Here is a 463,759-nt window from a genome sequence, read left to right as displayed (position 1 = left end):
TTATTTTGTCTTTTCATTCTTAATTTTTAAAACATGATTAATTATGATTTATATTATTATTTGCAGGTAACGAAAATTATATTAAATTAATTTAGTAATGAATGAATTTACACGATTCTCTTTAAATTTAAATTAATTTTAGTAATAATAATAATAATAATTTGCGTGAAACAAACGTCCAGAGTAATTGTAATTGTTTAAAGACGAAGAAAATAATTCAATTTGACAATTTGTTGAAATTTTCGTGAAAATTCAACGATGTGAGATATTTTTTACAAATGAGAATGAATGTAGAAAATTAAAATAAATACAAACAACCCGCAACACGTTAAATCGTTGTTTATTTCAACATGTGCAACTCACAAGCGAATCCCTCCATTCCACTTTATATTCGATTTTCCCATTGTATTAACAAAACTATATCTATATTTTTCACCACATATATTCAAAAAAATAATTCCCTTTCAATACATCCGGATATTCAAACATTTTACTTCATTTTCAACATTTTCTTCATATCTTATTACCGCACAAAACGTTTAATTTTTGCCACAATTATTTTGTCAATTTTAGATTTAATACTACACTTTTTAATAAAAGTAATACAAGATTAATTTATTTTTACGCTCTGATAAATTTACGATTTAATAAAAGTAACACTCCTCTTTTTATAATGTACAGTCGTTAGTAAATCTGAAATGGAGATTGAAAAGATGTATGAGGAATATAAATTTCATATCTAATAGAATTATTAAAAAAAAAGAGAAAAAGAAAGAAGAAGAAGAAAATTCTAAACTCTTAAGAAACTTTTATAGAATATTTCAAGAATTATTCCTTTAAAAAATTTTTGTGCTAGTAAAAATTGTGATGGAAATAAAATTTTTTTAAGAGAGAAAATTTTATTACAGTTTTTTTAAACATAAACTTTAGTTACACTCAACCCTCACTGAGCGTTTTTATTTCTTTTGACTTATCTGATGCTCTTCTATTTTTCTGCTTCAAGGAGCAAACGAATACAAAATAAAATCTCAAAGTGAAGGGTAAGCAAAGCTAATTTTATATTTACAATAGTTTTTTTTTATTTTTATTAAAATTTCATACACTTTAAGTTTCATATATAAATTTGGCAAATGTACAAAAAATATTTGATAATTTTGTTTATTATAAAGATGACATATTATTTTTCAATAAGAATTAAAATTCTTCAAAAGATTCAAATTCAAACTTTTTTTTTAAATTAAACAACTCATAAAAGTATTGTTGTAAAACATGAAGAAATCGATCACTTCGAGTCGAAGACTCGGAGTGATCAATTTCTTCATGTTTTATAAAAATTAAAAGATGACTGAGAATTCATTCGACGAATTTCAATAAATTATTTTAAAAATAATTATATTTTTTGAGGAATTGGATTAATTTGTATTGAAAATAATTGAAATTCTACAATTTGTTTTATTATTTTTGAAAATAATTGAAATTTTGCAATTTGTTTTATTATTTCTGAAAATAATTAAATTCCTAAAATCAATTTTGTTATTTATGAAAATAATTGAATATTTCCGTAGAATTTTGTCAAAAAAATTTTGTTTAATAATTGAATTCTTTTGGAAAATTTTATTAAAATAATAGATATTGAAAATCATGAATTGAGAAAAATTTTTGAAAATAATTGAAATTTTGCCAAGAATTTTATTAAAATCTTTCAAAATAATTGAATTTGGGAGAAGAATTTTATTATTTATAAAAATAATTGATATTTTAAAGAAAATTTAAAAAACATTTTTTAACATAATTGAATTTTTACAAAGAATTTTATTACTTTTGAAAATAATTGAATTACTGCGCAATACTTTGCCGTTTCTCCAAAATTCATTTATTTTTTTTTTTTTGAGTTTTTAACTAAAATTTTAATGAAATTTTTAAGATTAATTACATTTTTCGAAGAATTTGATTAAAATTTTATTTTAAATAATTGAAATTCTGCTATAAGTTTTATTATTTATGAAAATAGTTGAATATTTAAGTAGAAATTTACCAAAATTTTTCTTAATAATTGAATTCTTTTGGAAAATGTTATTAAAATAATAGATATTGAAAATTAATTAATTCAGGAAAATTTTTTAAAATAATTGAAATTTTGACGAGAATTTAAAAAAATTTTGAAAATAATTGAATTTTTGCAAAGAATTTTATTACTTTTAAAAATAATTGAATTATTACTTTGGAAATAATTAAATTACTGCAATCTTTTGTACATAATTTCTTAAAAATTCAATGATTTTGTTTTCGAGTTATTAACTAAAATTTTTCTATTCGACGAATTTTATTAAAATTTTTAAGATTAATTACATTTTTCGAAGAATTTGATTAAAATTTTGTTTAAAATAATTGAAATTCTGCTATAAGTTTTATTATTTATGAAAATAATTGAATTATTGCAAAGAAATTTATTTAAAAAATTTGTAAATAATTGAATTCCTAGAAAAATTTTGGAAATTTGTATTAAAATAGTAGATATTGAAAATGATTGAATTCAGGAAAATTTTTGAAAATCATTAAGATTTTGTGAAGAATTTTTTTTAAGTTTTTGAAAATAATTGAATTTTAGGGAAAGAATTTTATTATTTATAAAGATAATTGAAATTTTGACGAGAATTTTTAAAAACTTTCGAACATACATTGAATTTCTATAAATCAGTCAAAAATAACAAACAAGTTAAATTATTATTTTTAAGTTATGTTTGAATTAATAATTGCTATATTAATTGATTTTATTTTTACTATTCTTTCAATTCTTTTTAAATTTAAATCAGTGAAATTTGACTGATTTTCAGTTGCTCTATTCTTACGATTATAATCAAATAATTTTTATTTAAATTTTATATCAATTACTTGGCATGTGTTTCAAATATATACAGAATTTACTGGTTAAAATACAATTTATTTGATTTAAATAAAAATTATTTGATTCAAGGAAATATTTATTTGCGATAATAGACAAGAATCAAATCAATTTTTTTTCAGTGAAAAGATGAGAATAACAGTAATTTTTAACTGATTGATCAATTAAAAAGATAATTGAAATTATCAATCATTTCTTAATTGGACAATTAGTGGAAAATAACTGATGTTTAAATTAATTTTCAACTGATTTTCAGTGATTGAAATTACGAGAATAGTCACTAAAAATCAGTCAAATTTGACTGATCGTCAGTGGATTTACATTGATTAAAATTTAGAGAGAATCTTTTTTTATTAATTAGTCAAATTTAATTAATCATTTACTCATTTTTCATTGTAAACAAGTTTTTTCTACTAATTAGAAATATGCAATGGTTTAACTAATGATGAAAAGTTTTCTACTAATTAAAATGTAGAAAGTACGATGTATTATCAAAATTTCAATAATTATTCACTGATTCAGTGATGTACTTGTTGAGTGAAGCTGAGAATTATAAGGAGATAATTCAGAATGAGAATGTAGATTAATCAGAAATTCGGCTAAATGAGAAAAATCTGTCATCTGTCAAATTAAAATTAGCTCAATTCATAAATTAAAAGTTGAAATAACGCAATTTTTGCATAATGATAAAAAGAATAAATAAAGAATCGCCTCTTATTCTTGTTCCCCCATTGCTCTCGCCGTAACTAAATCAAATGAATCTGAGCTTTTGAGGGCGACGCCGACGAAAGTCAATTAACTCTTCTCAGGTAACGACATTCTCATCCCCCAGCGAAAGTAAGAGTTGAATTTGGCTCAGAGGCGCATTCTATCTAAATATACATATATTTGATATTAGTATAAACTATAAATGAAAAGCGAACCTCTCCCAATTTTTTTCCGATCCCTGGAAGAAAATAAGGAAAGTCATGACTCGCATGCGTGTCAATCGATTCAATTCAATTCAATTCACGATGCCGGGCGGTGGGACGTAAACTTTTTTAAAAGCGAGAGCTAGTACGGTACATACCGTACGTCACCTCGCGCCAGGGAGACTATGTAAGTTTCTTCCCTGTGTGTGTATTAAATCAATGATGCCGCGTTTGCGTCCTCTTCCTGTACCATGAAGCCTCACCCCACGCCGAACACCCACACCCCCAGAAAAGCTCGATTTCCTAAAACGCCCGTTCGCTTGTAGACGTAGTAAGAGTAATGCGCGCGCGCGCCGAGGGTCGCGATCGAGATGGTTATATTTTCTCCTCGCGATTTCCTAAGGAAAACACCACGTCCAAAATAAGGAAGAGTTTTTCGGTTCCGAGGCAGGCTCTCTATCCTTTCCGCCCCGAGTCCACACCTCCAGGACATTTCGAGTTTTGAGTTTTCAGGAAAATCAAGTGGTGCCGACACTGCCGAGTGCCGCGAACCATTCAGCGAAACCTTCAGTCGTTGGAAATAATCGCTGAAAATAGTTTTCGGTGTGAATACTCAATTTCGGGCCTAAATCCTAATGAGAGAGAGGGTGGGACTGTGGGACTGTGTAATTCGGTAATTTTGTCAAGAAGAGAGGGGGGAGTGAGAGTCACTACTACACTCGGTGTGGGGTGAGTGCGACCTTGGGTGTAGGTGATGATATAATTAATGGTCAAGGAATAGGAACCTTTACCTGTATACTAGTACCTGCTTCAGCGCGTTCCAAGCGGCACTAATATTAAACATCGACGGATCACCGCGCAGGACCTCAGCATCGATACACTATTTTTTTTTCCCTAAAAAAACGCTAAGAAATCGGCGCGAGGTGTGCTTTTGCATGCGCCGTAAATTCACCCTTCAACGAGGCGATAAAACGTTTCGATATATACGCGGGTGTACTCTCCCTTGAAACGGATATGCCGGGTTGCCACCAATCTCTTCTCCCTTTTTCTCCCATCAATCTCCCATCTCGAAATGGCAATCACGTAACTCTTCATCAAACATAAGAAATTTTCAATAATAATAATTAATTTCAAAAGACTTTTGTCTTCGAGTGAAGAAACAAAATTGTGAGAAGGTTCGTGAGGTGATATCGATGAGGGAGAGATAACGTGTCGAGGATTGATGCGACCGGAAGACCTTACCCAAGAGGAGGGGGGCTAAGTTTCTTACGAGCCCCGAGTGCGGTGAGAAAATTGAATAACAAAGATGGGAAGACCAATGAAGAAGGGATTGTTCTTGAATTTTGCATTTCTACTGCTGATTGGGGTGCAAGTGAGCAAGCAGCAGGAGGAGGACATCCCTCATAATGAGTGAGTAGCAAAGGCGTTCGAGAGAAAGAGCATGACTCCCATTCCTGGGAATATATAACCATTTGTACATTTTCTAAGCGATCGATTATTTTTATAGTTGAGTCGTTCTACTTTACTTTTATGGTCGATTGCATCTCCGATTATCAATTTCTTGCGCCTCATTCGCTCTTACATTTACAACCGGCAATAAATCCGACAAGCAGTTAAGGGTTGGCGAAGTTACTGATAATTAGTCGAGTGCCCGCGACGTCGAGTGTCTGCTCGTGATTGCGTGATTATGCTAATTACGCATTATGCCGTTATCGTCAGATAACGTTTATCACCTTAGAAACTGGGGCGTCAAATGTTTCATATTTCTTCAGTCAAAATCTCCAAATTTCAATTTCTGTTCCCTAGATTCGAAAAAATCATCCTTTCAACAAAAATTTATCCTATGTTTAAAAATTAAAGTTCTCTTAATTAAAGATTTTCTGAGGATATCAAATTGAGCCAAAAAACGAATCAAACGATTCATTTTTTGTCTCAATTTGATATCCACAGAAAAACAGTGGATCAGAATAAACAACTGCCATTCAAAAATTTTCCTCTTTTTAATTTTCAAAGAGATTTGTAAAGATTGTCACAGATTGTTAAAGTTTGTTAAAGATTGTTAAAGATTTTTAAACATTTTCAAAACAAGTCTTTTTTTAAAAATTTAAATAATTATTTTCAGAAAATTATTCATTGCGCGAAAATAAATTATCAGTATAATGTAAACATTAAATTCAACACTAACAAAAGCAAGTCCATGAAATATTAATAAATCTAATTAATAATGAAAGAACAATATTATTGAAATATAATTAACAAATATATTAAATTTTCCATATCATAATACAAAAGAGTGAGATTTAATTAAAATTTTTTTTGAATGCTACTTATTAATAAAATTTACGTCTCTAATTAATGTAAATGAAGTAATTAAATATTTAATTTAAAACAATCTCACTTTACAGAGCAATTAAATTGTTATTCACTGATTTTATTTCATTTAAATTAATGCTGTGTATATATACATATATGAGTCAATTAATTGTTTCGTTCGAGTTTAATTCATTTTCAACTTTAACTCTATGTTTCAAGTAGAAAGTGATTTCAATAGTCAGACAACCGACGACACGCTGATAAAAGTGAAATCTTAAATTCTATGTTTGCATTTTAATTAATTAATTTTGAAAAAAAGCGATAATCGATTCTAATGAAATATTAAGCTTCGTGGTTCATAATTTGAGTGGTTTGCTTAAGAGTTAATTTTCCTCTGCAACATCCGCTGCGAATCAAAGTGCTTTTTAGTTTTATAAAGCTCAAGTCTGCAACGTTTTTAGAAACGAATTTTTTTCTATAGTTAAATTCATCTCTAATTTTTATGTTCGCAAATTTTTAAGAAATTAATCGTGTCACTTAAACTTTAGAGGGCAGGGATGGCCACCATTTATTTTGACTTCTTATTTAATTTTTTTATTTAAAAAACTACTAAAATTTGTGCAAATTTACCGGCCCTCTAAAAGGTTAAAAGAATTTCTGGAGAAAACCACATTAAAGTCAAAATAAAACAATCGTCGTATTATTTTATTTTTTAATAGTAATTTTTACTAATAAATTAGTACAGAAATTTAGTAATTCCAGAAGCAAAAAGTGAGTCACTAATTCAAATTAACAAACATTTTTATATACTCATTGAAATTTGAAAAGTATAGGATGATACATAATATTTTTAAATACAATTTAGTTAATTTTCAAGTTATATTGGATAATAAATCATCTTTTCGCTAAATTTAGATTCAATTTCTATATTGCAGCAATTTTAAAGCGAGTAAAAAATTCTATGAGCACTTTGAGGACATTCACGAACTATTCTCGCTATTTTGCATCCATTTCAGACTTCCTTCCCCTAATCTCATGTTCTGTTACATACAAATAGGTTTTTTACCACAGTTCATCACAGATGGCCTCCCTCCATAGGATGAATGGCCCCTTTATATTTCTTTAAATCTCTTGTCCAAGAATGAGTTGGAAATGAGCTTACATCAAAGGGCTCTTGACTTTATACACCATATAAACATGTGTTAACTTAAAAAAAAATATTTTCAAGCCATCTTTCATACTTAAAAGTAGGTTTTACTTATACTTGTAACTTATTCAGATATTAAATGTCCAATAAAAATAGAACTCTCCTTAAAAATATAAAAACGATAGGTAATAATTAAAATAAACAACAATTTGAAAAATATAAGTAATTTTAAAACTCAATTTAATGGACTTACTTTTTATCATTAAATATGTATAACGAATTTATTCATATTTCTTGGATTTTTAGGATCCACAAGTAATTTATGATACAAATATTTTTAATACTGAAATTTTAATTTGAAGAAGAAATAAATAATTTTTGTTCATCTCGAAAGTTCGGAACTATTTAGGACCGTGGCTGTCTGTGAATTGATTTTCGATTGTAGAAAAATATTGTCAAAGGGAAGAATATATTTAAGAATGATTTATGGCATTATAGGAGTGTATAATATAATATAGTTACCCTAAAGGGCAATTTTTTCAATTTCCGGCAAGGATTTTTTTTTCAAAATGATAAAAATAAACCTGATTAAATCAATAAATATCGTTGGCAATGTAATATTTCATTGATTCAACGCAAACTTTTTGGCCTAAGGCCAATAATGAAACAACGTAGGAGGGTTGAATAGTCGCAATAAAAACTGAGACTCTCTCAGTGCGCGATTATTCTTGGCAATGGGTATGTTTTAGTACATAGAGACACTACATGTAAATACCGAAAAAAAATGTGCTCAAAATGAAGTAAAACATTAGAAGTTAAAACCAAAAGGGGGAAAACCGTCTTCATTTAACTTCATTTTCTTGTATTTTATAATTAAAATAAGACACGATGTGTACCCCAGTTGTACCTATTGTTTAGGGTTAAAATAGTTTAATAGTTTAAATAAAAATTAAAAGCAAACCTAAAGAGATATTAAGATATTAATTATTTATTTACTCAAATAAGTTTTTTTGTACTTGTTATTGTTATAAACTAAAAGTTGACGGAAACTGGGTCTCAAGTGGATGGCAACTGGGACATCGACGATAACCTTGATTTAGAAAAGACAAATAAAGAACCATTTTTAACAGCTATTACAAGAAATAAATAATTTCTATATCGTATAAAATTATTAAAACTTTGATATCATATTCAGTGTTTTATAACTTTACATTCAGTCATCAGACCATTGTTTGGAACAACAATTATTTTTGTTTTTAACTTTGATTCCGTCCTTCCAGCTAACCTACATATTTTCGCATATAATAAAATGAAACGTTTTTTATTCCATGAAATTGAATCTTATCGCGACATCTCTTTTTCTAAAATTTTAATTTATCCAATATTCTACATGCTTTCATCGAATAGAATATAAATATTTCAATGTCAAATTAAAATTTCTAATGCTAAAGAAAAAAGTCGCCCTTGTTTTCGCGAAAATATCATCTTCATGTTTGAGGAACACTTAAACCACAATTTCTAAGAGGCTTATTAGCTTGGGACAAGGAGAACTTAAAGTTTCTTCAATCCTAACCAAGTTGAAGGTTATATAATTGTATTGCGAAAATTTTAATTAACTGCAATTAAAACTTGAGAAACAACTACTGTGAAGGAGAAAATCAATGCTTGAAATACACGGTATGCCAGACGAATAAATGTTGTACATATATAGATTATTGTAGAAAATTAATAATTTCTTCATAAGAAATAATTGTTTACAAAAAATTAGTTTATAAACATTTTAGTTTAGAAATATTTTTGTCAAAAATACGAGAATTAAAAATCTTTTCAGAGTTAAAAATTGGGCCATGAGGTTCGGTATAGACCTTTGGGAGTTTGGAAAACAAGTCACCAAGATCACCGAAATAAAGCGGGTAAGAAAACATATATACTTCCTCAAAAAACATATTTTTACGAGTTATTGGAAAAAATCCGAGAGACACACATTTATTATTATATTCTAAATCCGAAGTAAAGTGAAATTTTCTACAAAATTTTTTATTTTTCAAATTAATTCATTATTATTATTATTTCCAAAAAAAGGACTTTCAATAAATATTGTAAAATTTATCATCATCAACTATAAATATAAATATAAATTTACCCATACTAAATAATGCAAATCAATAATGAGATTAACTATATGAATGTTTTATTGGAAAGTTCGCGGATTTTTCCACTCTCAGTAGGAATGAAACGAAAGTTTAGTTTGAATCTCTGATTTAAAACAAAGCTTGAAAGTTTTTACAAAAAAAAAAAAAAAAGTCCTCGATTTCGAATGTGAACTTTTTTCTATTTACTGTTATGTAACGACATTGATCCAACGCTATAAACACGACCAGAGGATAACGGTTGATTTTTGTGGATCAACATCTGTTATAGCTCTTAAAGTAGATAGACACATTAACTAAAATGTTATCCACTGAAAAAGCGAAAAAAAAACTAAAAATTAAACTTCTTTTTGCAACTAGGCTTATGCTAGACACGGCACAGACACGGCAAGTATAATTAAGAAAGATGGCCTTATGCTTGTACGAGAAATGGCTGGTGAAGTGAAAAACCTTATGGATTTCAAGATGAATGCTGTCATGGTAAATACTATTTTCAAAGAAGAATTTTCAATTATTTAATATCTATTTTTGTACTCTTATATTTTTGTATATTTCTGTATATTTTCATAAGACATTTATTATTTATTCATAACTTGACTGAAAAGCAAAAGACAATGACAGAAACACGCAAACAAATTGGATTTACAGATATTCATCTCATCTCTCAATATTTTAATAATTCAACATTTCATTAAAACTTAAAACTTATAAATATTATAATAACACTGCGATATTATAATAATACTATACGCTTATAAATATTAATTAGAAATTTAAAAAAGTTTTAATGAAACACATGATGTGTGTTTGATATGAAATGATTTTCTCGCACTACTTAAACGATTGAAATTTATGCACACGAATTTATGAGATACAAGGATAAAGTGTTGGATAAAATCGACTGATTATATTAAATTCATTATTATCGATAGAGAAATATTCTTCTCATATATTGGCGTTGTCGATACTATTAAGCACTGATCACTTTCAATTCATTTCCATTCATTCATGTTCATTGTACGTTTCTCATCTTCCGGACTATATCAGCCTTCGCCGACTATTTCATACATATATCGACATTTGTGAAAAATCACAGGGGGTATGAACTGACAAAGATCTTCGAACCGCACATTTTTATTCGCTAAAAATGACTTCATTTCATAAAATATATTGAAAGCTATTTTCATTTTACTTCTACATTTTTTTTGTTTTTTTTTTGGGTTTTTTTTTTTATTATTTGTTACAGAGGTAAAATTGTTCGTGTTTTTATTAATTGCACTTTCAATTTCATTTATATTGCCATTTTTTAACTATTCTTCGTAAAATATTTGAGGAAACATCTATTTGATGACGATACATTTTTTCTATAAAGATATCAAAATTAAGACAAAAAAACCAATCGTTTTTTTTTTATTTTGATTCGTTTTTTGTCTGAATTTGATATACTTAGAATGTATTCATATGTTTATTAGTGTTAAAAAATTAATTTTATAGAAAGATTTAAATTGAAAATTTTGTTTAAAAATTGAAGATTAAAAAATTTTTATTTAAAATTTTAAAGAATTAGGTTTATGAATTATTTCAATTTTAACTTTTTAAGATTATAGAATTTTTATAATCAAGAAATTGTAAACTTTTAAATTAATTAAAATTTTCTCAAATTTTATTCAAAATAATTGAATTTTTAAAGAAATTTATTGAAATTTTTGAAAATCTAATTTAAGACTAAGTATCTAAGTAATAAGATTGGAATTTTATAAATAAGTAATTCAAAATTTTTCAAATAATTGAAATTTTCTCAAATTTTATTCAAAATAATTGAACTTTTAAAGGATTTTATTGACATTTTTAAAAATATTTGAAGTATTAACGTTTAATTCAAATTTTTTGGAAAAAATTGAATTTTTTAAGAATTTAAATGAAATATTTGTAAAAAAACTTGAAATTTTATAAACAAGCAATTTGAAATTTTTCAAATAATTGAAATTATTGGAAATTTTATTTAAACTAATTGAATTTTTAAAGAATTTTATTGTTGAAATTTTTAAAAATAATTGAATTTTTTAAGACTTGAATTGAAATTTTTGAAAATAATCCAATTTTTTTAAAAATTTAATTGAAATTTTAAGAGTTTAATTTGAATTTTTGAAAAAAATGAATTTTTAAGAATTTAATTGAATTAATTTGTAAAAAAATTGAAATTTTATAAAAAAGTAATTGAAAATTTTTTGAATAATCCAAATTTTCTGGAAAATAATTGAATTATTTTATTGATATTTTTGAGAATAACTTAAATTTTAAGAGTTTAATTCAAATTTTTGAAAAAAATTTAATTTTTATTTGAATTTATTTATTTTAAAAAATTTTATGTAAAGTTTTTAAAAGAACCGAATTTTTTAAGAATTTCATTTAAATTTCTGAAAACAATCAATTTTTTAAAAATTTGAATATATTTTTTTAGAATTTTATGTGGATTTATGAAAACAATAACATTTTTTAGAATTTATTAAAGTTTTTAAAAAGAATCGTAATATTTTAAGAATTTCATGTAAGTTTTTAACAATAATTTATTTCATTTTTAAAATATATAAATACCCTTAAAGTTTAAAATTGTATATTTGCTGTCAAAAATTCTCTTTTTTTATACTTGAAACTCTTCTTGAATATTTTTTATAAAGTGAAGAAAAGTGTTGAAATTCTGCTTAAAAGTCAAAAAAAAAAAAAAAAAATTTAATTCTTATGACAATCCTACTAAGTGTACTAATTATGTAACTCGATGACAGGCAATTTTTGCTTAAAGAAATATATTTGAAAAACCTTATCCAAAGTAGAAGAATAAGAAATCTTACGAAAACAATAAGATAAAATAAGTTTAATTGATTTAGAAGTTATGCCATCCCAAACTTTGAAGAGGTGGCGCATGAGCGGCAAAATATCGAGTCCCTGTATCTCAAGAATTCGTTCGCTAAATGGTCAAATCATTCATTGCCTAAATATAAAAGAATTTAAATTTTAAAAACACAGTTAATTTTTACATGAGACATTTAAAACAACAATATATATACATGGGAAAATTTGCTACAGCAATTTTGAAGGTTAAGAGTATGTGAAAATGATATTTCTCGCTTGAAATTTACATCAGCTGCCGAGATATTATGCAATCTCTTTTTAATAACATTACAGAAGTTAATGGAGAGTGCCGAGCAGGCTGCACTTTCAGCTCCAAGGGAAGGAAACGCCTCTCCCAAGTATTATGCATCTCATCGACTAAATCTATTCACCGAAGATGGAAAGGTGGCGTCCGGTGCTAGAGAAATGTCCCTTACTCCTAATCGTCACTTTGATCACTTGGCAGTCAATGCTAGTCTATCAGCCGTCCTTTTACCCCCAGCCATCAAAGACACAGGTGATTTCATTTTAGATCATTTTCTCCAAAAATATTTTACACTTCTTTCTATTTTTTTTTATTACTTAAAAAAATGTTCGTCGAGAAAGAAACATTTAAACAAAATTGTTTTTTTAATTCCTAAAAATCTTCAATTCTAAAAATAAGTACATAAATGCGAAAGAAATTGAAAAATTTCTTATAAATTTTATTTATAAAAATCTCAGGGGAAAAGTATATTTTGTCTCGGTTTAGTAAAAGCAATGTGGCAACTATTGACTTTAGTGAAATTCTTCCTTAACAGAGAATTCGGTGAAACTTTAAAGCTTTTCTTGAAATTAAAAAAGTTGGAGGGTTTTATTGGATTTTGATCAGTCCTTTGACACTGCACAAACTATTTCAAGAGTCATTATAGAAGTTTCAGAAATTTTCTACGAGTTACTTGCAAACCTTTGGTGAATTAGTAAAGATCTTTAAAGAATTTTCGGAAATTTTAACAAGCATTGAATCCACGATTTTCTATGCTTCACATTTTTTTAATATAACATTTTTTAATGAATTTCATGCATTTCATGTTTACTGTCATTTATTAATATTCAAATATTCTTAAAGATCCCGAAGTAGCAGCAGCGATTCAATGGAGCGAACATTTGAATCCTATTTTCGTTAATAATTATGAAAGTGACCCCACTCTTTCTTGGCAATATTATGGAGCCACCGCGGGATTCTTGAGGAGATTTCCCGGTATGTACAAAAAAATTTCTATTTTATTATTCTCTTTTTTCCAAATGTTTTATTATTCTTGTTATTTTTCACTGAATCAGCAATATCTTGGCCGCCAATAGACACTATATCAATGCCAAGAAATTCAGAAACTGTTCGTGATGTTTACGATTTTCGCATTTCTGATTGGTTTATTGGAGGAGCAACGAGCCCCAAGGATCTAGTGATTTTAGTTGATGGCTCCAGTCTATCGTCGAGTAAAATTCGCGATTTAACCATTAGTACAACAAAAACGATTTTAGAATCTCTCGGCCCGGCGGATTATGTCAATATTTACAAATATGGAGAAAACGCGGAGGAAATTATCCGTTGCTTCAAAGACAGTCTTGTTCCAGCAAATCCAGAGAATATCAAAGAACTAAAAGTGACGATGAATTCACTGCAAGCAGATTCAACGGTAAATGTAACAGCCGCTTTTAGCGCAGCTTTCGAATTGCTTAATAGGTACAATAAATCTGGTCAAGGATCACAGTGTAATCAGGCAATAATGTTGGTCACTTCTAATACTGAAGCACCATCAGCAGAGTTGATAAAAAAGTTTAACGAACCCCACAAGCCTGTGAGAATTTTTTCCTTTTTAATCGGAGGAGACAAGAGTCCTGATCTCTACAACTTGGCCTGCGTCAATAAAGGTAAGCTTTCTGTAATTTTTTCTCCGAATATTGTAATCAAATCTTCCTCGAGGAAAAAAAATACAATTTATCGATCGAAGTGTGTAATTCATAAAATTAATTTTTGACAAATGGAAGACAAATTGTTCTTTTAATTTTTAGGATTCTACGCAAGAATAACTAACAGAGAGGAAATTAATTCAAAAGTTTTTGAATATGTAAAAGTCCTATCTCGACCAATGGTATTATATCAGCATGATCATCCTATCCACTGGACACCAGTCTACGTCGGAGGAAAAGTATGTTATTCAAATACTTTGTCTCTCTTCTATTTGAAATTTGAAATTCGCTAGAAACTTTTTCGGAAACTTAAGTTTTAAAATTGAAAAACTTCCACTGCCTCCATTCATCTGTTTTATTGTCATCTTATTGTTGGGATTAAAAAAATAAACAATCTATTCAATTATATCAGAGTTCAATTTTAACGAAACATTTTCATCATCGTTTTTCTGTAGATATCAAATTGAGAGAAAAAACGAATCAAAAGTGTTGCGATCGCAACACTTTTGATTCGTTTTTTATCTCAATTTGACATTTTTAGAAAAACGGTGTAAAACAGTAGTTTTTTATTGTTTTGAAGGTTATTTTAAAAAAATTTTTCACAGTCACAACAATAATAAAATTTTCAACAATAAGTCTACTATCAATAGAATAGAATATTTCCGCGAATGGTCCTTGAAGCATTTCCCGACATAAATGTCATAACGTTCTTTTAGGACTGATAAAATGTGGAAAATATAACAATAACGTTGTTAATTAAATTCCGGTCAAATAAAATGTTTTAAATAGACAGCAAAAAGTAGCAGTAAAGTACAGAAAATTATAAAATTTGTTCCGTTTCGAAAAAAGACACCTAAGAAGCAAATCATTTTAAGGCTATGTTTACGTTATTTTTACCTTAATTTTCCTATTTCTGTTTAATTGCGTAAAACAAAAGTCAGTATTTATTGAGTATTTTGGATCTGGCATCGACTTAAACCAGTGATTTAGATTGAGATTTGATCTGCTTTGTGTATTTTGATTCCAAAAATGACAAACATAACCTACAATTTTTTGCCTCTTGGGTACCTTTCTTCGGAGCGCGTCACATGTCGTAAATTTACAGAAATTTTTTGAAAATAAATTTTCAGAAATCACTAACCGTTATGACTTGCTGATAAATGTTGTCATCTCTTCGAAGACAGAAAATAAATTCACTCGCGTTTTCAGAAATTCCGAGCACTCCCGAACCACGTGGAAAAAGGGGAAACTTTTCTAATTGTACGATTCGCGGTTTTAAATGTTACGAACACTCCCGATATTAAAAGAATTGATTTAATTTACAGAAAAATATTTAAACACACCACGTGGTCGAAACAGACGCGCGAAGATAATTTTGAAATTTTGCTTCCATATATCCATCTCACTCACTCTGGTTACGGAAGTAACACAACCACTAGCCATTGACTGACGTCACGTTCTCACGTTAGAGTGGGGATGCAAAATTGGGAGAATGAAATGAGCTTCCCCTTCTCTCCCACTCCTCCTTCTATTCTCAAAATTTGAGGCAATTTTTATGATTGTTTTATATTAACAAACATTTTTTTTTGTTAATGTGCAGAATCATTTAAACTATAAAAGCTCGCGGTTTTTCATAATGCTTATCAATTTTTGATATAAAGTATTTTAGATTTTTAGATATTTAATATTTCGATTTTTAAATAAATAATTTAATTTCTAAAATTTTTTAGACAAACGCTTTTTTACTCACTGGATGTTTTCAACGTACGTCCCGGGCGTACTCGGGGTTAATCAAGATTGGCTATGATTCAACAGAATGTTATTGATGATTGGACCATCGTCCATCGTTAACATCGGGTCAATGCCGAAAACAGCCTGTTTACTCTCGAGAGTTGAAAAATTGAAATCGAAATTAAAAAATTGAAATAAATAAAAAATAAAGCTATTATATTTTTACAAAAAAATTTTTTGTTAATTCACTATCGGCTGTTCACTTTCTAAAAAAAATTTGCCTCTTTTTGCAAAGCACGCACAGGGAGAGAAAAAACGGAAAAAAAACTATACCGTGTGCGTAATGGTAATTTTTAAAATTGAATTCTAAAATTTAAATGGCTGAAAATGGGATATTTATGGGATATCTCGTATGGTGTGAGGGAGACGCTCTTCATTTAATATGAAAAAGCATTTATTACGAGAGAAATCGGAAAATTCACTGTAACATTTAAACTGTCTTCGTACAATTAGACACTATTTTAATTTATTTAATTTTATTTATTTTCTAAAATAAATGTAAAATAAAATCTAAAATGAAGAACTAAAATCATACTATTCAGTACCACATATAGTACTGAAATAGTTTTTTTTTACTTAAATAACATTATTGATACTGATGTGGTTAGTATTATTTTATTAAAGTAGTAAAAATTTAGGACAACTTTGTCTGGCGCAAACAAACACTAACAGCAACTGCCCCCACAGCACCGAAACTTTCATAAAAATTTATTAAATATTTACTTGCAATATTCGGAATATTTAATTGCAATATTTATTGAAAGTTGTGTACAGATTTAAATGTCCCGATTAAATAAATGTTTAGCGCGAAGCTTTCCTGAACATTTCAATAAAATCTTCGCATAATTATAATTATAATTATGCGAAGATGTAATTTCATGTTCAGGAAAGCTTCGCGCTAAACATTTATTTAATCGGGACATTTAAATCTTTACACAATTTTCACTAAACTTTTCAGTTAAATATGACGAATATTGCAAGTAAATATTTAATAAATTTTTAGGAAAGTTTCGGTGCTGTGGGGGTGCTACCACTATAATCTGTACGGAACTTATAAAATAATAAAATGTTAAAACTTTAAAGATTTAAAAAAGATATACAAAGATTTTTATATTTAATATTGAAATAATTATTCACAGAGTAGCAGATTTGGTGCTGAATATCAAGGTCAATTAATGGTATCAGTTACAGCTCCTATTCTCGATCGACGAAATCATTCGGTAATTATCAATCGATTTTAATTTCATTATTTCATTAATTTTATTAATATTAATAATTAATAATTAATTTTATAAATATTAATGATTAATAACGAAAATATTAGGTAATAAGTCCTTTTTACGTAAATATTGTAATTCTTACAGTTTTAAATTAATCTGATTACAGGAAAAAACTGCTAACTTGTTAGGTATTGTTGGAACTGATGTGCCTATTGAGGAAATACAGAAACTTATTCCACCATATAAGGTTATTTTTCACCTGAACTTAACAATTTTCTATAATCTGAAAACAAAAAGAATTTTCATTTTAATTCTTAATTTAATTTTATTAATTCCAGTTGGGAGTAAATGGCTATTCCTTCATAGTTGATAACAATGGTCGTGTTCTTTATCATCCTGATTTACGACCAATGGTAAACCAATCAATTCATTTGTTTACCTTTCTTTAAATATTCTTATATTAAGAAATATCTTAAATGTTTAAAAATATCTAATTTTTTTGTATTTTTTAATAATTGCAGCCTGGAAATGTCGACGTGAGTATTCTGTATGATTTATTGTACTAAAAAAATAGTTTGTCCATTTAAATTTATTTCTTTGTCATTTTGCTAAAGTTTTGAACGTTCATATGAACGACGATATTTTTATCACTTCTTTTAATTTCTATTTCATTATAAAAAATATTTTGTATATTAAAAAATTAATTTTTACAACTAAATAAAAAAATTTAATTTTTATTTATTTAAATAACTAAATTTACACTTTTTTCATTTTAGTTAAGTAATTTTTGAAAATATATATAAATAGAAAATAAAAAATAGAAAAAAAGGTTGGAAACTTTAGGGACATTGTTCGTCTTGAAAAAATTTAAACCTTTAAAATAATTTGTTTCAGTATGAGGAGACATTGAAACCTAAATATATTGGTGTCGATTTATCGGAAGTCGAATTGACTGAATACGATGGACCCTCTCATCATTTGAATGATTCTCTCCTTCTAGATGTAAGTAATAATTAATATTTGAGAAACATTCAAACGTTTCTGAATGAATTAAAACTGAATAAATTAAAATATTATTTACCAGATGGAAATATTTAATTATATGATTAAAAAATGCCTTCTTTTTATAGCTGAGACACGAAATGGTGGACCAGAAAGAAGGAGAGACTGCTTTCTCTGTGAAAGTTCATTATGATGATATGGTAAGCATTGATGATTATGAAAAATTGGGAAATTCTGTCGATAATAATTAAAAATTGATCAAAACGATTAAAAATTTTGACACACTTTAAAATTGTCTTTTTTAACTTTTCAGAAAAGGGTCACGATTAGGCACAATAAATATTTTTACAAGCAAATTGAAGGTACACCATTTTCTTTGGGGTTGGCATTGCCGGAGGGCTACGGCCTGTACGCTTTACATGCTGAGCATGAAATAAAACACACTAATATAAATTGTAAGTTAAAACTACATCGATCTTTACTTTTAAATATACGCCACTCTTTTTGTGAATGAACTAATTTTATCATGAATTATTAAACAAAAAAATGCGGACGCCAAAATAGATTAAAATACACAACGCTTTAATCCATTAAAGATTAATTCATCAAAAGCTTGATTAATTTTTCTAATTCGTTACAGATGATTTGATTTTGATTTAGAGACACATTTTTCATGGAAATAATGAATTCAAAAATGGATTATTTTAATCTTTTTTGGAGAAAATTTAAGCATTTTAATTCCTCTTAATTTACTGCATGAAAATAAAATATTATTTTCAAAATTAAAATACTAACGACTAGAATTTCTGTTCATTTCAGTAACGGAACTGTTCAAAGGACACTGGAAAGTTCATCCAGATTGGATATATTGCGAATATAATTCTGCCTCAGATAAAAAATTTGCCACCCCAGAGGAGCGTGTCCTTCATTTTCTATCCCGGTCACAGAAACCGGGCTGGAAATGGATGTCTATGCGACCAAAGAGTCAAAGCTCGCATCCAAAACCATCGAACAAGCCAGATAAAGAATCATACTACTGTAAGCACTCACAAAAAGTTTCATTATATTTTTAAAAATTTATACATTTTTCACAAACATTTAAATAATACAATCCTTCCTCTATAAGGAAGTAATAAAATAATAAATATAATAATTTATTTTTATAAATTGAAAATGAAATGAATGTGAAAAACATGTCTTTTCCAGGTGACAAATTACTTATACAGTCCTTGGTGTTGGATGCTAAAGTAACTCAAGATTTCGAAAAGAAAAGTGAAAAGTCATTGCATAAAGAAGAGAATTTAAAGTAAGTGTTGCAAAAAAATTTTGTTGGCACGCCCGTAAGACAAAACGAAAACAAACCTGAGCACCAGTAATGCACAAAGCACTTTCCTAGTTTACTTTTATAGTCACTTAGCACCTATTCAATTGCCCATACAGTGAAAATGGGAGAAGAATGCAATGCACCACCAGCTATTGCTTTCTTGTCACTCAATACTTTTCATATTATATATTTAGTCCAAGATTTATTGAAAAAGAAATTTAATCTTACACCAATAGTACAATTTTTACATTTTTTACATTTTATACAATTTATAAATGTGTAAGTGACAAGCTACCGAAAAATACCAAAATTTTTTATACTCCTTTTTTAATAGAGATAGAATTTGTTACAATTATAAAGAAAGACAAATTTTTTAAAAAGTTTACGAATAATTTGACTTTTTAGTACAAGTCCAAATTTTTATTTTGTAGTTAATGTGGTAATTTTTTTCTTACTGCTATACAGAAATTAAAATCTAATAAATTGTTCTATAATAAATTATTCTTTCGAGGAACATTGTTTCTGAAAAAATTAAAACAGTTTTCTGAAGATTATATAAATCGTACTAAAAAGACAAATTTTCGAATAATTAAAAAGAAAAAATTGATGATTATTAAAGAGTGTACGAATTGTAACTTCATTTATTGGAAAGACCCAAAGTTTTAAGTTTATTTATAGAATAACTGAAATAATACAATTTCAACCTTTAGTAATAGTTTCCAATTTAAAAGACTGAATTGTTTCAATTTATTATTATTTTGAGAAAATAGATAAAAATTCATATTATACTAGAATATTAGTGTATTAGCTTCATTAGCAATTTGTTTATTAACAGGCCTCGGATCAATGTAAAGACTAAAAAAAAAAATTGAAAAAAGTTAGAACAGAAAAATAAAAAAGTTGAAAAAGTTCTCGAAAAAATTTATTTTAATGAATGATAATTTCACTTTTTATGACAAAAGTCTCTTTTATGCGCTAAAAGACTTGCAAAAAATGTAAGACACTTTAAAGGAAAAAATTTGACTATAGTTATTTTTTACACTTTGAAAATAAAAGTAAGTGCAGCATTTTATACCAGAAAAGTGGAATGTTTTGTTATTTTGTAGAAGTAAAGTGGAAATAGTCACATTTTATTGAAATAAGTCGAAAAAAGTCGAAAAGCCATATCCGAGGCCTTGTATTAATCAAAATTATTAATTTTTTTAAAATTATTTATTTTATTTACATAAAAAATTAGAAAATCTTTCAAAATAATGATAAATTTCGAAAAATTTAAAGAGTTTTTGAAAAAGAATATTTTTGAAAAGAAGAAAAATCTTGTAAACCTAATCTTCTTATGAAAATTTCACTGCTTTTTGACACACACTGCACTATATAATGCACAACGTCCCTTTTATTTACACTGTTATATTTTGGTGTATATTTTATTATATGATTATTGTGTGTCTTCACCGCCAGCCCAATTGCCATACTGATGGCTGTTCTGCAAAGGTAATAATTATGCACAGCTATTTTGTTTAAAACTCACTCGCAAGTATTGCACGGTAATGTGTCTTTTAACGATGTCATTCAATCCTCTTAACGATCAAATATTCATTAATCATCCAATTTCACTTTTTCTATATGAAATATATCAGAATAATCAAATTCTATATATACTCATGTTTCTGTTTAAAAAGAAAAAGATGCGAATTTCAAGTGTTCATTTTAAATATATTTGATTGAAAATTAAATAGTAAATCTGATGTGTTTCATTATGTACACACATACAGGTGATTTGAAAGTATTCCACGAACAACAAAGTATTAGGACTTTTTCAAATGTCTACTGCTAATCTCTTTTGTAGATAAATTAATTTTTTTTGTTTTTGAAAGAAAGAAAAAAATTATTTATAGTAAATGCGGGATTTCTATCTTCTACTAATTTTCTCTTTAGTTTTCGAAAGGAGGGTGAGTATTATCATTAGGTGAAATAAAATAATAACTAGAATCCATTTACTATAAATAATAATAAGTATAAACTGTTGTTTCTGGAAATAGATATTTACAAAAAAATCTTTTATAGAAAATGTACTCAAGAATAATAAATTTTTCATTAAAGTATTAAGTATAATTAAAGTATAAATTTTCATAAAAGTAATTTTCCAACCGAAATGTCTTTTTTCCTTTCGTTTTTATAAAAGTTGAAAAAGAGTTGGTCAATTTGTCGATTATCAAATTAAGTTTCCATTTCGAATCTTAACATGAAATACATTTCAAGTGAAAATAGTGAATTATTAGAGTAAAATTTATTCAAATATTCGAGGGAATCCAAAGTTAACTTGGTATTTGTTTTCAGCCAGGGGAAGGGAAGATTTGGAGTGGCTCGAAGTTTTATTTCCACTAGAAGTGGACTGTTTCGATGGCACGAGCATCAACAAAATGGAGAACCCATTGAAGAACCGTAACTACTTTAAATTTTTAAATTTACTAATAATAATTAGACATGTTGTTTAAAGAATTACTGACATACAATTCTGTTAATTAGGCATTTTGCCGAGACAAATAGAAGAGCAATGGATTCCAGTTGGTACAAAAGAGCAGTAGATCAACATTCCGTAGAGGATGAAAGTTTCGTCTTCAGTGTTCCATTTGATGCTGGTGCGTAAGGATATTGCAAAAAATCATTTTTTGTATTATGTAAACTTTTTTTTTACCTAAAGAACTTGGACAAATAAAGACTTGGAAGAAATAAATTTTTGCACTTCCATAATCTGATTGTTCACATTTTCCTTATAGCGGAAAATCCGAAACCTCTCGTCACTGCGACGCACTCTATATTTGTTGAAAATAAAGGACGACAAAATAAAGCGCCGGCAGCAGTAGTTGGATTGCAGTTTCATCATTCATCTTTGGCGTCGCATTTCGTTAATATTACGTCAACGGTAAGCACTAATACTACAAAAAACACCAAATAAAATGAAGAAACGAAAATTAAAAATAGGATTAACAGAATATCTACAAACTGACAAATTATTGTTGTTCCTTGACAAATTTGAATTTTAGAATTACTACTTCCTCATGAAGGAAGTATTTCTCATTTTAATTAAATAAACAAAACGATTTTTTGTTCACAGTGCACTGGCTGTAAGAAAACATGTGCCTCTGAAGAATTGGACTGCTACATTTTGGACAATAATGGTTTCATCATAATTAGTGAAAAGCACGAGCACACTGGAAAATTCTTTGGCGAAATTGATGGCACCATTATGGACTCTTTGGTGCAGGACAAAATATTCAGGTACAAATTATTCACCTCGACCTCCTAAATATTCAGTGGTAAAAATAAAGTACAGTTCAAGTCAAAATGTACAATTCAATTCAATTCAATTTAATTACCATTGAAAGTAATAATTATTTCCGAATTTCAGGAAATTGACGATAGTGGATTACCAAGGAGCCTGTTCACCGCAGACATCTCAGGTATCTGCAGCACCCAAAGGAATTTCTCAATCCATTTTCAAAATGCTAGCCTCATTCGGCAGTGCACTTTGGACTTTGACTTGGAACCTAAATTTGCAGGACCTATGGCAACCAGTTTTGGCATACGCTGATTTTGAAGCTGGTAAGTACGGAAAAATGAAAAAATCCAAAAACCGTTATTATTGTTATCCAAAATTTTATCAATTATGCTTACGCGAATGAATTTGTTTAACTTTTTCAGATAACGAAGCCTATCCTCCGGATTTAACGGAGGAACCATTCGGTGAGAATGAACAGTATCCTGCAGTTGCACCGGCTGTCGTAACCCCTGCATTGGCCCACAGCACTTCAGCCCAATATCACAAATTCCGAGCTTGTGAGAAAAGAACAGATCTCTATATTCTACAACCCGAAAGACTCAACACGAGTGGACAGAGCAATCCATTGAAGGGGAAATTAACCAATTGTCATCAGTCAGGATGTGAAAGGTAATTTAATTTTCCTTTTTTCCTGACATGTGACTTAATTTCTATTTCTAAATTCGAAACATGTTTTCACAGGCCTTTCAGCGTTCAAAAAATACAACACACAAATTTAATTCTGCTGGTGGTCGACACCCTCTGTCCCTGTCTAAGCAAGAAGCTCAGCATCAGGCCTATCGAAGTTCTAATAGAATCTGGAGCATGTAGTGCTCGCAGAGAACGACTATATCGTCGCAGACCAGGGAAATGTATAAATTATCATCCCGAAGAAATGGAAATTAAATTCTGCGGTGGAACGAATAAATTGAGACTCTCCATGGGCCTAATCTTCGCAACGATAATAATCCATTTTACGTGACTCTTTACACATCGAAAATAAGCAATTTTAAATGTTTTTTTGTGATGCGAGCTCCATAAAAAACTCGCCTATATTTTAATACAAGTAACATTCAATTTTTGCAAATACTTATAGTGTTTTGCTAAGATCTACATGTTATTTATAATTCCGTTTAAAAGTAAATTTCCAAAAAGCGGAATTCAAGAGAAGAAAAAAAAGAAAGGTGAGAAATACCCACGCACAAATTAATGAGCATCTCGCTACAATTCGATGCGTAGTTCCTTTTTAATAAAAAAAAATTGCGATGGAGACTCCGATTATATTTCCTTATTTCATCCAGGAAATCTAATCATTTTTATATATATTATAAAAAAAGAAAGGAATAATTCTCGAGAGTTAAAACGAAAGTTGCATCTAACGAATCATTAATAGCTCGAATTCTTTATTATACAAAAATATATATAAGAATCTTAACTGAAGATCAAAGAATCAAAATTTTTTTCATTTTCATTATTAAAAGTAGGGCATTTGTCATCTATTCTCTTTGAGAAAAAAAAAATTAGCTCCAGTTATATTTATATAAAATGTTACTAACAATTAAAAGATTCTTCTCATGTCGAGTTCTTCCAATAATAACGGGATTTTTCTCAACTCCTGCCAAGTGACTTGACAAAAGAAGGAAAGACTCGTTCTCCATTTGAAGAAGAAGAATAGAAAACAAAAGTTACTTACCAAAATGATGTCTTTAAATTAATCCTGGCGCTGGCAGCCAATAGATTCTTAAATTTAAATGTTTTTAAATATCTTGTTTCATCGTTGTCACCTGTCCTGCTGAAAGTTCATAGCAGATTCAGATCTGAAAAAAGAATAACAAATATTATTAATTAGATCATGTTTCTTTTTCAAAGAGTGCTGCTTGCACATTGAGTCGGCAAAAAAAATTTACTATATTGTTTCGATGTAGTCGCGTACTAATCGCCTAGAATTTTAAGTACATCACGAATTTTGTGATTAGATCACAATATTCAGTTTACAATCCTAGTGTCTCAGTTTTATCACTCTAAACAACAGAAATATTAAAAAGAGAAAAAAGAAAACATAACGAAAGCACAAACTGATAATATCGTAGCCTTTGTAAATTTCAAGAGTATTTCTTTTCGTACAGATATAAAAAGATACTCGTTAACAATTTGACGTATTTTTATGCGATGGAAAATTAAAAATCTTCCGTCTTTTGGTGCATCAGCGAATCAACCATACGTTTGTGAACTGACAGTTATATTGCATTGAATAACACAGGTGCCTTCGAATATGATTTTGCCTATCGATTGGCGTAAGACTAAAAATCCTAAAGAAAAATAATAAGTAATTATTAACATATTAAAGAAAAAGAGTCCCTCGTGTGCGCTTAATCGAGAATACTTGAAAAGTACCTCCTTTAACGGCAATGAGCAAACATCTCAAGTGAACAAATTCTTTTGTTCCACAACAAGTTCTCCCAACAGCTGTTCCGATTTTTGAGAAGAAAAAACAATAACACAAAAAATCTGTCAATTCAGAATTGGCTAAACCAAAATCTGCTCTCGGCAAATAAGAAGGAGAGAAAGAAACTTTATTTTCCGTTTGAAAAAAATAATAGTCGATAAATATAGACAATAGTATATTATATAAATAGTCTTCTATGACAATAATTTATCAGTATATTTGAATTTATAGAAAAATTAAAATTATAAATATTGTTAATTATAGAAATTATGTAAATTTCATTTTTCTTAAACTTTCTTTTCCTCCTTCTAAATGAAAAAAAATTTAAGGCCACTCAAGTGCTTCGAGCAAGTCACTGGAGAAAAAGGAAACCTTGTAAAATATTAAATGTAAATTTTCGGTTGTCTAGTAAACAAACTTGAATTTTTAAATTTTAAAAAAAAGAGTCCAAGGAGTAGTTGCTCACTCACAAGGTTTCAGGAAAGCCTAAAAACACACAGTATTAAAGGAATAAGTTGAAAGCTTAGGGAAAATGAAACTTATAGTAAAAAGAAAAAAAAAGGAAGAAGAAGAAGAAGAAGAAGAAGAAGAAGAAAGCTTAGGGAAAAATCTTCAAGAGATGAGTTTCGAGCTTCTAAAAAAAATTTCTTCCCATCGTTAGGTACCGCACAAATAAACTATTAGCATTTGAAAAAAATTAAGATCGATCCTTTCCTCATTTTTTAGAGCAATCGATCGATGAGGGTGTAAAAGTATTGAAAATAAATATCAGGCCCTTGAATATGAAAGACGGTGCGATGCTAAAATGCAAAAAGAAAATCTTTAGGTATTATCTATTATCTTATGATAAAAAAAAACATAAGAAATTCTATTATTGTATAAAATATACCATTAGATGCATATTATTGTTGAAAAATGAGAAAAATTACGAACCTTACAGACAATACAAATATTAAAAAATTTGTACAGACTCCAAAGTCTCAGTACTTAGAATATTATAGTATTTAAACGTTACTGTTGTTATCATTATCACATTTATTATCGAGTTTCATAATTACAATTTATATATCTTTTACTATCTCCCATTAAACAGCATCAAAGTGGTTAATCATCGCCGTCAACATTCTCATCGTCCTTGATAAAATAAAATGTCGAGTCCTTGACACCAATATTTATTATCCATGGTTAGTATAATTACCATTTATGGTTTTTAACAGAAAAATAAATAAAAGAAAACATTAAGTACCATATCAGAAATCTATATAATTATAATTATATTGAGATTTCAAAAACAAAAACATAAATGTAAAGGTGGCTTCCAGTGCTTCAAAAATGTCGAAGTTTTTCAAATTGTCTCGATCGTTATAATAATAAAATTATTATCAAATATATCGTTGACAAATCTTCGGGGGAAAAAATAAATTCACCTTCCTACCAAGTGATAAAGATGATGAGAATCAAAGTATACTGGGTGGAAAACAAATTACATGACTCTTTAATTAATCGACTGCAAATGTATTCCTCGTGCGATTATTAAACAGTCATGAAATTCGCCGCCTTATTATAATAGGGGACCGAATGAAACGGTTGATAATAAATCGGAAAATTTAAGAAAAAGAATTAAAAAATAAAAAAAAATAAAAAAAAAACTATGAGCTGAATGTCGAATAAAATCCTTTTAAAGTGTCCCTGGATACTACTAAGTCTTCCATTATTCGTACGTTAATGTTTAAACTGATGAGTATATTGAAGTGAATTAAAATGTAACATAAATTTATCGCATTAATTATTAATTATTAATAACTATTGAAAGAAAACAACCAAGCGATGTAACAAGAGGTATAGCGAGATATAATGAAAATTAAGAGCTAAATGATGTTTTGTATCTTTTGCACTTATGTATTTATGCAATCATTCATATCTGATTGTGACAATTGACAAAAGGTCTCGATGCCTAAGTAGTTTAACTCACTCTTTTCAATATTTATCATTAAATAATAAAAAAAATAATATTAATAATAATAACAATACTAATCACTTTGCAACATTTTGTAATTAATGATTAATTAAAATCTTATTTAAAAGCAGTTTTCCAAATATCTAAGGTTAAAATAAAACCTATTTTTATATCGAAACACCCCGAAAACTGTCTTTTTCTGGCTTTCATTCTTGGTATTTCTGACATATAAGAGTTGATACTACTTTGGCAAACGATCCTTCATTTCACATGTCCGCAAAAAATAATTCCGCAATTTCCATCTACTTTGGCGGACATTTATTCACACGAACTTCAGAATCATTTTCCGGCCAAGCGTATATTCTCTGCATATCGAAGGGTTTTCTTTTGAGGAAAAAAAAAGAATTTTGTGTATGTAAAAATAATATTTTCAGTCAGCAATTGGTACTTTTTCGAAATAAACATATCATTTACAAATAGTACCTAATTTTCATTTTTCGTAAATTTTTGCTGAGGATATAAAATGTTTTTACAATTTTTACCGTTTGCCCCTTTTTGCGTATATGGAAAAAAAATATTCTTTAATTCACGAATTCAATGTGACGCAAAAGACTGCAACATATAATAAAATATTAGAACTAGGTTTCTGATTTTGTAAATATGACTATTATAATTACAAAGAAAAAAAAAAGATTTTAAGAAGAGAGAAAGAGAGAGAGAAAGTAAGAGAGAAAACGAGAGAAAAAGAGAGAAGTTTATGGCGTGAGAATCCTCGCTACTATAATCAAATTAAGCGAACAATTATGTTTCACATTGAATTAAATTAAATTATATTGTAATTTACTCAATCATAATGCTTTAATAGCTTTAACAACTCTCAAGCAGGATCGTGAATTCCTAAAAATATACACTTAACAAATGTAAAAATATTGAGATCTATTGTATAGCAATAAAATAATAACATATTCGACAAGTGTGACTTGAATTATACATGTGTAAAATTCTGTGCGTGACAAGTTGAAATTACTATATGGTATATCGCAACTATTATCTCAAACTCTTATTAAGCTTGCTATGCTCCATTTACTTCTTACTGACTACACCAAAAAAAAAAAAAAAAAAATGTTTAGTTAAATCAAATAAAAATTATTTAAATACGACATCCAATTCTCTTTCTTCACAAAAAGTAATTTTTCATTACATTTATTTCATTCAAATTGACAACTTTTACATATATTATAATACAAATTCATTTCAATTATCTTTTACAACCTACTTTCTATTTTCTATCTTCTAATTTTATAAATTGATAAAATTTATATTTTTAACTGTTTAACTATTTAACTGTTTAAATGTTTACAATTTTAAATTTTCAAATGTTTAAATATTTTTAATTATAAAAAAAATTTCCTATTACATAGAATTCATTTTGAGAAAAAAATTGTTTGTATATTTTCAGTATAAATCGTATTTACACACACCTCATATGATAAAACACGTTCAAACTTGTTTTAAAATTATTGGCAATCCTCGAACTATTGTAGCTGCTGCGGTCATGAATTGCAAGCATGTATTTTTTGACTTTGCAATTGCTCTTAGCATTTCAAATTCATTTGGTTCAGGTTTTTTAAGTTTTGTACTAAAAACTGGAAAGGAAACAATTGTAAAGATTTTAATAATAAGTAAATAAATAATAATAAAAAATAAATATAGAAAAAGATTTTTTGTAAAAAAAAAAACGTGTACAAACCTAAATTACCACTTTCCCATTTCGTTAAATCTACAGAAGACCATGGTTCTTTTCTCTCACTTGGAATCCATTCGCTCATAAATCTTGCTGTCAATTTATCACAATCTCCATCAGTGACTTCCCAGAGCATTCCCAAATTACAAGGACTGAAAATATCAGTTTCTTTCAAGTTTTTAAAATAATCGTGTTTGTTAATAATTGAAATTAAACATTAAATTATTGAATTTTATTAAAATTTTGGAAAATAATTGCATTCTTTTAAAAAATTTTATAACTAATTAAGAGAAAAAATTTAATTTTGTCGTGAAATTTTTTTGGAAATAATTGAATTTTTACAAAGAATTTACTATTTATAAATGTAATTGAATTATTTCGAATATAATTGAATTCTTTTATTAAATTTTATTAAAATTCTTTAAAACTAATTTAATTTTTGCATGAAATTTTATGAAATTTTAATCAAATAATTGAAATTTTGCAAAGAATTTTACTATTTATAAATAAAATTGAATTGTTTCGAAAGATTTATTAAAATTTTGGAAAATAATTGATTTTTTTCGAAAAATATTATTAAAAATGAAAAAAAATTGAATTTTTTCATGAAATTTTGTTTAAAAATAATTGAAATTTTGCAAAGAATTTTTTCCATTTATGAAATAATTGATTAATTAGTAAATTAGTTAATAATTAGATTTTTTTAAAGTTTGAATATGAAATTATTCAAAAATTCATATTTAAAAATAAAAAATTTTGAAATTTTTGTATAATAATAATAAATGGAATATCACGTTCCGCGCGTAACATTTTCTAGTTAAGTAATAAATAATAAGTAATCGTTAATAGGGTTGAATAAAAAAATTTTGAAATTCCATAATTTATAAAAATGGCTACTGTAAATTTTCTAAAATTATTTTCTAGACTTTTTGAATCAATTATTTTTAATAATTTTTAAGAAAGTTTTTTGATAATTCAATCATTTAAAATAAAAAAAGAAATTTCATAATTTTACAATTATTAATTATTATCCATTTAATAGTTTGTATTTATTATTCGCATGATTATACCTGTTCCCTATTTTTTTTAGTTAGAGAAATTGTTACCTGCAAGCTGCTAAATATTGATTAGAAACGCCGAAAGGTGGCTGCCGACCTCCAACGGGCGTGAGTTTCAAACTGCTACATCCAAAAAGTAGTACAATTGCTTTTACTCGAAGTCTTTCAATTTCTTCCACATACAAGTACTGAATACCACTTCCATGACCAGCATACCTACAAAATAAAGTACAATACAATAAAATATGAAATTCAACAGATTTACGTCAATATTTCAAATATCGATTTAAAGCTTTCAGTTTGAAATATTAAATAATAATAATAAATTTAATAATAGTAATAAATAATATTAATTTATACATTAAAATGTCATGATTGACTAGAGCGTCTTCAAAATGTTTATTATCTGGTTCCTTTCCATATAATCCCTTCCAATTAGGAAGCCAGTAATCAATAAAAGTTTTTAATCTAGTTTCCATTTTAAGAAGATCACAAGAAGGATTCACGATGAAGGAGCCAATGTCTTTAGATATTTTCACAACTTTACAGCCATTGACAATTGAATCTCGATTTTCCATAAACAAGGCGTAAGTAAAGTGAATTGATGGGAATCGAGTAACAGGTTGATTTTTCAGTATCTCCATCGCTTCGAAGGGTATATAATCTAAATTCTAGAAAAAATTAATTTTCAATTAAAAAATAAATAATAAAAATAAATAATAAAAGAATTTATAATTTACATTAGGTAATAATTGATACGTACTTCATCTATAATTAAAATGAGATTTTTCCTTCTTAAAAGTTGTATACTTTCTATTTCTCTCGATAATCCCTGAATGGATAACATAATGTGTTTTGCAAGTTTTCGTTGATTAGGCAATAAATACTTTATTGCCCTTGCACATTCCTCCTTTGATAAATAACTTGCACAAGTTGATATTTTTTTTAGTAACCATCGAGTACTAGTTGAAATTTCTTTGCTGAATTAAATAACAGTCAATAAGCATACATTAATTCTATTAATTGATCAAATAAATTATGTTTTATTTAGTTATTAAATATTAACTCACGAATTACTAGAGTCGTCAATAAGTTTATCTATTATATTATGTGCCCTTTCGACAATCATTGAATTTTCTAATGGATCCGCAAGGAAGAGAATTCTCCATTCTCTTAACCATGTTTTTTCCAATGCAGTTACAGCAGTCTAAAATGAATTTTTCGAAATTAAAAGAAAAATGTTAAAATTTTAAATAAGTAAGTAAGTAAGTCTCTTTTTACCTTCATTTGAGTATCTTGTCTTTTGCGCATCTCCCAGTAAAGCTTTCGATTAGAATAACTATTCGACAAGTCAGATTTGTTTTTATTCAAAATTGATTCTATTTCACTACGTAAATCATAATTGTCATTCGTCGAGGGCTTTGGTAACGTCAAACAGAAAGGTTCGATTGCATTTGGTCCAGTGGGAAAAATACTGATGTGTATTGGATGTGTTTTACGTAAAGTGTAAAGAAAATTTCCCGTATTTTCATTGTACTTGTAATGATCTAAATTCTCATGTTGAATTGTAACTTGAAGCACGTACCATTCTACGAAAAAATGTATTCTTTGTCAAAAGTTGTATTTTTACTTGAATTAAATGGATTTTTATTTATTTAAAATTTAAATTACATTCAAAATGATAATATTAAATAAATAACTTGTATATATTTACCAGGTGGTAGAATTGCCAGTTTCTCTTGTAGAGATTTGTAGTCTAAACAATTTCCCATGTTATATTTCAAATGATCTGTACTTAATCCGTAAGTAGGCGGTTTAATTTGATATTTGGTGCGTGTTTTCGTTTTAATGTATCTAACAATAACACTCTGTCGAAGACTAGTAGCGTGTGTTTCTGCTAAGAAACATGTAGCTTCATTAGCATTTCCTCTCTAAAAATAATTTAAAAAATAAAAATACGAATTAGAATTTAAAATCAAAAACAAAAATAGGTTATGTTTCAGAGAAATCAACCAAACGTAGTAAACATGACAGAAAGGACCGTATTTTTCGAAAACAAATTGAAGAACTCGTTCTAGAAAATAGGATTTACTCTTCTGACTTGTATATTTATGTAAATTTTATACAAATTTAAGTAAATAATTACCAGTAAGGAGCACATAGCCAGCATTTTGTTAATGCTCGCATATCCAACAACACTAGAGTGAACTTTTTGTGAATTCATAAAATTTTTCATATCGGTTTCCAATTTTTCTAAAGAATCATTAGTATAAATTTCCGAAAAACCAGGATTTTTGCAATCCTGATTAATTGAAGGTTGCTCATCTCGACAGCTTTTAAGTAACTGAGAAATGGTTTTATTCATTGTTTACAGTTGAAATAAAATATATACAATTATTTAAAGTATCTCTCTAATTGTTAATTATCTAGAGAGTTTTAACTTTAAAGATTCCATACTATTATCTTTTTAAATATCAGAATATAAACATCACTTCACTATTTACAAAAATCCCAAAAATCTATAAACAGTTTTCTGACAGTTTTCTAACCGTTCAAAACAAATTTAAAAATCGTCTGCTGCGTCGTCGCGACAGTCAACCATGAACGTTGCAACAGATGGAGATTTGCTCTCGGAAATTTTGATTGCTTCCATCTACAGGGGATGAAAGGAACTAAATTTTAAAAAATTAAATCTCGAACAAGAAATTGCAATAATAATAAAATTTATTTTTATATTTATAATGTAATTTGCTTTCGGTTTCTTTATTAAAAAAAAGACTATAGATAAGTTTATTCGTCAGTAATATTATAGTAATGAGTAAATAACTATAGAAAATAATTAAAGAGCGTAATTTCTCAATTTATATGCAAATAATTTTCTCCTAAACTACAAAGTCCTTCAATATTCCCAGACAGTTAAGAAGTGATCCCAAAAGTACTCAGATATGCCCAATCAAATTTACATTTCAACATCGTCACGTTTACTAAAATCAAGACTAAAATTCTCGCAGGATAAAATCAATACTACACAACAAAGTCTTTTTTCAGCACTTGTATTCAAAATGAAAAGGAGTTTACATAACTTATCGAGTATAATTTAATTAACAATGAAAATAATTATTATCAAATATAACACGAAACAAGACGAATATTATAATATTAATAATAATATTTAATAATATTTCACATTTCACAATATAAAATTATTTAATTATTTAACTTTTAAGTAAAATAACTTTCAAATACATAAGTACATTTTTCAAGACTAATTAGTCTTGAGAAAATTTTATAATAAAAGTTATAATTGAATAGGTTAATGTAGTAATTAAAAATATAACTGAACAGTTAATTAATAATTAAATTATTATTGAACGGTTAATATAATAATTTTAATACAATACTTTTTTGTAGTATTATATCGAGATTGTCGAATGTATCAGTAAATAATGTAATTTCGCATAAAGATGACTAATTCTGACAAACGAAAAATTTTTTTTACAAAATAATGTTTTTTATTATTTTTATATCGTTTTGTACCACATGATTTTTAATTAGGCTTTTGGGAATTATTAGAGAAAATTTATAAATAAAAGCTTTCGAAAACTTTCAATAGTTTTAATACAAAATACTTTCAAGTATTTTAAAAAATGTAAAGAGTAAAAAAAATGTAAAGAATGTAAAGAATGTAAACGTAAAGAATGTAAATAATATAAAGAATGTAAAGAAAGTAAATAATATAAAGAATGTAAAGAAAGTAGAGAATGAAAAGAAAGTAAAGAATGAAAAGAAAGTAAAGAATAAAAAAAGTAAAATAAAAAAAGTAATGAATAAAAAAAGTAGATAATGGAAAAAATGTCAAAATATAATTTTAAATATGTTGAAAAATTAATTAGAAATGAGCATTAATTGAAAAGGAAAAATTAAAAATATGTATTATTTTATACTTGTACTCGCATATTTGCTAACGAATTATAATTACAACTTTAAACTTTAATCATCCAAAAGCTTTTTATAATTGATTTAACAATTAATAGCTTTTTTGGAGTGAAGAGCAAAATTGCAACACTGCTGTAGTTGCTCTTTTTTTTAAATAAAAATTCTTAAATTTCAAATATTCGCGGTAGTATTTCATATAAATTATCTTACAACCACTCATTTTTTTCTTTTTCTGCGATTTTATCTAATATGAAATACTAATTCTTTCCTCGTCCATTAGAACAAATTAACAATTCATTTCCATTTTCCCTGAAGTAAAGCGACTGGAAGTAGAATAATTTTACATAAGTACATTAAGAGAGACAAATTAATTAAATTTCTCGCCGTTTCAAAAGCATTAAATTAATTTAGAAATTTTTACAAATATTTTCTTCTAATTCCGCTATAGGGTCAATTGGGTGAAGCACATAATTATTTTTTTCGCACTTGTGAAAGAATAAAAATAAATTTAATTTAATTTAATTTAATTAAATTTGTATTAAAAGAAAACAGTTATTTTTTCGCCTCTTGAAAGTTTTTTTTTTATTTTCCCAAGGCAAAGGGTATTTAATTAATACGAAATCGCAGACAAGTTGTTCGTTTATAGTGAGAAAAATAATCATTTCTCCGAGTGTTTTCGTAAGATATTTTTATAGTCTTCTACCACTCTAAATTTAAATCAGAAAAAATCAGTTAAAATTTCGATTAAAAAAATGATATCTTTTTTTTTAAACTTTTCACTAATTTAAATATAGAGAGGATAAAAAGTGTATTATATACACAGTAACACTCATTCGTGTGTATATAATGCACGCAATAAGACACACATATAAATATATATTTGTATATTGTGTATAGGATGCACAAATTTTTTAAACTATAATCGATAATCGCTTATTAATCACATTTCATCGTATTTTTTTTTTTGTATGATATGTACATAATTATCACACTTAGAATTTGCAAAAATTTTCTTCTGCTTTTGTGCGCAAAACGGAAAAAAGTGATTGTATACCTTTTCTATTAAAACTTTATTAAATGCAATTATTACTCTAATAACAAGCTTCATCTTGTTAGCTCTAATTATAATATATCAATTTCGAACATTCAGAATATATAAATTTAAAGAAGTAATTCAATTAATTTATTATTCGGAGAATATTCACTTTTTATAAATACGTATCTGGATAAATATAATTTTTCGGCAAAAAATCAAATTTCTATTTTTGCATTAAAGAAGCGATATTGCATCAACATGGAAAAGTAGTAACGGAAATAAAAAATATTGTAAAAGAAAATAAAATAAAAATAATAAAATGACATTTCTTCAAGTTAAAATCAAACCATTTTCCAATTTTTGCATCAGTATTCGGTGTTCTGTAAATGTGGTAAAATTCGGCGAAGCAAGTCATTTTTTAAATATATATAAGCTTAAAGTGTTAAATATATAATCAACTATTACGTGTATATTCCATATAAATGTAAAATTTTTGTGTAATCTATAACGTACTATCGTAGTAACAGCAATTCCTTTAGCTTCAGTTCAAAAATAAATGGAGAAAAAAACTAATAAGGAAAAATGAATTATAAAGAATTTGAATTGAAAGTTTCATAACATTTTTAACTATATCTTCAAGAAAAACTAAGAAATTAATGAATTAAATCAAAATCCTTTAAATTAATTAATTAAATCAAAGTTCTTTAAATTAATTAATTAAATATAAATATATTTAATGTTTTAATTTATTTTAATTTTTTTTAATTAAAAAATTTTTATTTTAATTTAAATTTAAAAAAAGTTTTAATTTAAAAAAATAATAAAAATATATTTAAAGATTTAAATAATATACTGTTTACTTCGTCTTTGTGACTTACTTGGAAGCGATCTATAAAATTGAGAAAATAGATTCCTTACTTTCTCGAAATTTAATTACTTATCATTTACTCTTACAATTAATCATTTTAATCAATTTTTTTTTATTTTTTGAACATTTTTTTTAAATGAAAAATCTTATACCCTATTTTTGAATCTATATTCACACTTTCATATTCTTCATAAGCCAAGGCCCTATTTTGGACTATGAGTGCTTCCACGTATCCCTCGAAGACAAAAATAAAAAAATGATAAACATCGAAAAATAAAACAAAATTTAATAACAATAGGTAATATCTAATAATAAGAAAAACATTTGACCGAAAAAAAAATGATTTTTGTTTTAAGAGGAAAATTTCTCTTCTAAAACATAAAAGTATTCAATTAACGAAATGAAAACAATATAATAAAAACGAATGTTTAAATAAAGATCATTTAACGAATAAAATTGTATATTTAACAAACGATAAAAATCCTTACGGTTTATTCGTTCGTTAAATATACAAAAATTATATAGAAATAAAATTATTGATACTCATATTTGTCTTCCAAAAAAAAAGTTGACTCTCTCGTCTATGATTCATTATTATGGTTTGTAAATTGTTACACAAAATACCATATTTTCGCAGAATTTCTAATTTCTAATTTTCTCATTCCAGACAATAAATTTTAATAATAATAATAGTAGTAGTAATAATCATCTCTCTTCTGATTACACAATTAAGTGGCTTAAGAGAGCCTTTTGTTTTATATTATAGCAAAATAACATTTATCATTATTTGACAAATGTATTTCTTTGAGGTCTCAAACAGAGAACCTTGATTAACTACGATATATTCCTTTTCTTTTTCCTCCGAAAAAAATACTCAAAAATTCACTCGCTCATTTGAAAAAGCCTTGAGGAAATTCGCACTTGAATTCATATGACCTCTCAACATTTAATGAGAGACTGCAATTCTTTTTCACATATCCAAAAGCGGAAATCTCACTTCAAGAGAATTTTTCATTTCTTGGCGTTAATGCCTTTTTTTAAATCCTAAAAAGGTCTTTTAAAAATTAATTACCAAACAAGTGTTTTGTTTAATTTTCTGAGAATTAAGAGACCTTTTTAAGATTATGGAATTCCAGAGGGTTGGTCTGGAAAATTTACCCTGAAGAGGAGCGAGTGATTTAATGAGTATCATGATATGTTTTCATTATTTGAATCGAGGCTGCGATACAATCGCGTAGCAGGCCTTTTATAATAGAACTATGATATGTCTTCATGGGTGGATTGGTTATTTTAAATAAGATTGCTATCTGCAATCCTTGGCCTTTTGACCCTAGATCGTTGATTTTTGTTATTCCTGTCAACGATCTTTCTGAATCGACGATTTTATCTCGCGACGATGTGTCCATGAGTCGACATCGAAAGAAGAGTCAAAAACTCAATTCAAGGTATAGCAATTTACAATGATTGTCAAAGTTAAAGCTTAACGCTTTCTTTTCATCAGAAACATCTGTTCCTTATCAAAAAAGATCCAGTGTTATCAACAGTAGTTATTAACTAAGACAATTCTATTTTTTCTAAAAAAAAAACAACAGCACTCATTAAAATCACTGTCTAAGAAAACAAAATCACTAGGATTTCACTATAAAAATGTCACTCCAAACTCACTCCAAAGTCATTAGTTCAAATTGGAGTGACAGTGAAAAAAAGGAAACAAAGTCAAGAAAAAATTTTATCAGGAAAAGCTCGTTAAAATTGACTCTTGGAAGCAACCTTCGCATTTGCGAGAACGAGGCACGACTCTTTTGAAGATGATAAAAATCTCTTTTTTTGGAGACAAATAATTTTTTACCGTCTGGTAAAAAGCTCCTGTCGTTTATTTCCAGTAAAAAACATTCGAGAGATATTTCCCGCTTATCAGAATATTAAGAAAAGTCCATTGATTTATTCTGAATCATTGAGGAAAGTCTCTCTTGTTTTCCGTGCGGAAGATTGTCACACAAACCTCTCTCACACACACTATTGCAGGAGAGATTATCGATTGTAGGTGAACTGTGTCACTTAAGAACAATAAATCTGTTCAATGTCCCACTGTGAGATAGAATCTCGTTGGGTATTAAGTTGCAATAAGTTTCTTTCTTTTTTTCATCTTTTTTCACTATCGTCTTAGGCATCGCATTGTTTAATAAATATAATTATATTACCCCAAATCTCTCTTCATTGTAAAATTACTTTTTTTTGTTTTCATGCAAAAATGCGGAAAGTTAACTACACGAGATATACGAATGTTGTAAGTGATTAAAAATTTGCATCCATTAGAGTTAATCCTTGAGCTTAGCAATCTTTTGTCTTCATTTAGGAGAATCCTTTGATTTTGAATTATGGAAAATTTTGAAAGCGGACCCGACAACACTGTAAATAAAATCACTTTTTTAATTTTTAAAATTGTAAATTTTCACTGAGGTAGATTTCTTGATTTGCCGATTATCAGAAATATGAGAAGAATAAAAATTCCAAATAAGCCGAATTGTTGATGTTGAGTCCGAAGTCGGGTTGACATTCAGTCGAGAAAGCCGGTGTTGACGAGCTTTTCCAGGAAGAATTTCACGTCACCTAATTCGGAGTCCTTGATCCCGAGGGACTTTAGCATGCCAAGGTCGCCGTTTTCCACCGCCATAAACACCGACCGCAAGTACTCCAAATCCGATCGCATCAGGTGTAAAGCTGCTCCGAAATCCTCAATCGTCTGAGATTCTAGACACAATTTTTGTTCTTACTAAAATGTGCTATCAAAAATCAGGTCTAAATAAACGATTAAGAAAAGGTTGATATTTTTCCCCACTCGCACTTGAAAACAGTGAGAGCGAAAAATAATTAAAAGTTTTTCTACAATCGTTTATTGCAACAATATACGTTCCACTTGTATCCGAGAAAAGAGAAAACTTGTTCTTGTAATATAAGAAAATACTTGAAAATACTTGAAAGTGCTTGAAAATGCTTAAAAATGCTTTGAAATACTTAAAAATACTGCGGAGGAAAATGAAACAATAGCATAATACAAAATTATTGTTTTAAAAACTTTTCAATACAGAGTGTTATTTTCATAAATCAACAATATTTTTATGTACCTTATTTACTGAGAAGCTCTCGCTGGAGAAAAGAAGATTTCACAATTTTAAATTCAAACTTTCTTTCTCTCGTTTCTCATAAATCCCAGTGGGAAAATAAAAATGAAGAGCAGAATATAAGGAAAATAAAATGAAGTCTAATGCAAACATTTACAATTATAAAATTTTAAACACAGTCCTGGGTATTAAGAAGACAAATATCAAGTTTGAATTTTATGCATCGATTTTCAGCAACTATGAAATCTTCTATTTTTACATATTCCACCGTGCAGGGAGATTTATTTCCGATCAAATTTCATTCTCTCTTTTCTTGGACATTTTATGTGATATACTTATTTGATAGATGTAGATACTTATATTGCAAAGATGAAAATTCACCATTATTTTATTATTTTTCTAAATGGGAATTTTTCATAAAAATCTTTGGCGAAACAAATCATAAAATTGTCTTATAATTCTAAATAAACAAAATAGATTGATAAAAATAAAAATTTAATGCTATAAATAAAAATAAAATGTACTTACCAAACAAAAGAAACAAAAGAAAAAAAAAAGAAAATAAGCACTTAAACACAAAATATTTAAAAATCCACTAAAATGGAAAATTTTGAAAAAATTGTTGCCATAGGTCAGAGAAGTCAGGGAATTCAGGGAAAAGTCAAAGAAAGTAGAATTGATCAGTGGAAAATCAGAGAAGAAGAAAATTAAATTTTTTTGCCAACTCTGATGAGTAAACGAAAGAGAGAATAAAATTTTCAATGTTTTAAAAATATTGATGAATTCGGTAAATTTGGAATTGGGACCTTGGTCAATATGGGTTTTTCCCATTCGCAATTAGAAAATTATAAAGGAAATCAATAGAAATGGAATAAAAATTGAAAGACTCACCAGAAAGTGCGATGGCCACCTTGTTAACACCACCTAGAGGTTGAAGTGAATCTCTTGCCTTGCTGCCAAATAATTTTTCAAGGTAATTAGGTCCGTGGCTTGATATAAGAGATTGTAAGAAGCTAGCTGTTTCCTCCACAGGTGGTCTTTTAGCTGAAAAGTAAAGTTTAATTAAACCGACCCTTATCACCAAATTTACACTCATATTGGTATCAGAATGAACAACCTCATTAAAACTTGTATTGAAAAAAAGTACCACTTCTAACATAACGCTTCTAATTTTCCCACTATCTCATTTTTTTTCATCCTACAAAAGAAGTTTCAGTTATATTCTTATATTTTATCAAAATCGAGCGATCAACATTAAATTCTCAATTTAATTAAGTGTCCGTAAAGTAATTAAACTAATAATTTGACCACCTTGCCACGAAAGATAACAATTTAATTTCATTATTTATAGTAAATTAATTATAACTTACAAATTAATAATTTATGAAATTATAGATACAATGAAATAATGTAATTAAATTATGTACTCTCTTAATTAATTTTAAAAGTTTAATACAGAACAAAAGAAACAAATTTCCCCCAAAAAAAACCCGAAGTAATAATTTCATTAAAAAAATTTACAAGTACATGGCACACAATATTTTATGATTATAAAGATTTCAGAGCTTTTAGCGAAACGGTCCAAGTGCAATTTATTTAACAATATGAGAACTCTCGTAAAATTTCAAAAAATATATTAATTCTCATTTATTTTTCGTTCTTTTTAGATTAAAAGCATTTATAAAAGCTGTTTTTCACCTTTCAAAATCATGTTTAAAGGTTAAAGCAATTAGTGTTTTTTTAAATTATAAATTCATTGAGTGAAAAAGTAGTGCTTTGAAAATTAATTATACATTGAAATGAAGTTTATTTATGATGTAAATAAAATATTACTTGACTGTTATTGAAATAATTGTTTATTTGCATCAAGTAATTTTTATTGAAGTCTATTAATTATTAAAGATTTGCTTTAAATAGTGAAATACAATGAAATTGAAATTATTTGTTCAAGTTTCAAATTCAATTTATTTGATTAAAATTAAAAGTTATTTGATTCGGGTAAATATTATTTGAATCATGTACCTAAATAATTTTATTTGAGGCGGACAAAATTTTGGTGAATTTTAGAACAAGGAACTGGATAATAATTTTGGGATAATATGGTTTTTGACGTGCTCTGAATTTGACCTGAAAATTACCTCGGAACGTCAGGTTTTTGAGATATTCTAAATTTAAAGTGTGAAAAATACGTTTTTTGGATATATTTTACACTGGAAAAGAATTTGATTTAAAAAACAGATTATACTTGTTTATCATCAAATAATAATATTTACTTTATTTAATATTTATTTACCCTTCGGTATTTTTTTCAAGGACCTTAATAGTTATTTACCTAAAACAAATAATTTTTATTCAAATCAAATAAATTGTATTTAAAGCAGTAATTTCAGTAATTGAAGAAAATTTCATTTAATTGATTACAAAAATTATTTGATTCAAAGTAAATATTTATTTTTTAAACAAGTAAAGTTTTTTCAGTGTAAGATGTAACATGAAGAGAAAAATTTTATTCTAAAGTTCGAAACGTTATCTAAAAGTACTATTTTTCTCTCTTTAAAAAACATTTTTGAATTTCAAAATACCTTTATTTAGCTCTGAGATATCGTCTTTTAAATTTTTTAAACTTGAAAATTTGTTAACAGAATTTGTAAACTGAGTATTTCCAGATAAAGTTTCACAAATAAAAAATAAAATAACAAAAAACTCGTAATATTTGAGCGGTATTTTAGATTTTTCTTGTCAACGATTACGTATTTTTTAAAGAGAAAGAATCTTATGAAATTTTGGAAAAAACTTTTCTCTAAATGTTACATGATCACAGAAAATTCTGGGGTATTATTTTAATACCAAAATGGATTAAAGTAATAATCTGCAGCTCTTAAATCCATCGAAGGATTATTTCTTTAAAGTGTTATAAAAATATTTGGTTTTAATTTAAATATATTTTTTCATGGAAAATATTAATCCAAAAATTGATTAATTTTTGTGTGTGTAAATTTAAGTTGCAACGCTTTTTAAGACCTTTTAGTTTATTGCGACTTCAAAAATGATCAAAAAACGAATTTTTTTACACTCTTAGCTAAGAATACAATATACTGTAAACAATATTAACTTCAAAAGTTTCAAATTGCAACGAATTGATACCACAAATGAGGATCAAATAAAAAATTGACTATTGAGCCAAATTTTTGGCATCAATTTAATCTACTTTAGTATCAATTTGATACTTTCAAGAAAACTATATGAAAAAGATTTTCTGTTGATTTAGTTTATTATCGAATTTTCTAAAAATTTGTAAGATATTACGTTTTTGAAATCATCGAATTGTTGTCCTGAGTAATAATAACACAGTTTCTCTGCGATATCAAATTGAGACAAAAAAAAACACTTTTGATTCGTTTTTTGTCTCAATTTGATATCCGCAGAAAAACTGTGAAATAATCGGTCACTTGAATCAAATAATTTTGTTTTTAATTTAATTAATCTAATTAGATTATTATTTAATTTAATTTAACCAATAATCTTATTTAGTATCATAACATTTACTATACATACACACAAGGTGTCAAGAAGGAGAAGTTTATAATAAAATTTGCCATTAACTATTCGTGGCACGCGAAATTAAGTTAACTTTGGTTGTTCTACAAAAATAATCTGATGAGTAATGTAACAAGTTTTCAAGAGTGCGTGATTTGAATTTGCAGGATTTTATACACACAAGCGCAACAGTTCAGAGATCACCCTAAAAATGTCTATACATATTTCAACACTGTGTCTGAAATAAAGGTATACGTATGACACACATGAAATTCTGTAAAATATATTTCGAATTATTCATGACATAAGATATTGAGGATTTGAAATAGAGCGGGATTATGTAAAGTGCGGTAGGATATATATATGACGATTTCACACTCACCGGCTGTACATAAACGTGAGTCTTCATCGTAACCGTCTTGACAATCGGGAGCACCATCGCATAAATATTGTATCGAAATACAAACTCCATCCCCTGGGCACCTGAATGGCTCGTACGGGTGGCATGGCTCACCTGAATTAATCACAAACAAATTATAATTAATTTCCCAAAAGAGATATTTTTAATTATTTTTAATTATTTATAAAAATTTAAATTAAATTTAATTAATTAAATTACTTTTTGATTAAATTGAAATCAAAATTATCAGTAAATTTCCGAATTAATTATAATTATATCTTTTGATAATATTATACACGTCGCTTCTTAATATTAATTAAATGGCACACTCAAAAAAAAAACTAGTAGATTTGACTACTTTTTAACTACCCTGAGTGATTCAATAGGTCCTCAACTGAATTTAAAAATTTATATTTACTACCGAAAGTAGTAAAAAGAACTAAGAATTTAGTTGATGTAATTAGATTTTGTAGTTGTTTTTGCAATTTAACTACTTTTTTTAGTTATATAAACTATTATTCTTCAACTATATTCAAAGTAGTAAAATCAACTACACAAAAATTGTTAGTAAAACTAAAAAAGTAATTAATTTGACAACTTTCAACTCAACTAGGTAATAGTAGTTAAAGATTTCGACCGAATTTTTTTCAGTGCATTTTTCATATTCGGAAATCATGACAGCTTTTGCATTCGAGGGGCGTTAAATTCAATTATATCCCGCACCGAAAGCAAACAAATTTGTTAATGGTTTAACCTTTAGACATTTACACGCAATAATTTCGCAGAAAAATTTTAGGCAGAGGATGATATTTCATTGTGGGCTCGCGTGACACGATCCATTACACAAATTGAAATCAACGATTGGGGTATAAATTTTTTATGAACATTATGCATTTTTATTTTCACCATTTATTAACCATCTAATCGAATTTATCTAGTTTATCAAATTAATTAATTTCAGAAAAATATTTATCATGTTCTGAAATTAATTTACGAAGAATAGAATTACAAATGAAGCCTTGCACTGGATAAATTATTATATAATGTACCTTGTAAAATTGCATGGTTATCTTAGTAAATTTTGTCGTAAATCAACTATTAGTTTCTCAATTCTATATAAATAAAACTATTTTGTGATTTTTGTCACAAAATACAAAATAAAGACAAAAAACTATTTGTTATTAGAAAACTATAAATAAACTAGTTTTTAACGTATAAAGAGAAAACTGTTAAATATCACGTTATTTCGCATTCAAATTTTAATATTCCAAAGAAATGGCTCTTTCGATATTTAAAAAAAAACCTATTTTTATATTTTTATATTTTCATATTCTCATATTTTCATATTTTTGAGAATTTTAGAATTCTGTTTTACATTCATTCGCGAAAATCGTATATATATGTAAAATTGAAAGGAAAAAAAGAGGCGCAGACTCTCATTGCTTTATGCCAGAAATATATTTCCAACGGGCGAATAAGTGGAACAAGAAAGGCTTTAGTCAGACAATAAGCTCGAGGTTTTTTTTCACTTAAAGGAAGCAATGGAATAAAATTTTCATTCAGGAGATCTCCAATAATGTTAAACAATGATATATATGTATATACGAAATGTTGCGGTAAGGAATATAAATTGTTGAGAATATAATATTAAATATAGAAACGAGAAGTTTTTATTTATACACTGCCGCATACAAATTCGCATATATAACAATTGACTTATTTGAGCTAAAAATTTTTTGCGTTCAAAGGCAAAATTATTTTAACCTTAATTAAAAGCAAACATTATGAATAATTTGAGTGTATAATTTTAAACTAAAAACACAAATGCACATTTTCACATTAGTACCCACTCAATCTAGAAATTAATTGCTGTGACGATCATAATCATAATAATAATAATTATTGAAATATCCACTTTATATATGTATGAGATCTAAAATAATATTATTATTTTATGGTTGTCAATGCTAAAATATTAATTAATTATCACATTGTATCACTGAAAGGGTATATTTATGTCCTGAACTGCATTAAATATTTAATGCTTCTGCATAATAGAAAATTTTTATTTTCCAAACTAAAATATTTATTTTGAAATGCACAACAGTTTAATATTAAAATTTACGAATAATTTGAATATTAATCGGTGATTTATTTAACATATGTGTGATTTTTAATCAATGTGTCATACTTATATTTTTTAGAAATATCTAAATAATAAATAAAGTGATTAATATTTCTTTGCCACTGTATGAAAATACATTATTCTTTTGTAAATACTAACAATAGGTAGAAAATGAAAAAAAATGTTAGAAAAAAAAGCGAAATAATGACACAATTGACCATTAATGATGGATTAATTATTATCCACTTTTTATTGATAAACAAAAAAGAAAAAAAAAACGATTATAATCCCCTGATAATAACAAAAGAATGAAAAAAACAATTTTCACTTGAAATACTTTCTCGCAATAATAAAAGATTCTTGCATGTAGGAGAGCTTGTACTCATTATTTCTTCTACATGCTATACAATGCCTCTTGATAATACCATAATATATCTTTTCCAGAGATCGTTTCAACATACACATTTATAGATATATATAGGTATATATCTTTGGGATTCTTTATAATTGTACCCGAGAGGGATATGAAATGATTCCTTCAAAAAGAATTAAAAAAAGCCATCAAAAAACAATGTTTTATTTTTTTCTTAATACCACTGAGACAAACAGATGACATGAAAAATTAATGGTGACAAATTAATCGTACCTACTTATAAAATTTATCAACTTTTAGAAATGCTTATTTTTTCTGATGGATTTTTTTATGCAATTTATTGATTTTTATAATATTGTGGGTGTAATAGTGTCTAATAATGTGTAATAACGTATAATAATATATAATAATGTATAATAATATATAATAATGTATAATAATGTATAATAATGTGAAATAATTTATAATAATTTTAAAAAAATGTATAATAATGTAAAATAATGTGTAATAATGTAAAATAATGTGTAATAATGTTTAAAAACTGTATTTTTGTTCTCACTGAAACATTGGTGTAGAATTTTTAATTAATTTATTTAATTAAGGAGAAGCCATTTAACCCTCACGGGCTCGAGCCGGGTCCCTCGGACCCGGAGGAAAGTTTTTTTGATCTACTTCAGGTTAAGAAAATATTATTGGAAAATCAACTTCACATTAGGCTTGGGGATGTAAAAACACACATTTTTCACCAGTATAAATAATTTTTTATTTATAAAATACTCTTGTAAATTACCTTTTAAGTCGAACATACGTAAGGGCTCAAGCCGGGTCCAAGGGACCCGGCTTATGAAAAAAAATTTTAAATTTTAAATTTTTATGCAATATTGGATTTATTTACGGTATTTTTATCAATAACTGCCATAATAAGTGATAACATATGCTTAATACATCGTTAAATTTAATAGAACAAAAAATACAAATTAGAAAAATCTTGCTTAATAAGTATGTAGTTCGATTTATTCAAAATGACTCATTGAATTTATTAAACAAGAAACATAATAATTAAATCAACTAATAAAACAGCTCTTTAAATATGAATTAGTTAAAAATAACTGTAATTGTTAGTAAAATGATTGTTGACTTTTTTCTTCGGCAATTAGTTATTTTTAACTAATAATTAATTACTTTTTACTAATTGCCGAAGAAAAAAGTTAACCAACATTTTACTAACAATTAGTTACTTTTTTACTAATAATACTTTATTAGTTACAATAATTATACTAATATTTAGTTATTTTCTACTAACTATCAATAGAAAATAACTATAAATATTAGAAAATAAATAGCTGCGAAAATCGTCAAACTTATCTATAATTAGATTCGTTACTAAAATTTTAATTATTTTAACAAAACTCACAAGTTAATTTTAACACTTGACAAAAATTGATTTCATTCAAAAAACCGATTACTATTGTTTATTATCAAATAAATATTTACTTGAATCAAATAATTTTTTATCTAAATCAATTAAATGACATTTTATTTGAACAAATAATTTCAGTATTTGAAGCAAATATGAATTGAACCATGTAATTGACCTTTTATTAACTACTTTATTAGTAAAATGTTATACTAGGAATTGAATCAGTGACTTTTTACTATCAGCAATTACATTTTTTTTAATTTGTGGAGTGCTAGTTGAAGTAATAGGAATTAATAAAATAAAAAAAGTAAATTATTCATGCACGCTATTACAGATAATCCAAACCAATTTTTCTGCTCAATGCTACTATTATAAAAATAATGATTTGACTTTTTTTTCCATTCTCCATATTTCCATATAATAGGTAAATGCTTTCGAGTAGATGTTTTATGTATCAGATATTCATCTATACAAGAAAGTGACATAAATGTAATCGAAAGATAAAATGTTTGTTAAACAGAAACTGTTGCATATCATTCTGTTGTATCAGGTAGATCGTAACTTGATGTCCTGCATTATATAAAATATGGTTAATAAAATGGATATTTGAACTCTGTGACACAATGACTTTCGAATATTCTTCATTTAACCAACTAAATTCAAATATCAAATTATCAATAATTATTCGTTTTCGAGGAACGAAAATAGTAATTATTAGGTAACTAAATTACGATGAGAATTATAATGGTAAAATTGTTGTTATCTAAATTTATTGGTTTTTAAGAGCAAAAGAGGATTCTTTGCATTAATTCGCTACGAATTTTGGTGAATTATGTTGCTGTGAAATTGTTATCTGCGGAATTATTGATTTTTAACGAACAAAAATAGTGATTTCAGCAATTAGGTGTAAATTGTTGATGAATTATAAATTTATAATAGTGAAATCGTTACGTGAAAATAATATTGTCAATAGGTGGATATTTGTGATGTCAATATTTAATATTATGTATATAAACATAAAGGACATAAATATTAAAATAAATGAATGTAAAACATTAACTATATTCCTTTAATTATAATTATAAATATTAAATATTTATGACGATAATAATATAATATTAATAAAAATACAATTCACTTCATTATCAATTTACACTTTTTGATAATATTAAAATAACCGATAGACGAATTCTATATAAATTTATTATTTACTCCTCTAGATTATTATTATTATGAAAATTTACTTTACCGGAATTTTATTCGAGATAAAAAATTTTTTTATTATGAATAATTCCTCATAACGTTTTAACAAAGAAAGTTTCTGGGTTAATAATTATTGCATTCTGTTGATATTGTTTTGTGAAAACCATATGTCAAGGTCCATTAATTTAATAATAGTCTTTAAAGTTTTGAACCTTCAAATATGAACCAAAATTGTTTCCCTTTCGATATTTTCCAAATATTATTACACATTTTAAAGAGAAATAAAAAATAAATTTAACATTTATTAAGTAAATAATTCACTTTTTAATGTTAAATTTAATATTTCGTATTGCAGTAAACTGTAATTTATTATAAAAAGCCTTGCAGTTTAAATCTACATAAAAAATTATTAAAATAATGCATAGGATCAATTTTTTCCATATGACGAAAATGTGTGTCTTAAAATCAAAACCAATTTGTGACAATTTAAAAAAGATAATTCTTTGAGGGATTATTTTAATCCCCTTTTTGGTGCTAAAATTTATTATACGTTACATTTTTTTGTGATAATAAAATTCAAACTTCACGGAAAAAATAAAATTTCAAAGAGTGAGAAGAAAATTCCGTTCAACTTTTATATTTTATTTTCAATATACGAATATTCATCTACAAAAAAAGTCATTTTTTTCTTTATTTGAAAATATTTTAAGTAAAAAATTACTTTTAATCTTTCATCTTTATATAATTAAAATGAAGTATTCTTCTAAGTAAAATGTAAACAAATTTATACTAGAAAAATGACTTTTCATGTTGTTTTTTGTTTTTCTGAACACAGCTTCAAACTATTTAAAAGCGAAATTTAATAACAAATATATTTTTGTTAATTTAAAGACAAGGGGAAAATTCTCTCAATTAGAAAAGAAAACTTTGGTGCACATACCGAAGAGGAAATAATTCTGCAAAAGAAGAGGAATCCTCTAAAATTGAAATCATTTTTTTTCGATGTTCAAAAAAAGTAAGAAAAAAATTTTGTTATTTAAACGTTCAAAACTTTAAGAAGATAATTCAATTGAAAAGTACACTCAACAAGTATTTTATTGAAATAAATGATTACTTGCTTATTATAAAATAAATATTTACTTGAATCAAATAATTTTTATTTCATTTTCATTGAAATTTAATTACTTGCATTTGAACCAATAATTTCGGTATTCGATGCAAATACAATTTAATTGATTTATTCGCTTAAATTGAATTATTGAAATTTTCCCAGAATACCAATTACATAGCGTGATTCACTTCTGGCTTTGCCGAAATCAGTGAAAATGACTACAAATCAGTGAAATTTGACAGATTCAGATAGTCAGAAGTGATTCATTGCGATTAATATTAAGTGAAACTTTGACTAATTCAAATTAAGAGGGGAAATAAAATTATTTGTTATAAATAAATATTGATAATAGAAACCTTTTTGATTCGACACTGAGAAAAAAATTTTTTTAATCTAAAAATAAGAATAGCCAACCAAAAAAAATATGATTGAATTAAGCACAATTTATAATTTAATCAAACTTATTATGAATCAAAATTATGTTTAATTTAAAACTAATTTTTGGTTAACTGTGAAACAAAAATAATTATCTTTGTTATACAGTCAGCCAAAAATTAATTTTGAATTAAACATAATTTTGATTATATTTTTGATTTATGTTTTTGATATTGAATCAAAATTAGTTTTGAATTAAACATAATTTTGATTCAATACAATGTTTGATTCAAATTAATTGTTTTCTCAGTGTAATTATTTAATTCAAATCAAGAACTAATCTTTCATTTTAACAAAATAAATTTTTTTCTGTGGATTCTGTATAGCTTTTAAACTATTTTGAGGTAAGTTTCATTTACCTTGAATAATTTTGTTATCGAAATAAATATGTAGAAATTTTCCAGATTTTTGAGGATTTAAATAATAACTTTTTGAGATGCAATGGAATAAAAGTGAAACAGAAATTAATATTAAGGAAAAAGATTTTGGAAAAAATTTTTAAGTTAATGTCTATTTGCTACTTGACTATTATCGTGAACTGTCAAGAAATGATATAATGAGAAGTGTAATTTATTAAAAAGATTAAAAGTTTTATCAGTTTATAAAAATTGCAAATACTCGCTCTGAATTTTGCAACGAGAGAGAGAGAGAGAGAGTAAATTGGTTTGATACATTATTATACTATAGATACAACTCAGGTCACGCTTACTTCTCCAAAGTATATATCATGAGGGTTAGAAAATATCGTCGGTACTCGACTTTGATAAGAGGTACACAATATAAATGAGTGAGTAATCATGCGGCACGCAGCTGATCGACACGTTTTCTCCTACGTTGGAAAACTACGTCGAAAAATACGTTGGAAAAAGTACGCGCAACTTACCGGTTCTTTTAGTCTTGTAGTGGCCGTAAAAGCGACTCAAGTCGATGGCCAAAACAGTTCTCGGAAGCTCAACGTAAACGGTAAGGGCGAGGCCGATCGCCAGGGTGGTGTACAAGGCACGAACCATTCTCTCGATGGTCCGATTTAGGAAGGATCGATCTTCTTAATTTTGTCCCTCCCTCCCCGCCCTCGCGCTGGCCAACACGGACTTACGCACTCCGTCTTTGTAATTGTCGTTTTTGCCTGCGGTCCAAACTTGGGGACACTTCGGACGCGAACAGCACCCGATGACGACTCCCTCGATGGCAAGGAGAGAGTCGATGTGAACGACGTTGCGGCGCAGGGGTGACGCCGACGGCCGAACCGAATTGCTCTCCTTTGCGCCACTTTTGCGCCCGCCAGCCGCCTTGCAAAGCGCGTGACAGAGAAAATAACGGCTGGAAAATCGCGGTGTGCTCCTCGCACAGGTAACGAAACGCAAGTGCTGAGAGTGGGAGTATAACGAGAAAACTCATCCACAAACTGTTAGAGAAATCCACTTCCAACAGGACGTCAGGATCAAGCCAATGGCTATATTCAAATACAAATGCTGAATCCTATTTCGAAATCCTTACAAAATCATAAACATTATTCATTAAGCATCTTCTCTTCTTGGAATGGTTTTCAGATTTTTTGGTCCATTAACTATAATAATCTGCGATAATTCTCTCTTTCATTCATTCTGTCCCATTCGTTCCTCAGTTTCAAGTTAGTTTCTGCTTTCTGCTGCTTTTGTTTTTTAAAAAATATTGTTGCTCTCCGAATTTGAATCAATTAAAAATAACTGATTTAGAAGCAAAAATCAATCACTAATTCAAATAGTAATCTTTCTCCTGATAATTAGTTAAAAATAACTCATTCAGGGTGGCCACTTTTTTATAAAAAAAATTCCCGGTTAGAAATAGAAAGAATTTATAAAATTCGATTTAATATTTTATTTTTCTAAGGTTTTTTAGGTTGGACAACGAAATTCATAATTTTTTTTATAAATTCTAGAAATTGAATATGTTTCCAGTACTTTTGATTAAATTGCCTGACAATAGGTCTTAAAATAAATATTTCTATTTTTTTCACCATGTGATTGTCAGTTTAAAATAACTGATGTTTTAGTAAATTTTTTTTTTGACTGATTCAATTTGTCAAGTTTAACTAATTTTTCAGTTATTTTTTTTACTGAAAATCAGTTATTTTCAACTGATTCAGAAGAAAAAAGTCAGTCACTGATTGTCAGTTAAAAGACCATGATTTTTAACTGATTCAAACAAATCGAAAAGTATGCTGGTATTTTTTCACGATTTGTAATAAAATAATATTTGAAATTAAAAAATTAGAAAAAAATTATGATTAACAAATAAAAAAAATACCCATTTTGTTTATTATACGATTTTTTCTATATAACAAATTTCGTTTGATTGATCTAAATTAAGCAAATTTTTCTCCTTTTTATTTAGATAAAATAGAAAATTGTTAATTGTTAAAAAATATAATGATCAAGAAATAGAAAATATTTATATTCATTTTTATGCACAATTTTTATTTCTCAATAACAATAATATTGTTCACAAACTCATTCTTTTCTCTAGGGTAAACAAACATTACATATTCTTCTTAATATTTTTTTAAAAAATTCTCAATTTTCATATTTAAGCAAATATCATTTCTATTTCTTAACTACAATTTATTGTTTTAATAAAATTCAAAGTTTTTTAAAACTAAGAAAAAAAATGTTTTTAAATTCTGTTTGTCAATTATAAATTTTCATAATTAATTGAAAATAAAATTTTAAATTCCTGAATTTTTAGAAAATAAAGGAAAAATGTTTGTTTAAAAAAAAATGTTCAGTTACATTTATTTACGAATTTCTTTAAATGTAAAATTTTTCGAAAACATCAATAACTTTTTTTTTTAAATAAATATTTAATCATTATTATTTTTCCGTAGAAATTAAAATTCTTCAAAACATTCAAATTCAAACCTTTTTTTAATTAAACAACTTATATAAAAATATTTTTATAATATATATAATTAAAGATGCCCGAGTGATAAAATCATTGTTTTATATTATTAGAATGTTGTTACTGTAACAAAAAAATTATTTTTATCATTTTAATTCAATGAAGATATTAAATTCAATTCAATGGAAAACATTAATTTTCAAGAATTTTTAACTAAAATTCTTTTTTAAATCAATTATTTTTAATAATTTTTGACAAAGTTTATTATATCTTTATTAAAAATGTTTATTTGCATTCTTTTAATTCTAATATGCATAATGTGCTTTTTCATTTGAAGTAAAGATAAAAGTAAATAACATCAAGTGCAACTTTGAAAAAAAAATGAAAAAAACTTTGACAGGTATATAAATTTTTAAAGACATTGAGAGGTTTCGAAATAATTTTTCTCTTTTTATTCAGCTTTATGATAATTATGTTAAAAGAGAGCTTTTTCAAGTAAAAAAAATTTTTCTCTTTTCATAAAAAAGTGTTCTTTTAAATAGAAAAAAATGCTTTACAAAATAGATTTTCAGATGTTAATGATTTTTAGTAAAAATTCATTTTCTAAGAAATTTACAGATAGATTTTTGAAATATTTCAGTTTAATTAAAAAAAATAATAGTTTGAAAAATAGATAAACAATTTTTTTTACTCTCTACATTTGAATTAGTAAAAATGTTTACTAATTTGAATTAGTAACTGACTTTTAGTGAATATGAATTTTACTAATAAGTTAGTGAAAATTACTATTTATTAAACTTCTGTTCTATTACTTCTTGTTTTTGTATTAGTAAATTTTACTAATAAATAATAATTTCTACTAATTTATTAATAAAATTTACTATAATTCAAAAGCAAAAAGTCAGTCACTAATTTAAATTAGTAAACATTTTTAATAAAATTCAAATTTATAGAGATTTTCAATTCAAAATAATTTGGAATGTAAAAATCTCAACCATCATTTTATATAAGTTTAAGGGAAAGAATTGTGCGGATTTGAAATGGAAATGAAAATTTAGAGAAACCTTCTGCAAAATGTTGTGAAACGCAAATTCTCATTTATAGTTCATCAATAATTTTTTTATTGCAAAGAATAAATTTAAATTTAAAGGAATAAAAATAGGAAAATTACTCAGAAAATAAAAAAAAGAATAAATAAATTTTAGAGAAATTCACACAACACGTTTACGATCAATAATTGAAAGAAATGAAAATTTTTCAAGCGGAAATAAATAATAAATAATTCTTTTCGACAAAAATTTTTTCGAAAATGTACTAAATTAATTAAAAATTAAAAGGGTCTATTAAAAATTGTAGAACAATTTCTTAATTTCTTAATACGTAACATAATATTATTAATAAGACAACTTTGAATTTAAAAAATAAATAATAATTTTGTTCGTTTTGAACGTTTATAATTTGAAAGACATTAATTAAAATGTTTTGAAAAGAAGGTAAAAAAAAACCCTTTTGTCTGTAGATTAATATATTGATAATAATACGTAAAAGTTGAACGGAATTTTTTTCTCTTTGAGAAGAAGTTTAAAAGTTTAAAACTTTAGAGACGTTACTTATTAATTTTATTATTTTTAAATAAAAGATAAAAAAATCCTCTTTTCTGCAGACGAATATTCGTATATATTAAAAATAAAATATAAATGTAATTATTGAATAGAATTTTCTTCTCTTTGCCAACTTTGACATTTTAATTTTTTCCAGTGTAAAAATATAAAAAAAAATTTACTGCTCAGACAAATCAATTTTTACACAGAATATATATGTTTTGAATTAAACATTCAAAGTAAATCATGACAAGAGAATAGTTCGTGTGTGTTTGAATTAAAATTTTTATTTACGATTCTCTCAGTTTTAGTAGTCCCTTTCTATGCTTTCTATGTACTACTTGCGTTGAATTAAATTTAAATTTGAACGTATATATGTATCGGCTTTTATGATGCATATTTTATTAGTAGAAATTATACAATAGCGTTCCATCTCTCACACACTGCTTTAAATAAAATACAATATATATCCTTTACAATTTTTCTTCAAAAAAATTTCTATTTCATGTATGCTAATTTTAACAGATTTATAAATAAAATGTAAATTCAAATATTAAATGTGGTAAAGTATAGAAAATTTAAAATTACATTTATATTACAAATTTTTCTACTAAAATATTTAAGCTTCCCTTTAGCTTTAGAATTTAATTCATTATGGGCTGGCATTTTAAATGAATCAAAATTTACATTTCAAATTTATAAATTATAAATTGCACATCTTTCTATAGAAATATTCGTGTACCTTTAGTTTCACATTCAATATTTCTATACTGCTCTAAGTTAATCTTTTGTTCGTTATGAAAAAATTTGCAAACAATTAAAAAATCTATAAGGTATTAAATAAAATTTTTAGTTACTATTTTAATTAGTCAAATTTGACTGTTTCGTAGTTTTTTTTTTACTAATAATTAGTTATTTTGTATTAATAGTTTTTTATTTTTTATACTAAAAATTAGTTATTTTCAACTAATAATTAGTTTTTATCTACTAATAATTACTTATTTTTTACCAATTACTAAAACCAAAAATCACCAAAAATTTTACTAACAATTAATTATTTTTGACTTACTTTTGATTTAGAGATAGAGAAAGTGAAAAATAAAAGATATTTTTTTATTATACATCACAAATATAATAAACAAAATCAACTTTTTAAAAATTTTAATGAAAAAAAATTTGTTCATTAAAAAGTTGTTGTTTTTTTGAAAAATCAATTAACACCTATTGGGTTAATTGGCAATTAAAACCGTTCGCGAATTTCGCTTCGGGACACCCACACAATGACCATCTCATTGATTGGTTCAGAACACGTTGCACGCAGATTTCTGTGCTAACAACCAATTTCCATTAATTATATTATTAATAATTTCTCACTGTAAATAAATAAATGTTATGATTCACTAATATCAAGTTCCAAAAATATTGCCTGACTTTTCATAATTATGTTAATTTCATTCATAATAATCAAATATTAATTTTAAAAGAAACCGAAACATAAATGTTAATTTACTGTTAAAATTCTTTTCAAATTTAATTTTCTACATTCTTAAAGGTAAAATTTTTCTTTTAACTTACTTTTTCGAAGTAAGCCATCTTTAAACTTGAATTTATATTTGAAATGTAATAAATTAAAAATATTTTTTTAATGTTTATAGACAGAAGTAAATACCTATTTTGTATTTAAATTTTTTCGCGGCAAAATGCAATCGGTAGTACGAGTACTCGCCACATTAGCGCTGAGTGTCTTTTCCAAAAGTTTTCGATTAAAGTGACAGACAGTGACGTGTAAATATAACCTCACATTTATTGCAGGTATAATTTTGAACAATTTATTTGTTTATTTACAATATATTAGTAAATAGAAGTTGTAAAGACTTTTCATAAAATTTTATAAACATTCTTTACAGAAAATAATTTATTCACAGTTTAGGAACGTTAATTTTCATAAAATAAAAATTGTTTTTCGTATCCGTGACTTCTTCATGACTTTTGGATATTTTCATGATTTTCATTCCAGGAAAAAATAATTATACCGGTTCAGTTTGTAATTATAATCAATTTACGTTTCAATATGTACGAAAATATAATGTCTTAGAAAACTAATCTGTAGGAAATGAAATTGTAATAATCACAACCATCGTCACTACAGTTCCTAAACTTCTGATGTTAACAATTTTCTTATTTTGATAAAAAAATTTACCATGTCGGACGAAATTTTCACTCCTCCAACTGCTCCAAAAGATTCTTGTTTTAGTGAAGAGAATTTTATACAGGCAAGTTTGGATATTAAAGTAATAAATTCCAAAGAATTTACAATCTACATTCTATTGTACTTTAACTTTTTTAACATAATTTATATATTTTTGCAGAAAGTATTCGATGTAGATACTTTCCTTCAAGAACACAAGAAAAATGTAAGCCTCGAGAAAATGAGAGATGACCTTGGAATTTATTTGAAAATTTTACGATCAGCAATGATCGAATTAATAAACAAGGATTACGCCGACTTCGTTAATCTTTCTAGTAATTTAATTGGACTGGATAAAGCCATCGAAAATCTCGAGACGCCTCTTGGTCAACTTCGTGAAGAAGTGATGGTAATTTTAATTTTAAAAAAATTGTTTTTTTAATTTTGAAATTTTAATATTGTACTTATTAATAATTAAAAATATTTACAGCAAGTTCGACAGTATTTAGAAGATGCGATATCAGAAGTGACGGCCAATTTAGATGAACATCGAAACATTCGAGGTCGCAAACAAAGTTTACACAGTCTGATACGAATCCACAAATCTATTTCGAAATTAAGTTCTATTCTCTCTGCTGGAAACACTGCAGAACAACCTATTAAACCTGATATTCTAGAAAGAGCTGCTACAGAATTTAATCAATTAAAATTCCACACGTCTCGTTGCAGTGCTGATTTCACTACAGCTCAAAATGAAGTAAATTTTTTTTTGAAAATGATAAAAATACTTCAAAGTTTTGAACGTTCGAATGAAGGAAAATTTTAATTCTTGCCAAAATAAACATTTTGAAAAATTTCGGACTGCATAACACAAAATTTAATAGTAAAAACTTATTTTATTTCTTTATTATTTGACTCAGAGTTTGAAAAATTTCTGACTGAATAAAAAACAAAATTTAATAGTAGAAACTTATTTTATTTCTTTATTATTTGACTCAGAGTTATAGCAACAAAATTTGAATTTAAAATTTATTTACTTCTAAAAATAAATTTCCTTTATTCGAACGTTCATAACTTTAGATTGAATGAATGAATTAAATTTTTGTTTTTTCAGAAAAGTGCAGAACTGGATAAACTACTTACGGAACATTTGAATAATATATTTTTAAACTATGTCAAAGAGAAAGATTCTACTTTTCTGACTCGTTGTCTAAGGATTTATGTAACTTTAGATAAAATATTCGAGGCAGAAGATGTCATTAGGAAGCAATTAGTTAAACCAAAAATTGAGAAAATTATAAACGAAGCAAATTTACAAAGTGAACCTCTTGGTATTCAAGGAATTTATCTTAAATTAGAAGCGATTTTAGATGAAGATTTTAAACAGTTGTTGGACATTACTTTGTATCCCGAGAGGTTTCTATCAATTATACAATTTATATAATTACAACATTAAAATTTTATATTTCACATTAACATTTTATATTTATAACTTTTATTTTCAGAACATCTGTCAAAGGTTTTAACTTTTTAGTCAACAGTTTTTGGACTGAAGTTGAAGATAGAACTGAAGAATATTTATCCTGTATTTTTGCTCCAGGAAACCCGCAACTTTTCCACCAAGTAAAATTAAATAAATTCTATTTATTTTACATTTTTTATTAAATTAAATTAAATACGTTAATTTAAGCTGCAATATTTAAAATTTAATATTTTGACTTTTAGCGTTACACTGAGACGTTAGGTTTTCTTTCTAGAATAGAAAAACGATGCGACTCGTTAGAAGTTGTGAAAACGTTAAAAAATCACGTTCAGTATAAACGATTTCTAAAAAAATGGAATTTGGCTGTTTACTATCAAATACGATTTCAAGAAATCGCAGGCTCTGCGGAAAGTGTACTTTGTGCAAATATATCTCCCGCTTGCATTAAAAAAAGGAAAAATGAGATTGATCGCGATAGTTTTTCTCTTTATTCGACGAGCACAGTTTGGGACTGCATTTTAAGAACTTGGTCCGATCACGTATTTCTTTCTCAACTGCTGCACAGGTAATTTTTTTAATTTCGTTTTCATAATTAAATAATGTTACCAAAATTCTGAATGTTCAACTGAACGAAATATTTTCTAAATATAGATATTTCTAATACTTTATTTTATTTATTTAGTGACTTAAAACTCCAAAACGTGAAGTAAACTTTTCGAAACTATAAATTATTTTCTAACGCGAGACCCAATAAAATTAGAATTTTAAAAAGAAATAAATTTCGTTCAGATAAATATCAACAATTACTTATTATTATTTTGCAATTTTACTTTAGATTTTGGAAATTAAATCTGCAAATTTGTTCGCGATACAACGAATGGTGTAAAGGATCTTTGAATCAAGTAAATGTGTTTCCTCTCTTACTTCTCTCTTTCAGAAATTAACAAGAATTTCAAAACATGCAAATTGGTTCTAATATTAAATTTTCAGAAATGGCAAGTAATAACAGTAAACGAAATTAGCACTGTGACCGAAACTGAAAATCCTACAAGACTAGAATTTCTCGTTTGCTTGTACACTGATGTGGACATTTTTATAAGACTCTTACAAAGTATTTTTCAATTGGCAAACCAAAAAGTGAAAAATCTGAATGAAAAATCTTGTAAACTACTAGAAGGTAAATTTTTTACATTAAAAATGTAAATATATTTTATATTAAAAATATAAATATTTTTTACTTTAAAAATATTAATATTTTTTACTTTAAAAATATTAATATTTTTTACATTAAAAATATAAAAAAATTTCATATTAAAAATTAAAAATTTTTTACTTTAAATATAAAAATATTTTTTACCATTAAAATTTCTATTTTAACATGTCAGATAAGTGTTTGATTTTCATTTGCAGACTGCCTTGGAGAGACGAGAAAAAATTTGTCCGAAACCCTGCCACTTATAACTCAGGAAATTGTAAAGGAACTTTTATCTCAAAGCGCTTTTCATTTGAAGCAAATTAGTGATATTCCTAGATTATTCAGACGTACTAATCGAGAAATTCCAACAAAACCGTGTGCCTACGTGAAAAATGCTCTCAGTTTTCTTTCCGCATTTTATGATGATTATTTTCCAATAATTCCGCAGGAAACTAATCTCTGGTTGCTTCAAACACTTTCATCTTTGACAGAACAGTATGGAAAATTAATTAATTATTAACCGTATATTACTATTCATTGTTATATAATAATAATAATAATAGTTATTATTATTATAATTATTATTATTAATTATTATTATTTTAATTTTATTAATGAACTATATTAATCTTCATATGTTTTCCAATAATTATTCAAATTAGTATTGAAAAAATATTAAAAATACTTTTTAAAATTGCAGTGAATGAGAATTGAAATGTTATAATGTTTATATTTTCAAAAATTTTAATATAATTCTTTGTAAGAATTCAATTATTTTCATAAATAATAACATTTTTTGGAAGAATTCAATTATTTTTGTAAATAGTAAAATATTTTGCAAAAATCCAACCATCAATAAAATTTCACGAAAGAATTCAATTTTTTTCATAAATAATTAAATTCTTTACAGAATTTCAATTATTTGAAAAGAAGTCAAGAAATCCTTTCGAAATAAAATTCATCGCAAAAATTAAATTATTTTTTATAAATGATAAAATTCTCCTGAGAAATTCAATTAGTTTTAATAAAATTTTAATAAATTTCAAAAATCAAATATTTTATTATAATTATTAACAGACACGATTATTTTAAAAAATTAAAAAATTTTTTTGGGTAATTCAATTATTTTCAAAATTTTAAATTAAAATTATTAAAAGAACTAAACTATTTTAAAAAATAGACAAAGAAAAGTCTTTAGAAGAATTTAATTATTTACAAAAACTCGAATAAAATTCCTAGAATGAATTAAATTATTTTAGAAAATTCTAATAAAATTCTGAGAAAAATTTAATTTAATTAAATTAAAAATTAAAAATTTAATTTAATCTCTTGAAAGAGATTTTGCATAAAATTAAATTACTTTCAAAATTTTCAATTAAAATTATTAAAGAAACTCCATTATTGATGAATGAATGATAATTAAAAGTTGATAATAAAGTATTCGAAATAAAAATTTCTTAATATTTTAAGTTTTATGAATTAACAAAATTTAAATTAATTTTTATTATTTACACTTTTTGGGAAAATATAAAAGTTTTAAGAACATTTTAAAAATTATTTTTTCTTATAATAATTTTTCATGGTGGTGAAATTGTTAAATTTGAAACAAATGTTGGTTTAAAAATTTCTTCAAACAATTTTGGTATTTGCCCCTATTTATTTTGTTAAATAATTAATTAATAAAAAAAGTGAATTATTCAGTGCGTATATTTTGTTAATAGAAATATTAAAATTGAAAAAATATATTTAACTAACATTTTTACAAATTTGTTGTTTAATTAAAGAGACATTTATATTTGTATAATTTCTATTTATAAATTGCTTTTTTCCAGATACATTTCCTCAGTAACGGATGTATTAACATCAGTACAGAAAACAGAGGAAAGTTTGAGAAAATTGAAGAAAATTCGAGACAAATCATCGGGAGTATCCTCGTCCGAGACTCAAGGTGTGAGTGACGATGAAAAAATTCGTATTCAACTTTCTATAGATGTATCTAATTTCGTGAGTTTGGTAAGCACTTGTTTGTTATTATTGAACCAATTAGTATAATTTCATTTTGGAATTGATTTTTTAAGCTAAATTAATTTACTAATTGGATATTTATTTCAGATTAAGTCACTCAAAGTATCTGAAGCGGAAGTACCACGTTTGCACGATTTGACGCAAATTGTCGAAGCGGCAGTTAAGAATCGAAATGAAGCAAAATAATATTGCCTTTCTATTTCCTAATGAAATATTTTATCCTCCTTTATTAATTGTAAAAATGTACAAAAGTTCTAAAGACTATTTAACTAATGATAAAAGGTTTATTAGTATTTTTAATCGTTTTATAAAAACGAAGAAAAACGTTTGTAATTTTTCTTTTAGTACTTATAAAATTTATTATTTATATAATATAGAATCTATGCAAATGTATAACTTGTTTTCAGTTTAAAGTATTTATGACATTTACGTATTTAAGGAAAGTTTCATGCAAGTCTTCAGTTTCAAGGTCAAATGTTCGTACTCTACCACCGATTTTATTTTTTACAGGAGAAAGGATTCTATTTCCAAATGTGAAATTAGGGGAAATAATATTGCGAAGCCTTCGGATTGAAATGACGTCCGAATTCGACGTAGATATTGGTGGAAACCTAAATAAAGCCTGCTGGAAATTCAGGTGAATTTCGCGTGTAAAGGAAATAGATCTTCTTATATTCTTCTGAATGGATTAGGAAGCCTTAGGAGAGTTTTGGCGTCACTCTCACCTTGCGAATATAAAGCGAATCGACCTACTTCATTCGACAGTCGAGTGGTCAAACTTGGTTCTAACGAGAGCTGGAAAAATGGTTGTTAATTTCAAAGTGTACAAAAAATCTTCCCCCAATGGAAAAATTGCGCTGTATCTGGGCAAACGGGACTTCATCGACTACCTCTCGGGAGTGGAGCCCGTGGATGGAGTGATTCTTCTCGATCAGGAGTATATGGACAGTGAGCGTCGAATATGGGGGCAGTTAATTTGCAGTTTTCGCTATGGACGAGAGGAGGACGAGGTGATGGGTCTCAATTTCCAGAAGGATCTCTACCTCGTCTCCGAGCCCCTCTATCCCGAGAAGAAGAAACACGACACGAATCTGACTAAACTACAGGATCGCCTGATGAAGAAACTTGGACCAAATGCTATTCCGTTCACCTTCTGCTTCCCCCAGACGGCGCCCTCGAGCGTCACCCTCCAGCCAGACCCGGAGGAAACCGGAGAACCCTGCGGGGTGAGTTACTACGTGAAAATCTTCACCGGCGAAAGTGACTCCGACATCAGCCACAAACGGAGCACCGTCTCCCTCGGAATTCGCAAAATTCAGTTCGCTCCCACCAAGCAGGGGAGCCAGCCCTGCACCGTCGTTCGCAAGGACTTTCTCCTCAGTCCCGGGGAGTTGGAACTCGAAGTCACCCTGGACAAGCAACTCTATCACTACGGAGAGCGAATTGCCGTCAACATCAGCGTCAAGAACAACAGCAACAAGGTGGTCAAGAAGATAAAGGCTCTGGTCCAGCAGGGCATTGACGTCGTCATCTTCCAGAACGGCCAGTTCCGAACGGTGATTCACGCCGTTGAGACGCAAGACGGATGCCCCATTAATCCGGGCTCGAATTTGCAGAAGGTCCTCTACCTGAAACCCGATCTCGATGGAAACAAGCACCGAAGGGGAATTGCCCTGGACGGACAGCTGAAGAACGAGGGAAGCAGCCAACTGGCCTCGAGCACTCTGCTCACTTCGCCGGATGTTCGCGATTCTTTCGGAATCGTCGTCTCCTATGCCGTCAAGGTCAAGCTCTATCTCGGTGCACTCGGAGGCGAGGTATCCGCTGAATTGCCATTCATTCTGATGAGACCAAAGCCCGTTGACAGGGTAAAGTTAATCAATGCCGACGGGATTGTAATTGAGGAAGCATCCCAGGAGAAGATCTGCACTTAAATGAATATTCTGCAAATAAAATTGATTTTATCTAAAGCTGATCTATTGTCAATATGCGGGTACAGGTACCTTTGGCTGTGACGAAAAGAAGTTGCTTCAATACCTCATTAAGTTTCAGAAAATATTTCAAGTCACATATTTGTGACTTCAGTGAAGGAGAATTCTTTGATGGTAGATTAAGAATACATTTTTTTTCCTCTTCCTTTTTGCATCCGCAACACCATTATTCATCTTGAAAGATTAATTTACTTACTTCAAATTTACTTCAAAATCAATTGAAACGTATTTGCAATTTTTGATTTACGATTAGTACAAAAAAATTCAGGAAACAAATTATTTCTTTTCCTTTTCTTGTTTGTTGCAAAAAGTACTTTTTTGCTATTTTTCTAGATCATTTTTTAGAATATTCTTTTTTATTAGTAAAATTAAAATATTGAATCCAAAAAAGCAATAAATATGCTAAGAACGAAAGAGAAGATATTTTTTAAAAAATTGTACAAAAATATTTTATTATCTTGTTATATTTCTTCTCAATATATCTTTCTATTTATAAATTCTGCAAATTTTACAATGTTAAAAATTATTCTTGTAATTTGCTTCAATTAAGAATGGCGTAATTATTTTCTAAATTACGCAAACATACCTTTTTGAATTTAATATTTTTTTCACTTATTAAATCATATGAGCTTTGTTAAAGTATTTAAAAATGTATTATTTAAAATTTTAATCAAATAAAAGCTTTTTAAATCTCAGCTATTGTTTCATAAAGTTGCATTTAAAAATTAAAGGTAAGTATACAATATTTTTAAATTAGGTTGAATTTTTTTTGTATATTTTCTGTTAGCGAAAATTCAGATTTAGTTTCAATCAGTATAAAACACTCTCAAAATTCGAGTTAGTAAAAAATGTTTGGTAATTTGAATTAGTGACTGACTTTTTGCTTTTGAATATTAGTCAATTTTATTAAGAAATTAGTAGAAATTAGTATTTATTAGTAAAATTTGCTAATTCAAAAGCAAAAATGTAGTCACTACATTTTTTTTAACTAAATATTTTTAAAAATAATTTTGATAAAGTTTTTACTAATAAATCAGTAGAAATTAGTATTTATTAGTAAAATTTGCAAATTCAAAAGCAAAAATTCAGTCACTAATTTTTAATTAATTCTTTCAGTCACTAAATTGTTTTTTTAAATAAATATTTTTAAAGATAATTTTAATAAAGTTTTTATTAATAAATTAGAAGAAATTAGTATTTATTAGTAAAATTTTCAAATTCAAAAGCAAAAATTCAGTAACTAATTTTTAATTAATTCTTTTAGTCACTAAATTGTTTTTTTTTTTAAATATTTTTAAAAATAATTTTAATAAAGTTTTTACTAATAAATTAGTAGAAATTACAATTTATTAGTAAAATTTACTAATTTAGTTAAGCAAAAAGTCAGTCACTAATTCAATTTAGTAAACATTTTTATGAATTATTAAATTTAGAGAGCAGTTGACTAAAATTTTGAACGTTCAAATGAATAGAATTTTTTTTCTGTCCAAATGTTTTTAAAAATTACTATAAAAAATGGAAAAATAATATAAATTCAAAATTTATTTAGCTGAAAACCATTTTTTTTTTGGGATACCTACAAAATAATATTTTTAATAAAAATACAAATTAAAAGTTGAAACAAAAATATCGGCGTTCTTTTAAACGTTCGAAAATTTAGAGAGACATAAAACTTAATAAAGAGAGAAAGAGAGACAAAAAAGTTTAATAAAATTTAATAAAGACATCAAATTTCGAGTAAATTTAATGATATACGAGTTTTTTCTCTTGAAATTTTCAAATAAAAAAAATTCTACCGTAACGTCACGCAGTAGATAAACTCATTTTTAGACAGACAGCTTATGGTCCGTCTCTATAGTCTTCTTGTCCTAAAGACTAATCTCCTTAAAACAAATAAGTTTTTAAAATGAAACGAAAAATAATATTGAAATGATAATAAAAAAATAATAAATTAATTAATAAACAATAAATAAATAAAATAATAAATACCTAAAAAAAATAAAAAGAAATAATAATCAAATTGAGACGAAAAAAGAATCAAAAATGTTGCGAAGCAACCTTTTGATTCTTTTTTTGTCTCAATTTGCCATCTGGAGAAAAACTGTGTACATACACAATTGCCTAAAAAAAATTATATACATCATATTTTAAATTCTAATATTTCTATTTGTTTTCGACCAAAAAAAAAACGAAAATAATAAATCTAATAAGCAAACACTTTTCGATGATTAAATTACGTTGAGACTGTTCTTTTTATTTACTCGCAACTCTCAAGTCTAAAAGGAAATGGAATTCTTCATTCAACATCCATCAAACTAATTTGCTTCTTCAAACTCTAGATATATACATTAATTTTGATCGATTTGCCAACTGCAAACAAATTGAGTGTAAAATTTCTTTTAAAAACCAACAAGCACGCGTTTTTAATTAAATCAATGATTAATTATTTACATTAAGTGTTTATGTGGAAAAAAAACATTTTACATTAATTTTATAAATGTGCATCATGAATATTTCCGTTATCTAACAAAATAAATGGACGACTTGAAGGAGTAAGTATATGATTCATGTGAAGAAAGTTTGATCACATATTTGAGTCATCAGAGCGTTTGATGCTTATTCATATTGAGAGATTCTTAAAAATAGGATATTATATATACATCACACTTTCAAGAGATCTCTTACTTTATTAAACAAAAGATTTTTTTTAAACAAAAAACATTTTTATCTTAAGAAAAAATTATACTTTTGGAGTATGTATTTAAATTATAATTATTTTTCAGTTCTTAAGGTTTTGAACTATCAAATAAACGATATTTTTTATTGTTTTTGTAATTTTTATTTACTTTTTTCCAAAAAAATTATTTTAAAAGTTGAAAAAATTAATTCTTAACTATAAAAGAATATTTGATTTTAATTATTTGATTTTTATATGATCATTTTTAAAAATATTTTAGCAGAAGATGTGTCTAAATTTTTGAACGTTCAAATAAACGAAATTAATTTATTTCTTCTTGAAATTCAACTATTATTATTATTATTATTATTATTATTATTATTATTATTATTATTATTATTATTATTATGAACTATTAACTAACTTTTAATTATTAATTTTACAAAACTAATTTTATAAAATTACATTATTAACTATTAATATTATTATGAATAATAAAGGAAGTTTATTTACTTAATTTTTCTAATGAAATCTGTTTTCTAAAAAAAGTTTTTCTAACAAGTTTCAATTTCTAAAAAGTTGTGATTTCTAATATTTATTTTCCTTAAATTTGTAAAATTCCATAATTTTCATAAAAGTTAGAAAATTGTTAAAAAATTAAAGTTGAGAAATAGAAACTATTTTGCGTATTTTCTGTTTCTCAATCACTACAATTTTGTTTACAAAATTATAAGTTTCTTTTTGAAAAAGAAGAAAAATTTTTATAAAATTACTATTTCTTATCATAATTTTTTAACAAAATTCGGTTCTTATTTGAAAAAAAATAATAATTTGCATCATTTTTAGGATACAAAAATTTACAAAATTAATTTATTTATAAAACACTTTTTTTAGAAAATTTTAAATATCTATTAGGGAAAAAATTCCTATAATTTCTATTTGTTAATTACGATTTTTAACTAGATTATTTTAAAATTTTGTTAAAAAATTTGCATAATTTTGATTTTTTATTATAATTTTTTAAAGAAATCTCAAGTGCTTTTTTTGAAGAATTAAAAAATTGTCGTTAATTTTATTTTTTAATCATTCGTTATTTCAAAAATTTGCATAATTTCTATTTTTTAAATTTTTTAAAGAAATCTCAAGTACTTTTTTAAAAGAATTAAAAATTTTTTGTAAATTTTATTTTTCAATCATTTGTTATTTCAAAAATTGAATATTGTTGGAAACATTTTTTTTTGGAAAATTATCTTTATTAGAAAAATAAATTTTTAGAAAATTACCTTTATGAGAAGAAAGAAAATTAGAAAATCATCTTCATTAGAAAAAAGTTTTATAAAAATTCGCCTTTATTAGAAAACAAATTTTTATAGAAAATAAAAAATTAGGAAATACGTTTTAAGAAAATTGTACTCCAACTTCACATTTAAGTGTGGAAAAAATCATTTTACTCACTGCGGGGATAAAAAGGGGAACTTTCTCCCCTAGGGGTTAAAAAGGTTCATTACAGTTCTGGTTCAATAAATCAAAGAAAGATTAACATTTTATAGCAAATATTACCTAATAATTTAATATAAATATTTGTAGGAAATAATTTTCATTCAAAGCACATAAATCACTACGTATATTGAGAAATGTTCCTTGAAATACAGAAACTATTGGCTAAGTCGATTTGAAAAATAAACTCCAAGTAATAAATTTTTGCTGAACTCGGCAAATTCCTCATTTGTATCTAAAAATGAATTTGAATTTCTCATTCCTGACATAAACCATATAATGAGTATAATCTCCCCTTGATCAGAGATCCAAGAGAGAGAGAAAGAGAAAAGGGAGAAATAACACCACACCGGGTGGTTAAGGTGCAAGAAATCGTCCTTGATAATTCACATGAATAAAAGAGGGGGTTGGAGGGGGTGTAAGGGGGGGTTAATTTCGTATATCCGGCGAGAGGAAATGGCTCTCTCTTCTTCATGACACCCGATATGTGATATGTATTGTGATCATGAGTTGGGCCCGGGTAGCAGGACTGGCAAGTCTGGCCAAACCTATACACGCACTCGGCGTGCCTCAGTCAAGCTCGAGACATCGTCGTGAAAGGAACGTTCGAATTTCAAATCAACCGGTCTCTCTTTCAAACGAAACCCACCATTTTACCAACACCGGCACCACCCTCGCCCGCATTATACAGTGTCTCGTGCATAGTGTGTTCTGTTCAACCTCATAAAAAGACGTAAAAAAAGAAAAGAAAAACACGCAGTCTCCAAGCCCAAGTTAAGGAACCACCGGCGGAGTAGTCCAGAGAAAGGCGAATCTAAATTTTGCCCATTTTATACACACACATACATATAATGTGAGTAGTGGAAAAAAAATAATCGATCCCACCTCAGCCCTTCTTTATCAAAAAAATTCTACGACTTTTGTTTTCTTCCAAGAAAGCGAAAAGGGGCATAGCATGAAATTTATGAATCAATATTGAAAATTCGCTAATCATGAATATTTATGAATATTTATCAATATTTATCGGACTAAGAAGCTCTTTGGGATTTTAATTTTCTATGGCAAAAATCTGGGGGCTTTTTCATTATTAAGCCGGTAAAAGGTATGAAATAACAAAAAAAGTAAAATACTCTTTTGGTACTTTTCCGAGAGAAAATTTGCAATAATTCCTGTTATTGATTCTCTCGTCTTTAAACTCCGGAATTAAAATAATTACTGCATGAATTCGGATGAAGCATTTCTCTAAACGCTGATTACTGATTACAATTCTCAGCGAAAGCGAATTTATTTCTCCAGCTTCATTGTTGTTTGTCAAATGCTACTATTGTTATTTTAAACATTTCTATTTAAACTCTATTCAAAATTAATTTAATCCAATTTACTTTACGACAAACTTTCGATTTTTAAACCAAAATATTTTCTTATTGTTAAAACAATTTTCCATGATCCTAAGGAACGAAAGTTATTTACAACTCCTTCAAATTAAATTTTTTATTACAATGCTTTTGCTCCACAATCACAGTTTTTCTGCAGATATCAAATTGAGACAAAAAAGGAATCAAAAGTGTTGCCACTTTTGATTTCTTTTTTGTCTCAATTTGATATCTGCAGAAAACTGTAATCAAAAAAATTATTAGTCTCTAAAAGAATTTGAAATCTTGTATTTTGTCGCCATCGGTAATTATATTATTTTTTTAATTTGAACAATCAAGATCATTTTTTATAAGAACATAAATAATGTCTATTTAATAATTTATTTTCTTTTTTTTTTTGACAATAAATCGAGTTTGTAAAATAGTCTAATAAAATGTAATTTAATTAAGAGTTAATTCGAGAGTTAATGTAAAAATAAGAAGTAAATTGTGAAATTTTTCTTGGAAAAAATTTATTCGCACAGAGCAAAATCATTAAAATAATTTTCTGGTGTGACTTCTATAATTATAGTGTTCTACTTCCTTTAGAAAAATAAAAAGGGCTTTCTTTCATTTCATCGTTTTTTCTCTCTCTCTCTCTCTCTTTCTTTCCTTCAAAGCACAACTTCAATCAAGCAAAATGATATTGAGAAGTTAGCAGCCAACACAATTAACTCTCATATAAAATGATAATGAAATACATCACTTAACTACAAGTATTTTCTCTCAGAAAATGAAGAGCATTTAAATTATTTTTACCTCTCATTGTTTCCACATACACATAGACCATAAATATTTATATTACAATATTTTAAAAATATTCTCCATCATTATTGATTAGGCAATTATTTATAATTGGGTAAAATTAGAAATCGCTTCGATTTTATTATAATTTTTCGCTTCGATTTTATTTGTTTTATTAACTTTTTATTATTCTATTTATATTATCGGTTCATATTCTTTCCAACATTTTTTCTTTCGAAGGATATTTTTATTACTTCTTTCAATTTGTATTTTAGAAAAATTATTCTTGTAAAGATTTACTTGAAATTTTTTAGAATAATTTTTTTCTAATTCAAATTTAGGGAATAAAAATTAAAAATTTACTTTTCCATTTTCTTTTTGGGTTTTAAAAGATAGAAAATAAATTTCGTTCATGAGAAAATGAGAACTAGAGAAAAATTGATAGCACACAAACGCAGTGCATTGATTTCTCGGCATCTCGTTTTCTTTTTTCTTAAAAAGTGTGTATTCGAAGATAACTCGCACACTGCGTCTACACTTTACAGTTTATAATGTATAGTCAACAATCCAGCCCGGTCGTTATCACACCGCGCGCGACATGCACCGGTAACAACAACAAGCCGAGTGTCTCACACTTCTATTTGAGAATTCTTCGACAATTTTCATTTCATCAGAATTTTTATTTTTTTGAAAAAAATGAATTTTCGAGAAAATAAAATCATTATTATGACTCGAAAATGCAAAAAATGAAAATTGTAAACTGGCAAATTTATAATTTGTAATTTAGTTTTGAGTAAAGTGACAACAAATTCGGGCACAAATATCAATAAACTTTTGCTACAAGTACAAGGTCAAATTAATTCGTTTCCTGTTTATCCTATATTGTCTCACAACTAACAGGGTTTTTATATTATTGATTTATTAACACTTGGCCATGAGTATGGCTTCATATTTTATTCCTAAAAATGACCGAAAGCAATTGACAATCGTTGTGTATATTCACTAAGTGAAGCCTTTGAATTCTTACTTAATTGAGTTATGAATCACAAGTCACAATACACACGACTAAATGCTGTGTAAGATTCTTCTTAAAATAATCGCGAGTGTTTCAACGCAATCTCATGTTCGAGATATTATTATTCTTATCCCAGGAAATTATATTCAAAATTTCTTATGTCATTTCAACTTATTTTTCCGGAAATAAAGAGAGAAAAAGAGAGAGAGAGAGAGAGAGAGAGAGAGAGAGAGAGAGAGAGAGAGAGAGAGAGAGTCTTATCTTATCTATAAGGGTATTATTGTTATTACAATTTTATGAAAATATTTCACGTTCAAATGGCTGTGATTCACCACGTGAAGTCACATAGCATACCTTTTCTAAAAACAAGTTTTTAAATTAAAAAAAAAAATTTTAATGTACACTTCACTATTAAGATAGCCATGTGGAGGATGAAATCTAAATTAGAAAAAAGAACGGTATTGTAAATCTGTTGAGATAAAATTTATAGATGAAGCACTAACACTACACCCAACTGACATAATAGCAAAGTGAAATTTCTTTTCCCAAGTTTTGCAGTCTCATTGCAATAATCAATTTAAGGAATTAAATATATTAATTGGAAGTGAATGAACTAATAATAATTTCAATAAATGAATAAACAGACTAATGATGATAATTTAAATTTTATTGCTGCATTGAAGAAAAAAACAGCTGCTGAGTGGTAATAGCTTAACTTTCATTTTTGGTGCTACATTTTTGCGTGATTTCATAAATGAAGAATGTTTCCACGTTGCTGAAGTTCACAACAAATTAACGACTTATAAAAAAATGTTTTTTTACTAAAGTTTTTGATCCCTTAATTTTTTGTAATATTTTAAGATCAACAATTTAAAAATAAAAAATTTTGATTTAATTTTTAACTGAACGCACGTGCGCTTCCTCATGGGAACCATCACGTGGCTATTAAGAACTCTATTAAATTTAAGAATAAAAGGAACATTTAAAAAATTTAACTCCAAAAAAGTAACAACAAGTTAAGTTATTTATAAAAAAGTTTAAATTTTTGAAATTGTCAATTCTGGTTAGAAGTTTTGTAGAATGTTCGTAAATATTAAAAAAAAAAAATTTAAGACACTTTAGGAAAGTTTACAACGATTTCAGAAGAAAAAATATTTTTTTTACGCAAATTTTCATAAACTTTTGTTTTAAAGAAATTTTAACAAAGTTTCTTGATCAATTTGTTAACTATATTTCTATAAAAAAAGTTTTTTAAACCAAAAGTTTATTACTTTTCTTGGGAAAAATTTTAATTTTCAGTTAATCGTTGATCATAACGCTGTTAAATTCACCCACGTGTTGGAACTATTTCTATATGATCCTAAAGTTTCAAAAGTTCAAATGAACAATATTTTTGTTACTTTAACGTTTAATTCAAATTTTATTGCAAAATATTGTTTTTATAATTAAAAAATTAATATTTAACTGTTCAGTTACAATATTTTTAATTTCAGTTTAGTAATTTTTTCCCTTTTTTATACTCAAATCCATAAAAAACACAAAAATTATTTGTTGGCAATAGTTTCCTAAAATTTTGATCTCTTAAATTTTTTATAATATTTCCTGATCAACAATTTAAAAATGACAAATATTTAACTTTTAACTAAAGTAGTTCGTTAATATGCCAAAAAATGGATTTTAAATTAAAACACTTTAGTGAAGTTTGCAACGTTTGGAAATAGTTTACTTGATTCAAATAAAAATGTTATCAAATTTAAACACAGTAACTAGTAAAAAAGGTGTAATTGCTGAAATTTACACAAAAAAAATTAAAATAATACATTTTTGAATCAATTTCATTCATGAAAAAAGTAAAACTCTCTAAGTAAAAACCAAATCACTTTTAACGATTTTGAAAAATTAATCCTTCGATAGATTTTACTTTAATCTTTACTTTAATCCTTCACTGGATTAGAGTGTTTCACATTATTTTAATCCCTTTTGGCGCTAAAATAATGCCTCAAAAATTTTCTTTGAATTTATTAAATGATCATGATTTTATCTCTTGTTTTTGACGAATCTTTTTGACAAATGTCCATTCGACATACATAATTCATTTTAACATGTTTATTTACACTTTTTAAAGAAAACGACGATGTTTTTGAAACATTAACAACAAGTTTGTTATTAATTACCACCTATTAATCATTACCTGATTAGGAAAAATTAGTTTTTTCATCTTCTAAAAATTATTAGTGAAGACTCATATTTGGCACCATATGCAAGAGAAAAATATGTATTCAATTTATAGGAATCTGCTAAAATGAAGACTAAGTTTTTTATGGTACAAATCTGAACAAAAGTGAAAATTCACCGTCAAAAATCGTTCACGTAAAAAAATAAGTGATTATATTCACTTATTCATAAGTGAATGTACCCTTATTGAGTGAAAATCACTTATTCAAATTTAGAGAGTACTAATTGGTATGCAATGCAAATTTTACTGATTCATATTAAGTGACTAATAGGTACAGAATTTCTATAGTGGATACACACAGGAAATTGTGGGGATATTATTTTAATATCAAAATGGATTAAAATAACCTACAGATCAGGGATTAAAATAGTCCACCGAAAAATTATTTTTTCCAAATGGTTACAAATAACTTGCGCTTTCAATCTAGAGAAATTTCATCATTGAAAAAATCAGTTTAAAAATGGATTCTTTTAAATTTTAATTTGGTGTAAATTATAAGCTTCACAGTACAGCACAGTAATGTCAAAAATTCCAAGTTTGAACACATTACAATCTCTGCTTCTTTTTGGGCTTAGTTAATTAGATTGTGCGGTTATATAGAGGTGCAACTTGACTGTTCACAACATGTGAGCTTCGTACAATATAGGTATAATGAAGCACGATCGCATTTTTTCTCGCTTATTACCTACCCAGATGTAATTATATACTCTTTCATATATGTCGACGCCACAAATTGTCTTTGAACACCTACAAAAGAACTGTGCTCGTAGAAATTTATCGAAGAATAGCATTGTTTCTATATTCTGTATGTATAAATTCAGGTGGACAATTAGTTTTTTTATACAAGGATGGAGAATTCAATATTGAAAACATTTGATATGTTTATGTATATTGCATCACTTTTGTTTCCGCTTATATTATCAAAACTACTCTGTTGGAAATCCGTTCTATTTCACGTATTTACGGATTCCTTTCAAGTGAAACATCAAACACGATGATATGGGGTCAACTTGTTCTAAATTGGTAGACAATAAGAAAACTTTCTTTTAAACATTCACGGAAAAGAGTCTTCATCTGGAACAATTGCAAATTTCATCGCATTAGCGAAAATTTTACTTGTCTTAATTAATCCTTTCGCTATTCTAGAGAAACTTTTATATCACTTGACGCATTCACCTTGAAGGTGAAAATTTTTTTTTCTGTATTCTTCAGGAGTTCTTTTTGATAAAGAAAGAAAAACCTTTTCTCTGAACTCTAAAGAATATTCTAATTCACTCTCAAAAATATTATATACTCAAATAAATGTTGTATTGCATTTACATTTTTCAGAATTTTCGAAAAAAAACTTTGCAAAAATTTCATTTTTATTAAAAGATTTTAAGTATTTTTTTAAAAATTAACTTAAAATTTTAATTATTAATCTTCGCACTAAGAAACATGAATACATTCAGAAATGTTTTACCTTAAGTAAAATAATTTTATTTGGCAAGTATTAAACCCAAAGGCACCCAAAGGAATTCATTCGATAACTTGGAGTACATAATACGTGAACTTATAATAAGTGGTGCTGTCATTCTGGCATGGTTATTTTAGACGTAAAATTGAGGTTAGTATTTCTGATCGTACCAAAAATATAGTATTGGTATTTTAGCCATAGTAAGTTGACATTCCAGAGGGCTAAAAGCAGGCTAAAAGTGTTTCAGTTATAGGTGAAGTTTATAGCATCTATATATCGACGACGAATGTCGATACTATTTTTATTTTTTCTGAAAATGCTTTTAAAATTCTCCAAAGAAATATTTGGAGATTATTTGAATTCTTTTTAAGGTCGAAGAGCAGTCGAAGAGCTTTATGCTTTGAACTTTGGCTTTTGTTGGTTTGACGTCATTGCGAATTGTTGCGACTTGCGAATTCGCATTTCGCACAACGAACGCACAAGGAGATGGTGCGAATCCCCAAATCCTTTTCCTGTCCGCAGCACCCAGCCCAGCACCGCAGCAAAGATATCGCATACTACACTTGCTGAAAACGTTGCTCTGTCTGGACTGAAACTCCCTCACTTGTGCTCACTTGTATATGTAGGGTTAGGGTGTAACCAAGATGCGACTCAATGCGATCTCTCTTATTGCGCCTGTATCAAACTCTTCTTCCAGAAACGCTGTAAAAAATACCACCCTACTACGTAGTGCTTCACTTTCACCCTTATCTCATTTTACTTGCCTCGAATCCTTTCATGGAACGTACGTGACTACCTACACTTCTTTAATACAATATTCTAATTGCTATCCCCACTGCGAATCTAAACTTGATAAGTCTATCTATTTGTTCTCCTACAAAATCCACCCTACTCTTAACTATCCATCTTTGAGGGAAAATAGAAAGACAGTCTGCTTTTAAGGGAAAAATCAATCACTTCCTCACTCGTACTCAATAATTACTGAACAAAGAAAAGTCAAGATATTTATACTTTTTCAAATATTAGGAAATGTTTAAAGAGAAGAAAAGAAGGTATTTTTAACTGTTCTAGATAAGTCGCTGTTAGTGTTTCTTAAACTTCTTTTCTTTTTGAGAAAATGTCAATATCTTGAAGTGTTCCTCTCCACCAACAAAAAAAGTTTTGTTGACAAAGAAATGATTTGCTTTAACTTGTTTCCTTGATTGAAAATTAATTTTTCTTTGATTGGCGACTTCGCACTCGATAATTAATTTTAAACGTATCAAAAAGTATCTTTCAAACTAAAAAAAGTAGTAAAAAAGTAGCTATCAAAAAATTAAACTTCACGTCCAAAAAAACTCGTTTCAAACACTTCAAAGAACTGACAAAAATTCATTATTTCTGTATATTACTTTCCTGACTTTTTCCTAACTTTCATCAAAAATATATATACTTCCTCCTTATCCTGCTAATAAATTGAATTCCTGCAACGAATTTTATATTATTCATAAAAGAATTTAAATATTTATAAAAATAATAATTTAATTCTTGCGAAGAATTCTACAAAAATTTGTAAGTAATTAGATTTCTTTCGATTAATTTTATTCAAATTATATAATTTAAAATAATAGAATTACTGAGAAATTTTTATTATTCATGAAAAGAATTGAATTCTTACGAAGATTTTTACAAAAAAAATTTTAAATAATTCAATTCTGTTTGGAAATTTTATGAAAATATATTGAAAATCATTGATTTGCGAAAAGTTTTTAAAAATAGTTAAATTTTACAAAGGATTCAACTAAAATTTTTTGATAATAACTGAAATCCTAAAAAACATTTTACTATTTATGAAAATAATTGAATTCTTGCGAACGATTTAATTAGAATTGTCTAAAATAATTGAATTTCCAAGAAAAGGTTTATTACTTTTAAAAATAATTTAATTCTTGCGATGAATATTGTTAATTTATGGAAACAATTGAATTTTGCAAAAAATTTTATTAAAATGTCTCAAAATAATTGAATTTTTGGGAATAATTTTGTTGTTCATCTTTAATAATTGAATTCTTTCGAAGAATTCTTTATGTAAATAATTGGATTCTTGTGAAAAATTTTATTAAAATATAAAAGAATAATTGAATTATTTCAAAAAAATTTAATTAAAATTGTATTTAAAATAATTGATTTCTTTCGAACAATTTTATTAAAATTTAAAATATTTAAAAATAATTTCATTCCTGTGAAAATTTCTATTATTTTTGTCTATAATTGAATTCTTAGAAAGAGTTTTAAAAAACATTTTTTTAAATAATTGATTTTTCTCAGGAGTTGAAATCAAATTTTTAAGAAAAATTACATTTTTTGATCAATTTTTGTAAAATTGTATTAAAAATAATTGAAATCCTGCAATGAATTTTATTATTTATGAAAATAATTGAATTATACATATTACAAAATATTTTATTGAAATGTTTAAAAAGAATTAAATTTCTGTTAAAAAATTTGTTATTTTTGAAAATAATTTAATTCTTCATAATAAGAATTTTATAAAAATTGTTTTAAATAATAAATTTTTTCGAAATATAATAAATATTATGAAAATTTTATTTTAAATAATTGAATTCTTGTCGAAAACTTTATTTGTGAAAATAATTGAATTTTATGATTAATTAATTTAAAATAGTATTAAAAATAATTGGAATTCTTCGATGACTTTTATTATTTATGAAAATAATTGAATTCTTGATTAGTAATTTATTAAAAATTTTTTTTAAATTGAATTTCCATGAAAAATGTTATTATTAGTGAAAGTAATTGAATTTATGAAAATAATTGAATGTTGGATGAATTTTATCAATTTTTTTTTTATAATTGAATTGTTTTGCGAAATTTTATGAAAATACTAGATATTGAAAATAATTGAATGTCGAGTATTTTTTGACAAAAATTGAATCGTTTTAAAAAATTTGATTATAATTTTTGAGAATAGTTTTTTGATTTCTATAGTATATTAGTTGTTTATCCATAATTTATATTTGCGTTAAATATATATTATTTCTAAAATAATATAACGTTTAGATAAAAAAATGTATTGAAATTAAACTTAAATGTTTGATTAAAATTAATGGTTTTCTCAGTGAACTGTCTAGAAAGATAAAAGAGAAAAAATTAGTAGTTGTAGACTGTCATAGCTAGACACACACACTCTATTAGTACAGAGTTAAACAGAAAAGAATTCCGCACAGCTTTATAAACATGTTTTCCAAAAATATAAATATAGATATAAGTACATTTTTCTCCCACACTTTCACTACTCGAAAACAAATTGCTCTTCTCTCTCATTGAGATATCAATAGAATCCAGAAGAAATTGCGCAGTGCATTTTAAATACCCAATGGGAAATTTACAACTGGCGTAGTACTGCGCCAGCACTGGCAGCACTGGCGGCAAGGCTGAGAGCCAGCACTGGCTTGACACTGGGATGATAACGCCGTCTGGTGCTGCCGAAGTACTGTCTGTCAGTGCTGCCAGACAGCGCTGGCGCAGCACTGGACCAGTGCTGGCTAAGAATATTGCCGCAATAAATGCCGTATTGTTATTAATTAGTCGTAAATTCATAATTATAAATAATTTAACAACAAAATGGTAAATAATATTAATAAATAGTTATTATTCATAAAATATTTCGCTTCTTAAAGAAATTGTATTAAAGATGAAGACTAACAATGGATATAGTAACTAAAGTAGAAAAAAATTGTTTATAACATTTAAAAATTAAATAATAAACAATTACAGTAAGTGTGCATTAGATTTTCATATTTTAGTACCTAACGATTGGAATCTTGAAATATCGAAAACCTATGAAAATAAACAAAATTGCTGACGAGGGGAATCGAACCTACGACCTACGGACTAACAGACTAACTCTCTAACCACTATGCTAACGACACATGTGTACAGTAAAGTATTAACATCTCAGTATCATTCAGACATACAATTATTCAGTCAAAGATGAGAAAAAAATAGGGATACGTTAGAAATAAGAAATTGAAATAAAATAAATTAAACTACATTTTTAATAATTAATTTAAATTACTTTACTTATTGCATTTAACATTTTACGTAATTCTTAAATTACGTGGTAATTTTTTAATAATTTTTTATTCATAGTAAGAAGTATAATAGTATTTTAATAGGAACCAAATTATTATTGAGATTAAAGTTTAAATTTTGTTTATAATTTTAATTTGTTTAAATATTTTATTATTTACAAAATTAGACAATTATGTTAAATTGTTATTATTAAATTTAATAAAAATAAAAAGAACAACTGAAAAGTAAAATATTAATTTTTTTCAATAAATTTATATTTATAAACATTCCTAAACTTTTTTATAATTTTTTTCAAGTTTATGTCAAAAAAGCAATGTTGGCAAAGAGCGTTGTGAACAATTTTTCTATACTCAGCCAGCACTTGCCGCCGTGGCTTGTCCAAGCTTTGGCAAAACAAAAATTCTGTACTGCGCCAGCACTAATTGTCGAGGCTCGGCTAGACTACGCCGAACAATCGTCTGAGTACTAAGCCAGTGGTGAACATCGGCACTACACTGGCATTTCCCATTGGGTACAGGCAAAATGTAAAGTTGGCAATGCACAATTCTAAAAGCCTTTCTTTAATCATTTATAAAATACAATTTAAGAACCGTGTGTGTGTGTGTGGAAAATATGTATTAGCCAAGCAAGTCAGTATCCGCGTGGGTGTGGCCGAATGTTTATTGTTTGAATTGGAAGTTGATGTTCTCCTCAGGTATCTTTAGATTAGTTTGTACATATCGACTAGAAAATCAGACCCACAAAACGAGGATACAATTCATTTCCGGCCTTGAGTGGTGCGCTTCCAGAAATTGATAAGATAACAACTACTTCCTCCTTTTTTTGAATATTTGATTAAGTACTACAATAAATTATATTAATATACTCTGCACGCGATATAGGCGCACCGACATAATTTTTATTTTTTATAACTAAATTATAAATCTTGATTGCGTATAGCGTAATACCAACTTCCTTTTATTGAGTAATAATTTCATTCATAAAAAGTATCGTTTGATTCATTGCTTGAAGTGATTTTAAAAAATTCTCTTGTCAAAAGAACGTGGAAGTGAAAAGCGATGAAAAGTTACATGGAAGAAGAATCAAAAGTGCTTTAATAGCAATTATGAAACGCGAAGAGTAGAATTTAGCGACACTTTGGTCGGTGTTATTTCACTGAGCTGGATTTTACACAGAAATACGTACTATGAATAGAGAAAGTGACTTGGTGACACAGTATTCTTCCCGAGCTTCTATTTTTGCTTTGAGATCCACGCCAGAGCTTCAAAGAAGTGCTTATTTTTAAATTATTTAGAAGAAACGCCTTTTCGTAATTCCAATTTCCACCCACATCAAGATTATCGCACTCACATTCCATGCGCCTATAAAAATGGTTTTAAATACTGTGAACCTTAAAGATTAAGCTTGTCCCAAAAGTGTAATTTAACACGGAGAAAGAAAACATTTGCTTTCGAATACCAATTAATTTGCCATGACAATTCTGGAGAATGTTGCTGTCTGTTAATTTATCAGCTCGAACAACTATTTTTACCAGTTTTTATGTTTTCTTTTCTGTAGCATTTTATTATACCGTCTTAAGAGCATGTGCGACTTTTGGGTCACGTGCAATCAATGTCGAATGAATTTTTCAAATTAAATCACAAAATGAATTTTACAACTTAAAATCAGTTTTAAAAATTTAAGTTCTAAAATTAGATCTGTTCAATTTTAGGCCCAAAATGGCTTTAATTTTAGAAAGTAAAATAAGTGATTTCAGACTTTGTTTACCTTCTGTAAAGTACTTTTTAAAAAACTTGCTTTTGCGAATGAACTTTTAAAGTTGACTATTTTCGAAAATGTCTCAATATTGCTCAATATGGGTAGATAATTGAGTGAATCAGAATGAATTAATAAAGTGTGAAGAAGAAGAGAAATGGGTCGAAAATTTTTTGCTCCGTGAGGAGTGTCTAATAAGGTGAGCAGACATCTTTGTATAAGAAGGCTTTGCATTAGGTCGAACGCCAATCAAGTTTGCGCTCTGACCATCATATAGCTATAAAACAAAGAGACCTTCGTCTTTCATAGGCTTCATCACGTGTGAAGTTCAAAAAAAGATGACTCACAACACAAGTCAGAAAACATCGGCTCAAAAATTCAGATTTAACTCTGCATCTGCAACTTGAATTTTTTCCTTAAATAATCTCTTGATACAGAATTACATAAAATTATTTTAAAAATTATTTTATTATTTTTAAACTACAGTTATTTCAAGTTAGAAAAAAGGAAAAGAACAAAATAAAACATATTTTCACAGACAGGAACACAAAATTGTCAATTTATGGAATAAATTTGTGATGCGAATATGATACGGCATAATATGACATATTCTCAAAGCAATTAATAGAGCGATGAACTGTTTTTTTTGCACGTAATTCTAGAACTGTTGAATTAATGCGACTTCCACAATGAAAAAGAAACGTTGAGTCGAATGGAAAAATAAATGAATAGGTATATAGTGGAGAGAAGAAGATATTTCCAGCGGGAATATTAAGTTTCTCCGATTCATTACGCAGTCATTAAAAATATGTTAATTATAATTGAATTGCATTGCACTATTATGCAAAATTTGTAATATATATACTTTGCTGAATTATAATAATTATCGTAGAAATTAAGTATTTTTAATTTAATAGAATTTCAATTTTTACATGAATAAATTTAGTATAACAATAGAAAAAACCGTAGAAGGAAACCCAAAAAGAATCTCGAGTTCCTTAGAACGAAAAATTAATTACAATTGGAATTTTTCACTGAAAAAAAGTTATGAGGAATCAATGTATAAAAATAGTATAGAAAACTCACCAAATCATGCGAGGCATTTGACTGTCAGAATAAATTCTCACCTGAAAAATAAAAATTAATTCGATATTCTTCGTGTGTTGTATTAAAATGTTATGAATAAAAAAGTTGAATTTGATAATATTCGATACAGTTTCAGTATGACAAAAGATGTTGGGCCATAAAAGAAGAACGGTATGGAGAAAATAAAGAATGAAATGACCGGTTTTTGTGCCTCAGGTGATAGATGAAAAAAAAACTCTGTATATAGATAATTATTTCATGACCTTTTTGAATTGTTACAGGCTTCACGCTTTATTACCAGATTTTGTTTGTAGTCACATTGTGTCTTCCTTTGGCCCAATATTTGATTTAAATACATAAATAACAATAATAATAACAATACATGAATAAGTCGTATGCCTGACTTCATTTAAGAGACTTTAACAGTATTTCAGATTTTCTATGGTTTCCGTGTTGCCTATAATTTCTGTCAGTGGTTTTAAAAAGATCAAACGAATTGGCGTTTGAAGCTATTTAAATTTTCATCACACATTTATTTTTAGTCGCTAAAATCTTTTTTGTAATTAACGTTGCAAAAGAATTATTGTATTTTTAATAAATTTCACCTTTTCTAGAATGTGTATAAACCACAATTATTTCTATAATTAATTTCATATTAGGAAACTGAAAAATCCGAAACAAAAGTCATTCTCAAGTATGTTCAACTTGAAACACGAGTCATAAAACAAAGTCTGAATCCACTATCATAAATAACAAAGTGTAGCGATTCGTCACAGATAATGAATTATTCTTTCATATCAAAAAAGGAAATAGGCCAGCAACCGGGAATGATTAACTCAATTATCGTTGATCAATAAATTTTCTAAAACTGTAAATCTCTTCGGTAGCTGTACACTAAATTTTACATCAAGTTGAAATTTAGGTATAAAAGCAAACAAATTTAGTCGTGATCCTGGAAAAGGAAGGAGAAGCTGCCATAAAACTGCTAGCACTGTTTATTAGTGTAGTACCTCGTACAAATTTAGACTCCGCGTATTCATGCACTTTTGTAAGTATTTTAGTATGAAAGTAAGAATGTGTATAGGCGCTATTCGTATATATCATGCCCAAGTACGTATGCATGCGTACACTTCAAGTATCTAACAATCTCATATGGTTCGATAGAATCGAAAAACGCTTCTTCTTCTTCTTCTTCTTCCTCTTCATCCTACATTATAAAGTATCAATTTCTGGGGGGAAATTACAATTTTCGATAAGGATTGGAAAACAAAGACGATTATCAGAGAAATTCCTCGAAAAGTACATCACACACGCGAGTTTAAATTTTCGAGAAAGTTATATGTATACGCATTTGCCTCAACTGCCAGGAGGTTTTGTAAATAATATTTATTACTTTCTTGGAATGTTAACTTGGAAACATTGAACCATTATTTATTCTTCAAATCATTGCAAAAAATGAACGAGATTTATACAGTAAAATTTCACAATGTTTCTTGAAACTATTGAAAAAAGAATATTTTCAATATTTACATGTTATCAGAATTTTATGAAACTCGAAAATATTTAAATAATATTTTTTATCACACTCTTGATCCAATCAACGTAATTCCAAATGCGAATGACTTGATCAGGATCCCCTGAACCACAAGTTACACGATTTGTAGCTATCGCCACTTGGTATTTATCATGAATAACCACAGGACTACCGACATCTTTCTGTAAAAGAAATTCGAAATTTAAATTTTATTTCAAATTTGAAAAAAAGTTGTCGACTTACAAAACAAATGCCATAATTCCTTCTGCTGATAAGACACATTTCTGTTTCTTTTAACCAAGTGTATTTTTGAAGACATCTGTCCTGAGCTACAATTCGCGATGTAAAGTAATGAAGGTCACGAATGGAAGTCTCGACTGTGTTCTTTAAATCAAAAAGTTATGGTTTCAAATTGAATTATCTTCCTAAAATAAGTGTCTCAAGCTAAATAGTTTGAGACACTTATTTTAGAAAGATAATTCAATTATTGTTAATGCTTATGGTACATAAGGTTGCCACAAAAATTTGATTTTCTTCTTCCCTGATCCTTATTACAAAAAAAATTAAGGGGAGTTCAATTGTGATAATAGTTCTTAGAAGCAAAAATTTCCCTGACCTGTGGCAACCCTGATATCGCAATACTCACTGAACTAGCCGCTCCCCAAGCAGTTATTTTGACAGGTAAATATTGTGAAGTCAGGTCTCGATAAGGAAGATCTACACTTTTAATAGTATCTGTAAATTTAATTTCCTGCTTTACTTTAATCAGAGCTAAATCGATTGCTCGATTATTTGCGTTTTCTGGGTGAACGACAACCTCAGAAACGTTAAAAATTGTGCCACTCTTATCTAAATTTGTCCAGTCTGTTGTACCAGCCATAATGTAATAAAGAGTTGTGTTTGGCCTAAAACACAAGAGGAACAGAGGAACTGCATTTAAAATCCATTACCGTATTGCTTGTTTTTTATTTGTACTCATTAATAAATAAGTAAAAATAAAAACTAAATTGACAATCAGTAATAATAAATACTCACGAAATAATACAGGTTGCAGCCGTTAAAATCCATTTTGAATTCAAGATAGAACCACCACAATAATTACCAAACTCATCAGCTGTTTGAATAGATACATGATATGGAAATTGACCCCTACTAGCCTTAACGCCCCCAGAAAGTCCTAAAATTACCAGAGGAATTTAAGTTTCAAATTTAAACAAATTCAAACAAAATTTTGAACAGAATATAAAATTTAGGTAATTACCTAAAGAACTGCCAAATAATGCTAAAAGCACAAAAGTTGATACAAGTAACCGACTCATATTGCAAATCTCTTTGATACGACTTTTAATGAGTCTTCATTATTTATACTGATTTTTATCTAATTTATCAGACTTTTAAAAAGAAAATGTATTATGGCTACAAGGAAAAAAAATTAAATTTTAATATTACATGAGAAGGAAAGAATTAACACTAAAAGATAAAATTCCATTCATATTCATGAAATTCTTTATTAAATTCTCTAAAAGAAGCAGGTCAATTATCTACAATATTTATAAATATACATAGTTTAAAAATAACTTTAAGGAGAAAAATAAATATGGTGTTTATTGCTGAAATTAGTTAATATTTCGTTTGAGAAGAGTTTTAGTAAGTCAATGATCCGCAGCACTTACTTGAACAATCATATAGCTTTTGAATCGCAATTGAGGAAATGGTAGTTTTATAGCACTATCGGCACAATAAACTGGGATAACAATGAATCGTTACAATGAGAAAGGGCATATCGTGAGTCATCAATAACAGCAAGATTATTGCCTCTTTATTACGAAATCAATCAACTTTCAATATATGTGTATTTTTAATTATTGCGATCTCTAATGAGAAAATAAATCAACTTTCAATAAAACGATTCTTCAAGTTCTCAAGATTAAAACTATAAGACTATCTTTAACTATCTTTTAAATTTTAACTGTATTTCTTTTAAGCAAAATGTCTCTGAACTTTCGAAAGACAGTTACTGATTCAGATTTAAAGAGTTTTTAAAAATATTTGAGCACAGGAAAATATTTCGTACGAGAAAAATTAAACAAATAAGTTCACAGGGTTACCACGCAACCTAGAAAAACCTGGAAAACCTGGAAAGGTCAAGAAATTTAACAAAACCTTGAAAAAACTTGGAAAAGTCAGGGAAGTTTTATCGGAATCCTGGAAAATTATTGTTTTCTAAAGTTTCTAATTTTACTTAAATATTTCAAAATTAATTCACTTTTAAAAGAGTTGCGCTTACAATTTTCATAAATAGATAAAATTCAAAAGGTTTTAATTTGCAATTTTGTAAAATTTCAACTTTGAAAGAATTAATTAAATAATAAAAATTTCACAAGAATTTTATTATTTTACAAATTCTTTATAAATTTCTTCGCAATAATACAATTATTTTCATAACTAATCAAAATTTTTACAGAGATTCAATTATTTTCATGAATAATATAAAACTTTACAAGTTTTTAATTATTTTAATAAATAATAAAACTAATCGCAGAATTTCAATAATTATTTTTAATACAAATTTTAATGGAATTTCTCAAAAAAAGTAATTATTCTTAAAAATTTTATTAAAATTCATCAAAGAAATTCAGTTATTTTAAAAATTCTTCCTGTAATTTATTTATTAGAATTTAAGAATTATTGTCAATACATTTTTAATTAAATTTCTTGAAAGAATTAAATTATTTTCAAAAATTTTAATGAAATTCTTTTTAACAATTCAATTTTTTTTCAAAATAATTTTAATAAAATACTTCGTACAGAAATTTAATTAATTTCAATAATTTATCAAAATTCAATTATTTTCAATATCTACTATTTCAATAAAATTTCACAATAAGACTTCAATTATTTAAAAAGAAATATTATTAAAATTTGTCTCAATAATTAAATTATTTCCAAAAGTAATAAAATTCCTAGAAATTCAATTATGGTCAAAAGTTTTAAAAAATTCTTGACAAAATTTCAATTATCTTTATAAATAATAAAATTTTTCTCCAAAATTCAATTATTTAAAAAAATTTTAGTAAAATTCTTGGAAAAAATTGCAATTATTTTCAGAAATTTTAATAAGATTCTTAGCAAAATTTCAATTATTTTCAAAAATTTAAATAAAATTCTTGACAAAATTTCAATTATCTTTATAAATGATAAAATTGTTCAACAAAATTCAATTATTTAAAAAAAATTTAGTAAAATTCTTGTAAAAAATTTCAATTATTTTCAGAAATTTTAATAAAATTCTTGGCAAAATTTCAATTACTTTTAAAAATTTTAATAAAATTCTTGACAAAATTTCAATTATTTTTAAAAACTTTTCTCAATTCAATCAAATTTTTTACAGAGATTCAATTATTTTTAATAAAATTTTAATCTAATTTCTCGAAAAATGAAATTATTCTTAAAAATTTTATTGAAATTCGTCAAAAGAATTTTAATTACTTATTTAAAAATTTGTTGATAAAATTCTTTAAATGAGAGTTCAATTTTAAAAAACAGTCAATTCTTCAATAAATTATTTATTTGCATTTCATTTATATTTAAATAATTGAATTCTCGTAGAATTTTTTAATAAAAATTGATTTAAATATGAATTTCAGTTAAAATTTTAGATAATAATTGAATATTAAATTCTCTAAATTTGAATTAGTAAAAATGTTTTCTAATTTGATTTAGTGACTGAATTTCTGCTTTTGAATTAGCAAATTTTTCTAATAAATAGTCGTTTCTACTAATTTAATAGTAAAATTTACTAATTCAAAAGCAAAAAGTCAGTCACTAATTCCAATTAGTAAACATTTTTACAAATTCAAATTTAGAGAAAAAGTATTATAGCTTGAATTATTAGAAATAATTAAACTTCGAAAAGGTTTCAAATTATAATCTTTAAATGTTTCAATGTTTCATACTTTTAACTGAAAATTGGGTAGTGTTAATTTTTTTGAAAAAGTTTAATTGAATTTTTTATTGTCTAATATATATTTGTATGAAGAATTTCCGAATAATCGTTGAAATTTCGTAAAATTGAATTGTAAACAAAAGGATTTGAAAATTTTCAAAGAAATTTTTCAAAATTTATTAAAAATAATTAATTTAAAGAAGAATTTTAGTTCAAAATTCTAGAAAACAATAATTGAATTGAAGTGATGAAAGTAATTTTGCATTTTTAATTATTATAAAACATAAAAAAGGTTTGAATTTGAAAGGACACCGCACTAAATACACTAAAAATGGCTTTCTGTTAAAATTCTTAATATTTTCAAAATTTTTAGTTTAAGGTTTTCTGTTTAAAAAAATAATTAAGCGAAGGTCAAGAAATAAATAACCGAAAGCCATTTTCAGTGTGTTTAGTGCGGGGTCCTTTAAAAATTTTTAAATTTGAAAGTTTTAATTTTTATGGAAAAATTATAATGACTAAATATTTATTTAAAAAAGATAAATATAACAACGCGGAATACAGTATTGCATGAAAGTTCCATGTATTTGTAAAAATTTATTGGAATTATCTATTTTTGTAAAATATAAATTTAATTTTAAAAACCTAGAAAAATTCCGTTTTTTAATCTGGAAAACTCTCAGGGAATTTGAAATGAGCAAGAGCGTGGCAATTCTGGTTTAAAAGTCACATGGAACTTGACAAGAGAATTTTTTCGAATTGAAAATAAAATCAAACAAGATTCTTCTCTTAAATAACGGAGTATTCTTAATTCAAGAGGAAGTTTGAAATCCTTTAATGTTGCAGTTATGTGCACTTTAGAAAACAACAATCTTATCTCCAGCATCGCGTAATCTCTTACAAGATATTGTGCTTTTTCCTTCTTAATAACTTGTCGTAATTTATGACACCAATACAAGAAACACAAAATAACAACAAACACTCCTAGAAACAAATGATTCTTTCGGATTAAGTCATTTCCTTCGGACTTGAAGAATGCAAGATATTTATTTACATAAATCGACAAAAAATTTGCAAAAATTTTTCCCAACAATTTTAATACGTTTTTTTCTGAGTGGATATAATAATTTAAAAATAATAAGAACTGACAGAATATTTTTAAACAGTCACCCATTAAGTTCACATGATTTGAAAAGGAGTTAAATTTCTTTTTTTTTTGTATCAAAAAATTATTTTTGAGTCTCGTCAATTTTGTTTTTGTATATAACATCTGAAGAGAATCCGCATTCGTATCTTGAGGCTTGCATGAGTGTAAAAATGCATGCTGTGTTCTGTATTCGAAGGTTTTAGTTTCTTTCTTTTTTTTCTTCTTCTTTTAATCTCAACAGATTTATCTTTACAGACATAAGCCAACACATATTCAGTGACGAGTCACATAGCTCTAGGTCGATTTCTTTCTTTTCGTCAGCCATTGCTCTTTCAGTGCGTGGAGATGAAGCAGCAATTTTGCACATTATGAGTTCACTGTTACCGTCAATATCAACCACAATATTTCGCTTTTTCTGACACGCGGAGGCATTTTTGGGCGAACTTGCAGTTGTGCATTCTTAATGAAAGGAAACTCGGTTCACTCACCTCAAAAAATTCACTCATTTTCAATGCTTCTTGAAAACTTACCAGAAAATATTCCTTTTTTATTTTCAAAACTTTCTATATTTTTAGTAAATTAAGTTTATGTAATTTATTTTTGTTTACGAAATTTTGTATAATGTAATCGATCTAATGGAAATTCGAATATTCATCCGTGTGTTTTATTATCAATTTTCTATTACTGTTTTAAGGGTTCTGCTACAACTGACGAACTGCTACTATCAGGAAATTGGAATTTGTGAAGTATGACAGGTTCTCTGATTTAAATTGAACATCAAATTCTAATGTTCAGTTACTGCATTTTATCCTATCTTTAATATCAGAATATCAATCACGAATTCGAAAGTCATCTTATTGAAAATAAATGTTTATTATGAAATTCAATTTTCAAACTTTAGAATTTTAAGCTTTTAATAAAAGAATTTTTAAGGGTTTTATATTCTCTAAATTAGAATTGATTATCTCTTATAAATCATCAATTAGTTAAATACTTAAATTAATATGGTACATGAATCAGCCATTAAAAAAATATAATATAATCTTTCGATTAATTGACGAATGTCACCAGATTAATTATTTGCTCTCATTATAAGGGTCTTTGCGATCCATAAAAGCATCGAAATTAACTTCAAGCCCCTTTTGAGCTTAATTTCTGTTATTGATATCTTTAACAACTTTAAATACAAATATAAAAAAATTGTAAATATTAAAAATGATTAAAATTAAAAAATTCTATAAATTACATGGTTGATTATTTGGGTACAAATTTGTTACATTTGTGAAACAAGAACTAGAACAAGAAAAAATGAATGCAGTCAGAGTAAAATTTGTGAATTTATCAAGTGCAAGATTAATTTTGTGCTAGACCAATTGAAGGCTAAATGTACACACTACATATGTTGAGAATTAATTTGATTCCTCTATGCCGAGTGTGTCTCGCGTGATTATTGCTGTGCGGACCATTCAAAATAGCTGAGGCGACCATGCCAACATACCAATACGTCTGCGACAGTCATTCCAGTTTGTTACAAGTCCAAAGCACCCACTTCTGTCGCTAATACAAGCATGGCGCCAATAACCATATCGCGAGCGATTATCCAATCAACCGCTAATAATTAGACTGCACTTAAAAGGATCGGCTTGAATCATAGATTGCAAAAATGATACACATACATACACATGCACTCTCCTCTTACTCCTCTCACATTCTTCTCCCATTCACATTATTCACACTCTGCTATTGTCTGAATAAAGATTGGTCAATTCTATCTCAATGTAGTTTCTGCGTCTAATGTAAATCGAGAAATAGAAACTTTTCTCTTTCTACAAATGACATTTAGAGTTTCAGTCCGGACAAAGAGAAAAGTTTAATACTCCTTTATAACTCCTGCGATCATCTTTTTCCGTTAGAGTCTCATTTGAATAGTTTGGACCGTTATTACATTAATTATATAAATTGAGAAATTTACTATCTGCTTTAACGTCCAGCGGATGTCCAGCGCGAAACGTCGCGTGGATATTTATGGAATGGCCGCTAAGCGACGTGGAAGCTTCACTTCCGCGATAAAGCTGCGAGAAAATAGTTTTGAGTAGCTGCTAAAAATGAAAACTCTCCTCTTAAGAGGTGCGCGCATCGTAATTCAGAATCGTTACGAGCTGACAAGGGAGCCTTTTTCTATCCTGAATGAATAAAAGCAGAATGAATGAAAAGTGGTTTTAATGAATTTTAGATCCAGAATCCAATTATCAATTCTCGAAGAAGAAACTTATTTATGTTTGAAAAGACTGGCGAAGGATTGGAGACGCAAGTGCTTTTTACGATTGCTAAATAATCGTCATTAAAGTAATTTAGTTCTCTGTTGAAGCAAAATGTGTAACAGAACTTTTCTCTTTGCTCCACTTGTTGTAACTCAGACAACTACATAGTTGTGTGGGGTGGGATCGAAGCATCTGTCAATTGCAGCCGGTCACTTATTTGCTGTATTACGCTTTCAATTCCGCACTAATCGAATTTTTACGGGGCCCGATTGATATCAATTTTGCCCTTTGCCTTGAGATTTCCGGTTTTGACATGGTTCATTCACTCTGGAAAGTTTCATCTTCGGGAGATGTCTCTAATTACTTCCTTATAATGACTGTTCCTCTTCCAGTCAATTTTGACTTTAGATAAATTATTTCATCTCAAACAAAATTATCAAATTTATTATTCTGCCTAAAATAATTTGAAAATGAAAGTGACTAATATGTCAATGCAGTTTCCTGTCAGTATGTGAGAAAAATGAAACTAGAATTCGGTAATCAGACACCAAGATACCGGGTCGATTGCTTATACCAGTGATAAAGGAAAGCTTGGTCATCAGCATGATGATGATCATCATCATTCTATGGAATGCCGCGAATACCGCTTCTCGCGCGGTCGTTCACTCGGCTAGGCTCGTCCATGTTCGGCCTCCACTTGTGGAAAAGTAAGAATCAGTCTGTAAAACACCTTGAAAAACATATTCACTTATACGAGCTCTCGCGTGTTAACTAGCTTCATGTCTACACAATCATCGAGTGACATTAGCTGTAATTCAATGAGAGATATTTCGGATTTCACTATTTGAACAAGATTTCTAAACTTTCTGATTTTTGAAGCTTATGATAATCATTGTTTCGTTAATACATGCATTATATAAAAATACTTTAAATTAAAATAAAATTTTGTTTTTACAGAAGAGAAATTAAAAAAATTTTAAAACATGCGGCGCGGTAAAATTTGATTCAACTAAAAGTAAAAAATTTATCCTACAAAGAAGTATGTAGTAGACTAAAAACTAGAAAACAAAGACACTTTAAAAAATAGAAGCACATGAGAAATAGTAACAGAAGGAATATGGCCAAGAATAACAATAAACACAGGAAGAGCAGAAATAATAAAATAAAATTAGAATTTTAAGCTCAATTTTTGAAAATTGTGTAAAGAAATAAAAAAAATATATACATATGATTCGGTGATTACAATTTTATTTGAATTACTGGAATTCGATTTCAATTAAACAGGATTTCTTGAGAAATTTCATTACTCTTTGGAACGCTTGGTTACAGTATACACTACACTCTACACGATAATTATGCCGCACAAAGTAGAAAAGTCTATAACTGTCATTTGTCTTCTGAGTGATACAGCTCTTGAATGGACTTTAAGGCGAAAAAATGTCGTTTTAGTCCAAAAAAGTCAGAAAATAGCAAAATACTGAAAAAAAAGTAAAAAGAAGTCATACTCTCCAAGGCCTATAGTGATATAATTTTCATCAACAAAAGATGTTATAAGAATTATTTCTGCAACATACCGAGTGATGACTCGAATCAATGATCTGCTTAGTTGACTGCATATTACTCCTTCATTCTTATAATAATATCTTCATCTATAGAGAAGATCACTTTATATCATTATTATGACATCATTATACCATAGCTGCCTCGTAACAACGATTATTTCAAGTAGAAATTTTTCTGTAAATTATAAATAGTACCGTTTTCTCATGAAATGTAAACAATCTATTCTCACGCAAATTACTAATTAGTATTCAAAGATTAAGATTCCTCGTATCAAACTGTACGAGAATGATTCATGAATGCTGAAAAAAAGCATGAACATATTGTTCAGGTATAAGTGGCTCCTTTTCTTTGAACCCAGCCGGAAGGATGTGCGGAATCCTGGGTGTCCGAATAGTTGTTTAAACGTGTCCGAGAAATAATTATTATCGTCGTTCGGGGGAACTTTCGCGAACAGAATAGACAAACTGATCACGAGCGTCTGTCTCTTCAAATATATATTCCTATTCCATTATATTTTTTGAATGCTCAAGAAATTCATTGAGATTGAATAAAATAATAGTATTGTTTTCAAATGCAAATGTTTAATCTTCCTTTACAAATCAATAGAAAGGAATTAACGGGTGTTTTTATCTTAATCAAGTATGGCTCTATTATATCGCATATACTTAATTTTATATAAAAAGTAAGGACATGAAATATAATGTAATTAATGATCCATTAAAAAAAAATGAATAGTATAAAATTTTACTCTAGTCCCAAAGATAAGATAAACTTCGAAGATTAAATAATTATTTAACAAGTTTGCGCTAAAGTAAATGTAATTATGCGGAGGAATGATGATTAAAATACTACTTAAAGAGTAAATATGTACTGTATTGAGGTATAGAACTGTTCATCTATTTATTATACTTCCGTTGCGTTAACTAAGCACTCAGCAAGCAGCAAGAAACTTTTATCCGTCCTATAGGTCCGTTAAAATTATTCTCCTTTTCCTGTACGGTTTTAGCGGTTATATATATAAAGTGAGAAAAACACTAGACAGGCAGAAATGCAGTTTCGTCCGCATGTGTAGTAAGAGCTGACGCAAAACTTTTTGCATTAGTCGCAAGCATGTCATCAAGAAACGCACATGCGTTATTTTATGATTTCAGGAGTTACATATATATTACTCGAAGAAAGTTACAACTTGCCAACAAAGGACGCGCTTTATTACTTCCTTGAAAAAAAATACTCAACAATTTTTCAATATTTTTATCAGACTCTAAAGAATTTTTTTTTATTATACGGAAAAGTTTGGCTTATACTATTAAAGAAGAATAAAGTACTATATGCTGAGACGGAATTAGAAGGTCAAATTTGTAATTATGTTCTATCGAACCAAAAAAGGTAACGCTTTTTTTATCCATTTTATCCATAGAGGAAATAAGGATTAGAGGCGATTGAGTTAATTAAAAGTCTCGCATAGCGAATGTTTAATTTACACTGACTGATGAATATCGCTCAACTGATGTATTACATTCGATTAGTACGCTTATATACAGATCATTCTTGATCTATCGCCCACCCACATCATCAATAATTGTACATAAACACATATGTATATGCGGCGATGGAACACTTGTTCATAAGAATTTCTTCATACATAGTGTACATAGTTACAGACACATTTGTAACAATGCCTAACGACCATTTAATACCATTTGCCTTCTTCTTCTTCTTCTTCTTCTTCTTCTTCTTCTTATTCGTATATTCTCCTCCTCTTGCCAATTAGGTATTGAGGCTTCTCAATAACATTATTTTGATAGAATTGCTTTGAACACTTTGTTAGTGTACTCACCCACTCGCCATTGCTCGTTATTTTAAATCATGATTTATTCGACACGCGCTGAAAAAGATTTTATCGCTTCTTATATGCTTACTCAAGGAAATCATTTGGTAAATGTGACGTCAACCCACTGTGACGTTTCATCCATAAAAGGGTAAGGAATTGCACTATTTCTATAAGAGCTATGCAACAAAAATTGACAATTCTCTTTGTTCAATGCACAATTTGAAACTATTTTGGATTGTATATCAATTTCCAAGAAAAAGATATAGATTGCTAGTGAAAGGGGGAGTGAGATACAACTAGGTCAACATGTGTTTAAGAAAAACATCAGAAAGGGCCAATTTGGAGCAAGGGAGAAGAGGCGAAACTTTAACGCTCGCTTTAACGAAAGAAGAGATGTTAAATGGGTCAAGGGAAGTGTACAATCAGGTCTGGTAAAATAAGCATAGTTAATTTTACAAACAAAAAAGCAAAGCTTATTATCATTCCAATTTGTTTGCGAGTCCAAACGAAAAAGGAGTCGAAAGGAAAAGTTGTAGTTTCCGCATAGCTCTTCTTGGAAGGCACTAAAAGCCCAACTACATACAATATGGCAAACGATGAATTACAGGAATTAGATGGCCATTTGGCTTACGGAGTGCAGAAGTAAAAGTCATTGGACTCGACAGTGGCGGTTGGACTTTTGGTTCCGGAAGAGGAGGATTTATTAAGGAACAAGATTATGCATTATTCTCGAAATTAAGGATTGTCGTCCTCAAGTCTCAAGTGCATCCATTTTTGGGCTGTTGCTCGCGCATCGCTGAATCGAGGTAGTGTGTCATTCTAAAAATAGGAGTTGAAACCGAGCGCAAGGAGTGCCTCCATAGTCTCGGTCGTGAACCCGTGGAACGGCCTCGGAGAAACGTCGGGGGGAGATTAAATTAAACAAGCTGCCGCAAAAGACTTGACTTCATACCACGGACACGGACCATCAACGTGCTATCTGAAGGGATAACAACTATTTTAAATATCGCATTTAGAAAAAGCGCGTTCGCGTTCACGTTCGCGTACGCACGTGCGCGCTACCAACAACTTCACTACCGAAAGTGAACAGCATTCGGCATGCGCACTACGCCTCCACTCCAAAAGATTTAACAAATATTATCTCATTTCTGGAATTCCGAGCTTGATTCGATCCTTCCCATTCGCAAATGAATCATTAGAAGTATGCTGTCATCTGAGAATCAAAGTTTCCTATCTCTTACCATCCCAAAATATTTTTTAATTCTTTCTCTGATTATGTTACCGTTCTCTTTACAAAAAAACATAGGTACACAGCTTTTCTAAGGATATCAAATTCAGACAAAAAACGAATTAATAGTGTTGCGAAGCAACATTTTGATTTGTTTTTTGTCTCAATTTGATATCCTTAGAAAAACTGTCTAGTAATTTTAAAAGAGTAAAAACGACCTTGCCACAAAAACTACTCCTTAAATACTTAGGCGTTTAGTCAAAAGAAAGTATAATTTAAAAAAAAGTCTAAAACTTATCGTACAAATCATCTAAAATGTTACTTTTTGCAATAAAAATACATGTACAATAAACACTAATTTATAATATCAACGTCAAAACAATTTTGTTCATTAATCCCTTAATGCACACTCGAACCACGCTCTTTCATCCTCAAGGTCGATACACAGCCCACCTGGCTGTTATCCTGGTTTAACTAACCAAAAGCAAAGAATTTTATTATCTTTGCAATCTACATTTTTCCCGTACCGAACCGTTAATGAAAATAACGACTAATCTAAAAATATCGTAAATATATTCATTTTCTCCTCATACAAATATAAATATATAGCACATGCACGAACATTTATGAACATATTTTCAATTTATGAACTTCTTTTCTTTCTCAATAGTTGGAAATTTTACTATACTTTCAACTCTAAAGTTGAACAACAACATTCCATTCTTTAAAAAGCAATTATGAATTTGAATAAATTTCTTTTTTTATTAACCAAGTTTCAAATTTCGTTTTGAAAATACTTGCGGCTTAATGCACAAATACCATCGGGCGGAACAGCTAATAATAGGAGTTTGGCTTCCACGCCAAACGTCTGCTTGCAGCTTCAGCCAAAGATATTAGAAATTCAGAAATATGTATAATCTAATTTTATGACGTACCTAAGTGCGAGTCAAGCATGTGACAGAACAATCCTTTGGAATAATAACTTATTTTCTGAACATTCAAGTCTTTGCTAATTTGAACATTCAAATTTACGTTCTCCAGTAATTTGCGTATTTCTATTCCAAGACGAATTTTCGCTGATTTTCCCAAAACTAGGACTTTTATATTAATCTGCCGAAAAATGGACTAATTTTCTTTATCATGTAGTTCTATTTTTCCCTCACATTTTTTTTGTTTTCAATTCGAACGACATTAGTTCAACATAATTCAAACTATTTATAAACAAATCGTTTCGTAAACATACTGTTTTATTATTCCAAAGAGGAGGAATTCCATGAAAGTTTCAGCTGTTCAAATAAAAAACCACTTCTCGTTTAAAGAGATGTTAATATTGTCAATATTGAAAATTTACGAATAAATTTAACAAAAATTTCTAGAGTTTGTGCTTCACAACAAATAATTAAGAGAATAATGCGTTTTTTGATAAAAAAAACCTATAAGATCCTATAAAAGAATACTAATTTTTAGAAGTAATTACACAGAATTGATAATATTATGGTTTACGTATTAAGAATTAAGTCCTTATAAAATGCACCTTGAATAATTGAATTTCTATACGTGAAAATCCTTGGCCTGTTTTGGTTAAAATATGAATTACAAGAAATGCCGATATTTGCCGAACGAATAAATTTGCCTGAAGTGCAGGCACTCAATGCGAGTATATTGACGTGTCGATATGTGTGTACTTGAAATATATAATTAGACACTTTTGCCCATCAAAGTGTATTAGGACTCAGACAAAACACTCGAAGAGATCTTGATAGACGTATGCATCTTTATAGCAACACATTTCTGCACTGCGATTTCTATGTAAATAGTAATCGTATGTACAGATATTTTAGAGTTAGTAGAAAGTCCCTATAAATAAACAGACTTTCATGGAAAACCTTTAATATTACTCTTCAATAAATATTCGAAATCACCAATAACTCCATTTTGTGATTTTCGAAAAATTTTATGAAAATTGTGTTTTAAATTCAATGAAAATTATAACTGATGTCTATTAGTGAGACTCAGATTTAGAGAAAATATAGCAATCATTAAATAAATGTTAATGAATGAAAAGACAAGTTTATTAGCATTAGATACATGTGCTTGAGTTAAATGTTTAAATAACTTCACGTTATAAATATTAAAACTTTTTGTCAATGAAAGGTAAATGACCATCGCCTAAGCATCAGGATTTGGCAACGTTATCTTTTTTAAATTTAGAGACAGGTTCAATAATCGAAAGTACATTGTTCGATGTCGCAAGAAAAACAATTATATTCCTAAAATAATATCAAACTATAAACAAAACCAAAGCAATGCATCTTCATTACCTGAACTTGAAATTTTCTGTTTCAGATTCCAGACACCTTAGAATGGCCGAATTAGGGACAAAGAAATCCATGAATGTCGTAAGTAAACAGAATAACGAAGTGTGCAGTGTTCTTTCTAACAACAGTTTGATTGATTTGGATAACATAAGCACGAGTAATAATCAATTAATTTCCCTTTGCGATGACGATGAAGATGAGGATGAATTGATTTTATCCAATAATACAAAAAACGAGCTCAACACTGACGACAAAAGTCTTCAGGAATTGATAGAAAATGAATTAGCCCTCAGGATTTGTTCTGGAAATAATGAAGAGGAAGAAATTGAAGAAGAAGATGATGAGGAGGACTCCATTAAAGTTCAGCCGGAAATTAAAAAAATTGTTCTCGCACCCAGACCAGATCCACTTGATGTTAATGAAGAATTTCTCGTAGCCGAAATAGATCATTATTCATTAATTGAAGAACCGTATGGTTACCAAAATGGCCACACAGAATCGAATCCAAAGAATCAATTCAGTACAGATGAGATGCTTGAAGATAAGGTCGATGAAGTGAACTTTCAAAATGATGAAATGCTCTTGGAATCAGAAGTTCGACTCGGGCAAAAAGAAGAGATTTCATCAGAACAATTTGATGAATCGAAAAATTCCCAGTCTCCAGAGGATCAAGTGCCAGTTATCAATGGAACAACCGATGTAGTTGAGGCAATCGCCAATCATACCAACGAAAACGAGGAAGAGATAGTCCAAAATGAGTCAAACATGGAAAATGTTGAGATTGTCCAAGAAGACAATTTCTCAGATCTTCCAGAAGCTGATAGAAAAATAGTCCCCAATCCCTGGTCAAATGTAAATACAGAAAATTCGATAGAGACTTGTCAGAAAAGTGGAGATTTCTCAGATGATTTTCATCACGTTCTCAGTGAAAATTCAACAAATGATAGTCCCTCCCACAAACCAGAAGAAGACACATATCTTCCTAGTCTTGATTTGGGAGAGGAAATATCGTCCAAGGAGGCATCAGGAATTGACGAGAAAGACTGCTCTCCAAATAAAGATACTTGTGAACTATTTCCAGAAAACAAGTTCGAAATGGAGCACAAAGTTGAAAAAATTATCGATAACAATGAGTGCCTTCCTGATACTTTTAAGACTGATGTCAACGTTTCGTACCATGATGAAGAAATAAAAAAAGCCGAACCCGAAGACTGTGCTTCCAAAAATTTCACCTGCAATACAGTGCAGAATGGAATGATTAATGGTACGAATTTCAAATCTCCGGATTTTGATTCATGGACTACGGTCGAAGCTGCCACGAGGGAAGAAAATGGGCTAGAAACTAACACTTGTCAAAACAATGAAATTGAGAATTTTAAGGAGGAAAAAACAGATGATCAAAATTGTAACGAAAAAACAGATGAAAAAGTAGCTCCAGTTGTTATAATTGATGGCGGAAAGAGTGATGAATCTAGTTCCGATGACGTAAGTTATGCTTTTGCTTTTAATGTTGCTTTAAAAAGTGTGACGCCCTCCGAAGAGAGATAACTAAGAAGTAGTAAATCATTCTGTTATTTTTACCAAAAATTAAACACAGCCTACAATTTTTTGCTCCTCTCTTTTTTGGAGAGCGTTACATATTTTCAAAAATCATGTTATTTCTATTATTATTTTTTACAAAGAAAAAGAAATAAAAATTCATATCCTCATTTTTGTTTTTACGTTTCAAAAAGAATGACAGAAAATATTGTCTGTACTAAAATAAAATGCATAACATGATTTTTCTCTCGTACTCGCATTAAGATAGTATATCTGCAGACTTGTTCAGATCAGGCAGAAAATTCGGATGTCGAATATCTTACGATAAGAGGTAAGATTGATAGTCCTGTGTTGTACCGTTTGTCGATATTAATCAGCACGATTGTATATGTATTGTGTTGAACGTATAACATATACTGATACACGAATAATGTCCTTCAGTCTTTGAAGCACAAAAATTTTCTTTTGTGACTTCTTTATACCTTCAATAATTATAAATAAGTTGTTGTTGTTGTTGTTCCTAAAATTGATTTTAAATTCAGGTTAATGAATAAGAAACATAAAAATTAACTCTGATATTCATAAAAATTAAGACCATCAAATGGCATTGACATAAATGACAATTCCTTTTAATTTCCCCTGGTGTAGCGTACCGAGAAAAGTAATTGCGTGACTTCTTCTGAGACTCACATAGAAATCGGTGACTTTCTTTTAGGGAAATCATAAAAACTTCTAAATATATTTTAATTTTGATCTGATTTCTAGTTAATGGATACACTATTATTTAACTTTAGAGAGAAATTGGGTTCTAATCAGATTGTGTAGGAACGTATTGTTAAATTACAGAGGAAATAGTATTATTACATATCTGTACTATCGAGATTATGTTGCGGAAAGTTGTGTTCTTAATAACGGTTATAGGCGAATTATTTATTATTATATTGAAGTGCTTGATAAATTAAATATGGCAAATGTAATCGAATCGTTAATTCAGATAATTGATTGCTGACAGCTATCGGGTTATTCAAGGTCATAAATTTTGCTATGGTCCAACCATTTGTTTTATGATTTTTTTAATAAATTGTGTACCGTCATTTATGCTTTCAATTCTTATTGAAAAATAGTGTTTGCAGAAGCTGACACTGGAGATGTTGTTTCTTGTCTCTTAATCATGCTTTATTACATTTTAAAATTATTTTTTTCAGTATTTGAATTTTCTTTTTTTTCAAAATTTAATATCGATTCTGTTTATGAAGACCTAGGAATTTTTCTAATCTTTGGAGAAATGGTTAACCATTTCAAAGCTTTGAAACCTAGAATTTGAGTTGTAGGAATATTCTCGAATGCATGAGGTGTGTATTAGAAAAAATGCTAGCGGGAGTAATAAACTGTTATCTTTTTTATTCCCGGTTAATATTTAGTTATCGTTGAGAGGCATATGAGAAAAGCGGGGACCATAGAGTACAGACATAGGCCCATCTCATATGGAGCGATATTCCGATCTATTGAGGTCACGAGTCTGAAATCGGCCAATCCTCGCCGCTGCCATGCCAATGTATCGTGCTCGGTTCAGGCCCTCGAGTCTTCCCTCTCCTTGGCAGTGGCTCTCTCCAGCGGACCCCGCAGCCTAACCAATCTGCTGCTCGAGTCCTAGAGAAAGGCCCTATCCTCTCTCGGATTTTCACTTGGATCCATAGCACGCTTTGTAGAGCTCACGAACGGGTTTCCTGGTGCTTCCCGTTCGTTTCGTATACGTTACCAGCCCATTTAATCGCCTCAAGGCCGATTTAGTTGCGGCGTCGCCTTCGTCCAGGCACCCGGTTCTATCAGGTTGTTCGCCCTAACCTCCTCGCAGTCTACGACCGGAATCGAATGACGTTTAAAATTGCATTCCCTGTGGTGGTCGACGATTTCTTTATTTTAGTTTAACAAGTTTGTCTTTTTCTTTATTCGTTCGCCGAGAGAAGTTTTCAAGAAAATGCTTTCAACGACCTCGTTGTCCGAATGGAAGTGAGTGCGTCGAGTCGTTGACTCGTCGTTAGTGCTCCACGTTCATCGTGCACACTTATCGTTTGGTCACACAGCAGCCACGAGTCTTGAGACGCAGGTCAGTGCGAAGCAATAAATAGACGATGAATATTTAGCATCTTCGCATTGCAGTTGCATGGAGGGCTTTAATGATATCATTTGGCACAAGCTCGTTATGGTAACTAGCGGGCACTAGCGAAAGCCGTGGGCATTCCAAGGGATGGATGTTCGGTTAATTGCAGGAATTCGTGTGGCATTAACAGATTAACTATTATCAAAAGTAACTAGATAATGCCACATTCTGAGAAAATGTGACATCAACACTGGTTAATGTCGATATTAGACTCATTAGGATCTGTACCATTAATTAACATCCCTGGGACTTTAGAAGTGTTTCTATCAATCCATATAATAATTTTAATAATAAATATTACAAACACGTGTTGAATTTCAAGTCATTGTTCAAGTAATTATAGAAGAAGTTGTGGGAATGTGGGAAGAAGTTGCTTTTTAATAGAGGAATGAAAACTGTACGATTACCACCTACCGTAAATGCAGTTTGAAAAGTTTTTTAATTAGTCAGGGCATACAACTTGAAGAGGGGACTAAAATGATATTCCACACTTTTCTCTGTTTACTTTTTATAAGAATCAACAATATCTATTTCGATTATAGTAAAAGAAAGAAGTAGTTTTCTTTCTAATTGTGTATCTGTTAATTATAAATTAAAAAATGTAATTAATGGTGAAAATAAATTATCATCTTTTCTCATGCAGAGTGAAAACCGTGAAGAGGTGTTAACTACCAGCACGGTAGTTACCTCGACTTCAACTACAAAAACCGCGACGAAGACGAAGAAGAAGAAAATCGAAGGTATTGCTGGTAGCGATGCATCGCCAAATCACACCCCTCGAACCAAGAAAACTAAGAAAAGCAAAAAAAGTGAACTTGAAAAGGAAAACATCTCCGTGGTGAGTGAAAAATTCTTTAATTTTCATTTAACGATTACTATTAAACATTACACCGATTAGATCAACTAAAATACCAGAAAACTAAATCACCAGAAGTAAGAAAATCATCAAATTTTAAAAGGTATGATTTCCTTTACTTTCCTCCGATTTTGATTTTAATGAACTTTGTTAAATAAAAGTTGTTAACATTAACAGAAACTATTAATTTTTCTAAGAATATAAAAAAATGAATCAGTGTTTTTTTTCTTAGAAAAACTAATTTTTTATAAAGAATATTCTTTAGTAAATTATTTTGAAACTTGTCGAACCGATCTCCCTTTTTTTGAAGTGTTATTTGCGCTTGAAGAATAAATGTGTTGTTAGAAGAAATTATTTTGCAAAGTGTAGCATGCCAGTGAATGCTTTGTTTTACTTCTTTTTATTAGAACGGTAACGTAGAAGATCCAAGCATGCATACGAGTTCCCGTCAAGTTTCCGCGGAGACAAATGAAATCTCCGACGAGAACGATCTTTCCAACGTCAACGTTAAATCGCTGGTAAGCCGGAATGCCAGAAGTTAGAGGAAATTAGCAAAGTTTATTTTGCATGAGCCTGGCAATAAATTTACGTTTGCGAGATGAAATGTGTCTTTTTAACGTCTCATTGACGACCATGGGATTATCAGAAAGTTTCGTTTAAACTGCGACTGTGCATCAATTAAACTCTTATAACTTTTGTCAAAAACTTAACATTTTTATTCCGGATGGTAGATTTAATTAACCATAAACTAAAGTAGCAATAACAATATCCGCACCTTAAACAAAACTTTCTGTTCTACTTTTCTTTTCTTCACTTTTGTTCACTTTCGTTACATTAAAATTTCTTTCACAATTGTTTTTATTTCTTGTAAAACTGTAGTTTTTCTTTTATTTTTAAAATCATGTAAATGGATTCCTGAATAATTGCAGACCTTTTTTTTTTTGCTAAATTATCGTTAATTTACTTTCTGTTATTTCTTAAACTAACTTTTCTATACGCATTTAAATAATCATTTATCTCAGCACATAACAAAACTAAATTTACAGAGCATGATTTATAAAACTCCGCATGAAGTAATGTTCTGATTTTTTGTCATGTTTGTGCGCATGCAGACACAAAATTACGTGTCAGAAGCGAATCGTAGCGAACTGGAGAAATCCCACAAAGAAGTAATTGCTACTGGAATCTCTATTAAGCAATTGGTGAGTAATTAAAAAAATAATTTTTTAAATAATTTTACTCGACATAAATTATTTATTGCTTTAATGCACGTAAAAATAAAAGAAAAACATAATACCTATCTCGTTTGCTAAATTAAAAAAAATCTTTTTTGACTGCAAAATATTTTAGACAATTGAAAGTCATTATTCATATTAAAATAAGAAGTGCGATTAATCTTAGACATCTGATAAGGATATAATTTGTATCTCATATGTGTTGTTATAACCGATAGTATCGCAAAAACTTTCTATCGTGTTTTATATCATTTTATATCGTGCTTTAAATCTACTTTTCGTTATGCTTTAACTTCACTCCGTGCTACTATCTATTTATCAACTTGAATTTTTCGATTATTATTATATTGTTTCTATTAATGCTTTATAAAAAATTTGTCATAAAAAAAGAAGTTTCAATGACAAAGCAACAAGTGCAATTTATGCTTAAGTGCTGAAATCTATAAGCTTTATTTAATTAATTTAATTTAATTTCATATAATTTGCTTCACTGTTCGTGTTTACCCAAAATGTGTTTTATGACTAACAGTGTCGCAGCTTTGGCGACATCTCAAACATGAGCGATGGAGACCAAGTGCCACTCGGCAATTCTGAACACGCCAAGACTCAAGAGGTTGGTATTTTATGGTTTCTTCATCAAACAAGTTTGAAATGATATGTTTTTCCAAAACTCGAAATTTTTTTTTCTTACAGAGATTTTAAAGATCTTTTTTTTCAATATAGGTGTATTATGAAAAAAATTAATTACCAAAAGTAATCAAAATATTTAGCTCCGCCTTTCTGATAAAATATTTGTGTATCTGCAATTTTTGATGAAAAATAAGACTGAACTAGATATACACCTTATTTTAAAAATGGGTGAGAAATATCAATGAAAATATTTTGTAAACAAAATTGTACTAATATTCAAAATTTTCCAAGAAATTGAATATTTTTTTAATAAAAATTTCATGCAATTCAATGAATTCAATCAAATTTTGACAGGTCAAAGATTTGAAAACAAAAGATAAAAGTTTTATTTGTTTTAAACACTTATTGTCTACACTACAAATACACCAAAAAATTTTCCAAAATTAGCAAAATAAATAAAATTGAATAGTCTTTATATTATTATTTCGTAACTTCTTGTAAAATTAAGAAAAAATTTTTATATTGAACTAGAGTTTTTTTTAACGCATGTCTTATGGGTAATTTTTCTTAAATTGCAAATATTTATTTACTTTATCAAGAAGAAACGATATGCTGCTTAGAGAAAAAATATAATTCTTGAGGTCATTTGATTTAGACCTTTCATGCTCGAAAATTGATATATCTGTAGTTTGTTTGCTTTTTCAACTAATAAATTTGACCAATATTATTGCTTAATTTTAATAAATATTAATATACTACTTGGGTTTCTTCATTTGAAGGTTACTAAAAAGAATGTTTTGGAAATTCCGAATTTCTACATTAAATATACAATACATTGAACACTGTGAATTTGTCATAAAAAATTTAATTTTAAAAAATTCTACAAGCATTGTTAATTTAGTTTTTTAATTATTTTATGAAATATAAAGTCTCTTAATTTTAATTAGTTAAAAAAAACAAATTTGACTTGATAGTAAAAATTTGTCACTGATTCAAATAGATTGATAAAAAAAATCCACTCATTCAAAAAAAAAAATGTTATTACTAATGAAAAATAGTTAATAATAACTAATAATTATTAGTCAGGGTTGACACAAAAATTTCCCTTTTTTCCCTGAATTTTCCTCGATTTGTAATTAAAATTTCAACTTTTTCCCTTTCCCTAAAGAATATTCTGATTAACTCTAGAAATGATTAAATACACAAAAAATAAAAGTCCCTGAAGTTATAGTGTCGAAAACTATTAATTATAGTTTGTTTAGAAACTAAAATGTCACTAATTTAATTCACATGTTTTATACTTTTTGTAATTCAATTACTTACAAAAATTGTTAACACAACTCTTTTTAAATTAAATTATTTTTGAAATTTTAAAGTAAAATTATTTGCTTGATAGTTTATAAGTAAATAATTTATTATATTTTTTCAATAATTAAATTATTTGAAATAAATTCAATTCTATATTCGGTATGTAAAATTCAATTTATTATTGTCAGAAATAGAAAAAATTTCAAGTTTTATTTGAAAATTCGTAGATTTCAAAGATTTATGAGGCACTCTCTAAATTTGAAATAGTATAAATGCTTACTAATTTGAATTGGTGACTGACTATTTACTAATTCAAAAGCGAAAAGTCTGCCACTAACTCCAAATAGTAAACATTTTTACTAATTCAAATTTAGAGATGAAAACAAAAAAATCAGGAAGAATTAGTCATTTATTAGTTTAGTTATTTTTTACCAATTGATAGAGCAAAAAAAATCAGCCAAAAATTTACTAATATTTAGATATTTTTAACTAATTCAGATTTAGAGAGAAATAATTAAAATGTTAAATAACAAAATAGTGTCATATTTAGATTTTTATCAAAGAACAACAGATTTTTTACACCTCGATGCTCTTAACAGTGTTTAGTGTAATTGTTACAACTTATTCCTACAAAATTAACATATTTTGGCTGCTAACTTTAATTTACATAGTTTGATTAATGACATTAGAGTGAATCTTAACCCGTGTGGAAAATGAAAATTGGTCCTAGCCAGGTCCTACCTATTTTGCCCTGTTAATAGCTTGGTCCTAGGTTGGCAGTGTAGGTTGGACCAACAATGGGTGGTGATGCGATTCTAGCCTGGTCCTAACTTGGGAGCCTAGTTAGGACCAGTTTATGGGTCCATTTTAGGACCTAGAAAGGACCATCTCAGGCAGTATTTTCTATTTCATTATAATTTTAATTAGTTAATAATATTTGTTAAAGAAATAACCTAAATTATTAATAATAAGTATTAGTTTTAATTAATTATTATTTTTTTCAATTAAGTGATGACCAAAAGCGAATTCATAAATAATGTTAGTATATGTAGAGATTAATATATATTCCTCTAATATATACATTAAAAATTATAAAAAAAATTAGAAATTTGTTAATTAAATTATTTTACAGTATATATAATCATTAAATTGCATACTTATACGAATACAATGCAGAAAAATCGGAATAAACGCAAACCTAAGAAGTAAATAAAATCTAACGCACGCGGGAATCGAACCTACGACCTACGGACTACGAGACTAACGCCCTAACCACTATGCTAATGAAACTAGTTGAGATCAAAATTTTTATTGTCAGTGACTTGTGGACTTGCTTTTGATGATTCAATATAGTAATTATTGACACTAATACACAATAATAAATAAAAAAAATAGTTTAACAACAACAATAATAATAAAATAATATCCAAATATAAAAATTCAAAAATTAATATTTTTATATTATATCAAGAAAAAAAATATCTATACATTTTCGTTAAAAACAGGTTTTTCATTGTTCTCAATCATTTTTAACATTAATTTCTTGGTCTAAAAAAATATTCGTCTTTTGGACTTGGAAATTTTTCCTAATTAATTAAGCGGGTGATCCACTTTTTAAAAAAATGTCAAAAAAATTTATGTTAAAAACACGTTTTTCATTATTCTAAATCATTTTAAGCATTAATTTTTTGTTGCAAAAATTTTTTTAGACTTGGACTTAGAAATTTTTGCTAATGAAACTAGGAAGCCCAGGTAGGTCCTGGGTTGGACCTGGGTGGGTCAGCCCACATTTGAATTGCAATATCTCTTAGTGTTTAGCACCAACTTAAACGAAACTTAAAATCAGCGAACGAAATTAGAAATATATTTTACTAATGATAATTATATTGCAGTCTGTATCTGTTTAAATAAATAAATAAATTTTGCTGTTATATTAACTTTTGTAACAAATTACTTAAAAATTTGCAGTTTTTATCTAACTTCGCGATTATTACACTTGAGTAGTGAAATATGAAGATAATTTATAATTTTAACAATTCAGCATTTGTTTAAACAAAAAATTGTTGTTATTTATTAATTCTTAAGACAATAAAGCGTCTAGACACTTGTAGTCTTTTAAAATTTTGCAATTAACTAATCTGAGTATTTACTTATTGCAAAATTAGAAAAAACTGCTAGTTTCTAGGTTGATTGTGTAAAAAGTTAGTAAATAACAATTATTTGTTTAAACAATTGCTGAATTAATAAATTAATAAATTAACTTTATTTTATAGTATTTGTATAATTTTCTGATTTATGTCAAACAATAAATTGTTTAAACAAATATGATTATCAATTAATTTTATAAATATTAATTGAGAATATTTATCAATTTTTACATGTTTTTCATGTATCAATTTTGACACTTTATTTTCCTAAAAATTTTTCTAAGTCATAACTGGATCTCCTAGCTAGTACCAAGTTAGGACCAGCCTAGGATATATAAAAAGGGGTTGCCAAGTTAGGTCCAAGCTAGGGCCAATAATCATTTTAGGCATAGCATGGTGATTTCTACACGGGAACTGTAATCGTTTTTCCATAACATATTTTGCTTTTTCTACTAATTTACAATTTGTCGATATGTTTGAATGTCTGTATCGAACTTCATAGAAAGCTAAATCTATGAGCGACTTGAGACTGTGGGAGCAGGAGCGTTCGCAGCTCGTCAATCGCAAACCCATATACACTGGTGTGTCTGTCAAAGCGCTCGTAAGTACCTTCAGGCTTCAAGTGGCAAATCTTTCAGAATACTTTGCTTTTTATCTTTTATTTTTTTCTTCAACTATTGGCGGCGAGACAGTAATTATTCCTCGAGAATATCTCACTTCTCATTGGATTTTTTATTTATCGCCTTTTAGTTGTAAATAAAAAATCCAATGAGAAAAAAATATTCTTTAAATTCTTATTTTTAATTATTTTCCATCATCTCGCAGAAATTGAAAATTTTGTTTTAATTAAGGATGTGACCTTTACGATAATTATTTATTTTAGAAATATACTAAATTCACTTGGAATCAGTAAATAGTATATAAGTTAATTTGTAATGTGGCACTTATACTTGTAATTAAATATGCATAATTTCTCATTATACGCTTTCGCCAGAAGTTAACGAACCGTCCTTTTTTCTTTTAAATTGCACCTTAAAGTCTGAATGGTGAACATTTTACTTCCATTTGCGTCGAAGGATTGGCTTTTTATATGTCTTTGTGCACACTCCATTCGTTTGTTGCTACTATTGTTTTGGCAGTAACGCTGAGACTGCGGATACATTTTAGGAAATCTGCTTTATGGGCCCTATCACACTGCCTTTACATTTCGTGCTTTTACATTCTTTGTACTCTTGTTTCCCAAGCACCTCACCTTTCCCTAGACAATAAATTCCTACCTTCCATAAATGTGAAAATTTCGTGAAATTGCATTAAAAGCAATTATCTGATTTCATATAATAAAAAGTCGATATTACATTTACAATAGTGCACAAAGTAAATTTATTTATATCACAGTAGTTGAAATTGCAAACTAGATTTTTTGTTAATCTTCAGTTCAAATATAGTTTGTATCTAGACAAATTTTGAAAATTTAAATATTTTCCATTTTGTATCAATAAAAAGCTGTAGGTTACAAATGATGCAGCTGAAATTGTAAATGTATATTTTAAGACTTTCACTTTACATGAAATGGGAAGAGACTTCGAACAACTTTTCAAGTCAACTGACCGCTACATCCTTATACTCAAATTACTGGTGATACTTGCCTATTACACACTAACAAGTCACTGCTTTTTCTCTTTTTTGCTCCACATACGTGCATGAAATTGGTTTATATGGTCTACAAACAGAGAGCTTCCTACTGTAGTTTGGCTAATCTAACGGAATGTGGTAAGGAGAAGGTCCAATCAAACGAAAATTTTTACTATAAGGTAAAATTTTATACTAAATATAGTCAATCTTTCACCCAATAAATCAAAATTTTATAAAAATAAGTTAGACAATGAAAATTATAACAATGCACTTAGAAAAGAATTTATTTGAATGAACCACACATAGTTCACACACTGTTAATCATCTGATATCAAATTTAAACCAATTCAATTCCTTTTCAGGGAATAAAAATACAATTTTGAATTTATGTTAATTTAATCATTCATCCGTTTCAGAAATCAAGTTTCAACAAATTCGATGCTCTTAGCAAAAAGTCTGTTCTTCACGTTCGATCAGTGGACGCAGGAAAAGTTCAGCAACAGCTAAATGCCGTGAGTTTAATTCAGATAATTATATGGGTGTAGAAACTAAATTGGCAATCATTTTAACTCAAGTATTATGGTTAGGCAATCAGATTTGAGTTCGTCTGCATCGAATCGAATCTATTGTTCACACAGGAAACGGTGTAAGGTGCATCGCTTATGCTGTGGTAATCAGATGCACGAGATTTGATTGCGAATTATTTAACTCCTTATAACCTTTCGTACATTTTTTCCCCGAGGTATAAACCTCACAAAGAACTAACTTTTTCGTTTTCTCATTTTCATTATTCTATTTTGAAAATCCAAATTTCAAAAAAAAATTAAGGTATATTTTCATTCTGTCAATGTTCAAGAACATGCACTATTAGTGAAAGTTTCAAAATCTCAAGATTTATAATTCTTTCTGTACATGAATATTTAAAATTGTCTTAAAAGTAAAAAAAAGAAACACTACATTTATAAGTACATGTATTTTTCCAAGCAAATGAAAGGTATAATAATATATCAATATAAAGACCATTATATGAACTTTCTAAAAAACACGAGTTTTTCCCCATTAAATTAAAGAAACCCGACAGTTATAATTGACAATGAAAAGAAAGATAAGCTCCTTTGAATGCGTGTAAATCTGATGTTGTTTTATACTGGAAAATATTCATCGGGAGGACTGACACTCTCGCGACAAGCTCGTCGTCGATTTATAAGTCTGCTTGAATGCACCGTTTCTCGTGTGTTATTTTCAAGTGGAAAACAAATGGATTTGTTTACGCATGTGTATACATATATGAGATGAAACGCCAGTAGTTGTCCCGTTGAAAACTGGTTTTTGCTTTATGGGAATATGGTGAAACTAGGAAAGAAGGAAAGAAGCAATCGTTAATATATTGCGCGGTTATGACGGTAAATTATTGTCTTTTCAAAAATTACAGGTAGGCCAAAACGGTGATGCGAATCCAAACTGCCGCAGTTGCGGGAAGGTTGTATTTCAAATGGAACAAACCAAGGCTGAGGGTCTAATTTGGCACAAGAACTGTTTCCGATGTGTTCAATGCAGTAAACAACTTAGCGTTGACAATTATCAAAGCCACGAAAGTACACTTTACTGCAAGGCCCACTTTAAGGAACTCTTTCTACCTAAACCAGTCGAGGAGTCAGATCAACCTGGTAAGTTCCTTCTCAATACGAAATTAAATTAATCTGTTAGATTTGATAAAAAATAAATTATAATTAAATTTAGTGCTTTAATTTTTAAAGAAAAGACGGCAAGGTTACAAATGGTACAGTACTGCTACCCTACATACTAGATGAAAGAATACTAAAAAGAAAGTTTATAGACAACAAAACCGATTATTAGTCTCTGATGATCGATTTCTTAAGATAAGGAATAAGGTCGAAAAAGACATAATCTGCTATACCATAAAAGAAGATTATCGGTCTGCGCAATATTATCACAGTCGTAAATCTGTTATGCACACAAGTTATATTTTTCCAAATTTTCCTTTATTTTCAAAATAAATTTTTTCCCGTTTAATGATAATCATTAAAGTAATATACTAAAAACATAAATGACTATGATCTGACGAAATCCTAAAAAATAAATTTTCATGTTTAATTAAAGATAAGCACAATTTTTTTTCGAAAAGAGTTAATTTCATTTTTTAACAATATTGCATCATTTTCTTATTAAAAGATGATTTAACCTTTGATTTTTATAATTTCATTATACAAAATCCATGGAATGTTTTGAACACAACTTTCTAAATATATTTTCGTTAGTTTCTACATAAATTTACCTTTATAATCAGACGCAATATGAGAAATGTCTACTGTAATTTTGAAATGATTCATAATTCAAATAAATGTGGAAATTTGCATTTACTTAAATGCAAGTTGCTTTTTCAAAAATAGAGGAAATTGAACTTTATCTTAATCTTATAGCTTTTCAAATTTGGACGAGTTTCAAAATTATTGTAAAAATACAAGAAAAAATTTTCATTTAAAATTTGAGATTAAGATATACCTGTGCAATAATTGCTTTTAATAAGCTTTAAATTATCTCGGAATTACAAAAAATAAACTATAAAGTTTTACAACTTTAATTCTCACAGAAAAACCTTGACAATGACATCAGTTTTTTATTTAAACCCGAATTGAAAGTCACATCGCATGTTCCACGGTTGTCGCCAAAACATATAGTAGAATAAGATGTTTAACAAATATTAAATGTGATATGAGAAAATAAACTTTAATTAGATAAATATATAAACACTTTAAAATTCATAGTGCGACCTCGAAAGCCGGAAATGATCATTCGCGAGAACGAGCCGAAAGAGCTGCCACCCGATGTGGTCAGAGGTAAATTGATCGAGTGCCCTGCAGACGTTTTTCTTTTTCGTTTTTCTCGTTCTAACAATCGTTTGCAAAATAAATCTTTTGATTTGCAATTTAATCGATAGAATAAATGTAACAATGTTTAAAAATGTTTTCTAATAACGCTATTCAATTAGATAATTTATTACCTAATTAATAACACACACAATAAACAGAAGACCTGTTAGTATTTTTAAAAGCATGTTTTTATCTGATTTACAGCATAGCATTATCGTTAATGTTTTATATTCAGTAAATCTAAACGTTTTTGACATCAAATCAAATATTTTTCTTACACTAATCCTGAATAAGATACTGTGAATTTATAAAAGATTTGCTAAGATTGTCTAACAAATTGGCTATTTTAGTAATAACTATTATACTATTACTCAACGCAGTGTAATTATTTGAATAACTATTTGTCAATTATTTACAAAAAGTTGAATAAAATTATTATTATATTATTATTATAATTATTATTGATAATTTGTGTCTCTAGAAAGTAACTTTTTTTAATGGTGACATGTTTATGTGACTATTAAGAAATTTGTAACCAATTTCAAAGATCTAACATTGCTATAACAAATTATGTAGCTTCTAAGGTTTGCGTTCGATGAAATTTGACCAAAAATGGATGAAAACTAATTCGTTTCGTTTTCTCAATTTTCTCAGCATCTGACAAACCAGATCTCGGACTGGAGGAGCTTTCCACATTGAACGTGAAATCGCGGTTTCAAGTGTTTGAAAAAGCGTCAACCGAAACCACAAATGACATCGAAAGGTCACCCTCTCAAGTGGCAGTAAAAAGATCGCCCAGCATTCTCAGTAAATTGGCCAAGTAAGTACAACGGTAAAAGTTCAAGGCACAATACAATTCTTCGAACAATTTAAAGATTGTGGTTATTTCTATGCAATTTTAACACTCGAATTTTGCTTCCTATTTTTTAAATTCTATGAAAGTGATTAATAAACAAAAAATTGGGAGTAAAAATGGCTATTTAAAAAATTACACCCTCTTCATTAAAAAAGACATTTAGCATCATTTTTTATAATGTCTTTGTTTGATAAATTATAAAAATTGTCACACAACGAAATTGTTAGTTTTAGATTTTTGAATTACAAATTTATAGCTTTATTTAATTTTCTTGATTATTAATAGCAAATTTATAATTGCTCACCTCTAATAAAGAAAGCCAGAAGAAATGTGATTTTCTCTTTCTCATTAACAAAATTCAAAGCTAATAAAAATGACTTTTTCTCAGTTAAACTATTTACTCTAATTTCTCTGTCCTAGTAAAGAGCATCCAAACAATTTACACTTCAAAGGAATTAATTTCACTCTTTTTATAATCACGAACAATAGTACCTTTACTTTGGTTAATTAGTACAATGAGAAGTAATTTTAACATATCACTTACGGCAAGCAATGCATAGTATGTCAACTACCGTATACTTCTGCGTTCTCACAAACAATTTATACCGAATGTCAAGAAAAAGTTGTCACTTTCATCATTACATGTGATTTCAAAAATATTTACGATTTCTTTTTCTTTTTCTTTAAATGCCAATTTGAATTATTTCATTATTTATTATCTATTTAATATTGACTGGAAATTATTTTTTTAGATTCCAAGCGAAAGGTATGGATATTGGAGTGGCTGATGAATCCCTCAATGGAATACCTTATGAAGAAAGTAGCCAGAGTGAAGAGGAAATTGAAGAAGAAGAAACAGAAGGTGAATAGTTGTTAAATATTTTCAGAAAGTATAAATTAAAGAAAGTTTAAATTATAGAAAAATTTTTTTTGTTTAAAAAAGTAATACTACACCAACAAAAATTAAAATCTGAAAGTTAAAAGAAAATTCCACTCAACAATTGCTTTAACTTCAAATTGACTTTTTTCTTTACTTGAGAATATTTTTATTAAAAGTTGTCTTTTAATCAAATATTTTTTCTTCTTGTAATTCAATTATTCCTCTAGAAACGAAAGAAATTCAAGTACCTATAGCAAGTTTTAAAAACTCTGATAAATCCATAAATTTTCTTCTTACGAGCAATTTAATCTTACTTCTCTCACACAACCACTATTTAAAAGTACAAAAGTTTGTAATAATTTATTTCTATAACAATATTTTTCCATTCAAGATGTTTTGTTTTTATAGTTAAGCTTTATCATAATAAAATGATTTAAAAGTTTTGATAGTTTTTTTCTAATTTAAAACAAAAATTATAAGTCAGCTTGGTTATGTCAGAAATTTTTTAAATTCTAAATTCTTTGTTAATAAATTTGTTTTCCTAAATTGAAGTGACAAGTCGATTTGTAAGAATCTTTAAAATATTAAATTTTGTTTGGTATACAAATTCCTTTAAATAAATTTATCGTTTTTTTTTGTGAAACAACGTGAAAATCGTGTAATTGTTCTGTCATTAGGTTATTTAAGATTTTTTAACACAATATTAAATTTTCCTAATAAGTAAAAATATAAATAATTGTCAAATTTTTGATATTTTTTGAACCAACATTTGAATGTTTTAGAAGTGGACACAGAAATCGTGAGGGGAAAACGAGGAGCTCGAGAGCGACCCATCAGCTTTACAAAAATGGATGATATGAAAAATCGTTGGGAAACAACGAGTCAACAAGGAAAACGCGAGTCACAAAGAGAAGCAAGGAAGGAAGAGATTGCGGGCATCCGATCAAGACTTTTTATGGTGCATATCATTAATTAATAATTATAATATAGTTATTTATTAAATATAGTTACTATCATAGTTTTCTGTATAAAAATAATTGTACTGTAAAAAGAAAATGAATTTTATATTCTATTTAGATTATTATTAAGTTTATTATTATTTAGCATTTTTGTCTACAATTTCTGTTTTAACTTTTAGGGCAAGCAAGGGAAAATGAAAGAATTGTATCAGCAAGCAGTAGCAGATAGTGAACGCATAACAAAAGTAAATGCAGTTGAAGAAATACAACACGCAACAAACGCACGTTCAATCAAAGAGAAATTCGAAAGAGGCGAATCAATTCCGGCTTCGGACGATGTAAACGAAAACAAAGAGAAACCTGATGAGGAAGTTATAGCAGCAGGTACATATTCCTTACGATAAACTCAAAATTGTGAATGAATAATTGTAAAAACTGTTCAGACTTTCTCAAAAACAGTGTGAATTTTTTTAATTTATTAAGGCTAATGGTTTTTTTATCGCACTGTTAACTTAAAAGTATTAAATTGCAACAAGTTGATACCAAAAATTGATCTAACTTTTTGGTACCAAATTGATCCACTTCAGAATAAATTTGATATTTTCAAGACAATTGTGCGGTCAAGACTATTTTAATTGGTTTCTAATCACAGTTTATCTAAAGATATCAATTTCAGTAAAAAAAAAACGTATGAAAAACGTTGCAACGCAACAATTTGATAAGTTTTTTTGTCTCGATTTGATATCCTTAAAAAAACTGTGATAACAATAATTCATGTATATATTAAGGACAGATGCTCCTATTAATATTCTGTAAAAGATCGATTTTCTTTTAAGAATCAGTCATATTTCATTAATTGACAGTGAAATTTCACTAAATCAAATTTAGAGTTAAAAAATTAGGTTAAATTGAAAATTAATTTTAATGATATTAAAAATTTGATTTAAATTTTTTACTTTAATCATAATTCTATCACAACTTTTAACATTTTAAAGATTCTGAAATAAAAAAGAAAATAATATAGAATATTATTCTTAATGAAAAATTTTCTGAAAATTTGAAGAAACTTTAAAGAGAAATCGATTTTTTGAGAACGGTATATTAGATAGCTGTATTATCAATTAGTTTAAAAAAAAAAAATTTCAAATTTTGATAATTTCAAATAGGTATTAGTCGTAAGTCACGATCACTATTTTTGGAACTGGATGCTTCAGCAGCAAAAACTGGAAGACCGGTTACACCTGTGAATCCTAAAACTACGACAGAAACGCCACGAAGAGCCAGAGATGTAAGTTTTTTTTCAATTTTTTTTTATCCAGCAGAAGACGAAACATTTTCTAATACGAAAATTTTACACGAAGAAACAAGATCTAAGCAGATAGTTAATATAGAACAAATTTGTTCTTCTTTTAACAGATTTATTTTTATAACAATTAGAAAGAGTATTTCTCAATTTATGGACAAAAAGCGAAATTTTAATGAATTAAAGAACTTGTATGGAATTGTAAAGTGTTATTGAAATCTAGAAAAAATGTTTCGAATTATCAGAAAATTACTGAAACTTTACTGGAACTTGTGTCAAGTTTAATAAGATTTAAAATTTTTTAACAAAAATTTAGCTTTTTATCACACTGTCCCTATTTTAAATTTGAATTACTAAAAATGTTTACTAATTTGAATTAGTGAGTGACTTTTCGCTTTTGAATTAGTAAATTTCAGTAATAAATTAGTAGAAGTTACTATTTATTAATAAAATTTACTAATTTAAAATACTGAAAAGTATTTAGTCGAAAAATTCAACTAGGTACTAATGTGTAGTTGAGTAGAAAGTAGTTAAATTTATTACTTTATTACTTATACCAACAATGTTTGTATAGTTGATTTTACTTTTTTTTATGTAGTTAAAAATTGTTCAGTTGACTAAAAAAAGTAGTTAAATTAAAAAAACAACTAAATAGTCTGATTGCACAAACTGGATTCTTACTTCTTCTAACTACTTTTTGGTAGTCAACACAATTTTTTAAATACAGTTGAGGACTTATTGAATTATTGAGAGTAGTTGAAAAGTAGTCAAATCTAGAAATTTTTTGAGTGAAGCAAAAAGTCAGTCACTAATTCAAATTATAGTAAACATTTTTAATAATTCAAATATAGAGAGCAAATTGTAAAATACTGTTTTTTAATTTTACATCTATTTTCTTTTGCCATGAGAAGAATTTTTGCAACAAGATTTGTTGGTTCTACATTAACAATCCGATTGTCAATATAACAATCTCTTTTCTCCGTGTATTACTCTCTACATCTGAATTTGTCACTTTTGATTAACGAAATAGGACAAATTCGTTTATTAAATGAATTAGTAAGAAGTTAGATGATTAAATGAATTAGTTTTGACTAATTTTTGTAGTCAAAAACTGTAGTAGAAAACTACTTATGTTAAGGATACAATTTCAATTAGTAACGTTCACTAAACGATTTAGTAACTTGAATAAATGAACTAGTAGTTCTTGACTAACAATTAGTCAAAACGCTTAAATTCATTTAGTGATCGAATCAACCCTATTTTATTAGTAAAAAGTGACTAATTCAGAACTAGAGAGTAAAAAATGTTACGATTAATAAACTTTAAGACCAATAGAAGATTTAACAATTCATCAAAGACTTTAAAAAGCAAAAAATTTATTATATATAAAACAAAAAAGTACCTCATTTAAACGTAAATGATAAATATTACAATATTTGAGAGGGCAGTGCCATATAAGCACACAATTAATTTTAATGCGATTTGGATTTTTATTTTACGATTTGCTAAATTTGCCCTCGCTAATTTTTGATCATTTAATGAGGTAACTTGATGAGTAGATACTTTAAAAAAAGTATCTAATCAAATACTGCGTAGCAATATCATAAAAGTGTACGTGTGTAAGAAGGCGTTCATGGGCCGTCAAGTTTCGGACGATGTTGTACGCAGTTCGGACACAACTGCGGAGGTGCAGGTCGAGACCTCCGACATCTCAAACAAATTTAAGTTCTTCGAGACCTACAAAGAGCCTGAGAAGCAAAGAAGGCAATTTCGCATTACTCCCCCTCGCGATGGTCAAACCAAGGTTCGCTCGTTGACATTTTTTCAGACAGTGTTTTCCACTAACAATGTTTTTTCGTATTTTTTAACGTTTGCTAATTACCTTCTGCAAGGGAATTCATTTAAAAATAAAACCCTTTTTTATATTTTTATTTTGCTTTATTACTTCTATAACAATGAATTTTCTCTTTAAGTTTTCTAAAAATTAAAACACAAAAGATTGTTAGAAGTTTCTTTTTTTTGACCCGCATGCTGACTGTCTTAACCCAAGATAATAATTAATAACGAATGAATTAATTTGTTCTCGTATTATCATTATCAAAGTTATTTATTTTGCAAAGAACAACAACTTAAATACCTATACTTTTTTATACTTGTATTCATCCTGTGATCTACAAGTTTTGAAAGTTCAATAGAACAAAATATTTTTTCTTGAAAATACTTTTATGAATTACTCGTCGTAATGAAAATTAAGGTCTTAAATTTTACATTTAGAAACTTTATCAGAGTTGCCACAAAACTTTTAATTTGTTTTACCCTAACTTTTTTTTACTTTTAGACAAAAATGTTGACTTCTTCTCTGATCTTTATAGAAAAAATTTAAGTATAAAAGAAGATAAAACATTTCGAAAGTAATATTTAATTTAAAATGTCAATTTATATTTATTTACAACATTTAGTTTAAAAATAAAATTAATTATTGTGCGAAACTTCTCTCGATTTTAAAAAATTTTAATAAAATTCGTAATTTAAAATTATAAAATAAAAAATAAAATTCTTTTTAATAAAATTTTGGGAAATTTCAATTATTTCTAAAAATTTAAATTATTTGTTTATAAACATTCAATCATATTTAAAAACAGGATTGAAACATTTTAAAAATCTAATTTTTCAGAATATAAAATAAAGCTTTTCAAAACGTCAATATTTAAAAAGAAAATTTTAATTTAAATCGTTTTAAAATTAACTATTAGTTAATTTAATTTTTTTTAATTATAACTCTTTAAAAATTATTAAATTATTTTATATGCAATTTGAACCTGTTCATGATGTTTTTCACACTAAAAAACATTATGAACTCATTTGTTTGTTAACCTTTGTAAAATTTAATTATTTATAATTTGTTAAATTAAAACTCTTTGAAAATTCGATTTTTTAACTCTAATAAAATTAATTTAAAAAGTTAATTATTTTCATATTCGATTTCATAAAATTTCAATTAATTTCATAATTTATTTATAAATTTTTGTTAAAAATTCAATTATATCTTTAAAAAGTTAAATTAAAATGTATCAAAACTAAAATTAAAATAATTTTTTATATAAATATTTAATTATTATTAATTTTTTTACCTCCATTGAAATTTGATAATTTATTAAAAAAAATTTTTTTTAAATTCAATTATTTTTAAAAAATTTAATTTAATTTCTCAAAACTTAATTTTTTAAAAAGTTTTAAATAAAAGTATTGAAAATTTAAGTAATTTGTAAAATAAATATTTAATTATAATTAATGTTTTTACTATAATTGAAATTTTCAAAAATTTTGTTATAGAACATTTTAAAATTGTATTATTTCTGATAATTACAACTTGTTTTTAAACGAAATAATTTCCAAGTTTAATTATAATAATACCTAAACGTACCAATTGTCGAGGATGGCTTCTGTTGTCGAGTAAACAAACTTTGAATTTTATTTAAACATTGTAGCACATTGTAAATGAAAAAAAATGATAAATATTAATTTTCTTATGCGTTATAAATGTGAAAAAATATATTAATATTATATTCACAAACAAATGAGACATTTTAGACAATATTTTCTGGTTATTACCATGGTAACATCGACAAATGGGACACCCTCGGCAATTGGTACACTTACCCTATTAAGAAAATTATTCTGAAATTTAATTATTTTCAAAAATAGAATTCAAGTCAATTTTACTGATTCAAATTTCAACTAGATGATTATGAGTGTATCTGTATGTAAATTAATTTTGCAGATTTCTGTTTTATCTCTTTCTCTTGTGGATGAATTTAAATTCTGCATTGAATTTAAAATTCTTGTTTCAATTTAGGAGATTCACAGATAATTTTACGTTGATTTTTATCACTATTAGAAACACGGAGACGGGGTTAATTTTTAAATTATTTTTAGTAGAATTCTGTCTGTATGAAAATATTGTCAAAAACAAGTATAACAAGTTTTAAAAAGTAGATAAATTTAAAAACTTACATATTTCGATGAGTATAGTACTCTCCGGTCGCCATCTAAAAATATAATAAAGATCTTTGTTAATAAGGTAAAATAAATTCGAAATAGTAAAATAATTACAAAATTATTAAAATTAAAATCTAATTTTAAAATACACGAAATAAGAAATATATTTTAAATTGCAAAATTTTCAAAACGCACTCATGATACATTCTCCGAGTTGATTTCTCATTGTGATTGAATTTTTTAATAAATTTGCGACACCAACCCGAATTGCCGCATAAATCCAGATGTAAATTTAATTTTGGGCGTACCTTTAAATAAAATTATTTTTTCATTTTACATATACCTAGGCTTGTCATCATCGCCCATACCATATTGAAAAAAATGAAAATAAATTTTGTGACCCAGTTCATTTGCTCTTAACACACAATAAAAAAAATAATAATAATAATATTATCTGAAAGGGGGCTAAGGCAAAATGAGTAAAAGGATACGCACAAAGTGCTTTTTATTTGATTTGTAATTCCCTCAACTTATACACAGAGCAACCTTACAATTAGGGATATTCGATGTGTGGATGCGGTACGAAGTATAGTATGTATGAATATTTTAAATATGTATCTGTACATTACTCGCACACAATAAGAAGGGGTATGAACGAACATCGTATGGGACTGTGGGACATGGTAGTGCAGACACTTGATTCCTTAACTGTCCTTGAACCTTGAGAAGCAAGCCAGACTTACCGTTAGTATACCCAGATCCTTCTATTCGTAAAGAGTTAGCCGGGCGACACAACATTTTTTTTAAATAGAAAATAATTATTCAGATACTAAAAGAATATTTTAAATACTTATTTAAGTGAATTGCAATTCCAATTTTTATTACTCCGCAAAGTGATTTTTTAGTGCTTTCAACAAAGTTTCAGAAATATATTTTTATACTTCGAGAGACCGGTTGCTGAAAAGAAAGGTAAATTTTTGGGAGCGAAGAAACATTATCCTTTAAGAAGGGCCAAATAATTCCAGATGTTTCACCTCTTTTACATCTTTTCAATCATTTTTATTTATTAACTGTATTTTTATTTTATATTTCATTTTATTAATTTTATTAGTATTCAAAAAGAATGGAATTTTTCTATAATTAGATTACAATTTGTACATTTACAGTTTCAATGGTTAATATCACTTAAGTGGGACATAAATTTTAAGTGCATTTAATTATATTTTAAATTTATACATACATACAGTGTTTATGTGTGTAGGTATAATTTACAAAAGTATTAAAGAATTTTTATTTTGTTGAAATTAAAATAATTTTTAAAACTACATTCTGAACTCTGTGCTCCGAAATTCATTTATATGACTTTAAATTTCGTAAGCTGTATAAATGGAGATTAAAATGGCGTGAAAAGAAGGTAGTCGTGAAGATCTATAGTTTATGGAATGCAGGGCAGGTATAATTTACAAATGGTAAAGATGAATCATCTTTCGAAGCAGGGGATAGAAATTTAAGACATCCTCTCCATTGATAAAAAGTCTACAAACTCTTTGTTTACTTTAATTCATTATTTCCATTTAATTTCATTATTTCAATACTAACGATACTTTTTATTTCCCTAATAAAACTATTTACAACCATAACTAACACCCAGAAAAAAATTTGTTTGGAAAAAATTTTTTTTGAAATCAAATGCAATGCATTTGATTAATTTAACAAAAATTTAACACAATTTTCTCCTGAGTGAAATTACAATTTGCCTTTTGTTAAAACCGTTTTTTTAATTATTTAGGCACATTTACGCCTTTTTATTATGTTTTTCAGTAAAAAATAATATCTAAATTATATTCTTATTAATTCTCAAGAATTTAGAATTTACTTATCAAAATGTATAAAAAGTTTACTGAAAAAAGCAATTAAATTTGATAAGGTTGAAGGATAAACAAATTGCATAAATTTATTGTCAACCAACGGCAAAACTAACTTTTTAATTGTCTTGGAGTTTCAGTAGTAAAATATAATTTTATTATTGGACTTGCCTTGCTTTTATGTTGGTCATTCAGTTTTAAAAATCAAATACTAATATTTTCTTCGACATATTTTTTATTCTTCTGACTTGAAGAGTTTATGTGCTGTGTTAAATTAATCTAAAAAAATTATTTCCCTAAAACTTGAAATAGAGTGTGCCATTCGAAATTGGAATTTATTTACAATTCGCAGTAAACTATAAGGTATCAGAAAGCATTTCAGCTTGAATTTACATCAAAACAGGTTGAGATTAATTTTTTGAAATAATTTTTTGAATTAATTTTTTAAATTAATTATTTCTAATAAAAGTTTTTCCGAATCGAAAGTAATTTTGAAAAAATAATCCTTTCTTGATGGTTATTTTAAGACATTTTGATGTTAAAATAATACCCGATAATTTACTGTGCAACCATTTACTAATGTTTAACAGCATTTTTCGAAAAACAGCATTATTATTCTGATGAGGGAACAAAAGTTTGTAATATTGAAAATATATTTTGTCTGTAGATGAATTCTCCCGACCGAGAAGTTTACCGCGACCCGGATGTTGTCAGAGCTGAAGACAGGGTTGACGAAGTGGTTCACACCGATACAGCCAGAAAAATGCTGTCAATTTTCCGACAAATGGAGGAAAATGCCAGCAAGGAAGATATTCCAGATGGACCCAAACCTCTTAAGCGATTCACTCCACCACCCGAAGACAAATTCTCAAAACCTACCGCCTCAGAATCTGAAGATGAGGAGGAGGAAGAAGCTGAGGACTCGGAAGACGATGACCCCAACTACGTCAGAGCTTCCGATAAGGTTTTTATTCTTTTTATCAAGACTTTTAAGTAGGGATCACAGAAAAAAGGGTTTTTTTAATTTCTGAAAAGGGGATTTTTCAAACTGAGTTAAAAAATTATTACATTACAACAAATTTATTTTGAAAGATTTTTCACTTTTTCTGTTAATTGCAGCTTTTTGAATCAGACTTTTTTACTTTTCGTTATAAGCCTAGTTTTCCTCTAAAATTTCATAAATTATACAATATCCAAAATAAATTAAGGACATAAAGAGAATGTGTGTGTGTGTGAAGATAAGAAATCGTTCTCGATAAAATACTAAGATTAATATTATATAAATACAGTCTTTATTTTAATTCATTTTTCTAACATGGTAACAGTCCGTGATCGTGTCCGGTTTACTAAGAAAATTTCTGTTTAAGTAAAAAAAAATACGTGTGCTAATACAAAATGTCGAAGAACGGCGATGTGAATATTCCTCTGTTCAATGGAGAGAACTATAGATCGTGGAAAAAGCGAATATCATTATTCTTAAAATTGATAAAATGTGAAGATGTCATAGAAAGATCCAAACAAGAAGAAGACAATGACGAATGGGACAAAAAAGATTTGAAAGCCATGAATTATATATATAGCGCTATCGCAGATAGACAAATAGAATTTGTATATGAGAAGACTACAGCGTATGATATAATTGAGACGTTCGACAGTCTATACTTAGAAGAGTCCAATGCCAAACAAATTGTGTGTAGAGATAAACTAGAAAGATTAAGACTTAAAGATTACAATGATATGGCAACATTTTTTACTGATTTTGAGGAATCTGTAAATGAATTAAAAAACGCAGGTGCAAAAGTTTCTGAAAAGGAGAAGTTAAATTATATGCTGAACACTTTACCTGATCAAATGGCTGAGTTTATTTATGAGAAATGTAAAATTCAAATGACTGAATTTGAAAACTTGAACATGTTTGCTGCTTTTGAGAAATCTGTGAACGAATTAGTAGACGCGGGTGAAAAAGTATCTGAAAATGATAACACTTCACTTGATCAAATGGCTAATTATGAAAAATGTGAAAATCAGATAGCTGAAATAAAGAATCAAGAAGACGAAAGTCCTGAAAGAAAGTCAAATGAATTTACGCCACGAGGTCGAAAAGGAGGTGGAAGCTTCCGTGGACATCGAGGAAGACAACAACAGAAAAACAGCGCCTGGGTTACAACGGTTAAACAACATGCGGTATACGATTCAGAGATAGATAATAGAATCATTGTCGCTAGACATATTGATAAATTGTAGAGGAGAATATAAAATGCACTGCTTTAAACGAAAATTAATACTGATAATGACTAATATTATAAAAAAAGGGATTTAAAAGGGGACTGTGATCCTTTAATTTTAAAACACATTTTTTCTAAGGATATCAAATTGAGACAAAAAGCGTACAAATTTCATACGCTTTTTGTCTCAATTTAATATCCTTAGAAAAACTAAACATAAATCTATTTAACAGTTATTAATTTTTTCCAACAGGTGGAAGATGAATTTCTGAAACAAGCACAGAATGCCGCGAGAGCTAAGACTTTGCGCGCAAAATTCGAACATTGGGAAACGACCGATGGCAAATCGACAAGCCACAATGTTGCGGAAATGGAAATTGCTCAAGGCACAGGTGATCAAAATAGTATCGAATCAGCCAGCAGCTTGAGGGCTCGTTTCGAGTCCCTAGGATCACAGACTACTGATAGTCCTCGCACGCAGAAGGTTAAGGTCAATAGATTTGTGGTGAGTACTCATTCTTAATTACTCTTTGCAATAATAAAAATTTTAATCTCAAGATTTATCAGTATGTAAATATTAATAGTGCAACTCAAGTGTTGTATTTAAATTGATAAAAGACGGAATCTGATAAATCTTTGAGAATTTTCAATAGGATAACTCAAGTTTTTTTTACCTTACACCTTCTGGCATGTAACTCGAATTTGAAAAATCTAAACAATTAGTTTTTATAGCACAATAACTATCAATTTAGGTTTTTAGAGCGATCATTTTACGAAGAGAAAAAAGTTAATGGACCTAATATGGAAGTAATTTCCTTGAATAAAAAGGCAATTTCCTCTAATTGGTCAAATATTAACGGTTCAGCAATTTTTATAATTTGATATACCACAGTAATGCCGCAGGATATGATGCTAATTTATAAAAAAACAAAGATTACAAATTTCTAATAGGAAATACAAATTTTTTCAAAACTCCAATATTTTATTAGGTTAAAATTATTGTCAACTTCGAGTTACTGCCACCAAAACTGCACGGTGTGTTTTTTAAAGCGCACGGCTTTAAACTAAACACTAGAATTTCTAAACACTTTAGAAATATAACACAAATAAATTAGTGTTGTTAGAAAACTGTGTGTGTATTTTATTGTATTTTTTTAATCGTTGATTTTTAGTTTGAAACTAAAATATCTACTATGACGATCTGTAAATGTGTACGTCAAATTTTTTTTGAAATCGAATAACGCATGAAACTATATTATTCTTCATAATTATAATTTGTTTGACGTTCACATCATTACATATATGCAAATTTTGTTAATTTTACTTTTATAAAGTTCGCTAATTTTATATGCGTGCATGAATAATTTTATAGCTAATTGAATAATAAAAAATTTTTATTTTAATTTTCGAAAAGCTTCGCACGTTTTTTAATATTGTGAATATTTCCAAGTTTTTATTCCGCTTTTCGGATTTTTGTTGCCGTTTGATGTTTATTATTATTTGTATAAAAAAAAAGAGAAAACAAAAATTATCAAATGACGAATTATAATTAGATAATAAAACATGATTTTGGAATGTAAATATTTGTCCTGTAATTTGCCTGCTGTGGTTTTAATATTGTGTTTGTGCTTAAATTGTTTGTGTGTTATAAAAATTGTTGCTGCCGTGAGAAATGTCTCGACCATGGAAAATCTCTCTCGAGATCAGAGAATTTGCATGGTTCTGTTACACCTTTCGCGGCATCGCAAAAGTTAATCGAAAGACAAAATGGAATTACGTGATCTCTTCATTTTCGAGCAGTAAGACCCAAAGAAGACTGCTAGAAAGGGCTTTCGGCGGAAAAAATGATTAATCAACGAAATCAACGAAGACAAAGAAGTTACTGTTAAAAGACGAAAGCCTTCAAAGGATTAAGGAAAAAGGTCCTCTTCACATCGAAATGGAAATAAATGGAAAAGGCCATAAATTGAATTAGTGATGACGATTATTCTAATTACAATATTATATAACTCTTTACGTTATTAGAGATCATTTAAATGTCGGCGTTATATTAGTTGTTTAAGAATTATAAATTTTAGAGTAAAATGTATCATAATGTGTCGCCTGCAATGTTAAGTTGCAGAACCAATAACGCATTGTAAGATCTGTTGTACTCTGTCATGTTAAAAAGTTAAGTTACAAATTATATTACATTGTAGTTGAAAACCGGAAAGAAAACCGAAATTGTTAACTTTTATTAAAAAACATTGAGACTCTAATTTCAGATAGATAGAAATATTTCCTTTATTTGAGAATTTTAAACACCAAGAAATGTTATTTTTGACAAATCAGAGTTAAAACACATATCGAGCTTTCGCGTCATCTTTGACAGTTTAAAAAAGAAACTGAAAAGGATATGGTTATTAAAATGTTATATTTATTTTAACTTTTTATTAAGTAATGAATTAATTTAAAAAAAGTAATTGATTTCTATCGAGAAATATTCATTATTTCTTTTCTACGTGCTAAGCAGGAAAAGGTGTGATTCATAAATTGATTTCTATTAAGAATAAACAAATTGTATTTCTATTAAAATTCTTAGAAAATGTATTGAATTTAAAGAAAAATATGCCTTCATCGAGAATATTTCGTTAAAACACACTTTATGAAAATAAATTATATAAATTTAAAAGACACAGGAAAATTTATCAAATTTTTGTAAGAAAAAAAGAAAAACAAGCGCACAATTCTCAGGGAAATAATCGAACAAGCTTTTATATGTGAGCAAAAGTTTCTTCTGAAAGAATTATGCTTGTATAACTTATCTTGAAAAGATTCTTTTTTGATATTAAAAACCGACGAAATAATATATAATTTAATAATTTATCACTTACAATTTATTTTGTAAGGCTAAGTTTTATTTAATGTCAAAGTAAATCTTATATAATTAAAGGCAACGTTTCATTTAAGAATTCAAAAAATTGTAATTAAAATGATAAATTGGAACATTTTCTAAATTGAAGAATAATTGATATTTGAATATTATAGCAATAACCACCAAAGAGTACTATTATAACAAAAAAATAATGACAAAGAAGTGTAGATTACGATTAATCAAGTTTTACATTACTATTGTCTAGTCTTCCGTGCTCTTTCACAATATTTTGCAAGACAAAAACTTCCAAATATTTTGCAACAAAATTACGATATATAAATTAAATATATATATAATGTAATCTTCGAGCTGGACGTGATGAATAATTGTATCATTATTTATATGTAGTAGGTAAAAATTGCAATTCTGCATTACAACAGCGTGTATACAAAATGGCGTTTCAAAAATATAGATTAGAAAACTTTTTATTTATAAATGCTTGAAACGTATTTACGCGTGTACAATGTATTATATACAATTCATTCGCATTTAATCGAATTTGAGAAAAAAAAATTATTCTATCTTCTTAAAATATGAGAAAAAGAAAAATTCACGAAAGAATAATCTTTCGGAGAAGAATATTAATGAAAACATCCACGAAAAAAGTTATTTTTTTAAAAAACCAGTTTTCTATACTAAATTTATGTCTGAATTTTATATTATTTATATATGAAGGATAATTAATTTAAGACGGATTTAAATTATTTCTATATCAATATCTGGAAAAATATCAACGCAACATACACGAATCATTGTGTGATATTATAAGATTATTAAAATTTTATAACGAATTGTAATTAACCCCTTTGTTGCATAAAAATATTTTATAAAAGACTTTGTCAATGTTCAATTTTTTTCAAAGCGACTATACAGAGAACAACGAATAGAATTGGCTACTAAATATACTTTATATAATATTTCTTGAAATAATGAGTTTGAAAACGAAGGGGTTAATGGTATGATGATGTTAAATTTCAAACCTCGTAACTCGTATTTTCAGTGTGTTTCTGTTAAATGTTTTTCTTTTAAGGAAAGTGGAATTTAAAAAAATATTTAATCCTATGGAAAATCTCTTCGAAATTTATAAATTAAACATGGAAATAATCCAACAATTACGAACAATTCGTTTGTTTACGTTTTATTGTAACCAGAATATATTGAGTGATTTTTTAAATTTACCTCTTTATTGTAACATCTCATAGAATATTTGAAATTGATAAATAAACAATGTTTTTTTATTATCGGTGCGTCAAACATAGTGATTGTAAGTCATGCTCCTAAAGTTCCGAACGTTCAAATCAACGAAATTTATTTATCTTTGTTAAATTTAGTATCTATTATATTTTGTTTTATTTTTTGTTAAATTTATACTCACACAGATTTCTTAACATTTTGTTTACTCCATTTTTTTCAATATTTTACACTACAGTTTATAATTTTATTTTATTGTAATTTTATTTTGAAAAAATTAACAGGAAATCCAGTCAAATTGCACAGAAGTTTGTGAAAGTTGTCAGAAAAAGGTTTATCCTTTGGAAAAAGTCGAAACAAACAACAAAATATTCCATAAACATTGTTTTCGTTGTCTGCAGTGTAATTGCATTTTAAGGTAAGAATCTTTAATTTTCAATCAACTTTTCATTTCTTCTTCAATTACTTTCTCAATCTAATGCTTTTCGATATTAATGAAAATGAATTAACTTTACAGAATGGACACGTTTACTTTGAACAATGGAAAGCTTTATTGTATACCACATTTCAAGCAATTATTTATCACGCGAGGGAATTATGATGAAGGATTTGGAGTTGATCCTCATAAAAATAAATGGGCTTCAAATGCTACAAATTCACAACCAGCACCAACGCCGATTACTGTCTCAAATGGCGATCTGTGATGCATTTTTTTTCAATAAGCTTGGATTCCAAACTTCTATTAGTATTTTATTGGTAAAAATTCGATGCTTCCAATTCAAATTCTGCTCAAATATTAGTCGACAGAAATTAATTTTTTTTTTTTAAACAAATGTATTGATATTAATTGTAACTTACGGGTGCTTTAAATCAAAAAGCCAAGAAAGAATGTTTGTAAAAAAATATTTCTGTTGAATTTGCGAGCACGTCGACTCTTCTAACTCGCGATAACAACGAAATTTTATTTTTAAATAGTGTATTTAAGAAATCGACTCATAAATAATTTTCTATTTTTAATAATACGACGAAGATGGTATCTTTTTTAAAATCGGCTCCCGCGATATATATAATTATTTAAAAACTATAATATGCGTGCAATAAAATGTAAAGTAAAGAAAAACTTATCACAAAAAACAAAAGATTTTCAAAATTACGCGACACTATATATTCTACAATGATGTGTGAACAAAATTTCTAATCAGAAAAAATCTAATGCGTTTTGATATTAAAAGGAAATTTTATTATTAAAGGAAATACGAATGGTTTACACAACCAATTTTTTCACAAAATCTTTTGTTTAAGTGTAAATAATATTAATTGCACTCTTTACAGTGCAATTGAAATTAGGCCAGGACACGCTCGCATTGAATTTGTATATTAATGTGTATATTTAAGATTTTTTAATCCAAGCCCGAAACTCAACACGTTTTAAGAATTCCCGTCGCAGTCTTTCTTGCCAATTTATTTAAAAAAATCGAGTGTTTCGTTTTTAATTTACAATTTATGAAATTACGGATCAACTTTTTACTATTTTTTTTTATTTAATAATGACGGATCAAGTATGAGAGAACATGTTATTTTCCATATAAGTACTTGTGGAAAAAATTTTATTATTCAACGCATTAAATTCTTTCTGTTAAAATTTACTCAGGAAAGTGTAATGAGAAATTAACTTCATAGTCACAAAGAGAAAAGTGACTCTATTTTGTGCGTTCTTTTAAATTACTATAAGTATTAATCAAATATCGATGTTATTTACATGCTAAAACTGTTTTATTTATTACCATTTCCCTTTTCCATTCCAATATTGATATTAATTTATTTAATTCTTTTTTATTTTATATTTCCTGCTTTCTGCAAAAATTTACAACATATTATATATTAATAAAAGATGTTTTAGTTCTTCTGTTTAGCCTAATGGCCAAACAGAAGAACTAAAACATCTTTTATTAATATATAATTTGATGGCTTCCAAAAAATATTGAATTAATATTATATATTTGAAAATTTTTTCTTTAATTATAATTATAAACTTTTTCTTAGTTAAGAAATCATTTTTTTAATATAAAAATATTTTTTGATAAAAAGTATAAATAAAAAAAAGAAAAAAAAACTTTGAACGAACGAAACTTTAGGATTAATGTTTAAATTAAATTTAATAAATCAAGAAATCTTTTTTTTTTCAAGAGACACTTATAATAAAAAGATTTTCTACCCTTTCCGAAAATGGTTATAAAATCTAATTGAAACGAAATTTGACTCGTAACATAATAGATGTCGTTGATATCAACCTCTTTGTTGTACGACTAAGTTTTTCACGTGTTTAGTGGTCTTTATTTGTTGACATATCTAATTGTAAGTTAATTTCATTGTTTTATTGTTACTTTATTATAAAACTTATGTTACTTTCATTATCTTTGTCTTTTCTACTGTCTCAACTAAGTTTTTTAATATCTTGAATATTATTAATATAAATTATTCTTATTATAAATATAACAAACATATAATTATTTTAAAGTGATATAAATAAATAGAAAAATAGTGAAGTTAGAAAATACTTTTTAGATGGAAATTTGCATTGACAGCATCGAATCAGCAAAAAATGCCATTTCTGGCGGAGCTTCACGACTTGAAGTTTGCAGCGCATTGTCAGAAGGTGGACTAACTCCTTCCTCCGGACTAGTATTTCAAATTCAAAAATTATCCACCATACCCATTTACATAATGATTAGAATAAGAGCCGGAGATTTTGTTTACTCTCGAGAAGAAATGAATGCCATGATTTTTGACGTTGAAACATTGAAGAAATTAAACCCAAATGGATTTGTTTTTGGAGCGCTGACAGATGATGGAGAAATTAATAATGAATTCTGTGAGGAAGTATTGAAAGCTGCCCAACCACTTCCCGTGACATTTCATCGAGCTTTTGATGTGGTTAAAAATCCTCTTGAATCTTTAGAAATTTTATGTAAACTCGGTTTCGAAAGAATATTGACATCTGGTCAAAAGAAATCGGCACTTGCAGGCATTTCATTAATTCAACAGTTGGTTGAAAAATCTCGAGGAAGAATTATTATTATGCCGGGGGCCGGAATAACTAGAGATAATTTAAAAGAAATTAAGAATATATCTACAGCTGATGAATTTCATGCATCGGCAAAAAAGTTTAAAACATTTTCTAAACAATCGGATGGTGTAAAAATTGGTGATGGTGTCAATTTTTCTATAATGGTTACTGATGAAACATTGGTAAGAGAAATGGTGAATATTCTTGAGGAAAATCGATGACCATATTCTCAACTATACTCACAAGAAATATATTTTCAATTTTTTATTTATATTGCATTACGATAACTAATTTTAAAAATCTGCTACCAAACTTATCTCTGTTTTTTAATCATAGTCTATAATTTATTTTATCTGATAAATCAATATTTTATTTTTATACAATTAACTTCTGCTCCCAGTAAATTTTTTTGTAACTTTTGGATTTTTTCGTTTATATCATTCTAAACAAGAACTTCAAAATTTCAAAGTTACAAAAAAAAAAATCAACTGGGAGGTAAAACTAATGCAAATCCTACGTGGTTCTTTATTGAGAAAATAGTAAAATTTGACAAAAATGCACAGAAATTCCAAGTAATTTAAATATTTCTATAAAAGTAGTAAAAGTTATTTATTCGTCTTTTCCGTATTTCTTTTATAAGTCTGAATATTATTTTAATAAATAAACCTATTGTTTATAAACTAATAAATAAATCTACTTTTTATAAATATGTAATATGAATAGAAATAAAAATTATTATATTTCCTTAGCCGATGATTTATTTGACATAAAAACCTTCTTAAAACAAATTATTCTATGAGTAACTCATAGAAAAAATGTCCTCAATGAATATATCAATTTTTTTTACAAGCACACTTTTAATTTCAATTAATTTGCAATATTCAATCATTTCTTTTCTATTCAAAAGTTTATAAGATTAATGTTTGTAACCTGTTTCTATTATCAAGTATTATTTCTCAGAAATTCCATCATCTGTTAATAAAGAAGAAGATCCGAATTTCTTTTTTAAATAATTGGAAATATTTTGAAGATTCTCTAATTCCAATACTATCAAATCCAAATTTCTCTCATAATTTGTTTTGGATCCTTCAAACTGCATGAATTCAAAAGAGAATAAAAAATCCAACTTTAAAATTAAATTTTGAAAGGAAATTTTAATTGAAATAATGTTTTTTAATAATGCAAACAAAAATTACGTACATTTTTAATTTCAATTCATTACAAAATTGTCAATTATTTTTACCACGGACAACTGGTTTGTCGCGCTAAGAATTTACTCAAGGCAAGTTGGTTCTACTCTTACTGGTAAATTGAGATCAGTTTATAAACAAATTAGAAGTTATTTTACCACTTTTATGAATCAAATTTAGTAGGAGAAACATTTTTTGAAAATTTATAAAGAAACATATGTACTTCTTTAGAAAGAAAATGTGTGGCAATATAATATATGTTTATGGAAAATGGATGAATGGCTGGTTCGAAAACAGAAAGAAAACGAATATTGCTTGTCATGGTTGAGCAATAATTGCATTAGGACGACCTTCCTTTATCAAAAGCACAAGTTTAGATACTGATTATTTTACCATTAATTATGCTCTAAAGAATTTATATTCAAACAACTCGGATTTTTATAATACTCTTATTTTTAAGGTCCATGAACTTGGCGTCGGAATTCAGTATGGGAACGTTCATAAACTACGTAGACCAATTTTTTGGAAATTTTAACACCCCCCTCCCCCACGTGAACGCAATTACATGTATTAGCGCCATTTTTGCCTCTTATGGTAGACAATTGCTTGACCCCCCCTCCCCCTAGACGTGCTACGTAGTTTATGAATGTTCCCTATCAAAAACTATTTTTCGGGATTTTTAGTGATGGCACTAAAATTTTAGTTTCCATTCACCTGGAATTCCGAAGCTTTCCATCTAAAAGATCAAACATTAAAAATTAAAGTAAAAAACATTAAAAGTTTGTACTCAAAACCTTTGAAAAAATTGTTTAATTTTTCTTGGTTTCACAGAAAAAGAACTATTTAACTATTCATAAATTTCTAATAAAAAATTTTTATATAAAAGAATTAAAATTCTACTTTTTAACAATTAATTAGAAAATTGTCTTCCCTAACTAAATTTTCTCAAATGATCTCTGCTCCTAAAATGATAAGGATCTTGAAATAGTAACTAATTCAAAGACTGGGGTCCATAACCGTTAGATGAAACAGAATTGCATCAGTTTTAAATTTAAATATTTATTAAAGAGAATTCAATTAGTTTAGGAATAGGGCTCGGATGAAATTACAAGCTGCATATCTCGAAAAATATTAAAACATATTTTTTTAGTCTTATAATGATGAATAGCTCTTGCATAGGAAGCTCCGAAATTTAAATTGCTAGGTCATGTTGTCTAATCTCTGGAGTAAATATACATTGACCATTGCCATCTATTGTCTTCTTTTTACTTCCCCCAGCCTCTCATCCTGCTTTGGCCATTCTCGATGTCAACATAGTCTAAAGTTGAAGGCTCCAGTGTATATTTAAATTTTATATTAGAAAGTTTATGAATTCTCAGCATTATTTGCAGGGATGAAGCCCTAAAGAATTTTCTGATTCTTAGATTCATTTTGTTTCATTCAAAATAAATTTTTCTTTAAAAAAAAACGGGTTTTTGATGCAAAGAATATTTCATTATAAAGTTTAATTACTGTCAGGATAATAAATATAAATTTTCAAATTAAAATTCTTGAAAATTTCAGAATTTAGGTCTTTTTTATGATTTTCTTAACCAATTTTACTTTCCCTGATTTTCTTCCGAATTCCCTAAATTCCCTGACCTCTGTCAACCCTAATTTGGAAATAACTACAAATATTTTTAATTTTTCTTAAAAAGGGTAGTTGTATCAATCTTGACTTCTGGAACTTTCTAGAAACTTCATGCAACTGTCTGGAAAGTTTATATCTCTCAACAGTTCTATAAATTAAAAAATATAAGAAATTTGAAGCCAAAGAAAAAAATAATTCTTTTCAGTAGAATAATTTCATTTCTTCATTCCTACCAGTAGAAGTATAAACAAAGGATAAAATTTAGAAAACTGAATTCAAGTGAAGAAAAGAACAAGAGAAGAAGCAATGAAAATTGTCAAAATATTCTAAATCAATGCAAACCCACTTCCACATCACTTTAAAAGAAACTTTCCAATTTTGAACATATTTTTGTAAATTCCCTTTCCTCGAACATATAATCACTTTCCTCTTTCATTTACTATCTCTTTTTAGCATCTTCTAACAAAATTATTTTTTTATTTAAATAAAAAAACCTTTTTCACAAATATATTTATCGAATTATTGTATTGCATAATTTATTCGTAATACTATTATTCAATAATTATTTCCTGAATGCTATTATTCAACCACTGTCATTATTAAAAAATCTTAGATTTTTTCAATTACGGGAAAAGCAACAAGCGTCACGTGGTCATTCCGTAAAGACAGTTACTGCGACTGCAACTTTTACCATACAACCAATGGACACTCTTATGAACAATCAACTAGAAGATATGTGACGTGTGTGCGTGTTTGAGTATGTGGAACCTGCATACCATGGATTATTGCCCAACAAAACTCGTCTGTCAGTGCGGGATTCCCTTTCAGACCGTTCGGACGAACACCTTTGATTATATTCCGAGGTCTCTTTCGTTTTTGTTTTGTTTAAAACACTTATTGGTATCGTCAACCGCGTGTACAGAGATAAACGTCAACAAACGAGATCCTAAAGAAAAGTACGCGACCTAGTGAACTCTTTCTTGGTAGAATCTATACATACTTCGCATTCTCGGAGTCATATTTACATTTCATTTCTAAAATACACCTTGCTGAATTTTGTTAAATTTATTGTATAAGCAGTTTCTTTGTTACTACATAAAGTGTGTAATTTTTTATTTCTGTTTTTTTAAATCGAAATTGTAAAAAAGTGTATCGATCACACTTTTAATGATTGCTTGGACTTTTAAAAAATAATCTTTTAATATTTTTATTAAATGTTTTGCTTTCTGGAAATTTTTATTCCTTTTGGTTTTAATAATTTTGATGATGCACATTGTACATCTAAACAAACACATTTTATATAATTTTATATACTAATTGACAGTTTTTTAATTATCATTTATAAAAAATTTCTTTGATTAAAATAACCGATTACTTGTCTATTATGGAATAAATATTTACTGGCATCAAATAATTTTTATTTGAATCAAATATTAACTATAATCCTATAAGTTCTAAATGTTCAAATGAATTAAATTTGTTTATTTCTTCTTAACCTTAAAATTTTATTGCATTAATATAGCATCACGTATTAAAAGATAAACTATCAAAGATTCTAAATGTTTACTTTGTTTTTGCAATTTATAAGAGTCAGTAATTTTTATAAATATTTATATAAGAATAAAATTATTGTTTCAAATGCAATTTATTTGATTTAAAGAAATATTGTTTGATTCAAGTATAAACATTTATTTGCTATTAGACGAAAAATCGGTTATTTGAATCAAATAAATATTTTTCAATGAAAAAATGATTATAAATAGCATAAATTTATTGAGGTACACTAACATTTATTTGATTAGAATTATCATGTACTTGTTAATTGTTATTAAAGCTTAACGATTGTAATATTTACAAACAAATGTTTTAAATCTTTAAAATTAATGTTAATTATTCCTTAAATATATGTCAAGTATTTAGTAAATTATATAGTTGGTTATTTCCTAAAGCATTAGAATTAGTTTTGGTAAAAGTTTTTTATTTTGTCAGAAATTTAATGTCAAGAACAAATAGACAATATTCGCAATAAAATTTATCTGCATGACAAAGAATTTCATGACAAATTGGAATGATTTTAAAAATTGAGTCAATTAGTCCTTTCTCATCTTGTATGTAAGTAGAAGGAAATTTCTCACGATTTCAATTTCATAAGTAGGTTTCGAGTTCGCTTTTGAATGATGAACTGACAACGAACATTTTAAAAATACGTAATTTCTTTTTCATTCAATTTCAAGAATGCAATCAAAGTTCATTCAAATATTTCATTGTGTATTGAAAAAGTTGTTGTATTTTTCAGAATAGAACAAATTTTCAAAACTTTTCTAGCTAATTTTTATGACTCATTTATTTGTTCATTCAATTTGTTTTTAATTTATTTTCATTTATAGATATGCAAATCTTAACAATTTGTTAATATCGTACTAAATTTTGAAAATCAAAATAAAAAATGAATTTACTTTTTTCTAGGTTTTAAAAAGCAAAAATACAATTAACAACATATTACACTGAGATAAAATAAAACGAATATGTAGACATTCGCACATGAAAGCAAGATATTATTATTAGAATACTATATGGATAAAATTTGTGCGTAGAAAAAATTATATTCCAAGGTAATCATCTCTAGAAATCTTTGCTCCTCGGTTTAATTTAACAATTGCTATTTAAAAATAGGAATTGTTCTTTGTTTTAAAGCGTATTTTACTTTCAGTTTTTAATTCGTGTTGTGAATCAAAAACATTATATATACAATAAACAAATTGACGTAAAGTGATGATCAGGACTAATTAAAATAATAATTAAAAACGAACATTAAGTTGATTTTCGAAAAAAAAGTTAAGTTAAATCTTAAAAATGCCTACAAAGGAAGAAGAAATTCAAAGAGAAAAAATAAGGAAGATGTTTAGTTGGAGTATCAGTTGGTATGTTTGATTTCTTTGTTACTTTCCTTAAGAACATTTTTTTTTCTTGAATAAACCAAATTGCGTCACCATCTATTTTAAATTCAAAAGAATCCCTTTTTTCAGTTCATTTAGATGTACATTATAGTACATACTAGGATAATGAATTTTATTGACAAAATACTAAAGGATGATTTCACAAGAATATCTGACCATTATACTGCTTTCTACTTTCCTCAATCGACGACAAAAATATCTTGAATATGAGCGAAAGAGAGAGGAATCGGTTTCCTGTCGAGTTGTTAAAAAATCGAATTCTTAATTGTGCGTTATGATAATTAACCTCAGGTTTTAAAATATCTTAATATCTTATTTTTTTATAAAAAATTTTACAGTGAAATTTTTTTCATTTCACATGATAGACAAAACTGTATACAGTTTTGTCTATCATGTGAAATGAAAAAATATAATATATAATATAAATTATAATTTTAAATATTCGAAATGAAAAGTTTTCTTTGAAAAAGTTAATCAAAAGAAGTAAAAATAACGAAAAGAGGTGCAGTATTTGATGAAGCCGAAAAACTAAGTGTAAAAACAAGCCACACTTTTTGTACATTTTTTATTTTTGAGAAGTTGTTTGGGTTATGAGCTTCATATATAGGTAACTTTAGCTTGTACAAAGTCTCGAGCTGAGTAAAGGTGTCCAGTAAAAAATTCATTATATATTTTTTAAAAGAAAAAAAAATTACAAACGGTATTTTTATTTTGTTTTGTTCGATTCATTTTTTTGCATTAACGTTTTTCGGATTTAGGACAAAATTTATTTTTACACATCTTTTTTAATTACTGCGATTAAAATACAAAAGAGTTTCTTGTTTTTTTCTCTTTAAATTATTATATAAAACTCAGTTCCTTTAAATTTTGTTTTCTTCTTAACAATTTCCCAATTTCTGTATTATTTTTCCTCTTTTACGTATTTTTTCAATTATTTCCACTACTCATCATTTCAAAACAAAAACCTTCATATATATAAACACTTATGAAACGAACCGTACAAATTACCTCATTTCCACAAATTCTTTTACGAGAATTATTATTTTCAAGTATGACAAGAAATTTTCATGCTTAAAATGTCCAACTTTCTTAAAATTAACTCCAAATTTTCATAATTTTTGTTAATTATTTTTAAAGCAGCTGGTTTGGAAAATTTAATTTTGCAACATACATGGAACCTATGACATCAAAATGAAGTCGAGTTCATAAACGCGCGTGAAAGTGATTGGTAATCGTCGTGCGTATATAGTGAAAGGCAATGTTCATCACACACAACTTTTCTGCTCCAGAGATCAAACAGATTCAGAAAGCCAAGTTGTGTGAAGAATGAACTTTGGCTTGGGAATTTACGCTTTTCCATCCCTTTCTCCCCACCTAAATTATTTCTCTCTCTCTCTCTCTCTCTTTCTCGCAACTTAATTTTCGATTTCATCACGCTTCAATGCATTCAGGAATCGACCACCAAAGCATTTAAAACTGAAACCTGTTTGGTATCGTTAACCATAAAACCGGTTTTGAACCACATTACCTTCCATCGGTAAATCCCCCATGAATTCCCATTTTATATTTTGAAAAACTCCAATATCATATTAATTGAGTCCACGTTAAAAAACATTTACGAAAAAAACCCGAAAATTCGAAAGATAATTCTAAAATTTATACTCAAAATTCTTTCTTTGTTATTACTGCAATAATGTTTAATTTTTTGATTTAATTAAATTTATACACCTTTCAGACCAAAAAGCTATAAATATTCTCTAACCTAATTGGATTCACTCTTTTGTTTCTAATTGTCAAGAAGTTATTTCTACTTTTCTTTTCCTCAATTATTCGCAAAAAAACAAAAAAATAATTTCAGTAAACTGAAACCTTGTGAAAAACAAAATAAATCTGTTCCCGGCGATTCGGAAGGGTGACTACACATGAACCGCGCCTCTAGTCTTGTAAAATAAAACGAATAATATCGTCTCACCTTCAACGAACACTCAAAAGCAATGTGGTTAAAATACAGAATTCTTTTCAAAATGTACACAATTAAGTTATGAAGAATTTCAAACTATTTCAGAACTTTACTTTTCTAACAATTATTAATTATCAAAATTTCTATACTTTTTGATACATGTTCACAGAAAAGTGGTTTAATTTAAAACAAAACGATATCTTCAATCTTGAGTTCAATGTCATTTTTATATTCGTGATCCTTGAAAGTAATGTGAATAATCTGATTTCACAATTATTTTTTTACTCTCATTACACTCAATTGTAAATAATTTCTCTAGAAATAATTAAAAATAGAGAATTAGAAGGACAATGAACATTGAAAAAAATAGTACAGAATTTCTAATTTTAAAAATATATAAATTATTTTCTAAAGCTTTATAACAATATTTTTTAAAAATTTCAATTTTTTTAATTATGCTTTTTTTAAAACGTTATTAATTAATGTTTAGCTACACTTATCATTAAAATAAAAAACGAACCATGACAAAAAATTGTTAAATTGAAAATATTTCCAAGTAAATATATATAAACAAAATTTCCCGTAAATTTTACAAGTTTACGCTAAATAGAAAAAATCATGATTCATTAACAAAGTGCAAAAATATTTTATTTACATATTTGAAAAATTAAACACTTTTTTCTAAACCTTTGTTGACAAGAGGATATCCACTACTTCTACAAGATGGCAGCACATCTATTAAAATCAAATAGGCAACGTACTCTTGAATAAATTTTCCATTTTCAATCATTTTTTTGTTATTTATTGTTTTCTGAATCTTTATTCAGTTGCATATTATGTCAAATAAAATTTTTGTTTAAAATAAATAACTAATTTAGTAAATAAGTAGGATTACGTCCTTCCATGATAGATAAATATACTTTTAATTGACTCAAATAAACTATAATTGGTTTAAATAAAATTTTTTTTTTTTTGATGTAGCTATATGTACACTGAAGTTTACATCAATTTAATTATTTATATTTGATTGAAGTGTGTATAATAATAGTTTTGCAAAATTAATTTTCAAAGTAGCTGCTTTAAAGTAAACAAATTATTATTTTTTTCTTGTTCCGTTTTTAACAAATAGGTAAATAAATAACCTTAAGATTTGATAGTTTATATATTTGCAGTTGCTTTTGAATTCATCTGAGTCAAAAATTTTTTTTTACCTAAATAGAATATACCTATAAATAAATCCTAAATGTTCTATAGACAAAATTTATGCTAAGTTTAGTAATTAATCAGTTTTTTATGCACTTCTACAATATTTGCTAAAGTAAATCTCATGATTAATTCATGAGATCATTAACTTTGAATATATTGCGGAATTTAGAGTTTATACAAATATACATTTTAATTCTATTAAAACTTCTTTAATGTACTGACATATAAATGACTTCTAGTTTTATAGAAATTTTAATCCAGAATTCTTTTTCAATTAAACTTTACAAATTTTGAATGTCCGACTAACTTTTTTTCGTGAGAAAAAGAAATTAAGAAAATGAAGAATAATTATATAAATACTAAAAAACATGCTAAACTTACAGAAATAAATTTCAGCCTGTGCCCGACCTCTATCCTAGAGCTGCTTCTTTATAGTGTCTTTTCAAGTTACCAAAGAACAACTTATATTCGCGATTGTAGAAATTTCAAGCACTCCCGAACCACGTGTCATCAAACTGGAAAAGGGTGAAATTTTTACAATTACATACGATCGCGGTTTTAAATATTACGAACACTCCCGGTACCTTAAGATAACTGAAAAAAATTATAACACCCTACTTGTCACTTGATCGCGAGTATAAAAAATTCGAGCACTCCCGAAAACAACACTTACTTATAGAAATTAAAAATTTGAATCGAGGGTGATTCTAGAAACACGTGGTCGAACGAAACGCATGCGCTACCGACGTTAACACTCACTTTGGTGAAATTAAAATTTCGAATTAAAGGTGCTTTTAGAAGCACGTGGTTCAACCAGACATGCGAATGTATAATTTCAAATTTTGCACCAATTCTTCAGATCCACGCTGTTTTTGAAACTAATCCTGTCCATACAGTGGCGCCACGTCGTCTCTCCAAATCTGAAAATTCGAAATAATTTTTATTAAATACAAATAAATATATTGTATAGATAAAAATATTTTGTGCTGAAAATTACTAACACTAAAAGTTAGCAAACATTTTCTACCTTTTAAAATAAGTAATGTAATGTTTTAATTAAAATAAGGAATGAGTCGGTGAGTTGAGTCCAACACTCAATTTTTGAAACACGTGGTTATACAAGAATTAAACGTTCAAAAATTATTTTTATAAATTTTGCACCAATCATTTTCTATACCTTTTGTAAGATGTGTCTCACGTAAACATAAATTTCCAAATACGGCATAAAAACTAATTTATATTTTCAATTAAAACATTTGATGATAATGTTCATACAAATATTGTGATATAACAAGTGAAATCATACAAACATTTAAATTCGCATAAAGATTGCATATCAGAGTGAGAGAAAAAAGAGAGAAGCGTCTGATTTTCATGAGACAACCACAATTTTAAAAACTCGACAATTTAAATTTTAATCTTCTTTTCAGTATTAATTTAAATATTATTCCTATGAATTGATAAAAATTTAATTCCTTTTTTATGAAATTGGAAAATTTTTACTTTATAATCCAAAACCCAAAGATATTTTCTTAAAATATAATTAACAGTATTTGCATATATACCTATCTACGCAGAGCTAGATTGCAGCATAGAAACAGAACAATGCTTGACATATTAGACATGTAATAATAATTACAAACTTAAAAACTGAAATATAACAAATTTAACAAACAGGATGGAATTATGGAAGAAACAACAAGTTAGATCGCTTTCGTATACAATATATACAGACTCATTTGTACATGCTTGCACGCACCAATAACCAATGACATTTTGAGATTCTCACAATGATTCATATAATAATTTCCACGAATTTAAAATACCATCTAATCTTCTTGTCATGTGTGCATTTATTTTAGAACATAATATCTGCAGGCACAGCAAACATGAAGGTGTCTTAATTTCATATTTCACAAGAAATATTTATTTAAATAATAATATTAATTAGCAAAAGTAAATTGCAGGTACATATATTAATTAATAACCGACATTTGTATAGTCAAATTATTATTAGGTGATTAAGTCAGTGAAATTATACAAATAACATTCTCGCGTGATTGGTTATGAGATGACAATGCAAAAATAAGTACAAACAGTCGTGTTGATAAAACATACTAATATACAATGTTTTATGGACAATTATGGCACAGAAATGAACATTTAAAAATTTTATTTTACATAATAAAAAAACAATCAATATTTAAACAAGAAAACATTTTTCAAGTTCAATAGCCTCAACTATATAAATAAGTATATAATATAATAAATAAAATATAAAAATAATAAAGAAATAAACAAAATTTGCAATATCAATAAAGGCATCCTGCAAAATTTAAACTGCTCAACTTAGTGACATAACATACTTTTCTATTAATCCTAATACTTTGTAAAATATCTAACTTAATACGTAATTCTATTTCTTTCTCATTATGTAAATAAGAACATTTTTGGTCAGAATAAATTGATAAAAACAAGTCTCTTATATAAGATATTTCTACTACTTTAAATCAGCAAAGGATTCTAAACCTACAAATTTTGATGAAAATCCAATCTCTATATGTAAACAAAAAAAAAGTAAAAGATGACAATATTCTTATTTACATCAAATTTTTTTTTTTATAAAAATATATAATAAAAAATACATATTTTTTTTCTCACCATTAATTATATAGAGAATTTCAAATAATTACGTCAATTTATTATTACTTTTTTTATACAATGATACTTTAATTTTAAATCTCGTTTTTATAAATGATGTTTTTGTGATAAAGAAGTAGAAGAGGAATTTATATGCTAACCACTCAGCTTCTCAGACAAATCAAAATGACATCGCAGATTTTTTAAATCGATAAAAAGAAGTTTATATTTAAAAAAACAAAAATATCAAAACTTTACTTCTTTTAAAAATAGAAATATTTACGTTTTTCATTAATAACAACGAAAATGAGGAAAATGTTTATTTTCCTTTTTTAATACGTATTATTATATAAATGATTTTACGTTTGAATATAAGGACTATACGAATAATCGTTCAAAATATTTGATTCAGTTTTTTAAGAGAAAATTTCTGCAATATCAAGTACTCATAACATCTTTAAAAGAAAAAGTGACTCTTTAGAATTAAAAATCCGATCTTATTTAATCGATTACGTATATTGTGAATTGAGAAAGTGCAGACTGATCCGCCTTGAGACCTAACGTTGAGTTTATCACCAATTTATGTACCTATATATAATATATTTATACGAAGTCTTGAAATTAAATAAATAATCAAAAAAATGTGCGAAAATATTTTTGTATTAGAATGATAATTGTTTAAACAAATAATACAACAAAAAATACTTTAATTTTAGATCAGTCTTAAATTCAACATACTGTCTGCTTACATGTAAAATATACCGAAACACATTACTTAAATTCACACGAAAAGAAATTATCAAGAATATTGATCAAATCAAAATATCAAATTATTTCTTTTAAGAAATTTTTTAAGAGTTGTAAGGGGAAAAAAATGTCATGTCCTTTAAATTCTGAATATTCAAATGAACGAAATTATTCATTTCTTCTTTAAATTAAAATTTTATTGCAATAAAGTTGCGTCAAACGTTAAAAAAATTAATTACAAAGATTTTAAATGTTTAATTTTATTCTTGCTTTTCATAACGGTTAATAATTTTTATAAATATTTATAGTGGCAAAAAATTTCGTTCATTTGAACCTTCATAACTTGTATGGATCATAAAATTTCTGATAATGTCATACTCTCTAAATTTGAATTAGTAAAAACTAAAAATGTTTACTAATTTGAATTAGTTACTGACTTTTTGCTTTTGAATTAGTCAATTTTACTAATAAATTAGTAGAAATTACTATTGCTAAACTATTTTTGCTTTTAATTATAGTAAATTTTACTAATACCTTAGTAGAAATGACTATTAGTAAAATATATTAATTCAAAAGCAAAAAGTCAGTCATTAATTCAAATCAGTAAACATTTTTATTAACTCAGATTTGGAAAGTAAATGATAGAAAATTAATTAAAAATACTGAATTATAAGTTCCGCTGCGTTTCAGTTAAATTAAAATAAAACTCACTATCGTACGACTACAAAATTAAATTTTATATAAAAAAAAAATAAAACAATGCTAATATAATAGAAATATTTTTCAAAATAATAACATTTTTTTTGTCCCCGTGATAGAATTCAAGAAAATTCGTTTAAGAAATCAAAGGAATTTAAACTTTTTTAATTCTTTTGATCATTATGACTTCTAAATTCTAATAGAACGTCAATATTAGATAAACGAGTATAAAATCAACATCTCGTACCTACTCTATGTGACGTGTTGCGTTTTCCTTCACCTCAGTAACCTTAAAGACAAAAAACTGAAGACCATACAAGGACACGGCCAGTTTGAAAGTTGAAGAAGGAAGTTAAAAGGGATTAATCACTAAATTTTCTACAATAGAATTAGACACTTCATTGTCAAATTACTTCTAAATTATGTACTTAAAAAAAAATTTATAAAATTTTCCATATTTCTTCAAATTATAATATGATAAATTTGCATAATTTAAATTTGATTTCAATTATCCTCAATAATTAATTATAATTAGGTACAAATTTCGTGAAATGTCAAAATTCTGATATAATTATTAGGTATGAAATTTATTTTATGATGTCATCGAAAGAAAATTAATATGTAATCCCATGAAAAAGTATCGCTGTTCTAGATACAATTTTTTTTCGTATGCATAAAACTTTTTTGGTTCAAGAAAAGAACTTAAAAATTAAAATAAAAGTAAATTTTTCTCAAATTTGATTCAAGCAGTTAAAAAATTTGCACTTAAATAAAGTTCTTCAAATTTTGCATATTTTCTAATTTTATTCTTAAAGGAAAAGCTCAGTTGGGCGCAGATTATGGCGCCTAAACTTTGGGAAGATTAAATTCCGTTTACATTTAGGGACACGAAAAGCATGAAAGAATATTCATAATTGAATATCAATGTTTCAGGCTACTTTTTTATTGACCAGCAACGTCATTCAAATCGATCATACATATATGTAACTATACTATATCTGCATTTGCGTGCGCAAACGTGAAATAAAAAAAACCCCGGTATTCAAAAACAGACGTTTAATAACACATCATTAAAATAATTCAGAGTTTACACCCACTTATGAAATAAGAAATACAGCATACCCCATGCGTATATTATACATGTTTTCACTGGGTTACTTTTTTATTATTTAAGGCGCAAATTTAAATTACTGCTCCATAAATGTCAATAAATTAATTGTATATTATATGTTACACCGAATTTATTTATTTATTATCTTTTTCATTTTATTGTTGTATATACTCTCTAAATTTGAAATAGTAAAAATGTTTACTGACTTTTTGCTTTTAATTTAGTAAATTCTACTCATAAACTAGTAGAAATTACGATTTATTAGTAAAGTATACTAAAAGCAAAAAGTTATACACTAATTCTAATTAGTAAACATTTTTACTTTTTTTACTTCCTGAATCTTTTATTCAAAAACTTAAAAATTTATGACAGGAACAAATTTTCCTCGTATTATTAACATTCATTAAAAGTGATGTTTGAATACAAATTAATCAAATTGAAAAAACACTAATTGATTCAAATGATATAGTATAATTGATTATTATCAGTAAATATTTACTTTAACCATATAATTATTACTTGAGTCAAATTTATCTACGTATTCGTGAAATTGATCTCTTTTTATTAAAAAAGTGGTTAAAATAATGAATTATTTAATAAAACAATAAAGAGTTTTTCTATATAAAAAAAATTATTTTCTGAATAATTTAATTAGTTTTCAAAGTTAAAAATCGTTATTTAAACCTTTGAGTATAACTGATTAAACGTAATTACGAATATAGTTGAAAAAATTGAAAATTATTTATTTACTTACACTTATAAGAACTTTCCGGATTTCACTATACTGAATTGGAAACCTGAAAAAAATATAATTTATTATTTTTCTAATACAAATAGTGTATAAAAAAATTGAATAATATTTGATTTATTTATTGACATTTTGCAAAAAAATATATTTCTTTTTGAAATTTAAAATATTGAGAAATAATTGAACTAGAATAGAGTCTGACTGCACCAATCTGTTTCTACTTGCAAAAAGCGAGAGTATTTTAAAGTGATAGCGGAATTGTATTGTCAGCCGTACTTTACATTTTAGAATAGAATAACATTATAAATTACTTTTCGTATACACGAGATTAAACCAGCATTATTTTTTTTTTTTTACTATATCCTACAGTCTACTTGTAATAACGTGAAAGTTACCTGCAATAAATTTTCGAAGAAATTTTCATATTAAAAAGGATATTTTTAAAAATTTTCATATTTTTAAAATTTAAACAAACTTTTTTTTCGTCAAATATACGTATGTATTACGCAAGTAAAATTTGACTGAAAAACTTTTTTTTTTATTTTAGACAATTAATTATAATTAATTACATAATACCTCTTCAGAATGGTGCAATCCCTCTGAAACAGTTTTTTTTTCTTTTAACGCATAATACGCGATGATTGTTATGTAATTAAAAAATTGAAAGAATAAACAAATGGAGTTTTTTCGTACTTTAACCAGAATTTTTGTTACAATTTTCATACTAAAAAAAGCAGAAAAATTCTTAATAGAAATAAATGGTTATGCTATGAATCAGCGAATTCCCCAGTGTTAGTGATAGAATGCTTAACTGCAATGTGTAATTTGTGAAACATGAGACAACGAAATAATTTAACAGGAGGCGATTCGATTAATTTGCCTCGAAAGTATCTTTGATACGTTTATAGTTATAACAATACACATGCACACTTATTCACTGGTGTAAGTGAGGAGTTGCTGTAGGAGACGCTAAAACGGCCACGAGAAGGCCACGTCGCGTATGTCATGCTAATCGAACTTGCACAGATTGTAATTATGTATTCTTGTAACGAAATTTTTTAAAACCGAGACGGCTTGTTTTAGCTCGCGATAGTTCAAGAGTTTTTTCCTTTCATTCAAAAAACAAAAAAAAAAAGAAAAACTTCCGTTTCAGTACATGCATTTAAATAAGAAACCGATAGTAGATAATAGACTTATAAAGAAAAATGAACAATTGTCTGGAAAATTGAATTTAAAAGAAGTCACCCTTTTTTTGTAATTTGTAATAAAATTCCAAACGCATATAATATACAAAGAGGGAAAAAATAAGTCTCAGTTGTTTTGCATTAAATTTCAGACTTTGATCAAAGAAATAGATGAAGTAATGAATAAAGGTATATATATAGTGTATATGAAATAATAAAGTCTGTTCAAGAGAGCTTCACGAGTGTATGCGATATAAAAAGCTGAAAAAAATATTGGTGAAAATTTATGAACTTCTTGAACAATATTCTTGGAAAAAATACAACTTTTTATTGCTATTATACCTGTTTGATTTTCTTATAGATTTTCTTATTCATAATTATGAATAGGAGTATCGCGCAAGTATTTAGATCACCATCTTGACTTTGTTATGAATATTCAACTGCGATAATCGAAAAAAAAGACAACTGCGACTGCGTCAATAACGGATTAAGTCCTTTAACTTAGAAATGGAAGAGGACTTCACCGCGGAGAATATATTTTCTTTTTTCTATGAAAATGTATATAACAAATGTATATTTACGAGTTCTTTTGCATATAAGAATGACGTCAAAGTCAACGAGCCTTTTTGTTTATACATCTTTTTATCCTCACTTTACCAGGAATTCGTCAATTCTCAACATCCTTCATAAATTGAGTGCTTTTTGTTTATAATAAAAAAAATGCGCCAGTGCCAATAAACTTTTATGACTATTTATGGCACAATTAGTTAAAAATTAATCAAATCACTTCTTCGTTACCTTTCTTGGGAACAACGAATTTCGAGACAATTGAAATTAAAATTTGCAGTAATTCGTAATTTTATTGCAATTATTTAGGAAACGAGTTAACTTGGCTGTTTTATTCTCTCATTATTCAAATGTATTCATTTTGTATAAACCTAAGATTTAAATTTCACAACGGTTCCAGACAGAAAAGACATAACTACTATGCAGAAGTAAATTTTAGAATGGGAAATCCCCATAGATTGGGAGGTTTGCAGTTGAGGAAAGGACCATTTGAGTTTGCAAGAGCTGCATGCTGCATCAATTTTCCTACCAAATTACCCAACCTTGCCAGCCCAATTATAATCTAACATTCACTGCGAGCTGCGTAAATTGCACCATAGAGCCGGATAAACGGGAGACGGGGTCGCTGATAAAACCTAAGCGAAACAAACTCGCAATCGTCAATATATATGTATATATATACGTATATCTATTTGAGTACATGAACATTTTCACTAACCTATTCCATTTCTCATAACCGATTCCAATTACAACACTTCAGTACATAAGAACTGACACTTGTGTATTTCTTATGAAAGCGCAACTTTTACGCGTATACACTTTGCTCGATGTGTAACTCTTCCAATGAAAAGTATCTTGGCAAACACAATTACACAAATTTTTATTTTTAATATTCATTTCAAAATGTTCTTCAAGTTGGTTATTACTTTTCTTCGAACTAGTTTTTTGTTATTTTAAATATTTTTTAAAACTTGACTAACTGAATGGGAACTTTAACAAAATGAATGAAATACTATATTCGAACAGAAAGCTTTGGAGAAAAAATGTTCATTAATTTATAGGAATTTTCCCTAACATAATTTTAAAAGATATCCACTAATTCTTTAGGGAAAACAAATTCCGACAAATTCATTACACGAAGAAAAATATAAAGTAACTTTTACTACATCTATAGTGAAACATTTCTGGTAACTTTTACTACTTTCGGAGTAAATTTTGCTACGTTCAAAGAACATTTTTGTAAAAAATTATAAAAATTTACTTCGAACGTAGTAAAAGTTACCAGAAATGTTTTACTAAAAAAGTAGTAAAACAGGGTTGTCACTCTTTTACTCTTTTCAAATTCCCTGACTTTTCCAAATTTTCCAGGTTCAGGCTTCGCACTCCATTATGAGTTTAAAAAAAAGTAGGAAATAGTAGCCTCGATTACGAAAAAAAAGTAGAAAATAGTAGCCTCGGTGACAAAAAAAAGAATGAAAGAATTTCATTAAAAACTTTTTAAAAAATCGAATTTTCAAAGTATTTTAATTTAATAACACAGGTCAACAAAAAAAGACTTACTTTTTTTTATGAGATAGAGGAATGGTTTCCTATGTATTTTTGGACGCTGAACACGATCCCGACTTCCAAAATTGCCCATCACGTCAGGATTTTGAGAAAAGTGGGGGTAAAAACCCCAAAAACGCTTTTTTGAGGATTTTCAAAATTTTTTTTCTCTTTAACCTGACGTGTTAAAGACTTCCACAAGGTCTTAAATTAAAGCTTGTAATGTGAACTACAAGATCCATATCCATAAAATAAAAAAAATTAACATTTTTTTAAAAAAATGTGGTTGAAGACACCAAAAATGTGTGTTTTTGGATTGCTTTAATATAGACTTCTTGAAATTGCTTGGATTCGCTTGAAAATGTTTACTCGGGGTTTTTGAGGTTGCTGATTACGAATCCGATATTAGTTTTTTTAAAATTAAAAATGTCGGATTTGTAATCAGCGACCCCAAAAACCCTGAAGTAACAATTTTCAAGCGAATCCAAGCAATTCTTAATCTTTACATCTGCCATTTTGGTTCCGCCATTTTTAATTTTTGAAAACTAATATCGGATTCGTAATCAGCGACCCCAAAAACTCTGAGTAACCATTCTCAAGCGAATCCAAGCAATTGCAAAAAGTCTATTAAAGCAATCCAAAAACACACATTTTTGGTGTCTTTAAACCCATTTTTTGAAAAAAATTTTAATTTTTTTTTATTTTATGGATATGGATCTTGTAGTTCACATTACAAGCTTTAATTTAAGACCTTGTGGAAGTCTCTAACACGTTAGGTTAAAGAGAAAAGAAAATTTGAAAATCCTCAAAAAAGCGTTTTTGGGGTCTTTACCCCCACTTTTCTCAAAATCCTGACGTGATGGGCAATTTTGGAAGTCGGGATCGTGTTCAGCGTCCAAAAATACATAGGAAACCATTCCGCTATCTCATAAAAAAAAGTAAGTCTTTTTTTGTTGACCTGTGTAATTGATAAATAATTAAATTTTACAAGGAGTCACATTCTAATGTATTCATGTTTCTAAGTGCGAAGATTAATAATTAAAATTGTTATTAGTTAATTTAAAAAAAGATACACACTTCAAATTTTTTAATAAAATTGAATTTTCGCAAAGTTTTTTTTGAAAATTTTGAAAAATAAGATTTTTTAATTCTGTTATTTCAAGATAATTGAATTTTTATAAACAAATAATTGAAAATTTTTAATGTAATTTAAATTTCTTTACATTCTATTACAAATAATTTACTTCTTTTAAAGAATTTTATTTAAATTTTTCGAAAATAATCAAGGGAAGTTAGTCACCGTATGATTATAATTTTATTTTTAAAAATTTATTCGCAATATAAGTTCAATTATTTCTATAAATAGTAAAACTTCGACAAAACTAAATTACTTTCAGGAATTTTAATAAAATTAATTGTAAAAGTTCAATTATTTCTATAAATAACAAGAATTCATTTATATTAACCACAAGAATTCAATTACTTAAAAACAATTTTGACAAAATTCTACACAAATATTCAATTATTTTCTAAAAGAATGAAAATTTCATAGGAATTAGATTATTAAAAATAGAGTTTATCTAGATTTTTTTTAAATCAATAATTTGAAACTTTTTTATAAAATCCTCGCAATAATTCAATTACTTTCATAAATAATAAATAATAATAAATAAATAATAAATAATAATTTGTCAAAAGAATTTAATTACTTCAATTATTTTCATAAATAGCAAAAGTTTTCAGATTTACTAAATTCTTTTGAATATTATTTTTGAAAAATATTCTTCACAAGAATTCAATTATTTTCATAAATTTCCATAAAATTCGAAAAAAACAATTCAATTATTTTCAAAAGTAATAAAATTCTCCGCAGAAATTCAATTATGTTTAAAAATTTTTTGAAATTCTCCTCGAAATTTCAATTATCTTTATAAATAATTAAATTGTTCTCTACATTTCAATTATTTTCAAAAATTTTAATGAAATTGAATTAATCAAATTTTTAATTATAATTATGAACAGACAAGATTTTTTTTTTGAAAAATTGAAACAATTCTTTGTTTAATTCAATTATTTTTCAAATTTTTAATTAAAATTATTAAAAAAAAACATTATTGGCAAATATTCATAAAAAATCTAATACAAATTTTTGAAACCATTTGTAGATTTATTTATGTTCGAAATCAAATAAATTTAAATTTGATGAAAAAATAAAACCGGGAAAAATTAGGACAAAGCCGGGAAAAACAGGAAATTTAAAGGTTATCATTTGCAAGAAAATCTAAACACAATTTATAATCAGTCACTATTGATAGAGTAAATGTCGGTAAAATTATTTCCTAATATCTTATTGACTGTCGTTTTTCATTAACGATTTTAGATTTTAACACTGTTGTTAAATGGAAATGTGAAAACTAAAAATCTAAATTTGACTATTTGTTCAGAAAAGTAGCTTTTAGTAGCATTAGGCTCAAAAAAGTAGCCAAAAAGTAGCCTGATATCAAAAAAGTATCAAATAGTAGCTTTTAGTAGAAGAGTGCGAAGCCTGCAGGTTAAAAAACGAAATTTTTCCATGTTTTTAAAATACATTTATATTTTACCAAATTAAATAATTCCCTGATTTCAAGACAAGCTTTGACTTTTTCCCTGACTCTAAAGAACTTTATTTTTACATACACTGTAAATCAAAGTGAGTAAAATTCATGTCCCAGATCTGAACACACTTTGAAGTGCATTATTCTCATGCACTTTAAACTTAAAGTGCATAAAACAGTGAAATACATTACTTTCGTGACCAAAACGCATGAGGGTACTCTCTAAATCTGAATATGTGAAAATTCACATATTTGTACGTTATAAGTCGTCTTCTCGATCAATAAGTGCATATACACTTATAATAAGTGAAATTTCACTCAGAATAAGTGAAAAATTCACTTATTTATAAGTGTATATGCACTTATTGATCGAGAGGACGACTTATAACGTACAATAAGTGAAATTTCACATATTCAGATTTAGAGACACTTCTAAGCACTTCTAAGTGTGTTCAGAACTGGGACAAATTTATGCACTTCAAGTGCATGAATTTCACTCACTTTGATTTGTAGTGTAAATATTTAATCATTATTATTTTTGCATACACTGAGAGACCTTTGGGTCAGCAGCATACTTTCGATAGGCTGCTACTGACCATTTTGGTGGTACGCTACAGGACTATACTTTTGGGTTGCTGCGATACAATTTTGGGCGCGTGACAGTCCAAAAGTTGTTCCGCTGCAAACCAAAGGCGGCATCCCCACTACTTTTGTGAGCTGCTCACCAACATTTTGGACTGTCACGCGCCCAAAATTGTACCGCAGCGCACCAAAACCATAGTAGAGCTGCTGTCACATACGTTGTTCCGCTACAGTCCCAAAGATCTCTCAGTGTAGAAATAAAAATTTTCAAAAATTTTCAATTCAATTACATATAATAATTAAATCTTGCTACTTTGTTGCTGTAACTTCTTCAAAAATTATTTTCATTATTTCGATTATTCATTTTCAGAATTTTTAACTAAAATTCTTCTTTAAGTCAATTTTTTAAAAATAATTTTTGAAAAAGTTCTTTGAGAATTTTTAAATACTTTTTTTTAAGGATTTAATTTTACGAAATTTTGATTATTATGACATTCTTCAACTAAATATATTAGAAATTAAAAACTTGAAATAATTAAAAAAAAAATTCATTAAACTTTTTGAAAATAATTGAATTTTGGAGAAAAATTTTATTATTTATAAATTTTAATTGAAATTTTGACAAGAATTTTTGTAAATTTTTTAACATAATTATATTACTTTTGAAAATAATTGAATTCTTGAGACAAATTTTTAAAAATTTCTTTTTAAATAATTGAATTTTTTGTGAAATTTTATTGAAAAAGTAAACATTAAAAATAATTGAATTTTGACAAAATTTATTAAAATGATTTTGAAAGAAATTGAATTGTTAAAAAGAATTTCATTAAAATTTTTTTAAAATAATTTACTTCTTTGAAAAAATGTAATTAAAAATGTATTAAAAATATAGGCAAAAGTTTTTAAAATAATTGAATTTCTTTGATAAATTTTAATATAATTTTTAAGAATAATTACATTTTTCGAGAAATTTAATGAAAATTCCATTAAAAATAATTGAAATTCTGCGATGAGTTTCACTTTTTATGAAAATAATTAAAGTAGTAGTAGATATTAAAAATCATTAAATTGAGGAAAGTTTTTGAAATAAATTAAAATTTTACCAAGAATTTTATTAATATTTTTGAAGATAATTGAATTTCTGCAATAATTTGTAATTGCTTGAAAAGTCAATTTGTTTTAGTGTTTTTAACTAAGACATCTACTGATGAAAATTGTAAACGCAACTCTTTTAAAATTGAATTAATTTTGAAATATTTAAGTAAAATTAGATCTCAAGAATAAACACAACAACTTTAAAAAAGAACAATTTTCCCGGATTTCGATCAAGATTCCCTGATTTTTGTAGGTTTTTTGAAGGTTTATAAAATTCCCTGACATTTCCAGGTTTTCCAGGTTACGTGGCAACCCTGTAAAAGTAACTTTATATTATTTTCCGTGTAGAATCTCGAGGAATTTTCATTAAATTTTTTGCTGATTTTTACCAACCTTTTACTAAAAAATATTTTCCTCAGCAAATAATTCACCATAAATAATAAGTGAAAATTAAGAAAATTTTTTACACACACTAAAAAAGAAGTTTTACTTTCAGCCTCTTTTTGAGGCTGAATTTAAGGTGTAAACGGAGTCAGCCCCATTAAACAAGGACAGACTTATGTGAAATACATGGGCTGAATTTAAGGTGTAAACGGAGTCAGACTTTTTTTTTCCTGTGCAGTTTAAAAATACAGTTTTTCTGCAGATATCAAATTGAGACAAAAAAAAGGATCAAAAGTGTTGCGAAGCAACATTTTGATCCTTTTTTTCTCTCAATTTGATATCTGCAGAAAAATCTTTAACAAATATTTTCTAAAATTTTAATAAACTCAATTACTACTAAATTGCGAACAAAATAAAAAATCTTTATAAATTCATAAATCATGTCACAAATGTCATATTTTAAGATCATCTATATAATATAACAATCAGGAAATTCCTGAATCTCATTTGATTAATAACTTGAAGAGGAAATTCCATTTGGTGTGACCAATACAATAAGTTACTCACGACAAGAAAATATATGCAAAAAAAAAAAAAAAAAGTTCGCATGTGAATTTGTAAAACCATGTAACCATGTTTTTCATGTATTTCATAAGAAAAGTGTTTTTAATGTTAGCTAATAAAGCGAATATTTTTCTAGAATAAATCAGAAATAACATAACTTTAAATATGTAAAACTTAATGCATAAATTACACAACAAAATTTTTGCGGAATTTCATTATAAAATTTTATTGTTTTCAGTTTTGAAATATCATTTCTAATAAGTTTTTTTTTCACTTATACAATATATAATATAAGCGCTTCTTTAAAAATGATTTCATCAGTTGATTATTTTTTCTCCAATTTTACCATAAATTTATTATTCGAAGTTCTATCTATGATAAATAAATGAAGAAGGAAAGATAATTATGAAAGGTTCCTTTCTAGAGGGTGTATTATTAATTCGGTTCGAAATTGGAAGAATAAGGGAAAAATTTAAAAATAATGATTAACAGAGAAGTGTTTTTTCGGTGATAATTTAAAATTTAAAGTACAAGAAGCGATCCACGGGCTCTGAAATAACTTAAGGGTGCTATTTCGGGTGGGGGTGCAGAAGAAGGGGAACACGCAGGTGAGTAAAGAGTTAGGTGAAATGGTGGGTGGGGGGAAAGTCGACCTGCTGCGAGTCCATTTGCGAATCAAGTGGTAGCGCTTAGTCTTACGGCAGGACTCAGTTAAAGAAGGTCCGATTGCCTTCTTCGTCTCGCGTTTACTGTTTATTCGGTGTCATCTGTTTACACTATAGAAAGATTGGTCATGTGTGCTGTGTGACGGGAGTGAAATGTCGATAGTGCTCTTTGATTTTTGGAATCTATCGATGAAGTCCACTGGTCGGGATCATACCTAGCAAAAGTTGGCGATTTCATCCAACTTGCTAGTTCACCAGAAATCACAAAGAACAAACACCTGACGGCTCCAGAGGCACGAGCTGTCAGAGCCTTTTAATTTGTCCCTTTCTTTACTAGGTATATCAATATTTATTATTTTCACGTCCGAGCATTATTTACTTTCAACATTTTACTCCTTATTCATTGAAAAGATTTATCCTTTATCTTCACATCACATTCTACAGATTTATCGAGAAAAGTTTCTTCATGAAACACTTCTATTGTTAAAAAGAATTCTCTATATAATTAATTACATTTTCGATAAACTAACTACATTCAAATATAAAATAAATATAATTACCGATTATTAAAATAATTATTCATAAATTATCATAATCAAAAAATTTTTTAAAAAACTAACGAAGAAAAAGGATAAAACTACATGAAACAATAGTTCCATAATGCTAAAAGAAAATTCAAGAGATTTTTCTCCACTAGCCTAAACTTCTTTCGCTAAAGTATCTGGACCAAAGCCAACGAAATTTCAAATCAAGAAACTCTTACATAGCAAAACTTTGATTTCTTTTGAAACTAAGCAAGAAATTTCATACAATTATGTCGAAATGTAATCAATTTTGTTTGAGTGAACAACACGAACATTCATCAATTAAATATAATATTGAATTTAATCGAAGTACAAGGACACATTTATGCATAATCTCACGTCGTATTCAACATAATTAGGTATATGAATAAAAAAAATACGTTTGAAACAAATCTACTTTCAAAATTAATAATTAGACACCAAAGATTTACAAATTAATCACAAAGCTAAAAGTCATCAATCACAAAGCCAATCACATTTTCCAAAAGTTATATTAAAAACTATAGAGTAGTTAAATATGAACAAGCTTTAATTTAAAACATTGGTTGATTTAAGTAATTAGAAACATTTAGAAAAAAGAAACAAAGAAAGAAAATAAAAACGAAACATTTACTAAGTAATTGAACATTTAGTTCAAAAACGAAGTTCGGTTAATTTACCTAAAATTTTGTTGTGGAAAAGTTTAATAAAAACTATAATTAGAAAAAAAGATTTAAATGTCTTTCGAAAAAGTTGAAATTTTGCAATACGCGTCCAGGTACTTTTAAAGCAAAATACCAACATGATACAGCAACTAAACTTATTAAACAATTATTAAAGTAGGACATTTTTTATAAGGAAAAAATGTATTCATATTTCAATTGAAATTCAAAAAGGAAAAAAACTACTTTTAATACAAATTAACATAATGCATGTGGTGAAAATGTAGTATCACGTTCGTGAAATTGGCAAATAAATCTTTAGGCTAAAAAAGATATTGTTATTTAATCATGTATCTTAAATGTTTCTTTTTAATTTTTTTTCTCTTTGTTAACAAACGTCGCACCTTACATGATGTATGAGTCGAAAATAAATTCTTAATGTCAACTATATTACAACTTTTATAGTTTTTAAAATAAATTCTTTTGTCTCGTTTCTTTAATAATGATAATTTTAAAAATAAGAAAATCAAGTTTATTTTTACTAAAATAAAGAGTTTTTGTGAGAGAAGAATCTCTTATTTTCTGCAATGTGAAAAGGGCTCTTTAACTTGACTTACGTCAGGACAATAAATTTACAATGAGTAAGCCCAACATTTCGTGATATGCTTGTAAATTAAAACAGAACACGTCCTCTCTATCTATACATATATATACATACACCAAAACTGTATCGTCCCGCAACTTCTGTCTCCAGTCATCCTTTTAATATAATTATCTCGGAAAAAATTCTGCAAAAGCAGATAAAAAAAATTCGACCGCACAAAACTAAATATGATAAAAAATAATCTTTAAAAACAAAATTTAAGAAGCAAAATTAACTTTCATAAAAATAAGTTACAACTATTTCTTATCGTTTATCTCAATTACACGGCCTCTTTCATTTCATTCATTTTCATTGAAAAGTTTTCAAGTAAAAAATTTTTAGCAACTAGATACTGTAAATTAAAAAAAAATTTGTCATAAAAGTACACAAATTTGCAAGTCTTAAATTATAGAATAATAATAATAATAAAATTTTGCTGGTGTGAATCCTGTTACATGACCTACCTTGAAGCCACGTGGCATCGATTCGGTCAGTGACGTTCCTAAAATTACGGTTGGTTGGTTTAGCCATTCTTTAACTCAATATTTAAATCAATACACTGAGAAACGAGTTAATCGTCAAATACTCACTTTCACTCAAGGCGTTAAAACCTATCAATGAGAACTTTGGACTCAAGTCGAAAGTTTAATTTTTAATTTTAATTTTTCCCCAAATTTTTAATTTTTCAAAATTTTTATTGTCTCGAATTTCTTGAATGATTCATTATTAATATGCAGCAAAACAAGAATTTCAATTTGAAAACAAAAGACATACTTCTTAATTTATTTTTCCATAATCATAAGCAGTTTTTTCTATAACAAAAATTACCATATCTTTTAGTAGGCGATAAAATATTAATTTGGAAATCCCAAATCTAATGATGAAAAAAAAGTATACAATATTTTTCCAAGTATTTCGTTTTAACTTTCATCTTTAAAAAGATAAACATAGAAATTGAAATTTCATTCCTAGAGATGTATTAGTTGAAAACCGTGTGAACTACTGAATATACTCGACATATAAGAAAGTAAACGTTTACTTCAAATTCTTCAGTTATCCTTGAGAAAAGATGTAAGACCAGAAATTCCTAAGCTGTACACACAAGTTCTAAATAGAAAAAACTGTTTTTCCAGGAACAGTTTAAGAGTATTTGTGACAAATTTCGATCATATTTAGGGGATCTACTTTTAAATACTAAAAATCACTAAAAATTACTAAAAATTACTAAAAGGACTACTAAAATAACTAAAAAGACAAAAATTACTTAGTCAATTCTATTTTAAAAAATTCAAATGCATGTTGCAGCAATAAGACAATATTATAAACGAGACTGAAATTTTTCTTCTCGAGCCACAAACTTCAGCATCTTAGTAGCATCATACAATTCATACATACGTCGGTAAGACGTAGAGCGAAACTATTTCGTGAAGAAATCACCGAGATAGTTGAGCATGACGTGAAAGATTCAGAGAAACATACTTTCTAGACAGTAGAAAGAAAATGCAAGTTGAATTTGACTTGCACCGCAAATCTATCGTCCTCTCCTCAATATGCACTATATATCGTGACGGTTGCTGACCATCGTATATCACGTTCAACAACCGACCTTCTCAATTGCCGACAATCATCATGCACATTTAGTGACTTGGCAATTTTAATCAGTCTACTGCCTCTAGTTCAAAATCAAAATTCTGAATAATAATTTCACGCGATATTTTGCAAAAAAGAAAAAACCCGTTCCATGCAGAAGGGATAACAGATTCTGTATTCTCATAAAAGTAGGCTATGGAATAAAATCGTTAAAAATTTTTTTATCAACTAAACAAGTAATCAGGTTCACTTACGCCAGATGTGCATTCTAAATAGACATGTGCCGATAGTAAAGAAATTGTCATTAACTCCACTCTTCAAAATATATGTCAAAAGATGTATTTTCCTCTAGTTCAATGTAGGCGACATAAACAAAAGTGTCATCAATCTTATGGATTGAAGTTGCAGATGAAGAAATCGGTCGGTATACTTGAATTTCAAATGAAGAGATATGATATGAATGCGAGGAATTTAAGAAATCACCAAAATTATCGTGCATCTTAAAATATTTTACTTTTATTCAAATTTTGTTTTCGGTACGGAATAATTTTAGGTTTACTTGTCATTTTTCGGCGTATCCTATGCTGCATTTCCGAGCTGGCTTTTTAATTTTTAAACCCAAACATCTGTACAATTCAGATGCTAACTTAAAAGCTAACTTAAAAGTATCAAATTGCAACGAATTGATACCAAAAATGCGGATCGAAACAAAAATTGATCTGAACTTTTAGTATCAGTTTTAAGGCACCTGTGACATTTTTCAAAAAGTGACGTAGCTTTTTTTCTTTTTAAGACGTTTTTCCTTAGCAATCCTCGAATCTAGACAAAAATCTTATAGTAAAAGAACCAAATGATCAACTAAACGAACCGAAAGGTCAGAAATAACTATGTGGTTTTTTAGTTGAACGTAAGTTCAACTAAAAATCCACATAGTTATTTCTGACCGTTCTGAAGTGTTTGCTGTATCCAAGAAATTAATTATAAAGTTCAAAACTTAAATGGATCATCTGTTTAAACATTAATTTTTCACTCACAAGTTACAAGTACCAGTCACGAAAGGATTAAACTATTAAACAAAAATCAATTGACGTAAAGACTTTTCTAATCCCCTCACATAACACAAGTTAAATCACTCAAGCGACAAAATTTTTTTTTCAACAAAACTCTCGCTTCAATAAATCCAGAATCCGCTTCCACTGTGGTTAATTATCCTGCACTTCTAAAGTATTCTAACCCTCTGCAAACCAAAAGTTTTCTCGCGCTACATAAGTATTTGATTGAACAATAATTACCGCAGATTAATTTTTTTATTATTATGTATATCGACATTAATTTAAATTTAATGATGTTATAGATACTTGTACGCAAAATAAGAGAAAAAAACTTTAGAAAGTTTACAATCGAGGTTAATGCAAATTTTCGCATACAGTCATAAAAATTAAGAAAAAGTGCAATTAGCTTACAAGCATCTGTGCGGGGAATTGGGAAAAATTCGAATTTTAGAATAATCTAAATAATAGAGAAAGTGAATGAATACCTTCAATATGAATCATGAAAATAAGATAATAATCTGAATTCTCGACAAAGCAGGAAAGCAGGAAGAAAAGCCTATTATTTAATCGCTTCGCTTATTCAATAAAGTGACTTTTCTCACGATCAATGATTATTGTTTGAGACTTTTAATTTCCATCTTGATACATTCATAATTTGAATTCATAATTTGAAAAGAGAAACAAAATATTCATGTGAATATGTGATAATTGATAATATTGTTTACACAATTGATTAATTTTTCCCTAAATAAATCGCATTTTTCCTGTAATTTCGTATTCGCTTTTTGCTCCAAATGAAGATTGTTTGTAAATAATTCTCGTGTATCTAATGATATACGTGGGTATAGACATTGTCTCTTTTTAAAAACAAATATCTGGGTAATAAATTCAAATTGTAAAATGAATTTAACGAGAGCAAATTTTCTAACACTATTAACGATGATTATGCAAACAATCGGTTATAAAGCATTTTATTAGCAATGATTTTCTGAAGTCGTAAATAATGAGCTTTAACCTTTTACCTTTAATCCTTTAACTCGATACACGAGTAAAGAAACTTCGAGTAGAAAAATAAGTGACAAAAATTAATAGACGCACGTGTTAATTTGTTTAAATATACGAAACTCTTTTAACTAATTGTAAATCCGAATTAGCCACTTTTGACTATTTTAAATATTTCGATTAATTCTTGTAGGGATTACAGTTTTTCTTTCAATGCATGATTTTAGGTTTTTTAAGTGAATTTTGTTAGCTTAAGATTTTAAGCCTTTAAGGGGACAAATAAGGGAAAAAGAGGACAAAAAGGGGACTATGATCCCTGCTCTTGATAAAAAATTAATAATTGATAGCAACCTTATATAGGAATAGAATTAGTAATTTTCTACTACCAATTAGTTCTTTCATTTACCACAAGAATTCGTCAAAACAATTAATAAATCATTCAAGAAAGTAATCGATGCTGTCGAATTAATATCTATGAGTAATTTACATTTAGAGAACTTATATCTAATATTAACTGAATAAAAATAAAAACTCACAAGAAAGTCTTAATACAAAAATTCATTACCTTGTTAAAAATTCTTATATAAAAATAAGCAGAGAAACTATAAGGAAAATTTTTGAATTTAAAATAAAAGTCAATTTTGAAAGAATTTAGATTTTTAATGTTGAAAAATTTATGACTTCCTAGAGTATAGTTTACATGCGTGAAATAGGTAACAACTTGCGGTACTCACGGAACCAACAATAAACGCATCCGAAAATGGACCGGTGATTAGAAGAAAAAACGTTTCTCTTTCAGCATAAAGTCAAATTTAATTTGATTTTACTCGAAAAGGAATTACTGAGAAAGCTATATATTAGAAATATTTCCGAACTATAAACTACATAATTATTATCATCGTAAAACCTTTTTGATAAAATACAAAAAGTGTTTTTTTTTATATATATAAAATACTCATTTCTAATAATTCTTTACGACATTTTTGAAACTTTCATATAGTAAATATATTGAACTTGTAAAATTAAAGAATATTGAGATATAACAAATATATTTTATTACCAGGAACCAATATTGATTCACTCATTTAAACAAAGGAAGTTCTGTTAGAACAAGACATTATTCAACGATGACAATTTTCTGTTGGAATATATGTCATAATGCAAAAATTAATGTCGATTTGGGTGATGCCCTCAAACATCAGAAAACTGACTATAAAATTGTAAAGAATTCTAAACGAAATAAAACAACCACAATAATTATATTAAAAATTAATTAACAAGAATCAAAGGAATAATATGGATATTCCGTATCGCAGTAATTAATATACCTGATTCACACGTGCAATTACCGCATAAAGCCTATATCTACAAATACATTTGCACTCTCGATTTCACTATCAAACCTGCTTCAACTTACACTAACATATACATATATATGTATTATGTTACGTGAAAAAGTTAATTGTCCTATATCAACTAAGTAGCTAAAAATATTAATTAATCTCCACAATAACTAGGCAGTTCTAATAAAAGAAATTTTTTTTTAATCACCGTTAATGCTTTAATTGTTTATATTGTCTTAAATGTAATAATTGCTTCAATATATCAAATATCATCAGTCAACATTTAATACTTTGTCTATTGCCTAGATAATTATTGTTATTATACGATCTTTAAAAGATGCAATTAGATCACATTACTTTTTTTCTTTTTTTACAACTGAGTCTGACACTTTAAACCAAATTACATATTTGACCATAAAAGTTTGTAATAACCGGGAGTATAATAGTCAATGAAGAATTGTTTGATGCTATAATAGAGAGAGCAGAGAAAGCGAAAACCAAATAAGATCTGATTCACGCCGAAAGAGCAATAAAATACAAACTGGTATATACGTTTTTCTAATCTAAAAATAAAACAGCGCGAAATAATAGTATGATTTTCATTTTTATAATAAAACACAATTTCCGCAAGGGTTCATTTAAAAAGTAGTAAAATTTATGTGGACATTTATTTGAATTATAAAAAAAGTTGAGTAATTAGTGGAAATGTTTAATATATTTTCGGGGCCGTTGGCAAATTATAGACAGTGGCAAATTTAATAAATAATTCCAAGCGCATCTCTTTATAAAATGCGTTGTAAGTTTATCAAGTTGATCAGTTTAGAATTCTTGATTCAAATGAGGTTCTATGATTCACAAACATTTCATGCCCTGATCTGTACTTAATCGTTTCATTAAAAGCAATTTATATTCGTTATATTTTACTCTTTAAATTCTTTAAAAACATCGAATTAATCTTTTAAAAAATGGTACTCCAAGAAGTTTCCTCAAAAAAAAATACCTATTTGCACTTTATTTTCATAAATACGATAGAATTTATAAATAGATGCAAACTTCTGTATATGAATAAGTACTTTAAAAAGTACAAATGCCTGAAGAGTGTGAACTCAAAAAAAAAAAAAAAAAAAAAGCAAAAGTTCATTTAAAGGATATAAATATAAGTGAATAAAGTATTAAGGAGAAAAGTAAATATTGAGAGAAGAGGAAGGTGCTGACAGAAAATTATTCGAAAGATGGAGACGCGCGATGTAAGAGTGTAATTGAATAAGTGGAGAAAGTAGATGAAGAGGAAAAATGAAAGAAAAGGAAAAGTGTGAAGAAAGAAAGACCTTCACGAAAGGTGAGCCACTCTTGGTAAGAAATTCGATTCGACCATGGCCCAGAAAAGCAGATTCGCAAGCTGATCTTTCCACATGCGTCCTCGTGGTATGTCGAGGAATGTCGTATAAATTACGCAACTTCTGACCAATAGACGCCATGTTTAACTTCGATTTTCGAATACTAAGCAACATTACGTAGTGTACATAACTACAGAATCATTGATATTGGTAAATATGACGCGAGGCAACCCTTTGACGTTTTATAATTTATTTATACGCGTACACGAAAGTATATTTGTCTAGAATTCGGTAACAGAAAAATTACAAAACAACACTGCAAGTAAAAGGGGTGTTTCATTTTAAAGAAAGAAATTACTTATTTATATTGCTAATAAGATTCCTTTTGTTGCATGAATTTATTTATTTATCTACAGGGCTCGAACCAGTGAAAGTATTTAAAAATACAGATTTTACGAACCAAAAATGAAAAATTACGGACCAATGACAAAAATATAACCAGTCCGATACCTCTAAAAAAAGAGAACATTTTACTTAAAACTAGAAATTAAATTTTTTTCATAACTATAAAACATGAAGATGACCCGCAGTGATAAAATCATCATTTTATATTATAAGAATATTATTACTCCTTCAAAATTATTTACATCATTTCAATTCAATTATTATTTCCAAGAACTTTTGTAATTAAAATTCTTCTAAATCAATTATTTTTAATAATTTTCGAAAAAGATTTTTTTCAGAATTTTCATAAATAACATTTCTTTAAAATACAATTTTACATGAAATTTCGATTATTCGGAAATTCTCCAATTAAAAATATATATTAGAAAAAAATAAACTTCAAATAATATATCAAAAAAATTCAATTAAACTTTTTCACAAAAATTATTTTCTAAAAATTCACGCTATATTGCTTTTAATATTCAATTATCTAAAATTCTAACTGAAATTCATTTTTAAATCTAATTTTTATTAGAAAATTCTAGAATTAATTTATTTAAATACAAAAATATAATTGAATTTCTACAATAATTTGTAATTTCTCCAAAATTAAATTTTTTTTAGTGTTTTTAACTAAAATTCTTCTATAAATCCATTATTTTTAATAATTTTTGAAAAAATTCATTGAAAATTTTCAGATTCATTTTTCAATTTTACTTTCAATTATTCGAAAATTCTTCAAAATTAAATATTAGAAAATAAAAATTTAAAAAAAAATAATTTCAAGTAAAATTGAAACAAACTTTTTCGAAAAAAATTAATTCTTCCACAGAATTGTTAGTTAACAGTATGAGAAATTAAAATTAGGATTTAAATATGAAACCTTTTCAAAATTCAATTATTTCTAAAAATTCACACTATAATGCTTTTAATATCTAATTCTTATCTAAAATTTGAACTGAAATTTATTTTTATCTCAATTATTTGAATAAAAAAAATAATTTATTGAATAATTGAATTCTCATAAAGAATTTTATCAACAAATTTTGTAAATAATTGAATTCTGTCGACGAATTTTAATGAAATTTTGTCCAACAATTTTATTTAAATTTGTGAAAATAATTGAATTTCGAAGAAGAATTTTGTTATTTCTAAAAATAATTTCTCCAAAATCCAATTATTTTGTTTTCGAGTTTTTAAAACTAAAATTTTTCTATTCGACGAATTCTAATAAAATTTTTATTTTATTTTTATTTTATTTTCGAGGAATTCGATTAAAATTGTACTAAAAATAATTAAAATTCTGTGATAAGTTTTATTATTTATGAAAATAATTAAATATTTCCGTAGAATTTTGTCATAATTATTTTTTTTAAAAATTGAATTCTTTTGATAGATTTTATTAAAAGAATAGATATTGAAAATGAATGAACTGAGTAAAATTTTTAAAAATAATTGAAATTTTGACGAGAATTTAAAAAAATTTTTGAATATAATTGAATTTCTGCGAAGAATGTTATTACTTTTGGAAATAATTGAATTTCTACAACCATTTGTAATTTCTCTAAAATTCTCTAAATTATATCGTACAATTTCGGAACTTTTTGTCCTTTTTCTTTCAAATTACAGAATAAACGGACCTTTTCTAAAAAAAAACGGCACATTTATTACGAACTTGAAGCAAATTTACGATCCCAGCTTGTAATATTCTACAATTGTTTGTTAATGAAAAATATTACTCATTCTTTACCTTAATGCCATTTTTGTCTCGCCTTTGGTGGTCTTTATAAGAAACGTCATTACAAGCGGAAATAAAATAAATCAATTTAAATGCAGTTCTAGTTGCATGTGTCATGTCATGACGTGCACTTTCACATAAACTTGTTGTAAACAAAAGTCTAAAAAATTTCATGTAAACAAAACAATTTTAATAACATTCGAATTTAGATTTTAATAAAAGAAACATTTCGACGGAAATTTTCCAAAGTTAATTAATATTCAAAATTAAATTCCAAGAATCGAGATATGCTCTTTAATGAAAAATTAAATGCAATAACAAAGTCCGCAACGTTTTTGAAAACGAAAAATTAGAAAAGAATAGAATCATCTCTACTTTACATTTTAATGTGTCCAAATTTTTAAGAAATTAACTTCTTCTCAGAGGATATAGTTAATAATTTAAACTTGAAGCCTGAATAACAAATATCGTCAAATTATTATTATTCGTTTTTAAAAACGCATCACGGACTTCATTACTTTTGAAAATAATTGAATTTCTGCAATTCTTAATTTAATTTTAAATAATTAATACCTATTGAATATTATACAAAAGTAAAAGGCTTTTTTTTGAAAAACATTAATATAATTGTAAGTAATTATTCCCTTGTTTTATTCTTTTTTGTGCGTTCCCTCTTAAATGCAATTAACTATTCATGACTGTTTCCTTATTATGTTGCTTTCTCACCATAAAACGAAGAACTCATCTTTTACTCTTACGTAAAAATAATATATCTCGATTTTTTAAAGAATTTATAAATTCTAACTCTGACACACTCCGGGTGAAAATTCAAATAGTGCCGATAAATTAGAAAAGAAAAATTTTTGAGTTTAACTTTTTAAAATTTGAACTTTAAGACTATTGCATTTTTAAATTATATTCGTTTTTCTTTTGTGAATCTTGAAAAAAAAGAAAATAAAAGCAGATAAATTGTTACCAGCGAAATACTAAATGAAAAATAACTTTCTTGAGGTTACAAGAACTGGATTGTTTTTTAATAAAGATTGCTGTTCATTTTCAATCCCTCGTCAAGGCCGAACAAGTATTCCTTTTTTTCAAAAAAAAATTCTACTTGTTCTTAAGTTCAACTTGAAATTATTATAATTAATTTTTTAAAAAATCACGATTGCCTTCAACTTTTAAAAATTTTATAATTCAAGAAATGAAGAGAACAAAAAATTAATCGTAATGACATATTCTTTCTTTTTTTGGTTTTTTTCAAACAAGTCGGAGGTTTACAATATATTTTGTTTCCATTCTTTAACATTTTACTTAAAGTTTATGTCAACGCTTCATCTCCTTGTCTTTACTTAAAGACATGTCTCTATATGACCGTAAAAGTTGCCCAATGAAAACGTTGAGCGTCAGCGAAAAGAAAGCCGTAACCTTATGTAATGCTATGCTGTCCTGCGAACAGTACAATTGAGACTAGAATTATGACTCTCGATATGTGCGAGAAATTGAAAAATACTGGACACTCGAATCTTTCTTCTAAAATAGAAAATTAAAATTAATTAGAAAATAGGCTTCGTTTATTGGACTTTAAATTTACGATGACGAATCATCAAAAGTTGAGAAATCCCTACGCAAAAATTCTTGGATGTTACTTTCAGAATTTGATATATTTTACGCACTTTGCTCCTGAAGGTTTTGGAGAGTTGAGAAATATTTCTCTACGATAATAATTAAATCAGGAATTTCTATTGTATTTTTCTTTTCCACTCGTGATGAATAATACTCAAAAATCTAATGAATAGTAATTTGTAAATTAAAGTAAATATTAAATCACTCATACACTATATTCGATCAACTGATAAATACTTCGGACTGGAAATCATCACGTGACTATTATGTACGAAATTACATCACTTTCACGTTCATATATTTATACGCGAATCCTGAAAGAGAATGTATCTACACCAAGTTAATTAAAAAAAAACGAATTTTTTTGCCGACATTTTATAAACATTTTATGATGATTTTGTAATAACGGAAAAATATGAAAATTAAAATTTAAAGAAACTTTTAGATTACAAAAATGAACTAGAGTAAAATTTATCATCCTATTTCTGAATTATAATATTACTAGTATTAAGGACATTTTGAATTAAAAAAGTACTAACAATTTTTGTTTCTTTTTTCCAGTGACAGAATCGCAGAAGACGGAGGGACTTTAGAGAATTCTAATTCACTTAAAAAAAAAATGCAGAGCACAGAAAGTATAGACGGCGGCATAATGCCACCAAGTACTCTTATGGCAACTCCTGGAATAAATAATCCGACCTGGAGTCGACAACAAGCCGTAAGCGTGAGGCACGCATTTAAAACTTATGGAAGTAGCAAAAATCCAAATCATGTAATACAAAATCTCAGTATGACTGTTGCCAAAGGCTCGATGTAAGTACCAATCAAAAATTTTTAGAACTAGAGAGAAATTTTTATCAAGAATTACTGTGCAAAAAGTGTGAAACAAATGTCTTTATAAAGTCAAAATCTTTCGTAATTAATTAAATGTCTTTGTAATTTGTAGAATATTATCACAGAAAAAAGTCAACTCTTGTCAAAATTTTGCCTTTGTTCTCAAGTGCAGCACTAATTTTAAAAATTTCTCTCGTACTTCTTTGTAAGATACAAAAATAAAATTCAATTATTTTTTTATTTCTCTATAATATCGCAAAGTTGACTTTATTCTTTGATTGATTTGAATTGCAAACATGAAAATCAGAAAAAAATGACTACCCAGGAAAACATGTTGGCTTAGTTTGCATTTTTAAACAAACTTTTTAGTAAACAAACATTATATATGAAAACACTTAACCTCTTGCATAAGAGATTACCGATGTAAATCGTTAGATGTCATAAGATTGTTGAGAAATTTGTTATGTGTTTCAAGGTACAATGCTCTTAACTATGATTTACCCTCAAATTCTTTTTTTACAAAAGAAAATACAAGAAATGCAATTAATAAAAATAAATTAAGTACCAAGATTTTATGAAATTTAATTAAAAAATCAAGACCTTTATATTTATAGAACATTCACTAGTTTATCCTAATTTTCCAATACAGTGGAACCTCGATTATCCGAACCTCTGTTATCCGAAACCTCTATTATCCGAACCGAAAATCATTTTATCCGAATTTCTATTATCCGAACTTTTTTTTGGCTATCCGAATTTTAAAATTTATTTTCTCTATTTATTTTATTACTTATGTTTGTTTATGCCAAAAAAGTCTTAAAAAAATCATATATTGTGTTTTATTAATATATTATTATAAATTAATATATATACTTATATATCTTTGAAAAATGTATTAAATTAAATATGTACATATAGTTCAACTGTCCAATTTTTTTACTTTAATTATGAAAAACATTAAAACCTCTATTATCCGAATTTTCGATTATCCGAATCAGGCCGTGCCTAGGTTAGTTCGGATAATCGAGGTTCCACTGTAATTCGAATGTTCCTTAGGAAAATTGAATTATGCAAGTTCTACTTCTTTTGGAATTTATACATTATATAATGAAGAGTTCTATAATTTAAAAGCGACTCAAATTTGCATAATATGGATCGTTACAATTTTTCTGAAAATACCTAGAAGAAAATCACTACGATCACTGCCAATCCGTCTCTCAAATTGATATGATAAAGATATGCAGAGTATTAGTTTAAAAACTCTATTAGTATCAATTTTTTAGTCAATTTGTTTTTACTTTGTTTTTTTTTCTTTTCAATTACGTTCACGCAATTAAAATCCTAATGGAATTATTGTTTGTAATCGATTAAAATTTTATTACGTGATTCTCCATAAATAAACACTTATGCATCAGAATATTTCATCCAAATATAACCTCTTTAATAAAAATATCGAAAATAGAATAATTTTTGAAACATTGATACAGAATTAAATAAGAATTAAAAGTACTCACTCTGATTTTTCCTTGGAAATGTTGCAACTCCCTTCTATTTTCAACAAGCAGACATCGGACTTTTTTTTACGTATCTCTCCTTATTTGTTATCTCTCGAAACTTTTGAGCTTATTAATTTATTTTTTCCGATCCCGTGTAGTTTTTCTAAATAGTATGACTAAATATGATGTATTTTCATAAATCGTTGAGTGGATGGTGTAACATAACCTTACACAACGCACCGGCCACCGGCGTAAAACTGTCACATTGATTACTATATTTCTTTCTTCTTTCCAGCATTTGATTCAATTAATGTTACACTAATATGTCCTGATTTGGATAATTTTATTAGATTCACTGCTTATTGAAGTAGTTGCTCACTCAACTCTTTTTAAAATTGTAAACAATGTGATCAAACAATGAACGTTAGGAGAACTGCGTATGAAAAAAGTGAAGTGCAGCAAAATTCAAACTGTTCGATAATCGAACAAGTAATCGATTGCGGCAATTTCACTTCATTCGGATGTAAACACTGTTCTCATTGTTTATAGTTCATATAAAAAAAATATCAAGATCGTTTATAAACTTTAATGTAAAATGTAAATAACAATTTTACAAATTTTGATAAAATAATTTAAAGAATTTAAAATCAATTTTGAAGTGTAAACATAAAGTTTTTTTTCTTTTAAAAAAGACACATAAAAATATGTACGAATTAAGTAAAAATGTTATACACCGATTGCGTATACGGCAAACAACTTTACATTTGTAGGGACATAAACAGAAATTAATGTTTCAAAAATTAATTACTATTGAACAATGAGTTTTTAGTATAGACTGACCTCCAGTCTTTCTAAAGTCTTTAGATGTAAACATTCTTTGCTAATTCTTATACCTTTCTATATCAGCTGTTTATGAAGCACGTTGACCGCATTTACTCTTTATCAACGGTGAAAGCAATACAACTCAATATCTTGCTTCCTATATGACAAAACCAATAAATAAACAGCATTACGCACAAATTAATTTTTCACAATTTTACATAAATCAAAATTAATTCTCATTTCTCAAATATTGAGAAACATAATATACATGAAACAAAGAACTACATTTTTCTTCGAAACTTTGAAAATCGAAATAAGGAACGATGATACGAAATAATGCATTATTGACAAACATAATTTAATTATATTCTTCTTTACCTAGATATGGGATTATATATAGGTAAACAGATTCTGGATAATTACTATTGACAAATGACAATAAAAAGAAAGTCATATAGTTTGATCAATAACAGTTCACTGCATAATAAATTAATTTCTAATGTAATATTAGAAAACCAAGGATAAATATATTTTGTTTAAATACCTTCTAAAAAGTAAAATTTTATAAAAATTGTCTACAATATGCAATAATTTGAGAAAAATTAATAAAATTTTGAATTATAAAAAATCAATTCTAAGTTTGAAATTTATGTTTAAAGAAACAATGTGTTATGTAAAATAAACAGAATTCATGCGAGCAAAACTTATATAATATTAAAAGCAATCACTAAATTACAAAATATTTATATATACCTATTTCTTTTATACAATTATGATTATGTAAAATAATTATAAATTTAAAATTTATCGTTTCATTTGTAATTTTTATTTATATAAAAAAAGTATGTGAGCATTATAAAACAGAAAATGTTCTGTTCTAACATTAGTAAATGATTAAAAAAATCAAAATAGAAATAAAAAATATATTTCTTACAATGACGGACTTAATTTCTATTATTTAGAAAGTAAATTAATAAAAAAAAAACTCTTTTCTCTATTGCAGATACGGTCTTTTAGGTGCTAGTGGCTGTGGAAAAACTACATTACTCTCTTGCATTGTGGGAAGGAGACGATTAAATTCAGGTGAAATCTGGGTATTAGGTGGCAAACCAGGCACAAAGGGATCGGGAGTGCCTGGCAAAAGAGTAGGTTACATGCCTCAAGAAATTGCACTCTATGGAGAATTCACTATCAGGGAAACCATGATGTACTTTGGTTGGATCTTTGGCATGTGCACCGCAGAAATTGTCGAAAGGTTACGATTTCTCCTGCAATTTCTCGATCTTCCTTCGCAAAATCGTCTTGTTAAAAATCTTAGGTAATTTATGTCTTGTAATTTCACAAATCTCAAGATTTCATTTTAAATTTAAAGACTAGATTTTTTAAAAGTATTGTCAAAAAGAATAAAATCTCACTGGAAAAAATAAGTGAGACGGAAATTCTGCTCAACAATTACTTTTACATTTTATTTTCAATATACGAATTTCAAAAAAGGACCAAAATCCTATCAATTAAATATGATAGTTGTTTAATGGGAGAAAATGCTGCAAAATAAGAGAAATCCTCTAAAATTAAGAAACTTTTAGTGAAATATTATTGATTAGTTTGGAGCGAATTTTGTCTTTAAATTTTGTTTTTTTGATTCATAAAAAGTCGTTGGATATAGTTATTTAATTCCCAGATTTATTTATATTTTTTTATTTATTATATTAATTTAATATATTTATTTAGTAAATTTTCCTTTTCAGTGGAGGTCAACAGAGAAGAGTCTCTTTTGCAGTGGCTCTGATGCACGATCCAGAACTTCTTATTCTAGACGAACCAACAGTAGGCGTAGATCCACTTCTCAGACAAAGGTGAGAAATAAAAAATAAATTTCAAATTATCAGAAAAAATAATTAAACAGGAACAATTAATTTTTTTTCGACTTCAATATTTGAATTTGCAAATTATTATTAATTAGTGAAACTCAAAGTATACATACAATATCGACCACTTTCCTTTGATTGGAATCATAACACAGGTGCTAATGATCTTTTCAAGAAGGAGAAATTTTATTTAGCCATGCAACATTGAATAGAAATCACTTTTATATATCGAGATGTTGATAATAATTTAACGAAAAAAATAGAAATATTAAATCATTAAAAATAAGTGAAAGTGTAGACAACCTTTCTATTATCAACATATTATTAACTCTGTTAAAAAGAATAATATTATAACACAACTCCAACAAGTCTGTATTTATCGATTAGCTATTTCAAATATTTTCAAAGCTTTTTACAGTTTTTCAAGGTCAGTGGGAAATTTTATTAACTAATATTGTCGATGTCGCTGATCAAACAAATTTTAAAGTAGGTATTAGCTGTTGAGAAATAATTCTTGTTATTTTTTATTGAAAATTATTTTTTTATAATGTAAATTTAAATTCTTTTTTCGAAAAGTAAAATAAAAAAAAAATAGTTACAAAGTACAAAATACGAAGGCATGATTCAAAATAAACAGAAAAAAATCGTCTGTGATTTTTTCTTTCAGTCTATACATACCTTATACTTAATACACTGATATTAAAAAACTAGTCTTCCTAGCAGAATGTGATCAAAACAAATTTTTTATAGAAAATAATTTCGAAAATTTACAGTATATTTACAATAAAATCTATTATTTGGTTATTTTAGTCATTTTAGTGGACAAAAGCTGGGAGTGAAAAATAAAAGTTATAACGTTCACGTAACCAAGTTTAAATTACAAATCTTCTTCCTGATTGAATTTGATATAAAAAAAATAGATTTGATTATATGAAGCGAGGCGGTAGATGTACAACGGTAGTGCACGCATAAATTATGATTTGCAATAATAAGAGTCGACTTTTACTGCTCGTAATCGCTTTCAATTTCCCTTTAATAATATTAAGATTTCAATATTCAGTGAAAAAGAGTATAGACCTCAGTCTTTTAGAATTTTTAACTAATGCACCGCAACAATATATTTCAAAAATACTTCTCCAGCATATAATTGATTCATTCCAGTGTATAATGAATAACAAAACAATGAATGCCTTTTGACTATACAAGACATATTAATAGTCACTTCTTTTTTCTAAACCAAGACGTTGATTTTCAATGACATAAATTTATTTATTCAAAAGGCAGTATTTAATAAGAGCCACGACCTGCAAAAAAAGAACATTTAGTTAAAGTTCAACCAAAACGAAAAAAGAGAAGCGAGAAAAAAAATTAAATTCTATAGAGAATTATTTTTAAAGGTTGAATAATCTGTCACTTAAAACCGTCTGTAAAGAAGAATATCTAATGACAAATGAGGAAGAGAAAAAAAAACACTTTGAATAATATAAGAAATTAAGAACATAAAATTGGGAAATGTTTAAAGTTTAAATTTCAAATTTTACTCGACTGATTAATTGAAAAAATAAATTCTTCAAGAATATAAGTTCAGCAAAATTGAGATAAAAAGTATTTAACAAATGATGTTTTGAGTTAAGGAATAAATTGCTCTCTGATAAAATTTAAATAATTAAGTCCATATTACGTCAGATCGTTAGAAAATTAAATAGGAGACGCATACTCCATCCGGAAGTTTTTAGCGAGATTACAAGGATCAGGTGTCAAGGTACAAAGACACTTTGAAATGAAAGAAAATATTGAAAAACTCTTTTATCGTGCAAAACAGATAGTTAATAAAACATGAGTTCTTCTCAACAATCTTTTTTTGAATGCTTCACTTATAGTTATTATTTTATTTCGAGTTCAAATGCCAGACAATAATTCAAATAAAAAAAAAGATTTCACTTAAGATAAATAAAACTTTGGAATATTTCAATATTCAAAAAGTCGATTGATTTTAATAGTTTTAGAAATATTATTAACATAATTGGGTACATTTTTTTTTTATTTTAGTATCTGGAATCACTTGGTTCAAATTACCAAAGATGGAAATAAAACAGTCATCATTACGACACATTATATTGAAGAAGCGAGACAAGCTCATACGGTAAAATATTTTGTTAATCACTCTGATAAATATTTCTTTTTTGTTGTTTAATAAAATATTGTTTAATCATGAAAATTTTGATGAAATTATTTCTTTTTTTGTAGATTGGTCTTATGAGAAGTGGAAGATTATTGGCGGAAGAATCGCCAAGGGCTCTTTTACAAATGTATAGTTGTTCCTCTTTAGAAGAAGTTTTTCTAAAACTTTCTAGAAAACAAGGACAATATGTTCCACCTACAGAACTTAATATTTCCAATAATATAAGTTTGGTAAGAAAAAAATGTTTCCTAGGCTTTATTTTCAATTTTGCCTTCCGCAAAATTTTTGTATTTAAAATTTCTTAATTCATTCGTCGCTTGCTATGCAGATACTTGCGAAATATCACTCTTAATTTAAAAATCTATCAAAATTTACATATCTTTGAAAATTTCTTTTTTAAAAGCAGAATAAAGTTGAGAATGATAAAAATGTTAGTTAATTAGTAGAATAAATAGAATTAATAAATTTAAAATGTAAGACGACAAAATTAATTCTTTTCAAGAAAATATTTAGATTTAGATTTTTAGATTTACTATTAAAATTGTATTAATCAACTTTTCATCTCGTTTATCAACAGGCTTCCTTAAACTGGGGCAAAAAAGACGAACCAGTCTACGTGACGGAGGAGTCTGGAGTTGTTGGCCTCAACTTTCATCAGAGTAAAGAAATTCTCATTCACGATATAACCAATGGAGTAGGAAGTCATTATGACGTAAGTACAAAATTTCGAAATTTTCCACCACATTTTTTCAATGTTATTTTATTTTTATTTTAAATTTTACTAAATTTAAATTTAGTAAAACTTGTACTTTTTGTCAATTTTCATTTTTGCAATTACATAAATGGAACATCTTTAAAAAATGTAATGTAAAATGAAGTTTCTGCTTAATTAGTTAAATGGAAAACCCCTACCAGGAGTCAAAGGAGACTCGACAGTGGAGTGTGAGGATTGCGATTTTTCTGATTGCTTTAAGCTTACAACTACAGGAAAGATCAGAGCCCTTTTACAGAAAAACTTTCTACGTATGTGGAGAAATGTTGGGTAGGTATTTTTTATTTATATACAGAATTTCTGAATATTTTCGATATTTTCGATATTTTTTATACTGACATTAAAAACAGATTTAATCATTAAAATTCTGAATTTACTAAAAAATTTAATTATTTAATTATTTATTTGACACAAAATTTCGTCTTAAATTATAAAATTGACAGAAATATTATGTTTAAATAAGCAAATTGAATTTAATAATAATAAAAATGTCATAAGCAAACAATAAACTAAATTTATGTAAATTATAATTCCAGAGTGATGCTATTTATTTTTGCTCTGCCAGTAATGCAAGTCATACTTTTTTGCCTGGCAATCGGAAGAGATCCCACAGGTCTCAAGTTAGCCATAGTTAATCACGAGATGTTTTATGAAAACATGAGTTGTCCAGTTTCAGAAGGCTGTAATTTTACACAACTTAGCTGTCGATATTTAAAATTTCTCGATAACGAAACGATGGTGAAAGTGAGTTTTTATTTTCTAAAAAAATACCATTTAAATATATTTGAATTAATTGCGAATACTAAAAAGAAATTTCCTTTCTGTTTGAAATTTTAGGAATATTATCCTGACCCGAAAGTGGCAATGGAAGCTGTTCGTCGAGGTAACGCTTGGGGGGCTCTTTACTTTACGGAAAATTTCACCGACGCACTGGTTGCTCGAATGGCTCTAGGCAAAGACTCGGACGCTGAAACTTTAGATCAAAGCGAAATTCGAGTTTGGCTTGACATGTCCAGTATGTTGAAAGAAAAAAAAATAATTAAGTTGGAAAATAAAAGTTGAATTTGTGATTGAAACGAATTTTTTTGTTTTTTACTTCAGATCAGCAAATTGGATTGATGTTAGCGAGAAATCTCCAATATTCGTATCGTGACTTTGCTAAGGACCTGCTGTCAACTTGCCAACAGAATCCGAAATTGGCCGATGTTCCCATTCAATTTAAAGATCCGATTTATGGAACTAACGAACCCAGTTTTACAGATTTCGTAGCTCCGGGTGTTATTTTAACGTAAGGATCCTAATTGTTAATCTTTATTTGTTACAATTTCTAAATCTTCTAAAATTTTTGTTTATTATTTTTTTTCTATTTATTATTTATAATAATAATTGTCTTTTTTGTTTTCAGAATCGTCTTCTTTTTGGCTGTCGCCTTAACGTCCTCAGCTCTTATCATCGAAAGAATGGAGGGTCTTTTGGACAGAAGTTGGGTAGCTGGCGTGTCTCCAGGAGAAATTCTATTTTCTCACGTAGTCACGCAATTTGTTGTCATGTGTGGTCAAACAGCTTTGGTTCTTATTTTCATGATCATCGTTTTCGGAGTCGAGTGCAAGGGTGAAATAGGTTTTGTTATCGTCCTTACAATTCTTCAAGGATTGTGCGGCATGTGCTTTGGTAAGAGATAAAAAAATTACTCGAAAAAGTGAAATTTTTGAAAATTCATTTTAAACTAAAATTCTTAAAAAAATACATATTGCGGAAAAACACAATTCAATTAATTTTATTTAAAAAAAGGTAGTTTTTGTCTGACAAATTTACATTAAGTTAAAAAAGTTGAATAATTTTGCGATAATATTAAATACTACATATAAAAAAGTATTTAATATTATCAGAAATTATTCAAGAATTTTGCCTTATTTAAAAAAAAAAATTATTTTCAGGTTTTGTGATCTCAGCGATTTGCGAACTCGAAAGAAACGCCATTCAATTAGCTTTAGGCAGTTTCTATCCAACTCTTCTTCTTAGTGGTTTGTATTTTTTATATTCTTATTAAACTGACAATTTATTTTCAGTAATTAATTAATTTTTAATAATTATCTAGATTAGTAAAGAAAAATATTTTTTCTATTTAAATTATACATATAAAATTAATTCTTTTTCTTCAATTATCAGGAGTCATTTGGCCAGTAGAGGGAATGCCAACTATTTTGCGATACATTTCGCAAGGATTACCTCTGACAATGGCTACGACGTCACTTCGATCAATGCTCACTCGTGGATGGACCATTGGAGAACCTGATGTCTACAAAGGCTTCATTTCCACTATAATATGGATCGTCGTGTTCCTCACGATAAGCATGCTTGTTCTCAAATTTAAACGCGGATAAGGCTGCGGATCCTCTTCAGGAGGTTTAAAAGAAGACATCCTTCTTGTACATTATATCGAATTCACAAGAAGACTTGCAAGGATGGATGTTAATAAAAAAAAATACAAATCGATTTTAAGTTAAAAATTAACTTCTTTTAAAGGCACAAAAGATTAATTCAACTTTGAATCTTTTATAAAATAAAACTCAAAGTTCGAAATTTTCAACAATTCGCCAAACTTTTAAACAGATGACTCATGAATTATATAATTATATTTTTGACAAGATTGTATATATAATTTCCAGTCATCTCAAAATTATAGTCTCAAAGATTAAATTTCAAAGCATGAGGAAGAAAAGGTCATACAAATTTTGTAAAGATTTTTTTTTTGTAAAAATGACTAAAATTCTCAAGAAAAGAATATTTTTATAAGAAGAAAATTAAGAATTGTAAAAATGATAGGATGAGGGAGAAAAAAGTTTTCAAGTCAAAACTCGAAAAAAGTAGAGAGGAAAAAAAGAATAATATGTTACTTTTATATTATATTTGTGCAACAAAACTTTTTTTGATGACTTCATCAATATTCTCGATTTATTCAGTAAAATGTTTGTTGCCTATAATAATTCAAAAAAGTTAATATTATTTGAACCGATCAAGAATTCAGCAAGAAATTTTTTCCCGACCGATTGTTAATTTACTTGTTTTTAAAAGAAGAATATTAAAAAAAAATTATTTTCATGGCTTAGGATCGGTAATTCTCATCATCTTGGAGATGTTATCCAAGAAATCTGCGAGTTTCTTAGGGTATAAAGTTCTCGCGTGTTTGTTAAAAATGTGTGCATGTGAATGAGTGTGTAGTCCTTACGTGTTCTCGTATTCTAAATTATATTTGTTAGAAAGTTACTGTTAATTTGCGAGAAGCAAAAAATCAGGACTTTAGGGCCTAAATTTATCTTGGGACGCTTATTAAAAGAAATGATTTTTTTTAATTATTCCAATTATGCGCTTTGCATAATTTGATTTATACAAATGTTTTAGTGAATTTTATAGAAAAATTTGAAATGTTTCCTGAAAACGATAAAAAATTCAAAAAAAAATATATAATATACTTTTTTAAACAAAAATTTTTATTTATATAGCTTTATTTTTGAAAAGAAATTTTTGAGAGCTTTCGATAAACTTTATTTATTTAAAAATTAAGCATTTAAAGCGTTGCAGAAAAGTCAAGAGGAAAGAATTTCAGAGTGTGAAAGTTTAATAATATTTTACTTTATTGAAGTAACGTGACAATTAATTTTGTAAATATACGTTTTTAACTTATAGGGAATAAAATTTCTGTAAATAAAAATGTATTTGAATTCATGTTCAAAATGTTCCTGAATTCTTTCTCTCAATTTTAGAATGATATAATTTTAAATTTGAACTTATATTTCGATGAAAGCCATTTTATTTATATTATTTCAATATCTCTAACTTATATACATAAATAAATGCTCAATGAATGAAACTCAATTTTTTTAGAGAATTACAAATTTCTTCAGCATTACTTAGTTTTTGCTATTTTTTTATATTAAAACAGGCGCAGTTCTATTTATTAAGTATTGTTGAATTGAAAAATATTTACGTCTTGAGAAAGTCTGAGTGTTTTAAATAAAAACAGAGGACCGAATTGATTGCGAATTTATTAAATTTATCTTGTAAATGTTAATTACAAGTGAAAAATAATTCATACGAGCGTACCTCGGGTAAATTGGTCCCGGAAAGTTAGGGGTATGTAATTAGAGTTTTAAAAAATGAATTTTTAGCTATTAGCTGGTTCTACTTGCCCATGACTTAAGTGTACCTATGTATTATTTAACTTGTATTAATTATAAATATAAAACAACATTTTTAAAAATATATGAATATATTTTTAATTCCTTCTTTAATATAAATATATATATGCATTTAAAATACACATTCATGTAATTATATAATAATTAAATATATCAATAAAATGCGTATATAGTATTATTCATCTAACTATATAGTTTTCCTTTAATCCTCAAACATGATTAACAATCTGCAAGAAATATATTACAAAAGATTATTGTTGAAATTATGCAAATAATTTATATATTATATCTGCATAATTTCAAGTACTTTATCTCATATAAAAGTCAAGGGTTCATTTAATAAAAAATATGATTTAAATTTTAAATCTGTAATGATGCATTAATGCAAGATTACAAGTATAGAATAATAAAGACGACAAAAGGAATCTTTCGTTTCTTATTTGAATTATGATAATTACAAGCCTCTATTCATTAAGTGTCTAGATAATTACAAACTTACCTTAGTTTCAATCATATCAGTAATTTATATTTTTCGTTCTCAGAAAACCAGTCCGCGTTTTCTTCTGCCACTTTTTTCCAATGATCTGCGTGGAAAAAAAGTTATTTACGTATCTAAAATACAGATTTTAAATAGATTCTTAATTCTTGCCTTTTAAATTTGAAATGCTGCCTTCATTGCCACCATATTCAATGGGGAGAATATTTGGTGAAATTTTTTCCGCAATACCCTTTCGATGAATATGAATTCTCTTTCGCAATTTTTCATTCATAAAGCTTTTAAAAACATTGAGCACGACATTTACGTAAATTGGTGCATTAATGAAATACAAATAGCCTATTCTAAATGGATAACAACTTTGCCAAGAGTGAACCAGTTGTTTTATTACATTTGGAGTTAGTTGTAAGGCATGACTCAGAGTCACTGATTTCAAATCTAGAATCGCAGCAATTCCGTGCAAAGAAACTGAAACATCGTCTCTCGTTGCCACATCTAAAATCATCATACCAGCCTGAAACAAATAAAAATAATTGAATTTATGAAATAAATAAAAAATTTATGAAATTTTAAATCCGCTAAATAATTATTCTTACTTTAATAACATCTGAAAATTTATGTTTGCGAGGATCGTGAACGGAAGCTTTTATAATTACAACCAGTCTGCCTTCGTCGTCCAATTTTCTTAATGGCAAGAAAACCCTGGAAAATGAAAATGATTTTTACTAAATTTCTTTTATAACAAAGTAATAAATTTAAACTAAAAATTAAAATTGTAATTCTTACCCTAAATCGAACAATTCAGTCAACTCTGGTAAGATTGGATTTCTATTAGAAAACCATTCTGTCATAACTGCTCTTTGATGATGAAAATTTCGCAATTTCAATTTTACTTTTTCGACTTTAAATTTGCAACCTCTTAAGAAAATTAAAATAAAATTGTCATCTGAAAATACCAAAAATATATTCAACTGTATAGTATAATTAAAAAGTGATAACATTATTATAATTAATTATACAAATTATAATATTGCAGAACTAAATAATTTTATAGTATTTATACTTAAAAGTATTTGAATTGTCCGTATTAAAAAATACAAATTACAAACACTAGATAATTTAACTATATATATAAATCGTAAGAAATAAAACTTTAAATTTTAACAATCGAATTATAAAATTTGAATACCTGTGCGTGCACAGAGTTCTTTATTGTTTAAAAGCCACTCTCTTATTTCTTCAATTTTTTTATCACGATTTTCAATTGTCTCATTCAAAACAATGGCAGCATATTCTTTTTGCTCATTTGTCAACAATTTTAAGTCAACAGCTGGTACATTAGACATTATAAAAACATTCCCTGCACTTTAAATATATCAATAATTTTTCACTTTCTACGAGAACGTATTTGATAAAAACGTTTTTTAACTCACCAAAGTCAGTTACTAACTACTGTTATATTCATTTTCCTTCCCACTCAAATTATAATCAACGACATAATATGCATAAAGTTAATCACTAATTCACTACATATGAACTTTAACAGATAATATTTGCTTTCCTTGTTTTTCTATAGACAGCAATATTGCGGAAAAATACATTAATAAATTATAAGGCACTACTTGGTCTAACTTAACAGAAATAATGTTTACGTGCATTCTTATTATTATTTTTGTCATTTTTATCAATGATGATAATAATATTTAATCATACTAATAAAAAGTTTATTGACATCAATAATATATATATGCATTCTTAGGTTAGGTTTCACCGGGAGTTGGGACGAAATTTAATTACACTGTATTTTAGTAAATATTTAATTTATAGTTAAAAAAAATATATTTTTGTAGTGTTGTGTTTTATTTTACTACGAAATTAAATGCAACTAAATGCAATTAAAGAAAACAGGTGGGAAATTCAAAATGGTCCCTCTAGGAGATCGAATTGAAAACACATTGGAAATAAAATAATTTCTATTTTCCTTTCACAATGTTCCATTGTTAATGACGGTGACGTGTCAACAGCAGCGCACCACGTGGATGCGGTTGTATTCTGGAGTATTTCAGACACGTAGCATTACACAGAAGTATTACATTTTCGGAGTTTCAGACGTGTAAAGAGATTGAAAATCAGCGTCTCGTCAGTTAGTCGAAATACATTCTCCTGCAAGTAAGTAATCTCGCTCTTAAAGAAAAATTAAATTAAATAAAAACGAAATCTTAATTTACAATTAGTTTATCTATCATTAACAATTGAATTTTGTGTTTAGTTTACCTGGATTTTTATATCTGTTCAATACTTGGAGAAAAAGTAACATAAGTTTACAATGGTAAGTAACTGTTGATATTTTCTTACATGTTGTTTTAGATTGAAATTAATAATTCTCCTAGAGAATTTTGAATAATCTTTTCTAACCTGTAAATTTAAAAATAAACAGATTGAATTTTTTATTTATTATTCCTCAGCATATTTATAAATTTGTAGTTTTAATTTGATAGGGTCTGACAATATGTTCACTATGGATGTAGTGTCTAAATGTCGAGAAATAAATGTCTTAGAAATATTTGTCTGATTTAGGTGCCAAACTTTGAAATTTAAATATTAATTTTTTAAGTGCAGTTACTTTCAAAATTTTCTTTTTGACATTTCTTTGAAAACTGATGAGGTGTTTGTTTATTAACAGCCTGCTGCACCAAGTTCAACGTCAGTGGGAGCGGCTGGCCGTTCACCAAGTAAAGCAGTGGCACCTCGTGCTGGAGGTGGAGGTACCGTGAGACAACGAAAAACTGCTCCAGCAACTTCAGCCAGGAATAGGAATACTGGAACAAACTCCGGAGGAATGTGGAGGTTTTATACTGATGACTCTCCCGGAATCAAAGTGTAAGTAGTAAACTCATGTTCCTAAAGTTTCGAACGTTCAAATGAACGGTATTTCTACTGGTTCTTTTAATTTAAATATTATTAAAATAAAATATTGCCTTTTGTAATTAAAACATTAATCTACGTATGTAAATGTTAATTACAATTAGAAAATTAATGTTTAATTGTTCAATTACATTTTCCATTTTAGACTAGTAATTTTTATAAGCATTAAAATGCAAAAAAAAATATTTCATTCGAACGTAAACTCAGCTCATTGAAATTCAATTATAATTGTGATTAAACTTAATATTAATTTCTTTTCTTCGTATTTTTAACAGAGGCCCAGTTCCAGTTCTCGTCATGTCTCTGCTCTTCATTGCATCAGTTTTCATGCTTCACATTTGGGGAAAATACACAAGATCTTAAGCATATAGCATAAAAATTCGTATTTCGAAGACTGTGAATTAATAACTCGAAGTTGTCCCGAAGTGAAAAATAAATCGCCGTTAGTACATGCGACAACTTAAACTTCCACACCAACTTCGTTTACCACAATGAAAACTTGTGAACAATTTATTACTATAAGTGTAAAATTTAAATTATTCCATTGTTTATTACTTAGAATTACTGACATATCTATTATATAAAATTTTTTTCCAATAAGAAACTCGATTCTTTTCAAAATTTACCCATTTCCCCCTTTAGAATAATAAATTATAACACTCGCATAAATATTGAGTTAATATATTTTTATTTTATAACAATATATTATTTCATTTAACAAGTATCTCATTACATAATTTGTTGGAATATAATCGTATAGCACTGCGTCAAAATTATTACACTGAATCTACTTAGTATGTAAATATTTTCTGGTGAAAAAACTGTAAACTTATCGCACTGTTGAAAACCATTGAAAAGTGTAAAATTTCTTTACATTCATTTACACTATATACAAATTTATACACACCGTTATTACAAAAATATATCTTTTTTTTCCTACTACATATCAAATAGCATAGACATTCCCTGTAAACGTTCTTTGCATAGAATTTTTTTACAAAATACATCTTACAAGTATCGTATTTTTCTACTGATATTTACGACATGGCTTCGAAAAATTGTTTTAAGCGAATTACTACATAACGTAAAATTATATAGATTTTTTTCTATGAAAAAGATATGGTCGAAATCAATTTTTGTTGAAAAAAAGTAAAAAATTGTCAAGCTTATGTAAATTACATATGTATTAATGTGTGTACATTTACAAGGTGATTACGAGTTTTTCATGCAAAATATAGAAATCTCGAGTGGCAATACAGTATTGAATTTGAAATACTGTTTTAATTTTATTGTGAAGAAACATAATCACCTTGTGTATTGAAATGTCTGGCCTTATTTTCTATTATCAGTCGATTAGAAAATTATTCTCCACGGGCAAGGAGGATAAATTTGTAAAATGAAAATTCCAATATTTTTTTCATTCATTCGTCGACTGCGTATCTAAGGTATCTATAGGCTCAGCAATAACTATGTCTCCATGTTCGGGCTCTTTATGAAGAGAAATCATAATTTTTTCTTCATTTGAAGATTGACTATCCGAAGATCCTTCCTGAGTTGAGGTAGCGGCCTCCTAGAACAAATGTTATATCTACAACTGCAGTCCATAAAAGCATTTAAAAATACTTGAAATTAAATGTTTATCTTAATTCAAGTACATTTGGATAAATAAAAACAAGAATTATTATTTTTATCGAGAAGAACTTACAGTGCTTCGAATTTTTGTATGAGTTTTAATGTGCTTCGTGAGATGATCAGAACGCATGAATTTCTTTGTACACTCCGGACACTGGAATCTTTTCTCTCCAGTGTGCGTTCTGCGATGACGCTGCAATTCATCAGACCTCGTGAATTTTTTCCCGCAAAATATCCAACTGCAAACAAAAGGCCTTTCACCAGTGTGCCATCTTAAATGCGCTCGCAAATGACTTGTTTTTCCGTAAACTTTATTACATCCAGCTATATGGCACACATGTTGACGTTTTCGGGTCATGTCTCTATTTCTAAAAAAGAAAAATAACAAATAATACTGTATAAAATCTTTAATAATTCAATAACTAGTTATCAAGTCTTTCATTTACATAAATTCTTTATTATGTCAAACTTTTAAGATGTATGTACCTATCTCCATCACCACAATTTGGACATGTGCATGCTACTCTTCTTCGGTGTTGTTTACTAGTGTCTGTTTCCCCACTAACATTCGTGGTATTGTTTACTTGATGCTGATGGGACGCAGTCGCCGGCGTGGAGATTGTTCCGTTTGATTGTATCGTTTGGAGAATTTGCCATTTCGTTGGATCGGTTGAATCTAAATGTGTTGCGACAATGGGAGATGCGGAGACAGTGGGTAAAGTTTGAACTGTTGTTGGTTGAAGGGCACTCGCTGGTATTACTTGAACATTTCCTAATCCGGGAATATTCTGTACAGGAATTGATTGTAAAAAGCCACTTGTATTTATGCCCGCAGTTGGTTGAATTTGCATCACACCACCGCCGACGTTCACACCTCTCATCATGCTTCCTTGTTGAGCCAAGCTCGTCAATGCAGAAGCGGGAATTAAAGTCAGTTGTTGACCTTGTGCTCCTAAACAAACAAAAAACAATTTAGTTGAAGAAAATATTAAAAATAAACGATTATTAATAATAACGTAATAATAAAATACATTTATTACTTAAATTACCTGTCAATGTGATTGGCTGCATTGTAGGTTGATTTGTTTGTGTGGCAGGAATATGTATAACTTGACCGTTTGCTAATTGATTAGCATCTATATTTGTAAGTTTAATGTCGCCATCCGCAGATTCAGGCGCTCTCGTTATTGTAGAAAGAGTTTGTACCTCTATTTTTTGTCCATCTTTTGTTGTTAGTACATTTGTACTATTACCAACTGATCTACCTAGTTGACCAAGCCCAACAACCTGAAAACAAGACTAGAATTGAAAAACTGTTCAAAAATCAGAATATTCAAATGAACCGAAATTAAATTAAGATATCTCTCTAAATATATTATTAAAAAACTGGAAAATATACCTGAACATTATTTGGGGCACTGACACTTGTAGTCCACGTGGAGACAGTTGAGGCCGGAGTAGAAACTGAAGCTTGCTGAGCTTGTTGAACTTGCTGCTGAACTTGTTGCTGCTGCTGTTGAATAACTTGTTGAACAACTTGCTGAACTTGTTGTTGCTGAGCTTGAGCTTGAGCTTGAGCAACTTGCTGCTGCTGTTGTACGGTTTGAACAACTTGTTGCTGACTTTGTTGTGCAACTTGCTGAACAACTTGCTGTTGAGCTTGCTGGGCAACTTGCTGAGCAACTTGTTGAGCCACTTGCTGACCCTAAAGGTAGAAAATATTTAATTGTATTCCTCTTAAGGGAACTCTATTGTTTTTGAACAATAGAGAAGATTCACTACAAGAATCTTAAGAATTTACCTGCAAACTCTGCAGCTGCGAGAGATTAGCTATTTGTACCTGTTGAAGTTGACCATTGGGTGTTATTATTTGTGCTACCTGAGGAAGTTGCTGGAAAGCGAAAAAAATATTAATTCTACTTTCACCAATTTTTCAGCGGTGCCAATTTTTAAAATATATTTTTTAATTACATACCTGTGTGATTTGAGGTATCATTTGCGTTGTTGGCATATTGAAAACACTAGAAAGAGCTTGTACTGGAAAATGTACAGTTTGGTAAACTGTTTGTCCATTGCTGGCAGTGACTGGTACTTGCACGGGCACAGTTTGTTGGAGTTGCTGCATCGGGAACTGAAGCGGTCTCACTTGAACGCTTTGTCCTAAAACATCCAAGCTAGCCTTGGGATCTGTCCGTTTGTCATAGCAAACGAAGAAGGCAGAAGTTAGTGCGTGAAAAGATCTACAAGAAAAGTTAAGTGCCGCGCCGGCGGAAATTTTTTCCCACCATGCAACCCAAACCTTTTTCATTTTGATATAAAAAAATCAAAAATAAATAAAATGATATTAAATAGAAAACAAAAGTCCAGAGAAGCAAAAGAATGATATGATGTTTTTATGTATTAAGTTTTTGTTTAATTGAAAACAAAATTTCGTAAATATTTTACCTGTAGGTAATTGAACAGTTTGACCACCAATATTCTGAATGATCGACGTAGGAAACACATTTGGTGCCCTCAGAAGACTGACTGGTTGAGGTGTAATGATAGTTTGTCCGTTTGCCAGCTGAACTTGTTGATTCGCTAGCTGGACTTGCTGTCCACCAGCAGTCGTGAACTGCATAGTCGGTTGTGTTTGGTGATGAGCACTGACACCCGACATTGCCGAATGAGGAATAAATAAGGCTTCCTGTCCATCGATATTCACTGTTTGCATTTGAGGAATTACACTATAACTCAGCTGCTGCTGTTGCTGTGGTTGCTGCTGTTGATTTTGCTGTTGAACTTGTTGCTGTGCCTGCTGTTGCTGCTGAAGTGCTTGAGCTTGGTTACTAACCAACTGAGCATTCTGTAAAGAAAATTTAAAATCCTAAATTGAAAATTATTTTGTCAGAAATCGAGACACAGTAAACACTTAGAAATAGTCTTTGTTTTGAAAATACATAGGTATAAAAATGAAACAGTACTTGTAAAAATTGTTGTGGTAAGGCTTGAACTGAAATAGTTTGGGCTCTCTGCTGTTCATGCTGTTGTTGTTGAGTTTGTAAAGGCACAAAATTTTGCAACTGTTGCAGTGTGATAACTTGTGGCTGTTGCTGTGCTTGTTGCTGAACATCTTGTTGCTGCTGCTGTTGTTGTTGTTGCTGTTGCAATTGTTGTAAAACATTTGCACTTAAAAAACGAATTTGTGGCTGAGCAGTTTGTTGAGTTTGGTCTAAATGTTGTTCTGCCACATCTTGTTGTTGAGTTTGTAATTGAAGAGGGTCGTGTTGTTGCTCATCAAGTTCATCCTAAAAAATCAAAGAAATGTAAATATAAATTTATTTAAATATGGAATAAAAAATAAAATTATTAAAGCAATAAAAATAGTACTTTTAATTTTCTCAATAAATTTGTTTGAACAATAAAACGAAAAAATGTCAAGACTGCAATAGGTACTTGAATTGAACAAGATATTTTTAATAAAATTAAATTATACGTATAGCATAATAATTCGTAATGGCGAATTTAATCACCTGATCGACTTTCACAGTGGCTTCAAGACTGCCGTTCATTTTTGAAATGTCAGAAAAACCGAAACAACGGAAGTTCTTCTATAACTTTCGTTTATCAAGCCAAGAAAATAAGAAATGCAAATCTTGTAGCAAATTTCTGAGTGTCAGAATTCCACCTGTAAAAATACACGATTCAATATAATCCGCTCATTAATACAAGAAATACAAATTTATATATTTCCATACATTTATAAAATACAATATGAACAACTTACTGTACAACATTAAAGAAATGCAATATTGTATTTCCATAAAAAAGGATATAACCAGAAAAGAATTTTTTGACAGAATAAACGAATAAGCATAATGAACAGAAACATTTTTTAAAATTAAATCGTTCTGAATCTAAAGTTCAAGCAACTGAATACAGAATTATATCCAAGCCAAAAATAGTACAGAGTAAACACTGTTTGAGAATTCGGTAACTCAAGTAGAATCTCGTGACTCGCAAAGATTTTAAGAATTGGCATTGCATTCAAGCAAAAAGTACAGCTTTTTAATTTCTCAATTAATATAATTTTCGAAAGGATCTGTACAAATTACAAGTGGCATAATTTTGTCAACAATCTAGAGATAGTCTAGAAATTTTAGAAACACGTGGGTTGCGTTATGCATCTAATCTCCTTAAGAAACAAAGAAGGGAAGCAGGGCCCTCCTAGAGGACCCGAGGGAGGACCGCCTCCATACGCCCCTGTCAATACTGCCCCACCCGCCTGAAAAATCAACTTGGTCGTGAACGCTCCAAGCATTTCTGAAAACCCTCTACCAACAAAGAGAAACGTCAACTTTTCACTCGTAAGAGAAAGAGGCTGAATCTGGGAGAAACACAAATAGAGCCAAATGGAGAAGTGAAACTAAACCAAGAAGGAAAATGAGATAACAGTAAGGGAAAGAGCGAGACAGAATCCAACACATTAAAAAAGGATGGAACAAGAGAGAAAGCTCAAACTCGCACACTTGTACAATATCGAACTGCAGGCGAGGACACACTCACCTCGCACCCGCCCACTCAACCATCGTCCCGTTTAGCTCGGCCTGCCTCACTCGCGCACCAAAAGCCCTGGCTCGTGATAACGTGGAAGGCCTTGCGATCCAGCCTCCACCCACTTCGCACATCGGACTCCACCTAACTCTTGCCAACACGTGCTCTTTCAATTGTCCACCTCCCGCCTAAATTACCCTTAACATCATCAGCTGAAACAACTGCTTCTGTCTCAATAATTATTTTACAAGCCGAAAAATTCTGAATGCATTATTCCCCAATTCGAAAACTCTAAATCATCGAGAAGCATGTTTCTGGTCTTTAAAATTCACTAGACCTAACATTCACAATACTATCCATTCGAAATACACCTATTTTTCTATGAAGAAAATCAGAAAGAAAAAACTACCAGACTCGAAAAAATAAATTATTTTTCTGAAATCTGAAAATTTATTTAAATACCAGACACTGTTAATGAACAAAAGTTGAAAAAGTTTAGAATTACAAACTCTCGTACACATATTATTGCACTTTATGCTGCATGAAAGTAAAATTTGTGCCCAACTGGCCTGAATTGTCAGAATTTCGACACACAGCAGCAGTTGTATATTTTTAGGTTAGGTTCGAACGAAACAAGAAACACCCAACAAAACTCAGCAAATTAACAAAAGAAAACACTTTACGAACAAATTCATCTACTAACAATATAAAAACTTGTTTATAACTTCCTAGTAATGAAAACGGCCTTTACCTTGGGTTCCAGTTTGGCTGTTGCCATCCTGGCGTGACGTCGCTATGTAGACGTCTTCTATATGCACTCGCTCCAAAGAAATCCAAAAGTTTTTCCAACCAAATGTTTAATTTCAGGTCATAAAGCAGACATATACCCAGATTTTAACATCGTTCCCGCGCGTTCAAGCAAAATTTCAAGTTTAGTATCTGTAGATTGTCATTCGGCACCTCCTGGCGCCAGCGCACTAAGAGCTCAATCTAAACAAATCACAGATGCACTCTATCTAAATTCACTTGGAATCGATACTAGATTTTAATTTATCTCGAGTATGTAAATACCATACACAGAAAATATGAAATTTAGATGTAAAACATGTTTCTATTGAAGGGGGCGAGGCTTAAAGCTAATTCGAAGTTGGCGCCTATTCGGGCTGTGTAAGTGACGCTTGCATCTTGAAGCAAGCCTTTTGGAATGAATTCGAAGGCGGATTCGCGTTTTCACGGGCGTTTCACAAGCACAAGATGTGGGATTCGGTTCAGTAATAATTTTCGATGTACACGCGACTTGTCGCGTCTCTCGTTAAAAACGTGCCCGCTGGAAACTGGAAAGTGGGGCGTGCGGTGTCGCAGAGTTTGGCGTTAGAACCGATGCGCCCCCTGATTGGTGGCCCCTTCGAAAGCAGGGGCGTATCAGGGTCCACACGACGCCCACCCTTCTTCCTTCTCTCTATAACATGTAATAATAATCCCTACCACAATTTTCACCCAATTTTTCAATATTATTTTCTTTGATCTAGATCATCCTCTAATTTCTTATTTTCCATCAATTACAACTTTTTTTTCACTTTCTTCAATTCGAATCGTGGAGTAGAAATTTAAAATGTGCAAACAATGGAAAATTCTTATTAGTTGATTTTTAGGAATCTTTATGAAAAATGTAATATATAAAAAGGAGGGTCAATTAACATATCTATTACCTACTTATGTATGCCTATGTACATGTGTACTACTATACATGGATATTACTAACAGTAATTAATCCATCATGTATATATGTATATATACATGTGTGTATATATGTATTTATATGTCGTATATGTAATATGCATATATACATATGTATAGAGTATTGTTACAATTTTTGTAAATCAATTGATCAAAATTTATTTAATAATATAGAAACAGTGTATTTTGGAAAATTATTTACTTTTATCGAAATTGATGCCTCATACGCAAGGGTCAAATTTTAAAACAATAGTTGTTGGTTTGTTTAAGTTTTGGTAATAATGGTGGCTAAGGCAGTAAGGCTTTTCCCTTTTTTGTTGTGATGTTTGTTGGGTGCGACCCATGACGCGCGCAATCCGCGCAACGCCCCTTTGAACTAGCAAACCACCACCTTTCCACGTGATAACAGTCACCTGAATTTATTATTACCCTTCTTCTTTACAATTATTATTACAAAGTATTTATTTTTTTTTATAAATTAGAAATTTTTCGTTTTTAAATTAAATAAAAAATGGCAAGGGTGAAAATTATATTTAAAAAATTAATAAAACTGAATTTTGCCTGCAACCTTGAGCAGAGTGAAAGACCACAATCTTCAAACAGAAACGTTTATTTTTGGCCCCTCGACCATAACCACCTGGCCTTTTTCAGCTCCCACATCAACCAACCCTCGACTATTCTATTCAATTTAGAAGGTTGTTCAACACATGGAACACCCCTTGCACTTTATTTGCACAGAACAATTTTTAAGTTATGAACAACTTTATACATATTCCCTATACTTTACAATTAAAAATTTTTAAATAAAAGACAATTAGACAATGTTTACAGAAAGGGATATAAGAATTAATGCCAAATTGAATTAGGAGAGTTTTTATATCGTATATTTCGTAATTATTGCTTGTCGTCCAGCGAATCAAAAAATTGTCGTTCGAACAGTATGAATTTTTATTATAGCAATAGGGCTAAATATTGATCATATATTCATGTATGAGATGAGAATGTATGAAGTGATGACAAAAATAGATTAACGGGCAAAATAAATTACAGAAAAAAATATACAGGCACGTGCGATCTCACAATATGACGGATATAACTTATTGTTATTATTAAAAAATAATAAATTTATATACATATTGAACTTTACAATATTGAGTAAATTTTCCTAAATATTCATGCCTATCAATAAATTGTAAAAGATTTTCGAAAAGCTTTCTCTAAAATAAACGATATAATAACAATATGTCTTTATAATGCACAATTCTCTAAAAATGTTGATCGAGTGTTTTACTGTTTTGCAGTCTTATGCATGTAATCAAAAAAATATTTCTCATTTAATCTTAAAGCTTATAATACTTTTGCTTTTGGTTTGTAAAGCGTAATTTTCAATAAAATTCTATGATGCACCAATTTCAAATACAAATAAACTATTTTTGAAAATTATAAATTTAATATACAATTATTTTAAACAAAACAGTCAATCGTAGTACTAATTATTAAATTTAAATAATTAATTTTTGACAGTATTTGTATTTTCATCAGTGACGCATTTGGTATAGTTTTTTTTGCTATATGTTTGTAAATATATAAGAACCGCTCGACAAAGAGATGAAAATTCATAGACTTAGAATTCTAAAAATAAATAATGTGCAGTGAATGAGAAAGAATTCAGAAGAAAGAAGTGATAGAGAGTGTGAGTGAATAATACATATTTACTGAGAGTTTATTATGATACTAAAAGGATGTGCGAACGATTAGTTTCTTGTGGTGACTCTTTAAAGGCCACCTCCAGATCTCTCCACGCTGATCTTCTTCTTGAGAGCATCTTTCTCGTGTTGTGCCTCCTCCATCTCTGCCATTCTCGCAAATCTCGAATATGCAACGTGTCCCGACTTGATTGCAGACATCATCTGAATAAAAACGAAGATTTAATTAAAACTCATTTGAACAATTTCTCCAATACTCGTGCAATTTACATTAATCTAAAAATCCTCAAACATTGTTATTTAGTTTAGTAATTAATTTCTTTTTTCAGAAAAATGACAACTAATAATTTAAGTTCATAGCAAACTCTATGAACAAAAAATTAAAAATAAAACGAAATACTAAATCATCAATAGATCTTCCTTGTGTCTAATTTGACTACGTTTTAAGCATTAAATCTAGTCTTTGAAATCATAAAATCTAAAACATTACAAAACATGCGAAATAGACAACATGAAATTAAAAAAAAGCATGCCAAATCGTCAAATTTATCATTTCCCATTCAATTGAAAATTGAATTAATTGAAATAATTTTCAGAAAAAAGAATATAATATGCTTCGTATTAAAGCGAAACCTGACATTTCTTTCCAGAAGTAGAAGAAGTGATAAAAGCTAAGCAAAATTGCGTATTTTAGAAATTTTTTTATGCAAATATAAATTCGAAACCATAAAAGAATTTCCGAGTTATAGTGAAAATTAAGAGCTTCGCAATTTAATAATTTCAATACTGAATGAAATTTTGATTAAAATTCTCCAAAAACAAAATTCTGAAAATTTGTTGAGCAATCGAAACTCGAAATTTTTCGAAATTATTGACTATTTACAAACATTGTTAAGCGCATGCTTCTTACAGCGCAAAGTTTTTCTATTCAAAAATGAATAAAAATATTTGAAAAATAGTCTGTGGCTTAGTAAGACGATCATATAAATTTTCGAGACGAACTCGGAGAAATTAGTGCACAGTGTAAACTGAAAAGGATTAACAGGATACGATCAAGATTCGATCTTGAGTCCAGTTTGAGGTGGACGTTACGATCGAGGAAAAGAAATCCGCTAAAGCCGTTTATCAACATTGACAGACCTGAAGATATTCGTCCAGCTCGACTTGACCGTTCATATTTGTGTCGATTTCGCGGAGGATTTCATGAAGTTCCTCACCCGGTACGTCCTTGTCTCCAAAGAGCTGCGCAATGCAAAAAAAAGACCGATTCATTAACTTTATAGAAATATCATATTACCTGTAGATAATCTTGAAGTTCCATTTGGCCATTGTATGAGAGATCGATTTCGCTGAGTAGGTTGTGCATTTCAGCTTCGTTCAACTTTATACCGAGTGCCTAAATTTATGTGAGATAATATTTCATTAAATACATTCTATCTGTAAGTATAAAAGATTTATAAATACTGCAACGATAGTCCTGTAAATTTTATCATTAAGAACTTCAGCATAAGGAAGTCATCTCTCGAAATATTTCTAATTTTCAAAAAAGAAAATACTTATTTTCAAATAAGAGTGTATTATCAAGGCTTTTTGAAATTTCTCGTACCTTAAGACCTCGTCTAATATCGTTGATGGAAACATATCCTTTGCGATCCTTGTCGATGATCTGGAAACGCTTAATGTATAATTGAATTTCATCTTTGGTGAGATTAATAGGAATCTTATCGCGAGAAGCACGATTGACGACTTGACCCATTTCGTTAGCGAGAAAATCGCTAGCTTCCTTTTGCTGCTTCTTTTTCTCATCAGCCGACCAGTGTAATTCCTCGGCCATAATGTCGATAATTCCAGGAAGAGCTTCCTGAGCTGCTTGCACGTTCAGAAAAGCGAGCCGCAAACGACGAGCAATCATGTCAATTGCAGTTCTTGCATATTCTCGACATCCGTATCGAATCTGGAATTTCGTTTCAAATTCATCAATTTTGACTTTAAAATTATTAAATGAATACAAAAAAAGATGAAGGAAATTTTGGAATTAAAATACAAACCTCGGCGTCGATGTAAGGGAACTCTGGATGAATTTTCTTGCCAATAATAGGCCAACGTTTGCCAGTCAATGAAGCCATTTTTGCTACTGCGAAGGCACGGTCTCCATAACTTTTAGCCAAGTGCTCAGCAACTTCACATTCTAATCCGAAATCTTGTACCAATCGAATATACATCGTTGGAGTCCATCCGTGAGCTCCTTCCAAAAGCATTCCGTCTGTTTGACACGGTCTCACTGGTTCCAAGTCGCAAGCTTTAAAAAAAACAGTTTTATTACCAAACGATAGAGAGAAAGAGATTATGTACTAAAAAATTAAATTGAAAAATAAAATTGAATTTTTAGAAAATAAAGGAAAAAATTTTTATGAAAAAAAATGTTCTGTTAAATTTATTTACGAATATCTTTGGGAACGTTCACAAATGATGTCACGCTTTTAGGGGAAGGGGGGGGTCTTACTAAACGTGACACAATGTATTTTTCTCATGTGAAATCGCAAAAATTGCGTGACAGGGGGGGGGGGGGTTCGAAAATCTCCAAAAATTGCGTGACATCATTTGTGAACGCTCCCTTTAATTGTAAAATTAACAATAATTGAGGGCTCGGATCGAAGAATCGACGCTTGTAAACGCACAGAACATTGCGAAGCAATTTCCGTAGAAATTAAAATTCTTCAAAACATTCAAATTCAAACCTTTTTGAAATTAATCAACTTTAAAAATATTGTTATAAAACATAAAGATAACGATCATTCCGAGTCTTCGACTCGGAACAATCGACATCTTTGTGTTTTATAACAATTAAAGATGGCCCAGTGATTAAATCATTATTTTATATTATAACAATATTGTTACTGTAACTTTTTCAAAATTTAAAAATTATTTTCATATTCTATTATTATCTAAAATTTAAACTAAAATTTATTTTCAAATCAATTTTTATTAGAAAATTCTACGAGAATTAAATTATTTAAATACAAAAGTAAATTATTTATTGAATAATTGAATGTTTCTTATAATTTAATTCTTATAAATAATTTTATTAACAAATTTTTTAATAATTGAATTATTGGCACTAATTTTAAGAAAATTTTTTAGAATAGTTTGTAAATACATATTTGAATTCCTGTGAAATTTTTATTATTTATGAAAATAATTAAATGTTTGCGTACATTTCTATTAAAATTATTTTTAAATAATTGAATTCTTTTGGGTAATTTTATTAAAATAGTAGATATTGAAAATCTTTGAAATGAGGAAAATTTTTGAAAATAATTTAAATTTTGACAAGAATTTTATTAAAATTTTTGAGAATAATTGAATTTTGAAGAATTTTTTTATTTATAATGATAATAATTGGGATTTTGTTGACATTTTTTTTTGTAAATTTTGAACATAATTGAATTTTGTGATAAGAATTTTATTACTTTTGAAAAAATTGAATTTCTGCAATCATTTGTAATTTCTTCAAAATTCAATTTTTTTATTGTTTTTAATTAAAATTCTTTTATAAATCAATTACTTTTACTAACTAATTAAATATATATCAGAGTACACAACGATTCTTTAAAAAAAATTCAAGGACTTTTCAAAGTTTTCAAGGTCCAAAATAATTTTTTTCAAAGTCCATTTTTAGGGTACAAATTTGCAAAATATTTGTTTTTAAAATTGAGTATAATATTGTATTTCAAGTAAAATTTTACTTACTGTCTAAATTTGAATTAGTAAAAATGATTACTAATTTGATTTAGTGACTGACTTTTTGCTTTTGAATTAGCAAATTTTTCTAATAAATAATTATTTCTACTAATTTTTTTGAAAATAATTGAAATTTTGCCATAATTTTTATTAAAATTTTTGAAAATATTTGAATTCTTGTGATGAATACTATAATTATTTACGAAAATAATTGAATTTTATTGAAAAAATTTGCTATTCATTTATAAAGATAATTGAAATGTTGACGATAATTTTTTATGACTTTTTGAAAGTAATTGAATTTCTGCAAAGAATTTTATTAACTTTGAAAATAATTAAATTCTTGTGATGAATATTGATATTTATGAAATTAATTGAATTTTATAATGAATTTTATTAAAATTACTGAAAATAATTGAATTTTATCAAAAAAATTTGCAATTTATTTATAAAGATAATTAAAATGTTGACGACAATTTTTTAAGATTTTTTGAAAGTAATTGAATCTCTGCAAAGAATTTTATTAATTTTGAAAATAATTGAATTCTTGTGGTGAATATTGTTATTTATGAAAATAATTGTATTTTGAATTTCGGCGAAGAATTTTTATATTTATAAAGATAATTGAAATATATTGAAGAGAATTCATCTTAAAACATCAAGGAAATAAATCTCATTTTTAAGAATTTTAATTTTTCAAGGTTTTGTCATAAAATCCAAGATGTTTTCAAGGTTTTCAAGGAGCAAAAAAAATTCAAGTACTTTTCAAGTACTTTTCAAGGTTTTTAAGGTTTTCAAGGTAGCTGGACACCCTGTATATGTTACCATCAAAACCCGAAATCAGTCAATACTAGTATTGTCTATAGTCAAAACTAGTTTTGATATTGCCGTTTCGTCAAAACTAGTTTTGACCAGTCAAAACTAGAATTGACCAAAACGGTTTAGGCAATACTGGTTTTTACTTAATTTTGCTCTTTATTTCTACTTTTAACTAGTCAAAACTAGTTTTGATTAAAATGATTAAAACATTTTTGAAAAAATGGAATTTTTGCTAGTAATTTTATTAAAACTTAAGTAAAATATTAAATTCTTTTGAGGAATTCTATTACAATTTCATATAATATAATTCTTTCGATAAATTTTACGAAACTTTTTAAAAAATTACAATTAGTAAAATTGCTAATTTTATTTTAAAAAATGAGCGAGAAATCAGAATTGTTGCTGGTTGATAATAAAATAAAAACCTTTGATTGCTGCGTCAATTGTTTCTTGGGCCATTGCTCTGTAAGTGGTCCATTTTCCACCAGCGATCGTCACAAGATTTGTTGGACTCACGTGAACAATGTGATTTCGAGCCAGGGACTGAGTGTTGGGTTTGTTTGGATCAGAAACAAGAGGCCGAATTCCACTCCAAGCAGAGAGTACGTCACCGCGACGTACCTCCACGTCTGGATTTAAGTAGTTTTTCACCTCTTGAAGAATAAACATAATCTCATCCTCTGTTGGTTTTGGATTATGAGTTATTTGACAGGGGAGGTCCGTCGTTCCTGCAATTGTCTGCTTTTGCCAGGGTAGGAAGAAAATTACTCTTCCGTCGCTAGTTGCTGGATCCAGCAAACCCATTTGGTCCGGGCTGTGATATAAATAAATTTTTGATTATTTTGAACGTTTTAAATTTTAAATTTGTCTGTGATTGAAAATGTAATCACCTGTAATAACCAGGTAGGACAATGTGGACGCCAGAAGATGGACAACAAATTTCAGGTATACTTGCGTCGTCCATTTTGCGAATACTATCAGTGAAGGGACCAGTTGCATTAATTATTGCCTTTGCTTTAACGTCGAATTCTTCGCCAGTTATTTCATCTTTTACTCGAACACCATTGAGAACTCTTTTTCCATCCTATAAATAAATATTTATGTTGTAATTTTCATATCGTAATGAAATTTTTGTTCGTAAGAAAATTATTTGTTTGTTTCATTAATGTACAAGTTACTTACTCGATCTAAACCCTTATAGAGATTTAGAACATTAACATGATTAACTACTGTAGCACCGAGTCGTGATGCTGTAAGAGCTACTGCGAGATTCATTCTGGCATCGTCTTGTTGACCTGAATCATTCAATTTAAGTTTAAACAATTAGAAATCATTACAAAGTAATCTACAAAATTGTTACATTATACAAATATCGCTTACCATCGTAATATACAATCGCTCCAGTGAGTTTATCTCCTTTCAACATTGGAAATAATTCCAGAGCATTTTGTTTACTTAAATAATACGAAGATTTGACAGTTTTGCTGCCAGCTACTAGATCGTACATTTTAATACCGAACCAATAATATGGTATCTGCCACCACCTGTCAAAAAATTCCTTTTATTCAATTATTCCATATTTTCATTTCAGCTTGTCCATTATTATTCAATTTATTCTAACTGAAATTCGTAGAATAAAAATAAACTTTGACAAGATTTGAAAAAATATTTACAATCTCAACAAGTGAGGGAATCATAGAAACCTGTTTTTTACTTGCATTGTAATTAGTACCTATACGTACGTGTAGACTGGTAACATGATTGGTAAAGGATGTGCAAGATGAGGAGCACTATGGAGCATTTGTGCTCTTTCGTGAAGAGCTTCCTTCACCATTTTATATTGTTCTATGTCGAATTGCATAATAGCTTTTTGTAAATATCGTACTCCGCCATGAATTAATTTCGTACTACGAGACGAAGTTCCTGATGCGAAGTCATCGGCTTCGATCAGAGCTGTTTTTAAACCTAAAAATAATGCAAAATTAATAAATTTATTTTTTAATTTCTACATATTCGGGTTTGAAACAATTACCTCGAGTGCACGCATCGAGAGCACATCCTGCACCTGTTGCACCTCCTCCAATTATAATAACGTCATATTGCTCTCCGGATTTAAGAGCTTTCAATTGTTCTTCTCTTGAAGGAAGAGGTCGTTTTACCGGTTTCGAGAGTTTCTCCGCATGAACCTAAAAATACAAGAGAATATTGTACTTCCCCGTTTTATGAAAATAAAAATGTTATTTGATATTTTTTCAAATTTTACTTTCTAGAGTCGAATTTTTAGTGAAAGAAGTTGAGTGTGTCATTAGGTCGTCTGTAATACCTTAATTTGTATGAGTCTGCTATAATTAGAGTCACTATTATTAGAGCTACAGAATCGGCTACCTTGATTAAAGCAACTATAAATATATACAGTATTTTTCTACTTTCGTTAAACAAGACAATTGTTGAATAATTATTTTTGGAAGAATTATTTTAATATTCTCTTCTTTATAGAACTTATGTAATAAACATCCTTGAAAGAAATACTTGCTACAGAATTTTATTATTTCATTGTTTTGTTATTGGTTAACAAAATTGTATATTTCTATGACTATTTAATTGCATACTATTTAAATTCTTCTATTACAAAATTAACAATCTACTTACTGTATTGTCGTTTGTGAAGTAATAATTAGTAAGAACACCTGCCCCCACAGCACTTGCACTAGCTGCCAATAATCTTAAAGAAGCCATTCCTAATGTCAATGTACGAAACACTTACACGAATCTGTAACAAATAATTTATTTTAATTAACAAAATATTTTTTTACATTTCAATCACTCAAGAAAGTAATAATTTATTTTGCTAAATATTAGAATTTTAAGAACAAAATAATTATTACATTCGTCTTCTATGACTAAAAAATTAATTCTATTTGGAATAAATTATTTTTTACTTTGAAATCAAGATGTAATTTATCTTTCAGTTAACATATACAGATTAAACATAGCATGTGAGTGAACGTCATTCGGTTGTCACTTGTCAGCATTTAACTGGTTTGATAATGTATTTTTTTAAAAAAAGAAAAAAAAAACTATTTCGAAAACTTACAGTACAAAAATTATCAGCTTACTAACACTAAGGGAATAATACTCTTTTAATAAATAACAAATAACCTGACATTAAACTAAACAAAATTTTTTCAAAAAAGTACCTCAAAATGATTGTTATAATTATGTTCTTGACATAGTTAAATTAAAAAAAATACAAACAAAGTGGTTGCGTACAACAATGATAAAACTAGACAATAAAATTTCAGTTGACATGCCAAATACGCAGAACGTTAAGAGTTGAATATTTGACTTTCATCCAAAATATGATTAGAAGCAAGTACTCAACATAAATTTTTTATTAATGAATCATATTTATGGGTAAATTTTGGAAAACTAATTTAAAAGTAAATGCTTTCAAATGATGAGTCACCTCATTAGAAATCAATTAAAGACAAACAATTATAGAAATTTTTTCTAAAATATCTAAAAATTTTTGTAAAATCTAACAATTTAGAAGAAAATTTTCTCATAGAAGTGTAAATCGATTCAAGGCATATAGGTAACGGATAGAGTGCAAAGTAATAAATATTACAATGCAGCATCATTTTGTAGACCTTGATAGGTCCTCTAACCACGTGGAATTATGTAACTGCATAATCACAGTGACCCCAGCTAGAAGTTTTTGTCAAAGAGATAAGATATAAAAACGCAGAAATGCATTTTTATAATTAAACTTCCTTATTGAGTGTTTAGATAATTTTTATAGCAAATAAATTGATATTAAAGGAGTAGGGAATTTATTGACGTCATTCTACTAAGAATCTAGATAATAATCATGATTCACTAAAAAAAAATTACTTAATTTCTTACGTTCTTTCTTTTAAAGAAAAAACAAAAACTCTCTCATGATTTGTTCAAAGACAAAACTGACCTTATGTTGCAATCTTGAATTAAAATAGAATTTAGTTCTCCGTGCCAAGGGTTTCTGAATGTCACATATAGAAGTCATTTTTGTTAAAAATGGCCAATTTTGAGAATAGACATGTGACTTTTGTAAAATAGCATATGAAAGAAGAGTTGAATTTCATTTTTATCTAAATCATTACGTATAGTTTCATAACTACATAAACACTCGTTTATCAATCAAATTATTAACTGATGTAACACACATTACTCAATGAACACCTTGATATCAATGTCTAATTGTAAAACTTGTAAAGTATTCTTGTAGGAACAAATATTTAAAACGAAAATAATATTTTTAATTCATTATTTCACTAATATTTAATTACAGTATGCAAAATTTGAATTTTACTTTAATTGTTTAAAAAACGATCTTGAAAAGAAATTTTTTTAAAAATTGTTAACTATAAATATTTTTAGAATTATTGCTAATTATTGCAAAAATGTAGAATAAATTTAATAAAAAGTTGAAATATTGAAAAAAATTTAATGTACAGTAAAGAAACTTTATATACCTAATACTATTCGCATTCGATTGTTGAGGATGACACAATTTTCAGTTTAATTAAACAATTGAAATTTTCTGCAAGGTGTATTATGAAATTTTCAACTTTTCAAATTCTGTGTGTTGTATGTATGCAAACATTTATAATTTGTATTAATACGGTTATTAATATTTATTAAATGTAAACTTACAGTAACATGAATTCTTCAAAATTCGACTTCACTGTAATATTAACCAAGTACAAGTCATTACATACAAGCAAAACATTTAGTTGATGGGAACACGCGTGCGACCAGGTAGCTTGTCAGAAAAATGACTAGAATATGTAATTGTAAATTTAATTAACTTATATTTCATTAATAGATTTTAACATTAAAGTAAAATTTAATACTAGATACAACACAATATCTGTTATAGCTACCTGGTGCTAAATTTCGACGGATTTGACTCCGAAGTGTTTCTGTCGAAAAATTAAATTAGATTAGTTCTGCTTTGGAGTTAATAATCATAAATTATACAAATGACATAGATACGAAAACAGCAAAACCTCTGTTATTTCAAAGTTTCACCTGCCTTTTTTGCAATAAAGGGCCGACCACACTGGAAATCACAATATTTGTCTTTCTCTCTCGCATGAAAGTGTCATAAGTTTGTCTCATTCTACATTTTCTTACTTTTTCCAAAAACGAAAATGTAGAGTGAGATAAACTTATGTCAATGTCGTGAGAGAGAAAGAGAGAAAGATGAGAATGGGTTTTCCGATAGTCGTGTGACCGAACCCTTAGACTTTATTAGGCCAAATCGTAAACTCTCGTTAGATAGTAAAGTTCTTAAATATATCTTTATCATTTTTTATCTCAAGCGACCTGCGAAGATGTGATCGAATCTTAATAATAAAAACATACGTTCCTTTAATATTTTAATCAAGCAAAAAATTTGATTGGCTTTGAGTTTTGACAAACTCGGTAAAATAATGTAAAAAACTGAGTGTGTGTGAAATTTGTCTAATTTACTTTCCCAACCCTGCATGAACTGCGAATCTCACTTGAATATTTTGTTTCGTGTTCGATATTATAATCTGAAAAACAGTTTCTTGAGATTTTAGTTTTCTTCAATATGTTGAAACTATTGTTAAATTAGTGATTAATAAATTGCGGAACCAGAAATACGTGAAGCGAAAAGACCCATGATAATATTCCCCGAAAAGTGTTTATTCTGATTTCGGTCAGGATTCACTATATCCCTTTCCCATTCTCAATCCACATATAAAGTTTCACATGTTTTGCCCTTTATGCTCCTGCATACAAAATGTTTTGTTTATATTTTTATAAATGCACACAAGAGTGAATATATTCATTTAATCTAGTTACAATAAAGTGTTTGCTTGACCAATGTGGCCATTTATTCTTAAACCATATTAAACAAATAAATATTTTATTTCTCAACAACTCGGTTAAGTGTTGTCAATGTGCAAACAAGTTGACGTTTTCATTGAGTTGGTTTCGAAGTAGTTTCGAAAATTTGCATTATATTTACAATCGACATGATGAAGAGCGGAGCGTGCACAACTAAAAAGGAAAGCAAAATGCGAATTCGTCCTTTTGCCGTAAGTGTTTTCATTATCTATGCATTATCAAATATTTTATTTTGCCATTGTGTATAGTGATTTTCTCGGTCAAAAATTTTTTGCAGAAAAGTGGTCCAAAACATTGTACAAAGAATACAAACCCTTTGTTGGTTTTAGGAAATCATTTTGCAAACTGAATGATTTTCTAAATAATAAAACAACTGTACACAACGTTATTTGTAATTTTATTTTTATTTACAACAATGTAGATAATAACATCGTTAAAAACATCTCTATATTTTTTGTTTCGTAAATTTTAGACAATCAAAATTGCAAATCATTTTATTATTTTACAGTACAATATTAAACATAATTACATTTTTAACCATTTTTATTGCTATATTGTATTATATTTCATTATAATTACACCTTCGGTTAAAGTAATTTAAGAGAAAAGTTATTTTTACATCTTCATTGAAAAATGAAAAAATTTAATGACACTTTGTTATTAAAAAACTTTCGTTGGTATAGCAACTAAAAATTATGTTCCAAAAGAAACATAAGAAATTCAATTTTTTAACAACAGTTTTAACCATTTTTTTCTTACTTTTATAAAAATTTTTACAAAATTTAATGTTAAAAATATCTCAAACAACAATAGTAACAATTTATTCTTAAATTGTTATCGAAATTATATTTATGGAAAACTTTTATTTTTTTTCCATAACTACGTGTCGTAGTTTCTGGTACTGTAAAAAAATAAAACATAAATTACGTCATCTGTCAAGAAACTTTCTCTGACTATCGCAAAAACATTAAAAATTTTACTTATATTAATTTCTGGAGTCCTCATGTAAGAAAATTAGTTATGGAATCCCGTCAATTTATTGTATCTGATTTTCCAAGTACATCTGGAAATAGATTTGAATTAACTACCTCTGCAGGTTTAAATCGAATTGGCAATACAAATCCTTTAATGATCACCGAAACCCTTGTAAGGGTTATAAATGTTATTCTATTTTTTGCAAAATTAAATAAGTCTTTAAATAATATATTAATAAATAAAAATATTTGTTTTCTTTTTTATGTTTTAATTTTAGTTAAATTATACAAAGTGTATTTTTTATAGACTACTATGGATGAAAAGTATGTGGAAAATATCTGGGCATTATTGAAAAATGCAATTCAAGAAATACAGAAGAAGAACAACTCTGGACTCAGTTTTGAAGAACTTTATCGTAATGCTTATACAATGGTTCTTCATAAATATGGCGAACGACTTTACACTGGTTTGAAGGAAGTCGTAACACAACATTTGGAGAATAAAGTACGAGAAGATGTTCTTAAATCGCTTCACAACAATTTTCTGCAGACATTAAATCAAGCTTGGAATGATCATCAAACATCCATGGTTATGATTCGAGACATTTTAATGTATATGGATCGCGTTTATGTACAACAAAATAGTGTTGACAATGTTTACAATTTAGGTCTCATTATATTTCGTGACCAGGTAATTTTCTTTAATATAATTTTAATATTTAAAATAATGTAATTTTTGGTTTCTTATAAATTGAAATTTGAAATATTTTCCAGGTTGTACGATATGGATGTGTCAGAGACCATTTGCGAGAGACCTTACTGGATATGGTGGCTCGAGAACGTAGAGGAGAAGTCGTTGATCGTATAGCAATAAAAAATGCTTGTCAAATGTTAATGGTCCTTGGCATCAATAATCGTGTAGTCTACGAAGAAGATTTTGAAAGACCCTTTTTGCAGCAAAGCATAGATTTTTATCGAGTAAACATTTTCTTCTATAAATTTGCATTAGTATTTTAATTTCTAATATTCTACTACAATTAAGAAAGAATCCTTCCTCCAGGAGGAAGCAATATGAAGTTTTGATTTTAATTCTTAAATGTCAATGTATATTTTCAGATTGTCAATGTCTGTTTATTTTTCTAGATGGAATCGCAAAAGTTCTTAGCTGAGAATAGTGCATCAGTGTATATAAAGAAAGTCGAAGCGAGAATAAGTGAGGAATCAGACAGAGCTAAACATTATTTAGACGAATCAACTGAGCCTCGAATAGTTGAAGTTGTGGAGGACGAACTCATTAAAATTCACATGAAAACAATCGTAGAGGTAATTAAGAATTACATTTTTTCCATTATTTTATTAAATGATAGAAAATGTAAAATTCAAAAAGTAAATACTTTAATTTTTATGGAAAAATTTTTGTAGATGGAAAATAGTGGTGTAATTCACATGCTACAAAATCAAAAGATTGAGGATCTCAACAGTATGTATAAACTATTTTCTCGAGTTACCGATGGATTGCGGACAGTTTGCGATTGTGTTTCTCAATTTCTTCGAGAACGCGGTCGAACTTTGGTCCAAGAAGATCAAGAGTCGTCGACCAATGCGGTTTCGTTTGTGCAAAATTTGCTCACTCTAAAGGATGGATTCGAACATTTCCTCCACTATTCTTTCAACAACGACAAGCTCTTTAAACACATGATTGCGGCCGATTTTGAACACTTTTTAAATTTAAATCCTAAAAGTCCAGAATATCTTTCGCTTTTCATTGATGATAAATTAAAGAAAGGCGTCAAAGGCGTAAGTCTTTAATAATAGAAACTATTTTTTTAATAAACGAATTAAAAAATTAATAATATGGATTAAAAATACTTTTCTATATTGCAGATGACAGAACAAGAAATTGAAGGTATTCTCGACAAAACAATGGTTTTGTTTAGATTCTTGCAAGAGAAAGATGTATTTGAAAGATATTATAAACAACATCTAGCCAAGAGACTTTTACTCAACAAATCTGTGTCCGATGACAGTGAAAAGAATATGATATCTAAACTGAAGGTTTGTATTGTATTAAAAATATTCGTTATGTAATAGTTCTTATACGGGGTATTGCCAGACAAAATTTGATAAAAATCTAGTTCTGACAGAAACATGGGCTTTTAAAATCAAAGTGGATCTTTTCCTTGATATGAAAAAAATCTCCAAGTTGAACCTCTCGATGATTCTTCAGAGTCTATCATTCCTATTTGACTTTCATCCTGGAAAAAATATCCTTCTCCTGACCCATTTCTTCTATATCAGATTCATTGCAAAGTAAGTGTATGCTCTTTAAACCATGCTGAAAACGACTTCTTTTCAAATTCTAGTTTTTGATTCCCATTAAATACTAAATTCTTAATTAAGTTAGAGATGAGATCTTGTTAAATTTCTGTTAATTTTGTAATTTTAAATTTCATTGGGATATCTAATAATTTAAGGATGGTCTGCGATTGCGAGTGCCATGCGATAGCTGACATTAGTAGCACGGTCATCCGAAATTGGCATGGTTTAGTGAAGCTTGCACTTTTCTTTAAAATCAAAATATGTGACTTTGCGACTTGTAGCACAGCTATTGCAGGACTTCGCTGAAGTTAATTAATTAATTAATTTTTAAGTTTTAATAACAAGTTTTCTGTTTGTTTAGACTGAATGCGGATGTCAGTTCACATCCAAATTGGAAGGCATGTTCAAAGATATTACACTGAGTAACACTATTATGGATGAATTCAAGGAGCACGTCAATACATCTGGAGTAAGTTGTTTTTTAGTTTACCTACAAGTTTTCGATTCGTTTTTTATTCAAATATTTGTAAATTTATTATTATTATTTTTCAGACAAATTTACATGGTGTAGATTTAAGTGTCCGCGTTTTAACTACTGGCTTTTGGCCAACACATTCGGCTACTCCAAAATGTAGCATTCCTCAAGCGCCAAGAGATGCCTTTGACGCTTTTCGTCGTTTTTATCTAGCTAAACATAGTGGGCGTCAGTTAACTTTACAACCTCAACTAGGTAAACTATGTCCATTGACAATAATAATTTCAACAAAAAACAAATTCTCGAAAATTAATTTTGTCTTTTTCCTTTATAGGTTCTGCTGATCTAAATGCCATTTTTTACGGACAACAAAGAGAAGAAACGGGTGGAGTTGATGCACCCACATCGTCTTCTTCTGTGAATAGTGGAAGCAATACGAATAATCTATTGAGTCCGAAACCTAGTGGAAATGGAGGATTAAGAAAGCATATTATTCAAGTTTCAACTTATCAAATGTGTGTTCTGATGCTTTTCAATAACAGAGAAAAGCTAACTTACGAGGTTCGCTCGTCAATATTTTTAAATTTACATATCTAAATTGAATATTTTTATTCTTATTTTTTTTTCTATTTAATTTTTTTTTAACTTTTAGTAGTTTTAGTTACTATTATATTATTTATGAACTATTCGTTCTCTTAGGAAATTCAAAGTGAAACTGATATTCCGGAAAGAGATCTCGTACGAGCGCTCCAGTCTCTCGCAATGGGAAAAGCAACTCAACGGGTTTTGTTAAAATATCCACGAACCAAGGATATTGAACCAACTCATCAATTTGTTGTCAATGATAGTTTTACAAGTAAATTACACAGGTATAGTTCTGAAACTTGTTAAGATTAAAACATTAGGTATTTTAGTATTCTTTCAATTAATAATAAATTTATTATAGAGTAAAAATCCAGACAGTAGCGGCTAAAGGAGAATGTGAACCAGAACGCAAGGAAACGAGAAATAAAGTTGACGAGGACAGAAAGCACGAAATAGAAGCTGCCATCGTGAGAATTATGAAAGCGAGGAAACGTATGGCGGTAAGTATATTTCAGAGATTTCTCTTTAACCTATTTACCTCAAGAGTGAGAAATGAAATTTTTTTTCAGCACAACATTTTGGTAACCGAAGTAACACAACAGTTACGATCCCGATTTTTACCGTCACCGGTCATTATAAAGAAACGTATCGAAGGTCTGATTGAACGAGAATACCTTGCTCGAACGCAAGAAGACAGGTAATTTACTAAAAATATGAAGAATATTTAACTTTTAGTAATTAATTAATTAATTAATATTAAATTTTGTTTTTGTTTTCTTGCAGAAAAATTTACACGTACGTCGCTTAATCGCTTTAATCAACGGATTCTTACAAACGTGTAAGTGTTCTAAAAACAATGCGCCCCACATTTTTTGGTATTTGCATTTCCAATTATAGAACTTTATTGATCTCTGGTGATTGTTCACTTTCACTCAAAGGATTTAAGGATACTCATGTAACTATATTATTCCCAAGAAAAGAAAAGAGTAGATTATTGCAAAAATTAATATTTGCATTTGTTTTCTCTTTTTAAAAGATTGATTTTTTGATTTACTTCTGGACTCATAATTATTTTCAATAATCTAGACTTAAAATTCAAATCGACTTGAAATCATATCGTTTTTTACAATATTATTAATATTAGGAACAATTATTCTCGTCCTTTTTTATAATATTTGAATTCAAAATTTCATCATTCTTTTACAGTATTATTTAACTGAAATCAGATTTGTCTATTATGGCTTTTAGCTTAGCTCAATTTTTTAAACAACTCTGTTGAAGCTTGCAATTTTCAATTCACTATTGAAAAGAAGTAAAACATTATGTTCTTTCAGAAACTACCAAGTTTGGACTGAAATAACCCTGATTTACATCGTACGTAATTTTAATTTAAAAATTGTTGTCAAAAAAAAAATTATTTATAAAATTCAATTCAAAATATGTCACCAGTAATACACTTTGTATGCATCGTCTTTTAAAATTTTCTTCTTGTTCGCTTTTTTTATTTTTACTACTATGAATTTTAAATTGCAAAAAAAAGTATATAAAATAATTCTGGATGTTCATAATCCATAACTCGAAGAAAATTGAGCTAAAGATGGATGTTGTAAGATAAACGAAGAGTATTAGAAAATAAATTAATTGATAAAAAATATATAAAACGTCAGCAGCATCAAATCTGTTTCTTCGATCATAAAATCAATAGTCAGTTATTGATAGCCAGTTGGAAAATTTTCATTTTTTTCGTATATCATAATTTATTATATATTATATAGTTTATTCGAAACAGTGTGGTGTAAAATGAAACATGTCAAATTTATACGTGTTGACTTACAGACTATCAAGAACTATTTAAATCTCGAAATGCATCGGTAAATATGTTATTTATTGATATATTACGACTGCCAAATAAGAAAAATTAATATTAAAATTGATATATTGTGTAGTGTTCGCGAGTAAGGTGTATAAATATAGAAAGGTTTACCTATTATAGCCAATTATTTGAAAATTCAATAGAAATAGATTTAAGTTACATTTTTGAAACTATATATATATAGTTTGAAATAATAAACTTATCATAATAAAAAAAAAGTGGATTTGTATTGAAATCCCTATATCTAAATTAGTTAAGGTCAAACTTTCTCGGTTATCAATTTTCTGACACAACATCTTTTTCTTAAATTACTTTATAAACGCATCTGTGAAATTATCTTATTTATCTAAGTTATCTAACCTAGAAGTTTTTTTTTGAAAAAGGCAGTGTGAAACAAAAAAAAGCTCAATAGTGTCATTGTTAAAATCGTTAAAATAATTACTCTCAAATATTCGTTTAATTAACTTTATTTCTGGTTTTAAGAATTGTACACGATTCTTATAAAAAGTACAAATTCCAAGGTTAAATCAAATCATGTTATATATAGCTAAATCTAAATGATATTCATCGTTTCTTTTTTAATTAATTTTTTATTCACAGATTCTTGACACAATACTTTATCTCTAATAAAATTTGATAAACTCAATCTATTTGTTGTTCTAAAAATATAACTATTAAAAATTTTTGTTGAAATTTTTTTATTTTGTTGTACATATTATTGTTATTTAAGTCAATGACCTAAAAAGAGCGGAAGAGAGGTTAGAAAAGTCAAGATTGATCGAAGAAGAACTGTTGTAGTTGTAGTTGCATTTGTGTTGGAGGTGAAAGTACACCGTAAAGTACACGTTGTCTGAAGTTGCCAACCACTGACATGTCTGTGCCCCACCTTTTTTTTCGAGTGAATACGGGTTTGTCGAGAAGTGCACCTCTTCTACAATTTGTTAATAGCACTGTCACTTTAGCAACGCAGACAAGTTTTCAGCCGCCCGTCAACAATTATAATTCATATTTTCCATCACAAGAATATTCATTTGTTAGAAATTTTAGTACTTCTACTGCAATGGCAAAAATAAAGGTGAGCATTATAAATGTTATAAAAACAAATATTTGCAAAACATATAAATTTATTGCTAATAAAGTCTAATCAATTTTTAAGGAAAAAAAAATTTATTTCTGAAAGAATTACCGGTAACTTTTAATTAATTTATTTATTGAATTCAATTATTTCTTTTTCGGAATAATTAGTAACACTAATTAATTTTCATAAATTTTAATTTACTTTTTCTAATCTAATCTTTATATTCTAAATTAGTTGAACTTTCGCATAACACAGAAGAAAAAATAATTAAGTTCAAAGTTCAAGTTTAAATTTTTTTTATATTTATGTAATTTATAATATTTTCTATGTTAATAAATGCAATTTATAGGCAATTGATTTTCAGGAAATTAAAATTTTTTAATTCAATTTATATACCTAGTTCTACCTATAAAATGTTTAAAAGGTTTAAAATATACAAATTTTTTGTTTAATGTTAATTTCTTTCAATTGTTTTTAAATTTATGAGAGTTTAAAGAAATGTTTAAACTACGAAAGAAATTTATTAATGCAGTTTATTTGAATTAAGTTAAAGTAATTTATTTCTTAAATACAAGGTATAAAATAATATTTATCTTTTATGAATATTTAAGTGATGTCAATCTAATAACTAGATATAATTATTGTTTTTTAATTTGTAACTTAATGGAAAAAGTTATTTTATTAAATAAAAATTGTTTTTCGTATACACATTGAAGTAGTTAATCAGCTATTGCCTAAGAAAAAAATTGCATATCGTGACAATTTCTATCTTATCACAAACCGCATAATGATGTGATTAAGGTTGCCAAATAAAAATTTAGTTTCATTCATGATAAGCTTATGATTATTATTATAATAATAAAATTTAAAAATTTATTGAAAAATATTTAAATTCAATATACTTAATTTCTTCTATTCCATTCCCTCAGTCATTCAAGGTTAACTAACAGTAAATATTTTTTGTTATGACCTCTGTTTAGAATACAGTAAATATAGAAACTAGAATATTACAGAAAAATATTTATCTACGTATGTATATAAAATTAAATTGTAATTAATTTTTTTTTATTTTTAGGCTGGTCCCGTTGTTGATATTTTGGGAGATGAGATGACCAGAATTATTTGGGACTCCATTAAGGAGAAATTAATCCTTCCTTACTTGGACATCGAACTTCATACGTACGACTTAGGAATAGAACATCGTGATAAAACTGACGATAAGGTGACCGTAGAATGCGCCGATGCAATAAAAAAATACAACGTCGGTATCAAGTGTGCCACCATAACACCTGACGAAAACAGAGTTGTAGAATTCAAACTTAAGCAAATGTGGAAGAGTCCAAATGGAACGATCAGAAATATTCTCGGTGGTACCGTATTCCGTGAGGCAATTATTTGCAAAAATATTCCCAGACTAGTCACTGGTTGGAATGATCCGATTATTATTGGAAGGCACGCTCATGGAGATCAGTACAAGGCGACCGATTTTCTCGTACCTGGTCCGGGAAAATTGCAAATTACCTGGACTGGTGAGAATGGACAAAAAATCGAACACCTTGTTTACGATTTCAAGTCGTCGGGTATTGCTCAAGCCATGTACAATACTGACGAGAGTATTAGAGACTTTGCTCGCAGTTCCTTAGAGTACGCTTTAGCGAGAAAGTATCCTCTCTATCTTTCTACAAAGAACACTATTCTCAAAAAGTACGATGGTAGATTCAAGGACATTTTCCAGGAAATTTATGATAAAAACTACAAATCAAAATACGAAGCTGAGAATATCTGGTAAGATACTTAATTATTTTTGAAAGAACAATTTTTAACAATTGTTTTCCTTTTTTTATAATTGAAACTTTTGATTGAACTTTTTGTTATTATTTCAAGGTACGAACATCGATTAATTGACGACATGGTGGCTTACGCAATGAAATCAAACGGTGGATTTGTCTGGGCCTGTAAAAATTACGACGGAGATGTTCAATCAGACTCTGTAGCTCAAGGTTATGGATCTTTGGGTCTCATGACCTCAGTTTTGGTCTGTCCCGATGGTCGCACGGTGGAGGCTGAAGCTGCTCATGGAACGGTGACTCGTCACTATCGTCAGCATCAACAAGGAAAGGAAACTTCCACAAATCCAATTGCTTCAATCTTTGCTTGGACGAGAGGTTTGCTCCATAGAGCAAAACTCGATAACAATGATAAATTGAAGCATTTTGCCGAAACTTTGGAGAAGGTTTGCGTCGACACAATCGAATCTGGCAGTATGACGAAAGATCTTGCAATTTGTATCAAGGGAATGAATGGAGTTAAGAGATCTGATTATTTGGAAACTTTTGAATTTATGGACAAATTGGCAGAAAATTTGAAGAAAAGCCTCAAAGCATGACTTCATAACATTCCAACTTCATCAATACAGTCTAAATATTGATAATTTTTTATGGACGCAATAACTTTTCGTATAATTGTAATAATACTGACTATAAAAAGAGAAATACGTATATTTTTTAATTATTAGAATTTACTAAAGAAAACAAAATTATAAAATTAGAGACTTTATGTTCGAAATTTAGTAAATTTTTAAAATACACAAGTGATAATGGAGCTTTTGTATAAAATTTGTCCTTATATTTTATAAATATATTTTAAAACTCTTTTAATTTTATGTATTTTTGTTTTATTGATTATCATTATTTTTCAATTGAATATTTTAATTGTTAAACAGTATACCTTTAATATATACTCAACGTTCTTTTAACTTTTGGTTTGGTTTCGGTTATTTCTTTTAATTTAAAATGATTAGAAATTTTTCAATTTTTCAAATATAAAAGATTAATCTTTGTTCACAATGGACTCTTTATGTTCATATCTCTTTTAGGCTATGTCCACAATAGTCTCTTTATGTCGTTCGACCCTAAAGATGCAATCACATGTGAGCCAAAAACAAAAATTTATGAGTGCAAGAAAGATAGACTCATGATTTCATCTCAATAATTTTTAGTTTATGCATTGCGCATCTTTCTGAATTCTGACAGTGCATTTTGTTCGCGTTGAAAAAACAGTTGTGTTCGTTGTGAATTTGTGATACACATGTTTCCTACTGCATCTTTATCTCCTTTTCATTTTGTTTTTCTGCAAATTCTCTAATATTTAAGTTTACCATAAATAAAATAATAAATACTTTTTTAAAATGAGTTCTAAAGAAGACTGGGATGTGGAACAACATAAACAAGAGCATGAATGCGAAGAACACTGGGAGTTAAGACGAAAATTCCTTCTCGCTCATAAAGACAGATTTCCTGAGGATGAATTAGTTTGTTTAGCTCAAGTTTTTACAAATGTAGAATTTTTAGGATGCCGGTAAGTTTTATCTTTGGCCTACTTAACAGGAATTTATTTCATTTGTTTACCTTGTTTACTAACGTGTACTTTAAATTCTGTGTACCCTAACCTTAAAATATAAGGCAGTTTGATAAGTGATAACAATTTTTACAACTAGCTATCCACAAGAAACAATGGATCTGATATCAGAATTATCGCTCGATGTCGCAGAAGACTACAGAGAGAAACAAAAAACGAAACTTCAGAGAACCTTTGTCAAAGCTTCGGACGCCGCTAGTTCCAAAGCTAAAGGTACTTTGAAAAATTGTGAGTTTACAACTTTAAATGCCTTCGAAAGAAGTAAAAATCATTTATTTTTACTAAGCCATATTTATTTTTTATTTACTATAAAAATTTTCAGGACAAAGACCTAATGATCACGTACAAATTAGCAGTAAGACGGAACATAATTCTCCCAAACCGGAACAAGATGATGGTGACCAAGTCCCTTGCAAACGAGCAAAATTTGATGATCGTAAAAGTAATATTACACCTCCCTTTGGAAACCTTGTTTTATTTGAATATCCAGACGATGCACCACAAAGTATCATATCCAGAGCAGTCACTGCACGAGGAGGAACTTTAGATATCAAATTTGACAAAAATAATACAGAAATAAGGTTTGATTCATTTCCATTTCCAAAATTATTTATTCAAGGCACTTTTCCTATGTGACGGCCGAAATTTCAGGCTTTTTTCAGGAATTTTTTTTCACAGAAAATAAAATATAATTTTATAACTTATTTTACATGTTATAATATTGGTTTCTAAAAATATACAAAAAAAATTTTTTAGTGATTTTTCAAATCATTTAATAATTATTTTTATGAGTCAAAGGTGACTCCTTTGAAAATGCACGGGTTAACGGTCGCAACGATAACTTTCTTCAGTATTGTCTGAAATAAAAAAATCAAACGTAGTTTTACTCAGTAGGCTTACTGTTATCGTGTGAACCTCAATAAACAATTTATCTTAATAAATAACAAAATGGCGGACTGTTAAATAAAAAAATTTCAAAAATCGCTTGTTTTTTGTAAGTAATTGTTTAAAAAAAATAGGAAAATGTTTATGTAAAATCATGATCGAGGTTCACACGATAGCCACTTATGTGTAGAATAATGCCTCCAAATTGCAGACCGATCGGTTAAATAGATTTTGAGTAATCCTTGGCACCAGTTAGAAAAATGTGGTTTTGAGAAAAACGCGTTTAAAGTTTTGGTGCTATAGCTCGCGCCCGTGCACTGTTTAATTCTACGCGCTGTAACTTTGTTAGTTTTTCAAATATCTGTCTAAAACTTTTACACGATATTTCTACGATATTGTACTTTCGAAACATGCAAAAAAAAATCGATTTTTTCAAACCGTCACATAGGAAAAGTGCCTTAAAAAAATTAAAAGAAAATTGTTATTTATTTATAAAAATTTATTCCAGCAAATGCACTATGTATGTAAATTCGAAAAAGCTGTCAGAAGGTTCAGGCCAAAATCAAAAGTTGGCAAAGAAAGAAGCTGCATCTTCTGGTTTGCAAGTTTTAATGAAGTATTATTACACTATAAAAGTAAAGAAGGCAGTGAAAAAGGAATCAGTAACAAGTAACGAACTGAGAGGTGCAGAAGGGAATACTTCTTCAGAATTAACTGAGGATAATATAGGACAAAAATTAATGAAATTAATGGGATGGTCGGGAGGCGGACTTGGAAAAAAGGAACAAGGAATTAAGGAACCTGTCACGTAAGTTTCAATTTTATTACATAACACAGGGCTCGAACTAGGTCCGTAAAATTGCTTCAAGTCCGTAAAAGTCCGTTTTTTTTAAAAAAGATCCGTAAAGTCCGTATTTTTAAATACTTTCACTGGCTCGAGCCCTGCATACAATTACTACTAAAAAATTAAATTTTTAACATTTAAAAAAAGTAAACAAAACTTTTGAATGCAGAGTGAAACAGCAACTGAGTAAAAGTGGTTTGGGTTTGCATCCAGATAGTTCTAATTTAAAAGTCCTCAAGAAAAAATGTTATGAAGTACTACGTGATTATATGAAAGGTGACATGAGAGAAGATTTAGTATTGTCATCTGATTTTACTAATGAAGAACGAGCCATTGTTCATCAGTAAGTAATATTTAATTCAAAATATTACACATAAATATTAAACTATAGAAATAATATTTAACTAACTTTAATTACTTTAGAGTTGCGAAGCAAATGGGATTAAAGTCACAGAGTCACGGACCAAAAACACAAAGAACTTTAGTCATTTCTAGGAAAATAGATCCAAAGGAACTGGTGGGAGAATTGCAAGAAATCGGTGGTTCAACGGATAAATATGAGCTTATAAGTCCTACGGATGATATGTACGTGTTCAATTAATTTTCTTTTCTTAGTTTATTTTAATTTTAAAATAAAAGTTATTAAAATTTTTATTATGCTAATATAAAAGATTCCAAAATGTAAGATTGTACATAATTTTTACAATTTTTATTACATATAATTTGCATAAAATAAAACTATAATTAAGCTAATAAATATCAGTTATGATTCATTAAAAACATTTGCCGTAAATCATTTTTTTTTTATTGATTATTCGAATCAATTAAATTGACTATTTAAATCAACATATATTTAAAATATTAAAATAATACAATAATCGTAAACCTAATTAATTCTAATCTTGTACAGCTACATGAAACAATGTTTTAATGTTTTAACTCAATTCGAAAGCTCTAAGATATAAATTTGTTATACATATTTCTTGTAAACTTTTTCGTTTATATTATTACATTTTTTTATGCTTCAGTTATAAAAGTTTAACCAATGATGACTAAAACTTTTATGATTTTTCTTTAAATACATTAAATGAACGAGTAATTAGAAATTAAATCAATACTCACAAAAATAAATTTAACAATATTCTGGGGAATGGAAATTTTTTAAATGATCACAATCTAATTACATCTATAGACTATTCAGTTCTTGGAATGTTTTAATCTTGTACACTGATATAAATATCGCTCAAGGCACAAGAGCTTCTAGTTCCGAATAGATACCTACATAATATATACTTTATTGTCTTCACAAATAATGAAGCTATTCTTAATAAAAAACAGAAAAAAAAATAGTTTAACATAACAAGCATTTAGAAATCAGATAATATCTTTAATACCGTATTGGTAGTAAAAAATTCTATTTAATTTTGTAATAAAAATTTTCGAGTTCTTTTTCATGCATTAAAATATTCACAAGTGTGACGAAAGAACAACTGGCCCATGAATATGTTTTCCTTTCGACATTTTTTCTAAATTTTCACCTGCATAAGATAAAAGAGGAGAGATTTCAACGTCACCATTAACAGAAAGTGCGCCAGCATTTATAAGCCATTTTTTCTGCAATGACATCAAGTCTTTGCGAACTGTCGATGGACAGTCAAATCCAGCGACATCTGGATTTTTTAACGCACTGAATTCACATTCGCGAATTGTTTCCCAAACCGCGAAATTTTTGGCAAACTTGAAAACATCAAAGACAAATTTTTCAACCTTGATTCCATTTGGAGAAGTGGGAATAACTTTTATTCCTTTCTCATTAACGTAGGGAATTTTCTTCTTTGCAACATGAAGATCAAGTTCTCCTTCGTGTTCATTTCCAACGGCACAAAGGAAATCTAGAGTGAAATAATGATTACAAATATTGCCCGCGTTAAATACTAATTCCCCGTCATTGTTCCTCAACTCAGCCGTTGTTGATGTAATTTCACTGTATTCAACAACTCGATATTGTCCTTCAACCTGTGAATTAAAAAATTATCTTTAATTCTTCTCGTTCTTTATTTTTTTCTCATATTTTTTATTGTATTTCAACTACCTGACAAACAACTCCCACTGCTTCGTTTGGCGAGCGTTTTGGTACCACTTTGACTCCACAATCGGCAGATCTCGATAAACAAAATCCGAGAAAGACTGGATCAGCCACTTTTACAAGGATATTGTCGACCGAAAACACATGCACACTATTTATACCGCGCTTAGTCATGTTTTCCAATATTCCTTGCATTTTTAGAGCTCGATAAAGTCCCCCATTTCCATCCGGAGCTTTCGATATGTGATATTTTTCATCAAGAATTATTTTACCATCGAAAGTGAAACAGGGTAACATTTCTTGTTTAAAGGCTCTTATGTTTTCCTTCTTTAAACCGAAATAATCGTTTTTCTCGAAATATACCAAAGTTGTTTCGTGAGTTGCTTCACTGGTCATTATGTACCTGAAATTATGGCATAATTTTCTGGGTATTAAGTATATTACAATTTTTCGAGACAGATGTTTTCCAGGGTTGCCACAGGTCAGGCAATACAGAGAAAAGTCAAGGAAATCAGGGAAACGTCAGGGATTTTTATCAAAGTACTGGAAAAAATTTTATTTGCAAAATTGAATTTTAGAGAAGTTACAAATGTTTGCGGAAATTCAATTATGTTCAAAAATTTTAGAAAATTCTCATCAAAATTTCAATTATCTTGAAAAATTTATTTATTTATTTATTTATTTATTACAAGTTTAACGGGTTATAAATTGGTTATTATTAAAAATAATAAAATTCTTCTACAAAATTCAATTATTTCCATAATTAATAAAAATTTCACAAGAATTCAACTATTTACAAATTTTTTATAAATTTTTTCGCAATAATTTTATTATTTTTCATAAAGAATAATATTTTTTACAAAGATTCAATTATTTTCATGATTAATAAAATTCATCATAGAATTTCAATTATTATTTTTAATACAATTTTTATCGAATTCCTCGAAAAATGTAATCATTCTTGAAAATTTTATTAAATAATCGAAAAAATTTGATTATTTAAAAATTTGTTGATAAAATTCTTTATGAGAATTCAATTTGGAGAAACATTCATTTGTTCAATAATTTTTTCATTCTTGTATTTAAATAATTGAATTCTCGTAGAATTCAGATAATAATTGAATATTAAAAGCATTATAGCTTGAATTTTCAGAAATAATTGTATTTTGAAAAAGTTTAATTGAATTTTTTTTTAAATTCTTTAAATTTTTTATTTTCTAAATATTTAATTGAAGAATTTCCGAATAATCAAAATTTCGTAAAATTAAATTGTATGTAAATGGATTGGAAAATTCTCTAGGAACTTTTACAAAAATCTATAAATAATTTAATTCTTGCAACAAATTTTATTACATTTTTTAAAAATAATTATAAATTCTTTTGAGAAATTTTATTAAAATAGTAGATTTTGGAAATATTATAATTTCAGCGAAGAATTTCATTATTTGTGAAATGTAATTGAATTCTTGCAGAAAATGTTTGAAAATAATTACATTTTTCAAGAAATTCATTTAAAATTGTATTCAAAATAATTTAAATCCTATAGGAAGAATTTTATTATTTATGATAATAATTGAATTCTTACAACGAATTTTATTAGGTACATTTTCTTAAAATAATTGAATTGATGTGAAAAATTATATTATTTAGAAAAATAATTGAATTCTTGTGAAGGATTTTATTAAAATTTTTGTAAATAATTTAATATTTTGTTAGATTCGAATAATAATTTTACAATTAGAGAAATTCATAAATAAATGTTATAGAACCTTTTTTTTAGTATCTAATCATTTTGAGAGTGATTCAGAATATTGAAATTTATTATAAAATTTATTTTATCTATTTATTATTATTAATTATAAAATATTTTATTCTTTAGAGTCAGGGAGAAAGTCAAAATTTTGTCTGGAAATCAGGGAAATAGAAAATAATTTTTTTGTAACAACCCTGTTCTCATATTTAATTTAGAAATGAAGCTATTAATAAAGTGCTTTTTTTTGTATTAAAAAATATATAAACCCACTTCAAGTCAATGATAATAGAAACAAAGCTTAATAAAATTGATAAGACAAACAAGTTTTTATGTTACCATCACATTTAATAAAATTTAAAATTATTTTAGAATGTTATGAAATATAAGAGAAAGTTAAAGTTATATACAATGATTTTCGTCTTATTCTGGCTCGATCGTAAATTTCCATATGTTTTCATAATTAATAATCATTTTATAACCAGAATTTTATTTATATTCATATGAAATAGACTCTGATAAATTTTTCATTTTGATAATAAAAATTGACATCATTTATTTTGATTTGATCTTGACATTTAAAGGAACTTGGGAATAAAATTTTCTATTGGAATAAAAAGACGAGACAAACGGTGAATAAATTGTAAATAATAATTTTCGCGTACCATGTAATTTGACCATGTTTTTTGAACTTTTCTTCTGCTAGTTCTTGCAGTTTTCGGATTCTCAAGGCTTGCAAACGAAATAAAGTGCTGTGTGAGGGAAGTCCAACATCGTACATTCCCTTGGGATAGTTGACACCAAGTCGAGTACCTTGACCTCCAGCTAATAAAAGTATAGCGACTCGCCCTTCGGAAATTTCCTTCAATCCTGTCAATTCGTATTGTTCTAATTTTTCTTCTGTCGACGAATAAATAGATTCGAAAATATTTTCCGGAATTGGTTGTATTTTAGAATCTAAACTCTCTCGATTCGCCTTAATGGAAATTAAAGATTTTGCAAAATAAGACGTGACCTCCTGAAGGTCCAATTCTAAAATATCCTTAAAAAGCGTGGATTTCTCCTGATCGGAAATTTTATCCCAAAACCGGAGTAAATGCACTTGATTAAATTTCTCAAGTTTTTCTTTTAAACAGTTCACTTCCATGATATAAAATTAATGTTTGAATCACAGAATAAAAGTTATATCTGTATTGATTGTTATCTGAATTTATCTATATCAATTTCCGCAAAGTCGAAGGAATCTTCACGATTCGCAGTAACCGACGAGAATGCTGATATTACTGATTGTGATGGTTTGACCAAGACACGTTGACATTTCCACTGAAAGGATAGTAGTGGTCCCCTCTCACCTTTACAATCACTTTCACATTTCTAAGCAAAACTGGTTTCTCATTTTCTTTTTCTTTTACAATCACCGTTTCTCTGGCCCCCTCCATATTTTTATTAAATTCAGTATTAATTTTATTCTTTTTTTTTAAATCACCTTCAAAGTGAGGTTATATTCTTATCGGCGAGGCATATAGAGGCTTAAAAGTCGCTGGATTTAACGATTAGAGATCACGGCGTGAAAAACTCCATTCTCGTTGAATTTTCTTATATTTACTTTGATATCTTACAGGATTTATTTAAAGGAAGAATTAAACAACTGCAGTACTTTATTGCTCCAATATGACATTTTCGTACATTATTACACTTTGATAATATTGGTATACATCCATATGTGTACTCTATATACAACATGAGGGTGTGATGTGCGTGCGATGAAATGTCAGAACAATGCCGGGTAATTTCAAATAGTTTAGACATATTTCAAAGTTCAAATATTTAATTCACTAGGTATTTGCTGAAATTACATTTTTTATTTTTATTTTTTTTTAAACTCATTTTTATCCTTTGAACAATATTATTAGTTTTCAACATTAGAATTATTTTATTATTTTATACAAAGATTCATTATTCTTTTTAAATAATTTCCCCTAATTATTAAAATCTTTATAACTTACCTCATTTTTACCCCCTTTAAATATTTTTATCCTTCGTGTCTTAAGAAATGTTTTTGAAAATAAAACGATGTCAAATAAAAATATATTCTGCTTTATTTAAAAACCAAAATTTAATATAATAAATTACGTTTATTATAAATCCAAGATAAATAATATAAAAATGAAATTACGCAAAGTGACAAAATTAATGACGATTAAAGTTATTCGTTATTCGCCAAATAATTAAAAATAAAAAGCAGATATAATGTAAATAATTCACTATAAAAAATTAAATACACTTAAAATTATAACAACAAAGATATATAAACAATAAACTCATGTTCAACTATAACAAGAGTAAAGATAATCAATTTTCATAAAGATGTTAAAGAACACTCTTTAATCACTCTTCATCATGTTATTAATTGAAGAAGATAAACTTCTCATTATCAGAATGCACAACTGATCTCTTTTTATCTCTGTTTTATGTATTTATTTTGGTCTCAGCTGCATGTGCATCTCTTGCAGATTTTTTTTAACACCATTATTTTTAAATTTAAAATTATCTTACAGTAATAATTTTAGTTTATATTTTAAATGATTTAGTTAAATATTAATTTACCTCTACTGTACAGAAAAAAAATGTTACTAGTACAATTCTTTAAAAGAAAGCATTATAAATTACATACTTTGATTTTAAAATCAAAAGTATGAAAATTTTCTTCAAAATTGAGGTAATGGTTAATAATTTAAACTTTTAATCAACTTGAACATGAGTAACAACTGTTTAAAATACGTAAATTACATAAAATATGTAAACGCAAAATATCACACAAACATAACATAATTACAATAATTTAACCAAATTCCTAATTTAACAGTTGATAGCAATTATAAATAGATACTAATAATTTTTTGAATAAAAATGATTTGAAATCACTTTCAATCACTCGACTGATCTATGATAACTCATATGAGTGTTTATTACGATTCTAGAAATTGTGAATTATCAACGTGCATTATTTACTTAATTACTTGTACGAAAAATATCAATAACATGACTTACAATAAATTATTTTTATGTTGACATAATATTTTAGAAGCCGAATTGAAAATTGGTTTGATTACACACACCGTAAAGTTTTAACAATAGCAATAAATATGTAAAGGACTACTTTATATCCTAGCTAATTACACGCTTCTAAATTAACCTTGGGCATTATTAATGATATTATAGTACTTGACGTTTAACTATATTTTATTTACCACTGATTATTTATGAACTATGATGTATATGCGATTACTAGTTGAACGAATTGTCAATGATCATAGAAATATTATGCGACTGATTCTTCTTCTTCTTCTTCTTCTTTTTCTTCTAGAATGAATGACTGATCTCAATGCACAGACTAAGACCAAATGAGGAGAATTGTGTGTGTGTTGAAGTTAACATTTTATGTTTGTTACAAGCGAAATGGAGTTTTAAGAGTACACATGGGATCAGAGGAAGAAAAGTGATACTGGAATGTACCTCAAAGAAAATGAAAATAATCAGCGTAAATCGGGGTTGTCGTTGACTTGTTTCTTCACACGTAACAAAACGGTTGTATACCATTGATCCAAACGAGAGATCGAGTCATATTCTTTTACAGCTTCTGTGAAACCGTCCACATTTTGTTCTTCTAAGTGTTCTATAAGCGTCTGAAAAGAAAGAAAATTTAGAAAAACGCAACGTCGGGGTGAAACAAAGTTCTTATTGACCGGAAAAAAGTTAATTACTTTGATAAGTTTATACTCCCTGGAATCTTGGAACGCGGGATATTGTTGTTCATAACGTTCTATAGCGTGTTGAGCATTGAGAACGTCAACACAGAGATGACATAAAGCAGCTCTAAAGAAATATTCTTTCGCGCTATATTTCAGTAACGAACTTTCCAAAGACGATGATGCAACCTGTAATAAAACAACAAATATGTTTATTCATTCAAATATTTTGAAACAAATATTTTTCAATAGTAAAACTATTTCATAAAACATAAAACTATTTCGTAATATACCTGTTCATAAATTTGGATAGCCTTCTCATAGTTTTCAAGTTGGGCGGCATATTGAGCGACTTTTAGAAGACACTTGTTTGCTGAAGAATTACTTTCTTCTCCACGGAAATAATCAGCTGCTTGCTCATAATGATGCACAGCCCGTTCTAAATCCACTGCTTCACTTTCGTACATTTCAGCTATACTTTGATGGTGCTTTGCAGCCATCGTAAAACGTCCCATTTCTAAATAAATCTCAATGGCCTTTAAAAGACAATTCACTGCCTCTGAAAATTTAATATTATGAAGATTAGGAAGAGATTTCGAAAAAACAAATCACAGGGCTCGAACTAAGTCCGTAAAAGTGCCGATTTTTTGAAAAAAGGTCCGTAAAGTCCGCAATTTAAAAGAAAAAGATCAAAAAGTTCGTAAATTGTACGATATAATTTGAAGAATTTTAGAGAGATTACAAATGATTGTAGAAATTCAATTATTTTCAAAAGTAATAAAATTCTTCACAAAAATTCAATTATGTTAAAAAATGTTTAAAAAATTCTCGTCAAAATTTAAATTATTTTTAGAAATAATAAAATTCATCTTCAAAATTCAATTATTTTCACAAATTTTAATAAAATTCTTATTCTTGGACAAAATTTCGATTATTTTCAAAAAATTTCCTCAATTCAATGATTTTTAATATTTGCTATTTTAATCAAGTTTTCCAAAAGAATTCAATTATTTTAAAAAAATTTTAATAAAATTCAACGCAAACATTTAATTATTTCCATATAATAATAAATATTTCACAGGCATTCAATTATTTACAAATTTTTTTATATATTTCTCCTAAATAATTCAATTATTTTCATAAATAATAAAATTTTTACAGGAATTCAATTATTTTTATAAATAAAATTCATTTTGGGAATTCAATTACTTTTATAAATAATAAAACTCAATGCTGATTTTTAATACAATTTTAATGGAATTCCTCGAAAAGTGTAATTATTCTCAAAACTTTTATTAAAATTAGTCAAAACAATTCAATTATTTAAAAATTTGTTGATAAAATTCTTTATGAGAATTTTATCATCTTATCTTTATGAGAAAGCATTATAGTGTGAATGTTTAGAAATAATTGAATTTTGAAAAGGTTTTATATTAAAGTCTTTGAAAATTTTAATTTCTCACACTTTTAACTAACAATTTTGTAGAAGAATTAATATTTTTGAAAAATTTTGTTTCAATTTTACTTGAAATTATTTTTTTGAAATTTTTATTTTCTAATATATATTTAATTGAAGAATTTCCCAATAATTGCAAGTAAAATTAAATTGTTAAAAAATGAATTTAAAAATTTTCAAAGAACTTTTTCAAAACTTATTAAAAATAATGGATTTATAGAAAAATTTTAGTTAAAAACACTAAAAAAATTAATTAAGTGTTGAAATACTAAAAAAAATTTAATTTTGGAGAAATTACAAATTATTACAGAAATTCAATTATATTGTTGTATTTAAATAAATGAATTCTAGTAGAATTTTCTAATAAAAATTTATTTAAAAATGAATTAATTAAAATTTTAGTTAATAAATAAAAAATATAAAAAGCAATATGGCGTTAATTTTTAGAAATAATTGAATTTTGATATTAATTTTTTTAAAAAAGTTTAATTGAATTTTTTTCTATATTATTTGAAATTTTTATTTTCTAATATAGGATTTAACTGGAGAATTTACGAATAATTAAAATTTCGTAAAATTGAATATTGTAAACAAAATGAATTAGAAAATTGTCAAAGAACTTTTTCGAAAATTATTAAAAAATAATTGATTTAGAAGAATTCTAGTTACAAATTCTTGGAAATAATAATTGAATTGAAATGATGAAAATAATTTTGAAGGAATTACAGTAATAATATTCTTATAATATAAAATAATGATTTTATCACTGGGTCATCTTTAATTATTATTATAAAACATGAAGATGTCGATTGCTCAGAGTCGAAGACTCGGAGTGATCGATATCTTCATGTTTTATAGTTATCAAAAATTGAATTTATAGTTTTTAAGTAAAATGTTCTCTTATTTGACTCGGACTGATTATATTTTTGTCATTGGTCCGTAATTTTTCATTTTGGGTCGGTAAATTCCGTATTTTTAAATACTTTAACTGGTTCGAGCCCTGAAATCAAGATTAGAATATCTTAAAGTAATTATTGTACCATTTGGATCAGATTTTTTGTAGCAATTAGCAGCGTCAACGAAATTTGTAGCTGCGTCATGTCGACTTCCCGATTTAGCGTGCAAATTTGCAGCATCGCAAAATGCATTTCCTGCAGATCCCCATTTCTTTGCCATTTTAAACATATTAGCTGCTCGTTGATAACATTCTACCGCTTCTTCCACTTTTGAAGACCCTCTAATAGTAATTTTATTGATTAAATTCTTTTGAAAGTGTTTACTAGTGCGAGTAAGGGAGATATTTTCTACACTTCGGACCACCTTCACCATTTTACTTGTAATTTACATAATTAATTTGCAACTTATTTCCTGAGTTGAATGCACAAAAAATTGTTTGTCCCTAATTATTTAAACAAATTAAGCAATAATTGTATCTTATAAATTCAATTAATTTTGCCTAAAGAGTTGATTTTCGATTAATTAATAATTATAACATTACGTCAAGTTTCAAGTAAATTGGTGATAATGCTTCAAAATGTAAAGCAGAAAGCAAAGTTTTGTGATCAATAAAAAATAGTTCTTAACATATGAATTAAGTAATAGGTGTCAAAAGTTACATCTAATCATAAATAGTGTAATACGTAATTAAATTAACTCTTTTAACTCTCATCATTATTTTATTGCAAGTGTTATATTTATGTGTACATATAATCTCAATGACAATCAATCATTGCATCTACATATTTTATATACGTTCATCATCAATTCTTGCGAGTTCAGTGACTATTATGTTTGTGAGTCAAATAAGCAACCATCTTGATAGTTAATGACGTTGCAAGTATTTAAAAATTTCTAGATACTTTAACGTTTAATGCAAATAATTAATTTATTGTATCTAGATCCATGTGCTTTATAAATATTGTTCTGCAATTATATTTAAGTCGGTCAGGCAAAGTCGCGCAAATCGATATAATATCAACTCACCCAAAAAGGGAACCAAAGAAACCTTTCGAGGATAGTTTTTTTTCTGCCTCTGCCATCAACTGCATTGCTTTCTGTTCGTTGTCTGCCATTATGAGGCACTTGAATTTTCACAGAAATAAGAAACACCAGCAATTTACTTCAATCTTGTTTTATTGTTTCTACTTGTGAGAAGAAAGGAAATCCAATACATTCGGTAAACCATAGAGTTAAATAATCAAGGTAGTCTTTGCAGCAGGTTGCACAATATTTTTTTTGATAGAATTAGGGTGCATCCACATGTTTAGAAAACTTGAAGCAAAGCAGAATCACATTCACAACTTTGCAGACTGCAACTTTCGGGAAGACGGGGCAAGGGGAAAGAGCGAAAAAGGGAAATTTTCTTTTCGCTTTCCTCGCCCCTTCTGCCCGCATATAGACAACTTGCAGAGCTGTGATAGCACCTTAACGTCAAGTCTATTTTACCTAATGGTACTCTCACAGCTTGTTGTCATAGTAACGTACAAGAGCAAGAGAGTCAGTGAAATCGAATTCGAATTTATTGACTCTCTTGCTCTTATAAGTTACCATGATAATTCCTGCAGGAGGAGGTCACAGCAAGTCTAGCTGGGAAGAATACCAAGGGGACAACAGGCCACTAACCCCACTAACCAAAACCAACAAATCTTAATCACCTTTAAAAAATTTCTTTTTTACGTTTATTTTAAATAATTGAAATTAACACAATATGTCAGAGTTATACAATGTTCTCGGTGTGCCAAGAAATGCAAGTTATCATGAAATCGAACAGGTAAAACGTCAATAATATTTAAAAGTGTATACATTTTTTTAAAACTTTGTATTTCTAACAACTTTATTAAAATTTCTTTACTTTTCCTCTGAATTTATTTATCACACTACTTTTGAATTTGTCAATTACCTTTTATAATAAATCATATAAAAGAGCCAATATTGAGTAACTTGGGAATTGTGAAATAATGTATACAATGCATGTTTCATTCATGAATTATTCGGGATTAACCTTAACCTTCATCTATTTGTGGCTTAAAAAATTCATGCACAAATAAATATTTTAATCATATTTTTTTTAGAGGAATAAATCATTAATTTAATATGTTTGTTTGCAATACGAACTAAAAATTCATTACAAGATTAAGGAACATGTCAGTAATGGTGGATTTTTTCTTTGCAGTCTTACTTAAAACTCTCAAAAGATTTACACGCTGGACAGCAGCCTGGTGCAGCAGACATATTCAAGGAAATTTCATTTGCTTATGAAACTTTGTCTGATCCAAAAAAACGTCCACTTTATGATAGATATGGATTGGAAGGAGTTCAAGAAAGTTCAGATCAGATAAATTATGGTGGTTTTATGTCAGATTTATTTGAGTCGCCTTTTGCGTCATTTGCAGGTATGTAAATTGTAAATAATGTATTGGAAAATAAAAATTGCTATTAGTCATTTTTAAGAATTGTAAAAATAACCATTTTTTTGCAAAGACACATGACAGTAAAGTCAGGGAAACAAAATAATTTTTTGTTATTAAAATCAGGGAAATATCATGAAAAAAAACTTTTGTCAGGGAAATTAAGAAAATTGAGACTTTTTTCGACTTACTTTAAAAAATTGCGACTTTTTCGACTTTTTTCCAAACATTGCAACAAAATACAACAATTTTTGTAAAAAAGTGCAACTTATTTTGATTTTTATAATGCGAAAAATAACTATAAACAAATCTTTCAAAAATTGTTTTTGAATCATTTTTTAAGATATCTAAATTTTTCAAATATATCTATAATAAAAATCTTTTTGAATAATTGAAATTTTGTACAATTTAATTGAAAATAATTAATTTTTTCAAGTATTTTGTCCCAATTTTTGAAAATCAACTTTTGAAGAATTTTCATTACAAATTTAAAAAAAATTGAGTTATCAAAAATTGTAACGGAAAATCTTTAAAGATGTAAATTTAAAAATAAAAATGAATGAAAATAAGCTTCTAATTTTTTAAAATTCAATATTTTCAGTATTTTCAATTACATATTTTCAAAAATTCAAATACATAGGTACAAAAATTAATAACATTTTAGAATTATTTTTAACATTTTGGAGAAAACAATCATGTTCAAAATTTTTAATTAAAATTCATCAAAAAATTAATTAGTTTTTTGAAATTATACAAAAATCCTTTTAAGAAATTCAATTATTTTTGAAAAATTACATTAAAATATTTTTAAAAACTAATTACTAGAATTGTTTTCTAATAATTTTTTAAGATTCAATTATCTTCGAACAATGTAAATAAAAATTTATGAAAATTTACTTTTTGGATTTATTAAAATTTTTGAGAAATCACGGTCCTGTTTATAATTAAAATTCTTCAAAAATTGGATCATTTCTATTTATATTTTTCAATGATATTACCAAATTTTAATTGTTTGGGAACTTTTTCAATATTTATTGAAAAACAATTATCTTTGAAAATATTATACCTTAATAACTTAAGAAAAAACTATGGAGAGATGAAGATTAGTTGAAAATTGTAGAAAATAATTGAATTCAGGAAGGGTTATAATTGTAATTTTTAGAAATTATTAAATTTATTAAATTTTTCTGTAAAAAAATTTTGTCAGGGAAAATAATTTTAATGTCAGTAAATTGTCAGGGAAATGTTAGGAAAATTGATAAACTGAAACTTGTGACCACCCTGAAAGAGTATTTATCTTTTTTTAATTTCAATGTGATTTTTGGTGTTAAAAAATAATTTCTTTTTAGAACCTATGGGCTTTGGTGGATTCGGTGGATTTTGTGGTTTTGGAGGACTAGGAGTCAGAAGTAGACCTCAATGTGGAAGAGAGGAATTCTACATTCTAAAGTATGAATTTAAATATAATATAAGTATAAGACAGGAATTAATATGACTTTTTTCTTCCAGAGTTACCTTAGAAGACTTGTATAATGGAAATGTAAAAAACATTTCGGTAGGCAGTAATCTAATTTGTAATGGATGCAATGGGTGAGTATAGATATTTAATGTACGAGAACAGCAGAAAGTAGAATTTTTATAAACCTTTTTTTCAATTCGTAGAGTTGGATGTTCTGAGAGAACAGCTTGCAGAGGTTGTGCTGGTAGTGGAAAAAAATGGACTTTCTATGAGATTGCTCAGGGTATAACCGTGCAAGGAAAAGCCCAATGTAATCTTTGTGATGGAAAAGGTGAAATGACGAATGAGAAGTTTGTTTGCACGATTTGTAAAGGAAAAAAAGTTTTATATCATCTTAGGAATTTGGATGTTAACGTTGACAAAGGAATGAAAGACACACAAAGAATTTTGTTAAAAGGTAATGGTTTTTAAAATTTTTCAAGTCCGAAGAAAATTCGAAACATTCAAGTAAAAGAAACTGAGTGAACAAAAATATATTCTTTTAGGTGAAAATGAACAATACCCTGGTCCTCAAACGGGAGATTTAGTTGTTATTTTAGAACAAAAAGTTCATGATGTGTTCCATAGATCTGGAGATAATCTCTATTTGACAAAAACTATCGGTTTAGCAGAAGCCCTTTGCGGATTGAATATTGTCGTTCGACATTTAGATGGAAGAGATTTGATTATCACACATCCACCTGGTTGTGTTATTAAACCTGACGATGTGAAGGGAGTATCGGGAGAGGGAATGCCAGTCTACAGAAAACCCTTTAAAAAAGGAAACTTATACGTCAAATTCGATATTACATTTCCTGAGGATAACTTCACAAATGAAAAAGTTATACAGGTATGTAATTCATTTTTTATTCAATCGTTTCTTTCATTCAGTATATTTCTCAATTAATTATTCATTTTATTCTTTAATATACAGACTTTACTATCGATGTTCCCACCCAAAGCACCGATAATTATTCCTCAAGACGCCGAGGAAGTTGAACTTGAGAATTTTGATCCAAACTACAAAACAGAATCTCACGTGCCTCGTGCCAGTGAAGCTTACGCTTCTGATGACGATGAAGGTCCAGAAATGCAGTGTGCACATCAATAAAATTATTTATTCTTTCCTAACTTTAGACCTTTGAAAAAAAACATTCGTAAGTAAAAGAAAAAAATAATATTCGTGTGCTATGCATACCGAAATATTATAAGCTCATCAATTTTGAGCTTCAAAATTTTCCAGGTGTTCAAAAAACTAATTTAGTCGAAATACCATAAAAAATGATACTTTAATTCCAATAAAATATTCTTTTTTTAGATTTTCTTTCTATGCTTTTCAAGAACATTGTAAATTATTACCACTTCTACTTTTCTTTAACCAGATTCCTTTTAAAAATAATTTAGTTGCGACTGTAAGTTCTTTTTGGTTAATAACTTTTATAATTTTACAAAAAACAAAATCAAGTTTGATAACGTAATTTAACTCATTACAATTTTAAGAATTTTTTTTTCTACATATTAAGTACTTAATGTTATGTAATTTATATACTTTTAATTATGAAGTACCGAAGTTATTTAAATATTATATTTTACCTTTAAACTAAAATAGTAGTAGGTTCATTTTGAAATATCAAATTGGCATATTAGTTTTTATTTAACCATTTTCAAATTGAAACTATACAGTCTAAATTTAAATCAGTGAAATTTCAACAGGTTTGATTTAGAGTGTACTAAAAAAATATTTAATTTATAAATGTCATGTAATCGCTTTAAAAATTGGATTTTACAGAAGCTCGTCTTTTAATTTAAATGGAGATCTCAATGAAAAATTAGAAACTGAAACTACTGCATCGTGATAAGTGGTCAAATATAATATAAATACTAGTGTATTTTCATATTTAAAATATATATTATATATTATTATTATAATTATAGTATATAATATATATAATAATAATAATAATTTAATATTTATAAATATGAATACTAATTATTTTTCATTAGTAGGGTCTTAAATTAATAGCTCATTGCGTAACGTTGGAGAAGTGTATTATTACTTTGTACTTTAGGAAATAATATCGTAAGACGAATTTTTGTTTTTACTGACAAATATTTGTAATGTATATATTATAGAAAAAAATTAGATTACAATTTTAGAATATATAAGAACAAGTAATAAAATTTTATTTAGAAAAATTTTATCGTTTTCTACTTTACTCCAAAAAAAAAAAAAATTGATTTTATATAATCCAAGGAAAGTGCATGTTAGAAGCGAAACTGAACATGTAATTTTACAATTTTCGTAATTAGAAATAGTGGCGTTATAGACAGAATTAAATTAGTTCAGTCACTTTAGACTGCTTTAGACGGAGGTATTTTTGGAACCTCCATTAAAAGTTGTAAAGTTACAAGAAAATTAAAAAAAAGCCGAACACCTTTATTAAAATTATTTCCATTATAATTTAGTGTATTGAAAAAAATTATCTATTGATTATGTATACTGTTGGAATAAATATGATTATTGTTTAAAATTTCTATGGTAGTCAATTATTGTCCATATCTTTTTTCAAAATATTTTATTTTTATTATATTCAATACATATTTGTTTTTTGTTTAAAATTACACTTTACAAATAAAGTAAATAAAAAATATTTTAATTTGGTAATAAATTTTTTAGTGTAGTTTCTGCTTTTGTGTCTTCTTCAATTTTCAAAAATCAATTAAATTTATATTTAATCAATAATGAATCGTAATTTAGTGTAAAAATTCAGAAAAGTCAGGTATTAATGTCATTCTTGACGTCTTGACATAAAAGATCTTAAGAGCAGCTCAAAGGTCCAGAGGTTCATCAATAATTTATTACTGCAAATGAAGAATATAGTTAATAATTTGAGTAAATTGTGGAATTTTTTCGTTTAAATAATAAAGTAAATAATATTTAAAATTGTTCATAATTATTTATTAAACATTTCCTCTTGCTTTTGTTAATAAAAAATAATTAAAATGCCAGAATCAAAATGAATAGTCTTGTTCGGGAAACTTCGTGTGTTTTCGTTTTCGTTCTCGCTAGTCTCGAAGCTGGAGGGCGACTCATATTGTATCGCGAAATATTCGTCATCAACTGCAGAAGGTTTGTTTGCTTCACATTTGTTTATTGGTTTCTTGAATTTTTCGTGACGTTTCTCGAACTAATCTGAAGTACCGGAAATCATGTGATTACAAAAACGGAAATCATCTGCGTGTGTAGAGGATAACAGGATCTTCGGAGGCATTGTCACACGGTCGGATTTTATCTTTAATTTATTTTAACGTGTTCATTGTGGTTTATCGTTATCAGAAAGAGGCAGAGAAGCTGTCTAGTCTTTTTTGACTGGAGTGCATACAGTTGACGAGGAATAACTGATGTGTAAAAGAATTTATTAGAGCTAATTACAATTTTGAAAAAAAGAATTCAATTTGTTTATATTAAAAAAGTTTTAGTTCATGCGTTATCATGAAACAGGATAATTTTTCATTTTATTTCTTGTTTTAAAAAAAATAATTTCTAGTACTCTTCATATGCTTCTTTAAAAATATAAATTATAAGCTTTTTTTTATTATTGGTAAATACACGATTTAAAGGTACCGATCCCTGTAGCAGGCAACTTGTCATGCAGACGAGTATACAAAATACTAATTATATTTATAAGGATAATAGTAACTAATTAAATTAATTAAAAATTAATGTTTACGTTTATAATTGTTTTAAACAATTTATTTTTTATACTTTTGCAATTGTAAGCAAGAATGATATTCAAGTACCAACAACATGTCTTGCGCGGCGGAGTCTTCGTATCGATTTACTAAAATAATTTCTTTAATATGGCAGAGAAAATAAGTAACATTATAATTACTAACTAATGAATAAGATAACACTTATTACATGGAAAATAAAAGAAAAATTATATTTACCTGGTTTTATTTTTAGAAAAATATCTTTTAACATATGGTCCAAAGAGAAAAAATTATTCAAGTGCACATTTAACAATAATTCTAAAACTCAAAGTTATTTATATTTAATTATACTAAAAAACAAATATTTCTTCTTTTCAAACACGTGAAAAAATAAATTTTCTAAATTTTCAAAAAAAAATTAAAAGAACATCTCAATTTATTTTTCTTGTCATCCAAGTTTTTTAAAATTACTAAAAACATCTTGCAATTTTTTTATTTCTTATTGTTAAAGTAGAGCCTATTGAAAAAATTAGTCTTACATTCCAGCGAGTTGGCAGCCCTTCCTGCGCGATGATTACATAAAAGTGACTATCGCAGGTAGTATGTACATCTACATCGCTGCAAGAAGAAAGTGTTTTTTTTTAAGTTTTAAAATAGTGTGCAAAGCGGTTTTACGATCGCGTGAATTTTATTTTTGAAGTTCTAATTTTGGATATTCTTATCAGGCACAAATGATAAAGTTCTTTGAGCTTTGAGACAAATCGAGAACGATAAAAATGTCGGAAAGATCACCACGATTGCGTGCGCTACGTCCGAGGCCTCAACAACAACATCAGCAGACAAAGTCCGAAACGTCACCCAGGAGAAGTGAAGTTAAAAAAAAAGATGGCAAAGATGAAGAAGAAATAACAGAGGAAACGACAAATCGTCGATATAAAGATCGAAATGTTGAAATTAATTCCGATAGTGATCAACATTCTGGAGAAAGTCCCCGAAAAACAAATAAAAAAGATATCAAGGACATCGTTGAAGAAGATTCTTCGGGGGATGATAAACAATATGAATGCAAAATTTGTACTCCTCCGAAAAAATACACTACTCTCAAACTTTACATGCAGCACTTTAAAGTTGAGCATGATAGTAATAAAAAGTCAAAGGTAATTTCACATATTCTCAAAATAATTTAATAATAAATATTAAATATAAAAATAATAGAATAAAAAAAAATACTAATAATTTTTATTCTTGAAATTAAATAATAAAAGTTAAAAAATTAAAAATACTAATTGTTGCAGTATGTAAATAATAAAAGTATAAATTTTTGTTTTGCAGGAAGAGAATAAGGAAATTCAACTCAAGTCGCATTTAAGGGGAAAATTTTTCCGATGTGTTAAGTGTAACTACATAACGAATGTTCGAGCCCGTTTCACGAAACACGTTAAATATCATTCCATGCCCATGATTAAGTGCGATACTTGCGATTTTCGAACTCCCTATAAGGTCTGCTTTATATTGAATCATTTTTGAAATTTTTAAAGCATTTGTACAATAATTTTACTTATTTGTAAATTTTTACAGTGGAATCTGGATCGACATACTCGCAATCACGGAGGAGGAGGGGCTTTCCAATGTCAAGTTTGTAATTTCACAGCTGATATTCGTCAGAGTTTGACAGTTCACGAGACGAATCATCACGAACCTCCCGTTGGTACTGCAAATCGAAAACCAAATCCTTTTGATAGAAAGCCAAGAAATGGTCCCAAACGATATAATCAGGTTTGATAAATTAATATCCAAATATTAAACAAATTCCTATTGATAATAGTACAGGGATTGAAATAGGTCCGTAAATTTGCTTTAAGTCCGTAAAAGTCCGTTTTTTTGAAAAAAGGTCCGTAAAATCCGTAATTTGATTAAAAAAGGACAAAAAGTTTGTAAATTGTACTATATAATTTGGAGAATTTTAGAGAAATTACAAATGATTGCAGAAATTCAATTGTTTTCAAAAGTAATCAAATTCTTCGCAGAAGTTCAATTATGTTCAACAAATTTTTAAAGATTCTCGTCAAAATTTCAATTATTTTCACAAATTTTAATAAAATACATGGACAAAATTTCAATTATTTTCAAAAATTTTCCTCAATTCAATGATTTTTTAATATTTGCTATTTTAATCAAATTTTCCAAAAGAATTCAATTATTTAAAAAAAATTTAATGAAATTCAACGCAAACATTTAATTATTTCCATAAAATAATGAAAATTTCACAGGAATACAATTATTTACAAATTTTTTTATAGATTTCTTCTAAATAATTCAATTATTTTCAAAAGTAATAAAATTCTTCGTAGAAATTCAATTATGTTCAAAAATTAAAAGAAATTCTCTTCCAAATTTCAATTATTATTAGAAGTAATAAAATTCTTCTTCGAAATTCAATTATTTTCACAAATTTCAATAAAATTCTTATTTTTGGACAAAATTTCAATTATTTTCAAAAATTTTCCTCAATTCAATGATTTTTAATATTTGCTATTTTAATCAAATTTTCCAAAAGAATTCCATTATTTAAAAAAATTTTCATAAAATTCGACGCAAACATGTAATTATTTCCATAAAATAATAAAAATTTCACAGGAATTAAATTATTCACAATTTTTTTTATAGATTTCTTCTATATAATTCAATTATTTTGATAAATAATACAATTTTTTTAGGGATTCAATTATTTTCGTAAATAAAATTCTTTTTAGGAATTCAATTATTTTTATAAATAATAAAACTCAGTGTTGAATTTTAATCGAATTCCTCGAAACGTGTAATTATTAAAACTTTTATTAAAATTCGTCGAAAGAATTCAATTACTTAAAAATTTCTTGATAAAATCTTTATGAGAATTTAATTGAGGCCTTGGATCCAATAACTCGCCCGACGCTCGGAGGAACGCGCAACTGCCAGTCAGTGAGCAGTGAGCGCCTCTGGGCCACTCACTGCTACCCGACTAGTATTAGCGCGTGCCTTCAAGCGTCGGGCGAGTTATTGGATCCAAGGCCTCAATTATTCAATAAATTATTTTTTTTATTTAAATAACTGAATAAAAAAAATTTCAGTTGAAATTTTAGCTATAAATTTAATATTAAAAGCATTATAGTGTGAATTTTTAGAAATAATTGAATTTTGAGAAGGTTTCACATTAAAATCTTTGGAAATTTTAATTTTTCATACTCTTAACTAACAATTCTGTCGAAAAATTAATTTTTTTGGAAAAAGTTTGTTTCAATTTTACTTGAAATTATTTTTTTGACATTTTTATTTTCTATATTTAATTGGAGATTTTCCGAATAATCGAAATTTCACGTAAAATTGTATTGTAAAGAAATGTATTTATGAAAATTCTGAAAAAAAACTTTTTCGGAAATTATTGAAAATAATTGATTTAGAAGAATTTTAGCTACAAATTCTTAGAAGTATTAATTGAATTGAAATGATGAAAATAATTTTTAAGGATTTACAGTAATAATACTCTTATAATATAAAAAATAATGATTTTATCGCTACGGTCATCGTTAATTACTACAAAAATATCCGTTTTATAGTTATGAGAAAATTTAATTTATAGTTTTAAGTAAAATGTTCTCTTATTTGATTAGGATTGGCTATATTTTTGTCCTTGGTCCGTAATTTTTCATTTTTGGTCCGTAAAGTCCGTATTTTTAAATACTTTAACTGGTTCGAGCCCTGTAATAGAAATAAAAAATGTCTGTGATTCAAAAACTATTTTTCCAGGTGGGAGCCAGTGATTATCGAGAATCAACATTCAGGTCAAATGAGAATCCTACTCTACCAAATGCAATAATATCTCCTGCCCCAAATCCTGTGGAAAATGTGCCAAGAAATGAAGAGGTAGCTGACGCGTCAGGAGCAGAGTGTATATCGTTAAAGTGTGACGAAAAGGGTTGTCAATTTATCACTGCTTGGGATTCGGAAATGCAGAGACATTTATCAGAATGCCATGGTTCCGGAGTTTCGGCAAGCAAGCAAAAGAAACCTTTACCAATGTTAATTCCCCTCAGTCCTGCAAATGTCGCTCCGAAGACAAATAATTTATCGCCTAATGAATCGCCTGCAACTCTTTTAAAAGTACCTCGAGTACGAGTTCGACCAGAACTTGCTCAAATTGCCAGGGATAATGAATTGGCAAAACTTCAAGCTACCAAGGTAATGTTTTTTGACAGTATTATTTATTCTGATTAATATTCATTTACACGACCAAGTGGTCTGAACGAAGGGAAAATTTTTTATTTTTATGCATAAAAATTGTGTGTGTTTAAAACTATTGTCACTTTAAAATTGTTTGTTTGAAAATACAGAACGTCACCAGCTTTATAATGAATAATATTTGAAATATTCATTCTGCGACAAGTAATTTATTATAATTTTATTCCAGAACACAAAAGAAAATTAACAAACCATTTTTTTTTTTGCCTTTAGATAGCAGAAGTGAAGAGAGACTTGGGAAATAACAGTTCACTATCGTTTCGTCCTATTGATTCTTTCGAAAGAAAAAATGCTTCTTTTTTCGATAAATTAAAGGAGAGACTTTCCTCGACAACTGTAAGCAATGTCATTCCAGAAATTGCAGTCACAACTATCAATGATCTTAAGTGCTGGTGCACTTTTGAAGCCTCGAATTTCGAGGAATTAAATCAACATAAAAAAACTCATCACACTGCCCTTAGTGTTTCGACGGGTGTCTCTAGATGTCCGAAATGTAGAAGGAGATGTAAAAGTTCCAATGATCTGGAAGCTCATATACGTCTCTGTCATCCAACAGAAAGTAGTCAAAATAATTCAACAGAAACTTTAGAAAATGATGAGGCAAATTCAGATCAACAATCTGCTTCCTTCCGTGGAGAATATTCATTCCCAGCCCAAATGGATTGGGATTCAAATTACGGAGAAATGAGTTCATATGGGAATTCGGTATGGAAATTCATCTGTTTAATTCCATGGCATGGACTTTCTTAATTTTGATAAAAAAATCCGAGCTCTGATATGAAATGAAAAAATAAATATAAATTATAAATAATAATTTCTAATAGTACAAAATTTAGTTTCATCTCGAATTTTTTGATCAAAGTTCAGCTTCTTATTTTCCTGAGAAATTAACAAATTTTTGTATATAATACTATATTCAGGTGCGTTATGAATACTTTTTTATTCTTTCATTGAAATATTGCTTTGCTTTATTATTTTATTTATATAATTCTTGTTTGATTGTTATTTCTGTTGTTTTTTGTATGAAATAAAAACTAGTTCCAGAAGTTTGACATTTTTTAAATCTAAAAATTTGCTTTTCTAAATATAATTCCAAGATTTTTATTTATTGAAAACAATGTGTTTAAAGTAGTAAAATTAAATATTGTTGAATCTTTTTTCGAATTCTTTTTTTTAGTAAATTATATTTTTTGTGGTAGAAATTGTAAAAGTAAAATATGCCATTGATTTTTCGCAATGACGAAGAGTTCTTGTTCTTCATACGTAGTTCCGGTAGTTCCTTAAGTTAACACCAGGTTCGCTTCTCACTCTTCCTTTGCGTTTCGCGTTTCTATAGCGTCTCGTTATAAACACGGTATGGAAAGAATTGCAAATAATTTCGAATATTTAAATCGATATTCGTTTATTGTGAGTAAATAATTATTGGTATTTTACAAGATTTTTGGATATTTAAAAAAATTAATGGTTTTTTTAATTGTTACAAATTATCGGACTGTTTAAATAATGAAATGAATTCATAACCTATATAAATGTAAGAAAAAATTTTTCCATTTTTTAAAGTTTTGAAAAAATATTTTTAAAAAATAATGTTTTAAACATGATATTTCGAAGCTTTTTTTTATTTTGAATCTATATATTGCTTTTTGAACAAGTAGATAAGAATTTTTAATTTTTGGTCATTTTTAAAGTTCTTTGTCGCAAAAGTTCAATTTTTTTGATGAAGAGAAACCTGTTCTAAGTCTCAGTTATAAAACAAATTTTTTACAATTGTTAAAAAGTTATTAATTATCTTTGTTGTGAATTTTGTTCAATTTGTAGTAATTTTATACTATAGTATAGTATTTTTATTTAATTTTTGATAATTTTGACAAAATTAGAAATTTGTAGATAAACAGGTCGCCACATGTCAGTAGTTTCAAAAATTGCGACTTTTCTTCCAAACATTGCAACAAAATACCACAATTTTTAGTAAAAAAAAAGTGCAATTTATTTTGATTTTCATAATGCGAAAAATAACTATAACCAAATCTTTTAAAAATTGTTTTTGAATCATTTTTTTAAGATAATTAAATTTTTCAAATATATCCATAGTAAAAATCTTTTCGAATAATTGAAATTTTGTACAATTTAATTGAAGATAATTAATTTTTTCAAGTATTTATTTATACAATATTTAACAATCAATTTTTGAAGAATTTTAATTGCAAATTTTGAAAATAATTGAAATAATAAAAATTTCGATGAAAAATCTTTAAAGGTAAATTTAAAAATGAAAATTAATGAAAATTAGTTTCGAATATTTTTAAAATTCAATATTTTCAGTATTTTTAATTACACATTTCCAAAAATTCAAATACATACAAAAATTAATAACATTTTAGAATTATTTTTAACATTTTGGAGAAAACAATCATGCTCAAAATTTTTAATTAAAATTCATCAAAAAATTAATTAGTGTTTTTAAATTATATACAAAAATTCTTTTAAGAAATTCAATTATTTTTGAAAAATTACATTAAAATATTTTTAAAAACTAATTATTAGAATTGTTTTATAATAATTTTTTAAGATTCAATTATCTTCGAACAATGTAAATAAAAATTTACTTTTTGGACTTATTAAAATTCTTGAGAAATCGCGGTCCTGTTTATGATTAAAATTCTTCAAAAATTTGATCATTTCTATTTATATTTTTCAAAAATTCAATTATTTTTCAAAGATTTTACCAAATTTTAATTGTTTAGGAACGTTTTCAATATTGAAAAACAATTATCTTTGAAAATATTATACCTTAATAACTTAAGAAAAAACTATGGAGAGTTACAATTATTATAAAAAATTGAGTTTTTGTATTTAAATAATTGACTTCTAGAAGAACATTTTTAGAAAATTATTTAAATTAATTGATTCAGAGATGAAGTTTAGTTGAAAATCGTAGAAAATAATCGAATTCAGGAAGGGTTATAATTGTAATTTTTCGAAATTATTAAAATTAATAAATTTTACTCATTTTCCGTAAACATTCATATTTTCCTGTAAAAAGAATTTTGTCAGGGAAATTGATAAACTGAAACTTGTGACCACCCTGATAAATATTTTTTTAATGGCATATTAGTAAACTACAATTATTATTTAATTTAGTTCTTTATTTATATCTTTTTATTAATAATTAAAATTGAAATGATGATTAATTTAGAAATATTAAAAATGTTTATTAGGAAATTTCAATTCTATTCATCTGACGCCAAATAAAAACTGTAAAAACTGTCTTTTTAAAGTTTTATCTGCTTTGGTACAACTAATTTTTCGAAGAATAAATGAGTTTGGTGTTGGTTGAGTAGAATTGACATATCCTTCTTCTAGTTTAAGACACTGAAGGTGCTTTTGGCAGGTCGAGAATGTTTCTGCAAATTCAAGCCGGCGCAGAGTATTCAAATGTCCTCATTGCCCATTCTGGGCTTCCACAGCAAGCAGGTTTCATGTGCACATTGTTGGTCATTTAAACCGAAAACCGTTTGAATGCTCGCTGTGCGCCTACAGATCAAACTGGCGATGGGATATCACAAAGCATATCAAACTAAAAGCAGCAAGAGATCCAGCACACGTGAGTGCTCGGGTTCTCATGACTGACGAAACAGGTCGACGTAATTACTCCAAGTACAACAAGTATCTTACTCAGGTCAGAATTATTAAAAAATGAAACATTCAATTTCATTCATTCAGTAATAGTCAAAATTTCATTTCATTATTTCTCGTCTCTTTTTTTGTATATATACACAATTTGTAATTTTCTTTTCGTTTATTTTCTTAAAATTCGACTAAATTTGTTAAAATCGTTAAAAATTTATATTCCAAAACGTGTTTTATACTTGTTTGTACTGTTCATTCATTTCGCGCATGTCTGTTTGATCAATAGGCAGAGGCAGGGTAGTGAGGGTTATTTTTTTTTGAATTCTCTTACGTGCTTGTCATTTTCTTTTTCAATCTTGAATTTTGAGTTTAATCTCTATATTATCTCGCAATTTGAGTTTCTGTTTCTCTATTTTCATCACGTACTTTGTGATTCGCTCTTTTCTCGCACGATTACCAGTTGAATTTGTAAAATTCCAATCATGTCAATTAATGAATTATTTATTGATTATTATATAGGTGGGAGGGAACAACTTGGGCGATCAAGGAATAGAAGAACTGAACGTTGAAGAAGAAGACCGTTTGTCGAATTTGATGACAAATTCCAAGAATTACCTGCAACCACCCGAATTAACACCAGCACCTGTCGCTGCTTTGAACAATGATGCGAGTACCGAGGGACCTTCAAATGTCCCCTTGAGACCTCCTCCTCCTTTAAAAGCTGCTAATCGAAACCAGGGTTTTTCTTTGCTCAGAAAAAATTCAACCTCACCAACTAGTTTATCACGTTCCATTACCCCTGTATCTTTATCTTCAGGAATGGATGAGCCAAGAAGAACCGCGTGGAAGTGTAAACGATGCAATTTTAAAGATTCTGACAGATCCGCCGTTTTGCAACATGTAAAACTCCATCATGGACATCCTTCCGATGCGACAACGGAAGATAAGGTATTTTCTCCTACTCTTAAATTTTCTAATTAATTTCTGAATTTGCAATTATTCTTGTAATTTGTTTTAGAATCCTTTTGGCTGCGGAGATTGTCCATTTTCGGCACCGGATTCGGCAAGTTTGGCTTTACATCGAATGCACCATCGTCCAAATCAGGAAGCTATATTCAAATGCTACTTTTGCCCTTATTACGTCACAACAAAGACGTAAGTATACATATTTCTCGATTAAAGTTTAGTAAAGTTATTAATTATTCGAATTCATATTTTAGAGAACTTTTGGAACATTCAAGACTTCATGGAGAAGATCTAGCAACTGTGCATCAAAATAATGTGGAACCCGAATCGTATCCAGTCACTGCACGAAAACAAATACATCCAACTATAGATAATGGTATGCAAAGATAAATTTGCTTGAATTAATCCTTTCGTATTTAAATCCTTTTTTCTTATTTATTTGAATAAATGTAATTTTTCACCTTAGCAAGTAGAAGCTCTAAGGACGATTCATTTCAAGAACGGAGCTTATTGTCGCCAACAACATCGACAGCGTCAGGTGCGAGCCTTTACAAAAATCCTGAAGTGCCTTCTCTCCTTCTTGACACTCGTGAACTCCCAGATGCGCCGTTGGTTTGGGTCTCTCGTCCAGATGGTGTAATTGCCAAAATGTTGAAATGCCGCCATTGTCCGTACGTTTCTCAACGTAGAGCAGAAGTTCTCGATCATGAAACGATGCACGCAAACTCTGCACTTCCTGGACCATTTATGGAGTGTCCACAGTGCAGTTTCTCCTGTACACGCACCGACATCATGGAAAGTCATTCGGACATGCATAAAGGTTCTCTGGGAACAGTCCACTGTCTCGTTGATGACTCCCGTCCTGATTCGCAGCAACTCAATGACCTGGCAACGCTTCTTGGCCTGTCGAAGCCGCCCGCTATGGGTGCCGAACCAGATCTAGAAGACTCTCGACTTGTGCATTGTTGCAGCAAGTGTCCCGCTCGATTTCTTTGCGAAAAGGAACTCAGGATTCACTTCAGATATCATTCTACGGAACTGGCCTACAACTGTCAATGGTGTTCTTATGCAGCGAGGCAACCCGCTCACTTACTTTCTCATCAGAAAGCTCATGCTCCGGAGTATCAGGAACGAACTCGGTATTTACTGTCAATTTACGGACATTCGCAAAGGCATCCACCGCCGACGACTGCTTGCATAGAAGCTGGGGGACAGGAATCAAGTGACGGCAATTCTCAACGAGTTGCTTGGATCGTTGTCGAGGTTCCAACAACGTCTGAACAGAATTTTGGAAATAGCGTTTTAAACAACAGTCCTCGACCAGCAAATCAGGTAATATACAGTGTTTAATTTTATTAAGAGATGTAAAGAAAAAAAAGTTTAATAATTTTCCTCTAAACAAAGAAACAGTTGTTGATGAAAAATATTTTCAACTTTCAGGTCTTCACTTGTGCCAAGTGTCCAGCTCGTTACTTCAAACTTGACGCCTTGGAATATCACATGACTCTTCACGGCTCTAACAATCGGTTCAAATGCTCCGAGTGTGATTATTCTTCAAAAACAGCCCAAAATCTTGTCAAACATCAAGTAGTTCATCGTCGTCACACAGAGGCAACAAATGCAAATATTTCTGCCCGAATTCCTCCTCCAGATCCTCAATTTGGAACTTTCATGCGTGGAAATCCAAACTTTGTTTATCCGGGATACTTACGTAACGGTAGACTAAAGGAAAAGCGTTACAAATGCCATAAATGTCCTTCTGCTTTTGAAAAGCGAGAACAGTACCGCGTGCATCTGGGTCTGCACGGTGCTAAGCAACGCTACTGCTGCGGCTTCTGTGATTATTCCGTTAAATATTACGCCAATTATGTTCAGCACCTCAAGAAACACGAAGCGAACGCTCTCGCGCAGGCAGAGAAGCGCCAAGAAGACATTGAAACCATATCTATAGAAAATGATACAGACGAGGGCTTATTTAGTGGGCGATGTGGAAAATCCTTAAAGAAACCCCGCGTTTCTAGTCCAGTGCAATCTCAAAATATTCCTCTCCAAACCTCAAATCAAGACAAACAATCTGTGATGTTGATGCAAAGGAGAGAAATACAAGCATCAATGGAATCTGAACCAAAATTTCGCTGTCTCTCCTGTCCCTTCTCTTCGAATGACAAGGATGCCATGGATGCACACAAAAGGCGTCATGGCATTGACAGAATGATGCCATCTTGCCCTCACTGTGATTATGTCCCAAAGAAGGAAGAAAACATTGCAGAGCACATCAAGTTACACTTCACGAGAATGTTCAAACCGGAGTCTTACCTTGTTGTCGAACTTGTCTCCCTTTCTATGCAGAAATCCAATGATGTCAAAAAGAGCAATATGGAAAAAGAGATAATATTTCAAGAATGTTCCGACGGAAAGTATCTCCCATCACTTGAATCATCCGCCGTCTTAAATTCTCCCAATCCAAGTGGAACCCAAGAGAAAATGATTGTTGATCCACGAACGGGAGAGGTGAGACCTCAGCGTAACAACGTGTAAAAGTAAAGTTAGTTTTGTACATAAATATTATGACAGTGGCTAGATAAATACTTTAAAATTTACTTTTTCAAATCAGTATTATAAATATTGAAAAATGTATTCCCTTTTTCTTGATTCGTGATGTTGTTCTCGAACAACAAATTATCACAACTTTCTATTTGTGTGTAAATTAAAGAAAAAATGAAATTTTATGTTTTTAATTAGAATTTTTTCTCGTCCTTGTTAATAATAGAGTTACTTTATTAAAACTGTTTGTAATTGTAAGAATTTGAAAATAATTGATTCTTAAACATTTCTTTAATAAGTAATTTTCAGAATTGATAAACATTTAATTAGTGACAAGAAGATACGTTTAATTTGATAATTCATTTTTATAAATACGCTTCGTTCGATGTAAGAAGAAATAAAATTCCTCTAATTCTTAAATGGGAAAAATACGAGGAAAAACAATGTAACAATATTATCCGTCTTACGTCATCAAGAAAATTGGATTGTAAGACGGGAAATATTCAAATAGATTGATTACAATGTACTATATTGATGTAAAAACAGATTAATGTATTCTGCGACAACAATTCTTAGATCTATATATATATATATATAATATAAAAATCTTCAACTTTGCACGGTAGAGACAGCATTTAGAGATTCAAATTTTGTACAAATTAACACAAAAATAAATCAAAACGTAAGTCATAAATAAAAACTAAAAATACAATAATAACGGTTTACTCTTATTTTGTTTTAAAATACTATAAAAAAATAAGAATAATTACTAAAAGACTCACGAAAGCGTTTCACGCATCGATATGTTTATGGCCTTTTGTCTTATTTTTTATATATGTATATATACAATTTATTTGCCATGAACGTTTTGGAAGGCAATTCATTTTTCACTGGAGATTCATTAAACTGATTGCACTGTACAATCTATTCCTTCCACTTCTATGTTTTCTTCGGGAATGTTGTAGCGAATAATTTGATGCTATCTATTTGGTCTCTGATCCTCCACCACTGCTATCAACCTTAGCCGCGTCTTTTTATTGTTTTGACAAGTACAGGAAACGAGTCCCTTCAACTGCTTTGTTGAGTATTCCTAGTGATAAATTTATGCAATTTTAGAAACAAACTCAAATTTGCAGAAAGAAAATAATTTTCTTAGGATTGTCACTGATTAAATAAATGAATTTTAGAATTATCTTAAGACAACTTTGTTTTTTCTTTGAATAATTAAATTCTAAAAGAACTTTCTCAAAAATTATTGAGAAAAAATTATTTAGAAAATTCAGACTTCGCACTCTATAATTAATTTTCAAAAAGTTGCAAAAAGTAGCTTTCAAACTAAAAAAAGTAGTAACAAAATAGCTATCGAAAAATTAAACTTGACAAAAAAACTCCTATATTTTATTTTCCTGACTTTTTCCTAATTTTCATCGAAAATATTTACTAAATATATTTTTATCCTGATAATAAATTAAATTTCTGCAACGAATTTTATCATTCATGAAAGAATTTCATTAACATTTTTTAATAATTTATTGATTTCTTTCGATTAATTTTATGCAAATTCTAATTTAAATAATTGAATTCCTGAGAATTTTTTATTACTCATGAAAAGAGTTAAATTCTTACGAACATTTTTACAACAAATTTTTTAAATAATTGAATTCTGTTTGGAGATTTTATGAAAATAGTAGATATTGAAAATCATTGAATTGCGAAAAGTTTTTAAAAATAATTAAATTCTACAAAAAAGGTTATTAAAAATTTTGACAATAATTGAATGTCTGTGTGATATTTTATTAAATTTTTTTAAAAATAATTGAATTTCTAAAAAGCATTTTATTATTTATGAGAATGATTGAATTTTGCAAAGAATTTTATTAAAATGCCTGAAAATAATTGGATTTTCGGGAATAATTTTCTTATTTATTGACATAATTGAATTCCCTCGAAAAATTATTTATGTAAATAATTCAATTCTTGGGAAGAATTTTATTAAAATATTTAAAACTAATTGAATTCCTGTGAAAAATTCTAATATTTTTGCAAATAATTGAATTCTTCCAAACAATTTTAAAATAATATTTTTTTTAAATAATTGGTTTTTTCGAAGAATTGAAATTAAATTTTTAAGATTCATTACATTTTTTGAGCAATTCCTGTAAAATTGTATTAAAAAAATTGAAATCCTGCAATGAATTTTTTATTCATGAAAATGATTGAATGGTTGCTAAGAATTTTATTAAAATTTTCAAAAATAATTTAATTCCTTATTCTTGAGAAGAGTTTTATTACTTATGAAAATAATTGAATTCTTTATAAGAATTTTATAAACTTTGTTCTAAATAATTAATTTTTTCGAAATATAATCAATTTATGAGAATTTTATATTAAATGATTGAATTTTTCGATTAATTAACTTAAAATAGTATTACAAATAATTGAAATTCTTTGATGAGTTTTATTATTTATGAAAATAATTGAATTCTTGCTTAGAATTTTATCAAAAAATTTTTTTAAATCGAAAAAAGTACCCAAATAGTAGCATAATTTAAAAAGGTTTGAACTTTAAAATTTTAGAAAATTTTAATTGCTATGGAAAAAGTGAAAATTCTGTCTGGAAATCAAGGAAAAACAAAATAGAATTTTTGTGATAACGCTGAGAAGTAAATATCAGTATAACTGTTTTGTATAAAAAAATACTTTAGTAAAAATGAAAAAATTCTTACTTTATGTTCCTTTACCCATTCTTCCAACTTGTCTTCAGTTAAATAAAAAGCTTTAATATACAACTCGACGTATTCTTTGTGCGGCATTGGTCTCAAAGAAGTGAAGCTCTCAAATTTTGATGTCAATTGAGTAAAGTCTAGTTGCATCAATCCTCTTCCTCCGTTAGAACATTTTTTAGCATTTGAAAACCTATTAGAAATAAAAAGTACGTAAAAAGAAAATAAAAATACATAAAAAGGTGAAAGAAAGTTTGATTCTAATAAAATTGTACACGTAAACTTACCCTTCTACTAAGGTTCGAGTGACCAAATGGGCCACATTTTCCCAAATTGCAACGTACACTTCTGTGGGTAAAGGCACTCGATTTCCAATATCATTAAGTCTCATACGCAATACTTCCATTTCCTATAGAATAAAATTAGATCATTTATTTATAATAAAAACTTGCTGTGAATTTAGAAAAAATGTCAAATTATACAAAACTTATTTTTTTATACAATAAAATACAAACCTTCAAAATTTTATCAACATAACTACTATGTTGAGACATGACGTCCCTGACCTCCCAATTCACTTTTGTCATGAGATTCAAAACTCCAGTAATATCAAGAGCTTGTGAAACAACAGCCATATAGACAGGTTTTCGTAAATCCGTGACTGATGTTATCGTTTGCTCATAAAATTGATGTAAATAACTTTTCTCCTGACTGTTTGATATCAAATGTTCAAAATAATGTCTAAAACTCTCGTACTGATTACCTAAAAATATTAGAGATTCTACAGCTACAGCTCGTTCAGTCAGTCCATGAAGTCTTTCAGGTTGTGTGAGATTCACAATAGGAGATAATTGTGGTTGTTGAACCTTGTGAAATCGACTCGCCGAATTTTCCAAATCAACTTCGTTCAATATAAGATTCTCCTTCATTCGAATTAAAGCTAATTTCAACTTTTGACTGTACAGAGAATCACTTGTAATTATAAGATCTGAGGTAAAAAACAAATGAACGGTATAAAAATAAAGATCGAAAAATTGAATCATGCTTTGAATTACGGTTTCGGCAATTGATTTTAAGAGTCTTATCATTTGCAAATATCTTCCACAGACTCTAAGAACACTCAAGGTTGTATTAGTGACGATCGGACCAGTATGTTTTGCTTTGTGCTTCTTCTTCACTATTTTTCCATGTTGGGACTCTTCCACGTAGTCGCGATGAATTTCTTCAGGGATATCTTCTTCTGAATCATCGGAAAAGTATCCAGATAATTCGTCCTGTAAAAGATGATTCGTAATTCACTTTTGAAGAAATTGAAAAGTAAATAAATAAAATTAAATTAGTTTTGAAAATTGAAAACTTACACCGGTGTTGGCTAAAATATCTTCGTCCATTGTCTCGTCTAAACCAACGTCGAAGGGCGATGTTCCGCCATCTAAACACCTTTGTAACCATCCGTTAGAGAGGCAATTTTCATTTTCCGACAAACTCGAACTCTCAGAGGCATTCCAATTTCTAAGACTGTTGAAAATAGGTTTTAAGCTTTTAAATTCCTGAAGTTGCATCGCCGCGAATGTAGGTTTTACAGGACAAAGTTCCCAGCCATCGTTCTCTAAAAATATCCTTAACTCGTCTAGTCTTAAGGCATGATAGTTTGAAAAATAGGACAAACACTGCTTTCTAATACACTCTTGCAAATTCTCCGATCTGCTTGCACATAATTCTTCTCCAATCTTCATCATTCTGTAATAAAAAAGTATAAGAGAAATTCATTTTTTTAAATTTGAACTTTAAATAAACGAAATATAAAATTATCTGTTTAATATTTACCTATTAATAATTCCTAAGACCTGAACAAACTGTTCAAACTTGAAGTTCGACAAATCCGTTTCCATAAAACTCGCTATTTTCGTTTCGACGTCATGCCAAATTCTGACAACTCCGTTCTCTAATTTTTGTTTTATATATTGCCTATTAAAATTAGATTCTATGTCTTTCTTTTTTGTTACTTCTTGCGTTGCATGACTTTCATGGGCATCATGCCATCTAACTATGAGAAAATAAGAGCTGAGAATTGCCCACATTGATTTACAGAGTTCCGTTAAGCAAGGAATAAAATTCTCTTGAGTTATAGATCGACATAATTGTTTATACTGTTTCTTTAAGTCGCCACCGGCAAAGGAATAAACGGCAGTGAAAGCAGTATTATGAATCGCTGCTGTAAAATGCATATGAAGTTGATCCATAGCCGTTTGGGTTTTTCCCAACAAACTGTAAGCTTCCTGAACAGACGAATATATTGTGACGTCAAATTGTGTACACAACTTTGCAAGAGTAACGTCTAACGTCTCTTCGACTTGTTCCAAGGTGTCCTGGAGTTTTCTATTTAGAGCAGCGACACAATGAAAGTGTTTGAAAGTTTGAGCTGCACTCTGGCATTCCAAGAGTAGAGAGATTGCTCCTGGATAGTTTTCTTCATTCAATAGTTCTTGAAGACGATCCTCTGTTCGTTGCTGGTAAAAGAATAAATAATAATAAAAAATTATTGACGCAATTAAACACTTTTAAAGTGAACGTTCATAATTTACGATTTAGAAGAAAAATATATTTTTCATTGAAAATTGTTTCGATAAAATCGAGTGGAAAAGTGGCAAATTTTTCTATTAACTATTTTAAACAAAAAAAATTTAAATAAAATTAGTTATCAGAAAACTGTTATTTTTTGTATGAAAAATATTTTTTTTCTTTAATAAATAATTGCTGATTATAAACGTCGTAAACGTCACTAACGTATAATTAAACGATATAAAATAGAAAAACTCACAAGTGTCTTAATAGTATTTAAACTACCAAGTAAATCTTCAATAATTTGCCGTTTTCGATAGTGGGCAAGAATTCCTAAACTAGCAGTCGTAAATTGCTTTCTGGCCAAGTTCAGATCCGCTCTTCCAACCCTACAGATCACAAGCGTGTCTTGAAGTTGCTCCTGCACTAATAAAATTCTTTCAAATTCCTCCTTACAATTATTCTGTTTTTGAAGAATCAATTGGAGAACTTTTTTCGAAACAACTTGTTGCTGTTGCTTCAAGTTCTTATAATAGCGTTCAATATCTTTCGAGTTTAATACTTTTGGTAGTTTTTCAAATTCATATCTACAAGGATCGAAATCACTGTCGACTTCATAGTAAATTTGTTCAATTGATTCTAAAATTTCCTGATCTGGAACTGCTTCATTTTCGGTAGATTGACCTGCTTCAGAGTAGCGGTCATCTGAATTTTGAGATTCATTTGTAGGATTTAACAGATCTGGATGGAGTCCCATTGATGGTATTTTCGGTTGATTCTAAAAAAAAGATTGATAATTATATTATAATTATATATTATACAATATATAGATTTAGTTGTATAGTTTACGCACAATCAAAGCATTCTAAATTCGTACTAAATTGCGTCACAGTAATCACTCTTCAATTGCATTAAATTGCAAAAGAAGTTTCGCATTCTAATTACTACGACGTATCATTACAGTATAAGCATAAATGAAAAGTGAATTCACGTGCTTTGCAACACAAATTATAAGCTGAAAATAAAGTATAGAAAATAGAATAAGTAAAGAAACTAACCTGTTTATTGAGGAGTCCTAAAACTTTAAATTTTAGGTCCTCCATCATAATAGAATTTTTAACTGATAAGGTGAGCTTTTTTTTATCCATCTGCTTCTCAATTGAACACTTTCTATCACTGTTAATGAGGTTAAACTGAATTTGTGAGAATATCATCACCTGTCACGGAGCTGTCATGTTGAATAACTTTTTTACTCAAAGATCGTGCTCCAATATGATTTCCACAATTGAAAAAGGGAAATTTTTAATTGTTTTGATTTTAGAAACACATATAAGTGGAAAAAATCTGAAAGCCAATTAGTTAACACTTGTCATTTTCATGAAGTTAGCACTGGTTGGCATGTTGTGATTTGTGAATGTGAATAATGTGATCATCCTGATCACTAAACTCACTGTGCTTTTTTATTAAAGTGATGACTCGTGATGTAAGCAAAAGTCTGTTTCTAAATGTTTCCATCAACATTGGCGCTACAGGTTCTAGAATGAAAATCCCTGTTGTTTCGACAAGACTTCGAACTTTTTCTCCTTCTCCTTTCTATAACAAACAAATCCCTTGAAATAACCTAATAATTAGGGATTAGAATGAAAAATATAAATTTCGTTTATTATTGTATTTCTCACATCAATTTGAGAATCAAACATGAAAGAAGAAAAAGAAAAAATAGTTGATCCCGAAGGACATAGATATGGGAATTTTGTAAATTATTACAATTTTCATCCTGCAGAGGAACGAATTCAACAACTTCCAAAAAATATTTGGAATTCAACAGATTGTAAATTTAGTGCTCTAGATATTGGATGCAACACTGGAGTAAGTATTAAATATTTATTTTTACATTAATTATTCAAAAAGTTGATTTTTTCCTAACAATATCTTTTCTCTCCTAGAATTTATCATTTTCGCTCTACAATTTTCTCCAATGTAATGTATCGTCATCATCTGAGGAAAAATGTAAAATTTCACTTCTGGGAGTTGATCTTGATCCGACTTTAATTGAGAGAGCTCAGTTGCAATATTCCACGACAAGTGAAATCAGATTTGAATGTCTAGACTTTCTCTCTAAAGACAGAGAGCATTTGATAACTAATTATTTGGAAAGTGTTCAGAAATCCAGATTTAATGTAGCATTTTGCTTTTCCATCACAATGTGGATTCATCTAAACCACGGAGATGAGGGTTTGATAAAATTCCTAAAAACTGTTTGTGAACTGTCAGATATGATCGTAATTGAGCCTCAACAATGGAAAAGTTATAGAAATGCATCAAGACGACTACGCAGAGCAAATGTTGACGATTTTTTGTTATTAAACAAACTTAAATTCACAGGTGACATGTATTTGCATATTGCAAATATTCTTAAAAACGAGTGCAATTTTTCCAATGTGACAGTAACTGAAACTAATAACTGGCAAAGAAGAGTGTTAATTTATAAACGAAAAAGTTAATATTAGTGATTCGTATTTGTACATTTTTTTATAAAATAAATTCTGCTAGACATATCAGAAAAAAAATTTGATTTGTAGTTATTGATTTATTATTGAAGTATTTGAATAAACCGCCACAGTTGGTAATCGTTCTCATAGTGTTACCAACGTCAGCAAAACAAAAATAAAAAGGATAATAAAAAGTTGTTACTAACATGAATTCGGCAAGTAAGGTAGGAAAAAGTGCTAATATTTATCTTTAACTTAAAAAAACGTAATGAAAACACCTTATATAACATTTTCCTACATTTCTCTCAGTCAACACATTCTTGTGAAAGTAATAAAATGATATTAATACAAAATTTCTGGTAATTGTGAGGTTAGGTTTGAAATGCGCTTTTATTAACATTTTCAACTATCAAACGATATTAATTGATAATACACTCGAGTCACATTAACTTTCACTTAAAATCAAAGATGTTTTTCCGATTATCATGTAATTTGTGAGATCTCTTAATTATTTTCTAGTCTTGTTTATGCATCTCATTATACATTTGTTTTGAAGTCATCTTCCCTTTTAACAGGTAGGTGAAATTTTCACCGCAGCCGGTGCGGCATTTAACAAATTGGGCGAATTAACAATGCAATTACATCCAACTACGGATTCACCAGCCGGGTAAGCTTTCAATGTTTACATCTTTTTCGCGCTCACCATTAAGTCACGTGACACCAGAATATATGCTCCAAAATTCAAATAGACATTGTTTCTATTTCTATTTATTTAAATCAAGATTTTTAATTTCCCCGACAAATATTTAGATATTATTATGGATATTTTATTAAATTGGAATTTTTATTTCAGTAAATGGACTGATGAGGAAATTGAGATGCTCCGTCACTCGGTAAAGACATTTAGTGAAGAATTAAACAAAATTAGTGAACACATCAAAGGAAGAACTGTGTAAGTCTCAAAAAAGTTCTCTAATCGAGAAAAACGGTTCTAGCTCAATTTCTTTGTCAGTAAAAAGAAACCTCGGAAACTAAAAAAAAATTCTATTGTTTAATATTACAGATCACAGATTAGAACTACTTTGAAAAAGAAAGCTTTTGAGGAAGCTGGAGTTCCCATCAGACAGCAACAAATTTTACAACAACCTCAACAACAGACTAATACACCACAGCAGCAGCAACAACAGCAACAACAAGTTCAAAAAGTACAACAGGTTACAGGAAACCAAGGACTGATGGGAAAATCAGCTGAGGTTACGCTGAACATGTTAAACGCATCGGAATCTGAAGTCGACGTTGAAGGATTACCGGAGGAGTGTCAAGTTAAGCTTGAATTTGAAGGAGCGACGGAGGAAGTTGCTTCCTAATATACAGAATATAATATATTGTATCCTTAATGTTAATTTATTATCTTCGTTTCAAAATGAATTTAGAATCGGAAATTTTATAAAAAAAAGTAAGAAACTAAAAAATTAAGAACTTTTATTAAAATAAAAATTTTTTAATAAAATAAGTATATTTTTATTATTTCGAATATGTGGAATTTATTTATAGGGTAAACAGTAAAATAAATTTATTTTCATAACAATTGGAAATAGTCATTGCATAACTTTTTTAATGAAAATGTATATATATATATTAATTTATCTTTAACATAAAATTAATGTTTAATAATTTTGTGACTAATCTTTAATAATCTAGTTTAAAAATGCTATTAGAATATTTGCCTAGGAAAGTACGCAAGCGTGAAACCTCAGTCAGTATTTGGATTATAGACGCATGCGTACTGATCGTCATAAGGAAATCCCATATATACAATACCTACATCTACAATATGTACATTGTATTCTTACAGATGTTAAAGTTCTTGTTTTTATTTAAGTTTTAGACAATCTAAATTATTATCCCCCATAATATTTACATGGTGAAGTTATTGTATTTTTTATAAAAGTAGTGCAAATGAGTTCAAGAGGCAACAGATGTTAATGACGTATAAAGTGAATTTAGAAGTAAATGCAGTAAATTTTAACTCATTTGACAGATAACAAAGGATCAGTTAAACACAAATTATGGAGGGTAGAGTAGAGGAGAGTCCAGAATCAACCCTGGCAAGTTCATCGGATGATTTAAATAATGATGGCTGTTGTAGTCCAAAAAAACTTCCTTTTCGTTTGTTTGGACTTATTCTTATGTGTTTACTAGGTTTCGGTAAGAAATATATATGTACTTAGCTTTTTGAAAACAAAAGAAATAATTCTTTTATTATATTTTACTATATTTACTATTAAGAACAGGATCAATGACTAGATCTTTTGGACAATAGAATATTAAAATATTGATACAATTGTACAATTAGTATACAATATAATTATTTTAGTTATAGTAGCATTTTTTAAAATATAAAGAATTTAATTTAGATTTTACTGACAGGTATAAAATACTTGAATAAATAAATAAATACCTAAATTTAGTTGAAAAAAAACAAACAGAATTAGAAATTACATAATTTTTTTAAATACAGTTGTAATAGGACAATATATTGTAGAATAAACTTTCCGTTTTGTTTTATATTTCGTCTATCTTTGTATTTTTTTTCATTCACATATGCAGATAATAGAATATGAACACAAATGCAGTAGTCGATAAACTTAAAGCTATAATTTTAGAGATAATTACTGTGGAATATTTGACTCTCATATTAAAATAATTGGAATAGATAAAGAATGACAAAATTTTTTTACATGTTTATAATATAAATAGTGTGATTACAATTGGATTTTCATTTTAATAAAAATTTTAAAAGTGATAAATATAAATTAAAAAATAATAATACATATAATATTTATTTATAATATTCTTCATATTTAAAAATTTTAATTTTAATACTACTTATTTGTTGTATAATTTGTTTCTAACATATTTTTTCTGTAGATTTTTTAAAATTTTTTCTCAAATTTATAGAATCTGAAAAAAAATAAATAGAACGATTAATTTGTACATTTGTATAGATTTATAATATTGTATGAATTAAAAGTCAATTATTTTCATTGTATAGATATTTGTCATTGTAACTTTTCTGACATGACGAATAAGAGATCATATTACTCATGTATAAAAAACTTTAGAATGCGATTAATATAAACAATTTGAAGGGGATTAAATTGCATAAAATGAATTCACGCAATCATAATTTTTTCTTCCTTATTTGTTTGTGGTAAACTTCTTCATATCATACTTGTTATCAGTCATTGACGTTTCTTTTGTTTTATAATATAATTAACAAAATTGACTAATTTTTATATTTACTAATTTAATTTACTCGTTTAGATAAATGAATATTTACTAAATTTTTTTTCTCTCATTTACAGGATCATATTTTTGCTATGACAATCCGGCAGCACTTCAGGACTATTTTATCAAAGACCTGGATATGACAACTACTCAATTCGTCCTTTTGTATTCAATTTATTCCTGGCCAAATGTAATCTTCTGTTTTATAGGAGGTTTTTTATTAGATAGAGTATTTGGTATTCGATTGGGAACAGTTATCTATATGGGTCTCACAATGATTGGCCAATTTATTTTTGCTCTTGGTGCTTTAGTTGATGCCTTCTGGCTCATGATGGTCGGGAGATTTGTCTTTGGGTAGGTGAAGAAAAGAATTTTTCGTTATACACCAAATTTTTTTGGAAAAAATTGTACACATTTTTAGTTTGCTATTTAATCAATAAATTAGGATAAGATTCAGGAAAACTAATTCTTATTTTTTTTATTTTGTTTGCAGAATTGGAGCCGAATCGCTGGCAGTCGCACAAAATAGTTACGCTGTCCTTTGGTTTAAAGGGAAAGAATTGAATATGGTGTTTGGTTTTCAATTGAGTTTTGCTCGAGTGGGCTCAACGGTTAATTTCCTGGTTATGGAGCCAATTTACAGATACGTTTCCCACATTTACTCTGGACCAACGTGTATTGGAGTGGTTCTGTTTCTTGCTGCTCTCACATGCGTGGCATCAATGATATGTGCCTGTATATTAGGGTTAATGGACAGACGTATGGAGAAGGCATTGAGACGAGGAGAGGGCGAAGAACCTCGAATTGCAAGACTTACGGATGTAAAAGACTTTAAGGCAGTCTTTTGGTTCGTTGCATTTATTTGCATCGCGTATTACGTTGCGATATTTCCCTTCATTGCACTTGGAAAGTGAGTAATATTTGTTGTTAATATTTTGTCAAATATTTGTTCACTCTATAAGATTTTAAAATTTTTTGCAGAGTATTTTTTATTCGCAAGTACGATTTAGATCCGAGTAGTGCAAACACAGTGTGTTCGATGCTTTATTCTGTGTCTGCTGTTGCATCGCCGGCTTTCGGCTTAGTTGTCGATAAGACCGGAAAGAATGTTTTGTGGGTTTTCCTCAGTATTATTGGGACAATTGTTGCACACGGACTTCTCGCGTTCACTTTTGTGAGTCCGTATATTTGCATGGTTACTTTGGGTCTGTCGTACTCAATGTTGGCCAGCAGTCTTTGGCCTTTAATTGCATTAGTGATTCCTGAATATCAACTTGGCACTGCTTATGGAATGTAAGTATAACCAGGGCTCGAACTAGGTCCGAAAATTTGCTTGAACTCCGTAAAAGTCAGTTTTTTTGAAAAAAGTTCCATAAACTCCGTAATTTTATTGAGAAAAGACGCGAAGTTCGTAAATTGTATAATTATCTTTGTAAATAATTAATTTCTTCTTCAAAATTCAATTATTTTCAAAAAATGCAATCAAATTCTTGACAAAATTTCAATTATTTTCATAAATAACAATATTCATCACAAGAATTCAATTATTTTCAAAAGTAATAAAATTCTTCGCAAAAATTCAATTATTACCAAAACTTTTTAAAAATTCTCGTCAAAAGTTCAATTATCTTTGTAGATAATTAAATTCTTCTCCGAAATTCGATTATTTTCAAAAATTTCAATCTAACTCTTCACAAAATTTCAATTATTTTCATAAATAACAATATTCATCACAAGAATTCAATTATTTTCAAAGTAATAAAATTCTTCGCAAAAATTCAATTATCTTCAAAATTTTTTAAAAGTTTTTGTCAAAATTTCAATTGGCTTTGTAAATAATTAAATTCTTCTCCAAAATTCAATAATTTCCTAAATTCAATGATTTTTAATATCTACTATTTTAATAAAATTTTCCAAAAAAATTCAATTATTTAAACAAAATTTTAATAAAATTGTACTCAAACATTTAATTAATTTCATAAATAATAAAAATTTCACAGGAATTCAATTATTTACAAATTTTTTATAAATTTCTTCGCAATCACTCAATTATTTTTATAAATAATTAAATTCTTTCTACAAGGATTCAATTATTTTCATAAATAATAAACTTTTTTTTAGGAATTCAATTATTTTTAATACAATTTTAATTGAATTTCTCGAAAAATGTAAATATTCTTAAAAATTTTATTAAAATTCTTTGAAACAATTCAATTATTTTCAAAGAGTTTTGGAAAATTTTTGTAATAATACAAAAATTGTATTATTGCGAAAAATAATTTTCTTAAATAATGAAATTCGTCGCTGAAATTCAAATGTTTTCAATATCTACTATTTTAATAAAATTTCTCAAAAGAATTCAATTAACATCACAAAAAATAAAATTCTTCACAGGATATCTTTATGAAAATTCAATTTTAAGAAACATTTAATTATTCAATGAATTATTTATTTTTGTATTTAAATAATTGAATTCTCGTAGAATTTTCTAATAAAAATTGATTTAAAAATGAATCTCAGCTAAATTTTTAATTAATAATATTGAATATTAAAATATTAATCGTGAATTTGTAGAAATAATTGAATTTTAAAATTAATTTTCTTGAAAAAGTTTAATTGAATTTTTTTAATATTATTTGAAGTTTTTATTTTCTAATGTATATTTAATTGAAGAATTTACGGATAATTGAAATTTTGAAAAATTGAATATTCTAACAAAATGGATTTGAAAATTGTCAAAGAACTTTTTCGAAAATTATTAAAAATAATTCGAGTTAAAGAAGAATTTTAGTTCAAAATTCTTGAAAATAATAATTGAATTTATTTCCTCACTCGGTCAGTTTTAATTATTATAAATTGAATTTATAGTTTTAAGTAAAATGTTCTCTTATTTGACTCGGACTGATTATGTTTTTGTCAGTAATTGGTCCGATACCTAATTTATTTGTTTTCGGAAATTGAAAATTTGAACTCCTTTACTGTTTGTAGTGCTCAAGCGGTTCAGAATTTGGGACTAGCCATAGTATCCATAATATCGGGAATGATTGTCGATAAAGGTGGATATTTCATGCTGGAAATATTCTTCCTTGCTTCGTTGTGGAGTGAGTATTTATAAACCCTTCATAAAAATAAAATTTTAATTTAAAAATAAAAAAAATAATTCTTTTTCAGTTTCCTTAATCACGGTGGTTGTAATTTGGATATCCGACAGAGCCTCAACAGGTGGTTATCTGAACATGACTCCGAATGAACGAGTGAATTACGACCAATGCCGCGGATCCATTGACGTGGTGGAGAGGGAACAATTGTTGGCATCAGGATCAGCTACTGATCATTCCGGAGATGATTTGCATCAATCTCACTCAGACATACGTATGCGTAATCGATATTTATCTCGGATCGGAGCTGCAGTATGTAGCCAGATTCACACTCTTGTAAAGTACAAATTAAGTCTTAATTAAAATTTATTCTTTCTTTTTCAGGTTCCCGAGCATATAAAAGGCCTCACATATAATACAATTCGATGATGTTAGGCAATATCATTTAGGATAATTTTATTAAATTAATGAATTTATTGTATAGATAAAAATTAAATCTTTGTCGAGTGTAACTCATTAATGTATTCTTAGTATTGTTCAGTCAGTATGTAATTAATATAGCAAAGGCAATGACAGAACATTAATGATGTGCACTCTCAAACGAAAAAAAAATAACTAATTTCTTCAGTCTTCCTTTTGCGCAGTAAATACTGTGATAATCGTAAATAAATGTTGTATCCTTGGAAATCTTGAATATTGGAAGAAAACTGCGCAAATCAATAGGATGATAAGGTTCTGGTAACAAAAAGAGTATAAAAAAATCCGTATAAACCTGCAAGCAAATTATAGATATAATAACTGTTTTATAGAACATAAAATGTGTTTTAAAAACTAATTTATAGTTTTTAAATTTAGGTTCCTGCAATATTGTAATTTTTAAATCGAGTCTTTCATTAAAACACATTTTAGTTCGATGACAAAAATATATATTTTAAGGAGATGTGAAAATAAGAGCATAAAAAATAATTGTAAGACTATATATGTATTATATATGGATCTGACAGATATCTGCATAATATATAATTATGTTTGTTTTATATCTTGGTTATAATTATAGATATGTATAATTATATAAAATATGTGTGTAATTAAGTGTAGCTTTAAATGTCAAGTATAAAATAATTATAAGATTGATTCTTATTTTTTATTTATCGTGTATTATGTTTATAATTTTAATATTTTTAACAATTTTAAAGAATTTACAATGATTGAATAAATTATTTTATTCTACAATCTTTTTTTTGTAATTTCTATTGAAATAAAAAATATAATTTAAAACCTGTTAGAATTTATCAAATTTATTTCTAAACATTTCTAAAAACATCGACATTATCAACAGAGCTGAGCCAGCTGAGCGCAACGTGGGAGACCATGTTTTCTGAAGAGGTAGTACTTTGTAGCATTTGTGTTGTAAATGTTCCTTCACGTGTTCAGATCGTTCAAATCTTCAAATAAATGAGAAATAATAATTACATTTGTTGAAAGTGTTTTTAAAAAAGTGAAATTCATATTATTTTAAATATGGGAGTTTACGATTTTGCGGAATCAAAGTATAATGTAGGTAGTTCTAGTTTTTCGAAACTAGCACCAAAACGTCCAGCAATAGTGACACTAAATGAAAAATCAAATAAAGTTCAAAAAATCGAGGAAAATAAAAATTACCACGTTGAATTATCAAATGAAACGAATATTGAACTTCAGAAGGAGAGAAAATCGTTGCCAGTTTATATTCATAGAAAAGGGTACGTATTCTCAATATTGAGGTTATGAATTCAATTTTTTAAGATAAATAAATTCTCTTTTAATTTTGTATTGATAAATTTTCAGGATTCTTGATTTAATAAGAAATCACAATACTCTGATAATAATAGGAGAAACGGGAAGTGGAAAAAGTACACAAATTCCACAGCTAATTTACACTGCTGGCATAGCGGGACGTGGAGGTTGTATTGGAGTTACTGAACCTAGGAGAGTAGCTGCTGTAACTCTCGCTCGTCGAGTCGCTCAAGAACAGGGTGAAGCTTACCCGGGTAAAAGAGTTGGCTACTGTGTTCGTTTCGATGAAAAAGTTTCATCAGACACAAGAATTAAATATGTAACAGATGGTATGATGGTACGAGAAGCAATGACCGATGAAGTTCTCTCCAATTATTCAGTAATTATATTGGATGAAGCTCACGAAAGATCTGTACACACTGATGTTCTTTTCGGCGTTACGAAAAGAGCCCAAAGTCTAAGAAAACTGAAAAACCATCCCCCGCTGAAATTAATAATTATGTCTGCTACAATGGATGTGGAGAAATTTGCCGATTATTTTCAAGCCAAAGTTGCTTATATCGAAGGTCGGCAACATGAAGTCGAAATTTTTCACGCCACAAAGCCTCAGGATGATTATCTTTTTGCTGCTCTTTCGACAGTTTTTCAAATTAATCGTGAATCTCCACCAAAGTTGGTTTTTTGTTTTCTATCTACATAACGTAAAATTATTATTTTTGAGTAATTTAACATAAATATTTTACAGTGAAGATATTCTTGTATTTTTAACCGGTCAAGAGGAGATAGAGAATGCAGTTATGCTTTGTCGAGGAGCAGCTAAATTGGCGGAGGGAAAAGGATTTCCTTCGGTAAAAGTATTTCCTCTTTATTCTGCATTGCCAAATCATATGCAATTAGAGGCGTTTAGACCATCTCCGCCAGGAATGAGAAAAGTTGTTATATCGACGAATATTGCTGAAACTTCCGTTACAATAGGAGGTAAAGTTTTTCAAGTTTGCTTTTAATTTCAATATTACTCTATTTAATTTACTCTAGTAATTAAATTTAATTATCAATCGGGGTTGCCACGCAACCTGGAAAACCTGAAAATGTTAGGGAATTTTATAAACCTTGAAAAAACCTGGAAAAGTCAGGGAATTTTGATCGAAATCCTGGAAAATTGTTGTTTTCTATTGTGTTTATTCTTGAAATCTAATTTTTCTTAAATATTTCAAAATTAATTCAATTTTAAAAGAGTTGCGTTTACAAAATTTCATAAATAGATAAACTTCAAAAGGTTGAAATTTAAAATTTCGTAAAATTTCAATTTTTAATGAATTTTAAAATTGAATTTTTTATTTGAATAATAAAAATTTCACATGAATTCTATTATTTACAAATTTTATAAAAATTTCTTCGCAATAATTCAATTATTTTCATAAATAATCAATTTTTTTTAAAGAGATTCAATTATTTTCAAAAAATTTAATAAAATTCTTGTCACAATTTGATTATTTTCAAAAACTTTTCTTCAATTCAATTAAATTTTTTACAGAGATTTAATTATTTTTAATCCAATTTTAATCTAATTTCTCGAAAAATGAAATTATTCTTAAAAATGTTATTGAAATTCGTCAAAAGAATTTTAATTGCCTAGGTATTTAAAAATAAATAATATTTTTTACTGGGATTCAATAATTTTTATAAAAAATGAAACTCATCGCAGAATTTTAATTTTTTAATACAATTTTCATTAAATTTCTCGAAAAATGAAATTATTCTTAAAAGTTTTATTAAAATTTGTCAAGAGAATTCAATTATTTAATGTGTTGATTAAATTTTTTATGAAAATTCAATTTTAAGAAACATTAAATTATTTAATAAAATATTAATTTTTTTATTTAAATAATTGAATTCTAGTAGAATTTTCTATTCAAAATTTATTTAAATATGAATTTCAGTTAAATTTTTAAATAATAATTGAATATTAAACTCTCTGAATTTGAGTTAGTAAAAATGTTTTTTAATTAGAATTAGTGACTGCCTTTTTGCTTTTGAATAAGTAAATTTTACTAATAAATAGTCGTTTCTACTAAATTTGACTAATAATAGGAATTTCTACTAATTTATTTGTAAAATTTACTCATTCAAAAGCAAAAAGTCACTAATTACAATTAGTAAACATTTTTACTAATTTAAATTTAGAGAGAAAATATTAAAGCGTGAATTTTTAGAAATAATTGAATTTTGAAAAGGTTTCAAATTATAATCTTTGAATGTTTGAATTTTTCATACTTTTAACTGAAAATTGTATAGATTTAATTTCTTTGAAAAAGTTAAATTGGATTTTTTTAAGTTATTTGAAGTTTTTATTTTCTAATATATATTTTATTGAAGAATTTTCGAATAGTCGATGAAATTTCGTAAAATTGAATTGTAAACAAAAGGATTTGAAAAGAAATTTTTCAAAAATAATTAAAAATAATTAATTTAAAGAAGAATTTTAGTTAAAAATTCTGGAAAACAATAATTGAATTGAAGTCACGAAAGTAATTTTGAATAAATTATAGTAACAATATTCTTATAATATGAAATAATGATTAATATAAAATAAAATTGATTAGTAAAATAATGATGTTATCAGTCGACTCGGAGCAATCGATCTCTTCATGTTTTATAATAATTTTTTATAAGTTGTTTAATTTCAAAAAGGTTTGAATTTGAATCTTTTGAAGAGTTTTAATTCTTATGGAAATATTATAATGACTAATTATTCAATTTTGTAAAATATAAATGTAGTTTTAAAAACCTGGAAAAGTTTGGGAATTTGAAATGAGTAAAAGCGTGGCAACCCTGTCAATTAATTCATTAATTTATTCATTTAAAAACTTTGATTTTTTACAGGCATTCGTCACATAATTGACACTGGTGTTGTTAAGACGAGAATGTTTCATCCAACGACTGGATTTGACAGTTTAAAAGTCGAGAAAGTGTCCAAGGCTCAGGCTCAGCAGAGAACTGGTCGCGCTGGTCGATTGTCGTCCGGTTGTTGTTACAGAACGTACACTAAAGTTGAATACGAATCTTTGGCAGAGATGCCAATTCCCGAAATTCTAAGATGCTCCCTTGTCGGTGTTGCTCTTCAGTTGTTAGCCATCGGTATTGACATTACGACTTTTGACTTTATGGACAAACCACCCAAAGAAGCAATTGAAGTGGCAGTTGCCTGTTTAGAAAAACTTGGTGCTGTAAGAGGTAAATTTCGAAATAATTTTTCAAAATTGAATTAAAAAGGTAATTAAAATATTCTAATTACGAAACTTTGACACACAGGCTCTCCACCACAATTAACAACCTTAGGACGAACGATGTCACGTTTTCCGTTAGATCCTCGTTTTACAAAAGTGATTTTAGCCTCTGTTGAACATCAATGCTTGGAAGAAGCTCTTATAGTCATTGCAATGCTATCTGGAGAATCTGTGTTTAATGAACCTCCGAGTAAAAGAAGAGAATCTGCCATGGCTAGAACGAGGTATTTGATTTAGTTGGTAAAATAAATTACAACAATGAATAAGATTTTTGATTAATAATAATTTTCTCGTTTTATTCAAATAGGTTTAGTTCAGAGGAAGGAGATCACATTACATTATTGAGGGTCTACCGCCATTATGTCGAAACAAAGGAGAAGAAGGTCTTTTGTAAAGAAAATTATTTGCACCATAGGAATTTAGAGTATGCGTGTAATGTTCGAAAACAATTGGTTGAAACTGCTGAAAGAGCTAACTTGGAAAAATCGAGTTGTGGAACAAATACTGAAAATTTAAGAAAAGCTCTGCTTGAAGGGCTTTACGATAATGTGGCTGAACTTCAGAGGGATCAAACGTATATGACGGTAAACTTTTAATTAAAATTATCTACTTTAGAAAAAAAATTTTACCCAAGTAATATTTAAATTATTCGAGTGTTGTTTCTTAAATAGGGAATGAAAATTTTAATGTAATTTTTAATATTGATTTTTTCCAGCTTGGTTCCAGGCAAACTGTTGCAATACATCCATCGTCAGTGCTGCATAATTCGAAACATCCCCTTGTATTATTTACAGAAATCGTGTGCACTGGCAAAAACTTTATGCGAGGCCTTTCTGTTATTGAAACAGCATGGTTAAGGTAAAAGAAAGTGTTAATTATTATTATAAGAATTTATTTGTATTAAGAAACTGTAAATAGAGAATATTTATACACTTAACACAAGTTTCTATTATTATTATTATTATCATTTTTATTTTTTTTATTATTCTTAACTTTATTATAATAATTTAATATTTACATTCCTTTTGTCAGAGATAACTTCTTTTCAAGCAAGAACTTTTTTTACTTCATTATTATTCCTTTGTCTTGAAAGTATTGTTTTTCTCACAATTTTCAAATTCAATTTCCACTTTTCTTTAGGTTTTTTCAGTCCAAGAATTCTCTTATTTTCATAAGCAAATTTTCATAAAAAATTGAAAACAGGTTTATTTTTTAAAAAAAGGTCAATAAACAATTTCTTTTTCAAAACATAATTTTTTTACAATTAAAAATTACAGGGAAAATGTTTTAAAATTCATTACACTTATTTTTTATGCAAAATAAATTGTTAATTAATTAAACAATTGAAGTTTTAAGTGACTTCTGCAACAGTTACAAAAAAAAATTCCAAAACTACAAAAATCTATGTTTCTTACACTGTAATCTCAAAAAAATTGTAGTAAAATTTCATTAATTTTAGGTTTGTGTTTAATTGAATTTCAAGAACTAATGAATTAAAAGTTTCATAATAAAAAAATATTTAAAATAAGATTTAAAAAATCTGATGAATTTAAATTAATCTGGTAAACAACATCGTGGAAACTTTACCAAGTTCAAATTTTGTTTTTTAAAACTGCTGCTTTTTGCATAAAAAAAACTAATCCAGAGAGTCAAGGAAAGTTTTGTTCGAACTTATGAAAACTCCATAGTTTTATTTTTTTTTAATCTATCATACATTTTTAAAACTAAAATTAACAAATTAAAATCAAAAAATTTACTGGATTTAAAAACAAACAGAAAATTCTGTTGCCACCGAAATGAAAAGAAAATTGTAATTGAAGATTTTAAAAATTAATTTCTTATTTATAAAAGAAAATATTTTGTGATAAAATTCCAATTTAAATTTAAGGAAAATTGTAATCCTTTAATTTTATTTTTTACAAATTTCATTCAAACGTCTTTGAAACAATGACATTGTTCAAATACTGTCATTTTTTTGCGTTAATCCACATTATACAAACATAGGTTTTTTCTTCAGAAAAAGTTGAATATCTTTGAGATGGAAAATTCTTTTATTTCTGATTCATAAGCTTCTTTGATTAATGAAAAGAAGAATTTGAAAGAAACGTTTCATACGCATACACAGAGTGTAATTCTCAATGTTGGCATAAGCAGAGGAAGGCAGATGAATTGCGATGGAAACTAAGAAAAAGCAAAGCCAAAAAGGAGAGCATATTCATACATAGATATCGGATATCAAGCTGAAGAAATGAGTCTCGACCGTTCCCGACATTTTGTGTGTGATACGATATGAGAAGAAGTTGAAAGGGTATTTGCGTCCCTAAAAAAAAGGGTGCGACGAGAGCCCCCTTTTCTTTCATGTTCTCTGCTTTTCCATAGCGTGTGATTAAGAATTAAATATTCAGCGGAACCTTTCTCTTTTGAAAAAAGTGCTATTTAGTGTAGAAAAAAGTCACTTTTGTATCTTGAAAATGAGACGGAAAGGAGAGAGTTTACGATCAGGTTAATAATTCATTTCTTCGCCAATGTTAAAAAAAAGACTTGTTGTCAAGATAAATTCTTGCTTGATCAAGACCTCTTTCGTGTGTCAACAAAATCTTTTATTTTCTTTATTCACAAAAAAGTGAAATGAAGCTGGTTCCTTTTCAAGAGTTGCGAACAATGGAAATGTATAAACATTCCGTGAGTTTTATTTATGGTTTATTAATTTTTTATTATTACGGGCTTCGCACTTGTCTGCTAAAATCTACTATATTTACTACTTTTTTAGTTTTTTTATACGATTAGCTACTATTTGGATACTTTTCTAAAATTTGTCACAATGAAAGCTACTTTTTTATTTTTTTGAAAATTTGCGCTACTTTAAATTCGCTAATAATTGAAATAAAAAAATTATTCTCAAAAATTTTTTGAAAATTTTCACAATAATACAGTTATTTTCTTTATTAATTAAATTTTTAGCTGAAATTCAAATATTTTCAATATCTACTATTTTAATAAAATTTCTCAAAAGAATTCAATTATTTACGAAAACAAAAATTAATAAAATTCAAATAACATCATAAATAATAAAATTCTTTACAGGATTTCAATTATTTTTAATACAATTTTAATTAAATTATTATTGTAAATATAATTGAATTATTCTTTAGAAATTAAAAGTTTTATAAAATGATTCAAAAATATTCAATTATTTCCAAAAATTTTAATAAAATTATTCGCAAGAATTCAATTATTTTTAAAAATAATTAAATTTTTTACAGGAATTCAATTATTTTAAAAAATTTAATAAAATTCGTTGCAAGAATTCAATTTTTTTTATAAATAATGAACATTCTTCGTAAGAATTCAATTATTTTTACAAACAGTTAAATTTTTTGCAAAAATTCAATTATTTTTAAACAAAATATTAATAAAATTTCACGATCGAATACAATTATTTTCTAAAATTTTAATAAATCCTTCGAAACAAGTCAATTATTTTTTTAGATTGTAAAATATTTGCAAAAATTCAATTATTTTCAAAAAAATTTAATGAAAGAATTAAATTTTGTTTAATTTGTTATAAAATATTTTTAAAAAATTCAATTATTTTCTAAAATTTAAATAAATCTTTCGAAACAATTCAATTTTATTTATAAATATTAAAATTTTTTGCAAACATTCAATTATTTTTAATACAGTTTTAATAATACATTTCATGAAAGAATTCAATTTAAAAACAATTTTTAATAATATTTTTCAAGAAAAAATTAAATTATTTTCTAAAATTTTAATAAATCCATCGAAATAATTCAATTATATATATAAATAGTAAAATTCTTTGCAAAAATTCAATTATTTTCAAAATAAATTCCACGAAAGAATTAATTTTTTTAATTCATTATAAAATATTTCAAAAAAATTCAATTTACTTTCTAAAATTTTAATAAAATTCGATAAATAAATGTTTAATTTAAATTTTTAACAAACACTATTGTTTTAAAAACTTGAAAGAAATTGTTCAACATTTTTAATTAAAATTATTAAAGAAACTCCATTATTTAAAAAAAAAGATTCAAAGAAATTCTTCAAAAAGAATTTAATTAAAATTTTCAAAAATTTGAACACAATTTTTCGCGAGAATTCAATTATTTTCCTAAATAATGAAATTCTTTGAAGGAATTTTATTGTTATCAATTTTTTGATAAAATTCTTTGAATACAACAATTATTAATATAGATTATTTATTTTTTTTATTTAAATAATTGAATTATTGTATAGAAATTTCTAATAAGAATTGATTTAAAAGTGAATTTCATTTAAAATTTTAGATTATAATCGAATAATAAATGAGTTTAGTATTGAATTTAGAAATTATGAAAAAATTGGTCTTTTGAAAAATTTTAATTAAAATTTTTTGAATATATTATGAAAATTAAAAATATTTATTTAGGTATAAATTTCCAATTAACTGTAAATTTTGTCAAATTTAATTGAAATAGAGGATATTATTATTATTACAAGGATTCTGATTTTTGTGAATCGACTAAAACTATTTTTTTAGTTGTCAAATTTAATTTTTCGATATCTACTTTTTTCAGTTTTAAAGCTACTTTTTAAAAATTAATTATTGAGTATACAAAGCCTGTTATTACAATGTATGAAGTTTATATTCGAAATATGAGGAAAAGAAAGGAAAGGAAGGTATACGAGGAATTTAGAGAAAATTTTACAGGTTTGAGTCTGCAACAGGTGCTGCTGGCGTCAAAAATTGATTCTCGTCGATCGATTGCTGCGGACAATTTTCGAGTGAAACCGACAGGATGCAATATAGAGTTGAACAGAGAATGCCGTGGGAGATGGATATTCTTCACGTCGATGTGTCTGATCTTTTATTGTCTGACGCAATAAACAACTTCAAGAAGCGAACGCTTCAAAGGGAAATAATTAATTTGCGTAAAAAATTTTTATTTTTCGTAAAAAAAAACATTATTTTAGATGAAAATTAATTGCATTTTTTTCCGTCTCAGCGAAATAAATTTTCAACTTCAATGTTAATAAAGGAGTTTTATTGATTATGAGAAATTAAAAAGTAATCGATATCTTTTGAAAAGAAATGTGAAGATGGTCCACGAGACGATTATTTGCTTCAATTAAAAAAGAAAAAATGAGATTGTTTCATTTCTTTTATCTCTATTTATTGTTTGAACAAATTGCTTTGATGTAAGTGTAACCATTAAAATGAATTAATTGCCGATTTTACAAGAAGGGATGGATCTCTGATCCAGGGTTCTGGCAAGTTTGGAATGCTCGTTTGTGGAGGTCGGAGTGCATTATTCTTCTCTTCTGCTTGCGGTATTTGTATTATTGAGTCCGTTGAAATGAAGTCGAGAAAGTAATTGATCCAACAATAGTTCAGCTTCTCTTCATATATCTCGCCAATATTTTACTGTCGTCCCTGCCCGTTGAGAAAAAGGATTAGAATTTTTCTCCATTTCGAAAATTAAAGGATGTCATCACGCTCGCAGCGTCCGCAAGTAATTAACATTTTTAACATTTCAATGAAAAATTGTTTTAATTAATTCTACTCGCGGATGATGATGTTTATTGCTTTATTTAAATTTAGCCGGTAAAAAGTGTAATGAAAAAGAATTAATTAAAATTAATTTTAGTATTTTATTTTTTCTTGAAATAAATTTATATAGAATTTCGGATAGTTCGTATTTTGGATTCTTGGCTTTTGCAGTGGCACGTGATAAACTGACCAAAATGATCGTTAAGGGATTTTGCGAAACTGAGGGTCTCTTATATATATGTATGTATACTATAAGCGATATACGAGTCCTTATAAAATAGGTGTGTGAAAAATATAAGGATCTCATTATTCAGAGAGATCTATTTTTATACTCGTAAATATAGATCATTTCACTGAGAAAAATTATCTATTATAAATTTAATTTTACTTGAATATTTCAAAATTAATTTCAATTTTAAAAGAGTTGCGTTTACAATTTTTAAAAGTAGATGTTTTAGTTAAAAACACTGAAACAAATTGAATTTTCAAGCAATTACAAATTATTGCAGAAATTCAATTATCTTCAAAAGTAGTAAAATTCTTCTCAGAAATTCAATTATTTTCAAAAATTTTAATAAAATTCTTGGCAAAATTTTTAATTTTTTCAAAAATTTTCCTCATTTCAATGATTTTTAATATCTACTACTTTAATAAAAATTCCCCAAAAGAATTCAATTAGTTAAAAAATAATTTAATAAAATTCTACGCAAACATTTAATTATTTTCATAAATAATAAACATTTCACAGAAATTTAATTATTTTCAAATTTTTTATAAACTTTTTTCAGGGATTCAATTATTTTTATAAATAATAATAACACTCATCGCAGAATTTCAATTATTTTTAATACAATTTCTTGAAAAATAATTTTAATAAATTTTGTCAAAAGGCTTCGTCCATAAATTACGTCACACGTTTTTAGCCCATTTTTGACCCCCTCCCCTCTCTTTGTCACACGACGTAACATCTGAAAGAACCCCCTCCCTCTAAATTACGACAAAATTCGTAAACCCCCCTTTAATAAATTTTTTCAAAATGAATCACTGTCAATATCTAATTTTACATAAATAAAGTAGATTACTTCCGAATAAGGGGGACCTCCGATTTCAATAAAAAATGGTATACCAACGTATTTTGATGCGCTGATTACGAAAATGATAATGAAAATTGGCGCAAAGTTGATGTTCATGGTGAAAACCCCATAAAAAACCATAAAATTCTGGTTTTTTGCGTATAATTCGTTGGATTGGATTAATCATAATTTTTTGTGTTTAAAAATATTTGTAAATTTTTCTCTACTTTTATATGGAGGAGGAAGGAGTCATTCACCTTGGGTTGGAAATTTTTTTTTTAATCAAAATTTAATTGATTGGAGAGATAATTGTAATATTTTTTGTCTTCTATTTAATTCTGAAAAACCCAAGGTGGATGACTCCTTCCTCCTCCATAACTTTTTGTGTTTAAAAATATTTGTAAATTTTTTTTCTGCTTTTATTTCGAGAAGGAAGGAGGCTTGGATTTTTCAGAATATAAAAGCAGAGAAAAATTTACAAATATTTTTAAACACAAAAAATTATGATTAATCCAATCCAACGAGTTAAACGTAAAAAACCACAATTTTATGATGTTTTTTTATGGTTTTTACTATGAAGATGACCTAGTCGACAATTTTTACTATGATTTTTGTGATCAGGACACAAAATTACGTAAATATACCAACTTTCATTAATATTGGAGGTATGCGCTTTTGCTTTTCGGAAGAATATCCTTCGTTTCTTACGAATTGTACGCAAAAAACCACAATTTTATGGTTTTTTTTATGATTTTCAACATGAACATCAAATTTGCGCCAATTTTCATTATCATTTTCGTAATCAGCGCATCAAAATGCGTTGGTATACCAAGTTTTATTAAAATCGCAGGTCCCCCTTATTCGGAAGTACACCCAATAAAGTTACTTATATAATTAGTATATTTTTTAATATTTTAAAAACAAGAAATATATTTGATATTTTTATTTATTACAATTTTCTCATTATAATAAATAGAGTATAAAGTGTGACATAACAAAATAAAAGGTCCCCACCCCCCCTTTGTCACAATTAGTCACATTTTCATGGACCCCCTCCCCCCCTAAAAAGTGTGACGTAATTTATGCACAAAGCCAAATTCAGTTATTTTTAATGTCTACTATTTAAATAAAATTTCACAAAAGAATTCAATTATTTAAAAAGAAATTTTAATAAAAATCGTCTCAAAAATTCAATTATTTTCAAAAGTAATATAATTTTTCGTGTAAATTCAATTATGTTGAAAAACTTTAACAAAATTCTTAGCAGAATTTCATTTATTTTTTTAATACGATTTTCATTAAATTTCTCGAAAATTGAAATTATTCTTAAAAATTTTATTAAAATTTGTCAAGAGAATTCAATTATTTAAAAATTTGTTTTTAATTTCTAATATATTTAATTGAAGAATGTCAGAATAATCGAAATTTCGTAAAATTAAATTGTAAAAAAGAAGGATTTGAAATTTTGAAAGAACTTTGTCAAAAAATCCAAATTTTAAAAATTTAACAGGAATTAAATTATTTTCATAAATAATAAATTTTTTAAATGAATTCAATTATGTTTATAAATATAATAAAATTCTTTTTAGAAATTTAATTATTTTCACAAATATTAAAAAACTCATTGTCGAATTTTAATTATTTTTAATACAATTTTAATCAAATTTCTCGAAAAATATAATTATTCAATAAATTATTTATTTTTGTATTTAAATAATTTAATTGAGTTTTTTAAAAAAAATTGCTTAAGAAATAAAATTCAGTTAAAATCTTAGATAAGAATTGAATATTAAAGTAGAAAATGTTTTAAAAATTTAATTTTGTTTTCTGATAAATGTTTAATGGAAGAATTTCCAAATAATTGAATTTTCGCAAAATTGAATTGTAAACAAATGAATTGATTTAAAATTGATTTAAAATAATTAATTGATTTAAAGAAGAATTTTAGTGAAAAATTCGAGACATTAATAATTGCATTCTTAGAGTGAATCAAAATATTCTGTGGTGTCAAGGAAAAAGACAAAATTTTGTCTGGAAATAAGAGAAAAGTCAGGGAAAAAAATTGTGAAAACAATTTTAAAGAAGTTAAAATAAATAAAAATTTTGTTATATTTTTAATATATTTATAATACAAAATAATGATTTTATCACTCGTTCATCATTAATAATTATAAAACATGAAGAAATCGATAGCTCCGAGTAGAAGACTAGGAGCGATCAATTTCTTCATGTTTTATAATAATTTTCATATATAAGTTATTGAATTTAAAATTTTTGAAAATCTTAATTTCTATGCAAAAATAATATTGATTAAATATTTATTTAAAAATAAAGTTTTTTAGAGTCAGGGAAAAAGTCAAAGTTTCGTCTGGAAATCAGGGAATTATTTTGGTAAAATATAATTATTGTGTATTTTAAAAACCTGGAACAATTTCGTTTTTTAACCTGGAAAAGTCAGGAAATTTGAAAAGAGCAAAAGCGTGACAACCCTGAAAATAAAACTAATTTCACTGGTCCCTCCACTTAAAATTAATAAATTAAGACTAATAAATAATTATAAAAATTATTAATCTACTTACTTTTTTTCCTTTCAGAAACGCTTCCTCTTATAATAGTTGACTAAATTCTTGTAGTAATTAAAAGATAATTATATACTTTAAAAGACTCTCCTTTTGTTCGAAGAGGAAATCCTTTTAAATAAATATTAAAAAGAAAATCCGCTTAAGATGAAAGGATTCCTTTAAAGTTAAATGGATTGTTTTCTCGGGGTATAAATAATAATCTCTATAAAGTTACTTCTAAATGCGTATAATCATTTAATGCTACTTTAAATTTTATTTTTCATAAATTTCGCAGAGTAATATGCTTTTGAAAAAAAAGTCCGCAAAGAGTTTTATATACTATATTATTGTTTTAATGTAAGAAGAAAGAGAAAATCACCTATTAGTCCACTTTTTTCATCCCTTTTAAATTGGATTATAAAAATAGATAATAAAGATTTGAGAAGGAGAAGGGCAGTCGTTTGTCCCTCCCCTGAGAATTAATGTCTCAAAATGCAAGACTCAAAATGAATAAAACGAGTGGAGATAAAGGAATACATATATACTTACTTCCACTTATTTATAGATTTCATATAATAAAAATAAATATTATTATAAAAGTGGATTACCTTTTTCGAAAGTTTCAAATAACTCAAAGTAATTGCTTTTATCTGTAACATACATTCGAGATTATTATATACTGCTTATAGAAGGCTCTCCTGTCAATATCATTAAATTACCGTTTCAACAAGCTTTATATATAATTAATGGAACTTTTCAAGTCAAATAAATATTTTATTTTGTGAGATTTAAAAATACCAATAAAAGTAAAATACCATTGATTCATTTCTTGTGTTTTTGTTTCCTTAAATATTACTCTTGAGAATCCAGTGGATTCGTTTTCAATTTATTTTATTTCCTTTTTCTATTTCATTCAGAAACAAATTTCGTTCAAAAACATGAAGATGAGTAGAAAATTACATTTTTGTTTTTTTTTATTTTTAAAAAATTTTATTGAGAAAAAATAAAAAAGGGTTTTGCAATTAAAAGTGTACGATAATAAAATATATAGGGCAAAGTCGAATATCTTTGAAAACAGGAAATTGGCTATCGTAAACTCTTTTCTGAAGAGAAATTCTGACGAAAAACCGCACGCAAGGCAATGAATCACATTTATTTTTTCTACCCGCCCTTTATTCTTCTTTCCATTTAGAGATCACTTTTTTTAATTTGATACCAAGTCGTGAAGAATAACTGTCTCTTTATTACCAGTTCTTTGCTTCTTTATTAAAATTCTTGGGGATTTATTAGACACTTGGAGAAGCTAAAAAAAAGTTTTTTTTATAATCCGACAAAAATCTCAAAAATCTCAAAAATCAACTTTTATTGAAGATCCAGTCACGTAGTATTACAAAAAATATTTAGAAATATTCTTTAATTTTTTTAACAACCAGATTATATAGAAAAACTGACTCTCATCTCAAGGAGAGCAATGCGATTTTTCGTTTTATTCATTGTTTTAAGAGAGAAAGAGAAAGAGAGAGAAAGAGAGAGAAAGAAATAAGATAAAGGGGAATATATCAAAGCTATTGAAGAAAGTAAATTTTCTACTTCTTTTGTTTTCTCTTCTGTTTCTGTTCTTTTGTTTCATCTTATCAATAATCTTCTATTAAGGTGTCTTTGTAAATTCACAAAGTTTCTTTTCTCGATGTTAATGATATATCTCGACAGTTTCACCATTATTATTAGTCTATAAGAAATGTATTTCAAATCAGAAATTTTTTTTTCAAATTTTATAGAAATTATGTACAAATATTATTATAGTACCTATGTATATGGTATTATAAGGAAAATTGCAAATCAGGAACAATTTCTGGTTATATTGCTATCAGTGAAAGAGAATTTTCTTCTTTGCCTATAGTGTAATCAGTAGAATGGTTGAATATTTCAACGATATTCGGAATATTATGCGGGTGATAAGTTTGGGAAATTTATTGGTTGAGCGTTACATCAACGACCGGAATCATAAACGTAATATGATACAATGGTATTGCAGGATGCGTTATTTCTCTCTCAAATTAGAATCTCTATTTTCCCATCAATGTCTTTGTTCAAATTGAAAATATAATTGTTATTATTCGCAATTGCTTTTTTTAAATTAAATCTGAAAATTTGCAATGCTCATCACATTTAGAAAATAAATATTTGCTGACAGAAACTAGTATAAATAATCCTTTATTTGAATAAATTTTTGTTACACACTCTGAAGAAAGAAATGTAAGCAAAAAATATTTACGATTTTGTTTTTTTAATTTTAAAATATAGAAATTGTTATAATAGAAATAATAATCAATAATAATTAATAATAGAAATTTTTGTCGATTTAAAAGTGAAAAAATAAAAAATTCGACGTTTTCATTTCCACTTTAAATTAATTCAGGGAAAAGTCAGGAAACTTTATTAAAAGTACTGAAAAAAATTGAATTTAGAAATCATAAGAAAATTCTGGATTTTTGTGTCTTTTTTGTTTGACTCATAAACTATAAAATTACCACGAATTCTAATACAAAACCTTCAATTTTTTCAATTTCTGACAAAAATTTCTTTTTAAATAAAACTTAAATCTTGAACAACTATCAAAATAAATAAATTATTTTATAAATACATAATTCAATTTTAAAAGAGTTACGTTTACAATTTTCATAAATAAATTAACTTCAAACGGTTACAATTTGAAATTTTATAAAATTTCAATGTTGAATGAATTAAATTAAAAATTTTAATGAACTTAGATTTTTGAAAAATTTTAATAATCCTAAATCCTCTAAAATTAGTAAAATTTGTCAATATATTTAATTAATTATTAAAAATAATGGATTTATAGAAGAATTTTGGTTAAAAACACTAAAAAAATTGAATTTTGAAAAAGTTACAATTGCAGAAATTTAATTATTTTCAAAAGTAATAAAATTCTTCTTACAAAATTCAATTAGGATGTTCAAAATTTACAAAAAAATCTTAACAAAATCTCAATTACCTATTATTATTATAAATAAAAAAATTCTTCAAAATTAAATTATTTTCAAAAATTTTCCTCATTTCAATGCTTTTCAATATCTAGGGGAATGTAGTCAAGGTTGGCCTACTGTCTAGGTAGGCCACTCGCGTTTTTTTGTCAAGTTCACTAGCGCCACCTACGCGCATTTTTGTCGAAGCTTGTCTTAGTGAAACCTAACTTTTTGTTCAATTACATTTTCGGAAAATCGAAAATTGTGTTTTCTGTGACGTCGGTACAAAAAAAGCTCAAAAAAAGTTTTGTGCATAATGTGAAAAACCATGAATAAAAGATAAAAAACAAATTGAATCGTCAAGGCAAGTATGCAGAAAATTTGTGGGACTCATGGTTGAAAGGAAAACAAAGTAAAAAATCGAATCCCGAAACGTATTTCTTTATGGTTACAACAATTCGGTAATGTTACTTACTGTCAAGGTCGGCCACTATGTGTTTAAAATGCGCAAAGTTGAGGACGAGCTACTTCATTTGCAAAAACTGCAATTCTGTATAACTCATAATATAATTGATCATCTTATTAATATTTTTATTTAATTTTATTAATATTTTAGTGCAAAACTTTTTTTTATTTATATTTATTTTTTTATATTGTTTATTGTTATTATTTTGTTATTTCATTAAGTTACAAACTGTAAACAATAAAGAATCAATTTTCCGTAACTCCAAACATGTTATTTTATTTTTTAACGATTAATGCCCTTTGAATTTTAAACATGGCCGACCTTGACTGTAATGGCTAACCTGGACTACAAATTTTTTTTTTTTTAAATCTTTATAACTTTTTCATTTTTAAACCTGTCAATTTACTTTGTACAGAAAAAATGTTCCTATTAAACAGGACTTTCCAACCATATACTTCAATTGTCCAAATTCATTTTTAAAAAAAAGTTATAAACAAAAGTCAAAAAGGTGGCCGACCTAGACTATGTTCCCCTACTATTTTAATAAAATTACCCAAAAGAATTCAAATATTTAAAAAACAATTTTAATAAATTTGTACGCAAACATTTAATTATTTTCAAAAATAATAAAAATTTGACAGAAATTCAATTATTTACAAAATTTTTTATAAATTTCTTCGCAAAAATTGAATTATTTGCATAAAGAATAAAATTTTTTAAAGGGATTCAATTATTTTTATAAATAATAAAAGTCATCGCAGAATTTCAATTATTTTTAATACAATTTTAATCAAATTCCTCGAAAAATGTAATTATTTAAAGTTTTTTTTTTAAATTCGTCAAAAGAATTCAATTATTTAAAAATTTGTTGATAAAATTGTTCTTGAGAACTAAAGTTGAAGAAACATTCAATTATCCAATAAATTATTTATATTTGTATTTAAATAATTGAATTTTCGTTGATTAATGATTTTATCACTAGGTCATCTATAATTATGATTTTCAATATCTACTATAATTTCAATAAAATTTTCCAAAAGAATTGAATCATTTACTAATGCTTCATAAATTTCTTTGCAACAATTCAATTATTTTAAAAAATAATAAAATTCTTTTACGGAATTTGATTATTTACATAAATATGAGAATTCAGTTTTGAGAAACATTTAATTATTCAATAAATTAATTATTTTTGTAATTAAATAATTGAATTCTCATAGAATTTTTTAACGAAAATTCATTTAAAAATTAATTTTAGTTAACCCCTTCGCAGTCTAGTTGAAAATCGCTTGTGGTCCAAAAACGGTCCGAAAAAAAAGTTTACAAAAAAATATGATTTAATCATATATAAGGTTTTTGGGGTCGCTGAATTCGAATTTGAGGTTAATTTTTGAAAATTCAAAATGGCGGATCCAATATGGCGACCAAATATGGTGGATAATTTTAAAATTAAAGCGTTTTAAGGGAAATTCATTTCTCGGGGGTTTTCGAGGTCGCTGAATCCAAATCTGAAGTCAGATTTAAAAAATTCAAAATGGCGGACCCAAAATGGCGACTTCAAAAAAATTTTTTTTTTTCAGATTTGCTTAAAACTCGTTACTCGGGGGTTTTCGGGGTCTCTGATTACAAATATGATGTCAGATTTTCAAAATTCAAAATGGCGGATCCAATATGGCGGATGATTTCAAGATTGATGCGAAAAAAATATGAAGTTACCTCAAAAACCCCTGAGTAAACATTTTAGACAAATTTGTCAACATTCAAAAAATTTGATCGACATATTGAATCCAAAATTTAGCATTTAGAAAAACGAACATCAAATTCGAATTCAGCGACCCCAAAAAACCCCGGGAACGGAATTTCGATCAAAACGCATAAATTTTGAAATTATCCGCCATATTGGATCCAACATTTTGAATTTTGTAAAACGAACATCAAATTCAAATTCAGCGACCCCAAAAACCCCCGAGAAACGAATTTTAATCGAATCGCATCAATCTTGAAATTATCCGCCATATTGGATCCGCCATTTTGAATTTTAAAAATCTGACATCATATTTGTAATCAGAGACCCCGAAAACCCCCCAAGTAACGAGTTTAAAGCGAATTTGAAATTTTTTTATTTTTCGAAGTCAACATTTTGGGTCCGCCATTTTGAATTTTTTAAATCTGACTTCAGATTCGGATTCAGCGACCCCAAAAACAGTAGTATGTACTTCGCTACTAAAATCAAATCATGTTTAGTATTTTTTTTTTGAGATGGCCATATATGGCCACAGACGCAAAGGTGGCACGACTTTTCGTGGCCATATATGGGCCATGGACTGTTAAGGGGTTAAAATTGTGGATAATAATTAAATATCAAAAGCATTAGGTATAGCGTGAATTTTTATAAATAATTGAATTTCGAAAAGGTTTTAAATTAAAATCTTTAAAATTTTGATTATTTCACACTTTTAACTAATAATTCTGTAGAATTAATTTTTTTTGAAAAAGTTTAATTGAATTTAAAAAAAAAATTTTAATTTTTTGTTTTCTAATACCTAAATGTTTAATGGAAGAATTTCCAAATAACTGAATTTTCACAAAAGTGAATAATTGTAAACAAATGGATTGATTTAAAATTGATTTAAAATAAATAATTGATTAAAAGAAGAATATTTTAGTTAAAAATTCTAAAAAATAATAATTGCATTTTTAGAGTGTGAATCAAAATATTCTTTGATGTCAGGCAAATAGACAAAATTCTGTCTGGAAATAATAGAAAAGTCAGGAGAAAAAATGATGAAAACAATTTTTAAGAAGTTAAAGTAACAATATTTTAAATATTTTTATAATATAAAATAATGATTTTATCATTCGGTCATCTTTAATTTTTATAAAACATGAAGAAATCGATTGCTCCGAGTCAAAGACTCGGAGTTATCGATTTCTTCTTGTTTTATAAAAATTATCTTAAAGTTTTTGAATTTCAAAAAGGTTTGAATTTGAATGTTTTGAAAAATTTTAATTCCTACGGAAAAATAATAATTAAATATTTATTTAAAAAAGAAGTTATTGATCCTCTTTAAATATTATAAAACATAAATTAATGGATTAAATTAATTCACTAAATTTATCTACATAAAACTTTTGTTTCATATTGTAATTGTGAACTGTCAACTTTGTTTGAATTAATAGTATTACATTACAAGTATAATGAAAAATTTGAAGATAATTTTTCATTTTTCTTTCACATAATTTTTTGCAATTTTTTATGTATAACATATCTTTAGGTATACATAAAGACAAGGACTAATATTGTTTCAGGAGTCAAATTTCGTTGGTCATTGCTAAAAGCTGGATCAGCTCTCTCTCGCTCTCTCTCTCTCTCTCTTGATATCAAGTTAGTACCCTTCGCATATTATAGCTTTGATTCTGTCCCTAAATCCAATTATGCCACTGTTATTCCCTCCAAAAGTTACCAAATATTTGCCCATTAGGAAAGTGCAAGTTTTCTACTTTCGGATTAATAATAATAAAAAATAAAATTTTTGCCTTTAAGTGTATTACTTTTTCAAAGTTGAAAATTTATTTAGCAGATATTTAAATAAATTAATAAGAAATTTAGGAAATAAAAAAAAGTTATTATTTACCATTCATAAATTTTTTTTGAAAATGTACATTAATTTGCGGTGTACACGGTTGATAATCGATTTGAACATGAGAGCATGATAATATATTCCTCAATTCAGAATCGTTCAACTTGTTCAACAATATAAGATAAGCTTATAGTTAAGGGGTTTACAGCACTTTCTATAATAATTTGGAAATTCTATTGAATCAAAATCGGCCGCTTGCCTATATAAGCTGGTCATGTGAATGATAAAGCACAATGACGATTTAATGCATCCAATTATGAACAGTCACTCAATTTGAATTACACGATAGATATGGAATTATATATATCTTGGAGAGTTTCTGAAAAGACGCCTGGATTTTCTACATGCAAATTATTTGGTAATTAGTACTCGGCTATACTTGTAGTACTTGAAATGCATGCTCTTATTGCTTGCATACATATGTAATACCAAATATTATCCGCTTTCCAAATATTGAGAGTTACTGCTTGTTCTATTTAGACAGTTTCATCTTAATTTAGACAAATGTTTTAACAATAATAGATAACACAATGCTGATTCTTCGTAAACTATTTTTTATTTTTTTTTATTGCGATTATTAATTAGTGAATATTTCTATAAGATTCTCTATTTAAAAATAAATAAAATAAATAAAATATTGAATAAATTTGTCTTAATTCGTAAGTTTGATTAAGAAAATAAATTATGAGCCTTTCGAGTTTGAGAGTGCAAATGGCTTGTCGACTTCACACGAGATTGCGTTTTTAGTCAACCACATATATCTTCCGGATCTGCGGGTTGTGGTCTCGTGATACTATGAAACTGTAGTTGTTCTCGTATTTTTTAACAAGAAGTTTAATGTGACTTGGCGGCAACACTTAAACTAATGAAAATTAAATAATAAACAGACTGTTTCATTTTTAGCGCCAGTTTCACTGTGTTTACATTGACAAAAGCGTTATTTTCCTTTCAGAAAAAAAGTAAATAACATTTTTTCATCAAGAAGTTGAATCAAATTGATATACCAAACATTAGAATTTTTCAATTAATCCAGATTTTGGTATTTTTTTATTTTTTTTATTTTATTACCACATTGGTATCTTGCTACAATTTCATACTTTTATAAGTTAACAATGTTTACAATGTTAGATTAATGTTACGAATTTACGATTATGGAAAATTAAAAATTTTAATAAATAATGAAAGGACTTTGTACTTTTTGTTAAAGTATCTCATTAATAACTGTGTACAAAATAACTGTGTATAAAATGTTTCGATTCTATGAAAATATTTACTGAAGAAAACTTTTGATAAATATATAAGTTACCCCCTTTTACCAACACAGTTTCAGTTTCTCAGATAACACAAATAAATATTTTCTTGCATTCAACATATCAAAGACACATACCAAAAAAATGTTTTCTTTAAAAGAAAACTAAATTTGCTTAATAAATAATATCATTCGTTTGAGAAGTTGTTGAATAAATTAAGTGATCAATTTAAACTACTGTCTTCATCACGCTGTAAAAAAAAATTCTCAATTTAAATAAAACAGTGTGATAATTACAGAAATTGTAATAAAAAATTCTAAATTATAATAATTCACAAAAGATGTATTTTATTATTATTATATTTTATTATCAATTTTTTGCGAATTTTGAGAATATAAGAAAATTTTTAAGAAAAAAATCTTAAAGGAAATCTGGTCAAATTATATTTTTCAGCAGGAATTGCAAATCTCATGAAGAGTTGCGTCTGACTACAGCAGCATTTTACTACTGCTATTTACAAAATTTGATACATCGAAAAAGAAGTTCTCAATTTTTGACGATTTCTCTTCTTTTGAAGAATTTTCCCCTCTTGGCATTAAATATTCATATCTAAATGACAAAATTTCCCTCTTTTATATTTTGAAAGGAATCATTTCAAAAATAAAAAAAAACACTTTAAACAAGAAACAAATAAAATTAATAAAACTAAAAAATCATAAAAAGCATATCTATTCATTTCGATTCAATTTTAGGTCAAATTCTAAAATGTCAAGTTTGTTTACTTGGCTTTCTTAATTTTTGTTAATTTTTAAATAAAGAGCTTTTTTTTATTTATTATTTTTTATTATTTATTTATTATTATTTTATTTATTTTTAAATAAAAAAAAGTGAATATAAGTGAATAATAATTTTGATTTAAATACGCAATAAGTTTGATTCAATAAAAATTACGTTTATGTCAATTATAAAATATGTTTAATTCAAACATATTTTCTTGGTTGGCTACTTATTTTAGTATTAAAAAAAAATTTTCTAAGTGTAATGACAATTTCTAATGTTAACAGAAATAAGTTTTTATACACTAAAGCTTTAATTTCCAGTGAAAAATTGATCGTTAATTAAATAATTGACTTAAATAAACGTGACTTTATGAAACGAGAAGATTTTTAAATGTAACTTTTCAAACAGCTTGTGAGCAGGTAGTACTGAATTTAAGGCTGATTTTAAATTAAGATTTTCTATTCACAGTATTTGCTTGCATGTAAAATTCTCCGAAATTCATTGGCTTTAAATTTTTAAAATATTACATCTTAATTTAAGATTTTTCCTATTCCGTTTTAAAATAAGACTTTCTTTTTACTTTTCCCATTCAACATCAAAATAATTGAAGATGAATTAACTTTTGAAAAAAAATTTTCAATTTTTTTTAAACTTTAGTCTCATTATTAAAATTCCAAAATACTGCTGACACTAAAGTTATAAAAGAACTCGGAAAATTACAAGAATTCAAAACATTTGAGTAAAACTGATTTTCTGTCTGCGAATTAAACTCACTTTTACCCAGCCAGTAGTATTGAGATTTCAAGAATTCGAGAGTTTTGTTGAACTGCATATATTGTCTTTTACTATTATATATACGCTATACGGCTGATTTCATTTTGACGTAAAATATATATTTAAAATAAATTTTTCAAAATCTTTGATTTTTTTCTTTACAATATGTCAGAGAGAAAGAGACTATTTGTTATTATTCTCAAGAAGAAAAGAGGTCAGCCGAGAGATGAAATATAGAAAATCAGCATGTAATTTCGTATGTGAATGTTTTTTGCCTGGATTCAGCAAAATCCGAATTCATTCCCTACTCATCAGTAGAGCAAAAGGTTGCTATTTCGAAAGAGAAGGAAAAGAGAAAAAGAATTCGAAAATCGTATTTTCGGTAATGTAATTAAATATTGTTGTATTTAATTACATTATCTAAAATACGATTTTCGGATTTTTCTTTTTTTTAATAAAAATATTTCATTTTTGCAATTAAATGTTGATGTTTAATTACATTACATAAAATACAATTTTATATAGTAAAACATTTCTGTTAACTTTTACTACTTGAAGAGTAAATTTTGCTATGTTCGAAATAAATGTTACTAATTTTATACAAATATGTTCTTTGAACGTAGTAAAATTTACTTCGAACGTAGCAACGATTTTTATTAATTTTTACTACTAGCATTTTACTATTTTTAGTAGTTCTTTTACTAATTGCTACTAGAAAACTACTAGTTCACAAGTAAGTCGCATTTTTTATTATTTCAAGCTAGTAAGCCGACTTACTAAATGAATTACTAGTTTTCTACTAGCAAATATTTATTTTACTAAAAATTAGTCAAAAATGTTACTAATTTGGTAAACGAACCCATTAGTGAACTACTAATTCAGTTTTAGAGATTAGATAATATTGCGACAATTGTAATAGCAATTTTTGTAATTACTGCATTGTCATTTAATGACAGTAATTATCGGGGAGAGAGAATGAAATTAATTTTTTTCGCGCAGAGCAGCTATTCAGATTTAAAAAGTTGTTAATTTACGGTCTTCCTTGGCGCGATACATCTTTATGTTGAAAAGCTGAGCCATAAGTTGTTGAAACCGTCGGATTTGAGAGATAGCCGATCGTGAAGAGGTTTCAGTTCGTTGCAGGATGGCTTTACATTGACGTGTGCAGTTTGCAGTTTGCAGGTGCACGTGAGATTGTGTGGGTGTGCGGATGGATCGGCTCGGCGCGACGCGACGCAGCGGGGGCGTCTCCCGCGTACCGATACGAGGGTATATAACACTCGCGAGGAAGAGAGAAGTGCGAGAAAGAGATGCGAGTTGAGATGGGGTTTGTGGGGGAGGGAGGGAAGCCGGAACGACCCGGGGGTTGCCGTGGTGTTATCGACCAGCTAGTCCGTGTGTAGTTGGGAAAATGAGGAATGCTTCTGCGCTCTTCAGCCTCGGCGCTCTAGAGAGCCGGACCATCCTCCGGCAGCAGCAGCAGCATCAGCAGCAGAAGCATCCACGTCGGCACCACCACTGGCATGGCTCTGACCCTAGCGCCAGTAGAGCCCGGGACACTCCAGGAGCAGTACGTTCTTTGCGGCTCTGACACTCTGCAGTGCTTCCGTGCCAACTGTTTTTTCATTTTGCGGAATTTCACTCGTTTTTTCATATTTATAAACACCTTTGTCGTTACAAAGGGAAGTAAGTCCCTTTGAATATATCGCTCTCTGCATTTCGCCTTTGAAATCGAATTGAGCACGGGAGCTGTTAGGCACGCCGGCTCGAGTGGAAGTACGTGCGAATGCACGATTGAAGAGGAATAGGGTGAGGGTGCTAAGAATCTTGAGTTTCCTCCTTGCCGAGAAGGATACAGTGAATTAGCGCCAACTTCCTCGAGACGAACTGGCTATTTCGAGTGATGGGACAGTGATACAAGTGACATGATTGAAAATTGAAAATGCCCTGCTGCGTTCTAGTGCTCGTTTAGGTGAACGAGATAAGACAGTGTGAAGATGCTATTAAATGAGGAGATTCTATTCGACAAACGCCCTCAGCTTTCAACGTAACTGCCAATATTAGTCTACAAATCAATGTAGGTTCATCAATCGATTTTTACATTGATTCACTCTCAATATTCTCCCAGCGACACTTGTAGTAAATGTTTATAAGGTTTCCAAAGTCCCTTCATCTCTATTTGCAATGTTTCAAGATTAAATATTCACTTCAATACTTAAACAAGCTTCATCAAAATTTTCTATTTATACCGAGCACTGATGTCTAATAATTCATAGATATTTATATAAATCATTCGAAAATTCAGAGAATGGTTCAGATTTTCGAATGTTTTGATTCAGATCAATTCAGATTCCGCTGTTTGAAGACAACAATGTAAACTTTCAACTTTTTTTGCATGCAAACTTGTACTTTCTTCAAATGACCACAAGTTCTATTGTTTGCAAGTTAAAATCTTGCTGATAGCCCCAAAAATGAAGCTTTTAACCTTTTTTCAATTTTAAGGCACACATGAAGGGGTTTTGTTGACGATTATGGAATTTACAGTTATTTAAAGATGACCATGTGAACTTTTGACTTTTTTGCGATATAAAACGGATAATAGTAATCATGTAATTGTATTTATGACTTCTTTTCATGTAAATTTGTAGTTTCCTAAAATAACCATAAGTTCTGTTGTATGCAAGATGATCTGATATTCTGGGTAGTCCCAAAAATGAAGCTTAACCTTTTCCTAATTTAAGGCATACATAGTTGAAAACAACATAGTTTTTCTGCGGAAATCAAATTGAGACAAAAAACGAATCAAAAGTGTTAACTTTTGATTTGTTTTTTGTTTCAATTTGATATCCGCAGAAAAACTGTGAATAGTTGAAAATTAATAGATTCGATCCAACAAAAGAGATGCAGCAAAAACTTTTCCGCTAAATATTTCTAATACCCTTTTTAACTCATGGTACTTGAATGATAACGTGTGAATGTCACGCCAACAGAAGCATTTCATGTAGTTAGAGAGGATTTTCTGACCATTTAGCGTTAAATTAAAATTTAGAGTTAAATGGTCAGAAAACCGTGTTTATACTCTTGTTTACTGTCACTCAAACAAAAGTGAGTTGGTATAAAATTATTCCCTGTATTGTTTGCTGCTGCTGAGTACAATAGCCGCTGTATGACCAGTTGATCAACTTAATTAAATTCCTTTGTTGATTGAAGTAGCTGGAAGTATCATTTCACATAAGTGATATATTCAGACAGGGAACTCTTAAATAAAAATAGCTTTCTCACTTGTACTGGAAAAAACGTTAAGAAGAGTTCGATTCTCATTATCGTTATCGATCCGAGTATCCGACCTATAATCCGTTGATGCTTTGATCCTCTTTTCAAGTTTTCAAATCGTCTCAATGAGAGTTTCTCTATCGAATGGTTGTCAAGTACAAGTACATAAGAGTCTGATAGTATTTCCCTTGTCGGGTTTAATTTTGGCAAATAATTTTTCTTTTAATTCATTTAACGATACAAGTAGTGTAGAATCTTTTGGAAGATACTTTGCTTCTAAAGATTCTACAGTATTTTGATGTTTTTCTAAGGATACAAAAGGGAATTCTAATTGATACACGAAGGAATTTTTATTCAAAGAGAAATTGTGTTAACTTATATGTTAAAAGTAAGTACGGTGATAATTGCAGGGTTTCTAATTACATTCGAATGATTGTTACAGCGAGAGGAGATAAAAATGGAAATCGGGACACGGTTGCATCGGGAGCAGCAAGAGAAATTGGAGATGGGCGTTAGGTGGAATTAGAGACTGCAGAGAAAGAGTCATTTCTTAAGCAAGAAAGGAGGAGAAACTTTAGAGTCTAGCCACGATTGGAGCTTGTCTTTGAATTGGAGCGTCAGCAGTTTTGCAAAAGTGCCTCGAATTATTGACTGTGCTCGGGTTGTGGGAAGACTGAGGAAGATTGAAGACTGAGCCCTTCCTTTTGAGCGTGTGCCGATGACGCCCGCAAGATTATCCAGTGGCGAGAACTCGAGCTCGATCACGGCCTTAACGACGTCGACGGTGGCTGCGGAGTCGAGGAGGTGCTGGAGGGTGCTCGAGAATGGAACTGAGAGGTAGTTGTGCTGCAGAGACAACGGCGCGTCAAAGTTTCCGAGCGGCAACTGTTAAGGAAGAAAGTGGTCTGCCCTCGAAGCACGAGGAGAGAGAGAATTGTCGACTGGTCCCCGGAGTCGGGTCCTGTTGCCGGGAAGGACGCCACAGATGCTGGGCCCGGAGGGGCCAGGCCGCGGAGGCGTGACGCGATGCGGACGCCCTCCACCGCTGCCACGAGGACAAGGGGACCGAGGATCGAAAACCGAGCCCTGGACGATGCCGAGGACCCGGACGACAAGGCTGAAGAGGCCGAGGCCGAGGCCGACGTTCGTCCTCAGGTCGTCGCCGAGAAGGCTCCGAATAAACTGGGATCGCTGGCACTGGTGTGCGTCTTCCTTGGACTGCTGTTCGGACCCTGGCTGCCAGCGGACGCCTTCGCTGGCGGACAGAAGTACAGCACCAGAGTGGTCAGAACGAGGTACGGAACGCTGCGCGGAGTCGCGGCCAGAACTTCAGATGTCGAAATTTATTATGGCGTGCCTTACGCTACTCCGCCTCTTGGCTCTCTACGATATATGCCGCCTGTTACACCTACAACCTGGCGGGGCACTAAACTCGCAGACACTTTGCCCGCCGCCTGCCCCCAGAAACCCCCCAAGTCGGACCCCAAGCTGCCCAGGAGCAGGCGACTCTACCTCGAAAAGATTGCGCCCATCTTAGCCAACCAGAGCGAAGACTGCCTCTATCTCAACCTCTACGTTCCTCGACCTCCACACGGTAAGTGCATTTTATTTCCCAAAGTGCAGCTGACTCTTATTCCATAATTCTTTTCGAACTTCTCAAAGGAAATTTTCAATCTGTAGACAAATTCATCTAAATACCTATAAAAATAGAACGTCTACATTTCCTTTTTTTAATTTAGCTTTCAATTCAATCCATTATGATCAGTACACAATTCTTTCCTGAAAGTTTGTACAATTTTCTGCTTCAATTTCACATGAATGAAATATGGCTTTCAATGGGATTTCACAGCACATATATATGCTCGCAGTATAGAAAAGTTCTCAATACAGAATAAAATATTTAGAATTTATACCGATCCTACTCTATATATGTATATTTACTTTATGGGTATTTATGATTATATATTTTCATCACTCCCTTGTGATTCTCAGCAGTAAAATGCTTTAAACTAAATACGTTTTTCAATTATTAATATAATCAAATACAAATATTTGCGATTTGAATATTCATACGCACACTGTTAGCATCGAAGAGATGTTTATTTAAGCAATAATAATAATAATAGGAATAAATATTACATTTGCAAAACGAATTGTACTTTTCCTACAATGTGCGCACGTGGCACGGGTCTCACGGAATTCCACTTGCGGATAAATTTGTCTGATGTAAGCGGACGTATACCACTTACGCCTTCAAGTGCGGCGCTAGTGGATTAACTCGGTAAAATCAGACGGGCTGACCGTATAGACAATATCACTGACAGGGTATTTTCACATTTCACATTGGGATCTTTTTACAATGGGATTTCGAAAATGTTATTTCAATCATTCTCAACTGATTTTCAGCAAAATTTCTCGGACTAAAAAATACTCTCTAACACTATAATATTGACACAAAAATTTTAATTTCTTTTTCCATGCTTTACAGACGAAATTTTAACTTTTTCCCTAAAACTAAAGACTATTTTGATCCACTCTATAAGAAATACTAGATATTCGAAAAAATTTCTATTACATTTATTTACGAATTTCTTTAATTGGGAAATCATTCGAAAACATCAATAACTTCTTTTTTAAATAAATATTGAATCATAAATGCTTTTCCGTAGAAATTAAGATTTTCAAAACTATCAAATTCAAACCTTTTTGAAATTCAACAACTTATAAGAATATTTTTTCACGTTTTATAAAAATTAAAGATGACCGAGTGATAAGATAAATTATTTCATATATTATAAAAATATTAAAAATATTGTTACTGTAACTTCTTTAAAATTGTTTTCATCTTTTTTTTCCCTGACTGTTCTCTTATTTTCAGACAAAATTTTGAACTTTGACATCAAAGAATATTTTGATTCACTCTAAAAATGCAATTATTATTTTCTAGAATTTTCAACTAAAATTCTTCTTTAACTTAATTTGAAATGAATCAATTTGTTTACAATTCAATTTTGCGAAAATTTAATTATTTGGAAATTCTTCCATTAAACATTTATTTAAAAACAAAAACTTGAATTTATTTTTAAAATTTAAACTTTTTCAAAAAAAAATTAATTCTACAGGATTGTTAGTTAAAAGTGTGAAATAATCATGTTTTCAAAGATTTTAATTTAAAACCCTTTCAAAATTCAATTATTTCTAAAAATTCACGCTAAATTGCTTTTAATATTCAATTATTATTATCTACAATTTCAATTCAAATCCATTTTCATATCAATTTTTATTTATTAAAAAATTCTACGAGAATTTAATTATTTAAATACAAAAATAAATAATTTATTGAATAATTGAATATTTCTCCATACTGAATTCTCATAAAGGATTTTATCAAAAAATTTTCAATTAATTGAAACAAGAAGAAATTTTTGAAGAATTTTAATAAAATTTTTAACAATAATTACATTTTTCAAAGAATTCGATTAACATTGTATTAAAAATAATTCTACGAAATTTTGCGATGAATTTTATTATTTATTGAAATAATCGAATTCCGTAAAAGAATTTTATTATTTTTGTAAATAATTGAATCGTGAAAAGTTTTATTATTTATGAAAATAATCGTATTATTGCAAAGAAATTTATAAAACATTAGTAAATAATTGAATTCTTTTGGAAAATTTTATTAAAATTATAGCAGATATTGAAAGTCATAATTAAAGATGACCTAGTGATAAAATCATTAATCAATTTTTATTAATCTATGAAAATTCAGTTATTTAAATACAAAAATAAATAATTTATTGGATAAAATTAAATGTTTCTTCAAATTTAATTTTCAGGAACAATTTTATCAACAAATTTGTAAATAATTGAATTCTTTTGAAGAATTTTAATAAAACTTTTAACAATAATTAGATTTTTCGAAGAATTCGATTAAAATTGTATTAAAAATAATTAATAATTCTGCGATAACTTTTATTATTTATGAAGATAATTGAATTTTTGCGAAGAAATTTATAAAAAATTTTGTAAATAATTTGAATTCCTGTAAAATTTTTATTATTTAGAAAAACAATTAAATGCACAGTAAAAAGTAAATCTTAATTTAAGAGCTACCTTAAATTCAACACTGTCTGCTATAATGTTAAAGGATACGAAAAACGTGCGTAAATTCAACATTGACTGTCTTAAAAATGTTGCATCTTAATTTAAGGCAGCTTTCGTGCCTTAAAATAAGATTTTCTTTTTACTGTGTGTTTGCATAGAATTTAATTAAAATGTTTGTAAATAATTGAATTAGTTACCAAAAATTTGAGATATTTTTACATATCTTACAAGTGAATTTAACTAATAATTAGTTATTTCCAACTATTTCATATTTTTGCTATAAAATTAGTTATTTTTAACTAATTCGTATTAATGACTGACTATTTCATTTTGAATTAGTAAATTTTATTAATAAATTATTAGAAATTACTGTTTATTAGTAATATTTACTAATTTAAAAGCAAAAAGTCAGTCGCTAATTCAAATTAGTAAACATTTTTACTAATTCAAAAGAGAAAACTACATTTTTGTTTTTTTAACAACTTTTTGATAATCTTATACAAATTTCTTAATTCGCTTGGTGTTCTAATTAAACTAAGAAAAGTAGTTAAAAAGTAGTCAAACTTAGAATATCAATTTGATACTTTCAAGAAAACTATAACACACAACTAATAATTTGAGAAAAATTAGATTATTTTTGATAAAAATTCAGCTGTAAAAGATAATAAAATTTATTCAACTAAAATACCTCAATTTTATTTGCGCTGAAAATTTACCAACATTTTGAATTTTTGATTTTTCTATAAAAAATATTTTTATTCTCTTTATTATATATGTGCCGCTCCAGTAGATATTAATTATTCAAGCTTTCAATCGTATATGTAAAAAAATTTTATTGCAATAGAAGATTTTAGAGAAAATCACTCGATCTCATCTGCATCGAAATGGAAAAATCATGAATTTTATGGATCAATCCATAATTCCAACTAAATTAAGAATAATTTTGTTTTTTTCATGAGAATTATACACCAGGATTTTTGAAAATTTCAATCGAAATTTAACTTTAAATAAAAAAGTGAAATATCTATTGTATATTGGAAAAAATGAAATATTTCATACGCGTTTTTTAAATTGTGGTAAATATACCTGCTATATAGAACAAATACTAAATTTGAATAGTCTGTCGCTTTTGAGTTTTCTATGAGAACTGAAATCAAGCAAAAAGCGAGAGAGAAAAAAATGATCAAATTCGAGTTGCCAACAACCAAGCAGTAATCTCATGGGCGGAAAAAGGGAGTGACTGCGAAAGAGGAAAAAGATTGTTTGAATATGAGAGGAAAGGCGGTAATATTGCACGTGCATATAAAGAAAAACTGCTATATTTCAGTTAAATTTTGCTTGTATTCAGCGTAGAACGCGAATATTTCTATCCTAGTCAGTTGCGGCCGAAGAATTGAGTTTCTAATCTAAGTTTTTATTCTAGAATATTAAAAAATGTTTTCAAACGCTTTTAGTATGTTTTGCTTCTAAAATTAAATTTTTTTTTATTAATTTTAGGTAATTAAATTAAAATTTCGTGAAATAAAATATGTAGATTAATTGCAAATTAATTTGCTCCATGTTTACAACTATTTGCGCATATTAACTTTAAGAGCGATAAATATATTTGTGTTTAAATTGTACAATGGGTGAAAATAGTTTGCACAAAGAGGTGGAAAATAATACGAATGAAGATAATGAACAAGTCTTTATGCAGAATTTCATTAATTTTATCATAAATGTAAGTGAATATTAGTATAAGCAATTTATTAGGCGAGAAGAGTACTTTTGTTTGTTTAGAAGCAGTAAAAAGTTCATGGAAAAAGAATTTCATATACTGTATTATAGCTCTGCGTTTGTATAAGTTAAAAGAACTTTTTTGCACACGAAGTAGAATTCTTAATAAGGCGACACTTGTGGTGCTTATAAAAATAAATAAATATGCAACGCTCGAAATAAATGATGAACGTGTGAGAAGAAGGATAAATGAGGAGAAGAAAGGGAAGAATAAACCAAGACTTGAAGAAACTTGAAAATCTACTCATCTACTTCATCAGTGAAGAACACGAGCGGAATCCGCGTCAATTCCGTAGTGCATTGCAGTTATTTTCATATGAACCTGCAAGCATCGCGGGAGTGAGGTGGACTCGTGTCGAATCAACATTTTATTCATCGGCATTGGATTTAAAAGTGTGAACAACAGAATATCAATTAAAAGCCAATTCTCTTTCTTCAACCCTTTTAAATAGTGCCTTCCAGAATGCATTACGAATTACGAAAAAGAGTGAAAGAGAGCGTTGCGTTGCATTAAATATAAATTTCGAAACTTTCTTTTTAGAATTTTTTCTTTTTTCTTCATTTTAACTTTGAGATCTGGTGAAAAGTACTTGTTAAAAGTAGTAGTTTCTTCGGAAAAGAAATGAAAAGTTTCTGGGATTAAATAGTTTTGTTTTCCTATTTTGAAATTATTATTTATTCACATAGTGCGCATTCTTCAAATGGATCTGAATTTTGATGATAAAATCACTCACGAGTATTGCTTGCTTTTTTTATCAAAGAGATAAGTAAAGCTTTCATAAAATTCTCTGTTGCTTAGGACCATGCGGAAGTGACTTCTTATCCAGTGATCACATCCCTTTCTCTTGAAGAGATTCCTGTCTATCCACGATTATATGAAGATTAGGTCAACAGACTGGAAATATCGACTTCCTTGGAACCTTCACTGGCAGATAGTATTCTCTGCGACTTGCGATTATGTGTCGTTTGCCCGACTAATAACGTTTCGCGCTTTAATCGGATTTACCTTAAACGTTTAATATAAGCAACACTTGAAATTCAATGAAATATTCAATTTATCAGGGAAATACACGAAATAGAAAATTATAAATCCGGAAGCGCTTAATATTAATTGCATTTCACTTGATGCACATTTCATTAAATTTTCGTAAATAAAGTACTAATTATTGTAAAAGCGTATTATATCTGAAAATAACTGTATCTTCTCTTGCTGTTTTATGTCACTTCAGTTTACTATTAGTTATAGAAAACGTGAATTAAGTTTGATTTAATTTACTTACAATTAGTTAAATTTCGTTTTTTCGTGAAATATTAATTGAAGGTTTAGATTTTTATAATGGTATCAAGAGGTTCATAAGAGAGAAAAGCTGTTTTCACATTGTAACTAAATATTATCTTACACTCGGTCCAGCAGGCCTTTAACCAAGAGTCAGTGCCGGCAACAGGTGTTCCGTCTCGTCTCTCTTGCTTGATAGCCGTTCAGCGATGATTGTGCGTTACCTATATGACAAGAAACGTGAATGTATGAGCTGCGGTGCATCGGATGTGAGAATGGCACTCTATTAAAGGAGGCTATTAATTCAAGCACTAGAAACGTGAACCCTGCCATAAAACTTTCTTGACGTTTCACTAAAACCCGGCAATTTTTATCGCTGACAACTTAACTTATTAATAAACTTTTTAAATATATATTCAAATTATTAGATTGCATATAATTGTGAACATTATTATATTTAGGATTGTCACAGGTCGGGGAATTCTGGGAAAAATCAGGGATTTTTATTAAAACTACTGGAAAAAATTAAATTTTTAGAATTCATGAAAAAATTCTGAATTTTGGTGACTTTTTTGTTTGTCTCATAAGCTATTAAATTACCACGAATTCTAATACAAAACCCTCAATTCTTTATATTTCTGACAATAATTATTACTTATAAATTACTTGATGAATAATTTTAATTAAATATTTCAAAATTAATTCAATTCTCAAAGAGTTGCGTTTACAATTTTCATAAATAGATCAATTTCAAAAGGTTTTAGTTTGAGATTTTATAAAATTTCAAATTCGAATGAATTTAATTAGAAAGAGCTTAGTTTTTTTAAAAAATTTACAAAATTCAAATTCTTCTGAAATTATAGTTAAAATTTTTAATATCCTATATTTAATTAATTATTAAAAATAATGGATTTACATAAGAATTTTAGTTAAAACACTGCAAAAATTGAATTTTGAAGTTACAAATGATTGTAGAAATTCAATTATATTAAAAAATTTAGAAAAATTCTCAATATCAACGTTTAAATAATCTTTATAAATGATAAAATTTTCCTTTAAAATTCAATAATTTTCAAAATTTTTTATAAAAATCTTGGCAAAATTTCACTTTTAACTAACAATTCTCTAGAATTAATTTTGCTTGAAAAAGTTTAATTGAATTTTTTTTAAAAAATCAGGTTTTTGTTTTCTAATGAATGTTGAATGATTTTCAATATCTAATATTATTTTAATAAAATTTTCCAAAAGAATTCAATTATTTACAAATTTTTTATAAATTTCTACGCAAAAATTCAATTATTTTCTTAAAGAATAAAATTTTTTACAGGGATTCAATTACTTTCATAAATAATAAAACTCATCGCAGAATTTCAATTATTTTTAATACAATTTTAATTGAATTTTTCGAAAAATGTAATTATTGTTAAAAATTTTATTAAAATTCATCAAAAACATGCAATTATTTAAAAATTGAGAGAAAGTTGAGTTGTTTAGAAAGTTGTCCATGAGAAATAAAGTTGAAGAAACATTCAATTATCCAATAAATTATTTATTTTTGTATTTAAATAACTGAATTTTCGTAGATTAATAAAAATTGATTAATGATTTTATCACTAGGTCATCTTTAATTATGATTTTCAATATCTACTATAATTTTAATAAAATTTTCCAAAAGAATTCAATTATTTACTAATGTTTTATAAATTTCTTTGCAATAATTCAATTATTTTCAAAAATTATAAAATTTTTCACGATAGGATTTAATTATTTAAAAAAATAATGAAATTCTTTTACGGAATTTGATTATTTCCACAAATAATAAAATTCGTCGCAGAATTTCGTAGAATTATTTTTAATACAATGTTAATCAAATTCTTCGAAAAATGTAATTATTGTTAAAAATTTTATTAAAATTCTTCAAAAGAATTCAATTAATTGAAAATTTGTTGATAAAATCCTTTATAAGAATTCAGTTTTGAGAAATATTCAATTATTCAATACATTTTTTATTTTTGTATTTAAAATTTTAAATAATTGAATTCTCGTAGAATTTTTTAATAAAAATGTATTTATAAATGAATTTTAGTTAAAATTGTGGATAATAATTGAATATCAAAATCATTAGGTGTAGCGTGTATTTTTAGAAATAACTGAATTTTGAAAGTATTTTAAATTAAAATCTTTGAAAATTTGATTTTTTTACACTTTTAACTAACAATTTTGTAGATTTAATTTTTTTGAAAAAGTTTGATTGAATTTAAAAAAAAATTCAAGTTTTTGTTTTCTTATAAATGTTTAATGGAAGAATTCCCAAATAATTGAATTTCCGCAAAATTGAATTATTGTAATTTTTAGTTTAAGATTCTAGAAAAAAATAATTGCACTTTGTAAGAGGATGGTCACTTTAAAAGGGCAATAAATAAAGTTAAACTCAAAATTTAAATCAAGACATAATATTTAATATAAGATAAAATAAGACTCGATACGGAATATACAATGTGTTATGTCTTTCGTCATAATTAAAACTGAAGCTTTCCTGCCTATTTTCGCAATCGTTCCCTTCCCAAGGTCCCCCTTCTTATCAGTTGTCCCTACTCTTCACATATTATCTTACAACTTTTAGAGTGAATCAAAATATTCTTTGGTGTCAAAGAAAAAGACAAAATTTTGTTTGGAAATAAGAGAAAAGTCAAGGAAAAAAAAGACGAAAACAATTTTAAAGAAGTTACAGTAACAATATTTTTAATATTTTTAAAATAAATAATAATGATTTTATCACTGGGTCATCTTCAATTTTTATAAAACATGAAGATGTCGATTGCTCCGAGTCGAAGACTCGGAGTGATCGATATCTTCTTTGAATGTTTTGAAAAATTTTAATTCCTACGGAAAAAGAATAATTTAATATTTATTTTAAAAAGAAGTTATTGATGTTTTCGAATAATTTTCCTAGTAAAGAAATTCGTAAATAAATGAAACAGAACATTTTTTTGAATATTTAATAATTTTGAGAGTAAATCGGAATATTCTTTAGAGTCAGGAAAGAAGTGAAAATTTTGTCTGTAAATCCAGGGAAAAAGAAAATTAAATTTTTGCGGCATTTGTGAAAAATTTATTAAGCGCATAAATAATTTTACTTTTTACATTAAACCAAAGAGAAAATTTAATAATACATTGTGTATACGTATCTGCATTGTTATTTCAGCATTTTATATAAAATTGAATAATACTTATTTGTCAAACAAATAGATAAAATTTTACTTCACAATTTTGTATTGGAAATCTGGCCGAAGTGGTTGGTACAAAGTGGAACTACACAAAAGAGCCACAAAAGTGGTATTGAAAATGAAAACTCTGATAACAGATATAAAAAAAAACTATCAATATAAATGTACATTGAATTATATAGAAAATTAAATATTTCACAGCTATATCAACTTGTTTTTTTTTAAATTTTTTGTATCAACATTTATATAGTATTCAGAAAGAAAAAAGAAATGTCTATTATTTTAACGGATTCAATCTCCGAGTGGAATCACAACTCAATAGTAATTGGATCTTTTTAATCGAAGAAGAAAAACGTTAGAGTATACTTCTTTTGCCATGCAGGTTTTCCAGAAAATAATAGAAGCTTCTTCTACTTTGAAACAAAATACTTTTGTTTGAGAACTTACTTGACAGACTGTTGTCGGAAAAGTTTCCCTTTAATAATATATAAGATTCAATATAATGATTTGTAGAACATTCAGATGGAATATAGGTTTTGTAACCTGATTGTAAACAGGTCAAAAATAATATAATGAAATATAAAATCCACGCGGGCTTGAAAATCGAATAAAAAATATTAAAAATTACGTTTTTCGGCATAAAAGGCAGAGAAGAAAAATAGCCACGTTAATATTCAGAAAGAACAAAAGATTTCATTCGCTCGATTGTTGCCACGTACCTGACCCCTCTCGACAGTCACCTAAAAACCCACCAACGGATTAGATAGTCGAGGTTGTCCGAACCCTCTTACTATGATTTATGGGCATATATGACTCGAACCACTAAAGGAAAAATGATATTTGAGTTTCTTTTGCAAGAAAAATGTGAGAAACGCTATTCATACTTTGTCTTAGGAATTTTCAAATGTCAAAATTTAAACTTGCGATGCTACTGAAAATGTCTATCAGGATCAAGTAAACAAAAAAGAGAAAATGATTTATTCTGTTGTACCAACAGAATATTTATCAAACGATGCTTGTGAAAAATATTAAATTCATATATTTATATTCTCGGCAAATATATTTATCTAGTGAAATGTGGGATATGTGTATTTTATATAAAAAGTGAAATCGATTGAAAATGAAAAACGTAAAAACATTCGTGTAAACCATAAAAACAAAAATTGAGTGAATGACAATACCACAATAGGGAGTTCCGAATATTAATTGCAACGATTAATCATGCTCTATTGATCGTTAAGACTCAGGTTATTCCAAAACACACGAGCAAGTTACAATTTGTCATAGTTTTCGTGTGTGAACACGAGAGATATTCTGCGATTCTATATATAATTTCGAGACTCAGATTCTATAGTTTCGCAATAAATAGTACGGGTACTCCAAATATATCAAATTCTTAGATGACAGTTGGTAATTTAATTAACTGAAATTCAAACATGTAAGAATACTTCGTAAATCCCGTAAACGTCTGTTTCTTTTAAAAAAAAGGTCCGTAAAGTCCGTAATTTCATTGAAAAAGGATAAAAAGTTTGTGAATTGTACGATATAATTTGGAGAAATTTAGAGAAATTACGAATGATTGCGGAAATTCAATTATTTTCAAAAATATTAAAATTCTTCACAGAAATTCAATTATGTTCAAAAATTTTTAAAAATTCTCGTCAAAATTTCAATTATCTTAGGAATAATTAAATACTACTTCCGAAATTCAATTATTTTTCAAAAATTTTAATAAAATTCTTGTCAAAATTTCAATTATTTCCAAAAATTTTCCTCAATTCAATGATTTTTAATATCTAAGTACTTTAATAAAAATTACTAAAAGAATTCAATTATTTAAAAAAAAATTTAATAAATTTCTACTCAAACCTTTAATTATTTTCATAAAATAATAAAAATTACCCAGAAATTCAATTATTTACAATTTTTTTAAAAAATTTCTTCGCAATCATTCAATTATTTTCATAAATAATAAAATTTTTACGGGGATTCAATTATTTTCGTTAATAATAAAATTCGTTTTAGGAATTCAATTATTTTCATAAATTATACAATTTTAATCGAATTCCTCGAAAAATCTAATGATTCTTAAGAATTTTATTAAAATTCGTCAAAAGAATTGAATTAATTAAAAACTTATTGATAAAATTCGTCAAAAGAATTGGATTATTTAAAAATTTATTGATAAAATTCGTTAGAAGAATTCCATTTTAAGAAACATGCAATTATTCAATAAATTGTTTTTTTTTATTTAAATAATTGAATTCTAGTAGAATTTTCTCATAAAAATTAATTTAAAAATGTATTTCAGTTAAAATTTTAGACAATAATTAAATTTTAAAAGCATAAGAGTGTAAATATTTAGAAATAATTAAAGTTTGAAAAAGTTTTAAATTAAAATATTTGAAAATCAGAATTTTTTATATTTTTTAACTAACAATTCTATGGAATTAATTTTTTTCAGAAACTTTAATATTGCGGATTTTTTTTGAAATTATTTAAAGTTTTTATTTTCTAATAAATTTAATGGAAAAAATTGACGAATAATTAAAATTTTGTAAAATTGAATTATAAACTAATAAATTTAAAAATTCTCAAAGAACTTTTTCAAAAATTATTAAAAATAATGCATATGTAGAAGAATTTTAGTTAAAAACACCGAAAAAAATTAAAAATTTTGGAAAAGTTAGAAATTATTGCAGAAATTTAATTATTTTCAAGAGTAATAATATTCTTCGCAAAAATTAAATATTGTTCAAAAATAATAAAATTCTTCTTAGGGATTCAATTATTTTCACAAATAATAAAACTCATTGCACAATTTTAATTATTTTTAATACAATTTTAACCAAATTTCTCGAAAAAATGTAATTATTCTTAAAAAGTTTATTAAAATTCATCGAAAGAATTCAGTTATTTGAAAATCTGTTGATAAAATTCTTTATGGGAATTAAATTTTTAAAAACATTGAATTATTCAATAAATTATTAATTTTTTGTTGAAATAATTGAATTCCAGTAGAATTTTCTAATAAAAGTTGATTTAAAAATGAATTTCAGTTAAAATTTTAGATAGTAATTGAATATTAAAAGCAATATACCGTGCATTTTTAAAAATAATTGAATTTTGAAATTAATTTTTTTGAAAAAGTTTTCGTAAAATTGAATACTGTAAACAAATGGACTTGAAAATTGTCAAAGAACTTTTTCAAAAATTATTAAAAGTAATCGATTTAAAGAAGAATTTTAGTTAAAAATTCTTGTAAATAATAATTAAATTGTAAATGATTTTATCACTCGGTCATTTTTAATAATTATATTAAAACATGAAGAAATCGAACACTCTGAGTACATTTTTTTTAACAAAAAATAAAAAAATATACATGCAAATGGAATTATACTTTTGTTTTGAGAATATAAATCGAGAGGATATTAGAAGAGAATCCTTTTTTCTGAGCGAAACATTGGTTGAATTTAATGCACAGAAAAAATGAGACCGTATTTTTTTCCATGCAGTAGACATTTAATAAAAGATATTTCTCTCTCTCTTTTACGTAATTTTTACTCAAGCTCTTAAATGTTTTCTAAACAAACATTAAATGTTACTGAAATATGTCGTCGTATAAGTACACTAATTTTTAATTATGGTAACAAATATAATAATCTAATTGTACCAGCTTAGCGAATATTCTGTCTGACTAAACCAGATTTATACTACTGCGTTCTCATATTTAAATTTCATACTTCGCGTACATTTTTTACTTAAACTTATAATTAAAATCTTTTTTCATTTTCAAATTCACGTATGAACAAATAATTTAAACAAATAAATTAAAAACTATTTATTTTGTCGCAATTATTATTATTATTATTATTATTATGACAGAAAAGAATTTCTTCAACTTCTTAAAAAAGTATAGTTGGTTCTCTATTGTGCTTTCATGAATTTTCACTTGACAGCAAACAACAATTGTTTTATATGAAAAGCACGAAGAGAACAATCGAAGGTAAAAAAATCTGACCCGCACACGAACAATTGAGTCGTTTATATTCCAGTTCGTTCTTCATCGTTCCATTACATTTATTTTTTATATAATTCAATTTTTTTAAGGGTTATAAAAATTTTGCTATGATAATAATTCGAGAACGCATAAAAAAAATGGAAATTTTAAATTTAAAAAAGAGAATTTTTAGTTAATTTTAGTAATTTGAATTGATTTATTATGTTGATGATAATTGAAATTGAATTATTATATAGTAAGTTCATAATGTATTTTGTTTTGAAATTGCAGGTGGCACTCAGGATAAATTGCCGGCTTTACTAATTATTCATGGAGAATCATATTCTTGGGGTACAGGAAATCCTTTGGATGGAACTGCTCTCGCTGCTTATGGCCGCCTAATTGTAGTTACTATCAACTTCCGTCTTGGAGTCTTAGGTAAATAAGTTTTTAACAATTCAAATCAGAATGTTTTTTTCTCATTGATATTTTACTTTCAAAGTTCTCTTCCAAGTATCACATTCAGGGCTCGAATCAGTGAAAGTATTTAAAAATACGGAACATTTTACTTAAAACTAAATTAAATTTTTCATAACTATAAAACATGAAGATATCGATAACTCTGAGTTCGAAGTGATTCGACTCGGAGTGATCGCCTTTCTTCATGTTTTATAATAATTAAAGATGACCCAGTGATAAAATACATTATTAATTCAATTATTATTTTCGGGAGTTTTTAACATACATTCTTGTTTAAATCGATTATTTTTAATAATTTTCGAAAAAGTTCTTTGACAATTTTCAAATTCTTTTATTTACAAAATTCAATTTCACAAAATTTCAATTATTCGTAAATTCTTCAATTAACTAAATATTAGAAAATAAAAACTTCAAATAATATTGAAACAATTCAATTAAACATTTTCAAAAAAATTAATTTCAAAATTCAATTATTTTTAAAAATTTACGCTATATTGGTTTTAATATTCAATTATTATCTGAAATTTTAAATGAAATTAATTTTTAAACCAATTTTTATTAGAAAATTCTCAGAGAATTCAATTATTTAAATATACAAAAATAAGTAATTTATTGAATAAAAGAATTTTTCTCAAAATTAAATTCTCGTAAAGAATTTTATCAACAAATTTTCAATTAATTGAATTCTTTTGAAGAATTTTATTATTTTTTAAAATAATTGAATCCTTGTGAAAAATTTCATTATTTATGAAAATAATTGAATTATTTTGAAGAAATTTATAAAAAATTTGTAAATAGTTCAATTCTTTTGGAAAATTTTATTAAAATAGTACCTAGATATTAAAAATCATTGAATTTAGAAAATTTTTTGAAATAAACTGAAATTTGGCAAAGAATTTTATAAAAAAATTTAAAAATAATTAAATTTCGAAGAAAAATTTTATTATTTATAAAGACAATTTAAATGTTGATGAGAATTTTTCTAAATTTTTTAACATAATTGAATTTCTACAATCATTTGTAACTTTAAAATTCATTTTTTTTCAGTGTTTTTATTTTAACTAAAATTCTTCTTAATCTATTATTTTTAATAAAATTTTTAAGAATAATTACATTTTTCAAGGAATTCGATTAAAGTTGTATTAAAAATAATTGAAATTCTGCAATGAGTCTCATTATTTGTGAAAACAATTAAATCCCTAAAAAGAAATTTATTATTTTCCAACAATATTTAATTTTTGTGTAGAATATTATTACTCTTGAAAATAATTGAATTTCAGCAATAATTTGTAACTTTAACAAAATTCAATTTTTTTTCGTGTTTTTAACTAAACATCTTCTATAAATCTATTATTTTTATTTTTTAAATAATTTCAAAAAAAAATCCGCAATAATATTAAAGTTTCTCAAAAAAAATTAATTCCACAGAATTGTTAATTAAAAAATATGAAAAATTCAGATTTTGCAAGACTTAATTTCAAATCTTTTGAAAATTCAATTATTTCGAAAAATTTACGCTATAATGCTTTTAAAATTTAATTATAATCTAAAATTTTAACTGAAATCCATTTTTAAAATCAATTTTTATGAGAAAATTCTACCAGAATTCAATTATTTAAATACAAAAAAAACAATTTATTGAATAATTGCGTGTTTCTTAAAATTAAATTCTCATAAAGAATTTTGTCTATAAATTTTTAAATAACTGAATTCTTTTCACGAATTTCAATAAAATTTTTAAGAATTTTTTGCAGGAATTCGATTGAAATTGTATTAAAAATAATTGAAATTCTGCAATAAGTTTTATTATTTGTAAAAATAATTGAATTCCTAAAAAGAATTTTATTATTTAGGAAAGTAATTGAATCCCCGTAAAAATTTTATTATTTATGAAAATAATTGAATGATTGCGAAGAAATTTATAAAAAAATTTGTAAATAACGAAATTTCTGCGAAATTTTTATTGTTATTTGAAAATATACATAATTAAAAGTTTGTGTAGAATTTTATTAATTTTTTTTTTAAATAATTGAATTCTTTTGGAAAATTTTATGAAAATAGTGTCGATATATATTGAAAATAATTGAATTTCGGAGAAGAATGTAATTATTTCTAAAGATAATTGAAATTTTGACGAGAATTTTTAAAAAATGTTGAACATAATTGAATTTTTGCGAAAAATTTTATTACTTTTGAAAATAATTGAATTTCTACAATCATTTGCAATTTCTCTAAAATTCTCCAAATTATATCGTACAATTTACAAACTTTTTGATCTTTTTTTTCAAGTTACGGATTTTATGGAACTTTTTTTTAAAAAAACGGACTTTTACGGACTTCAAGCAAAGTTACAGATTTCTACGGGATTTACGGACCTAGTTCGAGCCCTGCTAATTGATAACAAACTGGATCAAATTGATAACAATAATTTTGATCAATTTATGATTTGTAATCTTTTCTTTGGTTTTAATTCGTTGCAGTTTGATACTTTCAAGTTATAAGGATAGTATTGCGAATGTTGTAATTAACATTTTGGGAAATTTATAAGCATTACGTTAAAATACATTATTGAAATTTAATATCTTGCATATAATATGCATATAAATGAATGAAAATGAATAAAAATGAATATAATTATGAATAAAAAGTAATGTTAATCAAATATATTTTCATGTTTGGTGTAAATTTTTGTACACTTAACTAAAGAGGAAGTTTTTTGCGCGATTTCATATCAGTTACAGATTCATTGTATATACCTGGAGGCAGTCAAAGTTAACGATCTGGTTTTCAAGTTAAACTGGGATGGAATCCAGTTGGAAATAGTTATTAGTTTACTCTCGCGATGCTCATTTCAATGCGCTGAATACTTCTCCAACATTTCGTGAAATGAATTTTCTTTTTTTCTGCGAAATTGCAAATGATAAATTATTAATTGAATTTTTTGTGGGCTTGTGTAAATTCATTTAGTAAAATGGTGCACTGCATTAAGGGAGACAGGAGACGCGAGTTGGAGAAGGTAATATCGACTGGGGATCGAGTTTCCTGCAATGTTGAAAATCAGTTTCCATAAACTTCGGCAAGAGCAGGCAAGAGCAAGCAAGAGAGTTTGCTGGTTTCCATCCAATTTCGTATGTCGTCTCGACAGGCTATCGAAACTAAGATTTCCTTCCATTTTCATTTAGCAAACAATTACACCGCCTCTCATTTATCATTGAGAAAAGGTTGTTCCCTAAATTCCATTTACTTTTTTTTAATGTTGTGTGAAAATTACACGTTTCGTTTTCTCATTTTCTTCGCATAAGTGTAGAATGATAAATAATTTTGATAGAGAGAAATGTTGTAACCATTTTCTTTCTGTTGAATAGAAAGTTGAATAGAAGAAAAATATGACAGTATAATGAATGACCATTTTCATTGAAAAATTCATCGCACAATTACCAATGAAAAACCATTTCTCCAGTTCTTTTGTTTTTTTTTCTTTTTTTTTCTTTGAAACAAAGGTATTCAACCAAGTGCATATTGTCATTTCAACAGACAATCCTAGTGCATAGTGGATGGTTTTAAGCACCGACTAATCGTCCAGTGAATATTTTAAGAGCTAATCTTCCCCATGAATTCCCTGAAAAGGGTGTGTTGTTTGGTTCATTCCCTTTGAAGAGGTTCAACGTCAAACCACAGGATGACCGCAGTTCATTACACACAGCAGATGCGACAGAAAAATGAGAAATGCTATAAAAAAAATAATGAAGACATTTTTTAAAGCAATAAAGTTAATTGATGAATATTCGCTCGTTTGAAAATTACGATATTTACCTCTCGTTTTAATAGAGTTGTATTTTAACGGAAAAATATGGTATATTGAGGTAATTGGTAGTTTTTAATAATTTTATCCGTGTTCCAATTTGTAACCACTCTCTCGTATTTTAATTCACTTTTTTATTATTCAAAGTTTTAAACACACCGTTAATATTGAATAACTTTTATTCGTATAAGATGAAAATAATATCTGTTTTTAGATTTGAAAATTTTTCACATAATAAGTGCGGACTTGTCGCACATTTTGAAAATGAATTCTTTCTATTTTCAATAGTCGCTATTTAATTCAGACCAAAGCAAAACAACTTTAAATATTAAAAATACAAAGCTACTAAAAAAAGATATAAATTCAAAATTAAAGTAAATATTAAATTATTTATTAACTTCTCACCTAAATATTAGTGTTGGCTTTCATGAATCTCTTCTTTCATAAAGGAAAAAATAGAACTGTATCCATTTGTTATCCATTTATTTTTCACGAGCTTCTCGTTTTTTTTCGAGCAATTTCTCACTCGAATCCATCACTATTAAATATTTAAAAATTAGTTGAATTAAAAACTGGAAATTTAATACTTTTTGCATTTAGAGTTTGAAAAAAATTAATACAGACCTCGGTAGTATAACTTTATCTACTTTATTCAACTATATTTTTTTAAAAATATTTATTTGCATCAAAATATTATTTTTGTTAATTATTTGATTAACAAAAATAAAAATAATATTTTGATTATTTATTTATAATTTGCTTCAAATACTGAAATTATTGGTTCAAATATAATTTATTTGATTTAAATAAAAATTATTTGCTTCAAGTAAATATTTATTTGATAATGGTAAGTAATCAGTTATTAGCATCAAACAAATTTTTTCCAGTTTATCCGTATTCAGAAGTTAAGAGATTTTTCTCTTAATAATAAAAAAAACTTTTTTTTATGATTTTATTCAGTTTTATATAAATTAAGGCATTTGGTGAATGGGGAATTTTTAAATTATTTATGAAGTTTCTCGTGTTTATGTTTCTTTTATTATAGAACCTATGTTTTATGTCTTAAGCTTAAAAACATTTTTACATATTTTTCACATTGATTAATAATTACATTAATGCAAATATACTTTTTATGAGAATTTTTAAATTTCATAAAACTTTTATCACCGCACTCACAATTTTAATTTTTTCTAATATTTTATAAGCTCGGAAAATTGGAGTTTGTTTTAATCGAGGTTTTAATGATAATTCATGTTTATAAGAATGTTTGTTTACTGTAACGTGTTTTTAATAATTTTGTATTTCATTTTGTATTTCATAAAATTGTATACAGCAATTTTTTTTACTGAACATATTGCATAAATACATGTATGGATATACACAAGACAATCATATTACGTTAACTCTTGCACCAGACTTGAAAGAGGGTTTTCCCTTAACGAGCTTGAATGTCATATATCGGACTATGACCTTTTAGAAATACACCACGTACTTTAAAACGTCTTTTTTCTTTTTTTTTTTTATTAAAAACGATAAATGATATTGTACAGTCTAATAACAAAAATTGTTTATTGCTTCGAGGATTAATATTCTGTTATTATTATTTTTAATTAGTTTTTCATATAATATTTTTCCACGCGAGCAATCGATATTTTTAAATCCCTTTAAAAGCAGCAGGCTATTTGTAATTTTCATGCCAACATGGTATTTTCAATTATAATGTTTCAGGGTTTTTGAAAACCGGTGCAAAGGGGAGTGCTCAAGGTAATTATGGTTTGATGGATTTGGTGGCAGGGTTACACTGGTTAAGAGAAAATTTAGCAGCTTTTGGCGGAGACCCTGAACGAGTTGCTGTTCTCGGACATGGCACCGGTGCTGCTTTGGCAAACATTTTAGCAGTTTCGCCGTTGTCTAAAGGTGATAAATTACTTTACTTATATTAAAATTAGATACATCGTAAATTAAATATAGTGTATCCGTTATATTTAACTAATTATGGTTTATTGAATTAGATGTTAAAATTACAAATGTTAATAAAAGAAATTTGTTTTTTTTTCGTGACAGTAAATTATCATTATTATTATTCAAATACCATTAATTTTTTTGCGGGTAAATATTCCTGACGATCCGGAGATAATAATGAAAAAATATTGTACCTAATTGACAGGTCACGCTTAAAAAATTTATATATTCATGCAAATTTTTGTTTGGCATTTACATTTCATAGTGATAAAAATGCTTTACTGGTCAAGCAAGAATTATCGAATATTCAAATTAAAGTTTTATATAGCTAACAAGAATTATGCTTTTTTCATAATTTTTGTAGAAAAAAGACAGATTCTAAATAATAAATGGTACAAAGTGGAAAAAAACTTTTATTTAACTTTTATACCTATAATACAGAGATATATAAAGAGATTTAGAACCTTTTCTAGAAAATTTAGAACACATAGGAACAAGAATAGTTAACTATTATAGTTAATAAAAATAGTTATAACAAATGCAATTTAAGGGTTTATATCGATTTAATTAATTTAAAATTTTCTACAACCTCATTACATCTTTCAACATTTCACGTTGTCGAATTTCTTAGGAACTTGAGAAATTCTAAAAAGTTGAGATTTTTGGACAGAAGGATCCTTGAGAGAGGTAGAGAAGAAGGGGGAATGAGGAAGAATGAGGAATCCATGTCGTGGGCTGTGCTCGCGGCAATAGTGTTGTGTAGATTTAACAAGCTTTCTCAAGTATTAGTCATTCTGCTAACGAACCTGGCAGTGGCACTTTTAATACCAAGACACAATGCATCGTATCTGATACCTTTGGTACACACACGAAAGTCTATAGTATAGTGTTGAGTATCAGACAAAAGCGTAAGGATGTATAAAAAGGTTTCGCACTGCTAAATTTGTAGTTAGTGCATAGTAATTTAAAATAGACATCTGGAGAAGAAATACAAGAGACTCATGCATACAATAGGGCACTGGAATTTTCAAAAATCCACTGAATTCAAGTTTCTTTCGACATAATTTGGAGAATTTTAGAGAAATTACTATAGTGATTGCAGAAATTCAATTATTTTCAAAAATATAAAAATTTTTCGCAAAAATTCAATTATGTACAAAATTTTTTTTTAAAATTCTCGTTAAAATTTCAATTATCTCTAGAAATAATTAAATTTCTACGCAAACCTTTAATTATTTTCAAAAAATAATACAAATTTCACAGGAATTTCAGTATTTACACATTTTTTTTATAAATTTCTTCCCAATAATTCAATTATTTTCATAAATAATAAAATTTTTATAATTTACAATCTTTTTATAAATTTCTTCGCAATAATTCAATTATTTTCATAAATAATACAATTTTAATCGAATTCCTCGAAAAATATAATTATTCTTAAAAATTTTATTAAAATTCATCAAAAGAATTGAATTATTTAAAAATTTATTGATAAAATTCTTTAGGAGTATTCAATTTTAAGCGAAACATGCAATTATTCAATAAATTGTTTTTTTCTATTTAAATAATTGAATTCTAATATAATTTTCTCATAAAAATTAATTTAAAAATGGATTTCAGTTAAAATTTTAGATAATTATTGAATTTTAAAAGCATTAGAGTGTAAATTTTTAGAAATAATTGAATTTTGAAAAGGTTTGAAATTAAAATATTTGAAAATCTGAATTTTTTATATTTTTAACTACACACTAAAAAAAAAGTTTTACTTTCAGCCTATTTTTGAGGCTGAATTTAAGGTGTAAACGGAGTCAGCCCCGTTAAACAAGATGTGAAATAAATGGGCTGAATTTAAGGTGTAAACGGAGTCAGACTTTTTTTCCTGTGTAACAATTCTGTGGAATTAATTCTATTTTAGAATGTTTAATTGCGGATTTTTTTATACCTTTTATTTGAAGTTTTTATTTTCTAATATATATTTAATTGAAGAATTTACGAATAATCGAAATTTTGTAAAGTTGAATTGTAAACAAATGAATTTGAAAATTCTCAAAGAATTTTTTGAAAAATTATTAAAAATAATTTATTTATAGAAGAATTTTAGTTAAAAACACGAAAAAAAATTTAATTTTGAAAAAGTTCGAAATTATTGCAGAAATTCAATTATTTTCAAGAGTAATAATATTCTTCGCAAAAATTAAATATTCTTCGAAAATAATAAAATTCTTCTTAGTGATTTAATTATTTTGACAAATAATAAAACTTATTGCAAAATTTCAATTATTTTTAATACATACTTACATACTTACATACTTACATACTTACATACTTACATACTTATATACTTTAATTGAATTTCTCAAAAAATGTAATTATTCTTAAAAAGTTTATTAATATTTGTCGAAAAAATTCAATGATTTAAAAATTTGTTGAAAAAATTTTTTATATAGGAAGTGAATTTTAAGAAACATTGAATTATTCAATAATAAATTATTTCTTTTTGTATTTAAATAATTTAATTCCAGTAAAATTTTTTGATAAAAATTGATGTAAAAATGAATTTCAGTTAAAATTTTAGGTAATAATTAAATATTAAAAAATAAAAACAATATAGCGTAAAATTTTTAAAATAATTTAATTTCGAAATTAATTTTGTTGAAAAAGTTTAATTCAATTTTTTTATATTATTTGAAGTTCTTATTTTCTAATATATATTGAATTGAAGAATTGAAATTGAATTGAATTGAATTTTAATTGAATTGAAATTTTGTAAAATTAAATATTGTAAACAAAATGGATTTGAAAATTGTCAAAGAACTTTTTCGAAAATTATTAAAAATAATCGATTTACAGAAGAATTTTAGTTAAAAATTCTTGAAAATAATAATTGATTGAAGTTATCGATATCTTCATGTTTTATAGTTATGATAAATTTAATTTATAGTTTTAAGTAAAATTTTCTATTTAAAATTCAAAAATACTATTTTTCAATCATTTTGGTTTTAAAATGTAAACAGTAAACTTTGAAAAAAGTATAGTTTTGAAAAAGAGCAATATTTCGTTTTCACTTTTTACAAAATAAATATTTATAGTTTGATCTGAAGGTAAAAATAAAATGAAATATATCCATTTATTTAATTAAAGAAAAAGTATTCCTTTCTTTCTTTAATTCTAGTGTTGGTTTAATAAAATAAAAATAAGTTTCAGTGTATTTAGTAACATGTAAAAAAGAACCGCAGATATAAATTTTATTTTCCCATACCTATTTTAAATAAAACATATTTATTTTTGTTGTTCTATTTATTCACACATTCTCCATTATTGTATTCTTCTTCATCCATTTTAGTTTTTCAACATTATTGGCAACATTTATCTCTTTTTATATACTAAAAATAAATTTCTGTGATATAAGTCTTTATGTGGAACATGTGTATCTGAAAACTTCAAGTTTTATTCCAGTTACTCATTGAAATTTAAAATTCAAATGTTAACGGAAGTTGGAGTGTTATAGTGCTGGCGGAAACAATTCTACTGCTACTCTAAAAACTTTATTTTGAAAGTTACAAGAGGGTTTTCACAGTTTTCGAGGGGATGAAATGCAATATTTTAAATTAATATTTCCCCAGGATAAATACTTACATGTAATTAAATGATTTGGGTTGGGAATTTTAGTTGATTGTCAACAAATAAGGTTTGACAAATAAGGTTCAAATATTCTTTCATAAAACTTTTTGTTAGATTATTTAAAATACTTCAAAATTACCTGATATAAGTAAATTTGTTTAATTAAATTATAAATTTTATATTTAATTAATAATAAAAAATTTGTTTTGCTTGGACTTTTTTGTAGAACTAATTCAAAGGGTTGTATTGCTTGGAGGATCGGCTTTATCACCATGGGCGGTGCAACGGGAACCTCTTGTGATTAAACGACGCGTTGCTGAAAAAATCGGTTGTCCAGGGGATGCTGAAACTGATGACATTGCCCCGTGCCTGCGACTCCACAATCTAGATGAACTTCTTGACATCCAACTTGAGCCACCTCGATTTACATGCGGATTTGCACCTTTCATCGACGGTGCAGTTTTGCCGCAAACTATTACTCAGGTACTGATATAATTTCATTAAATTCCTATTGATTTTTTTTTCAATTCTACATCAGAGAAAACGGTACAAAAAAATACAATTAGTATTAGTTAGTTACCTCATTTTGAAGAGCGAAAAATACAGTCGAATGTCAATTGTTCAAATAACTTCACATCAGCTTTAATTTTGTAAGGAGTAAAAACGATCTTGCAGCAAAAATTACACCCGACTTTTTACTGAGATACTAGAGAAGAGTTAAAATTCTATAGCAAAAACTTCATCATCTGTTTCACTTCGCGCTGCTATTTTATTATTACCATTTTTAATTCCTTTAATTTAATAATTTTTGAACATTTTCTATTGTACTGAATATAATGCTGTGTATAAAGTGTAAAATTAACAACAGAATTATCGTTCCGTTTACTGGAGAAATTTCTGACTCGGTTTATTCACATACAGTCTCTCTTTCATTCTATCGGCTTTCGCATTCTGCATTTTGGACGGACGAGCAATCGATGAGTTTGCTAATTGGAAGGACAACCAGTTGACGAATAGGAAGAGCTTGGTTAAATCCGTTGACCCTTAATACCTTTGAATTATTAATGCACACTTAATCCTTTGTGTGTGTGTGCGCGCTCCTGTTTTTAAATAATAAATCATGTAAATTATATTTTTTTTTGTTCGATAGAATTATCAGCCCACTGCATCCTCCTCTGGATTTATGCCATTAACACCGGGACCTGGTTCGGAATTCGCAACATTCGGTGATCGGGATCTGATAATGGGTCTCACTTCTGTTGAGGCTTGTTTGGATTTGTCCGCAGATGATTTGCAAGTACGTATATAATGCTCATTAATGCATGCGTGTGCCATTATATAAAATAAGTCGTTACTTCTGCTACTGATTATAAGCCTATATACTGATTACTAGAGTAAACGAATAAATTACATAAATTAAATAGTAATTAAAATCGATTCGATAAATTAACAACTATTAGTCCTTCAACCACAGAGTGGTCGCATCATTTATCCCGCATGTGCTTGTCATGTAGCCGCACGTTTGTCAATTATCCCGCATGTGACTGTCAAACATGTACAACGAATTTTATTACCAAACTATCATTACTATTATTTATTAGAAATTTATAACAGGCAACTACTCCTGTATTGAAAATCGAAACTTTTAATTTACTATTTCTCGTGATAAAGCACTGCAATTGGCACACTTTTTTGTCTTTATAATTTAAGTAACAAAGTACTACGAGCCATTTACTTTGCTTTTCGCAGAATGGCTTCAATGAAACGAGGCGAGATCGAATTCTTCGTACCTACGTTCGAAACTCTTATCGCTATCACTTGCACGAGATTTACTCTACCCTTCGAAATGAATATACTGATTGGGAAAGAGGCGAACAGAGTCCCGTGGCTATTTGCGAGGGACTCCTTTCTCTTCTTGGAGATGGTCAAGTGGCAGCGCCTCTCTTGAGACTCGCCCTTCTGCACTCGGCCTCAGGTGGACGGGGATACTTCCTCCATTTTCAACCTGGCGATCAGCCTAGTCAAAGGGGTGAGGAAGTGCCGTACCTCCTGGGAATACCGCTTCTCAGAGACGAGTCGCCCACCTTTACACCCAATAACTACACCCAGGTCGATGAGAATCTCTCCAGATTGCTGGTCCACTATCTTTCAAACTTCATACGGCGAGGGTAAGCATTATCAAACTTTAGTTTATACAAAAAACAAAACTAAAACAAAACTAGATTTTACATTCCATTCTCTTTTATAAAAAAAAGTAGATCAGTTTTTACGAACCCTACAATTAGCAAATTAGAGTTCTCTTTGAAACTTGCCTAATTGATCATTGTACGTATTAATGATACTGGCATGAAATTCCAAATTTCCTTTAAACCTCAGTTAACAGAATTCAATGGTGATATCAATCAATATTTCAAAACATCAAGAAGGGAGAAAAATGTAGAGGGTGCAAATCATGGTGACTGTGAAAAATGATGTTGAAAGTTTAAGCATATTACTTTGCGGGAAAATCTAGAGAGACGAGAAGATGTGAATCATATATACACACGAATATTAAGACGCTAGTATATAAAACATGTTTTCTTATAATCATTGACTTTGCTTTCCTTTAATCAATTTTTCACATGTAGGATAAAAGTGGGATTATACTATTCTAATATTTACCGAAAGGAGACTTATCATTTATTTAAACTTGAAATATTAGTCCACTTTTAAAGTAGTGTGTTATTTACGATTTTGTTTTACGATTTCTATGAAATTATTTACATTAATGGAATACAATTTTCATAAATCTAGAAGACAGTAATTTTAACTTTGCGTCTGACATTTGAGAACTATGTAAATGTAAATGAACTCAATAACCAAAGTGAGCACAGATTGCAAAAGCTAAGCAGTAAAGAGAGGGAAGTCGTATTCAGGGGGATAAAGTAAAGTTAAATGAAACTGCTCATAAGTGTACTCAGATGGGGCAACTGCAAGTACTAAACCTTTTGATCTTATATATGATTTCAAATTTATGACACACGTTTGTATTTGAATAAAGAATTTGCCGTTTAAAAATTCTTTGCATATATAGACAGTGCGAAACTACCACTATTTTCCTCACGTTAAAACTTATCGGAAAAAGTATTTTACTTTTAAAGTTAAACTTAACTGAATCTTATGAAAGGTAATAAAATATTGAATTGAATATTGGAAGGTGCTGGCTGAATGTTGATTTTCGGTAAAATATTCTACGCCGATGTAATTATTGGTTTTATACAGAAAGGTCTGGGAGCATATATATGACAGTAAAGTTAGGCGAATCTACACAAACTCAGCGTTAATTCTAGAACTTAAAGTTGGTCAAACTTAAGTTTTAGTTGAGATTGCCCGATGTAATTCGAAGCCTCTTACACTTCTAAAGTTGCGATTGCGTTGATGTGGCATCCTATATCGCGCACATGTACATAAAATTGTTTAATATTCGCCAACAAAATTTTGAGAGAATGAGGGGTACTATCTATAACAATGAACCTATAAACTCGTTCAGTTAAAACTTTTGAAAACAATTATTAAAATTAGAAATAAATAAAATATTAAAAGATTGGAAAAATCTTTTTCATCATATAATAGATATTATTTGAAACGTGATTTTTCAATTTCAAGTGGAATGCCCCACATGTAGTGGAGATACTCGCCAATTTGGCACATTAGTTCGAAACGACGCTCTCTTTTCTAACAATCTTACTGACCTCATTAAAATAGACTTATACGCTTTACTCACTAAATTTCTAGTTACTCGCTACACGGTAAATAACGGAAAATAAAGTATTTGCAATAGTAATATTTATCGCCATGAAATAGGAAATATTAAATTCATATTTCTTAATCTTTTTTCTGCTTAATAATTGATTAAATATTGTCCCAGCGGGCAAAAAATACATTGACGTTCGAGGAATATTAAACGTTTTTAAACTGTTGGAACTGTTGTAATTTGAAGGTTAGGCGATAGAGGTAAAAAAAGTAGTGACGCCGGGGAAAAAAGGCTCGCGCAGGCGCATAGCGGCACCACACCACTTTTTTTCTCTCTGACGTCATTTAGTCTGTAAGCTTCGACTTTCAATTCACTTCACACGACAATAAAAAGGTTTTCTATAATAAAACATTGACAATATAAATTTAATGTAATGTCTTCAATGTCCTTAAAAAAATAATGAACAATATTAAAAGGAACTTGAAATAATATGTTTCAGAGATCCAAATAAAGCGAGTCCATTAACGTGGACCGATAACAACACCTCGACAAGCCAACCCTTCTGGGACTCTTACGATGCCATAAACCAACTTTACCTCGAGGCTGGACGAATAACGGAGATTCGATCGCACTACAGAGGGCACAAAATGAGTCTTTGGTTGAATTTACTTCCGCAATTACATCGTCCCGGTTATGAAGTTAGCATGCGTCATCATCATCTTCTGGAGAGTGCGAGTCTGTACGAGGGAGCCGTTCGACCCCAATCATTGGCACTGCCCATCCCCGCCCCACCGATTCCCGTTCCATCGCCGACCGAGCCTTCAATGCCCGTCTCTATCTCCACAACCGAGTGCACACCAAATATAACAACAATGATTCCAACCACTGTTAAAAGCCAACAATCCAATCTCGGAGTGGGTCCCAATAATCTTCTTCGGAAACTTGCCTCCAGTCACTATCAAAGCTACACAACAGCTCTAACAGTCACCATTGCCGTTGGAGTCTTCCTTCTGCTTCTCAACATATTGATATTCGCCGGCATTTACCATCAACGTGAAAGGAGTTCATCGTCCAGTTTAAGTGGATTTGGCGATAAGAAGAAGGAAGAGCTTCTTGAGGCCGGTTGCTCGGGGATCGAAACTTCGAATAAACGCCGACTGCCCGCTTTCGCTCTAACTGATTCTCTATCTTCGAGTCCTCCATCACACAAAGTGAAACTAGTCGATGAACTGGAAATGACTCTGCAGGAATTTCAGTGCTCACCGCCCCCCGGAGGAAAGAGACTCATGGATCCTCCGACGTATAACCGAAGTCCTTGTCTTCAACGCTCCAGAACACCGTCGCCCTGTGTTGATGCAACAGTTGCCAGAGATGACGATGACGACATTGAAATCGACGACGGCCTACCTGAACCGCCTCCCCCTCCAAAAGCTCCAGCACCCAATATTGCAGCTTTGGCCTGTCCCGGGATACTACGACAGCCAGGCACTCCCGGAAGTGCCAAGAAACGAGTTCAAATTCAGGAAATTTCAGTGTAAAAAGAAAGATTATTCCGTTCGAAAAAATAGTGATAAGAGACAAGATGGTGATATTTAATAGGAAAAAAATATACTTTCTCATGTGATGAGAGTGTAAAAAATATTCGCTCATAGACAAAGTTATTTCAAAATTATATCTACGCTAGTATGAGAAGATTAAAGTGGAATGTGCCAACCATTATTCACAGTCAATTGTTCAATTGTTGATCAAGTTGGTGATTTAAAAGTGGTGTAGTAAAGGGACACATGGAATTCATTAAGTGAACGTAACATTGGGATTGAGGAAAACAAACCAAGTGGAATTACTCGAGGAATTGGAAGTCGACTCTGTCTTCAGTTGCAACCATCACTCGCGTTAGCTTTTCAATGGTTATTTGAATGTGAATTATTTAATTGGCCGTAATGTCAAACAATTGTGGCTACTGTTAAAATATGATTTTGTGGATAATTGTTGTGAAGTGAATGGGAGTGCACAGGTCCAGCCCTCTATTATTTGATTGCCAAGGGGTGCTTACAAGCGGACTGCTCTTAGGTAAATCCGGTAAAATTGGTATACAATAAACAGTGAAAGTCGTTTTTCCTATTACTCTGTAAGAATACCTATTCGAAATAAGGAGAATTAATGAACAAAATCTTCGAGAACTTAAAAGACTGAGAGACTCGGCCAAGAAAGTTGAAGAAGATACGTAATATGTAATGATACGTAAAATTAAACGCACAATGCAGCCAGTTGTAAATAGAGAAAACAGCTTCCATGTAGAGGATGTTAACTGTAAGCATCCCTGGTGTGTAAAAAACATACACCCGTGCTTGGGGCCATTTTTAAATTTAGGAAGAAAGACGCTCGTGTTTCAGTTGGCGCCTTTGTCATATTTCATCATGTTTGCATTATTTAAAGCTTTTAAAGTGTTAAGTTTAAAGATTAAATTTAAAACATAATCCTCATAAGAGTCATAAGTATATAAATCAAAAAAGGTAGCTTCTTGTTATTGTAGAATTTTATTGTCTATTACTTTGTTGATTCGTGAAAGCGAAACTGAAACCAAGAGCGAAGAAGGAATTGGGCGAGTGGTCACATGTTTATAGTGACCTATCTCCAAAAAAAACAAATTTACGAAATGTCCCAGTTGGTCCCAGTTACCATTTTACATACATATATACGAGTTACACTTATTTAGTATAAACATACACTAACCGTATGAAGTTTCAGAACATTAGCATCATCATAGATTAAAAATGTATTCTTCACATCTAGTACTCTTCAGCTATTAAAAGAAATAATAATACTTTACCATCTGGTAATTTTTATATTGTTACATAAATTTTATTATGAATAATTGCAAAGAATTTAGATACATTGTAAGAAATAAATCTACTGGTGTTTAATATTCACGTGTATCTACTTTTTCTTTTGATTCAAGATTCTTGAATTAAGAATCGAGGGAAAAAATATAAAAGTTATAATTGCATTTATTGCATAACAATTAAAAATTTGTGATTTATGGTGAAGGATGCACTTTCAGTTTATGAATGAAAGGTATTGTGAAACTTTCTGCGGATAGGCATTCATAAAAACGAGTCTATCAATGTTTCGAATGTTGGAGTTTGTTTAATAAAGACGTAAAACATATGAATCCTATTTGTTGACTTATTATTTCCTGATTACTGACAACTTCGTATTTACTGGCTATCCACAATGTTTTTATCAACTTTCTCTAATATTCATTGCTATTGTCTTCAATTATCAACCAATTTGGAAAATTTCATCAGAACACATGTAAGTATAATTAAAAAATTACAAAATTAATAATGAATTATTTTGCGTAATTATTACTAGGGGGCCGTTCATAAATTACGTAGCGCTTCAGGAGGTAGGGGGGGAGGGTCAAGATATTTGTTACACTCATTATAAAAATGGCGCTAATGTATGTAAAAGTTTGTTACATAGGGGAGGGGGGGGTCTAAAATGACCAAAAAAAAGCGTTACGTAATTTATGAATGGCCCCTAGGGAAAGTCTTTTGTTTTTTCTAAGATTTAGAAAAGTTTATGAATCACAGTTAGTTCCCCTTTTTTTACAATTTAATGTTATACAATTTATTCTGGAACTAACGATTTTCAATAGCAAATTTTATATTTCCGCGATTAATTTTTGTACACTTTTTTAAATTTTCTTATACCATAGTATAATCTGTTATCTATATTAAAAATTATTATTTACAGATTAAATTCTACTACTTCCGAAATAAATTTATTTATTCAATAATTTATAAATTACACAGCCACACAAAAAAAAAAAGTTCTGACCTGGGTGTCTCACTATGTAGACTTTATGTTTTTTGGGTCGCTGAATCTGAATCCGAGGTCCATTTAACCCCATCAGATCAGGATTTTGACATAACCTCAAAAAACCAATTTAAAACCAATTTTTTGAAAAATTCATCGGATTCGCTTGAAATTCGTTACTCTGGGGTTTTTGGGGTCGCTGATTACATATCTGAAGTCAGATTTCAAAAATTCAAAATGGCGGATCCAATATGTCTGTGTCAGACATATTGGATCCGCCATTTTGAATTTTTGAAATCTGACTTCAGATATGTAATCAGCGACCCCAAAAACCCCAGAGTAACGAATTTCAAGCGAATCCGATGAATTTTTCAAAAACGTGTTCGCCATGTTGGATCCGCCATTTTGAATTTTGAAAAACCGACATCAGATTCGTAATCAGCGACCCCAAAAACCCCAGAGTAACGAATTTCAAGCGAATCCGATGAACTTTTCAAAAATGTGTCCGCCATATTGGTTTTTTGAGGTTATGTCAAAATCCTGATCTGATGGTGTTAAATGGACCTGGGATTCGGATTCAGCGACCGAAAAAACATAAAGTATACATAGTGAGACCCCCAGGTCAAAACTTTTTTTCTTTTTTGTGTGGCTGTGTTATATTATATTATAAATTTATTTATAAAGAAATTTGAACCAACAATAATAGTATTTGTGAATAGATGCAAAGTGTATTATATTTTTTTAAAAAACCATTTCAATAAAAAGTATTAATTCTTTGAATAACAATGGTTTACGCAGCATTATTCAATTCTTTATTTGCTCATCAATGACATTATATAATTTAAATACATCCAGTTTCAGTCTCATTAGTGTTTCCTTCCTCTTCAGGAAATTATTACGTTTAGGAGCAATTAGTATTACATATGGTTTGTTGTATTTTGTATTCTTCACCAATAGATCTTAATCTTTTGAAAGTATAATATTTCTAATACTGTCTTGATTTAAAATCGCTGTTCTCAAAAGACGTCCATTCATATTTTAAAAGTATATATATCTTTTGTTATGTTTTATATATGCATTATGATTAAAACCTGGCATATATATTCTAACCAAGCAAATAGGAATGTAAACCATTGTTTTCTGAGACATTGTTTCTATTGTGAAGGATATGTCTCAAAAAAATAAAAGTAAATGAAAAATAAAAATAAAGATTGTTAGCATATATTTTTATTTATAGAATCTATAATTTTTTTAGCTCTATTTAAAATAATTCCTCTATACAAATTAATATGTTTAAGTTCTAAAAATTATAATAGTATTGTTGGATTCAATTACAGTAAATTGGACATGATTCATTGAAAAACATATTACTTAAACAAAACAATCGTTTGTTTTTAAAATATATTTTTTAAAATTTTATTACCTCTTCAAAGATTTTTTTTATAAAAAAAATTTTATCTAGAAAACTTGGTGTGCCTTTTATGACAAAATTTACGATCTTACTTTTATCCGATAAACTATTCCTAACATGCTTTTATGAATATCTTTTTTACGATTTAAAAAATTTGTGTAACATTAAAAATAGACGCACATAAAAAAAATTAGCAGACCGATTAAAAAAAAACTTGCAATTTTCCCATATATATTTATAAAAAATGAAGCATTCGGAATTATTATTTTATTCTCTTTTGTTCACGAAATGTCATCATCATTTTTAGCAAATTGCACGATATATGTATATGACGGAAGTGAAAATTGAATTGATTTTTAATTAAACCCTGTAAATAATGTTTCGCTATAATTAAAGATAAATATTATTTTCTAGAACAATTTCAAAACAAAAGAGCGATTAATGATTAATACAAACGGAGACATTAAATCAGAGAATACATTCGTTGAAGGTAATATGAGTCAATTGAATGTTTAAAATATGAAAAATGAGATTTCATATAGGTATAATCTTTTTGTATGGATTCTAATGGAAATTGTATATCAATAAAAGATGAAATTAATATAATAGGTATGCGTAATGGAATTTTATTTTTTTGATCATAATCAACCCTTTATTATGTATTTTTTATTCTGTAATAAATTCACAGTGCGTTAAAAATAAATAATTAAAATTGCAAGGATAAATACTACACAGAGCATTGTCTGTTTACCTGGAATTTTTCTCCAGGTCGACTAAATATTATATTTTTATTAAAGAAACTCAACTTTTCCGTATGTAATTAAATTCTTCCTGTAAAATGAAAAAGAACTAAAGTTGCAAAAATAATTTGCATTTTATTTAATTATTTTTTTGTATTGAATAATTAATCGCAACAATTGTATAGACTATAGAGTAACTAAATTTCTAAATGAGCAGCGCCGTTTTCCAGTTCAAATCAATTGAAAATAATAAGCCCACAGTGAGTCTCGACACCTCGTCGCAATTGTTCGCACTATTTATTTATAAAACACCTAAACAGGAAATTTTGAGTAACCAATTACAACAGATTTCCAGAATCACGCAAGCACTCTATTCCATGTGAATAGTTCAAGGTTTTATTCTTCAGATATATAATGACCCATTCAAACAAAAATTAGTTCAATTGCTGTGCCTGTTGAATTTTCAATTCGCCTGCGTGCATTTCAAATGTTCTATCCGTTAACTGATGAATTATTCTGCTCCATTTTTTTTTCATTTGTGCGATATTACACAGAGAGTGTTGAATAGTGATAGTCTGGTGATTTTTTTTCTGTTTTCGAGTAAGTATTTTCATATATATTTTAATGTATATATTAATTCTGTGATGCATTAAGAAATGCTGTTCTGTTCAGTGGTAAAATGTGAAAATAATAAAAAGAAATTATATGAAAAATAAAATATAAAACAGTTATTAAAATTAAATATTTTAGTAAATTTTATATTAATTGAAAGTTATTTATTTAAAAATGAGACTTTTACACAGCCAAAAAAAAGTAATCATCATTTTAGTGGATTTCTCTAATTTTAATGGACTATTTCCTCTTGCATGTGGAATCAAAAATAATAGTCTTCAATTCAAAGGATTTTCCTCTCGAATATTATTAGTAACAATTATTATTTATTATTATTAGAAAAAAAATTGTTCTGATGCACTAAATTTAATGCTTTTAACGAAATTAACATAATTAATGATCAATAGTTATAAATTAATAATGTACTTACTTTAAAATTTCTAATTTCATTGTAAAAAATAAGTTTTGTTTTGAGCTTAATTTTAACTAAAACAACTTAAATTAGTCCAAATATTTATTAAATTTCTGATTATAGAAAACTGATTTTAAGATCTCAAATTGTCTTATTTTCAATTTAAGCTCCAAAAATGAGTTGAATTTAAGAAAAAATACTTTTTGAACTGTAAGTACTTTACGACTTTGTTTTTACAGTGTTTTTTTTATTAATTATTTTTTCTTTTTCTTCGAATTCAATATTTTTAATAACAAAATTATAAAAACTGGGAAGGACGGAAAATATTTTGATTTTTACAACGTTTGAAGCATTTTTTGAAAAAAAACTTTGTTTTTAGGCTGAAAATACTAAGAAACCATTGTTATTCAATTTTTTAGTTGAAAATTCATTATTTTGTTTATTCTTTTGACTAATTTCAGATCATAATTTTAATATATAAAAAAATGTAAAAAATTATGATAAAATTATGATCTGAAATTAGTTAGAAAAATAAATGAATGAATTTTGAAATATAAAAAAATTGAATAACAATAGTATTTTTAGCATTTTTAGTCTAAAAATAATTTTTTCAATAAAAAAATGCTTCAAAAACTGTAAAAATTGTTTTTTTCATTTGTCAGTATTTTTGTGGATTCAAAAACATATTTTCTACAAAATTTACGTATGGATTTCAAAATCTATCAACTTTTTAAGAGAAATAAAAATTCTGAATGCCTTTATTTAAGACCATTGAATTCTTCTCGAAAAATTACTGTAAAAACAATTTTATTAGAAGAGATAATTTGATAATTAAAAGAAGATTTTTTTCTTTTAATATGAGATTACTTTTTTCTGGGTGCGCCTAGTAAAATATGAAAGTAAATGAAAAAAGTTTCATATTAAAATTATTTTTCAATTAAATCTGATTTTTTTATCTGAGATAAGTTTAAAGTTTTTTTTTTATGTTTCATTTGCTTTTATGTTGCATTTCACATATCCGTATAAATGAAAATCAACCTAAAAACATTGATTTTAATTTATTTTGTTTTAAAATTATCAAAACGAAAACTATGACGAAAATCTGCCTTAAATCAAATTGGCTTGAAAAAATTTGTTTTAATTTTTTTTCAAAAATTAATAAAAATAATAATTCAAAAATTTTGAGACTTGAAATAAGTTCAATTTGTTCAGGGTAAAATTTGATTCTTATAGTAACATGTTTTACATGTGTTTGAAAGTAGGTAAATATATAAAATTTTTATATCAGGAAAGAAGATACAGATATGTAATTGCCCAATAAGATAAGAAAAAGTAGCTACTTTGCTGATTTGATCGATATAAGTTCTTATTAGGTTTAAAGTGAATAGAAATAAAAGAATACTTTTCATGAATATGAATGAAAATAAAATATTGTTTTCAATTCTTGAAAGAACAGTTATTAAAAACAAATTTATTACGAAAAAAATTAAGGTAGGTATGTATTTTTAAGACTAATTTACCAATGGATAATTATTCTAATTAGATTTGAAAGACATGTTTTTAAGGTAATATTTCCAAACTGATGACTTATGGATAAATCTTAATTATTTTGAAATGAATTTAAATCGATGATTAATGATATAATTAGAGTGACATGTGACAAAAATGAAAATAGAAATAGAAAGCGAGATAAAATGACGTTGAAGGAAGAAGAAAATTTGAATAACAAAAAATTGTATGTGACACTATTGATTGTCGTGTGTGTATTAGATCGCAAAAATTGTTACAATGCTTTTGTGGGAGAAGTTCGTTTTGACTGCTAATGAAGTTGTGCCCATGAAATGACGCCGAGTCGTCATCATCATCAGTGTTCACTTTTTAAGCATCTCTACACCAATCGGCAATCGTTCCTCATCTACAAGAGAGGTACATTGTCTTTATGAAATTTTTTATTTCATCACTGACTTTTCCGACAGTCTTGTTGGAATCTTCATCCGCAATGCAATCTTCAATCTAAAGGAGGGGAAAATTTGAAATTTAATTTGAAAATTTAAAGATTAAAATTAGAAGATTAAAATTTAGAGATTGAAAAAAGTGGTATTGGGATAAAAAATCAGTGGTGAAAAGGGAAGAAAAAGAAGAAAAAGAAGAAGAAGAAGAAGAAGAAGAAAAAGAAGAAGAAGAAGAAGAAGAAGAAGAAGAAGAAGAAGAAGAAGAAGAAGAAGAAGAAGAAGAAGTGTGATTGAAAGATCTTGTTAAGTGGCAAAGGAGGCCAAGGTGTCCAAGACGTCAATTGTGTGGAGCGTTATCGTCTGAAGACATTAGCGAAAGAAAACAAGACGTGACGTGCATTGTAGTGACAACTCGTGACCAGTGAGGCTTATCGGTATAGTGGGTTCGATTTGTGATCGACTCTGCGATCGACAATAGTCCAAATGGAGAACGAGACCGGGAGGCCGAGGCCCGAGGAACCTCCTCTCAAGAGAAGAGTGTCGATCAGCGATCAAGTTCTGGGTGTTGACAACCCTGCGTTCGAACATCATCATCACCATAGACGCATAAGTGCAAGTAGTGAACATAATTCCGAGGCGGGTAGTAGAAAAAAATCAATTTTGCACCACGGCGCTAGTCACGAGAACTTGGCTCAGTACAAGTTCGACTTGGAGAACGGTCGAATCAATGGCAACAGGAAGAAGTCTGCATTCAGTTTATCCAGCTCAATTCGAGACAAAATCGAATACTCCGAGGAGCTCGAAAGGTGAGTTTTTTTTATTCTGAAAATAAATCTTCTACATCAAATCAAATCAATTTACATTTTTCATTTTTCATTTTTCAAAAATTTAAAAAAGATTCTCTACTGAAATGCAAATTAATGTAAACATTTCATTAATATTTTTGAAATATTAAAAAGAACTGTTATTTAATAAAATTTAAATTAAAAAAATAATAAAAAAAAGTTTCCAAAGTTTTCAAGTTCACAAAGTTAAACTGAACGAAATTTTTTTTTTAAATTCTTATAAAATGTTAAAATGAAAAATAATAAAAAAGTTCATAAAAATAGTTTGGAACGTTCAAATGTAGAACAATATTTTTCTTACTTCTTTTAATTTGTAGTTTTTTATTAAAACAAGTTATTTTTTATTAAAAAAGTCATTTATTATATTAAGAAAACCATTTCTCAACTAAGAAATTATCTATTTTTAATAATTTTTCTTCTTCTTTTAGCAATTTCTTAAAACGTTTTAAAAGAAAATAATTTCGTTCCTTTTTAAACGTTTAAAACTTTCGAAAGATTTAAAAATAGTTTGCTAAGTTAAGAAGTAATCTTTTTAATATAAAAAGTAAAATTTTTAATAAAAGGTTTAAAAATGAAAAGAAATGAAAAAATCGAACCTTCATTTGAACGTTTAAAAATTAGAGAGAAAAAATTTCCAAATTGTAAGAAATAAAAAAATTACGTGTTACTCTTTAAACATGATTTTATGTTTACAATCGTTCATATTTCATTTCACGGTCAGATTCTGTATCACTTCAAGCTCACGAACTTGTGATATTTGTTAGTGATCAAATGATCATTAATCAGATTACACACATTGATTAAGAAAATTTTAATGACCATTAAAATTATATTTACAGATAATTATTTAAAAATCACGTTTCAAAATCTTATTTATAAAAATCACGTTTAAACATCATATTTAAAAATTGTATTTAAAAATCTTGTTTGAAAATAATATTTAAAAATCATATTTAAAAATTATTTTTAAAATTTATATTTAAAAATAATATTTAAAAATCATATTTAAAAACCATGCCACAGTTTTTCTGCGGATATCAAATTGAGATTTGTCTTAATTTGATATCTAATTTTAAAATAAAAGACTTTAAGTTATTTTATTTAAAAACCACATATTCTTAAATATTTTCATTATAAATTATATTTTTTGAAATAGTTTCTGAAACAATTCAAAGACTTTTAAAAAATTTGCCAGGTCTTATTTTCATCTAAAATGTATACAATCGTAAAACGGCGAATTTTTTTTTTTTTTTTTTTTTTTTTTTGCAAGGTATGTACAATAAATTGTAATTGAGGAACTCCTGCTGATAACGTACACTAAAACTAAATATAGCGAGAGCAACGTACCTATAGACTTGTACCTTTACGTAAATAAAATATTCAACACGCTCAATATGGATTTCATGAAGAGAATTCTCAATGAAATCATGTGCAATATAAACCTTGTACAATAAAAACTATAATATCACGTGGTTTCTAACAGCAACTGATAAAATTGAAAATTTGAAAATAAACTAGTTTCGAGTATTTTGAAAAATTTCCAGAAAAAATATAAAAATTATATTAGTAACTATATATTGATTATAATTTACAATTAGTTTTTATCTTCTAATTTAAAATTAAATATTAACTGAGTTAGGAATTAATTTTTGATTCTTTTTTTAAATACGAATTAATAGGAGTAAAAAAATATCGTGTCGTTTATCTGAACGTTCGAAACTTTAGGAAAATGATAAGAAAATTGTGTATAAAAATATATAATTATAGATTTGAAAACAAAAATTTAAATATTCTAAACTTTTCTCGCAATAAAGAAAAATGAGCTCACTTTTGTCACATAATTGTTAACTATTTTTTTTTTTATTACAAAACGGTGTGTAAAAATGTTTTGCAAGCCATTTTGCACTCGTAATTTTTCAATGAGAAAATATTTTACTATATATTGAATCGTCAATATTTCCGACAAAAGCATAAAATATTATTAGTTGAAAAGCATAAAACCGAGAGAAAGATATTTTCACATCAAAACATATTATGTTCAAGTCAAACTTATTTTATCTTTACTATGCACAATGAAATATATTTATTAAATTAATCCAGACGTATAAAATTTAAACATATAAATTCTATGGTTGAGTATAAAGTATTTACATGTTTCTAACTTTAAAATCAAACGTTGTTTCCAAAACCATTGTTAGATCGAAATATTTGCTCGAATTAAATTTATATTGTTGAGAATTAGTAATTTTGTATAGAAAATTTTTTCTGTTTGTTATAGTTATTTTTCAACACAGGTAGCTTTTGTATGCCCAGTAGCTATATTGTTTCTAAGTTTCTACTCTGTATATCCAATTTTTCTTTTGGAAAGTTTTATACTCTATAAATAATTTGTATATATTTTTAAAAATTCAAAAGAAATGAAACCTTGAGTTAGTAACTTTATACAAGTTTTTCGTGTATGAAAGATTAAAAAATTGTTACCTGTGTGTTTAAATATTCATTAAAAGAATAAACTAAGTGCAGTGATATACATAGTACTGTTACTAATAACAGTTTTATTACTGAAGACCAATTTGTATAATACATCCCATTTTTAGAATTATTTATACAATTGATAACAATTTTTAATATAAAAGAATAAATAAATATAAATAAATATAAAAGAATTAAATTTCTTTTATTTTAATTTCCTTGACTCGGAGTAATCGTTAAATTTCACTATTTATTAATTTTTAATATAATTTCAAGAATTATTTGTATAAAATATAAATATCAGAAAAAAATTATTTTTTAAAAAATATTTATAGCATAAAAAATGTTAAAGTAAAATTTTTTTATTGTATAAATATTATTATTGTTATTAATCACCTAAAAAGTAACTTGACGTGGTGTCAATGAATTATTCTGAGAAAACAATTTATTTAACTTTACAGGAATCTTTTCATCTTAAGCGGATTTTCCTTTTGATATTTATTTAAAAGGAATTTCTTTTAGGACAAACTAAAGTTTTGTAAAGTGTATTCTTCAATTATTTAAAGACTTTAGTTTACTATTGAAAGGAAACGTTTTTGAGACAAGAAGAAATAAATAGATTATTTATTTTCAGATTATTTATTAATTTAAAAAATAAATGAATAAATAAATATTATTGATAATTATTTAATTAATAGTATATGTTATTTATTAATTTTAAATAAAATAAAACAAAATATTTTAAACTACTTAAAGTTTTTAACTTTTATATATTTTATTTTTTTATGAAACCAATCAATTATTGATTAATTATTTACATTATTATTTTATTAATATTACTAATTTTATTAACAAGTGGTTTTGAAGACCCTTTTTTTAAAAAAATATTTTAAATTGGATTTTATATTCCTGAAGTAGAAGAAAAAACCTTTTAATACTTTTCTAAACAATACTTGAAATTCTCGAAAACAAAAATTATTTATGTTCCTAAAATTTTGAACGTTTAAATTAATGACAAAATTTTGTATTTTCTTTCAATTTGAATTTTATTATTAAGTCGAATTTTTGTATTTAAAAAATTTATTAACTTAGTAAATGTTTAAGTTAAATTATTTTTTATTTCAGTATAGTAATTTTTAAAAATAAATTTAAAAATAAAAAAGAAAAAGAAGTTTTTGTTCATTTGAACGTTCAATCAAAACTTTAGGAAAACAATTATTTCTACATATTTTCAATTATTTTTCATTGACATTCTTTATACGCCTTTTCCATTGTTTTGCGAAGAATCAATTTTTAAATTGATTTTAAAACATTTCATCTTTTTCCAAAAAAATAAACTTTCTGAAAATAAAAAGATGGTAAAAATATAAAAGAAATGTTAAAAAGAAATTTTCACTTTTACTTACAATTATTTTAATAACTTTTCGTTGATAAATTTAATTCACTTTTTTTTAATATTCTGAACAATCAATCGTGGGAATCGTATATGAATTCTTGTTGCTTGAAATTAATCCTTTTGGCATAAAAGGTTTTTATTTGAGAAACAAAAGAAATCTTCTATTCTTTACACTTTTTTTTATTTTTTCAATAAACGTCTAAAATTTTGAAATTAAAAAACATTCCTTTTAGAGTAAAACCAATTTAATTTAAAACAATTTTAATAATTAACAAATTTTTCTTAAGAGGAAATTATTTTTATCTTTAATACATCATTTTTATCTGTGTGGATACAAAAATTTAATTAATTAACGATTTCCATCAAATTAGAATCAGAGAAATTTTCAATTTTCAATGAATAATTTTTCTTGTCAAACAATTAGAGTATCTAATTTTTACTGAAAATCAGTTTAATTGTTATGATTCTTAGTAAAATGTTGAATTATTTGAATTTTGTTGAAATTGTGAGAAAATGCCGTCAATGAAATTTTATTGATTTCAATTAAGTGCTAGACTTTTCCTTGATAAAGTAGTGATTTTTACCACTAAGAATGAGTAGAATTTCTTTGGTTTTGAAGAAAAGGGAAGGAAAAGTCGTTCGCTTAATTATAATCTGTGAAATTGTCGCTGTCTTTAAATTTAGTGTGTGTTCAAACACCGAAAGAAAAATATTCATGTTTCCAGAAGATTCCTCTTATTTTAATGCAAATTTTTTTCTTTATGGCTCAAAAAACTCTTATTTTTAGAGGATTATTCTTTACTTGAGAGGATAAAAACTAAAAAATACGTTTGAATTAAACATATTTTATCATTGAATTAAACGTAATTTTTATTGAATCAAACTTGAAACTTCTTTGATCAATAATGTATTAAATCAAAATTATTATATTTAATTCAAAAATAATTTTTTGATGAGTATAACGAACCTAATTATGTTTGATTCAAATATATTGTTTTCTCAGTGTGTACTCTCCAATGAAGAGTAATAGAGGGTCACAATCAAAGAACCGTTATAATTTTCTTAAGATCAAAATCATTGCTCTGTAAGTCAAAAATTAAACTGTTTTTAATCCGAATTTTTTGAGAAACATTCTGGTAATCTTTATACAAATGCGAAATGTTTTCAAGAAATCCTTTTTTTATTTAGAGGTCGAGAATTTTGAGTCTCAAAAACTTATAACCGGTTCTTTGATTGGGACCCTCAATATTCTTAATTTAAAAAGAAAAGAATTATAAAGAATTCTTGTGTCCAAATTCATTAATTGCATTATTTTTTTCCGTCTCCGACTTAAGTAAGCAGGTCCCTTTAAAAATACTAATTCTCCGAAGATTTGTTTGATTCTAGATCGTGGCTGTACGTCTTTTGTTCACGATGTCACGGTCGAGATGACACACCTTCGTGGGAGCCGAACGGATGGCGGAGAGCTTGTCCACAGCCGTTTTGTCCCAGTTACAGGAAATTCGCGAGAACCCTCTGCCTCTTTCTCCTGGGACTCCTCCTATGGGGCATTGTGTACTCGATTATCGGCGAAGATGCCGCACCAGGAGGTCCACTCTTCGGACTGGCAGCCCTCTGCATTGCCGCACACTTTGGAGGGTGGCTCATCTCCCTGACAACTCTTCCGGCTCTCGTCGGAATGCTGCTGACCGGAATCATTCTCCAGAATGTGGGACTGGTCAGCATAGACGGAAAATATAGTGTAGTCGTCTCCAATTTGCGGTAAGATTTTTCCGAAACAATACAATGTGATGATACCTACTTTTTTTCTATTTACTATATTTTTTATTCGATTCTTTTTGATTCTGAATCGAAATACCTAAAAACGCATATTTTAATGGATCATGTGCAGGTTTATTCAATGTATTTACATCTGAAATCCAAACTCTCGTAGCATTAACGAGTTTATAAGTGATCAAGTTTCTTGTCACGTAAATACTTGTGGCAACTTTTGTAATCGAAGCTCGAAGGTTTTGTCATTTCAATTCTTTATACTGACACATAAGGTCAAGGTCAGCACTCATTTAGAGAGTGATATAATGCTCGTTATTCCCATAGGCAAATTAGGCGCATGCAAATGCTGTTAGACTTTTGGTAAAATTAACTAGAATAATATCTGATAATTCCGTCTTTAATTCATTTATTTATTCTGTTCGTAGTTTAAAGTTAGTTTTTGTGTACGCCTTTCTTTTATTTTCTTTAAAAAATATTTTGTTTGACAAATCGAAATTAAGGTAGTTTTTCATGATATCAGAGCTCGAACTATAGGTCCGAGAATCCCGTAAAGGTCCATAAATTTGCTTCAAGTCCGTAAAAGTCAGTTTTTTTGAAAAAAGGTCCGTAAAGTCCGTAATTTGATAGAAAAAGGACGGAAAGTTCGTAAATTGTACGACACAATTTTGGAAATTTTGAAATAGTTAGAAATGATTGAAAAATTCAATTATTTTCAAGAAGTAATAAAATTCTTAGCAGATAAAAGTTTTACAAGAATTCAATTATATACAAATTTTTTTTATAAATTTCTTCTAAATAATTCAATTATTTTCATAAATAAGGAAATTTTTACAGGGATTCAATTATTTTTGTAAATAAAATCCTTTTATTAAGGCAAATTCAATTATTTTCGTAAATAATAAAACTGAATTTCAAGTATTTTTAATATACAATTTTAATGGAATTCCTCAAAAAGTGTAATTATTCTTAAAACTTTTATTAAAATTCGTCGAAAGAATTCAATTATTTAATCATTTGTTGATAGAATTCTTTATCAAAATTCAATTATTCAATAAATTATTTTTTTTATTTTTATAATTTGAATAGCAGAATTTTCTAATAAAAACTGATTTAAAAATGAATTTTACTTAAAATTTTGGATTATAATTGAATATTATAAAAGCATCATAGCGTGAATTTTTAGAAATAATTGAATTTTGAAAAGTTTTCATATTAGAAATCTTTGAAAATTTTAATTTTTCATACTTTTAACTAACAATTCTGTAGAAGAATTAATTTGTTTGAAAAAGATTAATTCAATTTTACTTGAAATTATGTTCTTGAAGTTTTTATTTATAATATATATTTAATTGAAGAATTTCCGAATAATTGAAATTCTGTAAAATTGAATTGTAAAAAAATGAATTTGAAAATTCTTTAAGAACTTTTTCAAAAATTATTAAAAAATAATGGATTTATAGAAGAATTTTAGTTAAGAACACTAAAAAAAATTTAATTTTGGAGAAATTACAAATTATTGCAGAAATTCAATTATTTTCAAAAATAATAAAATTCTTCGCAGACATTTAATTATAATAAAAAAAAAAATAACAATAAAATTTTTTTAGGAATTCAATTATTCTCATAAATAGTAAAACTCATCGTAGAATTTCAATTATTTTTAATACAATTTTAATCTAATTTCTCGAAAAATGTAATTATTCTTAAAAATTTTATTTAAATTCGTCAAAAGAATTCAATTATTTAAAAAAAAATTTTGATACGCAATTTTACGAAAACATTTAATTATTTTTATAAGTAATAAAAATTTCACAGTAATTCAATTATTTACAAATTTTTTACAAATTTCTTTGAACTAATTCAATTATTTTCATAAAAAATACAATTTTTTTTACAGAAATTCAATTATTTTTATAAATAATAAACTTTATTTGAGGAATTCAATTATTTTCATAAATTCAATTATTTTTAGAACTTTTGATGAAATTCTTTTGAACAATTCAATTTTAAGAAACATTAAATTATTCAATAAATAATTTATTTTTGTATGTAAATAATTGAATTCTAGTAAAATTTTCCAATAAAAATTGATTTAAAAATTAATTTCAGTTGGAATTTTAGATAATTGAATATTAAAAGCTTTGTAGCGTGAATTTTTAGAAAAAATTGAATTTTGAAATTAATTTTTTTGAAAAAGTTTAATTGAATTTTTTTCAAAGAACTTTTTCGAAAATTATTAAAAATAATAATTGATTTAAAGAAGAATTTTAGTTAATAATTTCTAAGTAATAATTTGATGATAGTTGTTGAAGAATTAGGAAGAGTAATAAAATAAGGAACTAATATGTGTATTAGGAAGAAGTTAGCCTGGAATATTGTTCCTAGTTTTTTATGAAAATTATAAATTTATAAATTAATGAAATTAAAAAATTGTTATAAAAATAGCAATACACAAACTTGAAAAATGTGTTTCCGAACGAAGATATACGAATGCATAGATGGAAAAAGCATTCTTTAAATTCTGCAAGGAAATAAAGAAAAACTGTTATATGTATACATTCCAAGCATTGAATTTGCCTTGGAGACCTGCGAAATACATTTCTTAGACGACACATGTAGAAAATAGGTGCATGGACCGTGAAATTCTCTCATTCTTTGTCAATGTCAAATATTTTAAACTCGCTTGAAAATCATTCAAAATATTTAGTTATTGAAGAAAAGTTTTCCCTTCAATACTCGAAATGAACACTTTTTAAAATACTTGTATGTACTACAATTAATTTTCATTAATTACTTTTTCCAAAGTAAAAAAATACTCCGATTGTGTAGGAAAATAATTTTCAGGAAAACTAGACTGACCTGGAAAAATAAAGAAAGAAAGAAAGAAAGAAAAAAAGAAAGATCGTAGAAAAAATATTCTCATATCAAATAAATGTACAATGTTTCAGGAACAAATGGAAGCTATTCACAAATTGAGAATTTAAATAAATCACGAGTATTATACAATTTTTTCTTAAATAACAAGTAATATGTGTGCGATAATCTTTTTTCACTCATTAGACCAATTTACGTATAACACATGATATGAATAATATTTGCCAACAAAGTAAAATAAACTTACATTTTTCATTTAGCAACACTTGAGTTGATTCGTTGCTTTTTCTTAGTTAAATAACGACTTGCTTTTACAGAAATGTTTATCTTTTCATTGAGTATGCAAATTGTACACATGACTATTATTATCTCTACAGAAACTTTTGTGCAGAATATTAAGTTAATTAGTTCACTTTGCAAACTTAACGAAACTACATAATAAAATATAATAATAGACTAGGAAAAAAAAGAGGAGGAGAAAAATAAAATAACAATTATTAATACTAGTTCACACTATAAAGTTAAAAGGCTAATTATTATATTTATATTGCAAATTTTACAATTAGTAAGAAATCTATTTTCTAATAATTGACACTCAAATTAATAACTCGATAGTTGTCCGTTAAACATGATGTAACATTCCGTATATGACTTTGTGTTTTACAATTGTTGTAATTACACACATTTGTAAGCCATTCATTTGACTTTAAACTTTGGTTAAACATTGTTAACACAAACTGAATCACATGTACTTGTACATTTGCAAGCAATTAGATTCGAATTTTCTTTCAAATATTGACATAAAAATTCCTTTAAAAATTTTATTCAATTAGCGTTAACTGCATGACATAAGGAAACTAGGATCTTCATAACTATTTTTCAAACATAATGTGATTTTTAATTTTAAACCTGACAATCACGAGAATCTAATTCATCTTTTGCCGATTGTTACAATCTGCTTCCGATTGTTACAACTTTTATAGATTTTCAATTAAAATAATTTTTATCAAGAAAAATTATCTTTAGAAATACTTCGTAAAAAATATATACTTTACCATAAATCTAATGGACATATTAAAGTATAATGATTTCGTCGGTGTTTTTTAATATGTATTGTAATCAAACGTGAATTATGTTACATAAGTTATAATATAATTGATAATTGTGTCTGAAAGTTTTGACTTGAGGTTATGCACTTGGTTTCAAAGTTGCAAACCGCATTAATAATAGTCATACTATATGTACTCTTTAACTAATAGGTGAATAAAAAAACCTAATTTTTTCATTTCTTTTTAAATTTGTTCAATTCTTTATAAATAATGAGTCACTTGAAAAATATTCACGGACAAAAGAGTTTTTAGTTATAGGTGCATCGATATAAACTGGAATTTTGGAAAATAACTTTCTTTACGATAAAACGGCTAAGTTTTTATCTTTAATATAGGTTTCCACTTATTTGAAATATGTGTGAAATGAGTATTTGTTTACGATTTTATCGAAGGTCAATCATAATTGATATACTTTGCATGATATCAAAATGGTATCAATGACATATTTTCCAATACAACTGCGTCGAATTTTTTTCAAATATTGGACAATATGACAATATTGTCCAATGTTCTATACAAAAAATTAATTACTCTTTAAATTTTATTCAAATTTTAAAAAATTCTTAGTTTCTTATTCTTTTATATGTCGTGATTGTATTCACTGGTTAAAAGACATTTTGAACACTTTAAAAAGATAAATATAACTTTGGAGCCGATTTTGAGTATTTAAGGTTCAATTTTGATATCTAAAATCGCTGCTGCCACTAAATTTGATTTTGTTTTTTTTATAATTCTAACTATTTTCATTTTCCAAAAAAATATTGATTCACTCTAAAAGTGATTCGATACAGAAGAAAATGTTTCTAATATATTCTAAAATTCGATTATTTATAAAAAATTACGAACGCAACTCTTCAGAAACTCAATTACTTAGCACTTTATTCATTTTACATTGCAATGTAAAAAAAGAAGATAATTTTTAAATTAAAATTTTCAATATTTAACAGAATAAAATCCTGTATTTAAAAGTTACAAAGTGAAAGTAAATAATCAATTCATGGTATTACGGAAGGTCCTGAAATTTTTATCATTCAGTTAGTGAATAAGTAAAAACATCTCTAACAACTATTGACTATTCAAAATATACGACAAACGTCTTGCAAATTATCCTAATGCTCTAAATAAGTAGAATGAGTGAAATGTCGTCTATTAAATCAAATTAGAGAAACTTTATATACTAATTTTAATAAAATTTTACTATTTTATTTAGAATTCTTACGTTTTTTACGCAAGTTTTAGTGTAAAATTACTAAGAATCAGAAGTAAATTTTACTAGAATTTAAATTATTACTTATGCTTATTAAGTTATAATTTTACAATTAAAAATTCAAAAAATAATTAAATTTTATATAATCGTAGGTAATCAATAATATAATAAATAAATTTATAATTATATTCATATAATTATATAATCACAAAATTATTCCTCATAAATTATTTAACAACTTCACTTAAAAATTCTAAAAATAATTGAAAATTTTTAGAGTTGCATTCTACATTTTTATACATAATTGAATTTTAAAAAGTTCTTTCAAATTGAAATTTTATAATGTTGGAAAAAACGATCTCCAAGAGGACATGTCAATTAAAAATTTCTCAATTTGACGTTTCGTTTTTTCCAACATTCTAAATAATTAACAAAGAAGGACGTTATCAAGATCATTCCATAGATTTATATTATTAGAAATTTTATAAATATATTTTTAATTAAAAATTCTCAAAATTTTTTTTAAATAATTGATTTGGAGAAGAATTTTATTTAAAAATTCTAGATAATAATTGAATTTAGTTAATAGTAAAAAATAAAAAAAAATAAGTTTATTTTACAATATTTATATAAATAATTAAATTTCAAAAGGTTTTGAATTGAAATTTTTAATTATCTAATTTCAATTAAAAATTCTGAAATAATTGAATTCAAAAAGGTTGTTTCAAATTGATATTTTAAATATTTTTAATTAACAATTCTTATAATTATGAAGAAGTTAATAACAGAAATATTTGTATTTAAATTTTCCAGAAATTAATTGAATTTTGAAATATATATTGAATTGAAAAATTTTCGAATATTCGAAATTTCGTAAAATATAATTTTAACCAAGTAGAGTTTAGAACTATATTTTAGATAAAATTTCTTTTTTTTTAAATAATTGAATTTTCAAAGAATTTTCTCAAAAAATTTTTTAAAATAATTGATTTAGAAAAGAATTTTACTTAAAAATTCTAGATAATAATTGAATTTAGTTAATAGTAACAATAATAAAATAAGTTTAGTTTAAAATTTTTATAAATAATTGAATTTTAGAATGTAGGTATATATAATTGAAACATTTTCGAATATTCGAAATTTAGTAAAATTGAATTGTAAACAAGTAGTTTGTAGTATTATTTTAGATAAACTTTTGTTATTTCTAAATAATGTAATTCTAAATAAAGAACTTTTTCAAAAATCATTAAAAGTTCTAGAAAATAATTGAATTTTATGAGTTTTGTTTATAATTTTTATAAACAATTAAATTTCAAATAGTTTTAAATTGGATTTTTAAATAAATTAAATTATAAATTGTTAAAATTCTGAAAAACTTAGTAATTGGAAAATTTTTGTTCAAAATTTTCAAAAAATTAGTTACATTTTTGAATATATATCAGGGAATTTAATATTTTAATTAGAAAATTTTTTCAAATAATCGTAATTTCGTAAAATTCAATTGTAATTCAGAATTATTTTATGTGAATTTCGAAAGTGGAAAAAATTCCTAGGAAAGGATGGAAATTCCAACAGGAAATTTCGATTGAAAATGAAAATTTTGATGAATCTTATTTTTATGGCTTTTGTACACTTTTTTCCATTTTTGTTGGCAGGAGAAGAAGAATATAAAATATTGTAAAACATATACACTGTAAAAAATTTAGGGAGTTGACGGTCACTGGAGTTGGGAGTGAAATTTTTCGAGTTAAAAATCAACTCTAAAAGGGAGTTAATTATTAAATTAACTCCCTTTTAGAGTTGATTTTTTTTTATTTTTTTGGGTGCGATATTTATAGAATCCTCTGGGGAGTTAAAATTTAACTCCCTTTTTTTTACAGTGTGAATAAAATATAATAAAGTGATAAGAATGTAAAAAGAAATTTTTTTTATAACTTATAATAGTTGGTAAGTGAGAAAAGTAAACTAAATAAGTGAATAATGAAGTTTAATTGAAATGTTTAATTTGCAGAAAAATCGCATTGGTAATCATATTGACGAGAGCAGGTCTGGATCTTGATCCGCGTGCTTTGAAGAGTATGAAAATAACTGTGCCAAAGTTAGGCCTAATTCCCTGGTTCGTGGAGGCACTCGTCGTGGCTGTGTTGACAAGGTACTTATTGAACTTGCCATGGATTTGGGGTTTTCTTCTCGGCAGCATAATCGCCGCCGTTTCGCCGGCAGTCGTCGTCCCCTGCCTCTTTCGACTGCGAGCCAAAGGATATGGAGTTGCCAAGGTACATTACAATTATTACAAGAATACTTTTGTCACTGTTTTAATGATGCATCTCTCTCAACCTCAAGTAGTATCGTCCCGTGAGACGTACGTGCTCTGTGCAGTTTGCGCCCTAACGCTTTCATTGGCTAACAAGCCAATGAAAAGCAAAGTGAGAAACATGACAAATATACGCAAATATACACATGGCTTGTTTCATTTCAACTTGAAATCTTCTTTCGAGAGTTTAGTAGGTACTAGCTGCCATTAGCATCGAAGAATGTGCCCTTTCTCTAAAGATCCTGTGGGATTATATATCCTCGCCATCCTCGCTCTTCATCCTCGAATTTTGCTAACGACCAAGTGTGCTTCAATCCAACTTCGTTTCGCGCGAAAACTCGAACCAACTTTTGTTCAGCACAAAAGGAATTATCTCCACAAAACCTTATTCCGCATTCACGCTTGTCACTATCAAATGCTAGAAACTTCGTTTATCATTTTTTTTTTAGTTTCTACTTCAATTAAATTTAGATTAATTTCATTGTTGTACATCAGAAAAATAATTAATTTCACAAAAAAGTCTTTTACAATGTTAAAAAATTCTATATTTAAATACACATTTTCAGATCCTCTCACTTCTCTTTTAATTATATTTCGAATTTTTCTTCTTCTTTTTTTTATTACTTTTTGACCTACTTCCATAGAATTGAAATTCATTAGATCTCTCTTTTGAAAATCTCGAGTTAGCCAAGTCTTATTAAATCCTATTTTACACAACGGCTATGTGTCTTATGTTTATATCTTCTTTTCATCTTCACTCTTACATGTGTACAGTTTTATTTGTAACAAGTTTTCTTCTGCAATGCTTAGAAGTAAAAATTCGAGAGGAATAAAAAGTCTGTCTCTGTGAAAATATTGGCCTGCTAGAGTGCTCATATCAACTATATGAGCTTTTAAAGAGAAATTTCTTTTTATAAAATCACTTTTTTTTAAAGTACAGGGATGCCACGCTTTTGCTTTTTTTCAAATTCCCTGACTTTTTCAGGTTAAAAAACAGAATTTTTTCAGGTTTTTCCAATAATTTTTCTACCAAATTAAATAACTACCTGATTTACAAACTTTTTCCTGATTTCCAGACAAAATTTTTTCTTTGACACTAAAGAAGTTTATTTTTAAATAAATAATCATTATTACTTTTTCAAAGAAATTAAGATTTTCAAAAGTTATAAACTATTGAAAATCTATATTTAATAACGTAATAATCACAGGCTTCGAACTCAATTATTTTATTTAAAAATTAGCAGAAAGTAGCTTTAAGACTTAAAAAAGTATCAAAAAATACTAAAAATTTACTATTGAAAAACTAAATTTTGCGACTAAAAAACTTTTATTTTAGACAATTCACAAAATTCTTAATTTTATTCTGTATTTTTCTGACATTTTCCTGATTTCCATAAAAAATTTTGTTTTTTTTCTGGTAGGAACTTCAATTCTAAATTTTAAACTTCAATTATTTTCCAAAACTTTTAGTTAGAAATTTTAGAATTCTTCAAAAATTCGATTATATTTTTTCAAAATAATTTTTAAGTAAGAAAATTTATTTTTTTAAAACATAAAATTTATTTCAATTAAATTTTACCAAATTTTTTATTAATTGGGAATTTAAATAAACATTTTTAATTTTTTTAATTTCTTCAATTAGAATTAAAATTTGAACCAATTTTAATTTAAAACCTTTTTCAAATTGTACAACATATTCTATAAAAATTCATATTTATAAGGCATTTAATATTCAATTATTATAATCTAAAATTTTAACTGTAATTTATATTTAAATCCATTTTTCTTCAAAAATTCTACGCGAATCCAATTATTTAAAAATTTAAATAAAAAGAAATGCGAAAATAAATAACTGATTGTTTCTTAAAATTGAATACTAAAAAAGAATTTTATCAAATAGAAAATAATTGATTTCTTTCGAAGAATATTAATAAAACTTTAGGAAAATAATTACATTTTTCGAGGAATTCATTTCAAATTGTATTCAAAATAATTCAAAAACGGTAAAAAAATTTATTATTTATAAAAATAATTGAATTCTAGCAGCGAATTTTATTATCTTTAAAAATAGTTGAATTCCTGCAACGAATTTTATTATTTATGAAAATAATTGAATTCCTGGGAAATATTTTATCATTTGTAAAAATAATTGGACTTTTTTTTTCATTTTATAAAAATTTAAAAGAATAATTCAAATACTTTGAATTCATTAAAATTGAATTAAAAATAATTGAATTTTTGCGAAGAATTTTATTAAAATTTTTGAAAATAATAATTGAATTTCTAAAGATAATTTTATTATTTATGAAAATGATTGAATTATTGTGAAGAAATTTATGAAAAATCTGAAAATAATTGAATTTCTGTGAAATTTCTATTATTTATGAAAATAATTGAATTCTTGTAACGAATTTTATTAAATTTTTTTAAATAATTAAATTCTTGGGAAAAATGTTATAATTTGTAAAAATAATTGAATTTTTGCGATGATTTTTATTACTTATGAAAATAATAATAATTTAACTATTATTTTTGAAAATTTCTTCAATCATTTGTAATTGCTTAATTAGATTTTAAGAATAAAAACAATAACTTTAGAATACAACAATTTTCCAGGATTCCGATCAAAATTCCCTAATTTTTTCAGGTTTTTTCAAGGTTTATAAAAATTGCCTGACATTTCCAGGTTTTTCAGGAATCCAGGTTTCCGCAGGTTGCGTGGCAACCTTGAAGTATCAAATTGATACCAAAAATTCGGATCAAACATTTGATCCACATTTTTGGTATCAGTTCGTTGCAATTTAACTGAGTTAACAGTGAAAAATTATATTTTTTCTTTTTAATTTTTTTTTTAATTTTTAATTTTCTTGATTAATGAGAATTAATAAGCGTACTTTAATTTTCAGGGTATTCCAACGTTAATTATTGCAGTGGCGGGCATAGATGATGCAGCCTCCGTTGCCATCTATGGAATCATCAAAAGTGTTATGTTTTCCCATGATGCTCTTTGGTATCAAATTCTTCAGGGACCGTTGGCCATTGTCGGTGGTCTGGGTTTCGGAATTCTCTGGGGATGGCTAGCGAAATATGTTCCTGAGAAAGGCGACGTAAGTTCCTCTTTCTTTGAACGCTCGAATAATAAAAGTCAATATATATTCTTACTTATTGCAGTGCTTTTAAATTTTATATAAAACTCTCTCTTCAATAACAATTTGTGAAACTTTTCAAGCGTTGATTGTTTCATTTTCAAATACTTTTTTCACTAATGTTTCTACTATGAAAATTTAATTAATAATAACTTAAAATTAACCTTCAGACAAAATTAACCTTATTTAGTAATTATTCATTTGTTTACTGATAATAATCAATAATTATTTTTCACTGATTAATGAACCAAAATCTTCCCATGCAATGAAAAAAATTAATTCTGAATTAAGATTAGATTTTAGAATATTTTCTACTAAATATACTAAATTTGAGAATAAAATTCCTAATTTGAGAATGACATTTTTTCGCTGTGGTATTTTATATAACTTATTCAAAGTCAGCAAGTGCAGTTGTGCAGCGAGTACGCAGCGAGTTTGTAGAGAGAAATATATAAAATATTTTTATTTACGTCAATAGAATACTTTGCAAATATGTGCAGGCGATTCCAGATGTCACTCGTTTCTCTCAGCAAAAAGAATACGTAGAATTTTATCCTATTTAATGCCGAGAATCGACAGACCGAAATGTTGGATTTGAGCAAACCCAAATAATCCCGAGCAAATGGATTTCATGATTGTATTCGAAACAAGGAAGTTAATTGAAATCAGAATTTTGACAAAGAAAGTTTTATATAAACTTTGATATTCTAGAATTAATAATTATATTTGCAATTATGAAAAGTTAACATTAAACTACCCTCGCAATTTACAACTGAAGATTTTAAAGTGAGATTTGATGAAAGTTGTCAAAAAAAAAAGTTTTCAAGCAGAATGATTTCTTTTTAAAAAGACAGAACATTTTTAAGAGAGTGATTAAGATCTAAAATAGTTGGAACGACTTCTCGCATGCATAAAAAATTCAATTTTCAACACGAAAGTTTAATCTCCAAAAATTTTTCATTTTAATTTTTCATTTTAAAATTATTATTTTTGCAATCAACAAAATTGAACTTTCTTGTACAAATGTAATAATTAAAATTTCTGACGATACTGTTTAAAGAAATTTTGTTGAAACTGTAATGGAATAATACTGAGAGAGTTGGATGTACTCGATAAAGTAGATAATTTTCTTTATTAGATTATTGAATCAGTTTGGTTGTGGCATTTAAGAGGGAACTCTCGTATTGAACCGACGAATCGAATTCAACAATTTAACGAAATGAATTCGAGTAACTGGATTTCAATGAAAATCAGGGTAGATTATGAAGGTTCAGGTTCTCTCGAAATCAACTACGAACTCACCTTTTCGTAATTAATGAAGCGTTGGTGTCATTATATAGCTTCAAGAGTTAATGTATAGATTCTGCAATCCTTCTGGTTCGAAAACTTTTTGGGGTACGTGGAGAACATAACAAAAGAGGAAAATAAACTTTTGTCTACAGTCTCTAGCTCTTGTTATTCTTTTTTCGAATGAAAGTATAATTTTTCAGTTAATATACATGTAAGCATAGAAAATTGGCAGAAAATTGGCATACAAACTCTTTTGAAAGTTGTAGTCGCGAAATAAGAAGAATAAAAATGAAAACATCGAGTTGATGCTTTTGGCCATCGAGGTAGCGTGGAATGGCAGTTGGGACAAAAGAGAAATTGATTCGTCGCAATTTGCTTCCGTTTCGACAAAGTGGCTCGTTCGAGGCGAAAGGGCTAGAACGCTAGAGGAGAGAACAAAGGAAAGGATGCCAGAAGAGAGAAGGATAGGAACTGGGCTAACAGGTCAGTTGGCATCGGCCATCTGCAGCTATTTTACTCGAAAATATAGAAGAGAATCTCGGTACTTGTTGGAACCCCTGCGAAATTCCTATCTGCTCACACGACTGATAATTCTGCTTAGTGTCAAATGCGAATTTTTAATTTTTCACTAAATTTAGAAAAGAGAAGACGAAAATTCTAAAGGACCAAGTAACAAAAACTGAAAAAGTTTCAACGAAATTCTCATGACATAGCAATGAACTTTTCTTTGATAAAATAGATGCGATGAAAAGTAATCCACGATAAAAACGAATTTTGGATTTAAAGTTGAAAAATGTAGATGAAAGAAAAATTTGTTGTCACTGGAAACTGATAGTGACTAAAGCAAGAAAAACCATCAGATAGAAAAATAGATTGCAAACCAAAATGCGTCGTTATTTATTGAGTATTTATGCAGGCAACCAAATAAAGATTTCCTGCGAAATTTTGTTTTCTAATTTAAAACAAATTCTTTCACTCTTCATAATGAATTTTAACATTAGTCTCACACAGGGCTCGAACTAGATCCGAAAATCCCGTAAAGGTCCGTAAATTTGTTTTAAGTCCGTAAAAGTCAGTTTTTTTGAAAAAAGGTCCGTAAAGTCCGTAATTCGTAAATTGTACAATATAATTTGGAGAATTTTAGACAAATTACAAATGACTGCAGAAATTCAATTATTTTCAAAAGTAATAAAATTCTTCACAGAAATTCAATTATTTTTAAAAATTTTAACGAATATCTCGTCAAGAATTCAATTATACCTTTAAAAATAGCAAAATTTTTCACCAAAAATTCAATTATTTTCAAAAATTTAAATAAAATTCTTTGCAAAATTTCTATTATGTTGAAAAGTTTTTCCCAATTCAATAATTTTCAATAGTCACTATTCTGATAAAATTTATCAGAATATTTTATTGAAAAAAATTTTTGATACAGTTCTACGAAAACATTTAATTTTTTTCATAAATAGTAAAATTTCATTCAGGAATTCAATTATTTTCATTGCAGAATTTCAAATATTTTTAATACCTACAATTTAAAATCAATTGTTCGAAAAATGCAATTTTTTAAAAAAAATTTATAAAAACTTGACGAAAGAATTCAATTTTAATAAACATTCATTAATTTAGAATAATAATAAAATTCGTTGTAATAATTCAAATTTTGTCATAAATAACTTTTAATTCGTCGCAGAAAATCAATTATTTTCAAAAACTTTCTAAGTAATTCTGCAAAAGAATTCAATTATCTTGATAAAAAACAAAATTCTTCACATAAAATCAATTATTTTAAGGAATTTTAATAAAATAGTTTTCCAATATTCAATTATTTTTAATATCTACTATTTTAATGAAACTTTCCAAAAAAATTCAATTATTTAAAAAAAAATTGTGATACAATTTTACGAAAACATTAAATTATTTTCATAAATAATAAAAATTTCACAGGAATTCAATTATTTACAAATTTTTTATAAATTTCTTCGCAATAATTTAATTATTTTCAAAAATAATAAAACTCATTACGTTATTTTAATCATTTTAATATTTTAAATAAAATTTTAATCGAATACCTCGAAAAATGTAATTATTCTTAAAAATTTTATTAAAATTTGTCAAAAGAATTCAATTATTTAAAAATTTATTTTATTTATTAAATTTATTTTTACTTTTTCAAATTTATTAATAATATTCTTTATGGGAATTCAATTTTAAGAAACATGCAATTATTCAATAAATTGTTTTCTTTTTGGATTTAAATAATTGAATTCTAGTAGAATTTTCTAATAAATAAAAATTGATATGAAAATGGATTTCAATTAAAATTGTAGATAATAATTGAATATTAAAAGCAATTTAGCGTGAATTTTTAGAAAGAATTGAATTTTGAAAAGGTTTCATATTTAAAAACTTTGAAAGTTTCATTTTTTCATATTTTTAACTAACAATTAAGTAGAATTAATTTTTTTGAAAAAGTTCAATTAAATTTTTTTTGAAATTATTTTATTTGTTTATTAGAATTTAATAATTATTTTTAATTTCATTTTTAATTACATTTCTTGAATGAATTCAATTATCAAGAATTTTAATGAAATTTCGAAAAAATTCAATCATCTTTACGGATAATAAAATTATTCTCAGGAATTCAATTATTTTCAGAAATTTTTATAAAATTTTTCGCAAGAATTCAATTATTTAAGAAATATCAATAAACTTCCTAAGAATTCAATTATTTTTTAAATAATAAAATTCATCGCAGAAATTCAATAATTTTTTAAAATTTTAATAATAATTTTTCAAGAATTCAATTATTTTTAATACACAATTATTTAAAATGATTTTGATATAGTTTCTTTATTAGAATTTAATGATTATTTTAATTTTTGTTTTTAATTATATTTTTTGAAAGAATTTTGTAACAAAATTTTAATGAAATTCTTCGGAAAAATTCAATTATCTTCACGGATAATGAAATTATTCGGAGAAATTCAATTTTTTTTTAGAAATAATAAAATTTTGACTGGGGTTTAACAATTGAATTCTAGTAGAATTTTCTCATAAACATTGATTTAAAAATGGATTTCAGTTAAAATTTTAGATTAAAATTGAAATTTAAATTCCGTAAATTTTTAGAAATAATAAAGTTTTGAAAAGGTTTCAGATTATAATCTTTGAAAATTTGAATTTTTCATGTTTTTAACTAACAATTGTATGGAATTAATTTTTTTGAGAAACTTAAAATGCGGATTTTTTTGAAATTATTTAAAGTTTTTATTTTCTAATATAATTATATTTTATAGAAGAATTTACAAATAATTGAAACTTTGTAAAATTGAATTGTAAACAAATGAATTAGAAAATTCTCAAAGAACTTTTTCAAAAGTTATTAAAAATAATACATTTATAGAAGAATTTTTTTATTTAAATTACAAATTTTTTTCAGTTAAAAACACGAATAAAAAATTTAATTTTGGAAAAGTTATCACTCGGTCATTTTTAATTATTATGAAACATGAAGAAAGCGATCACTCCGAGTCGATGACTCGGAGTTATCGATATTTTTATGTTTTATAGTTATGAAAAATTTAATTTATAGTTTTAAGTAAAATGTTCTGGTTATATTTTTGTCATTGGTCCGTAAAGTCCGTATTTTTAAATACTTTCACTGGTTCGAGCCCTGCAGTCACAATGTTTGAAAAGTACGACCAACTGTTAGACACATAAAAAAGTTTACATAGAAATGTTTTCACAAAGATGTTTTAAGATGAAAAATGTATACAACCGAAAGTAGTTACAATTCAAATCAAACTTTGCTTTGAGATACATTCTGTGAAAACAAAATTAAGTACGCTCTGGCACTGTGACATACCAACATACATTATATACATACGTACATACTATAATTCTTAAAGGATATGAATTTCGCATGGCAAACGAAGTTTCTATCTCTTACCAGAAGCTATTTTCGATGAAAAATCGATAATCTGAGAAGCGAAACCTTCGATGCTCTGCATCGTCCTAGAGAATACAAGAAGATCACATTCCAGGAAAAAGGATAGCATCTGCAATTCTGAATATGCAAGTGTGGAGCACCGGGGAAGACGCAGAAAAAGGAAGAAAATATAAAGATAGAATTCGAGAAAAGGGAAAAGTACCGACGAAAGAAAATGGAAGGAGAGAAAAACAACTTTAAAAATGTGTTCTGTCTATACTAACACAAGCAATAATTCAAATTGTCATGATTGTAGAGAAATAAATATAATACAACAATAGAGACCACTAGATTGCTAATCGTAGAGGAGACTCGAACACCTGTAATAATCGAATTCAACATTATAAATTTATTCGAGTTGAAAAACGATATGAAATTCCTCTCAATATAAATTTACCGCATATCATTGATTTGTCGCGTTTCAAGCTTGTACATCGACATGCATACAAATTATCTCTTTTTTTATATTTCTACTGTTCTGAGTTTGATCAGTTTGAGTTTGATTATCGCCACCTTTTATGAAAATTAAATTGGAGAATTATTTTTGTACAATATTTTTCTGTGTGAGAAAAAATCTTTGCGGCTTAGGTGTTTGGTAATAATTTGTTTGAATGTTACAGCCTTTTATGGTGCCCATGAGGGTGCTAATGCTGTTAGGAGGAGGACTGCTTGCAGTATTTGGAAGTGAACGAATTGAACTTGGAGGCGCTGGTCCTTTGGGTGTAGTAGCGGCAGCTTTTGTGAGCTGCTATTTTTGGGAAAAACAAGGCTGGGAAGTCGAAGATGTGAGTAACTGTATAAATACTATAAATACACATTTGTCCTCTGATCAGTTGCTAATTATATATACCTAACAATTATATATAGTGACAGCATCAAGTTCAAACAAAAGGCTATATCTGTGCGGAATTTTAATAACTGATACTAGTCTAACCTATGTAATCAGTCCTCGGATGGACAATAAGGCGCAAACAGAGCCGCTTTAGTCGATTAAAAAATTAAAAATACAAAAATTTAATTTTCTATTTTTTTGACTTTTCATTAATCTATAAAAATTCAGAATAAATGAGAAATTATTTGTAATAGTTAAAAACTACTTTTTATACATCTATAGGACTATATTGAAAACATCCACCGGTATTGCTAGCAGAAAAAAATTATTTATGTACACAAATCCCCTCTCCATTACCGCAATATTCGTCATTTGCTTAAGGCTATCCAAATCTCTAACTTGGCTTACATATACTAAGTTATGTGTATCTCCTTCCAACAGAATGATAATTTATGATAACCATCGTGCAGGCTACAGGAGACAAAATCCTTCTTGTGAGAGAAAACAGTAACTTTTCAAGTTTAGAAACTGTCTTGAATAAATCCTACGTCCAAATCTCTTCTTTCTCTACTTCTTTCGAGTTTCTTCCTGAAATTTACAATAATTAATTTGCAGAACAAACTTCAAGAATAAAAAATAAACTTTCCAAGTTTCAGAAATAGCCATTTGTATATATATTAGCAAATTGTCACTTTATGCGAATGAAATGATGTAAATAATATTCGCCTTATATACAAAATATAATTGAGATTTTATCTCATCGCTTCCTGTGGGAACAAGATTGATGATCTACTGATCTTTTCACTTCAAGTCTTGTGTGTTTTCTTGCAACTTTTGCAAGTATCAATTATCTTTTTTATTCGCGTTTTCGTTTTTACAGCCTTGAAATATCGGCAATGCACTTTCGTGTCGTCAATCTATCATCCACAACTATAAGCTCTTGTGACATATTCGTGGCTTCTTCCCTCAACTAAGGTTTCGAAACATCTTTGCGCATTTTAGCAAAGGCGTCTTTAACTTTTTCTCTGTAGGAAAGCATTTCTTATGTCGTAAAAGATGCTATGCGCTATAATGTCAGAGTCTTGACTCAAATAATTCCTTATACAAAAAGGAGACATTTTAATATTATATTTAATTTACTCTTGTTTCAAATTTTCTTCTTGATAAAAAATTGCTCCTACGTGGTCACCAATTATTAAACTCAAAAAATTACAAATTTGATTCAAATAAAAATTCTCTCGGTGAATAAAGACAATTTTTAACAAAATAGGTTTAAACAAATTTGATCGAAAAATAAGCATTTTTGGACAGTTTTACGATTTAAATTAAAAATTAACACTTTTACATAATTTTAGAGTTTTTTTGAAAAAAAGAAAGTGGTATTAACCAAAATAAAAAAAGTTCCTTTGCTCTGCAGAAAAATAAAAATAGTTCGTGCGACAACGAATTCCATATTATAATTAAATCTACTTGTTTTATAGCCGGTACTTTATCTTCATCTTTGACGGATGTTCTCAATTTACCTTTAAATTATTGCAGTGTCCATTATAACGATCTTGATTTGCGAATCATAAGATTTTCTAATCCTTGAAACAAATGATTAGAAGGCAAAATCTATTTTAAGAAATTTAAAATAAAAGTATACGCATTGTATACATTTGTTTGTGTAATTAAATATTCATATACGGAGAAAAAGATTTAAGTCTTCCTCTTTATAATACAATTGTTATGCATGAAGAGATGGAATAGATTTTTTAGCTGCATACAATAGCGTTGTATTTTCGAATTTTCAAATTTTTAAAGTAGAAAATGTCCAAGGTGATTCTCATTATTTGTTTTCTAATTTTTTCTAGGATAAGTGTGTAAAGAAAACATTTTAAGGTTATTTGATCTTATTACTCCCGGAGGAATTTTATATAAAAGAAATTACTTATAAGTTATATTGCAAAGCAATTTGTAAAAAAGGTATTTTCATTTGCACGTGAAGGCCGAGAATGTTGTCCCAAGGGAACTACATATTCCGCATAGAGAAAAAAATTTTAGTTGCTTTAGCTAACATTTAGCTAACCCGGAAACTAAAGTCAATTGCTATTATGTGGATAGTATCCCTAGACAGAGTTGCCACAAAAATTTCATTTTGTTTCCCCTGATTTCCAGACCAAATTTTGAATTTTTCCTAACCCCAAAGAATATTTTGATTCACTATCAAAATTATTAGATACTAAAAAAATGTTCTATTACATTTTATTTACGAATTTCTTTAATTGCAAAATTATTCGAAAACATTAATATGTTCATTTTTCAATAAATATTTAATCATTATTATTTTTCCATAGGAATTAAGATTTTTAAAAATTTCAAATTCAAACCTTATTCTTGAAATTAAACAACTTATAAATTGTTATAAAACATGAAGATATCGATCTCTTTCTTCATGTTTTATATAAATTAAGTATGACTGAATGATAAAACCATTATTTTATATTATAAGAATATTGTTAACTTCTTCAAAATTAATTTCATCATTTCAATTCAATTACTATTTTATAGAATTTTTAACTAAAATTCTTCTCTAAAATCAAATATTTTTAGTAATTTTTGAAGTTCTTTGACAATTTTCAGATCCATTTGTTTACAATTCAATTTTACGAAATTTCGATTATTCGGAATTTTAATTTTATTATTTATGGAAATAATTCAATTATTGTGGAGAAATTTAAAAAAAAATTTGTAAATAATTGAATTCCTACATAAAATTTTTAATATTTATGAAAATAATTAAATATTTTCGTAGAATTGTATCAAAATTTTTTAAAAATAATTAAACTCTTTTGGAAAACTTTATTAAAATACTAGATATTGAAAATAATTAAATTGAAGAAAATTCTTGAAAATAATTGAAATTTTGCCAAGAATTTTTTTTAAATTTCTGAAAATAATTGAATTTTGGAGAAAAATTTTATAATTGAAATTTTAACGAGAATTTAAAAAAATGTTTGAATATAATAGAATTTCTGCAAAGAATTTTATTGCTTTTGAAAATAATTGAATTTCTGCAATCATTTGTAACTTCTACAAAAATTCAATTTTTTCAAAAGAATTAATTCTACAAAATTGTTAATTAATACTACCTATGAAAAATTCAAATGTTCAAAGATTTTAATTTGAAATCTTTTTAAAATTCAATTATTTTTAAAAATTCACGCTATAATGCTGATAATATTCAATTAATATTTAAAATTAAAACTAAAATTCATAACTAAATCAATATTTATTAGAAAATTGTACGAGAATTAAATTATTTAAATACAATAATAAATAATTTATTGAATAATTGAATGTTTCTTAAAATTGAGTTCTCATAAAGAATTTCGTCAAAAGTTCTGAAAATAATTGAATTCTTTGACGAATTTTAATAAAATTTTTAAGAATAATTACACTTTTCGAGGAATTCCATTAAAATTGCATTAAAAATAATTGAAATTCTCAGATAAGCTTTATTATCTATGAAAATAATTGAATTCCTTTGGAAAATTATATTAAAATATGCGATAGATACCTATTGAAAATAATTGAATTGTGGATAATTTTTTAAAATAATTGAAATTTTGCCATAATTATTTATAAAATATAATTGAATCCTTGTAAAAAATTTTATTATCTATGAAAATAATTGAATTAGTGCGAAGAAATTTATAAAAAATTTGTAAATAATTAAATTACTGTAAAATTTTTATAAAAATTTAAATAATTAAATGTTTTCTTAAAATTGTATCATAATTTTTTTTAAATAATTGAATTCTTTTGGAAATTTTAATTAAAATATGTTATAGATGTTAAAATCTTTGAATTGCGGATACTTTTTAAAAATAATTGAAATTTTGCCAAGAATTTTATTAAAATATTTGAAAATCGTAACATGCGTTTTTTGTGGGACTGCTAATTATTAGCTAGCGTGAAAATATTTACGTAGAATAAATAAAAAAATTCTCACTCATGGAAAATAAAATTATATTCACCTATGAAATACTTTTTTCTTAAATGAAAAAAAACCTGAAAAAAAATCTCCCACCAAAGAAAATAAGTTAATAAAATATTTTACTAACTTTTCTTCTTGGTAAGATTTCTTCTCAAGTTATCGATGTTTAAATGAATTCTTTAAAATAATTAGATAAAATTCTCACATAATAATTAGATTAATTAGTAAAAGATTACTTTTGACATCATTTTGGTCTCTTTGCACTTTCTTAAATTTTTAATTCTATTAATTAAACACGATTCTCAGTGCAGTATGAACTCATAAGAGATTTTCAATTTATTTTTATCTCCGTTATTCCCTCTCTGATATAGTATATTGTTAATTAATAATTATATTATTTGTTTCAATATTCATGAACATTTTTAAGTACTCTTTTATATGTATAGTAATTTTTTGAGAAACTTTTTTTATTCCTCAGCTTTTATTACTTGATGTCTCTAGTATTAAAACTCTAATAACTGTTTTTAATTTTATTGTTTTTCATTATCTATCTGCTATAATAAGAAGAAGAAATAAATTTGTGTTCGCAATATTGAAATATTTCAATTTAGTCATGTAAATGCAATAAAAGTTTTAATGAAATTGGCGATATTATTATTAATCTTTCGAGCATTTTATTTTTTGTAGGTTTGATTATAAGGGGTCGTTCGCAAACTACGTCACACTCCTAGGGAAAGGGGCTTTTGCTGGAAATTTTTTTTAGTTTTATATGTAAAAAATGTGATGAAAGAGGGAGGGGTCTAAAATATCGTGACCTAGTTTTTTAAAGTCAAAGTGACTGCATAACAAATATATTTTTGTTTATAAATGTTTATAAAATTGTTTATATAAATGTTTATAAATGTTTATAAAATTGTTTATATAAATGTTTATATAAATGTTTATAAAATTGTTTATACACTGAAAAAAAAAACTAGTAGATTTGACTACTTTTTAACTACTCTACGTAATTCAATAGGTCCTCAACTGAATTCAAATAGTTGTACTAACTGTCATAAAAGCAGTTAAGACAACTAAGAATGTAGTTGGTTGAATGTGATTTAGTAGTTTATTTGACTAACTTTAAAGTAATTATAACAACTAAGATTTTGGTAGTAGATTTTACTACTTAAAGTAATTCGATAGGCTTTAACGACATTTTTGTTGTAGAATTAACTATTATTTTGTTTTTAAATCTACTACTTTAAGTAGTAGGTTTTACTACCTAAAGTAATTCGATAGGCTTTAACGACATTTTTGTTGTAGAATTAACTATTATTTTGTTTTTAAATCTACTACTTTAAGTAGTAGGTTTTACTACCTAAAGTAATTCGATAGGCTTTAACGACATTTTTGTTGTAGAATTAACTATTATTTTGTTTTTAAATCTACTACTTTAAGTAGTAGATTTTACTACCTAAAGTAATTCGATAGGCTTTAACGACATTTCTGTTGTAGAATTAACTATTAAAAGTAGTTAATGATCTGTTTTATAAAGTAAAAATTAACATCTTTTTGTTTTTGTCAGCAACTACTTAAAAGTAGTAGAATTATTTATTATTATTTATTAATTATTATTATTACTGAAATTCATTTTTCATCTCCTCTAGCATTCCTATTGGTCACATATACTTTATAATTTTCAACACTTATGTACATAATGGAGAAAAATCCTCAAACGCCGGGGATTGAACGCACGACCCTAACATTCGCAAACCGATAACCTAACCACCTAACCACGCTCGCACGCTACGATGGTCTGCATGAAACCTGATGACATTCTTGACATAGATCAACCGACAACTGTAGTTCATTTTACAATGTAATGTAGTAGTATTTACTACTTTTACTAGTTCTTTTTATCTTCTTTAAATTCTTATTTCTGAACTTTGCTTTATTTAAAAATGCTGTTCAATCCTTTCTAATTACTTTAAGTAGTACAATCTACTACTCAATGTAGTAAAACTTAAGTTCAAAAAGTTAAAATTATCTATTATTTTCTCACCAAAACTACTGCATTGTGTAGTAGATTTTGCTACTTAGAGTGGTTCGATAGGCTTCAACAATATTATTCATTTATTTTTATTACTCTAATGTTGAAGTCAAATCAACTACTATAACTACATAAAAGTTGTAAAGTCTATTACACGAAAAAGGTTTGACTAATAAAAAAATTAGTTCCCTCTACTACTTCACGATAGTCAGTTGTGCAAGTCACGTGTTGTTTCAAATTCAACCGTATAAATTCTTTAATTCAACAATTTGGTGTTAACTATATTAAAGTAGTAAAATTTACTAGTTAAGAAAGTGTTACGTTACTTACAAAAGTAGTCCCTTTTACTACTTTCTATTTATTACTATAAAATTGTTAAATTTACTACTTATGAAATGTTGAGTAAACTATTATCTTAGTTGTTCTTACTTCAGCACTGTAGTCAATTCTACAACTTACCTGTTGTTAAAATTTAACTACATATATTAGTAGAATCAACTACTATTTATCAACTACATAAAAATAGTTAAATTAACTACGCAAACCGGGTTAGACTAACTAAAAAAGTAGTTGTTTTTACTACTTTTCACTTAACTACCCAAAGGTAGTTGAATTTGTCAGCCTAATTTTTTTCAGTGTATAAATGTTTATAAATGTTAAAATAAATTTTTAAATACAAAAGAAATTTTAATAAAGTGCAATTAGACTTATAGAAGTATTTTTCGCTAAAACAGTTTTCTTTTTATTTTAGAATCCAGTAGCTACTGCCTTTGAAATATTCTGGATGATCTTTGAGCCAATTCTCTTTGGAATCACGGGAACTCAAATTAAGATCTCCGAATTGGAGGAAAGCACCGTTTACCTGGGACTTGGTTGCCTCGCTGCAGGGATTATAATTCGCATATTAGCAACGATCCTCGTGGGAATTGGTTCGAATTTAAATATGAAGGAAAAAGTGTTTATTGCCATTTCTTGGATGGCGAAAGCCACAGTGCAAGCAGCTCTCGGTCCTGGCACACTCGACTGTATTGATGAGAAAAACGAAGAGCAAGTTCATCACGCCGAAACGGTTTTGACAATTTGCGTTCTATCAATTTTACTCACCGCACCTGTAGGAGCCATTATAATATCATTATCGGGACCAAAACTTTTGAAAAAGACTTCGGCACCAGTGGCCGTGACAGATGGCTGGAGGACACGCCGACCTTCAATTCGTGATATTTCAATCATCAATGAAGATCCTGACTTAGAAGAAACTGCCGAGAATGGAAATAGAGTCGAGAATGGAAAAGCCTGATATAAAGTTGCTGATGGCTTTTACCTATATATACTTCTATATACATATGCTCTGGAAAAAATCAAATTTAAATCCTCTCAAAAAGATTTCATAAAAGTCCTCAATATCCTTTTGAAAATCGATTCTTCAAAACCAACTTACACCTAGTAAAAATTTTACTCCCATTTACAATCTAATTTAGCAGGAATCATATAAAATAACCAGTATTTAATTTTAATCTTTTTCGAGTTGATTTTTATCAAGAAATTCTCAGAAAGTTTTACTCACAATTTCAGTAGACTATAACTTTTCGAATTGTACATATTGAAATGTAATGAAAGAAAAAAATTCATCAGTGATTTTTTTTTTTTTTTTTTGAAAATGCGATTTAGATAATAAGGAAAGAAAGTCAGAATTTATAATATGAATAATATAGAAACAATTTTTTTAAAACAACGAAAACCTGAAATCAGAGATTTACAACTGATATTTAAAACACATATCGACTGTATAAATTAAAAAAATATTTTTTCTATATAACTTTTAAATTCTAAAATCATGCAATGATGTAAAAAATAATGAAAGCGTCAATTACGTTTTATATGCGGAATAAGTATGTTGAAATGAACGTAAATGAAATTAATAATTAATGAAAATGTGCTTTGAGCTTAAATATAAGTTCTCTTGGAGAAAGGTATGATATAAAAGAATGAGATTCTTACAATGTATAGACACATATAATGAAAGTTACAAATCATTATTAGAGTATATATATATTATGTATCTTGATCTGAACGTGAAAGAAATATAATTAGGGGTGTTTCATTTGATCATAAAAAGACTTCTAATTCTTAATCTTTTCTGAGTCTTTATACATATACATATATGTATATGTACCTTATATATAAGTAATAGATCTTCGGAAATAACGCAATACACTATATATATATAGTATTTTATGTAGATAAATATACATATATTCTTTTAACTCTTCTGTATAGTAGTGAGAATTGTAACAAATTATTTGAAAACTGTCAATTTTTATTTTTCAAAAATTGAGTATATGTATAGTGAAATTGCGATAAACTCTGGAATAAGGATGTGATAATTGTTAAATAAAAGTAATTTTTCACTATACTGAAGCTTTGAAGTTTTTTACCATTTTAAAAAATATAAATCCCTCTTCTTGCCATAGCAGGAAATATTGATGTAATTAATCTTCAATACTGGTGAAAAAAATCTCTTGAGAATTTTACTAATTTGCTTTTTATTTGATATTTTGTATATATGGCAAAGTAAAAAATAGGCAAATTCACATTAAAAATATACTTAAAAGTATTCTGCGCGACATTTTGGAACAATTATTATTATATATTTTTCATATACCTGCATGCACATGCTCAGACATTTACATATACATTTATGTATAATAAAGCTTTTTTACGGGATATTTACAGGATATCCTGTGAAGTAATAAAAAAATGCAATATTGTAATATAGAAGACATTTTCCTTTTTTACAAATATGATTAAAAAATAGTTCTCAAAAAAGATCTACAAGTATAGTAAAAAAATATTTAAAATTTCGTAAAATTACGCTAAATTATATATAATTGAATGAATATTCTTCTTTATCATTATAGTTTCTTTGGTATAAACAATTACTTATCGCATATAACATTATATCAAAATATTGATTTATATCAACAATTATTTCTTCATTCACGATGAAAATTGTGTATACATGAAAACAAATTTGCTTAATAAATTAATAAATTAATCTTCATACACCTATCGAAATATATGACAAAAATCCATAGATATTAAAAATTAGTTTCTCACGTGGATAAAAATGGTATTTTTTGTCAATTAAAATTTCAGGACAAATTGACAATGTCTTTACTCATATGAATGGATATTTGTGTCTGCAACGTGATTCTTAAATGCACTTAAAAGTGTCAAACTTTGACAAATTGATACCAATGCTAAGCAAATAAAAAATTGACCCAAATTTTTCGCATCAATTTAATCCACTTTAGTATCAATTTGATTTTTTGAATAAAAGTTTGTAGTTGATAATTATTTGACATCACGAGTAGTGGTAAAAGTGGTCATTACTGTCGTATTACTGGAGCTTTTCTTCACATTTTTTGGATTACTATTATTACTCGTATTACTTGTGTTGGGTGTTTCACTTTTGTCAAATAGTCTTTGAAATAAAGCCTTGTACACTCTTTCCTTCATTATGAACAGGGCAAATATAAAAACACCCTGAAGACAATTAATTATATCGAAAACTAAAAAGAATTTGTACTCCAACAGATGTGGCAGAAATATATTCAGATAATTTGATATTATTTCACATATCCAAGTAATTCCCATCACAACGAAAAGTTTCACATTCATGACTAATCTGAAAACATAAAAACATTTGTCAAACATTATCTGTATTGAAAAAAAATTAAATTATTAGAATTCATAAGAAAATTCTCAATTTTTGGGTCTTTTTTGTTTGGCTCATAAACTATGAAATTACCACGAATTCTAATACAAAACCTTCAATTTTTTCAATTTCTGACAAAAATTTATTTTTAAATAACTTAAATTTTGAACAACTATCATAAAATAAATAAATTATTTAATGAATAATTTTCCTTAAGTATTTCAAAATTAATTCAATTTTAAAAGAATTGAGTTTACAATTATTATCATAAATAAATTAACTTGAAACGGTTTCAATTTGAAATTTTCAAAATTTTCAATGTTGAATGAATTTAATTAGAAATAATTTTAATAAACTTAGATTTTTGAAAAATTTTAATAAATCAAAATTTTCTAAAATTAGTTAAATTTGTCGATATATATTTAATTAATTATTAAAAAGAATGGATTTGTAGAAGAATTTTAGTTAAAAACACTAAAAAATTGAATTTTGAAGAAGTTACAATTACAGAAATTCAATTATTTTCAAAAGTAATAAAATTCTTGTCAAAATTTCAATTATTTAAAAAACAATTTTAATAAAATTGTACGCAAACATTTAATTATTTTCATACGTAATAAAAATTTCATAGGAATTCAAATACCTATTTAGAAATTTTTTATAAGTTTCTTCTCAATAATTCAATTATTTTCATAAATGATAAAACTCATCCTACAATTTCAATTATTTTTAATACAATTTTAATCAAATTCCTTGAAAAATGTAACTATTTTAAAAAATTTTATTAAAATTCGTCAAAAGAATCCAATTATTTAAAAATTTGTTAATAAAAAATTCTTTATAAGAATTAAATTTTAAGAAACATTCAATTATTCAATAATTAATTTATTACTATATTTAAATAATTTAATACTCGTAGAATTTTCTAAGAAAAATTGATTTAAAAATTAATTTTAGAAATTCAATTATTTTCCAAAACAAAAAAATTCTTTGCAGAAATTCAATTATATTCCAAAATTTTTTTAAATTCTCGTTAAAATTCCTATCACCTTTATAAATATTAAAATTCTTCTCCGAAATTCAATTTTTTCAAAAATTTTAATAAAATTCTTGGCGAAATTACAATTATTTTCAAAAAATTTTTTCAATATAATGATTTTCAATATCTAGTATTTTAATAAAATTTTCCAAAAGAATTCACTTATTTTAAAAAAAATTTTGATACAATTCTACGAAAACATTTAATTATTTTTATAAATATTAAAAATTTCATGTATTTACAAATTTTTTATAAATTTCTCCACAATAATTGAATTATTTTCATAAATAATAAAATTAAAATTCCGAATAATCGAAATTTCGTAAAATTGAATTGTAAACAAATGGATTTGAAAATTGTCAAAGAACTTTTTCAAAAATTATTAAAAATATTTGATTTAGAGAAGAATTTTAGTTAAAAATTGTAGAAAATAATAATTAAATTAAAATGATGAAAATAATTTTTAAGCAGTTATTACAGTAACAATAATCTTGTAATATAAAATAATGATTCAGTAATTTTTAATTATTATAAAACATGAAGAAATCGATTGCTCCGAGTCGCTCATGTTTTATAACAATTTTTTATAAGTTGTTTAATTTCAAAAAGGTTTGAATTTGAATCTTTTGAACAATTTTAATTCTTATATAGAAAAATTATAATAATTAAATATTTAAAATATTTAAAAGAGAAATTATTGTTTTTGAATAATTTTACAATTAAAAATATTCGTAAATAAATTTAACAGAACATTTTTTTCAATAAAATTTTTTCCTTTATTTTCTAAAAATTCAAAAATTTTCATTTTCAATTAAATTCTCTAATTGACAAATATAATTTATAAACATTTTTTTTCCTTTTATTTTTAAAAAAACTTTGTATTTTATTAAAACAATTGAAATTAAGAAATAGAATTGATGCAAATTATTTCCTTATGAAAATTGAGATTTTTCTAGAAAAATATTAAGAAACGGGAATATCTAATGTTTTTCTTCCCAAAAGAAAAAAAGGAGTTTGTAAACAATATAATAATAATTAATATATAGATTTAAATACTCGAAATTTTCGATTAAATTTTATCTGTTTAAAAATGAAATTGTTTGTGCTTATTTTTTTAAGTGTTAAACGACATTAATTTTCAGTAATTACAGTTAATCAAACAAATTATAAGACCGGAATACAAAGGGCAACTTTGTTATCTAATTTATTTTATGAAGAAAACTTAAGTTTAGCAACTCGGTTAACACTTGGCAAAGTAGTAGCTTCAGCAGTAATCAAGATAGAATCGATCTTCTGCTTTTGTCGTCCCTTCCACACTCAAACAAAATTAACATGGCTTTTCTTCGCTCGAGCAAATCAAAAAGGATTTCCTCCCACGATAAATCTCGAAGAGCCTCTGCCAATTTTTGTCTTCATTTTATGAACTCACTTTGGTTCCTCACAAATAATAAAGATCCATTATATTTTATACTTTATCAAATTTTTACTCTACTCAAGATTTTCTAAATTACTGACAATTAAATTTTTCACACTCACCTACTAAAACCTAGTATTTTTTTTTTTTTGTTATTTTTAATTAATAGATAACTAATTATTATTAGCTAAGAATAATTTTCTATCCGTTTAGTGACAAAAAAATTGCTCTTTTTTATCTCCGAGACACTTACTTATCCCTATCAGCTTCAAACCGTCGGTTCCTCTGATCAGTGGGTTCAGTCATAACTTTTTTAATCTGACTTTTTACTCGATTGTAATTTCTTGAAGTCATAATGAAGAATATTAAGTTTATCAATAGAATGATCGACACTGGTCCCGTGAAAAAAATTAGTTCTCCAATGCCAAGACCATCTGAAAAAAAGTATAGAATTATTAAACATCTATTTTTAACAACTCGAACGTCACTTGAATCGCAGCGTGTAAAAAAATTATATGGCTCATAATTCCTACAATCTTTCAAACGCCCCTGGTTTCTAGTTTCACAAATTGTTTATAATATTGATTTAGTTTGTGCTTTTCTCCTGAGTCATCAATTCTCTTCAACAATAACGCTCAATAAATTTTAATATAGTTTTTTCTCGTGAATATTTTTGATTTCATACTTTATTCCTTATCCAAAAACTTCTGCTCCATTTCCTTTAATGTTTAGTCCCGTTTTTTTATATGATATTTTAAATGTCATCTAATCTTTTTTACACGAGTAATAAAAAGAAAATATACATATAAATATATACATATTTAGATAAAGAAGGTGTAGTTTATAAAATTAAATGTAGATTTACAACTACAACATTAGCGTGACTTCGCACCAGTAATTAGAGTAAAAGGCGTAAATATTCTGACCTATAAAGTTTAATTAAAAAGATATTGCACACTTTTCTTTATTTTTATTTTATGTTATTATTTCTTAATTTATTCATTACTAATAATTACTTTCTGGCAAAACGATTAAAGTACATTTTCAAGTTTTCAATTTTTTTTTATTGTACATTTTTTCACTCCTTTTTTTTTCTCAAGCGTTGTTAAACTTCACTAAAGAACAAGTATTTGTTGTCAGCCATTAAAAGAACTATAGCGACATAAAATATCGAGAAAAAGTTTCCAGTGAAAGCCGGCAATCATTAAAGTTCTTTTCCTTAATATAAGAAAAATCGGAAAACGGACAATAAAAGTCTATAATCGTTTATAAAGGTCAAAACGGGAATACAAAAAGGGGAAAAAAATAAATAAATAAAGACATCTATTGTTTGGGTAAAATGAGTTTAAGAACTGACGTCTTCAAATTATATTTTCGAAACAAAAGATGAAAATATTTTGAGCCATCTTTAATCAGGGTAACCAGAAAAATTTAATTTTGATTCCATCGGCTTTTCTGGAAAAATAAAAAATAAATCTAGACAAAATTAAGAATTTTTGAACATAAAATAATTTGCTATTCTTAAATGGACTAGACGTGCCTACATTTTTCTTAATTTGTCAAGATTTATTTCTTATTTTTCTGAAAAGAAAACCGGTGAGAATTAATGCATGCCTCAATTGAAGTTGACTTGATATTTTTTTATTTTTCGTATATAGCAGTTTGTTATTAAACTTCCGAGTTTCACTCGGGAAGAGAATTATTTGTATTAGAGAAGTTCCTTTTCCGTAGAAATTGGAACATTTCATTTTAGATCACGACGAATTTATTATACGCAAGCATCTGCGCTCGTGCTCTTATAATAGCTTAATGCGCTATTTCTAACTTCGAGTCCCTTCGCGGCTTCGGGCATTTAATTAATTTTCCTGTCTTCCTTTTCTATCATCCACCGATTTCTACTCCCAGTCACGGCGATTGAAATACTAATGACTCTCCGTTCCTCTCTTAATTTAAGTCTAATGACATTTGAATCGGAAAAGCTCGATCGATCGCAGCATAGATTTTCTTCTATAAAGAAACTTTTTAATTACATACATTAATGTTGCCTGCAAGAATTTTTTATACTATAAAAATATATTTTTGCAAATGGACCAAGATTCTAGGAAAAAACGAGATTATTTTGATAGTCTGATTAGAATTAGAAATAATTTTAGTTTCTTCAATATTTTCTCTAACTGCAACGAATTGATACAAAAAATGTGAATCAAATCATAATTTTCAGCCACAGTACTCATTTTTGATGAATAAATACTCACGCAAAAACCAGCATCTATCCACACCAATTTGAGGACGATCCTTATAATTCACAACATTGGTATAATCCACTAATATACAGAGGGAAGTTATTAAACATGCCACACCCCAGGCATAAATGCAATAAATAATAAATCTATTCCTTTGTCCTCTACTCTGGGTAGTACCACTCGGTGACCTTGTACTTCTGCAAAAAAAAAAATTTACTCAGTCCTTAGTGCAGTTGAATAATATTCAATATTTTAACTATTTCTTAAGCAATTTTATGCACATCTGTACTTTTAAGATACACTAAAAACAAGAATTAATTTAATTCCAGTCGTTACTTGACTAGAGTCGGCAATAAATATTTTTGAATAAATAACAGGCCTCGGATCGAATTTAAGGTGCAAAAAAAAGTTGCTTTAGTCGATTAAAAATACGAAAAAAAATCTAAAAAGTCGTTTATTTAATTCAGTGTCGTCACAAAAATTTTGTTTTCTATTTCCTGACCTTTCACTGATTTCTAAATTCAACAATTCAAAAGTTAAATAATTTTTTATTATAAATATTTAAATATCTTATTTGTTATTCCACGGAAAATAAAATTTAAAAACTTTCAATTTAAAACCTTCTGAAATTTAATCATTTCTAAAAATTAAAACTACAAGGCTTTCAAAATTCAATTATTTTTCTTAATTTGCAACTAAAGTTCATCTCTAAATTAATTATTTTTAATAATTTTCCGAAAGTTCTTCCAGAATTCAATTATTTAGATAGTAGATACAAAAATTCAATTATCTGTAAAAATTTTTTACTGTAACTGTCCTTTTTTTAAAAAAGTTATTAAGGTAAAATATTTTCAAAAAATTATAATCAAGAAATTATTAAAATTAATTTTTTTTTAAATATTTTAAAATAATTTTTGAAAAATAATAGTTTCTTAATTACATACAATTAAACAAATTATTAACAATTGAAAATTGTTGAAATCTTTTAGGAATAATTCAATATTTGAAAAATATAAATAAAAATAATCAAATTCTTGAAGAATTTTAATTATCAGGTAATTAAATTGTAAATTATGAACATGATTTCACCAAATTTTAATAAGTCTAAAAAAGTCAATTTTTAAAAATTTTAATTTACTTTGTTCGAAGATAATTGAATTTTAAAAAATTATGATAAAATTAGTTTTTTAAAAATATTTTAATTAATATAGTTTTATAATTTAATATAATTTTTAGAAGCTAATTTTCATTAATTTTCGTTTATAAATTTACAATTATGAAGATTTTTTATTAAAATTTCTGAGAATTCAATATTATTTAAAAAATTTGCAATTAAAATTCTTCAAAAGTTGATTTTCAAAAATTGTAATAAAATACTTTAAAAAAATCAATTATTTTCAATTAAATTTTTAAAGAATTTCAATTATTCAAAATATTTTTAATTGTATATTTCGAAAATTTAATTAGAAAAACTACAAAAATAATTTTTGAAAGATTTGTCTATAGTTATTCTTCACACTGTAAAAATCGAAATTTTGCACTGTATACTAAAGATGTGGTATTTTGTCGGAAGAAAAGTAAAAAAAAAGTCGCAATTTTTCAAAATAAGTCGGAAAGAATTTCATTTTTTCAAAATTGTTGAAAATACCCGAAAAAGTAATAATATATCCGAGGCCTGTAAATAATTACATTTCTACAAATAAATATTTGCGACAATAATCAATAAAAACTAGACAACATAGTCAATAAGGATAATTGATTTTGTTTGAATATATTTTTGTTCATTGTATATATTGCAATTCTACAATGTACACAGTGCACTCAATGTTGGTTCGTGGTTTTCGGAACCCATTAAATAATTAACGATTTTCTCGCAAGCTCACATTTTCCCTTACAGTTAGTCACATAATAATCTGATATCACGCAATGTTTAACAAATGTCAATATATCGCAAGTATATTTAAATTAAAAACTTAAACACTAAAAAAATATTTATGCAAAATTTTATTACTTTACAGCTGATTTAAAAGTTGTAAAGTTTAAACTATATTATTAGTTTCCTATAAGTTTCAGATAAATTTTTATATGCAGCTTTCTCAATCTTTATTGAAAAACTAAAATTTATTTCACTTATTACTTTTATGAAAGTTGTTTGCTTATTATTACGGCAAAATTTGTTTGACTTAATAGACCATTAAGCAAGAAGAATTGTTTTTTATAACATCTACTTTATAATTTATAACATTTTGTTCTGCATCTCTTCTCACCATACAACACATTTTAATCTAAAATGCTAATAACACGCGATAACTTTGAACAGTTTGAAAAAAACGTGTTATAGCTAAATGAAAAAATTTAATTATAGAAAATTTTTTCGAAAAAGAAGAATGGAGATGGATTCTTTAGAATGGTGTATACATATTAATTTTGTATTTTAATGTTTATATTTATATTCCAAGCGAAGTAGAAATGGATATTAAAATCTTAATGAATTACAGTGTATGGTTGTGAATTTTTTGATGCGTCAGAAGACTTACATATAATATTCCTAAATGTGTATATCTTTTCCAGAGATCAATAATTTTATATATATATGAACAGTACGAATTTCTCAGTAAATCTACATTATGCTCGTCATTTGTTGATCTATTTCCACAAACAAACCATTAGTAAGGGTTTCAGAGATTAAATGATCATATATTTAGAAATCAAAGTCTAATTAAACATTGATTGTTTGTTTGTTTGCTTTTCATTAATTTTATCAACGAATTTGTTTTTGGATATGAATAAATAAATTTTAAAAGTGCATTCAAACAATTACAACAGTAATTTCTATCTACTTGGAACAAATAAGAAATTTTCGTGACCACTGAGCTGTACAAGCTCTGGGTATAATTAGAGCTCGAAATATGTATATGTCAGAAAGTTTTAATTTATTTAACTGCGATAAACTTACCGAAATGTCCACCAAATGTCAAAGCACATAACGTTGAGCCAGGAGAAGGATGAAATGAAAGCAAACAGCAAAGTATATCCTATGAAGCAAGATTTAAAAGAAACTTTTTTATACTCTTGACAAAAATTTAAGAACCTAGAAACTTGAAACTCAGACTCAATAATGTAAAGTTTAGCTTTAGTATAAAAAATACAAACCTAGAATTGAGCACAAAGTCTGTTTTTGAGGATCCTCGTTTTCCAAAGCATGCTGACTTCTTGATACGTCGAGGGTTACCAGAGACAGACAAACATAGGCAGTAAAAAGACTAGCAACGTGGCACATTAAAGTTTTACCATGTAAATTCCTCAAAGAAGGTATGCAAATGTACACCAGTAGTGTTATCAGGAGACAAATGCTACTGATTGACTGGAAGATTCCTTCGAGAATACGACTGTTGAATAAACAACAATTTTTAAATACTTGAAATTTTCAACATATAATAATTAAAAGATTGCAATTACAATATTACTATGTAATTGAATTGCAATCTTTCCCATCAATCTTTTTCCGATAATAATCGCAGAAAATCAAATATTCTCAAATAATACAAGCTTTATAAAATAATTTAGCATAGGAATTTACTATTTGAAGAAACTTTGATCGTCTATCTGATGTTACGTGATGTGTATACAAAATCCTTAGATACTGTGTCGACATTTTAATACATTTTCTATACAAGAAAACACAAGGAGAAAATCGTAAAATTTCGTTGAGAATTTTGACCCGGTAGTACTTATTATTATTATTATGTTTTAATATACAATTATGCTTTTGTTTACTAAACAATTGTAAGTTGACCTATTTTATTTAAATACTGTATATACAGAGAGGGAAAAATTTTACACTCGGTAAAATCTGAAATTGTGAGGGCTCTTCTCTAATGATTTAGCAATCGTCTACACAAGTGAATAGTAATACGTGCTTTGAATTGCAATTCAACTTATTTTTATTTTCTTTGTCCGGATTTTCAGACAGCTTCCAAAACAAGCGGGTTAACGATTTTGCTCTAGTTTTCGAAGTGAAACATAATATATTACAGAGATATGTATACATATTTTTTTATAGAAAAACAGGGTTGTCAGAGATCAGGAAAATCAGGGAAAAATCAGGTTTTATCAAAAATAGAGAAAAAATATTAAATTTTTAAAAATCATAAGAAAATTCTGATTTTTTGTGTCAAACAACCATGGAAAATATTGAACAGATTTAATTCTTCTCGAATTGTTTGCTTTATGAAATCAAGTACGAATTTTAATAGAAAAATTTAAATTTTTTCTCCTTTTTAACTCTTATAAATTATTCAGTTTCAAAAGATTTGCAGGGCTCGAAACAGTGAAAGTATTTAAAAATACGGACTTTACGGACCAATTACTGACAAAAATTAAAATCCGAGTCAAATAAGAGAACATTTTACTTAAAACTATAAATTAAATTTATTAATAGCTATAAAACATGAAGATATCTTCATGTTTTATAATTTTAATTAAAAATGACCGAGTGATAAAATCAATGCAATTATTATTTTCGGGAGTTTTTAACATACATTCTTGTTTAAATCGATTATTTTTAATAATTTTCGAAAAAGTTCTTTGACAATTTTCAAATCCATTTGTTTATAATATCCAATTTTACGAAATTTCAATCATTCGCAAATTCTACAATTAAATAAATATTAGAAAATAAGAACTTCAAATAATATTTAAAAAATTCAATTAAACTTTTTCAAAAAAATTAATTTCAAAATTCAATTATTTTTAAAAGTTCGCGCTATATTGCTTTTAATATTCAATTATTATCTAAAATATTAACTGAAATTAATTTTTAAATTAATTTTTATTTGAAAATTCTACTAGAATTCAATTATTTAAATAAAAATAAAATGCAAATAAATAATTTATTGAATAATTGAATGTTTCTTAAAATTCAATTCCCATAAAGAATTTCATCAAAAGTTCTGAAAATAATTGAATTCTATCAACGAATTTTAATAAAATTTTTAAGAATAATTACATTTTTCGAGAAACTCGATTAAAATTGTATTAAAAATAATTTAAATTCTGCAATGAGTTTGATTATTTGTGAAAATAATTGAAATTCTGCAAGTTTGAATGGGTGTGAAAATAATTAAATCCCTAAAAAGAATTTTATTACTCTTGAACAAAATTTAATTTTTGCAAAGAATATTATTACTCTTGAGAATAATTGAATTTTTGAAATAATTTGTAACTTTTACAAAATTCAATTTTTTTGTTTCGTGTTTTTAACTAAACATCTTCTATAAATCTATTATTTTTGATAATTTTTGGAAAAGTTATTTAAGAATTTTCAAATTAATTTGCTTATAATTCAATTTTACAAAATTTCAATTATTCGTAAATTCTTCAATTAAATATGTATTAGAAAATAAAAATGAATTTTCATAAAGAATTTTATCAATTAATTTTTAAATAACTGAATTCTTTTGATGAATTTCAATGAAATTTTTAAGAATTTTTTTGCAGGAATTCGATTAAAATTGTATTAAAAATAATTGAAATTCTGCAATGAGTTTTAGTATTTTTGAAAATAATTGAATTCCTAAAAAGAATTTTATTATTTACGAAAATAATTGAATCCTCGTAAAAATTTTATTATTTATGCAAATAATTGAATGACTGCAAAGAAATTTATAAGAAAATTCGTAAATAATGCAATTCCTGTGAAATTTTTATCATTTTTTGAAAATAATTAAAAGTTTGTGTAGAATTTTAGTAAATTTTTTTTTAAGTAATTGAATTGTTTTGGAAAATTTTATGAAAATAGCAGATATTGAAAATCATCGAATAGAGGAAAATTTTTGAAAATAATTGAAATTTTGACAAGAATGTTATTAAAATTTTTGAAAATAATTGGATTTCGGAGAAGAATTTTATTGAAATTTTGATGAAAAAATTAAAAAAAAATTTTTGAACATAATTGAATTTCCGCGAAGAATTTTATTACTTTCGAAAATAATTGAATTTCTGCAATCATTTGTAATTTCTTTAAAATTATCCAAATTTATTAAAATTTTTGAAAATAATTGAATTTCGGAGAAGAATTGAATTATTTCTAACGATAATTAAAATTTTAAGGAGAATTTTAAAAAATTTTTGAACATAATAAATTGAATTTCCGCGAAGAATTTTATTATTTTTACGGGATTTACGGACCCAGTTCGAGCCCTGGATTTGAAATTAAATTCTTTTGAAAATCTTGATTCCCATGGAAAAATTGAAAATTCCGTTTGGAAATTAGGAAATAGTCAAAAAAAAAAAAATCAAAATTTTGTGGCCAGCATTGGAAAAATGAAAAACTTTACTTACACATGACTCGGAGTCTCGTAAATTATTTCATCGAAGCAAATAAATGGAAATATTCCATCACTGTAGTCGGTATAATTGTAAAACATCTCCATACAATATTCGTCATGAACGTGAGATCTGTCCATTAAGTTTATATAAATGTAGCCCTCCGGTGTCATGGACCATCCATCCGTTGGATTAAGGGCATACATACTGTGCTTACAAGTTTTCCCCACAAGAAGACCATAATCTTCAAATTTTTTACATAAACATAATTATTTATTTAAATAATTTATATTAAAATAATTTATTTAATAATTTATTTAATAATTTAATTATTTAATAATTTATTTAAATAATGTATATTTAAAATAATTATTTTGATAAATTCTTACTTTATTCTTACCATTTGTATCGATATTGGAACTTGTGAAATTTGATATGTTGACAAGTGCCGAATGAAATTCATTTTCAACAGCACTCCCTGAATATTTCGTACAATTTGTATCGGAAAAAAATGCCTCTCCTTCGGGGCAACATTTTCTTAAGCACGGATTATTTTTACAATAGATGCGATCTTTGCATGTTCGCGCAACAAGAAAATTACGTGAATCGTCAATATCCAAACAAATGTTTTCAACATCACTCTGTCTCGTAAGGTCTATAGCTTCTTCCATCCAAGGAACTTTCGCCTGAAACAGTCAACATTTTTTTTCCGCTTATGATTTTCTATATTGATTTTCGTAATATATTCTTTGAAATAACAAAGAATCGAAAATTTTTGAGAAGATAAAAAAAAACTTGTTTGGTCAGTTTCAATGAGAAGGTTCTTGAGAATATTGACGAGTTTATATTATGTACATGTCTCTATCTCTATGTGTAGAGCGCTTGGAATTCCCAGAGGATAAAAAAACGTTTCTGGTACACAACAATTTATAGCTATTTTGTATGCCTTTAAAATACAAATTAGTAAATTAGACTTTGACTCTATTTGTGAAATCGTCAATTTTAATAAAAAAAAAAGAAAAAGAGTCATTTCACTGATTAAAATATTGTCTTCAATTATTGTGCAATTTTGTGTTCGGAAAATATATATTAAATGTGCGAATATCTTCGCCAAAATAAAATCTTTTTATATAAAAGGTAAAATAAATTGTTCGCTAATGCTCCATTCAATGGGATCAATGAAGTAAATGGCTTTCTAACTGTGTTAACTCCATTTCACGATAAAGCAATTGTAAGGGATATAATTGATCTTTTGTGAAATACGCATGCAATTTTAAAGCTTTACTTAACTTATTTTGAATGCAATAGAAGGCATCGAAGGAAAATTATTGCCGAGAAATAAATGAGATTTATAATTTCTTAGGAATATTCAAACTTATTTCTCGAAAAAGAACTTTCTATAACTTTTAACCCTTTTCTGATATGAAGTTTCTTTTAACAGTGAAACATTTTTTCGTCATTATTATATAATATTTTCAGAAAATATATACAAGCTTTGGATATTATGACTTTTTCGATTTTTTCGACTTATTTTAAAAAATTCCAACTTTTCTTTCAAATATTCCAATAAAATACCACATTTTTAGTATAAAATGCAATTTATTTTGATTTTTATAGTGTGAAAAATAACTATAGACAAATCTTACGTATTATTTTTTTTTCCTTTTATTGTTAAACATATTTTTTAAACAATTTTTTTTAAATAATTAAATTTAAAAAATTTACCTATAATTAAACACATTTTTAATAATTAAAATTTTGTAAAATTTAATTGAAAATAATTTATTTCTTTCAAGTATTTTATTACAATTTTTGAAAATCAACTTTTGAAGAATTTTAATAACAAATTTTGAAAATAATTTGAATTTTTATCAATTTTAATGAAAAAACTTGTAGTGTAAATTTAAAAATGAAAATTATAGCTTCTAAAAATTATATTAAAATATTTTTATTTTTTTCCTTTATTTTCAATATTTTTAATTATATATTTTCAGAAATTCAAACACGTACAAAAGATAAAATTAAATTTTTATAAAATAATTTTTAAATTAAAATTCTTAAAAAAAATTAATTAGTTTTTTTAAATTACACAAAATCTTTTTTTAATAATTCAATTTTTTTTGAAAAATTACATTACAATGTTCTTAAAAAACTAATTGTTAGAATTGTTTTATCATATTTTTTTAAGATTCAATCATCTTCGAATAAAGTAAATTAAAATTTTTAAAAATTTGCTTTTTTAGATTTATTAAAATTTTGGAGAAATCATGTTCATAATTTACAATTAAAATACTTCAAGAATTTGATTATTTATATTTATATTTTTTAAAAATTTAATTATTTTTAATAGATTTTAACAATTTTCAATTGTAATGAAATTTTTCAATTGTATGTAATTGAAAAACTATTATTTTTAAAAAATTATTTTAAAATATTTAAAAAAAATTAATTTTAAGACTTTCTTTATTATAATTTTTTAAAAAAATTATATAACTTTATAAAAAGGATAGTTATAAAATAATTGATTTTATTAAAATTTTTGAAAATCAACTTTTGAAGAATTTTAATTGCAAGTTTTGAAAATAATATTGTATTCTGACAAATTTTAATGAAAAATGTTCATAAGTGTAAATTTATAAATGAAAATTAATGAAAATTAGCTTCTCATAATTATATTAAATTATAAAACTATATTAATTAAAATATTTTTAAAAAACTAATTTTATCATAATTTTTTAAGTTTCAATTATCTTTGAACAAAGTAAATTAAAATTTTTAAAAATTTACTTTTTTAGACCTATTAAAATTTGGTGAAATCATGTTCATAATTTACAATTAAAATTCTTCAAGAATTTGTTTTTTTTTATTTATACTTTTCAAAAATTTAATTATTTTTAAAAGATTTTAACAATTTTCAATTATTGTTAAGAAATTTTTCAATTGTAATTGAAAAACTTGTAATTGAAAAACTATTATTTTTCGAAAATTATTTTAAAATATTTAAAAAAAATTAATTTTAGGAATTTTTTTATTAGAATTTTTTGAAAATATTTTACCTTAATAACTTAAAAAAGTAGTTACAGTAAAAATTGTTATAGAAAATTAAATTTCTGTATCTACTATCTAAATAATTGAATTCTGGAGGAACTTTAGAAAATAATTAAAAATAATTGATTTAGAGATGAACTTTAGTTGAAAATTATAAAAAATAATTGAATTTTGGAAGCGTTGTAGTTGTAATTTTTAGAAATTATTAAATTTCAGAAGGTTTCAAATTGAACTTTTTTAAATTTTATTTCCCGTGGAAAAAATAATAAGAAATATTTAAATATTTATTTAACCCGTCAGCAGTCGCGCCTTTTTTAGTGTCTCACTTGCACTCTAAGAGCGCCCTATAGGTAGAGTAGTGTTGCGTGAGACTTTTTCTCACGGCGCGACCGCTGACGGGTTAATAACCAAAATCCTCTAGCAAAAATTATGTTGTAAATTTTATGGAAACTTTTATGCATGCAAAGTTAATATTTCTAAATTCTATTTACGAAAAATATTTTCAGTATTTAATTAAGTTATTCAGTTTAATTAAAATATGATTTTCGATTAATTTCAATATATTAGAAATTAGAAGTAAAATAACAGTAAAATTATGATGATAACAACATTAAAATTAATATTTGTTTTGTTCGCATTTTTAACTTCAAATGTGAATATAGAATGAAAAGAGTGAAGGAATATAAAGATTAATATAGTTAATTAGTTACTAATTAATAAATTAATAATGAATTACTTTTTAATTGTTCGGATCTATTATTAATTCCAAAATAATAGAATACATTAAGCTCGTAATCCAAATAAAAAATGACAAAAGTTAATCTTATCTTCTCGCCTCTTTCTAAAATACAGAATGGCGAGAAAAAAAATATTATATCAATAAGTAACGATTCAAGGAAACGAGGAACAAATACACTTTTCATACATGTAACATATCTGCAGGATATGAGTAGTGGCATTGATTTCTATGTATAATAATAAACTGAATGAAAACACTTACCAAAATTTTATTTATGTATTGTAAAATTTAAAAATAGATATTATAAAAAACAAAATTCATGTAAAATCCCTCAAAAGATATTTTAAAAATCAAAAACAATAAATAAGAGATTTTTCCTCAATTCTAAATTTTGAATACAAAGAATATTTTCATTTTTGGCACACTTTCCATGTTGAAAATCATTTGAAAATGATATCAAATATTTTTAAAAACTTATATGTGCGTATATCACCCGCATTTTTCCAAGCGTGTTACGTAATTTATAAACGATCCATAAATCATATGAAATACTTTAAAATTTATTAAACAAGTTGTATTTCAGTGAATCGCTGACATAGAACACCTTTTAATTTTGATTGATTTTTCTGATATAACAAGCTACAAGTTTTTAAATTTGCATCACTGTAAAATGTACGCCATTTTCCTTGCAAGATTGGAAAAAAAGTTTCGAGATTAATTGCAGTCTTTTTTTTTTGAATATTCAATGTACGTGCGACAGGAGCGTATTGGCGTTCAATTAAAAATTATGCACTCATATCCAGGGATTTATTTTACATTTTAGAAAAAAAGAGATAAAGGACATTAAAATAAATTTAAAATGAGAATGTAAAAAAGATTCCTAAGAAATTATGCCTATATAACGACAATTATGCAGATCATTGAACAGGAAGAGTAAACCTGTTTTTATTCTTATTGAGAATGTTATTTATTTTTATAGTCGTGCTTCGTGTATAGAGTATTTAAATCTTAATTAACTTTAATTACTTCGGAGATGATAATTTTTTTTGAATTATATTAAACAACAATATAATTTCCGATCAATTTTTTTTGCAAAGAAAAAGTAATTTGAAATTTGAGAGTAGTTTCAAATTTCAAATTACTTTTTCCTTAGTTTCATTACTTCAGAGATAATTTTTATTTTAAATTACATTTATAATTATTGCGCAATTATTCTTGAATTTTTAATTAAAATTTTGTTTAATTTTTGTTCAGCATGGGAAAAGTAATTTGAAAGTTTTAATTTAAAAGTGAAAGTAGTGACAAGTTGCGTGACATTTTCATATTGAGGAGAGATGAATTTACTCTTACCTGTATTTTTCCTTGATATTTGTAAACATTCGGTGACTCAATCACGTAATTAACGAGAGTTTTTTCACATACGGGTGCTCCAGAATCGATGGCGACTAAATCGACTTCTTTGAAAAGATGAAGAAAAGTCTTAAAATTCACTTGATCCTGTGAAGGAACACATAATTTCCCTTCTATGTCAAAGTATTCTCCACTCGGACAACATTTCCTGACACTGAGAACTTGCGGTGTTGGTACCGAATTCTTCGAATCGTGAAGATCTCTCGCATTCTGATCGCAATATACAATAACCGGTAAATTGTTCTTTGTTCGATTGTCATAGAGATGATCCAAACAGGCCGAAGTTGATGTGTAAAGATTGTCATCATGTATTTTGTCCAAAGAGAGGTAAAAATGTTTTCCCACCAATCCACAGTATGGAAGTCCCACTGACTTTGAATTCAAATTATTTAATTCGATTAAAAGTGTTGAATTCACGCACGAAAGTTCTCCTTCCAGATCTTGTAGACTTTCTTCCTCTTGACAACATTTTTTCACCCCAGAGAGGAGGGAAGCTTCTTTTGTCAGTAAGAGTAAAAATATCCAATAGAATATCCGCTTCATTTTTGTATTCACAAACTTCCTTTTTGGATTAAGATTCAAAAAAACTGTTTCTCGTCCAGAATTTTAAAGATCAGTGTGTCAACATTCTTTTGCATGATTCTGTGAAACTCATCTTCATATCGTGGATTACACGCATTCTCCCAATCTTCTCTTTTCTATTTTTAATTCACAGTCTCTCTCTCATTGTTTTAAGTACGCACTCTTCGTTCTCCCTTGTTTTGAATACAATTAGTTTCGTGTAGTTATTCAAATTCTAGAATTAAGGAGAATTTTAATCCTTTAAGGCAACTTTAATCTCTTAATTAATTTAAAATCGTTAAAGTTGTAATTTGATAATTTTGTGCATTGAAGGGGAGCATTTTGTGTGTTGGGTAAAATGACAAGAAGCTCTAGGCAATTAAGGCGAGATTCGAGAGAACACTCTTCAACTCCTTCATGTAACCATCAGGTAGTATTCAAACAACCTCGAAGGTTTACCAGCCCTTTCTGTCTCTTTCTTTCCTCTCCGTTCCCATTAAATCTTATTCTCAATCACGATTTTTAAATTTCAAGAACCTACAAGGCAAACCAGAACGAAAACTTCTTTTTTCGACTTGCTATCAATACTTTAGTTCTTCAACATTTTTATCGTTTCTCCGCAGGTTTTGAAATTTATTCCATCATATTCGGGTATTTTTTTATTTATTTAAATTTTATATCCATTTCTTTTCTTTCGATTCAATAATCGAAATAATAATTTTGCCTTATTCGTCCTGCCGTGAGGTCATAGTATTACAATAATTATTCTGCAATTGACACTTTTGGCGATAAAATAATGAGCGGAATTTAACGATATCCCTGAACAGTCCGTTGAGAACGGACACGCGGTCGCGACTGTTCCTTCTAATTCATGAATGACACACGCTAGAATTTCTTTCTCCACTCCCCACTCGATATATTTTAACTCATTTATTGACGCATTATGATATAATTTTCAGGAAATCAAATTTATTCCCAGTTTGCGTATTTCCTTCGATGGGAGGAGAAAACAGCTTTTCATCAACATTTGGATATTTGAAAGCGAATTTTCACACACGAGCCGGGATAAAAATCCACTTTATTGATATTTCCATGACCATGAAAAGTAAAAGATAAAAAAAGGTGATCAAAACATGTTAAATATAACAGTTTTTAAATTTTTTTTACGACATTAACATATAAATATCAGAACTGTTCTTTTTGCTGTAGCATCGTAAAATTTATCAAATCCTGACACTTTTTACGATTAATATTTATAGACACAAGTTAGAAATTAATGATTCATTATTTTTTTTCAAAGGAGCGTAAAAAATCAAAAGTAAAAATAACTTGCATGTAAGAATGCGGCTTTGTAGAGATGAATTTTTGAGATATAGAAAAGATTTTAATTAGCCACACCGAAAAAAAGCTGACACACTATCAATATATACAGTATTTTTATTTTTTTGTGACTATTTTGCATGCAAATATCAAAATAACTAACAAAATTTTTAGCCCAAGTTTATTTTCTAAAAAAGATTTAAAAAAAATTGTTTAATTTGAATTTTTTAAGATTCATTTATGTAAAATTATTTATCTTCAAGAATTCTATAAGAACTTTGGAGGATCCATCATAATTGGCAATGTGATCTATAACGAAAGTCGGAGATATTCAAAAGCTCTGGAAAATATTTTATATAAAAGAATTTTCATCGATACTTTTCTTTTTATTTTTTGTTTATTTTTACATATATCAAGATGACTTGAATTTTAATAAAGGTCTACTGGACAATTGCCAATCTGATCTGAAAATTCTGTCGCTTTATTTAATCTTTCACTTTTCGTCATCTTTTTTTTTCTTCTTTAAACTCTAGGTATATAAATGCAAGTATGAAATACAAATCAGTTTCGTTCTATTCCTAGAAAAATATTATCAATATTTCATTTCTCCTAAAACAGGATTTATTAACTGACAAAAAGTATATATTATATTTTGAAATGAAATTTTCATAAAAAAGTATCGATTATTCAGTGCGGTACGGTGATTTTTGATGGTTTCATCACTTCCTTTATAGTCAATATTTCGTTTAGTACGTTGAATATAAACTGTTTCATACACTTTTCATGTTTCAGAGAACTTTAATTAAGGCTTTAATGTTTTTAATTGAATTTTATTGTATTTATTTACAAATTTTATTCAAGCCAGACAAAACTTTGCTCATTCATAATAATCAAATATAGGCTTCGATTTTGTTTGTATCGATTTTAATTCTTCAGTATATTAAGAATATTGGAGATAATCATTATTTTAATAGAAATAAATAAAATAGTTGCGTTTATTTACTTTAAATATTTAAATAGTTTTTGTTCCTTTACGAAATGTTTCAAAACTTTTTAAAATAATTAGAATTTTTAATGAATCATTCACAGATGAACCAGATATTTACATGCGTACATACTATCGTCAATAAAGAAAACATTTTTTTATTTTATCTGCAGCATGTATCCGCTTTTTACGGAAATCCTTTGACTTCACTACTCTTGATTAACAAAATTTTCTGATACTAAGAAAATATAAATGAAACTCCTACAAGAAAAATGATTATTTTATGCGTAAGATATACTATTTTTTTTAATTAGATGTTTGCTGTTTAAATAAAATAATTATTTTTTATTATTTCAGAAAAAAAATTCTTTACCTGGGACAGCTATAAAATATAAATTTCACTACATTAGCGAAATTTTTATTTGTTTCAATTAATACTTTCGCTATTCTAGAGAAACTTATCACTGTTCCAGGTGATGCTTTACTTTCGTGATTTCATTGCTATTATCATGTTTTGCAAAATGTAAATTAAGAAAGTGAATTTTGAATAAATTTTCTATTTATCTTGTAAATATTAAAGAATTACTAAAAAATTAATAAAATTACAGATTAAAGCATTTTCATTTTATTTAAATAAATAAAAAAGTTGCTAAAAGTTAAAGATTTTTCTCTCACCCTAAAAAAATTAATTTTCAATCTAGAAGATTCCTCTCATTTTAATGTATATTTTCCTCTTGTATATGGTATCAAAAGTAATATTCTCAAATTGAAAGAATTTTTTTCTTGCAATAATTTTTTATCCTAATTTTTTGATGTAAGAAAATTTTGCTATTTTTTATTTATTTTCATAATGTCACTTTTTAAACAATTTGAAGGTGCGTGCAAAAAAAACAAAAAACAACTTGAAAACTTTTTTTCTCTAATATTTTGTTTCATATCTCGAGGAATGCAAAGAAAGAAGATTAAATGTTTTCTTTTTCAAAATATTCTCAAATAAAGACAGAAATTTCTATTTTTTGTGAATGAATATTCGAAGATTGAGAATAAAATGATAAAGTAATTGTTGAGCAGTAAAATTTCAAGGAAATACTATTTTATGTCAGGTAAATATTTCCGTTCCAAAAGAGAAAATATTCAGTTTAATTAATTTATTAAATTCTAAATTGAAATAAATTGAAATTCAATCCATTCAATTTATTCATATTTGAAATTAAACATCACTTTTGATACAATTTGCATTGACCAAACAAATAATTTTTTAGTGCGCATAAATACAAAATTTTTTATTTTATATATTTGCATTTATACTTTTAAAAAATTTATTGTATGCAGTTGCAAATGAAACTCTACTTTATTAATTTTATTACAATTACTATTTACATATTTTTTTTCAAGTAAACAGTATGTCAAGGATTACAAAATTTTGCGCAGATTCGAAATCAACTATACACGAATTGAGGTTCTGTTTACATGAGAAATGACAGAACGATTTAATCACAGTTTTCCTTTTCTTCTGTTTAAATATTCTAAATTTAAAACGGAAAATCGTAATTCAAGAGGAATATATTAAAGGAATCCTTTTACCATTCGGCTGTTAAAACATACCCAAATAGCTCGGAATATTCCATCTACATTTTACAAATATTAAAATGTCCGAACTTTGGAATAATTATATAGAAATATTCCAATGGAATATTGTAATTGGAATATAGTAAAAATATTTTACTGGAATATTACAGAAATATTATGGGAATATTCCGTAGGAATATTTCTGTTTAAATTGGAATATTCCAGAAGAATATTTCTTTTTAAATTGGAATGTTCTAGAGGAATATTCAGGAATATTCAGAATTGGAATATTCCATTGGAATATTTCAGGAATGTGAACGGAATATTTCGTGCCATTAGGGATAGAATAAATATTTTTATTTCGAGAGAAAATATTTAAAAAAATATTAGAAGAGGAATTTTCCTTTAAATATGAGATTCATTTTCTTTTTAATATATTAAAATAAGGAAAAATCACTAACCTATGGAATTTTTATGCTATTAAATCTTTAGAATTTTCCCAACACAATTTACTTGTCATGTAGTTTTCATAGAAATAAAAGAAATAGAAAATAATAATAATTATTCCTCAATTATCATGCATTTCATCGAAACATCATTAAAAAACCTTTTATATTATTTTTAAACATACATTCTATGTACATCTATAAATGCATAATATAAAGATGAAGGTAAGGATAAGACACTAGACTATTATTAGAACTCTCAATAAGTAATAATCATGTCTGGAATTTGTTTAAAAAGCTTTTTATAATACTTTTAAAGAAGTCCTATAAGAAAGCAGGAATTAAGGCCTTTTAAAGAAATTATAAATCACGTATTGATAGTTTTTTATACATCAGTTAATTAATACCTACTGTTAAATAAATACATACACAGAAAAGAAATATTGTTTTAAACGGATTCCTCTTATTTTATTGATATTTTGATCTAGAAATACTATACGAATTTTTTAAAACTAGAATTGCGTTTAATTCAAATAAAATATTATATGGATACACAAATTTTAAAAATTAAAAATCTTAATTAAAATATGTAATCACAATTTATGAATAAAAAAAGCGAGTCTTCAGTTTTATTTAAACAATTACACATACTTTATTATTTTATAATTTATTGAACCAATTTTATTGTTTTACTCTAATTAGATTTAAGTGATATACTTTATGTTGATTGGCTCTATAAACTATATAGAATACAAATATTTAACATTTACAATTGAAGCTGTCAAGTATCGTAAAACAAGGGTGACATATTTCATAAATTAATTAATCCTATTATCATACATTTTTTAATTTCATATATTATATTTTCGGATATTTAAGTATTTTTCATTTGTTAATTGAAATATTATGTGATAATTAAATTCCGCTAATATAATTATACTTGAGTGAATGCGTTTTATATATAAGGTTTCATCATTCTAATTGTAAAATATATTATTTTTTGATTAGTTTTTGATTAGGTGGAGAATTTTTTTTCAAAATTGATTTTCTCATATTTCCCCAATCTCACATCAATCAAATGAATTGAGGTTCTATAGATTGCAGCCCACACAAAAACGGTAATTTTATAGATTTTCGTAAAATTCGACAAAAAACTTCAGAATTCGTATCATTCGTATTTGTCTGCAAAGATTAGAAAATATTCGTGGAAGTGTGAATATGCTAATATTTCTCGAACCTTGAAATAGAGAACGAGATCCTTTAATGGTTTTGTTAAATATTTTCTTGTTTTAGAACATTTTTATACGCACGAGATGAGGAGGATATTTTTGGATCGATTATTTATATTACTTATTATACTTATTGTATCTTTGCGCTATTCATCTAAACATTTTTTTATTCTATCTAAACATAACTAAATATAATTATTTAAAAAACTTTTTTTGGCTGATTTATTAAAAAAAATGTGTTTATTTTAAAAAGAAATTTTATTTAATTCTTAAATTATATAAACTTACCTCTGTAATTTCAATTAAAATTTTCTGTATTCTAGAGCGGCTTTTGGAAATCTTCAGAAAAGTTTCAGTACTATTAGGAAATTCCCGGCCACCGACAAAGTGTATCTCTTCTTTAGTATTTAAAATTTTTCCAACTTACCAACAAAAGATATGGATAAGAAAATTTATCGACTGAATGTCACAAGTCTAGAAGGAAATAGAATTCTATTTTAATCACTGTTGATATATTTCCAAACAAAGTTAAAATAGGAATCTGTTTTTTCTTCATTTCTACTTTTATTCACAGATGGTAACGACAAAAAGTTGTGTTACAATTTTTTTGAATTCACGAACATAATACAAAGAAAGAAGTCCCTTTGAATATTTTAAGATACAAAATTTTCAATTTTAATTAAATATTTCACTCCTATTTATGATTAGGTTAGCTCTAAATTTGAATTAGTAAAACTTGTTACTAATTTGAATTAGTGACTGACTTTTTGCAAGTCAGTAAATTTTAGAATAAATTTGTGAATTTTACTAATAAATTAGTAGAAATGACTATTTATTAGTAAAATTAACTAATTCAAAAGCAAAAAGTCAGTCACTAATTCAAATTAGTAAACATTTTACTAATTCAAATTTAGAGAGTGTTTATTATTTTTATTAAACACAAAATAATCGGAAGTAGATATCTCTATCTATCTTTTATTTATCAATAATACATTAATAAATTTGAATAAAAAATAAAGAGAAATAAAATAAACTAAAAAGCAGAATTTTATTATTTAAAATTAGAGATAATTCTCACTAATTTTAATTCCTGGACACGCCTTTAATAATTCAGATTCAGAGTTTTTTTAATTTGTGATGAAGGGAAAATAATTCACATACATATAGTTGATACATTTGTAAATTTATATTTAGTCTAGTATTGATTAAATTTGAAAAAAACTTGTACAATTAATAATTTTTGTTATACAAAATAAGGTTTAAGCCTTCGAATTCTTATTTTTTAAAAAAGTGAATAGATTTTTTCGATTTTCTTATTTATATTGAGAATTATTTTCTGGAGTAAATAGTAATAATCGTTATACTAAAAAAATATTTATTTTTACCCACAACCAGAGAAATTTTTTATTCAAACCCTAAATATAATTTATTTCAGTCAAAAGTATATTTCTCACAGAGCCTACAAAATTATTTATTTATTTTAAATACAAATTTTATTTGTGCTAAATTTATTTGTTTCAAATAAAATTTATTTAAAACAAATAAATAATTTCATAGGCTTTGAAATCAAATACATTTTTTTCTGGGTGGAGAAATGAAGTTTTTGTCGATTCAAAGAAATTATTTGCTTTCAATTGTTTCTTCGATTAAAATTTAATTTTTCTTTGATTCAGAAAAAATTTGATTAAAAAAAAAATTTATTTATTTAAAAGAAATTTTCCTTTTTAAATTAAAAAATTATTTCTTTACCTCTATATGTTAGTGATAAAATTTCTTTGATTTAGAAAACAGATTTCTTGGATTAAAAGAAAATTTGTTTAAATAATCAAATAAAAATTGTTTAAATGTACAGAATTTTCTTTGAATCAAAAATCCTCTTTTTGTTTAAAAGAAAAATTTTTTTATTTGAGTCAAACAAAACGAGTCTAAGAAACTGATTTTTATATTTATTATTTTTTTTGTTATATAATTAACTTTTGTTAATTATATAACAAAAAAATTTTTTTTTACATTTTTCTAGGTGTGTATCGAAAACCTTTTATTTAAATCAATTAATAAACAGTGTCTACATTAAATACAAAAATTATTGGTTCAAATAGAGTTTATATGTTTCAAATAAACATTAGTTATTTCAAGAAATTATTTACTTATTAATATTCAAGTCACTGACTACCATATTTGATTTAAATAATTTTTTTTCAGTCTATTCAAATAATTAATATTTAATAAATTCAATATTCTATTAAATATTTAATACAACCGAGTGATAAAATCAAATATTTATTTATAATTAATATTTGTATACTAAAAAAAAAATAATTATCCTCATAAACGAGTGGATATATTGAAAAAAATAAAAAATATTACTGAAGATTGTTAGAAAAAAAGCATCAAAATGGTGTGAAATTTTTCCACTTAACTCATTGATTATCGAATCTTTTTTACAAAATATTTTCCACAGTCCTCAAAGATTTTTTTTAAGAAGAATCGTTGAAGAAAATTGGGATGGGGAGGAATTCTGGTGACGCGGACCAGCAAGTAAATCGAAGTGAGCTTTACCCCATGGGGGGGTTTGTACGCCCCATCCGTCGAGGATCAATAGCAAGGCAGTGTGCTTCGCGCCGCGGAAAACACACGTTGCTCATCAGGTGTGTTAAGCATCCTCTTTGCAGCATCTACAGTGAAGATTTTTTTTTCTTCCAATATCTTGTAAAAGGTTTTTTTCTCTAAGAGAAATTACATTTTGTTGTTTTTCAAAAATTTTTAGATAATTATCCATTTTTAACTTGAATCGAAATAAACATTTTTAAATACAAAATACTCTTAGTTTATGCATTGCTCTTTACAATTCATTACATACTTTTATTTTTAAAACTATGATGTGTTTTTTGTAAATTAAAATTTGTCTAATAATTATTATACTATTTTTTTATATTTTTCCAAAATACAGTCTTTTCTTCAGAGATTTTTTTCATTGAGAACTGTTTTTGGATTCATCCAGAAAAAGGTTTTGAAAGGTTTTCCAATCGGTTTTTAAAAAAAAAATTTTGTTGTTGAATTAACTTTATTTACAGAATAAATTTATTATTAGGTTCTTTATTTATGTGGGTCAAGTTTACAATAGATGTAAAGAAAAATAATGATTGAAAGATATCGACAGACATATAGATACACTTATGGAAATAGAAGGAACAAGGGTGGAAAAACCGATCGATGCCTTTCTTTTTACTCCCAATTTTCGCTGTTGAAAAACACTTTTCAAACAGAGAATTTTTGTAATATAAAAATTTCGATTCTTTTCCTCTTTATTTTATTAATAAACTTCTTTTGTTTTTGTGATTTAACTCATCAGAAATGCAAGATGCAATGCAAAAAGAACTTTTTTAGAATAAATCTATTTTCCTCATCAACAATCAACTTCTAAAATCAATGTGCAATTTGAACTCGAGTTAAGAAGAGGTGTGTTTTTAACAAGCCAGTAAATTAAAAGGTATGTACTTAAAAATTTTTGTTATTTTATTTCAGCTTTTAGTGTACTGTAATTTTTATGTTTATAACTACTCCTGATCGTTTAAAAAGTTTGTGTTGTTTGCGGCTCTGAATTATTTACAATGTCGAAGCATTTGATATTAATGTTTTTAAATTTCTGAAAACTTTCTTAACTCTTTAAAATTGAATTTTCCTATAATTGAAGGCTTGAAAATTAATATAAATTAGTTTTTGTTATTTCATCTTTTGTTGAATTACGTATATCAAATTAGCGGAGATTGTTGAGATTTTCGATCTCACTGGGCCTTTATAATAGTTTTATTAATATAAATTGTCGGTTCCGGTCCTTATACTCCATCCAATATAGCAAGTACTTTCTGATTTTACTTATGTATTGCTTTAACAAAGTGCTTAAAATAGAAATTTGAAAAAAGGTTTGTTATTATTTTGAGAACAAAAATTATTTCTCTAAGAATCAGTTAAAAATTATAGTTTAACTTCCAATGAGCGACTGACTTTTTGCTTCTGAATCAGTTATTTTTAACCAAATGATCAGTAAAAAATAGAAATATTGCTACTTGAATTAGTGATTAACTTTTTGCTTTTAAATCAGGTTTTTTTTACTGATTCATGAGTATAGGAAAAATTTAGAGAGGAAAATTTTGAACAGGAAACATAACTTTAATAACAAAGACGAAAATTTATTTTAATTTTTTGATATTAAAGTATTCGAGAAACACAATGTGGTAATATGACATATGAGTGTAAATGTAATTATCCATTCAAGTTCATGACATCCTCATTAGGTCAAAATCTAGAGCTAATATCTCTCGAGACACTTTTCTAACAACTCTTCTTTCTCCTTTTCTTCTCATCCGTACACGTGAAAAGCTTGTTTAATATGCCCTATATTGTTGACCACGTTTAATATCAAATACTTTAATTCAAACAATATCCGGCCAATACTGACAGTTAATTTTCAGGTTTCAACCTTGATTTCACATATCATATTTCTTCTTTTCTCACTTCGTGTGTATATTAATAGACGAATTATACTCAAATTTCTGCGCTTTCTATGCGTGTACATTATATCCAGATAGCCCAGATAGATATAAATAGTTCCATTTTTTTTGTTATTGTGTCTATTTTTAATTTCGTATCATTCAGATGTATTTCCTTGATAAATAACAATATAGGTACAATGAATGACTGCGAGTACTACTCGACCTTTTATTATTATGAATATACCGTGATTGCTCAAAAGAAATAAATCATAAGACATTGTACAAAGAGTGCTCTGCTACTGCAGTTTTTCATTTTCTCCATTTTTACAGATTATTTTAAAAAAAGGAGAAAAAAATGTCAAGTGGAGTTGAAAGTAAAACCTTTTGAGTTAAGGATGAATATATTTACAAACAATCGCAGGATAAGAGCGCTAATTCAATACTACATTTTTTATATGAAAAAAATAATTTAAATTTTAAATGCCATTTGGAGAATGGAGATTTTAAATTTTCAATCACAAAATTGTTTGTTAATAAGAAATGATTTAATTAAAATAACCTAAAATCGAATTGTATTCATTTTTTATTTATCTGAAAATTTAATTTTAAATTACAATGGAATATTTATTTGTTAAATATAACAAACTAAATTGTTTGTCCTTTCAACTAAACGTTTTTTAAGTTTAAATTGATTTTTTAATTGTAAAACAAAAAATATAGAGTTGAACTTTTGTTTTGACTCTTGTTCAGATTATTTTTTAAAAACGGTCGAAGCAGAAAATTGATTTTCGTTTTTCCTGATTTTCAGAATGAATTTTGTTTACAAGTGCAACATAGAAATCGTTAACAGAAATTTCTCTCTGTGTATAGGAAAAGGAAACATCTGCCTACTGTAAAACTACTTATCAATAACAGATATAACACTCACTTAAACACTATTTGCATAATATTCTCTTTATCCACTTCTCATGTTTAAATCTTTTAATTTTTATTGATAAAAATTGTTACTATTTTAAAGACAAAAACCGCTGCCAAGTTGTACATTTTTTTAATTTTGGTGTTCATTTCATGAACACTTTGCTTCCTCATAGAAATAATAATAATTGAAATATAAGAATTACTTTTTAGGAAAGGGTTAAAAATCATTAAATCTTGGTCCAAAAAATGTGTTTTTATATATTCTATAAGATGGTAATAATAGTTTAATAATTACACATAAGTTAATAAACAAAAATGTTGAAAAAATGATATTTTCCACAATTCTTGATTTTTCAAATACCAATAATTTCATAATTTCTGCCCGAATCAGGTTCAAAAATAGGTCAATCGAAGCGTTTTTTAATGCTCTTCAAGTTGGTAATAATTTTTTGAAGTTACTTTTACATAATTTAAAAAAATTTTTATAAAAGTCTTATTTTTCAAAATTTTAGATTTTTAAAAGTTTAATATCTCCGGTTAATATGGACGAAAAATGTTCAATTAGGGCTAAAAAGATGCGTCTGAAAAAACTCTACAAAATAAATAAAAAACAAAACTAAACTTTTACATTTTTTAACAAAATTTTTAAAAAAGTCTTATTTACCAAAATTTTTGATTTTTAAAAGTTTAATATCTCCGGTTAATATGAACGAAAAATGTTCAATTAGGGCTCAAAAGATGCGTGTGAAAAAACTCTACAAAACTAAAGAAAAACATTTATAAGTGTCCTAACATTTTTTTAAGTTATGTCCAAAAAACGTTTTTTTACAAAATGAAAAATGCAAAAAAAAAATAGTTAAACTTCATGAATCGGGCTGAAAATACTCTCATTTTATGTCCCCCAGGGAGACCTACAATTTAAAAAAAAATTGAGGCCTTTAGCTCTTTCTCGTTCTGAGATATTGAGGCAAATGTAATGTTAGTACACACATACACACACACACACACATCGGGACAAATTTTTAAAATCCGTTTTTTGGACTTCGGAGGTCAAAATACGTCGAAATTTTTTTTTATTTATTTAGAACATTTATACGGGAAGTTCCTGTGCATATATAATAAAGTACTAAAGTATTAGGCATAATAAAAAAAAATTTATAAATATGTCAAAAAATAACGATCCAAAATTTTGCTAATACAAAGCTTCCTTTATGAGGAAGCAAAATAGTAAAATTTACTAAAATAAGAATCGCTTAATAAAGTCTAATAATTTAAATATAAATCCGAGATACAAAAATACATATTATTTTATTTTATGCACTTTTACATCTTGTCAACAAGAAACTGAAATATTACAGGTAAATAAATAGAATTACAATAGATAAATAAACTAATTTAAAAATTTACAATTCTTAAATTCCTCAAAAGATAATTATTTACTTGTAATAAGATTAGCTTTATAGCTATTTATTATTTACGAATTATGATAATTACGATTAATCAAGATTAATGTCGTAGGCCAAGGTCGGTTGATTGGCATATAAATATATATTATATATATATACAAATTTGACTCCATATATTAATCGACAAAGCTCTTTAAAAAATATATATCATCCCAGTCACATGAGGAATTTTTTTTTTTTTTGATAATAAAATACATATTCTTTGATAAATCCACTATCTAACTTTGTCTGGAAACTATCTACTCTTATCACTTTACAATATTTTTATCGTGACAAATTTTAATAAAAAAAAAGTAATAGAAAACAAATAGATTTGTTTGACAAAAATTTTTCAGAGTTGGAGAATGAAAAATTCTCGGAGAAATAGACTTTGAACTTGAAATTTTCACAATCATACAACAACGAGTCTTTTAATTCAAATAATAATATTTTTAACTGTAATTATTTAATTACAAACATTTGTAACTTTGTCTAATGGTTTAAAGTTTCAGCTTTTAAACGTTTTGATAATCTTGATAATTTTGAAGTTATTGTATCATTGAAAGAAATAGGATTCTTCCTTATAAAGGGTAATTGATCCCACGTGTAAAACATTAAATTATAGCTGAAAAAATAAATTAACGAGAGGATATTTTCGAAAATATTTATTAAATTATCGCGTGATGGTGAAAAAAAAAATTGTTTTATTAAATTGAAATATGAAATTGAATTTAATGGTTGATATTACGTTAATGCTTCGATTATTCCCTTAGAGTTGATGAATTTTCCCAATTTTGAAAATTGATCAAGAAGTGAAAGGTTTGGTTATTCTGTAATAATTTAGAAAGTTAGAAATTAGAATAATTTCAATAGAAAAAAGTATTTTACCTTTCGGTAAATAAAGAGAGTAAAAGTAAAGAGTAAACTAAAGAGTATGTAACATGTAATCATTTTGAGTTGTCTGAATAGAATAGTGAGATAAGCAGAGTTTAAAGGGATGGATATAATCATTTTGTCATCACACTTCTTTCTTAAAAAACATTTTATAATTTCATGTGGACAAATATCTGTATTTATAATTACATATATAAGCCAAGTCAGTATTAACCGGTTTGAAGCGGAGAATACTATCTGGTTCAATATTCTTTCAGGTAAAAGATCGCATTCACAATCCTCTGGAGGTATTCCTTAAGTCTTTAATATACACCGGGTTTAATAAAAGTGCGCAAATACATATATTTAATAGCTACATAAATAACTTAAGTCGAGCAGATATCACTTTATATTGAAGTTTTCAGTAATAAAGCTTTAATGCTTTATAGGTACTGGACGGTTTCCTGGAACTGATGATATTTTATTGATGGAATCTTATAAAGTTAAATAAAAATCAATTCAGATGCGCGTGTATACTGCGACAAAAAATCAATTTTAACGAACTCTTCGGTTCTTTTATTAAACTTTTTCATTACTCGAAAAAAATTCATTTTCTCTCTCATTGTGCATATGCACAATTAATTTTTTTCCAGAGGAAGGTTTTATTTGTATCAAATACAATTTTTGATGATTTTTTCCAGTAGTTTTAATGAAATTTGATTTCCCTGACCAATTCTACGCGGTCATTGATAATTTAGTTTTAAAGATTATGTCCAAATTTTAAATTAGTCGGTACTGATAATTGTCTGCAAGTCTCTTCGACCGTTAAAATTTAAAGAAAGATAATTTAATTATCTTTCCTTAATTTAAGTAAAAATCCAATTTCTTCAATATCAATAAATACAATAGTTAATTGCACAGAACATTAGAATATACGCGAAAAGTAAAACATAAAATGACCAAGTTATTAGACGAGTAATATATGTCTTAATTAATCTTTAGGGCAAACAAAAGGTCATCTACGTCATTCGTTTAATGTTTATTAGATATCAACATTAACACCGAAAAAATATATTGTTTCAATCGTTAGTTTTTCCTGAAAACGCGTATTTATACAAAATTTGAGTGAAATAGTAAAAAAATGGTAAAAAAATGGTAAAAAAAATGGTAAAAAGCGGTGAAAAGTTATAGAACAAAATTTCAACTCTATTATTTACTTCTCGAAGTATAAACATTCAAATGAATCTAGTTATGTGTCATTATCACCATTGATGTATAATGAATCATCTGGCAATATCATACGAATAATTAATTAAAAAACAATGTCAGATTAACCCAGTGATATCTAGTATTGACTTGATGAAACAGATAGTTTGTTGAAAAACAGTATTTAATTGTTAAAAATGTTAACATAAATTAAAGGTTTTATGTAATTGTGCCCGAAGTAATAATTACAATCAGGTATGCAGGGGGTACTTTCTAACTAAGGTTTTGTTAAATTTTGAATTGACCGAAATATGTTGATAATTATTTTATCAAATGACCGGACGCTAGCACGCTTGCCACTCGCTTCACCGGCGAAGTAATAGTTTGTTAACAACTGCGTTAACGCACAGTTGTGCGTTTGAAGGAATGTGCTCTTTGCGTGAAGATCGACATGAGTGTTACTGTTGACAGAAATTTTTTTTTTCGACAATTATCTCACGAATTGGATATAATTTTTAATTCTATCATTGATTAGAGTACGATGGATGATTTACTTCTCAAGTATGTATTTAATTATTCGTTTTAGATAAAATTAATAATGACTCGCGTGATCTGTGTTTACTGTTTACAAATAAAAAAACTCGAAATAATACTTGCTTTTTGACCAAAAAATATCACTGTTTTTAAAGTTTATTTAATTGATTCATAGCTATCATATAAAATGGTAAACAAGAGAAAAAATGTTTAATAAAATGAATGTTTCTATATTGTGTGTATTCCATAAAAAGAGGGTGACATGATATTTCTCGATTCTTTCATAACAGTGCGGAGGTGTTTTAATTGATTTGTGAACAATTTACTTGTTTTCAGTTAGAATTTACGAATATTTGTGCAGTTTTATAAAATAAATTTCTACCTGGGGAAAAATTGAAATACATGGATTTTTATTGATAGAATTATTTTGTTCGAGTATAAAAAAAAGTTTTGATGAAATTAGAAATTTTCTAAGTCTGTAGTACAATATTCTATATTTGTCAAGTGAAATAGAATAAATTTTCTAATATGTAGATTAAATAATTCTTGAAAATCATTTTCAGTGCTTTCTTTTTAATATCCTGTATTAATATTCATGAGAGGCTTTTATCTCCCAATAATTCTTTAATGTCGATTGTCGATGAATCGAAGTCATTTTCATAATTATTATTTTTATGTCAGTTTTGTACACACGTATGTGTACTGTACTGCTTGACGTAATCATGTGTATCACTTGTTTCTTGCCTTAAATAATAAACAAAGACTTGTGTTAATTTTTTATAATATTAATTTCTTATAATATAACAAATTTGTCACTTTATCAAAATATTTTAGATTAAAAATAGAAGTTACTGAAAACCTTTATGGGATTTTTACGAGAATATGATGCAAGGTCCGATATTAGTTGTTTTTAATTATACATACAAGAGCTCTGAAAAAACTTTAATCAATCTACTTTTTTTCTTGTAACTTCTTACTTTTCCAATTTCAAAATCTTGAAAGGAGAAATTTTTTATCGGTTTGCATGTTTGCAATAGCTTGGGAAAAGTTTACAAGACGAAGAAATGCCTAAAAAGAAATGTTTTTTTTTTTTTTTTTTTGAGACTAAGTTTAGATTTTCTTTCGAGAAAAGAAAGTTGACTCCAATAATCTGAATTCATTCATTTAATTGAATCTCTGGGACAATCTAATTGAATTAGCTCCGCATTTTCCTCCTTTCTGGGAGTGAAAATTCGTTTAAAGAATTAGAGAAGCTGGACATGAAACAAATTAACTTAATTTAGCTGAAAAATTGATGTACAAGGTCCCACATATTTCCGTCCTTAACTTTGTGAATGTACGACGACTTCCGACAAATAAACAATTACGTTTACTATACTATACTGTCACTCTCCCTTTCCAACGCCTGATAGGTAAATGGGCTGCTATAAAGCTGTTTGTAGAGGAGTAGATAATTATTGCTGCAACTGTAATTAATCACTTAACTGTTCGTTTGAAGTTTTGGAGTGATGCAAAATTTTGCTACTATCTATAGAGCCAATAACATAAACAACTTTTCAAACTGAAGAAAAATTAAGTGTGGATAAATATTCTTTATTTATGGAAAAATGGTCTATATCTATATGGAGAAATCTATTCTATATCTATGGAAAAATTTATCTATTTATAGATATATTCCCTACTTGAATCCATTTGTAAATAAAGTGAAATATTTTAGAGAAATTTGAAGCAATATTTACAATTTTAGAAAGAGTCATTACAATTTGTTCTGTCGTTTAGAATCAATTTACAGCTGTTTGGTTGTTTACTCAACTGATTCTGAATACTTAGGGAAATAAATTAAAACTCGAGTAAAATGCTTTTAAAATGATATTCTCGCCTAAAAACAAATAAGTCATTTTTTTCATGTAGAATTAATTTTTTCTTTACATAAGAATTTTTTTTCTTTCTATTATAAGAATACCTCAATTTTTATTCATTGATGAGAGTAAAAATTCAGATCTTTTATTGCTAATTATAAATGTTATACAAAGATTGAGTGCACACTTGCGAAGCACATTTTTAAATCTTCATCAATAGAGGTAAAAAAAATGTCGTAATTGATTATTTTTTGATTCGCTTCTAAAAGTAGCATTATTGTATCACTTTTTTTATTACATAAATAGTTTATATCATTTATCATTTCAGAAAATTGGTTATTAAAAACTACTTAGATTTAATTACACTTGCAGTATAGGTATTTCCTGCAAGAAGAAATATTCGCCAACAAAGTTATTGCTTCTTATGAGATTTTAATAACTTCTTTACTTTGAGACTAAAATCTAACATAAATAAACAATCATTCGGAATTTTTTATGTCTCTAATATGTTAAACATATGTAATATTGTCATTGACTTAAATTACAATTTAACAACACTTACGAACAGGTTAACACTACGACATGAAATATGCAATGATTCCTGACAGTCTCTGTAATTTATTACTTTATATGACTTGAATTTTAATTTATGTAAATGAAAACTTTTGAATGTACTTTTTAAAAGTAATTCGTATTTATCTATAATGAAATATCTCATCTGATAGTTAACATATTGTGTTAAATTTTATTTTGCTTACAAAAGCTTTATATAAACATTTAAACAATCTAGTTCGCCACTTTTGAAATAAGTAAAAGATAATTAGTATATTGATCATTTAATCACCATGCGTGTACGCGAACGTTTTGCTGTATTTGCAATTGTTTACAAATGTTTCAAAGAAATGCTTTTAAAAACCATTTCCTGTAAAATTTTTAATCATTTAATATTAACATATACTACAGCGTTATTAGCGTTAACATGTAAAAATATGCTATTTACACCTTGAATGCATTAAGCACATTTCCTTTTCATAAGAGGAAAACCACATGCATTTAGAAGCAGTTTTCTTCTGACATCGACGAAAATAACATATTAGGAGAAAAATTCCTATTCAATTTTTATTCTAATACATGTAGAATAAAATATTAAATTTAATAAGTAAACAAACTAATGATAAATTGATAATTAAAATAATGGCTACTGTTTCTAGTGGTATAATTGTGAGAAATTTTATTTTTCAGACCCTGGATGCATCCGGGAATTGGTGGAACGAGCGACCGAGTGGGCGCTTCAGGTGATGATGAAGCACCGAAAGATCCTGGTGCTCGAGTCATTCAACATTCATACACGGAGAAATATACCGAGAAAGAATATGAAGGTGAAACTAAAATTATTTTTAACTTTTAATGAGTTTCTCTGTCACTGAAATTTCTAAAAAAAAGTTGATGAATCAGGTATTTCAGTCATTTATCCCTTTTTTATTGTCTCACCACTGAAGAAATAAAGAAATCTCACAGGCTGGGGAAAAGAAATTTATCGATCCGAAAATTCTAAAAATTCTCGAGATATTTTTATAGTGATATTTCCAATCATCATTATATCTCAAAGTCTGAATTTCAGTTCATTTAATGAACTAAAGTTCATAGTTTGAATCATCGATATAGTTTGAATATCGAAAAAACTTTGATCGAGAATTTGACTTTCAATTGTAGAACTGTCGACAACTGTTGCGTTAAATGCCAAGTTTAAATCGCACGCTTTACATTTTAGATGAACTTGTCTCCCTTTCTGGACGAGTTACTAAACTCAGCTTTGGCTCTCGACTAGTGATGTAGCAATTGCTCATTTAAAATTTTTCCATTGCGAGCAATTTCATTTCAACTATTTTAAAACATTCATGTATATATGTTGTAATTAAGTCTACTTTAGTTCAAACTTAAAAAAAAGATGCTACTTGGCATGAAAATAAGTTACTGTTTTTTCAGTGAAGTGATTTTCTTATCATTCTTCAGAGATAACGGAGATAATACATAAAATAATATAAGATACTTACAACATGACATATTTATATATGTATTTACTTATTTAGTAAGTGAAATAAATATAAAATTAGTTAGGAGAATTTTTAAAATCAACTGTAGTTAATATGGTTGCTGATAAAGCAACGGTTTTATTTACAGTGTGCATCAAGAAGAATTTAAAATGAAGTTTGAAATTAAAATAAAAAATTTCACTTACCTCGTAGAAATGTAAATTCAGATTTATAAAGATTTTATTTTCACCCTTGCAGCAGTAGTGGTTGTGTATAGTGAGAAGTGGGTTTCTTTGTGTCCTCACTGCGAAGATGTTTTCTTTTGCGAAATTGCGTCTTACCTAGAAACATATTAAAATGTCTGTCAATTTCTTTTTGTAATAAGAAAGAAAATTGTTTTAACAAGCGTTATTGGCATCCTAAAAAAATTATTCTTCAATTTAAAAGAAATCCTAATTTTAATATGTATATTTTCCTCTTACAACCAGAAGAAAGGTACATCTGACTCTGATTGTGAACCTAATAGATTTTTTATTTGTTTAAAATAATTTTTATTTATTTAAAAAAAATTTAAATTTTAAAAGATATTTGCATAATAAGTTTGGATCAGACATTTATGAGAAATATTTTTGAACCGTTTTACTAAAAATAGTTGACTTTATTAAACAGAAAAGTATGTTTGTAAAGAAAATTGAAACGTTAGCTATAATTATTAGCCGATGTTTATAATGTTTTGTTTTTGTTTCGCTTGATGATCATAAGTACAATAAATTTGACTTATAGGTCAGCCAAGAAATGGCTTCAGTTTGCATAAAGAATTCAAGTGCTTCAAAAATCGTTATTTCCTCGGATTTATCGTCTCATTTTCGATACAGAAACTTAACATTGATTACTGAGAATCGAGGTTAGCTCACTGGATCATAGATGCGGCCCTTGAACATCGCCATTGAAGTCCAAGTGCATCTGCAATCCACTTAAACGTTGACTTACTTTACTTCGTGACGAACTTCGTTTGCGCATGTATTTCATCTCTTTTTAAATCATTAATTGATTATTCATTAATATCTTACTTGAGAGAGCAAATTATTCAAATTCAATCAAGTTGTTCAGTTTCTGTTTTCATTTTCGAAAATTTTATTCCTTAATTTTAAAGCAACATATTGTTAATTTAATTTTTTAATATACAATTGAATTTAATCAAGTTTCTTTTGTTGAAAAAAGGATTTTTTAAAATTGTTTTCGTTTTAAACCTTTTTTCAGGTCATCGGGCACACACAGTTTATGTGGGTGTGCATTTGCCTGGCGAACGAAGACACCGCCGGCATCATAAACACCATCACTCCCGGCCATCGAATGAAACAAATAAAGAAGAAGTTGATAGCGAAAGACCTAGTAAATACAAAATATTTCACTTTTTTGTCAAATTGTGTTAGTTTTCACTTGACATTTTATTCAATTATTATTTTATTATTTTTCCTATTTTTAGCTACACCACCGGCTCAAAGAGTACAATTCATTCTTGGGGAGGAAGTTGGAGATGACGCTCATGAATCTCATCCCTTATTTTCTGAAATGGAAGAACTCATCAAGGATGGCGATGAAATGGAATGGAAGGAAACTGCTAGGTATTCTTTTTTATCCCCTCCAGGAAAATTTATGGATAGAATAAATTAATTAAATTGAAAAAAACAACTTAAATATAAATATAGTTTCGTTTTTAAAAATGTTGCGAACTTCAACTTTATAGATATCTAAAAATAGCGAATATCTTGTGAAATTTTCCGATAGACTGGATTTGATTATATCATTATAAAAATTGCATTCCTTATAATCTGCTTCAGATGGATCAAATTTGAAGAGGATGTTGAAGAAGGAGGGAATAGATGGTCCAAACCTCACGTAGCTACTCTTTCTTTACATTCTCTTTTCGAGTTGAGAAGTCTTTTATTAAATGGAACTGTCATGTTGGACATGGAGGCAAGTAATTTGGAGCAAATTACAGATCTTGTACTGGATAACATGATCAATAAAGGAGCTTTGCCATTTGAAATTCGAGATAAGGTGAGTTGTAGTAATTTTCATGTTCAATTTCCCTTCAATTTAAATGCAATTGAGATTGAATTATTCTCCAATATGAATATTTACCAAGAGTCAAATGGCAATTTATTGACTGCACTATAGACAATTCGGTGGTTTTAGAACAAAAATATAATAGAAAATATGTAAAATTTGGATCCTCTCAATTAAATATTAAATGAAATAAAAAACATTGTATGACATTGACAATCAAGTTAACATTGAAACATTTCGTGAAATTGAATTCATTTCGCTCGTAACTTGAATATTTGAAGAATCGGATGCACATTAAAATTTTGTTTTTATCACCAGACGTCTTTAAAATAACTTTTTTGCGCGACCCATATGTGTTTTGTTCTTTTTATGTTTTAGGTCAGAGAAGCTCTTTTAGTTCGACATCGGCATCAACATGAAAGAAAGACCAACATGTCAAGGCTTCCTATTATTAAATCATTAGCAGAAATGCGGAATCATTCATCGTCGAAAAGTAAGTTTTTGTTTTTTGTTTATACTCATTACAAAAGATAACAAACGCTTCCAACAGTCAAAATATTTCTCTTGTAACAGGAACTTCATATCATGAATAATGGATTTTTTTGCAGTATACTTAATTTCATTTTAATTTATTATTTTTTGAATCCATTAATTTTTATTATGTTTTCAATTATACATTCTGTTGTTATGTTAATTAGTTTGCAATTTTGTTTTTAATTTTCCTTTTTTTATTTCATATTTACTTTTATATTTAGTTTTATATTTTATATTTACTTTTATAATTTTATACTTTTTTTACATTATAATTTAAGACCGTCAAATAAGAGATGACGGCGTTAAATTAAAACAATGTGCCCATATTGAATCTATAAAGCAATAAATCACCAATTTCAGATTTTAACTGCTCTTGTGGTATATTTACACAAGATTTACAGGATCGTCATGACACAGGTGATGTTTATTCACCAAGCGTATCACGCAGCAGCAGTTGCCCCGCTTCGAATGCAACAAAAGATGCTAAAGATCTTAAAGGACCATATTTATTGGTTCCAGGTATAATTAAGCCAGTTGCTAAACTGCCGTATTAATATGTTGCATTGTCCATCCGAGTGAAAATTAACTCATTTTCTTTCAAATTACTAACAGAAAATAATTAGAACACATAAAATTTATTAAAATTACCTATAAAATTAATTTTATGTCTTTTTTTTGTAAACTGCTCGAAATTAGAAGAGTAATTACTAATTAGTGGAAAATTGTTTTTAAATTATCATAATATAAGTATAAATTTTAAAAATTTTATGTATTCTAAACAATTATGTTAAATTGTTTGGTCGTTATCTTTTTTGCTATCATTAATGTTGCCATAACATTTATATATTCCATTAAAAAAGCTAATTTTTCTAAATGATTTTATAAAAGCGGGAAAATAAAATTTGATTATTAATGTAATTGGAAAGGCGGATTTAAAAAAGTTTGCGCCTAATTTATTTAGTGTAGAGCTTGACAAATTTAATCGCTACCAGCAATGATAAGCAGTGTCATCTATATTTGTACATTTCATGCTTAACGGTTTTCATTTTATTTAAAGAGCGTAATAATTTATCATAAAAAAACATCTATTAACAAAAACATATTTTAATAGAATATTGTTGTATTTAACAATGTCATTTAAACATTACAAAGTAATTTATAGACGTAAAGACCTTTTTTGTTTTTCGACTTTCTGATTTGACCAATTTTTTGAAAATTGAGAAAATGAGAGAAAATTGAAAAATATCTTTAACATCTGAAAATTACTAGCATAAGTTGTCGTAAAATTGGTGTGTTTTATTAAAAGTTTTCCTCAAATGAAAATTCAATGTTCATTGGAAAAAATTAGCCCGCACTGTCGAGAGAATTCCAACACTGTTTGTAAATGGCGATTTTTGAAAAATAATAATTGTCAATTAGATGAGAGCTTGAATAATTCTGAAAGTTCCGTGCTTTGTAGTGGAGGAGTCAAACTCTGCACCAGCCTTTTCCGGCGCTACAGCGGCGGGTCTCTGCGCTACTACTCGCTTTCTAATTCCGGGTAACTTCAATAAATCAGTGTTTGACATTTTTAATGTTTTATCATTTTCTTTATAAAATTAGAATTTTGCTAAAATTTTAAAGCCTACAGATAAAATTTCTATTAGAAAAATTTCCATTATCTAGCATATATATTTTTATTTATAGAATTAAATTTATTTAATTAAATTTATTATAATTTATATGCATTTAGAATTATATGCATTTATGACACTGAATTATTGGTTTATGAAAACAACATGAGCATGTGGTGACATAAAATATTCTCAGGAATGAATCCTTAATGCTTTGCTTGTTAAGAATTTTTTTTTTCCGCATACTGTTAATTATCTGGACTGCATGTAAATAATAGATAGTGTTAAATGGTTTTGGAGTTTTTATAAAATCTAAAGCAGTAGGCAATAAGCTAGAAATATTTCAGGTCAAGAGCCAAGCAACAACGGAATGGATAGAAGCCCTAGCAGTATCTCCATCAGCAGGAATCATAGTTCCTCTGGATTAGAAAATGGAAAGGTACTGTTTTCTTTTTGTTAATTTTTGTTTATAATGTTTGTTGAAAATTAGTGATTTATACTGTTTTCACTCTTTTAGGGAAATACTCATTTTATGCGTAAAATACCACCAGGAGCTGAGGCCAGCAATATTCTAGTGGGAGAAGTCGACTTCCTGGACAAAACCTTGTCTGCTTTTATAAGACTTAGTCAAGCTTTCATATTGGGAGATTTAACCGAAGTTCCTGTCCCAACAAGATTCATTTTTGTTCTTCTTGGACCAACTGTAAGAAAACATTTTTCTTTACTATAATACAAAATTAGAAGTGATATTTGATCAATTATTCCAAGCTTCGATTTTTTAGCCAAAGTTTTTAGAGATATTTTCCATTTTTTCCAGGGCGGTATCTCTAATTTCCACGAGATAGGAAGAGCCATGGCAACTTTGATGTCCGATGAAGTTTTCCACGACGTTGCTTACAAAGCAAAAAACAGAAATCATTTATTGGCAGGAGTAGATGAATTTTTAGACGCCGTGACCGTTTTACCACCTGGCGAATGGGATCCAACTATTCGAATAGAGCCCCCTGCGGCAATTCCGGTAAGAATTTGACATTTTCTTTCTGTTTTATAAATGTACGATGTCAACAACCTCCTTTCGCAAAGTCCAAATAATTTCAAGATTCTGACTTCTCATATCATGCGTTTGTTTCGATATATTTGTGTCTATCAGAATGAGAAACTTGCTTCAGTTGATACAGACAGATGTACATTTAAATGTATAAACTGTGTTTGCATGCAATTATCATTCAGCTTCACGTTATAAAACAGTTATCACACATAGGATACAAGAAAAAGACCAAAGGAAGAGAAGCCAAAAGAAGAAGTGGACGAGGAGGCTGACGAGCAAAAATTGAGAGAAGAGTCCGGTTTGTCGAGAACTGGCCGACTGTTTGGAGGATTAATTAATGACGTGAAAAGAAAAACGCCTTTTTACTTTTCCGACTTCAAAGACGCGTTGGCCCTGCAATGCGTAGCATCATTCATATTTCTCTATTTCGCATGTCTAGCACCTATAATCACTTTTGGTGGTCTTCTCAGTGAAGCTACTGACAAACACATGGCTGCTATGGAATCTCTTGTAGCCGGCTTTGTATGTGGCATTGGTTATGGTTTTTTTTCTGGTCAACCTTTAACAATTTTGGGATCAACTGGTCCAGTTCTGGTATTCGAACAAATTGTCTTCAAATTCTGCAAGTAGGTTTCACAATCATTTTTTGCCCTTGCCAAAAAATATGAACATCTTTTAATGAAATTTGTCATTTATCAATTTCTAGAGAGTATGCTTGGAATTACATGTCCTTCCGATTTTGGATTGGCACGTGGATTAGTGTAATTTTAGTTATTCTTGTTGCACTCGATGCCAGCGCTTTTGTCTGTTACATTACTCGATTTACCGAAGAAAATTTTGCTACTTTGATAGCTTTTATTTTTATCTTTAAAGTGAGTATTACAAAAATACGTAATTCCAATTTCATGCAAGGCCGAATTATCAAAGGCCATTTATTATAATGTTTGATAATAATTATTGATTTTGTTTTTGTATCCCAGGCAGTTGAGAACGTACTTTCGATAAACAAAAATAATCCATTAAATAGGCACGGTAGCGATGGACTACTCAACTATAATTGTTCTTGTAAATCGCCAGATAATTACTTTCCATCTAGTTATGACAATATGAACTGGACATCAATGGATAAAATTGCTTGCAAGGTAGTTTGTAGAACGATACATATATCAAAGTTTTGAAACATACATCTTGTAGTATTAGATATTGTAGTAGTAAATGTTTGGTATGCTTCACCTTTAACAATCTAAGAAGTATTTAATTATTTTTTAGACCAACAATGGTACAATGATAGGTGATCACTGCAATTATGTACCCGATGTGTTCCTTATGTCAATTATTCTCTTCGTGGGGACATTTTTGATGTCCGTTGAGCTCAAGGATTTTAAGAACGCTCTATTTTTTCCATCTAAAGTAAGTTTTCATCTAAACTTTTTTTCTATATATAAACTAAAATAAAATTTACTTTTTGACAGTATATATGGTGTGACAAAAATCTATGTTTTGTTTTAGGTAAGACAAATTGTGAGCGATTTTGCCGTAATTATTGCAATCTTTTCAATGTCGGCGTTAGATTACTATGTAGGAATTACTACACCAAAATTGGAAGTTCCTAACGAGTTTAAACCAACATTACATGACAGAGGATGGATTATATGGCCTTTCCAGGACAATCCTTGGTGGAGTGCACTTATAGCAGGTCTTCCAGCCATGTTGGGTACTATTTTAATTTTCATGGATCAACAAATTACGGCTGTAATTGTTAACCGAAAGGAAAACAAACTCAAGGTAACTATTTATTTTTCTCTTTAGTCAATCTTCTATTTCTTAGAATACCTTTTATCTAATTGGGATAAATCTGTTTATTATTTATCAGAAAGGTTGTGGGTATCATTTGGATCTGTTCATACTGGCCATTCTGATCCAAATCTGCACAGTGATGGGTTTGCCGTGGTTCGTTGCAGCAACAGTCCTTTCTATTAATCATGTCAATTCGCTGAAACTGGAATCAGAGTGTGCAGCGCCAGGAGAGAAGCCACAATTCCTAGGTGTCAGAGAGCAGAGGGTTACTCACATCCTGATATTTTTGATGATTGGCCTATCTGTTCTTCTAACTCCACTGTTAAGGAAAATTCCAATGCCAGTGTTATTTGGAGTTTTTCTCTACATGGGTGTTTCGTCTCTGAAAGGTCTTCAGTTCTTCGACAGAATACTCATAATCTTCATGCCCGTTAAATATCAGCCAGATCACATGTTCCTTCGACAGGTTGGTATTGGTCGAAAAATGGAAACAAAATTAAAAACTTTATTTGATTGATATAAAATGATGTGCTTTTAAAAATAATATTTTTTCAGGTTCCGTTGAAAAGAGTACACATGTTCACATTCATTCAACTAGCATGCCTCATATGTCTGTGGTTAATTAAATCCTTTCACAGCACATCGATTCTGTTTCCATTAATGGTAAGTAAATGCGTGCTATTAAATTCCATTGATTCAACCCAGTTTTATTCTCTTGAATATTATTTGTTCGGTAGCTCGTAGTGATGATTGGGATTAGAAAAGCATTGGACATAATGTTCACCCAGCGAGAGTTGAAAATTTTGGACGACATAATGCCCGAGAACTCGAAGAAACAACACGAGGACGATCTCTGCCACCTGGAAAGCGGAGAGGTTAGCACGGCAATTAAAATATTAAGGGCAATATCGTGTCGTAAATAGCATTCAGCAAGTGATCATAGGGTTCCTTGTCCTGTGGTCACAATAGCCCTTTGCGATAAAACCACTTTGTATGAAGGACATGCCTGATCTATGAGTTTAAGTTATTAATTTACACATAAGACAACAGTAATATTAGATTTCCAAGACAAACCAAATTTTTTTTCTCAATAACAAAAAAAGACGTCGATTATTATTATCGAACGTCGAAAGCCTCAATATTTTACAAGTCCTGTTAGATTGTTAATTAGCCAATAACTTAAGAGTTAGGTAATTGTGTATACTTGACTCGATAAAAGTATACAAAAACAATAATCAGTATTAGAATAATTATAAATATTGTCGATTTCAATGTAAATCAGGTGAAAGTAGATATTTGTAATTGAAAAACAAAACGGCGCTATGTTAATTGTAATTCACATTTATCTCATAAATATTTCGATTGATTTTTTAGACGCTATTGAAATTTACCAATAATTTTTATTAATCGGAATACTTGTGAGAAATAGTCAAATTGTACAAGTTCGGAAACATTTAAATAACAAAGGCTGAAAGGTGTTTTTTTAAAAAGCAAACACTCCTTTTATACTCTTGTACTTTTTGAAAAATTTATTAGCAAATTTTTTGCAAAGTTAAAATTTGTCAATTTGTGTACGAAACACTGTCAAAACTGCGATTGGTTAGTAGATTGCATATCAATGTGTTATATATAGCACACGACACAACCTGCCTACATGTAAATACACTATTATGCCACTAACAATATTTTTTCATGTTACTTCCTTCAAAATATTATCATTTAAGCACCTTTCCTTTCGTCTCGGTGTAATATTCTTCTATAAGCTTTTGAACACTCGCTTTGAATAAAATCACCCAATTGGATATAAATTCGAGATGTGGAGTCTTAATCAAGTTATAAAGGTACAAAAACAGTTCAGTCTGGCTTTTATGCCTCTTAGAAAAGTGTATATCAGCTTTTTTTTCATTGTGCTTCGTTTTGGAAAATTTTATTTCCTGACACTATTTATCCAGTACAATGCATGGCCTTCTATATAAAATTCATTTTTATTTTTATAAAATTAATTTCATTTCTTTCTGTCGTTTAATTGCTTATAGGATCTGAATGAAAATCTCGACTTCGATTCATCGGGAGATAACAAGACTGGAATCTGGCAACAAATTAACGAGAAGCAACCAAAAATTATAAAGTATGTTTTTCGCTGTTTTAAATCAATACAGAAAATTGTGAGGTATTGAAATAAAATGCAATACTCGTATTTTAATGGAATAATTGGGATGGATTAAATTAAGAGTGCTGTGTGTTATTTTAATATCTCCCAATTTTATGTGAATTGACTAGTCGTTTATTTATCAAAATTGAAAAGGGGCTTCTTCTAAATTAAAGATGTTTAGGAATGAAAAAGTAGAGAACATTTTTTAAATAGTATATTTTTTGGGAATGCAGCATTAGTAAGCAGAAGAAACAGCAGCCGAAAGAAGTTGTAGGTGACTGTGGAATTTCAATTAAGGTAACACACGTTTAATCAAATCACACTACGCAATAGAAGAAGTGATTGAACTCAATTGAAGTAATACTAATCATCTAATTCATTAAAAGAAAAACCGTGCAAAGAAATTAATTCTCGTTATAGGCATTCAATGTTGTGTTTCATATTCCTTCTTTGCAAAAGTTACTTAAAATTGTTATTTTCTCTTAGGTTGATTTAATTCGATCTAAAGAAACAAGTCCATTTAAAGCAAATGGTAACACAGCGGCTGAGACTTCCGTATGAGCAAAAAAAATTTTGTTTTAACTAAGAATAAGAAATATCCTTCCAATATTGAGTTTAAGAAGACTAACATAAAAAGCCTAAAAGAACACGGAAATTTGTACAAAAGAAATAGACAAAATTTAGTAGATGGTGGAAAGTTTGCAAAGTAAACAAGCAGAAAATTTTCTTCAGCAAATTCATAATTTAAAACAACTTCGGCCTTATATATTTTCTTCTTAATTACCTACTTTTCATGCGCTAATTACAAAACTGATTTTAAACTATTATTTACTAAAAAATTTTCAATAACTTTGCGTAGAATATTTTCTGCATGTATGTTATTGTTATAATCGTCTATGGAGCAAACTTTCCGTACTATCCGAAAACGGGAGGGGTGGGGGCGGGGGGTTGTGATCAAATAAATATTAAGCTATTCTTAAATCTCAAGATTTTAATTTTAACAAAATAAGTGCGGATAAGTTTAAAAAGTTAATAATAATATTCTAATTACTACTTATTTTATTATTTTCTTAAGTAGAATTCGAATTTTTAAAACATTTTACAAATAATGACAAGCATTTGTCAGTATAATATATACTAAACGGAATATGTTTAAAAAAAAGTCATTAAGATTTTAAGATCTTTTTAAAAGACGACTTTGTCCCATAATCGATAGTGATTTTTGTAATGTTGTTGACTAGTTTTGACATTAACGATAAAGAGGAAAGTATGTTATCTGTGAAACAATTTTTACCAGTGGAACCTTGAAGGGAGATGAATTAACGTGCAATAATATTATAATGACCTAATTAAATTTAAGAAAAAGTGATAGTCCAGTATGTTTGTAGGACATTTAAACAAATTAATAAGGTACGAATGGATTATTATAAGTATTTATCAATTAAAACTCAATGCGTGTAAATCGATTTGAGGGGAGACACTATATTAAATTCATTTTTCCATAATTGAATTTTTAATCATTTCTTTTTTTTATTTAAAATCTATCTCTTAGATCTTGTTAGATTTTCAAATACTTTCTATAAAAATAGAGAATATTATGTATTGTCAAAAATACAGATAATTAAATTATTTATAAAAAGATAAAATTCTTTTCTTATGAAAAGTTTCAGAATGTCGCGTCTTATATTAATAATTTGTATTTTTTTCTTTTTTATACATAAAAATAAATGAATCGACAAAAGTAAAATTTGTTTTTTCGCAAAAGATACAACCAATTTTGAAAAATGGTTCTTCTTGTAAATTCACGTACATTTTTGTTCTGAATTACATATTTCTAATTTGTTCAGAATTACGACTAGTTTTTGTAAACTAAATTTTTTATTAAGAAGCAGTTATCACCTGAATATTAAATTTCATATTTAGATAATAAATACATTAATTTTGTTATCTTTTCTATTTTTATTTCAAGATTGAAAAATCATAAAAGCATAAAAGAATTGTCATTTTTCACTTTATTTTTCTCGAAAGAACGTTTCTGGTATTTGGGACTTATTTGGAATTCTAAGCGATTTTTTGGGTATAAGACCTCATAACTGTAAAATGTTTAAAATTTAATCAGGAATACGCCCATGTAAGATAAATTCATTAGTGTGAAAATAGCAAATCTTCTCACGAGGACGTATGTACATACAAATGATTCTTTAAAAAGTATATACAATTTTAAAAATACATTAAATTAATATAATAAATCACGATAAATATTCGAGTATCATTTTGATCTGTGCACGCAGTTGAAATTAATATAACAAATTCTATATCTAAGAGAAAAGCACAAGAGGTAAAATTTTGTCTAAAATATTCTCAGCGAGATTAAATTAAAATTTTTTAAAATCTGGTGCCTTACATCATTATCAATAAAAAAGTGACATAATGGGAATTTACTGACTCATGCAATTATGAAAGCTATTTGAAAATATTTTATATTTTCACGATAATATATAGTAAATCTATATGAAGACTCTTTTTAACAACAAACAATGTCCTGTGCTACTCTTGAATATAAGAAATTCGAATTATAATAAATACTTTGCAGATTTCAATTTCAACTGCTTTTGTTATTATCAAACAATCTAAAATGGTAAGAATGGTAAGCACAAGTTTTAATATTGGGAGTGATCAATATCATATGAAAAAGAAAATCTTTATTTAAGAACAGTCTTAAATTCAGCACTGCCTGCTAACGTGTAGAATCCCTTCTTAAAATAAGACTTTCTTTTTACTGCACCGGAAAACAGTATTCTTATTTTAAGCGGATTTTTCTTATTTTTATGTCCTCAAAAGATGTCTTCTTATTTTAACGTTTAAACATTTTTTTCATATATAAAACTGAGGTTTAAAAATGTTTAGAATGTCATTATTTTAGCTGTTGCATAAATTCAGTTGAATAAAATTGTTTAATTCTTTTAAAAAAATTATAATAGTGCTAAATTTTTACTATGAAAATGGTTAATAATTATTAGAGAGTTAGTAGAGAATCACCAAAATACAGAGGAAATGCTCTCCTGTAAATTTTTAATTCAAGTAGGTTTAAAATATAAGAGGAATTTATAAGAAGAATTTTCCTCTTAAAAAGTGAATCATTTTTTTCCAGTGCGTGATTATTGAAAAGAAAATATTATTTCATTATTAAGTTTTGATTTCGAAAGTTTATGTATTATAAGTTTTTTCATTTATATCCTTCTTAAAAAATGTCTTCCTTATGGTATTTTTAAATTTGAACAATTTACATAATTAAATAATATTTTTTCAACAAACAAAATTATCAAATGTTTCAGCTTTGCACAATTGTTGATTAACCCTCAAAGTACACACTAGGTCAATTTGATCCACAAAAGTTTTTCAACCGAGAAATTCTTAGATAAATTTGAAAAGTGTATGGTCCATTAAGCTCTGATAATATAGTTTAAGTTTGCAACTATTGTTTCAATCGTTTTCCGTTAACTTCAGAGCGTCCAGCTATCGTTGAGAAAAATTCGAAATCATTGAACAAAGACCCAGTGCACTTAAATTTAAAAAAAGTATCTTTTTTTAAAGATTCAATAGTTTATTTTCTCTTTATCAATTTAGTACACTTTTAGAGCTTCCGTATAAATTTTCAACTTAAAATATTGAAAATCTAAATAGTAAATACAATGTTATTCCAATTTTTAAAAAATATTTTTATTCATTTTGTAATTATACTCGATTAAAAATATACAGGGCCAGACTGACCCAGAGTGTACTCCGTGATCGAAAAAATAAATATGTTCTCTGAGGGTTAAAAGAAAAAAAATTTTTCTAAACATTTGATTAAGATTCTCAAATTTTTTACAAAAAAAAAGTTAATCGATAATTACTCCGCATATACATAGTTTAAATATCAAGGTATTAATAATGAATAAACGATTTGTGAAAAGTTACGTATTGTCGTTTAATATAAAAAAATTATTTAATTTAATAATGTAATATCGTTATTTTATTATTATACTCGAAGAAAAATTATTATTGTTCATCAAATAAAAAGTAGAATTGGCTTTTTCAGAAATTGACGTGTTATTCAATTTTTACCTGTTGATTCTATTTTCCACAGATTAATACAACAGCAATAGGTACAAATAATGACAATATTTGTTGAATTAAGAGAATAAAAGCAATAATAATAATTCCATTTAGCTTAATAGACGTCGAGAAAATGAAATGTCATATCCATGGAAACGAATTTTCAAACATTGAATATTAACATTGACCACTTAATATTTTTCAGTTCATAAGAAAAAACCATTAAATTAGCATAAAAATGGTGATATTCAGTGAAGTAAATCCCTTTAAGAGATTAAAAATTGAAAATATCGTTTCGTTAATGAAACCATGCTACATTTTATCCCGCATTCATGGCATACATCCTTACTCTTACAGCAATGTGTCAATTTCTTTATCTAAATCTTGGTATTTTGCTTCTTTGATAATAATGGCTGTTTACTTAGGTAGTGGAGTTTTTATTCTGTATCAAATAGACGTATCAGGTACTTTAAGGTATGAGTATATACCAGGTCTCCTTCAGGGGAATTCCTACGTAATAATTAGTGCTGTTTTGGGATTTTGGAATCTACTTTATACCGTTCCTCGACTCTCCTTTCTTCAAAGCTTGTTAAAAATTTCATCGAATATACCCAAGGAAGCTTTTCAAAAAATTGGACTATTTATTTACATAAAGGATATTTTTGGTTTTATCTTCTTAGTCGGACAAATCCCCAATATTTATGATAAAAACATTTATGTCGCAGGAAGCAAAGCTCATTCACTATTTGCGACATTGTTGGTATTTTTGACAGACGGACTTTATATGAACATTGTGTCAGTCTTGTTAATTTGCTTTAAGAATATTAATAACAATCTTATTAAACTAAAGAATAATATTATAGCGAAGGAAAATCAATTATTAGTGTCATTTTTTCATGAACGTAATAATTCTCTTTCGGCTTTGAAATTGCATTCCATTAAAGAAATGCATTTTGCTATTAGTGAAGTTGTCGAGAAACTTAATTCGACATTTAGTTTTCCGATTGTTGCCTCACTTATTTTGACTTTTGCGGAAGTTACATTCAGTTTGTATTTCTATTTATTACACACGCGCAGTGATAAAAAGATTAATCTCGAAAAGCAAATTTGGTATTCATATTTTATAACGTCCGTCTCTTACTACTCTGTTAAGTTGACTGCTTTAATTTGGGTGTGTCAATTAAACAAAAACGAAGTATTAACAACGGGCTCTTTGGTCCATGAAATTCTGCTAAATACTGATGAACCTCAATTCAAAGATGAAGTACGTACGATAAAAAGATACTCAGGTAGAAAAATTATACATGCTATGGCATAATTTATTATAATTTCTTTGAATACATCTCAATTAAAATAAGTTTTCACATTTTGCACATAGTTTTAGAAACGAAAAAAGAAATTAGAGAACAATTATTAATATTCAAGGAAAAAAATATAATTTCTTTGTCATGTATTAAATAATAATATATCTAGTAAAAATAGAATTTTCATAATGTTACACTTTTATTTATCAGCTTCAACTATTTTCATTGCAAATACTTCAGCGAGATAATTCACTGAAAGCAAGAGGAATATCTTTAGATGCCAGTTTGCTAACAAAGGTATTGAATAATTTTCAAATAAAATAAATGTTTAAAGAATTTTTTTAACTAAATGTACCATTGTTGATAGTAGGCCTTTTTTATTTCTCTCGGCATTTGATGAATAGACGACGACAAAGTTCACAACATTTATTATTAACGATTAATGAATAAAATATTTTCCACAGCAAAAATAGAAGAATTTTTTCTGTTTACAAATTTTTCTTCTTCATACAAGATTTATAAAAAAAAATTCTTTTTCAAAAATACAGGGCTAGAACCAGTGAAAGTATTTAAAAATACGGACTTTACGGACCAAAAATGAAAAATTACGGATCAATTACTGACAAAAATATAAACATTCCGAGTCAAATAAGACAAAACATTTTTCTTCGACTCGGAGTCATCGATTTCTTCATGTTTTATAATAATTACAGATGATTCAAGCATTTTTAACTAAAATTCTTCTTTAAATCAATTATTTTTAATAATTTTCAAAAAAGTTCTTTGACAATTTTCAAATCCATTTGTTTACAGTATTCAATTTTACGAAAACTTTTTCAAAAACATATTAATTTCAAAATTCAATTATTTTTAAAAATTCACGCCAAATTGCTTTTAATATTCAATTATTATCTAAAATTTTAACTGAAATTCATTTTTAAATCAATATTTATTAGAAAATTTTACCAGAATTCAATTATTTAAGTATATAAATGGATATTCTTTTAAATAATTGAATGTTTTTTAAAATTGAATTTTCATAAAGAATTTTATCAACAAATTTTTAAATAATTGAATTTTTTTTACAAATTTTATTGAAATTTTTAAGAATAATTTCATTTTTTGAGAAATTTGAGGAAAATTGTATTTAAAATAATTGAAATTTTGCCAAGAATTTTATTAAAATCTTTGAAAATAATTGAATTTCGGAGAAAAATTTTATTATTTATAAAGATAACTGAAATTTTTACGAGAATTTTTATAAATTTTTGAACATAATTGAATTTCTGCGAAGAATTATATTATACTTTTGAAAACAATAATTGATTTCTTGAGAAATTTTATTAAAATTTCTTTTTAAATAATTGATTTTTTTCTGAAATTTTATTGAAATAGTAGACATTATAAATAAATGAATTTTTACAAATGTTTGAAATCAATTAAATTATTAAAATTTTTGAAAATAATTTAATTTTTTGAATAAATTCAATTAAAAATGTATTGAAAATAATATTTAAATTGTAATAAATAAATTGTAGTAAAGGCTTTTTTTAAATATCTAATTTAATTTCTTTGATAAATTTTAATAACATTTTTAAGAATAATTACATTTTTCGAAGAATTCCATTAAAATTGTATTAAAAATAATTGAAAGTCTTCGATGAGTTTTATTATGTATTTATGAAAATAATTGAATACCTGTAAAAAATGTTACTATTTATGAAAATAATTTGTAAATAATTGAATTCCTGTGAAATTTTTATTATTTATGAAAATAATTTAATTTCTAAAAAGAATTTTATTATTTACGAAAATAAATTGAATCCCTGTAAAAATTTTATTATTTATGAAAATAATTAAATTATTTCGATGAAATTTATAAAAAAAATTTGTAAATAATGAAATTCCTGTGAAATTTTTATTATTTTTTGAAAATAATTAAAGGTTTGTGTATAGAAATTTATTAAATTTTTTTTAAATAATTGAATTCTTTTCGAAAATTTTATTAGAATAGTAGATACCTATATTAAAAATCATTGAATTGAGGAACATTTTTGAAAATAATTGAAATTTTGCCAAGAATTTTACTAAAATTTTTGAAAATAATTGAATTTCGGAGAAGAATTTTATTATTTCCTAAAAATAATTGAAATTTTGACGAGAATTTTTTTTAATTTTTGAACATAATTAAATTTTTGGGAAGAATTTTATTATTTTTGAAAATAATTGAATTTATGCAGTCATTTGTAATTTCTCTAAAATTATCCAAATTATATCGTACAATTTACGAACTTTTCATTCTTTTTGAATCAAATTACAGACTTTACGGACCTTTTTTTTTAAAAACCGACTTTTACGGACTTCAAGCACAGTTACGGACTTTTACGGGATTTACGGACCTAGTTCGAGCCCTGAAAATATTTTAATCTTACTATGATTTTTAGAAGCTAATTTTCATTAATTTTTATATTTAAATTTACGCTTGCGAAGATTTTTCTTTAAATTTTACAAATTTAAAATTTAAAAATTTTACAAGTTTTTCTTTAAAATTTGTAATGTATATAATTTTGTTTTTGCAGCTGGTCAGTGGGATCACAACTTATTTATTAATTTTAATACAATTTCTCGTCTCATCAGAAAATACTTGCGAAAATAAGCAAATTCCAAGCTAGAATGTATGATATTTTTACATTTAGAAAAATTACCATAAGAGTGTTATTTTTTTATTAAAAATTTATAACTAATTGCACTTGTGCTGGAGTTATACAATTTAGAACAACTATAGTCTTTTAATGAAGTCTATTTCATAAATTGATTGTAAACAATAAAGTAATAGAAATGAATAATTAACAGCAAGATCAATAATGCACTTGGGGAATGAAACTGATTAAACTCAATAATGCAGTAAAGATGTGTATGCACAACATGAAAAAGTCGTTGTTTCGTGCCTCAAACTTTTTGTCCCTTATGAAACTTAATTTCCTGCTTTCCCGTTTTCACGGCTTATTTCCATATTCAATCGAAAAAAATACAATTATTTTCTCAAAATTATATTACGTTTATTCCTGCTCACTAACGTTTGTCGATATCTGTTGCATATTTGTCCTGCTTTACCAAATGAACGTTTACGGTGTTTTAATATTAGAAGTCCCCGTCATGTTACAAAAGAATTGTTACCTACTATTCGGAGGATTTATAATGATTTTCACTCATGTATTTACTATCCCAAGAATGAAGTTTCTGCAAAAGATCATTGTAGTATCATCAAAAATCCCCTCTGAATATTTTCATAAAATTTCTCGATTTATAATAATTAAGGACATTGTCGGTTACATTTTTCTAACAGCGCAAACGGTTTATGTTCTTATTTTCGAAATTAAAAGTCTCACAGCTTTGGCATATTTTAACATAACTTTGGTAGTATTTCTCGCAGACATGCAGTACATTAATTATGTGTACGTTATTAGAATATGCTTTGAAAAAATCAATCAAAATCTTCAAAATTTAAAGTACACGATGATGACAAAAGAACCGCATCTTTTGAGAAGAACTTATCATGAGCAGAATAATGAATTATTGCTGATTGAGCTGAATAATCTTCAAAAACAACATCACGAAGTGAGCGATATTTTGAAAATGTTAAACTCAACGTTCGGCCTTCACAATGTTGCGAGCATAACAATGATGTTCACGGAAATGACATTTCGACTTTATTTTCATATTTTAAAACTTTTTAGTAAGAAACCGACAGATCACATTTTCGAATTTTATTTTTACACATCAATGATTTATTATATACTTAAATTAACTTTTATCGTTGATATTTGTGAGAAGGCAAAAAATCAGGCGCAGAAAATTGGAAATACTGTTCACGATGTTTTGTTATCGACTCATGATATCAAAATAAAGGAAGAGGTAAGATAAAATTTGTAATTATTTAAAAAAAAATTAAATTACATATAATTTTAAGTAAATAAATAAACTACATGTGATTTGAAAGAAGTTGAAAAATAACATAGTAGAATATTCAACTACTTTTGTTTTTTAGCTTTATTTATTTTCTCTGCAACTTCTGCATCGAAATAATATCTTCTGTGCAAGAGGTCTAGTCATCAATTACTCACTATTGAATGAGGTATAATTTTTTGACTTATTTCTCACGCAACATTGTAATTTATTTTCTGAATTTGAGTTCCTAAATATTGAATTTTTATTTTACATGTAAAGAATGTCACTTTTTTCAAGTTTCATTTTATGTTGAAACAGAACATTAAGTTATTATTTATGGAAAAGTTGTTTTTTCCTTTTATAAAGAAAAAAAACTTTTATTGAATTAATCAAAATTTGATTGTATCATCGAATAATATTTTTACTAGAATCACAAAAAAAGTCTATACAAATATTAAATAATTTTTTGATAAAGTATGACTTCAAAGTTTTGGGCGTTCAAATAAACCACGATGGTTTATCATTTTTTTAATTTGAATATTAAGAAAATAATTAAAATATGCAATACATTTTTTGTTATGGTAATTTTTTGTGAACCAACTACTTGACTATTATCAATTAAATATTTACTTGAGTCAATTAAATTCAATTTAAATCAAATTTTATTTGAATCAATTACATGGTATTTTTTTCAAGTACTGAAATAATTGGTTCAATTACGATTTAATTGATTTAAATAAAAATTATTTGATTCAAGGAAATGTTTATTTGATAATAAACAAGTAATCGGTTATTTAAATAAAATTTTGTTTTCAGTGCAAATTGTCAGATTTGTTATAGATACTGCATGTTTGTTGTGGTCTAATAAAAATATTTATTTCTAGCTGTTACAAAAATAAAAGTACATGCTATTTATTTCTAGATCGCAGGTGCAATCACAATGTATTTATTAATATTAATACAATTTCACATGTCATCGCCGTCAGCAACCTGCAGTATTGATAATATATTAAAGGAAAATTAAATTTCAAGAAAATTGCAAACTGTAAACAAATTAAAATATTTTATATTATTCACGACGAGTTCCTGTGCATATATTTCCTGTCTTACACAGAAGTATGAGGATTTAGCTCTCAACTAAAAGTACAACGGCGCATGCGTGAAGAAACAACGGGACGGAGCAACAGTGCAGAATAATGTATCATTTGAAAATAATCTCACCGTAAATTCCCCTTTATACAAATAGAATTCAGTTTTTAAATATTTCTGACAATTACCCTTTTTTTGTAAAATAGTAAACTATTTTTTATAATTATCCCCATCAACCATTAGAGACAATTTTTAAATTCAAAATCTAAAAGATATTATTTATCATCAACTTTATTGTTTTATATTTTAAATATTTGAATTTTGAAACAGACCTTAAATTTTAAATTTAATTACTTATTTTTAATGTGAAAGTACATAAATAAACATTCTTGTGTGGATTGTTAAGGAGTAAATTTAATTGTTGTTAACATTGTATTTTTTGGTAATTTTATCGGACTGTCTGTGGTAATCAGTCGACAGCAGTCAGCTGCCAGCGGTGGCAGCGTTCAGATTTAAAGTGGGTTGTTCTTGTTTTAAATTGTGTAATTATTTGCACTTTATTTTATTTCCAAGTCTTTTGACTTCGATAAAGAAAGTTTTATTAATGTTCACATGGCGGGTTCTTCATCTTTTCTCTTAAAAACAAAAATGTTCAACATCTTTTGTAAAGTCCGTCTAATTCCTAAACCAATAGAAATGAGTTTTGAAATTTGAAGATGAATAATGACTAGCACTTCTGTCATATCAAAACAAAACGCATTAATTGTCCAAATGCAATAAGTCAATATATCCATCAGTTGATAAATTGGTCTCTTAACAACGGTAAGGATAAACTATTTACAAATTTCTTTTTACTATTAAACTAAAAGACATTTTCAAATACGATACTTCAATTTTCAAAAATCTAATTAAATTTATTGTATATTTTGATTAAAAACATTAATTGGAAAAAAAATAAAATCTTTAAAATAGTTGTAAAATAACAAACACTTCATTTTTAAAATTTGTTTAAATTTAAAAAATACTTTAACAAAATTTTTTCTTAAATTAAAAAAAATAATAATAATAACAAAGTAGTCAAATTGTCTCATAGAGTTTATCAAAATGTAAAAAAAACATGTTGTTGCAAAATTTTATTCACGGTACATTGTTTTTCATTGACTGCTATATATAGGTATAAACGTAAACAGCTGTTATTTTTAGTAACACTGGAAAAAAGTTGAGACGAAAACTTTACGCATGTACTTAATTAGTTTTAGAACTATTCAATTACACACGGTTATATCACAAAACTAATTTATTTAATTAATTTGCAAAAATTATTAAATCATTAATTTTTTAAATAATTTTTTATGATAATTATTGTTAATAAACAAATATAAACAAGTTCTTTTTTGTGTTTCTTTCAGTATGTTAAATAAGTTTTGAAGTATACTAGTTTTCCAATTTTACACTGAATTTTTTTTTTTTTTACAATCAATGTTCGTTTATTGAATGTGAATGCTTTCAAGAGAAGACGTCATATACATAACTAAAAATAACCGTGATAGTCGGTAAAGTAGTCTCTCAGAGACACAGTATGTATAAAAGATAAGACAAAAATTTTATCAACAATTTTTTTTTAATTAATTGTAAATAGTAAATAAATAGATTATCAATAAAACAGAAATTTGAAATTTTACTTCTCACACATTTCGCACGCAATTTATTTTTGTGAAAAAAGTAAATTAACTTTATGACAGAGTCATTTAAAAGGTTAAAATGATTATTAGATTAAATGAGAATAAAAATGAATAATCAATGAAACGCCTTTTTAGTTAAATTCGCAACAAATCTGACTGAAAAAAAATTCCTTAATTTTTTCAATAAACTTAGGAACAGTAAATTTCGTGAATCAAAAATTTATTTTTTATTGTAAAATTTGATTCAATTTTGCAGATTTGAGATATTATTTAGTCATATTTTTAATTTCAGTTCAGAGAAAAGGATTGCATTTTTTTCCTCTGTTATGATATTTTTTTTATTACTTTAAATTGTGGTTGAATAATAAACCATTTAACAGGTTTCTCTATTTACACATACAAATGGAAATTTATTGTTCTGTGCGTTTAATTAATAATATTTCTCCTATTTGTAATGCGCAGAAAGCTCATGTACGAGTATAGATCATCATATAAAATAATTAACATGTACGTTATTTGTACAGCAGATATGTTCAAAGTACAAAATTAATGCGTGCTACATTCTTTTAAACATACAATATAGGTACACGTACCTGTCGTCTAAAATATTGTTCATCATTTAAAAATGTATAATATTCGAGAGTGTTAAAAATTATGTACATATAGTATAATAAATTCACGATTATTATAACAAACAAAATTATGTATAATTTATCTACTTTAATTTAAATACACGCAAGTAAAGAAATAAATAAATTTTTCCTTTTGTCAAAAAAGATAAAAAAAATTCAACTGGACAAGTTAAAAATATTTACGAATAAAAAAATTAATATCTTTGAATTTAATGTTATATAAAAGCTAGAATAAATTTCAGTCAAAGAATGTCATAATGACTAAATTTTGAAAGACTCTATCCGAAAACTTTTACTTATTTATTATTTGCATATTATCTGATTTTAATTATAGTTTCGAAAAAATTTTCATCTACAGATATTTCATAATTCCTGGCATTTAAATATTAATAAATTATTCTAACTTTCAAATTATATTGTAATATATTAAACAATTTTTTATTGTTATTTTTTACATCCTTTTTATGATAAATGAATAAACTTTTTACGAGGCCTTCTATTTAAACAATTTATTATCAAAAATGTCAAGTGTCGAATAAAAATAAATTTTAATTGGGTGAAGTTTTTAATTTTTACATTCTCATTTTTTTTTTTATATTTTTGCATTAATGTTTTATTAAAGTGCTTGTCAAGAAATGAGTACATCACTATATTATAGATCTTTATATTATGTATATATGTCTATAAAATAACGGCAGTCATTGACGTTGTAAATAACAGTCATTGATCATAATCAAATTTTTTTACACTATAATGTTTTTCAATCATAAAAGTTTCGATCAAAATAAATTATTAAAAAAAAATAACTGTAAAAGAAAACTAATGTGAACTAACGTTCATTCAGAAATAAATTCATCCTCCTGGGAAATGTCATAAATTTGTACTAATTGTATGAAAGTAATTTATATGACTATTCATTCTTCTTATATTTAATGAATCACAATTATTATCAAATAAAAATATATTTGAAAATAAGAAAAATAGTTTTTCCATTAAAATGTTTCATGCTTTATCAGTATTGATGATTTTTAAGTAAAACATTTTGCAATCAAAATGTTTTAAGTCAAAGATCAGTATTAACATCATTTTAGTTTTTTTTCTAAGATTAATGCGCAATTGTTCATAATTTATGTGATATAGTAGATTAAAATTTTCATATATGAGAGACATAATAATTTCTGAAAGACATAATAAAGAAGAAAGATTAACTCTCTAGAAGAAAATATTTGTAATGTTTCATTATCTTTTGTTATAGGTGAACATAAATGGTACATAACAAAAAATGCTTGTTTCAAGGTTTATCCTCTGTTTAGTGGTTTTAACGGTTTTCGTAAAGAAATCATATTCAAACACTTGTCTCACTGAAGGTCGGTTTTAACTTATAAACGTGAAATGTAAATTTCGAAATGATCGAATTTTTCCAATTTTTAGATACACAGCCGAAGAGGGTTGTTCATTATGAAGGTCAAGTAATAAGTATAAATTTCGAAATTTCACGGAGAGTGACGCAAAGACTTGTGACTAGGATAATGAAACTTTTTTTAACTGATGTTTTGGGCCATCCGGATGTTGCCGTAATAGAACATGAAGATTTTTTTCAAACAAATGACACTTATTCTAGACTTTCGGATAAAATGATAAATTCTGGATATAAAGTGTAAGCAAACTTGTAGTAACTTGTACTAACATTGTATTAATAATTAATATTAATAACTTATTGTTTTACCATTTTTGTTAGAATTCCAGAAGTTATGGTAAATATGGAGGTGTGGATACCGCCTCATCTTGACACAATGCCACTTTTAAGTAAATACAATGTGAGAGAATTGGGTTCAGTCACGTCGCCAGGACGATTTGGTTGGTTCACGCCAGAAACACTGTCAAAGATTGACGACAATTGGTTAACTTTTACAAAAAGAGAATCTGTTTCGCGCTTCGTGCTTGACGATAACAGTTTAAAGCTAGTCAGAAATAATTTAATGAATCCCAGGACGAGAGAATTTTACTGTCAAACGGAATTTTGTCAAAACGGAATGTACATTCCGAAACAATGTCAATTACACAAAAACGAATCTTGTGCAACACTTTTAGCCGAATATCCGGACGTTACTTTATTTATTAAGGATCACATTGACTTATTAAAGTTGTATGTTCAAGTTGCGTGGGTTGGACCAAACCTAAAGTACTTAGCAAAGTACTTAACGAAACAATTATCAGAGAATATTACCTTAACAAACATATCAAATAAATCAATTGTTATACTTCACTGGACTCCCAGTTTGATCATTCCTAACGAAAGAGAATTCATACCCATTGAATTTCCACATTGTCGCGAACACATGGTCGTGGGGTGTTCGTATGAATCTAATAAAATGGAAAAAGTAGTGTGGGATCAATTAGAGATTGCAGCACGATTTGCATTTGAAGCTATAAGTCGAGCCAAGTTTACAAGACAAATGTACGAAGACTTAATCGATAGATATAATAAATTCGGAAAATCTGTGGTAGATGAAGAAGCGATAGCTTGTGGTTGGCTGAAAGATAATTTAAATTACACTTTAACAGAATGGAAGCCAAAAATCGAGAATAAGAACGAACTAGTGATTGGGGGGATATTTCCAATGACCGGCGACTTTTACTCGGCAAAGTCGATCGTTATTGCTGCGAAAATGGCCAAGGAAGCTATCAATGTGGATAATGTGGTTTTGACAGATTATAAAATTACTCTAAAGGCCGGCGATGGACAATGCAAACCTGAAATGGTAATGAAATCCTTCATAGATTATATTATTCATACGACTTATGAGAAATTAATTGGAGTACTAGGTCCAGCTTGCTCCGAAACAGTAGAACCCCTAATAGGTATTTCTAAACATTATAAAACTGTAGTCATTAGCTATGGAGCTGAAGGTTCGAGTTTTAGTGACAGAAGTCGATATCCATACTTTTTTAGAACAATCGGCGAAAATAAGCAATACAAGTACGTGTATTTTACTTTATTTAAAAAATTCCAATGGAAAAGGGTGGCTGCTCTCACTGAGGATGGTCAAAAGTACACTGAATATATTTCCTACATGCAAGACATACTCAGGGACAATGACATTAATCTGATTGGCAACATCAAGTTTCCCAGAGAACGAGAACTCGATGTCATGACAAAGGTATTTTCACATTATATACTTAAATCTATTTTGACATCTGTACTATCTTGAAATTATTGTTCTATAACTTCGTTTCCTCAGTATTTGCAAGAACTGAAAGAAAAGCGTGCTCGAATTATTATTGCTGATGTGAATGATCAAGTAGCACGTCAGGTGATGTGTGAGGCTTATAAATTGCAAATGACTGGAGCACAGGTAGTAATACTTTGAAAATCTAAACCGTAATTAAGATAATCATCTTTTCGTTTTCCAAATTAAATTTTTCTTAGGGTTATGTTTGGTTTCTTCCTGTATGGCTTCATTCAAATTGGTATGACATTGATTTGCACAATGAAAAACTTGGATCTAACATATCATGTTCTACAGATGAAATGAAGAAAGCTATTGACGGCCATTTTGGCGTCTCTCATTCTTATTATGGCAATGATAATGATATTATGCAAGAAGGTATTACTGTCGGCGAATGGAGACGAAAGTATGAACAACGTTGTGCTTCGCAAAACCAACGCACATCAGGTACGATCACTGCAGAATAAAAATCTGAATCTGTTCGGGTTATTACTTCGATTATTAATTTTTGAACATATTTTTTTAGCATACGCGGGCTTTGCATATGATGCAATGTGGACTTATGCTTTGGCAATGGACAAACTTTTAAAGGAGAATCAGAGTTATGTGTTCGATCTTCATTCTGTTCAGACAGTAAACAGATTTACTAAGATAATTGCTCAAACTGATTTTCATGGGGTAAGTAAACTACTTCTATTATATGTAAAACACCTCATCTTACTGATAATTAGGTGTTAGATCGGAACGACAAAAAACAGAAAAGTGAAGGAAACATTTGTCTACCCTTTTAGGTTTCGGGTCACATAAAATTCATTAATGGCCCATCAAGACTTTCCATCATAAAAATAATCCAAAGAATTGGCGATGAGATACGTGAAGTAGGAAACTTTTATCCCAATGAGTCAAAAGGCTACGGAGGTAGTTTAGACCTGAATATGTCTGCAATAGTTTGGTTAACAAAAAGCATACCCGACGATGGATCTGAAGCGCCAGTCAAATGTGTTCTCTCAAACTTGGCAGATCTCTTGAATGTTTCATGTGAAGGAGCTATAATAATAGCCAATGTAATCGGATTTGGATTTCTCGGATTGTTCCTTGTAATTGGTTTCATGATGATCAAAAGAAGGTAAGAAAAAAATTAAAAACTTTATTTCCTTTATTTCCTTTATTTCTAATAATTTCCCATTTCTTTTAATTTCTCTCTCACATTATAACGAAACTTAATTTCAGATACGACAAGAAGATGCAAGTTCAAGAAAAATATATGAAATCTCTTGGTTTAGATCTTCAAGAAACGGACTCTTCAAGTTTATGGGAAATACCGCGCGATCGTGTTGTGATAAATCGAAAAATAGGAGAAGGAGCTTTCGGCACTGTTTACGGAGGGGAAGCATTTTTCCCTGAGAAGGGCTGGTTGGCCGTAGCTGTCAAAACTTTAAAGGTCGGTAGTTCAACGGAAGTGAAGCTTGATTTTCTCAGTGAGGTTGAAGTTATGAAAAGATTTGATCACAAAAATATTATAAAACTGCTGGCAGTTTGTGTGAAATGTGAACCCGTACTTACTGTCATGGAATTTATGCTTTATGGAGATTTAAAGACTTATTTGCTAGCCCGCAGACATCTTGTGAATGATCAAAAATATGAAGACTCTGAAGAGATTTCAAGTAAAAAACTGACAGCAATGGCTTTAGATGTGGGAAGGGCTTTGAGTTACTTGGCTCAATTGAAATATGTTCACAGGTAAGTCAAATCGAAATGGGATTTCTATTCCTCAAAAATGTATAAAATTACTCATTAGATTATTTTTGTAGAGACGTTGCTTCTCGTAATTGTCTGATAAATGCTCAGCGCGTGGTGAAATTAGGCGACTTTGGTATGACAAGGCCTATGTATGAAAATGATTATTATAAATTTAATAGGAAAGGTATGGATTCAAGCTTAGTAATAATTACTTTCAGAGACTTAACTTGACAGGGTTTTTTATAAGAAAATTCATGTCTTATTACAGGAATGTTACCTGTTCGATGGATGGCGCCAGAATCGTTAGGTCTTGGAATTTTCACACCAGCTTCTGATGTGTGGTCATATGGTGTTCTTTTATACGAGATTATCACATTTGGAAGTTTTCCATTTCAAGGCTTGAGCAACAACCAAGTACTCGCTCACGTGAAAACTGGAAATTGTTTAACGATTCCAAAAGGTGTTAAACCACAATTGTGAGTATATTTAAAAAGAGTTAACAAACGTCCTGGATGCTATTCTCTAACTTTTAACTAATATTTCAGAGAAGGATTGTTTCGATCCTGTTGGTCGGTGGATCACACAAAAAGGTCAACAGCTCCAGAAATTGTTGAATTTCTAGCTAATAATCCACGCCTACTGTTTCCATGCCTCGACGTTCCATTGGCAAGTGTCCAGATAGAGCACAGTGGACAAATGCAAATGCCACATTTATCTTGGCCGCAAGAAGGTCCTAATTTACTCGATGTTAATACTGAGAATGATTCAATTCTGCAAAACCCCGAACAAAACACATCTGCTCAGTTTAATGAAGAAGAAAGTTTAAGGCCGCTGTTAAGGCAATTCATTGACTCATCTAGATACACTGAACAAGACAATGATAACACAAAAGCAAATGCTAGATACGTAAATGTACAACCAGGATTAAAAACGTCAAATAACAACATTGATGAAGGAATTCTAATGACAGAAAGAGGATCTCAAGAAACTGAATTAGTTTGAAATAATTACATACCTACTAGAGACAAAAAAAGCATTTTTAATTAGTACATAGAAACAATAAACCGCATGCCAAGAAGAATTTATACCTTTATAACGTTATAGAATTGCTGGACTCTGTGATTTCAATTTTAAGAAAAATATTACTATGCATAATTTTAGAACTTAAGGATAGATAAAAGTTTCCATATCTCTCAATATTTGTTACATAGTTACCTATTTCTCAGTTTTACTTGAGTGACACATTTCAATATGTTTTTCTTTAATCATTAATTATTCCGGTTGAAATTTTAGACATTCGAAAGAGTCTGGTTTTTGTTATCCGGAATCAGTTAGTTCTGATCGAACAACTAGACCGACGCTTGAACTCACACTCTGATACTAAGAAGAGAATAATTGGGACATCCAAATAAATATTTCGGATATTTTTTTCGTGAGTTGGTATATCAGAGCGAGCCTCCAATTATCAGTCGAGTCATTCGATCGGACCTCTCAATTTTAGTGGGGAACAAGTCAAAAATTTGAACCAGATGATAAATACGAAATAAGTCTGCTCAATCGCTTTCTGAGACTGTTAAAACAAACGCACACTCCTATGGTATTTTTATAACATTATACTGAAATCTGATCGAATCTACTGCTCGGAAGTGGTGCCGACTCGATCAAATAAGGTCATCTCGCGCGAAAATAAGTACAACTATAATAGCCGTATGAAGAATTTGATATAGGTTAAAACTCGTACGCTACCAAAAATAATGTAGAGGAATATCACTCGACAAAAAATCCTTGATCGAGACTAATAATAAGCGCCCTCATTCACACTCTGTTTCTGAAATTGGTTCGAGCTTTGAGTCAAACCCAGAATTAGAGAGGGGCAATGAACGTGAGAAAGAAATTTCCTATACTCGTTTCTGTCACTCTCATTGTCCTCAACTCGGATTCAAAATCACACGCTTGTTGATTCGATCCACGAACCAATGTTGGAAACGCATTCAAGTTGCATAATACAAGTATTAGGTAGAAAAAGTACTGCCTTTAGAATTTAATATAAATATTGTATACACTAAACAAAACGATTAGTTGAAAATACCATTTAGATTTAGTAAAATATACCACTATTATTTGTTATAGTTCTTATGATGTTCCTTTGTCTCGTTTCAAATTTCAATCGATTCGATTAGTCTCTTACATATTCATTTGTCATTAACGGTCAACCTGTATTTTTATCTAACAAATTAATGAGTATCATTAAATAATCAAATAAAATAGATATACGTAATATTTTGTTTGAGAATTGCTTTATACTGAAGAGCGTTTTGTTGCATATTTTACTAATCGAGAATAGTAATGGTTCCTAACTAATCTTTGCAATCAGTGTATTAATAAGCTTCCCGCAGCTAGCGCAACATTTTTATCAAGTTTGTTGCGTAAAGTTCAAAGCTTTGCAGTAAATTGGTTTTAAATTAAAAAGAACTGTTCTATATGTATCGAATTTTCCAAAATGAGCCAAAAGTTTGCATGACAAACTTGTTTTAAAATATTGTGCTAGTTGGATTTTCGCATAAAAATATGTTATTTCACCATGACACTTCCTTCTATTATAATTATAGACTCTGAAACAAAATATTTTTATAAAATTTTTTAAAAAAATTAAATTAATATAAAATTTTGTGAAATTTTAAATTCTTGTCTTTTATAACATAAAAATATTATTGAAATACGTTGTATAAATTTGACTCCTTATTTGCTTTAACAAGTTCATTTGACTGCAAAAAATATAAAATGTTAGCAGTAATATGATGCATATCGGTTTGAGGCTTGGGTTAGCAAAAAATAGTTGGTATGTGGGGAAACTAGAAAAATTTTCCTTTAATTTTTTTTCGACTGCGAAAGGATTAATTGAAAATCGCTTAAAATTAAAAAAATACGTAATATATATTTATTTATGTAATATTGTTGTAATATTATTTTTATTATTTATAATTTAATACTATAAATCGTTATATTTGTTTAACAAAGTATTAACACTTACTTCCGCTCAGCGATAAAGTTTACGGAACATTATAAACTGGAAACAATGAAAACAACATAATAAACGCATTCATTTGAATAGTTTCAGTTTTCACAGCTTGCAATTATTGTGAACCATTGTCATCAACTATATAACAATAAATCAGTATTGTTTAAAATACTTTTCAATCAAATTTAAGATAATGCGCACATCATAAGGACAATATATCTTTCGATCATTATAATTAATATGTAAACATACAATTATTTAGTTATATACAATTTTATATTGCAAATAAACATTTGTAAATAATATGTTATATTTTCATTCTTTACTAGATTTTTCGTATGGAAAGTAGTGTAGTTAATGTAATTATATAGTACTCTTAATGATTGATGTAATTCTAATTGAAATGGTGTTTACTTGGAAAGTACATCTTGATTGACTTGACCCCATTTTATGGCATTCAAAATCAAGGATGCTAGGATCAATTATTCATCAATTATTCAAAAGAGGAAAATAATTGCTGACTGTTGATCATGAATATTTCTACAGAAGGTAATAGTGTAAATGATTACCACCTAATGGTAATTTGCCGATAGAAGATAAATTTACCAGCAGTATAGGTAGCACTTTTTTGGAGGACAGTAGAAAGTTAGTACATCAGAACAACGTCAAGGGCGTTACATACTTATTTTGGTATTACAGAATGAATTGAATAAAAGTTTCAAATAGTTTCGGTTTAACGTACTTTGAGCTCATTCAAATTCACACCCAGAAAAATGTTTTCGTTGATTTAAAGATATCATTTGCTGTCAAAGAAAGTTTCTTTAATTAAAGAAAATATTTCTTTGATTCAAAAACAATGTATTTGTTTAAAAAACATGCAAGTTGCAGCTTAAAAAAATATTTATCTTCAAAATTTAATTTCCAAAATTAAATGATAGCTGGGTGCCAGTTTCAACTTTATATTAATTTTTCTTAAATATTATGTCATCAAATGAAAAGTGTTTATAATTGTTAAATTATAAACAATTTTTAAATTTGTACTGGAGTTAATTTTAGTAAAAAGTAATAAAATATGTACTTCAGTAGTAAAAATTTTTCCCAAAATAGTAAAAAAAAAAACAATTACAGACTATTTTAATCTCGATTTTAATTCAACTTTGTAAATAGTAAATTTGTTGTATTTTATTTGTTTTTTTTCTTGTAAAAATAATTTTACATTAAAGAATTTAAAATGTAAAATCATTATTAAATTTATTTTGATTATTATGTAATAAAAAGCTTATAAATACGTATATTTAGGTCTTTTATTACAAAATAATTTAAAAAACAATTTTAACAGAAAAAAAATATTGAATTCGAGTTCAAGAATTTGTGATTTATTTGAATATTATTCTAATCTAGTATGCATAAAATTATTTTTCAAGTAACTTTTACAACATATATGTTAGGCTATTTTACTAAACTCTGAATTTGACTTATAATAGTCAATTATTTAATTGATTTATGTAAAAAGATACAAGCACCACAATCTAAGTGATATAAACTGTAAAATTTGAGTAATAAAAAGATCATAATAAAAAAGCACTAATTCTTTGAACAATTCAGTAAGCTATATATGCTGTTAATGCATGTTCAAGTATTAAATTGAATTGCCGGTGAAATGCAAATTTATCTAAATTATCTACATACTCTCAGTTCTTAGAAAAATAACAATAAATGATTGTTCAATATTTCATGTAATTCACTTGTTTCTAAAAGTATATTTTTTAACACAGATTCTCAAGGCTATATTGCGTTTTCAACAATCTTATAAGTAATCAAGAAAATGAATATAAAGTTATAATTAAATAGAATGTGGAAACTGAATAAAAAAACAAATCTGAACAAATCAACTTCTGATCTAGTTCAATTATTGTAATCGATTGTGATTTTATGATTTATCGATCGCAAAGTCAGTGAAGAAAAATTTATTAAAAAATTTTACTCGGATAAAATATGATTTTATATACTATTGAATATTGACTTATAATGAAGTACAAATTAATTTTTGAAAAGCAGCTTGCTTTATAAGCCATTAGGTTAATTTGACGTCATTTAGGGTGTGTGTGGGTGGCAGATGCACTGACTTTATCTGATGGAGTCTTATATATAAAAACATTTGGTGAAATTCCGCATTTAAATTAATTTCCGAAATACACACGCTATATTCTCTGCTATAAAGTTAACAAAGAAAAAAGAATTATGTTTAAAATTATAAATTTTCTTTGTCAGGGATTTTTGAAAAAAGAAATTTCAATAAAATAGTCCGCGGCCTATGATTTGAGGTTAGTGCCAGTTTTAATATAATAACAGTGCAGAGTGATTTTCGAAGGTCATGCATTCGGTATAAATAATGATTTTAGACACGTGTTGGCCTAACCATAAATCTTTAACCCATTATAGGACAGATGCGCTAAATTTAATACTAATCAACATTTTTGACAGGACCTTAATAAAAAAGTTGAAAACTTAAAACCAATTATTACCGTTTACTGAAAAAAATCTCTTCAAACACAAAGGTAGCTGTTTTCATAAGTTTGTAAACAATGTTTACTTTTTGAAATAGAAAAATAATTTACGCACCTATGAAGTTTAATTAATTTAATAATAATAATAAAATGTGAAATAATAATAATCTTTCTATAGAATGAATGTTATAACATTCATTTACTTTTTTCAGAATTTGACAGTTTTTCCTATTAGTAACTAATTTTGTAATATAAACATTACAAACATGAAGTGAAAAGCTTATTAAATTTTTTTCTTGAAGTAAATTAAAGCAAAGACTATTGTGATAACTATTATAATTTATATATAAAAGAATTATGGCAAGAAACAATGACAATGGTTTGGTAATACTAGTTAATAAAGCAGTGCCAATATTAACGTGGGTATGGATCTGCCCAGTCGATATAACAATCACTTTCTTTACTCACACCACTCACACTTTCCTACTAACAATCTTGTGTATACATGTATGCAAAGGCGAAATGTACCAGTCAATTATACATTTGTCCTAAAAATAATAATACCAACAGTGCTTTTCATTTGCAATTTCAAAATGATAAGCATTTAATAATACTTAATAAATATTTCAATCATAATAAATGCTTAATAAATAATACTTAAGAATACATTTAAAAAAACTTCTATTTAAATTATATTAAATATTTTAATAAGCAATTATAGGGTGAGAATAAGTAATAACTAATAAGGTTTGTTGTTCACAGATTTTTTGGAAAATTTTTTAGCAAATAACACAGTTTTTCTAGAGGTATCAAATTGAGACAAAAAAAGAATCAAAAGTGTTGCTTTGCAACACTTTTAATTCTTTTCTTGTCTCAATTTGATATCTACATAAAAACTGATTAATTGTGTCGTTAAGAAAATTTTACACCTATTAATTTTTTGTTAATTCCTAAAAGATTCAATGACTAAAATTGCATACGCTTAAAACTATCGGCGCATTATTTCTTTTCGCATGAATAGTATTGTATTGATGATGCAACAATATATTTACAATCATTCACAATACACATAAACGTCAGAGCCCTATATGATTTCTGTTTTACGACTTAATTTTCTCAGGCAGATATGAGGAGAGACTTCGGGATGAAATAGCCGAAGGTTCATTAGGGCGGACATGTTTTTTTATTTCTAGGGACTTTGTTCACGCGAAAGCTGTTAAGCACTTAGACACCATCAATGTAACCTTTAATTGCATGTTAAACTTGATCTTAACGACATAATCGTTTGTATAATAACATGTTTCTCTTAGAAAGTGTAAAGGTAAAACTGTCAGCGCTTCGGTGTTTATTGAATTAACTAATTATACACATATCGCCTCAACAAGCTCTTTGAACAAAATTGCCTCAAGTTCTTTTCAATAACTTTAATCAATATATAAGTTATTATTTTTGTATAGTTGATCTTTAGTGTACAAAGAAAGTTAATAAACGCATTACTGTCTATGAGTATTAAATTAACAAAGGTACATGCAACTTGCACAAGATTCTTTAGAAGCATTATATTGTAAAATATTAATAAATAACGGAAATAATTTTTTAGTACATATCTTTGTCTATCTATTAATTCAAAGTTTAACATACCAAGTTTTCTTAATAAACATTTTATAAGACATTTCATTGAATCAGCAAAGTCTTCTTAAATTACAGAGGTGTTTTAAGGAGACTCAGTTATCTGGCACGCGCATAAATGTGCACGATATAAGATTTCAAATTAAATATGACAACTATTTCTTCCAGGCACTTTGCCTTTTATACGCGGTAATGAACTCATACTTCTTTTATTTTTTTAACTTCAACACAAAAGCGATACACACATATGCTTAGGAAGGAAAGTTTTGCTTAGTCTATAAAAAATTAACCGCTTCTTATATAAATAATTTTTTACACAAACAATACATATGTATTTCATGTCCTGAAATACTTTGAACGTTACATTTAATACATTTAATAATAAGAAAGAAAAACGAAGAGTTTTTGATGAAACTTTCTTTGTTCATTATGATGTTACATTAATTTTGCAATAACAGTAAATAGATTTTTAAATATTATTGATAGAGTGACTGTGAGTAATATGTGAAACTAGTTTGTGCAACACTGAGACATTATTAATACGTGAGTTAAGATTGTTAAGAATAAAATTTCTTCTGAACGTCGCCTTTCGTCGTAAACTTTTAATTTGGCTATTATAAACATGTAGCAGCAAGGAGGTGCTAAAGATTGATAAATTATCAAGAACTATACTCTTACTAATAAGAGCCGAATTGTGTAGGTGTGTATAATATATACATCAATGCTCCTTCTTCGCAAGGAGATGAACAACTGCTTATTTAATACGTAATACATTTTTGATAAAATACTTTTTTCTCAGTTAATAAACACAATAATGTATTCATCGCCTGTTCGATCTTCGATATTAATAGGTTTTGAACGTATTTGGAAGAAGAATTAAGATTTATTGCTTTTATAATTAAAACTTATGCACTTGTATTATTGAATAAAATTCTGTTTTATCTTTATAAATCCAAGTCGACCAATCAAGTAATATGGATTATATTAATTTATATTAAACTTAATATTAAAAACTCGTTTTTGTACATCGAAGTTTTAAGCACTCTTGAGTGGATGGACTTGAAAAATTTATTATATCTTTGAATTTAAATGAAAAATATCCTTTTCTCAAAATGTAATATATGTTCTGTTTTCTACCCGATCTTTTGATGTACAACATTCCTATTATTTCAATTAGGCCCCGCATGTAACCTTAAATAAAATTAATTGACGTTAAGGTTGACTGCATCCAGTCTCGTATTATGGTCAATGAAAATAAATAATTTCTAAATGCTAACCTACATATAAGCCACATGCTGCACCCTTAGGTTTAAACTGAATTTTCATAGAATTTCTGGTATACCATCACACCTGGATTCATGCGGGTTAATGTTAAATTGACCTCTATGATACCTGTCCTTTTTTGGCCATCAAAAATTTCACATGCAGGTATTATTTTGTTACACGCTGGACCAAATAGTTCTAAATAAAAATTCCTAGAATTAATACTTCGTGAATGTTCGATTTAATTTATGTACAGAATCCTCTCCGAAAAAAATTTTCCTCATAGCATACGTTTTTTTGGGTAATTAGTTTGCATACACGAATTGTAACATTTTCATCTTGTGATATTGGTTAATTTAGCAGAATTTCAGAAATAATTCCATGAAAATTTCCATGTTGAAATCTCCAGGGGAGCATGGAATCCCACTTTAGTGGTGCATAGTACAAAATTTGACGTTCAATTGCTCAAATAATAAAGACCTGAATAATAATACACACTCTAGGGAGAAGAATGATTTGTGTATTGAATGAAATTCGCTATTTCAGGTGAAGAGGGGAACTGTGCTGCAATATGTCTCGTGCCAACCCTTATCCCACGCTATACACATTAGTCGCGTGCCTCTTCTCTTCTGGATCTGTCATAAAACATTCGACATTAACTTGTGCCATTTTTTATACTCTAACAATATTTCAGCATTAAAGTTCATAAAGCCCATGATTTTCTCACAAAGCTGGAGAAGAATTTATGTATATTGATAGCATCCATTTTAAGATCAATTTACAGTTTAAGATTTTGAGATTTACAATAAGAGAATGTGAATATCAACATATTTTTATTATGTATTTAAAATATATTCGCAAACATTTGATTTCATTCATTTAAGCACTTACAGTGTTTTTTTCTGAACCTGTGATCTTTACCTCTTGTGTACGGCTTAATGATTTCACGAGAGATTCGTTACGAAACAGTTGTGATCCGTGGAAAAATTTACTGTGCTCTTTTCACCTTTAACCAACAACTCTCCTTTGCGAATAAGTAACAGTAGTCTTTAAAATTAGGTACAGTACCTGGTCACTCGTGGGAACCAATGTACTTAAAATTCAATGACAATGAAACAATAATGATGCAAAACAAAAATTATCGACAATTCCTAAAGTAATACTTTTAAAAATATCTATCTCGCATAATTAATTTGATCTAAAATTATAGTTATTTAAAACATGACTTAATGCATCATTTCCAGACTGCTCAGCCACGCATAATTATTTTGCACAGTAAGCTCTTCATACACTGTTGACGATTCACGTTAGTGTGACTCATCACGTGCTGCAGCACGTGTCCAGAAGTAGCAGTATTGCATGGTTATAATTCAATTGAACGTCGTTATGTACCAAACGGATAGGAAAAAGTTCATCAATCAGAACAAAAACATTGTACATATGAACGGGCATTGTATAGTTGAGACTATATCTTTGTCAAAAAATCTCTACTTTTTAAAATGCAGGGTTGCCACGCAAGCTGGAAAACCTACAAAAGATTTTCATTTGAAATTTTGTAAACTTCAATTTTGAATAAATTTAATTAGAAATTTTAAAAAACTTTAAATTTAAAAAAAATTTTAATAATTCAAATTCTTCTGAAATTAGTTAAATTTTTTAATATATATTTCATTGATTATTTTAAATAATGGATTTATAGAACAATTTTAGTTAAGAACACTAAAACAAATTGAATTTTGACATTGCAAAAATGCAATTATTTTCAAAAGTAGTAAATTTATTCTCGGAAATTCAATTATTTTCAAAAATTTTAATAAAATTCTTGTCAAAATTTTAATTATTTTCAAAAACTTTCCTTAATTTAATGATTTTTAATATTTACTACTTTAATAAAAAAAATTCCCAAAAGAATTCAATTAGTTACAAAAAATTTTAATAAAATTCTAAGCAAACATTTCATTATTTTCATAAATGTGGACGTCCACATGAAAAGGGCCCATTTTGGCACTATTGGAGTTATCTATATGGGCGTAATCCTGGCAAAATTTGGAGAATTTTGAGTGGTCTTAGAACTTTTTTGGTTGAAAATTCGCTGAGTTACGGAATTTCAAAGTTTAGAACGCCAAAAACCTCATTTCGAGAAAAACGGAATTAAAGATTGCGATACCAACTAATTGTTGTATCTCTGGTTCTTTTTGGAAGTTATTCAGATAAAAATTGTTTCTAGTTCAGGGCACCTTGAAGATAAAAAACCAACAGGTTTTAAATTTTTAGAACCACCCCCTCCCCTTAATTAATTAATTAATTTAGAAACCGACAATATGGGCCCTTTTCTAAAAAGGACAGTTTTTCTATTAAAAAACCATTTTTTTACAAGATAAATGATTAGGTACAATTTTATTGTGTCATTTGAAGAAAAAGAATAGATATTAAACTTATTTAAAAATTTTTGACAGTCTCTATTGTGAAAAAATTGACGCAATATTAAAATTTTCATTTCGACAATTACGAAAAAAAGATTCTAACATCAATATCTCTGGTTCTTCTGGAAAGTTATTCAGATAAGAATTGTTTACAGTCCAGGGTACCTAAAAGATGAAAAACCAATAAGTTTTAAATTTTTAAAACCTTCCCCCCTCTTAATTTTGAAAAATTTCGTACTTAAGTACGAGAAACCGACAATATGGGCCCTTTTCTAAAAAGGACAGTTTTTCTATTAAAAAACCATTTTTTTACAGGATTAATGATTAGGTACAATTTTATTGTGTCATTTGAAGAAAAAGAGTAGATATTAAACTTATTTAAATTTTTTTAACAGTCTCTATTACGAAAAATTTCACGAAATATCGAATTTTTCATTTCTATGACTACAAAAACAAGGACTCTAACATCAATATCCCTGGTTCTTCTGAGAAGTTATTCAGATAAGAATTGTTTACAGTCCAGGACACCTTAGAGATGAAAAATCAAGAGGTTTTAAATTTTTCTATACCTCCATTTTTAAAATACGGATTACTTTTGCAAATGACCGACAAAATGGGCCCTTTTCATTTTTCTAAAGAACCAATGAAATCAAACAGTTAAAGTATCGATAAATTAATGAAAACCGCATGATTCGACTTGTCAAAACATGTAGATTGATAATAAAAAATAAAAAAAAATTAAGAATTTGCTCAAAAATTACTAAATTGCGATTATCTCGAAAACTAGAACCGACAATATGGGCCCTTTTCATGTGGACGTCCACAAATAATAAAAATTTCAGAGGAATTCAATTATTTACAAATTATTTTTATAAATAATAACATTTTTTACAGGGATTCAATTATTTTCTCAAATACATAATAAAACTCATCGCAGACTTTCAATTATTTTTAATACAATATTTTAATGGAATTCTTCGAAAAATGTAATTATTATTAACAATTTTATTAAAATTGATCAAAGAAATTTAATTATTAAAAAAAAACCTTTACTACAATTTAAGTATTATTTTCAATACATTTTTAATTAAATTTCTTTAAAGAATTAAATTATTTTCAAAAATTTTAATGAAATTCTGTGTAACAATTAAATTTTTTTCAAAACAATTTTACTAAAATTCTTCGTAGAAAAATTAATTTGAACAAATTTGTCAAAATTCAATTATTTTCAATGTCTACTATTTCAATAAAATTTCACGAAAAAATTCAATTATTTAAAGAGAAATTTTAATAAAATTTCTCAAGAAATCAATTATTTTAAAAAGTAATATAATTCTTCGCAGAAATCCAATTATGTTCAAAAATTTATCAAAATTCTCGTCAAAATTTTAATTATCTTTATAAATAATAAAAATTTTCTCCGAAATTCAATTATTTTCAAAAAGTTTAATAAAATTCTTGGCAAAATTTCAATTATTTTTAATACAATTTTTATCAAATTTCTCGAAAAATGAAATTATTCTTAAAAAATCTTACTAAATTTTGTCAAGAGCATTCAATTATTTGAAAATTTGGTGATAAAATTCTTTATGAAAATTCAACTTTAAAAAACATTAAATTATTTAATAAAATATCTATTTTTATACTTAAATAATTGAATTCTCGTAGAATTTTCTAAAAAATATTCTTTTAAAAATGAATTTCAGTTAAAATTTTAGATTATAAAAAGGTTTCAAATTAAAATCTTTGAAAATTTGAACTTTTCATATACTTTTAATTAAGAATTCTGTAGAATTAATTTTCTTCAAAAAGTTTAATGGAATTTTTTTTTTAATTATTTAAAGTTTTTAATTTCAAAGAATTTTTTCAAAATTTTAATTTCTATGAAAAAATAATATTGATTAAATATTTATTTAATCTGGGAATTATTTAATTTGGTAAAATATAAATATAGTTTTAAAAACCTGAAAAAATCCCGTTTTTCACCTGAAAAATCTGGAAAAGTCAGGGAATTTGAAAAGAGCAAAAGTGTGGCAACCCTACTGTAATTGTTCACAAAAAAATTGTTTATAATATAAAATTATAATTAAATATTTATTTTAAAAAGAAATAATTTATGTTTTTAAATAATTTTACAATTAACGAAATTCGTAAATAAATTAAGTAGAACATTTTTTGAGTGTCTAATAATTTTTAGAGTGAATCTGAATATTATCTTTAGGGTCAGGGAAAAAGTCAAAATTTTGTATGGAAATCAGGGGAAAACAAAATTAAATTTTTGTGGCAACCCTGTATAATAAAATATATTCTTTATTTGAAGAATATTTTGAAAAGGGTGTGAAAAAGTCGAACAAAAAGAAAATGCTAAATAAAGTAGCTAAACATTTCCGAATATTTAAATTGGCTACAGCTTTGATTCGATATTTCTTTATCTAATTGAAATACTTTGTGTGTTTACAATAACAATTTATAATAATTGAAAGTTCCATAATGATATAAAAACTCTTGACATTTTGTCAATCTTATTATGTATAACTTTCCCACACGTGACCTCGCCACCCTAACTATATGTAAAAATCACAGCAACCGTTGTGTACACATACACATACTATGAACACTTCAGTTAATTAATATTTGTATATTATTTTTCAAATAACACTAAAGAATAATTCAATTTTTCTCTATCAATAACGATTGTTATGAATATTATTATAGTTAACAACAACAAAAATTATATACCCATTTTTTTGGATAAAAATTATTTTAAGTTTATCCTTCAAAGCTGTACTAAATTTACAGCAGCATTGACAACATTTCTTCAATATTAATAAACTTAAAGCAATGTTGTTCACAGTTTTTCTAACGATATCAAATTGAGACAAAAAATGAATCAAAATTGTTGCGATGCAACAATTTATATAGTTGCTACAAGTTTAAATGCTACTGAAAAATTAGGTGATATAAGAAAATAATTGAAAACGCGAAAAAAATAGATCACACAGTCGCAGAATAATGAAAATTCGCGATATCTGATTACCGTGGCAAATAAGTAAATAAAAAAAAATAAACAAGTGGTCATGATCGGAGAGAGATATGTGGAAAAAGTAAGTGAAGTCTCACGAGATTCACACGTGAAATCACGGATATCGAGCACCCTAAAGGGAGTCCGCAGCCTCCGCATGGTGCCCCATTACAATTATATAATGCGATGCACCCCTATATATGTGAGACCTGCGGCACACGACTATTGCTGCACTCAACGTATATATTGATGAACCCATGGGAACCGGTAATGAGATGGTGGTCACGGTTTTTCTCATCCCCAAACCTGCCAATGGGGGTGGAGGTACTTTATGCTGTGTCGCCCACCTAACATAGGGGTCCGAGTGCTACACTAACCTCCCTCTCTTATCTCATCAAGAATGAGCTTTGTCAACAGCGGCAATATGCTACCGATCTACAACCAATTGAGTGGACCTGTGGGAACGAAAATCCTCAAACATATTATAGGGATCTTTCTAAAGTGCGTTGCGTATACACTATACCTACATGTGAGAAATTTTATGATACCCGCGCAGTTATTATACGTCAATTGTGCGGCCTATTGTCACTACTACCTATATATTTCGAAACTTACCTGCATCCTAAAAAATTTATTAATTTTTAAATTCTTCAGAATCAAGGGCAATGACCTCAAGGTAATGACGTAATTACACTCTAAAATTAACAGTATAATTATTAATTATATTATTTTTTTCAACCCTCACCGAATTTTTCATATTATAGCCTCTACAGAAAGAACTAACTATATAAAAATTGGTAAAATTGAAAAAAATCATTCTTCTGCATAAGTATCTAATCATAAGTTTATAAGAAGAACATAATTTTTCTATTGTAAATAAAACACTACTAATAGTTCAAACATCCGTTTCAAAATATATATACCTTTCAAAATGTACTAATAATTTACTATGTATATCATATTACTAAATAAAAGTATTTTTTTCTCACTACCAGACTTCAAACTCGATAATTAATTTTAAAAAAGTAGATTTTTAACTAAAAAAAATAGTAAAAAAGTAGCTATATCAAAAAATTAAACTTGAAAAATTAAAATTTTCATCAAAAATAGTTACTTCCTCCTTATCCTGTTAATGAAAGAATTTAAATATTTATAAAAATAATTTAATTCTTGTGTAGAATTTTATAAAAAAATTTTAAATAATTGATTTATTTCGACTAATTTTATGCAAATTTTAATTTAAATAATTGAATTACTGAGAAATTTTTATTATTCATGAAAAAAATTGAATTTGTACAAAGATTTTTATAAAAAAATTTTTAAATAATTGAATTCTGATTGGAAATTTAATGAAAATAGTAGATATATATTGAAAATCATTAAATTGCGAAAAGTTGTTTAAAATAATTAAATTTTACAAAGAATTCAACTAAAATTTTTGATAATAATTGAATGTCTGTGTGGTATTTTATTAAATTTTCCTAAAAATAATTTAATTTCTAAAAAACATTTTATTATTTATGAAAATAATTGAATTCTTGCGAACGATTTTATTAGAATTTTTTTAAATAATTGAATTTCCAAGAAGAAATGTATTGAAAATTTTGTAAGGAATTTTATTAAATTTCCTGCAAATAATTTAATTTAGTCAAAGAATTTTATTAATTTTGAAAATAATTGAATTCTTGTAATGAATATTGTTATTTATGAAAATAATTGAATTTTGCAATGAATTTTATTGAAATTCCTGAAAATAATTGAATTTTGTGGAAGAATTTGATTAATTTTGAAAATAATTGAATTCTTGTTTATGAATTTTGCTATTTACGAAAATAATTGAATTTTGTCAAAGAATTTTATTAATTTTGAAACTAATAGAATTTTTGTAATGAATATTGTTATTTATGAAAATAATTGAATGTTGCAATGAATTTTATTGAAATTCCTCAAAATAATAATTGAATTTTGTGGAAGAATTTGATTAATTTTGAAAATAATTTTATTTTTGATATGAAATTGTATTTAAAATAATTGATTTCTTTCGAACAATTTTATTAAAATATTTAAAAATAATTTAAGTCCTGTGAAAAATTGTAATATTTTTGTAAATAATTCAATTCTTCCAAAGAATTAAAAACAAACATTTTTAAATAATTGATTTTTTCGAGGAATGAAATATTGAAATTAAATTTTTAAGAATAATTACATTTATTGAGCCCATCGTGTCAAACGGTTATTAAAAATAATTGAATTCCTCTGAAGAAATTTATTATTTATGAAAATAATTGAATAGTTGCAAAGAATATTTTATTAAAATGTTTAAAAAGAATTAAATTTATTAGAAAAATTTTGTTATTTTTGAAAATAATTGAATTCTTTTGTGAAATTTTGTGAAAATACAAGATATTGAAAATAAATAAATAATTCAATTTCGAATATTTTTAATATTTATTATATTTATTTATTTTATTTATTTATTTATTTATTTTTTTTTATATTTTTTTTAATTCTCAGAAAAACAGAAATAGTAGCTTTTAGTGGCTGAAATTTAAAAAAAGCACCTAAATAGTAGCATAACGTAAAAAAAAGTATAGTAAAAAGTAGGTTTCTCAGAGTGCCACTTGTACACGGAGAAAAAAATCAGGGCTTTTTAGCATGGAGTGGTCTGTACCTTTAGCGCATGGGCGCTTTCTTACGGCGAAAGAACGAATTTGTACGATTGCAGCAAGAGCTCGCCCTATTTTAGTAAGGAGCCTTGCTGCAATCGTACGAGTTCGTTCTTTCGCCGCAAGGAAGCGCCCATGCGCTAAAGGTACAGACCACTCCATGCTACAAAGCCCTGATTTTTTTCTCCGTGTATATAATAGTATTATTGCTATATCCTTTGTTTTTTTTGTAACAAAGTCAACCTAATGATTGAAGAATCCCTCTCTGCTCCGGAAAGTAAATTTACACAATGAAACGACAATTAATTTTATGAAAAGTCCTTCATATAATCCCCTTTTTGCAGTTGACAGTTAACTACATTTGACACGTGACTCTGAAGATGGCTGCCTGGGAAATTGCAAGAATGATTCTTGATATATATCCTATCTTTGTTTACATGAAAAAACCGAAATCGATATTTTTATATCATTTATAATCGTATTGAATAAACAAGAATAAAATAATGTAATAAATAATATAATAAATGTTTTTTAAAACAATTAACTATAAGATAAATGGTACAATTATCGTTACTGTCTTAGTTACTTTCAATTTAGCCAAAAATAATAATAAACATGTTAAAAAAATATTCATTTTATTTATAGTATTTTTGAGTGTAGAAAAAAAAAATTTTTTTTAATAATAATAATTATTACAATTTGTATGTTTCAATTAAAAAATATTTTATTCTAAGCTTCGCACTCGATAATTAGTTTTAAAAAAGTATCTTTAAGACTAAAACAAGTGGTAAAAAAGTATAGCTTTCGAAAAATTAAATTTGACGACAAAAAAAAATTCATTTCAGTTGAATTACAAAAATCAAAACAATTTGATTCTGTATTTCCTTGACTTTTTTTCGATTTTCATAAAAAATATTCGGTTTTTTTTTATCCTGGTAATAACATTTATAAAATTCAATTATTTTCCAAATATTTAGCTATGAATTCCTCAAAAATACGATTATGTTTAACAATAATTTTTAAAAGTAAAATATAAAATTTTTTGAGAGTGTTCTTGAAGAGAATTTTATAATTTTTTTTAAAAATAATTGAATTGTTTCGAAAACTTTTACTATAAAATATAATAGATATTGAAAATAATTGAAATGTTGCGAGGAGTTTTATTATTTATGAAATTAATTGAATACCTGCAACGAATTTTATTCCAATTTTTAAAAATAATTGAATTTCTGAGAGAAACAAATTGTATTAATTATAAAAATATGTAATTTAATTACTGTAAGTAAAATTTTTTTAAATAATTGATTGAACAATTTTTTATTAAAAATGTTTAAAGTACATAATTGAATTCGTTCAAGGATTTTAGTTTGCAATTGAAATGGAATTATTTCATGAACTTTTATTAAAATTAAAGATATTGAAAATAATTTGAATTGTTGCAAAAAATTTTATTAAAATTGTTGAAAATATTATATTCTTTCGAAGAATTTTATTAAAATTTTTAATAATAATTGAATTCCTAAGAGAAATTTTATTATTTATAAAAATAATTTAATTTTTGCAAAGAACTTTATTAAATTTTTTTAAATATTTGAATTCTTGAGAAGAATTTTATAAAAATCTTTTTAAATAATTCATTTTTTCGAAACATGTTATAAAAATTGTGTTTTAAATAATTGAATTCCTGTAAAAATTTTATTATTCATGAAAATAATTTAATGTTTGCAAAGAATATTTTATAAGAAAATTATTTTTAAATAACTAAATTCTTTTGAAATTTTTTTATTAAAATAGTAAAAATTGAAAATTTTTATTGAATTGAATTTCGAAAAACTTTTGAAAATAATTGAATCGTTTGAAATAATTGTATTAAAATTATTTGAATTTTTACTATTTCTGGAGTAAAAGTTGCTTCGATCGAAGTACATTTTTGTTAAAATTAGTTCGAGCGTAGCGAAATTTGCAGAAGTTACAAATAATTTTGTTTTTTCTTTGTAAATAGTAATACGTCTCTATATTTTTCTCCATGCTTTTATTTCTTTTAAAATGAGACCTTCTTTACTGTGAGGCACAATGTCTCGCGGATATTCAACAGAAGCATATAATTACAACAATTTAAAATCATAAAATGAAAAACGAAACATCTCCTTTGAAATAATTTTCAGTGTATTATAAAAACATATATAAATTTATATAAGTTCACTGTCGTTGAAAAACTTGATATCACACTGGGCTCTGTCAAACAATTGCAATCCTCGAAGAGGGGTGCACACAACATTGATGAATGCTGGTTCTGACACACAAGCGGGGAGATACGTGGGGAGATTCATATAGTTTCACCTGTGGGAAAAGATCGTTCTCTATGTTTGGTGGGAAAAATCAGAATGAGAATGACTGCATGCATTTCTTTGTCTTCCCATATGATATGGTAGAGAGAAAAAGGAACAATTAAAAATTTAAGATATTTTTTAAATCATGTATGTACCTTCATGTACACACAGTACACAAGTGCATTGTGTGCACATACGCAACTTTTGAATTATATGTCGCTCAAGGTAGACTCACAAATCTTAAAGACTGCTTTAGCATATTCTCCTCCGTTTCAACTAACTTAGAATGAATCATTCTCTATAAGCGCCCACTGAGTATGCGATATACTGTAAATCAACGGACACTATATACATGTGTGTATTTTAATATTTTTACTAAATTTACTAAAAATTTCTATTCTTAATAGTGATACCAGTAACAAATGACTTTGTGCGCAAAAGAAACCCCTAATTCTCCCTCATTGGGTTTTATTCCCTCAGGCCTTTTGTCCCCTATTATCACCTGTTCCTGTTGGAATATCATCACTGTGGTATATAACTTAGAAAAATACTTCCGTTTTCTGCAAAAGATATTATTATTATTTGAATTACTTGTGAATGACTATTTGTTTAGCTGATAAGTGTTTATTTAGCATTGAGTGATTGGAATGAAGAGTTATAGTTAAGAAGACATCAGACTTCCTGAAAGTTATTTAAACTTGTCATGGAGGTCTCAGTCTTCAAGTTTTTTATAACGTGCTGCAGCAATCTGGTGTGTTGATTATCAATGGTCTTGATCCATCACCAGGGCCTCGCAGACGGTCCCTGATAGCACACCAGACTGATAGACTTGGACAGTAAGCTCCAGTGGCTATCTGATTGTGAATTATTACAAACTCCTTCTTTCATAACGGAAGGCTGCGTTTACATGGAGGCAGGCAGCGGCTTTCTCTTTGTCTCTCACTTTACCTTCTTGTTCCTTGTATTTGTATTACTCGAAAAACGAGAAGTTATGCTGTTACACTGTGCGTATAATCTGACGAAATACGTCGCGTGGCTATCAATTTTACGCGCTCCGTGCGCCACTATTTGTATATAAATAAGCCGGCCTAACAGCATTGCAATCTGGTTTCTCAGTATTAGCGCCACTGGATATTATTGCTATATAGAAACGGCGGTAAACAATAATTTAAACCACGAATGCACATTGTTCTTACTATTTGACATAATGGAAAAGCATCATTTCGCAATGTATCATCCATAAAATTCAAAACCAACAGTTAATTTATTCTCCCCTAAATTAATACATTAAATTCGACCAATGCTAAACTTTATAATGTTTATAAACCTGCTGATCCTAATCGAGTAACAATCTCAGAGAAAATAGAGCATACTTTTATACTATTCGATCTGACTTAAGCGTTCCGCCGATTACCGATATCGTGTAATTTATAGCTCCGTGACGTTGTACTGGGGCCCCTCGTATTCTGACAATGAGTCAGAATAGAACTTAATTTTTGTGGTATTAAGAATGTCTGCCGTGAGGCAAGCTACATAATAACTCTCTAATTGCTCACATGAACAATTAAATCGTGTTGTACATTATTTTCTCAAATTACCAGTGTTACTTAAACTTGCTTGACAACAACTTTGGGTCTAACTTCACCGGAACAATGAGAGACTCAGAGATTTAGGCGGTACGAGGACCATATGACAGCGAGGCATAGGAATTTGGCGACTCCCAAGGAAAGCGCGGTTTTCCAAGGGATGAATTGGGCAGTTGCCATTTTGGGTCCAAAGTGTAAAGATGCACTTTATCTGTTTGAGAATTCGGCACCTCAGAATATAATTTAATTTTTGGCGATTCGTCTATCCTGAGACCAGCTTCGTGAAATAAATTAATTGTTTATTTAAAAGCTGTGTTTTATTGATTTAAATTTTAAATCGGAATTATTATTATTATTTATTTATTGTGGTAAAAACTCTTTACCACACATTTAAAACTTTTCAAAATATTAAAAACTTTTGAAAAATAATACATGTTCATTCTTTTACCCTCGAGACAGGTTCGTGCAAGTTTGAATCCTTCTTTAAATAACCTCATATGGGGAAATATTTAGGCTTTATACGCTTTATACTCATCTACAAAAACCTATACTATTTACTACTTATTTTACGATTTGCTCAGTTTCCTTAAAAGTATCAAATTGATACCAAATTGGATCATATTTATATAAAAAATTTGTCTCAATTTCTAATTTGATACACATTTTTGGTATAAATTCGTTGCATTTTGATAATTACAGGTTAACAATGCTACTTTTTTTTAGATTTGTAATAGTTGGAATAAACAAATTATTCTCTTAAATTTAAATAAAATTATTAAACACAATTATTCAAAAAATTGTAATATAATTCTTTCCAACGATTCAATAATTAAAATTATTTTAATTATTATTATTATTATTATTATTATTAATTTTTAAAAATGTAATACAGTTTTTTGAAAGAATTCAATTATTTTTATAAATAATAAAATTCTTGGCAAGAATTCAATTATTTTTAAAAATTTTAATAAAACTCTTAGAAACGATTAAAAAAATTTTGACAAAATTCTTCGTGAGAATTTAATTATTTTCAACAATTTTAGTAAAATTTTTCGCCACAATTCAATTATTTTCAATAACTTCTATTTTAGTAAAAGTTCACGAAATAATTCAATTATTTAAAAAAAATATATAAAATTCTCTTAAAGAAAATCAATTCTTTCAATAATTTCAATAATATTTGTTTATAAGAATTCGATTATTTTCAATTGCAAATTAAAATCCTTGAAAGAATCCATTAACTTCCAAAATTTTTAATAAAAAATTGTTCAAAAATATTCAATTATTTCAAAAATGTTAATAAAATTCTGTACAAGAATTCATTTATTTCTATAAATAAAACAATATTTCTTCCAGAAATTCAATTATTTTTAAGAATTGTAATAAAATTTGTTGAAAGAATCCAATTAATTTCATAAATAAGAAAATAAAAAAATACTCATCTCAAAATTTCAAATACTTTTATTAAAATTCTTCAAAAAAATTAAATTATTTGAAAAAATTTTGATTCAATTTGTTTATTAAAATTAAATTTTTTTTCTAGAAGAAAATAAAGAAATTCTAATTCTAATTCTAAATAATTAGTTTCAATACATTTTTAACATTTTTAATTAAATTTCTAGAAAAAATTTAATTATTTTCAAAAGTTTTAATGAAATTATGTGCAGGAATTCAATTTTTTTTTATAAATAATACAATTTCTCTCAGCAATTCAATTATTTTTTAAAATTGTAATATAAAATTCGTTGAAAGAATTGAATTATTTGAAAAAATCATGATTTAATTTGTTTATTAAAATGAAATTTTATTCCCAGAAGAAAATAAAGAAATTCTAATTCTAATTCTAAATAACTATTTTCAATACATTATTAACATTTTTATTTAAATTTTAATAAAATTTCTCGTAACAAACAATTCAATTATTTTTAAAAAAATTTGATAAAGATCTTTATAAGATTTCAATTTTAAGAAATATTTAAGAATTATATAATTTATTTATTTTTATATTTAAATAATTGGATTCTGGTAGAAATTATAATAATATTTTTATTTTCAAATAAAATTATTAATGATAAATCGTCCAAACGCCCATCCTGCTGGAAGGACGTTCCGAAAAAAAGGCTTTTAAAAATAGGGAATTTAACTTTTCTTTTCTGGCACTCCTTGGGATTAAAGTAGACGAAAAGACGAAAAAATACATATTTTTGACTTTTTAAAATAATAATTTAAACCATTTTTCAAAGCCTTCAAACTTGTTATGTTTTTAAACAGTGAAAAAAACATTTTTTCGTAAATTTAATGTAAAATTCCCAAAAATCAATATTTTTTGACCGGACAAGTCTCTTTCTCTTCAGAAACGTTCAAAGAATGAAACCTAATTTTATAATTAAAAAAAAATTCATTTTTAATATTTTTCAGTATATCTGAGTAATACTCAGGCGCGAGTCCCTTAGAAATTGCTCTATAAAATTAATATGGAAGCAGATAAATATAAAACTAAATATATCGTTGGAAAGGTAATGAAACAAGCTTTCAAATGATGTAAATATCGAGTCTTTAAATTTATAAACCTGGGCTAGGCAGTCTCTTAAATAAAGCGAAAAGCGTCCTGCCGGCAGGACCGGGCTTCGTCATTCTGTGACTAAAAATTATGTGAATTTTTGGAACATGTAACTTCTTCAAACTACCCAGCCCTTAGTTTTGAACTTACAAGCTCGATATTTATATGCGCTGAAAGCTTGTTTCGTTACCTTTCCAATGATATATATCATTTTTTATTTATCTGAATCCATGTTAGTTTCCTTTAGTGATTTCGGAGGGACTCACCTGAGTCTTTTTCGTCCTGCCGGAAGGATGTTGGACGATCTATCATTAAAGTTTTTCAATAGTTTTACTTAAAAATTCTAAAAAATAATTCAATTTCGAAAGAATTGCAATTGTAATTTTTAGAGTTACTTTGTGGGGTTATTTAGATTTCTTTTACTTTTTTGTTAATTTCTATAGTAAAACCGAGTTAAGATTTATTCTGATTAAAGTAAAAAATTTTTGTTCTAATATAAACTTACAGAGTCCCATCCTGATGCTGCTCACTGGAATAGGTTGTCATCCTTCTCAACACTCGCGATTTTTGAAATTTCGGACACTCTGAAACATAACACATTAAAAATGTCATTTTTTTTCAAATTTCATATAATATCATCATCTTAAGTTTTACTTCTGGTTAAAATCACTGATGAATATTAAATTAAAAAATTGCATTCACAGTTTTTCCAAGAATATTAAATTGAGACAAAAATGTATTAAAATTGTTGCGAAGCAAAATTTTGATGAATTTTTTGTCTCAATTTGATATCCTTAGAAAAACTGTGATTAAAGTAACTTAAAAACAAGTGTTTGCACTCTCAATGCAGGTTTTTGTCCGACATTTTAAAACAATCGTATTTAATTGTTTATTGCACCTTCGCGGACATATATCGCGTATAGGATATCCATCGTGACATATCCTGGAGTTACCCCAAGAATATCTCAAGACACCACAATTTCCACCCAATCTAGGATGCTCCCGCGTACTCTCTCAGGAATATTATAGGACGAAAATGGGAAATTCACGAGATATCTATCATGCTTGTTGCACGGTATCCAGCAGCCGGCTTGCCACCGTTTTAATTAACATGCGTGTCGAAAACACGACACGTGATGATTATTCTAAGCGTCTCTAAATCAGGCGTAAACCTAGGCACTATAGTAAGTTATCAGATAGGGTTAAAGGCCGTTCCCCTCTATTCAAAGCCGGAGCCGCAGAATTTATCGGCTGGATCATCGCAGAAGTAAGAAGGTCGCAAGGGTCATTGATCTCCTGCCTTTAAGAATTCCTTTTCATGATTTTTTAAATTTAACATATAGCTGGAGTTAGTTAGATGTTCATTTATAATGATTATCCTTTTAATTATTATTTTTTCAAAGAGGATGAATTAAAATAAACTTTTTTCTTTTGCGAGCAATTCGCGAACAATTTGCAAGCAATTTGCAAGCATTTTGCAAGCATTTTGCGAGAGCAAATTCAGAATCTATTTTCAAATATTATTTGCAGATTGTCTTTTATTTTATCACATATTGCTGTTGTGTTTTTCAGTTGCGCAAAGCAGTGCAAAGTGTCTGTATTAGAGAAAGACGTGTCTACAACTCTATCGTTATACAACTGCTATAATGTAGCTGGGCTCTTGGACGCATTGTTTGATAATACGGTGTCGCTTAAATCTTGTTTAGTCTGATTTCAGATGGGCATTCCCAGACAGTCCTGGCGCCCTTATCCAAAGTAAAAGAAGAGTTAAATTACCTCTGCAACAGTACAAGGTTTTAAGATTATACTTTTTGCTGTACATTTGTATGCAAATTATCAACAATCTAACAATTGTTTTAAGGCGCACATGAAATATTTAAAACATAAATAATGTATTTTAGAAACAATGTCAACTGAATTTTTTCCTTGTTCTGACAAACAAGGGAATATTATAATTAACAATCAATAATAAAAGTCCATTTTAATCATTATTTCATTATTTGCCATTTGATACTATTCTCTTTCATATGGAAATAATTAAATGTTGTCGGAGATTAATATGTTTTGATCCTTATGACTTTTATTGTAATGTAACAATAATTTACTTATCACGTCGTTTGGTTCGATTGTCTGCTCACTGATTTAAGAGAACACATGAGAGAAACATTTAGCACTTGGCATTGGACAAGGAATTCTCACCCTTTTAAGTGAGGGTGGGAATAAAACTCTTCTTTTTCATTCCGCAGAGAAGAAATGTAAATCTGTGTGCACACGCACACAATAGATGATTATAGACAACTGACGACGATAAGTCTCACCATTTTAATTTATTCGTCCCACTGTCTATTGAGGGCGGTCGATTAATAATTTTAAAATCTTTTATAAACGTAATACAATAGATTTTTACAATTATAAACAATATAAAAGTTGTTGTTTGAAAAGAAATTTCAATATGATGATGCTAACTTCAATGTTATTAATATATGAAAGTAGATCTGCATTTACAAAAATAGGACGAAAATTTTAATCGCCAATAGCTATTAGCAATTGTCGAGAACTGTATGAGAATAAAATTACATAGGTGAACATAATAAAGGCGTTGGAGTGTTGTTCTACTTGTCATTGTGAATGTTTCGTAAGAAACCTTTCACGATGATTTAATTGAAAATTTCTCATTTTTTTAACCTTATGGTTAAAATGCATCATTTTTTTTTTTTTTTGTATAAGTTGCATTTACTACTGTAGTCTCGTACTTTTGTCATTTGAATCGGATATTTTATACTTATAATGATATGATGTATGCAAAACTGAAAGTTATTTGCGAAGCACTGTAGTACAACCAATGAATGGTGTTCTACGATAATGTTAATTCTTGTATGTAGTTACAGTGTATCAAGCTTGTAAGATGCTGGCAGTGGCCCATTTTCGTTCATGTTACTATCATAACGGAGATGTTGTTATATTTAAATAAGATTCCAAATAAAGTATGTCGGAATAAAAACCTTTTCAAATAGAGTTGCCCACAAGCAGGATCTTCCGACAAAAAATTTATTAATTATACTGTATAATTCAACAAAGTTTATATGATATCGTCACTAGTAATTTTATACATGGTTATACAATTTATTATACACTAAAGGAAAAATTCTTATTGTTTTCAATTAATTTTTTTTATTTTTACTTTTACACATTCCCTGAAAATACGTATAACGTATAGTTACGTTTTATTCAAAGAAAGCATTGATACACTCTTATTCCTAGTTCGTGCTCGATACTCTTTATAAATTCAGGACTATCTGATTCATACCAGTCCAACAGATAAGAGTAATATGGACAAGCGACTTTTGATTTATGTCCAAGAGAGATACCTGTTAGCGATGAAATAGAAGAACCTTCTCTTTAGAAATCCATTGGCATGCATATATAAAAGCTTTGGAGATAAAATAAAAATGGTCAGGGGACTTTTTCATTTGTCTTGATCAAATCGAGCGTTATAAGTCCGTTGAGGTCAAGGTAAATGCATAACAATTTATTTGAATTAATGAGTTCACCTTATGACACTAGACGTAATGTTCACCGAAATATGTCGCCATGTGACCACCAACATAATATATGTTTATATAAATAACCTATATATCAGATAGCGGCACACGAGACTCAATAGGCTTAAGAATCCATAAATAATTATAAAATTATCTAACTCACCAAATATTTTCCTTTTTATTTGACTATCTAGTTCTTTAATATATTGTATACATTGTAGAAAACTTATCGACTGTATTTTATCCGTCTTTAAGTATTACCTGGCGTTAAAGTCTCCGGCTTCTAGAAAAATCGTTCAAAGAGGAACACAAACGATATTATTGCTTTTCGGTTTTAAAAAAATTATAGATTATATATTATACATTTTATAATTTTTAAGTTATTGATTCTGAAGAAAAGACTACCAATATTTAAGATTTGAAGTACAATCATCAAAAGTAGAATTTGAAATTGCGTATAAGAGCGAGCGAAAATTAATATAAATTAAGGCACCTTGTATCATTCTTATTTCAGCTTATTATAATCCAATTTGAAATTAAAATAAAGGCGAAGCGCTCTTACTTTAATACAACACGATTTCGTGTCTGCATAGTGAGCAACTTTAATAATTAAAATATATTTCGTGTAATTTATAATTTATAATAATAAAATTAGTCATTCTTCCCCGTGTATAAATGTGTAAGAATCGCTGCTTAATGCGATGTATTGTGAATGTGTGTGAATGTGTGTGAATGTAAGTGTGGGAGGAAGCGGTCAATGGCACGAGCGAACTGCATCACTACAGGTACCGAACCTGCGGATTATTATTAAACCAACTCGACTTGTTAAGAAATGACTACAAATTTTGTTAGCAGTCTTATGAAACACACATATATTGAAAAAAGAATCCAATAATATTTGATACATTTTATGTGAGTTGAAATTATTTTTAAATGACACATCCTGTTTTACTATCTTTAATTTGAATTCTGACTGATAAATCCGCATACCACTAAAAGAAAATTTAAATAACAACACGAATAAGTACTTTTTGATGTTAGTACTTCTATTATGTGTATTTCCAGTAGCATCTTTCGTCATTTTTCACAAAGCGATAGCAGAAGGAGGGCACAACGATATCTTAAAAGAGAAAGGACTTCAGAGAGGTGAGGACGAGCAAAATGGACAAAAATAAAAAAAACAAGAGTTTCTCGATATTAACATTTTATTATTTTCATCAATTTATTTGAATCGTGCAATGCAAAAATGTGCCTTCTAAACGTCTTTATTTGAAGAAATTAGATACTTTGGAAATGTCTTGTCGGGTTAAGCATATTTATTTAACTGTCTTGAATGCAAAATGTCTGGAAATTTGAGACGCAATGTTTATATGTATATCTGTAGTTTGTAAATTAGATATTTTTTCTGATCTAAATATTCCAATCTCATAATTAAATTGTTAGAATTTTAATTTAAAAAAGAGAAACAGAAAACGGAAATATATTAAAATATGCGTGTGTCTCAAAAACTTTGAATTGGGTGAAACACTACACAGGCAAATAGTATAGATAACAATAATCAACAACCTTCTCTTCATTAAAGGAGCATGATGAATCACAAGGTGAAAGTTATACCAGGGAGTATATTTTTAGTGAATCCTACTTGCACTACACCGTACAATGCTGATTTCCTTTAGCTGCATCCACTTTGCCAAAAATGATATGCTGTTTAAAAGCGGGACAGATGATGGAATTAAAAATTTAAATATCGCACTTATAAATGAGTATAGAAACTGTAAAAAAAGTGTCTTCTATTTTGGTTTGTCGAGTATAAGAAGTGTAGAAGGCAGGTACGATCGTAAAGCAGACATTTTTAATATATGTGTATAAATGTTACAATGTTTTGACATAAATTGAGGCCTTGGATCCAATAACTCGCCCGACGCTCGAAGGCACGCGCTAATACCAGTCGGGTAGCAGTGAGTGGCGCAGAGGCGCTCACTGCTCACTGACTGGCAGTTGCGCGTTCCTCCGAGCGTCGGGCGAGTTATTGGATCCAAGGCCTCAATTAAATTATTCACCAATTATATTGGTCCCATCAATTACAAATTTCTTAACAAATATTAAAAATACGTCTGATGAATATACATTATTAAACAATTAAACATTAATGTATTTAGGGCCAGTTTCACCAATACCGATTAAAAAGTTAATCAATGATTAAATCCTTAACTGACCAATCATGAGCGCTTAAACTGACATTAATAATTGATTAACTTTTAATCGAAGTTGGTGAAACTGGCCCTTAGACTAATAAATTGGAAAATATTAAAAAGTTTATGAATATATTCTTAAAGTGTAAAAACGCGACAACAAGTTAATAATATCTAAAAAAAAACAATATAAAACAACAAGAATAGATGATTTTTAAAAAAAGTATTTAAGTGTATTTAAAAATGGGTTTTTAGTATACCTATTTAAACGCTAATTCTGACAAAAAGTATATACACAGAATTTTTAAAGTTAGTTTTAAAGTTGTTTTCTCAGTTTAATGCGTTGGTCATTTCTACTATGAAACTATAATAGCAATGCAATAACCGGCTCCAATTATTTATAAATGAATACGTACATATGCTTTGATTCATCAAAGGCATGTTCCTACCAAGAAGTCCAGACAAGTCTGAAAGTCTGAATGACTCAGGGAGCGCCAAAGCTTCCTACGCTGATTGTACACAGTACATTATTGAACTTAATTGTAATAAAATAAGTTTCATTAAAAAATTGTTGACAATTTTCAGAAATTGAATCATTAGATTTTGTATTTTACAAGGAAATGGAAAATTATCTTATATAGTAGTTAAAGCCGCACAAAAATGAACCCCAAAATATTTTACCCGTTCTAATTTAAAAATAAATTATATATGTCTAAGTATAGCCTTTTCGTGACCTTTAGATATTTAAACGGTAGTGTGTTTTTAGTGTTAGAACTAAAGTTTTGAGGAAGAAGGATTTCGTTTTTCTTCCTGTGTTAGAAGCGATAGAACATATTATTTCTATCCTGCAATATATTTCCAGCTTGTAGACTAAAATTATTTTCGTTTATAATCTAAGATGATTCCTTTCAAATTCTATTATTTACATTATATTAGATTTCACAATAGTTGAAAGGCACCTAAGAACACCTGCTCTTCTCCAGATGAATTCATAGTTTCATATAGATTTCCGAATTTCAAATTCAAACCGTTAGTTTACGTTAACTGATTGGATAATTTTGAAAATTGAAGATGAACAAATAATGTTGAAATACAATATACGAAGAGTATAGCAAAGTGTTCTTTGTAAAAGTGATGTAAGGAATGAAATATTTGAGATTCACTTACAGAGGATTATAAATAAATAATAAATTTCTCAAATCATGATAATTATAAGGCAAGGCAGCACGTTGAGAATACCGTGAACCAGGTGGTAGGACTAGGCGCGTGTCCAGGTTGGGGTAGGGGCAGGTGGGCCCCCAGCATTGTCAATCTCGGTGTGTGCGGACGCGTATTTTATATGACGTTTCAGGGGTGCTGTGTGCACAAAGTGAGTGTGTGCGGCATCTCTGGCTTGGGATGAAAAAAGGGATGGGGTATGTGCCCTATTGAAAAGGCAGGTGACGAGAACGGTTGAACCACGCGACTCTAGGAAAAAGGTTCTCATTGCGGAGGAAAATATGACTCGAGAAGATTTCGAAATGTTCATCTCACTCTCAGGGGTTGAGCCAACGTCAAATTTTAATTTTTATATCATTCTTTGTAGAAGAAATTAAATGAAAAATTATATTAACACTGTAGTAATTTCTTCTTTTGCGCATTTGAGTTTCTAATATATATACTGTCAATAAACATTGACCTCCTTAACATTGACTGAGAACCCTCAGAGTCAACGGTAGTTACATTATTTACTGGATGCAGCGTGCAAACCATCGATATTCAAGATAGGACACGTGCCATCAGCTGTCTCCAGCGGATCACAGCTGTAGAAGGTGCATATAAGGACAATAAAATAGGTACATTGTAACGAATATGGCATCTCGACCGAATGTCTGAATGTCCGAATGTTGGTCCAGGTTTGTCCGACCATTTAACATTATTATGACGAGAATCCTCTCGAAATCCATTTAAGAAAGAATACATACTATAAACTATAAAGAATATTACGTGCATTTTAAGTATTTTATTTTGTAGATTTCATAAAAGACCACACGTTCGAGAGGCAGGAATTACGATATACAAATGAGGGTCGAAAGTCATAAATCGGTGAAACGGTAGTAAATTTATACGCAGGAACAATACAATCAAGGCGGAAGCTTCGCGATCAACACCCGGATCATATCAGTGGAACAGCCGCCTTATTTACCGTGACCAACAAGATTATAACCTACGTGGATTTGCGATCAGTAATACTTACAGTCATTAAAAAAATAACTTGTCTTCAATGTTTATAGGAATTACTATTAGTTGCCATTGCCACTATTGCACTCACCTGATTTTTATTCTCATTTCCATAAAGCTTTCCATGCTTTCATTTAATTGTGTAACAACAAGGTGCAATAAACCATGTAATAAAAGTAAAGCTAATTTTTTTAAACAACAGATTTGACTCGATTGAAAGTATATTATATGAATTATGCTATTATTGTTAGTTGTGAAATTTGGTTGCGAAAATTCGTTACATATTGTTTATGCACTAGCAACACACACATATTCTTTGTCCTTTAAATATCCACATTTCATCTCATTACCCCTTTCTCTCTGAACTGTTGAGCTGCATTATATCTCACTTGGGGACAACACACTGCGTCTTTCAGGTCTAACATAATCAAACGGACAACGGGATAACAACAAGACAGTTGGTAAAGACAATTCATGGTTCTCTACGCTTCTGACCAGTTTATCTTCTCAAGAAAGTCTTCTGTCACTGTCAATCGTTAGTGCACTTATTTAAATTTTCAATTCCACTATTCTCTCTTTCACGTAATACACTTAGAATTCACATTTAATAAAGTTATACTAAATGAAGATTCATTTCATGCATTTCGCGCGTGGCTTTAAATTTAATTTACACGTTTCTTGAATTAATTTAAATTATTCGTATAAAATTATTGTACTTGAGAATCCAGGTGGTTTGAAAGTACACCTCTATGTGATCATTTTCATTCACTAGTGATAGGTACCTTCAAAAGCAAAAGGGGTTTAAAAAAGGAGTTCCTTAAAAACACAGTCAGTGGTCCACTTGTAGCCAATTTCGCATGCTACTGGTTCGGTAATAAAAAAAACCGTTGACCGAATGCTGAATGCAAACTGCTTGAAAGAACAACTAACACTTCTTCAGAAGGGTTAATATATAAGTCAATAACTACAGAGGAATTCATTTCTTGATTGTTAGGTACAGATTTTTCCCACCGTAAAATAAAATTCCAAAAACATAATATAAACTTGTATAAACAAGATTTACCCCCACATTCAGAACTAAGAAAAATTATTATGATGATGTAGAGTTATATGATAATCCTTCTCTTAGGATTTTGTAACAGTCGCACCCTTTTGGAGTTGAGGGAAAAGGAGTAAAATTTAGAAGTAAAATTTTATTCCGTTTCATTAACTCTTTCAGTAAATGTAACTGCAAAATAACTTGAGGAGTAAATGGTAAACGCTGTTTGTTTTGTTGGCTTTTCGAGATGAAACTTCCCGATGCAGTTTACTCCCTAAATTTCTAAGATGTTCGACGAAAGTCGATTGATATACGGCACCTTAAGATTGAGCAACAGGCAATAATACAAAACTACTTTCCTCAAATACAATAAATGTTTAAGGCCGAGAAAAGGAATGAAGAATAAAAAGTTAAACTGACAAAGTTATTTTTATTGTCATTGAAGTAAGCCGTTGAAAATCTGGCTTTTTAAGCATCTTTGTACTTAAAGAAGGAAGTGGGCGGCGAATGGCGTAGCAATATAGAATATTTGTACGTTATACCTAAGAACAACGTCCTGTTATGCGGACCACGAGCGACGCCAATCAAAAATAGTGTGTGTGCGACAGATGCTTATACAGCAGCAGCAGCAGCAGCTTTAACGTCCGCACCCTAAACGTATACACATACCCCTCAAAACCTGGTACAATATCCCTCGCAGATTCCAGCAGATGCTTTTTCAGAGCCAAAGTCTAGTTTTGTCTGAGTCTAGTTCTAGTGGGGTAGTACAATGAACGAAGGGGGCAGGTGTAACATCCCCTTTTCTAAGGCATAGGCGCGTGCCCCACACGAGTGTAGGCGGAGTTCTATTTTCGCCAAGAATTGGGGTCGTCGCGTCATCTTAGAAATTCTCCTCTTACCCTTCATCGAAAGTTCTAGAGATGCACTGCTGCAACTTGTAACTTTCACAGGACTATTGATAATTCTTAAATATTACTTATAGTAAGTATCACGGGGAAAAATGGCTATTAAAAATTTTAATTATACTAGATGTTTAGAAAAGCTGCTACTGCATATCATCCAGATCGTATGGTTTAATATGTTAGATGTTAAAAAGTATAATCTGTAAATATTAGGTTATGCTTTAACAAAGTCTTTTCTAGTATCTGTAGATACTAAATTTAAACACTACAATGTTTACATATTTCATTGTTACAGTTATTGATCATTAATATCTAGATAATGAAGCTTCATACCCATTTTTCACAGTGTACTTCATAGTTTTTCTGCAGATATCAAATTAAGTCAAAAAACGAAGTAAAAGTTTTGCGAAGCAACATGTTGCTTCGTTTTTTGTCTCAATTTGATATCTGCAGAAAAACTCTGTTACTAACTGACTTAAAAGTTACTTCCAGTCCCACATCCTTCTCCTCCGAATTTTCCAAAGAAAGTAATACTAGATTTTCTTCCTGTATTCCAGAAACCCAGGCACTTTGTTTTAATAATAATTTTTCGAAATCACATGTGCAGATTTTGATTTAAGGTTAAGATTCTCGTTTGATCGAGCAGATGCGTGAACCCTTTTCCTTTCCTCTGCACCACCCTCGTCAGTTATATCCCAAGACAGAGATCAGCATCATAATCTTCCAAGAACAATGCAAGGCTAAAACAGCATACTCTCTTAGGAAGGAGGGTGTCTCCAAAGCCTACATCCGGTTGGTCATTTCCGGCACGCGTTGAAACACGTGTCTCAAGCGTGCCTCTTTATTTACCCCCCTATTGCCGAAGCCGTTACCACCCCCATCGAACTATTTTCTTTTGAGAGCCTCTGAAATTAGAGAACGTAAACTGGGGTCTGTCAGTGAAGTGCAGTCATAGAATGACGATCCTGTATAAATTGTCTGCACAAACAATACATAAAAATAGATAATGAGATACTGGGGGTAAGAAACAAAATTAAACTTTAAATTAGAATATAATGGAAATTTTCTTTTTCAATAAATTTTTTTCTACATCCTTAAACAGTATATGTCTGGAAGGAAACTTGGATTGACGAAATCCCTACGCTTGCGTAAGAAATTCGAAAGAAATTCCGCACTTGCAGCCCGCACCTTCGGATGAATGGACACGGTTTCAATAGAATGAATCCAGGCGAAGAAACCGACAAAGAACTTGGGATTTCTTTTGTTGGTTGCTATGCCGTCGGGGTGACACACAGGGCTGAATTCAAAATAGTTAATTCGAAAGAGTCGAATATTTTTCATCTCGAAGTTTATTCTTGAAATTCGTTATCCGACCCTGGCATACATTTTTCGTGTATAAGGACAAGAGGAAAAAGTGTGTGGACAGGTGAGGTCTATTACACTGATTCTCCTACAATTTTTGCATCTGTCGGGAGGGTTGATTTTGGACCATGTTTCTTAGAAGCGTGATACCCATCCTTTTTACCGCTTTTAAATCTCTGCGACGCCGTCTTTGTCTCCTTCATTTTTCACCCCTATCTACCTCTTTTTCTTCAAACGTGCATAAACTTGTTTATACACGTATCTTTTCTTGTCTTCAAGAGAAACGTTCAATCTTTGCCCTCGAATAAAATTAGTGGTAGAGGCTAATTATAATATTTTATGCCTCCACGTAGTAAAATATCGAGTGTGATTTTTGTGCCCAGGGTATTTTATACTCCTTTCCAAGGTTCAAAATAATGTAAAGTTATTTAAATTATTCGATAAGGTTATTATTGTTGCTCCTTCTTTTTACCCTTGAAAATGAGTAAAAACTATTTTCTGTGTTCAAAAATAAATAGTAAGCCAAATAAAATCAAAATCCATCCTACAATCTCTAAATCTGAATTAAGTTTTCAACTATTAATGCTGTCTTGTAAAATAAAAATAAAGGTTTCAAAATCAATTAAATTATTTCCTAATAAGTATCAAAATTAAATTCAAATAATAATTAGGTGTTTCACTATCTTCTGTATCGAATTTCTCAACAACTGTTAATTTTCTATTTATCATTATTTTATTCACACCAACACAAGTGAAGGGCTGCAGCCTATATATATATATATACATGGGCCAGGGCAGATGTTTCAAAAAGTATCTATACCTATTTCTGAAACACATGCTTCTTCTGGCGCGAGGCTCCTATTATTATATAGAAAAGTGAATACATGTAATAATAAAGATAAATAAACAGATTTTATTAATAAATTTTCCCTAACAGCATCCGGATTTTTAAGATATCCGATGTAACGTCCTTGGATATCTTGAAGAGATCCAAGGATCACTTAATTTCTGAATATCTTAAGGACGTTCATCAGTTATCCGGTTGCAAATAGTTAGGTTATGGTTAGGGTATGGTTAGAATCGTAAAGTTAATGGTTGAGATGGTAAAATAGTTAGGATAACAGATTGTGTGTACAATATGGTATTATTAGCACAAATTATTATGGCGGTAATAGAGATACATTTTTTTCAGCGTACAACAAACGAAATTATTTGCTTAGGAAAGGGGTTAATATCATTCCTGCTGTAAATCAAATTTCTCCCTTCTCGAATCCCAAATTTCGATACCATTTATCATATTAAAAATTATTCGCCACATATTTTTAAATAAAATTTCGCTTAAAGGAAAATGGATCTTAAACCTCTATACAGTAAAAAAATGCTGAATTAGAATGCGGTATTAAAATAAACCCAAAATTTAGTATTAAATATTACTATTTTGAATATTTGATACTCCGTTTTGATACTCTATTTTAAGAAAGAAGAATTTTCCGAGACAAAAGAATATTTTTATCGAGGAAACGTTTATCTTTTTTGTGTTGAAAAATATTATTTTCCCACCAAAAAATACGTAAATATATTCTAAAAACATTTGACGATATCGTCTTTAAATAAAGCGACTAATCCGAAAATGCGATAGATATAGATTACGCTATGCATTTTCGTGGAATATGTATTTCGACCTGAGGGTCAAACAAACTATAAGATAAGAACTATAATCAGATATTCAAATCGATACTATGTAGAGGAAAACTTGAACAGGTCAGTACCGTGAAAGATATAATAATTTTTTATAAGAAATAGATAATTAAATGTCTCCTTTCGCTTTTAGCTTCATTTTGACAAAATGAAATTGACGAAAATATGCGGACAATAATTACATTTTTCGGAATAGTTTTCGTGACTGCAGTGTACACTTTCATAGGGAGGCAAACTGTACATGCGCTAGTATTCTGAACCAGAATATATAATCAGACATTTTCTAGTTGGCCTATGCGCCTATTAAAAGGAGATGCTATCTCTTAGACAAGATTCAAAGCAGTTTAGACGTTTAAAACACCAACGATGAATACTTAAATGCTGGAAAAAATATATAGATTATATAAATAGTGGGTGCACTTAAATCGACGTACGTGAGAACTAACGAGATAAAACTGTTAAGGAGGTTATAGGTATACGACCATAAATGCGATAAAAAGTGTTTGACAATTTAGCAGGTGTTGTCGATGGTAAAACGATCGCAGCTTACGGAGACTATTTACGATCCCAATGTGTAGTAAATGCAAATATAAATCATTCCAATGAATATATTCTACGTATAACCAAACTAACCAAACTAACCATCATGATATTATTGATACGAAATATTGTCAATATACGATGTGTATTGTTTGGGAAATTTTCCGTTTTGTTTTTGGCGACATAAATGTTTGCGCATTGACCACAAAATCCTACAGTATTGTCTCAAGACGAAACCAAATAAACTGCGCATAGATAGGTCTATCTCCATAGTTGTTGCAAGATAACGATGATGGCACTTCTAATCTGCAAGCTTCATATTACAAAACCATCGCCTACAGAGTCTACCTTTGTCTCGTAATAAGATTTAAGACTATAATTTTCGCATTTATAATTACGCGCAAAAAGCAGGCAAAAAGTGATTTTTACATTAACAATACCGGAAGTGTATTGGACCCGATTTTTTTCCCATGCTATTCGATACATGCGCGGTTATCGGAATTGAAATTATCTGCATTTGGACAATGTTGTTTCAATAAAGCCTTATTTATCATTGGACATGTGGCGCGATGCTATACAAAAAACTCCTGTTCTGCAGCTTCAACGACAACGAACATAATAAAGACCTCTCTGTGTATATGCCACGCGCATAAATCGAACGGGATAGTGCGTAGGCGCTATCCTTTATTTACGCGATTTTATTGGTTTACGATGGCCTAATTTCTCACGGAGCAACACCCATATATATATAGTATATAAGTTCTTTGTCGTTCATCAAACGTATACATGTGTTTATCTTCTATATCTTATATAAATTCAACTGCGCGTATAAAATAGTCTATTTATTTAGAAAAATTTATCAAATCAAAGGCGAAAAATAATTCTTTCTCTTTTTGTCTCACTTTGATATCTGCAGAAAAACTAAAATTATTAATAACTGAAGATTGTATTTCATACTCAAAAAGTAATTCACTGGGATTTTCGATTGCATCAAAAGTTTGAAATTACGGCATAAATGTGCAGAAGCTGCGATATAAATGCATGACAGAACTGTAATAATGCATTTTCGATTATTATACACGTCAACAATTATGTACAACTAAACAGAAATCGACACAGATTATTGAGTCAATTTCCGAAACATGCAGTTAATTAGGGCTCGTTTGTTCGCGTATATATAGGTATACATAAGTGAGATAAGAATCAATGGAGAAATCGTTCCGACAAAGAACGATGATGGATCACCTGCATTAGATTGGATGTTGGCGATATAGCACCATTCAGGTAATTCAGTTAAGACTTACGCGCCTTTAATCTCCTTTAAAGAGAAGATAATTTACAAATCAGTATCTCTTTTATTTTACATATATATACAATACAAAGTGTACATTATTTTACATATCCTCACATTTTCAGAACATTTATATGTATATATGTGACTTATTATAATATATGTATTTATGACTATATACATTTACAATATATGTGTATATATATGGCTGTATAGTAACAAAAATTGTGTTCATTAAAGTGTTTTGTGGGAGAAGTCAAACTTAAAATGTTGACCTGCGCGAACCCGGAACTTTATTTGAATTGTATTTAGTATTTAGAAATGAATGAATTCAGTTCATTGATCTTTAGAAACAGGTAAAGTTGAAAAAATGAAAAAGTCAAGTAGTTTCAATAGACTCAGCAAGAATATCAGTGAAGCACATAAGAAAACAATACTAATAGAAAACAGTAGACACGTAGAGTCTGATTTTGTTTTCTTTTGTCATTTTTAGAAATGTTACCTCATTTTGCAGTCGAGTCAATATACAGTCTGTTTCTAAGTGCAATAAGAATGATTTTTTATTTTGGCACTGTTCGAACTTTAGAATAAGTGCGGTAATTTTTATTGTTTTGCAAAAATTTTACCATGAAGAAGAATGATGGAATTATTTTCTGAACGAAAAAAATTGTATTGATTTTAAAGTGTAAAAATCAGGGTTACGAGAAGAAACAGGTCCAGTTGGAAGTAAACTTGATTTCTTAGGATCTGATGTGCATTAGGGTTCGTAACAATTGGATATTGTCTTGAAAGACACAGGTGATTGTGGAAATGACCGTTGGTCTGAGCAGGTTGTCTTCTTTTTTTCCGTTATCCCATAATAAACGAACATGAACAATATTCAAAAACAACGCTCAGCAACCGGTCAAATAGCAGTAAGTGTGACTTCACGTTTGACCACACTCTCCGATTGTGAAGCTTCCTTTTAAGCCGGTTTCTATATATGCACAATTATAGACCATTTGGTTCTCTTGTAACTGATAGATACACTTTTATTTTGAACTGAATCTAGATTTGCATTGAATCATGATTTGAATCTGGATCACAGTAGCTTTTCCGAAAGTATCAAACAAATACCAAAGTGAAGATAAAATAATTTACTGGCACTAACAAATAATTTTGGAAAAAAAGTCCAAAAGGATAGACAGAATGTGTTGGGTGTAAAAATCAACGATTGGAGGCCATATCTTACACTAAGCACACGTCATCGCGCTCAGGGAGGTAATCATGAAGAAACAAGCTCCGTGTCGACACACATGCACAGAAAGGAGCATCTGCCCTCTTCAGTTGCGGGGGTCAGGCCAGGTGCCACTAACTTTTCCAAACGATCATCAGACACGATCGGCACGGCGGTCAGCTCGGATCAATACAACTCTAATTGATCAGTTGCGCTGCTGATCGATACTATGGTCGCGAAGAAAGGGATAAGGTTCTACGGTGACGAAAGAAAAATGAAAGATTGATTTTTAAAAACCAGCCGTATTAAAACGTGTAACCGTCTCAAGGAAACAAAAGGATTCGTTCAACCTCGTTGGAACGAGAACTTCTTAATCGGCAAATTTTTTTTTTTTTAAATAAAATTCATTTTTCGAGTCAAAAGTATTTATCCTCAAAATCACTTAATTTCTCGCGCATTTCATTTCGTTTATATAAACACAAGTTTATACTTATAAATTCAAATTACTATGACTTTATTTAATATGGAGTTTAATGCACGTATACATATGCATTAAGTTACTTTAGACTCGCAATTTACACTCCCTTTAAAACCACAGGGAGTCTTAGGTCAATTGATTGATTTGGTTAAACTTCTACTTGGTTGATAAATCGCAGATTAAAGGTTTAGTGGTTCGCTCCACTGAAGTGGAACTCGACGTTTAAGTAGACACATTATTGTAGCTAAATTATACGAGATTGCCTTGGAATATTTAAAGAAAAGGAAGGATTAATTTGTCGTTGCATTCACATTAAGTTGTACGGGAATAATTTCATTCCGAAAAGTACTTAAAATAAGATGCAAATAAATGTTAAGGTTCTACACATTGTCTATAATGAAATATCGGTACTGAGAAAACAATTATATTTTTTATAAACTTCTATTTCTGTGCGTCTAATTATTTTGCATTGACATGTCCAATTTTGATAAAACAACTTTTTTAGGATTAAAAAGTCCGTTCTTAGCTGTTTATTTAATGTCTTAACTATTTCTATTTTTTCCGTAATTTATTAAAACTTTTAATGTTGCGCAAGTTGAAAATTCTGATTTTTAGCTGAATTATAAGATATTGATCAAGTACTGCTCTGTTAAAGTATATATCAGGTTCCAACATGTTTTCGCAAGTATAATTTCGTATATATGATCGAGCTGCCTATTGTCTCGCATTGGAGAAAGTGTGACCTTAATAGAGCATGAATGATCAGTTCACTATATGTATATTACAATAACGACTTGTAATGGATTGTAACTTTTGATATGTACATAAAAAATATATATACACTCAGTGTAAGGCCTATAAAATATTCGTGACTTTTCTCCCAAAATCAAAAGGACTGACAGGATATTTGATCGAATTGCGCAACATAAAGCGTTGAGATTGAGTTTGCAAATATCATTTGATCAAAAAGTGCAATAAAAAATAAGACTTGTTTGAAAAGGATAAAGTTTTTAGGCGATAAATATTGTACGTTCTTAATTCTGATATTTGTGATCGCGCAGGCTCAACTTTCTTTGAATCAATTTATATTGGAATCAAAATCAGTCGAGCTCCCAGATCGTTTCGTAAAGATGTTCGGGTACACAATATACATATACAATATGCAATATGCGTATGACCTGGAATTCACGTTTGATTTACTACTTTTATCGCCAAGCATTAGTCAGGACCGATAGCATCTGCATTAAAAAATGTTAACGTCAACGCGAGTTCCTACTACTGTACCTGCACCATCTTGCGAGTATTTGAGAATTATATGCGTGCTCGTAAAATTGCTCATCTAAAAACAGGTAGTCGATGTCGATTGTATCGGAATATTAATATATAAATACATCACCTTAATCTACATCAGAAAATTAACTGCATCTAACACGATTCTTGTGTTTATTCAAAATAGTATTACGAAATGTTAACGATTGCCCTTTTATTTTTCGTTACTACAAAAGTATTTAAATAAAAGTAGTTACTTCGTAGGTATACTCGATAAATAATTAATTTCGAAAAAGTGGTTTAAAGACTGAAAAAAGTAGTAAAAAGTAGATCGAAAAAATCTAAAAACAGTGCCAAAATAGTATCCCGTTGAAGTTTTATGATAATGTATTTTTATCAAAACTTGTTAACAAACGATAGGACAAAACGAAATCCTCATAAGTAGACCGAAGCGTACACACATATGTCTTGAAAAACATACCCTCGTCATCACATCATCAAAGATATTACGAAAAACTTGGTTTCTAACTCTCCCCCTGTTTTTAAAAAACTTAAATTTGTTTTCTTTTCAAACAATTATAACAATGGAAACGATCCTTTTTTTCAATATATAGTTGAGCGCGGCAACTTTTCTTTAATTCTTTGTGTGATGCCATTCAAGTGCAAGAGCACCGAGACGTGCTCAGTTGGTCAGAAATCGTCTTAAAATCTTTTTTAGGTCTCGACGATATGTGAGAAGAAATCCTTCCGTCTTATTCTTCCTTCTTTTTTTCTAGACTGGTGGAATTTCTATTTCTTTATATTTAATAGAATCAAAAAGGCCATTTCCTACCATTACGCGTTTCTGAATTGAGAGCAGGTCCAATTTTTAAGTCACGTTGTATTCCCCGCATTATTCTCTCGATCAACCTTACATTTTTTTACCAGAGCAACTTTTACGACCTCAAGGGTTTTAACGATATATTCTTTAAAGTGCATTGTCCCGAAATGCCTGTGTATGTCTTTCCAACGCTGATTATGAAACATCTATAAGCTTCACGTACTGCTTGTCGACACGAGACATGAAAAGGGTTCTCCAAGGGGTTGTCTTTCTATTCGAGATTTTTCAACTTTAAAATCTTGCAATATTATTCTTTTTTTACTCTCAGAATAATAAATAACAGGAATGTAGCCTACAGGGTGAGAAGCAAATGACAAAATAATGCGGCAATTAGTCACATCGTGATAACTACAAATTTTAAGGATTTTCAAAAGCGAAAGATAAAATTTTGAAAATTTTTTTGTTTGTCCTTTGGGTGTAGAAAATAACTGTAAATTCCAAGAAAGAAAGATGTGTTTATGGGGAGAAGGGTGTGAGATAGAGGGTAACGCAGTGAGAGAAAGGAATATTCCACAAGAGAACTGAGGGAGAGTGACAAAGAGAGCGAAAGTTCTCCTCAGACTTTTTGAAAAAAGAAAATACGAGTTTACGTTTACCCCTCTGATTCACAGTTTCAATGTCCTGCAGGCGGCAGCTTGTGAAATTGCTGCAACCTTGCCTGGCGAGCTTGATTATTTCCGTATGCGCCACTGCGACTGTTTTTCTAATTATCCAATCCAGTATTGTCCACCCCTATTTATTAGTTCATAAAGTTCCTTCCAACCGCACAAAAGTTAAAAAGCAACTAATGATTTTAAGTTCTATTGTTTTAATAGCTCGCTACGTTCTACATACTTGCTCTCGATAAATTGTTGAAATTTCGAGGTGTGACGTGCGACAGGCTGAGCTCGTATAACAAGCTTCAAGAGCATAAGCCCCGAGGCTTCCAGAACGTATTGTTATATGCGAACCTGTATCTGATCTATGATAGTTGGTCGTCAATATATTATAAAGTGACGCAATGGTGAAAGTATTGAAAAGGTATGACTTCTAATTGAAAACTGATTTAATTATATGCAAGTCCAAATGATCATGATACCCTAAATACTGTATACATTTTAATATTCAAAATTCTCAGACTGACAATAATTAATTGTCAGGTGAAAAGAATTTTATAAACTGAATTCATAATCATTTTTGTGAAGAGACAGGGTTGCCACAGGTCAGAGAAGATAGAGATTTTTATTAAAAGTACTGGAAAAAATTAAATTTTTAGAACTCAGAAAAAAATTCTAAATTTTGTCTGGAAATCAGGGATATACTAAATTTTTGTGTCAAGCCTGAAAGAGACAAAAGAAGAAGAAAAAAATAGGTCATCAATTTCATCAATGAAACGTACAATATTTTTTAAATACCATCATCTTGAGATTTTTGGAAATTTAGAAAAATTCTTCTTCAACTCAACCAATAGTTGAGATAGGATCTTCGTTATAAAATTCTCCTTTTTGTTATTATACACGTGAGGAATGATAACCACTGATCTTGCGTGTTCATTCATTGAATGAATGAAGCTCACCATGGGTTTTCTTTTCTCTAAGGATAATCGTTGTAGTAGTGAGTAGATCCCTGGCTTTTGTAGAATGAATCCAACTTCTTAGTAGGCACTTCGGGTCAAAAATGCAAGGCTGACTCTCCTTTGTGCCGAAAAAGGACCTGCTGTAATCTTTTGAAAAATGCCCTCAAAATCAAATAGCGTGTTAAGAGTGTGCTGTATGTTCAAAGTTCCATAAATTTTTTTATATAAAAAAATCCGAACATCTAGTACATTTAAATTCAATCCACAAATGGATTTTTTTAGCATTCTTCATTCAATTAAGTATTTACTTAATTTAATGAAGTAAATACTTAATTCAATGAAACAAATACTTAATTGAGTGGAAAAAAATTCAGTAGGATTCCTCGTTTATAAAATGTCATCACTTGGAAGTGAATGTACAAAAAGCGACAAAGACAAATATATATATAATATGTTCTGTTCGTTCGCCGTATGAAAAATCGATTTGATATGTCGGGGGAAAAATTAACGGAGATACCCGACCTGTTGAAAATTTACGAGTATTCACCTGCGGAGAAGTCTAAAGGGAAGTCATAGGAGGTAGAGTATGTACATATAGGCACATAGGGTTTACACTCAAGGTAAATCCCTAAGCAACAGCTGCCTGGACCACAAGGCAGCTGATGCATTTACGCATGTGAGGGAGCAGTTTTTATACGCACGTTTCCATAGAATATTATTCAATAAAGCGTTTATGAATTAAAGAGACGTTTAATTTTCCTTGATCGCAACAACGCATTTGCCCTAGTATTTTGTTTATATTATTTTAGCAAGTGCACGAAAGTAGTGCAAGCTCCTAATATGCAGCATAGTTATTCATACACTTCTGAAAAGTATTTTTCATATCGGAAGAATATAGTTTTCAAAGAATATATTTTCGTCTTCATTCTTTTGTGGAACCGAGTCTGATTAAAGATTGTGTCTTTAATTTTTTGAGGAACACCCTCCCCCTAATAAATTCTTGTCCGAATCAACCCCTGGCTAAAATGTTGTCTTATTCATCGGGAAAACTTTGCTATAAAATATATCGGTCTTGTGGAATATACATTTAATCACAAGTATAGTATAAAGAGGAGCTGAAAAAGGGAGAAATCAGAGTTTTTATAGAAGAAGAATCTCCTGCCAAAGATCGGTTTTCCGAGAATGAGCATATGGTCATTCAGTGAAAGATTTTCTACCAGTCTAAAGAACGCGTGCCCATCAGGGGGTTTGTATAGGCAGGTGACGAAGATGAACGCTATGGTCAGACTTAACGCTTTTGCTTTCATCGATATATGATTTTCTCTAACTTTTCATCTATGAATATTATTAAATAATACAGTCGAAACTTTGTGTCTTCAACAGAGGAAAAGAAACCAGTTTGATAATTTCTATTAATGGAAAAATTGTAAAATTGTACAATTTTTTAAATAATGGTTGTAAATACTCAAAGACAATTAGTTTTATATGTGAAGAATTTTTATAAAACCAATTTCCATTATTGAGTCTAAGTCGTTTATAATTAAATCAAATTATTAAATACTGTCATAGTAGTAATAGAATAAGTAGCAGTTGTTGTTCTTGTTATTGTTGTTGTCATCGTAATTAAGTTGTTTTGTATAAATACAATCTTTGTACTAAACCTTTTGTTTGACCCGAAACTAATATTCTTAAGAAATCTGCGCTTAGCAAATGGGATATAGGTCTAGAAAAATGGGTCTAAATAGGCCACTCTATTTTTCAACTGAAACAGTCTCTAATTTCAAACGTCACTCCGACACCTAATTTTTCCACAAAGATATATACCTATAACGACCCAAAATTATAATCCTCTTATTCTTTTCCTAACGAAAAGATTTTTCAGACAAAGAAAGAAAAATTTTAAATTGCAGGAAAATTTGTATATACCTCGAAAATTTATGCTAAGAATAATTTCAAGCAGTTACATTTAATTGAACAGAAAATTAACACACAGAAAATTAAATGTATTAAATTCAATGCGTCTAAAGAATATTATTTATTTAATGCGATAAGAATCGTATCTTTTAGTTTCCATCTATTTCACAATCTAGTAACATGGACCAAGTATCCAAGTCTGATAAAATCTCACATGCATACCACCAAAGAAGCAGTTTCATACAACTAATTACATTACATACTTACTGAAAGAATATTTTGTATTTAGGAACCAATAGACAGTTTATCAACTGATAATCATTGATAAAAATTGGTTTAAAATTATCCGAAATTACAATAGAAAGATTTAATGATTCAGGAAGATCAAACAGTTTTTCTGCAATCTAATCTTTTTCGAAAATGCATTCCACTACAAAATTGTTTTTATATTCAGTCACTGGATACACAGTACTGATTATATGCACTACAATCTTAAAAAGCACTAAATCTTTCAATTTGGAACTGCTAACAATATTGTCAAAAAAAGAATACTTCTATACAACTCGAAATTACAGGTCATTTGCTGAAACATCGTTTAAAAATTTGAACCTTTAGACTATTTTGCCTTGCCGTTTCTAAAGGATCCTTTCCCAATGATGACTAAGACTAATCCATCTTGCTTTATCTTAATGAATCTGTATTATCTTTTTTGTTTGGAAGTGTGAGAAAACAAACCTTTATCTTGAT

General features: G+C 27.4%; 32 protein-coding genes across 64 annotated transcripts; 22 read left to right on the top strand and 10 right to left on the bottom strand.

The window, feature by feature from the left end:
* Positions 1-4,098: 4,098 nt before the first annotated feature.
* On the top strand, positions 4,099-27,217 carry LOC122501651 (voltage-dependent calcium channel subunit alpha-2/delta-3). Of its 2 annotated transcripts, XM_043611275.1 has the most exons (24): positions 4,099-5,223; positions 9,105-9,186; positions 9,784-9,903; positions 12,607-12,829; positions 13,421-13,552; positions 13,633-14,223; positions 14,365-14,501; positions 17,193-17,273; positions 17,440-17,520; positions 17,612-17,686; positions 17,795-17,809; positions 18,168-18,275; positions 18,404-18,475; positions 18,589-18,730; positions 19,095-19,313; positions 19,482-19,581; positions 21,058-21,090; positions 21,937-22,041; positions 22,126-22,238; positions 22,377-22,522; positions 22,715-22,878; positions 23,009-23,202; positions 23,302-23,548; positions 23,621-27,217. In XM_043611275.1, the coding sequence occupies exons 1-24, from the start codon at positions 5,120-5,122 to the stop codon at positions 23,898-23,900; spliced, it is 3,564 nt and encodes a 1,187-aa protein (XP_043467210.1). In that variant the 5' UTR covers positions 4,099-5,119; the 3' UTR covers positions 23,901-27,217. The 2 variants fall into 2 exon arrangements, with proteins under 2 accessions (XP_043467210.1, XP_043467211.1); XM_043611276.1 differs by lacking the exon at positions 21,058-21,090 and having other exon boundaries at positions 4,101-5,223.
* A 1,459-nt stretch (positions 27,218-28,676) lies between these two features.
* Positions 28,677-32,696, bottom strand: LOC122501653 (separin). Its single transcript, XM_043611281.1, has 9 exons — positions 32,270-32,696; positions 31,838-32,054; positions 31,405-31,712; positions 31,194-31,330; positions 30,887-31,103; positions 30,484-30,794; positions 30,172-30,339; positions 29,072-29,217; positions 28,677-28,967 (listed from the first exon to the last, which is right to left on the bottom strand). The coding sequence occupies exons 1-9, from the start codon at positions 32,486-32,488 to the stop codon at positions 28,822-28,824; spliced, it is 1,869 nt and encodes a 622-aa protein (XP_043467216.1). The 5' UTR covers positions 32,489-32,696; the 3' UTR covers positions 28,677-28,821.
* A 3,255-nt stretch (positions 32,697-35,951) lies between these two features.
* Positions 35,952-51,019, bottom strand: LOC122501598 (prohormone-4). The gene is made up of 4 exons (XM_043611189.1): positions 50,573-51,019; positions 43,005-43,136; positions 39,977-40,129; positions 35,952-38,714 (listed from the first exon to the last, which is right to left on the bottom strand). The coding sequence occupies exons 1-4, from the start codon at positions 50,697-50,699 to the stop codon at positions 38,521-38,523; spliced, it is 606 nt and encodes a 201-aa protein (XP_043467124.1). The 5' UTR covers positions 50,700-51,019; the 3' UTR covers positions 35,952-38,520.
* A 4,903-nt stretch (positions 51,020-55,922) lies between these two features.
* Positions 55,923-61,291, top strand: LOC122501596 (conserved oligomeric Golgi complex subunit 2). Of its 2 annotated transcripts, none has more exons than XM_043611186.1 (12): positions 55,923-55,979; positions 56,075-56,440; positions 56,537-56,764; positions 56,846-57,112; positions 57,470-57,771; positions 57,861-57,978; positions 58,081-58,403; positions 58,674-58,740; positions 58,829-59,015; positions 59,249-59,528; positions 60,866-61,046; positions 61,146-61,291. In XM_043611186.1, exons 2-12 carry the CDS (start codon positions 56,369-56,371, stop codon positions 61,242-61,244), a joined length of 2,124 nt encoding a protein of 707 aa, XP_043467121.1. In that variant the 5' UTR covers positions 55,923-55,979; positions 56,075-56,368; the 3' UTR covers positions 61,245-61,291. The 2 variants fall into 2 exon arrangements, with proteins under 2 accessions (XP_043467121.1, XP_043467122.1); XM_043611187.1 differs by having other exon boundaries at positions 55,925-55,979; positions 56,185-56,440.
* Positions 61,292-61,688: 397 nt separating this feature from the next.
* On the top strand, positions 61,689-63,352 carry LOC122501597 (phosrestin-2). The gene has a single exon (XM_043611188.1). The coding sequence runs from the start codon at positions 61,862-61,864 to the stop codon at positions 62,990-62,992; it is 1,131 nt and encodes a 376-aa protein (XP_043467123.1). The 5' UTR covers positions 61,689-61,861; the 3' UTR covers positions 62,993-63,352.
* A 4,381-nt stretch (positions 63,353-67,733) lies between these two features.
* LOC122501725 (probable GPI-anchored adhesin-like protein PGA55) lies at positions 67,734-129,206 on the top strand. Of its 7 annotated transcripts, XM_043611433.1 has the most exons (19): positions 67,735-68,076; positions 96,876-98,332; positions 101,191-101,385; positions 101,811-101,921; positions 102,516-102,605; positions 103,168-103,251; positions 108,772-108,867; positions 109,788-110,022; positions 111,142-111,213; positions 111,901-112,066; positions 112,855-112,964; positions 113,765-113,940; positions 114,121-114,325; positions 115,108-115,229; positions 116,872-117,048; positions 121,776-122,072; positions 123,587-123,838; positions 127,723-127,856; positions 127,956-129,206. In XM_043611433.1, exons 2-19 carry the CDS (start codon positions 96,893-96,895, stop codon positions 128,140-128,142), a joined length of 4,149 nt encoding a protein of 1,382 aa, XP_043467368.1. In that variant the 5' UTR covers positions 67,735-68,076; positions 96,876-96,892; the 3' UTR covers positions 128,143-129,206. The 7 variants fall into 7 exon arrangements, with proteins under 7 accessions (XP_043467375.1, XP_043467368.1, XP_043467370.1 ...); XM_043611440.1 differs by lacking the exons at positions 127,723-127,856; positions 127,956-129,206 and adding an exon at positions 125,134-127,488 and having other exon boundaries at positions 67,734-68,076; XM_043611435.1 differs by lacking the exon at positions 101,811-101,921.
* LOC122501726 (chymotrypsin-2-like) lies at positions 82,428-83,978 on the bottom strand. Its single transcript, XM_043611441.1, has 5 exons — positions 83,818-83,978; positions 83,592-83,733; positions 83,203-83,461; positions 82,800-82,940; positions 82,428-82,738 (listed from the first exon to the last, which is right to left on the bottom strand). The coding sequence occupies exons 1-5, from the start codon at positions 83,873-83,875 to the stop codon at positions 82,586-82,588; spliced, it is 753 nt and encodes a 250-aa protein (XP_043467376.1). The 5' UTR covers positions 83,876-83,978; the 3' UTR covers positions 82,428-82,585.
* Positions 129,207-129,722: 516 nt separating the features above from the next.
* On the top strand, positions 129,723-131,215 carry LOC122501599 (copper homeostasis protein cutC homolog). The gene is made up of 2 exons (XM_043611190.1): positions 129,723-129,793; positions 130,004-131,215. The coding sequence occupies exon 2, from the start codon at positions 130,004-130,006 to the stop codon at positions 130,724-130,726; it is 723 nt and encodes a 240-aa protein (XP_043467125.1). The 5' UTR covers positions 129,723-129,793; the 3' UTR covers positions 130,727-131,215.
* A 2,912-nt stretch (positions 131,216-134,127) lies between these two features.
* On the top strand, positions 134,128-178,807 carry LOC122501672 (ABC transporter G family member 23). Of its 5 annotated transcripts, none has more exons than XM_043611323.1 (16): positions 134,128-134,308; positions 135,792-135,937; positions 136,036-136,246; positions 167,132-167,383; positions 170,726-171,040; positions 171,471-171,578; positions 173,640-173,733; positions 173,838-174,002; positions 174,350-174,484; positions 174,666-174,814; positions 175,081-175,288; positions 175,382-175,559; positions 175,646-175,832; positions 175,950-176,215; positions 176,482-176,568; positions 176,714-178,807. In XM_043611323.1, the coding sequence occupies exons 3-16, from the start codon at positions 136,179-136,181 to the stop codon at positions 176,926-176,928; spliced, it is 2,427 nt and encodes an 808-aa protein (XP_043467258.1). In that variant the 5' UTR covers positions 134,128-134,308; positions 135,792-135,937; positions 136,036-136,178; the 3' UTR covers positions 176,929-178,807. The 5 variants fall into 5 exon arrangements, with proteins under 5 accessions (XP_043467258.1, XP_043467257.1, XP_043467260.1 ...); XM_043611324.1 differs by having other exon boundaries at positions 134,147-134,281; XM_043611322.1 differs by lacking the exon at positions 135,792-135,937.
* Positions 178,808-178,825: 18 nt separating this feature from the next.
* Positions 178,826-181,120, bottom strand: LOC122501673 (retinol-binding protein pinta-like). Of its 2 annotated transcripts, none has more exons than XM_043611329.1 (7): positions 180,673-181,120; positions 180,429-180,599; positions 180,026-180,185; positions 179,836-179,941; positions 179,393-179,753; positions 179,243-179,327; positions 178,826-178,970 (listed from the first exon to the last, which is right to left on the bottom strand). In XM_043611329.1, exons 2-6 carry the CDS (start codon positions 180,583-180,585, stop codon positions 179,254-179,256), a joined length of 858 nt encoding a protein of 285 aa, XP_043467264.1. In that variant the 5' UTR covers positions 180,586-180,599; positions 180,673-181,120; the 3' UTR covers positions 178,826-178,970; positions 179,243-179,253. The 2 variants fall into 2 exon arrangements, with proteins under 2 accessions (XP_043467264.1, XP_043467263.1); XM_043611328.1 differs by having other exon boundaries at positions 178,827-178,970; positions 180,429-180,604.
* Positions 181,121-181,256: 136 nt separating this feature from the next.
* On the top strand, positions 181,257-182,768 carry LOC122501674 (protein transport protein Sec61 subunit beta). The gene is made up of 4 exons (XM_043611330.1): positions 181,257-181,408; positions 181,509-181,568; positions 181,923-182,119; positions 182,440-182,768. The coding sequence occupies exons 2-4, from the start codon at positions 181,566-181,568 to the stop codon at positions 182,525-182,527; spliced, it is 288 nt and encodes a 95-aa protein (XP_043467265.1). The 5' UTR covers positions 181,257-181,408; positions 181,509-181,565; the 3' UTR covers positions 182,528-182,768.
* Positions 182,769-182,835: 67 nt separating this feature from the next.
* LOC122501670 (transcription factor Sp2-like) lies at positions 182,836-189,711 on the bottom strand. Of its 9 annotated transcripts, none has more exons than XM_043611316.1 (11): positions 189,081-189,711; positions 187,309-187,463; positions 186,760-187,083; positions 186,242-186,662; positions 185,772-185,983; positions 185,598-185,687; positions 185,196-185,501; positions 184,846-185,083; positions 184,283-184,748; positions 183,870-184,164; positions 182,836-183,731 (listed from the first exon to the last, which is right to left on the bottom strand). In XM_043611316.1, the coding sequence occupies exons 2-11, from the start codon at positions 187,345-187,347 to the stop codon at positions 183,582-183,584; spliced, it is 2,541 nt and encodes an 846-aa protein (XP_043467251.1). In that variant the 5' UTR covers positions 187,348-187,463; positions 189,081-189,711; the 3' UTR covers positions 182,836-183,581. The 9 variants fall into 9 exon arrangements, with proteins under 9 accessions (XP_043467251.1, XP_043467255.1, XP_043467247.1 ...); XM_043611320.1 differs by having other exon boundaries at positions 182,836-183,734; positions 185,772-185,956; XM_043611312.1 differs by having other exon boundaries at positions 182,836-183,734; positions 189,081-189,710.
* A 1,217-nt stretch (positions 189,712-190,928) lies between these two features.
* On the bottom strand, positions 190,929-201,335 carry LOC122501669 (glycerol-3-phosphate dehydrogenase, mitochondrial). 4 transcript variants are annotated; one of them, XM_043611311.1, is made up of 13 exons: positions 201,028-201,335; positions 198,982-199,102; positions 198,365-198,518; positions 198,075-198,297; positions 197,713-197,876; positions 197,515-197,627; positions 197,223-197,416; positions 196,758-197,146; positions 193,821-194,071; positions 193,379-193,726; positions 193,070-193,168; positions 192,913-193,014; positions 190,929-191,976 (listed from the first exon to the last, which is right to left on the bottom strand). In XM_043611311.1, exons 2-13 carry the CDS (start codon positions 199,066-199,068, stop codon positions 191,842-191,844), a joined length of 2,259 nt encoding a protein of 752 aa, XP_043467246.1. In that variant the 5' UTR covers positions 199,069-199,102; positions 201,028-201,335; the 3' UTR covers positions 190,929-191,841. The 4 variants fall into 4 exon arrangements, with proteins under 4 accessions (XP_043467246.1, XP_043467243.1, XP_043467245.1 ...); XM_043611308.1 differs by lacking the exon at positions 193,070-193,168; XM_043611310.1 differs by lacking the exon at positions 192,913-193,014 and having other exon boundaries at positions 201,028-201,334.
* Positions 201,336-201,858: 523 nt separating this feature from the next.
* On the top strand, positions 201,859-208,695 carry LOC122501639 (cullin-3). Of its 2 annotated transcripts, XM_043611255.1 has the most exons (14): positions 201,859-202,442; positions 203,533-203,916; positions 204,000-204,203; positions 204,369-204,548; positions 204,648-205,022; positions 205,110-205,280; positions 205,906-206,013; positions 206,097-206,274; positions 206,354-206,580; positions 206,719-206,888; positions 206,966-207,104; positions 207,174-207,301; positions 207,388-207,442; positions 207,939-208,695. In XM_043611255.1, the coding sequence occupies exons 1-13, from the start codon at positions 202,380-202,382 to the stop codon at positions 207,410-207,412; spliced, it is 2,352 nt and encodes a 783-aa protein (XP_043467190.1). In that variant the 5' UTR covers positions 201,859-202,379; the 3' UTR covers positions 207,413-207,442; positions 207,939-208,695. The 2 variants fall into 2 exon arrangements, with proteins under 2 accessions (XP_043467190.1, XP_043467188.1); XM_043611253.1 differs by having other exon boundaries at positions 207,388-208,695.
* Positions 208,696-209,106: 411 nt separating this feature from the next.
* On the top strand, positions 209,107-212,055 carry LOC122501640 (isocitrate dehydrogenase [NADP] cytoplasmic). The gene is made up of 3 exons (XM_043611256.1): positions 209,107-209,552; positions 210,631-211,340; positions 211,440-212,055. Exons 1-3 carry the CDS (start codon positions 209,349-209,351, stop codon positions 211,939-211,941), a joined length of 1,416 nt encoding a protein of 471 aa, XP_043467191.1. The 5' UTR covers positions 209,107-209,348; the 3' UTR covers positions 211,942-212,055.
* Positions 212,056-212,574: 519 nt separating this feature from the next.
* On the top strand, positions 212,575-215,353 carry LOC122501638 (NF-kappa-B-repressing factor). Its single transcript, XM_043611252.1, has 6 exons — positions 212,575-212,912; positions 213,052-213,185; positions 213,295-213,553; positions 214,366-214,665; positions 214,871-215,044; positions 215,125-215,353. The coding sequence occupies exons 1-6, from the start codon at positions 212,743-212,745 to the stop codon at positions 215,300-215,302; spliced, it is 1,215 nt and encodes a 404-aa protein (XP_043467187.1). The 5' UTR covers positions 212,575-212,742; the 3' UTR covers positions 215,303-215,353.
* Positions 215,354-215,881: 528 nt separating this feature from the next.
* Positions 215,882-220,454, bottom strand: LOC122501637 (UDP-N-acetylhexosamine pyrophosphorylase). Its single transcript, XM_043611251.1, has 3 exons — positions 219,203-220,454; positions 216,794-217,190; positions 215,882-216,717 (listed from the first exon to the last, which is right to left on the bottom strand). The coding sequence occupies exons 1-3, from the start codon at positions 219,682-219,684 to the stop codon at positions 216,169-216,171; spliced, it is 1,428 nt and encodes a 475-aa protein (XP_043467186.1). The 5' UTR covers positions 219,685-220,454; the 3' UTR covers positions 215,882-216,168.
* A 164-nt stretch (positions 220,455-220,618) lies between these two features.
* Positions 220,619-225,954, bottom strand: LOC122501635 (alpha-soluble NSF attachment protein). The gene is made up of 5 exons (XM_043611250.1): positions 225,726-225,954; positions 224,783-224,979; positions 222,580-222,845; positions 222,302-222,475; positions 220,619-222,223 (listed from the first exon to the last, which is right to left on the bottom strand). Exons 1-5 carry the CDS (start codon positions 225,812-225,814, stop codon positions 222,074-222,076), a joined length of 876 nt encoding a protein of 291 aa, XP_043467185.1. The 5' UTR covers positions 225,815-225,954; the 3' UTR covers positions 220,619-222,073.
* A 352-nt stretch (positions 225,955-226,306) lies between these two features.
* On the top strand, positions 226,307-229,966 carry LOC122501634 (dnaJ homolog subfamily A member 2-like). The gene is made up of 7 exons (XM_043611249.1): positions 226,307-226,512; positions 226,915-227,134; positions 228,499-228,598; positions 228,659-228,739; positions 228,812-229,065; positions 229,154-229,497; positions 229,582-229,966. The coding sequence occupies exons 1-7, from the start codon at positions 226,450-226,452 to the stop codon at positions 229,756-229,758; spliced, it is 1,239 nt and encodes a 412-aa protein (XP_043467184.1). The 5' UTR covers positions 226,307-226,449; the 3' UTR covers positions 229,759-229,966.
* Positions 229,967-233,125: 3,159 nt separating this feature from the next.
* On the top strand, positions 233,126-243,942 carry LOC122501630 (zinc finger protein 721-like). Its single transcript, XM_043611244.1, has 11 exons — positions 233,126-233,518; positions 233,694-233,861; positions 233,940-234,137; positions 236,148-236,579; positions 236,853-237,344; positions 240,031-240,318; positions 240,789-241,217; positions 241,288-241,424; positions 241,490-241,611; positions 241,702-242,567; positions 242,676-243,942. The coding sequence occupies exons 1-11, from the start codon at positions 233,138-233,140 to the stop codon at positions 243,771-243,773; spliced, it is 4,611 nt and encodes a 1,536-aa protein (XP_043467179.1). The 5' UTR covers positions 233,126-233,137; the 3' UTR covers positions 243,774-243,942.
* Positions 243,943-244,291: 349 nt separating this feature from the next.
* LOC122501631 (syndetin) lies at positions 244,292-250,509 on the bottom strand. Its single transcript, XM_043611245.1, has 8 exons — positions 250,123-250,509; positions 249,324-249,842; positions 248,330-249,012; positions 247,864-248,242; positions 247,018-247,776; positions 246,790-246,911; positions 246,506-246,695; positions 244,292-244,869 (listed from the first exon to the last, which is right to left on the bottom strand). Exons 1-8 carry the CDS (start codon positions 250,276-250,278, stop codon positions 244,759-244,761), a joined length of 2,919 nt encoding a protein of 972 aa, XP_043467180.1. The 5' UTR covers positions 250,279-250,509; the 3' UTR covers positions 244,292-244,758.
* Positions 250,510-250,647: 138 nt separating this feature from the next.
* Positions 250,648-251,633, top strand: LOC122501632 (pre-miRNA 5'-monophosphate methyltransferase). Its single transcript, XM_043611246.1, has 2 exons — positions 250,648-250,933; positions 251,011-251,633. The coding sequence occupies exons 1-2, from the start codon at positions 250,763-250,765 to the stop codon at positions 251,566-251,568; spliced, it is 729 nt and encodes a 242-aa protein (XP_043467181.1). The 5' UTR covers positions 250,648-250,762; the 3' UTR covers positions 251,569-251,633.
* Positions 251,634-251,658: 25 nt separating this feature from the next.
* Positions 251,659-253,069, top strand: LOC122501633 (chromatin complexes subunit BAP18). Of its 2 annotated transcripts, XM_043611247.1 has the most exons (4): positions 251,659-251,780; positions 252,132-252,223; positions 252,410-252,508; positions 252,620-253,069. In XM_043611247.1, exons 1-4 carry the CDS (start codon positions 251,763-251,765, stop codon positions 252,921-252,923), a joined length of 513 nt encoding a protein of 170 aa, XP_043467182.1. In that variant the 5' UTR covers positions 251,659-251,762; the 3' UTR covers positions 252,924-253,069. The 2 variants fall into 2 exon arrangements, with proteins under 2 accessions (XP_043467182.1, XP_043467183.1); XM_043611248.1 differs by lacking the exon at positions 252,410-252,508.
* Positions 253,070-253,352: 283 nt separating this feature from the next.
* LOC122501626 (major facilitator superfamily domain-containing protein 1-like) lies at positions 253,353-258,693 on the top strand. The gene is made up of 7 exons (XM_043611238.1): positions 253,353-253,764; positions 254,925-255,201; positions 255,341-255,757; positions 255,829-256,140; positions 257,836-257,948; positions 258,019-258,219; positions 258,330-258,693. The coding sequence occupies exons 1-7, from the start codon at positions 253,626-253,628 to the stop codon at positions 258,359-258,361; spliced, it is 1,491 nt and encodes a 496-aa protein (XP_043467173.1). The 5' UTR covers positions 253,353-253,625; the 3' UTR covers positions 258,362-258,693.
* Positions 258,694-259,329: 636 nt separating this feature from the next.
* Positions 259,330-263,945, top strand: LOC122501628 (ATP-dependent RNA helicase DHX33). The gene is made up of 7 exons (XM_043611239.1): positions 259,330-259,687; positions 259,773-260,393; positions 260,467-260,699; positions 262,605-262,955; positions 263,034-263,232; positions 263,316-263,592; positions 263,724-263,945. Exons 1-7 carry the CDS (start codon positions 259,467-259,469, stop codon positions 263,868-263,870), a joined length of 2,049 nt encoding a protein of 682 aa, XP_043467174.1. The 5' UTR covers positions 259,330-259,466; the 3' UTR covers positions 263,871-263,945.
* A 19,566-nt stretch (positions 263,946-283,511) lies between these two features.
* On the top strand, positions 283,512-316,516 carry LOC122501625 (neuroligin-1-like). The gene is made up of 8 exons (XM_043611237.1): positions 283,512-284,174; positions 285,813-286,964; positions 300,048-300,194; positions 305,767-305,955; positions 309,848-310,104; positions 310,772-310,918; positions 311,371-311,789; positions 313,854-316,516. Exons 2-8 carry the CDS (start codon positions 286,397-286,399, stop codon positions 314,890-314,892), a joined length of 2,766 nt encoding a protein of 921 aa, XP_043467172.1. The 5' UTR covers positions 283,512-284,174; positions 285,813-286,396; the 3' UTR covers positions 314,893-316,516.
* Positions 316,517-321,926: 5,410 nt separating this feature from the next.
* LOC122501624 (sodium/hydrogen exchanger 9B2) lies at positions 321,927-353,963 on the top strand. The gene is made up of 6 exons (XM_043611236.1): positions 321,927-323,109; positions 328,403-328,777; positions 335,991-336,255; positions 339,200-339,400; positions 345,341-345,505; positions 352,315-353,963. The coding sequence occupies exons 1-6, from the start codon at positions 322,787-322,789 to the stop codon at positions 352,858-352,860; spliced, it is 1,875 nt and encodes a 624-aa protein (XP_043467171.1). The 5' UTR covers positions 321,927-322,786; the 3' UTR covers positions 352,861-353,963.
* A 126-nt stretch (positions 353,964-354,089) lies between these two features.
* On the bottom strand, positions 354,090-372,970 carry LOC122501623 (G-protein coupled receptor Mth2-like). The gene is made up of 8 exons (XM_043611235.1): positions 371,442-372,970; positions 366,705-366,990; positions 366,320-366,548; positions 363,131-363,366; positions 362,934-363,012; positions 359,990-360,174; positions 357,988-358,168; positions 354,090-355,251 (listed from the first exon to the last, which is right to left on the bottom strand). The coding sequence occupies exons 1-8, from the start codon at positions 372,042-372,044 to the stop codon at positions 354,918-354,920; spliced, it is 2,133 nt and encodes a 710-aa protein (XP_043467170.1). The 5' UTR covers positions 372,045-372,970; the 3' UTR covers positions 354,090-354,917.
* Positions 372,971-380,225: 7,255 nt separating this feature from the next.
* Positions 380,226-401,133, top strand: LOC122501621 (sodium bicarbonate cotransporter 3). 7 transcript variants are annotated; one of them, XM_043611227.1, is made up of 22 exons: positions 380,226-380,320; positions 380,964-381,101; positions 390,182-390,318; positions 392,233-392,364; positions 392,459-392,597; positions 392,814-393,033; positions 393,421-393,535; positions 393,937-394,095; positions 395,537-395,628; positions 395,707-395,892; positions 396,007-396,207; positions 396,451-396,863; positions 396,944-397,109; positions 397,218-397,379; positions 397,507-397,647; positions 397,747-398,022; positions 398,111-398,500; positions 398,590-398,697; positions 398,772-398,909; positions 400,071-400,162; positions 400,420-400,483; positions 400,673-401,133. In XM_043611227.1, the coding sequence occupies exons 3-22, from the start codon at positions 390,189-390,191 to the stop codon at positions 400,745-400,747; spliced, it is 3,399 nt and encodes a 1,132-aa protein (XP_043467162.1). In that variant the 5' UTR covers positions 380,226-380,320; positions 380,964-381,101; positions 390,182-390,188; the 3' UTR covers positions 400,748-401,133. The 7 variants fall into 7 exon arrangements, with proteins under 7 accessions (XP_043467162.1, XP_043467163.1, XP_043467164.1 ...); XM_043611228.1 differs by having other exon boundaries at positions 380,226-380,327; XM_043611229.1 differs by having other exon boundaries at positions 380,310-380,327; positions 380,999-381,101.
* A 3,389-nt stretch (positions 401,134-404,522) lies between these two features.
* On the top strand, positions 404,523-405,912 carry LOC122501686. Its single transcript, XM_043611345.1, has 2 exons — positions 404,523-405,548; positions 405,799-405,912. The coding sequence occupies exons 1-2, from the start codon at positions 404,523-404,525 to the stop codon at positions 405,910-405,912; spliced, it is 1,140 nt and encodes a 379-aa protein (XP_043467280.1).
* Positions 405,913-408,498: 2,586 nt separating this feature from the next.
* On the top strand, positions 408,499-410,798 carry LOC122501685 (putative gustatory receptor 2a). Its single transcript, XM_043611344.1, has 4 exons — positions 408,499-408,665; positions 408,972-409,503; positions 409,637-409,723; positions 410,459-410,798. Exons 1-4 carry the CDS (start codon positions 408,499-408,501, stop codon positions 410,558-410,560), a joined length of 888 nt encoding a protein of 295 aa, XP_043467279.1. The 3' UTR covers positions 410,561-410,798.
* A 231-nt stretch (positions 410,799-411,029) lies between these two features.
* Positions 411,030-421,233, top strand: LOC122501620 (receptor-type guanylate cyclase gcy-3-like). The gene is made up of 12 exons (XM_043611225.1): positions 411,030-411,447; positions 414,195-414,306; positions 414,371-414,596; positions 414,678-416,100; positions 416,182-416,295; positions 416,370-416,616; positions 416,696-416,847; positions 416,961-417,295; positions 417,400-417,909; positions 417,981-418,093; positions 418,178-418,385; positions 418,455-421,233. The coding sequence occupies exons 2-12, from the start codon at positions 414,222-414,224 to the stop codon at positions 418,909-418,911; spliced, it is 3,870 nt and encodes a 1,289-aa protein (XP_043467160.1). The 5' UTR covers positions 411,030-411,447; positions 414,195-414,221; the 3' UTR covers positions 418,912-421,233.
* The last annotated feature ends 42,526 nt before the right edge of the window (positions 421,234-463,759 follow it).

Source organism: Leptopilina heterotoma, unplaced genomic scaffold (assembly GCF_015476425.1).
Source record: "Leptopilina heterotoma isolate Lh14 unplaced genomic scaffold, ASM1547642v1 Lhet_212, whole genome shotgun sequence".
Taxonomy (NCBI): Eukaryota; Metazoa; Arthropoda; class Insecta; order Hymenoptera; family Figitidae; genus Leptopilina; species Leptopilina heterotoma.
This window is presented reverse-complemented; position numbering and strand designations above follow the sequence as displayed.

What these genes read in the sequence shown, in the direction of transcription:
- LOC122501634 (XM_043611249.1), top strand. Translation starts at nt 226,450, where the DNA reads ATGTCAGAGTTATACAATGTTCTCGGTGTGCCAAGAAATGCAAGTTAT. An exon ending in GTTATCATGAAATCGAACAG is followed by an intron (nt 226,513 to 226,914) that starts GTAAAACGTCAA and finishes TTTTCTTTGCAG; the next exon opens with TCTTACTTAAAACTCTCAAA. An exon ending in ATTTGTAATGGATGCAATGG is followed by an intron (nt 228,740 to 228,811) that starts GTGAGTATAGAT and finishes TTCAATTCGTAG; the next exon opens with AGTTGGATGTTCTGAGAGAA.
- LOC122501672 (XM_043611322.1), top strand. Translation starts at nt 136,179, where the DNA reads ATGCCTACAAAGGAAGAAGAAATTCAAAGAGAAAAAATAAGGAAGATG. An exon ending in CGTATGTGGAGAAATGTTGG is followed by an intron (nt 174,815 to 175,080) that starts GTAGGTATTTTT and finishes TTATAATTCCAG; the next exon opens with AGTGATGCTATTTATTTTTG. An exon ending in ATTGTGCGGCATGTGCTTTG is followed by an intron (nt 176,216 to 176,481) that starts GTAAGAGATAAA and finishes AATTATTTTCAG; the next exon opens with GTTTTGTGATCTCAGCGATT.
- LOC122501669 (XM_043611311.1), bottom strand. Translation starts at nt 199,068, where the DNA reads ATGGCTTCTTTAAGATTATTGGCAGCTAGTGCAAGTGCTGTGGGGGCA. An exon ending in GTCCTACCTGGTTATTACAG is followed by an intron (nt 197,147 to 197,222) that starts GTGATTACATTT and finishes TTTATATCACAG; the next exon opens with CCCGGACCAAATGGGTTTGC. An exon ending in AATTGACGCAGCAATCAAAG is followed by an intron (nt 194,072 to 196,757) that starts GTTTTTATTTTA and finishes TTTTTTTTAAAG; the next exon opens with CTTGCGACTTGGAACCAGTG.
- LOC122501637 (XM_043611251.1), bottom strand. Translation starts at nt 219,684, where the DNA reads ATGGAAGTGAACTGTTTAAAAGAAAAACTTGAGAAATTTAATCAAGTG. An exon ending in AAACATGGTCAAATTACATG is followed by an intron (nt 217,191 to 219,202) that starts GTACGCGAAAAT and finishes CCATAATTTCAG; the next exon opens with GTACATAATGACCAGTGAAG. An exon ending in CAGTGGGAGTTGTTTGTCAG is followed by an intron (nt 216,718 to 216,793) that starts GTAGTTGAAATA and finishes TTTAATTCACAG; the next exon opens with GTTGAAGGACAATATCGAGT.
- LOC122501674 (XM_043611330.1), top strand. An exon ending in GACTCTCCCGGAATCAAAGT is followed by an intron (nt 182,120 to 182,439) that starts GTAAGTAGTAAA and finishes TATTTTTAACAG; the next exon opens with AGGCCCAGTTCCAGTTCTCG.
- LOC122501640 (XM_043611256.1), top strand. Translation starts at nt 209,349, where the DNA reads ATGTCTGTGCCCCACCTTTTTTTTCGAGTGAATACGGGTTTGTCGAGA. An exon ending in CTGCAATGGCAAAAATAAAG is followed by an intron (nt 209,553 to 210,630) that starts GTGAGCATTATA and finishes TTTTATTTTTAG; the next exon opens with GCTGGTCCCGTTGTTGATAT. An exon ending in TACGAAGCTGAGAATATCTG is followed by an intron (nt 211,341 to 211,439) that starts GTAAGATACTTA and finishes TATTATTTCAAG; the next exon opens with GTACGAACATCGATTAATTG.
- LOC122501625 (XM_043611237.1), top strand. Translation starts at nt 286,397, where the DNA reads ATGCGGACGCCCTCCACCGCTGCCACGAGGACAAGGGGACCGAGGATC. An exon ending in TGCCGCAAACTATTACTCAG is followed by an intron (nt 310,105 to 310,771) that starts GTACTGATATAA and finishes TTTGTTCGATAG; the next exon opens with AATTATCAGCCCACTGCATC. An exon ending in TGTCCGCAGATGATTTGCAA is followed by an intron (nt 310,919 to 311,370) that starts GTACGTATATAA and finishes TGCTTTTCGCAG; the next exon opens with AATGGCTTCAATGAAACGAG.
- LOC122501631 (XM_043611245.1), bottom strand. Translation starts at nt 250,278, where the DNA reads ATGATATTCTCACAAATTCAGTTTAACCTCATTAACAGTGATAGAAAG. An exon ending in TAGGACTCCTCAATAAACAG is followed by an intron (nt 249,843 to 250,122) that starts GTTAGTTTCTTT and finishes TCTTTTTTTTAG; the next exon opens with AATCAACCGAAAATACCATC. An exon ending in GTCTTAGGAATTATTAATAG is followed by an intron (nt 248,243 to 248,329) that starts GTAAATATTAAA and finishes TTTTTATTACAG; the next exon opens with AATGATGAAGATTGGAGAAG.
- LOC122501624 (XM_043611236.1), top strand. Translation starts at nt 322,787, where the DNA reads ATGGAGAACGAGACCGGGAGGCCGAGGCCCGAGGAACCTCCTCTCAAG. An exon ending in ATGTTCCTGAGAAAGGCGAC is followed by an intron (nt 339,401 to 345,340) that starts GTAAGTTCCTCT and finishes TGAATGTTACAG; the next exon opens with CCTTTTATGGTGCCCATGAG. An exon ending in AAGGCTGGGAAGTCGAAGAT is followed by an intron (nt 345,506 to 352,314) that starts GTGAGTAACTGT and finishes TTTTTATTTTAG; the next exon opens with AATCCAGTAGCTACTGCCTT.
- LOC122501597 (XM_043611188.1), top strand. Translation starts at nt 61,862, where the DNA reads ATGGTTGTTAATTTCAAAGTGTACAAAAAATCTTCCCCCAATGGAAAA.
- LOC122501598 (XM_043611189.1), bottom strand. Translation starts at nt 50,699, where the DNA reads ATGGTTCGTGCCTTGTACACCACCCTGGCGATCGGCCTCGCCCTTACC. An exon ending in CTACAAGACTAAAAGAACCG is followed by an intron (nt 43,137 to 50,572) that starts GTAAGTTGCGCG and finishes TGATTAATTCAG; the next exon opens with GTGAGCCATGCCACCCGTAC. An exon ending in GGTGGCCATCGCACTTTCTG is followed by an intron (nt 38,715 to 39,976) that starts GTGAGTCTTTCA and finishes AATTGTGTCTAG; the next exon opens with AATCTCAGACGATTGAGGAT.
- LOC122501632 (XM_043611246.1), top strand. Translation starts at nt 250,763, where the DNA reads ATGAAAGAAGAAAAAGAAAAAATAGTTGATCCCGAAGGACATAGATAT. An exon ending in ATATTGGATGCAACACTGGA is followed by an intron (nt 250,934 to 251,010) that starts GTAAGTATTAAA and finishes TTTCTCTCCTAG; the next exon opens with AATTTATCATTTTCGCTCTA.
- LOC122501638 (XM_043611252.1), top strand. Translation starts at nt 212,743, where the DNA reads ATGAGTTCTAAAGAAGACTGGGATGTGGAACAACATAAACAAGAGCAT. An exon ending in CGCTAGTTCCAAAGCTAAAG is followed by an intron (nt 213,186 to 213,294) that starts GTACTTTGAAAA and finishes AAAAATTTTCAG; the next exon opens with GACAAAGACCTAATGATCAC. An exon ending in GAACGAGCCATTGTTCATCA is followed by an intron (nt 215,045 to 215,124) that starts GTAAGTAATATT and finishes TAATTACTTTAG; the next exon opens with AGTTGCGAAGCAAATGGGAT.
- LOC122501653 (XM_043611281.1), bottom strand. Translation starts at nt 32,488, where the DNA reads ATGAATAAAACCATTTCTCAGTTACTTAAAAGCTGTCGAGATGAGCAA. An exon ending in TGGCTATGTGCTCCTTACTG is followed by an intron (nt 32,055 to 32,269) that starts GTAATTATTTAC and finishes AATTATTTTTAG; the next exon opens with AGAGGAAATGCTAATGAAGC. An exon ending in ATTGACGACTCTAGTAATTC is followed by an intron (nt 31,104 to 31,193) that starts GTGAGTTAATAT and finishes TATTTAATTCAG; the next exon opens with CAAAGAAATTTCAACTAGTA.
- LOC122501670 (XM_043611312.1), bottom strand. Translation starts at nt 187,347, where the DNA reads ATGAACGGCAGTCTTGAAGCCACTGTGAAAGTCGATCAG. An exon ending in CGCAGCTGCAGAGTTTGCAG is followed by an intron (nt 185,502 to 185,597) that starts GTAAATTCTTAA and finishes TTCTACCTTTAG; the next exon opens with GGTCAGCAAGTGGCTCAACA. An exon ending in GTGCCCCAAATAATGTTCAG is followed by an intron (nt 185,084 to 185,195) that starts GTATATTTTCCA and finishes TCTTGTTTTCAG; the next exon opens with GTTGTTGGGCTTGGTCAACT.
- LOC122501599 (XM_043611190.1), top strand. Translation starts at nt 130,004, where the DNA reads ATGGAAATTTGCATTGACAGCATCGAATCAGCAAAAAATGCCATTTCT.
- LOC122501639 (XM_043611255.1), top strand. Translation starts at nt 202,380, where the DNA reads ATGATGAAGAGCGGAGCGTGCACAACTAAAAAGGAAAGCAAAATGCGA. An exon ending in TCATTATATTTCGTGACCAG is followed by an intron (nt 203,917 to 203,999) that starts GTAATTTTCTTT and finishes AATATTTTCCAG; the next exon opens with GTTGTACGATATGGATGTGT. An exon ending in ACATGAAAACAATCGTAGAG is followed by an intron (nt 204,549 to 204,647) that starts GTAATTAAGAAT and finishes AAATTTTTGTAG; the next exon opens with ATGGAAAATAGTGGTGTAAT.
- LOC122501726 (XM_043611441.1), bottom strand. Translation starts at nt 83,875, where the DNA reads ATGAGTCGGTTACTTGTATCAACTTTTGTGCTTTTAGCATTATTTGGC. An exon ending in GCTGCAACCTGTATTATTTC is followed by an intron (nt 83,462 to 83,591) that starts GTGAGTATTTAT and finishes CTTGTGTTTTAG; the next exon opens with GCCAAACACAACTCTTTATT. An exon ending in CTTGGGGAGCGGCTAGTTCA is followed by an intron (nt 82,941 to 83,202) that starts GTGAGTATTGCG and finishes TTTGATTTAAAG; the next exon opens with AACACAGTCGAGACTTCCAT.
- LOC122501651 (XM_043611275.1), top strand. Translation starts at nt 5,120, where the DNA reads ATGGGAAGACCAATGAAGAAGGGATTGTTCTTGAATTTTGCATTTCTA. An exon ending in CATAAAGAAGAGAATTTAAA is followed by an intron (nt 19,582 to 21,057) that starts GTAAGTGTTGCA and finishes CTTCACCGCCAG; the next exon opens with CCCAATTGCCATACTGATGG. An exon ending in CTGATGGCTGTTCTGCAAAG is followed by an intron (nt 21,091 to 21,936) that starts GTAATAATTATG and finishes ATTTGTTTTCAG; the next exon opens with CCAGGGGAAGGGAAGATTTG.
- LOC122501628 (XM_043611239.1), top strand. Translation starts at nt 259,467, where the DNA reads ATGGGAGTTTACGATTTTGCGGAATCAAAGTATAATGTAGGTAGTTCT. An exon ending in AATCGTGAATCTCCACCAAA is followed by an intron (nt 260,394 to 260,466) that starts GTTGGTTTTTTG and finishes AATATTTTACAG; the next exon opens with TGAAGATATTCTTGTATTTT. An exon ending in AAAACTTGGTGCTGTAAGAG is followed by an intron (nt 262,956 to 263,033) that starts GTAAATTTCGAA and finishes TTTGACACACAG; the next exon opens with GCTCTCCACCACAATTAACA.
- LOC122501626 (XM_043611238.1), top strand. Translation starts at nt 253,626, where the DNA reads ATGGAGGGTAGAGTAGAGGAGAGTCCAGAATCAACCCTGGCAAGTTCA. An exon ending in TATGTGTTTACTAGGTTTCG is followed by an intron (nt 253,765 to 254,924) that starts GTAAGAAATATA and finishes TCTCATTTACAG; the next exon opens with GATCATATTTTTGCTATGAC. An exon ending in TCAATCTCACTCAGACATAC is followed by an intron (nt 258,220 to 258,329) that starts GTATGCGTAATC and finishes TTTCTTTTTCAG; the next exon opens with GTTCCCGAGCATATAAAAGG.
- LOC122501635 (XM_043611250.1), bottom strand. Translation starts at nt 225,814, where the DNA reads ATGGCAGACAACGAACAGAAAGCAATGCAGTTGATGGCAGAGGCAGAA. An exon ending in TTCTTTGGTTCCCTTTTTGG is followed by an intron (nt 224,980 to 225,725) that starts GTGAGTTGATAT and finishes AATTACTATTAG; the next exon opens with AGGGTCTTCAAAAGTGGAAG. An exon ending in GGGAGTATAAACTTATCAAA is followed by an intron (nt 222,224 to 222,301) that starts GTAATTAACTTT and finishes CTTTCTTTTCAG; the next exon opens with ACGCTTATAGAACACTTAGA.
- LOC122501630 (XM_043611244.1), top strand. Translation starts at nt 233,138, where the DNA reads ATGTCGGAAAGATCACCACGATTGCGTGCGCTACGTCCGAGGCCTCAA. An exon ending in GTCCCAAACGATATAATCAG is followed by an intron (nt 234,138 to 236,147) that starts GTTTGATAAATT and finishes CTATTTTTCCAG; the next exon opens with GTGGGAGCCAGTGATTATCG. An exon ending in TGAGTTCATATGGGAATTCG is followed by an intron (nt 237,345 to 240,030) that starts GTATGGAAATTC and finishes TGCTTTTGGCAG; the next exon opens with GTCGAGAATGTTTCTGCAAA.
- LOC122501596 (XM_043611186.1), top strand. Translation starts at nt 56,369, where the DNA reads ATGTCGGACGAAATTTTCACTCCTCCAACTGCTCCAAAAGATTCTTGT. An exon ending in AACTTCGTGAAGAAGTGATG is followed by an intron (nt 56,765 to 56,845) that starts GTAATTTTAATT and finishes AAATATTTACAG; the next exon opens with CAAGTTCGACAGTATTTAGA. An exon ending in ATCTTGTAAACTACTAGAAG is followed by an intron (nt 59,016 to 59,248) that starts GTAAATTTTTTA and finishes TTTCATTTGCAG; the next exon opens with ACTGCCTTGGAGAGACGAGA.
- LOC122501686 (XM_043611345.1), top strand. Translation starts at nt 404,523, where the DNA reads ATGGTGATATTCAGTGAAGTAAATCCCTTTAAGAGATTAAAAATTGAA. An exon ending in AACCTCAATTCAAAGATGAA is followed by an intron (nt 405,549 to 405,798) that starts GTACGTACGATA and finishes TTTATTTATCAG; the next exon opens with CTTCAACTATTTTCATTGCA.
- LOC122501621 (XM_043611226.1), top strand. Translation starts at nt 387,088, where the DNA reads ATGGATGATTTACTTCTCAA. An exon ending in GAATCATTCATCGTCGAAAA is followed by an intron (nt 393,536 to 393,936) that starts GTAAGTTTTTGT and finishes CACCAATTTCAG; the next exon opens with ATTTTAACTGCTCTTGTGGT. An exon ending in ACTGTGGAATTTCAATTAAG is followed by an intron (nt 400,484 to 400,672) that starts GTAACACACGTT and finishes ATTTTCTCTTAG; the next exon opens with GTTGATTTAATTCGATCTAA.
- LOC122501620 (XM_043611225.1), top strand. Translation starts at nt 414,222, where the DNA reads ATGCTTGTTTCAAGGTTTATCCTCTGTTTAGTGGTTTTAACGGTTTTC. An exon ending in CTCAAACTGATTTTCATGGG is followed by an intron (nt 416,848 to 416,960) that starts GTAAGTAAACTA and finishes CTACCCTTTTAG; the next exon opens with GTTTCGGGTCACATAAAATT. An exon ending in TTCATGATGATCAAAAGAAG is followed by an intron (nt 417,296 to 417,399) that starts GTAAGAAAAAAA and finishes ACTTAATTTCAG; the next exon opens with ATACGACAAGAAGATGCAAG.
- LOC122501685 (XM_043611344.1), top strand. Translation starts at nt 408,499, where the DNA reads ATGTGTATGCACAACATGAAAAAGTCGTTGTTTCGTGCCTCAAACTTT. An exon ending in GTTTATTCCTGCTCACTAAC is followed by an intron (nt 408,666 to 408,971) that starts GTTTGTCGATAT and finishes CGAAATTAAAAG; the next exon opens with TCTCACAGCTTTGGCATATT. An exon ending in ATTACTCACTATTGAATGAG is followed by an intron (nt 409,724 to 410,458) that starts GTATAATTTTTT and finishes ATTTATTTCTAG; the next exon opens with ATCGCAGGTGCAATCACAAT.
- LOC122501673 (XM_043611329.1), bottom strand. Translation starts at nt 180,585, where the DNA reads ATGTCTAATGTACCAGCTGTTGACTTAAAATTGTTGACAAATGAGCAA. An exon ending in AGAACTCTGTGCACGCACAG is followed by an intron (nt 180,186 to 180,428) that starts GTATTCAAATTT and finishes TGGTATTTTCAG; the next exon opens with ATGACAATTTTATTTTAATT. An exon ending in ACTGAATTGTTCGATTTAGG is followed by an intron (nt 179,942 to 180,025) that starts GTAAGAATTACA and finishes TTCATTTTCCAG; the next exon opens with GGTTTTCTTGCCATTAAGAA.
- LOC122501633 (XM_043611247.1), top strand. An exon ending in ACTACGGATTCACCAGCCGG is followed by an intron (nt 252,224 to 252,409) that starts GTAAGCTTTCAA and finishes TTTTTATTTCAG; the next exon opens with TAAATGGACTGATGAGGAAA. An exon ending in CACATCAAAGGAAGAACTGT is followed by an intron (nt 252,509 to 252,619) that starts GTAAGTCTCAAA and finishes TTAATATTACAG; the next exon opens with ATCACAGATTAGAACTACTT.
- LOC122501725 (XM_043611433.1), top strand. Translation starts at nt 96,893, where the DNA reads ATGGCCGAATTAGGGACAAAGAAATCCATGAATGTCGTAAGTAAACAG. An exon ending in TGAAGAAGAAGAAACAGAAG is followed by an intron (nt 112,965 to 113,764) that starts GTGAATAGTTGT and finishes TGAATGTTTTAG; the next exon opens with AAGTGGACACAGAAATCGTG. An exon ending in TTAAGGTCAATAGATTTGTG is followed by an intron (nt 123,839 to 127,722) that starts GTGAGTACTCAT and finishes AAAAATTAACAG; the next exon opens with GAAATCCAGTCAAATTGCAC.
- LOC122501623 (XM_043611235.1), bottom strand. Translation starts at nt 372,044, where the DNA reads ATGAAGCGGATATTCTATTGGATATTTTTACTCTTACTGACAAAAGAA. An exon ending in GGATAGATGCTGGTTTTTGC is followed by an intron (nt 358,169 to 359,989) that starts GTGAGTATTTAT and finishes ACTTTTTTTCAG; the next exon opens with ATGGTCTTGGCATTGGAGAA. An exon ending in TTTGAAGCTGATAGGGATAA is followed by an intron (nt 355,252 to 357,987) that starts GTAAGTGTCTCG and finishes TTATGTTTTCAG; the next exon opens with ATTAGTCATGAATGTGAAAC.